A 491218-nucleotide genomic window follows, 5' to 3' on the forward strand; every position below is an offset into this window, starting at 1 on the left:
GAAACTGGTGCAATGCCTAACATACACTTAGTGATCAAAGCACTTAGAAAGATAGATACTTGCCAGGGACTGAGGGAGGGGGAGGAGGAAAGTGGGAGTGGCTGTGTAATGGGTACAGGATTTCTTTTTGGAATGATAAAAATGTTCTCAAACCAAACCCTGGGGATGGTTGCTCAATATTATGAATGTACTAAATGCTCTTCAGTTACATACTTTAAAATTATTAAAATGGGTAAGTACATGTTTTACCACAACAAAAGGAAAACAGCACCAGGCTTCCTTGTCCATTCCATGGAATGAAGGAACATGAGGAGGAAATGAGTATCTGTCTCGAATCCCTCCCATATGAGCCAAAATTAGGAACGAAGACAAAAACCAGGTACTTGAGTCCCACTATCATGGGAGGAAGTCAGAGCTCTAGGCTGGAGCCTCACTGGTTGTAGCCAGAGGGAGGGCGGGGCGAATGAGCCAATGGCAGTCTTGTGGTGTTTCAGATTTCAAGGAACCAGCTGAGGTCAGGGAACACCAGCGTGGTGTGCAGACAGGAAGTCGCCCATGAGAAAGAAGAAGTCACGCCTGGAAAGAGTGATTCACTGAGAGAGGAAGGAAAATGTAACGTGTCTGAAGAGGAGGGATGACCATGAGATAGCGCAGCATGGTCAGCGCACTGGCCTCTGTGTAGGGTCTGTTGATAAAGGCACCAGGAAGCGCATCAACATCCGATGCCCACCACGTCGCTGCAGCCTCCTTCCGCCATCCCAGGTGCAATTCAGCTCCCAGATGACTTGCATGGGGCATGTTTAGGGATTTCACAGCTACCTCCCTCCACCTCCATGCTGTGTGATTCTAGACAGGTGTCTGATTTCTCCATCTCTCAAATTTCCTCCTTTGTGAAACAGGAAAAAAACTACTTACACGGCTGTTGGAGAAGAGTTCCATGAGACAGGTAAGAAAAAGAACAGAGCCCGGAGTAGACTCCTAAGAAAGGTATGTTCCCTTTCCCCTTCACTAATGGTGCATGGCTGTTCACAGATCACATACTCTTCCCACCAGACCATAAAGTGAGAGAAGATGCAGAAGAGGATCCTGAATAGAGAACAGGAATAATTTTCCATAATTCATGTATACAAAAGATGATGCTTGAGACAGAGGGCTGGTTATAAGGGCTAAAATGTGCCACAGAGTCAAAAAATTGGAAACCATCCAAATGATTATCAACAAGTAAGCTAGATAAATCAACTGTAGTATGCATTAAACATCAGCACAGCAATCTTCGGCTCTTTCACTTTAAATGCATAGCAGACCCAGACATGAGCCACAGCGCTGGCTCATGGTCGTTTCCGATAGCGATCGTGGCTCCCTTCTTTCTCTCTAGGCTCTTGCCAAAGCTGTCTTCTCTTGCTGATAATCTCATGCATCCCTGGTGTACATTGGTCCTCCACTACTTCCGGAAGCTTCTTTCTCTTGGGCCAGACTCCAGCTTCTGCACATATGCCTGCTGCTTGCATCCAGTGGTCACCTCTCAGGTCCTCCCAACCCAAGAGCTCAGAAGGAGCTCTTCCGAGTCACAAATAGCACAACAAACTACGGGCCTCCTCCCCTTCCCTGGGGTGTGTGAGCTCTTCTATCCGTGCCTCTGTTCAGAAATGAGGCACACAGCTCCTGATAGGCACTCGCTATTGGAATCCATCTACTGGAAACTTCCTTCAGTGACCTCTCAAAGAGCTAGATGTTTAATATAGCTCACTAGATGAAGGCAAGGCATTATTCCGATGAAGACAAGGCCAGAAGCCACAAACCTCATCTGCAGGAGCAGAGTCTGGGGTGTCTAGATTAAGGTCTGTGCTTTCAGGTTGGAGAGGGAAGTGGATCGGGAGCTCAGGTGGTGACAAGCAGCTTTGGGTTCCAGCACAGCCAGCCCAGGAAGCACCACACAATCACAGCAAGAGACCAGCAAAGCAAAGTTCCAGGTAGGGAAAAATATTTTGTTTTGTTTTTTTGAATGTGTCGTAACCAGGGAGGAGCTGAATGTTGAGGTCAGTTTCTTGGCTATAACTTTGGGAAAACCTTCACTCGGCCCACCTGAACTGAGACCTTTTGCCGAAGCTCAGAGGATACTTGACAGCTTTCGTTGTGGGCATTGAAGACAGCACTGTCCACATCCCAGGTGGAATAAACAAACATCTTTCCCTGGACTAAGTGTGCTTCGTGCATCTCTAAAGACTTTCCAAAAAGGGACATTTGTTGTTATGTCCTGGCTTTTTAAAAGTGAAATAGAGATAAATGCCATAATGTAGCCAAAAAATAGGCTGCTTGGCTGATTAGATGAGACCCATCCAATGTTATCACAGGTAATCTTCTTCAGTTAAGGTCAGCTGATAAAAGATGTTAACTATATCTACAAAAAAGCCACACCACACAGCCACACCTACATTGGTATTTAGTTGGCTACCTGGACACTGTAGGTCCAGCCAAATTGGCTCAGAAAACCAACCATCACTCCCACTAAATAAAAAATCCAGGAATGACTGTTGTGTGAAGATTAAGATCTACCACTCTGGGGGCTGGTACAGTAGCCTAGCAGCTAAACTCCTTTCCTTGAACACACAGGGATCCCATATGGGCTCTGGTTCTAATCCTGATGGCCCTGCTTCCCATCCAGCTCCCTATCTGTGGCCTGGGAAAGCAGTCGAGGACAGCCCAAAGCCTTGGGACCCTGCACCCAAGTGGGATACCCAGAGGAAGTTCCTGGCTCCTGACTTTGGATCAGCTCAGCTCCAGCCATTGCGGCTGCTTGGGGAGTGAACCGGTGGACGGAAGATCTTCCTCTCTGTCTCTCCTCCTCCGTGTATATCTGACTTTGCAATAAAAATAAATAAAAATCTTAAAAAAAAAATCCACCACTCTGAAGAAGCCTCTGACTCCAGGTGACATAATCCCTTTGCAAACATTTCAGGCACAATTTTTCACACTAGGCAAGCTCTATTTGGTCCAGGCACCTGCTTGCAAGAGACAAAATCCCCTGGACCCTACCCATCTACCAGCCCAATAGCCCCTTTTACACCTGGCCCCAGCTGCCATCCTACTTTAGCACCCCAGCCTTCCACTCCACTGCACTCATCACTGGCCACCCTAGCAGAGGACACTACAAAACACTATCCCTATTATGGTTCCCATAAGTAAAATTCCCTCAGGGTCATTCCAATACTTCTGGGTCCCCTGGCCAGCGGTCAGTCAGCAGGAGACATAAGCCCAGACTGATGTAAGCAAAAGAGCAAAGTTTGTCTTAAAGTCAGGAATCCCAGCTGCCCCAGGTTCACTCAATGGAGCAAAGCCAGACAGGAGAGCACGGGGCAAAAAGGGAAAGTCACCCTCACCTTGAACATGTCCCATTCTATCACTTGATGGTCTGTGTTAGCCCCGCTGGAATGTGAGTTGGACGAGGGCAGAAGCCTTGTGTGTGTTGATTTCTTAAGCAGCTGGCACACAGCACTGAAGAAAATAAATATTTGTAACTGAACCTCAGTGCAGACCACACTCCACCCTTCAGTCTGCGACCATGAATGACACAGGCCTGACACTGAGCCAAGCCCGGATGCACCAAGAGCACAGGCCCATGGCTCAACCAGAGCCTGATTCCAACCTGGCTCTCCTCCCCAGGTGCCTGCACTCTCAGTACTCCATAAAAGAGGGAATGACTTTCATTAGGACAAATGGCACATCTGCAGGGGCTGGGCACTGAGTGTTCTAGGGCTGTGGCCTGGGAAGGGCAACATCAGCATGGGAAAACATCCACACAGTCAAGATTCAGGTCCCAGTAGAAAGTTCACACTGGCAACTAGAGCACACCTGGCGGTGGCTCAGATCAAAGATGCAGCTGATTTTTCAAGATGGAGCCAAAAATAGGCACACCACAGGCAACTTTGGAAAGAGTTTTTATTAGCTTCATGGGAAACAGCTGCCATGAGTTCAGCTGGATGGGAACAGAGCTCTAGTGGCTTCCAACTGAGAGTGCAGGAAAACACCCACCTGTTCTCTCTACCTCCTTGGACCAGTGTCTAAGTGGACAAAACTACCCCTCAGTGCAGGCAGATTCAGGCAGTGCATTCTTGTTGGGCAGTAAGTTCTTCTGTCCTGTGGCTACTTTACAGAATAGAAGAATTAGTCAAATCGACCTCTAGATAATCAGACCAGTTCTGATCCAGCTTAGCACCTCTGTTCTGGATCAGCAATCAGGAATGCAACATTCTGAATTGCCAAGAGGAAACATTCTGGAGGGCCACCCAGATTCCAGAGGGCAAAAATAACCCAACTTTCTAGAGTTCTGTATTCTAGAACACCCAATGGCATTCCAAGATGTCAACCAGGATCCAGCATTCTGAGAGGCCAAATGAGAACCACCCCAAACATTCTGATGAGTGAACCAGAAATTCAGCGTTCTAGAACAAAATACCAACATTCCAGTAACGAGTGAGACGCCAAGTCCCAAATGTCAACCCCAACATAGACAGTGCCAGATCAAAAAACCAGCATGTAAAGGCTGTCTCAAGCCTGGCCTCATCCTTCCAGATTGACAAGAACAAGCTCTCCCCTTTAGCATGCTGCTACCCCTGCCCTTCAGAGTTCTGTGGATGGTCGCTCCACAGTGGGCTCATCATCCTGGCTGGAGCTAGGCACACGGAAGGAGACGTAGGGACAGGTCTTGGTATTGAGGCAAACTAGCTTTTTCAGTGTGGCTGTCTTGACGAGGTTGAAGCCCACCTCACCACCAAACGTGCTTGGCTTCCAGTACTCTGGAGAACAGATGGGGTTCCCTAAGAGACCCTTGAGGGAAAAGGGTGCCCCAATCTCGATCATGCTCTCCCCGAAGATGGAGTTCGGTTGGCACTTCTCGAGAAGCAACCCTGGGTAGAATTCCAAGGCATCGATGTCCCCATATAACTCTTCCAGCTCCGCAGCCATCTCAGTCTCTCCTGAAAGGGGGACAAGCCACCGTCAGACCTGTGGGAACCTTCGGTACTTACGTCTTTCCAAGATAAGAGGGTCTCTAGAAGGGAAATTTGGCCAACTGGGAAAATGCCTCAAACTTCCTCTTGCTGGTGTTGGAAGAATCAACAAGAAAAGAAAGAAAAAAATCAACCACTAGTCTAGACTGAGTCTTGGGAAAGAATGTGCTACCAAATGAAGAGTAACTGGGCCTGGGTCTCCGACCTAGAAATGTGTAACTTTTCTGGGATCTGATTACTTGATCATGTCAGCAGGAAGAACACCACCCATTTTTATTCTGTCACAGGTGAGTTTCCAAGTTTCCTATCCTGGTCTGAGTCCATGTAATCTACAAGAGATTAAAAGATATAAGGTACATGTCCAAGCACACACCAAAAGGCAGTGATTGTCTTTCTGTACCTCTGGATTATTTGTCATGAAAGATGAAAACCTAACAATGAGTGAGGACCACATTCACTGACCCCAGGATCCACCCCTCCCCATGACACCTGTACATGCACAGGTTGAGGAGACAGGTTGAGAGTTTCCCTACCATTCCCTCAAACTCACTCTTCACAGGACACTGGGCAGAGTTCACTTCACATCCCTGCTTCACTGGCTACCCATGACCTGTGACAAAGGCTCTTAACTTGGCCACTCAGCATCTGAGCACCTTGGGAAAACGACATTACAGTTGTGTGTGTGTGTATGTGTGTGTGTGTGTGTGTGTGTGTGTGTGTGTGTAACTCTGAGTATGTGAGTGAGGAACCTGCAGTAAAACGAGGAAAACATCAAGACAGAGTGGGACCATCCATGAAACTGGAACCCATGATTCTGGGGGCTACAAGAGAAGGTGAAGCCAATGAGCTTTTAGCTGGATCTGAAGGCTAAACAGGAGTTGAGTTCTCCATTGGATACTCTAAGTGTGTGTGTGTGTGTGTGTGTGTGTGTGTGTGTGTGTGTACAGACTCTTGGGTAGAACCCAAGTCCATTCTATTAAAGGTGTCTGAAGATTCTATATTCTAATCAGTTTTCCAGATGATTCTTACGGAGCTGGTACATCATTGCATACTGATGAACCACTGAACAAAATAAAATCCAAATCTTTAGCATGGAATCCACAGTTAAGACACCAACCTCCCATCGCTAACCAACCCCTCAATATCAATTCTCAACTGCAGCCACACCTAAGACCATCCTACCAGGCAGGCACTGACCTTGCCACCAAGGTTTTTGCACCTCCTATGTGTTGTGTATAATACTCGTGACTCCAATGAGAAAACTTCCATTTAGCCCTAAGGCCCAGCTGCAGGGCCATTGGCTATCCTTCACCACCCACACCAACCCTCTGGTTCCCAGAGTCATGGTGCTAATCACAGGTATGGCCCCACTTGGCCTTCCTGATGCTGCCCACCCTTTGAGTTCCTCAAGGGCAGGATTGTGTCCTAGAGCCAGCTGCTCACCCGTGAGCTCCTGGAAGGAGGTGTAAGGCTTCATGCCAAACCTCTTGCGGTATTCATTGAAGGGCTGCAGCCGCAACTCTCGCGATTCTTTGATGACCTCCACGGCCACGTGCAGGACATGGTGGTCTATGTTCCTGCCACCGCCAATCTGCCAAGAGACAAGCACAGCTGGGGTCCCACAGCCAGGCCAGGCTACCAAGAATCTTATAAGAACTTTGACACATGTCCTGTCTCAGCTAGGATAGTTTGACACAACTTAGCAGCTACAAGGCTGGGTCTGTGGCCTCATTCTACATCGGTCACTCTCTCTCACGACCCCCCTCTGAGTGTCCAGTGAGGAGTGGGCCACGAGGACCCCTTTAGTACCGCTCATGAACTTTCCTTAGTCCCTTGCAATGCTCCCCTGTGAAAGGAGGGAAAACAGGGGTCAAGGCCAGGCAATCTGATGAAAGAAAGAAGTCTTCAGGAAAAGGTTTTCATTCTTGAGTGGAATAATGAGGCACACGGGGGAAAGCTGCTGTTTGGGACCCACATTCCATACTAGAATGCAGAATGGAGTCCCGCGTCCTCTGCTTCCAATCCTGTTTTATACCAATGCTCCTGAGAAGCCAGCAAATTATGGCTCAAGGATCTGGGCCCCCATCACCCTCACGGGAGACAGGAAAGGAGTTTCTGACTCCTGGCTCTGTGTTAGCCCAGGCCTGGCTGGTGCAGCCATTTGTGTAGCAAACCAGCAAGGTTCTCTCTCCCCATCTATCTCTGTAACTGTGCCTTTTGACTAAATAGATGCACCTTTTAAAAAAAAAAAAGATTGCACTCTGACAGCTGAGGACCATTGGTCTAAAGAAAACTCCACCACTTAGGAAGAAACGATAATGTTACCTAAGGAGAAAGCTCTCTCTGACAGAACAGGTGTAATTGGGGCAGGAATTCATATTCCTTGGAGCAAAGTAAACAAGGACTGGCACCAATCCCAGCCCGACCATTTTCCAGGGGTGGGGCTGCTGTGGATTGAATTGTACACCCTGCAAGGATGTTTTGAAGCCCTAATATCCAGTACCTGCAAATAGGATCTTATTCCTAAACACTGGGTAGTCTCCCTTTACCCAGTTTCACTTTCTGCAGTCTCACTTATCAGCAATCTACCACGGTCTAAAAACGCTAAATGGAAAATTCCAGAACTACATTATGTAAACACTTTCAATTGCACACTATTCTGAGTAGGGTGATTAAATCTTGTGCCAGCCCTTCCTCTCCTGCCCCAGACATAAATCATGTGTTTGTGCACCGTAGACACACCACATATCCTACCTCTCCTGTAAGTTACTTGGTAGCCTTTTCACTTTTCAGATCTGGTGTCACAGTGCTAGTGGACACAGTCTTAAGTCACATCATAAGGGCAACATCATCTCCCTTGCTTCATCACATCATGTAGGCATTCTAGATCATTTCACATCATCAGCTTCAGAGGAAGGGTCAAGACAGCCAGTAAGGCAAGGGCCACATTCACACAGCTTGACCTTCAGTGTATGATGATAATTGCTCTGTGTTATTATGCTATTGTTGTTCATCTGTTATTGTGCCTAATTTATAAATTAGACTCTGTCATAGCACGCGTGCATGGGAAAAACACAGTACATAAAGGAGTTGCTACTATCTCCATTTTCAGGCATCCATTGGTGGTCTTGGAATATGTCCTCCTTGGGAGAGAGGAGGACTGCTGTGGAGTTCTCACAGATGTAGGCAAGTTAAGAAGAGACTGCACTGTAGAAGGTTGGGCCCTAATCCAGTAGCTGGGAGTCCCTGCGAGATAAGAGAGACACAGGGAGACACACCCCAGGAGACGCTGAGATTGGAGTGAAATGTCTGCAAACCATCCCCAGTAGCTGAGAGAAAGCCCTGGAACAAACTGTCCCCTCCCTAGGGCCTTCAGAGAGGGTGTGGTCTTGCTGACAGCTTAGTTTCCAGCTTCTAGTTAAAGAACTGTGAAGGAAGACAGTTTCTGCTGTTTAAAGCCATGCAGACGGACATATTTTGTGACAGCAGCCCTGATTGAAAGCAGACAGACACACCTCAGAGAGTGACTTAAAACCCGAGGTCCTTCATCACACAAAAAATGGGAGGTTTGGGGACATCCTCCTGACATGGTTGTAGCCAAATAAGCCAGACAAAGCATACGACACCATTGTCACCATGTCAGGTACATACTAGCCCCCAACAGGGAGGTCATGTATGAAGAGTACTGGGGGAAGCTGCCCGCTGGTGGTGGCATGTGCTAACTTCAGGATAGCTGAGTCCAAGTTCACACAGTGCAACTTCAAAAAGAGGCCTAGGGACCAGGACAAGACAGAAGCAAGGGGATGGGATTGAGGGGGTCAGGCACTGAGGCGGTGAAGATGGGCGCTTCCAACTAGGGAGGAGAAAGGAGGTGTAAGAGGGAGTCGACTGGAAATCGCAGGAAGGAGGCAATGGTCGTGCATGTGCCAGGTCGCCATGACAACACTTCATCCCATGGGGCTGAGACAACAGAAGTTTTATTTCCCGCCATGTGAGGCTGAGAGGCCAAGTACAAAGTGTCCACAGGGTGGCGTCCACCTAGGCTTCTCCTCGGTTTACACATGGTCTGTTCCCCTCGCATCTGCTCACACTCTCCCCTCTGGGTGTGTCTTGTCCCATGATCCTGTGTTTACAAGGATGCCTGTCACACTGGGTGAGGGCCGCAGCCTGGTGACCTCATACAGCCTTCATTCCCTCCTCCAAGAGCCATTCACACAGCAAGCTCCTGGAGGTTAGGACTTCAGCAGTGGATTTGGGGGGGACACAGTTCAGCCCCTCTGAGGTTTCTGAGTTTGTAAGCAGTGAGGGGTGGATGAAATAGTACAGCTGGTTAAAGGCCCTGCTGGGGACACCTATATTACCTAATGAGGTGCCTGGTGCCCACCCCAGCTACTCTGCTTCTGATCTAATTTCTGCTAAGGCACTTCCTGCAAAGCACCATTTGGGGACTCAAAGTATTTTAGTCTCTGCCACCACTATGGGAGACCCAGATGAACTTTCTGGCTCACAACTTTGGCCCGGCCAAGTCCTGGCTGCTGAGAACATACAGCAAGTGAACTAGTATATGGAAAATCTTTCTCTCTCTATGCCTTTCAAATAAATATATCAGCATTTAATAAAGCATTTTCACACACATCCCCATACCCTGACTGTCCACCTGCTCCTCAAACTTCTGTGACCTCTGAACTCCGGGCCTTTGCCCGTGCTGACCCCTCTGTCTGAAATACAATCATCCTTGGCTCCCGACACAACCTCTTCACCTGGGAAATCCCGACACCTTTTGGATTTCTGCCAAGACACCACTTCCTCACCCATAATCCCCAACTATCCAACTCCGAATTTCCAGAGCATTGTGAGCTTCCTGACATACGGTTCTTTTTTTTTTTTTTAATCAGGGTGTCTGTAAGGTTGTGCTCCAACTGAGAATTCTTTTTCATTTGTTTTACTTTTTATATATTTGAAAGATAGAGAAACAGAAAGGAATAAGAGCTCACAAATAGCCTCTATCTGCTGACTCACCTCTCAAAGGCCCACTGGGCCAGGTGCAAGCCAGCAGCCTTAAAGTCATTCAGATGTCCCCCTCTGGGGGCAGGGACCCAAAGACTTGAGCCTTCACCTGCCACCTCCCAGGGTGCACAACAGTAGGAGACTGGAACAGCAGCAACAATGGGACACAAACCCAGGCACCCCAGTGTGAGATAGTGACACAACCATCGCACCAAATGCCAATCCCTGCTTCAGGGATCAACCTGTTGTGATAATTCTCACCAAAAAAAAATTCTCATCTACAAAGCCCTGAGCCCACAGGAAGTGCTCACACGACCTTAGCTGTCATTCACTTAGCATCCCTTCCTAGAGTGTAACAGCCAAAGGACCAGGACACAGCAGCCACTTCAGGCTTGCTTGCCACTATCTCCCCGTACACCTGCAGGGAAGCTTGCTGTGGCTGTGTGAACAGCTGTGCCAAAGCATCCAGGGAGGAATGCCCACACTGTCCAGGAGAAGGGCAGCCGGGCCACACCCCCATTTCACAGCAGAGGAAACGGGAATGCGGCTCCAGAGCCCAACTGCCCTCAGCAATTATCCTCTGAGGCTTACCCGGCCAGCATTCTGGCGTGAGAAGGAGTCCACCAGAGCCTCGACGCCATAGTCCACCAGCATGGAGGTGTTGAACAGGAACTGCTCGTAGCTGTACTCCTGTGACCCCACCTTGAAGGAGTCGGGCATGAGCGGATGCCAGTGATAGAGCTGGTTGAACTCCATGGCGATGCGATTGCGGTACTGGAACTGGACGCTGAAAAGCATCTCAGGGTCGAACTTGAGCTGGAAGAAGTAGCCACTCAGCTGCTGCACGTACTCCTCGATGACAATCTTGATGGTCTCCCCTGCAGGGGAACGGGGGACAGAGATGCAGCAGAGGCTCAAGGGCACATAACCACCTGCTGGGAAAACACTTGCTTTGTTCTTTAGTATCACTATGGTCTCCACTTCGTGGGCCACGTCCACTTTATCTTTCTATCATAGGATGTGAAAGTGAAACTTCCTGTCCTGAATTAAACTACACTCACAAATAAGAGCACCAGCAACTATCCTATTCTAAATGAAGGCTCTAGATATCCCTGCTATGGCTAAGCAGGATTGGCAGAGGAGGGGGCCCAAGAACTGATATTGTGATCCTTGGAGAACCACCCACAGCCTGTGACAAAGAGGTGGGGGAGACCATGAAAGACGGGGAAGTGGAGTGTGACCCTAGGGAGGGTGACATTCCATTGACACCTCCAATGAGGAGGTGGTTTTGAAGAAATCACTCAGATGCAACCAAGGTGGGACAGTACGGCCAGACGCTGAGCCTAGTCCTAAACACATCTCAGAGAAAGTCTTTCTTCTGTCTCAGTTCTGATCACCAGTTTCTGCCTCTGACCTTCTAGAACCAGCTACAGAGCAAGCCAACCTGGGCGGAAGTAAGCAGGCATTGCATAACAGAAGGATAACTGGTCAATCAGATAAGGACAGAAACTACATTTTGGTCAATGGACCCGAAGCAACAGAACTTAGAACAAGCAGGGCTGGGCCCATGGCCTGGCTGCACCCCCTCCAGCAGCCAAAACCCAGGCTGGGATCCTTCATCTCTAGGACCCTGGCTTTACTCATCTGGAAACCATGCACTTGAGCAATGGCAGCAACAGTATCTGCAGGGTCATGATAAAGAACAGACAAGGACTGCATCTGGAGCGTGGGGCACCGGGCCTATTGATGCATGTGGGGCAGAAGTGGGAGGCCAAGTGCAGAAGTTAAGACAAGAAACCCCCTCCAAACCACCCTCACTCACCCCTCGCAGCCATTCAGTCTCGGGAAAGCATCTCTCAAGAACTTCAGTGGCAGCCAGACCTTGTTCACATCTCCCTCTGCAAGTGACCTTGGACAGTCACTTGGCTCTGCTGATTCTTAGTTTCTGCCAAGCTCACATCACACCTGATCCATCAGGTGATTAGCAAAGCCCTAGACATGCAGAGAGTCAGGAGTCCTGCTCTTGGTGAACTTGGTGCTGGGCACCCCTTGGTGCTGGGCAGCTTCCAGCCACTTATTTGCCCTCTCTGGTCAAGGTCTCTGCAATGTTGGCCCATCAGAGCCAGCCCCTCCGCCATCCTCAGGTTGTTTCTATCCCTGATGCCTGACTCTTCCAGGTACTAGTAAATCAGGCTCTATAATTGGGACCAGCCATGCCCATCAGCGCCCAGAAATGAGGAGAGGAAATGAGTCAGAACCAACATGGCCTGTACAGGACTATCGGAGGCCAAGTTCCTAGGCAGGAAACCATCTGACATTTCAAGTCTCAGACTCACCCCCGGAGGGGACACAGAAATATCCTGGGCTGAGGCATCCAGAAGCTACCGCACGCCAGGAAGACATAAGGCACACACAGCACAGGAAGCACGTAGATTCCCAAAGTCTGGACAAGCTGGTGTTTGACCCGGCATATGGCTTGGGAACTCAAGCACACGACCATATGCAGCATGTGTGATGGGGGAACTGAGGTTGGGCATGGCCAGTCCCAGCTGCTGTGTATCACCCAGCTAATAAGCAGAAGGCCTACAAGGCACCAGGCACCTTTCCCTTCACTCAGCATTCGACAAATCTGTGCAGCCAGCGTGCACCCCAAGGAGATGTTTGCAGAGTGAGTCTTGCAGGAGAGCAGCCTGCTCAGGTTAGCACGCTGGCAAGCAGAAGGGTCAGGAATCCAACCCTAGGTCTGTGCCTCTGACCCCACGCTGTGGCTCTCTCTCTGGAGCTGGCCCAGAGCCCTCACCTATGAGGATGAGGCGGGTGGTCTGGAAGAGCTGTTCGTCGTCCCAGGTCGGGTGCTCAGCCTTCAGCAGGTCACACACACGGTTGTGTTCACGCAGCCAGATTGTAGCGTAAAGCATGAGTCCCGGCAGCAGCCCGAACACCTCCTGGCCCACGGCCATCTGGCTCCGGGCCGGGACACCCTTGGGATAGTGCATCAACACAGGCACCTCTTCCACCGACGGCGGGTACACCTCTCCATCTAGCACCTGCGGGTGTGGGATGGGGACACCGAGCCACCTGAGGACCGTGAGACCTCTGCCCCCATCCCCACGTCAACTTCCTGCGTCCAGTTGGCCCCTCCCCTGAACCCTCAGGTTAATCCCCCAGGTGCCGGGCCCTCTTCCACCATCCTACTCCACTTAATTCTTCCCTTCCAGCCCGACTTCTCCACATAAGTAGGTTGCCTATGTCCACCCCACTGCTGGACAGTCCATTCATACTACAAGCAGATACTACTAGACTGACTTAAATCTCTTCCATGCCATCTCTGTTCTTGGCAGACACTGGATCTCTTTCCACGGCCTCTGCCACCCTCACCTGGAGTCATTCTCACCTCTCTCTGAGCACCCCAGCTGCTCCCCAGCACCCAGCCTGTACACATGAGCCTTCCTTGAGTAGCCCCTGCCCCTTCTTGGCCTCCCTCATGCTTCCTCCTCCTCTTTTCCCAAAAAATTCTAACTTTCCCATCCCCTGAACACTCTGGTAGCACCCAGAGCTTCTCCTCGGTGGCTGGCATCACAATGGGTTTGATTCTTGTGTATTCAGATTTGCTAGCTCCAATATGGGTTGTAGCCACCAGACATGAGCAGTTACTGTACTAGAGTACTAGAGATCTGGCTAGCGTGGATAAAGAATCTTACTGGATTTTATTTCATTTTGATTTTATTGGTTTAGACTGACATTTTTATATTTTTATGTATTTATTTTTACTTGAAAGACACAGAAATGGACAGGAGAGAAAAAGAGAGAGAGAATCTTCCACCCACTCCCCAAAAGCCAGCAACATTAATGGCTGGGCCAGGCCAAAGCCAGTGTTGGAATACATCCAACAGGATAGTTGGGACAGCAGAGGCCTATGGGATCCTGTTGAGAAGAGGCCCCAGGGTAAGAGGAGGTGGAGGGTCTCTCACCCAGAGCGCACTCTTGCCCCAAATGAGTCCTTGGATATGTTTTCATGCTTCCCTAATATATGGCGAACATCTGTGCTTAGTTAGCCAAACATCCTAGATCATAGTGCTCCTTATCAATATCTTATCAGTATCTTATCAAATGGTGCTTTGATCCTGGTGCCTTGTTAGCTCTCCTGGAATGCCCTACTTACACACATGTGACATGAGTTGTATATCAAACTTGATCATTGTAGCCATTGTCTGAGCTGAACTATGTTTGAAGTGTTGCTTTGCTGAATGTATGTAAACTGGAACCCTGGAAATAAACTATGTCAGTTACCCAAGAGAGCACCGTTCCCCCATTTCTTTTCGGTCATGTCTCCTCCCCAGGAACCCACAAGGTAAACTTGAAGCCAGGAGCCAGGAACTCAACCCAGGTCACCATGGGTGGCAGGGACTCAAGTGACTGAATTCCATCTGTTACCTCACAGGGTGTGCATTAGCAGGAAGCTGGAACCCCAAGCAGAGCTGGGACTTGAACACTAGATGTGGGCATCCCAGCTGGCACATCAAGCACCACACCAAACACCTGTCCCAAGATCCACCTTGGAAAACTGATACTCGGCTATTGGCAAAACTTCATGTGTGCTTGCAATAACTTGAGCATGGGAATCTATTTACTCACTTCTAAGTTTTATAAAATACAAATATATGTACAGATCAGTTCTTCCCAATGAAAATTTAGCATCCAAATTGAAATGTCCTGCAAAGTCAGACCCAATGTTTGAAGACTGATCACGAGATAAAGAGAAGGTTCAATCTTATGAACACATTTTAGATGGATGCATATAATATTAATATTCCCAACATGTTGCATTAACTGTAAGAAGTCATTAAAATACATCTTATTCTTGGGTTACTTTTTACCCTTTTTTTTTCACCTTTGTGGTCATTGGTATGAGTTTACTTCCTAAAATTTAAACAATTATATTTTGTAATTGTATTAATATAAATAGCAGATTTCAGGTATTTCATAGATGTAGTTCTAAGAAGATAGTCATATTTCCTTTCCCCACTCCTATCCTCCCCTCTTCTGTTCAGCCTTGTGCACATGGCTGACAGAACATTTAATTACGTGCATGACCCACGTGATACCTCCACTGAACCATGCTGGGCTAGACACAAAGACCTTATGGAACTGAATCTTAGCGCTTGTGTGGCCCTAGGTAACAGCCACTGTCAGGCACCCTGTGTCCCCAGTTAACACCGTGAGGTAGTTAAATGAATGCTGCAGGCAAGCAACCCTCTCGTATTGTGTTCCAAAGTCTACCTCCCCAGGCCATCTAAGAGGTCCGGTTTGCCACTCATGGGACTCTCATGTCTGCCTTGCTGTTCTTGGGGGTTTATCGCCTCTTCTCCTGGTACAGTGAAGCTAATCCTCTCAGGACATGACCCAGGACCCCCTTGCAGCCTCTGCTAGTGGAGACAAAAGGGACCTTTCCCATACCCTTACACCCCCGCCCCTCAGTCCAGCCCTACCTGGTACTTGAGTTTCCCATCCTTAAAGAGACGCAGATGATACTGCCGCTCTAGATTGTCCCCATAAATGTGGCCAAGGTCCACCTGCCAATGGAGAGGGTTTCACTGGGATGATTTGAATCCCAGCAATGACCTGCAGCTGCCACATTAGGTCCAGGGTGGTCCTGAACCCCTGCCCAAGTACTCACCCCATGGCCCAAAGCTTTGGTGAAACCTGGACCCATCTTGCCAGAAGTTTTGAAGAACTGATGGGTGAAGTGTTGTGCAAAAAAGGCAAACATGACGTTGGTGCCTTGGGGGTCAGGAATGAACTTCCTCCTGAGCAGGAAGCGGCGGCCCAGGACCTGTGGATCTGGCAGTTGCTTCTTTCCTGGTCAGGGAGTTAGGAAAGAGCAGCAGCTACCTCCTGTATCGGTCTTCTGGCCTCACCAGGAAAGTCAAGCAGGAAGCCGGAACAGGCTGCTTAGAACCATCTCTGCCCCTCCCTCCCCCACCACTGGAGCCAGGCAGAGCAGTCCCTGTGTTCTAACAAAAGATCCAGGAGTGATGTGTTGATGACCAGGATTGCAACTGGCCTTTGCCACAGAGAGGGGACAGCAGGAAGAAGGTGTGTAGATGGTGGTGGGCTAAGTTCTCCAACTTGAAGATAGCACAAGCATTCATCATACGTTCTTGTCTGTTTCTGTGCACATTTGTCATTTTTCCCATGTGGGGGGCGGGGAATGTAGTGGAATAAAAAGGAGATAAGAACAGAGATACCTGGGCCTATTGGTAAACCAGGTGGTTTCTGTTTCACACAGTGGCTTTGTGTACAGTGTGGCAAAGGAGGCATGACAGAAATCAGGGAAAGCTGGTGTTCAGCCTGGCAATGAACACACGGCCTGAGACCCCTGGGTTAGAGTCCCACTCTGCTTCTGATTCTAGCTTCCGGCTAATGCATACACTGTGAGGAAGCAAGTGGGGCTACCCATGGGGGGATCCAGGTTGCTCTCTAGCCTCCTGGTTTTGGTCTGACCCAGCCACAACTGCTTTCAGCATTCAGAGAGTCAACCAATGGCTGGAGAATCTCCGAGAACAAGTATGAACTTACAAATCAAGGCTCAGTGAGTTTGTTTTGCGAAAATACAGAGAGCAAACACATTAAACAGGGCAGAGCCTGTGCTCAGTATCATACCCACCCAGCAAGAAGACAGTCAGGGGTGACCAAGAAACAAGCAAATGCATGTGCAAAAGCAGGGACTGGATCCCATTGAGCCTGTAGGGCACAGTTTGTGAGTATAACTTATTTTTTAAATTTTTATTGATCTATTTGACACAAGCAAACAAAGCCGATGCTCACTAGTTCACACCCCAAATATATACAATGGCCTGGGAGCTGAAGCCAGGATCTGGAACACAATCCAGGTCACCTAAGCAGGTGGGGGGAACCCAACTACTTGAGCCATCAACTGCTGCCTCCCAGGGATTGCATCAACAGCAAGCCGAGTCAGGAGCCAGAACTGCAACTCCAACAGACACTCAAATAAGGAGCATCTTCACCACCACTGGGCCAGATGATGGCCATGCCTACCTATTTTAAATGCCTTCAAGTAGGCATCCACTTGAAGTGAGTGTCTTGCACTATGAATGTTGAGAGAACTTTCCTGTCCATGTTTATGTTGGAGAAGTTGGCACCCAGGAAGGAATTAAGAGAAGTTGTTTGCTCTTAATTTAAGTGTAGGTGAGATGCAATTTTCCTGGCAGTACAGTTAGGATGCTGGAATGGTAGCTAATCATGCGAGTGAAACCTTCAAAATAGATTATAAATAAATAATAACAAAAAGAACATCCAGCAGAAACACCTGTTACACATGCAAGGTGCTAAATCGGCTCAAGCATAATCACTGAGCTGCACAGACCCAGTGTTCAACAGCGCTACCATGTGGCCATAACCAAAATAACAGCAGCCATGGGTACTCTGGTTTCCTCTTGGTTTCTTAACTACTTTAAAGTGATGGCTCTGGACTGAGGCCCAAGGTGTGAAATGGTAATAAGGCCTTGGGAGAAAAATCCCTATCAATGAGACCAAGTGAGGTCCTGGATAAATAAAAAAAATGGTAGACTTCTCTGTAATCCACCCTGGAGAAGCATGCAAAACTATCTAACAGTTAATAAATAACCCATGATTCCATCTTTCAAGGGTGCCTTTCTAATGGGAGTTGTGAGCCAGATCAGGATGATCTCAGGCAAAGCCCTGTGCTGCTTTTCCTATCCTCAGCCTTGGTCCTAGACGTAGCCTACAACTTGCCTAGTCCACCTATGTGTGAAATGGGTCAGTAATTCAGTGTTTTTCTGCCTGCTTCCTCCCCAAAGAATAGCTGGGTATTTCTTGTGACCCTTCTCTGCCCCACTTAGGTCCAGCTCACCTTTAGTTCCCATGGGCGTGGGGCAGTCCTTGGGCACCGAGGGCAGGATGCGGGTGTAATAGCTCACGTTGGAGAAGGCCTCCCAGCTGATATAGTCATATGCTAAATTGTAGGTAGGCGGGCTGGGAATTAGGTTGGACCGCACTGCAGAAGATGAAAGCGACTGTGAAATGGTGCTTCCCCCACCTTCACCGCCCCCCTCCCCAGCCAACCCCCCCAACACACACACACCTCTAGCATTCGGCAGGACTCCTGAGAACAAGCAGGACTGTCCCTATCTCCCACTCCCACACCCACCTGTGAGCACCAGACGCATGAGCAGGTCCCGGATGAAGGTGGCATTGACAAACTCCCAGAACCAACGTACGTGCGTGAGCAAGAAATGGATAAACGTGGGGCTGGGCCGCAAGGAAGTCCGCAGCCAGGTCCAGAGCTCAGCTGCAAGTGTGACAGGAGCCTCTCAGTTGGGACTCGCTCAGAAGTAGGACCAGAAGTAGCTAGGGTGGAGGCTGGGGGTGAGGACCAGCAGGGAACAGGCAGGGGCTGGGGAGTGATGGCAGACAACAAAGTCAGGGCTCAAGAGCTCAGGCAGGAGGCAGATCTGGAGGTGGGGTATGGGAGGGAAAGCCCAGGGAGCAGGAGATTGCCAGGGTGAAGGAGGGGGCGCTGGAAGCTCGGCTCACGGATGGTACAGTTGGGGCCAGAATAGCCCGTGCGGGTACAGTCACACTGGTAACGGTCAAGGGCAACGCGGACGCAGACACCCTGGTGCTGACATGGAAAGTAGCAGCAGGGATTCACTGTGGGTGAGAAAAGGGTGATCAGAAGCCATGTTGCAGGACAAGGGTCTGCTGAGCCCCAGCCATCCCCCGATGGGGAGGAAGGGGCCAGTGACACTCATGCAAGCAGTAGTTCTGTCCCACGTCCCTGGACTCCAGAGATCCGCTAAGGGCCTTCCCTGGTCACTCATGCAGCCAGTGGCCAGGCCTTGCACTGGGCCTCACCCACATCGGGCCCCCAGGGGAAGTTCTCTTCCTCCTTCTGCCCTCCCCGCCACCACCAAAGAGGAACAGAGGGAGACTCGAGACCCCAGGCATGAGCATGAAGGAAACAACCGATAAGACACTGGCTGCAGCCACAGGCTTCTAGATCATTCACTTCCTGCTCACTCAAAGAACAGAAGTAGTGAGTATATAGTTTGTGGGGTTCAAAAAAAGGGTAAGCGCTGGAAGGGGGCTGCCCCCCAGCTCTGAGAAGCAAGATCTCACACCTCCACTTGTGCCACAGGAGGTGTGGGGTGGGAGTACAAACAGAGCACCTGCTTGGCTGGTGGGGAAGCTCAGTAGAGACAAGGTCGCCCAGAAAGCCAGCCCTGGCCAGCTGTCCATCCCTTCACTTCCAGTCCACAGCTCTGGACTCGGCCCTCCCAGCTGAGGAAAGCCATCACCCCTCACCCTGGACCTGGGAATAGGTTCAGATCTGAGTCTCAGGTGGCCCAGGTCAGGGTGGAGTCTGGCTGTAGGGTCCTGAGGCAGGTGTGGCCATGGGGAAGGTGAGGGGTGGTCCCCATCCACCCTCCTGCATCCTAAGCAGTTCCTACAGGAAGCCCCACCCTGCTCCTAACCCAGAACCCTCTGACCCCTGCCCTCCTGCAGCAGCCAGGTGAGAGGCAATTCAGGGTCATGGTGGGGGAGGGTAAACTCTCCCTCAAGCCCAGGCAGCAGCTCACCCACCCAGCAGGAGTCTTCTGCCCTGGCCATGCACAGAAAATGCCAGAGTGTCTTCTGTAACCACGTTTACTGATCTGATCTCAGAACCCAAGCTACAGGAACTAACAAGAGGGTAGTAAAAGGCAAGAACAGCCTGGGACTCCCCCACCCTACCCCTAGACAGCTCGGTCCTCTTGGAGTGCTGTAATCAGCGGGCATGACCCGGACAAGGTCTGGCCTGGGGTGTGCCCCTCACTTTCTCCCAGGACACTCAGGGTCCCTCCTGCCCCCACTTCCTCCCACACACTGAAGGGGCCCTCTGTACTGCCCGTCCCCCTTCCACACACACACATGCACACACAAGCAAAAATGGCCAAGAATCATGCAAACAACTTTGCTTAATGCCGAATGCGACCCCCCCACTACCCCCACAAGTCTGTCTGGTGTGGCCTGGGCAGCGGTGAAGGAGGGAGGGCCTGAGGGGGAGAGTGTTAGGCACAAATGCCTTATCATGCTGCTACAGGCAGGCAGGCAGGCGGGCGGACCTGGCCAGAGGGACCCAGTCCAAGCACCAGACTCCAGCTTCCACAGCCCTGGGTCCTGCAGCAGTTTGCAGGAAGCCTCACGACCAGCCCTGCTGCAGCTCTCCCCATCAGCCCCTCCTGCCACTCTGATCTGCCCAGCTTCCACGTGAGGCTCCCAGGACCCTTGCCCCAGGCTGCCCTCAGAGGCACAGAGGCTGAACCCCAGGCCTCCCTCCTCCCAGCCTCTATCCCCCCAGCCCTGCCGCAGCTAGGATCTCAACACCCACAGCCCAAGCATGCTGTAGACACCCCTTCTTGAGTCTCAAAGCCTGAAGCTGTATTCTTTCCCTGACTCCCCTCACCCTCAAATGTCTTCACTAACTCCCCCTGCCCATGCCAGCCCTGGCTCTGGCCCTTCTCCACCAGGAATGACCAAGAGAAGGGACTCCACCTTCCCTGACTTTCTCCGTCTCCTGGGTACACGCTGTGTGTGCACAGCCACGGCTCAACCTTGGAGTCCAGATGTGTTGGCCAGCGTTGAACAAATGTCTGTGCACCTAAGGCAAGGACACAGGCAGCTGGGCCCAAGAGACCCCTGGTTTTCCTAGGCGACGGCAGATCTGAGCTGAGGGTTTCCAGATGTTGAAGCTGTTGCCCACAGCCCTGTCCTACCAAGACAGAGGTGCAGCCCTGCCCCCATCACGGTCCAGCTTTCCCTCCCTCCTCCTCCACATTCCTTCCATAAACACCAGCTGCCCCCGGGGCAGGAAAAGTTCTCCCCAGCCAGGGCAGCAGGGGCTGCCACTGATCCAAGGTCCAAGGGCACCAGGATGGGTGGAGAGGAGACTGATCATCACAGTCAGCCAGTGGGGATGACCGCAGCTCCAACAGACCAAGTCCATGGCCATCCAGGCCCACAAGCTAGTACACCTGCCCCAGGAGGAGGGGTGTCTCCAGCTGCATGATGAGGAACTCAAGGCTCAGAGAAAGCAACCTCACCCAGGCTCCAGGTGTGGATTTCAACTCGTTGCCCTCCCCTCTCCCTTTCTCTGCCTGAAGGTGCCCAGGCCCGGGTTGCCAAAGTGATCTCAGGTGAGGTAGGGATGGCCCCCTCTCCTTCAAGGTGAACCTCAAAAATGCTGAATGAACAAGATTGCCCATATTCTGTGCCACAAGCAGACCTCCAAGAACTGCTATAAAAAGGCCTTCCTTCTACCCCACTTCAATTCTGTATGCTTTCATGCCAACACGGTTCTGTGCAGAGGACATCCCCAAATCAACAAGAAAGAGAGCTGGGGAGAGGCAGACACCCGGTCACAGTTATTCTGAGTTCTCCACACCCAGCCCGGATCCTTGGGCCTCACTTCTAATCTCCCAGTGAGAAGATGCTCCCATGAAGCTTCCATTTGAGCCTGTCTCTCCCCCCAGTCCTCCAGGTAATTGCGACAATAGATTCCCATCCCCACCCTGACCCATCAGCAGAGACCCTACAACCTAGGGCCAGGCTGATCCGCACAATCACACTGCCACGAGACCCGAAGCCCCGGCAGCTGGACTGTGTCCCCATAGACTGCGACTTCCTGGCTCCAGATCTCTCCGGAAGATTTGGGCAAGGAAATATCCTCTCCCCCACCCCCCGCCCCCGCCCCATTCCCCAGACTGCAGGGGGCCGAGATGAGGCTCCAGGCTCAGGGCTGAGCATGACAAGGGTACAGACACGGCCAAGGAACGCCAAGTTCTCTGGGCTGCGGAGGCGGTAGGCTCCAAGAAGGTCAGTTAGAGAGACCGGCCCCAAATCCCCTGAGAATAATATTTAGAAAAGCTAAGGGGCCTCATGGCCCAAGAGAAAAACAAGGTCCCTGAGCAGCTGAGTCAGGGCAAGAGGAGGCCAAGCCTTACACCTTGGCTGGGTAGGCAACTCCAGGTCAAAGCCAGTCACCACTGTGCCAGGTCCAGGCAGCTGGGCTCAGCAGCTGGAAGGGGACAGCTGGAGAGGAAGCCCCCCGCCCCAGCCTGGCCCTCCCAGCCCACAGCCCCAGCTGGTACTAGAGATAGGCGGCAGAAGAGATGGCTTGGCACTGGGATGGCTGCCTGAAGCCTCTTTGCCTGGTACGCAGCTCTGGTCACCAGATCATGCCCCCTCACTGGCTCATGAGAGGGCACATGGCCAAATGCAGGAGCTGGAGGGCTTGGTCATGCACGTGAAGGATCCCCTGGCACGGCCCTGCCCTTCAGCCTGGACAATTAATCCCCACAGAAGTGGACACAGCGTCCCCTGCTGCCCCCTTCCTGTCCTGGTACCCTTATCTCCTCCTATCCTTTGCTTTTCCTTGGGGAGACAGAGTGGGGTGGGGGGGCAGAGGCAAACAACCAGCCTTTCACCCCCCTGGGGCAGCTGCCTGGGTAGTCTGGCCCTCAGTTTACTTGCAGACTTAGAAACACAAAAGCACCCCCAATCCTCTGCGCCTGCCACACCTGGCATCCTGCACCTGCTGAAGTCACCCTCCCCTCCTGGGTCTCCCATTTCCAGTCACCTGCAGCACACCCCCAGTCCCTCATCCTGCATCCCCTCCACCGGCACCTGCCTCACAACCCGCACATCCCCATCATCTGCCCTTTGCTCCCACCAGGAAGACCCTTTGTCCCGTTTCCAAGTAAGTTCTCACTCAGCCCCTCCTCCCACAAGGTCTGGTCCAAACGTCACCACCTCCAGGAAGCTGCCTTCCACTCCTCACACAGACAGGCAGCTGTTCCCTTCCCTGAGCTCTGCAAAGTGCCGTGTGTCCCTCAGCCATGACTGTGGCCCTCTGGAGTGCCCACCTGTGAGTCCCCCCTCTTGTAAGTGGCTGCAGCTCTCGGTCCTGGCAGGTGCCAGTGAGTGGGATGAGGTGACTCCCATGCCGACATCCCCTGCTAGCTGCAAACCAGGCTTTTGTTCCACTCAACAGTCTCCACCCTTCTGCCTTCCACACATGCACCCAATGAAACCCTCTTCCTCAGGAATCCTGGTCAGCCTTGTAGCCCACAGACGTGTCTCCCCCCTCTCCTCTGAGCCCCAGATCCACCAGGCACCACTGCAAAAGCTCAGACTGCCCCTCCATGCCACTATCCTCTCCTGGATCCTGCTAGGGACAGTAGGTGCAGGGAGTCAGGTCCAGGCCCTGCTGGCCTGGCCAGGAGGAAAGGAGGCTGAGAGAGGAGTAATCCCTCTACCTGGAACCCCCAGTACCTCGGAGAGGTGGAATTTTACAGATCCTGACTTTTTCATCCGCCTCTGGGCCAGAAGGAAGCAGGGGTGCACCGTGACTAGCAGAGAGGGGAGATCTCGGCTTCTGTCTGTGGTCAGAAAGACCAGGGTTCAAATTCTGAGCCCAGATCCTGAACTTGGGGCCCTTGTTACACCTGTTCAGCTTGTTTCCCATTAGGCAGGTCCCCTGCTCAGTGGGGACCTGGCAGATGAAGATTACACCACCACCACCACCACCACCACCCCCAGAGAAGTTACAAATGCGTCTTTACCTCCTCAATCTCCAAAGTTAGAGGTTGAAAAAAGAGGGACTCTCTCCAAGATCTCGTCTCCCTCCCCAGGAAGCATTTGGGGTCTGTTGGGACTGAGACTTGAACAACCGCAGGGGAGGAAGGAAAGAGGGGCCGGCCCCACTGCGCAGGTTGGCAAGAGATCCTCATCGGACCACGAGCCGGGGCCACACCCTCGGGGGTCTATTCGTGCACCACCCCCCTCCCATTCCCAGGCGTTACAGGCAGAGAGGGGAAACTAGGTTGAGGGGGGGGTGTGGTGATATGAGGTGGGGCGGGTCTGGGAACCCGCCGGGGAGAATCGGCGTCGGGGACTCCCAGTGGCCTGGGAAGGGACCCTTACCCGACGCGGGCGCCCCAGGGGCGGCGGGCAGGACCGGGGGCTGGGGCAACAGCAGCAGTAGCAGCAACGGCAGCACCCGGAGCTGGGACGAGGGGCTGCTCCCTGCAGAGAAGACAGACAGCGGCTGAGCTTGGCATTCAAGACCCCCTCCTGAAGCCGTGTGTAAGGCTGGTGGGGTCGGACTCACGGTTCATGGCGTGAGGCTGGCTGACCGGCACGGGACGCAAGCGGCTGGCTCCAAGGATGCTTCCCAACCAGCCGGCCCGGCCCGCCCCCTCCCCACCCATCCCAGGGCTCCACCCACGCCCCTCCCTCCAGCTGTCACCTCGCCGCAGGCTCACTTCCTCTGCTCCCGCACAGCAGCCAAGCTGGTTCATGAGTTGTCCCTCCGACGGCCACTAAAGCAAGTTTTTGCCAGAGAGGCTGCAGGTGCCAGAAACGCTTCCCTTTGGCATGTGGGAAACATGGACATGAGGACAACAGCCGCCTCGGAGGTGATGCACCTGGCACACGCAGGTGCTTGGCTGCTGCTACAGAGGCCAGCCTAGGGGGAGGATGCTCCAAGCAGATACGGAACCCACCAGCGACCTTACAGAACCCAAGCCTCAGCTCCTCCTTTGCTCTTTCTTTCTTCTTTTTTTTTTTTTTTTTTTTTTTTGATTTTTTTTTTTTAATTTGAAAGTCAGAATTACATAGAAGGGAGAGAGAGAGAAAGTGAGATCTCCCAACTGCTGATTCATTCCCCTCAAGTGGCCACAATGACAAAGACAGGGCCAGGCTGAAGCCAAGAGCTGGGAGCGTCACCTGGATCTCACACATGGATGACAGAGGCCCAGGGACCGGACTGTCTCCTGCTGCTTTCCCAGGTGCATTAGCAGGGAGCACTATGGGTAGGCATATGGGACGCTGACATCACAGGCAGTGGGCCTGGTCTGGATCGTGGGAAAGCCTGGCAGGAGGGCTCTAAGGGCTTTGTGCCAGCTCTCAGGCATCCCCAGGCACACAGAGAGAGACAGGCCAGGTGGCAGACACCTGCCAGGGAGCCCCTCCCCCTGCCACCAGCAGTTCCCATGCTCCACTGGGGCAAAAGCCAGCTTCCCTACACAGACAGAGCAAGCCAGGGCAGGCCCATGATGGCTGGGGCCCAGGGGGACTAGGAACAGGTCTGCAGAGCTCCAGGTGGACACAGCATAACCTAAGGCCAGGGGAGTGGACGGTCTCTAGGGGTCAGCAGAGCCTGACCAGGAGGGAGGAGTGGACGCAGAGGCTGACCGAAGAATGGTGGCACTGGAATCATGGGAAGGGAGGAGATTGGCACCGAGGCCAGGTGGAGGTGATAATGTTGGCTACAGGTGGAGTATGCACCTGGACCCGCTGAACAGGCTCCACCCCAGGGGGAGGAGCTCCAGCCGCAGACACTGTGTGAGGTCCAGGCCGGCCCTCATCCCAGCCCAGCAGCTGCCGTCCCTTCTCCTCCCCTAGAGCCCAGCTCTAGGTGTGAGTACTTGCTAGCTCTCAGGATGCTGCAAGATCCACTCACCGCACCAGGCCCACTCCAGGGTCCCAGGAAGCATGCCCCCTCTGCCTGTTGTCTACAGGAAGCTCCTGTTCCCTCCCTGACCCCCGACAGTGACACCCTGCACAGCTCCGTCCCAGCCTCCCTCCTGCTGGGCCGGGAGTGTGGTGTTCCCCACAGTCGGGCAGGTGGATGTCCATTGCTTGAGTAAGAGGGTGAATGAACAACCACGTGCATGGGGGAAAAAAAAGCATTTCATGAGTGAGCGGAGATCCCGGGGAGCCTCATCACAGAGACTGTCACCCAAAGGAACATGCTGCCTCAGTTTCCCTGCCTGTCCACTGTCCAGCATCCTCCAGACACCTGCAGGTCCAGCTCCTCTCAGCTCTGAGCCCCTCTCAGCATTGGCAGCAAAGACCCTTCCCACTTCCCTATCCAAATGATCCCTCTCTCTATACCAGCCCTCACCCCCACACACCTTCACACGCATTCTTGCCACTCGCTCCTCCCCGCACCCTCCTCCACCACCAAGCCAGAGCCCAGAGTTGAGGGCCCCTGGACAGGTCTCGTCCTGGCTGGGCCCCACCCTCCTCTGACACCCCAGAGCTGAATCACTCCCAGCCCCACCCAGCCCCACCTCTGCAAGCACTTCCCAGCCAGGCAGGAATGAGCCCAACTTCTCTGCCAATCCCAGCCTCCCAGCTCCTGGGGTGACCTGAAGCAGCTAAAAATAAATAAATCAATCAAACACCTTGGTGGGCCTCAGTTTTCCCATCTGTAACATGGGACTCAAGATTCCACTCTAGCAGGAATGAGTGTGTGGCTGACACCAGGTATTCCGAGGCCTCCTGAGCCTGCAGGGGGAGCCCAGGGTTACTTCTTGACCAGCCCTCCTGACCACTCCCTACCTGAGCAGGAGATGTCCATGAGAAGTTCCCTTCCTCCTAGCCCATCCCATTGAGCACCAGGGTAACAACAGTAATGGCTAACGTTTCTTTTAAAAATATATTTTTATTGGAAAAGCAGATTTATAGAGAGGAGACACAGAAAGAAAAAAATCTTCCATCTGCTAGTTCACTCCCCAAATGCTGCACAATGGCCAGATCTGAGCTGATGCAAAGCCAGGAGCCAGGAGCCTCCCACATGGGTACAGGGTCCCAAGGCCTTGGGCCACCCTCTGTTGTACACCCGGGCCATAAGCAAGGACCTTTATGGGAAATAGAGCATCCAGGACACAAACCAGTGTCCATAAAGGATGCCGGCACTTGTAGGCAGAGGATTATCCAACTGATAACCCTAACTTTTCTTAAATATTTAGTGTGTGCCTGCAACTGGCAGGCACTCTTTTGTGCCGTTTTCTCCATGAAGTTGCGCCTGTTACCTGCATTCACAGAGAAAAACTCAGGGCCCAACATGGAGGACAGCTTGCTAGCAAGGTTCAGGTGTCAAGACCCAGTTGCCTCATGTAGGAAGCAGGGGTGCCCTGGGAGGGTGCTGGTTAGGAGGATACGGTAGAGGGGTGGCGACACCGAGAAGAGACAGGAACAGCTGTTGGACATCCCCTCCACATGGAAGCCCTCACAGCAATGCCAAGAGGAAGGCATCAGGAGCCTCACCATGCGGCAGGGAAACTGAGGCTCCAGGAGCTCTCCGGGTCCCAGGGAAGGGCGTGAGGAGAAGCAGCAGCCCCCTGAACCCCTTACATCTCACAGCCCCAGGAGGTGGATTCTCTTCCTGTCCCACTTTCTTAGACACAGGACAGGCCAACTGATCTGCCAACAGCCACAGGCTAAGGGTGGCACAGCTGAGACCCGAAACCTGCTGGATTTGATTCCAACAGTGTGAGCTCAGCTCCCTGCTACAACCCTTGTGGGCTCGTCTGCATGGCCAGCCCAGAATCTTGAAACAAACAGACAAATCCCGTCAGGGATGGGCCAAGAAGAAAGATAAACAAGGAGACTGGTGAGCGGAGAGTTCCCACGTCCATCTCAGGGGTTTACCCCTGCAAGGCCCCTGGCCCGTAGACCTTGTCAACAAACAACGGGCACCAGGTGATTGGCAGGGGATGGCCCCTTGGTCATGCCACTGGCATCCTCCCTGGCACGCCCTTCACCATCAGCGTCATCTGTGTTGGCCGGGAGATGTTCCATAGATGATCCTTGCTGGACGAATTCCTATCATGAATCAGTGTAGAATTAATCCAATCCTGTCACTCTAATCCCAGACGTGCAGGAAAAAAAAACTGTATGTGACACTCAGAATCTGAGCAAGGGACAGGTGCTGTGGCACGGAGTGTTAAGCCACCACCTGCCACTTTGGTATCCCATATCGGAGCTCTAGTTCAAGTCATGGCTGAGCTACTCGCTGCTGATATGCCTGGGAATGCAGCAGTAGATGGTCCAAGTGCTTGGATCTCTGCTACCCACACAGGAGACCCAGATGGAATTCTAGGACCCTGGCTTCAGGCTGATGGCCATTTGAAGAGTGAACCAGCACATCGAAGATGTCTTTCTCTTGCGCTCTCTCTCTCTCTTCTTTTCTTTCTGTCCCTCTGACTTTCAGATAATAAATAAAACTTTACATAGGAAAAGGGAATCCAACAGAGAATGGGGACAGGCAGGTGACAGCCTAGAGCATATAACACAAGTGCCAAGCCTAGAGGCTTAAACCAAAACCAGGATGGGGCTCCTCTTCCCAGAGGACCAGAAGTCCAGAGGATAGTGGCTTGGACCTCTGCCAGTGCTTGGTCCTGCCATCAGGAATCTGGATTCTTTTTTTTTTTTTAAGATTTATTTATTTTTATTATAAAGTCAGATATACAGAGAGGAGGAGAGACAGAGAGGAAGATCTTCCATCCGATGATTCACTCCCCAAGTGAGCCTCAACGGCCGGTGCTGCGCCGATCCGAAGCCGGGAACCAGGAACCTCCTCCAGGTCTCACAAGCAGGTGCAGGTTCCCAAAGCTTTGGGCCATCCTCGACTGCTTTCCCAGCCCACAAGCAGGGAGCTGGATGGGAAGTGGAGCTGCCGAGACCAGAACCGGCACCCATATGGGATCCCGGTGCGTTCAAGGCAAGGACTTTAGCCACTAGGCCACGCCACCGGGCCCGTGATTCTTTTCGAAATATTGTTTATTTGAAAGGCAGAATTAGAGAGAGGGAGAGAGAGAGAGACAGAAAGAACTTCCATCACTGGTTCACTGCCTAAATGGCTGCAATGACCAGAGCCAGGCCAGGTCGAAGCAAGAAGCCAGGAGCCAGAAGCTTCTTCAAGGCCTCCAATGTGGGTTGCAGGGATTAAAACACTTCGACTATCCTTCAGTGCTTTTCCAGGCACACTACCAGAGAGCTTGATTGGAAGTGAAGCAGCCGGGACTAGAGCCCGTACCCCAATGTGATGCTAGCACTGCAGGTAGCAGCTTAGCTCACTATGCCACAGCACCCGTCTCTCTGCCTATACTCAGAGTGTAGTGCACCCTGGCACTTGGCATCTCAGGCCCATGGTCCAAGCAGGAAAAGGCTGGGAAGGGAGCAGGCAGCCCAGCACACACATCTAAGAGTACCTCTGTGCTCCGTGGCCTCACCCTGCTGCAAGGGAGGTTGAGCAATTAAACTTAGGAGCAGACAGGCAGAGGACAGGGCATTGGAAGTGGAGACTGGGCCAGCCCACCCTCAGTGCATGCCAGGCTTTTCCTGGCATGGGCTGTGGTTTCTGACACATGACTTCTCTGCAGACTCCTGAAGTGGGCAGACTTCTGTCCCAGTGCCCCGATGAGCTCTGGAACAAGAACCACAGTGAGTCAAGGCAAGGCGCTTCCGAGAAAAGGCCAAATCCAAGCCCCACACAGGGGACAGAATCCGAAGTTCAGAACAAGCAGGGTCGTGCCCAGCAAGCCAGGGAGCTTTCCCCATGGCCAAGTGACCAAGGTGGGTGTCAAGTCACCTGAGACGCCCAGGTGGCCCAAGGCAGGGACATCTTATCTGTCAAAAGTCTGACCTGGTGGGCAGCAAGTTTCAGGAGCAGAACTCCACACTGACAAAGAGCTCTTCGAGGCCCCAGCAGAAGATGGAAGCGTGGGTTTCCTTGGCTTCTCAGACAGAGCCCGGCTGACTCACACATGGTCCACACGGAATGCGCGTCCCGGCTGAATGCCTTGTAATTACTTTACCATCATTCAGCCATCCACGGTCTAGAAAAAAAAAAGCATTCTCACTGACATCACCTTCCGCTTCGACGTGCACAGGAACCTATTGACGCAGGCTTTTTAAGCCCTTGGATCGCTCAGAAGTACTTCCACTACAGCTGACAGACACTAGCTTCCAACTGACTTTGGCAAGAAAAGGAAAAGGACAGTCCCTTCAGCCCTGGGGAAGAACCGGCTGCACCCAGGGTCAGGTTCTCTCTCTCGCCTTCTCAATTCTCTCCTCCTATCAGCATCACTCTCGGGCAGGTTCTCACCAAGTGATATGGCACAGGATTCAGGCAACCCCAGGACACCCCCTCCCTTGTGCCCCGATCCCCTAGAGAAAGAGAATGCCCAAGAGAAATTTTTGGAACACTTCTTTTTTTGAGAAAAGAAACACACACACACACACAGAGAAAGATGCATCCCAAATGCCTGCAATAGCCAGTGCTGGGCAAGAGATGCGATCCAGGTCTCTGGCTTGAGTGGCAGGGACCCGGCATTTGCACCTCTGCAAGAGAAGGGAAGGGAGGTGGCAGGTGCAGGAGTTAACAGGCGCAACTTTTTCCTTTGGCTTACGGTACAAGGAGGTTAAGGCTTGAGAAAGTTAAGGAGCTTCTACCTGCAGCCTGAGCGTAGGTAGGTGTAGGGAGCTCTCTGGCCTTCAGTCCCAAGGCCTTGGTGGGGGAAAAAGGAAGGGTCTACACAGCCCTGGCCTCTTGGGGCCTGGGAGGCAGTGCTGCCAGCCCAAGCTGCTCCTCTGTGCCCGCTGGTGTTTGCTGGAAGCACAGAAGGATGTGAGGATTAGCTGAGCAACCAAGGCAGAATGTGCTGGGCCCTCCCCGGGCCTGGTGACCCCAACCATGCTCTCCCAAGAGGGGTACTGAGGCTCCAAGGGCCCAGAGCTAAGACCGAGAGCCCAAGGCTGCAGGGCCTCCCCATTCCTGAGATTTCTCCTGGAGTGGTTCCTCTCTGGGGCTCCATGGACACCACATCCTGCATGGGATGGAAAGGCGGGCTGGTGGTAGCCACCAATCCTGCAAGGGGTGATTTAACCCATGCACCACAAGGCCCACCACAACGTGGTTCCTCTCTGTGGGCCCATCACCCGATGCAGAGCCAGCACTCAGAGGTGAATGAATGAAACAGTCTGGGGGCGAGTAGACACAGGGACGAATCCCAGTTCTACCACCTGCTGACTATATGGCACAGAGCAGGTTTCTTAGCCCCTTTGTGCCTCAGCTTTCCAGTCTGAGAAGTGGGGGCAGTAGTGTAGCACCCACACAGGGCTAACTGTGGGAATGAAATAAGCTCCTTCCTACAGGATACTGTGCACTCCCTCCCCACCACAGCTTGTGAGATAAACGAACAGATGAACAAATGAATCACTTGGGTGGCCCTTGTCACGGACGGCTGGCGACCAGGCACACCCAAGGCTGGAGCTGTTATCATGCCGGATCGCTCCAGGCCCCGACAGAGAACATTGTGTGCATTTCACACATGAGGGAACTCGGGCACAGAAAGCAGAGGGACGTGTCTGGTTCCTCAGCCGCAGCCCTGGCACTGCCCACACTGGCTTCTCTGCCCTCCCCATTCTTTTCACCCCAGGTCCTAAAGCAACCCGAGGCCCACCTGACACTCGGGCACTGGGCTTGCCAGGGTGTACGGGGTTTCTCTGTGTGTGAGTCACTGCGGCATTGGGGACGAAGGATGCCCAGCCACCTGGCAGGGAACACAGGACCACAAGACAGAAGTGGCTGTTGAGGGCAGACCTGTCGGCTGTCTGCCCACAGCCACCGGCTTTCAGAGGCCAGAGCCCTTCTCAAGGGCTTCCCCATCCCCCCAGCGGTGGCTGTGCCTTGGCTCGACAGCAGAGCGTGGGGCCCCCATGCTAGGATCCCTGGGAGAACCCATTCGCCATGCTAAAGCCCCACCGTCTGGCCCTAGCCATGCCCGGCCTCCCTGGAGGCCCCTCAGTAGCATTCCCTGGCATCCCGGCCCCTCATCCTCTCCCTACCCGTCCTACGCTCTCACCCATCCACCCCCACCCCACTATCTGCCACCGCCCACTCACCAAGCCTCTCCCAACACTTCCCTCACCCCTGTAGCTCTTCACTCTCTCCTCCTCCACCCACTCAAGCCCTTTGATTTTCTCTCACTGTTTCAGCAGTAAGGGCTGCACTGACCTGGGCTCACATCACACCACCTGCGCCTGAAGTCCTTGGCTGGGGAAGACATCTACCACCTGCCAGCTGTGTGGCACAGGGCAGCTTTCTTGGCCCCTCTGCAGACTCTGGGGTGGGGTCTACAGTGTACCACCCTCAGAGGGCTACCATCTCTCTGTGTGTGTAGAGAGAGGGTGAGAGAGAGATATTTCCCTCTCTCTTCTTCCCAAATAGTCCCTTAAACATCAGTGCCAAGGACTCTCCGGGCTACTTTTCGTGCTATGGAAGGAAGCATTTGGGAGGATTTTCCACAGTGATGGCTGTGAAGCACCCACTGCACAAGGAATACCACTCCGCTCAGTGTCTGTCACTCGCCTGCGCTACGGGACAGAGCGGAGATCTGAACATATCACATCCCACTCGTCCTTCAGCAGATCTTACCCAGGGACTCACCCAAGCCGAACAGCTGTGCAGGAGGAGAGACTCAACAGGAAGTTGATCCTGCACTGGCGCATGCCCTTGTCCGGGAGGCATTTAATAACCGTCCTGGGCATTTGTTCAAACCACAGACACAGGTGTGAGCATTGCACGCATGCCATGAGAGGTTCAGATTCCTGCTCACCGTGTCTAGATGGATCTACAGGTGTCACGTCCAAGTGCAAGCATAAAACTGGTTTTTAAAAAAAAGGCACAAAGCAATTCTACAACAAACCATGTCATACTCACTGACCTTGGAGCTCGGTTACGGCCATCTTACCTGCAGGCCTATTCTTGCTGAGAATCCACATCCCCCCAACCTTCCTGGCATCTGGTTTTCCCGGAGCTGAGCTCCTCCTTGGCTCCTGTCCACTTTGGTTTTGTTTCACAAACCAACCCAAACTCAGCTCATGAGTTTCCAATCCCCTCACGTTCAGCTACATTAAACCAACTCATCTTCTTGCCACTCAACCAACTCAAGCCCAACCCCAATCCAATTCAGTAGAACTCACCTCTGCTCGGTGCGACTCAACCCAACCTGTCCCAACACTACCAAACTCAGCTTAGCTCCACTAAATTTTGTTCCAGTTAAATCAACTCATGACGGCTCAACCAAACCCAACTCCAGTCATTCAGCCAAACTCAGTGTAACCTGAGGCAGCCCATCTCAAGCTGACACAGCACAACTCCACTGCACTTGATCCAACCCAGCTCAACTCATCCTGCCCGGCTCCATTCTCCTCCTTGCCCTTCCTTCTGACATACAGTGCCTTCCTCCCACCTCCCACCTGGGCTTCCTGTCATTGCCTAAAACAGTGAGGCATAGACTGAGTGCCTAATCTAAAGCACGGTAGCCTAGCAGCTAAAGTCCTTGCCTTGCACACGCCAGGATCCCATATGGGCGCTGGTTCTAATCCCGGCAGCTCCACTTCCCACCCAGCTCCCTGCTTGTGGCCTGGGAAAACAGTTGAGGACGGCCCAAAGCCTTGGGAGTCCGCACCAGTGTGGGAAACCTGGAAGAGGCTCTAGGCTCTTGGCTTCGGATTGGCTCAGCTCTGGCAGCCATTGTGACCCTTTGGGGAGTGAGTCAACAGATAGAAGATCTTCCCTCTCTGTACATCTCACTTTCCAATGAAAATAAATAATTTAAAAAAAGAATAATGGGGAGGCTTTTCTTTGGACTTGCCACCTCCTGGTCTTCTCCTAAACCTGTGTGTCCTTACAGGTCATTCACCCCCTACTTCACCAACTACCTCTACTCAGAACGAAGTCCCTCTGCACACACTACAGACACTCGGGGAAGACCTGGAGGAGTTCGCCCCCTGATTTTCCTGCCCTGTGCACCTGGCTCTGTCCCCACACCCCACTGTCCCTGCCTTCCACGGCCTTGATTACCTTTCACCCTTAGTCTCTGCAGTTTTGGGGTTTTTTCTTCACCATTATCTCTGCCCCTCACATGCTTGCCCTATCTCTTTGTGCCTTTGCCCTCTCTCTTCCTCTTTTGGTATCTCTGTACTACTATCCCCCACTTGCTGACTCTTCCCTGTCTCTTGTCTCTATTTCTGGAATAATCCGCTTTGTGATGCAAGCTTTGGCTGGGGACTATTTCTCCTAAACAAAGTCACCTCCCGCCCCTGCATCTTTTCCCTTCCCTGTAGTGGGGAGTAGATGGTCATCCTGGCCACCTGAAAACCCTGGAGACTCCATCCCTATCTAGGCCTGAGGCCTCAGGAGCACAGGTGCTGCACCTGTCTCCCCAGCCAGCAAATCAGCACTCCAGAGTTGCACCAGAGTCTAGGCCACTCTCACTTCCCAGCTGGGAAAGGGAGACACAGAGAGCAGAAGCAACTCGCCCAAAGCCGCTAGGAGTTAGGTGAGATCATCCTGACTTTGGACCTAGAGTTGGGCGACTGGGCGCTGGGACTGGCTAGGAGGTAGGGACACAGCAACAGCGCCTGCCCCATGGAGTCATTCCCAGGAACCAATCATCCACCTTGCTATGCCATGGCAGGTTCCTGCTTCTCTCTAATATGTACTGTCTACAGGGTAGCCAGGAGAGAAGACCATTGACCCCAGCCCTTCCCACCTGCTGGGAGGCCCCAAAGGTCATGGGGAGGGGGCAGTGGCAGTAGCGCCCCTGTGAGAGAGTAAACTGAACCCAGACCCCAGTCATGGAGCCCGTGGCCTCAGTCTCTCCACCCAGATGGGCACAGTGCCCAGGACTGCCTGGTCAGAACGAGTCTTAGGCTGAGGCCCAGGGCTGCATTCCTCCTTGCCCCGCCTGCCATCAGCCGCCACCAGTTGCCCTGGTCAGCCCTGGAGCCAGCAGAAGCCGGTGCCCAGCCCAGGGCAGGGGGCGGCTGGGTGGAGCCAGGCTGGAGCAGGGAAGGGACCCAAGTGGCTGCCACGGCCCTGCACCTGGCCCCTCTCTCCATTCCAGGAGCAGCCCTTGAGTTCTCCCCAGGGCTCAGACCCTTGGCAGATGTCTCTTTCAGCAGCTCAGAGCTCCTGGACAGGCACTGGTCTGGCCTTCCTCACAACTCCAGCACATCTGAAAATAGAAAAGGAGAAGAGGGACCTGTGATTCGAGGCGCTGTGGGCAGAGCAGAAGTTAGAGGGGGTGGGGAAATCTGGCGCCAAGCGGTCCACACAGCACTGACCGTCGGTTCTTCCTCCTGCTCTAAGCCTTGGGTCCAGACCTCTGCACGACAGTCGGCAAGCCTGAGGTCCCAAGGAGAGGGAGCAGGAGCCAGGGCTCCAGCAGGAGTCAGGGGGAGCTGGTTGGGGTCCTGACCCTGCCCTGGAGCTCAGAACCAGGAAAGAGCCCTGAGGCCATGAACAGGTGGGGAGGGAGAGCCCCTGCCTGCTATCCCTGCTCCTGCAGTGGCCTTACCCCAGGCCAGCTCGTCCTTCCTTTTTCCCCAGCTTCCCCGCACCCACCACCACCCAGGCCTGGGTAGACAACTCCAGGACATCCCAAGTCCTCTTGAGGCCACCAACATGCCAAGAGGAAATCCTCCCCTGATGTCCCACAGGCACGGCTCACAGCCCAGGGTGCTTATAGTCTCATACCAGCCAAGGTTGGCTGTGTGACCCTGACCTTGTCCTTGTCTCTAAAGAAGGATAACTGCCTACCCAGGTCTGAAAAAGCTTAGGGTGGGTGAGCCATTGGCACAAAACCCGCTCACATTGCATACTCAGGCTCAGCGCGGGTCTCCACTGGCTTGCCCAGTCCACTGTCACATCTTCCTCTGAGTCCACTCTGGTTGCTAAGTTCTGTCTTACAATGGAGTAAGTGCAGAGTTGACCTTGACGATGATTCTCCTAGTCTCGCTTTGGGACGGACATTTGGATGCCAAGAGCTAAGACAGGTGCCCTCCTGCCCAATCCGGTGACCACTGCCCAGGCCGTGAGGAGGAGAGGTGCATGCAGGGCATAGCTCGGCTCCAGGGGCTTCCCCCCAGGCAAGGTAAGTGCTGGAAGGACTGAGAGGAGCAGGTGCAAGAGGCCAGCGTGTCCTGGAGGGGACACTGTGAGACACAGGCTGCAGCGAGAGCAAGAAAGCGGCTAGGACTCACGTGCCACCAGAGTGACTCTGAAGACAGGGTTCGGCTTTCCCACAGGCTTCTGGGAAGGAACCTATGGACACCCCTCACCAACACCACCAAATGCCCCAGGTCTCTATTTGCCAAGGACCTTGGGCTATACTGGACCATCTAACAAGTGTGACTTACAGCGGTCTGGCCACATCCACAGGATCTGAGGCCAGGGGTAGGCCTACACCTGCAGCTGCCTGGCTGCTGTGCCAGTCAAGGCAGGCAGGAGGTGACCATTGGGGGGTGGGTGTCCCAGAAGGGGTCCCCAGTGAAGGGGCTTTATCCTGGGGGCACTGAGGAAGCACTGGTGGGTGTCAGCTAGTTCCCTCCGGAAACAGCCTGTGGTGGGGGCTGCAGATTGGGCTAAGTGGAGAGAACAGTGACAGCAAGGCCACTGCATCTGGTCGAATGAGGGCCAAGATGCTGCGGGCTGAGAGCCATGGTCTCTGGGATGGGGAGCAGGGGCCGCACCCCGAATCCCTGGGAAAGGCAAATCTGGGGGGTAGGCTGGGTTTAAAGAGCGTCAGGAAGCAGGCAAATCCGGGCTTCAGGATTAGATTCTCAGGGCACTAGGTGCAAGACTGGGAACACATAGGGAAAGTATGGCCTGAACCACATAACCATTAGTGGACCCAGGGTCCCAAATGGCTCAAAGCCCTAGAACAGGGCATCCCTTACCCACGTAATGCTGCTAGCTAAGATTAGAAGTAGCACCCTGATCTACCTCGAGTGACCACCAGATGACAGCATAGGCCGCCTTTTCAAGTACTGATCTACAGAATGGAGATGGGAAAAGGAGTAGCTATGGCTTTTTAACATCCTCCTGAGTCCTCCCGCCCCCACCCCATATGCAAAAAAGAAGGGGTTTACTCGGACAATCTGCTCTGGGTAGGGTGGGGGCTGGTGTCCCTTCCAAACCCACAGAGACCCTGGCCCAGGCCTTGCACCCTGACACGGGACATTGTCCACTCCCTAACTGTCCAGCTCCATCTCCCACTACCCTGTCCCTGCTCTCCCACCCAGACCCGACCAGTTTTGCTTCCCCTGGACTTGCCCTTGTGAATCTTCCTCATCCCATAATGCCAGGTCCCTTCTCCTCCAGGGAGCCTTCTCCAATCCCCTGGTGCAAAGAGCAAAACCCTTCTCTGCTCTGGGCTGTCTGGCTCCCCATACGGCTGGTGCCCAGCACCCACTGGTGCAAGGCTTTACGAACTTCACAGTACCTTCCCGCCCCCATACCTGCCTGTCTGCCCAGTGGAGACCACGGCTGAGTCCCTCATAGCAGAGGTATCCAGCCTTGTCCAGCTGGGAGCCGGCAGACCTACCCAGCCCCACCAGCCCGCACTGAGCCACCCTAGGTGGTGGCCCCCACACTCTCACACCCTTTGCAGGCTCAGCACCCCCTCTGAAAAAGGAGGCTGCCCCAGGCTCACACATTAGTGACAAGGGCAAGACAATGTTGGCCGGGCACAGGTCACACCCGCAGGAGGCGGGCAGAGGTGTGCCTGCTGCACCAGGGACCAGGAATCCAAGCAGAAAGGTCAATCCTGGCAGCCAAGGCCCACCTGTGGGCCACACCCAAGACACAGGCTCCACCTCACCTCACCCTGCCTAGGACTGCACAGGTTGGCCAAGGAACGCTGCTGAGGAATGAGGACCCAGCGCCAAGACCTGAACATTAGGAACTGGAGACCAAGGGTCGGCCTTTCAAAATATATCAATCTAAATAAAAGAGGAGAGTGTGGTTTGGCAGAGCCTAGCCCAGGGCACGGTCCATTCCTGCATCATTACTGGGTCAGTGGATGAATGAAGGCATGCTAGGCGCAGACCTCGGCCGTGACTTTCAAAGAACCGCGCTTCTCTGTGGTTGAGCTGGGTTTTCTAGCTCTGTCCTTGAGGCTGAGGGGCCAGCGGCGGCTGGGCTCCGCGGTGAGACCAGAGGACACAGGACCAGGTGGCCACCCTCCCCTCTCAGGCTTCCCACATGGACCCTCAGCTGAAGCGAGCTCATTGAGGCAGGAGACTTGCCCAAAGTCACACAGTAGAGACCCAGAGGAGGAGTAGGGCAGGAGTCAGAGGGGAGGGCCCGAGGCCAGAGCCACAGCTTCCAAAATAGAGGCATTGATTGACACCAGAGACAGGAAACGAACAAACCAGAGTGGGAAGGGAGTGGGCAAGGCTGGCAAAACTCAGCTGCAGGCAAAGAAATTCAAGGTCAGTTTGGAAGTTCAGAGACCAAAGGTGAGTGCTCCCTCATTCAACCAACACTTTACTGAGTGCCTTATGGGTGCGGGGCCTAGTCCCAGATCCGGGGACCCTGAAATGCATGCCAAGGTTCCTGTCTCCAAGCAGGGAGAGGAAATAGACGTTTTATTATCAGGAAAATCAACAGAGTGATTAGTAATGAAGATTCTCAACCTGCTGGAAGGGTGGTCAAGGAGGGCCTCCTGGAGTGGGTGACTGCTAAGCCAAGAGGGAAGGAGGGTAGGCCTGTGTCCGCTGCGCCCAGGAGAGGCAGCCCGGCGCCTGCCTGGCAGGGTCCCCGCTGAGCCACACAGGGCAGCGAAGGCCAAGGTGGCCGCTGTGGGCAGGAAGTCTGGCCCCCTGTAACCGTATCCCCAGGAAGGCACTTTCAGCAGTGGTATTCATCAAGGCCCGCGCTCCACCCCCGGGGCGGCCCCGCGGGCTCCGCGCCCCAGCCGCCACTGGGGAGGGCCGGCAGCCCCCAGCGCGCCCTGCATCCCCTTCCAGACAGTAAATGTTTCCAGGCTCCCCGGAGCATTCCGCGGGTCACGGCCGCATCTGATCTCAATTAGGCCCCCACCTCGCAGTGTAGGCTTCCCTGGGCTGGGCAGCGACAGGGCCCAGCGGGTCTGCGTAATCAGAACCCCTGCCCCTCTCGGGACGAGTCCCCTAACATTTCGGGGTACAGGAGGCAGGATCCTGAGTCCGGGCGCCCCACCCGCAAGCTCCGCCCAGAAGGGGGGGGATCTTTCTCAGGCTCAGGATCCCCGCGGGGTTCTTGATGGACAGCGTCTGGCAGGGAGCGTTCCAGGCCTCTCCTCACCCCTCCCCGGGAAAGTAGGAGGCGGCGAACGGGTTCGAACCTGGCCCGCGGGCGGGGGAGGCGCGGCGCGGGCCGGGAGCCCAGGCGGGGTCAGGGGAGCGCCCGCTTTCTCCTTTTAAGTCGCTGCGGGGCCGGGAACTCCCTGCCCAGCCGCGGCCCGCGAACAATGCGCCGCTTCCTGCAGCCCGGCCTGGCCGCGACCCGCTCGCTCCCCGCCCTGAGGCCACCGGGAAATGGGCCAAGCCCGGGCCGCCGCGCGGGTACACAGGGTCGAGGCCCGGGTCGTGGCCGGGGTCGCAGCTGGGGAGGGGCCTTGGCAGCGCAGCGAAGGCCAGCGGCAAAGGTGCGAGTGAGCCAGTCGCGGTGTTGGAGTGCGCACACGGACACGCACCCAGCCTAGGACTGGCCGCGACCCTGGGGACAGACCATGGGGCCATGGGGACAGGCAAGTGGCTGCGTTTTGCACCGGAGCCTCTGATCATCCAGACCCTCGGGGCTGAGGCCTGGGCAGTCAGCAGTGGACAGAGTGCTGGAAGCTTCTGTGTTGGCCAGGGAGAAAAATACACTTCCTAAATCCCTGGATAACAGGGTGTATCAGAGATTGAGCCGATTTTGGAGAAAAATAGAGACTGGTGTTAGAAATTGGGGTCCTGTATTTATTGTTACAAAGACACACAGAGCATGAGTCACAAATGTGTGCATCTGAAAAGCACAGGCCACCTGCTCTGTGCCTCCTCACTGCCCACAGTGCCCGTCTGCTGCAGCCAGCTACGTGCCCGTGTGTAACTGTGGCATTTGTACTGTCACTTCCATGCACATAGACACTTTGCTCCATGCACATGTACACACGTGTGACCAGGCCTGCCCCTCCGAAGTCTAGTGTGAGCCGTACAGGGCCCCGTGTAGACTCTTGTACGCACAAGCCCAAAGATCCTAACAGTGATTTGCATGTATTGTGCACACTACGTGAAATAGATCATTATGCAAATACCCAAGGATATGGATTCTAAATCTTGTGTTTGTGTCTATGCTACACACAGCACACCAACCTACCCTGCAGGGCTCTCGCACCCACAAGAGATGTGTGTTCCCACAATGTCCTATGTCCCCCACACACGCATCCTGTCGCATGCAACTAACAGCAGTAGCATCACCTAAGTAGTCGCTGGATGCTGCCACGGTGCTTCACCGGCCAACTCCCTGCAGCCTCAAGAGGAGCCGGCTCATGCAGTAAGACCTGTCCCTGCAGTCGGCAGTAAATGGCTCCCACAGCTGGCAAATTGCCTGGCTTTGAATCCTGGGCTCCCTGGGATTGAAGCTGTGAAGAGCTCCTATGAAATGAAGGTGATAGGGCCCGGCACGATAGCGTAGTGCTTAAAGTCCTCGCCTTGCACTGCCAGGATCCCATATGGGCACTGGTTCTAATCTTGGTGGCCCTGCTTCCTATCCAGTTCCCTGCTTGTGGCCTGGGATAGCAGTCGAGGATGGCCCAAAGCCTTGGGACCCTGCACCCGTGTGGGAGACCCGGAAGAGCTCCTGGCTCCTGGCTTCAGATTGGCTCATCTCCAGCCGTTGCGGTCACTTGGGGAGTGAACCATTGAACTAAAGATCTTCCTCTCTGTCTCTCCTCCTCTCTGTATATCTGCCTTTCCAATAAAAATAAATAAATCTTTAAAAAAATGAAGGCAATAGCAGTCCAGGAGTTGTAGGGTTGCCATGATGTCAATGAGATAATACTGTACGAGGAGCATGGTCCAGGGCTCCAAAAACGTCAACTGCCATGGTTATCATTATCCACTTCATAGGTGAGACGAGTTGGGCTCAGGAAGCTCACACAAGTTGCCTAATGTCCCACAGCCTGCCAGTGAAGGACACAGGGCTCCACACAGGTCATGTGACCCCACAGATCACAGGTCCTTGGGGGCGTTCCCTGGTGCTGACTCCGGAAGGTCACACCACCAAATCACACAGTGTGGATGTTAACACATGCACACACGCACACACACATACCGCCACTAGACACACTCCAGTGTTCACTGCTTTAATCCTTGCATCTTATAGCTCACTCGTACCTGTGACAAGGGCGTGTGCTCACCGGACTTCTCCATCATCCACACATACCTACCCCAGGTCTGGGAGCTCTGCAGTCAGCCAGGCACACTTGCCTCATGCCCTCGTGGTCACCACCGTGGACACGGATAAGCTGTGTGCACCTGCCCTACCCTGTGAAAGTGTTGCAGGTGCAGGTGCTATGGTCAGAGTTGTACAGGCACTGCCCACACGCCTAACTGCAGGTAGACCAGCTGCAGGTCATTACCTAAACCTATCCTTTGTATCAGACATAGCCAGGGAGCCAGTGTCTGCATATCACAGTTCCTACACCCATCCATACACACCCCACTGTGCATTACCAACACCCTCAGGGCCTGTGGTACTCACACCTGCCCCATCAGACACTGACCTGTGACCTCTGGACACACCATGCCCACACCTAGCATGCATGGCTGCTGTGCTGGCCGCCCTGCCCCTCCCACCTCAGGGGTAGCTCGGAAGGCCTCGCCACTCGTTAGGGCTAGCGGTTGGTCTGAGAGGCAGAGCTCGGACCCCCATCGCAGGGGAGAGAAGGCAGCCCTGCCTTCACGGCTGGCGGCCAGGAAATTGTAGGTGACACCAAACCGAAGTAGCCTCCTCGCGGGCCAGGTAATCAGGCCTGCCCCGGATTCGGCCTGACAGTTTAAATGCTCTAATTCCGCTGCCAGGGCCCCAGACCCCCACCCCCCAACTCCGGCCGCGGCCCAGACCCCGGCCCTGCATCGTAATTGGAGCCACGTTTTCTTTACCCTGAGATTAGACAGGTCCCCATGGCTGGCCCAGAGGACGCCCACAGCTGTGCAGGAACCATCCCCCACACGACTGCAGTTACCTGATTGCGGAGTTTACTTTATAGCAATTGCTGGGGACTGTGGGAGGCCTCTTAGGCCCGCCCCTTGCTCCCCAGATCCCAGGGGCTCCACCAACCTCAGCAAGGGGGCTCTGCCTCAGTGTACTGACAGGCCCCTCCAGCCTGCAGGTTTCCTCACTTCTGGCCTTCTGTATGGATCGGGTCTTCTCTTTAGGGGGAAAAATGACTTAAGGAGTTTGGGAAGAAAGGGGAAGCTTCCAGAAAATCCTTTGGGATAGAATTTATGGTAGGAAATATTCTCCCAAGGACTCCTTCCTTCCAAAGCAGTCTTTCACTTATTCATTCAATAAACAGGGGCATTCATGCATTGACCATTGGCCACTGGGACTGTGTGCCAGGGGAGGACCACATGCCCCAGGCAGGTGGCTTATACACCCATGGGTAGGAGTTCTGGCACCTGCAGGATGACACAGGGCAAAGAACAGTAGCTTGGCAGAGGGGTGTCTTCAGCCCTGGTGTGGCCCAAGTACTTAAAAAAAAAGACAAATGACATTAAAAGCTGTGTAGTAAAAGTAGACAAAGCTTGGCTTACCAAGGGCCTGGAATACCAGGCTACACAGAGAGAGCTTTGAGCACCAGGGGACCCACCTGGGGCATGTTATATCTTGATCATTCAAGACGACTCCTGTCTTATTCTGAATGCTTTGTGTGCAGAAACCCATGTGTAATGCGTTGAACATCGGAAGGGGCTCTCAGATCGGTGCTAAGGGGAGGCTGTTAGGTCTTCACTCTCTACCAGTGGCCCTGAAAATTCAACCCCAGCCAAGTACTTGGCACAGGGTAACCAAGGAGGTATTTTAGAAAGCTCTTGGGAGGCACCAGTGAACAGGCCAATCAGAACTCTGAACCCCGTGACTTCACAGGCTTTGGGAAAAAGATGCTGGCCATTGGTCATGAGGAAACCAGCTCTGAGCAAGTTCAGTGCCATAGTCCAGGCCACACAAGCCAGGGCCAGCAGTCTCGCTGTGACCGCAGCCTGCTCAAGCTTTGGTGCTGAAATGGGTTCTGGGCTTGACTTGGAGGTGAGGGTCCCTTGGGGGAGAGGATGGAGAACGCGGCCAGAAGCACTCAGCACTTGGCCTTGACCTTGGTCCTTCTGGCCCTGCTGGCCCCGGACCCTCAACTGCACCCAGCCTGTGGGCTCCATTTCATGGGTAGGGCAGGTAAGGGTCAGAGAAAGTCATGGCTTGCCCAAAGCAATTAGCAGCTCAGATCTGCAGTCACAGATACCATGCATTTCCTGCAAGCCATGCTACATGGGGCTAAAGAAATGGACCCCAGCAGAAAATAGATCCAGGTAGGAGACCTGGCCCCGGGGCCATCAGAGAGTACAGCCACTGCCTCCAAGGTCCGGCTCCCCCACCTCAGCGCCCTTCCTTTCCTGAGCGTCTTCCCTTCTGCTGCTGCTCTGCACTGTGTCTTGACTCACCGAGCCAGGCTGTCCTGCCCTTGGCGCTCAGGCCCCCCCCCGCCCAGGAGGCCCACTAAACGCTCCTTCACCACCTGCTGCAAAGCTTTCTGAATCATTTTCAACCTGTGGCTGCACCTGCCAAGGAGGTGGGGGTCTGAGAGGCAGCTCTGGGCCCAGACCAGAGCAGAGTTCAAATCCCAACAGGGATAATGATCGGCTGTGGGAATCAGGACAGCCCAGATCTTCTCTTCGTGCCATCTGCAGGCAGGATGAAAAGGGATTCTGAGAACTGAGATGGGTTGGCGTCCCCAGAGGCCCCAGTATCAAGGCTCTGCTCACGATGGAGGCCGCTGCTCTGATCACTCGTAGTTGCCCAGCGTGTTGCTGACATGACACCCTTCCACACAGGCCGTTGAGCATCCGTTTCCCTGCCACAAGGGATACTCGATTTTCGTTATAAATAAAGAAATCAAGCCAGCAAGCCAGCAAGCCAGCAAGCCAGCAAGCCCTTGACCATGGGTGCTCAGCCTACTGAAGCAGTCCCTGCCTGTCTTCCCTTGCATTTGCATGGAGCCACTCTGGCTCCCTCCCCGCTCTCCGGGTTTTGCTCCCCACCCCGTCTCCCCGGCACCCTCACGTCCTTGCCTGTGTTGTTCCTGGTACCTGCCCCTCCTCCCTATGGCCCATGCATGCCTGGGTAAACTCCACTGCTTATGCAAGTTTTCCCTATTCACTGGTGTCTCCGAAGAGCCTTCTTGAATGCCTCCTTGGTCACTCTCCTGTGCCAAGTACTTGGCTGAGGGAGACTCTTCAGGGCCGCCCTGCCTGGGAAGGACTGTTGAAGCAGGGAGACAGAGCCCAGAAGCACCAGGCTGTTAGTCTGAGATAATCCAGCCATGTTGGGATTTGGTTGGGACCTGTTGCCCCACCCCAGGGTTGGAACTTGATGTTTGGCTCTGTCCTCTCTACCCAACAAGGGCCAGGTCTCCAACAAGCCATGGCACTGCAAAGCCGGCATGATAGGCGAGTGGGTTCGGGGGAGGGGGCAGGTCCACCAGGAGTCTCTGCAGGAATAATAGACAGAGGAGCGCGTTGCAGGGAAAGCGGCCTGCCGTGGGCAGCAGCAGCTGTGGACCTGGCTTGAACACAGGGGCTTGGCGGAGAGAATGCAACCAGTTTGAGGTGTCCGTAAACCTGCCCAGGCAGTTCCTCTGGGTTGTGTGGGAATGGGCCAGTCATGGACACAAGGTGGCCACTTCCCTATTATCCTTGACTGTGAGGGAGAGAAGGTTGGCCCAGTGAGGTCACTGCAGAAGAGTTAGGAAGTCAGCGCCACCTCCCACACCCCAGCTTTCCTACTTCTCCCCAAAGCTGCAGCTCTAAGTGGGACAGCCCTGGGGCCCCAGATCTCTCAATCCCAGATAGAAGTCAGCTCTGAGCAATACATACCACTTGCAGCAAAGCAGCAGGTGCAACATGACCAAAGAGACTGGCAGGCAGAAGATGGAGGGCCCAGGAGAGGGCAGAGGGGCAGGTGGAGTCAAGCATGGAAGCCCAGGACACATCAGGAGGCACGGATGGGGGCCCAGGGAGAAAGGTGCACATAGACAGGCAGACAGAAAGGGGGAGCTGTGGAGGGCTCAGGCGTGGGCAGCAATGGGAGGACTCACTCGACAGAGGGACTTTTGTAACTGTATACAGGACAGAAAGAGGAGGGAAGAGCCAGCCAGAGGAACAGGGAAGCAGCCCCATACCACCCCACTCCACCAGAAGACCCTGGCTTCAATGCTGGGTGTACTCTCTGGACCCTGGCCAGCAAGATGGAATCCCTCGGCTTCAGTTCACATCCCTGGGTCCCTATACCCCGAATCTAGGCAGTAGGGGAGGGAGCCTCAGTCTGGGGCTTAGGCAGCCCTGCCATGTCTCATTCCTGCCCACAGCTGGCTGCTATCCACTTAAGGGGGTCCATGGTATTCATGACAATGACAGTCTCCAGGGTCACATCTCTGATGGGTCTTTGGCTACTTCGCATCCATATCTCTCTGGGTCTTACACTGTGTCATGTTGGCACATATGTTTGTAGGTTTTATAAAGAAGAGGTCTGGGGGAAAGGAGACACGCAGCCCATGATGGAGTGTGTGCAGCTGTTAGCCCTGATTCTCTGCTTGCCCATCTCCCCTCCAGCCTCATGCCCGGTGTCAGCCCAAGACTGGGCTCTGACCCTGGACAGCTGCCACACACATCTGGAAGACAGATCTGGTTGGAGGCTGCCGCTTGCCTTCTGCAATGAGAAACTGCCGGAATTAAGAAGGTATCCCAGGGGAGAGCTGACTCAGCAGGGCACGGCCACTACCTGCTGACCCGTGGCTTGCTGTGGGGCAGCCGAGCAGAGGGGGCTGGTTGGGGACCCAGAGGGCAAGGCCAGGGAAGTGAGGCTTGCTTTAGGAGTCACAGAAAATACCTCCTCCGGAAGCTGGATAAGCCAGAGGGCTGTACCTGCAAGATCTGGGGGACCAGGCCAGTTTCCAAGGGAGAGCGAGCAGACATTGCCAAGCATCAGACACGGGTGAGTTAAAGGCTCTCGGAGCCCAGTTCTGGGGACAGCTACCCCTCCATCCAGGAAAAAAGTTCAGAAGTCAGGAAAATGAAGGCAAGAGTCACTGCTCCCAGCTTCAAAACCGTCTGACTTGGGCTGGCTTTTGTTTTTTAAGATTTATTTATTTTTATTTGAAAGTCAGATATTCAGAGAGGAGGAGAGACAGTGAGGAAGATTGTCTGTCTGCTGATTCACTCCCTAAGTGGCTGCAACGGGCTGAGTTGTGCCGATCTGAAGCCAGGATCCAGGAACTTCTTCTGGGTCGCAAGGGCTTTGGTCATCTTCCACTGCTTTCCCAGGCCACAAGCAGGGAGCTGGATGGGAAGTGGGGTAGCCGGCACACGAATCAGCGGCCATATGGAATCCCGGCTCATGCAAGGAGAGGATTTTAGCCTGTAAGCTACTGTACCAGGCCCTATTTGTTTATTTTTACCCCAAAGGCGGGAGAGTCTTCCATCTGCTTGTTAACTCTCCAAATGTCAGCAACAGTAGGGGGTTTGGCTGAAGCCTGGAACTTCATCTGAGTTTCCCATGTGAGTGGCAGGAACGCCCGTATTTGAGCCCTCACCTGCTGCCTCCCAGGGTGTGCGTTAGCAGGAAGCTGCAGCGGAAGTGGAGGTGGAGGTGGAAGCAGGACTCCATCCCAAGCACACCAACCTGAGGAAGCAGGTGTCCCCAGACGATGGCTGCATATCCTGAATTGTACTGACTGCTGTCAGGGCCATAGCTCATTGCCTCCAAAAGGATCGGCCATGTGCTCCTGACAGCGAGCACCACCACAACAGCATTCATGGAGTGGGGAGATGTGGCAGCAGGAATCCATCCATGGTCATGGCCCCACCAGTTGCAAAATTACTGAAGCAGGTCCTCACAGTTGTCCCACACACCCTGCCCCAGGGGTGCTGAGCACAGCCCCTGCAGCAGCCGAAGCACCCAGTGCCTCAGTTCTCCCTGATCAGGAGAACTAATCCCCCTCCCCGACGTCCTCCCCAAGCCTGAGCAATCAAGGCTGGCTGCCTCTGGGGCTGGTGCGAGTGCCCGCCTCCTCGGGCCCTCTCCCCATTGCAAGCCCAGCTCATTTGCATGTGGATCGCGCCTGCCACCATGGGTGCTGGGGTCAATTGAAGCTCAAGAAAAGAGAAGAAATTTATGCAAAACTGTTGATTGCATTTGTATGTAATGAAATCATCCAATATTCATCTGACTATAGAATCTAATCTGAGAAGAGAACTGAAGGACATGAGTGTCACTGCAAAACCGTAATGAGCCGCTGTAGTGATTAAAAAAGCTCTTGAGCCTTCTGAAAATCCAGGCAGAAATAGCGTCTAATCAACTCTGAATATAGGAGGCGAGATTGGGCTGGCGCGCTGCACACGGCCCGCCACGGTGCTGGGGCTGCTGCGTGGTAAACCCCCGGCGGCCGCGGGCTGTGGGTGCCCATCGCCTGGCCACAATCAGCACAGAGCAATTGCCATCGCTCGCCACCCAGAAAGAGCCCAATCACAGCTGTTGTCAGAAGCAGCTTGAGGCATTTCTCACCCACCTCTCCTAGGTTCTGGGCTCCCACAGGATGCAGGCACGGTTTGAGGCTCAGAGATTGCCTGGTATACATGGACACACCCAGGGCCCAGGTAGCACCTAGCAGGGACAGGTCTACCTCATTGCTAAAACGTCACCTCTTCCATGAAGGATTCCCTGGCCAACCCTCCATCAGCACCTACACACAGTTCTCTAGCCCCTTTTGCCTGATGGATTTTCAGTCCTGGCCCTTGGCTGTGCCTGGCGTGGTGTTACTGATCTATGGAATCTCCTGGGTAGACTAGAAACTCCAGGGGGGCGGGGACTTTGCCAGTGGTTCATTCACCCCTGGGGGGTACGTAGAACCATGCTTGCATTTTGTGACTGCTCCACAAGCCCCTCCTAGGATACTCAAACGTTTATGGAATATATCAGCTTCCACAGCTAGATGTGCCCAGTGCACAGGTTGTGCCTGGCGCATGAGCACGGAGCATGCAGTGTTGAGGATCATCCCTGTCCTTTCAGAGCCAAGGTCTGGCTGGGAGGTAGATGCTGCAGATGGCGTCAGGGGGCAGTCCCAGGGTCTAACACAACCCAGAGCGATCAGGGAAGGCTGCCCGAAGGCAGTGATACGTGGGGGAGCTGAAGGATGTGTAGGCTTAGCAGTGTCAAGAGGATGTCGAGTGTGGCAGGCAGATGGGACATCAAGTGCAGAGTCCCCAAAGTGATGGGGAACTGGAGGGATGAGAGGCAGCTGAGAGAAGCCCGCCTGCGTGACTGGAGCCAGAATGGGGGTGAGGGGTTAGAATGAGATGCGCTGGATCACTCTTTGCTATTTAAACCCTGGGTTAAGAATTCAGGACTTTTTCCCAAAAGGTATAGGGCACAACAAGCCTCTGATAGAGTGGCCATTGTTAGGCCAAGGTCATTCAGTCTTTCTGGCTCCAGGGTAGAAGAGAAGTGAAGGAGTTTCTGAGCAGGGCAGCATCACAGAAAACAAAACCCATGCATTTAAAAAAAAAATGTATTGATCTGAAAGGCCACAGCAACAAGCATACAGAGATTCAACCTACTGTCTCATTCCCCAAATGCCCCCACTAGTTAGGGTTGGGCAACACACCAAACCCGGGAGCCCGAGGAAACTCCATCCTGGTCTCCCAGGAGCCATTCCTGCTGCCCCCCAAGGACACACTAGCAGGAAGCTGCAGGGAAACACATTGGCCAGGACTCAAGCAGGATTCCAATATGGGTTGTGGGCATCCCAAGCGGCAGCTGAACCCACTGCACCCCAACATCTGCCCCAAAGGCTGTGCTGTAAGATGAGTTATCTCTTAGCAAGAGATGGAGCAGGGAAGGGGAACCAGGTAGGAGTGAGCCCAGCAGCCACACATTTGCTCATTCACGTAACAGGCATCTCTGGGTTGCAGGCCTTCTGTTCCACCTTCTAACTTAGTTTCCGCTTTGTTCCAGATTTGGATACAAAGTGTCCCATTGTTAACACAGCTTCTCAAGTTGGCACCCACAGGTGCGGGGGATCTAAGGACTCCATCATTCTTTTTGGTTTTACTTCTTCCTGGCCTTGGGGGCCACGTGGTGTTTGCAGGCTGCCAAGGGCTGAGGTCTGACCCACTGTGCCTTAGTCCCTACCGCACAGCAAACCCAGGGCTGGTTCTGCCACCCATCTGTTAGGCTGCCAGCAGAGAGCTTCTTGCCTCCTCTGTGCCTCAGTGTCCCTTTTTGTCCCACAAGAGAGTCGACTAGAAGTGGGGAGTGTCTCGGTTAGTTTACTACCCAGACAGTAAGACCTCTGAACAGGCCGGATTTCAATCTAACTCTTACTGTGCCCTTGAGCAAGGCACTTGGGCTTCCAGAGCCTCAGTTTCCTCATCAATGAAATGGGGGTGATGAAGTCCGAGCTGACAGGGCGGGGATGACCTGAGTCACGAATGAGCTCAGCAGAGGGTTCTGTAAGTGGTAGGTGCCACATGAGTGGGCAGGCAGGTGCCCTTTCTCCTTCTCTGCAATAGCTCCCTTCCACCAGCAACAGGGGACTGGTGGGTACGTGGAACGCTCTCAGATCCCTCCAGCTAGCCCTGAGCTGGAAGTGCATGCCCTCCACAGAGCTCTAGACTGGCGGGGAAGAGAGAGCCAGGCCTTCGCAGGGCGGGGCTTGAGGGGGCACGGGGACCAGTGGACAGGGAGACAGAAGAGGATGGGCAGATGCGTTCTTGGATGACTTCCTGCAGGAGGCAGTACGTAGGCTGGTCAGACCGATACCAGCTCTATTCTTTCTCTCCCTGGAAAACATTTTAAAGCAGAAAACAGGGTATTAATCACTGCTGTTTTCACAGCCCCTTTTGTGCCATTATCATACTCAAATACACTAACACCCAGGATGACTGCAGGGTACACTTGAAATATTTCGCTTCCCAGGGTCAGTCAGCAATAAGATTTTGCCAAGAATCCTTCACCCTTGCATAATGTAAAGAGGTAGGGGCCACTTTTAACAGCATCTCTGGGTGCTGGATCCTTTCGCTGCACAGCCCACTGCCTGCCAAGACAGTGTGGGACTGGAGTTTATTGCCCTCAAGCTCGAGGCTTGTCCACGGGGAGGTGGCCCCTGGATGGGCATTGCATGTAGAGGGCGCAGAGGAAGCAGAGCCGGGGCATAGGAGAGGCAGGGCAGGGGGTTGGCACAGGAGGGTGGGGGGAGCGCCTCAGACCACGTGCAAGTGCGAGGTAGACGTCCACCCTGTGCCCTCCATCATTCCACTTCTGCATCGCCGCTCTGGCCTCCCGGGGGAGGCCTCCGTGGCCCTTTCCATTAATTGTCTCCTTAATGACCCACTGAAGTCAAGTACCCATTGTTCTGGGGCCGGCGGCGCGGCCTCCGCGGCTTTGTCCGCCGGGGGGCCCTGCAAGCGTCTTTCCTTCCCCGCTTTCCGGTGGCAGCCCGGGCTTATCTAGTCCCAGCAGCCTGGCGGGCAGGAGGCGGCGCTTCCTCCGCCCACCACACCCCGGCTAGCGCGTCCTTGGCTCAGGCCCCCTGTTGGGGGGAACTTTCCTTACAAGTCTTCTCCTCCCAGTCTGTTTGCAGAAGGTCCTGTTCCCCCTCCCCATCCTCACCTGTCACGACCCCTCCCTGGGATCCCCGCTCTGTGTGCCGACTCTCTAAGACTCACCTCCCTCCACCCCTCCCTGCTCTCTGGGGGGTCTCCGATCGCTCTTGCTTGACTATTGTCCTGGCTCCCACCCACCCTCGCCATCGGGTCCCTGACACTCACACGGGCCACACTGCCTCCCTCCCCTGCAGATCCAGCTCTGCCAGCCCTCAGGGATCTCTGTGCCAGCAGTTGGCGTGAGAACCCTCAGCTTCCAAAAGTTGGGATTCAGGAATCTCTGGGGTTCAAAGAAAAAAAAAATCTTTAATTTGTCAAAAAATAATTTATTTTAAAGAATCATCAACATTTTATTTCACAATGGAATATTTTAACAGCAAAAATAAAAGTGGGATGGGTGAGACCCAAGATTAGAGACACTGTTGTTCTGAGTGTGTGGGGTGAAGCCTGGAACACCTGGCTGTGTCGCCTGTATTTGGCTGCACCCAGGTGAAGACACTGGCAGCCACCATGGATCCCACCCGGGTTCCTCCCGGGTGCCTGCCAAGAAACAGAGTGGCCTTTGCCCAGGGTACAGAGGGCAAAATTGGAACAGGGCCTGAATGCCCTCAGGGATCCCTCAGTGCCTCCCAGGACCCTATCCAGCCCCCCAGAACTCTGTCCACCCCCCTGGCCTCAAGTAATTTAGGAAATAGCCTCTGGAGGTGAGATGCTGGATTCCCCGAGTTCCAGATCTTTCGGTGTCTGTGTGTGTATCTGTGTGTTTGTGTCTGTGTGTATCTCTGTGTGTATATCTCCCTGTGTCTGTGTATCTGTGTCTGTTTTTCAGCAAATGGCAACCTCTCTGTGCTTCGGTCCTCATTTACAAAATGGAAACTGGCAAACAGCTCCTGGCAAAGAGCAGCCCAGCACAGGGTCCAGTCTGGTATGTGTGAGCCACTCCCAGGACCACCCAGGACTAGCCAGGAGAGGCAGTGGATGGGTGTCCAGGGACGTGGAGCCTGGGCGCGGGGACTCCGCTTGCACAGCCTGTGGAGCCCCAGCTGGGCAGAGACTTGGAGGCCCTGGGACCCTGGGAGCTGCTTGGGAACTCAGGGCCAGGATGGGGGTTGCGAACAGAGTCAGCAGGAGAGCCCTCACCCTGCCCCCGGGTGCCCTACCTGGCACCCTGCTGCCCCTAGGGAAGGACACATCTGGCAGAGCAGAGGTAAAGTGGCATTTGTTAGTCACTGATGAGCAGGCAAGTGAGAGGAGTTAGGGAGATGGGGGTGGTGACGGGGGACATTTTTAAAAGGTCCAGCTTCCTGCTAACGTGTCTGGGAAAACAGCGCCAGGTTTGTGGCTTTAGCCTGGCCCAGCCCTGATGCTTGGCCCTTTGTGGTGTGAGCCAGTGTATGGAACATCTCCCTGTGTCTGTGTCTAGTCACTCTGCCTTTCAAATCAACAAAATAAATCTTAAGACACAAAACAGTGCTGTTGCCTATGATGCAGGCATCCCGTCGGAGCACTGGTTCAAGTCTTGGTTCCTTCACTTCTGATCCAGTGGAAGATGATCCACACTCACGGGAGACCCAGGTGGAGAGTTCCAGGCTCCTTGCTTTGGCCTGGCCCACCCCAGGCCACTGCAGTCATTGGAGGAGTGAACTGACAGGTGGAAGATCTCTATTTCTTGCTCTCTCTGTAACTCTGTCTTTCAATTAAATAAACACTTTTTTTTTCTTTAAAGAAAAAGAAAAGCAAAGAGACAGATACTGTAACATTCCACTCACAGGCTCCCAGAGTAATCAAGTCATAGAGAACATGGAATGGGGGTTGTTCAAGGGGCACAGTATCCATTTTGCGAGGTGAGAAGAGTTTTGAAGATCAGTCGGATGACGCTGTGAATATACTTAAACACTACTGAACTGTCCACTTAAAGGTGGTTTTGGTGAGGTATGTTTCACAACTTAAAATAAGGAAAAAAGGAGCTCTCTCCCTTTCAAACGTTACAGCACAGAGAAAGGTCTGGAAGACATACTTCTTTGTAAAAAAAGATTTATTTATTTTTTATTGCAAAGTCAGATATACACAGAGGAGGAGAGACAGAGAGGAGGATCTTCTGTCGAAGATTCACTTCCCCAGTGACCGCAACGGCCAGTGCTGCACCGATCCGAAGCTAGGAGCCAGGAATTTCTTCCAGGTCTTCCATGCGGGTGCAGGGTCCCAAGGCTTTGAGCCGTCATCAACTGCCTTCCCAGGCCAAAAGCAGGGAACTGGATGGGAAGTGGGGCTGCCAGGATTAGAACCGGCACCCACATGAGATCCCGGCGTGTTCAAGACGAGGACTTTAGCTGCTAGGCCACCGCACCGGGCCCAGGATATGCTTCTAATGTTAAAGGAGGACTTGCAATTAGTTTAACTTGTTATAACAACTACACACACACACACACACACACACACACACACACACACACACACACACACACACACACACACACACAAGAGGGAAAGAACAACCAAAAGGAGAGGTTCTTGAGCCTGAAGTTTGCGTGGGGACTCAGAGCCACTGGTTGGGCGGAGGAGGTGGCTGATCGTGGGGCCAGCATGAGGACTTCCACAGCCAGCTGTCCTAGGAAGACAGGATGTGGGTGCCAGCACCTGCAGGCGGGTCTTCTCCTGCTTGGCCCTGCCACCTCCACAGCTCTGACACATGTGGCCAGAGACTCGCTTTGATATATGTCAACTGAAATGGAGCCATCGGCTGAAAGCCATTTGCTGGACTCTCTGACTGCCCTGGGCCTGAGGTTTCCTTTATTCATTTATCATGATGTACGGCTTTGGCCAACATACACATGGGAGAGAAATTGTTGACATGTGGAACCCCAGTACAGAAAATCTTTCATTTTCCCTCCCGTCTATTCACCAAATAAGTTTTTGTTTATTTAAAGACTACAGAGGATTTGGCTGTTAAGAACCAAATGCCTTTGGAGTGGAGTTACAGCATAATTCATCATTTCCTCTGTTTATTAAAAAAAAAATCCTGCATCTTGGAGAGGCCCATTTTCAGGGAGTGGGAGCTTTTGGTCACTCATGGAAGATTTTGTAAAGCCCCTTCCCCCCTCCCCCGCCATGTGGCTTACCCCCCAGGGAGGGATTCTGACTGGCAATTTCAGGCTTGTCCCTGCCCCTTGACCCCCAACCAGGGCTGTTTACATCGTGTGGCTGCTGCTGAGCGGGCTGTGTGGACCGGTCAGATGCTGAGTGTCTTTCATCGGGAGCTGTTTCTGACCTTGAATCCTCATGGCTGTTCCATCCCGGATCCACCAGCAGCAGCAGAGGGAGGGGCACAGTCCTTAGGGCCTCTAGCATAGGGCCAAAGCTGGGAGTGGTGGATGTGTCAGCTCCACAGGCGCACAGCCCAAAGGAACCCATTCTGCAGGCTGACACCTGGTGCCACAGGAATGAAACCTGCTCCTTTTCCAGAAACTTAGCTGCTTGCACGCATCCCCTCAAGGCAGGGGTCGGGTCATTGCCGTTTCCTGTACAGGCCCCGACAGACCCTGGGTATTCCCTAAGTGCTGATGAATGCAGCCATGGGGGTGTACTGGGAGTCAGAGGCAGTTTTGGGGTTCTGCCTAATGCTCCCCCCGACCTTGCCCAGTGGCCTTCAGTCTGCCTGTTCATCTGGATCATCTTAGATTGAGTTATTCATCTGCAAGGTAGAGACACAGAGATTCTTTGATCCGCCATTTCACTCCCCTAGCGGCTGTGATGGCCACGGCTGAGCCGGACAGAAGCCACGAGCTTCCTCCAGATCGCCCACACTGGTGCGAGACCCACAGGCTTGGGCCATCCCCTGCTGCTGCTCTCTGGCCATCAACAGGCAGCAACCAGGACATGAATGGGTACCCATCTGGGATGCCATGGCTTTACTTGCTACGCCACAATGCTGGCGCCTGGGATATTCTTTGTAAGAAGTCAGTATGTAGTAAGTACGTGATTTTCTGAGTCCTGTGAACTATCCTAGAAGTGAATGGAACACGAGGGGCCTGTTGAGTGCCCTGAATTCACGAGCTGCATCAGAAGCAGAGGTGGCCTCATGGGGCTGAGTCCTCAGCGTGGAGCCTGACATTGTGTGAACTGAATTTCAATATGGAATAGCCAGCTGGTGTCCCCTGGAGAACTGCTTGGTGTGTGGCAGAGAAACCTCCCCAGCTGGATACAGAAGTGTTCTGTGTTGGTGTAGGGCACAGCAGGAAACTACAGTTGGCTTGTTCCCCTCTCAGGTTACCAGGCAGAGAACAGGTTTTAGCAGGAAATCTCAGGGCCCAGCACGGTAGTGTAGTGGCTGGGGTCCTCATCTTGTATGCGCCAGGATCCCATATGGGCACCAGTTTGTGTCCTGGTGACCCCACTTCCCATCTAGCTCCCTGCTTGTGGCCTGGGAAAGCAGTCAAGGATGACCCAATGCCTTGGGACCCTGCACTTACATCGGAGACCTGGAAAAAGCTCCTAGCTCCTGGCTCCTGGCTTTGCATTGGCTCGACTCCGGCCATTGTGACCACTTGGGGAATGAATCAGCAGACGGAAGATTTTCCTCTCTGTCTCTCTTCCTCTCCCTGTATCTGACCTTCCAATGAAAATAAATCTTAACCAAAAAAAAAAAAGCCTCAGTTTGGATCCTCGCTCGGCCTCTTGCTAGCCATGTAACCCTGGGCAGGAAGAGTTGCTTCTGTGGAAAAGATTTTCGATGCTAATGGAAACTCCAATGTTGTCATGTTGGGTATGTCACCTAAGGGCATCAAGTCCTTTCCTGTTCGCACATGGAGATAATGCACAGCTATTGGGTTTACTGAGAAGATTGTGATGCCTACAGTCACATCTAGGCTCATGATGGCTCTATTCCGAATGAAAGAATGAATGAATGAACAAATGAACAAAGAAAAAGCCCTAACTTAACCCAGGACCCACAGGTGAACCAGAACTTGTCTGTCAACAGCAAGAGGCTCCTGAGACGAGAAGCAGGCACTAGAAGACATCTCTTTACCAATAAATCTGAAGATAAGGGCAGGTGTAGAAAATAACAGAAAGGCAGAGCTAGGCCTAGGGACAGGCCAAACAGCCCACATCTGTTAGGTACTGCTAGGTGTAATTGATTCACACACAAACATCAATGTCTACTGTGTTCCAGGTATTTATGCCAAGTTCTCAGGGGGCAGAGACTAAGCAGCAGACAGACTAGTCAGGGTTCAAATAAAGCAGCAGACTGTGCTGTAAGAGCCAGGGAAGGGGGTCCTGGAGAGGGGAAAGGGAGACTTGCCAGAGGGCGAGGTGTCCAGATGAACAGGAGCAGCTGCTGATGCTGATGCTGATGGCGACAGGTGCCCGAGAGATCCAGGCAGAGGGCAGGGCCTTGTGAAGGTGACCCAGAGGCTTAACACACAGGCCCTAGAGGTCACCCATCAGCCCAACTCTACCGCTCCCCTGTGGCTGTCATTCTTGGAGGCTAATGTAGATGCTGTCCTTTGGTGAGCATGTGCCTCTAGCAGAGAAGCCCGGTCACGGTGAAGGCCCACATCATCCCGGACAGAGTTCCAAACAGGAACACGGCCTGCCTGGAAAGGAGGCGCCCGGGAGTAGGAGCAGGATCTGGGAGGTGGGTCTGCGATCCCAGTCCTGGGCTGCAGCACAGTCATGGCAAACGCCCTGAGCACAGGTCCTCGGCCAGCAGCAGACCCTCCAGGAGGCCACCCGGAGGCCTGGACAGCATGAGGCGGGCAGGTGGGGAGGAGGACGAAGAAGGGAACAAGTCTGGCAATCCCACCGGAAGCCAGGTCCTCCCTCCCACCATGGCGTTGCACAGGGAGAACCTTCCACGGGGGTGCCGGGTGGGGGTTACCATCCATTGCTCACAGAACCCACTGGGACCTGAGCTCCGGACTATGGCTGGCACCTGACAGACGTTCATCCAAGGAGTTCTTTGATCTTCACTGCCAGGTATTTGTCCAGCTCTGCAATTGTGTCATCAGCCATTTGGCCAATCTGCAAGAACAAAACACAAGATAGCATGGTCATGGGGCCGAGAAAGGCTAGAGGGTCAACTTTCCAGAGATATAAAAAGGGACCTGAAAACAGTAATAGGGCAAAGGTCTGAGAGCCAGATGGGTACTGTGCTAAGAACTTAGGAGTAGGTGCAGGGTCCCAAGGCCTTGGGCCATCTTCCACTGCTTTCCCAGACCACAAGCAAGGAGCTGGAAGGGAAGTGAGGCAGCCAGGACACAAACTGGCAGCCATATGGGATCCCAGCACATGCAAGGCAAGGACTTCAGCCACTAGGCTACTACGCCAGGCCCCTAAGAACTTTTTTTGGCAAAAAGATTTATTTTTATTTAAAAGGCAGATTTTACAGAGAGAATGAGAGACACAGAGATATCTTCCATTTGCTGCTTCATTTCCCAAATTGCCTCAAAGGCCAGAGCTGAACTGATCTGAAGCTGGGAGTCAGGAGCTTTTTCTGGGTTTCCCACATGGGTGCAGCAGCACAGAGACTTGGGCCACCCTCCGCTGCTTTTCCAGGCCATAGGCAGAGAGCTGGATGGGAAGTGGAGCAGGTGGGACATCCCCATATGGGATGCTGGTGATAGCAGGCAGAGGATTAGCCTGATCTGTCGCCAGGCTGGTCCCAGTACTAAGAACTTTATATATTCTTTCTGACTCCCAATAGCAACGCCATGAAATACAGACTGTGATCCCCATTTAATAGACAAGCAAACTAAGATCACTCGTTTAGGACACACAGCTAGAAATTAACACTGACATAATTATAGCCATGGTAGTCTGATGCTACAGCTCAAATGCTTGATTATTTTTCTATTACTCATAGAAGCCAGCCTTATCTGTCCCTTAATGAGACTCTAGAATTTCCTTCACCTCGGGCAGATGCTGCTGCTAAGAAGAATATGAAGATCCCAATAAAGCCAAAACAAAGTGCCTTGAAGCAAGATGAAATACATCTGGTTAACAAACATGGAAAATTGAACAGACACTGAAGAAAATGCTAATCAAAACAAGATACAATGCAGCTATCAGAGCAAAATTTGATGTTGTGGTTTTTAATTGCTATATGCAATGCCAGCAAGCTACAGCGAGATGGAAAAACTTATATATCATTGACAAGAATTTAAGTTGATGCAAATGTTCATACCATCTTCCCCTTCCCCTCCTCCCAAGTCTCTCAACCGATAAATTATACTGTGAGCAGGAGCTGAAAATTCTGTTTTAACTTCTCTATGCAAAGCTAAAGTCTTGGATCCTTACGGTTGGGGAACTGGCGGAAGGCATATGGTCATTAAGAATGGCTAAGACTGTCAACCTCACATGGAGAGGCTGGGAATATGGGTCCCAGCGCAGTATATATTTCTGAGATATTTGAATGTATTTGAATGTTTTTATAACATGGATTACTTTTGTTATCAGGAAAACAATATTTTTTTCAACAATGTTTCAAGATACTTATAATAGCATGGAAACGTGCTCACACTGTATTTCAATTAAAGAAAAAGCAGGGTACAAAATACCAAGCATGTATATGTCATAGAAATGATCTGAAAGATACATTTAAAAATTGCATGTTTTTAAACTTAAAAGTGGGAAGATAGGTTAATGCATTATTCATGTATGCATCTGTCACACCCTGCCCAAGATACAGCTCACAGCAATTTCTCAGGAAATATCTATTAAGTGAGTAATTACTGACACTACCTGGGCTTTTCCACATTTTGTTCAATAAGTATATACTTATTCTAATAAAGAAAACAAAACCCAATTCCATTTGGTAGGCACTGCAGCCTCCCTTCCATGTCTACGTGGGACTCGGGCGGGAAGCCCCCCACAGGGAGCTCTGGTGGGAGCAGCAGGTACCACACAGCATTGTGTCTCCCTGACACCTTTACTGGCAGTCCTCAGGTCAAGGCCAGGGACTAGGAACTAAATGCCCTGGAAAGCGCAAGAGCTCAAAAGGACCTGAGGCAATTAGTGCCAGGCAGTGGGTGGCCAGGCCCTCGGGACCGCAGCAGCTAGAAGAGCAAAGCTCCTGCGCCCGCCCGCCAGTCACTCAGCAAGGCTGCCTGGCACCTTCCCGTTGAGCTGGTCAAGCCCTTGCGATGCCTCCTCTGCTCCTGCAGCTGCTGCGCAGGAGTGTGACGGGAGCCTGTGCCCGCAGCCCAGCACTGGCAGGCGGGCGGAGGGCCTGGACAGCCAGCAACTCCTTGGACCTCCCTGGTCTGGGGGGAGCAGCAATGCTGATGGTGGGTTAGGGTTAAATTCTCAGTGTGACAATGCGCGAGCCATTCGCCCTCTCTGTACCCTCTTCTATCAAAAGAGGGCAACTGTGAGGGGCACACAAAATTACGAATATACATACAGGCACATTTGAACCCGGTCATTTGCAACACAAATGCTGGCAAAACACTGGCCTTATTACTATGAATTTTAAGCGTATTACACAACTTCTTTTCCCACTGGGCACTGGTTCAAATCCTGGGGTGCCACATTCTGATCCAACTTCCTGCTAATGTGACAGGGAAAGCATGGAAGACGGCCCACAGTGCTTGGGCCCCTGCACCCATGTGGGAGACCCAGAAGTTCCTAGCTCCTGAATTTGGTATGGTCCAGCGCTGCTGCAACCGTCTGGGGAGTGAACAAGCAGATGGAAGATCTCCCTCTTTGTAACTCTTATTTGCAAATAAAACGTTTTAGAAAGTGGTGGTGATTGAAGGCAACACCTCCAGCAGCAGCCCCCATTGCCTGAGCACTTACTACGTGCCGGATGCCAGACTGACAGGTACATACGCTATCTCCTTTAAATGGTATTATGAATATCATTTCAGTTGACAGTTGTATAACTGTCCTGGTATTTCATTCAAATCCAACCCTTCGCATGGCTCTATAAAGCAGGGGCAATGGATATTTTCCTACTTCTGCACAGTAACAAGGAACAGAATGGCAACTGGTACAGCTAAGATCACACAGAAAGTCGAGGTGGCTGTGCCAAGAGCATTGGAGCTGGGGGTTCCTGCTCTCCTGGACCCGGAGGCTGCTGCTGGGCCTAGCCATTGGCCTGGTTCCTTCTCCTCTCAAACAAGCTCCACCAGGATCATTAAATGTGTCCATCCAACTACCATGCTTGAAGTCCAAAGGCTGGGGAGAGAAGTGGATGGACAAGCAGGGTGAGGAGCAGGTGCCCAGCAGCCTTGGGAATATGCCATGTCCTGACAGGCACTGCTGCTCCAACTCCACGGAGGAGGAGAAGGGAGGCCACCTGCTGCCCCTTCACGGCCGAGGAGGAGAAGAGCTCGGATGTGAATCCTGGCCCATCTGACTCCCCAGCAAGAGCTGTGACACAAGCACTGACAAAACACTGGCCTTGAATTTTAAGCTGATTACCCAACTTCTTTTCAAATTGATCAATGAAAATTCTTAGTATTTATCCTATGACAGGAAAGGCACAAATTACCTTGAGGGTGGTCTGCCTCAAGTTCATCACCTCCGTCTTTAACAAATATCTTAACATGACAGTGATTAGGGGCCAGTGCTGTGGCACAGCAGGCTGCCTCCTAACGGGTTCACCACCATCACTGTCAGCAGCATCCCGTTCGCTCCTTACAAGTTCAGAAACATGAAGGGCTGGGACAGGCCTGCATACTCTTCCTGCCAGAGGCCCAGCTCAGAGCACCCACTGCTTCGCCAGCCCAGCTTCCCAGCTGCCCAGCCAACGTCCCTCCGTAAGCCCCACTAGCACCCAGCCCCACTCTTTCAGAGCTGCTCTGTTTTCCAGAGAAAGGCAGTAGTGAAAGGAACTTGGCCAGCGTTCCTGGAAGTTTCTGCCAAGGGCTTTCATGTGCAGCATGCCTGCCTACGGCAGCAAAGGTGGGACAGCAGGCCGGCAGATGTCAGAGCTGCAAGTGGGAGGACCCTGGCCTGCTGCAGCACTTACCCTGGCTGGGGATGGGGAGGCAGGGGTAGACCTGCAACCAAATCTTCTTTTTTTTTTCCTTAAGATTTATGGGATGCCCATGCTTTGTAATGCCTGCTGAGCCACGACTCTAGCCCTGAATCATTTCTTTCTCATAGGGCCCAGCGTGGTAGCCTAGTGGCTAAAGTCCTCATCTTGAACACACTGGGATCCCATATGGCCACCAGTTCATGTCCCGGCAGCCCTGCTTCCCATCTAGCTCCCTGCTTGTGACCTGGAAAAGCAATGAAGGACGGCCCAAAGCCTTGGGACCCTGCGCCCGCGCAGGAGACCCAGAAGAAGTTCTGTGCTCCTGGTTTTGGATTGGTGCAGCTCCGGCCATTGTGGCTACTTGGGGAGTGAGTCAACTGACAGAGATCTTCCTCTGTCTCTCCTCCTCTCTGTATATCTCACTTTCCAATAAAGAAAATAATAATAAAAATAAATCTTAAAAAAAAGGAAGTGAGAAGACGAAACATTATAAAATGTTAAAAGTAGTTGGGTTTATGGAGTGCGTTTTTCTCCATTATTTAAAAATAGCCTCTCATAAACTGTATTTTCTAACAAGTACACATTACGCTGATAATCAGAAACAAAAGCAAACAAAAATCTTAAAAACGGTTTCATGACTAACAATCAGCTTCAGTGCAGTTTATATGAAACAAAAACAAAAAACACACATTAAAAGCTCCAGTTCTGTGCCTTCCGACAGGGAAAAAGTAAAACAACATGTACTCATGGCTGTCTCCTGCTTATTTTCTTACCCAAATTCTGAGGCATATGACAGCCAATGAATTCACACTGCAATGTTATGTTTCAGATGTTTTACACTGGGGGTAGTGTGGTGGTACCTACGGCTTAACTCATGTGGCATCCCATACGAGAGATGGTTTGCGTCCTGGCTGACCCAGCTCCCTGCTGACGCGCCTGGAAAAGCAGTGGAGGGCGCCTCAGGAAGTTGGGCACCCGCCATCCAGGGGGAGATGTGGACAGAGTTCCAGGTTTCTGGCTTTGACCTGGCCCAATCCTGACCATTTAGGCCATGTTGGGAGTGAACCAGTGGATGGAAGATCTCTCTAAAGCTCTGCCTTTCAAATAAATAAACTTTTTTTTTTAAAGGGTGTTTATGGGCCTGGTACAATGGCTCAGTGGTTCAATCCTCACCTTGCAAGTGTCAGGACCCCACACGGGTGACAGTTCTTGTCCTGGCTACTTCATTTCCTTTCCAGCTCCCTGATCATGGCCTGGGAGGGTGGTGGAGGATGGCCCCAAGTCTTGGGACCCAGCACCTGTGTGGGAGACCTGAAGAAGGCTTCTGGCTCCTGGCTTTAGATTGGCTGTGCTCCAGCCACTATGGCTGTTTGAGGAGTGAGCCAGCGGATGGAGGATCTTTGTCTCTCTTCCTCTGTTGATCTAATCTTTTCCAATCACAATAAATGCAAAAAAAAAAAAAAATCCTATCCCAAGGTTGCCAAAGTCTAAAATGTAATAGGTATCTTTTTTTTTTTTAAGATTTATTTTTATTTCAAAGTTAGATATACTGAGAGGAGGAGAGATAGAGAGGAAGTGGAGCTGCCAGGATTAGAACCAGCGGCCATATGGGATCAAGGCAAGGACCTTAGCCACTAGGCTGCGCTGCCAAGCCCTGTAATAGGTATCTTTTAAAGGGGTGTCTATACTGGAAAGCTATCTGTGTTATATTGTATAACACAAATAGTATGATCTCCTTTTTTATGTAATAGTACCTGTATGTCTACAGGGGTAACTTGACAAATCACACAGTGTTAACTAACAAGGGTCAGTCTTGCAGAGGTGGGGAACATCCAGCCCACATGTTAGATCATTTGGGTGGCCTTGATAAAGGTAACTGCAGGCAGACTCGAAGTCCAATCAATGCAGGTGAATTTTCAAGTGGATAATTTTGTATGTGCTGTGTGGTCTATAAATATCCAAATGATCCTTGGCAGAACAAAGGTTTCTCACCCCATGAATGATGAGATTTCAATAATTTTCTTCATCTTTTGCAGTAAATGTGTACTAGTTTAGCATTGGAAAAATGAATAAAATTATTCTCACTCTGAAAAATAATAATCAAAATCAAGAAGACACCTAGAACAAGAAAATGAAGTAGATGAAAAAGATGATGAAGCGTGTCTGACAAGCAGATTTCAGCAAGGGTACCATTCGGCTGATCTTTCTTCCTTCTTCAAGGAGTAGTATGCTCTGATTTCTAAAGCAGATGCCCCAAAATGCTTAGTGACAGGGCCTGGCAGGACCCTGAGGACCACTTGTACAACCACAAGAAAGCACGGGCAAGGCCAGGACTGGATTATGGATAGAATCCTTGTGAGAGGAGCGAGCAGCTGGGGCCATGGTTCAGACCGCCACCAGGCTCAGGAAGGCCTAGCTACATCCATGAACCTCCTTTCTTAATTGATACAGAGTGAGAGAGGAGCTATGCAGGGTGCTTTTCAATACTGACAGCAACCCTTCGAGGCAGAAACTACAAATTCCTTTTATCAAACAAACAGACTGCAAGGAGTCAAATCATCTCTCCAGGAGATGCAGGTGCAGGACGAGCTTCTGTGACTTGGCTGCCATCCCAGGAGCACAGTGTAAGGCCCAGTCGTTCTCTTCCATCATGTCTGTTTTTACAAAAAGACTTAGAGAACTTTTTTTTCAAAAAATACACATTCTGGTAGACTCACTGAATCAGAAAATGCACATGCAGGACCCAGGAATCCAGCTAAACTTCTCTCTTGGTAACTGCTGCAACTTCTCTGCAACTGGCATTTCACCTGCTCGGCAGCCAGTCCATCAGGCTCTCCTCCAGGGTTCCCCACAGTGATGTTCCTGGCCTCAGCTTCTTCGTCTTTACTTCCCGTCCTGCCCACACTCCTGTTGAATGTTCCCAAACAAGGTTTTTCTTGGGCAATGGAAGACTCGTGCGTGTGTATGTATGTCTACTTCTATTACACCAAACATTATTAATCCTATCTCTTAAATCCCACAAATTCATCTTCCCATTTCACACCCTAGTCATGGCTCAGCTTCAGGCCGTTTTTCCCTTGTGTTGTGTTCAGATTCTTTTTTTTAAATTTTTATTACAAAGTCAGATATACAGAGAGGAGGAGAGACAGAGAGGAAGATCTTCCGTCCGATGATTCACTCCCCAAGTGAGCTGCAACGGGCCGGTGCATGCCGATCTGAAGCCAGGAACCTGGAACCTCTTCCAGGTCTCCCACGCGGGTGCATGGTCCCAATGCATTGGGCTGTCCTCAACTGCTTTCCCAGGCCACAGGCAGGGAGCTGGATGGGAAGTGGAGCTGCCAGGATTAGAACCAGCGCTCATATGGGATCCCGGGTGCGTTCAAGGCGAGGACTTTAGCCGCTAGGCCACGCCGCCGGGCCCTGTGTTCAGATTTCCTTAGCAGCTTCTCTTGCGTTCCTGCCTTCAGTGTTGCTTCCCACAGTCTGTTTCTACCTAGCCGCAGTGGTCATCTTTCACAAAGACAAATGTAACCTATTTGCTGCTTGAAAAATAAGTTTTTCTGAGAGAATATATGAGAATTACCTTAACTTTCTCTATTTCGCTTTCTTTCTTTCTCTTTCTTTCGGATAGAATCTTCTCTTTACTTACTTAGGGGGAGGGGGAGGAAGAGAGTGCTTCTGTCTGCTGGTTTACTCCCCAAATGCCAAAATAGTGGGGGTGGACTAAGCCAAAGCCAGGAGCTGGGAACCCAATGTAGGCTCTCGCCTGTGGCCAGTGGGACCCTACTTCCCGAGCCATCGCCCACTGCCTGCCGTGGTGCAGATTAGCCTGAAGCTGGAATCAGGAGCGGATCCAGGACTCCAACCCAAGCAATTTGACAAAGGATATATAGGTGTCTCAACCAACAGCTTAACCTCTAGGTCACACACCCTCCTTGGGGAAGTACTTCAGATTTCACATTTGTGAACCACACTCCAGATTCACTGATTCAGTCTTAGTGCTGGGGCTCCAGATAACCAAATACAAGCTCCCAGGATGATTATAGTTATCAAGGTAGATTATCGTTCAACAAACACTTATTGCCTCCCTCAGACCTTGTACCAATGACATTGGACTTGATCTTGCTTTGGCTAATGGGATGCAACAGAAGCAGGTGCTTATAATGTGCTGTAGAGGTTGGACTTATGCTCTTGGTGTCTGCTCCCACAATGGAAAGATACCCTAGGAAACCTGCTGATTCTGGAAGATGTAGAAACATAACGCAGACTTAAACCAACTCAGATCTGGAGCCAGTCACCCACAGCAACTGAAACAGTGACAGCCCAGCTGCTTGGGGGCCCACAGAAACAAAAACAAGAAATAAGGCTTCGATATTGTAAATCACTGAATTCTAGAGTAGATGGTTATGCTTTATTGCGGCCACGGATGCACAGCCAACATGGGAACCACTAGAGATGTTCAAGGATCTCCCATGATCTGGCCACTCTAACTTCCCTATCCATTCCCTGGTCTCATGCCAGTTCAAGCTGAAGCGATCCACTCTTGTATATTACAGCACCTTTCAACATGTTATTCTACCATCTGCCTTGTCTCAGTACTTTATACCAGTAGCTCATTTCAGATTGTTCCAGTGTGGCCAACATTGCTTTAGTGCAACCAGAACATAAGAAAAGCCCTACAGCACAGGCTCCAAAGTTGTCTGCCGATTCTATAGCATGTTAGCACTGTGGCTTTGGGCAAGCTACTTCATCGCTGCAAAACCCAGGCTCCCCACTGCCCCCTTGAGCTCTTGATGCTGAGGATATGCTACCATTGGAGTGTGCAGCACAGAGCCTGGACACAGCGAAAGAGCGACAGCATTGTATCCTCCTCTAGGTCCTATCCTCTCATCCAGGATTCAGCCCAGGGCTAGGGCCAGAAGAAAGACTCGGTCCACCTTGACCACATGAACGAAAGCATCAGAGGCCTCCCACCTCAGACATGAGTACATGATTCTCCAGGTCCAACACATAAACAACACGGCACCTGTTGGCACCAATACCTGCTTCTCAATGAGCCTGATGGTGTCCTCTGAGACCTTGTCCTTGGATTTCTTCACCTTGTTCATAGCGTTGGTGCGAACCCTCCTTAAAGAGTCTTTGGCCTTATTGGTGTTCTGTTTGGCCAGTTTCACCAGCATTTCTCTGTGCTCCCTGGTTACCCTGATAAAAGACAAAAAAAATTAATAAAAACATTCTGTATATTAACAGCTTAGCCAGGAAATGTAACCATACTCTGTCTACCAGCTCAGCAGTGTGTAACCTGACTCTCTGTGGGTTGATTTTCACATTCCTGACACAAGTGCTCAAGGTTAAGTACAATTCCTTGGGGGTGAGCTGAGCACAGTCAGCTCACTGCTAGAAGTACTGCTGGAAAGCATTAAGTCAAGGAGCCCAGGCAGACCTGGGATCAAATCCTGGCCATGACGCCAAAGAGACAGACTGACTGGCCCTCCTCAGAGCTCCCATCCGTACCTGTCTTACAGAGCAGGTGTGAAGACTAAACATGATGATGCATGTAAACCGGCACATTGCTCAAGGAAAATAAATCAATTATTAGCAGTAACTCCATCCCATAGTCTCCCACCAGGACAGTAATAGTGATGGTGTTACAAACACAGTGTCATCTCTAAATCACCTACACCAAGTGGCAACTTACGTAATTCTTAACAATTATGATCATAGATTACTTGTCAATCACTTCAAAAGAGATCCAGACACAAGTCCCAACACAGCACATGAAAACTAATCTGTCCATTAACTTCCATTACTACCCATCACTTCAAAGTGATAAGTACATGGCAGTTTTGTATTTATTATTAATAACATCATCTTAACAACAATAAGCATTAAGGGGTCTACAATAAGCCACTACAAGAAGCATTTTCTACACTGATCATTATAACACCCACAGAGGCAATTACTACCTGTTTTTTTTTTTAAATCAGATTTACAGAGAGGAGTGACAGAAAGATTTTTCATACATTAGTTCCCTCTCCCTAAGTGGCCATAACAGCCGGAGCTGAGCTGATCCGAAGCCAGGAGCCAGGATCTTCTTGCGGGTCTCCCATGCAGGTACAGGGTCCCAAAGCTTTGGTTCATCTTCTAATGCTTTCCCAGGCCAGGTGGATGGGAAGTGGAGCAGCTGGGACACAAACCCGCATCCATATGGGATCCCTGCACTCGAAGGGGGAGGATTATTGCTTCTCGGCCTTCTGGCTAAGATCAAGTGAAGGGGCAGGATTAGCCAATCAAGCCGTTGTGCCGGGCCCTATCATTCATGTTTTACATTCACATACAACAACCTGGCAAAGCAGCTAGCATGCTTGCCCTTCTTTCCTTTCTCTCATCAAAACCCAGTGCCAAGTTTTAGGCACAGAGGTACTCAGATTGACAGGACAGAATTTTCAGCCTACTCCTAAGGAGCCTAGCTAGAATGAGAGAAAAAAGACATTTTCAGGGCCACATGAGCAGCTAACTGAACAGGAACTGTTGGAAGTTAGAGAAAGGGCAGGAGAGGAGGACTTGTTGGAAGGTTTATCTCAATGTGGCCATTGTGAGGTTGGCTTGCTTGTGTTCAGGCTGCCCCTGTTCTGGCACAGGAGTGCGTTTTCCCTGTCCTCCTTTGGGTGCGCCAGTACACCTGCTTCCCCTGACCTCAGGACAAGCTGAAATAGAACTTCCCACAGCTCAGGGCCCAGAATGACACGCAGTATGACCAGGAAATAAGCCTTACAGCCAACAGCCTTGGAGACTCAGACTGCTGGTTACTACAGCATAACCCATCCTAGCCGAATACAACACTCTCATATCTGAATAATGAATCTAAGCTGCCAGCACTGGCATGGCAAGGGGGGATTTTCAGGAAGAGGGAAGCTCATGTAATAAAGCTTGAAGCTATAAAGATACTGTATTTTAACTTGAGGAATTATCTAGAATACAGGGAACAAAGAATGGGATGAGGGGCCTCTATGATGGCATAGCGGGTGAAGCTGCTGCCTGCAATGCCAACGTTGCAAGTGCCAGCACAAGTCAGTGCTTCTTCACTTCTGATTCAGCTCTCTGCTAATGGCCTGGGAAGCAGCACCAGATGGCCCCTGCGACCTCCCTGGGGTACCTGGACTGACTTCCAGCGGGCACAGCCGTGGCTGTTTTAGCCATCTGGGGAGTGAACCAGTGAGTGAAAGGTCTCTCTCATTCTGTCACCTTTTCTTTCTCTGTATCTCTGTTTTTCAAATAAAATAATAATATTAACAATAAGGAGAAATAAAGAACCAATAAAGAAAAAAAAAGTAATGACAAGAATAAGACCGGGTGGCGATGTCATGGAAGGCACGTACCCCATCTTACAGTGGAAGAAAACGAGGCCCAGAGAAGTCTGGGACGTCACACCAGGCCAAACTCAGGCTGGTCTCTCTTAAAACCCAAAGGTCTCAGCATGACAATGTTGCTCTGCCCCCTGGGTCCTGTAATGAACTTTCCTGCCACAGGCTTCCTGTCCCTCCCACGAGCACGCCTTCTGCTGAGGAAGGACATTCCCCACCTCTGGGGACAGGGTTAGTGGGAAACAGTGGGGAACAGTTGCTCAAGATCTAGTGGCAATGTGTGGTATTTCTCACACGAAACAACGTACAGAATTTTGAGAAAGGCTAAGCTCTGAGGATAACAAGGACAGCTGTGTTATAAACAAACTCTTCTGGCGCGGTCTACTTAAAGGTGATCTCCAAGTGAAAAGCATCCCGACGAGGACCCCAAGCAAGCTCCTCCAGCAGCGGAAGTGGAACACGCCACCTCACGATCCTCAAAGCAACTCTCGGCTGGAGAGCCGAACATTCCCATTTACCAGGAGGAGTCTGAGGCTCTCAAGGGGTGATGTGATGTGTCTGTGGGCAGTGGTGACATAACAAGGCTTCCAGCTGACATCTTCCCGGCCCCTGTGCTGTTTCGATCCTGTGTGCTGCCTACCCCGTGTAATCTATTTCAAATAAACCATGCCCCACTGCTATTACTTCTGCTTCCAGGCCGAAAAAACCTTTCAAAGTCAGTAATATGAATCTTGGGACTGGAAAGGACAAAACCACCGTGTCAGGAGTTTAGGGATTTGGATCAGATCTTGTTACTTTTATGGTTTTTAATTCACTGAACAAAAATCATGCTGACATGTTTAGGTCTCTTTTTTGTTCTGCCAAAGCATATGTCAGTATGAGGAAGGAACAAGGAAATTAAAACTTGATCCACTGATTCAAAAAAACGTAATCCTGCTGAAATACTATGAGGGGCAGAAACTAAATAAATCTAAATCTGTAAGAAATTCCTTAAACTTTTCTACAAAGACCTTACTCAACTATTTCAATCTTATATTTCACATATAATTTGAAATAGGTACCCTGCTGTTCAGAAAATCCTTAATAACAGAAAACATTTTATCTAACCAACTTCTCTTTTTATTACATTGTTATGTTTTAAATGGAAAAAAACAGCCACATGCTTTAAAAAATATAAACTGAGACTTAATCTTAATAAAATACTACATAGAGAATTCTAGTACATATATATTAATCTGGCCTTAATAAAATGTATTATTTTGTATCTATTAATGTCAATGTAACATTACCATACTATTAATAACAGTTTCCACATGGAATAGTGTCCAATTCTAACAGGCCTTGCCCAACACACTTGCATGTCATGTCAGAAGTACAGGCGTATTCTCAAGAAGGAAACTGAGCGGGGAGGGCAGTGAGGCCACGAGGTGGAGATGACAGGGTGCTGGGCACAGGGAGAGAGGAGCCCGGGGAGGGCATGAGGATGCTGGCTCGGGGTGCTGAGGGGAGCAGGACCAGCAGCAGTAGCTCTGACACCAGACAAACAGGTTTCACTCCCTGGTCGACCACTCGGAGGAGTGCCCTCATTTCTCTGAGCCTCAGATTCCTCTAGGATGAAGATAAAAGTCACCTTACGGCTGATCAGGCAAAGCAGACACAACAGACACAAAGCACCCACAAAGAACGCAGCAGAGAGCAGTCCTGAATAAATGATAGTGCTTATGAATGTTTTAATCAAACACATTTAATTACTTCCTCATGAAACAACCAGGGCACATCTGTTTTAGAAAAGAAACACATTGTGGGAATGCTTTAATTCTTCTCCAGACCAGGGATTAATACATCTGATCATCGTCTCCACCTCCTATTTGTGGCGCTCTGAGAGAACACGCTGCAGGCGGCTGCACTCGGTCGCCGGAGCTGGTTCTGAGCACCCCCTCCAACCTGGGGTGCTGTCATCAAGCAAGTGCTGGCCAAGTCTTGTGCTCCAGATCCAGGGTCGGCCACGAGCCAGAGGTGCCCCCGAGAGCAGGCGGGCCCAGCCAAGGTGTCCCAGAGTCTCAGTGTAGAGGTGGAGGCAAACCAGTCAGCCAGAGAGCTAGGGCAATGGAGACACATACGGCTGCGGATAAGACGGGGAGGGGCGTACTCTTGTGCCTGGAAACCCGGGATAGGCCTTGGAGACACAGCAACTTGTCGGAGAGACAAGAGGCATTTCGGGGAGAAGGACAGTGGGTTTGAGAACCTGAGGCAAGAAATGGTACATCAGGGTCAACTTTGTTGTGCAGGCCTGGAGAGTTCAAATTTTTCATGAGCCACAAAACCCTGTCTTCAGAGAAAACCAAGGGCAGAAGCCCATTTTATAAAACAGATAGAAAAAGATTTCTCCAGTGGGTGGGCACTGGGGCAGAGGGTGCTTGGGTCCAAGGATACACAGCTCAGCCCCGTCCCGGGTGTGTCAGTTACTGAGACCCGCCAAGCCTTGGTCACCGCACGTAGAAACAGGAATAAAGAATTAACGGCTCCTCCATTCCTGAGTTACCATGAGATTCAGACAAGAGGCGACTTCACAAAATTTGTGGAAATGGAAAGAAAGCATAAACTTATTTTAGTGCAAAAAATTTTTTGAAACACATACATATGAGGAATCTTGAAAAGTTCTTGAAAGTGAATGTCATTTAAAAACCCATACATGGGTTGCAAAACAATTATACCAAAACAAACATTTTTTTAAATCACTTATTTGAAGGACAAAGTTATAGAGAGAGAAGGAGAAAAAGAGAAATCTTTCATCTGCTGGTCCACTCCCCAAATAGTAACAATGGCTGGAGCTGGGCCAATCTGGAGCCAGGAACCTGGAGCTTCTTCTGGGTCTCCCAGGTGGATGCAGGGGCCCAAGCACTGCTGCTGTTTACGTTCTAAAAACCCCAGAGGCACCTGTACCTAAAGAAGAATTTATTTAAAGTCCATATGAAATGAAAAATGGCAGGACAAAAGTCTGTGCTTTAGCGAGACAATTTTTTTTTTAAAGATTTTATTATTATTGGAAAGCCAGATATACACAGAGGAGGAGAGACAGAGAGGAAGATCTTCCATCCGATGTTTCACTCCCCAAGTGAGTTGCAATGGGCCGGTGCGCGCCGATCCGAAGCCGGGAACCAGGAACCTCTTCCGGGTCTCCCACGCAGGTGCAGGGTCCCAAAGCTTTGGGCCGTCCTCGACTGCTTTCCCAGGCCACAAGCAGGGAGCTGGATGGGAAGTGGAGCTGCCGGGATTAGAACCGGCAGCCCATATGGGATCCCAGGGCGTTCAAGGCGAGGACTTTAGCTGCTAGGCCACGCCCGCCGGGCCCGAGACAATGCTTTTAATCTGACAAGTAATTTAACAGCTCACCTACATTTTAAAATCCAAATGCTCCCAGTATGTGGCCCTGAATGGCTCTGTTTTCAGAATGAATTCATTTGATTCATAGTTCCATTCAACAACAGCTTCCTTGGCACCTATTGTATGTCACTACTACGACAGACACAGAGGCTATGGTGCTAAACACACACAAGAACTTACAAGTCTGGCAACGACTGCAGCCACTAAACACACGGACAATGAATCAGGAGGTAACAACTGTAGTAAGCACTACAAAGGCACACACAAGTTCTACAAAAATCATTCGGGCCAGAAGGAAGTAGGATCAAGCTTTCCTAGTGGGGCCCCAGGAGCTCCACGTGGGGCCACCGAAGCTCAGTGATGGGGACCAGCAGGAGTCAGAGGGGTGCATGGCAGTCACAGGAGGCAATGGCATGAGGAGAGGTGATTCTTTTCAAAGGAAGAAGCCCACAGCTCTTGAGAGACTGATAAAAAAGGCAGTGCGACTACAGCACAGGGAGCAGGGCATCAAGGCTACCTCCAACCAGAGGGCCGGGGGGCCCTGCCCTCAACGACCACCATTCAGCTCACGCAAAGGCATGAGACCCTGCTCTGTGCCCGAGCACGGAAAACACAATGCAGCATGGAAAAGGCCCGACTTCAGAGAACGAGGCTCTGCGAGTTGTCAAATTTATACAGTTAGAAAGTAGAATACTGCTCACCCGGGGCTGGCGGAGGCGAGAATAGAGTTGTTAAATAAAACCGAGTTTTGATGTGGGATGGCAAGTGTTTGGGAGACAGGTTAACGCAACAACGTGCACTATACCTCACTGCCACAGGACTAGACACTAATGATGAAAGGTTTCAGTGTACATTTTGCCCTCATTTTTAAAAACAAAAAAGAAAATTATTCCAGGCATTTAAAAATGTCCTGTAAGACTGTAAGAGTCCTAATTGTTCCCATGAATGACCAGGGACACTACAGGACACTTTGAGACAGAACAGAGGACACCTAACCAGATGTGGAGTTCAGCGTCAAAAGCGATATTCAAGCCAGATCCAAGCAAGCGCCCATTGCTCCCCAGAGACCCCGGACAGACGGCCAGGGAGTGGAGAACCTCCTGCGGCAGGCTCTCAGGCGGGAGATGGAGACAGCAGCCTTTTCCGCTGGGGTCAGAGAGCATCCCAGCATAAGGCAAGGGTTTGGGCTGAGCTGACAGGGTCACGCTTTGTTTGTACAAACTCCACCAGGCAGATCTTCCAGTAACATCCTGGATGGGGGCCTTCCTGCACAATTCCTTAAGCACGCGCCCCTGAACAATGAGCAGAGGGCATGCCCTGCTGGTAACGAACACAACAGAGAATCCTACTGACTGCAATGATACTTCCTATTGTTTCAGTGAGAAGGCTTCACGCGTACAAAGGAAGCTGAGCGCTAGAGGAGGCCTGCTCCTCTGAGGCAATCGCAGCCCAGACCCAACGAGGCAACACACACGCTCAACTTCACAAGGCTCGCTGGTCACTTAAAGGGGCTTGACAACACAGGAAGGACTTTAAAAGCCAAGAAAACCTAAGTTGGAATCCCAGCTCTGCCACTCGCTGGCTTCAGAACTCTGAACATTACTCAACTCATCCACGCTCAGTTTCGCTGCATGGAAAATAAGAGTGAGAATATAACTGAACGAGTGAAGGCAAGCAGTAAATGAAAGGGTGGTGGCAGGACCTGGACACACTGTCAGTGCCTACACAGGCAGGAGCTCAACCCTGGGTGTCGAAAACAGACCCAATTAAAAAAAAAAGACATTTTGTTGGAAAGGCAGATATACAGAGAGGAGAGATGGACACAGAGATCCTCTATCCGCTGACTCACTTCCCAAGCGGCCACAACGGCCGAAGCCAGGAGCCAGGAGTTTCCTCTGTGTCTCCCATGTAGGCACAGGGTCCTAAGGCCTTGAGCAGTCCTTGACTGCTTTCCCAGGCCACAGCAGGGAGCTGGATGGGAAGTGGGGCCACTGCGACACAGACTGGCACCCATATGTGATCCCAGCACATATAAGACAAGGACTTTAGCCACTAAGCTATTGCACTGGGCCCAACAGATCCAATTTCTTACTATAGGACCTTTAGGGCTTGGAGGGAAAAGGAGTGGCTAGGGAGAAAATCATCAAAATAGATTGAGTAACTCAGGAGTTTGGGCTATGGTGTGAATGGTGAACAGGGAGAGACAGAAGGGTGGGGAGGAGGACACCAGGCAGTGAGGCCAGTGGGGATCCCGAGTAGGGTGCAGGCTGAGGGAGAAGGAAATGGCATTCAGGAACGGCATCATCAAAACGCACTTCTGACATGTGGCACTGGGTGCGGGGAGACCTTGCCACCTCCTCGCAGGGCTCTCGGAAACTCCCCCGGCAGGAGCATCAGCTGCAATCAGCGGCGGCCACATGCCCGGCTTCATTGTTTGCTGGTGGGAGCTGCCCAAGGACTTGGGGCCACCAGCCCTGAAGGAAATGTTTTTGTTTGTGTAGCCTAGCCAGATTTCCTATGCCGCTCGGCACCTCCCCCGCCCCCAGCCTGCCAGCCTGCCATTCACTGACATCTCAGAGACAGAGGATCTGCTATAGGTGTCTGTTCAGCCAGAAGGCAACCATACACTTTGGAAAGATTTCTACCAGTAGTCCTGGTTTTCTCGGGTGGCTACTGGCCACCCCCTTCCAGAGGACTGTCCTATAGCTGAGACCTGAAACAGTCTAGCGTGACAGAAAGGGAAGGAGGGTAAGGTTAGGGGTCACAGCTCTACACTCTCAGCGGAGCGGCTTGGATTCAGTCCTCCAGCCCCAGTCATTCCTGGAAGGGCAGAAGCCCAAGTCCTGCGCTAAGCACACACATCTCTCGCCTCAGCCTCAATGCACAGAAGTAGCACAGATTTTTAGGGTCAAAACAGACCCAATTTCCAATCCTGGCTCTGCACTGTGGAAGTGATCAACTCTTCCTCTCTAATCTGTGTTTCACAGAACACTCTCTGAAGCCACCCTGCCAGGATTCGAGCCCAGACCCACTGGTTCTTACCCACGAGGCCCTTGGCAAGTAATTCTGCCTCTCTCTGTTTTCTCATCTGCCAAGTACATCCAATGCTGTTGACTGAACAGCTGCGGGGAAGATGGAGCGAACTGATGTGCTGCTACATGGTGGGAATGGCAGCAAATGGGACTGGCTGCTATCTCCACAACCGTCAAAAGGGTGAGAGAAAGTGTTCCCTTTCCCCTAACACTCATGCGAGATGAGCAGTAAGGAACTTTGCATATGTAGACACTGAACTATTTGGTCAATAATATCATAATAGAAATAACAGTGATGCTTCCAAGACACAGCAAATAGTAGAGTGGCTACAAACTCAGGCTCTGAAGAGAACTGCCTGTTCCTCCACTGCATTCCTCTGTGACTTTCCTTTCTTCACCTGTAAAATGAAGATGATAATACTCTGAGCTCAGAAGACCTCTATCAGGATAGAAGGTAACACACAAATAGTACCTGGAATGGCAGTGAACGCATGGGAGTGCTCACCTTCCCTGACCCCATACATACTGACTGAATTATTACCTGCTGCTTATCGGCTAGGGACACAGCAGGGAACACAACTGACCAAGCCCTTCCTCTCACCTCAAAGCATTTACATTCTAGTGAACCCACCCCCTTCAACCACAACAATGACAACTAACATCTACAGAGCCTGCCCATGCAGCAGCACTCTCCTCCATGCACTGGTGTAGACAACCTTCTACGACGGCAATGATCTTACCATTTGGCCTTACAGAGTAGAAAGCAGAGGGTTTACGCAGATCAGGTAACCTGCCTAACTTGCCTAAAGTGACAGGAGCTCCTGGTAGGCCTGAGATCTGAGCCCAGTGCGGCCTGACTCCCAAATCCCAGGCCTTCTGCTATACTTGTTCCGCTTTGGTATCTGACGATTGGCTGTTTTTGCTAGGTAGGAAGAACAGCACTGTTCTCACGTCCAGATGTGTAGCTAGGCACCGCTGAACCGCAGGAGCGCATCCTCAGAAAGCACATCAGGAGGCAGCTGCATGGTGTGAGAACACCATCGGGTATACTCACACAAGCCTGGACAGCGGCCAAGTGACACGCTAAACATGAGATAGATGAGGTTGCTGCTAATGTTAACACTGTGTGCTGTTTTATGGCAATTTTTTTTTTTTATAGTAGAAAGCGTACACTTTAAACAATGATAAAAATACATTGTGTGAATACAAGGGGTATTCAAAGTTGTGAAAACATACATTAATGAAAAGCTGCATAGATTTCTTTTTTTTTGGTACCAAAATAAACTCACTTTTAATTCCATGTTTCCATAAGCTTTTTGAACTACCAAAACCAGCAACTCAGGTATTCATCATCAAGTGTTATGGGTTGTATCATGCGTAACTGTAGCTGCTTACATTCAAACGGCTGCCAGCACAGAACACCAGCATCAGCAGACATGCAGGCCCTCGTGCTATGCAAATGATGAACCACACTGTGACACAGGACAGCTGCAACATCACTAGGTAGCTTCTTCAGCTCCATTATGATCTTTTACAAATTAATTTCTATTTAGTTGAGACACAGGACCACACAGCCATGCAGCCAGTCTGTTGCTGATCAAAATGTTGTCACTCAGGGCCTGAGACTATACACTTCACGGCTGCTTCTCCAGCAATCCTAAGAGTCATGGGGAGTGAAGAGGGAAGAATCCATACAGCAATGTGTAGTCTGACCTAGAGCTGTCAACTGCCAGATACTCTAAAAATAAGTGCCTGATAACCAAGGCAGGGAGACAGGCAAGGGACAGGGAGAGAGAAGGAACCTGTCCGTGCATGCAAGCTTCTGCATTAGTATTCATGAAATTTCCGCCTCAATGTTCTTCCTCGGGTGATCCCATTCACACATCTGTGCTGGGAGGGAGTGTCCACCACACCCACGGGGGACCTGCAGCAGGAGGCACTGCTAAAATGTGACAGGCCAAAACTGGAAACCATAATGCCAAGGGAAATGAGCCAATCCCAAAAGATACCACATGTTTGCATTAATTTAAGAGGATATGATGTTATGTAAAACATGTTATTTTATGTATATTATGTTATATGTTGTGTATAAACTAAAACTGAATTGACAATTAGGTGATCGCAGAAGATGGTTAAGAAATTGCAATTGTTTTTAACATACTGGTTACTTAATACTATAACTATTAATTACACAACGAAGATAATTGTTGCTGAGGGTATGTTGGAGCCTTTAACTGATCAGGCTGATAACCTGATGGTTCTGCCCTCGGACCGGTCAGAGTCTCCCCAGGAAGCTGAGGAACTAGATTGGACTATGGGATGTTGGACTCTATGTTTAGTTTATGCTTGCAAAGAGGGAATCTCAACTGTACTTGATCAGTGGATATGCAACAAGGTGGAACATTCCACATGGGGGGAGGGCGGGGGGAGGGGTGGGGTGATTCCCAGTTCCAACGAAACTGTATCACATAATACAATGTAATCAATGAATAAAAAAAAATAAAATATAAAAAAAAATGTGACAGGCCAGGTAGGAAAGCACCCTGGACAGAAGGCAGGCTTCCTGAAGCCGAGACTCGCTCAGGCCTGGCAGGAGAGACGGGGTACTGGAGCTCAGCCAGGAGATTGAATGGAAGGGCCTGCCCAAGCAGTGCCAGCAAGCAGGCAGCCGCAGGAAAGGCCTAAGGCAGCTCACTTGCTCAAATGCAGGTTGCAGTTGTCCCCGTCCAAGTCAGTCATCAGGCATTCTGGTTTTTTTTCCTGCAAGATCACTGAAGATCTACATGTGTGTGGGTGATATAAAAAAGAAAAAAAAATGGCATTATCAGGGGCTAATGTGGTTTAGTGGGTTAAGCTCCTACCGACAAAGCTGGCATCCCATAGAGGCGCCAGTTTGAGTCCTGGCTGTTCTACTTTTAATCCAGCTCCCTGCTAAGGCACCTTGGAAAGTAGTGGAGGACAGCCCAGGTGTTTGGGCCTCTGCACCCACGTGGGAGACCAGAGTTTTAGCTTCCTGGATTCCATCTGGCTCAGCCCCAGCCATGGAGGTCATTTGAAGAGGCAACCCAGTTGATGAAAGCTTGTTTTCTCTTTGTCAATTTCTCTTTCTCTCTGTGTGTGTGTGTGTGTCTCTTTCTCTGTAACTCTTTCAAATAAATAAATCCCCCCTCAAAAGAATGGTATCAGTATTTCCTGAAAGGCACACACGACACTCATCAGCTCTAGAACAAGATCCATGAAGCAATATAACAGCCGGCGCAAGGAAGGAGGCTGACTGGCAGCAGGTTCCACAGCCTCCTGCTCGGCGGCTCCATGCCCACAGGGGTAGAACACAGCCCGGGAAGGCTCAGCTTTGAGTAACGGCTCCTCCACTTACTGATGTCAAACTTTTGGACTCCTGTTTCTTCATCTATATTATACCTGCTTCGAGAGGGCATTTCTAGGCAGCCAAATAAAACAAGGAGATCACTATGAAAAGATGTACACAAGATATTGTGACAGAAAAGTAAACTCTGGTACCGCAGACACTTAAACTGTATCAAGGTGCTCAGCTGATGCGGGGGGGGGGGGGGCGGGGGGGGGTTACATCGGGATAAACCCAAGGGAGGATAGAAAAGGACCGAACTCCCGGAGCCGGGGCGAGGGTTGCCGCCGCTGCTGGAGACCCCTGGCGGCCGCGGCGAGGGCTGGTCCACGGGCTGTGGTACCTTAGCAACACACAACGCTCTGCGACACTTGTTGTTTACCCTCACAGGCCCACTGGAAGCTTCAGCCTAACGCCACTGCTCAGCATCACAGGGAGGACTATACCACACAATGACCAGCCGGAGCAAACTACCAGACCTGGTTTCCACTGAATTCCCATAGCTTTTATTTATTTTTTAAAAAGATTTATTTATGGGCCCGGCGGCGTGGCCTAGCGGCTAAAGTCCTTGCCTTGAGGGCCCCGGGATCCCATGTGGGTGCAGGTTCTAATCCCGGCTGCTCCACTTCCCATCCAGCTCCCTGCTTGTGGCCTGGGAAAGCAGTTGAGGACGGCCCAAAGCTTTGGGACCCTGCACCCGCGTGGGAGACCCGGAAGAGGTTCCTGGTCCCGGCATCAGATTGGCGCGTACCGGCCCGTTGTGGCTCACTTGGGGAGTGAAACATTGGATGGAAGATCTTCCTCTCTGTCTCTCCCCCTCTCTGTATATCCGGCTTTCCAATAATAATAAAATCTTTAAAAAAAAAGATTTATTTATTATTTTTATTGGAAAGGCAGATATACAGAGAGGAGGAGAGACAGACAGGAAGATCTTCGTCCGATAATTCACTCCCCAAGTGACCGCAACGACCAGAGCTGCGCCGATCCAAAGCCAAAAGCCCGAGCCCCTTCCTGGTCTACCATGTGGTGCAGGGTCCCAAGGCTTTGGGCCGTCCTCAACTGCTTTTCTAGGCCACAAGCAGGGGAGCTGGATGGGAAGAGGGGCTGCCGGGATGAGAACCGGTGCCCTTACAGGATCCTGGGACGAGCAAGGCAAGGACTTTAGCCACTAGGCTACTGTGCCAGGCCCAAATTTCCATAGTTTTCAAACTACTGGAAGAGTTGAACCATTGCATGAACAGGTTCAGTATTTCTACCCACAATGCTCAGGAAAGAAGTGCTTTGGAGTTTAGACTTTTTTTTCCCTTCAGATTTTGGAATATTTACATACTTACATAATAAGATATTTTGGGGATGGGACCCAAATGAAAAGATGAAATTCATTATGCTTCATATACAACTTGTATGCATAGCTGAACATAATTTTACGTAATACTTTTAGTATTCTTGTGTTTTCGCTACAACCCATTATAATGTCCAATATAAAATTTTCTGGGCCCGGCACAATAGCCTGGTGGCTAAATTCTTACATGCATCCACCAGGATCCCATATGGGTACCAGTTTGTGTCCCAGATGTTCCACTTCCCATCCAGCTCCCTGCCTGTGGCCTGGGAAAGCAGTCAAGGACAGCCCAAAGCCTTGGGACCCTGCATCCATGTGGGAGACACAGAAGAAGCTCCTGGTTTTGGACCGGCTCTAGCCTTGGTGACCCCTTGGGCAGCTAACCAGTGGACAGAAGGTCTTTCTCTCTATCCTTTTCTCTGTAAATCTGCCTTTCCAATAAAAATAAAAATTTTTAAAAATATTCCATTTATGGCATCATGCTGACAATCAAAATGTTTCAGATTTTGCTGAAATTTGGATCCTGGGTTAGGATCTCTCTCTCACACACACATATCTATTTAAATCTGGAAGGAAAGAAACATACAAAACATAATAAACATTGCTTCTGGCAAGAATATTTGTGATTCCATTTGTATAAAAAATTCAGAACAGGGCCCGGCGGCGTGGCCTAGCGGCTAAAGTCCTCACCTTGAAAGCCCCGGGATCCCATATGGGCGCAGGTTCTAATACCGGCAGCTCCACTTCCCATCCAGCTCCCTGCTTGTAGCCTGGGAAAGCAGTTGAGGACGGCCCAAAGCTTTGGGACACTGCACCTGCGTGGGAGACCCGGAAGAGGTTCCAGGTTCCCGGCATCGGATTGGCGCGCACTGGCCCGTTGTGGCTCACTTGGGGAGTGAATCATCGGATGGGAGATCTTCCTCTCTGTCTCTCCTCCTCTCTGTATATCCGGCTTTCCAATAATAATAAAATCTTTTAAAAAAAAAATTCAGAACAAGGAAATCTATACAGACGAAAGCAGATTAGCAGTTGTTTAATCTTTAGGAAGTTTTGGGCAGAAAATGGGTGGTGACTGACACGGGGAAGGGGTTGCTTTTTGAGGTGATTACATCCAATGCAGTGAGGCTTGTATATCTTGTGAAACATCTGAAAATCCAAAGTTACGTGTTGTTGATGGGTAAGGTGCACACCAGGGAAGCTTTTTAAATGCTCCACACCTTTCCATCGAAAAGCACTCATACTCCAAACCTTAATGAAGGCAGTGCGACCCGCGACAGCGACAGCGGAGACAATGCACCACCCTCCACCCTCCAGGTTACCTAACGCCATACCAACAAGGTCACAGGAAGGATCAATTACAATGGCACACTTGACAACGACAATTTAAACAATATGAACTCCCCAGGAATGAGTTTCTCTCCTGTCTTCACTGGTGTTAGTTAGCTCTGTTTCGCAAACTATAGGTTCTCTCAGCCAAGTCCTGCTTCACAGGAATGTTTCCTAATCAATGGGTACAAAACTAAATGTTGCTATTATCCCATCTGAGCTGAGGAAGCAGATTCACACAGTCTGACCTTCTCTTGGTTTTCTGATCAAAACCTGGGCTCCTCTCGCTATCAGTTTGGACACTCATTGGATGGGCAGCAGCTCCTCCTCCCCAGGAGCTCAGCCTTGGGACCAGGCTCCCTCCCCTCCCCTCTGCAGCTTGCTCTCGCTGGCACAGCCTGGTCACTGTCCAGGAGAAACTCATGCCAGCATGTGGTGGGCGAGACACTCAAGGAATGAGATTGGAGGTGGGGGGAGTGATGATGCAGGAACTCCTGGGTCTGATTCTAAGTCTGATTCTCCTTCCTATTCCTTTTGAACAAGGCCTGGGAGAAGCGGCCTAGTCTGGCTTAAGGTCTGTCATCCCCAACGACGCCCAGAGGGAAAGAAGGACATGGGGCCTTGTGGAACATTCCATGGATGGAGGTGCCAAGGAGAGTCGGAACCTCCCATTTGCACCAAAAACATACAGCAAACCTCACACCACAGGCAGGACTAGTCAGCAGATGTACTTATTTGGGCCATGCCATCCAGGATGGGTGTTCACCGGTAATTCATATTCACAGAACAAGCCGAGTACTTACCAACAATCAAACTACAGCCTTTCTGAGCAACTTAAATCCCAGATAATTACCACTTAATTATGACTTAACTTCTCCCACCCTTGAAAATGAAGGGAAAGACAGAAAACAAAACGGGCATGAGTTTAGGAGAGGGGGTTAGTGAGGAAGGGGAGGCAGGAGAGCATCAAGACCCAAAAGAGAAACTGATAAGCAGAAATAAAATCACACTGGTTTTGCTCGCACATCATCAGAAAGTAAGATGGCTCCAAGAACTCACCCAGGAGAATTTAGGTAGCAGTACTGGAACACAAAGTCCCTGAAGTGGACGTGGGGGTGCCACTCAGGAGCACAAATGCCTGCCACCTTCAGATCCCTGTGACGTTCACATCAGGGTCACCCGGAGGCCATGCTCCCCGGCCACTCCCAGCCAACCGCCACTGCGGTCAGACCACCATGCCCACTCCAGGATCCGCCTGGGGCTGTCTTAGCTCAGCTTGCCTGGGACTTCCTCAGACCTGTGCAACGGCGAGTCTCCTACTCTCCAGTCCACCCTGGTGTCTAGCCTAAAACCCTGTCTGCTCCTGTTCCGTCTCTACTTAGGTCCACTGCAATGTATCTCCTACACATCTGAGCCTGTCCTGGAGGCAACCGCCCCTCAGAGAACCCACAGGGACTTACCCAGCGAGTACTATACGGGGCTCTGTTTTTTTTTTTTTTAATTAATTTATTTTTTAATTGCAAAGTCAGATATACAGAGAGGAGAAGAGAGAGGAAGATCTTCCATCCGATGATTCACTCCCCAAGTGACCACAATGGGCCGGTGCTGCGCCGATCCGAAGCCAGGAGCCGGGAACTTCTTCCAGGTCTCCCACACGGGTGCAGGATCCCAAGGCTCTAGGTCATCCTCAACTGCTTTCCCAGGCCACAAGCAGGGAGCTGGATGGGAAGTGGAGCTGCCAGGATTAGAACCGGCACCCATATGGGATTCTGACGCATTCAAGGCGAGCACTTTAGCTGCTAGGCCACCGCACCGGGCCCACCACATGGGGCTCTGAGCGCTGCCTAACCCGCAGCCCTCGTGCTCTCCTCTGGGCTACAGAGAGGGACGACGTGGTGAGGAAGTCCAGCGAGCAGTTGGCGGACCCCACCCTTAACTCATGAGCAGAATCCAGCATGGCTGGCCGCTGCCTCTTCTCTCCACATTTCTCCTGGTCTCCAGGACCCCACCTTTCCTTCTCCTCCTCCCTTACCGGCCCCTGTTCTCATCTCCTTGGTCTGTTCCCCCTCATCTCTCTGACCCTCAGTCCTTGAAGCGATGTGAGGCTCAGGCCTAGACTGCTTCTTCTCATTACCCACACTTACTCCCTGATGTCAGATAACGCCATGACCTCCTCTGCAAGTGCATGATTCCCTCACGGTCTGGCTTGCATTCCAGAGCCATGGACTCAACAGCCTACGGAGCCCTCCAGTCAGACGCCCAGGAGCACCTCCAAGCAGGTACAGGTCAAACCCGCTCCTCCCTCACATCCAACCCAACCACTCACCGCCCCACCCAGCCTCCCCAGTCTCCCCGCCACAGGATGGGGCGATTCCTTCCTTAGGTTTTTCCTTTCAAATTCATCCAGAATCCAACCACTTCTATCTCCACCACAACTCTAACCCAGGACACCATCACCTCTCGCCAGCACACCTGCAGCGGCCCCTAACTGGTCTTTCCCTTCCACCCTTGCCCTCCTATGGTAAAACCCTTGGAACGGCACCTGGAAGATCCTCACCGTCCAAGTCCCACCACTGTCCTGGTTCCAAACCCTCCAACGGCCTCCTATGCCACTCCCTCCCAGAAGCCCAAAGCCTCAGCTGCGTGACCTTACATGATTCAGTCTCCTCACTCCCTGGGTTCCTCCTCCCTCACTGTGTCACACTCACAGGGTCCTTTGCTGTGACCTAAATGTTTCAGGTGGACTCCCACCTCAGGGCCTTTGCACCTCCAGTTCCGGTGCTATACAGAAGCATGGATCACTCCCTCACATCCTTCAGTCTTTGCCTCAAACATGGCGTCCCTCCGAAACCTTTCAGGGATATGCATCCTCCTTAACGAGCAGCCACATCACCCCTCCCACCTGCACAGCACAGCATCCTCCATGTCCTTTCTCCCTCCTCCCGCCCCCCAGAAGGCCAAAGGCTTCGCCCGGCTTGTTCATTACTATATCCTCAGTGTCTACAGCTATGCCTGTACTCAATCAACACGTTGTAAATTAATGGATGTCCCAGAAGTTTCACATTGCAACACAAAAACTCCGTATTCTCATAAAAGCAGGCAAGTTTCTAGGACCCGGTTGTCTGGACCAGAAGAGTAAGACTGGCATGGAAAGAGGCAAAAGGGAACTTCCCGGGCGGGCTGAATTAGTCCATGTCTCGATGGGTGTGACAATGACAGAGTCATGTACTTTTCAAAACACGCCATGCACATTTGACAGGGGTTAATTTTATTATGTGAACAATCATCTATAAATATAGCTAGCATATATAATGGTAAATTTTAAAGTAGCGGACCCGGTGGCGTGGCCTAGCGGCTGGGGTCCTTGCCTTGAAAGCCCCGGGATCCCATATGGGACTGGTTCTGATCCCAGCTGCTCCACTTCCCATCCAGCTCCCTGCTTGTGGCCTGGGAAAGCAGTCGAGGACGGCCCAAAGCTTTGGGACCCTGCACCCGCATGGGAGACCCGGAAGAGGTTCCAGGTTCCCGGCATCAGATTTGGCGCGCACCAGCCCGTTGCGGCTCACTTGGGGAGTGAATCATCGGATGGAGGATTTTCCTCTCTGTCTCTCCTCCTCTCTGTATATCCAGCTTTCCAATAATAATAAATCTTTAAAAAAATTTTTTAAAGTAGCAATTGCTGCCCCATGCTAACAAACAAGCAAATACAAAGCAAATATGGAGCGCGCACTTAGAAACCCACAGTTTCAAGGAAACAGATTTTGGAGTCATGATTCTAGTCAACTCAATCGTTACCAACTAAACATGCTTGAACTAGTTATTTAATTTTTCTCAAGTTCACTTTGCTTATGTATTAAAACTCATGGAAGGCTGAGACCATGGCATAGTACACTAAATCTCTGCCTGCAGCACTGCATCCGACACGGTTCTGGTTTGCTTCCCAACTGCTTATAGACTGGGAAAGCAGTGGAGAAAACTTGGATGAAGCTCCTGGCTTCTGGCTCCTAGCTTCGGATCAGCTCAGCTCTGGCCATTGTGACTATTTGGGAAGTGAACCAGCAGATGAAAGATCTCTGTGCAATAACTTTGCTTTTCAAATAAAAATAAAATAAAATTTCAAAAACAAAAAACAAAAAGAAATGGATTAACAGAATGAAGTAAGTTAGATAGCACAGCAAAAGACCTAGAATTTAGTTTGTGCTCAATACACAATCCTTTTGCTTACAAGTTGTACTGCCACACTGGAGGCCAGGGGAGATACTCAGATACCAGTCGGGTGTCTGTAAAAAGTGACGGAGGACCAGTGGAGAGGAACAGGGTGTAGCAGGTGCTTGTCTGGCCCTCAAACACCCATGCCTGGGAAGCTTGGCACTGCACAGCAACGTTACCAATGAGTCTTTAGGCAAACAACAGCGAGAGACACACCGAACTTCCCCACCAACCCCACTGACTCTTTCCCAATTGCAGGCCTCCTCCCATCTCCACTCCCAGCAAAACAGGGAGGAGGCCTCAGGTCAGGATAACACCGTTACAAAAAGTGAACAGATTTAAACCCAGGAATTTCTCGTTTGTAAACTCATTAGTGCTGTGTGTAAAATGCAAACAAGAAGAAGCACGAGGAAGAATTCTCATCAGAGGCAATGACGTACTGTTAAAAAAGCGCAGGACAGTATGTGTATAACATAATCCAAAATCAGTGTAAGAAAAATGTACAGACATGCACAAGACTTTGCATAGAAAAACTCTAGAAAATCAAGGTGGTTAAAGTACTTGCCAATGAAGAACAGGTATTTTCATTTTAACTTGATTTAAGATGAGGATGATAAAGAAAGGATGTGGCCCCAGTGGGGGACGGGTCAGTCACATGGGCCTTTGTCTCCTGCGGGCATTCATGATTTCCTTATAATGCCACTTAGAGCCAGACACAAACTCAATAATTTCCAACAAAAACAGCCCGATTCTACCTAGGGTGGCTTTCCCATTGACAGTTTAGTAAAACAGTGAGTTGGGGAATACATGTCTGATTGGTATAAATGTGGCCTGATCAAAATGCTCCTCAAAACTTTTCAAAAGTTGGGGCCCGGCGGCGTGGCCTAGGGGCTAAAGTCCTCGCCTTGAACGCGCCAGGATCCCATATGGGCGCCGGTTCTAATCCTGGCAGCTCCACTTCCCATCCAGCTCCTTGCTTGTGGCCTGGGAAAGCAGTTGAGGACGGCCCAAAGCCTTGGGTTCCTGCACCCATGTGGGAGACCCGGAGGAGGTTCCAGGTTCCTGGCTTCGGATCGGCGCAGCACCGGCTGTTGTGTTCGCTTGGGGAGTGACTCATCGGATGGAAGATTTTCCCCTCTGTCTCTCCTCCTCTATGTATATCCGCCTTTCCAATAAAAACAAATAAATCTTGAAAAAAAAAAACTTTTCAAAAGTTGCCTTTCCAATATATCTTTAAAAAAAGGGGGGGGGGGGGAGGAAAGAAGAAGCTGAAACAAACAGAGCCCTGGGCCTGGCGACACTTTCCTGGGGAAGATGACAGCTATGTTCAAAGTGACATGGAGCCACCACAGCTGCTTCTCAGAGACTGTGTAAGGAGGGCCTGTGACTCCGCAGTATCCTATGGCACCTGCTCAAGGCTTAGGATTACCTCCCACCTACTTCCCAAGAGATTCAGGGGCAAAGTAAGACAGTGAGAGTCACATACCCTACAGACTCATTTAAATGAGAATGTAGGAATGAGAGGAGCATAAGGAGGAGAGGCAGTCACTGAGATCTGTGACTGAAATGAAAACTTGGCTCTAGGCATTCCTGAGCAACAATGAAAATGCAACCTTGCAGTGTGCAGGCGTCATTAGGCAGAGGAGGAGTCAGCCTGGGGGGGTGGCTTCCTGGAACTGCATTAGATATACCAGAAGCAGAGGGCCCGGTGCTACAGCCTAGTAGCTAAATCCTTGCCTTTCATGTGCTGAGATCCCACGTGGGTACTAGTTTGTGTCCCGGCTGCTCCACTTCCTGTCCAGCTCTCTGCTTGTGACCTGGGAAAGCAGTGGAGGACAGCCTAAAGCCTTGGGACCCTGCACCCGCATTGGAGACCCAGAGGAGGCACCTGACTCCTGGGTTCGGATCGCCTCAGCTCCAGCCCTTGTAGCCACTTGGGGAGTGAAGCAATGGATGGGAAATCTTTCTCTGTGTATCTCCCCTGTAAATCTGTTTTTCCAATAAAAATAAATGTTAAAAAAAAGTTAAAAGAGGGACTTAAATCTTCTGCTAAGAAATCTAAGATGACTCAGGTCTTACCTGGGCTGTCCCTGCCTTCCTGGGTTGGCCTGTCCCTCCCCACCACCCGTATTCCCTTTCTTTTTTCTTTTTTTTTTTAAAGATTTATTTATTTTTATTGGAAAGGCAGATATACAGAGAGGAGAGATGAGAGGAAGATCTTCTGTCCAATCAGTCACTCCCCAAGTGGCTGCAATGGCTGGTGCTGTGCCCATCTGAAGCCAGGAGCCAGGAGCCTCTTCCAGGTCTCCCACGCGGGTGCAGAATCCCAAGGCTTTGGGCCATCCTCAACTGCATTCCCAGGCCACAGGCAGGGAGCTGGATGGGAAGCGGGGCTGCCGGGATTAGAACCAGTGCCCATATGCCAAGGTGAGGACTTTAACCACTATGCTATCGCACCGGGCCCCGTATTCCATTTCTTAATCTGCAGCCAGAGAGATCCTTACAAAACCCACATCAGATCAGATCAACTTCTGCTTTTCTCTCTGTAGTGACTTCCTGCTGCAGCCAGCCAAAGCCCATTCTCCGGCAGGAACTGTAAGGCCTTTCGCAGCTCTTCCAACTAGTGCAAGCCCACGTCTATCGTTCTCCCCCGGACATTCTTTCTCAGACGCACCATCATCTTGCCTTTTACTCATGTGAAAATAATACAGCACTTTTGTGCATCTGGAATTTCAAGCTCTATGCATTAATATAGTTAATATTCTGTTCTTATGTCAATTAGCAGAGACTAATGGTTCTTCGGGGACAAGAGTTAGAAATTACAAACACTAAGCTAGTTTCTGACTTGGGATCTTTGTGCTTGCTGTTCACTCTGTCTGGAATGTTCTTCCCTTCCGCCAGTTACTCCTCACCACTTCATTCTTAACCAAATGTTACCTCTTTAAAAAAAGAAAAGACTTCCTTGTTGAAAGGAAGAGTTGCAGAGAGGGACAGAATGGGACGGGGCGGAGAAGAAAGGAGACGGCTTCTATCTGCTGGATCACTCCCTGATGGTTGTAACGACCAAGGCTGGGCCAGGACAAAGCCAAGAACACCTTGATCTCCCACGTGGGTGGAAGAGCCCAAGCACTTGGCCATCTTCCACGGCTTTCCCAGGAACACTAGCAGGGAACCGGATCAGAACTTGAATGGGTACTTGTATGGCACCCTGCCGTCACAGCTAGCAGCCCAACCCAGTGCACCAGTGCCACCTCCTCAAAGAACCTTCAGGCTAAAGCTGCCCGTCGCCATTACCCATACCAAGTTATTCTCTTTCCCATCCCACTGCCATCTCTTTCCTCACAGTACTTCATTACCTGAAACTACTTGAATCACCAACTTGTTCTCTCCTTCTAACCAGAATTGTAAAGTACACTCGAGCCAGGAATTTCAGAAGCCACTGCGACCTACTGAACTCTAAAACAACAGGTACAAAAAATATATATATATTTCCAAACAAGTAAAGTGGGTCTCAAAAGACATCTTCCGCGATGAAAGGGGCCCAACAGCAGGGGGGAGCACTGCTTGCCTTCCGAGGACAGTCAGTCACCTCATTTCACCGAGCTGTGTGAATTTCAGACAAACTCACTTCGGAATGGGTACCCGAATTAGTGTCCCTTCCACTTCTGGGTTCAGATTCATTCCACTTTCTCTTATAGCCTTGATAGCTGCAGCTGTACACTGAAAACCAGATCAAAAGGTAAACAGAATTAGTAAATAATTATTACCAGATGCAAGCCCTCCGTCGATAACTGGCAACCCATCCTGGCAGAACATGGAAACATTTAGTTCTGTTACCAGTAAGATCAGGAAGTTACATTGGTGTAGAGTGCTTTGATCAAGCAGAATAGCAAACTATGTCCACTCCTGGTACCAGTGTACAGCAGGAGGAAGAAAGAAGGAGAAGAAAAAATAAAAAGAAAACAGCTCTGCTTCTTTGAAAAGATTTCAATGGTTTGAGGCAACACAGATCAAAACCGCAATAAATCCCCAAGGGAAAGAGGCTGGTCTGTGCAAAGATCGGTGTAAAGACAGATGAAAGATTTCATACGTTAAAAAGTTCAGCTGACATTTTACACTCAAAATATACCAGTGCAGATTTGGAATGAGTAAATAAATTTAACTCATTCGTATCTACACTCATACCAAACTTGCTTTCAGAATGAGCTATGGTTCCGCCAGTGGGGGCTCCAGGAAAGACAGGAGGAGATGGCAGCTAAGAAGAATGGGCTTTGGAGTCGCAAAGATCTTAATTCCAATACCACCCCGACGACCATGTGGCCCTGTAGAAGAAGCCTGACTTCTCAAGCTTCCATTCCAAGCTGAGGCTCTGTGATACCTGGACCTGTGAAAGCAGGCAGACAACATGAGCAATCTATTCCGCTCTATGCTTCACACAGGGGTATCCAGTCAAGGACACAAGCTCTAAAAACACCCTCTGCACACCACCACCGGAAGGGAAGAACCCCTAAATCCTCCAACAAAGCAGACTTGATGGCCCCATTTAGCTGCTGTCTTTATGTCCTTCTCCAGCAGGTTTGCTCACTGATGTACCAGGTGTCAACTGGTACCCCGACCTGTCAAAGCGCCTCATCACCGCAAACTCAAGCTACTTTATAATTACAACCACACCTGCTTTGTAAAGGATAATGAGGTAACTGTGTGTGTGCTTTTGTGTGTGTATGAAGAGAGAGAGAGGTTGGCACAACAATGTGGAATTCATGAAACCAAAGCCTCTGACATTTTCAAAAGAATGCTAGATTTGACCAGAGCCAGTCCACATCACTTGGATTCCTCTGGCAACTCCCGGCCTGGAGTTCCTCTCTAGACTTTCTGGTTTAAATGAAGGGGTGGACACACACCTGTTTTAATTTACCAGGTGTTTGCTCTTGCTGCTCTTGTTTGTGGAGGAGGTCCCTAGAAAGGCTTATCCATTCCTAAATGACTTTCATTCTTCAATTATACAAATTGGCATTATACAGTCAAAAAAATCATCCAAAATTTCCATATAGAGAGCAGTCCCCTTTAGAGGATGTACACAGATTTTAACAACTGGCTACTACTTAAAATTGTGAATTACTTTCTTCACTAAGTCTTTTTCATTAAAATTTATTTATTTAGTTATTTGTTATTTGAGAGACAGAAAAAGAGGGATCCAATCATCAGGTTCGCTCCCCAACAGCAAGAAAACTGAGCTTGGAGCGCAGAGCTCATTCCGGGTCCCTGTGTGGTGTCAGGAACCCAATGACTCGGGCACCTCTGTTGCTTCCCAACACCTGCATTAGCACGCAGCTGGAACCAGGAACTGGAGCCAGAGCCAAGCCTAGAGCTGAACTCAGGCAACGCAACATAGGACAAGGGCACTCTGAACATTAGGCCAAAAGCTGGTCCTCAGACAGGAAGCTCTCTGACCACAGTTACCAGAGCTCGCAGGTTTCTCTAACACAACCAAACAAAGCCCCTTCATCGTGGACAGCATAGATACAGTCTTCCTAACGGGTCCAAAAGACACAATAAGGACCCCATGCTTTGTACTTCTAGTAATGGAAGGATTAAGGGAAGGCTGAATGAAGATTTAGCTCCATTCTTTCTGTATTTCCCACCCCCAAGGTCCGCAAGTTCAGTGCATTCAGTAATTGTCAAATTGGTTTTTATTTAATAGCCAAAACTAATTTAGAACTAGGTCTGGTGATGAAAAGCATGGTGAAGGTACCTAAAGCACTTGGATAAAGCAGTGAAATTAATTTTTCTCTACAAGAAAACTGTCACCCTTCTTAATAAGACGAGCCAGATTGGGTCCGACATGGCAGCGTAGCAGCTAAAATCCTCACCTTGAACACACTGGGTTCCCATATAGGTGCGGGTTCTAATCCCGGTGGCCCTGCTTCCCATCCAGCTCCCTGACTGTGGCCTGGGAATGCAGTCAAGGATGGCCCAAAGCTTTGGGACCCTGCACTCGTGTGGGAGACCTGGAGGAAATTCCTGGCTCCTGGCTTTGGATTGGTCAGCTCCAGCTGTTGTGGCTGCTTGGGGAGTGAACCATCGGATGGAAGGTCTTCCTCTCTGTCTCTCCTCCTCTCTGTATATCTGCCTTTCCAATAAAAATAAATAAAATCTTAAAAAAAGAAAAAAACAAGGATGAGCCTGGTCAGATCGATTTCAAAGTTTAACTAGGGTGAAGCCTCCATATTGAAGGAACTCGCTGATTTCAAGTTTCCCTAATCCTCTCCTGTAGCCTCTCACTGAATAGCTGATTACCCACCATGACAACATTTCACAGCGAGCTCCTCCCTTTCACATTTTAGCTGAGTATTTCCATATTACCTTTCCCTGCAGGCACAACAGCAAGCAGTGCTTACACCAAGCAGGGCAGCAACTACATTTTAGCTTTCATACCTTGCCAGTACAAGGCACGGGGCGCAGTAAAAGCTTATTGAGTAGATATAGGGACAATCTGAAATCTACTCAAAAATTCATCTTATTACTTCATGTATCTGATCCATCAAAAGTCCCTACTATACACTTGAACTTTTCTATGCTTTTTTTATATACAGAAAAAGTTTAATCAACCAAAGTTTTACTTTGTTAATAAAGCTACCAAAAACAGTTATTCTAACATATTATAGATATGTATACTGTGGTTTGACATGGTAACATGCAGAACCTCAGAGAATCGGAGTTAAATCTCCCAACATGGCATAAAAAAAATTCATGGTTCAGACAAAACAAGGCGTGCATTCTCAGAACATTACCATCTCTTATTCATAGCCTTTACCCCCTTACTGAAGGAACGCACACCAGTAACCTCAGGCTAAATTCTCTCAATGGCAGCACTGGCCAACTGGTTTTGGCTGCCTGGAATACCGTACTGAGAAAGATCCTACACTCCATATGGGGGCAGGCAGGGAAGAGTTCTAAGATTAATTAGCAACTTTCACCATCGCTGTTCATTTTTTAATTATGTATTTGACACATAAAGCAGAGTTAGAGAGATAGCTACATCTTCCATCTGCAGGTTCGCTCCTCAAACAGCCTGAACAACTAGGGCTGAGTCAGGCCAAAGCCAGAATCCAGGAACTTCATCCTGACTTTCCACATGGACGGCAGAAACCTAACCATTTAGGCCATTTCTATTGCTTTCTCAGGTGCATGAGAGGGAGTTTGAGGGCAAGTGTAGCAGCCAGGACTTGAACTGGTACCCATATGGAGTGCCAGTGATGCATGGGGCAGATTAAGCTACTATACCCTAACACTATCCCTTAACATTGCTATTCTTAAGCCAACAAATTCTAAAGAACTATAGATAAAAGACTTTTGGACACAAGTGAATAAGTCCTTGGGAATTTAGATTCACATGAACCCTATCAGTACCCTATTACCTACTGTCCTGGTTTTCTTTACACCTCAAGCAGCACCTAATGTAAGGTCTATCAAAGCACAGAACCAGCCTTTCCTAACCAAAAGTAAATTCTCAGCACCTCAAATAGAAGTCACTTGCAGGGACTCAAAGAATACATACTGAATTGATGAACGAATGGGGAAAGGAGTGCAGGCACTCACAACCAGCACGGCCTTATGTTCAATCCAGGCTCTATCACAACAGTGTGAAAACCTGGGGGAGCTACCTTACTTTTCCGGGCCTGCTTCCTCATGGATAAGATGCAGTAAATCATGCCTAGCTTTCCAAGCACCTGGGATGATCATACAAAATAAACCTAAGAAATGACTGGCAGGCATGGCACAATGGCTCAGGGGCTAAATCCTTGCCTTCAAAACACCAGCACCCCATAAGAGCGCCAGTTCGTATCCCAGCTGCTCCACTTCCCATCCACCTCCCTGCTTGTGGCCTGGGAAAGCAGTAGAGCACAACCCAAAGCCTTGGGACCCTGCACCCATATGGGAGACCCACGAGAAGCTCCTGGCTCCTGGCTTCAGGTTAGCTCAGCTCTGGCTGTTGTGGCCACTTAGGGAGTAGACCAGTAGGTGGGAGACATTCCTCTGTATCTTCTTTTCTCTGTAAATCTGCCTTTCAAGTAAAAATAAATCTTTTTTAAAAAAAAGTGATGACTGGTACTCGATGCACATTAAGTCTCTTCCTTCCAAAAAGAGTGATACAGAAACTGATTTTTTAAAAATTTATTTCATTTGCTTTGTTTTGTTCAAATCATGCTGTACACGGTGGCTTTTATTCCCTTTTCTTTCCCACCATTAGCTCTAGCTGTAGGCAAGTTCATAGAAAGCAGCAACTGGGTGTATCATTTATCAAGCAGGACACATGTTAAACAAATGCAACAGAGTTCTCTGTCTTCGGTGCATTTGAGAAGATTATGCATGTAAATCTGCATTGTGTCACTGCAGCGTGACACAGAAACACAAAGGTTTTGGGGGGAGAAGCAGCCAACCGCATATGAAACAGAAAGGAATTATATAAACACAGCGAGGATTAGCTCAGCATTTTAAAGCTATGAACCTGGGCACTCTATGGACAGCTTCTAAGCTAGAGGAAGGAAATGTTTGGTTAGAGTTATTTGTTTAATATATACACCAGATGATAAAGGAATTCAAAAGAATGTAACTCACACTTCCTCACTCTGCCCATGTAAATGAATCTCTCTGAGATGCCGGAGTGGGGGGAACCCCAATTTTTTTTCCCCAAAATTTATTGAATTTCAAGTTGGAGAAATGACAAAGATGCTTTGGCTACAAAAAAGAAAAGAAAAGGAAGAAGGAAGAAGGAAGAAGGAAGAAGGAAGAAGGAAGAAGAAGAAGAAGAAGAAGAAGAAGAAGAAGAAGAAGAAATATTCCAACTTCCTAAGAAAAAATTAAGCCGTGACTACCTCCTCCTGCCTCCTGAGATGCTCTGGTAGCCAATCAGGACCTTCTTCTGTGAATGTCATTTGCTATTTAATAACAGAAGTGGCGAGCTCTGAAAAGCAATCTGCCTGATGAGGTCCTTAAGCTGTGTAATTAGGAGGCCATTCCCTAAATTGGCCCACAGCGCCTAGGAAATTACAAGAACAAGAAAGTGAGGTCTGGGTGGTTCAGAGAAAGGGAGAGTCAACAGTTGCCTCTTGGGCCAGAAGGGAAAGTGTCCACAGTTGCCTTTGGCCCACGTCTCTGCTCCCCGGGGACACTAGCAGGGTGCCTCTCTTTCATCAACCAAATGACAAGTCATCATCCCTTTGAGGGAAACGTACGGACCGAGTCCATATGCCAGGCACTGTGCTTGATGCCGGACACAACGAACAAGTTAGCTAATGCCTACACTCCAAGCTTATGATTTCATGGAAGTGAGATGGAAAATAAGTGTACATAAATGTTTGCTGATAGCGATGAAGAAAAAAAGCGTGCTATATGAGAGGGCTGAATATGGACGAAGAGTTTAAATTGGGTAAGTGAGGGAAGGCTTCCCTGACAACGTGACAGTTAAGCTATGATCCAAAACCCAAGCAGCAGTTAGCCAAACGAGAGCATACCCAGCAATAGGACAGAAGAGGCAAAGGCCCCGGATGCAAAGGGCCTTGAGTGTTTGAGGGACTGAAAGGCAAAACAGGTTAGAACATCGTGCAGGACGACACAGCAGCTCAGGCAGAGCCTTGCAGGCCTCAGCAAGGGCTTCACACCTTTTTCCTAGAGATTATGTGAAGCCACCAGCAGATTTAAAGTGGGAGGATGACGTGACTCCGCATGTATTTTTAAGAGAGCCCACGCTGGCGGAAGTGGAGAATGGAATGGAGGTGGCGACAGCAACCCACAAGTGTGTCTGGCACGGAAGTGCAACCGCCTGTTTTGTGTGAAGGGTTGTGCTTAATCAGGGTTTGCTCTTTTCTCTAATCTAGTTTGTCGACTCCAAACTGGATCCGATGTTTTTGGACAGAACTACCGAAAACAATCAAAATCGGGAGGCTCCTTCACTTCATGTTCGCAGATGAGGGACGTGGAGGCCCCGAGAGGGGAGCTACTTTGTCCAAGGTCAAACAACCCATCGGCCGCGGAGCCAGGGCCACGTTCTGGATCCTCTGGGCCTTCCGATCCAGACCAACTCGTGGTGGACTGAGAAGGAAAAGCCTAATCACTTGTCTTCCTCCACCACACTTAAAATCATGAGGCCTCGAGGGTGCAACCCGCCTTCCACAGACAGAAAGGAATACAAATTCCCGGAGGATCTGCTCCAAATACTAACAGACAGCACAGGCTAGTGGCCCTCAGGCCATATCTGACCCCGACAGATGCCTCATCCCACAGTCTTCAGGAAAAAAAGGGAACTAGCCACCATTTGACAAACAAGGAGCTCACATGATAATTGGAATTACTAGCTTTTTTCTGGAAATAAAAATTTTACACATTCGCTAACACTCCCAGAGCCACTTTCTGCCTGTGCACAGGCACCTCCCACAGACAGGGCAGAGGCTTCCAATTTCCCAGAGCTCCGAGTCCTCCATAAACGTTGGCCAGGTGCCAATCACTGCATCCCTATCATTGTTTTTTTGTAGTTGGGACTTTGTTGCACTATTCAAGTTTCTTGCCTGGTTTCTAGCATGTGGGTGGGCAGAAAAGGTAGTTAGAAACAGCAAGAGAGCTTTCCCCTGTCCTTAGGCTCCTTCTATTTTGTCTTCTTCGTTTCACCCCTCCTGGTCCAACCCACCTGCCCGCCCCATTCCAAAGGAGACTGTGGACGGTGAGCCCTTCAGCAAAGGTCCCTTACCTCTGGGAAGCTGGCCATATTCACCAAAATCAGCTGTGGTGACTTCATGGAGATCTGGCTGATTTGGTTTAAGGCAAGCTTCCCATCAGCAGTCACCACAGTAATCTGATCAAGGGATCCTAAAAATAAACAAATAAATAAAATACAGGTGTTAGAATTACAATATAGGGCCCGGCGGCGTGGCCTAGCGGCTAAAGTCCTCGCCTTGAACGCCCTGGGATCCCATATGGGCGCCGGTTCTGATCCCGGCAGCTCCACTTCCCATCCAGCTCTCTGCCTGTGGCCTGGGAAAGCAGTCAAGGACGGCCCAATGCATTGGGACCCTGCACCCACGTGGGAGACCTGGAGAACGTTCCTGGTTCCCGGCATCGGATCGGCGCAGCACCGGCCTGTTGTGGCTCACTTGGGGAGTGAATCATCGGACGGAAGATCTTCCTCTCTGTGTCTCCTCCTCTCTGTATATCTGACTGTAATAAAATGAATAAATCTTTAAAAAAAAAAAAAAAGAATTACAACATAAAATTTAGGACCTTAGTAGCCCCACAGGTAATCCTCCATCTAACTCAGACCAAGAGATCCCTCATCAATGTGCCAAAACTGTTCAAAGTCCGTGGAGCAGTGCTGTCACGTGATGGAAAATGGCAGAAACTGTCAGCACCACGTTGGAATTACCTACCAAAACCAGGGTTGCCACCCATCTTCACCTGCCTGGACCTGAGAGGTCTCCTGTGATCCAGGACTGAAAGGTGAAGAGCTGACCCCCCCTACCCCCACCCCCAAGACCCAAGACAACTCTGCCATCTACTAGCTGTGAAACATGGGACCAGTTAAATTATTTTCTCTATATTTTGGTTTTAAACTCAGCAATAAGATACCCATCTCGCAGGATGAAAAAGAGGATTCTAGCTAAATATAAACAATTGAATACACAAAAGATATCAAAAATAACAAGCATATTATCCCTTTTAGTTATTATTATTACTCTAGCATCATTTTACTCTACTTTCCAGATGAGAAAATGAACTAGAAAAACAGAAATGAACAAAGATCACAGAGCCAACAAGATGAGACAATCAAGAGCTGAGACGTGGGTCGTGTAACAGGCTAATTCTCTGTGGTGCCACCATCTCATATGGGTACAAGTTTGAGTCGCAGCTGCTTCACTTCCAACCCAGCCCCCTGCTTATGGCTTGGGAAGGCAATGGAGGACAGCCCAGCTTCTTGGGCCCCTGCACCCACTTGGGAGACCTGGAAGACAATCCTGGCTCCAAGCTTCCGACTGGCCCAGCTTTGCCTATTGAGGCCATTTGGGGAGTGAACTAGGGGATGAAAGATTTCTCTCTCTCCCTGTCTCTCCCTCTTTCTCTGTCTCTCCTCTCTCTGTGTGTGTAACTCTTTCAAGTAAAATAAATAAATCTTTAAAAAACAAAAAAGAACCATAACCCAAATTCAGGTGTGCCCTGTTTTGATCTCACTTAAGGTCTTTGTTCCTCTAAGTGGAACACACATTCTGCAGGGCATCAGAATTGGCAAGGGGCTGCTAGGCTCTACCCCCGAGACCCTGCTCCTGGAGAGCCTGTGGAGCCTGGGAACTGGGGGGCAGGGTGAGACATGACCCCATCAGAGGATTCGGCCACACAGTCAAGTCTGGAACCACTCCCTTGCACTGCTCTTAATTTTGTTTAGAGCCTCTTCAGCAATGAGCTCATTAAAAAAAATGAAAAAGAAAAAATCCAGGTGGGCATTATGGCACAGTCTGGTTGAGTTTTGGCTGTTCACTCTGACTCCAGCTCCTGCTCATGCATCCTGAGAGGCTGCAGACAAGGGCTAAGTGCGTGCACCCCTGCCACGACATGGGAGTCCTGGGTAGTTTCTGGCTCCTGACTTCACCCCAGGGACCAGCGTGGTTTGTCGCAGATATCTGAACCAGCAGGAGGAGATTTCTCTCTCTCACTTTAATGCTCTGCCTTTAAGGTAAATGAAAAAATAACTTCACTGTTAATCTTGGACTTGTCCTTTATCCATATTTAAATAATAGAAAATTGGCAAAAATTTCAGAAACCCAAGAAGGCAAGCAGTACAGCCCCAATTACAGATAGAAGAGGGGCATTATTCAAATTTCCTGATTTCCTATGCAAATAAAACTAGAAGAAAATCCTTACCATTCACAGCGGAAGCACTCATCAATAGTTCCTTCTGAGACGCAGAGAAAGGAGTGGAGGGGAGGAGTTTTTTGCTTTGTTTTGTTTGTTTTATTGGAAAGTCAGGTTTATAGAAAGAAGGAGATAAAGAGAGAGAAATCTGTCTGCTGGTTCACTCCCTAAGTGGCAGCAGTGGCCAGAGCTGAGCCCATCCGAACCCAGGAGCTCTTCCAGGTCTCCCACACGGGTGCAGGGTCCCAGTGCATTGGGCCGTCCTCAACTGCTCTCCCAGGCCACAGGCAGGGAGCTGGATGGGAAGTGGAGCTGCCGGGATTAGAACCGGTGCCCATATGGGATCCCGGGGCGTTCAAGGCGAGGACTTTAGCCGCTAGGCCATGCCGCCGGGCCCCCAGCCATGTGTTTTTAACTATGTGTATTAGCTTACTTGTTTCTCTCCCTTCACTTAGGTTCGAGGCTCCTGGAAGCTAAGAACCAAATCTATCCCCTCTGTATCCACAGCAGCGAGTAAAGCAACCATCACAGGTTAAATGCTCAGTAACACTGTGATGGATAAATGAGCATACGCAATGTTGGATGAAAGGGAAAGTGGACAAGAATGAACAAATAAACATATTCTAACTGTTAAAAAGGTGTCAACTACCTTGGAGAAAGAGACTGCTGACAGACAGAGGGAAATAAGAGAGAATGCCTGCTGCTTCACATAGGAATCAAAGACCAGATGGAAGAACCTGGCAAAAAAAAAAAGACTGGCCAGCAAAGATCTGCTTCCCCAGTCTTCACAATCCCAAGTCCCACACAGAACGTTAAAGATAGCACTCAAGAGAAAGAAGTGGAGGAAATACCCGCAGGAGGCCTTTTGAAAGTGGATCTTAATTCAGCCCTCTTGGCTTCCCACAGGAGCCCAGCACCGGTTCCTCAGGGTGCTGCTGCGGTGGCTCCTGCTCCCTAAATCCTAAATCGACATGATCCATCAAATCCTTTTCCCTCAATCTGTCCCCAGTGAGAATCCCCCTCAATCTTGTTCCTGCCCTTCGTTTTCTGAGGTTAACATTTAACAAATTACACTTCCAACCTCTTTCAAGGCCCATCATCTTTTTCAAGTTCAGCAAGAGTGGAGCTTGCTGGCTAATTGTAAGTATCACATTTCCCCCTGAGCTCCTCTCAAACTGCTCTCTGGTTTCGGCTGCAGAATGTTAACAGGCCAGAAAGCACGGGGGAGACAGAGCACTTTATCAGTTTCATACCTAAAATAATAAGCAAGTTTAAGGTAAACAGTTGGGAGAGATTGAATGGCACTCTGCTCTCAGCAAACGCAGAAACGCTCCAGTCCAGAGGTTGACAAATGACGGGAATGGACTCCTGGGTTCACGCTGCACCTTATCTCTGAGCTCAGTATGTTTCTGACAGTGTTTATAAACAGAGCTGTGTATTTTTCGGTGGGCTTTCTTAAGCACAAGGTCATGAAATACCTTCTGATTTCCTTATAAACTACGAGTGGGAGCAGCAAAGGCTCTGGCAGATACCTTCAGAGGGGGTCTTGGGCTCAACTACAAGATGACGACAATGTGCAAAAGGCCAATTTAACAGCAATTGGATTTTTCCTGCCTGGTTGCACCATTAGCTGACAACTTGCTTCTCATCACATCTGCAAACAGTTCTCCTAGACAGTCCTGACATTTCTCACTTAGAAAAGCTACTTTCAGGAAGTTATTAACCCAAACAGTATCTTCCTGGCCAAGCTCAGAGGTAAAGAAATGACTCAGGTGGGCAGGTTTGCAGCTAGTTGGTTCCCAGGAAAAAGACGAATTGGAAAACTCAGACCCAAGATGCTAGTACTTCAGTTAGAACAAAACTTCCATTTCTTGAGTTTAATTGCGTGAGCGCAGAGACCACAACTGTGTTTGTTCACTACTGTGCATCAGGTATGTGGCCTAGCTCACACCAAATACTTTATCAATAAATGTACTGCTAACTACATGCCGAGAACCATGTCAGAATCCTTACATAACATTACTTTAATTCCCACTCCTCCCCAAAACTATACAATAGGAGTCAGACAAGAACACCAGGAACCAGAAAAGCAAAGCAACCACTCACATTCGCCACTCAGTTTGCGAAACGGGGAATCCAACTCAGCTCTGGAGCCGGCAATTGGCACAGCAGTTAAGCTATGGCTTGGGAGCACTTATCTCATATCCAAACACCTGGTCTGAATACTGGCTCTGCTTCCAATCCCAGCTACCTGCTCATTCACATCCTTAGAGGCAGCAGGTGACGGCTCTAGGAGTTGGTTTCCTGCCACCCTCCCATGGGAGACCCAGGCTGAGATCCAGGATTCTGCCTTTGGCCTGGTCCAGCTATGCCAGTGAGGGCGTTTGGGGAGTGAGCCGGCAGCAGATGGAAGATCTGGCTTTCTCTGACTTCCAAGTAATTTTTTTTTTTTAAGACTTACTTATTTATTATTGAAAAGTCAGATATATAGAGAGAGGAGGAGCGACAGAGAGGAAGATCTTCTGTCCCAAACTCACTGCCCAAGTGGTCACAGTGGCTGCCAGAACTGAGCCGATCCGAAGCCAGGAGCCAGGAACCTCCTCCAGGTCTCCCACACAGGTGCAGGGTCCCAAGGCTTTGGGCCGTCCTCGACTGCTTTCCCAGGCCACAAGCAGGGAGCTGGATGGGAAGCAGGGCATCCGGGATTAGAACCAGAGCCCATATGGGATCCTGTGCAAGGGGAGGACTTTAGCCGCTAGGCCACGGTGCCAGGCCCCCACATGATGTTTTTCTTATTATTAAAAAACAAAACTCAGCTCTGCCGAAGTCAGGTTCTTTCCATTATGCCCCTCTCCAAAACACCATAGCAGTCACTCACCTGGTGAGGTCCTTATATTGAGAGTTTTATTGAAATTGTCTTTGAGTGCTTCCATAACAGATTTCATTTCTTCATCCACCTCTTCCAAGTCGATTATATCCTCAACCAAAGCAGTGTTAATATTGATTCTGGCTTGGGGTTGTCCTTTTGCTTTGGCTGGAAAATCAACATTCAGTGAATAAAAGAACAGAAGAACAAACAAAAACAACAAGCAGCTGGTAGAGGAGTAACTACTCTGTGCCGGGCAACAAAGCCCCTATTTTTTGAGTGTGGTAGGTACCAGCACTGAGTGAACGCACTCAGTCACTAGTGGGACTTAAGCTTCATAATCAGATACTCCAGGCTAAAATGTTGGCTACAATGCATACTAGTTCCATGGGCTGAGGGCAAGGTACTCTTCTTTTCTAAGTAACTATCTTTCAAAGATGAGAAAGGATATTATATGTCCTGGGAGCTCCACTTCCCATCCAGCTCCCTGCTTGTGGTCGAGGAAAACAGTAGAGGGTGGCCCAAAGCCTTGGGACCCTGTACCCACATGGGAGACCCAGGAGAAGCTCCTGGCTTTGAATCAGCTCAGCTCTAGCCACTGAAGCCATCTGGGGGTTGAACCAGGGGATGTAGCATCTTTCTCTCTGTAAAGCTGATCCACCTTTCCAATAGAAATAAATAAATCTTAAAAAAAAATGCTGGGATGAGCATTTGGCCTTGTGGTTAAGGCATCATCACTTGAGATATCTAAATCCCATATCAGACAGCCAGGGTTCAAGACCTGGCACTGCTTTTGATTCCAGCTTCCTACTAACACATCCCAGGAGGCAGCGGGCAACAGTTCCAGCAGCTGGGAGGCCTGGACTCCGCTTTTGGCCTCTGGCTTCAAACCGACGAAGCCCCAGCTGTTGCAGACATGCAGAGAGAGTAAACCTCTGTCTCTATGCCTTCCAAATAAGCAAATAAAAAAAAAAAATGGATAGTAAGGATATGCACAGTTTCTGATAGCTGGTACAAGGGAGTAACAACAGTAGCTTAGAGGCATTAAGCCCTGCCAATGCTAGTGGCAATGGCTTATATTTCAGAAAATCAGAAATACTGGGAGCTGAATAAAATCAGACTTTGTGTCTACACCACATTTTATAGTGTGTTTATACACAGATTACTACTGGATTCCTATGTTCATTATGGGGGGCAAAGCAGGAGAAAAATAATTACACTGTTAATTCACTAAACATTCAACACTTATTTGGTCATTCAACAAATTATATTTAACATCTACAGTGAGCTTGCTCCTGGGCTATTTATGCAGCACATTATAATTCATGAAGCACTTTCAAGCAATTCCTCTGATATTCTAGATAGCTCCCTAAGGTAGAAAGAATATAGATCACTATTGTCATCATGCTATAGTAAGAAATCTGAGGCACAGGCTGTTTAAACACTTTGCCCAAACTAACCAATGAGTAGGAGAATGATTCACAACACTGATTCACTTGCTTATAGCATCAACACACTTGAAATCCAATTGCTCCTAACTCAGTATGTTGATTAATTAGAATTTTTCAGAACTGATGAAAGATACGTATCTTCAGATTCAGAAATATAAGTTCCAGACAGGATTTAAAAGTTAATTGTGGGGCCAGCACCATGGCATAGCAGGCTGAGCTCCTGCCTGAGGCACCAGCATCTCATACTGGTACGCACCAGTTGAGGTCCCAGCGGCCCTATTTCCAATTCAGTTCCCTGTTAATGGCCTGAGAGGGCAGTGAAGTATGGCCAGAGTCCTGGCACTCACGTGAGAGCCTTGGAGGAAGCTCCTGGCTAAGGGCATTCAAACCGGCCCAGCACCAGTCATTGCAGCCATCTGGGGAATGAACCAGCAGATAGAATATCTCCCTCTCCTCTCGTTGTGTGCAAGGTGAGGACTTCAGCTGCTGGGCTACCGCGCCGGGCCCAATCATTCTTTTAAAAGTTAATCCATACCTACACATCTTGTGAGTGAAAATCACGGAGAGATTTTGAAAACAGCAAACACAAACTGACCATAAGGGATCCAACTGTAGAATGCTTTCCAAGAGCAACAACAGCAAAAAACAATTCTCTTCAGCTTCAGACTTCTTAAACCAAGTGTCCATGTGAAAAATTTAAGGATATGCCTATCAATACTAGGATAAGCTTCATTCACAAAATAGATGGCATATATGAATAAAAGTCTAGCCATGAGACAATGATCTACAATGATCGACAAATACACTGCTGAATTTAAATGAATCTCACAAACACAATGTTGAGCAAAAAAGAGACATGAAAAAATAGACTATGCAGTACAAAAGCCAGGTAGGAAAACACAGCCAGAACAGTGTAAAAACAGACAAAACTAATCCATACCAGCAGAGGTAGAGGGTGGTACTTACTAGGGTATTAACATGCTAGGAGCTAGGTGTTCGGAACACAAGTGACTTTAGTTTGTGAAAATCAGCAAACTGTATTTCTATAAAGGCTGAATTACCTATTATTTTCGTTCCTATAGAAAGGTAAATAAATTAAAAGTAACCATCAAAATAAAAAATAGAATTTGTATTTTTCAAACCAGCAGAGATCAAGAAAAATAATTTGTCTAGCCTAATGGAAAGGAAGAAAAAAAAATCAAGAAAATGACAGAGCACAAAATAATAAAAGTGCAGATACTCAGTGAAAACAACTATAAAAAGACCAAAACAACCAGCTAAAAGTTAGGCATTTTCAGTTCGATTTTTTTTTTTTAAGATTTATTTACTTATTTATTTGAAAGGCAGAAGTTAAGGCACCTCACATACGCAGCACTATGAGTCCAGACTGTCCCCCTTGAAATCCGGTTCCCTGCTAAGCTGTGTGTGTTGTATTGTATGTTTTTTAAAGTTCCCATTCATTTACTAACTTACCCTTTATCATTATGTGTTGAGGGAATTATGATTTTACTGTGAAGAAATCCTTATAATTAATTTAGAAATCCAGATTCAAGCATTTTGCAAATGATGAACCGAGACATATTTATAGAACACATGCCTCTTGTCATATACAGTTGGCGGCAGAACCAGAAGCCTTGACTCCTGAGGCCTCCAGCGCCGTGGTCTTCCAGGACGCTGGGCACCACGGCCTGTAAACACCATCGTCTTCTCATTTTCTGCGGGCGGCTCAGTTTTGCCCTCTTTGATGTTTTCTTCTGGTGTCGTTGGACTCTTTTGTATTAGGAGTGCTAATCTAATGTTGGGTTTCTTTTCCGTATTGGTAATAAGTTGCATCAACATCACTTATGGAGTAAGTGACTCCATTCTTCCCTCCCAAGTTTGCAGTTCCCTCTTTTGAATGTCAGGTTCTTTTTGTGGATAACTTTGGTTCGAGCTCTTGATTTTATCCAACTGCTTGTCTTTCCCTGTGTTAAATTTCTTACTTCCACAGTCACTCTCATAAATTCTTAAATCTGGAAGTGCAAACCTTTGCTACCACACACATATTTTATATAATCTATAACCATGTTGTCAAATTTTCTCTGGAAAGATTTCATAGTTCTTTAATCAAGGTTTATTTCTGTAGCATTGTATCATTTTCTTCACCTTTGCATATATTAAAATTTTTTGAGTTGTAAATGTGAGAAATGTGTACCCTAAGGGTGTGATTCATGATGTTTTGATGGAAGAGCAGTGGAAGATGGTCCCATTCCTGGGTCCCTGTGCCTGTTATGGGGTGCAGCCAGTGATAGCCAGCAACCATTGACAGTGGGCTAAGGAGCTGATTAGCGCTTATTGAGCTGGGCAAGAACAGGAACTGGGCTTGTGGCTAAAAGCACCTAGACTAATTGGACTCATCTGTACCCAATATCCTGGCTAAACCAGGACGTGAGGGAAGAGTATGTAAGGAAAGGTGAAGCCGCAATGAAGTGAGTCTTCTCAGAGACTTCTACCATTACTGGCCTCCTGTCCCTGCTTCATCCCCAGACCCCTCTCCCTGTCCACGTTACTGGCTCTGCTGGTTGGAGTAATCATGGTTCCTGTGTACTGCTTAGATGGGACAACAGATGTAGTAATGTTGTTTCTGGTTTGTGTACTATCAGGAATTCCAGGAGAGGGGGAGGCCTAGCAGTGATGGAATGTGGGCAGAGAAGCCAGGGAAAGCCAGCTTTGTAAGTGTGTCCAGGTTATTCGTTGCATGTCTCTTAGGATAACTTACATTGTGGGGATGCTGGGACATAGATCTTCAGCTAAACGGATGGGCTTAAGGATAATGACTATTTGTTCCCCGTTTGGATTATGTTTGGTTGGATTATGATTGGTTGGATTGCCATATGGACTTGTGATTTGCTATTTCTAATATGCTCTGTTATCACCAAGGTTGGTTAATAAAGACTCCTTACTAAACCTTAAACATGTCCGGTGTGATCTCGCTCACACCCCGTAACAGTGCCCATGTGGGAGACCTGGACAGAGCTCCTGTCCTCAGCCTGAACCGGTCCTGGCTGTTGCGGCCATCTGGGAAATAAAACAGCGGACGGAAAAAAAACCCTCTCTTTCTGTCCCTCCCTCTTTCTTTCCCTCTCTCTGTGTAGCTCTTTCAAATAAATAAATCTTTAAAATGTATAGCCTCAAATACTGGTATGAAAAGAACAAAGAATTATTCACAACAGAAAAGATATGGAAACCATAAGTCTGTCAATTGGATGAATGGATAAAGAATTGGATGGGTACTGGGTGTGTGTGTGTGTGTACATGGATTATTCAGCCTTTAAAAAGGCCCTGCCACTTGCCACCACAATGGCAAGCCTGAGACATGGAAGTTCAAGTGTAACAAGCCAGACACAGAAAAGTACTGCAGGAGCGCACTTTCTTATGTGTAACCTTAAAGTTGTTTTTACACAGAGAACAGAACGTGAGATACGAGAGGAGGGGAAACAGGAAACGGAGAAAGTAGGTCAAAGGATACAAAATAGAAAATACTTGGGAGGAACAAGTATAGAAATCAAACATTTTACTTGAGGATTATATTTAAATATTCTCTACTACTGGGGGATTCTTCCTGAAAGACTTTAGGTGTTCAAGCTTCCCCCACCACAAAGAGTTAAGTATCTGGGTATCTGACTGTAAGTAAGTATTTTTTTGACTGTAAATAAACATTTTAATATCTGTATGTCCATCAAAACATCATGAATCACACCCTTAGGGTACACATTTCTCACATTTACAACTCAAAAAATTTTAATATATGCAAAGGTGAAGAAAATGATACAATGCTACAGAAATAAACCTTGATTAAAGAACTATGAAATCTTTCCAGAGAAAATTTGACAACATGGTTATAGATTATATAAAATATGTGTGTGGTAGCAAAGGTTTGCACTTCCAGATTTAAGAATTTATGAGAGTGACTGTGGAAGTAAGAAATTTAACACAGGGAAAGACAAGCAGTTGGATAAAATCAAGAGCTCGAACCAAAGTTATCCACAAAAAGAACCTGACATTCAAAAGAGGGAACTGCAAACTTGGGAGGGAAGAATGGAGTCACTTACTCCATAAGTGATGTTGATGCAACTTATTACCAATACGGAAAAGAAACCCAACATTAGATTAGCACTCCTAATACAAAAGAGTCCAACGACACCAGAAGAAAACATCAAAGAGGGCAAAACTGAGCCGCCCGCAGAAAATGAGAAGACGATGGTGTTTACAGGCCGTGGTGCCCAGCGTCCTGGAAGACCACGGCGCTGGAGGCCTCAGGAGTCAAGGCTTCTGGTTCTGCCGCCAACTGTATATGACAAGAGGCATGTGTTCTATAAATATGTCTCGGTTCATCATTTGCAAAATGCTTGAATCTGGATTTCTAAATTAATTATAAGGATTTCTTCACAGTAAAATCATAATTCCCTCAACACATAATGATAAAGGGTAAGTTAGTAAATGAATGGGAACTTTAAAAAACATACAATACAACACACATGTCAAAAGTTATTAGTATTGTGGGCCTGGCGGCGTGACCTAGCGGCTAAAGTCCTCGCCTTGAACACGCCAGAATCCCATATGGACGCTGGTTCTAATCCCTGCAGTTTCACTTCCCATCCAGCTTTCTGCTTGTGGCCTGGAAAAGCAGTCGAGGACAGCCCAAAGCTTTTGGATCCTGCACCTGCCTGGGAAACCTGGAAGAGGTTCCTGGCTCCTGGCTCCGGATCGGCACAGAACCGGCCACTGCGCTCACTTGGGGAGTGAATCATCAGATGGAAGATCTTCCCCTCTATCTCTCCTCCTCTCTGTATATCTGACTTTGTAATAAAAATAAATATTAAAAAGTTATTACTATTGTAACTATTAATAGGATACAAGTTTTGTAAGTATTAATGTTCCTTCAGCAACTTGTTAGTTGTCCTGTTAACACAGAAGGGAAGGTCTGCATGAAATCAGAACAGGGAAGTCAGTGGGAAAATACTCGGCAGCAGGGGCTGAGCACACCCCCGTCCTCAGGACTAAATCCCTGGCCCAACTCTGCAAAGTCCATCTTGCTTCACAATTCTCTGTCACTCACTCAATAAAATGTTTGCAATACTCATAGGCCCCATAGGAAAGACCTGGACTCTTACTTCCACCGATCCAGCATGAAAGACAGACAATGATGATAAGCCTTACAATTCATTAACTAATTGATGACTGCTGGTCCAAGTGCGTCAGAGCAAAGATTACAGGGCACACGAGTGCATGTAGCAGGGGACCTGACCCAGCCCCAGAGGTCGAGGAAGGCTTCCCTGAGGAAGCAGTACCTCAGACTCATTCTTGGATGACACAAGCCATTAAGATCATCCACCTACCTCTACATCCTAACACCCCCTTCCTCCAACGAGCTTCTGGTGTTCATTACACTTTCTGCACGCATCTTCCTGTAAGGAGAGCGCGTTGATCCCTTCCACCAATCATGCTGGTTTGCTTGGCGCTTATACCTCTAATTCCAAATTAGAAAAGAAAGCAAGCAGGTATTTTCTGAGGTACCATGAAAATAACTGAGGAAGCACGGTAATGAGAAGATAGGGCCTGGACTCCAAAGCTGCCTCTGCCACTGTGACTTTTTAAGCTAATCACACCAATGGAGACCCCATTTCCATTCCTTTGTGGGCAAGGGAAGAAACTCAGTACACCTCTGAGATCCCTGCCAGCTGTGCGAGTGCAGGGGCCAACCATAGGAAATGGGTACGAGAAGAAGGGGCTCAGAGGTCTCTACCTTTGGCTTTCTTGGTAGCAAACTGGCGGACTGGAACAGGTGGGGAGGTCAGGGCGTGCCTATGGTCAAGTTGCCTTCCACTCACTGTCTTCAGTGTCACTTCCGAAACAGGTTTGATCAAAGCCGCAAGGTAACTGCGAAAGGCTGGGTGCACCAGACGGAAGTACTTCAACCCCAAGGCCATGACTGAAGACAATCCTTGGGGATATCCACTAAAAAGAACAGGACAAAAAGGAGATCCAGGTAAGAAACTCTGTCACAACTTCAGAAAACAATCCACACCGATGAACAAGTGGAGTAGGTAGGCTAAATATGTTATCTCGAACCCTCCTCCTAATGGCCATGGAAGGAAATACCAGACTCATTTTACAGACTGAAGAAATCAAAACAGAGTTTTTTTGGGACGTTGCCCTGGCTCTAGGACTCCAAACCCCAAGCTCTTTCCATTATATCAAAATGCTGCTGCTAAACAAATGCAAAGCAGCCTAACCCTTTAATGATGCTAATTAAACCCTTATATGAGAAAAAGCACAAAATCTTGATAAAGTTTAAAGAGAGAGCAGAACACTAGAGGATTTTAAACTAAATAAGAAAACCATTTCAACAGGCATAAAATGACTGGAAAATTTACACGACAGCATTTAATTAAAATTTTCTTTGGTTCCTTATGCGCTGATTACCAATTAGAATGCACTTTACTTTAATGTGACTCTGAGGCATGATTGAGGGTTGAGGTCTTCCACGGTATAGAACTAAAGCTCTGGAAAATGCCACCCTCCACTGTGTTAACACAAATTGTACATTATACTTCTGGGATTTGTGACTACGGAAAGATGCTATTGCCTACAGCTACCTCTGGAATACAACATTCCCAGCTAATTGACAAATGTAGCATTAATTGCTCCTGCCAGAAATCTGGCTGTTACTCAACTAGAACGTAAGAAAAATTAGCACTAAATACCTGGTACTACCTATCTTTGAAAATCAGTCCCACACTTGATTTAAAACAAAGCACAGGGCCCTATGTGAAGGCTCAATGGCTAAATCCTCACCTCGCATATGCCAGGATCCCATATGAGCACCAGGATGTCCTGGCCTCTCCACTTCCCATCCAGCTCCCTGCTTGTGGCCTGGGAAAGCAACAGAGGATGGCCAAAGCCTTGGGACCCTGCACCCATGTCCATGTGGGAGACCTGGAAGAAGTTCCTGCCTTTGGATCGGCTCAGCTCTGGCCATTATGGTCACTTGGGGAGTGAATCACCAAACAGAGGATCTGTCTGTCTTTCTCTCTGTACATCTGCCATTCCAAAAAAAAAAAAAAAAAAAAAAGAATGAATAAATCTTAAAATTTAAAAAAAAATCAAACAAAGCAAAGAATCCTATCCTAATATTCTGTACAGTAAATACTACAGTGAATAGGGCATGGGCTTTGCAGCCAGAAAGTCCTGCTTAGCCACATCAATGGCAGGTATGTGTTATCTGAACTACTAGGTTAAACACCTGCCCCTAATGTATTTCAACTTAACAGTACTTTATATTTATAATGAATATATTAAGACATAGTCCTGTAACAGGCTGAGAAGCATCTGTACGTTGTTACTGATGTTCACAGGTATTCTAGAGTCAGACATGAATGTAGATTTCAACTTGGGACAATTCATTTTTCCTTTCTATCATTTTCTTCTTCAATGAGAAAAATAACTCTGATATTAAAAGAAAATTAACTAGTGAATGTATGTAGAACACCCAGGAGTATTGTACCTGGAACATAGTAACCACTTGATAAATGTTGGCTGGTATCAATGTCACTGTGTCTTAAAAAGAAAAGCATACAGACAGGTACTGTGCTGCAGCTTCTGATGCCTGCCTCTCATGCTGGAGTGCCTGGGAGATACTCCTGCCTCCACTTCCAATCCAGCTTCTTACCAACGCGCCTGGGAGGCAGCCGTTGACAGCTCAAGTGCTTGAACCCCTGCTACTCGAGTGGGAGTTCCTCCTATCTACTGAGTATTCCAGTCCCACCTACTGGGGCCAAATGGGAAGTGAACCAGTGTTGTCACCCTTCAAATAAATAAAAATGAATAAACATACATTTTTAAAGGCATGAAGACAAATAATTTCTCCTGAAAGAATTGTTAATAGCAAGAGACAGTTGTTGTCAGCATGCAAAGTTTGTAGAAACAACTGGATGGAAATAAATGAATATTTTTCCTCTCCTTTATAATTATTATCAATAATCTATTATTAAATCAGGGCAGTTCTGGGTTGCTTGCTTCACCCATATTTTTTTTTAACTCTCTCAATGATGCCACAAAGAATAAACATCCTCTCTTTTACAGATGTTGAAACTGAGGTTCAGGCCCGGCATGATAGCATAGTGGTTAAAGTCCTCACCTTGAACGCGCCGGGATCCCATATGGGCGCCGGTTCTAATCCTGGCAGCCCCACTTCCCATCCAGCTCCCTGCTTGTGGTCTGGGATAGCAGTCGAGGATGACCCAATGCCTTGGGACCCTACACCCACGTGGAAGACTTGGAAGAGGCTCCGGGCTCCTGGCTTTGGATTGGCTCAGCTCCAGCCATTGCGGCTGCATGGGGAGTGAACCATCAGATGGAAGATCTTCCTCTCTGTCTCTCCTCCTCTCTGTATATCTGCCTTTCCAATAAAAATAAATAAACCTTTAAAAAAAAAAAAGAAACTGGGCCCGGCAGCGGGGCCTAGCGGCTAAAGTCCTCGCTTTGAACGCCCCAGGATCCCATATGGGCGCCGGTTCTAATCCCAGCAGCTCCACTTCCCATCCAGCTCCCTGCCTGTGGCCTGGGAAAGCAGTCGAGGACGGCCCAAAGCTTTGGGACCCTGCACCTGCGTGGGAGACCTGGAGAACGTTCCTGGTTCCCGGCTTCGGATCGGCACAGCACCAGCCCGTTGCAGCTCACTTGGGGAGTGAATCATCGGATGGAGGATCTTCCTCTCTGTGTCTCCTCCTCTCTGTGTATCTGACTTTGTAACAAAATAAATAAATCTTAAAAAAAAAAAAAAAAAGAAACTGAGGTTCAGAGATGAAGTCGCTGCCCACGGAAATGCAGATAATAACTTGGCCTTATTTCAACTAAGCTGTTCACATAATTTGGCTATGAGTTAGGTGGCTGTATATTGGATTTTTGCCTAATATAGCCAATGCCTAACACATTCTTATCCAAATATGGTGCCTAATCATGTGTCTCTTTTTTATGCATACCTACGGGGTCTTAATCTGGCTGCTTCATTTAAGACAGGATTCTTGATGTTCCTGTTGCAGGTCATAACAGCAATGCACAAAGCAACAGGAAATCAAAATGGGTTAGAAATATAAACAACCTTTGACAGAAAATGCAGCACCCAAAAGCAGACCCAGCACACGTGAACCGGAAGACAATTCTATAAATAAACAACATTGCTGAAATGCTTTGGGGCCTAATTTTGTTCGCACAGAAGTCAGGAAATTTCAAAGCAGAAGTTCAATGGAAGCCACCCCTTGGATCCTTTGCCTTGCGGACAACTGCATATCAACATTCACTCAGCATAGATGAAGCAGTGAAGTTGAGAAAAGAAACTTGTTATGAGAACCCAGGTACTATCCCACAAAATGGGTGTACACGCAGAGGCATGGCGCTGGACGGTGAGTGGACAGAGGCGGGATGCTGGACGGAACAAAACTGGAATTTCAGTTTCCCCACTTAGCAGCTGGATGAACCCTACACTATTCATTTAGCTTCTCTGAGCCAGTTTCCGCCACTATCATCAGCAGGCTCCTGTTAATGAAGTTTTTGTTTGTTTTCTTCATTATTATTATTATTATTTATTCTTATGACACAGTTCCATAGGCTCTGGGATTCCCCCGATCCCCTCCCCCCGTACTGAACCCCTCCATATTGTTACAGTAGTACAGTTCATAACCAGCCATAATTCCTCCTTTGCGGGCACGGACCATGCAAAGAGTCCAGCATCTTATTGTCCAGATAAATTCAACAGTTTCATTGGGAGTCCATCTTTGGTCTGAAAGTAGAGCTGGCAGAATATCATCCCCTCCAATGAAAAGCCACTACACAAATTTGAAAGAAATAATAATAGCTAATATTTATATCGTGATTTTTGTGACAGGATGATTTTAAGTGCTTTATACGCATAACAGCCCAACCTGAAGGTAAAACTGAGCTAAATACTACGATTAACGCCATTTTATAGAAGAGGAAAAGGTAAATGGACAGCTGTCAAAGATCTGCATCGAGGCCCACAAGCCCCGGGCCTAGGCTCCTGACCACTCCACTACCCTGAATCCAACACCTACGTCAAACACTCCAGATGAACGTGGGCATCTGGCCCAACGAGAGCAGCTCAAACTGTCAAACTGTCTAAACATTTGTAAAACTGTTTGCAAAACTTCTTCCAAAACAATCTCAAAATGTGAACTTCCCTATTCCTCACAGAAAGCACATTCTGACTAATGCATTTATTTTATTTGAAAGGCAAAGAGAGTGGAAGAGAGAGCTCTTCCTTCTACCAGTTCACTTCCCCAGAGACCCACAACAACCAGGACAGGGTAAGGCAAAGCCAGGAGCATGGAACTGCACCTGGGTCTGCCGAGTGGGTGGCAGGGGAACCAGCTACTTGAGCCTACCGGCATCTGTGTTAGCAGGACGCTGGGATCAGGAGCAGAACTGACACTCAAACCAAGGCTCTCTCTCTCAAGGGCTGTACCAAACACCGGCCCCACAGATGTGCTCTTTCTCATTTTGATATAAAGTGAACCCATTTCACACCAGACCTAGGAGCATGGTGACATTTCCCACTCCACCCACCCTCTCCAGTGCATTTTGCCTTTGGAAAGCACTAGATGATAAACTCCATGTCCCGGCTTCGCCCCTGTTCAGACAACCCATCCTGATTCAGCTGAATATTATGTCCACATTTTAACAAATAGGGATGTGCATGCATTCAGATTCCTGTGTATAAAATATTTGTATTTGGATTTTCACATTAACCCCAGGGTCATGGTTATCACTCACATGTCACAAAACACACTGATTTCTCCCATTTCCTCAAGCGCTCCTCCTGCTCTAAGGTATTCAAACACCCCCGGCTCACAGTGTGATTCTTGGGGCGAGCCTCTCCCACCTCTACTTACCCCTCATGTTCCTTCCAGATGTCAGCTCAACCCTCACTGCATCACAGGATGCCTTCCCTGGCTGCCTCCATCAGCCCAAGCAGAACACCAACTAGGTGTTCTACAGATAACTTAATTAAAAAAAAAAAGATTTATTCATTTACCTTTATAAGGCAGATTTACAGAGAAAGGAGAGGCTGAAAGAGAGATTTTGTATCCATTGGTTCACTCCCCAAAAGGCCACAATGGCTGGAGTTAGGCCAATCCAAAACCAGGAACCGGGAGCTTCTTCCAGGTCCCCCATGTGGGTGTGTAGGGCCCCAAGCATTTGGGCAATCTTCCAGAGCTTCCCCTGGTGCATTAGGAGGGAGCTGGACGGAAAGTGGAGCAACTAGGACTCAAGCCAGAGGCACAGGTGGGAGGCTTAACCTACTGCATGCCAGCCTCATACAGACACAGCCTACATTTTACTCTCACATTTAAACTTTATTAACATAATATTTGTATAATGATCTGATTATTATCCAATTCCCTCCATATGACTATAAATATTGCAAGGCCTAATTCATAACTGTTTCGTTCACTGCTATATTGCCACTGTATACCACTGAGCATGAATACAGAAAGAAACAGTATCAACGTGAGGTATTCATGAAGGAAGGTTAGGAAGTCCTTGCCTGCGATCACAATGCTAGCACTAGAATGCCGGCACTAGAATCCCTAGAATCCGCCCCTCCATCTCCGACCCCAGAGGTCAGTTTCCATTCCCACCTTCGCCCGCATTAACTTTCAGTTTGCCAGCTTGCACTTGAGAATTTGGCAAGGCACAGTTTTCTCTAAATGTGGTGGCATGTATTGAAGAGAATTTGTAGTATCAGACAATACACCAGAAACATGATGTCCCTGTCACAAAGCAAGGAGACATTTTTACAAGCAGAAGTTGTAGTAAAGAACTAATGGGGGGAATACCAACACTCCCTGCCATGTGCCCCCACATTCAAAAGGCACCTGTGGCAGTCCTCCACTGATGCATCACTGTGCCCACTCATCTCGCCCGCCTACGTTTTGTTTCTTCAACCATGAAACCACCAGATTTTCATCCTTCAATAGCTCTTCAAGATTCTGGGAGACGGCCTGGTGCGGTGTCCTAGCAGCTAAAGTCCTCACCGTGCACGCACCAGGATCCCATATGGGCACCGGTTCTAATCCCAGCAGTCCTAACTTCCCATCCAGCTTCCTGCTTGTGGCCTGGGAAAGAAGTCGAGGATGGCCCAAAGCCTTGGGACTCTGCACGGGCGTGGGAGACCCAGAAGAAACTCCTGGCTCCTGGCTTCACATTGGCGCAGCTCTGACCATTGTGGGCACTTGGAGAGTGAATCATTGGATGGAAGATCTTCCTCTCTGTCTCTCCTCCTCTCTGTATATCTGACTTTGCAATTAAAAAAAAAAATAGATTCTGGGAGTGGCCACACTGGAGTAGCAAAGAGTCCTGGCTCCAGGATTTGCTACATACTGACAGGTGTCCAAAATTCAGACCCTCCATGTGACCTGTCTAACATAAATGGCAACACAGTTGGTCAGGATGATGCACTGAGGTGACTGAGAGCTGTCTTGACTCTAGACAGTGTTAGCAGCGGTTAAAGGTTCAGGACTCGGGGTAAGACAAACCGAGGTGTGGATTCGGCTGCCCTCCTGGGAAATGTTATCTTTTTAACCCCTGATGACCCTCCCATTCTTCATCAAGAGGGAAAAATAACCCCTGCTCCGTGGAGTTTTTCCAAAAATTAGGTGTTGCTTGTAGAGTGCTATTTAACACAGGTTCCTATGTGTTAACTCCTGCAACCTCCCCGAGATCCCCAGCTGATGAAGACTCGCCCTGATGCGACAGGTTTCTCCCCCCCCCCCACCCCCCCAGCCTTAAAGGTCCAGGCCGGCTCCAACGGGTTTGGGGAAGAATTCCGGGCTTGAGTCAAGCGCGCCCCCGGAGGCCCCGTAGAGGCCACTCACCAGTGACTGCCCGGTTACTGGGACTCGTGCGACGGCGGTGGTGGTGGCGCGTGCGTCGTGACGCCACGGGGCGGATCAGCGGCGCAGGCGTAGCGCGTCACCGACGGCCTGGCAGCGGGCGGCGTTGGAGGCGGACGCGTCTGGACGTGGAGGGGTCGCGGAATCGGGGCCTGCTGTCCGGGCATGAGCTGAGGGCACCTCGCCGAGGCCACGAGGTGAGTGCGGCCATTCCGTGTGCTTGCCCCAGGGCGCCGGCCGCGCGAGGAGGCCTTGGAAGAGGCTCCCTCCGCCTGACGGCTCCGCAGGCCCCGCCCCGGATTGTCCCGCCGCCGGCCCGGAAATAACAATCCGAGTTCTGACCCACTCACCTCTGGGCAGCCGGGATTCCGGACCCGACCCCGACGTTAGCTTTTAGGAACGAGCCCTTTGGCTACCGGGGACTGTAGTTTCTCTGAGTTTCTCTGAGCGCCCTTTCCTCAGCTCTCAGTGTAGACGGGAAGTCAGGCGAAGGGCACGCCGCCATTGCACACGAATCCCTTGCGGTCCCAAGTGTCACTTGAGCCGGTGCTGGGGACAGAACCACCAGGATGGAGGCCAGCGAGGCTCCCTTCCTCCAGGAGCTTTCCAGTCCAGTGAAGGACAGAGGGTGATTTCTGTGATGACAGGGGGCGATACAGGCTGTGTAACTGGCTGAAATCGCACATTACCTAGAGGCAAAAGCCAGATTTTAAAAAAAGAGCCCGGTGCCATAGCGCAGTGTCTAAATCCTCACCTTGGAAGCGCCAGGATCCCAGATGAGCACCGGTTCTAATGCCGGCTGCTCTATTTCCCATCCAGCTCCCTTGCCTGTGGCCTGGGAAAACAGGGGAGGACAGCCCAAAGCCTTGGGACCCTGCACCTGCGTGGGGGACCCTGCACCTGCGTGGGAGGCCCTGAAGAGGTTCCTGGCTTCAGATCGGCTCCGCTCATCTAGGGAGTAAGCCAGCAGGTGGAAGATCTTTGTCTCTCCTCTCTGTTTATCTTTATCTCTGTTTATCTTCCCAATAAAAATAAGTAAATATTTGGGGGGAGAAGGAAATCAGAAATTCTTGTTATTCAAGTCTCCATTCAAATGTTGACAACTTTAGAGACAGTCTCCCTCTCTGCTCAGCCTAAACCATCCCTGTCACCTTGTCACATCACCCTGTCTGTCGTTACAACCATCACTGACAATATCTTGTTTTGTTCCTTTCATTTTTGTTTTGTGCTGCTCGTGTTTCAAATGCAGGCATCCTGAGGGCAACAGTCTTGCTTGTTCACTGATCCGACCCAGGCACTAGACAATGCCTGAAACAGGGAAATACAGTGAATGTCTTTTGTTTGTTTTCAGCAAGTGATCGACAAGATAGTAAGGGGGAAAGGAAGCAGCAAAAAAGACAAACTGTTTTCTTGTTTCCAGCACTGGGATTCCTTGCTTTGCCTTCTGCCTGGAGAGAGGAGCAAGAGCTGTGGCTTCCCCATTCCTCTTTTCAGTTCAGGATTGAACACTTCCTAGGTGTGTGCCACACATTGCTAAACAGATTGAAGAGGGAGTGAAAGGAGAACTGTGCTGTGCAAAAGTATCCTTGCACAATTCCACAGGGACTGCTCTGTCTTACAGGGTGTGCTGAACTGGGGAAGCAGTACTGCAAGTGTCGGGATGTTGTGAGGACACAGTTCCCACAGTACTGCCTTGTGAGACACTTCTAGGTACATGGAACATATTTTCCATAACAAGGAGTTCGGAAGTCTGGCACAGTCTGTCCGCTTCCCTGGCCCTTTTTCTTTTTCTTTACATGTATCTTGTTTTTGGTCCCCTCAGCAAGCTTAAGTTATGGACATTGCAAATTCTCTTGTCCTTATGTAATTGCTTTGACAGACAGACCTCTCCCATCACTCAGAGGGTGACAACAGCCAGGACTGGACCAGGCTGAACCTATGAGCAGGGAGCTTAGCCCGAGTCTCCCACGTGGGTGGGAGAGACCCAGTTGCCCAAGCAACACCTGCTGCCCCGTGGGCTCTGCGCTAGTAGGAACTGGGCTTGAGAGCAGAGCCAAGACTGAAGCCCTGACTCTGATGGGGAATTGAGTGGCCCCAGGTGTCTTGAGGGTTCGCCTAAGCTAAAGGCCCTCCCTATACTGTTTGATACAGAAGAAACTGAAGCTCAGACAAAGTGATGTCTCGTGGGTGGGTTCCAGTCCTGGCCATGGTTCCCAGCTCCAGCTTCCCGCCTGCACAGTCCCTAGGAGGCAGCAGTGCAGCTCGGATGGCTGCATCCATCTGGCCCCAGGCCTTCCCCAGCCGTTGCTGACATTTGGGATGTGAACCAGAGCGTGGGAGCTTGTGTGTGTGTGTGTGTGGTATGTGTACTCTCACTCTCCCAACCCATACCTTAAATAAGTAAAATTCTTGGGGCAGCGTGGCCTAGTGGCTAAAGTCCTCGCCTTGAACACCCCGGGATCCCATATGGGCGCTGGTTCTAATCCCGGCAGCTCCACTTCCCATCCAGCTCCCTGCCTGTGGCCTGGGAAAGCAGTCGAGGATGGCCCAATGCATTGGGACCCTGCACCCACGTGGGAGACCTGGGGAAGGTTCCTGGTTCCTGGCTTCGGATCGGCACATACCGGCCATTGCGCTCACTTGGGGAGTGAATCATCAGATGGAAGATCTTCCTCTCTGTGTCTCTCCTCCTCTCTGTATATCTAACTGTGTAATAAAATAAATAAATCTTTTTAAAAAAATAAGTAAAATTCTTAAAGGTGAAATATATTGTTTTGATGCAAAGAAAATCTTTGATGAACCAATGCTTTCCATAATATGTGAAATATGTATAGAAACAGTATGCATGGATTTCAGAATTTTTTTTGCACCAAGGTTAAATCATTCTTTTAATTGCATTTTCCATAAAGACTTTTCTTTGTATTAATGATTCTATATATCTGAAACAGAGTGACAAAGAGAAAACTCTGTACAATAGTCAGAGCTAGGCTCAGACCAAAGTCAGAAGCCAGGAACTGCATCCAGGGGGTAGAGACTCAGGTACTGGAGCCAACATCTGCTACTTTTCCAGCATGTTAGCAGAGAAATGATTTGGAAGCAAAGTACCTGGGGCTCAGACTGGCACTCTGATTTGGGGTGTGGGCGTTTTGACCCACCATACCTCTGCTCCCACCCCTTTCCACTGAGGTGTGTGTGTGTGTGTGTGTGTGTGTGTTTTAATGTTTATGTATTTCAAAGGCAGCATTACAGGGAGAACGAGATCTTCTGGTTCACTCTCAGTGACTGGGGCTGGGCCAAGCTAAATCCAGAAGGCAGGGGCTTCTTCCAGATCTTTCACATGGAGTACTTGAGCCATCTTCCACTGATTTTGGACTGGAAGTGGAAAAGCTAGGACTTGGGACTTGAACAAGTGCTGATATTGGATGGCAGCATTATAGGTAGCAGTTTAACCCAGTATGTCAACAATGGCCCTTCCATTCACTTTCTGAAGTACCCTATGTAAGAGGAAACAATCCTGGAAAGTTCAGGAAACTCACCGAATCACAATCTGCTTCTAAGTCCAGGTCTCACTGTAAAACCCACACGCGGATGTTCCAAAGAGGCTCTGATGAGAAGAAGCCATGCAGCGCTGCCCTTTCCTCACCATGCCCTCAGGGGTGCTGCTAAGACTTCCCTGTGGCTTCTTTCTTTTCCCTAAAGATTGATTTATTTTTATTGGAAAGGCAGATTTTCAACATAGAAGGAGAAACAGAACTTCCTTCCACTGGTTCACTCACCAAGTGACTGCAGTAGCCAGAGCTGAACTAATCCAGAGCCAGGAGCCTCCTCAGGGTCTCCCTTACGGGTCCAGGGTTCCAAGGCCTCGGGGCCATCCTCTGCTTTCCCAGGCTACAAGCAGGGATCTGGATGGGAAGCGGAACAGCCAGGACACAAACGGGCATCCATGTGGGATTCTGGTGCTTGCAAGATGAGGATCTAGCCACTGATGCATCACACCGGGCCCCAGTGGCTTCTGAGGAGTGTGTGGGTCAGCTATTGAGCTGGAATGTGGTGTAGCAGGTAGTCTGGCCTCCTGCGCAGTCAGCCTGCAGCTTCAGAGGAGGAGCACTGCCATTCTTCACACGCTCGCCCCCTGCCCCTCAGTGCCAGCTCTGCTCCAACTGTCGCAGGAGCCGTCCCCAGAGAACCTGGTTGCAGGGTGACTAAATGAGCATGCCCTTCTTGAATAAATGCTGAGTTGGATTTGAAGTCTCGCATTTACACAGTGACCGCTCCTGCCTGAAGTTTCACATTTCCTCCGTGTTTCAGAGATTTGATGGAAGCAGAAACTAAATCTCTTCCCCTGGAGAACGCATCCATCCTCTCGGAGGGCTCGCTGCAGGAAGGCCACCGGTTATGGATTGGCAACCTGGACCCCAAGATCACAGAGTAAGTTTAAGTCGCCCTAAGCCATTACTTACCAAAATGGGCTTTTTGCTGTGATGGTGTTATGGAGAATTTTCAAGGGGTAAAAGGTAACGTTTTGGCCTTACTCAGCTTGGTATTATCTTGTCACTTTTCTTACCCTTGGCCCTGCTGCTGCCTGGAAGGACACAGGCCTGGGCACCTTTATACCATGTACACCATTTTTCCCGCTTGCCAAGAGTGTTCTCCTGTTCCCAGCTATTGGAATCCTGATGCTATTTGCCATAGAGAATTTTTTTCTTAGTATCAGCTCTGGAGTGCTTTTGTCCTCTCACGTGAAGGAACAAGCCAAAACAGCTTTTGTGTGCAGGCTGAGGGGACTTGCTTGAGTATCATTCATGGTCAGCAGCCATAGAATCCTGGAAGGTCAGAGTCTGGAGGGATCTCGGAGATCATCCCATCTAAATGATGTGAATGCCTGCGGTGTGCCAGGTGCAGTTTTCAGACCTTTTTCCGTTGGGAGAGCTCTGTCTTAAAGCAGAAGTAATCAGAAGCTGTATGTAAAGTGAAAGGTCAGAGTTGTTCGGATTCAGGGGGAGAAGAGGTCCCCAAAGGCTCTGGTCAGTTGTCACCCTTTCTCTGGCAGTCCCTGATGAGGTTCTTCTGTGGAAGACACTTCAGAACCCCAGCTACCACCGTGAGGCACAAGTGCCTTGGCCAGGACCACAGAGCTGAGTTGTCCTCACTGCTCACTCGTTCTGTCACAGCTATGTAGAGGAGAGAAAGGAGAGGTTTTCCCTTCTCTAGTTGCTTGGTAGTGGGACGTGGTGCTTGGTGGCAGAGCTGTAAAGGGTGAGTGTCCCGTGTGGGGTCAGTGCTGAAAGCAAGCGTGAGGCATGTTGTCTGTCCCAGAAGTTACTCCCTTTGAAATGGGCTTGAAAGCTAGGAGTGTAGCCTGAGAGGAGGAATATTTGAGGATTGGATTCAGGGGAGGGGAAAAGATGTACAATAACAGGTCCAGGATCATGACAACGTTTAGTTTACTAAACCTGCTCAAGCCCAAATCTGCTAAAATATCGCTTTAGAAATTATAATGGTATTTAAAGTGTGTTGCCTAGGTGTTTTGTTTATTTGGTCACAGGGGTACTGGACTATAGATGGTATTTAGTTTATTTCTTTTTTCTGGCTTATGGCTTTGAGGGTGCATGTGGGAATCTGCCCAGCCTCTCAATGTGTGTTCATTGAAGAAACTTTTTCCATCATCTAAAACCCAACTATGAGGGGATTCTCCTGAATGGTTTCCATTCCCACCTTTGCTTGTCTGAATGGAAATCTAAAGTGTGGAAACAACAGTGGTTGTGTTGGCTGCCGGTCTCTGTAATGAGGCTTTCATTGTGTTCTGCTGCTTGAAGCTTCCCGTGGGCATGTGCCACTTCAGGGTGTATGGGAGCATTTTCCCCAGGAACACGGGGTCAAAACTTTCCCACTCATGTCTCTGCTTTTCTTACATGAGGCACGTTCAGTGGTAAACCATAGATCAAGACCTTGCTGACTGTTCCAGCTGTGGCTTCCCACTGCTCTACCACCCAAGACTATTTTCTCTTCTTCTCTTAATTCCCTACCTTAAAATGTGTAGATGTCAAACAAGCTGTTTTTTTAAGGAGTAATACATTTCCTTTTAAAGACATAACTACCAGTCATAGCTTCAGGTTAATGTGAAATTAGTATTACCTCATCTAATTTACTTGCTGACAGCAGAGAAACCTAACATTTTAGTAAGATAAGTCTAATCTAGTGGAAATAATGTGATTTCCTTCCAAGTTTTTGAAATACCTAAACTTTTGATACTCGAGATAGAGAAATGACGCTCCCAGATGAATTATTAGAATAGATATTCCCAAGCATTAAAGTATTGTGTGATGTAATCTGTGTAAACATTTGGTACCTCTCATGTAGCCCAATCTCAGAAAATGTTGAATTCGAAGCTCTAAGCTTCTGATAATTCTTGACAGAGTTTGCAGAGCATCCTCCAATTTGCCCAATTCAGCTTTCCCCTAGCCACAGACTGCTGCCAGTTCCTGCTTTTTTCCCTTCAGCAGACCCTTCTTTCTTTTTTTCTAAGACTGATTTATTTTTATCATAAAGGCAGATTTACAGAGAGAAGGAAAGACAAAAAGATCTTCCCTCCACTGGTTCACTCCCCAAACATAAACCAGTGATCATGTGGGATCCCGGCATTGGCTGTCGAGCCAGGCTCTCTCTCTCTTCTATATAGCCATACTCTCTGCCACTCCTCTTCCTGATTTTTTTTTATATTTATTTATTTGGCCCCAGCACGATAGCTCAATGTCTAAATCCTCACCTTTCAAGCACCAGATTTGTGCCATTCAGGGAATGAAGCAGTGGGTGGAAGATCTTTCTATCTCTCCTCTGCATGAATCTGATCTGCCTTCCCAATAGTGTAAATCAATCTGTTTTTAAAAGACATTCCATCTGCTGGTTCACTCTTCAAGTGGCCACAGCTGCCAGAGCTGAGCCTATCTGAAACAAGGAGCCAGAAGTCTCTTCTGGGTCTCCCATGTGGGTGCAGGGTTCCAAGAACTTGGGCCATCCTCTACTGCTTTCCCAGCCACAGGCAGGGAACTGTATGGGAAGTGGAACAGCCAGGACATGAACTGGTGTCCCTGTGAGATGCCAGCACTTGAAGGTGGAGGATTAGCCTGTTGAGCCACATCATTGCCTGGTTTTTGTGTTTGTTTCTTTTGTTTGTAGACTGTTTAATTGCCCTTCCTAGTCAAATATTCCCTCACTTAGAAAACAAATTACAGCATGTACTTACTATCACAAGTAATTATGGGAACAAATAAAACATGGGCCATATATAAAAAAAGAAACAACAAATTCCATTTCTCTACATGCTTTTTCACATGTTTATTTTGTGATTGGTTCCAGACATTTTTTGTGTTCCTGGATTAATCTATGTTTTACCATGTTATACAAGGATATCCAGCCAGCCACCTCTACAGAATATGTACTTGTAGCTGGATCGCTAGGACTCTAATATTAAATGTGCTATGAGGAGAGCCAAAGTAATAACCAGTGCATATGAAATGTAGGAGAAAACAAAGTCAGAAGCTTTTATAGAAGGAGCGTTCTAAGTTGGGGGGGGGGTCATAAATAATGAGATACAAGTAGAAGAAAGAAAGATTGAGGCTCTTTGGTTTAAAATGAGGTCGAATGCCAAATAGTAATAAAAGCTGTATCTGGATGGATAGAATACTATTAGGCTAAGCCTGACTCTTTAAAATATATTCAGACGTTTGAATCTCATGTTGACTAGACTCACTGTGTTTAACAGTGAGATTGACATCCTGAAATTCATGACTTAGAAGGGAACCTAAACATCAGTATAGAGGAATGGCACCTAAGTGAGGGGGCCCTGCTCTCAGTACCATCTCATCAGAGACAGTGAACTTAGAGAGCAGTGCGTAATACAAACGATGGAAACAGGCTGGTGAGGAGTGGGTAGTTGAGATCATGCTGCAAGTTCTTGCCTGAAGAGTGCAAAGGACTCCCATTTCCACTGGCCAGAGGGATGTCTGGGCTGGGCCATCCTTCTGCCTGGAAGAGGGGGGTCACTTTGGGTATGTTAAATAAACTTAAAAGCAATGGTGAACCAGCCAGGTGGGAATGTCCTTCTGATACAGGCTGTTGGGGACAAGCTGGAAAAACTGGCATGCAAGAGAAAATAAACCAGTGACCATATGAGAACACTGTGTTTACCCTCAAAGAAACCCCTTTCTGACTCAGCCCACTCTATTTTCCTTCACTGTCCACAATTTTCATCATGTCTTGGTTTGTATGAAAATGTCTTTACTATTTGCTTAGTTAAATTTGAAACACAGGGGCTGGTGCCATGTATATAGTGGATGGATGGATGATAGATAGTTAGAGACAGAGATAGAAAGAAAAAATATATATAATACATACTGCACCTGAGCCACTAACATCCCATAAGGGAACCTGTTTGAGTCCCAACTGCTCCACTTCCCATCCAGCTCCCTGCTTATGGCTTGGGAAAGCAGCAGAGGATGACCCAAGTCCTTGGGCTCCTGCACCCATGTGAGAGACCCAGAAGATTCCTGGTCCTAGCTTTGGATTGGCTCAGCTCCAGTGTTGTGGATATTTGGGGGTAAACCAGCAGATGGAAGATCTCTCTGTCTCTTCTTTTTAACTCTTTCAAATAAAAATAAAGGTTTGAAACACAGTGAAATCATTTAATAAGGACTGTAGCATAGGACATAAACACTTGCCTTATAATAATATCTACAGTTACAAAGGAAGTTTTCTCTAAAATCAACTGTGTGCTAAAAATGCTATCAGGTGTCACTTCATTGGCTTCCCATTGCCTGCGACATATCCGCAGTGTGTCTCCTGGGTGCTGCTCCACCTCATCCTCCCTTGCAATGGAGCATACTCTTTTACCTTCATATCATGATGTGTGGCACTCACTCAGACCCACATGCCTTTCATGAAGAATACCCTGCCCAGTTGCTCCTCCTCCATCTGAGTGCTCACATACATAGTTTTGAGTGCAAGGGTCATTCCATTTTATAGTGGAGGTCTTGTCTCCCCTCTGACTAGAAGATGAGGTCCCTGACAGCAGGAGCCTATGCATACTCATCTGGATGGTCCGAGGTGTCTCCCAGATCTTAGTGCATAGTAGGTGTCTATTTTACATTGCATGGTTACTCCTGCTTCATTAGGCAGAAAGACTGTCTTAAAGACCCTGCACCAAAAGCACTGGTTATGATGTGAAAACGTGCGTGGGGCTGTTGCACTCCTTCTCTAGCCCCGGAGGCTGCGGGGCGCACACCAGGTGAAGCAAGCCTGTGATGGAGTGGCGTGCTCTCCCCGCTTGAGCAGCAGATGAAAGTGCTTGCACATGGGAAGGCAAGATCTTTCAGGCTTTTTTCACTATCAGAGTTTGCAGTCCCCATCTCCAGGAAGCAAAATAGTAAACATTTCATTCCCTTTGTTTCGGTGTTCTCATCATTTTACAAAATTATCAAACAAGAAAAGAAATCCTGGAGAAGTTGAAAGACACAGACCTAAGCAGATGTTCCTGGAATCTTAAGGTCGCATTGAGGCAGAATGTGTTTGTTAGCTTTACAAAGAGTAATCTGACAGTTTTTTTTTTTCTGAGTAAATTAAACTTCATTTCTTAGGAAATGCCAGTCATGTTACCTTCCTGCTATTAAGCAGAATGAAGCTAATGAAAAGATGACCAGCCCACAGCAGCCCTTAGATTGTTTCATGTTTTTTAAAAATGGCTTTGACCTACCATTCTGTGGCAACTAGTGTGATTTTACTTTGAATGATTCTAGTCAGTGGAAGATGCAGCTATGAATTCAAGACTCTAGGGGAGACGCTCTAGGCCATCTGTCTGTGTGTCTGAAAACATTCTCTTGCCGTATACTTGTTCAGAAAATGAAGACCACAATTTGGTATTTGAGCTATCTCCCTTTCTCCGGAAGAGTCAGCTTCTATATTCCACCCCAGCCGTTGAGGTCTCCTGGTGGGAGTTGGGGATTTAGAAAGTAAGGAGACCACAGTTTTCCTTTCCATGACAGGTCCGAAGGCCAGAGAAGTATCCAGGGTATACCTTGGACGTCTGTCCTTCCCATTACCAGATCTGCAGTATGTCTTCTCTCCAGTGTCAGAGGCTCAGGCGGAAGAGTGCACTTGCTTTTTGGTGTGCACTAGTTTCAAGTTTAGAATACCTTATCCATTCCATATCTTTCTGCCTCCCAAAGGAGATTCTTACTCAAGAATGAAGTGCTGATGGGTTTCTCCCTGAAAACAATGTGAATATAAATGTGTCCATAACGACAACTTTACTGACTCCCTGTGGGGTAGAATTCCCAGTAATAACAGATTTAGCATGTGGGCTGATACCTTTTTAGTATCACAGGGACAGCATTGTTTAGAGAAAGCCTTGACTCCATTTGAATAGCTCAGAGAATGCCAGGAGGAAGGCCAAAGGAAAAGGAAACGGGAGAGCTGTTGGTTTGTCTCACCCTTACATCAGATGACAGGAAGTCGAAATTGAGATTGGCCATAGCAACCTGTTAGGCCACATCTGTTTGAATAATGTGAAAGCGCTATAGAAACCAAGATTCAGAGTAAGGAATCCAAGAAGAGGATGAGGGGAAGAGCAACAAGCAAAAGCCTTGACTGACATCCCTGCCAAAAATTAATCTCTTCTTGACCATCTGAAGTCTTTACTGGACCACGCCCCAGAGTCTCAGCTGTGTTAAGGCCACTGAAGCTGGTTGATAACCCATGGCTGGATGACTTATGGGACTGGCCAGTTTCTCTAGCATTGTAAGAGAGCTGCCTCCGTCACACTGAGGTTCCAGCGTTGTGCTGATGTTCAGGCACCTCAGGGATTGAGAGTCCTGTGCTCTGACGGAAGGACCACTAGCTATGGTTTGGGTTGTTTTGGCAGAGTTTCGTAAAAGTACAATTTGGATCTAATGATTAGCTGTGAAATCTAATAGTGAAGTCTTCCAGAACTGTTATTTGTGTGAATGTATACGTTTGTTACTTTGTTTATTTTTAAGTGGGATATGCTTTGGTTTTTTAGCGTGGGTGTATTTTTGATGGGGTATATTTTTGATGGAATTAAAGTTATTCATAAGTGCTATGTCATTGCCAAGAAATTAAAAATAAATAAATAAAGTCTTTTTGAGCTTTTCTCCAAAAGAAAAACAAATGGTGGTTGTGGACCAGACAGCTGTTTGTTAGGTGTGGGGTTTTTTTGTTTGTTTGTTTGTTTCTTTGTTTGTTGGCATTTTTGTGTTGGACAGACACATAGCCATGACAGTTCTAGCTGTCTTTCCAAATAGAGGCAAACAGCTCTGTTTTCCAAATAAATTGTTTGAAGGAAGTCAGGGGGCAGGAGCAAAAGATTTTTATCCAGAGGTGAATTATCTCCTGCTTTTATCTCACACTTCAGGCTGAGTGTCCAACAAAATTGCCAGAGGATACTCATGGGTTCTTCTTCCCCTACAGATACCACCTCCTCAAGCTCCTCCAGAAGTTTGGCAAAGTGAAGCAGTTTGACTTCCTCTTCCACAAGTCAGGTGCCCTGGAGGGACAGCCTCGAGGATACTGTTTTGTTAACTTTGAAACTAAACAGGTAATTGAGCTGCACGTTCTTTCACAGTACTTACCAAAGTCTGTCATAATTATTTGTACGTCTCCCTTGGCTGCCAGAAGAACAGTTCCTTGAAGGCAGAGCTGTGTTTGATGCATCTCCGTGTGCCTTGCACTGAGTCCTGAAAGACATACTCAGTAAACAGATGAATTAGTGAACAGCTTCCAGAATCCACCCTCCTGAGGTTCAGGGTCTAAGGCAACTGATTCAGTTTTCTGACCCAGTGGTTTGGGATGCCCACGGTGAGCCCATGGGCATCCGCCCTTCTCTGCCCCCCACCTCTCCCTTTCCCCCATTCTATTTTGTTTGTCTCTTTAGTGGCTGGCCAACAAAGCCTTCTTTTCTTTGAGTACTTTTGCCCTGTGGTACAGAAATCCTGTCTGTGGTAAGCCACCCACAAACTCTCTTTTATTTTGGTTTCTTAAAAAATGCACCCAACCTCTCAGTGTCTCAGAACAAATGCCTACAAATGTTAATACATGTAGAGGAGAATGTTCCACTTCAACCAGGGTGTATACATTTATCTTCTTAAAAACTTAGTTCTTGGAATAGAAATGCATTGATAAATCAAATTTAATAAATACTAAATTACTAAATATAAAGATGTTGCTTAGTACTCTATGGCTTTGTCATGTGTATGCATATTTCTTACTGTTTTGTTAATTTATATGGATGGTTTTTACATTATCAAGTTAGTATTAGCTTACTGAAATTGATGAAAATATGGAAAACCACTTAGCTCAATACTCAGTCTCTTTACAGTCGCACACGTAAATATCAGGATAACAATCTGTAACATGATATTATATGTGGCACGGACTCCAGTTAAAAGCTAATCAACACAATTTTTGATGATGGTGTGGTATTTCATTATATGAAGATATGACAAGTTATTTGCCTAATCTCCAGTTGTCAGCTGTGTAAGTGTCCTCAGGGAATCCCTTGTAAATGTCATATAGTGCTCTCCGTATGCGTCTAACTAGATGTTTTCTGCATTTGTGGAAATGGAATGGCATCATCAAAGGCCATGCATATTTTTCTCAATATAAACACCAAATTGCCCTAAGAAATGACATGTGTGTTTATAAATATTCTAAAACTGCGTAAGAGTGTCATTTATCTTTACCTTGTTTTTATTTTCTCTAATGTTTATAAATATGGTAGGCAATAAGTCATTAGTTGGTATATTGTCCAAGATTTCTTGAGAGAGGGCCTGGCGTGGTGGCCTAGTGGCTAAAGTTCTCGTCTTAAACGTAGCAGGATCCCTTTTGGGCACCGGTTCTAATCCTGGCAGCTCCACTTCCCATTTAGCTCCCTGCTTGTGGCCTGGGAAAGCAGTCGAGGACGGCCTAAAGCCTTGGGACTCTGAACCCGTGTGGGAGACCTGGAAGAAGTTCCTGGCTCCTGGCTTCAGATCGGCACAGCACCGGCTGTTGCAGTCACTTGGAGAGTGAATCATCCTCTCTCTATATCTGACTTTTCTTTGTAATGAAAATAAAATAAATCTTAAAGAAAAAAAAAAGATGTCTTGCAAAAACTAAAAATGCCCTGTATGGTTGACATTTCTAAGTACTTTTTCTTCCTTGGTGCTAAATGATATTTATAGTAACAACTAAAATCAGTGCTCATGTGGATATAGATGTTACCTTTAAAAGACTGGGCTAAGGGCCGACATTTGCTGCAGTACAGTTAGCTGACGCTTGCAGTTTGGCATCCTGTGTCAGAGTACTGGTTCACAGAGTTCTGGCCACTCACTCTGGCTCCCTGCTAGTGTGCCTGGGAAAGCAGCAACAAATGGCCCTGGTGCTTGGGCACCTACCACCCATGTTGGAGACCCAGACACATTTCCAGGCTGCTGGCTTCGGTCTTGCCCAGCGCCCGCTGCTGAAGACACTCGGGAAGGGGATCAGTGGTTGCAAGTGCATGCTCGTGCTCACTCTCACTGTGCCTTTCAAATAGCTAAAATCTTTAAAATATAGGAAGACTGGATCAGAAATCATAAAACTTAGCTTTTGTTAACTTTAAGTAAGTTTCTTAACCTCTTCTAGCCTCAATTTGCATCTAAAATTTGAAACTAAAAATACATACTTTTGAGCTTGGTGCTAAAGCAGAATCAGTAGCTAAATCCTCACCTTGCAAGCACCAGAATCCCACATGAGCGCTGGTTAATGTCACAGCTGCTCCGCTTCCCATCCACCTCGCTGCTTGTGGCCTGGGAAAGCAGTCGAGGACGGCCCAAAGCCTTGGGACCCTGCACCTGCGTGAGGACCTGGAAGAGGTTCCAGGCTCCTGGCTTCAAATCAGTTCAGCTCCAGCCATTGCAGCCACTTGGGGAGTAAGTCAGTAGATGGAAGATCTTTCTGTCTCTCCTCTGTAAATCTGCAGATTTTCTTTCCTCATAGAAAGTTGGGAGAACAGGTGAGAAAATATTATGAAAATTAAGTTGGTATTTAACAATATCGTTGAATACATGAACTTTGAAACAATATACACAGATTGGCAGTTACATTTTAAAATACCCTGCTGGTACTTTATACTGCTGATAGCTCAGAATTGGGGAATACTGTGTAAGTTCCCATCACCAAATGAAACTTAGACAAACATCTCTTTTCTAATTTCATATACTGCAGTGTGCCAGTGACTAACTAGTGCCTAACACAGAGTGGGTACTTACATACGTGTTGAATATTCTGGAGGTGAGTTCTAGAGGAGCAAGATGACCACTGCTAAGACCAGACTGGTGTGCCCACTGGCTGTAACACCCAGGCTCTGCCACCACTGCCCTTCAGGACTTCTGTTCCTCTTATGTTCTTTAGGGCTGCTTTACTCCCACTTGATGTAGATGATGCTTGGCTCAATGCCTTGTGGATATAAATGGAGCAGAGAAGGTTTGTTAGGATGGGAAAGTACAACCATGTTTCCTGGGAGTGACCTGAAGTGACTATTATGGGAATGATCTAAAAGTGACTATTATCCAGCTTCAGGAATTCCTTTTATCCTCGTAGCTTCTATATTTGATGGGAAAAGGATCAGAGAACTTTTGGCTCTGAAAACCAGGTGCATAGCTTGACTCACCCAGTTACCTTGGTCACAGTCCCTTTGACTCACTCCTGCTTTTTCCGGCCTGGTTTCCTTCAGTGCCTTAGTGTTTCTCACTTTGGATCCAGGGAGTAATCACTAGTTCCGTTCCATCACAGGCACGGAGTTACTTCATAGAGTAATAGATGCTGCCCTGGCTGAACACGGGGGCTGGGAAGGAGTCCCCCATATGCTGTGTGCCTTACTCATGCCCCTTGACTCTTTACAGCCGGTGTCAAGGAACTCAAAGTAGGACCTGTGTTTACAGGTGACAAAGCTGGAGACATTAAGTGCCTTGCCAGGTGTTGGGCTGTTAGCAAGAAACAACCAAGATTCTGATTTTTTTAAAGCTTAGATCCATTTTGTTATTCTGCCTTTGCCAGTCATTTACAAAAAGCAGTTTTGCAGGCCAGTACTATGGTGCAGATAAAGCTGCTGCCTGCAACGCTGGCATCCTGGTATGAGTCCCTGCTGCTTGACTTCTGATGTAGCTCCCTGCTAATGTGCCTGGGAAAGTAGCAGAATATGGCCCAAGTACCTGGGCCCCCGCAGTCACTCGGGAGACCAGAATGAAACTACTGGCTCTTGGCTTTGGCCTGCCCCAGCCCTGGCTGTTATGGCCATTTAGGGAGTGAACCAGAGGATAGAAGATAGCTCACTTGCTTGCTGTCTGTCTCTCTGTCTCTCTCTGAAAATAATAAAATAATAAATCTTTATTATTTTTTAAGCAATTTTGGTAGCAATTCAGCTGTCAAAGTGTGAACGCTCTAGAAACAAGTGTAGCTAGCTGTATGTCTCTGTTTGTGAATAACATTCATTCCTCCCCTGGACAGGAGGCAGAACAAGCCATCCAGTGTCTCAATGGCAAGCTGGCTCTGTCGAAGAAGCTGGTAGTGCGATGGGCACATGCACAAGTCAAGGTGAGTCCCAAGCTGCCAAGATGCAGTCCGGTCCCATCCCCAGTGAGTCTGAGATGCTTGTCTGCTGCTCACTGCCGCCCAGGCTCTTGACATCTGGAACAGCCATGTGTGTTACCAGATTCTTTGGAGAAACTTCTCAGGAGGGATTAAGTTCCTTCATTTTTTTTTCTCCACATGCCCACAGATCCTGCTTTTGATTGATTTTCCATGTGGCTGGTGTGTATACCCAGACTGCTGTCTGTTGGGGGAGGGGTGGTGCTAGGGGTGGTTCTTTGGGGGGGGAATGTATTTATTTCTAAATTAGTTGCTTGTGGAGGGTTTGAATTTGTTTACTCTAAATGCTTAAGAAATGGGTAGTTTGTGAGTTTGAAAGACTGGCATATCCTTACCCCAGTGATCATGAGAGTTATTAGGGTGAAGGTTTGTAGGACCTTATAGTGTCTGCATTATCTTGAGCTCTGAGAAGTGACAAATTAACCTATTCATCCTGTACTTGGTCACTTGGGAGAATGCACTAGAAAAACTGAAACCATTAAAAAGAGAAAAAAAATGGCATTCTGTTCCAGTTGGCACAGAGGTGAGGAAGTATGTGGACTGGAGTAATTCCAAGAGCTGATTCTCCTGCTCTGTACTGGAAACGTAATAGGCCTGCATGGAAGAAGAAAAGAAAAGATTTGGGACAGTTGGAACTTCAGCCTTAGTGACTGTGGTTTTGATCAGGAGTGCTCTACTTCCTCCCCTTCCACCAACAGGCTTGCCAAAAAAATCACCAAGGGGCTGGTGTTGTGACAGTGTGTAAAGCCACCACTTGCAATGCCAGCATCCACGTGGGCACCACTCTGAGACTTGGCTGCTCCACTTGTGATGCAACTCCCTGCTAATGCGCCTGCAAAGGCAGTAGAGGTAGTCCAGATGCTTGGGCTCCTGTACCCGTGTGGAAGACCTGGGTGAAGCTCCAGGCTCCTGGCTTTGGTCTGGCCTAACCCCCGCCATTTTGGCCATTTGGACTGTTTGGAAAGGAGCCAGCAGGTGGAGATATCTCTCTGTGTATGTCTCTCTCTCTAATAACTGGCTTTTAACTAATTCAATAGACAAATATCTAGAGAATCAGTGAAACTAAAAAGACATTTGCACATAGGTCCAACCTAAAAAACAAAGATCAGTTTCTTTGTGTTTCAGGTGATCACAGAGCCTTCTCTGTTTCCAGGACACATTGCCCTAAAATTAAAAACAATAAGGAGAATTACCAAATGCTTTTTTGTGCTCAAGAGACAATCTAGTCTCATCTGCTAGACTGGCTGTCATTTTCTCATTCTGCATGTTATTGAAAAGGCACATGGAGAAATCATCCTTCATGCCTATCTTTTATTTGAAAATGTCTAATGCCTTGTGATTCTCTCCTATAAATCTTCTTGACCAGAGGTTCCTGATTGCTCTGTAATACTATATTTTCTTTGTGCAAAAAGTAGGTAATTTTCTAACTTCAAGTTAAACCAGTCCTTTACTGTAGAATGTTTTCTGTATCAGCAGTAAAAAACCGTTACTACCTGTCTTCACTCAGGCCTCTTAAGAGTTGAATATTATGCCTGTACTTTGCAAAATCTAGCAAGATTTTTAAGTGTTTTGAATCAAAATAAATCACCTAAAAGGCAGTATATTCAAATCAAGATATTTGAGGGAAGCCCTGCTGTGTGTTTGTACTGTCTCTGAATTCGAAAGCTGTTCTGTTACCAAGTAAGATGAACTGATGGTTAGATAGATGCTTCTTCTGTACTTCTAAACTTCACAGCTTTGGGGAAAAATGGGAATTTTTGCCTTAATTCTAGGTGTAAAGCAGCCCTGAAGCTTTTTGGAAGTGGGTAGGTGATAGGCACAACAGTAAAGGGCTGGTTGCTAGAGCCGCAATAATTTCTGTTTTTTCTGCCTTTCAGAGATACGATCATAACAAAAACGATAAGATCCTTCCGATTAGTCTGGAGCCATCCTCCAGCACAGAGCCCGCTCAGTCTAACCTAAGGTAAGACGGTGCACTGTCAGGCACAATGTGCAGGAGCTTATACCGTCTCTGCCTTCCACACCTTCATTCCTACTGTGACCAATCTCCAGACACTGGTAGAACAGAACCTACTAACCTGACTTATTGAAAGATGTTGAGTTAACCTCCAGAATGTATACATTCCCTCTGCTTCTAGCCCCCCGGGATGATGTACACCCACTTACAGAATTCATTCACTCAAGAAAGCATGGACTCAAGTGCCACACACTGAGCCTTATGCAACTGGGTTACAGAGATAAATCAGACACAGTCATTTCCCTAAAAAGGCCTTGGGTCCCTATGGCATTACATACATTAATTCCTCCCCAGTCATGAGTTCCTTTCTACAAAACTGTGGTTTGCAGACATTTAATTCTATGCACCCTTGTAGAAACTATAATAGTTTGGTTCTAGTGTCTATGAATTGTCAGTTATTTCTTTGGAGTTAATTCAAAACAGAACTAAGGGTTGGGTAGAAAAGGGGGAAGTTAAGTTGATGATTGAGTAAAAGTTCATTTATTTATTTATTTATTTATTTTTACTTTGTAGCCTCCAGAGAAACTTGAGCAATAACAGTAACAATACTGAAGATTTACTGAGCTTACTATGGAGCAAGCACTTTGCTGAACGCTTTACATACAGCATGTCATTTCGTTATCCTTGAAAATCATTTTACATATGAGGAACTGCATCTTAGAGAAGTGAAATAGCTTGGGTGAGATCATGCAGGGAGAAATTCGCAGAGTCAGAATTCAAAGCCAGATTTGTTTGGACTTCAAAATTCAGCCTTTGTTACCTCGTGAAAGAAGCTGTAGACTGTAGCTACAGAGCTGCCACTCTAATGCCTGTTCCAGGGAGGGGGAGAAGGATAGTGGAAGAGCATCAGTGATGAGGAAGATCTCCAGTCGCCATCAGGTCAAGGGGGTGATGCCTGTCTGGGCAGAAGGCCAGATGAGGAAGAAAACCCCTTCCTTGATTATCTGTGCCAAATAAGATAGGCTCCTCAGCATCTCGTTAAACTGTGGCAGAGAGATAGTGTTGAAAACAAGTGATAAATTAAAACTAATGTGGATGTAAGCTTCATGTCCTGGGATTTCTTAGTCTTCTGCTCACAGACTGGTCTGCATGGAGGCTTCTAAGTCTGCCTCCCAGTGGGACTCCTGGTGGCAAGGGATGGCTGCATTTCTGCTTGTGGCCCTCATATTACAATGAACATGTGTGCTGTTTCTTAGGATCAGTGTCTGCCAATTGTTTATGAGATAGCTTAGTGTTTTCCATCTATTTTTTTTCTAATTCAGAGAATGTCAGCTTATGTCTTCTTATTAACTTCTTTTTTTTAATTAGAGACAGTTGTTTCCCAGTGACTCATACAGAATACATGACTGGCTGTTCCATTAATGAAAGAGATCCAAGAATCCACCTCACTAATACCTCCGTATTGTTTTTATTGTAACTTGATTTTTTTTCATTTCTTGCCCATGTGAAATCGGGTATGTGCAGCAGATGCATACCTTCTAAGGATCTCTAAAAGATGTGGATAGCCTCCTCCCAGCTTCTCTCACTGATTACTGATTGTAGACCGTCAGCAGCATCAAGAATGGAAAATAAAGGGGTCCCTGAGCCAAAAAAGACCCACTGCCTGAGCACTGTGCATTCTGGTGTAGAGAAAGCAGTGGCCTTCATGAAGCAGCAGCAAATCGTTTACAACTTGGGCTGCTGCTTCCCCCCTTGCTGTGTGAGGCTGGGCCGGCCTACTCCCAGCCTGATGGAGAGCAGGAAGTAGGGACTTTGCAACAAACAGCTGCAGCTGAAGCTCTGCTCTGCAGTTTGTTACCCACGTGAAGTTGGGTGTGTTACTACCTCTCTACATTTGTATTTCTACCTGTGAAACGAGGGTGCTAGAATTAAAAACAGCATAAGTGAAACGCTAGGCAGTGGCCGGTTCATTGTAACTGCACACATGTGTCAGTAAGAAGAAACTGTAGAATTCCCAGCATGTTTCTTGTGCATTATTCAATGATTCCAAAGATGCCCTGATGTGGTGAACAGCACAGGCCAAAGGGGCGCTTGGCATTCAGCTCTCAGCCCTCTCGGTTGCTAACTGTTTCACATTGGGTACATCCATCCTTCGTCTGCCAAGCAAGGACTATAATGTACCTACTAACGTTATTTTCAGTCGTCCAAGAATTCTTTTTGAGTACTTGCTTTCTGCTAAGCACTAAGGTGTCGAAGGATATCTCTGAAGATTAAATGTAATGATACAGGAAGTAGTCCTAGCAATGTCTGGGCTAACATTAAAAACTCTTTGTAAGATTTTTACTGATTTGTTTGAAAGAATTACAGAAAGGGATCATTCATCTGGTTTACTCCCAGATAGCCATAACAGGCAGGGTTGGGCCAAGCCAGAGTCAGGAGCGCCTATGTGGGTAGCAAGATTCCAAACATCTGTGCTCTCCTCCACTACCTTTCCCAGGCTCTTTAGCAGGTAGCTGAATTGGAAGTGAAGAACCCAGACACAAACAGGTCCCATATGGGATGCTGATGTGGCAGACAGTGCCTTCACCCACTATGCCACTTTGCCAGCCCTTGCATTAAAAATTTAATAAACAGTTCAGGGCCCAGCACCGTGGCCTAGCAACTAAAGTCCTTGCCTTGAATGCGCCAGGATCCCATATGGGCACCAGTCCTAATCCCAGCAGCCCCACTTCCCATCCAGCTCCCTGCTTGTGGCCTGAGAAAGCAGCTGAGGACGGCCCAAAGCCTTGGGACCCTGTACCCGTGTGGGAGACCCAGAAGAGCTCCTGTGTTCTGGCTTTGGATCGGTGCAACTCCGGCCATTGAGCTCACTTGGGGAGTGAATCATCGGACGGAAGATATTTCTCTTTGTCTGTCCTTCTCTCTCTATCTGAGTTTTTAATAAAAATAAATAAATCTTTAAAAAAAACTTAATAAATGGTTCAGACTTGAATCTCTTGCTTAAAATGAGAGCTTTGGTTAAATCTATTATTTAATTTTCATCTTTTAAATGTTCGTAATGTATTATTATTATTATTATTGCCATTCAGATATGGGTAAGAGGAAGGAGACGAAGTGTACAACTGTTTTCTGAGCACCCCTTGACCCACTGTGACCCTCTACTGTCCTTTCACAGTGTCACTGCGAAGATCAAAGCCATTGAAGCAAAGCTGAAAATGATGGCAGAAAATCCTGATGCAGAGTACCCAGCAGCGCCTGTTTATTCCTACTTTAAACCACCAGATAAAAAAAGGACTACTCCTTATTCCAGAACAGCTTGGAAATCTCGAAGATGATGGTTGTGAATTACTATAGCAGCAAAAGCATATTGGCCTCCACATATAAAGTCCTCTGCCTCTGTCCCTTGTAGATGTGATTGGTACTATTTGACAGAACATTCATCTATTAGTTTGGTAACATAGCATTTTTGGATGTTCTTATGAATGTGTCGTCCCTGAAGTATGTGTGGAATTGAGCATCATCCAGAATAAATAGGATTGTCTCCAAAACTTGTGATTTGAAACACTGGGATGCTCTAGTTGGCTGATCTGTTTGGATTTGTAACTCCAGAAACTTTACATAGTGTGCCAGAGAGAAAGGCAAACATGAAAAATGTTGTTATTCAAATCAGGAAACTAAATTTATTAACATCCCTCAAAAAAAAAAAAGAAAGGACTCGGAGCATTTTCCTCATGTCTTTACAACGTAAAGAAAAAGAAAGAAGTGGGATGGGAAGTGATGAATTTTAAATCATGTTCTGAACTCTTTTGCAGAATTTACTATGAAAATTCCTCCAGTTGGACTGGAGAAAGTTCTTGGCAAAAGAGAGCTGGTTCTTTGAGCAAACATTGTAGTGATCTGTTTAGAAATCATGCTTGTTGTTTCAAAATCCCAATTAGGAAAACATGGTGTGTATCTTTAAAAAAACTGTTTGCATCGACAAAACTGTAGAATCAAATTTAGCATTTTATACCACAGTGGAAATTCTGTTTAGAAATCCAACTTCTATTCTGTAGTGATCATTTTTTAAAAATATATAAATAACCCTGCCTTCTATGATACCAAGTGTTATTAACATGGGACTTTTAAAAAATATACTTCACTGCATGAGATTGTTTTTATAGCATGAGACTCTTCAATTTGAAATTTACCATGATCAATCTAAATAGGAAAGCAAAATTTCTTGGAAAATCTCAACATTGCTTAAGGCCACCATCAAATATAAATATACTGTTTTCTGATAAAGGAGTGTGACTGCTCCTGCGTAGGATGGAGAAGGGACGTACCATGAGTCTAGACAGGCCCCACTGTGGTGATGAAGATGGCTGCTTGTTGATAGGACAGCCTGTCTCCTCAGTATTTTTGTCCCTCTGAACATCCTCCACTTGGCAGAGTAGTGAGGGAAACCAGCCAACAGATTTGGGTGATTTCTTGGACTCGGTTGTGATCTTCCTGGTGCCAGGTTTAGCAGACTTTGATTTAGACAACACCACTGCTCTTACCAGGAGAACCGTCTGTTACTCCAGGTGCCATTCATGGTGATCACAGACTGTTGACCACCCTTACTACCAAACAAGAAGAAAGGGTGGCTCTAGGAACTTGAGCATTGTGAGGTTTCAGAACTCACAGAACTGGTTCAGAGAAATTTGTAACACTTTTCCCAAGGCTAATCTTTTTAGATATCTTTAGATATAAAATACTTTCTGCATTTATGAATTGTGTTTATTTTTGATGCAAGTATCTCCTTGCCTTTGGAGGATAGTTCAGGGAGGTGAGGGGACTAGCCTTCATCTTTCTGATTGACTCCTTGGAGTATGGAATTCTCCATTTTATCCTAACTCCTCAAAAGGTCATAGCGGAATAGAACTCAATGCAAAATAGTCTTCTATTTTTTAATAGGAACTTAGGAAATACTTAGCTTAGAATTATATAGACTTTTTCCTTTAGAAAGAAGAGGTATTTATTTGTATTTAAAGCAATGTTTATTATTTGTACTATTTCTTATTCCTCAGTGTGAATAAATGCAAGACAGCAACTGTGTGGTTCTCTCTTCTCTCATTCCTTTCCCAGAATAAGGATTGCAGCTCTCTGGGAGGCTTTGAGCACCAAGAACACAGAGCCGTGTGTCTCGGTGGGGCCCCGTTTCCAAGGCCCATCTGCCCAAGGCCACAGCTGCAGAGGGCCCTCCCGTCCGTACCTGCCCTCCTGTTGCCAGAGAAGAGGAAAAAGAAAGCTGTTCTGGTTCCAGCTGTAACTCCTTGAAAAGGAGTAGAACACAGAAACTCCCACAAGGGTCATAGCATCTTTAGTCTCCTTCCAAATAGAGGTTTGAAAAGAATATATGTATCCCACAGATGTGCCAAAAGGAGTCTTTTCAAAGGTTTGTAAGACACAAGTGGTAATTTGGTCAACTTTGATAGGAGATTGTACACTAAGTAAAATTCTTCCTTAGTTACACTGTTGTGCTAATATGTCACAATTTATAAAAGTATAGATTTGAAATATTTAAAAGAGGTATGGTATCACTCCAATTTTAGCATATGCGCTGCTGAAGCAAGCTCATAAAAGAGGTATGTCAATGCTGGCTGCTGCTTCAAATGCAACATGCGTCCCTCACCAGTAGATGTCCAGGTTCTGGAATTGGCATCTCAGTATCTGGGAAGAAGATCACAGGAAAGGTTCGACAGAGCTTGTCAAAATTCAGCAGCCCAACCGCTTTTCAGCCTTGTCTGTGTCTATGCAGGTACGCACAGTTAATTTCCAAATAAATGTATTGAGGTTTTTGTTTTGTTTTTTAAGATTTTCCTTATTTGAAAGACAGGGTTTCCATCCCCAAATGCTTGGAACAGCTGGAATTGGGCCAGGCTGAAGTCAAGAGCTTCATCTAAGTGCAAGGGCCCAAGCACTTGGGCCATCTTTTGCTGGTTTCCTAGGTGCATTATGGCAGGGAGGTGGACTGGAAATGGAGCAGCTGGGATTTGAACTAGCATCCATATGGGATGCCTGCACCGTAGGCTGTACCTAACCCACTGTGTCACAACACCGGCCCCTGCAAAGTGATCTTTTTAAAATTCTTTTAAATGTTTCTCCTGTCGGTGGCTTTGCAATACACCTGTGATAAAAATCCAGAGATTTAAAAGGTTCTAAATCGCTTGTCAGACCTGTAGCCTGCCATTTTCCCTTCACTTACTGTGCCCCAGCTACCCTGGCTGCCCCACTATCCCTCAAGGCCTACAAGTTGGCTACTCCCTCTGACCACAACGGTCTTTTCCCCTACAGAACTCACTGATTTTTATAGTTTATTTGAACAACAAAGCTCCCATCTTCCAGTTCACTTCCCAAATGCCTGTAATAGCAAGGCCTAGGCCAGGCTGCAGCCAAGAGCTCCAGATAAGTCTCCCACTTGGGTGGCAGGGGCCCAAGTACTGGGGCCGTCCTCCACTGCCTCCCAGGCAACATGAGCTGGGTTGGGAAGCAAAGAGTAGCCAGAACTCAAACTAGCACTGCAGTATGGGATGCAGGTGTCCCAAGCATGGCTTAATGTACTTACTCCCTCCTTGTTTGATGACTCTGCTTAAATGTTCAGTGAGCAGGAGGCCTTCCATGGCCTCCCTTTGGAAATCACAGCGCTCTCCAGTCATGTGCTTTTATTCCTTTTGTAAATCGCACTTACCACCACTCAGCATTATATATGTAAATTCATCTCTTCTTTAGAGTAAGTTCCATTTAAGAAGGAACTCGCTGTCCTATCCCCAACACTTGGAACTATCTATTATGGAATATGTACTCACTAAGTATTTGCCAAACATCAGAGTCTTGGTACCAGAGTGAAAAAACTTGAGATGCCATTAAAAATGAAAAAAAAAAAAAAACTTCCTCATGGTCCAGAGGGAAGAAATGGAAACCCAGAGAGACAAAGTGGCTTGGTCAGAATCGTGTAGTCGATGAGAACTGCAGGTTGAACCCAGGCCTGCTACCATCTAATCCCATGTATGTTCCTTAGCATACCACCCTGTGCCACCGCTTTCTGTATCAGCCACAAGCACATAAAACATAACCTTTCCATATTTAGGTGGTTGCAGGGAGGCGGGATGGGTGGAAACGCCAAAGGAAAAAAACATGCTACCTAGTAGGACCAGTGCTGTGCAGTGAGTTAAGCTGCTGCCTGCCTCACCAGTATCCCATGTGAGTGTCCATTCGAGTCATGACACAGCTCCCTGCTAGCATACCTTGGAAAGCAGCGAAGGTTGCTCGAGTACTTGCCACCTATGTGGGAGATACTGATGGAGTTCAGGATTCTTGGTCTCAACCTGTTTAGGCCCTGGCGTTTGAGGCTATTTGGGGAATGAACCAGTGAATAGATCTCTTTTGTTTGTCTCTTTCCCTTTCTCAGTCACTGCTATTATGTGACATAAAGTGGTCTGAAATCCAAGTTCTAGTGTCTGGTGAGTATTACCATACATTCAGTCTCCTACATTTACCTGTCTGTGGCTGTTTTCTCACCATAATAACAGTTGACTAGTTGCCCACAGAACTGTATGGTCCACAAAGGTTAAAATACCCAGCTGACTGCTGTTCTAAATGATACTCCATTACTGGACGTGTCCTTTGAAGCCTTCGTGGTTTGAGAAATCCCAGTGTTTCTGCAGAGAATGAAAATGGCAGAGGTGACTGAGGTGTGCCCCTAAACGGTTCTAGCCACCTAAACGGTTTTGGGAACAGAGCTGGCCATCTCGGGCCTTGTAACATCCTTGTGCATGCTGGAAGGTTGAGTGAATGCGGGTTGCAATCCTTCTGTCCCTCAGAGGTTTGGCATTGGGAGTGCCAGAGCTGAGACTTCCAGCCTCAGCCAAGAGAGCAAGTTAGTTCAGACACTTCAGTTCATGCGACCACAAAAAACAAAAAACAAAAAAACCTACCCCAGTTACCTGGGTGGAAACTTAATTTACTCTTGTAGCTGGCAAATCCAGGTGTCCAAATGATATGGTTCGGAAGGCTCAGTTGTGTCTTCCTCTATGCTGGTGTCCTTCTCAAACAGTTTCTTCTGAGCGCTCTCTGCAGAGAGGCCCAAATCCCAGGTTTACAAGCAAACAGTTCTGCCAGAATTCACCCCAGGACCTTGGTCTCTATTATCTTTCCTCCACATTCAGTCACTTGGCTTGGATGACTATGCAGAATGGCATTTTGTTTGAGATGGGTCCTGTGACCTTCCAAGGCTTAAACCTATAAATAAAGATTTAATTCTTAAAAAAAAAAAAAAAAAAAAAAAAAAACAGAAATGAAGCTTCCCTCCCCTAGAAAATAGACCTGCTATCTGAGAAGCTGTCTGGATTGAGGAGGGGAGGAAAGCTACTCCTCAGCCATGGACCAGCTGGGTGCCATGGGCCACGTGTGGAGGGGTAAAGGGGAAATGGTCAGGTCCCTGTGCACTGTATGTGCCCTGAGAGAGGTTCTGGAGGGATGGACGTGGGCCCCTAACCAAGCTGAGGGTGGGCGTGCGGGCATGGACGGTTTCCCAGAGGGAGCAGCACATGTGGGGAACACCACAGGCAGGAGAAGGCTTAGGCAGAGTCTGACGGACCAAGAGCAAGTAAGAGTGCTTGAGGTTCAATCAGAGGAGGGAAAACACCTCCCAGCACCTGTGCCTCTGGACTGGTCCAGGTTTAGGAGGCCCCATGCAATCCGCCACCACAGGCATTCCCTACACAGGCCAGACTGCTTGCTCACTTCCCAACGACAGCATCTCCCAGATCCTTTTTTTTTCCACCTGGAAAGACCCCTTTACCTGGCTCCACCTTCTCTCAAGGCAGTTCACTGCCTTTCTGCAGCTTAAATGCCTGGGTCTCCTTTAGCACGTACCTCTACCTCTTCCGTGCTTTGTCACTGAAGAACTTACTCTCTGAAATTAAGGTAGCTCCAGGGGTGTGTTACCTCCCAAAAAACAACAAACCAGCTCTTCCCCCAGGCAGGGTGTATCCTGGCTGCCACAGACGTCACCAAGGCCCAGGGCTTCTGCACCTGCCCTCCCTACCTGCTGTCTCAAATTCTCTTCCCCACTCCAGTCTCTCTCCTAAGTTACACCCCCTTGTGCCCAGCTCACTCCTGGGCACCTCCACCTGCTACACAAACCCAGACTGAGTTCAGTGATCCTCTGACCCTTTCCCAAGACCTGGTGTGTTCCATGTCTTTAGGAATGGCCTAGTGAAGGAAGAGCAAAAAGTTAGAAAGCTAGGTGCTATGGTTGAGTTTCCTTTTCTCCACTGCCCACATCCAGACTCCTAAACAATCAACCTTGTATGTTGAAGTTAGAGATGATAATAACCCTGTATGCTGTTACATAGGATCACATGCTTGCATATATTTAAACAGTTTATATAGCACATATAACACATTACTTTCATTTGTAAATTTATTAGACTGGGTATATTAATATAATCACATATAACAATAAAGTGAAATAAAGTAATGGACTTTTTATCCTATTCCATCTTCCCCTCCTCCTTGTTCCCACAGCAACTCATTACCTCTCTTGGGGAGGGCTCTAGTCCTTCGGATCTACCCTCAAGCCAACTACTTAAATCGTCTTTGCAAACCCCTCATTTCACCAAGTCCTCTTCATGCTTCAATGATCTGAATGGCCCCCCACAAGTTCTGTTTTGAAATTGCAGTATCACATTCCACAGGGCTTATACTGGTCTATTTTCTTTTTTTTTTTTTTTAAGATTTATTCATTTTATTACAGCCAGATATACACAGAGAAGGAGAGACAGAGAGGAAGATCTTCCGTCCGATGATTCACTCCCCAAGTGAGCCACAACAGGCCGATGCGCGCCGATCCGAAGCCGGGAACCTGGAACCTCTTCTGGGTCTCCCATGCGCGTGCAGTGTCCCGATGCATTGGGCCGTACTCAACTGCTTTCCCAGGCCATAAGCAGGGAGCTGGATGGGAAGTGGAGCTGCCGGGATTAGAACCGGCGCCCATATGGGATCCCGGGGCTTTCAAGGCGAGGACTTTAGCCGCTAGGCCACCCGCTGGGCCCTATCCTGGTCTGTTTTCAAGCCGTATCTGCCCTCCACTGGAAAAGGAACACTAGGGAAGTGGACATTGAATAGTGTCGTCAGCAGATCGTGCTCTAGGGAGGGTACATGTCACCCCATGAGCTGCCCACATGGCCAGCACCTCCTGAGTCCTCCCTGCATCTTCTCAGTGATGACAGCGGCTCTGGGAGACCAAACACACCCTTGACAGCAGGCCCGTTGGCCATAACGTCGTAACTGAAGAGGCATCCCAGTGTCCTGGAAGTGCCTGTAAAGGGTTCTCTGGTAACACCCATCATGTGGTGCTCGTGGAAATTGTCACTTGCCTTAAGCCCCTCAAGGAGTATAGACAGTCAGGCTATCAGCTTGAGCTAGCTGAGTTTCCAACTGCTGTGTTTTTTGAAAGTCAGATATATAGAGAGGAGGAGAAACAGAGAGGAAGATCTTCCATCCAATGATTCACTCCCCAAGCGGGGCAACGGCTGGAGCTGAGCAATTCCGAAGCCAGGAGCCAGGAACTTCTTCCAGGTCTCCCACACTGGTGCAGGGTCCCAAGGCTTTAGGCCGTCCTTGACTGCTTCCTCAGGCCACAAGCAGGGAGCTGGATGGGAAGTGGAGCTGCCGGGATTAGAACCGGTGACCATATGGGATCCCGGGCATTCAAGGCGAGGACTTTAACTACTGCGCTATTGTGCCGGGCCCTACAACTGTTGTGTTAGCAGAGACAAGAGATTGCTAAAATCCAAGTTCTAGTGTAATTTGGGGTCAGGGATGGTCCCAAGGTTAGCACTCAGGCAATCCAGGCTCTGAGTCTTTGTGCATCCTTGCACAGTTGGCTTGCCAACCCAGTCTTTCAGCACGGGCCTAGTTCATTAACCCAGCACTCCAACCTCCGTGATCTGACCCTTTACCCACCTGCTCAGCCTCATGCCCTGGTACTGGGCACCTACCTCTCACCCTGTACAGTTCTCTTCCCTCAGTCCCCACTGACCTTGCACTTGCTCATCTTCTAGGACTTGCCTCAGAGGCCACCACCTCCAAGATTCTTTTCCCAACATTCCACCTGTCAAGTCAAGCATCCCTCTGCCCTTCTGGCACAGCCTCCATCACAACACACTTGTATTGGAGTACTCTCCTCCCTCACCTGACCATGGATGTTGAGGGGCAGGCACCAGGACAGCTTCCTCTCTTTCCTTGTGTCGCGTATGGAAACTGGTGCGGAGAGAGTGCTTCCAGCATGCTTGCTGACCTGAATGTGGCCGTGGATATCCGCACATCACACTTGTGATGACTGTCACTGTTCACATTTACAGTGTACTTTGAGGTCTACAAAGGCCTTCCACGCTGGATGATCTCATTTACTGCTCCAAAGACAATAGCATTCCCAGAATTGAGAAAAATGGAGATGCGGGAGGCTGGCACCATGGCATATAAAAAATAGATCTTTGAAAATATGAAGTTGCAGACAGTGACATGTCCAAGTTCAATCATCCAACAAGTGGCTAGACTAGACTCTGACCCCAGATCTGACCTCAAGGCCCTTTCCATCATTTACCAGGTCCTCTGATTCAAACAACACACACATTTCACCACTCAGGACACTGGGGCCAGGACAAGCAAATTGCTGTCCTGGGGTCACACAGCTCAAAGCCATCCTGGGCTCTCTCCTCAAACAGGAAATGCCCAGGAAGCTGAGACGCTGAGGACAGGATCCCCGTGCTCTTCCTCCTGCCCCCTCTCTGTTTGTCACAACCTGAATGCTTAAATTTTGTATTTAGGATTTACTCTGAAATAGCTTTCATCTGATTTTCCCTTTGCTCACCAATTTAGCTGTCAGAGTAAATAAATGTGAAGCTGGGTTGCCAGCCTCCCCCACTCACGTTACCTTCCTAGAATTACTCCCCGGCGGGGCGGAACCGCCGCTGGGGGCTGTGGGCAGAATTATCCAGTTACTAATGAAGCCTTGCTTCAAACCCAAACCATGGGCCCTGACACAGGTGGGAAAAGATGGCTGAATTCATCCTAAAGGGCCTGGTCACTTGACATCCACAGTGACTGGGAGAACTGAAATGACAAGGAGATGCCATCCCTGAGTGTTCCAGTTCAGCTTGCAGGCATGGAGTCAGCACTTATGAAAAGATCTGTTTGTAATATGTGGCTAGTTGTCACCCTAAGCCTGCAAGGTAAGCCATCATGCTTTTCCCTTGTGCATGTCAGGCTCATAGAAACCAAACAACTTGTCCACAGCCTGCCCTAAAGACAGCAAGCATCCCAGGGAAGCATATTCACTCTGCTCATCCTAGTTTTGCCAAGGTCACTTCCATCTAAACCCTTTCCTCCTGGAGTTAGGGGATGTGGAAAGGAATGTCACTTCCTCTTGGAATCCAAGCAAGCCCTGGGCTACAGTTCCAGCTCTGGGACTCCCTTGGGCAAGTTGTGCAGAGGAATCTCCGAATGTTTCCCTGATTCATTCCTTGCCTGACTCCATCAGGGAGCTGTCGGGGCACCCAGCAGAAGGACAAGGGGGAAGCTTGGCCAGTCGGTGCCAGCATGATGGCGAGTATATCTGGTTTGCAGTGTGTCGGACCTGCTGCTGAGACTTTCCAACATGAGTCCTTTGTATACATTTCATAAGGTGTGGCCTTTATTGTCATCCCCACTTCACAGGTGGGGTAACTGAGGCTGAGCAACTCATCCCAAGTTACCCAGGGAGTCAGGGATGGTCCCAGGGTTAGCACCCAGGCAGTCCGGGCCCTGAGTCCTTGTGCTTCATTGCTGAGCTGAATGCCTCTCATTCCAGTTTTGGCTTTGTTGAACATTTTACGAGCATTCCGGAGTACACTTGTGGAGTACCTAAGTGTCTCAATGATGGAATCTGCCAGAGCTGGAAATCGGGCTCTTGTATTGCTCAACTATAACATCATGATAATAATCTAACCTTTTTTAGGGTGACTGTGAAGAGGAAAAGGAATGGTAAAACCGTGCTTGGCTCATAAATACGAGGCGGTACTTGTGGTCTTGTTACTGTCACTCAGAGCCCACACACCTCACATCCATCCTCCTTGGGGTGCAGCCTCTGCCCTTCACAGTCACCTCTCTACCTGGGACACCTGCTTTTCGCCTACACACCAAGCCACAATACACCTGCCCGTTAGTTGCAGTGCATGCCTGCTCCTCTGGTCGAAGACATTTTGTACAGACAGTATGATCCTCGCCGTCTTTCCAAGAGTCTTTGGGCACTCACTTATCTGAATATGGGCACGCTGTATGGTGTGTATTAACGTCTCCATTTCCCCAGCCACCCTGAAAGCAGGGAAACTGAGGACAAGTACAGAAACAGACCAGAAAGATGTGGGATGTGTGTGTGCATGCATACAAAATGGTTGTGAAGTCAGAGGAATCTGGGCTTTGATTTCTCAACCCTGGCAATTTTTGGTGAGGTAGCATCATTCTGGACATGTTCCATGGGCCCTCTGGCCCTCAGTTTCCTCATCAGGAAAATGGGAGCCTTAACACATGACAACTCTTGGGTTATCAGAAAAAGAAAATGAAATCACAATTCTACATAGTTACACTTAGCATTGTGCCTGGCACAGAGCAAAACACCCAGGCCCAGGGGCTGGCATCATTATGTGGTAGAAAGATATTTAAAAGAGACGGTGTACAATCATGTTCAAGGGTACATATGTATGATATATGCACATGTGTGTGTACTTGTTTACACGTGTTTCACCTGCTTTCACATCTTTGATACAGTTCTTAGAACAAGGAATTGCAGATGGGAGAGAAGCTGTTCTCACTGCATTTCTGCGACCAAGAGCAGTAAGTGACTGACACACAGGGAGCCAGAGACATTCCTAACTGCTTCCGTGTGCCCTAGGGGTCTGCAGTGGATCAGATATCCATGTCCTGGGAGAGAAGGGTGCAGGTCTCCAGTGTTCCAGAGCCTGCCTTTGCACTGCATGTACCTGTATGTGCTAGAGTCGACCTTTGAGGGTGTGTGCACCGTTTCTGCTTGAACCACCTTGAACTCACCCTCTTGGCGCGCGTGTGTGTGTGTGTGTGTGTGTGTGTGTGCTCCTGCACGCTCATGTCTTTGGGAGTGCCTGAGTAGAGGATGTGAGGTTGGGCAGGGTTCAGAGCCCTGTGGGCTCTGTGCACTCTCCAGCAGGAATAGGAGAGCAAATGTAGGAACAATTGTGTGGAGTGTCAGTCAAGGAGTCGATTGTAGAGGTGTGTGATGGGATGGGGTGGGCTGTTGTGTCTGTAAGGCTGCATCTGAACGTGCATATTTGCTCACGGCATCTGCCTCTTTGGGTGTGTCTCCATGGGCTCAGTTTGTGTGTGGAAAAAGAGGCAGAGGCTGTGGCTGTCCATAGGAGTCAAGCTCTGGAGTGTGTGTGTGTGTGTGTGTGTCTGCCTGTGACCTGCAGGATTCTGTGCTTGCACAGTGGGGGATGAATCACCTATGACAATTCCTGGACCATCCTGCCTAGCCCACGGCCTGCCCTCCTTAGCAGAAAATCCCTACAAGTGGAGAATTGGGCACTGCACTGTGCCGCTACACAAACAAGAGATGTCGGGGCTGGTGGGGGTGGTGGGTAACAATCTAGAGAGCCCCCCTTCCCTCCTCTGTCTACACACGATCACCCAGCCCAAACCCACCCAGCCTTTGGGAGCTTCAGGCTCGGGGCTATAAGGGAGCAAGGCACATCTGTGCAGGTGCCTGTGGAGTGGTGTGAGTGGCACAGACGTCCAAGACATGGGAAGGCACCAGCTGAGTCTCAGGGGTGACTGCACTCAGACTCCATCTAGGTGGAGGGTATGCCCAGGGGGCCCCTTTGTACATGTGAACAAGTCTGGCTGTGGCCCCGGGGCGGTGAGTGCCCCTTAGGGGAGGGACTGTGTGCCCGCAGTGTCTTTGTGCCATAGCCTGCCCCTGTGTCTGTCCGCAGCCCGGTGTCTGTGTGTCTGTGTGTGTCTCTGTGTGTCTGTGTTTGTCTGGTGTGTCTCTGAGTCTGTCTCCCTGTGTGTCTTGCTCTTCCTTAGCGGGGAGGGGATTGGTCACGCATGACTCATCTTGAACCGAGCGGGACTCCAGCGGCAGGGCGGCCGCCGCCGCCGCAGCTGGAGGGGGAGGAGGAGGAGGAGGGAGAGGAGGAAGGGAAAGAGGGGGAGGAGGAAGAGGAGGGGGAGGAGGAGGACGACGACGATTACCCGGAGGGGACCCGGGCCTCGCTAAGTTTGTCGGGACCTTCTTCCGAGGCTGCGGCGCCGGCAGCCAGAGAGGCCGGGGCTGCGCGCGGGCCGGGGGCGGAGGCTGGGGCTGGGGCCGGAGCCGGGGCGACGGGGCCGGCGCCTCTCCTCTGCTCCTGCTGCAGCCGCGGCTCCCACTACGGTCGTGGCCCCACTCGGCGAGGCTGTCCTAGCCACGCGCCCGCAGCGCCTGCAGCGCCTGCAGCGCCCGCCGCTCCCGGGTCCATGTACTGGAAGCATGAGAGCGCCGCCCCGGCGCTGCCCGAGGGCTGCCGGCTGCCTGCCGAAGGCGGCCCGGCCGCCGACCAGGTGAGTGAGCGAGCGAGCACGGTCAGGGTCGGGTCTGGCTGGCCCTGCCGGGTCGGGCCGGGTGGGGGCGGCGGCAGGGAGGATGGCTGCGGCGTGCGCCTGCGAGTGTGAGTGCGAGCGCGCGAACGCGAGGGGGTGGGGGTCGCGGAAAGCGGGAACACATTATGCAAATGTTGGAGGAATTTCTCAAAAAGCGATTTAGCAAAGACATAGGCAAATCAAGAGGAGGCGAGGCGGGTATTGTCCGTCTGAATAGACGCTGATAGCGCCGATGCGCCGGGGGCTGCGCGGGCTCAGCGCTCAGAATCTCCACGCGGGGCCGTCCGAGCGCGCCCGGGGGTTCAGGGGCCTTTTGCCTCCCCTAGGACGTCGCTCTATCCCCCCCTTTTGAGTCCGTTTCACCCCGATCTCGCCCCCATTTCGCTCCGGACTTGCCTTCAACCGGCTCTCGGGAGGCGCCGGGGATCTGTGCCCACGGCGCGCCCCGGTCCCGCGACGCGCGTCTTTCCGGACCTATGCTCCCGGCGCTCCGGTCGTATTTTCCTAGCCAGCCCCGCCATCAGCACCACCGCCAAAGCCGCACTACGCGCACGCACACACACAAACACACACACACACCAATCTTCTTTTTAATTTTCTCTCTTTTCTCCTTTTTGCATTTTGTGCCGAGAGAAGAAGAGAGCGTGGAAAAGGCGGAGGGGGGTGGAGAGAGAAAAAATTCGATTTTTAATTACTACCATTAAAAAATCAAATTTGCAATTCTTTGGGCGGCCTGATGGATCTCACTGATTGACAGTTGGAATTGACACTCTGGCTACCTCTTATCTTGGGCATTCACGACAATTTCTAATTGCAGGTAGTTTGTGTGTGTGCGCGTGGTTTTTTTTCCCCCCTCGGAGGCTTGGATTGCAAGGGAACTAAGCGATTACTTCAAGAGCCACGGGTTAAGTGCAGGGAGAGGGGGAGAGAGAGGGAAAAAACCCAATCCAAATTCAAATTGCTTCATTAGAGAGACACCGCTTTTGTGGGGAAGGGCTTTAAATGCCCACTACAAAGTTAGGACTCATTGTTCGGCGCCGGTTTATATAACAGGCGCGGGGAGGCGCTGGGCTCAGGCTGCGCCGAGCCAGTTCTGCAGCCGCGCCGCCTGCCTTCCCTCCCCCCTCCCTCCCCAGGTGATGGCCCAGCCAGGGTCCGGCTGCAAAGCGACCACCCGCTGTCTGGAAGGGACTGCGCCTCCCGCCATGGTGAGTCCCTCCGGCCCTATGGTGAGTCCCTCCACCCCAAGTCTCCGCCATCAGGCCGCCGAACTCTGGGGACTCGGCCCGGCTTTCCGGCCACCAACCGCTGCCGGGTGCGCTGGGGAGGGGTAGGGTAGTGGGCACGCCCGGCGGGCGCCGCCCCTCTTTCAGAGCTTCGGTTTTCCTCACTGGGCATGTGGGCTGTGACCCCTCCCGGCGCCCAGGATGCGTGCGTGAAAAGTTGGGGCCGTCCCATCCCTCCAATAGGCCCTTCCTTGCCTGTCCTCCAGCCTGCCGGGGAGATTTCGTTGTCAGCCGGTGCGCCGGGGCTCCAGCTTTGTCGCAGGCATAGCAGCAACGCTGGGTGCCCGGCTCAGTGCTCGGTTCTCCCCTTCTCTCCGCTACGTAAGGCTCAGTCGGACGCCGAGGCGCTGGCAGGCGCTCTGGACAAGGACGAGGGTCGGGCCTCCCCTTGCACGCCCAGCACACCGTCTGTCTGCTCGCCACCCTCTGCTGCCTCCTCCGTGCCGTCTGCCGGCAAGAACATCTGCTCCAGCTGTGGCCTGGAGATCCTGGACCGATATCTGCTCAAGGTGAGACAGGGGTAGGTGTTGACTTGTGTGTTGGCGGGGTATGGGCTGCGGCTTGAAGCAGGCGCCAGGCCCCCTGCATTCCGAATGCCAGCTCAGCCACTGTCCAGTGCCCTGATTTGGGGCAAGGCTTAGGGGCTCTTCTCTGCTCTCCCCCCATCCCTCTGGAGGGGAGGGGTTCCACCCAAATTCGGGCAGAGTTTATTTCTAAGGTCGGTGAGCCACAGACTTAGAACAGTGGTGGCACAGTGCACCTCTGGTGTTCTCCAGAGTCTCTAGTCTGCAGATGGGGACTCGGGAGGCTGGGGGGGGGGTGACGAGCGTGAAAGAGGCCCGCGCAGAGCCGACCCCCACTCCCGCCCCCTCCCCAGGTCAACAACCTCATCTGGCACGTGCGGTGTCTCGAGTGCTCCGTGTGTCGCACGTCGTTGAGGCAGCAGAACAGCTGCTACATCAAGAACAAGGAAATCTTCTGCAAGATGGACTACTTCAGGTAGGCTGCGACCGCCGGGCCGGCAGTATGGCTGGGCGCAGACCGAGGTGCCCTTTGCTATGCAATGCTCTCCGGTTGCAAAGCCCATGTGGTCCGGGGCGCCCTGGCCGAGCGCTTAGACACTGCGCGGGCCCCGGCGAGCAGAGCTCCGGGTCGCGGGCGGGTCGCGGCACAGTGGCTTCCGTCGCATCCGTCTCTGGTTTCATCTCGGTCGGGCTCCTCCAGGTCCAACTTAAAGCGCCTGGGTCGAGCTCCGGCTTCTCGGCTCGGGTGTCCCGACCCGCTCGGATCCCAGCTGCAGTCTGGCTGCGTCTCCTTGTGCATCCGGGCTCTGGGTTGCAATCCCTCCTCGCACTCCAGTAGCGTCCGCGGGGGTCTATCTGGACGCCGGCCTTGACTCAGGCTGGGCTCTGCGCTCTGGTCTGTTTGGTCCAGCCCTCAACGTCAGCGTCGCGTCCGGCTCAGCTCCCATCTCATGCCCAAGTGCCTTGGTCGTACCAAGCCTAGGGTATCTGGCTGCAACCCAGCTAAACCCCCGAGCATCGCTCGGGAACCTGCCAGCTCTGGGACCCAGACTCCCAGCTCCGCAATCGGTTAGGGACTGGGCTTTGGCGTCTCCCAGGGTTTGGGCTTCAGACTCCGGGAGTCCTGGGAATGTCTAAGAAGAGGGCGTCGGGCGCTGCAATCCGGGAGCCCTGAGTGGAAGGTCTCGAACCGGCTTTCAGCGCTGGGTCTCCGCAGCTCTCGCCGCGGCCCATGGCATCCGCTTGCCATGCCACCTGACCGGCGCCTTGCTTCTAGCCACTCTGCGCGGGCCTTCGGGGTTCGGGAGGTCGAGGTCGCCACAGGGTCAGGAGCACGAGTCTTTCGTTCGCTACCTGTCCGGCCGGAGGTGTCGGAGAGAACCGGTATGGACCCCTCCAAGATCCTTCTCAGGAAATGGAGAAAGCTGGGCCTCTGTGACCCTCCGCAACCCCAATACTTCCCCCCCCCCGCCCCCCGCAGCCTGGCCTCAAGGAAAACTATGGATCGCTGCAGGCATCTTGCCCCGGAAGACCCGGGCCTTAGAGGGTGGAGGGGATGTAGTGACAGGCAGTGACACCTCCCCCACCTCACAGATCCGAGTCCCTGAGCCTCCAGGAACCTAGAGACAGTCGTGGATCCGGAGTTGGTAGGGCAGGGAAATCGCGTCTTTGGGCACTGGGGCACTCTGGGAGAACGTCTCTGAAGCAACACACTGAATAGAACAATGGGAATGTGTGTCGTGGGGCTGGGGGGGACAGGTTATGCAATAAGGACAGTCTCCCAGGTAGCTAGGGCTCCCAAGGCCAGCCGTCCTGCGCTGTCAGGGTGACAGTGGTGCTGGAGGGAGGCACCATGAGACAGGACCCGGCTGAGGACCAACCGTTCATGCGTTACTGGCTCCCGTGTGAGCCGGGAGAGTGTGTGGAGCCTGGGTGTGCAGACTGGGGGTCGGAGGGGGAGGTCTCGGGAGGGCTTTCTGAAGTTGGGTTGTTCTCTTTCTCCGCCCTTCCCTCCAAGGGGCACTCTTGAGGGCCCTGCCAATACCCTCCCTCTGCCGCCCCCCCACACACACACACACACACACACACACACACTGCACTGAGAGAGAAAGGTGCAATATGAATGTGGCTTTGTGGTTGTGCACTGCAGGGTGTGTGTGCATCCTTGTGTAATCCAAGTGTGATGTCCTCTCCCACCATGCTGCTGGGTTGATGCGGGTAGGAGATGGAAGTTAGAACCCCGTCTCATCACTCCCTGCTCTAGGGCTGTCTCCACTTGAAGAATAGGCCAGCTATTGCTTTGGGGTCCCTTGGGTTTCTCAGCCTGGACCAGGGTTAGGGCTGCAGTGTAGACACCCCAGTAGGGTGGTGTCTGGGCCCTCCTGGCAAGCACAGGCTCCCCTGGTGAGATAGCTCAGGTGGAACAGGCGCCTCCATCCTGCCCTGCTTCCCCAGTCCTAGCTTTCACTTCGGTCATACCCAGCTTCCTTGCATGCCTGCCTTGCTTCGCCAGGCACTGAAGAACTAGTCAAAGCTCAGACTCCCACATGCAGAGCCCCCAAGAATCTCAGAGAAAAGTTCCCTGGTAGGTAGGAGGGTAGAGGGCAGGTGTGGCCTTTGTGGGGACAGCCCAGGGGACTGGGCTTTGTCAGGCCATGTGTGACCTTGGGCAAGTCTCTTCCTTGCTCTGCCCTCAGTTGGCCTTTTCCAGAACTATCTTCTTCAGCTGTAAAGGAAGCAGCTGGGAAAGGAGGGGTGTGGAGGGATGGAAAAGCTTCTAGAAAGGTTTTTTTAAATGACAGCATCTCTGAATGCCTTGATGTCTACCAATGGGTCTAAGGGCAGAGTGGGATGCCTGCCCCGCTCCCGGCAATGACAGTTCCCCAGACAGCTTGAGAAGTCAGGTGGGCCTGGAGGGATGGAGCTGCACCATTTCTGGGCTGCAGCCTCTTAGCACTAATCTTTTTCCAGTGGGGACAAGAGCACCCCCTCCCCCCAACAAAAACCAAAGCAGGTTTCTGGCTAAGGAAAGGAAGGCCATAAACACTCTCATTCCCCAGGTTGTGGGCAGAGGGTCATCGCTTTTCCTCTGCCAGTCTTAGTGCCGGGGGAACCCATCCGTCCTCTGCAGCCCCACCAGGAACAAAAATAACTAAACCCACACCAAAAGCGGGGGGGGGGGGGAGAAGCTGCAGGCTGCTGCCAGGAGGGCTATTGTCTGCTCAAGGCAGCAGCCTGGGCTGAGGACAGCTGCTGTGAGGAAGCTCCCACTTACCCCGAGCTGGAGCTCCAGGAGGAGGGGTCACCCACAGAGACACCTCTGTGTCCCTGTTTCCTCAAGTTCAGGCTCCTGGGCGGGAGGTGGGGTTAACACACTCTGTTGTTCAAGGAGAGGCCAGATGTCCCAGTGGCATGAGGGTGCAGGTGGGAGGTGGATTGCGAACTTGGAACTCTCATCCATGATCCCCTAACCTCTGACCTTGCCACCCAGGCCACGGTTGAGGAAGGATCTTCGTGCCTTCTTTGGCATCTTCTTACAGACCCGCTTTCGGTGTCTCGGGACAGAGCCAGGGTTGGTGGCCTGAGGGAGTTAGAGGTTGAGAAGGAACTGCAAGTTCACTGGGAAGGGGCAGTCAAGGAGGGCCAGGGATGCTTTGGGCTCTCTTGCTGTATTGAAGCTTGAGGGGGAGCCTAGCTATGTGGCCTCGGCCAGGTTGTTGGAATTGTCCACTTTGCTTTTTGCAATTCCGTCTCCACTTGGGTCCTCAGTAGTTCTTGTCCGGCCAGCTAGAGTCCCACCTCTGCTCACTCCCTGAGAGTCCTACCAGAAGACAGTGGTTAACCGGGAAATGTGGTAAGGCTTTTAATTCTTTTGTTGTTGCTGTTATTAAGAGCCTTTCCTCCCACCCTTCAGAAAGAAGTGAAGGAATGTCAGGGGCTGGGGGACAAACCGTTGCTTTCTGGAGAGTTCCCTTCTCAACTTCCCCTATCTGCCACCACCTCAAACAACTTCCCAGGGTCTCCCCTCCCCCCTGCCCACCAGCTGGCTGGCACAGATCGTGGCTGGATCCACAGGGCACCACTGCCCCCCCTCCTGAAACATTACCCATCTGGAGTGATGGGATGTCCTGGGAGTGACACAATCAGGGTCATACACAAGTGAGAACCAGGGAGGGAGGGTGAGGACACATCTGAACAGAAGGAATGGTGCCAACAAGTGGGCCCACAGTTCACCTGTCTTATCCATTTAATCCTCAGGTGCACCCCATAGTAGTAAATCCTCAGAACCTTGACAAAATGAGATGGGGTCCTGGGAGGTGAGGTCACACAAGTGGTGAGCCTGGGTAAGCTCCAGGGCGCCAGATTCTACCTAGCCTAATGCTTCTATAGGTAAGATAGGTCACCCCTCCCTTTATCCACAATGTGGTCCCTGGAAAGGCACAGGCGCCCCTGCTGGTCCCAAGAGTCCCTGGGCAGGTTCCGCAGCTTCACATAGAGGACACCCACTATGTGCTCTGACATATAACTCTCCATGGGTGGCCTGGGTGTGTCCTGGCTAAAAGGTTGGCCTTCTGACGACAGCGGGAATGGGAGTAAAGGGTTAATTGTTTATGGGAGGGGAGTGTAGGGTTGAAGGTCCCAGACCAGCTAAAGTTCCTGTTCCATGCTTGGTCCGCTAGATTTCAGGGCAAGCCCCCAGTCTGCTCTGGCTTTCTGCCGCCACGAATTCAAACTCCCGGCGGCGCGCTCCAGCGGGAGGAACCCCACCCCCTCCCCCAGAGCGAGGGTCCCAGGGGACGTTCGGAGCCGGGAAGCGGCCCCCCACCGCGGCCGAGAGCGGCCCAGCGGCCGCCAGCTGTTGGGGGACAGATGTTGGGGGAACGGAGAGGGGAGCTTGTGGAGGAGGGGCCTAGGGCCCGGGACCTCCGAGGCGCAGGCCGTTTTAACCTCTTAATTGCTGGTTTCGTGGTTTTTTTTTTTTTTTTTTTTGGCCCGCCTCTTCTCCTAAGGGTTTGCTGGAAGGGCAGGAGCAGGGGGGATGGGAAAGGCCCTTGCTGTGCGCCTCCTGGAGGGCCGTCCCCTGAGCGCGGGGAACCCAGCTTGTGGGAACTCCTGTTTGCATTTTGGCTCCTCCGTCGCAGTCTTCTGGACTAACTCTGGCGCTCCCATTGTGAGCACCGGGTTCCTCTCGCAGAAAAGGGGTCACTTAACGGCCGGGGAAGGGACCAGAATGAGACTGATGGGCCCTTCGCGGAAGCTCTTTTTTCTAGCCAACTATAGGGAAGCGCCCACGGGAGTTGAGCCCGAGGGTTCTAGAGGACTGGGTGGCACGCGATGCCTACTCTATCCCTTTCTGCAGGGGAGAGGATGCGCATCTACCGGCCCCGACCTCTCCACCGTCCCCCTCCCCAGCGCCGCCCTCGGTGCAGTGCGCCCTAGCCCGCGGCGAGCCGAGCCGGGACTCCGGGAGGGGAGCCCAGACCGCACAGCTCGACTGGGATGGTGGTAGGCGTGCCCCAATCCCATTGGTGCTCCCTTCGCAGCTCCCCAACACCCTTTTCCTGAAGTTTCGTTGTCTGCACTGCCGCCAATTTCGCTGCTTCCGGAAACCGGTAGCTCCAGCTTCGCAGCCCGTCTGCGAAGGCGTCGGTCGGTTTGTCTGAATTGAGATCCCAAGCCTCCTGGCGCCCTTCGTTTGAGGCTCCCGACCCTTGGTCCTGGATAGGAGGAACAGGAGGCAGGAAACGATGCGTAATGCATCCCAAACTGTAGAACGACTCCTCCACCGCACCCTGGCCCCGGCCCCCGGGTGAGTGTAGGGAAAGCCCAGGGTTGGGGCAGTCCCCCAAACGCTGGGGTTGACGCACGGAGAGGGTCAGCAAGTTGTCAAGGGGCTCATCGCAGCGCCAGTCTCGGAGCACCGGGATCCGGGCCCTGGCGACCTGCCTGGGCAGGCGCCGCAGAACGCACTCGGGCGTCAGGCACTGGCACGGCTGGAAGGCCAGGGTTGCGCGGAGAGCCGCCTACGCCTTGGTAGCCAAGGACGAAGAATGCCTCTGAGCCAGGCGCCGGAACCAGGACCGCACAGTGGCGCCGCGCGCGCGGGCCCCAGCGCACCAGGACCGCAGGCGCGGGCTTCAGCCGCTTTTGCCTGGACTCTCCCGGCTGATTGATGATGGAGTAGCCACCTCTGGAGGCACCTGAACCGAAGTGAGATTGGGCGACGGCCCCCTCCTGCTGTTCATCCTCCCGAGACCCCAGCTCTTCTCGTCTGGCCCGCTGCCTGCTCTGTAGGTTTCGGATATTTTTTGCACTTCGGAGGCGGTCTCACCCGGGTCCCGCGCTCCGTGTGTGCTCTCTGGCAAGCTGTGAAAAATGAGCGCCAGACTTCCTCAGTGCAGGGGGTTGCGACGACGCGAGGGGACATAATGAAGGCATCGCACCCTAGGACCCCGGCCCGCAGCGAGGGCTCTGCACTCCCTAAAGCACAAAAGATGGAAAGCCGCCTCCTCTTCAGACGCCAGAAAGTGCCTCTCTAATTCCGATAGCACCAGGCGGGGCGGCGGACCCCGAGGACGCATCGCGGGGAGAGCAGACTGCGACGGACAAGGCGGTTTCCTCCCCTTGCTTACTGCGAGCTTGGGAATAGATTTTGGGGCTGTGTTGGCTTTTCCCAGGAGCATCTGCAATTCCGAGGTCGCAAAGCTTCTTGGCCGAGGGAGGGCGGGCTGACGAAGCAGAGGCACGTTGCGCAGCGAGATGAGCCTGAGCCGAGCCCTGGAGTGGGAGCGTGGAGCCCTTTGCTCTGGCTCTGTGTCCGCGCGCGCAGTGGGCGTTTGCCTACAGGGAACGGGTTGTCCGAAACCTGCACCCTCACGCGCTCAGGACAGCTCTATTCCCGGTTCACCAGCCGCCAGTTGCTTCAATTTGCTAAGGCAGAAGCGGCCGGAGAATGCCGTTTTTGTCAGGAGGTTTCCTTCCATCACATCTGGGCGTTTCCAAAATCCTTAAGGGTGTAAGGTGCAAGCCCTGGCAACACAGGCAAATCTTGATCTGTTCCCTTCCTCCTCCAGGAATGCCAGGGATGGAGGGGAGACCCCAGGAACCAGCATCTGTACATGGGTCTGACCTGTGGGGGAAGGTGACTGGGGAGAGCAGGTGTAAAGGGGAACCCCCTGTGCGAAAGCCTTGGGGTGGGAAGGTACTTCAGAGCAGCCACAAAGACCTAGACTGACCTCCCAGTGTGGCTGACCAGGACTCTCGCATGGAGGCTTTTTAAAAAGGCAAGGGAGAGGACAGGTGGGCCAGCAGAGGAAAGGATGTGTTGCGCTTTGTAACCTTCAAGGGTCTTGTACTAGAACCCAAGGGTAGAGTAGAACCTTCAAGGATCTTGAACTAGAACACAAGGGTAGAGTGGAATGGCCAAAGTATTTAAGTAGGGCAGGACCAGGTTCGGTGTGCAGTCAGCAGTTTCCAGGGAACTGAAGAGTGCAGAAAGTGTGGGCAGAGGTAGGAAAGGCAGGTGTGCAGGGGGAGCCTGGTCTGGGAGCTGCAGATGAAAGGAGAAGCAGGCTGAGAGGATTGGGATGATGTCCTAGGTACTGACCTCTGGCGCCCAGGGACCAGGCTCTGCACTGACTTCTGGGAAACGGTGAGCCTGATTCCTCCTCCTCCCCCGGTAACCGAGGCAGCTGCACTCACAAAGACACCCTGCAAAGGGGAGGCAGAGGGTGACCAGAGACTGGACAAAGGGATGCTTGGTCTGGGCTTTTGGGTTTTGTCTTTGTCCTTTTGGTCCCCAGCGTCAGGGTCTAGCTGGGTACTTGGGGACTGCAGAACATTGAAGAAATTGGTTACAGTGTTACTGTGGCCTCAGAATTGAGCTTAGGAGCTCCAAGGAACTCAGCAGTTTGCTCTGGGTCATAGCCAGTAAGCACGCGCTTGACTGTTCTTCCCAGAAACTGGGAGTTTTCTGAGACTGAAGTTACTTGCTCGCAGAACTCTGCTTCTTACTTATGAGAGCTCTATGGCCTTATGCAACTTCTCTGGTTCCCGTTTTTATCCCTTGCAAAATAAAGATCAATTGAGTCACTTACATATAGCATTTCAAATCTTACTAGGCACGAGGCAAGTCCTCAAAATGTTTTCTATTATCATTATGTTTCTCTACACAATGCATTCTTCTTAAAGATTTGTTTATTTAAAATGGAGTTGGGGGGAGTTCCATCTAATGGTTCACTTTTCAAATGTCTCCAACAGCCAGGGCTAGACCAGGTTGAAGCCAGGGACCAGGAACTTTGTTCGGGTCTCTCATGTGGATGGCAGGGACCTGGGTCATCATTTGCTGTATCCTGGGTATGTTAGCAAAAAGCCAGAACGTGGGATATACTTTAGAAGAAATCAGCATACAAGAGCATTACAGATGAGATCCTTGCAGACCATTTGGGGAAACAGAAAAGCAGCTCACTCCCAGTGGGACGTGGTTGTTAGGGGGGTGCTTGTGGAGAAAGAGAAGGTGAATGAAGACCAGAGCCCAGCGCGCCACTGGGGGTTGGCGGGCAGATGGGAAGCCTGCTCTGCACCTTCCCACCCCATCCTGCCCCTTCCCTTTCTCTTCCTACAGCCGATTTGGGACCAAGTGCGCCCGCTGTGGCCGGCAGATCTATGCCAGCGACTGGGTGCGGCGGGCACGCGGCAACGCCTATCACCTGGCCTGTTTCGCCTGCTTCTCTTGCAAACGCCAGCTGTCCACCGGCGAGGAGTTCGGCCTGGTGGAGGAGAAGGTGCTGTGCCGCATCCACTACGACACCATGATCGAGAACCTCAAAAGGGCCGCCGAGAACGGTACCCGCCCCACCAGCCCCCAGCCCTTCCCCATCCCACTTCAGCTCCCCAGGGATCGTCCGCACTGCTGGAAGAGCAAGGGGATTCATGGGGGAGGGGGAATCCCTACAGCACCCGCAGGCAGCATAGAAGAGGTCGAGGTGGCGCAGGAAGGGTGCATTTCTGACGAGCTGGAAGTCAGTACTGGCAACTGTATCAGTATCTGCACAATGGGCTAGTGAGAGATGAGCAGGTGCATTGGAAAGGCCTGGGCGGCACCCAGCGAACTCTAGCTGCTAACGGGGCAGCCTCCTGCACCTCAGTTCTGGTCACCCTGGTCCTGAGTCTCCCGCCTCTGCTTGCCTGGAACCAGTGAGATTCCCTGGCCTCATCTCCCAGTTCCTATCCCAGCAGCTTCCAGCTGGAGGCTCCAGAGGGGCCCTTGGGCGAGGCTCTCTTTAATTTTAAGCAGAAAAGGGCTTTACAGATACATGGCTGTTATGGAGTGCTGTGCTGCCAACATGGAATAGAATGATCTCTCAATCTCTGTGGCTCTGAGCCTGTGACTTTGTAACACATCAAGGACAGGCTTCAGGTCCTCAAAGATCTTGAGGGCAGTCACAGGTGGGGCGGGGCCTGAGGCAAGGATGCTTTCCATAATTCCCCGGGCAGGGTCTGTGGAAGCTGCCAGAGCCTCAGCTGTTTGGATTATTTTATATGATGTTTAAAATATCCCTGAGAAATGGGTAGTGTATCTTCCTGTTCAGCCGAGGAAGCAGACACAGGTGACCTGCACTAAGTGACTTTGTCAAAGGGTGTGTGGCAGTAGGTCTGCCTGACTCCAGAGCCCAGCTTCTTCATGACCAAACCACATGGTGTTGTACTGCTTGTCCCCAAGCTTCAGGACCCCTTAGTCAGAGCAGGTCAAGCCAGGCTGATTGCTGGGATGCGGCTGCCACTATGTTTCATCTTCCTACCTAATAAATGAGTTCAGCACCCCTCTGGCTGCCTGCTTCCTTAAGGAGCATGAGTACCATGGAGTGTCTGCCCCATCTCCAACGGCACCACAGTCAGGGACCACCAAGGTTCCCGACTGTGCCATGCCACAGGCATTCCTTTCTCCGAGGTCAGAGCTGGGTGAGGCTAGCTGGAGAGTCAAGTGAACTTGGGGGTGCTATGTAATTGTCTGTGGGCAAGCCAGCAGTGGAGTCAGAGACAGCTTCTGCTACACCTTGGCCCATTAGTAATCAGACCACACCTAGACCACCCAGGGCTGCCCAAGCCAGTCAGCTTGTGGCTTTCACAACCCTGGCTAAACCCAGACTCCTACCGTGTAGGGAGAGCTTGAGCGCCTGGGGCCTCAGATTTCCCTACTAACCAGCCCTCAGTATTGGCTACTGCTTTCCCTTTTAAGCACAACACACACACACACACACACACACACACACACACACACACTCCTCATAGGAAAAAAATGATGGTTAGGCAACAAGATCACATCAAATCATCACTTCCCCATAGCTCTCAGCGTTTATCTTTCCAGATTTTTCCATGTACATTGGAGTACTTATTTTTTCCCTTCAACATAATTTTTTTCCTAATTAAAAAAATTACTATAAATTGTGAGCGGTGGTTATCTCTGAGTGGGAGAATTACTGGTAATTTTTATTTCCTTCTTTGTGTTTATTGGAATTTTCTGAGTTTTAACAAATAAGATTCTTACATATTTTTGCATTCTGAAAAGGGGTATTAGAAAATAAAATGGGAACAGATTTAGGGATTTAGTATGATTGCAAAAGCAAGATAAGTGGAAAGAGAATACTCAACAGATCTTCCAAGTTTATAAAACTCAATCTTAGAGGAGGTGACATGTGATTGCCCTAAAGACTTCAAAAGTCACAAACATGTTACAAGTCAAGAGCTTCCCCGGAGGTAAACCACAGCCAACACACACTTTGGAGCAGATCCTTCCAATTTCTTTTCCTTCCACGTGTTTTTACAAAATTGGGGGGTCGCGGTTGTCACCTGCCTGCTTCCTGTCCCTACTTAACCTTTGGCTGTCCCTGCCCCATCTCAGGGAGCCTGACCTGCCCTTTCCCTATTTGAGTTCCAAAGGTGTGCGGTCCGCTTGTGCCCATTTCCTCCGACGTAAAATGGGGACCATGCCCCCACGTGCTTAGCTGTGAGATGTGAGGAACACAGAATAAAAAGCGCTCAGCCCCAAGGGGACGCTCAGAAGCTGCCTACCCTCCCCACAGACCCGGAGTCGCGGACTAGGGCCCTGGGATCCCCGCTCCCAGCCAACTCCGCTCCTGACCCTTCCAGGGACAAGCTCCCCCCACCCCCGTCCTTTCCAGGCTGCCATTAGAAGAGATGGGGATGCGTGGTCAGCCGCTTCTGTCGCCCCCAGGGAACGGCCTCACGTTGGAGGGGGCAGTGCCCTCGGAACAGGACAGTCAGCCCAAGCCGGCCAAGCGCGCACGAACATCCTTCACCGCCGAGCAGCTGCAGGTACCCGGGTGGGCGTGGGCGGGACCTCACCACCTTCTGGCCCCGCCCTCCTGCTGGACCCGCGTGGTGGGTGGGGGGCGCGGCGGGGCGGGACCGACGCTGCTTGGGCGTGGCCTCCGGGCCGAGGCCTCCGATTGGACCGGGGTCCCGAAGCCTTGGGCGCGCGCGGCGGCCTCACGGACTCCCACCGCGCCCCGCAGGTTATGCAGGCGCAGTTCGCACAGGACAACAATCCCGACGCGCAGACGCTGCAGAAGTTGGCGGACATGACGGGCCTCAGCCGGAGGGTCATCCAGGTGCGGCCCTTGGGCCGGAACGGGGCGGGACTGCCGGGATGCACGAAGCTGCGCTAATTCGGGCTTCCGGAGGCGCGCATGGAACGCGCTAAGGCTTCCGAGGCTGTCGTTGCAGGTGTGGTTTCAAAACTGCCGGGCACGGCATAAAAAGCACACGCCGCAGCATCCGGTTCCGCCCTCGGGGGCGCCGCCCTCTCGCCTCCCCTCCGCCCTGTCCGAGGACATCCACTACTCCCCGTTCAGCAGCCCCGAGCGGGCGCGCATGGTCACCCTGCACGGCTACATCGAGAGTAAGTGACCGCGACTCTGGAGGCCACCGGGAACGGGCTGGGTGGAGGCGTGGGTGGCCCCACGGAGCTTCGTGGGGGACCTCGAAGCTGGGAGAGAGAGCAAGACTTTAACACAGGGTAGCCCTTGGCCAGTGCTGTCCTGTGCCAGGACAAGCTGTGCAAGGTTACTGCCCTGGACAGATGTTGACCCAAACAGAGGAGGGTGTGGCTTGCGTGGTGGTGGTTCCCGTGGGGAGTTGAGATGGGAGCCTGATCTCTGCAAGCTGAGGAGGGGCGCAGGCTTTGGGGAAGCACGTGGAATGGGCACTTGGAGTGATGTTTGGGGAGACCCCCCAGCTCTGAGACCTTGGACAAGTCCCTTGCCCTCCTGGAGCCTCAGTGAACCAGCAAGTCACCAGCACCTGCTTCCCAGGGGGTGAGGGTTCCCTCCACACCCCCCATGCACCCCACATTCTGCTTACTGACTCTCTGCTCTTAGCCCTGGGCCCAGAGCCAAAGCTGCCTTGCTCTTGGAGTCCCTGTGGTGGAGCAGGAGGTCAGTGGAGAGCAAACAGACTGTGAAACGAGGGAGCAGGCATGCTGGCGAGTAAGGAACCCTAAGAGGGAGACTTGCGGACCCCTGAGCAGCGACTTGGAGGAGTGACAAGAGTAGCTTTGGGGGTAGGGGATCTGCCACGGAGCAGGAACTTAGCCTGGATTTGTTTTCCCTTTGAGGCTGTGTGCTTCAGTGTTTCCTCCAAGCTGGACAGGATTGAAAACTGGAGGTGATAATCACACACATCTTCCCTTCTCTGGCTCCATGTGAAAGGGACACACAAAGGAGTGGCGAGGGAGGGCTGCTGGCACAAGCACCTGGCACAAGCCAGACACGACCCTGGGACCCTAGGTGGGTTTCCAAATCCCAGAGGTCACAATCAGATCACGTGGGGATAGACTCCCAGGGACCCGCCATAAGCCAGGATTCTTGACCGCTGATCACCTAGGCTGCAGACGCCGCCCTTACCACTTACAAGCTGTGCGACACTGAATGAGTTTCTTAGTTTCCCTGGTGCATGTCTCAAATTGAGCACAGCAAGAGAGCCTGTCTTAAAGCAGTGTTGTGAGCATCTGACGAGAACTGAAGGGAATCCTGCACATGTCAGAGCTGGAGAAGCACTGGCTGCTGCGGCCGTAGTAGGTGGAACTAGACTGCTAATGCTCCATTTCTGAATCCTGTGCTCTAACAGGAGTGTCTGTTTCCTTTCTAAATAGTGCTTGATGTTCAAGATGCACCTGTTAAAGGCACCAAGGATCAGAGGGAGCTGGGCCACTATCTAATTCTTGGATCCAGGTGGCCCTCTTGGCATTGTAGCCAGGACCCCCAGAATTCCTGCCTAGACTCTGTCTACCTGCTCTGTTGACCCAACTTAGACTCTTTGATGCCTGCAGAAGTGGTTGGGGTACCCTCTCCTCTTCCCCACGTGTGGGAACCCAACTCAGAGAAGGAAATGTTGGGGGTGTCTGCACTTCAGCCATTTGCTTTATAGCTTAACTTAAGTCACGGAATCTTGGGTTTTCTGAAGCGGTAGAGCTGGGGAACTGATGAGAATGGCCAGACTCTAAAAAAGTGAACTTTGCAGTCAGTAGAAGTGACAAGGTCCTAAGTTTTCTGAAAACTTAGGGTTTGGGTCTGATAGAAGCTTTGGAAACAGATTTCAGAAAAATGCACAAGCAGATGAAGGTATTTTGAGAAGTGATGTTAGAAAGTGAAATTAAAAGCTAAGTTCATTCTGATGCCAAAAATATTTTGAAATCCATGCATCTTTTTTTTTTTTTTTTTTTTTTTGCTACAAAGTACTTTCTAGAGACTCTTCAAAGATCCTTCATATGTGGTTTTCCAAAATAATTTGGGGCAGGAACTCCCTGATCCTCCCATGTTCATAACCCCACGTTATAACGTGACTGCTTTCTCCTTTTGGAGAGAAAACCCTGGCTCAGAGAGCCACCATGACCTATCTCAAGTTCTCTTCCATTATGAATCTCTACACAGGCTCTTTCCCTAAGACCCAAGGAAGACAAAATCTAGGAAACAGGCAGGCAGCAGACTTCTGCTCTGTCATGGTAACAGGCTGAAGCAAGAGAGATTTGGGATTGACAAAATGATGGACGATTGTGGATGCTGGAACAGAATATGAACCTCATTTGACAAGTATTTAGAGTACATGGTAGAGGCCAAGCCTCATTTAAAATCCTAGAACCTGCAGAGATTTGGATCTAGAAGACAAATGACAAATCCCTGCCTTCACAAAGTTCACACTCTTTAATTGGCAAAGACAGATGATGCCCAATGACCCAAGTGTTAAGGAAGAAAGATAAAACCAGCTGGAAACCCTGGGGAGGTGAGGCCCAGGGGTAGGGGCTGGGTTGCAGCTGTAAACAGGCGGTGACTTAGGAGTGCGGAGTCATCTAACAGATGCCCAGGGGATGAGGACACTTGAGGAGTCCCAGGAGCATCTGAGCAGAAGGGGTGTGGCCTTCCTGCAGGTGATGGTCCTTGCTTGTTCACGGAGGAGTGTTGGTCAATGGGTGGGAGGGTGCACTCAGCCATATTACATGTTCCAAAACCCTTCCTGTACAGCACCACAGGGAATCCTAAAATCTTGCCCAGGGTCGCCCAGTTGATTAAGCGGACCAAGATGATATGGTCTTGGGACTGCAGCTTGCAGGGGCAGGGTGGGATCCTGAGGGGAGCTCCCTGGGGGGATGGGCTCCAAAGCATCCTCTTGTCCACAGGTCAGGTACAGTGCGGGCAGGTGCACTGCCGGCTGCCTTACACCGCACCCCCTGTCCACCTCAAAGCGGATATGGATGGGCCACTCTCCAACCGGGGTGAGAAGGTAAATGGAGCCAGCTGGGGTCTAGAGGGGTGGGAGCCATCCCATGGGGGATGGGTTTCTGCCAGCATTCCACCATCGTGGAGTGGGTACCGTACCACTGTATGGCAGAGCCTCTCTGTTCAGAACCCCACTCAAGTGGCGTGGCACCTGCCGGTGTGTTCTGTGTGCCCAGGCTGCTCCAGGGGCTTTCTTGCAGTGCCCACAAACCATTTAGCCTTCTCTTTCCATATTTGTAAATCTGGACTCAAGTGTTGGGGTTCCTGGCACGGTCTTAAACACATCCCACCCCGCCTCTAATTTCTTTCTTTTCTTTCCTGCCTTTTGGGAGAGAATGTCCCCAGCATGGGGTGGGGAGCAGAGGCCAGGGGTAGGAGCCCAACAAGGCTTCCACTAAGGGACAGGATCCACTTCTGGATGCCTGGAGCAATAGACCAAAGCCCCTGAGGGTGCAAGGCTGGGAGGCCTGGTTTTGTAAGCCTGGGTGGAACTGGGAGGGGCAGGAGCTTCACACCTTCCCTCTCAGCTCCCAGACACCACTTGGCTAGTTTTTCATGTTAGAAGTGAGGACTTTGAGGCCACAGTTCTCAAAGGTCAGAGCCTGGATGGGAGCCTGTGCATTCACTCACTCATTCACGTGCTGAGAGGCATTTCTTACCTACAGACTGTGCTCAGCTGCCCTGAGCACACTGCTAGGAATGCAGGGAGGAACAAAATGTGGTCCCTGCCCTTGAGGAGGTCACCGTCTGGACTCCCAGTGGGGACAGGTCCAACAGAGAGCTCAAGCTATGGTATGGCAACAGGGTGGGGGGGTGGGGAGATGCAGGAGCTTGGTAGGGGGGCTAGCAGGCAAAGGATACCCGAAAGCGAGGTCAGATGTACATGGTAATCACTAGCCAGCACAGCACTGGGGAGCCTAGAGCCATCAGGGCCTCTGGCACACAGCCTTGGGCCAAGTTCAGTGAGAAGTCTGGGGAGAGAGGCTTGATGTTGCCAGGTGGAGGAGCTGGGCTTTGTCCTGGTGCATGGAGGTCCTGGAAGGCCTGTTTCAGAAACGGCGAGAGGGTGGGAAGAGGGTGGGGTAAGTGTAGCCATTTGGGGAGAGCAGCTGGAGGAGTCCCTGGTGGTTCCTGGTCCAGTGCAGCCTCAGATTCAGCTGGGTAGCTTGCAGAGATGCAGAACTGCAGAGTCTTCTGGGGAGGCCCAGGGAAGGGCTCAGAGATCCCAGCCCATGCGGTTCTGAGGGGCAGTTGGCAGGATACATTCTTCCAGGCTGGTCCCTGTGTTCTGCTTACTCCATGCTGGGCTCCACGAGAGACCATAGGTGGTGTGGAGATGCAGATAGTGTGGTTGCATTGGTTGGGCTGTAAGCACATGGTGGAATCCTGCAGAGCTGGTGGTGAGCAAGTACACTCAGAGACATCCCTCTATGGCTGTCATGTTCAAGGGTGCTCCTCTGTTGGAGGCAGGCACTTGACCGTAACTTTGTGAACGAGGGAATGGCCTTTCTTGGGGAGAGGAAAATGAGGCTTAGAGAGACAACGTGTCCTCTGTCCAGGGCTGCAGGGTCGATGCTGCTCCATAGCTTGTACAGGTCTCTGCTCACTTCCTTCTAAAGCCCCTGATGGTTCATTCGGTGCTCTGTCTCTGGGTGGCTGTGCTCACACAGGGCAGTTGCTTGTCCAGGATCCTCCTGAGAAGCCTTGACCTAGGACCGCCTGTGTCAGGGTGGCCCCTTCCTGCAGGAGAGCATGGGTCCCGTTAGACCTTGTACAGCACTGCAGCAGAGAGTTGCCGTGGCCTTTGGCATCCTGCACCTGCGGGCGAACGGGCAAGGAAAAGTTGGAATAGACGCTCCAGAAGTAGGAGTGACAAGTTGCCAGGGAGGAGCAGGAGAGGAAAGGCACTCCAGGGCTAGGGCAGGTGGCATGGAGGAACCACAAGGGGTGTGGCAAGAGCCCAGGGAGGTAAGGCTGTTGACAGGTGCCACATAATGAAGGGTATGACCGTGGCCATTAGATACAGGGCAGGGCTGGGCTCGGTGCCTTGAGAGGAGCCCTTGTCTTGGTAGCCTAGCAAAATTTGTTGTGAACATGTGTACCTTCAGTGGGGAAGCTGAGCCAGGCTGGGCTCTGGCAGTTTTGCCTATAGGAAGCTCTTGGTCTTGGACCTTGGGGCCACAGTTCCTCTGGCCAGGCCGTGTCCTCAGCTGGATGTATAGGAGCTCATGTTTCATGCACATCCTCTTCCATCCCACTTTCAGGCCTCCCCATAGCTCGCTGAGCCCTCACACCCTGCAGGGCTGCAGGCCCAGACCACCTGGGCTTTCCCTGCCTAGTCCCTCCAGGCCTGAGCTGGCAAGCCACACACTGCCCCTCTGGCCAATCCAGAGCTCGCTCATATAGACCAGGGTGGTCTGCCTCATCACTGACCTGCACACACCTGTAAGTTATCGGGACCACATTCCTTCCTACTCATGCTGCTTGATCACACAGCATGAGTCCTTGGAAAGTCCTTAAAATGAGGACTGTCAGGGATCACATGTGGACACCGAGGCCCTTGGAAGGGAAGGACCTGACTGTAGCCATCCTTCTTTTTTTTTTATTATCATTATTTATTATTTTTTATCATTAATTACATTGTATTATGTGACACAGTTTCATAGGTACTTGGGTTCTCCCACCCCTCCCCAAACCCTCCCACCATGGTGGATTCCTCCACCTTGTTGCATAACCACAGTTCAAGTTCAGTTGAGATTCCCCCATTGCAAGCGTATACCAAACATAGAGTCCAGCATCTTATTGTCCAGTCAAGTTCAACGGCTTCTTAGGTATATTCTTTCTGGTCTGAAGACAGAGCCAGCAGAGTATCATCCCAGTCAATTGAAAGTTCCAATATACCATCAGCAAAAATTTACATCATTATGAAATTAATTGACATAGTAATGAGTAACCAATATGTTAAAAGTAAATGCGAGTTCCTAGCCACCTTCTGTGACCACCTCACTTACATTTCAATTTTAGTTTATACACAACATATAACATTCATAACATAACATGTTATACATAACATCATCTTAAATTAAGGCAAACATGTGGTATTTAACCTTTTGGGATTGGCTCATTTCCCTTAGCATTATGGTTTCCAGTTTGGCCCATTTGGCCACAAAGAACTGCATTTTGTTTTTTTTAATAGCTGAGTAGTATTCCATGGAGTAGATGAACCATAGCTTTCTTATCCAATCCTCTGTTGATGGGCATTTTGGTTGCTTCCATGTTTTTGCAATTACTGATTGTGCTGCTATGAGCATAGGAGTGCATGTTGGTTTCTCATAAAACAATTGTTCTGGATATATTCCTAGGAGTGCTATTGCTGGATCATACGGTATGTTGATTTTGAGTTGTTTGAATATTCTCCATACTGATTTCCATAGAGGCTGTACCAGCCTGCAGCCCCACCAGCAGTGGAGTAGGGTTCCCTTTTCCCCGCAACCTCGCCAACAAGTGTTGTTGGTGCTTTTATTCATGTGGGCCACTCTTACTGGCGTTAGGTGGTACCTCATTGATGTTTTAATTTGGATTTCCCTTATTGCCAGGGAACTTGAGCATTTTTTCATATGTTTATTTGCCATTTGGGTTTGTTCCTTTGTGAAGTGTTTGCCCATTTCCCGTGCCCATTTCTTGAGTGGCTTGTTTGTTTTGACATTTTGGTTGTTTTGTAGCTCTTTGTATATTCTGGAGATTAGCCCTCTATCACCTATGTCGTGTGTGAAGATCTTCTCCCATTCTGTGGGTTGACTTTTTACTTTGTTGATTGTTTCTCTAGCTGTACAGAAGCTTCTTAGTTTGATGAGGTCCCAATTGTTTATTTTGGTCTTGATTTCTACTGCTTTTGGAGTCTTTTTTAGGAAGTGAGGGCCTACCCCTAAGTGTTGCAGTGTGTTTCCAACATTTTCTTCCAAAAGTTTGAAGGTTTCTGGATGTAGGTTTAGATCTGTTATCCATTTAGATCTGATCTTGGTGTATGGTGAGAGATGTGGGTCTTGTAGCCATCCTTCTTAAGATGCTGTGTCAATTTTCCCCAAAAGATTTGTTTTGATTATTTGAAAGGCAGGTGGATAGATGGATGGCCAACAGCGTACCAAGGCTGGACCAGAATGAAGCCAGGAGCCAGGAACTCCATCTGGGTCTCTATGTGGACGGGAGCATTCAGGCCTCCTTCTGCTGAGTTCTTAGGTATATTAGCATGGAACAACATCCTATGGGATGCTGGAGGCTCAGGTGGAGGCTTAGCTGGCTGCGCCACAACGCTCTCCTGAGATGCTATCTTTTAGTAAGATCCCCAGGCCAGATGTGCCAGAGGCCAGGGTCACATGATACAGTCAGCAAATCCACACACAGCTGGACCAGCTTCCCCTGTTCAGGGATGCAGCCAGCTGTTCAGAGGTTCAGTTTCCACAAAGTGGGGATCAGAACAGTTCCTATTGAAAAGTGAGTGCAACCCTAAGTGTTAGAGCCTCGCCCAGTGCCCATACACATGGAGTGTACCATTGGTGTTGGGCTCACTGTGACTACAGTGGTCCCCATGTCCTCACAGGCAGGTGCCAGGACCCACCGTGGGTGGCTGAAGCTGTGGAATCACACCCAGGCCTAATGTATGTTGCAGGTGATTTCCTGTGATACGTTATAAACTAGGCACAGAGAGAGTCGAACAGCCATATTAATAATGAGATGGAATAATTTTTTACACTCCCCTATTGTAAAAGTCATGCCAATGTGGGCTATTGAAAGAATTAAGAAAATATTGATATTTTTGGACCATGGTTGACTTTAGGTGACTGAAACTATGGATAAGGGGGACTCCTGGGCTGTCATGGAGTCATTATCATTTCTTTCCTCTGTCACCTCCCCATGGTGACCCATCCCAAGCAGGTAACATTTTCTGATCAGAAAACTGAAGGGCTGTATGGTTGTATCCACCAGAGGTCTCCAGACCCTGGAAACCCTGGCGACCTCCTCCCTGTGCCACTGTGTGAAGGCACATCCCACTGACCAGCTGGTATTGATGGCCCATGGACTTGAATTCATGGACTTTGCTGTATTGTTGGCAGCGAGACAGCAGCCAGGCAGCTTACGTGGAAGAGGGAGAAGGGGAGCGGCAAATGGCCCTGCTCACCCACTGTGGGTCAGGCTCCTGGGGATGCTCTGGGAAGCTTGAAGGGTGCACCTGCAATCTTGTGGGTCTTGAGCCATCTGTCAGTGGCTGGTGCTGTGGAGCCTGGGCGGTGTGGAGGCATGGCGTGTCGTGGGCCTGGTGTCATTGTGCTCCCCTCTCCTTGGTCCTGAGGTTTGGACTCAGTCACCTTGTTGCACCACTCTGAGCCTCGTGCCCTCCCTGATTGCCACATGGAGGTGTCTTGAGGAGCTGTGGAGCAGAGTCCAGAAGGCTCCCGGTAATGTGCCCAGCATTATCCCTCCCTGTGGCCTCCCAGGGAAGAAGTCAGACTCAAGAGAAGGCAGTTGAATCATCCAGCAGGCTGCCAGAGTCAAGGTGTCAATCCAGACCCAGAATCCTGTCTGGGGGGGCACCGCTGGGTGCTCAGCCCCCTCCCCACCCTCCTCTTTCAGGTTATCCTTTTCCAGTACTAACACTGCCGACACTTCCGCATCTGTCCACGGGCACCTGCCAGCTGCCCCTCAGCCGCTGACCTCCAGCGTCCGAGCCATGGCCGGGGATCCAGCTGCCTCTGCATCCACCCCGCCCTCCGTCCTGCCCATCACCAGTTCGGCCCCCCAGGCCCGGCCTTCCCCTCTCCTGCTGAGACCCAGAACCCACCAGGAGCATCGCTGTCCTCTTGGAAGGCAGACCACCCTGAGATTTGGACTCGGGGTGCCAGCAACAGCCTGTGTTTTCCATTTACACGAGAATCATCTTCAACTGAAGTCCATCACAATAGCAAAAGGCAGAATGGAATCATACAACACCAACAGGCTTCTGGTTTACAGGTTTTCTTCCCCACAATCCTGGCCTTTATTTACACTTCCTTGGAGCCATCTCGGGAGTTCTGAATAGCTGACAACCCCTCAATGTTCTCCACTCTGTTGCTTTTGTCTGGAAAACTCTACAGTGTCTGTGGGATGTCCCCCAAAGGACAGCTATGTTCTAATTTTATCATTTCCATCTGTCTGGTTATGTCAAATTAATTCAGAAAGAGAAGAGACACTGACCAACCACGAGAGGCCCAATAGGGCGGAGATGGGGGCCTGCCCAGACCTACAGGCAGGAGGAGAGGTGGTGGGAGGTGGGGGAGCAGAAAAGGAGATGGAGACAAGCGTATGGCTCATGGCCTGAGAGGAGGCACCATAACCCTTTCCCAGGGAGGGAAGAGAAAGCTCGGTGTGTTACAGGGAGACCAACCCTCACCTGATTATCACATTTGCAGGGGACACAGCAGAGATGGCATCCATCTGAGCGATGACTCTGGAATGTTCTCACGGGTTGGGATGAGGATACTTGTTGACTTCATGTTTGTGCCTGTTAAGGGTATCTGGGTCAGGTCTTCTCCAAGAGGCCAGGGTACAGAACCCAATGATTTGGTGGTCTGAATGTTAATTCTGAACTCATCTCTGTGTAGGGAGATGGGGGGGTCCACTGCCTAGTGAGTGTGCCACATCCAGGATCCCAGGCGGCACCTCTGGACTTATCCAGAGCTAGTCCCACCCACTCCTGAGTGTGCTCATACCCACCCATCCTGCCGCAGCTCTTCCACCTCACACAAAAGGGTTGGGGCTGCATGCACCATGAACATGTTTTCGGGGATGTCAGCAGTCCCGAGCTTATCCTGTAATTCTAGAACTATCTGGCATCCTGATGCGATTCCCACTAGAGGCTGCTAATAAGCACGCTGTGGTCCAGGTTGTCCTTCCTGCTGTGGTTAACTGAGGCCATTGCTTTTGGAAGGAGACAGGAAAAGCAAGTTCATGGTATGCAGGCAGCTGTTGTCTCTGTTTTTGCCCATTGCAGACATCGCTAATGGATGGCATCACTCTGTCTCATTAAATCTGGAGATGGTTTCAGAATCCAAGTGGTTGAAGTTGGCACCTAGAGGAAAAGCCTGTATGCCATTCTTGCTCTGCCACCTGGAGGAGGGTTAGGCCCGGGCATGGCTCCAGAAGGGAAACTGCTTCCTCCCCTTTCCAAAGATGGCTCCGGCCGACCCATGGCAAAGTGAAGTTACCACTGCGAAGGTGGCAGGTGTGGCTCCATTCAGAAATCACCCAGCGGCGATTCGTGCCGACCCTGGCCTGGGTGCTGACATTATTAGGGCGGGGGTGGGTGGGGTGGGTGGTGATTCCTGGCCTGGGGGAGCTCCATTCTTTCCTTTCCCCACCCACCCTCACTGCTCCTGATGCCCAGAGCCCCAGTTGCACTGGCTGAGCCCTGTCCAGGGTCACCCCACTCTACCTTGAGTCTGCCTCTGGGGTCTGGTCCTTGTGTGGATCACATGGCCGTAGCATGTTTCAGTCCAGAGTATCTCCAGCTCCCTGCTAAGAGCAGCCTGGGAACCGTGCAGGCCGTCAAGACTATTTATTTAAATACAAAAAGGGAAAACACAACGCGCAGAAAAAAAAATGTAAGCACTTTTTTTTTTTTTTTTGGAAAACCAATGTCTGTTTTGTTACATACCTTTCATGTCGTGCTTTGTAAATGTCTTATTTGTGTAATAAATAAAGTTAATGCAAGTAGAAGTGCTGGCACTGAAATGCAGAAGGAGACGACATTGCATTTCTTTTCTTGCTCTCTAGTTAAGGGCGGAGGTCGCTGGCTCGCGGTCTCTTTCTGGAAAATGGGCAGCCTTTCCCCAGGCAGTGAGCTTGCTGACACACACACTTTGCTGGGCGCTGTGTTGGCTCGGAGGAGGAGCCCTCCGTCTGGCACATGCTGTACCACGTTTCTGGGACCGAAGCGGGATCCTGTGATGTGTGGGGTTCATAGACATGAAAGAGGAAGGTACGGCATGGAGGTGGGAGCGGTGCTGGGGAGGAACAGAGCAGCCTTTAGGGAGGAACAAAGGTGAAGCTGAGGGAATATGGGGTATTACCGTGTCTTTGCCGTTTGGCCTGAGAGGTGAGAGGGAGGGCACCTTTCTGGATGTTGTCCTAACTGGTTCAAGCACAAGTTCCCGGGACAGAGTGGAACTGTGCTGTGGTCTTGCCGATAATGGAGTTGCTTGTAAATCTCAGCTCTCGGTGCCCGAGGTCAGCCATTCTGTAAGGATGTCTATTGGTGGCTTTAACCCCCCAGCCCCACCCTTCTTCCATGCATTCTTCCAATCTAGTTTTCCAATGTTGATTTTGATATCTTTTTTTTCTAAAGATTTTATTTATTTTTATTGGAAAGTCAGATATACAGAAAGGAGAAGAGACAGAGAGGAAGATCTTTTGTCCAATGATTCATTCCCCAAGTGACTGCAATGGCTGGAGCTGAGTCAGTCCGAAGCCAGGAGCCAGGAGCTTCTTCCAGGTCTCCCACATGGGTGCAGGGTCTTGGGCCATCCTTCACTGATTTCCTAGGTACAAGCAGGGAGTTGGATGGGAACCGGGACTGCCGGCACATGAACAGGTGCCCATATGGGATCCCAGCGCATGCAAGGTGAGGACTTTAGCTGCTAGGCCACGCCACCGGGCCCCCTTCCTTTTTTTTTTTTTTTTAAAAGATTTTGATATCTTTTCATGTACAATAGTGTGTATATATATTTGGCACAAATTTATCTTCTTTTTTTCATAATGCAGTTTGGAAGCCTTCAGCAGAGCTCAACCCTGAGTTCACCAGGTGACTGCAGATGTGGGCAGGAGGTCATTTGCCCAGGTGTCCTCCATAGCACACTTGAGGACACAGCTGAAGGGGCTGTAGGATAAGCAGTCTCTAAGGAGGGGGCAGTTACACAGAAGATCTGGGCCACCCTTGGCCGAGGAATGTCTGTGGAATGGGCTGCTGCTTCCTCTTCCATTTCCCATGGAGATGTGTGATCTTGGGGGGTGATTTGGAGCGGGGATTCCATGTGCAGCTGATGATTCTGGGGGGAAGCACGTCTCGAGGACCTGCTAAATGCCAGCTGCTTCACTTGTACTGCATTTTTTGATGCCCTCCCTCCCCGCTATATCCCCACTCTGCTGCTTGAATATCATCATGACCGTTTCGTATAAAAGGAGACTCAGCTTTGGAGAAGTGACTTGCCTGAGGTCACATGTGGTTGGGCTGGGGTTTGAAGCTAGATGTGGTGATGCCAAAGCCACATTTTTTTCCCCTATGGCACCAGGCTCATTCTGGGCCTAGGGTGGGAGGTGCGAAAGGGGAAATCGTCAGAAGGGAAGGACAGAGTTGGGGAAACATTCTCAGGCCTGCAGGGAGGTACACCTGTGAGTCTGCGCACTGAGGTCAGGCTGTCTGAGACCAAGCAAATCGCCATCTCCCTCTGATCCTTGGATTTCTCATCAACAAAAGCCAGTGCCTGGTCCTTGCCTGCAGGCTGGGGAGTGGAGCGGAGATGACGCCCCTGTGTGCCGGCATCCCATATTGCTCATTCTATTACTGCTGGCTACTACTGTAGGTGGTGGTTCTCACTCACCTGGAAATGCAAACTGCAAGGCCCTAGAGGCCTCATTCACAGAGATGGTGCTGAGCAACCCTGAGGTGGGACCTAGGAGTTCATGACCTGAGTCTGATGCAGGAGAGACAAGCATGCCCCCTGGGACAGTGTTCCAAGGAAAGTACTCTTGGGCCACAGGATGCAGAAAGCCTTTATTCCTTAGCCAAAATCTGGGTCCTAGCAGTGCAGTCTGGCCTGGCCGAGGCTGCCCAGTGCTAGCGGGGCAGATGGAAGGCTCCATCGGAGGAGGCAGCTGCTGAGATCAGAGCTGGAGGCTGCGGCCCACGATCTGGTCCCAGCCCTTCCGGCACGTCCGTATGATCCACTCGTGCTCATCGTCATCTGTAAGCAAAGGGGGGGAGCTGGGCACACCTGCTGCTGGCCCTGCCATGGGAGACCTCCTCCCCCAAGAAACAGCGTTGAGGACTGGAGTCTATTCCAGTCCGCTGGTGATCAGTCTATTCAGCTCAGTGTGGGCAGGTGCAGGCCTGTCACTCAGATGTAATTCTTACAGTTTCCAAGAGGGAAATCGAGCACAAGGCCGTTACTGCTTGGGGACCCTGCTCAGGGAGGCAGCCTGAGGCTGTCCTGAGCTGGACTGATTCTGCTGGGCAGTCAGGACAGCAGCCTCACACTCAGGACTTGCCTAGTAAGACCTATGAGGGCATCTGAACATGTTCATCGAAAGATGGGTTTGAAAGATGAGTTTGGGCTTGGCGGCGTGGCCTAGTGGCTAAGGTCCTCGCCTTGATCCCATATGGCCGCTGGTTCTTACCCCGGCAGCTCCACTTCCTCTCTGTCTCTCCTCTCAGTATATCTGACTTTGTAATAAAAATAAAATAAATCTTTAAAAAAAAAAAAAAAGATGAGTTTGTTTGGGTCCAAAATTTTTGAAATCCATAGTCTTTTTTTAATGGCATGCGTTTTCTATGAGTGTTTTGAAAACCTCCCATATATGTGATTTCAAAGAGTTTTATACCAAAATAAACTTTTAATTACACTTTCCACAAACTTTCTGAAGTACCCTTGAGCCGCACGTGGTACCTCTGGAACAGTGAGTGGGCTGGGGTCTTGATAGCAGTGATATGAGACTGGGTCTTGAAATTCTAATGTCATATCTTAATTCTCCATTCTTTTATAAAAATTTATTTCATTGTTATTTTTGACCTATCTATTTGAAGGACACAGAGAGATAAACCTTCCATCAGCTGGTTCACTCAGTAGAAACCCCAAACAGCCAAGGCTGGGCCAGGCCAAAGCCAGCATCCCAGAACTTAATCTGGGTCTCCCATGTGGACAGCAGGCGCCCCACTACTTCAGCCTTCATCTGCTGCCTTCTGGGTGTGCATTAGAAGGAAACTGGATCAGAACTGGAGCTGTGACCCAAACCCAGGCACTTCAGTATGGGATGTGGGTTTCCCAAGCAGTGGATTCCAGGATATAACAAATCCCCTCCTATTTATTACATATTTATTTGAAAGGCAGAGTGGCGGGGAGAAAGGAAGAGACTGAGAGAGAAGGAAATGTGCCATGCTCTGGTTTACTCCCCAGGTGCCTGCAATAGCTCAGGCTGGGCTAGGCTCGGTCAGGCCAAAGCCAGGAGTCAGGAAGTCCACCTGGGTCTCCCACAGAGGTAGCAGGAACTCAAGTGCTTGATCCATCTTCCACCCCTCCAAGGTACATTAGCTAGAAGCTGGATCAGAAGCACAGAGTAGCTAGGACTTGGCCCAGGCTCTCTGGTATGGGATGTGTGTGTTCCAAGTGGTGATTCAACCTGCTGCACTGCAGTGCCAACCCCTACTTGCTGATTTTTCAGTTTTTGAGGAATAGGTCATCCTTATTTCGATAAATGCATATGGTGCCAACTGATCAAATAGGCCATCTGCCTCCCCTGCTCCCTCCCTCGTGTGGCGCCTGCCAGTTCCTATCAGCCAGTTGCTTCTACAGCACGTACCCCACCATGTGATCGGCAGCCCCCCGAGTGTGCTGAGGCACAAGAGACCTTCCATCTCACTGCACATTGGCACCCATTAGCCAGCCTCCATCTGCGTCCCTCTCTGTTTCCCAGTTCTCTATTAGTAGAGTGGTTAGCCACTAGTCTGATAGTTTTTGAACTTGCACATATGAGGAAAACATGTGGTATTCGTCTTTCTTGTGTTTGACTTAACACGACGGTTCTCTAGTTCCATCCCTTTTGCTGCAAATGTCAGGATTCCACTCCTGTTTTCTTTAGCTGCTTAATATTTCACTGTGTGAATACACCACAACTTGCCTACCATTCACCTACATTACCCCCATCCCCGTTATTCTGTGCCCTGAGCGGCAGTGAACACTGGGTGTGGGGATGTCTTTGATGTACTGAGCTCACTTCCCTTGGCTCCATACCCAGAGGCGCGGTGGCTGATAAATCTGATTTTAGTTTCTAGTCTGTCCTCCAGCATGGCTGCAACTAACTTGCACTCATTTCCTGCCACGTCCTCCCTGGCTTTCCTGATGTTTTGATAACAGCTGTCCCCACCAGCCAGACACTGATTTGCATTGCCCTGAGGGCTCCCTATTCTTGACCACCTCTTTACCAAACCTAACTGGGGCTTCTGCAGTGGCTAAACGGCCTCTGCTTCCTCAGGCCCTTCAGTGGAGAGGAGGGGCACACAGCTGACCCTTAAGCAGCTCCCAACAGGCAGGTTGTCTCCTGTTATTTGGACAAATGAGCCAACAAACAGGACTCTTGGGGTGGAGTTGCTTGTTCACAGACACAGGATCAGGACAGCGCGGGCTGAACCTAGGATATTTTCCAAACCTTGAATCTTTCCGCCTAAGCACACTGTCATCACTTCGTTGGGCAGCCTCCTCCTTCAGACGCACTCCATTCCCATCTCTACCCCACTCTCCCCCTCTGAGCTCCACCCCATTCTCTCCACCACCACAGGGACCCAGCCCAACGGCAGGATGTACCCGCTGTGTAGGATGTGTACTGGGCTTTGGGTAAGGGTGCGTATTTCACTTGCTGTGCAGAGGTGACCCTGTGTTGTGGATTTCACCTTGTCGTTCTGGCTGCTGTGCTCTCAGCACCTCTCCCTGCAGCGGCCTCTCCCACACCTGCTGTTGTGCCTCGGCAGGTCCAGCCTGGCTCTGTAACACTTGACCCTGCATCCTCCCAGGGGAGGACATGGAGGCTGTCTCTACTCCCTGCTTGCAGTTCTAGGACAGATTCACAGGCACGGCCCTTCATGGTGCAGGGAACAATCTCCGATGAGGGTGGCTTCGCTGGTAGCTACTGGAGGAAGTCAGCACAGGATCAGTGATCCTGCTTCTGGCCTTTCTGCGTGCCCATCTCACTCCTGGCCCCCTTTCCTGCCTCAAGTGCCTGGAGTCCTTCCCCCATGTCCAGTCTAGCGCCACCCGCCTAAGAGAGGGAGATGAATGGTGGATGCTGGAGCCTACGGGGCTCCTTGGATGCTGGGGCACAGAGCGTGCATGAAGAGCTGCTCTCCAGTTGAACTCCAGTGCCCAGGGACACCTGCTGGGCTGTGAACAGCATCAGGCACAGGTGCAGGGAGGTGGTAAGTAACTCATGCACAGCCTATGGTGTACCCAAGTGTCGTGAACACTGCACTCATGGGATCCTGGCAGTAGCCCGTGGTGTAAGGGAGGGGACTCCATTCTGCCACAGGGCTGATGCCATCCGAGATCACAGCCAACACGATTTGAACCAAAGCTCCTTGAGCTCTACAGGTTTGACTTCTCGTCCCGTCCCGGGGGCAGACACCAGGTTGGTCCTAGGTGGTACCTAGAGCTGAGGCTGCCAGCACAGAGCTAGTCCCACCTCTCACCCCTGCCCCCCCCCCCCGCCCCCCGACTGCTTTACAAGCAACCTCAAGGAAAACACCTGCTGACTGACCCCTCCTGCCTGTGGACCTTGGCTTCCCCACCCCCAGACAGGCTGCCTGGGAGTTCCTCCTGAGGCTGGGAAACCAGGGGTTGTGGAGGGAGGTGGGGACGGGTGGGGAGCGTGGCGGGGGATGCGTCAGCACACAAGGAGTTAAGCGCTGGTGGAGCCCACTTTTGCCACGCTGTGAGCAGCCTGGCTGCTAATTACAGTTCTGAAGTCTCCAGGCTATTGGAATCAGTGCAGCTGCAGCCTCTTCAGCGGTAACCCCTGAAACCAGACAAACTGGGTTTATTGTGCTCAACCAGTCCTCGGGCCCCTCCCTGATGGTTCCAAATTGACAGTCGTGGACTTAACAGCCCTCTTCACTACCCCCTTCACTCTCTACCTGGCTGCCGAGCCACCAATTTGAATCGCAGATGCCTCCTCTGCCAGCAGCTGCTCCCCGGCACTCCCTCCACCTCCCCGGCACCATCCACCATTGCCCCACTCCCCTTGCCCTGCCACGCCAGGGTGAGGCTGCGGGGGGGGGGGGGGGGGAAGCACATTTCATCAATATTTAAAATGGAATTAAACCTGTGGCTTTGATTAATGCTCCCCACCCCCAACCCCAGCCCCTGATCCTGGGAGCTGTGATTACTATTTTGCAAATTGCGATTGTTGGAATATGGTAATATGATTGTCTGAGAACATCTTCACCTTTCCAGACCAGCCCCCTCCCACCCCATCCACCGCCCCCCCAGCCCACCACCCCACCCCAATTTTTTTTTTTGGCAGCACGGGGAAAGGGAGAAAGAAAGGAGAAAAAGATGGAGGGAAAAAAAATACCTCCACAAACTCTTGAATTAATGGTACAGCATTATCCTCGATGTGATTGGTGATGGGGCAGAGGGAAGTGGGGGGACAGTTTTGGGTTGGGTGCATTTCTTTTTTTTAAGAAAAAAGTTTTGGGTCCCTTGTTGGGCCTGTAATTCCACTCTGAAACTCCAAAGGGAAGGTCTGTTCTTTTCATAATGGTTTTGGATCAAGAGAACAGAGCACCACCTACATTTCCAAAAGCAAGAGAAGGACGACTTTGCTGTGTATTCCTTCATTGAACCAACCGTTTCTAAGCACCAATGACCTGCCTGCCATCGTGTTATCTTGGTCAAGAGACGCAGTGGACACTATAAGCCACCTGACACAGGAGCTAGCAGCTGCTGGAAATAATAGTTTCGAAACCCTATAGTACAGCAATGTCGGAGGAATGGTTGTGATGTGATAATAAGCCAAAAAAAAAAAAAAAAAAAGGAAAAGGCAAGACACAAAATGACACAGGACAATCCATATACAAATTGTGTACGGAAGGAAAATTACTGTTAATGAGTTGAAATGTATATATATTGATCAGTTCTGGGCAATGGGACAAGAGAGGCTCTTGGTCTTGCTTTTATTAGTTTACAACTCCTTTGGGTAGTGACAGCAGGGAAAAGATGTAAAATAAGCACTGGCTTTTTTCCCCCACTCTGCAATCTGATGTGATAATTTCACACATTTTGTTATTGAAATAAAATATTTCTGGATTACTAGAAATACCAGCAGGGCTCTTTTGAAGTCCTGAAGTGTAAAAAGACCTAGTATTAAAATGTTGGGTTATAAAAAATTGTATAAAAGTCAAAAAATAAACGAATCTCCTGAGCTGAAGAATTCCAAATAATATATGTAGCTACTCTGCATTTCTGTTTTAAAATTTCTGTTTCAAGCAAGATAATTCCCTGCTTGCTAGCACCGGAATCTCACATGGGTGACAGTGCATGTCCCAGCTGCTCCATTTCCCATTTGCTTGTGGCATTGGAAAATAGTGGAGAATGGCCCAAAGCCTTGGGACCCTGCACCCATGTGGGGGACTTGGAGGAAGTCCCAGGATCCTGGCTTTGTATTGGCTCAGTTCTGGCCATTGCAGCCATTTGGGGAGTGAAACAGTGGATGGAAGATCTTTCTGTATCTCCTTCTCTCTGTAAAATCTGACTTTCCAATAATAGATAAATAAATATTTTTTAAAAAAAACTCTCTTAAAAAAAAAAAAAAAGAACCTGACAATGGAGAAACCTAACAAACACTTGGTCAGCCCGGGGTTTGGGGTCTGCCTCAGCACGGAGCAAGGCACAGGGATAGCTGGTACCTCCTGCGTGGGGTATGAATGGCATTTTACCTCCATGCTCTTGTTCTATCTGCTCTAACCAGGAGAAAGACTTCAGACAAATTCAGAAAGCCTAAGGCGTGTTGCTCAAACAATCATCAAAACCCAGGCAAGTCTGAGCAGCCATCACGGCGCAGCAGAGCCCCTGGGGACATCACCGAATGCAATGTGTGTCCTGGATGAGGTCCCAGAGCAGGACATGGGTCTTAGGGACAGAATGAGGACAGCCCAATGGGCTTCAGTGGACAATATCCATTTGCCAGAATTAGTGTCAGTGTTAATTTACTAGTTGTGTGAGAGGAGTCACACACTAGGCGATGTTCAAAAACAGAGGAAATGGGGTGTGAGTATATTGAAAAATGTACTTTTTCCCCCCAGTTATTCTGTGTAGTGCAGGTGTTTGGCACAGTGGTCAAGACCCTGCTTGGGATGAGCACGTCCCACCTTGGAGGGCCAGAGTTCTAGCCCTCGCTCCACTCCTCATTCCAGCTTCCTGCTCCTGTGCTCCCTGGGAGGCCCGGTGATTCCTGGCTCGGGGGGTTTGGTCCCTGCCACCGTGGGAGACCCAGATGGAGCTCCTGGCTTTGGCTGGGCTCACATCCCTTTCTGCTGTGGCCATCTGGGGAAAGAGCCAGCAGACGACAAATCTCAGACTGCCCCTCTGCCTTTCTATAAAAAGTAAAATAAACAAACAGGTAATAATTTTAAAAATGCCATAAATCTAACAGCTGCAAAATACAGGATTTGCTTTTTAAGGACATATGAAAACCCAGTGAATTGCCTTAACGAGATTATCAAGGCCTCCAAGAGTTGAAGTTCGTCCATACCAACACTGAAACCATCTGCTGCTTTTTCTTGCCACCACAGTTTTTGAACCTGTACTTCTCTGAGTGCCGTGCTTTCTCTTCTGCTAGCCTGAAAGCTCTCAATGCAGGGGTCATGTTGATTTTGTCGGCCTCTGGATCTACCCTACAGAAGATGCCCAGTGACTGCTTTGCCCAAGCCACTCTGGAGGTCACTCTGACTTGCATCATTCACCCTCCACAAACACTCACTGGGCACAGATTTCTGGGCATCTAGGGTCTGGTTCCTTAGCACCTCAACCCCCATCCAGCCACATCTATGCCCGGTCATCCTGTCTCATCCTCGCTTGGTTTGCATGCGGACACACACATCACGTATGCGGGTTTCCTGTTTGCTCACCTGTCTGTCTCTTCTGGGCAGACTGTGTGCTCCTGGGCACCACAAGCCTCACATGCTTGTCCACGATGGCTTCCCCAGAGCTTATAGGAGTGGCTGGCACACAACAGATGCTCAGACAGCAATGAGGCCACTTTTGTGCCTGGTGCCAGAGACAGATGGGATTGAAGTTCAGCAGTGGGTGCTACCATGAGGCCCAATGCAGGTGCTCTTCAATGCTACATGTGTCAGCCACTGGAGCAGAACCATTGTGTCTCTGGGTAAGGGGTTCTGGCAGTGGCTTCTCTACCCCCCCACAGCAGAATAACTGGGTTCCTCCTAGAGAAGTAAAGCAACTTTCAGGGAGACCCCAAAGTCCCTCATCCTGATGAACAGGCAACTCCTGTACGTCAGGGGCCTCCGGATCCTGCTGCTTTCCAGGCTTGCTTCCTCAGTGGCACGCCTCATGGTGTCCGCTGCAGCCACCCAGGGGTTCTGTGGTTACTACCAGGCACCCGCTGTTCTGCGCCTCTGCACCTGTTTTCATGCTGTTCCCTGGGAAGCACCACAGCAGCCACTGGCACTCTCCATGTCTCAGCTTTAATCTATATAAAAATGGAGGACGGGGCCTGGTGCGGTAGCCTAGTGGTTAAAGTTCACATCTTGTATGCACCAGGATCCCATACGGGCACCAGTCCTAATCCCGGCAGCCCCTCTTCCCATCCAGCTCCCTGCTTGTGGCCTGGGAAAGCAGTAGAGGACTGCCCAAAGCCTTGGGACCCTGCACCCGCATGGGCGATCCAGAAGAAGCTCCTGGCTCCTGATTTCAGATTGGTTCAGTTCTGGGCATCGCGGCCACCTGGGCAGTGAACTAGCAGATGGAAGGAAGATCTTTCTCTCTGTCTCTCCTTCTCTCTGTAAATGACTTTGTAATAAAAATGAATAAATATTTTAAAAACAAATAAAAATGGAGGACAGCCTAAGCAAGATCATGATTACACATTTACATTTGACATATACAGAGTACTGTTTTGATGCTCAGTCACATGGAGGAAATCTGTGTGATTTCAGGGTGATTTTTTAGAAAAAGATTTATTTACTTTTCACTTGAAAATAATAGTTACAGAGAGAGAGAGATCCCCAAATGGCTGGAACTGGGCCAGAGGCTTCTTCCAAGTCTCCCACATGGGTGCAAGAGCCCAAGCACTTAGGTCATCTCCTGCTGCTTTCCCAGACCATAACCAGGGGGCTGGTTCCGAAGTGGAACAGCCAGGACTCGAGCCAGTGCCCACGTGGGATGTCAGCCTCTCCAGGATCCATCCTCCCTCCCTCCCTCCCTTCCTTCCTTCCTCCCTCCCTCCCTCCCTCCCTCCCTCCCTCCCTCCCTCCCTTCCTTCCTTCCTTCCTTCCTTCCTTCCTTCCTTCCTACCTTCCTTCCTACCTTCTTCCCTCCCTCTCTCCCTCCTTCCCTTTCTCCCTCTCTCTCTCTCTCTCTGTTTATTTTTTAAGTATAAATTCTTGGAACACTAAAGGCAGCATGATCAGGAAAGAAAGCATGAATGTGGAGTTGTCTGATGAACATGGTTTCCCTTTTGTCCCATCACAATCCATGCCTAAGACTCTTCCAGAATGTGTGTTGGCTGGGCCCCTGAGCCCTCCTGGTTGTCCTGCTCCCATGTGGTCCCTGTCTGGATATCAGCTTCCCCAACTCAAGCTAAGGTCATGGTGATGGTCAAGGTAATTTCTTGCAGTCCAAGGCCGCCATGTCCCATTCACTTTTGGCTATCAGGGCTAGCGCTTAACAAGTTTTTAGCAAATATTTGGTGAACAGATGAAGAAAGACATATGAATTTGGGGACATGAAAGCAATAGGCTCACCCTGTGGGATTTGGACACGGTGGATTCTCTTCCCCACCCTGGGCAAATGGAGCCACCAGAGAGGGCAAAGCAGGCATGCCAATTCAAGCTGCACCTCCTGTTGCCTTTTGTGTCTTGAAGGCATAGATAGGGCAGCTCCGTGACACGGAGAGGATGGGTTGTCTGAGGATCATTCACGGACACTAACCACACGCAGGAGGTTCAAAGGCTGGCTGATCTGGAACCTGCCTTCCAGTGAGGGTGGGGAGGGGCCGGTCTACACAGGCCGTGGCTGTACCGGGCCTGTTGCTCCTCGCCCAGGTCACGAAGGGTGGCATCAGTGCCTTCTGCAGATCAGCTCACTACCAGGGGAAGAAGGGATGCTGGGTGCCTGAGAACAGCTGCAAGGAGACAATGGCTCCCCAGACAGGCAGTAGGGAGGGAGCTGCGTGGCTTGATGATGACCGGCCTGGGTTCCCGTGTTTAGCACAACCGGGCCAGAGATTCTGGGCAGGTGAGCTCCTATGTGGTCAGGCCTCATCTCCTCATCCACCTTGAAGGTTTGCCCAAGTACCCAGTGAGAGTATTGCTTAGCCCTGTGCTTGGTACATGGAACATGTCAAAGCCAAAAGCAAAGCCAGAGCTGTCTCTGCAAGGTGGGACTTGGAGCTGCACACAGCCACCCCTCAGAGGCTAGGGCTTCTGGGACCCATGCTGAGCTACCCAACAACTTGATGGGTGCTTTTGGGGTAAGTCACTCCCCATCCCTGGGCCAGGCTCCTGTCTGCACAATGGGTTCAGCCGGAATTCCTGCAGGGTCAATGCACTGGACCAACACTCAGGAAAGGGAAGCCAAAAACATGGCTTTGATGGACACCTGCATGGGTGTGTCCCTGCATCAGGAAGCCCCTGGTACTTGTGGCTCCCCACAGGGAGGGAGAGGAGGGTGGTGTGTATGTGTGTGCTCCAGATGGGGGCGGGGGGTAGTAGTCTCTACTGGAGCATCAGTATCAGAAAGATCAAAAGTCACAGTAATGACATTTGTTCAGATCCAGAGGACAGGCCAGGGCAAGTGAACCCAGAGTCACAAACAGGTCGATCAGGATCACTGGGCACCCGTAAGTGGGGCTTTGCTGCTTGGCATGCCTTTGGGCCAGGCACATTGTGGTCACCCTTGCTATACAGTGGGTGAATGGAGGGCCTGGGTGGAACTGGGAAAGGGAGGAGACCTGGAAGAAACAAAGCGTTAGCCTGGAGAGGGAATGGAGTCTCCCCACCGCAGATCCCGAGGGCCTGGCCCTGTGTGGGTATGGCTGTGCATATGAATGTGTGTGTGTGTGTGTGTGTGTAGGGGGCTTACATTCGTCCTCTCTGTAGTGAATGAGGTGGGGCTGTCCCCATGTGTGATGAGGAAGGCGAGGCATAGGGGTGAACAGATTTGCCACTTGGTCCCATCAGGGCAGAGAGCAGAGTTCAGTGGGTCCTGACTATTTGCTCACCCACAATATGTACATTACTGCCCAACTGTTCTCATGCCGAGCTAAATGGGAATAGGCGTGTGCCTGTGAATGTCTGAAGGCAGGTGTGCGTGCAGTGTGTGTGAGGTGTGGGAATGCTCCATGTGTATGTGACATGTGGAGCATGACTGATTGACCACCGCGGTGGGTGTCTCAGAGTCTTGCTAGTGCGTGTGTGTGTGTGTATGCGCATGTGTGTGTGTGTCTGTCCGTGTGCACATGTGCATGACAACCCATAGCGGGCAAAGGCACCTCCAGCCTATAGCCACTGTGACAGCAGGGCTGGCCAGCATGGAGCAGGGACAGGCTCTGGGGACTTTGGTGGTGGTGGCAGGCTCCCCTGACTTCCTGGTGTCAAAATCCACCCCCAAGAAGTGTCCAGGATGGGGTAGGAGGGTGTTCTGCAAATGACGCTCCCCAGCCTGTGCTCACATACAACCCTGCCACACCCTCTGTGCAAACGCAGGGCTGCAGCTGCAGGTGGGGCAGGCCAAGGCTTCCCTGTCACAACTCCTGACAAGCAGAAGGCTTTGAACTCTGCTGGCAGTGGGGCTGGCCAGAGGCCAAGGCCACAGCATCATCAATATTGATCAAGGGGCTGTTGCATAGGCAGAGCCTGTGGCGGGAGGGTGGAGGGTGGGGCAGCTGCCCCTCCCAGTGAGTAAAGGAGGCAATGGGCCTGTGGGTAGGGGAGAGGCTGCTTCACACACTAGGCACCAGAGGGGTACAACCCGGCCCCCACTCGCTTTTCAAGGCCTATTCCATTTGTAAAAGGATTTGGAGAAATGATTGACTCTCAAACACCAAAAAGAGAAGCTGCAAGACCAAAATTAATAAATGTTATAATTAATGCATTCAGACTTAATTATTAAATTTAGGAATCAAAACAATTTTATTATACTTGAAATCCATTGTGGGCTTCATTTCCTAATTTTGCCAGTATGCACACGACTCTCAAGAAATCACCACCAATTGTGAAAGATTTGTCGTCAAATAATTTACAAAGCAAAGTTGGAAAGATCCTTTCCAAGTTTCCACAGCAAAAAAGAAAAAAAATTATGAGTAATGTGGGAGTGGGAACCTGTCACCCAGTGGGGATGGGGCAGGCTAAGTCAGGCAAGGAGCAGAGGCATCTCATGTTGGGAAGCCCCTCCTGGTGCCAGGACTGGCACGCAGCATGCCCGACCTCACACCATCCCTGCCAATGGTTGGAGTGTGCACAGCCAGTCCTGCCTCAGGCAGGGAGGCGTGGTGCTCCAGGGGAAGGTTACAGGGAAAAGTGCCCCAAGTCATGGTGACTCAGGGGAGTCTTTGGAAGACCCCAGACTGGACAGGTCATTTCATAGAGGACCACTTGCCTGTCCTCTGACGGTGCTGGGACAGGGAGCCAATGGTGCTGTGTGAAGACTGAATACACTGGTGACCCATGGACTTCTGGGATCAAAAGCAACACAACACAACACAACACATTTCCCTGGATATTAGCGTCATCCTGTGGGTGACTGAGGGGAGCTGCCAGGACAGGAGGGGCACAGGATGCTAAGCACCTGGCTCAGCCTTCCCCTCTGAGTCCCAGTACCCGCCCCAGGCCATCCAGCTGGAGGAGCAGGTGGGGGGAGGGTCACAACTCTCTGCAGCTCTTGGCCGCTACACACTTCCTGGGGGCTGGAGGGGTTTTTGGACCCTTCCTGTAATTCTCTATTCTCTACTGCTCCCTGTGCCAAGGGTGCGCCTTAGGGGCTGTCTGCAGCCCACCCTGGATCCCCCATCTGCCCTGAGTGCCCAGTCCAGACCTTACCTGCTTTGACTCATGCTCCTCCTTGTCTGCCTGGCTGACCACTGCCTCTTGTGGAACACCGCCCTCAATCATAGCTGGGTGGGACACACCTGTACCTCTCTTTATGTCCCCAGCCCCCACACTTTGTTCTTGGCACCAGAGAAACAGGGGCCCTCTCTGAGGCTTCTTCTTGTTGTTGTTGGGGAGGAAAGAATCTCAAACTTGATATTTCAAATCAAACATTAACATAAACCTCTTAGGGAGTCTGGAATCATGCTAGGTCTCCTTCTCTATCCGTCTCTTCTGGTTGCTGTTATATCTCTTCCTGACGGCTGGGAGGTTGGCAGTCATCTTTTCAGCACGCAGGCTTCCTAACATCCCAGGCTTCTGTGACACTGAGTGTCATGCCTGCAGCGCTGGGCTCTAGTCCCTCCCCTCTGCCCCTTGCCCCATCCTGTGTCACTTTAGTAAGGGTCAGCCACTGGATCTGGCCCCCATGTGGAGCCCTGGTGTACAGAGGCGCTTGGGTAGGGCTGTGCCTAGGGCAGGGCTCAGGGGCTGCGGGGAGAATTGGGAGACCTGCAGACAGAATTCCCTAGGCTGGGTACCCACAGGCCTTGGCCAGTCTTGAAATGTCCATCAAAAAGCAGCTGGGAGGAGGCCAGAGGGCAGCTTGCCAAGCTGACACTGGCTGCTCCTTCTGTTGGGATGTGGAGCTAATCAGGCCTTCTCTTTCAGCTTTTCAGCTCAGGGACCTACAGGAGCACTGCCAGGACAGCTGCATGGGCCATACCCATGGCTCCTGTACCTGCAGGCTGCGTCTTTGCACTTTGGGGCTCACTGTAGCCCTGAGAGGCAGGGCGTACTTCCACACCACCCCCCATCCCCCAGCCCCTGGCTTCCAGATGAACGAAGTGAAACTCAGGAGATGTGACCAGAGCAGCTCAGGGTCACTTGGCCAGGAAGTGACAGTGCCCAAGGTGGTGGCTGGTCTCCGACCCCACTCCTAACCCCACCCACCCCTCCCTCCAGGACTGAGGTGGGACAGGGGTTTCAGCCAACTGCCCCCTTGCTTCCAGAGTCGGGACTGGGGACCAGGGGGTGAGGCTCTTGACTTCAGGTCCATGAAAGGGGACAAAACAAACCACAACAGTGTTGGCCAGGGCTGCCTCCAGCCGTGGCAGGGAAAGGAAGGGACTCCTCCTGGAGGCTGCCAGCATGGGAATCCTGATGGGCCTCTTGGTTGGAGGTAGAATTTCCAGGGCCTTGAGAATTGGGAAGGAAAGGGGGTGGCCATGGACCGGCACCTCCTGCGGGTCAGTGAGGGCCAGCCAGGGGTGCCGGTTGCTGCTATTTCTGGCTGGATGGCGCCCAGGTGATGGTGGTTGGGGGAGGGGTTCAACTATGTGTTTCTGGGGGAAGATCCAAAGCTGTGCCCAAATTCCTGCAGCTGCTCCTGACTTGCCAGCTCCAACGAGAGGCTGGGTTCCAATGCCCATTCCTCCCCTTACAAGCATAGCCCCTCTGCAAATTGACAACTCCTTGAGTCTCAGTTTCCCCACCTGCCAAACAGAGGTGACGGCACATCATTGGTGTGTGGTTAAAAAGCCCCAGCCCAGCAGACACATTCAACATTCATGACTTCCCTTCTTATCCTTTAGCTTTACAGTAAATGCCCAAGTTGGCTGGCAGGGACGTGTGGTCCATGCAGGCATTGTGCTTGGCAGTGACAAGTGTGATATTATCATCTCTTGCAAAGCCTTCATTACGACGCAGCGGACAACATCACACATCCAGCAGGGATGCCCCCCCTCCACGTGCCAGGTTCCAGGGGATTCTAACATTTGGGTAAATTGCCTTTTGTCTGGCTAGAGAGAGGACAGGCGGAGAGGGGGCTGGGTGGGAGATTCATTCCACGATGTGTGGCAGGAAGCCGTGAAGGAGGCCCCCCTCCTGGGAGAGGCAGCTTGAGTGTGGAGGGCTAACTTGGGTTTGCAGGATCCTTGGATGGGGAAATGGGAACCCAGGGCAGGGGAGCCTTCAGCATGGCTCTAGAACAGACATAAGGGGAGGGGGGATGGGGTGGGTGCAGAGGCCAGTCAGGCATGTGACTTGTGGGTTCTGAGTCTCAAGAGTTCTCATTGGCCAGGACAAGACAGTGGTGGCATCAAGGTTTGTCGGCAGCATTCACAGCCTCTTCGTTATCAGTCTGTCTTTGAGCAATAAAGCGGACAGGGAACTATCCTGGGAAAAATAACCACACTGCCATCTTACCTTTGCCCAGCTCTTTCTCCCTTAAGGTCTCCCGTAAAGGTCCTCGGCTCTCTTTATTTCCCTAGGGAACTTCAAGTTTTCAGTGACCATGAGCTCAAACATTAACTTAGCCATGGAGTCAGCTAGATCTGGGTTAAAACCCCAGCCCTGCCACTTGTTACCTGCTGGACTTTAGGCAGGCCTTTCCAATGGCCAGTATAGTGGCGATAAAAATGACAGCTGTTTGGCAGGGGCTCTGCTGTGAGGACTTCAGGAAATGAAATAAAATGACATGTGCAAAGTGCCTGGGCCTGTACCTGGATCATTGTAAGCACTCAGCAGGTGCTGGCTACTGTTACCAATGGGGATGAATGTCTTCAGGTATTGATAGATCTATCCCTTCATAGTCATCTTCAACGGCTGCCTTGCATCCTATCCTAAGACCAGGCCATGTGTTATTTAACCAGTTTGCTGGTTGCCAGAGGGAGTCAGCAAGACAAAGGTGCTCTTTCAGTTGCCACCCACTCCCAACACCCTCTAGACTGTGGGTCACACAATCCAGGCCCCTCTCAGATCCCCACCAGCACCACTTCCACCCACTGTGCATGGAACCGAGGGCGAACATTCAAGCAGGAGTTTCGCGGTCTGGGTGCCACATGCTGCCTGGAACCTCCAGGTTCAAATTGGAGAAGGGCCCTCCCTGCAGATCATCACTGGGGTGCAGTAGCTGCAAGACGCTGAGGCCATTGTTTCTGATTGAAGAGCAGCATGCATTTAGGTGGTGGTGGCGTTATCTCTTTAACCGTTGGGGAATTATATGCTGCTTGAAAGATTTGTGAGCTCTAGGACATTTGCCAGATGTGCTTGATTCAATATTCCAGACAACAAAGGGGCTAATGTTGGCGGGAATCTTGATGGCAGTTGTGATGATCAGGGTATTCTTTGAGGATGGTACGGAGACCTTTTGGGGAAGATTTTCAGCTTTCACATAAACTAATTTGGGATGCTCCCTCTCTGTCTGCCACAAAGCAAATTTAGTTCATTGTTAGTTGTATATGTTAAAATGGTTCTGAGGGCTTATTTCCCCCCCTTTGAATATTAATAATGTGTCTTTCATCTGAGACATTCACATGGGGCGTCATTAATTGGGGGGAAGGAGTAAGAAGTAGTGGTACAGCTATTTTGCAAATGATTCCTATCAGTAATGGAGGAGCAAGCAACAGCCGTGTGAAAGAGACACACAGTCAAACTGCTAATCCCTGCAGCTTTGCCCTCACTTTTCCCTGGGCCCTGGAAGGAGTGTGTGGAGAGGGGGAAGGGTGGGAGTCAGTCTCCCAATTTCCCAGCAGGTTAAAGGTAATTAGCCGAAATATCCTCCAGCACTGCCTTCCTGCCTCACAGCGTATTCAGGAAACTTTTTCCAATACAGTGGCATCACCTTCCAGGACTGTGGGGCCCTTGCCTTAAGACTCGCTCAGGTGGCTAACTCCTCACCTTGCAAGTGCCAGGATCCCATCCAGCTCCCTATTTGTGGCCTGGGAAAGAAGTAGAGGATGTCTCAAAACCTTGGGTCTTGCACCCGTGTGAGAAACCCAGTAGAAGCTCCTGGCTCCTGGCTTTGGATTGGCTCAGCTCTGGCCATTGTGGCCACTTGGGGAGTGAACCAGCAGATAGAGGATCTTTCTCTCTTTCTCTTCTCTCTGTAAATTTGCCATCCCAATAAAAACAACTAAATCCAAAAAAGAAAGAAGACTCTAAAACAGGCTTCTGTCATTCCTTCAGGCACCTTGGTGAGCTCCTGCCAAGTGCCAGGAACTGTACTGGGTGGTAGAACAGATGTGCGTCAGACATGCCCCTCTCCAGGAGAGGTGGTGGAATGAACACAGAATTAATGCAGCAACAGGCTGGCAAGAAAGATGCACAGAACAGGCTCTGGGGAGATGGGGGCTCCAAACTGACCCTGTCACTTTCCAGGCTTCCTTACTGCAAACTGGGGCAGGACAGAACAGATGAGAAGATAAACCAGTGGGGGTGCCCAGCACAGGGCCCGGCAGGCATCCTCCCTAAGATCAGCACTTCGCCAGTCTTGTGTGGCTGGGCTGTGGCTGTGGTGTGCAGCTAAGGGCTGCTCTGCCAGGGGCTGGAGGCAGAGACTCCACAGCCTCCCGCTGAGCGCTGGGAGGGGAGGAGGGGTTGGGCAGGTGGAGAAAAGACGGAGGGGATTTCTGAGCCAGGGTGACTAGGGGGTGTTTATCACTGTAGGGCAGCTGGCCAGGTTGGGGTAGAACGTGGCGGTGGAGGGAGGGACGGGAGCATGGAAGATGGACCTCCCAAGTGAGGCTGGGCTCTGAAGGCCAGAGGGTCAGCCTTCCATTTCGCTGGAGAGAAGAAAGACCCAGTGCATCCAAGCCCCGCTGTGTTTCCTAGAGGCAGCAAAGCCAAGAGAAAGCTCATCTGCGAAGCCCATCTCCCTTCTCTCTCCCACAGCCTGCCTGAGGCTATCGTCGTCATAACGACAGCAACTACAACTACTGACCACTTAGCACATGGCAAGCCGGAGCCTTGCTGTCCAGCTCCTGCAGACAGATGTTACCTACAGAATGCCCAGTTTGCAGAGACTCCAAGAGGCCAAGCGAGCTGCACACAATCCCACAGCTGGCCAGTATGGGGCTGGGGCCTGAGGCTGGCTCTGGGCCGTTCACCACCACACTGTGCTGTGTCTTTGACCTCTCCCAGTTTCCGAGCTGTATTGATTAGAAGTACAAAAGCTGTCCACTGGCCCCCTATGATCTTACTGTTCCAGCTTGTGCAGCAGCCAGGCTGGTGGGAAGGCCACTGATCTGTGGTTAGATGGGAGTGGGTCTGAGCAGCAGATTCAAGATGTAGGCTCTCCCCTCAAAACAAGCCCATTCCCAGCATTACGATGCAAGGGAAACTGACATGAGCTCCAGGGCTTATGAAATCAGAGGCTTTAAGGCACCAGAAGTTACTGCTGCTGGTGGGAGGGGGAGGAGTGGGTCACATCTGGGAGTGGTGGGTATCTGGGCAATGCTTACCCCCACCTGGGTACCCAAACCCAAGCACTCGGCAGTATTGGACCAGCTAAGCAGAAACTTGGCCGTGGCCTGACAGCCAATGAGTTCCAATCTCTGACTGATGCTCAACTGCTCTGAAAACTTGGAGGTGCATCGCAATGTAATGGATGCCTTTTATAATTCACAGCCGGTTGCATCTTACATGCCAGCTATTGAATTTTGCATCATTGGTTGAAGAACATGGGGGACTCGTGAACAGGTGGCTTGCCTGCCTGCTTGTTTTTTCTTTCTTTTTATATGAACATCTAATCAGCTCCAACTTATGGGACCTGTGCTAGGTGTTGGGGACACCACAATGAAGCAGATATAATCACGTGATCCATGCCCTCAAACCACTCCCAGACTAGTGGGGGAGGCGGGCAACTACAGATACCTCTATTGTTGTGGGCTAAATGCTGTCAGGGAGGCTTGCGAGGGCAGCGAGGAGGGACAGCTAACGGCAGCACGGCGTAGGCGGCTGCTCAGCCAAGGGGGCCTGGAACAATGGTCTACCGGTGGCTGCCCTGACCCCGATGAGATTGTGAAATGGACTTAGTGCCTAGCAACCAGCATTTTACAACATCAAACAGAAGAGGAGATGACAGAGTATAGTACGTGTGCAGAGATACCCCCCCCCCCCCCACACGCTTGTGTACAAACGGGTCATGGTGTAAGACATTCCTTTCTGAGGGGCACGGGGGACAAAGGTGTTGCCTACCATGAGGACAGAAGCCAGGCTCTGTGGGAGTTGTGCCAAGACTGTCCCAGGAGCAGAAGCATCCTTCAGATTGAGACGTTCACAACCAACTAACAAGGCGGGCCCCTGCTGCCCCAGCTAAGGACTAAGCATTTTTGTAAGGCCGGGTCCACGCAGTGTGCCAGTAAGTGGGTAAGCAGCCTTAGCGGGCAGCCTGAGGCTTTCCCCAGGCAGGACTGAAGAAGCCGCTGGGAGGCAGGAAAGGCAGTGTGGGGAGCCCTGGAGATGGAGCAAGGCACCTCCTCTGCTGGTGTCCCAGCCCTTAACCTCCTGCAAGTGTCCTTGGCCCTGATGGGGCTGGTGGCTAGCACTCCCTAACAGTGGTGACCGGCCGCTGCTGTGTTTACTCTGGGCTGACCTCAGCCCCACCTGGGGTCCTGTGGGGCCGGCAGCCAGCGCCTGCAGGCTGCTACAGGAAACACTGTTTATCTGGGGCATGAAGAGCTCTGGGGAAGGCCAAGACGGGCAGAGGCGCGGCCCAGCCTGGCACTGGGGGGAGGTGAGTCAGGCCTAATGACTAGGTGGTCACAAGCAGAGACCCTCTTTGTGGTTTTTCCAGAATACTCCAAATTTAATCTGTCCTGTAATATCAGGCCCAAAATACCCCTTGGCGACCTCTCTTTTCTATCATAGACTCTGGAAGTTGGAAGAACCACTAGAAATTATGTAGTTCAACTCCCTCATTTTACATCTGAGAAAGGGGCCTAGAAAGGGAAGGCACTGGGCCAGGGTCAGCCAGCAGGCAGCCTAGGAGCTGGGGCCTCTCGCCCTGCCATTCTGGGTCTGCGGTGCCTCAGGAGCCTGTCACCTTGCCAGGAGGCCCTCCCACCTCATCTCACCCTTCTGGGCTGGGCTGTGTGTGTAACTAGGAAGGATTTCAAGGATCAGTCACTTGCTGTGTGACCTGCCTGAGCCTCCCCACTGTCCTTACCCTGCTCTGCTCCCCTCGCCCCCTCTCTGTACTATGTTCTCGTGTTCTGGAACTCATGGCAGAGACCCTGGCTGTGAGATCCTTTCGCCCATACTGGTCCCTCCGCTCTGAATGCACTTCCCTACCCTGTTGCCTCTGCATGCTCTCCTTTAGGGTGCAGGACAGTTCCTGGGCACCCTCTCTGACATGCTGACCCTAGGGGTTCAGCCCCCACCTCCTCAATTCTCTGGGTGTCCTCATTTGTTGGGACCCAGGACACTGCCTGCTTCTCTGACTCCCCGAGACAGGATTCAGACACTGCCAGCCCTCCCATACTCCTTCTGAGCCTGACCCATAGCAGCTGGCTCATTAAGCAGTCCCAACTATGACAATCATCAGAGTCTCTCCTCCAGGCCTCCCTCCGGCCCTACACGAGCACCTTCCCCACTTTTCATCAAGATGTTACTGCAGACCAGGAAGGAAGCTCCTGCTCCTCCTGGGGCTGAAGCCAAGCTAAGTCCATGAAGGTCCTTGCCGAGACAAGTAAGGGAAGATCCGCATGGCGGCAGCCGCAAGCTCCACGCTGGCCACTGAGAAGACAGGAAACCAGTAACATGCTCGTGTTCTCTGAGGATGTCTTGGCCAGCAAGCCCTGGATCAGACAAGCTGTGAGGGAGCTGTGTGACACTGATGGGACCATTGTCCTACCCTGATTGGGCCTGAGTTGAGGGAGAGGGAAGCAGGTGTATGCTTCACGGGCTCCTGATGACAATGCTTTGGACACTGCCGCCAAACCTGGGGTCATCTTCACCGAGTCTAGCCTAATTCTAAATATAGGTTTTCTTTTTCTTTTTCACCATAAGGAATAAGTACATAAAGGTCTTCACTTCCTGCGAGTCATATGTGAGTGGATCGCTGGGCATGGCTACTTCTGCCCACATGTCCCATGTTTTTCTTGTCTTGTCACTTCAGTATCTTTCCTGTGCCAGCAACATCCATTCCCAACACTGCTGTTGGTGAAATTCCTACTCGTTCTTTGAGATCTACCAGGCCTGTGAGCTCTGTTGTGCCTGACCCTCTCCACCCCAGCCAGGGTGGCCACTTGTCCTTCCTTAGCCCTCCCTCACTCTCCTGGGCACCCCTCCACCTCTGCACCCGTCACACACATTGCATTGTGATTTGGGGTTTCTGTGTTTGTCTTCACTATGAGGCTGTCGTTGCACTGAACCAGGACTGGAATACAAATTGAACCTTCAAAGCTGAGCAACAAATCAATCGCATTGTCCCACAAGTGGAGTAAGAGGAAAGTCATGCAAGAATTCCGACCAAAACACGTCCCATGGTACTGCTGCCAGCTGCCTGGACCCTCAGTGAATACTGTGGTCAAATCCATTTGGGAAATGGTGCTCATTTCTCTCCCTAGGAGACACTCCCAGTGCACACCTATTCCTTATGTGGCCCATTTTACACAGATTTAATGAGCATTCATGTCGGTGTTGGATCTGTGCTTGATTCTGGGAATACTACAGAGCGCTGGATTTTATTTGGGCATTTTGCTTCTATGGCTTGCAATCTTGAACTTGACTGGTTCCAACTGTCTCCACTTTCAGGAGGAATGCTCTCATTGGGTGGTATGAGGACCCCATTGAATTGGAAGTTGAAAGAACTATCTGCTCCTTTTGGTTCCATATGCTCCCGTGATGGCAAGCAAGGAAAGACGGCGCTGAAGGCAGAAGGGGTGCTGCTGTCCTAGAGAGCAAAGACCACACTGTAGAGATCCTGGGGGGCTCTCCGAGGATCTCTGAGCACTTCTGTGGCCAGGGATAAACACCCGTGAATAACTAGCCCAACCGACTAAAGAACCAAACTTTGTTGGTTTGGACTTTTTGGGCTGGTAGGAACTTTGTGTGTGTGTATTGGGGGGCGGGGGGTGGTCTAGTAAGAACTTGGCCTTCCCTAAGGGGAAGGTTTAGTTCACCCTATCGGAGAAAAGGAGCCAGCTCAGTTGAAGTGAAGGGAAGCTGCACTAGATAATGGGAGAATGAATGACACACGTTAATGGCAGCCTTGCATATGGCTGTATCTACAGCATCTGCCTTTCTATGTATCTATCTACACATTCATCCTTATCGGCTAATCTATCTTATCTTCTCTTTCCCCTTCTTGTTTTCTAGAAGGAATGCTGGCAGTGGCTTGTGGGCTAGACAGGACTGTAGAGGACTGTGGAGGAGGAAACTGTTACTGAAGTTGGACATGCAGCCTACTGGACTGCAGCTCCCATTTTGGGGGAGAAAGAACAGTTTTGGGAAGAGGAGTACCCTGAAGCTCCTTGGGGTCCTTCTACTCACCCCAACTGTCACACCATCTTTTGCCACTGTCCCAAGTATTTACAGTGGCCACTGATACCCTACAGGGACTTGTACATTGTGCTTTTCGAATAGGACTCTGACTGTTACAGGCAGAGATGAGACCGACAGAGCCCTTCTGCTATGGATCTTCTAGTCCAGTGGGAGAGACAAACATTAAGCAAACAATTACAGGTACAAATACTGAATTATAGGCAAAATAAGTGTCTAAGGTATGGGCTCAGAAGAGACCCTGGTCCCACATCGGAGCTTGTTGGTCTGAGTCCTGGTTCCGCCTCCTGACTTCAGCTTCCTGCCAATGCACACCCTGGAGGCACCAGAAGAAGGCACAAGTCCCTGGCACCCTGCCAACCATGTGGGAGACCTGGATAGCATTCCTGGCTCCCGGCTTTCATCCCAGTCCAGCTCTGGCCATTGTGGATATGTGGGGAGTAAACCAGATGATGGAAGTGCTCTCTCAAAAGTTAAAAAAACAACAACAACAACAAAAAAACACTTTAGCAACAGATATCAAAAAGAAGTACAAGGAACATCTGCATATTAAAGGCCGTAGAAACCCTTCAGTAAGTAAAGCTGGTAGCAAGGCTTAAGGCTTAAGGCCACATCCCTATTCCCTTAGCACATCAGACTAAGAAACTCCACAGCCAGCCAGCCGAATCTGTTTTCTCCAGAGCGATATGCTGTGTGCATGGTAACAGGGGACTTGGGAAGGAAACGGAAGCTCGGGGCCTTGGCTTTGGCCGCATTCCTCCAGGAGCCCACAGGGCTGGGGGTGTTCTCAGCACCACGAGTCCTCGCCATGAGAGCTGCTGACAATTTCCTCTCCCCTTGGACAGCCCCCACCAGACAACATTCCGACTGCTTCTGGACTTACCAAATACCCCTCCACCCACTGCAGGGAGAGAAGCTGCTCTCTTCAGCCCATGCAGCCCTGTGGCACCTGCCAGCCAGCTGCTTTCTTCTGATCTACCTGGGTCTCTAGAGGAGCCATCAGTACCCTAAGATTGTATGCAAAATTGTGTGTCAGTATGCGTCGTGAGTGTGTCAGGTGTGTGTATGCATGTGTGTGAACACGTGTGCAGGCATTTTTTTGGGAGAAGAGTACAAAGCTTTTGTGATTCCTGGTGGTATGTGTGTCCAGAAATGGGAAAGGCTGGCAATCATGGTGTGAATGGAAAATGCTGGGACCTGTGCTGTAGTATAGCCAGTTAAGCTGCTGCTTGTAGCACTAGCATCTGATATCAGAATGTATTTTGAGTCTTGGCTGTTCCATTTCTTCTTTTTCCTTTTCTTCTTTTAAGATTTATTTATATTTATTGGAAAGGTAGAATTGCAGAGAGAAGGCAGGAGCCTAGGATTTCTTTTGGGTTTCTCACCTGGGTATCAGGTGCCCAAGGACTTGGGCTATCTTCTACTGCATATGAGCAGGAAGCTGGACCAAGTGAAGCAGGGGCCAGCACCACAGCATAGCAGACTAAGCCTCTGCCTACAAGGCCATTGTCCCATATTAGTGCCAGTTTGAGCCCTGGCTACTCTAGTGCTCCTCCAGCTTCTTGCTCATGGCCTGGGAAAACAACAGAGAAAGGCCCAGGTCCTTAAGCCTCTGCATTCTCATGGGAAACCTGAAAGAATCTCCTGGCTCCTGGCTTTGGACTGGCCCAGCTATGGTTGGCTGTTGTGGCCATTTGTGGAATGAACCAGCAGATAGTAGATCTCTCTCTCATCACTCTGCCTTTCGATACGTAACTGAATCATCCTTAAGAATCAAAGGAAGGTGCTGGGGCTCTGACTGGAGTACTGGCCTCCCATGAGAATCCTCAATTCCATCTGCCTCCAGTCCACTCCCTGACCGGAGGCTCCAGGTCCTCCAGGAGCTGAGATCCAACCAGCCTCCTTGGGCCATTGAGTGCCACTCAGCCTGAGGCCAGGGCCCTGTGTTGTCTCATCTGTCTGTTCCCACACCTGCAGCCAGCTCCCAGACTCTTCTGATGTCAGCTTAATTGTCATTTCCTTCTTGTAACTTCCCTGGCCAATTCTGAATCAGGGACCCCCTTCTTTCTGCTCCCCAGCCTCAGGCTCACCTCTCCAGGACCCCTCTGTCTGCCTTCCATCCAGGTCCCTGCCTTCCCCTTTTTGTGTGTAATCAGCTGTGCACAGCCCTTGTCAGAAAATCAGCTCCATGGAGAGAGTGTTCCATCTGGTGTGGCTGTGTTTTGTCCCCACACACAGCACAGTGCCCTGCATGCCTGTTTGTGGCTTGTGGAATGGGTACATGCAGAAGCTCTGATGCTGTGCTACGCTTTGGCACTGTCACATGCAGACTGTGGATGTTTCTAACTCCAACAGGGCTTTTTCCAGACCTGCCAGCCACTAGAGACCCAAACAGGGAAACACTCAGATCATCTGTTTTTGTCTACTCGGCAAAGGCTGCCTTCTCCCCAGCTGCACACTGCACGCCGAAGCACAAACATGGGTATGGAGGACCAGGGAGAGTGGTGTGGGCGGTGTGAGAATTAACCCACCTGCGTTCCTGAGAAAGCGGTTCTTGTAGTCCTTGACCACTCGTGTGATTGGGTTATAGAAGCCATCTCCACAGTCATAACAGCCTTTGGGGATCTTTCTAGGTGGGTCCAAGTTGGTGAGCTGACAAATAACTTGAAAGGACACCGGCAACAATTAGTTCACCTTCAAGGCCAAGTGTAAACCCAACACTCCTGGAAGGTCTGCTTTTGGCTGATTACACCCATAACCATTTGGGTCTGCCAGTGGACTAAATGGTCATTTTTCAGGGCAAGAAGCCATCCTTGCAGGAACAGCACCCCCAAAGCAGCCTTCTGAAAATGGCTCTGCGAGCAGTGACTCGGGAACAGTCTCCCGTCTTTTCCTCTGGACCCCATGCTCCCCCATGTCTATAGAATGTGCCATGACCAAGGACCAGAGAAAGCCTGAGGGCAAGTCAAGTGCTTCCTTTTTGCCAGGAATGCATCATGTGCCCACTGTTTCATTGAATCATGGGGCAAACCTCTGGCTCCATTTTACAGATGATAAAACTGATACCCAAGCCGAGTAACTTTCCCAAGGTTGTCCAGCTAGGAAGCAGCTTGGTTCTAGAATCTGTGTGCTAAGCTGCTGACATCAGTGGAGAAGAGTGTTGGGATGTGGTTCCGGACACCCTAGGAGGAGGAAAGAGGAGCCAGTGCATGTTCAGCCTGTGTGTGTGCGCATCTTGGAATGCTGTGGCCTGAGCAAAGTGAAAGGCTGGGACACAGGCCCTGCCATCTCCTCTTCTCTGGTCAGGAAGCTGGATGCCCACTGCGCACAGCTCACCTGTGACCCTGACTTCATGCACGTTGACTAAGGCCAGGCATGGAGCTTCTGATTTCAACTTAGAAGTAGATGGTAGCTAAGGGCAAAGAGGTAATTCAGCTTGTGTAAGAAGAGGTATGGAATGGTCACAAGAAAGGGTCTAATGCCTGGCAGTTTTCTGGCAAGTTCTGCCCTTGATGGAGGTAGACTCATGCAGGCTCACCTGCTGCAGAAGGGGAAGGCTGAGCCTGGAACTCAGACCTTCCACCTCCAGGCTCTGGCAATCACACCACAGTTTTTCATACCCTTTGGGTTGGCATTGCTTTTTATAGTGTAAAAACCCATTTTTCCCAAGTGTCACTCTGGCTATAGCATCTCTGCTGGGTCCCAAAATTGGGGGTTCCTTTGACCTGGTACGAGTCTCAGAAATGCAGAGGAGATCCAGAAACTGCCATTGTTTGAATCCAGGCTCTCCCCAAGCCAGCCCTCTGGGATGGAACATAGTGTCCATGGAGGCAGCATATAACAGCTGGGTTGGAGTGACTCCCAAGAGGAATGTGTGGGCTCCAAGGCAAGCTCTGCCCCTCAGGAACCATCTCTACCCCCTGGCCTCAACTTTCTCCTCTGGGACCAACAAGGCCAGCCCTGCAGGATTGCCTAGAGCCTCAAGGAGAGTCTTATCTGAGATGTACCTGCTAGTTCCTGCTGGCTCCTTTTGAAACTTTTTCCATAATTTGAAGGCCCCAAGAGGCACTGTAAAGGGTAGGTGACTCTTTCCAGGCACCCAACACGCCTATAAGTCATTTTCCTAACACTTGACACAAATCGCTACAACAGCCTTGTGGCATATTTCATGCTACCCTCCTTATTCTCGCTGGGAGAAACAGAGGCACACCAGACTGAAGCCTCTTGCCCCAGGCTCCTCTGGCTGGTGCAACGGAGCTGAGATTTGAGGACCAGCCTTTCTGACCCTGGGCCCTGGCTCTCTGGGTACCATCTGCTGCACCTGCTAAGTCTCTGTGGAGCTACTTTGATAGGTCACAGTCAATACTTTAGTCCACCTCCAGTTTCCTTCTGAATTTGGAGGTGAAGAGGGGAGGGGGCCTGGGTACCTGCAGGCCTGAAGCCGTGGCAGATCTCTGTGTAGAACCTGCGATCATAGCGGTCGCAGTAGTGCCAGTGCTTGCTCTCGTACTTCAGCCCATCTTCGAAGGTGTAGGTACCCTAGGGAAGACAAAACATCCATGTGAATCTCAGGAAGCTGAGAAGGCCGGAGAGCCCATGGGATGGAGTGAGTGGTGGGCATCCCAGAGTGGCTGTGAGGCTCAGGGAGAAGGCTCCCAAGGGCCAGGCTCTGGGCTGCCAGCAGTGTGTAGCTCACCGTGTGAACTTGGGCATGTGAGCCCCTGGCTCTGGGCCCTCAATTTCTTAATTAGCAAGCTTAGCACCATGATGGTACCTTGTAATGGGGATGGGGCTGGAGAATGGAGAGTCTAATGAGCTGACACTTCTAGAGCATTTACCACAATGCTTGATGGCGAGGGTTGATTTGCTGCCACCTTGACTGGGCTGAGGGACGCCCAGAGAACTGACCAAGCAGTATCTGTAAGGGTGTTCCTGGAATAGGGTAGTACTACAATGACCTAGGAGAGGAGATCTGCTCTCCCCAGTGCCTGTGGGCTGTGCCCAGGCCCTGGAGGGCTTGAGTAGCACAAAGCAGCGGAGGAAGGGCCAGCTCCCTCCCTCTACTAGGGCTGCTTTGACTGAACGTGGACATGTGCACTCCTGGCTCCCTGTCCTTTGAACTCTGACTGCTTCTCAGGCCTCTCAAAGCAGGCTGGGACCACCTCAGCGCTTTCCTGGGTCCCAGGCCTGCAGGACACTGTACCCCTTCTCAGCCTCCACAGTCCTGGGAGCCAACCTATAATGATAGATTCCCATCTATCTGTTATATCTCATCTATTTACCTGTCATTCACCTGTCTTCCATCTCTCTCTCTCTCTCTCTCTCTTTCATCTATTATCTATCAGCTATCTGATATCTATCTATCTATCTATCTATCTATCTATCTATCTATCTATCTCATATTAGTTCTGTTCCACTGGAGAACCCTGATTAACACATAGTGAGCACTCAGTAAATGTTACTGCTCTTTTATTTATAGTCCTAACTATAAAGAGCAGAGCCACCAGCTGCAGTGCTGTGTCAAAAAACATGTGTTGCTGCTTCTGCTGCTTTAGAGTTAAAGGAAGCCTCAGGAAGCAGAAGTGGCATTGGCTTGGGTGTCAGGAAATGTGAGTGGGAATTCCAACAACACTATTAATTCACTGTGTGACCTTGGACAAGTCATATCCCCTTCCTGGGGCTTCCAGACTCCAAGCTGGAAAACACGGAGTATTTCTTAACCCTTATCAGGCCACGAGTCAGACTCCAACACACTCTGAATGAGACTACAGGAGATGTAGAACCTCTTCCCAGAGAAATACACAGGCCCACAGGCACAACTACTTGTGTCTATGGGTTGGGAGGTTTTGTGGACACCCCGCATTGGATTTGTGGCCCATAAATCCCAGGCTGAGGACAGTTAGATGAAATGACTTGTGATGACAGTAGTAGTGAGGCAGTGGCAATGTTAACTGACACTTATTGAGGGCCTACTGTGTGCCAGGAACTTAGCCAAGGGCTCACATACATTGCTTTATTTCCTCTTACTACTGCCCCACAAGGTTGTGCTATTGCAGTTGGCTGGGTAACGGTCCTGCAAACAAAAGTGCATCTGTTGGAACCTGGGAAGACTCTGAATGGCAAAAGTGAACTAGGTTCAGGATCTTGAAGGGGTGGGCGATTATCCTGCAATTTTAGGGCGTGGGCCCAGGGGAATCACAAGGATCCTCATGGGAGGGAAACAGCAAAGTGAGGACGAGGAGAGGTAAGATGATAAAAGCAGAGGAAGGGAAGGTGATGTGATGGGAGAAGCGGGAGTTGGAGTGAAGAGTGGCTACAAGCCAAGGAATGCTGGCAGCTGTCAGAAGCGGAAAAAGTCAAGGAGACAGACTGTTCCCTGGAGTCTCCTAGAATAATGTAGCTCTGCACTGAAATATTTGAGGTGTGAGGGGAGAGAGAAAGAGAGAGAGAGAATGTTTCTACCCACTGGTTCACTCACCAAATGCCTGCAGGCAGGAGTGCAGAAGCCCAGCAAAGTCTCCTATGTGGGTGACAGAGGCCCAGGTACTTGAGCTATGACCTGTTCTTCCCATGTTAGCAGGAGTTGGCATTGGAGCAGAGTGTAGACTCAAATCTGGGTACTCAGTATAGGATGGAGGTGTCTCCGCCAGCATCTTAACCATGACACCAGATGTCTACCAGCCGCCAGTTTAAGCTTCTGATCCCCAGAACTGCAGGGTTAGAAGTCCTGGGCTGCTCTCAGATTCTGCGTGGTGATTTGGTACAACAGTGACAGGTAACTTGTATGACTGCTGTCCTCAGACTAGACTAGGGGCCAGAATGTCAGAGAGATCAAGGACAAAGGTCCAAGAGCCAACAAAGGCATAATGGGATTCACACTTGTCATGGCCTCTGCTGGGGCCCTTTGGGATCCAGAAGATTCTAGAGTCCTGGGAGGTCAGGAAGCATGGGCAAGAAGAGCTGGAAGAAGGGAGACATCAGCCCCTCCACCCCATCTTGCTGCAGGCCCCCAGCTGCTCACCTCCACAGCCAAGCCTTTCTCCCAGATGGCGTCATATCGGCTCCCACCAGGGAAGTACAGGGTCCCTTGGCCGTGAAACATGCCATCCTTCATCTCTCCAACATATCTCGTTGCGGTCGGGAGGATGTACTTGCCTTTGCCTTCCATCCTGTAAGGACGCAGGGAGACAGCTGAGCGGTACAGATGCGGGACATTGGAGTAGTGGATGAGGGAGGGCGAACAGGATGCCCAGCCTCCAAGGTTACTGCCTTAGCTACATTCTGCTCAAAACTGAGGCTTTGTTTACCTTTCTCCTCAAAATGCAAAAGCAGGAGGGTCTGTACTGCTCAAGAAGGTGCAGAGTTTGGTCTGTCTACCCTGCCCTCCTCTGGAGGTTCCCCCTGGAGCTCATGCTATTTCTCTGAACGCCTGTCTCAGGAGATGCAGAGAGGGTAAGTGTGTACCCAAAGCCACACAGCAAAAACCACAGAGGCTTGGGTTTCCTGGAAGTGGGGTATCTTCCCATCCTCCACAGCCAGCCCACCCCTGCCTGTCACACCACAGCTGGGATGTTTGGAAAAGGATGTCATTTAGGGACAGGTCATGTAAATCTGAAACATGATGTCACCATTTTTGTTTTTTTGGATCCATCCATTTGAAAGCTTCGTTAAGCCTGTTATACCTGTCTCTCTTCTTCCCGCCCTCCTTTCTGTCCCACAAAGAGTTACAGGGTGTGGACTGTGTGCCAGATGCTGTGCTGAGAGGCTGGTCTGTAGTGCACAACACAGATAACAACTACCATCACAACAAAGACAGTCCTCACCCTGGGGGACATCAGGAGCAATCACCCAATGTGTGGCCAGTGTCCTGTTGGGGCGACACAGGAGAATGGGGCAAGTGACACTGGTTGGACCAGGTGACCAGCTCCTTCATGGGCCAAATGGCTGAGACAAAGGTTGGGATCAACTTAGAAAATGTGTATGTGTGGGTGCTGTAGTGATAGCTCAACTGGCTAATCCTCTGTCTGCAAGCACCGGGAGTCTATATGGATGCCAGCTGGTGTCCTGGCTGCTCCACTTCATTCCCATCTCCTCTCTTGTGGCCTGGGAAGGCAGTGGAGGATGGCCAAAGCTTTTGGACCCTGCATGCGCATAGGAGACCTGGAAGAAATTCCTGGCTCCTGGCTTCAGATTGGCTCAACTCCAGCTGTTGTGGCTATTGGGGGAGTAAATCAGCCACTGGAAGATCATTCTGTCTCCTCTTCTCTCTATAAAAATTTGCCTTTCCAATAAAAATAAACAGATCTTTAAAAATGTTTACAGGTATCCCTAGTGAAGGGCCCTATCATATGCATTTTCTTCACCATTTCTGAAACCACCTGTCCCAACTTCTGCAGGCTCTGCACAGTGAACTGAGGGACCCTCCGGACTTTTGGTCCCACCTGGTGATTGTCACCCGCATCTCCTGCCTTTGACCAGTGTCTTGACAGCAAGGTGGGGATGTCCTCAGCTCTTAGCCCTACTTGCTTCTTGGAAAGGTATGCTGCAAACATCTACTGAGGAAGAACAAAGGAAACATGCAGGCTGGGGAGTGGGGGCTGGTGGGACAGACAATGGGGACAGAGCAGTGGTGAAAGCCTGGCTTCTAGGCTGCACAGCCCTGATGTATCACTTATTCTATAGTGGTTTCCCTGAACCCACATTTCTCATGCATACAATGCAAATTGTGCCAAAACCTCCCTCCAGTTCTTGAGATAACTGGGTAAGATGATGGTTGTGAAACTGGAAAAGGCCCAATACTGAAAATCATTTTGCTTTATTTTGTTGCAACACATGGAGGGGGAGGGGGACTCCTCACACCTGCCATTTCTGAGCATTAGAACTTCCATGGGAGTGCCCCATGCTGAGATCAGCCTCAGCCCTTTCCTTCCTGTGCCCCTCCGGGATCACTGTTGAGGCCTTCCACAGACCTCTCCTGCTCACAGCCATCTGAGCTGGGCCTCTCCTCCCCCAGCACCCCTCCCCCCCACCATAGATTTCGCCTTGTCCCTGGATGGGACTTGATGGGGTCTGAAACTCCTCAGTCTCTCTGGATGTGCGCTGGCCTCCCTCCTTCCCCTCTGGTTTGTTGGTCTCCCCTGCACCAGAACCAATCAAAAGCCAGGCCCTGAACCCCAAACCCCTCCCATATTCTTGGGTTGCTGCACCCCAATCCCTGGCCCCTGGCATCTGCCTCTGCCTGGGACAACCCCAATGGGCTCTGATCTCCTTTCTGCCTCCTTCCCTCCCACGCTTCTGCCCTTCCATTTTACAGAATCAGTCAAGCTAAGATGTTCTCATTCTAAACTGAAAGCTAAAAAGAATTAAGATGGACTTTTTAGTGTTTTAGAACAAAGATTTCAACCCACAGTGAAGAAAGAAGGTGATTTATGAAGATGAGACAAACAGGTATGTCAAATACCCCTCATTTCATCCATTCATTCTCTTACTAATCCACTCAGGCAATATGAACATGACAGGTACACCCAGAGGAGGGACACAGGGACGCTGCTGGCCAGACTTCCTCCTGCTCCACTGAACCCAGGATGTGCCAGAGGCTGTTCCACTGAACCCAGGATGTGCCAGGGGCTGCTCTACTTGCATGGTCTTAGAATTTGTCAGAGCACAGACCGCCTCTCCAGCTTCCCCTCCTATGGTTCCTCCAGGCTGTTCTGCCAAATGCCAACCCGGTGACTTTGGGAAAGTTGGTGCTACAGTTACCTGGATTCTTACTTTTCCCATCCGCAAAGCGGGACCAGGACATCCAGCTCACAGAGCTGCTGTTGACAGGAAAGACAAAAGTGCAGCCACCTGGCACACAGCGGCGGCCACATGAATGGCACGGGCCTCCCTCCTTCCCCTCTGGTTTGTTGATCTCCCCTGCACTTGCGTTGTGCTGCCTCGTTATGGAATTCTCTAGAATTTCACAGTGCAACTATTTTAGGGAAACCATGATCTTAAGTTCAGACAGATTCTAAATGAATTTATCTTTATCTTTTTGATACCCATACATGGTACAGGGAAATCATACCTCTCAATATTTCAAAAAAATCATAATCTCTCTATTCCCCTCTCTCTCTCCGTAACTCTGACTTTCAAATAAATAAATCTTTAAAAAAGCACTTCATTGAAGTGTGATTGACAACCAAACACACATGTTTAACGTGTGTAATGTGGTAAGTTTTGACACACACACACACCTCATCACAATCAAGATAACATGCCGATTATCCTGCAACGTTTCCACATGCCTTCTGCCATCTTTCTTGCTTGCCCTTTCCCACAATCCTCACCCCCAGGAAATCACCAAGCTGGTTTCTGTTACTGTGGGTGAGCTGATGTTTTCTAGAATTTGATATAGTGTCATATAGTATGTATCCTCCTTTTAAGATTTTGTTTAAATTTATTTATTAGAAAGTCAGATATACAGAGAGGAGGAGAATCAGAGAGGAAGATCTGCCGTCCAATGACTCACTCCCTAAGTGACCGCAATGGCCAGAGCTGAGCTGATCCATTGAGTCAGGAGCTTTCTCCAGGTCTCCCATGTGGGTGCAGGGTCCCAAGGCCTTGGACCGTCCTCGACTGCTTTCCCAGGCCACAAGCAGGGAGGTGGATGGGAAGTGGGGCCAGTGGGACAAAAACTGACGCCCGTACGGGATCCTGGTGCATGCAAGGCAAGGACTTTAGCCACTAGGCTATCATGCCAGGCCCCGTATCCCCCCTTTTGGTCTGATTTTTTGCACTCAATATATTCCTCTGAAATTTACATACGCATATTGTGTGTTTGTACCAATTGCTCATTCTTTTTCTATTGCTGAGTAGTATTCCAATGAATAGATGTACCACACTTTGTCTATTCATTCACCCATTGATGGACATTTGGGTTGTTTCCAGTTTTCAATTTTACTAATAAACCTTCCATGAGCCATATGTGCATTAGGAGAATATATTGGTTTGTTTCTCTTGGGTGGTGGTGGCATATGCCTAGAAGTAGAATGGCTGTTTAACTTGAAAACATTCCCCAAAGTAGTTGTACCATTTTATATCTTCAACATAGCATTATCCATGTAAAGTTAAATGAATAGAATATCTTCTCTATACCATAGGAAGCTCTTACTTCACATTTTGATTAAGATGTTTCTGTAACGTACAGTGATGAAATACCGGGGTCTACCATACCCACAAGTGGGGATACAATGCAACATACATTCCTGCTTCCAAACAAAAGATGGACTCCCAGTGAAACTGTTGGAAATGAGTAAAGAATGGGATGCCTGCCTGTCTGACATTATCTATACCAGCAAAGTCAGGGCACACTTAAATAAGAGACTGCTGCAATTATGACTCTTTATGAAGGATTATACTATTGTAGCAACCTGGGGAAAACCTGTTGGGGGGTGGAAGTTTGGAGGGGAATCCCAAATAAAATAAAATTTTTAAAAAAAGATGTTTCTGTACTTCTACTGTGGTGGGAAAAGGGTTTCTAGCACTCCAGGCTTCACTTTTCCTACGCTGCCCTTTAAAGGTTGCCATGAGGATGAGATGCAGTGTGTCTGTACAGTACCACCTTCTCTGGGTGACGTTCCCCTACTCCTGGCCAGGCTCTGATCTCCTCATCGGGAGTCCATCAACCAGTAAATACAGAGAATGGAGTCCATTCAAATCTGGCATCTCTTCTCCATCTCCACATTCCCAGGCACCAACAATTAGCACTAGCTTGGCAACACACTTCATTTTGTCAGCCTCAATTTACCCAGTAATAAGAAACAGATCTTACCTTCTTCATCCAGGGTGCTTGGCAAAGTGGTCAGCCCTGTTTCCTCTGCTTCTCTCAACTGCGGCATTGGCCACACTGGACTGCCATGACCTGTTATGCACACTGGCTATCCTACATGTGAATGAGTTTCCAGAGGGTAGGGATTGTTCCTTGAGTCAGATCCAGGGCCTGGGACTTGGTCCACACTGAATGCTTGTAGCACTCAATAGCTCTTAGGAATCCTTAGCCTGTTAGAGTGTTTAGGGTACACAACCCTCGGGTAATTCCTTGCTTGTGAACTCTTTAGGGAAGAGACCGTGGACTCAGATTAGCCCTTGGCGACCCCTGACCACGCTGCCTTTCGCAGTATTTAGCACATCTTGATCTTCTCATGTATCAGTTCACACAGTCCCAACCAGACTGTGGGCTGCATGAGAACAAGTGTCTTATTTCTGTACCTAAACCAGGCAGCACTTGCAGCGCGCGCACACAGTAAGTTTATATGAGTCGTGTTCTTGACCAAGCTATTCCAACAAGTTTATCCGAGTCCCTGATACGTCTTTTGCAGACAGACGTCTTTTTCCACAGAAATTCAAGACACGTGAATCAAGTGGGGTTCTTACCTCCCATCTACATACTCCCCGATATACTTGCTTCCTATGTACTCCATGGCACCTGCTTCTGTTGAGACCCAGGAGCCTCACTATGACAACCAGGCGGGATGGGCGGGGCCGACGTGAAGCCCCGCCCCGGCGTGGCGCACGCTGTCGTCGCGCGCGGTCGGACGCAGCACAGTGCGCCTGCGTGCCTGCGGCTGCGCATGCGCAGGCGCTGTGCGGGCCCTTGGCGCTCCAAAGGGGAGTTCAAGGAGACGGGGCCGACGGAGCAGACGGCGTCTCCTCAGGTCGGGGGTTGCCGCCGTCATGCCGGGGATAGTGGAGCTGCCCACTCTGGAGGAGCTGAAAGTGCAGGAGGTGAGGCTCGTCCGGAAGACTGGCACGCGGGGTCTAGGGTTGCGGCTTCCGGGACCTGGGCCCAGACCAGCCGACCCTGGGATCCGGTCGCTCCATCCCCGCTCCTGTCCCCGTACCCCGACACAGGTTGAGGCCCGGACGTCCCCTATGAATCGAAGATCCCCTATCCCGCAGGGGCTCTGGGATGTGCTTCCACCGCACCCTACTTCTCTCTCCGTGGCTAACAGTGGTTTTGTTTTTTTCTGAAGCACCACAGGGACCGCTGAAGTGACCCTATGTTGTCCCCTCTCACACCTGTCTGCCAGTGAGCGAGCAACAGGTGCTCCCAACCCAGGCAGGGAGAGGGCCACCTTCAGGCAGTGTCCTGGCCGCGGAGCAGCGGAGCTGGGAGGCCCCAGGGAGAGGTCGTGGGCGGTGAGGGCGCTCACAGCTGTGGCAGGAGCAAAGCCATCCTTTAGTCAGGAGACCGGCCTGCATACTGGCCGTGTGCACACACGCTGGCTCTCTCAGTTTATAACGGGGCTACAGGGTGCTACTGATGACTTTTCATGCCCGTATTCATTGGATGCTCCCAGCACAGCTGTAACGTGGGGGTGTAAGGAGGCTTCCTGCCTTGGAGATCAGAACTAGCTCCTGAGAGTGAGCGATTTGCCCAAGGTCACGGAGCTGGAAGGTGAACCCGAGTCTGTTTTCAAACCAGTCTGTTAGGGGCCAAAGCTCAAAACAGTCTGAAGGCTGAGCAGAGCCTGTTAAGTAAGCCAGATACTGTTTCGTGGGACCCTGGAGTTGGTGGAGTGCGGTGGCTGCTCAGACCACACTGGTGGCTTGGGCTGAGCAGGGATTAGGACCAGGCGGTTTAGTAAACGGTGAACAGTTTTCTTTTCTTCTTTCTTTTCAATATTTATTTGTTTTTGTTAGAAAGGTAGATATACAGAGAGAAGGAGAGACAGAGAGAAACATCTTCCGTCCACTGGTTCACTCCCCAAGTGGCCATAACAGCCGGAGCTGAGCCAATCTGAAGCCAAGAGCCAGGAGCCTCCTCTGGGCATCCCACAGGGGTGCAGGGTCCCAAGGCTTTGGGCCGTCCTCGACTGCTTTCCCAGACCACAAGCAGGGAGCTGGATGGGAAGTGGAGCTGTCAAGACATGAATCGGTACCCGTATGGGATCCTGGCTTGTGCAAGGCGAGGATTTTGCCACTAGGCTATTGCGCCAGCCTGAGTTTTCTTGTTTGTTTGTTTGTTCATTTCTTCCTTTGGATTTATTTGTCTAAGGGTCTGGCTCGCTTCGGCAGCATATATACTAAAATTGGAACAATACAGATGGTCTGGCACAATGGCTCAATTGGCTGATCTTCCCCCTTCAGGTACCAGGATACCATATGGCTTTTGATTCATGTCCTGAATGCTCCACTTCCCATCCAGGTCCTTGCTTGTAGCCTGGGAGAGCAGTGGAGGATGGCCACTGCTTTGGGACCCTGCACCCGCGTGGGAGACCCAGAAGAAGCTCCTGGCTTCGGATCAGCTCAGCTCTGATTGTTGCAGGCATGTGGGGACTAAACCAGTGAATCGAAGATCTCTCTCTCTGTATCTCCTTTTCTCTGTATATGTGCCTTTCCAATAAAAATAAATAAATCTTTGGGAATAAAAAAGATTTATTTGCTTGAAAAGCAGAGTGATAGAGGAACAGACTTCACTCTCCCAAATGGCTTCATTGGCCAGGTCTGGGCCAGGCCAAGACCGGGAGCCTGGTCCTCGATCCAGGTTTTCCAGGTGGGTGTCAGGGCCCACGTCCTGCTAGTAGAGAATCTGAGCAGCTGGACATGATGTCACATCCTGATAAAGGATGCCGGCTCACTAGGCAGCAGCTTAACCTCCTGCGCCACAATGTCAGCCAAACACCATGGTCAGCGTTTGGCTTTCGTTGAATCTCTGGTTGCCTCTGAAGATGGCACGCAAGTCCACATTCAGGGACTTGGATCAAGTGCCGTTCCCCTGGAGCTGGTAGCAGCCGTGCTACACAGGGCCAGGCTCTGCTTCTTGCCCCACGATGAAGCTAGGTTAAGCTGGAGTTGCTGTATTTTCTGTTGCGATTTTAATCCCCTTTTCCAACCGCCTGAGATTCTGCTTCATGCAGGTGATCTCTTAGGGGGTAAATTTGTGTTTCAGGTTCACAAAACTGAGAAAAAAGGTAATGACCACAAACTGTTAGACTGTAGACAGTGGGCATAGGGGCAAACGTAGGTCACAGCAGGAGTGGAGGTGCAGCCTGAAGGCCAGGCCCTGTTGCCTGGTGCCCATGATGTATGGTGTCAGCCACTCGTAGACACAGTTCTTTATAGGATAAGGTGGCTCCAATAGTGAAGGGAACAGAGCACATTCCACTTGGGCACAGTGGCATTCGTAGAAGCAGAGGATTAGAGAGGAACTTTCTGTGTGCCTGGCAGACCTGAGCTGAGATAAGGTGCATGGGAGAACAGTGGAGTTGGAGTTTTAAGAGAACAAACAAGTGATCGCTTTTTGAAGTGTGGATGAAAAAGGCTTTGAATACCAAGAAATGTAGGCTCTATTTTGCTTTGAAGGTTTGGTTGCTCATTGGTTTTAATAGCAGGAGAGAAGAGAAATCAGGAGGTGTGATGGGTTACGCTGCTGCTTGTAGTGCTGACATCCTATTGGAGCACAGGTCGGAATCCTGGCTGCTCCATTTCTCATCCAGCTCCATGCTGATGCTCCTGGGAAGGCGGAAGTACTCGGGACCCTGCACCCAGGGGGAGACCCACATGCAGCTCCAGGTACCTGGCTTTGGCCTGGCCCAGCTCTGGCCATTGTGGTTGTGTTAGGGAGCAAATCAGATGGAAGATCTGTTTCTGTTTTTCTGTCTTGTCCTTCCTTTCTATAACTCTACCTTTCAAATAATTTATTATTTTTTTAAAGAAAGAAAACAAATAGACTAGTCATGGTGGCTGTTAAAATAATTGTGGAATATGTATTTTTAATATTTATTTATTTGAAAGGCAGAGTTACACAGACTCGAGAGAGATCTTCCATCCACTACTGCACTCTCGCAGTGGCTGCAGTAGCTGGGGTTGAGCCAGCCTGAAGCCAGGAGCCAAGAACTCCATCCAGATCTCCCACATGTGTAGCAGGGACTCAGGTACTGAGCCATCATCTGCTGTTTTTCCAGGTTTAGCAGGGAGCTGGGCTGGAAGCAGAGAAGCCGAGAACTGTAGAGGCACCCTGTTGGGGAGGTAGGCGTTCCAAGAAGCAGCTTAACGGGCTGCACCACAGTGCAAGATCTTCACGAATTCCGTGTCATTGGTGACCGTGCTTACAGACAGGGCAGAGCAAAGGCTTTGGCCTTGACTTGCTCCCCCTGGTAATGACTTAAGATATCAGAGATGTGAAAGGTTGTAAAATCAGTATCAGATTTGCTACCTGACAGTGGTAGGGGCGAAGCCAGAGAACCAGCAAATGGTTTGTGTTAAAATATTTACTTAGGGTTAGAGAGGGAGATCTTTCATCCACTGGTTCTGCCCCACAGATGACCACCTCAGTCAAGGTTGGGTCAGACTAAAGCCAGAGACCGAAAGCTTCTTCGTAATTTGCCACATGGGTACAGGGGCCCAAGCATTTGAGTCATCTTCTGCTGCTTTCCCTCGTGCGTTAGCAGGGAGTTGGGACTGGACCTGGCACCCATATGTGATGCCAGCATTGCAGGCAGCGGCCTAGCCTTCTGCACCGTAGTGGAGGCCCTATGAACAGGTTTGAGGAAGGAGTTACTGATTAATGATCTCAGTGACTTGGGAATTACAACATATTCCCCTGGAAGAAGCAGTGAGAAGCTGTGGGCTTGAGTCCTCCTGGACACGCAATGTTGAGTAAGAATAAAAGTAATAATCTGTGGTGTACTTTCTATGTGGTAGGCAATGTTACTATATTTTATATGTTGACTTAATTCTCATATCAGTCCTATAAAATTGTAAGAATCATTCTGTTGCATTTTATGTAAATGAAGGAAAATATAAGGCATGCCCTACATCAAACACCATAGGAAAAGATGCAGGCATGGATGAGGACTGGAAGATGGATTGGCTGCCGATTGTGCCTCACTTTCTACACCTGCAGATCCTGTAACCTTGCTGTGCAGCGAGGCTATTGGGAGAATACACGAGAAGGCTGTAGAAAGTTTGTGTTCCTGGAGACAAAGGCAGCTGGATGAGTCTGAGAGGGCTTCACGCCAGGCAGCTGTGCACGTGTGTTTCTGATGGAATCCAGCAGTCTCAGTGGAGAGGCACGTGAAGGGGATGTGCTGACATCTCCAGTTCTTTGCCACCTCATCGATGATGATGTCACAGGCAGAGGCCTGATTGGAGGTCAGAATCTCAGGCCCGCCCCGCAGTGTCATCCCCAGCGTTTCTTTTTCTTTCTTTTTTTTTTTTCCCATCATTTGTGCAGTAGAGCCTCCCTTTATTTCCCTGAAACAGGAATGGTGTTTTCTGTTCTCAATAACACAGGTATACCTTTGTTTTGATGAGAACTCCAAAATCTTAGGGAAGTGGTGCAAATCCTTAGAGAAGGGTTGGGGGTTTGTTTATGTTTTTTGTTTTTTTTTTTTTTTTTCATGTGATAGCCCTGGACATTTGAATAGTGAAGCCAACTGTTAAAAGGTGTTTTAAGAGATTTAACAGGTAATTAAATACAGCTAACTTAACTTTTAAAATATATTAAATTTTAAAGAGTTCAAGTGTTTTTGTTCTCCCAGCTGTTGGCAGGCAATAAAGTAAGCAAATGCTTACCACTTGTTAAGCAAACTTTCCTTTTCAAAAACTATAGAAATTTTAAAGATTTTTAAATGTGATTTGTTAGAATTGTTATGCAAATTTCACTGATGTCATAATTTTAGCTTTACTTTGATATTTTTAGCAGTCATACTATTAGTAGACATAGCCATAATTTTTTTCTCTTCTTCCTATAATGTATAAATGACTGTCATCATCTTTTCTTGCCTTTTATCTTATTACTGACCTAGCTGTTTAAAAAAATACATAAACTATTAGTCTATTTTTACATTAAAATTAAGTCCAGTAGTGTCTTAAAGTCCAAGACTCCATCACAGACTAGACTGTATTCTGGAAATCCAGTGGGGCGTTTACTGGAAGTCAGTGAATGCTGTATGGTACATTCATAGGTTCATGAAAGAGAAGCCTGAAAATGGCAGCCTTCCCTGGTGGAGAAGCAACACCAAGGCAAAGCCAGGCAGTGCTTTGGCAAGGAGTCCTGCGGCTTCACCCCCAGAGCTCGGAGCAGAGGTCCGCCCCAGGTGACCAGTGTGAGCACGCCTCTCACTAGGCAGGGTTGCTGACTGTCCCTGCTGTTCTTTTGTATTCTCTTGGAGGATTTGGTTAAAGCAGAATGATAGGAAAGAGAATAAAAAAGACAAAAAAGTGTACATTTCTAAGAGTTTTTTCACTAATCCTTTGAGTTTTTTGTGAGACCCAACAAGAGCCCAGTAAGCTGGCTGGAGAGAGCATGCAGTGTACAAACAGGCAATAAACAGTTTGAACTTCCCACAGGAAAAAAAATCATAAACCACCAAGGAACCAGCAAGAATTATGCCAGGTTTCTCTCTGAAGAATTTACGGTTTTAGCCATAAGACTGGGGTGACCTGAGTGTGAGTAAAAGGAGGAAAACACTGCTTTGGGGTGAGAGCTTGTGAATTCATGTGTGATCTCTCCAGTAGCTGCTATAACCCTGTTGATGCTGCTTGGGGTTGCTTGGTGTATCCACAGTAAACACTGCATGTAATTACCGATTAATGTAGGGGACACTGATGTCTCTGCAGACCGGATCTGTGTGGAAGCCACAGCGTCTGCCCTCTTGGAGCTTTCATTCTAGTGTGGACTTAAACATGGATGGCTGCAGGTTCACACATGCGAGCATTAGGGAGCATTCTCTGGGGTCTTTGAAATCTGACCCAGCATCAGTTTAGCATCGTCCAAAGACCCCAATTCCAGAATGCTCCAAATTCTGAAAGCTTTTGAGTGCTGACATAATGCCACAAGTGGAAAATACGTCTGATGTCATGTGATGGATTGCAGTCAGAACACACACACCCTGAAAATACCACATTGAATTACCCCTGGGCTGTATGGATAAGGTATTATATGAAACAGAAATGAAGTTTGTGTTTGGACTTGGATTGCATCCTCAAGATATCTGATGTGTATGCAAATACTTCAAAATCTGAAAAAAAAAATCCCAATCCAAACACTTCTGGCCCTAGGCATTTTTTAAAGATTTATTTTAATTTGTTTGAAAGGTAAAATTACAGAGAGAGAAAAGAAAGCTTCCATCTGCTGATTCACTCTCCAATAGCAACAGCCAGATCTGGGCCAGGCTGAAGCCAGGCGCCAGGAGCTTTCTCCAGGTCTCTGGTGTCGCTGCGGGAGCCCAAACCCTTGGGCCATCTTTCACTGCTTTCTCAGATGTGTTACTAGGGAGCTGGACTGCTAGTAGAGTAACTGGGAATCAAACTATTGCCCATAAGGGATGTCTGTGTCCCAGATATCAGCTTCCCTTGCTATGACACTGGTCCTGGTCCCAAACATTTTGCTTAAGGACACTTGATCTATATTTTTTAAAGTGCTCTAAATTGGGGATGCGTGATGGTTCAGTTGGCTAATCCTCCACTTGCAAGTTCCAGCATCCCATATGGGTGCTGGTTCATATTCCAGCTGTTCCATATCCCATCCAGCTCCCTGTCTGTGGCCTGGGAGAGCAGTGGAGGATGGCTCAAGTCGTTGGAACCAGCACTCATGGGAGACCCGGAAGAAGCTTCTGGCTTTGGATTGATTTCAGCTCTGGCCATTGTGGCCATCAGGGGAGCAAACCTGCAGATGGAAGATCTGTGTCTTTCCTTCTCTTTGCAAAAATCTCCTTTCCAATAAAAAGGAATCTTTTTTAAAAAGTGCTCTAAATTAGTATGTAACTAAAGTTATACAATTCAAATGCAAATTTTGGGGAGGGTTTCTATCTGAGAGGATAGCCAAGATGTTTTTGCAAAGGAGGAATGAGGAATGGTTTTATTGAGACAGAAACAGAGAACAGGAGAAATACCCCAGCAACTATACAGGGTTGGGGAACCTTTTTCTGCCAAGGGCCACTTGCATGTTTGTAATATCACCCAGGGGCCATATCAGATTATCAATTTAAATATCAGTCTGCTGGGCTCGGCAGTGTGGCCTGGTGGCTAAGGTCCTTGCCTTGATCCCATATGGCCGCTGGTTCTAATCCCGGCAGCTCCACTTCCTCTCTAGCTCTCCTCCTCTCAGTATATCTGACTTTGTAATAAAAATAAAATAAATCTTTAAAAAAAAATATCAGTCTGCTATAGATGGATGGAATTTTGAGTTCCACCTGTGGTTGCCTTGGCAGGATCAGACCGAATGGTTTTGCAAGCTTTATGCAACCTACAGGCTGCACATTCTCCACCAGTGCATAAGCCCTGGACTATCCACAGGTCCCTAAAGTGACCACAGAAAGCTCAAGGAGATGCCCTTGAATGCAGGTGAGGGAGACTAGTGTCGCTCCAGGGAGTGCCAGGGCTGCCGGCTCTCCATTTCTAAGATGGAGGTAGCAATAGCCATTCAGTGAGGTTATTGTAAAGGCAAAGGAAGCAGTACTTGTGAAGGGGCCTTGTGATTCCTGAAGTCTCGTAGGTGACACAGAGTTATACGCCAGTCCTGTCTTCAGCTTTTTTGGTAAAGTCAGAAGGCTGCTTTTTTTGTCCTCCCTCTGTTTTGAGCAGCCTGAGGTCACAGTCTGTGGTCTTTGTCCCATTGTTCCTGGCCCAGGTTAAAGTCAGTTCCTCCGTACTCAAAGCTGCAGCCCATCACTATGGAGCTCAGTGTGACAAGCCCAACAAGGAGTTCATGCTTTGCCGCTGGGAAGAGAAGGACCCCCGGCGGTGTTTGGAGGAGGGCAAGCTGGTCAACAAATGTGCCTTGGACTTCTTCAGGTAAGCTCTCTTGGGGTCTGTGCCCAGTGGGAGGAAGGTTGAGATTTTCTCAAGTGTGTAAGGGAACGTTTGGCCTGAAACAGCAAGGTAATTTTATCAGGGAGTGCATAGGTCTTAAAGTCACAGACATCCCCTTGGGATGTGTCTTTGCAGGACCGCTGCTCTCCGTGTTTCTTGCTTTTTCTGGCTTTGTCCATATGTGGAGACATTTTTGTGGTTGTAATCATAGTCTTTGTATGTTTAAAATTCATTTTTCACTTGAAACTGTTGGAAACATTCTGTTAAGTCACTATGTAGTCTCCTTGGCCATTTTTAATGGCTCTGTACTATTCCATCACTAGATAAAAGCAACCCTAATATACCTGCCCATGACTGATACAGAACATCATTGATGATTTGGGATTTTGATTCTTTTAGATAAGTCTGCAGTGATTACATTTGTGGGTATATTTCTCATCTTTTCATTAACTTATTTGGTATAAATTTCCCAGCAGTGAGCTTATTTTATAAAGGCTTGAATATTAATTATGGATCCTGACCTTTACTGTCTTTTTTTTTTTTTAAGGTTTATGTTTTCTATTTGAAAGACAGGGAGGGGGAGAGAGAGAGAGAGAGAGAGAGATATTTTCCATCCACTGGTTTACTCTCCGAATGGCTGTAACAGCCAGGGCTTGGTTAGGCTGAAGTCAAGAGTCAGGAGCTTCTTCCAGGTCTTCTGCACGGGGACAGGGGTCAGGTACTGGGAGAATCCTCCACTGCTTTCCTAGGCGCATTAAGAGGAAGCTGGATTGGAAGTAGAGCAGCTATGACACGAACTGGTGTCCATATGGGATGCTGGTGCTGCAGGCAATGGCTTAACCCGATATACCACCAGGCCAGCCCCTGCCTTTTTTTCCCTAAGTTGAGTCAGTGTTTGTTGTCCTCAGCCTTGCATCCTGGTATACATATTTACATATTTGATAGGTACAGCATGGACATTTTGTTATGCTTGTTTTGCCTTCATATGATTGGTTGTTTTGTTGTTGGTATGTTTGTTTATTTTTGAAGGTTTTATTTATTTATTTATTTATTTATTTATTTATTTGTTTATTTTTAAAGATTTATTTTATTTTCATTACAAAGTCAGATATACTGAGAGGAGGAGAGAGAGGAAGTGGAGCTGCCGGGATTAGAACCAGCGGCCATATGGGATCAAGGCGAGGAACTTAGCCACCAGGCCACGCTGCCAAGCCTGAAGGTTTTATTTTTTTAAGAGAATTTTAGCAAAGCATTTTGCCTATGACTCAGAGGTAGAGTGTTTTAAGTGGGAATGTCTGAATTTTAAAAGTTTGCTTTCAGTTTTTATTTCAAAGACAAAATGAGAAGTCTTCTGTCTGCTGGTTCACTCCCTGGGGTTAGGCTAGGCAGAAGCCAAGAGCCCAGTACCCCTTCGATGTGATGGCAGCCACTCAGCCACATGAGCCTGGGGACCCTGTGATGGGATGTGGGCATTGCCCCTGGGTTCCAGCTGCTTCTGTGAGAGGCGCTTATTGCTGCCAAAGCTGTTGGTTGCTGTGGGCATTGATAGGTAACTGCCAGGTGTGGGTTAGTCACTCACTGCTGGACTCGGGGTTGGCAGCCCTTATCCTACTGGAGTTGACAGCTTCCTGCCAGAGTGATTCTCAGGTTAGTGGCCGGGCAGGTACAGGTTGAGCTCGCAGTCCCTGGGAGGATGGGGACCAGGGACATTGGCAGTACTGGGGGACTCCTGGGAAGGCAGCAGGGCAATGTGAGGACGGGCCTGGAAAGCAGAAAGTCCGCCTTGCTGAGACAGGCTCATCAGGCTTCCTGGGTCGCGGTGCAGCCTGATGTACGCAGCCGGCAGAAGAGCGCTCCATAATTACTTTCCCAGTGCGTGAGGTGCCCTGACTACTGCCACACATATGGCTGTTACACAGAGTCATGGTGGTTTGTTTTTACCTGAATTTGCAAGCCAGACTGAATGTTGAGAAGGGTAGTTTTGCAAAATAGTTAAACCCTATGTGCCTTTTATATATAAAACTTACATTTTTCTCCAGCTGTTTTTGATGGCCTAAGATGAACTGTGTGGTTCCAGCTTCTTAACAGAAAGAACAAGCAGGGCTGGACTTTGTTCTTGTGAGCCAGGATTTACCTCTGCTGCTGTGCAGCGGGTACAGCCTGGCACTGTGCACGTTTGAGGCGGAGGGCCGTCTGCATCAGCACTCAGCGGCCCTGGGATCTGCTGCTTGGTTTGTGTATTTGTGTTTGTGGTTCTGTCCCCTCTGCCATTGTCTGTCACTCGGCCTTCTGCAGCAGTGCTACTGCTCACTGTACCTCCCTCCTAAGTGTTTCTAGACGATGCTCTTGAGAGCTGCATCCGAAGGAAAGAATAGGAGCTGGTGCCGTGGTAGAGAGAACGAAGCTGCTGTCTGCAGTGTCGGCGTCCTACATCAGTGTTAGTTTTGAGTCTCTGCTGCTCCACTTCTGGTGCAGTCCCTGACCTTGGAAAGCAGCAGATGGTGGCTAAAGGATGAATAGCTGGCTGGAATTCCAGGTTCCTAGCTTCAACCTTGCCCAGCCCCGGCCTGTACAGCCACTTGGGGAGTAAACCAGCAGCTGTATGACCTGTCTCTCCTTTTGTTCCTCCTCCTCTCATAAATAGGTCCAGCTGAGGAGTTCCCACAGAGTGAAACCTAGGTCACAGTCTTCCCTGTTGGTGCCTAAAAGATCATGTTTCATGTTTTATGTTTCAGATCTTGTTTTACTTACTGGCTTTCAATTTCGAAGTTCTGGAGTTTTCTTGCAGGTTAAGTGTATTTACTTGAAAACCTTTTAGAAAACAGGTCCACATGTCTGAGATCTGTGCTTACTTTTTTCTCTACTCTTCTGGTTTTCTTTGCTTTTAAAGAGTCACCGAGCCCTAACGTAGCCCTCTTTATCAGGCAGATAAAGCGGCACTGCGCTGAGCCGTTTACAGAGTATTGGACCTGCATCGATTATTCCAACCTGCAGTTGTTTCGTCGCTGTCGCAAGCAGCAGGCCAAGTTTGACGAGTGTGTGCTGGACAAACTGGGATGGGTGCGGCCGGACCTGGGAGAGCTGTCCAAGGTGAGGCGGAAGTGGCCGGTGGGGACTGGCCAGTGGGGAGAGGCCGGCGGGGAGTGGCAGCAGGGCCTCCGCACAGGGGTGACATGAGCATGCAGACTCGTCAAATGGATCAGCTGGGAAGTGATTGTACAGTCCAGATGGGAGTGCCTTTGGGAGGAAGTTCCATCCTTGAGGCCACTGTAGAGCTCAAATTCTGTGGCACGGTAGGACCAGGGCTGCGCCAGATTTGGGGGGAGCATACTGAAGACGACGCCAAGTAGTGCCTGGAGTGAAAAGTTGTTTGCCTACTCTTTCCTACACTTCCCACCTTAGTGTGACACCACCATTTGTTGAAATGTCAGGGCTGGAAATCTGAATGCTATATCTCCCTTCTCTTCTCTCTCACTTAAATTTACCAACTTGATAGGGGCAGAGCAGGGAGAGAGAGATCTTCCATTTGCTGGCTCACTTTCCAAATGATCACAGTAACCTGAGCTGGGCCAGGCTGTGGCCAGGAGCCTAGAACTTGAACCAGTGGCCATGTGGTATGCTGGTGTCACAGGCAGCGGTTAGCCTCTACTCTTACACTGGCCGGAAGGGTGCGACTACAGCACAGCGCAACGGTCTGGTCTTCCCTGGAATCACTGCTCCGCCAGGGCAGCATCACTCTCTCACCTACAGCCTGAGTCCTCACCGCCCTACGAGTAGTTTATGGAGGCATGTATACATCTGGTGCCTTGTGTGCAGGGCCCTACTTCACGCCAGCGATGCTAGGAGCACATAGCCCCGCTTGACAGATGGAAAATTACAGCAGAGGAGGCTGCCCTGAATCACTGCCGAGCCATCGGTTCCATCACAGGTGCCTACTCCTGATCTTTATTGGGGTGCTGCAAAAGAGGAGGTTGTTTGATTCCTCTTTCCTGAAAGGTGGTTCTCTGAGGGGATTCTTGTTGTATGTCTATTTTAGAAATGGTTGAATTCCTTAGAAAAGCTTCAGAAACCAGCGAGAAGCCTTTAGGATTACTTTGTAAAGAGCCAGGGTTCATTTCTATGATGGCGGCGAGGAGATGGGAGAACTCCCTAGGAAACAAGCACATGAGCCACTCAGGACTGCAGGACTTGGGTTCTGGCTTTGAGCTGTGGCTTTTCGTCTCAGGCACATCAGCCTGATCCTTGTGTGTGAGCTGCAGATAGTAATGCCACCGGGGTGCTTCCTGGACCTGTGTGATTCTGTATGTGAAAGCTCTGTGGACAGTATACAGGTTCTGGATTTATGTCCAGGGAGCTCCTTCAGGGTGGCTGGAGCAACAGCAGGCTGTGTTGGTCACTTTGGCCTGATGGTTTCCTGGGCCTGCTGTCCTATCTGGAAAATGAGGACAGTTGCTGCTGCTTTCCCACGGAGAGTCCTGGGACCGTTAGGGTATACTGCGTAACTCTCCCGTCTTGCAGTGTTGTGGTTTAGTACTTTGCCGTCTGACACTGCCTGCTTGCTCAACTCCCCGGGACCAGCCTTGCCTATCTCCAGGCTGGCTGCTGCACGGTGGCCTACAGCAGTGGTGGGTTGCTTTCCTGCTACCTTGACACCTGTTGCCATCAGGTTAAGATGGAAGCATCTACATGTTGTGTAGGACTCTTAGCCATCTGTCCCTGCTGCCAGTGTGGGGCACTGTGTAAAAGCATGGGCGCTGTCCAGGTTCTCCTGCTGTGATTGGGTGGCCTCAGTGGATCCCTGCCCAGGACCTCCAAGAGTGCTCAGCTAGGCACTGGTTAGGGCTTTGTCTCCCTGCACTCTGGGTGCAGCCATTGCTTCAGCTGTTCCCAAGGCGTGCGTCAGTCTTCACGCACGTGGTTGGCTTCCTCGGACTGTCTTTTCCTCCCTAGTCTCCCTCGATGACTCCCGCTCATCCTTTAAGTCAGCATTGGCTCCTAGGCAGTGATCTAACCCCGGCTCCCCGCAGCAGGCAGCTCCTGGGTCCTGCATGGTAGGCAGTGAGGAGGACTTGCCGGGTGTGGCTGGCTGTCCCCCTCACTGCGGTCAGAGACCGTGGAGGACTGTGTGTGTCTTTCTTTTTCTGTCTCTGATTTCCGGATGTGGAAGGTCAGCTGGCTTGGAAGGCTTTGCTCAAGTGTTGGTTCGTGGCTCATGAGGGTCCACACGTGATGCACTGGGGCTTTGAGTGGGGCCGTAGTTGGGACAACAGAAGACCAGTGGGAGGCGTGTGTGGCTGCAGAGGGCTTTCAGCTCTGCTTCCTCCCCTTCCCCCTTCCCAGGTCACCAAAGTAAAGACAGATCGCCCTTTACCAGAAAATCCATACCACTCCAGAGCACGGCCGGAACCCAACCCCGTGCCAGAAGGAGACCTGAAACCTGCCAGACACGGCAGCCGCCTTTTCTTCTGGACCATGTGAAGATGGGTCTGCGGGGTACCCGCAGTCATGCGCCCAGACGGCGACGGATGGAAACACCCATGCCATTTGCATCGGCCGATAGTGTGTTCTTTCCGGGATCACAAACATGAACAAAAAAGTTAATTTATGTGACTTGGCAGTTATTCTATATCATTTCCTGCCCATTAAAAATTTTAAAGGAAACAGTTGTATTTTATTATGTTTTTGGTAACCTTTGGGCCCTTAATGGTGACTTCCCCCTTGCTCTTCCTAGTGGTCCCGCCTGTTGCTCTCGCCTTGCTGTGAGTGGGCAGTGTGCTGGGGCGTACCACTGGCCCACGGGGAGATGGGAAGAAGGCCTTGGTACATGAGACTGCTTCTTGCACATGTCTGTTCATACTTTTAAAAAAATACATAAACTTTTTTTTTTTTTTAATTTAAGATATGGAGGAAGGGAAGGAGCTCCCATCTGCTGGCTCACTCTCCAGGTGCCCACAGTGCCTAGACCAGGCCCACAGCCTGGAGCAAGGAATTCAGTCCACTGCTGCCGTGTGGGTGGGTGAGCCCTCACTGCTGCCTCCCACATGGGCTGGATGAAGGAGCCCCGAGTCATCCTCGGGCACTCTGATGGGGGGATGTGGTCATCTTAACCCTGGGCCAAACACCCACTCCCTGTGTTCACACTTTGTAAGTCTCAGCTCTTCTGGGGTCAGGCGAGGGTAGCGTCCAGGAGAGAAGTGAAGAAACATGTGAGCTTGTGACTCAGACCCCGGGAGGGGCTGCTGGCCGCAGCCCTGCCGCCTTGCCGGGTCCCCGCGAGCACAGCGCTCCCACCACTTCCCCCCATAGCCCATCCTCAAGCCTAGAACCCAGATGTTTTTCCTGATAGACAAGGGAGGTGGAGGCTCAGCTCCCAGCTCCAAAGCCAGGAAGTCAGGAGGTCTGAGTGTCAATTCCAACCTTGGGTGTGTTCCTTAACCTCTGGTGAGAGGTTGAAGTTGAGGACAAACTAAAGGACACATGCTTATCTGCCTCCTGGGCAGGTTAAAGCCGCAAGTGTTTATGAAGCTCTGCTTCAAAGCACTATTATGTCATTTTCTCCCCTCCCCCATCCATTCAGTTCCTTTCTCACTACTAGGCCATTTCCTCTGCCTCTGGCGGCGTGTCTTCTTAACTCTAGGTTGTGGCTTTCAATCACGCAGGACCCTGCCGAAGTCACCTCCACTCCCTGGGCCTTGGTTTCTCCTTTGCAGAGATCCCCCCCCCCCCCCAAATAAAGTGCTTGGACCAGAGTTTTTCTAAAGGTCTGCCACCCTTCTGGGGTAACTGGCAGGTCTGTTGCCTGAAACATTGGGCCCATTGGCCACTTCCTCCCCCGCTCCGGGCTGATCTGCAGTTGGAAGCATTATTTTGGATGAAACTGATTCACACCTGTTTAGTTCCTCACCTACCACCTGAGCCTCAACTTCCCTACTGTAGATAAATTTTAGAACAGCTGAGGCAAAATCTTGGCGCTCCTGGTGGCCAAAGCACTGCAGGTCATCTGACAGTGAGGTGTGAGCCTGGCTGCAGGTGGGCACTGGTGTGATCCTCTGAGCCCCAGGCTGCTTTGTCCACTTGGACTGCTGAGGAAGCAAGGCCAGGCATCAGTAAGGGACACTCTGCACTGTGCTGAGTGCTTTAGGCAAACCCACTGGGAGCCCTGTGATGGACAGCACCGTGTGTCCCACCCATTTCTCAGGGCACGGTTGAGACGCTCCTGGCTCATGTATGATAAGCGATCATCTGGGAAACACATGAAAACTGGCTCAAGGGTCACGCGTGTCCTCACAGCTGTCGGTGAGTCTCAGCCTTGGATACGTGCTGGAGCCACCTGGGGACCTTTATAGAGAGAAGTGTGGATCCCACGGCCGGATTCTGGTTTGAGGTGCTCTGTGGTGTGGCTGGGTGGGGAGCTTCTGAAAGCTCCCCAGGCTGTTTAAGAGTGAGACCCAAGTCTAGGACCGTGAGTTGAGGGTGTGCAGGTGAGAAGCCTGTCAGGATCACATGTGAAGTGGCCAAGCTGATTTAAAACCAGATCCATCTGACTCCAAAGCCCATGAGCTTACTATAAACAAATTCTAGAAATGACCCAGAGAGCTTAGTGAAGGTTTTGCTTCAATAGGTTGAAAGTAGGACCTGAGATTTCTTTATTTTTAAACTTGTAATTTCAGTAGCTTTAAACTGACACTCAGCTTCCCCTATTACAACATCTCAGGTTAGTGTATTTGTCACAAGTAACAGACTATGTCTGTTTTCTCCTATTCCCGTTAGTCTAAATTTCCTCTATCCTTCCCACCCCTCTCAGCCTCCAACCACTATTTTTGCTCAGATCGGTTTTGATTTTATTTTTTAAACAGCTTCCCCATAAGAGAGAACATGTGGTATTTTTCTGTATCTGGCTCATGTCAGTTAACATGATTCTTTTAGTTTCATCCCTTTTGCTGCAAATGACAGAATTTCATTCTTTTTTCATGGCTGAGTAGTATTCCTTTGTATACCTATACCACATTTTCTTTATCCTTTCATCTGATGGACACCGTGGTTGACTCCATATCTTGGCTATTCAGAGCAGTGCTATGATAAGCATGGGTGGACAAGTATCTCTTGAATACAGTGGTTTCATGTCTTGGGTATTGCTGGATCATACGGCAAATCTCACCACCCTGTTTGCCATAGTGGCTGCATTTTTCCTTCATATATTGAAATATAAAATGATTGTATATTGACATTCAAAGGCATAGACAGTGATGTACTGAATGGGGAGAGGTGGAAAGCATCTCCTTTGACAGCTAGGATAGGATGAGTGAGCTCGCAGGTGTTGAGGCTGCAGGTGGAGGGACCACACTGGGTGACCAGGACCCATGCTGTTCTGAGCTGCTTTACCCACCCGTGCAGCTTCTGGCACCGGTTACTCCCCAAAGGCTAAATCACCTCTTTGGAATTAGAGCACAGCATCCTGAATTGTTAATGGCCTCAAATTCAATTGTAGGATGTTGCAACTTTTGCCCAAGTTGGAAGTAGTTCTTGCCTTCCCCCTTCTCACCTTGACTTGGACTTCTTGAACAAAGACACTCACTTTCGGCTTTCCTGTCCTCTAAATGGAATGACACCCTAACCTTCAAGGACAGGAGGGTCTGTGTGATTTTTTCTTGAGCCTCTCTCTCTACAAACCTACATTTCCATGTTAGTGGGTAAAAGGTCACAGAACAACTTGGAAGCTGCTAGGGCCAAGGGTTCCTTAGCAGAGCTTCAAATAATAGTCAGAACATCTCCCAGCAGGTCTGATTTGAGCATAATGAAACTAATTGGTTACATCCCCAAAGGAAATGTATCTGTCCTGGTGCCCCGCCAAGGCTGTTCCTGCCTGTCCTATCAGAGCCGGCCCTATCTCCATCCTTCCAAGTGTCAAAACAAGAGATGCATTTTGAGCTCTTTCCGCCCCTCTCTCTCCAAGCTCCCATCTTGGAGACCCGCTGAGTTTCTTCTATAATCTCTCACTTCCTCTTTTATCACCCGGTCCCCACCTAGGCTGCTGTCGCTCCCTTCTCCCGGATTATTCAAACCTGTTTCGCTGTGACCCGTTCCTCCCAGAGGCTGCCATCCAACTTTGCTGCCTGGGCCTCTGCCTGCTGTTCAGGGGCTCCCAGATGGCTCCTAACTCAAGCCCCAGTCCCTCCAGATTCTGACCCAGCCAATTCCAGCCCTGGCCTAATCTCCCCTCTGCACCACTTCCTGGTTTCTGATTCTGTAACCTACACACTACAAAATGCCATCCGCCCGCAGGAGCACTTTGCGATTGCAACCCTACTGGGGTCATCTGCTCCCATCCCTGACCCCAGAGAAGTCTGCTCATCCCTCAAGGCATGCCCAGAAGCGTCCCTGTCCATAGCTGGAAGTTGGTCCTTTCTGCCCCCTTTGTTTGCATGACACAATCTGGCATAATGGTTGGACACAAGAGTTTCACAATTGAGCTGTTTGATTTGTAACCTGGGGTCTGTCGTTTTGCTTTTTGTGCCTTATTTTTCTCATCTGTACAGAGGCCTCCTTGGATGGTTAACCATACGTGGGAATACATAGTACAGAATGGATGAACAGTGGTGCATGTACAAAACTCTTCTCATTACACCTGTCACAGCAGGGTGTGAGGTAGCTGCTCTGGTCTTGGTGCTGTGTAAGCAAGGGTTCTATCCAACTTGTAGTTCTCTATCCTGGTACCCAGGATGGGAGCAACATCCAGCCAATGGTTAACTGCACACCAGGTTTTCCCAAGCACTTCCACTCATTCCTGAGACAGAGCCACTACCTACCAAACCCTTTTTATGCAGAAATAGGGATCGCTTGATGGGGTTAAATGGCCTGCTGTGTAGACATCAAATTGTGGTAACACTGTTCTGGGTAGATTAAAGGGTAGATTCCCAGGCCCTGGATTGGACCATGGCATACTCTTGAAAGCTGCTTCTATCACATTTAACATTTCTGCTGGGCTTTGGAAAGTCTTTGTGTGTCTTGATGACTCTCTAAGACAAAGCACAGGTAGTTGGTTTTAAGAAGGTATTGAGGGTCCGGCGCGATAATATAGTGGTTAAAGTCCTCGCCTTGAACGTGCCGGAATCCCATATGGGCACTGGTTCTAATCTTGGTGGCCCCGCTTCCCATCCAGCTCCCTGCTTGTGGCGTGGGAAAGCAGTCGAGGATGGGCCAAAGCTTTGGGACCCTGCACCTGCATGGGAGACCTGGAAGAAGCTCCTGGCTTTGGACTGACTCAGCTCCAGCCGTTGCAGCCGCTTGGGGAGTAAATTATTGGACAGAAGATCTTCCTGTCTGTCTCTCCTCCTCTCTGTATATCCACCTTTCCAATAATATATATATATATATATATATATATATATATATATATATATATAAAGAAGGTATTGAGCCTTGCAAAAATATTCACTTGTAAACCATGAAATCAGCTTTGGGATTGGGACAGCCACTCAACAGGCTAATCCTGTGCCAGCAGCACTGGCATCCATATGGGTACAAGATCTAGTTCTGAATGCTCTGCTTGGAATCCAGCTCCCTGCTAATCACATGGGAAAGTATCAAAGGATGGCACAAGTTCTTGGGACCCTGCATCTACATGGGAGACCCAGAAGAAGCTCCTGGCTCCTGGCTTCAGATGGGCTCAGCTCTGGCTGTTGCAGCCACTTGGAGAGTGAACCAGTTGGTGGATGTTAGGGGCCTCTTCTGCAGGCCTCCCACAAAGGTACAGGGGTACAAAGACTTGAGCCAACCTCAGCTACTTTCCTGGACCATTAGGAGAGTAATGGATTGAAAGTGAAGCAACCAGAACTTGAACTGATGCCTATACTGCAAACAGAAGCTTAGCCTGTTACACCATGGGGCCACTCCCTGAATACTTTCTGACTGGGTTAAGTCCAACCTGATTCTCTCTGCATCCTTGGACTCAAGCTGGTACCCTGTGGGGAGCTGGATTGGAAGATTTGTCTACAGGAGCTGAGAGAGGCACTTGCAGAGAGACCCTGTGACGATTCTAGAGATCTAAGCACCAGCAACCAAAAAGGAAGAAATGGGGTCAGAAACGTGGGTCACTGAGCAAGGAAAATGCAAGGTATATACACCATGGAGTATTATTCAGCCATAGCAAAGAATAGGATCCTGACATTTGTGGGAAGATGGATGGAACCGAAGGTGCTTGTGTTAAGTGAAGGGAGCCATATCCTTGCAGCTGGGGGAAGGGGGAAATCCTGGGTGTAAAACACACTGAAGTAGAAGTAGCAAGCCCTGATGTGTCCCAGTGGGTGAGCGCAGTTCCAGCACACTATTGCATTCCACCTGAGGACCAGGAGGAGAGGAGCTGGCAGGCTCTAAGCCTGAAGAACAGATAAGGACATGGAGCTGCTAGCTGCCCAGTTTCATTGGTTTACATGTGTGGAAACACCAGATGGTATCTCATAAAAATGTACAAGTTAATGAATACTAATAAGATTTTTTTTTTTTTAGAAATTAACAAATATGGACATATGTAACAACTTGAGATAAACTGGATAGGAAATTTGTTGGCAAACAGATCAGCCATAGAAATCTCTGGAGAGGCCACCAACAGACACAATTTGCAGAAGTAAAAAATCAGAAAGGCCGGTAAAGACATCCTCCTACCCTTGCAGGAGTGATTACCAACACATCAGTCACATATCGCTGTACCCAGAAAGTGTGTGTGCCTTTCCACACCTAAAATAACTTACATTGTCCCAAGTGCTGATTCAAGTGTGTTAAGATGTGCAGGGGTCTCAGGCTGTATTATTTTTTTTTAAAGATTTATTTTTATTACAAAGTCAGATATACAGAGAGGAGGAGAGACAGAGAGGAAGATCTTCCGTCCGATGATTCACTCCCCAAGTGAGCCGCAACGGGCTGGTGCGCGCCGATCTGATGCCAGGAACCAGGAACCTCTTCCAGGTCTCCCTCGCGGATGCAGGGTCCCAATGCATTGGGCCGTCCTCGACTGCTTTCCCAGGCCACAAGTAGGGAGCTGGATGGGAAGTGGAGCTGCCGGGATTAGAACCGGCGCCCATATGGGATCCCGGTGAGTTCAAAGCGAGGACTTTAGCCGCTAGGCCATGCCGCCGTGCCCAGCTGTATTATTTACAAAGAAAAATAATAAAAGAAGAAGAAAAAAGGAAACAGAGAGGGAATGGGTAAGAGAGGGGAGAGGAGAGCTGGCCCTAGGTGTCTGTGGCCGTAGCACACTGCTTGTGTTGTAACAGATCCAGGCAGTGCCGTCCTGAGCAGCTGCTCAGAGGATTGTAGTGACATCTTGGTTGCATGGGGAGTGTCTAGGAGATTAGTTCCTTGTGTGTCAGGCAACTTACTGCTGCTTTGTCAAATGCTCTGCTTCCCTTCTTGCCATGAGCTTCTCAAGGCAGGGGCCATGTGTATTTTGCCCTTGGCAGAAGTAGAATTTAAATCCCAGCCAGACTGGACCTAAATACTTACGCCCATTGCTGCTCCCTGGGTGGTCAGCGTGGAGTTGGTAACTCGGATGTCTGATAAGAGAAGCCTGAGGAGGGACAGGAGAGAGAACAGAGAATGAAGTGATTTGCCCAAGACTGCACAGCCTTGCTGGGTAAACATGGCCCAGATGTCCACTCTGTCTGGTGACTAACATGATGGCTCAGCCCTCTGGGGACTTGAGCCAGACACATGGCTTCTTCAAGGTTGAGTTTCCTCTCTGAGAAGAGCGGGTGCTTCTGCTGATGCCCTAACCAAATGACTGTACAACGCTGGCCTGGCACCAAATAGGCATGGCCCAAATGTGGTCCCCGCAGGATAATAGGTGCACCAGCTGTGGGATATGGTGACATGCAGCAGAACCAGCCTTTTCTGGGGCAGAGGGAGAAGGGCTGACAGTACTGAATGACTGCACCCCATGGTGCCTGCATCCCAACCCCGAGAACCCTGGAGTCAGCGCTGGGCTTATTAGTGGACAATAGCATTAATGAAAAGACTACATGTCCTGACAAAAGCTCCAAGCCTGAACACAGCTTACACAAGTTGTATCACTCTGCTCTTTGGGGAAGAAATCCAGGCTATTGGTGAACCAGGATTGCAGAAGCTGCCCATGCTGGGCTTCAACCCATGGGCAAGGCCAGCGTCAGGAATCCAGCAGTGGACTGGGCTACCTGCTGGGGCATGGCAAGGGGGGCAGCTAAGTGACCAACTCATGCCCTCTGCTTCACCCGTGGAGAAACTGAGGCTCAAAGATAGGACAGGTTCCGAGTGACGTAAAATGGGTTGACACTGGACCGCTGAGGGTTACGGCTAGGTATGGAGATGCTGTACAGAAACTGAGCGCCTGGAGGCTGATGCAACCAGGTGTGCTAAGAGCTGCAGGTGGAGATAATAATCACCGGAATAAGAATAATAGTAATGATAGCTAAAATCCAATGTGAATGCCTACACTTTGCCAGGTATGGCGCTCAGTGGGTTACTTCTGCTGGCTCATTTATGTCTCTGCTGGTGATACCACAACACAGGGATTTTTCTTATTCCCATTTTACAAATGAAGGTAGTGAGGCTCAGAAGCTCAAGCCACGGTCCCCTGGTCATGCAACTGGAGCAGGTAGTGGAGCAATTTTTGCCCAATTCCCAAACTGTCCAGTCTTCATGCACAGAAGCATGCTTGGCACTCAGGCCTGAAGCCTGAGCCGCTTCCATCCTTCAGTCCGCTTGCTCTTTCCAAATGCCCGCCCAGTTCTCTCGTCCACCTAGGACACGTGAGCCAATGCCGCCATGACTGTCGTTGCTGCAGGTGCCTCCCCTGATCCACAGCCAGTTGTGCTAGAGGGACAGGGAGCTGAGATCCAGAGAAGGTGGGCAGCCTTCCTGCAGACACACAGCTGGCCAAGGGCAGAGCGAGGCCTCCGAGTCCAAGAGATAAGCCCCAGGGGCGGCCCAGCCAGGTCTCAGGAGGTGGGGAGGGATGGGGCAGGAGCAGGCACAGGGCAGCAGCCCCTTCCTGGTTTCCTGACAGCGCTATTGTCTAGAGCGCGTTCTTGGACATCCAGGAAATGGGCGACATCACTCCCAACAAAGGAGAGGAAGCTGCTTGAATGTTTTAGCTCCACCTCACACTCTGGTCCTGGGGCTGGAGATGGGAGCCTGGCCAAGGCCACCTGACCCCTGGGCTCAGCGCGGCCACACAGCCCCCAGCCGCACGTCTGGCTGGCCCTCTCCCGGTCCCCTGCACGTCCAGTCCAAACCTCCCTCCCCCACTCTGATCCATCTGCCCTTAGGAACCCTCTAAGAGCATCTCGGGCTTCACGATTGTACAGGACACTGCACCTTCAGCTCCAGGGCCCAAGCCTGGACTCAGTTTCCCCATCTATAGCAGACCTGGCTTTGTAAGGCTGAACAGGTCTTCCCAAAGGGCTCTTCTGCCTCTGATGCTGACTTCAGCCTGTCTCCTGCCTGGAGGAGGAGCAGCAGTACCATGGCCAACACCTGGCATCCCAGAGAGAGGAGAGGCAGCAGAGCTGACCCTGACGTGAGCAAGACCCACAGGTCGAACAGAAAGTGGCGTTGGTGTTCCCCTGGCCCCAGGATCAAATCCCAGCTCCACCCCTTATTAGCTGTGTGACCTTGAGGAGGTCACCCTTTCCCCTTCCCCACCCCCCATTCCCCTTCAGCCTGTGTGCTAACTCACTACTGGGCAAAGAGGCTGTGGGGATGAAACAGGCCATGGCATGAAAGGGGGGCAAGGCAGGTGACAAGCAGTTAGACAAGAATAAGGAGATGGAGGACTCAGCACTCCAGCGTGATGACTAAGGGCCAGGCTGTTTGGAGAGCCTGGAGAAGTGATTTGCAGCTCTGCTTCTTGCCTCTCTAATAGAACCATCAGTGGGTAGCAGAGGCCATGCCGCGGCTTCAGCAAACTTCTGGGCTTGCCGTGGCACAGACGCTTGGCTCAGCCTAGCTAGTCACATGGGTCACGTGGCTTATCAGCTCATCTGTAGTAGCAAGTGAGACCTGCTCCTCACCCTGTCAGGACTGGGTTGCAGGCCACATGTACCCCTGCAGTCCAGGCTTCAGGTGCAGCCCAGGCCGTGAGGGCCACGCTTTCGTCAGGAAAAAGCAGGGTGCCCTGTCTATGCTGGCAGAGAGAGGACAAGCCCCTGGCACCAGCCCTCCAAGCCAGTCTTTCTCCTGAGACTCCCAGCACCCCAGGCTCACCGTTCACTTGGGTTCTTCTCTGTCCTTCTCCCTGACCTCATCCAGCTCCAAAGTGCTGCAAACCCACGAACGGCAGAGGGAGTGCCCTGGAATCCCTGGAGAGCCCAGGGTTTGTCTCGGACCTTCTAGGGCTCCCACAGCATTAGCTGAGCACCTAATGCATGCCAGACCACGGCCCCAGACCTCTCCCAGAGACCCTGCATGAGGAAAAGAGATGAGGAAAGATGTTGGGGTCTACCTGAGAGCACACAAGGTTTCTATGGCTCATGTGCCCAGTCCCCAGGCAGACCTCTCCCAAATCACCCACCACAAGGCCCCAACCTGCCAGGCAGGAGAGGAGGCGGGGAAGGGGGATTCAGGGGCTCCCCTCCCCCTTCCCCGCTAGCCCCAACCTTCCCTCTCCCCTGTCCTCAGGAACAAATCTCCAGGAAGCCCAGCGGGTGGCCGGGTCCCACTGTTGATTGCAGGAGATGGCATGAGGGCCTGGTGGTTGCCATGGCGACTGCGTGAATCACAGCGCTTGTTCTCGTTGAGGCCTTGAAAAGTCAAATCTACCTGAACAGCCCCTGCGACCGTCTGGTTGCTGCCAGGCTACCACCAAGTCCATGCACAGAGAACCCTTACATGTGCACGTGGACTGGGCAGTAGCAGGTGTACAGCAGGAATGCGCATACGCCCCGGTTGTGAGATCCACAGGTGGGGCAGCGCGAACTTTGCAGGGAGAGGTGCTCCAGCCAGGGAACCAGCTGGGCAGTGGCAAAGCTGCGTGCAGGGAGGGCTAAGGGGCTTGGATCTTCTGGAGGTACTGGGGAGGCAGGGAAGCCTTGGAGCAGAGGAGGGTGTACACCTGAAAGGCTGCAGCTCCGGGGGTGAGAGCTGAAGGCCTGGGAGCCTCCCTGTAAGCTCATCCTCGCCACCCGACTCTCTGCATGGCACCTACACCGGCCAACAGAATCCATTCGTTTCCTTTGACTTTTGTTGATTTGTCTTCCATGAGGGCAGAGGGGCTTGTCCACTTAGCCACTAGATGTAGGGCAAGCACCAAGCAGTGTGCCTGGACATGGGTACTCAGGAGGCACCAGCTGATTGAGTGCATGGGCCTTGGTACCATGAGTGACAAAAAGGAGAAGTGTAACGGCAGAGAACCATGCCAAATTCATTTTATTTGAAAGGCCAGGTGGAGTGGGAGGGAGAGGCTGGACAGGGAGAGACTGAGATCTTCCATCTACTGATTCACTCCCCAGCTGCCTGCAACAGCTGAGGCTGTGCCAGGCTGAAGTCAGAAGGCCAGAGAACTCAGTCTGGGTCTCCCACAGTGGGGCAGGCGGGGGCAGGGCAGGGCCCCAAGGTGCTCTAGTGGGAAGTTGGAGTTGGCAGTGGAGCCTGGGCTCAACACCAGTAAACTTGCACATGTCTCAGCAGGTGCACTGAACATCCATCCTGCTCATGGAGAGTATGCAGGGTCTTCATCTCACCCCTCTGGTGAAGGGGTCTGGAGCATCTTCGCATCCTCTGCTGGCTGACAGAAGCACTGTGCAAGCCACACGGATGCTTTAGCGCTTTCCAGTGAGACAGTCAAACGTAGACAGGAGCTGTAGTCAGCTTTAAGAGCATGTTTTCCTGGGGCTGGCGTGAGGGCTGTTAGCTGATACTACACCTGCAAGTGCTGGTAGCCCACACTGGGCACCAGCTTGTGTCCTGGATGCTGCACCTTTGATCCAGGTCCCTGTTTGTGGCCCAGGAAAGCAAAGGTGGATGGCCCAAGTCTTTGGGACCCTGCACTCCACATGAGAGACCCAGTAGAGGCTCCTGGCTTTGGAAGAGCTCAGTTCCAGCCATTGTGTCCATTTGAGAAGTGAACCAGCAGATGGAAGATCTTTCTCTGCCTCTCCTTCTCTCTGTAAACCTGCCTTTTTAATAAAATAGATCTTAAAAAAATAAAGAGCATATTTTCCTTTATCATACATGTACACAGTGTTTTAATAGGCCATTGCTATAAACAATTCCCGATGAGCTCTTTCATATTCCTTCTTCTGGGTACAAAGTCCTCAAAAACTGGCATGCCTTCCATCTTCCCAGCATGGCTCCGTGTGCACTGGCCACACCCAACGCAGCGGCAAAGGCAGCTGCCCTGGACAGCAAAGCTCTAGGCTTTGGATCCCACCCTGCAGAAAGGCAACAGTGGGGTAGGGGGTGACCGAGACTGCAAAGGCTCCCCCTCAAGAACTGACGGACTCCAAACAGGAGGCAGAAGGCGGCCTATACCCTTGTCTTTAGGGTTCAGCCTTTGCATTTATGTGCACGCTCATCTGAGACTTGTTGCATGCTTTATCCGGTGTAAGGCCCTGTGTGAGGTGTTAGCGTGGAGAGCTAGTCATTCTCATTAGGCACTGTCTCCAGGTCTCAGGGGAGCAGCTGGTGCCCCGAAACCACAGAGGGACATTCTGAGTACCACCACACGTGTGTGGGTGTTGGAAATGTGAGCACAGCCCCTCAGAAGAAGAAGGCTGGGGAGCAGATGGGATGGACGGGGTGGGCTCTCCAAGGAAAGTGGGTGGTCTCCAGGTCTGTGTCCTGTTGGAGGTGGGGCATCGTCTTCCCCAACCTCCGAGCTTCGGTGTTCAGATTCCAGAACCAGTACCTCCTCACGGAGCTGACTTTCAGCCAGCTTCCTGATCCCAAAGTGGCAGAAGATGCCCATGCCACCTGGAGGCTGGAGTGGCCACAGCCTTGGTGCCCCAGCCAAGCAGCAGATGGGGCTTGGGCAACCACCGCTCTCCGTACCTGATCATGTGAGTTTAAGTCCTGCCTCCTTTTGGCTGACCTTGGGGTATGACCTCCAGGACCCTTACTACGTGAGCTGAGTGTCCTGGCTGCAAGCACAGCTGCACACACAATGCACACACAGGGCCTCAGGAAGGCTCCTCATCCAAACTCCTGTGGGCTTTGCTTCCAAGCCTGACTCAGTGGCCTCCTGTAGGTGAAGCTGGCAGGGGCTCTCAGGAGTGAAAACAAGCACCTGTGTCTAGGCTGGGGCCTCCAGGGCCAAACCTGGGCCAGGGGTGGGTGGGTGGGAAGAGGTCTCGTTCATCCTGTGTCTTCCCTGAGTGTCTGTCACGTGGGAGCCCAGGGAGCGCCCTGCTCTTCTTCGCAGATGAGGATGCCAAGGCCCAGGCAAGTCTGAAGTGTTGCCTGAGGTCGCCCAGCCAGGAAGTGACAGGGCTGGCTGCGTTCTCAACAGATCCTCTGTATCCCTGGCCGTGGCCCCTGGCCAACACAGGGAGGTGCCCCCACAGGCCAGGGTCAGCGGTGCATGGTGCACGGAGCCCCTGGCCAGGACAGGAGGCTGCTGCGGGGCCAGGCGTGGCCGGATTCACAGGTTGAAGATTGTTCCTCGGGTCTTCCGGACTCCGTGCCTTCCCCTCAGTCCCTTCCCGGGCCGCCTCCCTTCCTGGCCCGGTGCTGGGGGTGACCGGCGGGTGGGGTGGCATCCGGGCTGGGGCGAGAGCTGTGAAGAGGGTGTCTGGCCAGAGAATGATGGGCTGTCAGCCGGCTGCCGGCACATCCTCACATTCTTTGCGGCACAGTGGGGGTGGGCTGTGCAGTGGGTGGGGTGGGCACTCACATGGACTGCCGTGTCGACTGTTCCTTAGCCTTGGCCAGGTGTGCGTGCGTGTGTCTGTGTGTGCGCACCTGCCTGTGTGTGCATATGTGTTTCTGTATGTGTGTGTCTATGTGTGCCTGCATATGTGTCTCTGTGCATGCGCACGTGCCTCTGCGTTTCTGCATGTGTGCCCACATGTGTGTGCATATGTGTGTCTGTGTTGCTGCATGTGGGTCCCTTCTACATGTGTGTGCATGCGTGTCTCTCTGTGTGTCTGCATGTGTGTATTTTCCTTTACCCCTTGCTCCTGGGTCAGGCAGGAACTCAGCCCCTAGCTCTGCTCCCCACTTGGCTGGGGGAACCTCACAGAGGCCCCCTTCCCATTTCCTATCCCAGCCTCTCTTTCTCCATCCACACAATGGGTCTGTCTAGGCCTGCCCACGCTACATCATGAGTAGGAGCTGAGCTGATTGAAGCACTTGGTGCTGCTGGCTCTGCCCCATCACCACGGTGGGGCCCACGGTGGGACCAGGAGGTCAGAGGTGCTGTGGAGCTTCCCACTCAAGAGCTCCCAGCAGGGAGAGAGCAGGCTGCTGCTTTGGCCCCCTGAGCCAGGCAGGTGGGTGGCCAGAGAAGAGGGTGGGGAGGCTGGGTCCCACCCAGTCCCCTGGGCCCCACAGCCACTGTCCTGCCCAGCCATCCCTCCCTGGTCCCTGTTAGCTATGAGCCCTGTGCATGGTCACACTGTGACTTGTCGAGTTGCATGCCTGGAGGGACATACAGCCCTCTGGCCAGCCAGCCTGGGAGCTCCCACACACAGGCACATAGACTAGCTCCCACATACGTGCATGCTGCTCTGTAGGTGAATCCAGGGCTCTGTCTGGCTCTTGCAGCTCCACTTCAGGTCGTCATAGAGGTCCAGGGGTGTTGCAGGAAACCTCCTGGTGGGAGTGGAGAGCAGGAGTCTTGCAAGAACCCTAGATCTGATCCCTTCTTTATAAAAAGCAGCGAGATGTCACCCCAACCTCCTGAAGCCTCAGCCTCCAAGGTCCCTGTCCCACAGGGTGTGTGAGGGGAACGGAGGCTGGGGAGGAGCAGCAGGGATTGTTCCAGGCCAGGACAGAGCCAGGAGCTGCCGGAGACAGGACAAGAACCCTCCAGCCTTTCCCCACCTCATCTGGTGGCGGATGGGCCGCCACGCTCCCCTCAGCCCCTTACTCTTCCCTGGTCGCCCAACCCACACCCTCCCACCCCGCACCCCGCGCCTGCCCAGCTGGGGGACTCCGAGGCAGAGTTGGAACTACTCTCACCCCAGCACCCAAGGGCCTGGCGAGCACAAAGCCGCTGGGCGGCGCTCGAGAAGGGGGGGCGCGCGTGGGTGCGCGCGGCGGCCCGCGCCTCCGGCCAAGATGTTCTCTCTCGGCGTTGATTGACAGGCTCGAGTGCCGAGAAACAAAATTGTTTATGCGCTAATGAATAAGGCCCTGATTGCAAGATCCTGTTTGGAAAATTATAGTGCGGCGGCTGCGGCGGCGGCGGCGGCCGCGGGGCCCAATTACAGCCGCGCTGCATATTCATTTCGCCTGTGCGCGGCGTGGAGACGGCGCTCGGCCCCGCGCCCCGCACGGCCGCCGCCAAATTTAGTCCCAGGTTCCGCTCTTTTCTGAGCCATTGTCTGCCCCGGGCCACCTGCCTCCCGCCGCCGGCCTGATTGCCGGCTCGGGGGTCTCTCCCGCATCTCCCCACTCTCCTCCTGGCCTTTCTTACTGGACGGTGCGTGCCTCCCCCAGGTCTGGGAGTCCGAGGCTCAGGGTTGAGTTTAAGCGCCCCACTCCACCTTGCACCCCTCCAGCTGAGACCCCTGGGGAGCACCAGGACATGAATGCCAAGCCGCCTGTTTGGGCTTGAGGATGGGACTAGGACACCCGAGCTGGGGCGCCTGGGAGCAAGATGCCTCTTCGCCACTACCTGCTGTCCCTCCCTTCCCCCCACCACCATCTACACCCACCCTGTGGGCAGATGTCCAGGCTAGCTCTCCACCTCTGCAGGTGCGCTCGCCACCCCACCGCACTGCCTTCCAGGCTTCCCCTCCCCCTTCCCCCCCCCCCCCCCCCGTGTGGCTGCAAGGGGCCTTCCCCTCTTCATTACTGCCTGGGGTGCGGGGCAGCGGGGGCGACACGGGTGTGCGGTCTCCCTGGACACCCCGTTTGCAGACAAGTGCTCCAATCCCTCTTGGCAAGCGCTGGCCTCTGCAGGCTTGGACTGCTTGGACGGCAGCTCCAGGCACATCAAAACCCACACACGTCCTCTGGGCTACGGGGTGGGGTTGGGGAAGGCCTTCTCCCCTGTGCGCTGGTGGTGCGCAGGAGAGGCCGGGAGGCTGGGGTGCCTCTCGTGGGTCATCGTTCACGTGGAGATGTGGCGCCAGAGTGACCAGGCCGCCCCGCAGTGACCCAGAGGTGAGCACCGCTGGACGGCCACAGACGCCACCTGGCCTGACCACACAGCCCACCCGGAGATACCCGAGGCGACCCCCGGGCGAGCAGACACAAATTGGGAGACACAAAGAGGCAGGCCCGTCCCGGCGCCGCTGTGCGTGGCCGCACTGCCCTCTGGTGACTGTTCTGGAAATCGCCGTCTGCGGCTCTGGGATGCAGAGCGCTGGCCAGTTGCTCTCTCCCTGAGGTGAGGGTTTTGTGAAGTCCAGTTCCCGACCTCCAGCCCCATGTACTGGGGGAGCAGACCTTGCTAACGGTGGGATCAGTCCATGGCGGTCAGCAGGAGGGAGCCGCAGATCCTGGGAAACGTGCTAACTGAGCTAGGGTCACTTGCGGATTGGTGGCTTTGGTTCTTTAGGGGTGTGGGGAGTACCACATATCCAGCCTTCTCCCCACCCCAGTCTGACAGCAGCGCTGGCAAAAGGCATACGGGCCGGGGTAGGCGGAGGATGAGACGGACCTAGGGGCATCCCAGGCAGGTGTCTGGGAGGCAGTGCCGGGGACATCCATGGGGGATCCAAAAAGTGGTTGACAGGTGGCCACGAGCCAGGAGCAGATGATGTCATCTGGGCAGCAGCCCAAGAAGCCCTAAGCCCTGAAAAGGCCATGGCACTCACTTCACTAAGGAGGAGGCCAGGCTGTAAAATGCAACAACCCTTCGCTGTGACGAGCCCTTCCAGAGTCACCCTGCAGTGTCACAAACGGTGAGCTGGTTCTTCCACTTGCCTCTCTTGGCGCTTGCTGGTCTGACAGTACCCTAAGATCTACCAGGCTGCCCTGCATTCACCTCCAGGTGCCCCGTGTGTCAGGGAGACGGACTCTTGCTCAACTGCTGGGTCAAGGGGAGCCCGAAGGAGAACCGGCCCTGGGGTGGTGGGGCTGAGCAGCCATCCCTCTTCTGAGCACAAGGGGGCAGCATGAGAACAGGCGTGCAGCAGTCAGGCTGCCGCACTCCTGAAAGTGAAATGTTCAGATCCTGATTTCACCCTTGAGGTCCTGGGGCTACATGATCCTGGGTTTCTTTCTCAGCAGAATGAGTGTGGATGCCATCATCTTTCGGACTCATCTGGGAATCCTCTCTTCTGTGTCCCCCACCCAACCCACTGAGCTGCAGCTTGGGGTTGCTCGAACCACAGCAGGCACAGAAGGGTCCCTATGGGAGATTTGGTGTCTCCTGCAGCCAGTGCAGGAGAACAGGGACCAACTGTCTCCTGCTGTGTGTCCTTGGACAAGTGGGAAACGCTCTCTGGGCACTGTGGCAGGGAGACCTAGCCAGGATTCTGGACAGCAGGCCTCAGGGTCACAGTCTGCAGAGACCCTGCTTTTAGGGTTTTGGCCTCTTGCAGCTCATCGGGATTGCAAGGGAGTCGGAGGTAGCTGTGACCTGAACCAGTCCTGGTGCCAGCCTTTCAGCCATGGGGACAGGTGAGGAGGTCAGAGATGGCAATCACCCGAGCTCGGCCACTCCCCAGGCATTCACTCGTGGGCAAGTCTTTCCAATCTGTGCTCCCATGTAGGCAGGGCCTATCAGCTGCCCCAGCTTCCACCGGCCCTGCTGCACACTGGGTACTGGGCCCTGAGTGTGGCCCCACCAGCCTGTGCTGCCAGGGTCAGGGAGTGGGCGAGTGGGGGCCTCCCCGGACACCCTCCCACCTCTTTATTCTAGCTGAGCCTCAGGAAGCAGCGCATGGGGGCCTGAGCTAGCTGGGATGGGAGGAGGGGTCAGCCCACCCTGCACATGCCACGCACACCCTGTGGGCCTGGGCCGTGCAGCCCATTCCTTGTTGGAGTGTTGGTACACCCCACTGCCAGGTGGGCACTGGCACTTCCATTTGGGAAACTTGAAAGATCAAGATCTAGTCTGCCTACTGTGTCACTTGCCAATCCAGAGGTTTCTAGAATGTTCACCAGGCTGTGCGTTCCTTGCTGCTATGGTCAACCCTGAGACCCTGTCCGAAAGGGCCATGGCTCCCATCCACTCACGAGGCTGCTCTCCTCTCCCTGGATCTCCAGCTCCACAAGGGAGCTCTGTGAGTGGCCTGTCTCGTGTGGGTGCCCCGGCTCTGGGTCCCATGTCTCCGATTTACATGCCTGGAGCTGGGACCTAGATGCAGCCAGCAGCTGCCCAGGGTGACAGCAGCTTCCTTGTGGGGGAGCCTCAGGCTAGGTCACTGTGGATGGTGAGAGCCCCTCCACCCCCTGCAGAGCATGTGGGGGGCCGCTGCTCAGCTGCCTGGCTGCCCGCCATGTTCCCAATGTGGAGTCAGCGCTGCCTGGGGGAATAATGATAAAAATACAGCTGCCCGCACGCGCTTTGAGGGCTGTTTCCTTGCCGTGCTGTTTGCGGAAGGAAGCGCTGTGCAAGCACTTTCCCATCTTTGTGGTGGCCGGGAGGCATGGTAAGGGTAAGTTCCCCAGCTAGGGTCACACTGCAAGCTGCTGGTGGTGCCCTGTGGGCCTGGAACCCAGTGGGTCTGATGCCACTTGCTGATCCAAGCAGGTGCACTCTGTCCACCAAGTGTGAAACGCTGTCCACAAGCGAGCAGGCAGGGGAAGATGAGCGATACTTTTATGGGACATCTCATGGCTGTCACTTTTTCTCATGTTGGTCACCTGTCACACTTGTGATTGGCAGATACCATGCAGGCAAGGTCCTCAGATTGGGAAGCCTGGTGTTGCACGTAGGCCCGGGTCCTCACCTTGCAGTGGCCTCGGTGCATACTTCCCTAGCTCATCTCTGACCTCTCGTGTTTCTGGGGGAGACTGGGAGAGTCGCAGGCCATACAGATCGGACCTTGATGCCCCCAGAGGAGACCCAAGGGGCAGTGAGACCCCCAGCAGGTGGCCATGCACAGTGAGAGAGCGAGAGAATAGGAATGAGGATCCCATGGAGGAGGCCAAGACTTGCCTCTGGACCTGGACCCCTCATACCCCCACGGATACCTGTCCCTCCGCTGCTCCTTCTTCTCCTGGAGGACTTCTCTGCCCAGGAATTTCCCACCAAGGAGACATCGAGGTGGAGTTCCCCAAGCCTTTTCAATGATGCATTTATTGAGCACCAACGGTTTGCTAACCTCTGCGCTCTCACTGCCTCCTGAAACGGTCTCAAGCTTCGCTAACCAGCAACCCGAGGTGAGACTGCTGACCCCAGGGCACACAGCCAGGATGCCCTGGGTCGGAACCCACGCCTGACCGTCCAAGGGTCTTCCCGTTGCTCCCTTCCCTTCAGAATGGTGGTTTTCAACCCCTCTGTCTCAAAACAGCTTCCGTTGTGGCTCAGCATGTTTATGGGTGTTTCTCTTCTCTACCTCCCAGGTTTGGTTATAAAGTGAAGGCGCAAGTAGGGCTAGGGCAGGTGTCTGAGGCCCGGGGGGGGGGGGGAACCCCCAGGCCTCCCTGCTGGCATCTGGATTCTTCCACCAGAGCCTGGACGCTTCTGCATGCACCCCCTCCCGTCTGCCCGCCCCTGGCCCCATAGGAGACTGGAGGAACAATCGCTAATCAGCCTCTGTGAGACAGAACGCGCGCGGCAGAGCCAACCCGCACCTCAATTATTGGCAGCTGCTCGCGTCCCGGCGCGCGCCACCGCAGCGCCGGAGCCAGCTCTCAGCTCCTGGTCAGCCCTGGCCCTGGCTGCTCCGCCTGGCAGCTGAGCGTGCGGACCCCTTCATCACCCATCCTCCCACGGTGAGGTCCCCGCATGCCCATCATAGTCTCACCCCTGTCTTTTGCCCACTCCGCTTACCCCATAAGCACAACCCACCTGAAGTCTGCAAGGGTCATGCATGGTCACAGGCATGGCCTCCTGCATACTGCCCAAGACTGGGCAGAGCCATGGGGTGGTTAGCACAGTGCCATGATGTCAGGGAGGCATGCTGGACCCGGAGTCTGCTGGGTTCCTGCTGGGGTTTTGACTCAGGTGGGCAAGCCACTTGCTGGTGTTGATCCCACCTATATCTGTCCCTTCCTCCCACCGCTCCCCCTAGCCTCAGCTTCCCCCTGAGAGTGACCTCCCTTCGTCCTCAGGCTGTTGTGGGGGCCGGTCCTGACTGCATGGACACCAGTGCCCCCAGACCCTGGGGAGAGAGGATGTGTGCATGCCTAGTGTTAGGCCTGCAGCCTGATACTCCTCCTCTGCAAAACTGGTCCTGTAGCATCTCTGGCCTCCCAGGGCAGGAGGAAGCCAGAGCTTGTCTTTGCTGGCTTTCAGCGATGTTGTCTAAATGGCAAATGTTTGTTGAGCTTCCCAAGGCAGCACCTGCTGCCTGTGGGCGGACAGGAGAGAGGAGGGCGGATGAGGTGGTGCAGAGCCCCAGGCCAGCCTGCACCTCGCAAGCACCCTCCTGCCACTCAGGCTGAACCCCAGCTTACAGCTACAGAGAAAGCTGGATCCTCTGAGGTGGGGCGCAAGGTCTGCCTACAGAAGGCCAGGAGAGGAGCTGGGCTGGGGACTCGTGTGCTGAGACTCCGTCAGTGGGTGGACCCAGGGCTGGTGCCCTGGCAGTGTCCTCTGTGCAACCCTAGGCAAGTGGGGCCTGGGAGTTCTGGCTCCACCCACTGTATTGTCAGGCAGGTGCTTGGTGAGGGCTACTGAGGGGACTAATGAAGTAAAAGATTAGAGCAGCCCCTGGCCCAACGTGTGGCCTTGCCAGAAGGGGCTCCGCTCTCTGTCCTGCTCCAGGTGTGAAATGCAGGAACCGTGGGAGCGTAAGGTGGAACTCTATACTGGTGGGATCCCAAATCCCATTCTGATAAAACACCTGTTCTCTGGCAATGTGCACCTATGGAGTTCACACCTGCTAGTCCTATGCATGGCTGTTCACCTTGTAGTGGGTGGGGGCTTCCAGCCTTTCCCACATCCGGAGTCATCCCAGGGAAGTCTAGGGTAGGCTGCTTGGTCTGGTGACACCAGACAATGTCCCTCCCAGAAGTTCTTTGCCCAGGGCTTTGGTCCTGTGCCCAGGCTGCTCCCTTCCCCAGGAATGCCCACCCCCTGGGGGGAGCCCAGGTGCAAGCCCCTGACCTTCACTTAAGGATGGAGCCTTTCCTCTTCCCTGGTGTCCTGCCCCAGCTGCAGCGTGGGTGCCAGGTGGCAAGGAGCAGGAGGACAAGCAGTATGGACAAGGAGCCTGCTCTGAGATTGATGGAGCAGGCTGGCATTGGCACGAGACAACAGGTAGCCCAGCAGGTACTGTGACGTCACTGCAAGTTCAGCTGCCCTGGCAGTAAGGGGTGGGTGAGATTTTTGCATAGAAATATGGAAGGTGAGCAAATTCACCCAGAAGAGAAAACTTTCCATGTCATGGCCCAACAAGAAGTCAGTGTGTGGGCAGGATTGGTGCCTGAAATACGGGTTGGGGTCAGCATGAGGACTGGGGAGGAGGCCTGCAGGCCTGAGACCAATGGAGCTTGAAGTTGTCAAAGCAAAGCCCACTCCAGGGTGGTGGCCCCTGGGCAGAGATGGGACAGGGCTGGCAGCCTGGGTCCATCAGGATCCTGAATGAATCAACCCCTGTCCTAACCCCAGACCCAGCTTGGGGTCATACTTGGCCCCAGGAGGAAGGCCTATCCCAGCCAGGAACCCCATGAAACAAAGGCAGAAGCCTGGGAGAGAAGGCGGACAGAGCAGCAGGCAGCAATGTGGGCTTGGGGATGGAGTCTGCACCGCCCGCTCCCCATTGTCTTCAGGGTGAGATGGGGATCCTGGCCGTGTGGTCATCCAGCCTCCGTGGCTCCCACAGCAGGCTGCTCAGGAACTCTCTAACAGCCCCCTCTGTGAGGTGGGGGAGGCCTCAGTGCCCAGTGCATCGGCCTGGGTCCAGGCTGGTAGACAGGAAGGGCAGCAAGTCTCACACTTAAGAAAGGTACATGGGCAGAGCTGAGGCTCTGCAGGACCTGGCTCCTGAACTCATACCGACACTGAATTTCTGCAGTCAGGGGCGTCCAGTGGGTGGAACTGCAATGCAGTAGGTAGTGGGCCTAGCAGGGGTCTTCATGGGGAATGGTCTGGGGTGGTGCCCTGCCTCTGCTTCCTGGACCCCCACAGATCTGGCAGTCTCGCCAGACACCAAGCCAATGGGACCCTCTAGTCTTGGATTTGAACCTTCCCAAAGCATGAACCAAGTAAGCCTTGCCTCTTTCTGATAGAACAGTTGAGGAATCCCAGGGGACTCTGACACAGGGCCACTCTGGGAGCTTGGGGAGGCATGTGTGTGTGGGGGTAAGTGTTGGAGGGTTGTGGGGAGGCTACCTCTGTCTTGGATAAACGTGGCATCAGCATCAGGGCAAGGGAACCAGATGCAGGAGGGAGTGGCAGGTGCAGGAAGGAGGGGAAAAGGGGCAGTTAGCGCAGGCTTAGGGGAGGTGCAACCAGGGAGCCCAACCTGGAAGGGGAGTGGGGTTCCCACCCAGAGACACCCCAGGGGATGGCCTTTGAAAATCCGTCTGTCCAGCCAGCTGGCGTCAGAGTGCTTTTGCTGCAGGCAATATCAGATGGCCTGTCGTGCAGGGCCCACCTGGACCTCCAGGCGGATTCGAACTCCCTGCTGGTGTCTGAAATGGGGCATGAGGCAGGGAAGAAGGAAGCCATAGGGTCAAGGCAGAGGCACATGGGACTCTGGTCACTGGGGTAGGCCCCTTCCTGTGCCCTGACAGGAATGGGCAGTTTGGCAACAGGAAGGAGCTGATTAAAGACCCTGTGCTTGGAGTATCCTCTCCCTGGGGATCTGGCCACTGCTGGTCCCAGGAAGAGGGCAGCCAGGTGTGTTTGTCCACCAGCCAGGAACTGCCCTGAGCTCCTGCTTCGGGCAGGTGTCCTTGGAAGGGTAGGAGTTGGGTTGGGGTGATGGGGTGAGGTGGAATCACTGCTGACTTGGCTGTCTTCTTTGTGAAGTGACAAGGAGTGGTCCTGATACCAGCCAATTTCCCACTGCCTGGGAGCAGATGGTTTATAGCAGGTCCAGGTAGGGGTGAGCCGGGCGGGGAAGGGGGCCCTGGCCTGTAAGCACACACCTGTCTGGATGTTCTGCACCCCCCCAGCCCAGAGCCTAGGTCTTCACCCGCAGGGTCCTGGCTGCAGAGGACACGCTGAGGACAGGAGACAGTGGTGCATTGGGGGCTGCAGGCCCGTGAGGTACACAGCCTATCCCCACACCCTCAGGACCCTGGTCCTGCTGGCTCCCTCATATGTGTGCTTGCATTGTCCACGCCCTCCCTCCAGTCCAGCTCCTCTTGTTGGTCATGCACACCCCCTTGCTGCCCCATTCGGAGAGCAGAAGGAGGAGACCACGCCAGGTGCTGAGGCTGTGCTGGTGATCGGGTGCCAGGCACGTGGGTGCCAGGCACGTTGGTGACAGGCATGACGTGTCTCTGAGGGGTGAACCTGCGGCCCCTTCTTTCTTCCACGCCCCCACTCCACCTTCTGCTGGGGGTCCTTCGGCAGGGGTGGGGAGGTACCTGGCCCTGGGAGGTTCTCTCCAGGTTCCTGGGTGTGGGCTCAGGCTGTGCATCTGGGGTTTAATGAGCCCCAAACAAATACATGTGTCCTGTAGCTCTCCCCTATTATGGGCCATGCCTCTTGCTAAGAATTTGCTGGGCTGAACATCTTTAACAATCTACCACGCCCATTTTACAGAGAGAAAACTGAGGCTAGAAGGTTGCCTCTCCCTAGCCCGCCCTCAGAGGGGTGCAGACTGTGGGAGTATCCCCAGATCTCTCCAGGTTTCTCACTGTCACACCTGTCCCCCTAGTCCTAACCCACCATCTCCCCACAGGGTTTGCCCAATCCAGGGCATTGCCTTGGGTCTCAGTGCTGTCTCCCTCACACCCAACCATGGAAAGGTTTCACCAGAAGGACACACAGACTGGGGCAGGTGGCTGGCAGTGATAAGGAGTGGCAGTGCCATCAGCCCAGCTTGTTGTCCTCGGGGCGTAAATGGGAACTCAGGCTAGAAGAGGGCGCTCACGCTCAGTGCGTTCACCGCCGAGCTTGTGCTGCAGCCCAGAGCTCATTTTCTTCTGACTATTTTGACAAACCACATGTAATTTCCACTGCTTAGTGGGGACAGCCACAGTTAGGGAGGGGTCAGCCTGGCCTCCTAACCCTCACCTCCCATGCTTTCCCAGATGGCTGTAGATCCCACCCCCTCCACTCCATCCCCACTACTCCAAATTGTGACCAGCACCTATGGCAGCACATGCTGCGTGAACAGACTCCTAGCCCCAGCCCTGCCTGACTGCCCCAGACTTCCTCCCATTAACTCACAGCCCCGGCCTCGCTCCAAGCCCCCTGTGCCCCATCCTAAGCTCAGGCTGGAGTTCAGGGCCTCTCACCCTACTTGCAAACCTCTAAGTAACCTGGCCCTGCTCATCTACCAGCTTCCTCTCCCCACACTCCGCTGTCCTTAGCTGTTCCAGCCATTACACCTGCTTCCTGCATCCAGCCAGCTGTTGGCACATGCGGGTCCCTCTTGTCTAGACAGTGTCCCCTCCCCACATGCCTGCGGGCTTGTGGAAGACCACGGCCAGGGGCCTGAGCACACAATCATGTGAGTGGCTGGACCCAAAGGAGGCTGCCTGCAGCTGGGAGCTCAGCTGGGGTTGGACTGGCTTGGTGATCTTGAGTGTCTTATGTATCTGGTGGAGGGAGTGGGGCTTCCCAGGAGGACATCACTGACCTGCCAGGGCTCTGTGGACGTTGGCTTATGTCATGCTTAAGGATGTTCTGTTGGCCAAAGCAAGTCACCTAGCCGCTAACAGGGTGGGTTCACTGGGGCTTCTGGGTCCCATGGCTGCCTTCCACAGTCACATTTCCTTTGTAGTTAGAAATGGAGCATGCCCAGCAACTGTCAGCTCAAGCACAAGTTCATCAAAGACAAACTGAGCTGGTTTCTGAGCCCTGCATTTCAGATCTGAGGCCCACCTAACCCATGTGGGGGGCCACGAGGGAGACCCCTAGTGTCAAGCTCTCTGTGTTGAGCATGAGCTGTGCCCACCAGGAGGCTGGGTCTTGGGGAACACTCCCCCCACTCCCACCATGGAGCCCCTGCAGCTACCAAGAAAGAGAACACCAGCTGTTAGTTGGAGGGGACGGGTGAGAAGCTGGCACTGCCCCCCTACTCCCTGTCCTTTCCCCATTCCACTTGTTCTTCCCACTTCCCCCTTTTGACAATGACCTTGAAGATTCCCTGTCAAAACCCCAGCCTTTCCTCCAACACCACCTTTGACCAGTGACTGCATATTGATAGAGCGTGCTGACCTTGTATCTGCACTCCCCGACCCCTGGCCTGCCCTCACCCTGGACGTGCTGGGCTGTATCACTGCCTGGTAATGGGTGGGTGGTCCTGGGCCTGGAGCCCATTACCCGGGCCTTGTCAGTTAGGAATGAGATCACCCAGCATTCTGGCACATGGGGAGGTTTCCTCCCATCTCTCCCCTGCAGGTGGAGCTTGCCCTGGTCAGCTTTGTGTGCCCAGAAGCAGCCATGCATCACACTGGCAAGCCCGTGTGGCATTTGCTGTGGACCCCTTCCTCCTGGCCCTGCTGTCATGTTCAAGTGAGGCCTTGGTAGCCTGGGTGACCAAATGCAGAGCGCTTGCCTTGCTTGGGTAGCGAGATGGCATTTTTGGGAAGCCGCCGGGACCCGAGGGCTGCTTCTACCCTACTTTGGAAGGAAGAAGGGTTCTTTCAGTGTATGGTTTTGGGGGTTCATCATCCAGGATGGGGTGGTCCCATCAGTTTGGGCATTTGGTGAAGCTGGATGGGGGTGGGAGGAGAAGCACATAGAGACCCAGAAAGCAGAGAGAGAGAGAGAGAGACAGAGAGACAGAGAGACAGAGACAGGGGATGGACGTTTGCAAGCATTTGGGGAGCTGAATTTCTCCTGCAGTGTGCTGTAGCCTGCCCTAATAGACACACACATTCAAGTTTAACAGAAAAGACTTGTGGTTGCGTGAGCCCCTCCTAACCAGGCTTTCCAAAACACAGCAAAGTATCTCCACACTGTCTCATAAATATGTCTGGCAGGTTCCAGTAGAAGCCCATGTGGGTCCTGGTGGCCAGCAGGTTGTGGAGTGACTGGGAGTAGATAAAGGAGAAAGGGTCTCCATCAAGAGAAGAGGAGGGGAGACTTTCCTTCAATCCATCCTTTAAGCCAACACAGTAAAGGATTTCTTCCAGCATTGGGCATTTGAGCTCTGTCTTTGCTTATTTGTATTTTTTTAAACCTGTTTTTCCAAGGTTAGGCTAACATGAAGCTTCCATGGTGTCTCCCCGCCTTCCAGCAGCTTGCACTGTGTGACCTGGGTAAGACCCCCATCTTGATTGCATGTCAATGATTGCCCGTGTAAAATATCTGTAAATCCTGGCAGCTCTCTGGGAGAGAAGCCAGTTGTGAGGAGAGCATGGTGGTTTGCAGCTGCGTGACTTTTCGGGAAGAGTAACTTGAAACTTGGTGATTCCTTCATGCTTTCAGAGTGCTTGCAGAACCCAGGGTGGTTCGTGGGGTGAGTTATTTTGTTTGCACCTTGCTGCCTTGCACGTCTGGCTGCTATTCCTTTACCTGGGCATACCATGCTCCTGCTCTTCCCTTGAGTGCCAGCACTGTGGCCACCCATCCGCTGGGCTGGAGGCCAATGGCACAAGGATGCAGGAGCATGGACCCTGAGCCTTCCCACACCATGTTTCTCACTGCTTTGTAAAAGAGCACAGCAAGAAGGGCTCTTAGGCCCACCTCTTCACTTGGCATGGAGGAAGTGGGAGCTCTGGGGTTCCAGGGCTAGGCCGGCATCTCTCACGGAATGAGGACCTGGCCAGTGGGTGCCAGCATGATGGAGGAGTACGGAATGGGAAGATCACAGCCTGAGCACCAGACGGAGTGAAACTTGAACTCCAACTCTGATTGCTTTAGTCTGTTTCCTGTTGCAATATTGAAATGCTTGAAGCTGGATACTGTAGAAAGTATAAAGGTGCATTTAGCTGCCAGCTCCCGAGGACCAGGGGCAGGGGGCTGGCATCTACTGAGCTCTGGCAGGGTGTTCAGCTACATCCCAACATGGCAAGAGCATCAGGGCAGGAGACACAGCTGAGGCAGCCAAGCCTGCCCCGTCACAGCCCACTCTCACCTGGATGCATGTCCCAGTTACCTCCCACTTGGGTCCCACCTCTGAAAGGTTTCATGGACCAAGCTGCCAGCACCCGAAGCTGTGGGTCACCAGAGACCTGTTTCGGAGAAAAGCTTCCTTTGTCTCAGCCTCAGTTTCCCTGACTCGAGAATGGAGAGCATGGCAACCATTCGTATGTATGCAGTCCCTCTGGGCAGGGCTTTGCTTCCTTCAGCTGTCCTGGCTTTCACGGACACACTCCCGAACCAGGTGCTAGTACTGTCACTCTGCTTTACAGGTGAGAAATGTAGGGGACAGAGAGGTTCAGCTGGACCAAGCTCTCAAAGTACAGCCTGATTTCAGCCAAGACCATCTGACCGCTCTGCACCTGAGGCCGGTCCGTGACGGTGGGCTTGCCATATCACACCCACAGCCCAATCTTTTTGAGATATAATTTGCACCTCATGCAATTCATGTTTTTCTAGAATTCGCTTGCTTTTAGTTTACTCAGAATTGTATATCCTCCATTACAATCGATTTTTAAATACCATTTATTTCCTTTTATTGGAAAGACAGATTAACAGAGAGGAGAGACAGAAAGATCTTCTGTCTGCTGGTTCACTCCCCAAATGGCCACAATGGCTGGAGGTAAGCCAATCTGAAACCAGGAGCTAGGAACTTGTTCAAGGTCTCCAAAAGTGAGGGTGTAGGGTCCCAAAGCTTTGGGCCATCCTCTATTGTTTTCCCAGGCCACAAGCAGGAAGCTGGATGGGAAGTCGAGCATCCAGGATATGAACTAGTGGCCATATGGGATCCCAACGCTTGGAGGTGGAAGATTAGCCAGCTGAGCCCCTACAATTGATTTTTATCATCCTAAAAATGGGACTCTGTCTCCCCCAGGCCTTCCAGCTCCTCTCTCTTCTGTTTCCTTGTCTCCTCTCCTCTGTCTCTCTCTGCTTTCCACTCTCTCCTTTCTTCCCCCCCACTCTCCTCTCTCTTCCTACCCCCTCACCCTCTCACCATGTGCTAATGAAGCAGGAAGGCCCTTGCCACATGCCGGGACCACCACACACTGCAGTTTTTCAGTCTGCAGGACTATGAGCCAATGAGTCTCTGTTCTTTATAAAGTATCCAGTCCCAGGTGTCCTGTTGCAATAACAACAACAACAAAAAAGGCTAAGACAATGGCTGTGGGGAAAAGATGGTGTTGACAATAAAGAGATCCTGGGGCCCTGCAGGTGGAGAGTGATGGTTAAACAGTCCAGGCTCTCTTCAAGGGATCAAACATGGAATTACCTATGAGCTAGACACCCACTGCCAGGAAGCATGAAACCCTAAGAGAAATGAAACTGTGGCCACACCAAGAGTTGGGCACCCACATGTATAGAATCACTTTCCCTTAGAGCCCCAAGGTGAAAACATCCCAGGTGTGCATCAACAGATAAGCAGGTAAATCAAGTGGGAGGTCTCTATGCAGGGAATATGATCTAGCAATAAAAGGGAATGAAGTCACAGGTAAGACAAGAAACCTCTCCACGCACAGTGACACCACTCTCCAGATTGCACTGGACCACACGTACCCCGCCTAAGGACCAGCGTACCCAGATGTGTACACAGGGACAAGGACGACTCCAAGCATGTCCAGAGAAAGTTGGGGGGAAGAGCAAACATAAGAACCGAGCACAGAGCCACACAGGAATCTGGAAGACAGTACAGCCTCACCCTTGAGCTGCGAATCAAAGTGATGCAGAATTTTATACCCAACCAAGCCACCAAGGATGGAGTCGGAGGAACATTTTTACCCTTTTTAAGCCTCAGATATGTGCATTCTAAGTGCCCTTTACGAGGAACTGTTGAGGCTATGTGCCCCCTAAAGAGAGAGTTAAAAAAAAAAAAAGAGCAGGATGACCTGGAGCTCAAGAAACAAGTTTTATAAATGAGGAAATTCCCTAATGTTAGTGTATTGATAGGCAAACCTTGAAAAATAGCATACTAAATGAAAGAATACAGACACGTACGACCGCACGTCGTGTTATACCATTCCTATAGTATCCTCATAGTGCGGCTTAGGTGCTCAGCATTCCTGAGAAACACTGCTTCCTCACTGCCCTCTCCTCCTCTTCCCTCCACGGCTCCCTCCTGGGGCAGACACAATCCGGCCTCCTGCACCTGCTTTCTCCCTGGCCCTTCTCCATCTCTCAGCTCCTCCCCACCAGTGCGGCCATGCACTTATCCTCCCTCTGCTTCTTGGGGGGCTGCCCAGGGGCAAAGGGGAGGGCCCTGTTCATCTGGAGGTATCCCAGCAGCCATTCACACACCTGAGATGAGAGAGTGCCAACCTGGGGGGCGATGGCAGCTTCAGGATCCTCTCGAGGTCTGGCAGGAAGGGAGCTAGAAGGTGGGGGGAGGCTGTGGGTGCTGGGGTCTCTCCTGCCTTCCCTCAGAGTGCTGGTCAGAGGGCACCAGGGTTCCAGGCCCTCCAGAGACCCCTGTACATAGGCTCAAGGTTTGGGGGAGATGCCAGGGCTGTGGCCCCCCAGATCCCTGCCTGCGCCCAAATATCTTTCCTGGCTGTGTGCAAGCAGGAAGGGGACAGGGCTTCTGGGGACAGTGAGGGGGAGGAGGGAGCTGAGCTCAGAGACTCCTTGCTGCCAGTTCCCTCTCTGGCTCCCATGGCCCTGTCTCGCTGCCTCTGGTTGCCTGGTCCTGCCCGGGGTGAGCTAAGGGTCCAGGAGCTGGGCCCCTGCTCACTTTCCCTGAGCTCTACACTGCCCTGCACCCTCAGCCAGGTCCCCTGTGCCTGCTTCTTGGGAGTTTTAGAAAGTTTATTTCTTGGTGCGGCTTTCTGTCTGGTCAGTCCAGGGTTCAAAGCCTCAGAGGACCCCTAGAACGGCTTTCCTAGTGTCAGCTTAGCTTGACTGCTCACCTTGCCTTTGCAAGCGCCCCTCTGTGGACTTCCAGTCCTGTGGATCCGCAGTCACTGCTGGCTCCCAGACTTTCCCCATTCCTCTGCCTGTACACGTTAGCAGATGGTGAAGGCTCGGGTGCTAACAGCTTAGGGTCACTGAGGACTTAGTTGATTTCAGACACAGTTAACCTGGGTAGGGAGGAGTTGGGGGGCGGGGGCTCCCTGCTTTTGGTGGGTGCACCTGCAAGGAGTGTGGGGTAAGGATAGCTTGCATTCCCATCCGGGTCTTTCAGATCTGTGTTACCCTCTGCAATAAAAATCCCAAACTCCATTCAGTTTTGCTCCCTTGCTCTCTGACACCCCTCGACAGAGCAGACACAGAACTGGCCACCTGATGAGTTTGGGGGTGGGCGTTCTGGTCTCAGTCCCCAGCTCCCCCCACCCTAGGCCAGGGGGATGGGCAGGTGTTCCTGTCCTAAGCGCTCTCCTGCATGCATCTCCACAGCCACAGCACTTCCTGCAAGGTAGCTCCTTCCTCTTGTGCCTTTCTGCAGGTGAGGAGGACTGAGCCCTGAAGGGCCAGGTGTGCCCGCTCTAGGTCATCGCTTGGAAGGAGGAGGAGCTGGGACTAGGTGGCCAGCTGCAGAGGGCATGCTTGGGGCAGCCTTCATGCTGCTGGATGCTAACTCTGGATCCACCCTCCCTCCAACTTCCCTGGGGTGTTGGGTGAACCAGGGCTGTTCCTGTCCTTTACAAGGGACTGCCTGGGGTTGATTGCTCCTCTTTCCAAGGCCCTAGGGGCCCTTCCAGGACACGCATCAGAAGACAAGGTTTGTATCTGGACCTAAAGGGCAGGGGTTCCGGTGGTGTGGGGGAGGGGCTGTGGAGGGGGGTGGCCTGAGCCCCACCTTGCCAAAGGGTGTTGGCAGGCAGAGCCAGGTGGGAACTGTGGAGGGTCATTAGGTGGCTTTGGGAGTTTATAAACGTCGTCTACTCTTCAAAAACTTGACTTCTGGTGCCACCCGGTGGTGGTTCCTGATACCAACAGGGTAGAATCGGCAGCAGTTCAGGTTGCACCTAGCAAGGCTTGCTATGAAACCCATAGGAAACAACGGAGGTTAAGGTTTTTTTTTTTCTTAAATTTACAGATTACATTGTACTTCCGGTTACTGACGCCGTACGTGAACATTGTAGAGAATTTAGTGAATACAGAATAAGTCATCCTTAATATTAGCACTCAAAATAACAATGTGTTCGCTAATGACCGTGTGTTTCTGTGGTTTTCCTCTGCCTACGATTTCTCATCTAGATGAGGAGTTTCGTGGGTAAAGGCTTCGTGTGGGTGGGGTGCAGGTGTGGGGAGCTGGCTGCTGGTGTAACCTTGCCTGGAGTTTGCCTCGTTTTTGCATTTGACTTCTCTGCCTAGTAAGTTGCTTGGTGGGGTGTGACGATGACCCGGCAGGATGCGGGTGTGGGTGAGGCCCAACACGCCGCTCCAGGAGGCTCTATCCTTTGGTTCCAGCAGTGGAACTGACTTCAGGGTTCAGAGACCTGCTGAGCAGCCTCTAGGTGGTTACAGCTGGCTGAAACAGGGAGGACAATTCCCTGTGAGAGCATGTGTCCCCATCACAGCTGCTCTCATGTGTCTGTATCTCCAGGCTCTGTGTGCAGTGTGTGTGTGTGTGTGGAGCAATGGTCATCACAGGGCTCGCAAGGTTTTACCAAAGTGACACAATCAACATCTCTCCAAGCAGTTAAAACCATCCTGGCCACTATCAGTCAGCATCTGTTTAAGGATTGACTATCAGGATGGTTTAAGGGTGGTTTAATCACTCATTCATTCACTCATGAGACAGTTTAAAAATTTTTTTTTGAAAAAGATTTTATTTTTATTGGAAAGGCAGATATACAGAGAGAAAGATTGTCCATCCACTGGTTCACTCCCCAAGTGGCCGCAACAGCCGGGGCTGATCTGATCTAAAGCCAGGAGCCAGGAGCCTCTTCCAGGTCTCCCATGCGGGTGCAGGATCCTAAGGCTTTGGGCAGTCCTTGACTGCTTTCCCAGGGCACAGGCAGGGAGCTGGATGGGAAGTAGAGCAGCCGGGATTAGAACCAGTGCCCATATGGGATTCCTTTGCATGTAAGGCTAGGACTTTAGCCACTAGGCTAAAGCGCTGGGCCCCATGGGATAGTTTTTAAGGGCCTGTTATCCGTTGGGCACTGAACCAGGCCCTGGAATATTGTGGTGGACAACAGTGCTTGCCCTCTTTTGGGCTCTGGCTGGTGAGGCAGAGGAGGGAGCAGCCCAGGGGACCCCTCAGCTGAAGCTGTGCTGTACTTGCAGGATGGGGCGAGAACCCTGGGGCAGAGCAGCTGCGCTGGGCACCTGGCCCCTGGTCCTCGCCTGCTCTGTGCTTTTCCCCTTAGCCTCAGCAAGACGTCCCTTTGAGCCACCTCCTGTGGGGTTGGGCTTTGCACCCACACGCTGTAGAGTTTCCCAAGAGGAGACATCAGGGGGTGCCTTGGCGCTGACCACAGGCCTGACAATGGGCCCAGTGGGCTTCAGGCTCGGCCCTGTCCTCCATGATCACATTTCAATTAGTCCTCTCACCCCCTCACTACTCTTGTGTCCCGGCCCTTCACTTCTTTTTAATACTTTTATGAAAAGTTTTGAGAGGGAGAGAGACAGTGGGAGAGACCAACCTCCTATCCATTGGTTCACTCCCCAAGGACCTGCAACAGCCCAGATGGAGTCAGTCTGCAGCCAGGAGCCAGGAAGTCACGTCACCATTTGTCTTGTGGACAGCAGGGACCCAAGGCCGTGAACCTCCACCTGTTGCCTCCTAGGGAGCACATCTTCTGGGTGCTGAATCCAGGCACTCCCACCAGGTGGCGTCTTACCCACCACACCCAACACCGTCCGCAGTTAGACTCTTAGATCCACTCGCACAGCACCTTTGCTGCCGCTTTCCTTTTCCAAGGAGGGCTGCCCTGACCCCAGGGTCTGTGAAGCTGTTGGCCAAGGTGCCCCTCTCTGGTGGGGGAGGCTTGTGGACTTCAGCCAGTGACCTGCCCACAGCCTCTGCTCTGACCCCATCTTGCTCTTCACCTGCTGGCACTGTACTCTAACCTTCTGTCTGCGTGGAGCCCGGCTTTCTATTTCATAGCAATGATTTGTTCTCTACACTCTTAACTAATTTTTCAATGTCTGGCTCCCTCGACACTTCTCTTGTCTCACTATTGCACCTGCAGAGTTCTGATTTAGATGGAGAGCGCAGAGGCCTCTCTGCAGGTGCATCAGGCACCTGGGTCTGGAGGGACAGTGTTCTCGGCCGAGGACAGGAGCTGGGCGAGGGCCCTGAGGCAGAAGCCATCTTGGATAGGAGCGACTGTCTCTTTGTGGAGTGGTCTTCCTAGCTCTGACAGGCTAAGAGGGAGGCAGGGAGAGGTGGTTCCTGCTCCTACGGTCACCTGGAAGGGTTTGTTAGGACAATCGGCACATTTGAGCTTGATCTGTTGATGGAAGGAGCCTGGGTGAAGGTGCAGGAGCCTGGAGAACGCTGCTACGCAGACTCAGGTTAAAGGCAGATGCCCGAACGGGGGACACTGATGGTAAGGATGGATAAGCAAGAAAAGATGCCACAGACATTTGGGCACAGCACCTAGAAGACCCGAGGCTTTGTGGTCAGTACCACGGACAGCTCTGCAGGCCTGGCATGAGACTGGCTCATGGACTGGACTGCCGGGCACTGCCTTGGCATCTGCCAGGAGCAGACGCACCATCCAGGCTCCGAGGTCCTCCCCAGACACGTTTTGCATCAGTGTGTCTGTGGGTGGGGTCTGGAGCTCACCTTCTGGGTCAGCGCCCCAGGGTGCTCGAGTGCAGGAGGTCCATTCCTCAAGAGCTCGGAAGGGAAGTTGTGGGCTCCGGGGGCAGAGAGGAGGGCTCCGTCTGCTGCCATACCGGGGCTTGGGCCACCTGACTTATGACCTGTGCATTTCAAGATGATGTAGACATCCAAAAGACCAGAAGACGTGAGGGAGGAAGAGGGGCCAGCTTCCTTGGAATCTGCATTCCATTTCCCCAATAGCGTGGAGCGTGGCAGAGGCCAGAGATGACCCGCCGGCCGTCGTGGTCATGGATGTCTGCCCGTGGGTGCTCTCATGCCTTCCCAACCTCACTTCCTAGAAAACTAAACGTGCCCCCCTTTCAGGCGGGAGCTAGTCCAGTGAGTGCGCAAAAGAGTAGGGGAACCGGGCCTTTGGTTTGAGGTAGACGTCTCCTCCCCAGGCCCAAGCCTCGGCAGCCCCGCAGCGTGCTCCTGGGTGCACTCCGAAACCGTTCCGCCCTCCTCCAAGATGGCCGCCGCCGCCTCTGTGACAGCCCCGATCACGTGGGCACGCTCGCCTATGAGGCAGGCGATTGTCCCTTCCCGGGTCCCATCCTGAGGCGGAGCCCGCCCTTGTCAACCGGAGCCTGAGCGATCATGGCAACGGGCTGGGGCAGAGAGCGTGTGGCGGCTGAGGCGGCTGAGGCGGCTGAGGCGGCGGCGGCAGTGTGTTCTCAGGCCGGAGCGGTGGAGCGGCGGCGGCGGCGGCGCTGGCACTGGCCTTGGCACCGGCCCTGAGCGCCATGAGACGGGGCAGCGGCGACAGGGAGCTGGCGCTCCGGAGGGAGGCGGGGGCGGCGGCCGAGCCGGTCGTCGTGGACGCGGGTGCGGCTGGAGAGCCGGAGCACAAGGCAGCTGAGGAGCAGCCCAAGGTCCCGGGCCCGGAGCAGCCCCGCGCGGCTGTGGAGGAGGGGGACGCCGGCGTCTCGCCACGGCCGCCGCTCGCCAGAGCCCCGCACAAGCCGGAGGAGCCGGAGGAGCCGCCGGCGCGGGACGTCTGCCCGCCCGGGAAGCCCAGGAGCAAGGGCCGCAGCGGCAAGCGGAGCTCTCACGGGGACGGCTCTCAGCGGCCGGTCACCGTGGACAGCTCCAAGGCCAAGACGTCCCTGGACGCCCTCAAGATCAGCATCCGCCAGCTCAAGTGGAAGGAGGTGAGGCACACACGGGGCTGGGGGGCGGGTGGACAGCACCCAGGCCAGCTTGGCGGGCCAGGCCTGAACTCCCTCCGTGCAAACCGGTCATCTGAACCCCGCAAGCCACTGCCCTCTGCCCACAGTCCTCCAGCTGCTGTCCACAGCCTCCTCTGATTGTAACTATGTATTCCTGTGTCTGACTCAGCCAGCTTGAGTTCTGGGGTCTTGGGGACCACCTACCTCTCTTTCCCTGCTGGAAGTTGCGTTTGTTTTGCAGTTCCTCGTGGGGACCTGGGATGGGGTGCGAGTGGGAAGCAGCGTCACAGTTGGCACTTGGGAGGCTGGTAGGTTTGAGTTCTCCCTGCACTCTGCCACGTGGCTGTGAACCTCGAGCAGCCCCCATGTCAGCTGGTCCCAGAAGAGAGGCCCATGGCGCCCGCTGTTCACTCTCTCAGTGTTGTCCAGCACGAGTGGGCCGTAAGGGTCCATTTGTTTACCATCCCGTCCTCTCTCTCTGCCACCATCATCAGGAGTCAGCACCCCCATCATCATCAGCAGCAGGCATGGAGCTCTGTGATGCTTCCAAGGCTTGGCAGGTGGCAGGTGTGGTGGAGGAAAGCAGGGGGTTAGACGACTTCCTCATCCTCAGCCCCCTTTCAGATGTGGTGGGAACACAGATGGTCCCTCCGGGTGCTTGTTGAGTTGACAAGGGTCTCAAGGCCATCAGGAGGGATGGCATTTGCAGCCCCTGAGCTTAATTCCAGGTCTGGGGAAAGCCAGGTGTGGTGTGGGGGTCCCAGTTGGCCGGCTGAAGTTAGCTGCAGGGATCTGTAGCAGGCAGCAGGAGAGCTCAGGGGCTTAGCCTTGCCCTTGGCCGTGGGGACAGCCAGTGCTGGTGGGATGAGGCCAGAGCATGCAGAAACGTGCCGTGGACGGCTGTGATGCAGTGGGCGCCTGGATGTCCCTGTGGGAAAGAGTCTGAAGGGACATGGAGAAGCCGGGCAGACATGCAGGTGCACAGGGAATAGCTGCTGGGAGGGCTGCCCCCCCAGCTGGGCCCCCAGCCTCGGGTGTGGGGTTCAGGGCAGGACCTTTTCGTCTTGGAGACCTGTGGAAAGCCAGGGGAGGCGGCTCCCAGGTCTCATTTAAGCTTCTAGACAGGGTCCCGCATCCAGGCAGGTGATAAAAGGCTCCCGAACAGTACTGGAACTGGACAGGTTGCCGACACTGTGGGCCTAGTGAAGAAAATCTGGGGCCCAGGAGTCAGGTGGGCGGCTTGGCTGTGTTAGCCCTGAAGGAGAGAGGTGTGAATATGGCTAGATATTGCTGCTTAGGCAAGATGGGACCAGACGGCCTGATCCAAACCAGCCCAGGTGCGCTCCTCACTCTCACTCTGTGAACCTGTACCGCTTAAGGTTCCGTGCCAGGCCCTGGGACCCAGATATGCTTAAGATGCAGTCCTTGCCCACGAGGGCCTTACGGTTCAGTAGGCAGCAGAGCACTGCGGAAGACAGAATGGTGGTACCTGCAGGGCCCCGTTGCCACCTCCCCAGCTGCTCTGTGCTCAGTTGCTTGCACGGCTTACTGTCACTTCAGATCTCTGCTCAAACATGCTGTCCTCTGAGAGGTCTTGGCCTCTGCAGCTCTTGTCCATTCGGCTTGTTTCCGTAGCCCTGAGTCCTCCCCGAGCTGGTGTCATATATCGCTTGTTCATTGTGTGTTTCACTCCCTAGAATGTAAGCTCCAGGGGGAGCAGGGGTTCCGTTTTATTTACTGCTCTTCCCACAGGTGCTTGGCATGTGGCAGTTGCTCAATAAATACTTGTTGAATGGAAGAGTCCGTTCTGTGATGTTTCTCTCTGTGCATGTGTCCGTGATGTGGGAGGCACAGGAGGATCCCTCCAGAAGGGCCTCCTGGCGGTCGGGACAAGCCTACGCCAGGACCCGAGCGCTGAAAACGAGCCAGTCCCTTAGGGGCGGTGGTCTTGGCATCCCTGGTGCAGGGCATGGTGTGGGCAGAGCTGCGGAATGGCCCAGGCTCTGCATGTGCCACACCGCCTGGCTGGATCCCAGATGGGAAGAATGGTGAAGAAGAGGTACCCTATGGATGGTTGGACTCTTTCTTTTCTTCTTTTTCTTTTTGGAAAGGAAGCTCTGTGACCCATTGAGGCATTTTAAGATTTACCCATTTCTTTATCAGCTATGGCACTGTGGACAGGAGAGTCAGACTCTCCAGCACTCAGTTTGTTTATCTGTTCAGTGGGCTGGAAAGGACTGGTCCAGTAGTTGCCCGCCTCACTCTTGCTTTGCCATATAATAGAAATAGCGATCGATGTGAGACCCGTGCTGGTCATGCCAGTGGTGTGGGCACTTCCCCTTCCACCCCTGAGCCTTGTCTCCCCTCCCAGAAAGCACTTCAGCATGTAACGGGCACACTCATTCTAGTATGTTTTAAAGATGAATCACTTGTATAAGTATGACTGTGCCATTAGATGCCTGATTGTTCAGGTCTTGCAGTCCTGAAGCAGGGGTAATGTCTGACTGTGTCCCCAGTGCATGGCATGCTGGAGGTGTGACTTGGCCACTCATCAAGTGGACGACGGGAATGCATGTGTCGGAGCTCTGTGTTGTGGATCGTGACGCCCTGGAATGTGGAGCTGGAAAAGTGCCTGAGACCTCCTGCAGTGTTAACTGTGTGACAGGTTCAAGTCACCTCCATGTGAGCCTGATCCTAACAAAGTACGAGCATGTGGCCTCCCTCAGCCTCAGTTTCCCCTCCTGTTTGGGGAGCAGTGTTGGACTCAATCGCCTCCCTCCCCAGCACTGAGCTTTTGGGAAGAGGAACTTCTGCTGGGTTTGGGGGTGCAAGAGTTTGAACAGCTGTGTCCCTGGCATGTCGCACTATGCTACTGCCAACACAGGGCTTGGGAGTCCCCTGCTGGCTGCGTTTGGTGCAGATGGGTGGGTGAGAACTGGGCATCAGAAACATCAGTGTGAGTGCCACCTCTGTCTTTCTTTTGTGGGCGTGTAGCCAGGAGCCGGCAGCACGGTCCGCCTCACAGGGCCACCTGAGCCGGTGCGTGAATGCAGAAGCTTGCTCAGCCGCAAGACACACAAACTCCCTTCCCTCTTCATTTTCCTACACAAACATCTAATGACAACAAGGACCACGCTAATGAACCCTTCCATAGCTCTGACTCTGTGTCATGTGGTGTTTCTTCTCTCTTTTTTTTTTTATTTTTTAAGATATTTTTTTTAATTGGAAAGTCGGATATACAGAGAGAAGGAGAGACAGAGAGGAAGATCTTCCATCTGATGATTTACTCTCCAAGTGGCTGCAATGGCCAGAGCCAAGCTGATCTGAAGGCAGGAGCCAGGAGCCTCCTCCAGGTGTCCCACGCGGGTGCAGGGTCCCAACTCTTTGGGCCGTCCTTGATTGCTTTCCTAGGCCACAAGCAGGGAACCAGAAGGGAAGTGGAGCAGCCGGGATTAGAACCAGTGCCGATATGGGATCCGGATACGTGCAAGGCGAGGACTTTAGCCACTAGGCTAAAGCGCTGGGCCCATGTGGTGTTTCAAGTACCCCATACACATGCAGTTATTTCATTCTCCCAGCAACCCACTAGAGGCAGTGTCTCATTGTGTCCATTTCAGAGATGAGCAAATGGGAGTACACAGAGGTTAACCTAGGCAAGGTTATATAACCGGAAGGGCCAGCATTTGGAAGAGGTATTCCAGTGGAAAGCAGATGTCAGATATGCTCTGCCAACTTGTCCACGCCAGCTCAGTGATGGCATACCTCATGACAGCTGGCATCTGTGTGGCCCAACCACAAAGCACAGCCTCTCCTCTGGACCTCTCTGGATTGCTGGCGCAGATGGGCATGGGGTCTGCTTCTTGCATTCTAGTCTAGAGGGACAGGCTGTGCACACACAGTTACAATCCAGGCCGCTAGTGAGTGGCCAGAGGGCATTGCACCCAGAGGCAGGAGGGAGGCACAGCATTCAGACCAGGTTTTGGACACAGGCGCGGCTGCTGGCAGCTCAGCGAGCTTGTGGAGAGAAGGAGCCAGACCATGGAGCCTTGCCAAGAACCTCGTGTGGAGTCGCTCAGACCGTGTGCCGCATATAGACCCAGCTTCCCTGTCCCACTCTCCTTCAGTCCCCAGTGAGCCCCTCCAGCTCTCCGATGGTTCCGTTAGCAGACACTCCCATTCCCAGACAGAGCTCACTCAGCAGCGTCCACTAGGTGCAATTTGTTTCTCAAATGCACAGGTGTTGGCTCTGTAAACTTGCAGACAAGGATAAAGGCACTCTGGAATAATGAAGTCCTGTTTGCAGTCACCAGCGAAGTTTCAGTGTGAGGCAGATGGGTGGCTTTTGGCTCGCAGCAGACACTCAGTGTTTTTGGAACTGATATGGTCCTCTGCCAGTCCTGTGCAGCTCCACCTCCATCCCCTGCGAATTCTGCTGCAGTTGTGCTCACCTCATTCAAGGAAACCTTAGAGACAAGGCACCATAGGGAATAGGTGCCACTGTTGTGAGCTGTTCTCCTTGGAGATGTGGGCGGTATCTGTGTGCGCAGTAGCGCCATGGACACAACTGAGGCTTTGAAGATCTTGGGGCCTCTGTTGATAATAGCTTGTGTTAGCTCCTACCCGAGAGCTGTGATCATATGAGCCCTTTATTTCAGGGACTCTAAGTCATGCAGTATTTTCTGAAGTGCAGCCAGCCTTTTCTCAACACAATGTCTGTATTTGTTACAATGTCTGCTTGCAACTTGCGTGTTGTCACTGTTTGCTAAGTGTCAGTTTTGTGCTGAGCATCTACTAAGTGCCGTGTGCTCATTAGGAGTCACAGGGAACCTTTTCTAGGGACGTTTTTATTTAATCTTCACAGAAACCCCTCTGGAGATGATCCTGCTGTCATCTCCGGCTTACACAGGAGGAAACAGCTTTAAAGAGAAGCTGGTGTAGGGCCAGCCCCAAGGGGCAGAGCCATCCAGGGCCCATGTCTGTGCCCATCTTTGCTAAAAACCGTCTTGCAGGAGTTATTCTGTTATTATCACAATCAGCACCATCATTAGTATTCTCAGATAGCAGAAGAAGCAACTAAAGGGGGGCACAGCAAGTCGATAAGAGTGTCCGGGTTCAAACTGGAGTCTGTTTCCAAAGCCCTGTTTTAGGTAGGTTTTATAATATAACAGTCTCGTTCCGCATCTGCCTCCCCACCTTTAGTTCTTTTTTAAAGATTAATTTATTTATATGAAAGAATTAGACATACACATGCAGAGAGAGAGAGAGAGAGACAGAGAAAGAGGAGAGAGAGAAGGAGAAGGAAAGAGAGAGAGAGAGATCTCACTCCTTGGTTCCCTCCTCTATATGACTGCAGCAGCTGGGGCTGAACAAAGCTGAAACCAGGAACCAGGAAATTCCCTCTGGGTCTCCCCGTGGGCACTAGGTCTCATGCACTTTTGCCATCTTTGTTATTTTATTTCCCCAGGCCGTTAGCAGGTGAGCTAGATCTGAAATGGAGCAGCCAAGACTTGAACTGGCGCCCACACGGGGAGGCTGGCACTACAGGTGGCATCAGTACTCACTACACCACAGTACTGAACCCTGCCTTGTGACTTGCCAATGACAGTGGAATCATTCAGAACCAGTATGGCATTTGGCACTTAAAATAAAGCACAGTGAAATGTATCCTGCCTGGCAGAGGGATAACTGGCATCTGTGCTTTCCAAATCCCATCTTCTGCTGCCCCAAAGGAGAAGCCATCCCTCTTCCGTCTGACTAGCTGAGTGGAACGTGAGCCTGCTGCCGTCACAGTCACTGCAGCTCAGATTTCTTCTGGGAGGAAGCAGAGTAGAAAAAATGAAAAATTGGATGGTGTAACCTTCCCTCCCCTTCTTGTTTCAGTGATAGGCATTGTAATTTACATCCCATTTTTTAAAAACAGCGTTTTATTCGAGAATAGTTCAGGCCCCACTCCATCAAAGGAGCTCCTTCAACAGACATGTTATTTTAACGTCTAATCTACCCGAATTTTTCCTTTGCAACTTAAACCTGTCATAACATAAAAATCGCAGTATACCCGCACTGTTATTTGAGCGGCAGTGTATGTAACAGCTTCATGAATCTCCCCAACTACTTAAACAGTCTTTTCTTTTTTTTTTAATTCTTTTTTAAAATTTTTTTATTCATTAATTACATTGTATTATATGACACAATTTCATAGGTACTGGGATTCTCCCCCCTTCACCCCAAACCCTTCCCCCATGGTGAATTCCTTCACCATGATGCATAACCACAGCTCAGGTTCCGTTGAGATTCCCTAATTACAAGCTCACACCATACAGAGTCCAGCATCCCACTGTCCAGTCAAGTTCAATGGCCTCTTAGGGAGGCCCTCTCAGGTTTGAAGGCAGAGCCAGCAGAGCGTCACCTCTATCAATTAGAAGCTCCAACATATCATCAGCAACAGTCCAGGTACGATGAGACTGGTGCAGAGTCCACTGATTGACATAGTCCATCTTTGAGTTTCCCCTTGTCCAGTTTTCCGCTGCAAGCATATAGCTGAAGTGATTGATTGATCTACTCCATCTTCCATCTTTTCTTGGTTAATGTTTTGATTCCTCCATTTTGTTCAGGGGAATCCCCAAAGAAACTTTGAGACGTTCCCAGTCCAGGCTCCTACATGTACTACTAGTAAGCACAGTGCCCGCCACAGTTCATCACTCCGATCAGCTGGTGGTTGTAACCCCTGGGTTGGATCTATTCTGAGCCCCGACCTCCATTGGAACCAATGAGTATTGCAGCTCTCCCCGGCTCTGCCCATCATACACTAGTCCCTCACCTAAATCAGTGGGAGGTGTGCTGGTTGGGTGCTGCGTTCCCTACTGGCACAGGCCATTTCGCCTTGGCATTTTGTGTTTTGTACTGTTTTTTTTTTATCGCAACCAAACCTGGCCAGGCCCCCACACAGTTCCAGGGCTTGGGCTTGCCAGTGGATGACGTGAACTGACTCAGCCTGGTCTGCCCCAACCCGAGCCAAATGTATGCCAGTGGGTCACTTTCCAAAGCCTCTTCTGGGTTGTTTACTTTCATGCTTCCTGCATTTATTTGTAGGGTCAGTGTCCTGTCAGAGGAACTGTTCAGATTCCTCCATCCGACCCCTTCCTGGTGTCAGGCTTCACGCATACCAGCAGGTCCTTCGGCCAGCACCACTCTTCAACCCATTCTGGTTCCTGCTGTTGAGAGTTTCAGCCCAGCCACGGCTCATCCATACCCACATATATCTCATATATGGCTTAGTAGGGGTTGAAACCTAGCCGAGCCCATTCCACATCTATCCTGGTCCTCCGGAGCACCAAACTGTGTTGTGGTCTAATCCGGCACAGTGCATCAAGTCCGAATCGATATTTGTGCCAAGGGATTACAACTGTGACCTGACCAGAACTCAGCCCCCTTCCAGTTCCTGCGCCCCTTAGTGGTAAGCTCCACCCAGCCAAGGCCTCCCCCAAGCTCCCCAACCAGGCCTTTTCCCAGCCAGTGTTAAGTATGCCAGAGGTTGCTCTGGGTCAGCCCAGCGCGCCCCATAGACTGTCATGCCTCCTGCATAGACTCCACCGGCCCTTCTAAACCGTCCAGTGGGGTCAGAGTTTCCAGGGGATTGGTCCACGCATGCCTCACACATTCTAGCCCCGAATATGGTTCTCGAATGCCAGTCAATGTCATAGTCCTGCCTTCTGTGACCTCTCTGCTGATCCCTCATCCTATCAGGTAATGGGGTATCCTGCTGGACAAGCCCGGAATTTTGCCTTTTGAATGAACTGGTGTTGGCAATCTGCACTATAAAGTGACTACAGGTCCTTCAGAGGAATATTAACTGCCATTGAGAATCTTAAGGACTAATACACATTCCAGGGGAACTGTGGGTTCAGCATGGAGCGACTCATGTAGCATATCAAAGAAACCAAATTCCAGAACTTCCTGGCTGGGCGGCCAGCAGGCACAGCCTGGCGCCAAATGGCGCACTGGCCACCCGAGAGCTGCTCACCCCATGTATGTACGTACGTGGTGGTAAGCTTGGCTGTGCTAGGCAGGAAATGTGGCGGGGGACCTGAGCCCTCCGGGCAGCATGGCAGCCCAGGGGTTGAGCCGCTCAGGCCCCGCCCGGATCCTCCTAGCTCCTCCCCCGCTCCAGCCGCATGGCGCGCTGAGGCGTTAAACAGTCTTTTCAAAGAAGGCACATTCCAGGGGCTAATTTTCATGTTCTCCCATTACTACAAATTAAAGTTTTTTTTTTTAAAGAGGTGTTGTAATTGCTGGGGCTATTTCCTGGGGCCGTAAAACAGACCCTGTGTATTGTGCCTCAATTCTGTTAGTGTTTTGGATTTTGTTTTTGGATGAGCAGGAGTTGAATGCAAGTAAAACCCTCCTTCACACAGTTTTACTTTTACACTTGATATTAGTCAAAAGGCCGAGAAGCGATACACAGTTCTACTTTTAAATATATTCCCTGAAAAGTAAAGTCATTGACCGTCATCATGAAGAGCCATCTGTAAAGGCGAAGCGTTGCTTCCTGGGGCTGACTCATGCCCTGGGATCAGGCAGATGTGGGTTAGCATCCTTGCCACTCGCTGCTTGCTGGACCTCCAGCTTGCGTCTGTGTTTTTTCAACTGTAGCAATGGGCTAATGACAGCTGTCTTCAGAATTGTAGTGGAATTGAGTGAAGGCAGGTGTGTGCCTTGTCTAACCCAATGCTTGATATAATCCAGGTATTCAGTTGGTATTGGATTATTTCTTTCTAGTGTACAATTACAGACTTTAATTATTTGATCTTTTTTTTTTTAAACTATCATAGTATTAAGTCCTCAAAACGAACTAGTTTCCTGGTTAGCCAGAGGAGGTAGGAACACCTCATTTAAAATATATAGACTGTATTTAAGATATGTTTTGAAGGCTACTCTGTTGCAGGCTGCAATCTAGGGGCTTCTGGGATACGGCAGGTGGCAAAGATAGAGAGGTGTCTGCTGGGTAAGCGATGGGTATCTTCCAGGTGAGTGACAGCTAGATGCCTTCTAGGTTTAAGTGTTTTAAAGTAACACCTATTTAAAGTTTTTTTTTCCTGTTAAAATCACTTCTGTTGGACGGATTCTGTGACTTCCAGTGGACATTCTTTAAAGCCTCCGTCCTTGACTTGGTGCTCATCTCATTTTTTTATTGTAGACTTCACCAGAGGAGACTCAACTCAGTGATTGGAGTGTCGTTGGTCTCATATGAGTTTGGGTTCAGCACACAGGAGGTGATTGCTTTATAGGGGAGAACGAGGTGGATGGATAGAACACCCAGCAAATGTGAACTGCTGGGCCTGGACGCGAGCCAGATGGCTTTGGTCTTTGGTCTCCTTGCCGGGGCTGCCCTCCCAGTGGTTCCAGAAAGAGCAGGACAAGATGGGGCTCTGAATCTTGGCTCTGTCCCTATAGTGGCTTTGTGATCCTGGACAGATTGCCTTCCCTCAACTGTCTAAGAATGAGTGTAAAATACTCATTTGACTGGTTGTAAGAGAAAATCTTCACAGCACCCATACTTTAAGCCAAGAATATATTCTTGTTTGGCTTTCCTTTGGAGGAGTTTCTGGGACATATAAATTGTTTTTTTTTTAAATATTTATTTTATTTTTATTGGAAAGTCAGATATCCAGAGAAGAGGAGAGACAGAGAGAAAGATCGTCCGTCCCATGATTCACTCCCCAAGTGGCCGCAACGGCTGGTGCTATGCCTATCCGAAGCCAGGAGCCAGGAACTTCTTCCGGGTCTCCCACACGGGTTCAGAGTCCCAAGGCTTTGGGCTGTCCTCGACTGCTTTCCCAGGCCACAAGCAGGGAGCTGGATGGGAAGTGGAGCTGCCAGGATTAGAACCAGCGCCCATATGGGATCCTGGCGTGTTCAAGGTGAGGACTTTAGCCACCAGACCACACCGCCGGGCCCTAAATTGGGTTTTGCATCAGCAAAATCATTGGTGCAAGTAGCTGGGTAGTATTCCATCCTGTTTCTTGGGTTTGAATCCCTCCTTTCCTGGGGGACTGCTCCTCTGAAGCTGGCTGGCCCTGAGGTCCTTGGACAAAGGGTCCTGCTTGGCTCGGGAGGACAGGAAAAATGTTCTTACTGTCTGCTGTGATTTCCCTGTGTGTCTGTGAGCCATTATCAAGTCATTTTTATAAAGATTATATAATAGGCCTTAGCAGGCATTTCTGGTGGCCATTTCTCCTCTTCCACTTGCTGCCTTGTTCATTCATCATTGTTATTTAAAAAAATTACTTATTTATTTTATTTGAAGGACAGATTTACAGAGAGAAGGAGAGTCGGAGAGAGAGAAAGAGCGCTAGCGAGCATCTTCCATCTGCTAGTTCACTCCCCAAATGGCCGTAACAGTTGAGCCAGAAGCCTCGAGCCTCTTCCAGGTCTGCCATGTGGATGCAGGGGCCTAGGACTCGAGCCTCTTCCAGGTCTCCCATGCGGGTGCAGGGGCCCAGGGACTTCAAGTCTCTTCCAGGTCTCCCATGCTGGTGCAAGGGCCCAGGGACTCGAGCTTCTTCCAGGTCTCCCATGTGGGTGCAAGGGCCCAGGGACTTGAAGCATCTTCTGTTACCTTCCCTGTGCATAAGCAGGGAGCTGGATAGAAAGTGGAACAGCCAGAACTTGAACCGGTGCCCATACCAGATGTGGCACTGCAAGGTGCAGGATTAGGCTGTTGAGCCATTGAACTGACCCCTGATCATTCACCTGAGTTAAACCTCTAAGTCTCATCCTTAGAGAAGTTGGAAGAACAGGGCTGTTTCCCTGCACACCATCTTTCCTGGGCAGAATTTTCTTTTGCAAGCAAGTGCTTCAGGATACCTGTCTGGAGCCCATAAAAAGGCCAGTTTGAACAGTTGTTGGCAGGCAGATTTTGCTTCACCTTGTGCGAGAACTGTAGTTTATTGGAATGGAGAAAAGCAACCATGGGCAACTTTCTGGACATCGAGATTTGTAAACACGCTTGCTCAGGTTCCTGACGCGGTGTGTGTTGACACGGTGTGCAGTGTCCACAAGTGTGCCGAACAGCAACTGTGGGTCCACGGAGCCTTGCCCTTCTGTTCCCTCTGGCAATGTCAGGATTACACCTGGATATGTGTCATGTCAGACTTTTTTTTTTAAATTATCCTACACACTTAACGGGTGGGCTATATTACGCTGCAATAACCAGAACTGGCAAATCCCGTAGTGGCTTTTTAACATAGCCAAAGTCTTGTTGATGTGTTCAGTGGGGATTGTAGGGGTGGAAGGGATTTCTCATGATGTTGGTTATTTAAGAAAATCCCAACAGTCACTGGGACTCCTGCTCCCATGTGTCACTGAGGAGGTCAGCACCTGGTCATTTTGCCCTGGCTTTGGCAGCTCTACCCAGAAGTGATGTGTTACTTCTGCTCCCACTTCCTTCACGGAAGCCAGTGGTCCAGCCACAGCCAACAGAGAGGCGGAGGTTGTGCTGTCCTAGCATGGGGGGTGTCAAGACAAGAGCCCACCTCTTCGGTTAACCTAATGACCACCAATATTAGTCAGACATAGACCACCAGGTGTCTGTGGTTTATAAATGTTTACAAACCACTGTATATGACATCTATAGTGTTGGGAATCTGCCTTGTCAGTAGTGGTTTGTCAACTTTTTCTGCTAGTATATTTCAGCTAATAATAAGATACTTTGTTTATGAATGTGCCACAGTTTGTGGAGGTGTGTTAGCCACATGCTTTTCTTTCTCTGTTGTTACAAAGCATCACACAGTAAACTTCCCTGCTGAGACATTTTAAACTGTGCAAAAGGGCTTCCAGAAACAGTTCATTTTGACAAAATTTTGAAAGCGTGTTTATGAGGGGGATCTTCAAAAAAATTCTTGAAAAATGCATATCCTAAAAAAAGCACATGCATTTGCAATTTTTAAAAATTAGTGATCTTATTGATTTATCTGAAATGCAGAGTTACACAGAGAGAGGGAGAGAGGGAAAGAGAAATGGTTACAATGGTTGGGGCTGAACCAGGCCATAACAGGAGCCTGAACTTCATCTGGGTCGCCATGGGGACTGGCAGGGGCCTAAGCACTCAAACCTTGTTCCTCTGCTGCTTCAGGCTCAGCAGCAGGGAGCTGGATTGGAAGCAGAGCAGCCAGGACTCAGACTGGTGGTCCTTTGGGTCATGTGGTCATGTGGTCATGTGGCTTTATGCTTCCGGGGATGGCTCAGACAGCAGCTCAGCCTGCTGGGCCACATCACAGGCTCCTTCAAATCTGTTTACACTAAAGCCAACTTATCATTTAATACTACATCTTGTGAACTCTTTGAAGTGCGTTTGTCTTTGTGAAAATACTTTTGTCAGACAAATTCCTGCTGAACTTGGCGGGGTCAGAAGGTGTGTGTGCTATTTTGATTGTTCCTGTTGAATAGCCACGTGAGTGCTGTGGGAACCGGGAATCTGCTAAACTGATAGGCAGATATTTCCTTTAATTGACGCGTCTCTGGTTGTCAGCAAGGTTCAAGTTTTCACATGTTTATTAGCCAATGTGTATTGCTTCATCTGTGAAATGACTGAATGTATTTTTTGTGCATTCTTTTTCTGCATGTCTCATTTATGTTTATGGTTTTTCTCCTTGGCTTGTAGAAATTGAAGATAGATACTTTCCATCTCATAGGCGTTGTAAGCATTTTTCTCCTGTTGGTCAGTTCAATATGTAATGAGTAACCATTTGTCTTGCACGAGCTATGTAATTATAGTGAAAAGTTTTTTCTGTCTCATTCACTAGACGTGGCCCTAAATAATTGTTACTGGCCTGTTGAGAGGACAGAAGAAGCACTTCTCCTGCAGGTGCTGTGAGATGTCTAGTAAATTTCCAGGTTCCTGTAGAGCTTCTGTTTCCCGTGGAGCTGACCCCTTACTTGGACCCTTCACCTGCCTGTGTCTAATTTGGCTTTCTCTTTGCACAGCAAGGGTGGTGGATTGCACTGTTTTATGGGTGTCAGTATGATGCAAAGTTAGGGATGGACCAAAATCTCCATGACTCACTGATTCTGCACAGGTGCCATCATGATAGTTAAAAGATTGGCCCAGTGTAGTCTCATATGCAACATGGATGACAGTCTGTGTGCACTCCGTGTTTGGTCTGTTTCAACTCTTCCTCCCTTTGGAGTCACTGAGACACGGACAGCCTGGAACCAGAGCCGGCTCCCTGGGCACCACTCCACGCAGCTGGGGAGGGCCGGATGTCCTGGCCCTCTAGATGTGAGAAGTGGGAGTGTCCCCGAGCTCAGTGCAGGACTGGGCTGGGAGCCTGGATGTGAGTTTTGTTTAAAAAGCACCTTTCTCCATTTAAATAATCCTTGTACATTGCTTAAAATGTTAACACTTTGGAAAAAATGTAGCCTAGAAATGTATAATACCACCACCAAATGCAAAGGCTGTTCTTACTTTGCAGCGCTTCATTTTAGAATTTCTTCTGGGTGTATACTTTAACGTTTTGTAAGGTTGATATAGTTTGATTATGTTCACATTAATGCTGATGGTACAGTTTAGACATCTTTCATTATTACACAAGCTGTAAGTGAATGTCATTTTAGTTGCTGTAGAACATCTCATTTAGTGAGAAATGTTTCATTATGTATTTTCCTGTTATTAAAAGTGTAGATTGAACCCTTTATGAAAAAATGTTCTGGTGTGCTTCTTTCCCAAATTCACATTATTTTCTTTATTTTTTGAAGATTTATTTATTTATTTTAAAAGTTAAAGTTGTAGGGGCTGGTTTGATGGCTCAATTGGCTAAGACTCTCCGCTTCAAGCACTGGGATCCTTTTTGGGGGCTGGTTCACATCCCAGCTGCTCCACTTGCCAGCCAGCTCCCAGTAGCCTGGGAAAGCAGTAGAGGTTGGCCCAAAGCCTTAGGATCCTGCACCCATGTGGGAGACCTAGAGGAAGCTCCTAGCTCCTGGCTTCAGATGGGCTTCGCTCTGGCTGTTGCAGCCATTTGGGGTGTGAACTAGCAGATGGAAGATTCTGTCTCTCCTTCTCTCTGTAGATCTGCCTTTCTGATAAAAATAAATAAACCTTTAAAAAAGGAAGAGTTGTTAGGAGGAGGGAGAAAGAGTGAGACAGCACACAAACTTCATCCACTGGCTCACTCCCTAAAGGGCCACAATGAGCAGGACTGGGCCAGATACAGTTGTTGGTAGATACAACTGAGAGTGGACACCACCTCAAGGGATTGGTGGGCTGCACAGTTTAAACCTGAAGGTTACTAAACTTGATTAGGCAAGTGGGCTTTAATGGGACTGAGAGCTAAGAGGGTTATGGTGGTGTTGGGTAACCAGATAGTAAAGGGCACCAAGACCTTGGGCATTTAAGGCAGCACTGGGTTAGCAGATTTTCAAGGTGCACTAAATCCAGGATGGTGGGGTCGGTCCTCAGAGTCCCTCCTTACAAATTTTGTCTTTTTAAAAACCACCTTTTACTTCTGTTTTGTATTTTCTTTCTTTTTTTTTTTTTTTTTTATTACAGCCAGATATACACAGAGGAGGAGAGACAGAGAGGAAGATCCTCCATCCAATGATTCACTCCCCAAGCGAGCCGCAACGGGCCGGCAGGTGCCGACCCGAAGCCGGGAACCTGGAACCTCCCCCGGGTCTCCCACGCGGGTGCAGTGTCCCAATGCATTGGGCCGTCCTCGACCGCCCCCCCCCCCAGGCCACAAGCAGGGAGCTGGATGGGGAGCGGAGCCTCTGGGACCAGAACTGGCGCCACATGGGATCCTGGGGCCCCCAAGGCGAGGACTCCAGCTGCTAGGCCACACCGCCGGGCCCTGTTTTTTATTTTCATGAAAGTTTATTTTTTGGTCCATGATTATTTGGATGTGTGTTTAAACTTTTAACACTGAGGGGCCCGGCGGCGTGGCCTAGCGGCTAAAGTCCTCGCCTTGAAAGCCCCGGGATCCCATATGGGCGCCGGTTCTAATCCCGGCAGCTCCACTTCCCATCCAGCTCCCTGCTTGTGGCCTGGGAAAGCAGTCAAGGACGGCCCAATGCATTGGGACCCTGCACCCACGTGGGAGACCCGGAAGAGGTTCCAGGTTCCCGGCTTCAGATCGGCGCGCATCGGCCCGTTGCGGCTCACTTGGGGAGTGAATCATCAGACGGAAGATCTTCCTCTCTGTCTCTCCTCCTCTGTGTATATCTGGCTGTAATAAAATGAATAAATCTTTAAAAAAAAAAAAACTTTTAACACTGAGTGTATTTCTAGTTATCTTTTTGCTATTAATTTCTATTATTTTGCTATTAATTATATTGTGCTTAGAGGATTTTTTCCTTCTTTTCTATTTACTTGTCTCCCTCTCCAAATCCCTTTTCTCTCTCTTTTTTTTTTAAAAAAGATTAAACTTTGTTTTCTGACCTAACATAGGGTCAGTTTTTTTTGTTTTGTTTTTTTTTTTACAAATTTTCCTTGAATTCTTGAGAAGAATATGCATTTGCTATTTATTGAATTCAGTGTTTTATATGGGTGCATTAGATTGGTTTGTGAATTACATTAAATGTGTTTTAAATGTGGATTTTCCTGTCTGATCTATTAATTAATTTAAGAGTTATCTTCATGTTTCCCTCTGTGATTGTAGATTTCTCATCTCTTTTTCCGTTTTCTTCTTGAACTAGTCTAGAAATTATAGCTTCTATCCTTTTTTCTAGTGGTAACCTTTGGAAATTTAATCTGTATGTATCATTTCACTAAGTCTAAAGTTAGAGTTAGTATATTTATGTTGAAATACATTTCAAAAACTTAAAAAAATAATAAACGTTTGAAATGTATTTTAGAGGCAGAGAGAGAGAATGAGTGACATTTCCTTTCATTGGTTCACTCCCCCAAAGGCCTGCAGCACCTGGGACTGAGCCAGGCTGAAGCCAGGAATTGAGAACTCAACCCATCTTTCCCAAGTGAGTGTTAGGAAGTTAGTCCCTAGAGCCATCATCACTGGCTCCCAAGGTCTGCAGTGGAGTCAGGAGTCAGAGCCAGGACTCGAACCCAGGTACTCTGACACGGAACATGGGTGCCTCCACCAGCCTTCCAACTCCTGTGCTAAATGTCTGCCTCCTTACTCTCTTCTTCACAAAGCAAAGAACTGAGTGTTCTTCCCCATTCTGGCCACATCCCATGATTTGCCTGCTTTTGTTGTTCAACGTTTTAGTCCTATCTCATCCTTTTCTTTTGAAAGTCACAAACTAGAGATTATCATAATTTCATATCATCTCAGTGCCGCTGCGGCTTACCCACATTCAGCATTTTCTTTGTTCGTTATTCCTCTTGTACAACTCAGACCTTCCTCCCGGAAAGAAGCTCTTCCAAGTCCCTTCAGCCAGGTGCTATTCGTAATAGCTCCCTCAGTTTCCAGGTTCACCTTCTTTGTGCCCTCCTTCTTGAAGAATAGTGCTGCTGTGCTTACTGGTCCGAGTTGGTGGTCAACATCCCAGGAGTTCTCTTCTGTTTTCTTGCATCATTTCGACTGTTGAGAAGTCAGCTGAGCTGTTGAATTTGTTCTTTTACTAGTGTAGTGTCGTTCTCCCTGGCCACTTTTGAGATCTTTTCCTTGTTTAAGATGATGGACTCCCTGACAATGTCCATGCGTACCTTGTCAGGAAACACCTCAACAACAGCGCGATGGACATGTGGCTGTTGATGAAGCACATCCATTGTTAACTAGAGGGGAGATCAATGGGCGGGGGGGTGGTGCAGAGGGACCTTGGGGAAGGGCACGGCAACCCCAGAACCCATGGAACTATATCATCAAACAAAATAAAATATGTTAGAAAAAAAAAAAAGAACTCTTCTCCTTGTCTTAGATGTTTTTGATGCTGCTAAGACATTTTTGGGACAGGATTTCTTTCTTTTTTTTTTTTCTTTAATTCTGCTCAGGATCTGTTGAGATTTCTGCCTTTGAGGTTGGGTATCTCTGATCACCTTTAGAAAGTTCTTGTTCATATTCCCTTTCAGGGTTGTCTCAGCCAAAGCTGTGCTTTGGAATTCCGAGACCTTTGTGATGGTGATCTTCAATATCCCATGATTCTCTGAGGCCTGGAGTCCAAGTGAGAATCTTCATCCCTTACAGGTGCCTGAGAGGGTTCTACTGACCGGGCATGCTGAAAAAGAAATGTTCTGGTGTTGGACTTTTTGAGTTACAGATGTAACTCAAAATTGGCTTGCTTGTTCTGTTGGCTTGTTTGTTGTTTGTTTGTTTGTTTAGGATTTATTATTTATTTGAAAGAGTTAGAGGAGGGAGACAGAGGGAGAGATCTCCCATCTGCTGGTTCACAGCCAGGACTGTGCTGATCTGAAGCCAGAAGCCAGAAGCCTCCTCTGCATCTCCTACATGGGCGCAGGGACCTAAGCAGTTGGGTTACCTCTGATGCTCTCTCAGGCACATCAACAGAGAGCTGGGTCAGAAGTCGAGCAGCTGGGACTCAAAACTGGTGCCTATGTGGGATGTCAACCATGTAGGTGGAGTCTTAACTCACTGCACAGGCCCTGGGCTCCAGCTTTGGATCAGGAAGCTGCTATGTTTAAACATTCTAAGGGTAGACTTTTCTCTCTTTTGTTTCCTGTCCTCTGAGCCAAGACCAACACAAGACCGATTTCCTTCTGGTTCACCCACTGAGGCTGTGACATTTCAGTGGGCCTGGCTTTCTGTGGGAGTTTCCAGTCTGATTCTCACTCTGCCACCTAGCCTTTGGGGCCAGTTCCTGGGCAGCTGCTGGATCATTGCCTAAGTGTACAGGGAACAAGATAATGACACTTGCCTTTGCCTTATGGAGAGAGCCATTCTACTTACCCTGTGGATCATGGAGGCAAGTTAGGATGCCCAGGGCAGAGCTGATGCCACCTGGGATGGCATGGTGGAAGGCAGGAAGGGGTACTGGGTGGGATGGATGGTCAGCCTCTTCCCCTGTAAGAGCTTCAGTAGCTGGGAGCTTGGCTTGTTCATGCTTGGAGTGCCCTGGTGCTTGGCACAGAGCAGGCATTCACAGATGCTGCCAGAGTTGAACTGTGCAGTCAGCTGTGGTTCCAGTGCTGTCTTCCTGGACTACCTTCAAAGAGACTGTTTCCTTTGAAAGGAAGTGACATGAAGGGATTCCAGACAGTGAACTCATGCCCATCTCTGGCATTGCCAAGCTCAAGCCGGAAATAGTGAGCCAGCTGTCTGTGGGCCCCAAGAGACCAGAATTTTGGCAGCATTTTTGTTCCGGGATAACATGGCTTTCTTTAGCTGCTGAATGTGTTCTTCCCTTGAGGCCCTGTGGGCTGGGTGAGATTGCTCACACAGAGCCTTGCCATCCCACTACAGGTCTGTGACATTCTCTCTGAGACATCTGGACAGCAGGTGGCAAAGACAGCCTTTTCATGGTAGGCCTGAGCTGTGAACGCTGCCTGCTCCAAAGGCAGTGTGCTTAGAAGAAGCACCTGCCCTGTGTCTAGGGCACAAGTGGGCCCTGCTAGGGGATGGTTTAATAAACTTCTGCTGCCCTGTGAGGGCTTCTGTCCTGAGAGTTGACACCACATGGGTACATTAGAATGCAGGGAGTACGGTAAAATAAAGCATGTATAGGAGGCATCCTTATGCAGTTCATGGAAACAGAGATTATGAAAAAGCCAAGTGTGGATTTGAATTTTTTTTGGTGCCTAAATAAACTTACTTTTTTAAAAAAAGATTTATTTATTTTTACTTGAAAGTCAGAATTACAGGGAAAGAGAGGGAGAAATACAGAGATCCTCCATCTACTAATTCACTCCCCAATTGCATGTCATAGTCAGAGCTGGGCCTGTCTGAAGCTGGGAGCCAGGAGCTTCTCCTGAGTCTCCCATGCAGGTATAGGGTCCCAAGGACCTGGGCTATCCTTCTCTGCTTTCTCAGGCCATTAGCAGGGAACTGGATCAAAAGTGGAACAGTTGTGGTACTTACATGGCACCACAAGCAGAGGATTAGCTTGCTATGCCACCATACCAGCCTCTAAACTTACTTTTTCCTTATAACTCCACTTCTCCATTGAGAATTTTGTCTATTTATGGACAAAGACTATCTGAGATGTTCTTAGACCAACATGAGTCTCTTGGTTATTGAGTTTGTCAAAGAGAATAAAAATGTACTGACTTGTTAAAAGACAGACCCTCAGCTGCCATCTGCTGGACGTTTCTTAACAAGAAGTCACTCAAATCTGAAAGTTACCTGATGCCTGTTTTCTGAGATAGAATATTTCTCAATTCCTGATTTAGATCAACCAGTACTTAAATGCTGTGCAGCAGCTAATATTTGTCACTGTATGTAGTCCACAAACCGAGTGATGAAAATACTTGGATTCCAAGCCTTAAAGATGCTCATGTGTGAACAGCATCATGGGGTATGCTTGTACCCGAGAAAGCCACTCAGGGTGAAGCAGACAGGGCTGAGTCCAGCATGTGGTATTGAGGGGTCTGCCAGCAGTAAGCCCTGAGTAGGGAAGGCAAGACAAACAAGGTCAGAATGGTGGAGGTCAGAGAGCTGGGGTGATGGAGGTGCTCCCCTAGCCACCTTCTCCACCCTCAGCTCTGCTTTCTCAGGCTGCCTGTGAGCCATCTTCTTGGGCCACTGCCTCTTCCTGGGTAGGTGGGATGTCCTGGGTAAGGGTGGTGGCCTAGGTAAGTGGGGGTGTCCTGGGTAAGGAGAGGGTGTCCTGGGTAAGGTGGGTGTCCTGGGTAAGGTGGATGTCCTGGGTAGGTAGGAGTGGCCTGGGTAAGATGGGTGTCCTGGGTAAGTGGGGGTGTCCAGGACAAGTTGGGGTGCCCTAGTAAGAGGGGGTGGCCTGGTTAAGGCGGGTGTCCTGGCTAAGGGTGCTAAGTGAGGTGCTCCTGATCATGGACAGATGACAGCGCTGAGCTGCTGCTTTCCTGCCTGCAGCATCCTCTCTCTGTGGTCTCAGCTTTAGTGTCACCTTCCTCCAGGAAGCCTTCCTGGGTCCTCCCCTCCCTAGTGTGACCAGCTGTTCCTCTCTGGTGTTCCCACTGGCCCCTGCCAGTGTCAATCAGTTTGATCACGGGTGCTTGTTTAATTTTCTTTCTCACCAAATCTTCAGTTCCACTGCTGTCTTGTTTGCTTTGTTATTGGATTCTCACACTCCAGTGCCCTACAATGCTATATAATTAGATTTTGATAAATATTGGCTGAAAGCGGGGGTTTTTGTTTTTTGTTTTTTCATTTATTTCACAAACATTTCCGGAGCTTTCATTCTGTGCCACAGGCCCCTGCTGAGCTCTGGGCAAATAAAGAAAGGACTCCCTGGGTAGGGGCGGGTGTGTGTGCTTTTCCCCAGGGCCCTCTCTACAGGAGGGGGGTGGGCAGCAGGCTCAGAAGGGGTCTTGCGCAGGAGGGACCCCTGGATGGAGGCTGAGGAGGAGGGGGTGGGTCAGGCTTCAGGCACAGGGGCAGCTGGGAAGGTGATCAGCAGGGCTCGTAGGCTCAGGGATGTCTGAGGGGGAGCATAGTGCAGGCACGGGGCTGCCTGAGAGGGCAGGGAAGGGAAATGGGGAGAAGAAGGGGTTGCAGGAGCTATGGGAGAAATCCAAGCTGCAGAATTCTGGGGGTTGGCTAAAGCAAGAGGGGTGTGTGTGTGTGTGTGTGTGTGTGTGTGTGTGTGTGTGTGTTAGGCCCTCTGGCTGTGGTTTACAGGGAGCTGATGAACTGAAGGTAGGGTACCCTTCTTGAGGGCAGGGAAACTTGCTTCCCATCCTCCCCTCCCACTCCAGTTTTTAGCATGTGGCAGGTGCAGAACGTGCCCTGGAATGATACTTGGCAACTGGGTCAAGGTGCAGAGAGCAGCGAGGTGGGCCCCATGTGTAAACCCCAGTGGCACAGAGAGCTCTATCACTGTGGGGCACTTTGCAAGCCTCCCTCCCACCCTCCCCGCCCCACCAGCCCAGAGAAGCAGAGCACCTGTCCTGAGCTTGGCTTTTTGGACCGCAGAGCTGAGGCCTGGACTGAAGGAAGGACTTGTCCTCACTCACACAGTTTCCAAGTGGCAAAGGCAAGTCTTTGATGCTGCCCCTGCCCCCCTGCCACGCCTAGGGAGTAGGATGGGGTGTGGCTCACAGGTGTCTGTTCTCTCCTGGGACTGCTGTTCTGCTTTCTGACGAGGGCAGGGTCCAAGGGGACATCTTAAGGGCCAAGTCCCTCCCTTGCCGCTTTCCTGGTCTCCTTTGGCTGAGAGAGGGGCAGGCCCAGGAGGCAGCTGGGGACTGTCCTCGCCAACGCAGTGGGGAGAGATTGGCGTGCCACTCACATGCTCGCTGCCTGTGTATCACACTGTGGTTTCATAAAAGCCTTCTCACTGGGAAGGCTGCTCAGTAACCCGTGATAGATTTCCACATCACGGAGGAGGAAAGACGCAGCCGTAAGTCATGTTCTGAACTCATAAAGAGGCCGGTCACGTGCATGGCCCCCTTCCTAGCGAAAGGGAAAGGAACAAAGCACTGTCTGGGCCCCCTCTGGGCTGGTCTCTGTTGGGGGTTTGCCATGGGATTTCTTCCCCACCCCTCCCTGTGGTGCTGACAGGGAAAAAATGGAATTAAAAGCTAAGTTTATTTTACTAGCAAAAAAAAAAAAAAAAAAAAAAAACCCAAACAAACAAACAAAAAAACCCAAAACTGAAATCTACCCATTGGTTCTTTTTCCCCCTTAAGATGCATTTTCTATGGCTTTTGCAAGGTCCCTTGTCCCATGCCACCTTTCGTAACACTGTGATTGATTTCTGGTTGGAGGACAGCAGCCTGGGCTGGATGAGACCACCCACTCCCCAGAGGCCGGGGCTCACCTGAGTGCCCGTGCTGCTGGCCTGGGGCAGAAGCAGGGTGGATGCTTCCTGCCACCCTCTCATGACTCCCCCTCATCCCTGGTGCTCTCCTCTGCTTCTCTGTCACTCTTCTGGTCCTCCTTAGCCTTGCTACAGCCTGAAGTCCTTGCTGATTGGCAGTGAGCAAGTTGGTGCTCACTTCAGCTGTGATCCAGCCCCCTCTGGGGTGTCATGTTCCAAAGGAGACTTCAAGAGATGCCATGGCCTGCAGGAGCCAAAGGGACAGGCATGGTGGCTGGGGAGGGATGCCAAGTGCTACAATCGAGGATCTCACACTCAGAATCCCTTCTCTGTTCCTGGTAGTACCCAGGGCCACCTTGAGACCACCCCAGCTTCCCAGTTGGACTCACTGCTAGTGGGCTTTCCCTTGTTTCTGTCGCTGTTGATTAGCCCACCACCATCTTCTAGCAGGTGGGCCATATTCTCTTTTCCCTTGCATTATCTGGAACTCAGGAATGTGGTCACACTTTTCTGCAAGGGAAATATAGCCTAGCATTGTGTCCAGGGAGAAGAGGACATGGGCTTGGGGGAACAGTCCGTAGCATCTACCACCCTGCAGTGTCGATTGAAAAAAAAGGGCAAAGGATCTGGAGCCCATCCAAAGCAGCCTCAAGTTCAGGCCGTGCCCCTCACTGGCCCTGTGGACTTGGATGTTACTTAGCCTCTTGGAGCCTTAGTTTGTGCTCCTGAATGGTACGGCCTGGCACCCTGGGAGTCCCCAGTGGTACTTTTGCAGTAGGTGCCCAGAAACATCGTGGTGATTACTTCTGCGGTCGTCACTGTCTTTATTAGCATGCATCTCAGTATTGATTAAGAATTTAAGAACCTGCTCGAGGTAAAGTAGCTATGTAGCCTAAAAGTAGAAACCCTGAAAAATACATCTTTTACCTCTCCCATGTAGTTTCTTTTTCCTAAAGACCACCAGCATTAGCAGTTTCTCGATGTGATTCCCAGATAGGCGCACATTGTGCAAATACCCTTTTTATTTACTTAATTACCCATAGGGCCATTTCATTGTACCCTTCTTATTAGCTTTTCATGGGATCCACTCCGTTCAGCCCACTTAATTGAGCTTAATGGTGTAGCTGAGCCATTGTTTTGGACCGGTGTCAATTGACTATCTTCATCCCGCGTAGCATTCCACAGGACAAGTGGACCATCATTTGCTGAACAGGCGCTCCAGTGATGAGCACTGTGCTGCTTCCGGAGCATTGCTTTTCTATCGAAAGCTGCAATGGCCATGTCCTTGTGGGTGGGTCTTTCTGCACTCACCTAAGAGTAGCCACATGATGAGACTCTAGGAACTATACCATGTGCTTAACTCTCTTTGAGTCTAGGATTTAAAATTTGGAATGCTTCCACTCTGGTAGCTGCTGCAGAGAGAAGGGAATGGGACTTAAGTGATTTGATTTATCAAGAAAAGGTGGGTGGGAAAGACATTGTTTATTTTTGAACCTTTTGCTCACTCACACTTTTGTGTCCTCTGCCCATGATGGCTTGGATTTTAGATGCCATGGCACCAACAAGTGGAATATCTTTAAACCAATGCAAGTCACCTGTTGGCTTTGGAGTGTTTGTTTCCCCACATGAACAAGTGTCTACTACTATCCTGAACGCCATTCCCATCAAAGAAGTTCAGTTCACAATAAAGTCTTATTTTGGTTTTATTTTGGGTGACAGAGAAGCAAACATGGTTAAGTTTTTTTTTTTTTCCTGTGTGAGTTTTCGTAGATTGTTTCATTGAATCCTTGCAAATCTTTTGAGGTATGATTGCTATTCCTATTTTCCAGGTGAAGAAACAGATGGATTTGCAAGAGTTAAGTGACTCTCTCAGTCGCACAGAATTGGGGTTGGAACTCAAGTCTTGCTGTCTGAACCATTCCTTGGGCATCTCTTACACTGAAATAGAAAATTCAGCAGAACTTTACTAGCTCTCAAATTAATTTTAAGATTTTTAAAAAAAATTTTATTTTTATTGGAAAAGCAGATATACAGAGAGTAAGATCTTGTGCTTGCTGATTCACTCCCCAAGTGGCTGCAATTGCCAGAGCTAAGCTGATCTGAAGCCAGGCGCCAGGAGCCCTCTCTGGGTGCAGGATCCCAAGGTTTTGGGCCATCCTCCGCTGCCTTCCCAAGTCACAGGCAGGAAGCTGGTTGGGAAGTGGAGCAGCTGGGACATGAAATGGCACCCATGTGAGATCCTGGCAGATGCAAGATGAGGATTAAGCCACCAGGCCATCACGCTGGACCTCTCAAATGAGTTTTAACCATAACATGAGCAGCAGCTGACTGGCAGTGCCTCTCCAAAGAGGGCCATGTCTCTTATGGCCCCAGGCCTGGTCTTTGTCATACTTAGACCTTGTGCCACTGATCTAGCAGCTCCCAGTTAACCAGGCCAGTCCTCATGGTCAGTCCCACTGGTGTCCTCTATTGCCAGTCTCTACCCCTCAGTTCTAGGCAAGGTTATTCTGGCTGTGACTGTGGCCACCCTAGCCCCTCCTTTCACCAAACTTCTCTTCTTATAGTGATCTCTGTCTCTCTTTTTTACAGATGTATTTATTTGAAAGAGTTAGATGCAGAGAAATAGATATCATCCATCTATTGATTCACTCCTTAAATGGTTGTAATGGCTGGGGCTGGACCAGGCTGAAGCCAGAGGCTTCATTTTGTCTCTTGTGTGGGTGAGTAGCAGGGGCCCAAACACTTGGGTTATCTTGTGTTGCTTTCCCTGATGCATTGGCAGGGAGCTGGATTAAAAGTGGAGCATCCAGGACATCAACTGTGCCCATGTGAGATACTGGCATTTCAGGTAGTGGATTTTGCCCACTAGACCATGCCAGCCCCTGTCTTCTCTTATAAAGGAAAATGAGTCTTATCCTAACTCTAACCCTAGTGTCACTGCACTTAACAGTCTGCTCTCATTTCTAGGCCCTGGGTCCAGCTGTGACAGTGCCTAGGAGCCCTATCCCCTTGTTACCTAGGAACAGAAACTGGTACATTTGAGCCCCTTCTCACTCATCAGTGCTGTGTGCTGTGGGCATCTTTGTAGCCAGTAGAATCCATCGCCATTGTCTCTTGATCTCAAAGAGGCACAGTCTCTCTCATTAAACTGTGCATTCACTGTTTACTTATTAACACACATTTCTCGAGGCCTGAGCGCATCCAGTGCCTGCCTGCATTATCTCACACTGTCCTCCCAAATAGCTCTGGCTAGGAGCAGTCATTGCCCCCTCTGCTGTTGGAGCAAACAAGACTAGGAGAGATTCATTAACTTACACATGTTTCTGAGTAAGTGGATTTGAACCCAAGTTATTTGAATTCTAAGTCCATAATGTATTCTAGCTGAAAGCCAATGCTGGGAGCCTCTTGGTAACTCACTGGTTGAGCTACTCTCAACACCTTAATTAGTGCTGACTCCAAATTAGTAGCATGCTGATTTGGTGTGTGTGAGAGGGTTGTTTTTGACAGTGTTCATATAACCTGTCCTGAGAAGATATCGCTTAATCCATAATGAGAGGATGTATGTTCGCTTTGGCAGCACATATACTAAAATCAGAATGACAGGGTGGGGCATGGAAAGGACAGTAATTTATTTGACCCCCTGGCTGTTGAGCTCTAGAGGATTTTAAAATCCTCCCCCTTGCCTTTTTCTTTAAAGGCAAAAGTTTCCAGGTAATAACTATTAATAAATAAGCTTCCAACCTGTTGGGTTTACTTAGCTTAACTCAAACTTATCTAAACCTAAGAAATATCTGGGGCACTTATTAAAAATTGATTTCCCAGTAGAGACAGGACCTGGGGAATATCTATTTATTTATTCATTTTTAACAAGCCGCCTTAGGTGATTCTAATAACCAGACTGGTTTGGGGAAATGCTGTGTCATTGCTGAGGCATGTTCCCTTTGTGATCTGTCCTGTGGAGATTGGAAGCATAGTGGCCACAGGCACTGTGGTGGCAGGGAACATGCATCCTGGAGTACAAAAGCCCAGGATTCAAACTCCTGCCAGACCGTACATGCCCTGTGAAATCTCAAAGTGGGGGTTCACCTGCATCCCCTATCAGAGTGCCTAACTCAAGTCGGCTTCTCTCCTGGCTTTTCCGCACTTCCAATCCAGCTTCCTGCTAATGTGCCCAAGAGGCAACAGATGAGGGCTTACATTTCTAGACCTCTGCTACCCATGTGGAAGACCTAGATGGAGTTCCTGGCTCCTGGTTTTGCCTGGCCTAGCCCTGGCTGTTGCTTGCATTTTGGAAATGATGCAGCAGATGGAAGATCTGACCTCTCCCTCCCCCTTCCCTTCTCTCTCCCCTGTGTGTCACTCTGCCTTTTAAGTAAATCAATCTTATGAATACTCTTATCTCAAGATCTCTGCGTGCCCTCTCCTCTGTCTGGACCTGGGCAAGGTTTTCCTTTCCCTTCCCCCTTTCCTCCCCGCGCCTTGTTCTTCAGCACTTGCTCAGAGAAGCACATCATGGTTTCCTCTGTGTTGAGTCATTTGTAGTTATTTTAAACCCAGTGTCACTCCTCCCTGGACTTGGCCTCATGACAGAAGGAGCCATGCCTCTTATCCCCAGCACCTCACAGTAAAATGGAAGCTCTGAGCCTTATTTTTCTCACATGTAAGATGGATAAATGTGTCCCATCAACAGGGGTATTGGGAGGTTAAACTAGAGCGTACAAGAACAACTGATATACAGTGGTATATCAATTTATGTAATAAATGTTAGTTTTTACCTTTTTAAAAAGGCTTATGTATTTGAGAGAATTACAGAGAGAGAGAGAGAGACAGAGACAGAGACAGACAGACAGAGAGAATATTCCATCTGTTAGTTTACTCCCAAAATGGTCACAATGGCCAGGGCAGGGCCAGGCCAAAGTTAGGAGACAGGAGCTTCATCCCCATCTCCCATGTGGATGCAGGGTCCAAGCTCTTGGACCATCATCCCCTGCTTTCCCAGGCACATTAGCAGGGAGCTGAATAGGAAGTGGAACAATGGAGACTCAAACCAGCACCTGTTTGGGATGCCAGCTGTGCATACAGCAACTTTACCCACTGTACCATAGCACCAGCCCCTAGTGTCTGCCTTCTTCCGGAGGACCCACTGAGAACCATCTATCACAAGGTGCATTAGAGCACACCCAAACTTTGAGGCAGCTACTTGACCTAGGATTCCTAAAAGTTTCCAAGATTCTTTTTTTTTTTTTTTTTTTTTAAAGATTTTATTATTACTGAAAAGCCGGATATACAGAGAGGAGGAGAGACAGAGAGGAAGATCTTCCATCCGATGTTTCACTCCCCAAGTGAGCCGCAATGGGCCGGTACGCGCCAAACCGATGCCAGGAACCAGGAACCTCTTCCGGGTCTCCCACGCGGGTGCAGGGTCCCAAAGCATTGGGCCGTCCTCTCCTGCTTTCCCAGGTCACAAGCAGGGAGCTGGATGGGAAGTGGAGCTACCGGGATTAGAACCGGCGCCCATATGGGATCCCGGGGCTTTCAAGGCGAGGACTTTAGCCGCTAGGCCACGCCGCCGGGCCCCAAGATTCTTAAAGTAGACAGAATTTAGCTTTCTTTTTCTTCCCTTGTAAGTCCAAAAGCTGCCTTTTAACTTTATTCTGGTGACCCATTTTTTTGAGGTCTTTCATAATTTGAGCTGATTTCCCATGGATAGCATCTCTTTAAGATTTCTTTATTCAGTGTTCGGTGCCAAGTATAAAAATGATATAATTGTAGATTGAATTTCAGATTTTAAAAAGATCACAGGTGGAAGGCTGAGTTTCAAAGGTGGCTGCGTGGGATCTCTTTTCCTGGAATTCTTTAGGAGAGAGCGGAGCACTGCCTTGTGAAGTCCCTCCAATCCTTTGTGAAAAATCCCTGCTGATGTCATCAGGGCAGCTGGATTCAGAACTACATTTTGTTTTCCCACCCAGGTGGGAGTAACTTTCTCATGTGTGACTGCCTTGTAGATTCAAAGTACGCAAGAAGGAGTGGCCACTATTGGGCCCATCTGCAAGCTTCTCCAGGGTTAAGGCAGCACACAATCTGGGGGTGCCTGGGACAGAGGAGGCTCCAGGTTTCAGTGTGAGAACCAGGACAGTCTTGGGCAATTTGGGATGAATCGATGGGCTGCTCTACCTGATACACAGAGAGGCTTGGTGAAGGAGTTGGACGCACCAATGATAAAAGCATTAGCATGTTGTTATTGTTTTCTGTTTTAAGAAAACAAGGAATCATAAGATCTCAACAATACATTTAAACATTTTTGTGTGTGTGACAGCCTTTGAAAATTAATTTCATGTTTTAAGCTCCTAAACCAAGTATACATGGTCCTAAATAAATGTAATGGCTTTTGTACCCATTTTGAGGCTGTGGGTGTCCTTGCTGGTGTCCTAACCACTAGACTGAATGTCCACCCTGGAATTTAAATATATATGTATATATATTTAAATAGAAGACTCACATGTGTTAATAACCATCTGAAAAAAGCAATTCAGGGGCCTGGCGCAATGACTCAGTGGCTAAATCATTATCTTGCAAAGATCAGGATCCCGTATGGGCACTGGTTTGTGTTCCAGCTGCTCCACTTCCCTTCCAGCTCCCTGCTTGTGGCCTAAGAAAGCAGCAGAGGAGGCCCTGCAATTGCTTTCTCAGTAATCACTTCAAGAACCCATCCATTCTTCTGGTCTCTCCTCTGTGATTCCTCTCTGAAGCACAGATCTATCTTTCACTTGGTCTTCTCTGCACTCCCCATTCCTGTTTCTAGTCCCTTGGTAGGACAACTTCAGGTGGCTATCCCATGGTTCCCCGTAATCTCACTTCTTCAGAAAGTTACCTTCCTCTCTTAGTTTGGTTTTGTTCCCAGCACCTTATCCAATCAGTGGTTCTGTAGGGCAGTCAAATCAGGTGGGGAGGAATGGCACAGGCAAAGGCCCTAGGCACATTTGGGTGCTCTGGGGCGGAATGCGTTACCAAAGGCAGTTCGGCACCATGGACAGCTCCTAGGCCAGGCCAAGCCTGTGATGTCTGAAGGAGCCTCACCCATTTCTCCTAGGCTTAGTTCTTTTTGGAACTGAAGAGTTAAAGAATCTGGGTACATGAAGGGGTTTCATAAAGTGAAATTGAACAATCATATGAATATTCCACAAACTTCTTGAAGTGTCTTTGTATTTACAAAGGATCTTCAAAAAGTTCCTGGAAAATGTATATTAATGATGACGTTAGTATGAATTTTAATTTTTTATCTAAATAAGCTTAATCTTCTAACTCCATTCTCTGTGAGCTTTATGAAATATCTTTTATTCTTTGTCTTAATACTTACTGAATGCATGACCAGAGACTTATAAGTGATCTAATTGGTCTGAGTTTTAATGTCTTTGCATGTAAAAAAGAAATAATATATGTACCTGTTGCATAGGTTGGGTGTGACTCGAGACAATACGTGTCAAGTACACAACACCTACTATGTAATCAGAACCTGTAAACTCTGCTTTTATTCCTGTAGAAGTGATTGGCACAGTACTGCTCATCCTTCCTCACATGTGACTGTATGGCCAGAGGCTATCATGGCATGGTCATGTCTAGGGGAGACTCAGGTTAGTTTAGGGATCAAGAAGAACAAGTGATTTTATTTATTTATTTTTTTTAAAGATTTATTTATTTTATTACAGTCAGATATACAGAGAGGAGGAGAGACAGAGAGGAAGATCTTCCGTCTGATGATTCACTCCCCAAGTGAGCCGCCGGTGCGCACCAATCCGAAGCCGGGAACCAGGAACCTCTTCCGGGTCTCCCACGTGGGTGCAGGGTCCCAAAGCATTGGGCCGTCCTCGACTGCTTTCCCAGGCCACAAGCAGGGAGCTGGATGGGAAGTGGAGCTGCTGGGATTAGAACCGGCGCCCATATGGGATCCCGGGGCTTTCAAGGCGAGGACTTTAGCCGCTAGGCCACGCCGCTGTGATTTTAGAGGGATATATCCCACCTGCATGGGAACCTCTTTTCTTCACATACGTTATTTGACAGCACTTGGCAATGACTGGAAGGAAGAGCAGGTTCTTAAGGAACCGCAGAATGGAAAATCCCTTGCAGGTGGCAAATAGTAAACAGACCTGAAGAGGTCCAGTGACGGCTGCAGGTGGCTCAGCAGGTGAATGACTGCCCCAACGGAGGAGGGATGGATGACCAGGCTGCTTCCTGGCTGCTCTTTGCCCAGTCCTTGCCTGAGCTGTTCGCTTCCTTCGTTTCCTCCTCAGTCTTACCGGCTAGAGCTCCTCTTCTTCCTCATCAAGAGTCAGCTCAAATGTTCTCTCTGCGCTGTGATTACCTCCTGTGTGGAATGGGGCTGTGAAGGCTGTTTGCTTGGTAGGGTGGAGGTTCATCTGGAAATTGTGTAGTGTGGATAATGAGTTTGGCTCTTAGGAAGGCCTGTAAAAGCAGGCATAGTCAAGATGGTGACGGCAGATGCTGCTATCATCGGTCCATCTGATTTGTCCACGGTACTGTGAGTCCTTGGAGACAGGACTGCTCTGTTATTTTCACCTCTGTAGCTCCTTGTTGTACCGCCAGCCCTTTGCTCCTTTGCAGACTTTGGGGCCATTCCTAAGCATACAGAGTAGTCCCTGCCCCAAGGTGTGGGTGATTTGCTTGTGTATGAAATGAATGAATGCTGGGACTGGCTGAACTACAGTGCCTTGTTTTTAGATCTCAGTTGGGTGTTGCTACTTTGCAAAGTGCTGAAATCACCTGGGTTTCTGATTAACTAGTTTAGTTAATTGGTTAACCTGATGCCTAAGAGATGTCAGAAGTGACTTGCAAATGAAGTTGTTTGCTATACCTACTGAGAGGAGGGCTGCTGAAAGGGAAAGCTGGAGACCCATTTCAGGCTTTGATGTAGCAGAGGATGGACAATTTGAGACTTGGTAGCAAATTGTTGGCATTGACCAGCTGTGAGGAGGAGAGAGCTCACTGCTGGTCACGTGGCCAAGCATAGTGGAGTTCATTGATAATTGTTCATTGACACTGTTGCTTCTTTCCATCAGCAGTATTATGCCAGAAGGAAGTAAGAGCCATTGTTGGATGCAGCTGTTCTGTGGCTCATGTCACCTTTATAAATTGGAAAGCAGGAGAAGTACATAGTGCTAAATTGCTATCTCATCATTTCAGAGCTGTTTGCTCAATAAACTGGAATTATAATTAAAACTGCGAGTCAAGAAGTAAATCACTTTGGAAGTTTGTGAAGTCTTTCCCTTTTGCCTCACAGAATTGCTATCAAGGAAGACTTTACAGGTGAGAAAGCAGACAAGACATGAAAAACTGAAAGAGATAACACTGACATTGCAACAGGGGCAAAGTTCCCTCCCCTACCCCATAGCTAGCTTGTTTCAGTAACAATTTTGATTTGATTCAGAGCCTTGTGATTCGAAGTGGTGACACGGTGGACGACAGGGCTGGGTGCAGGGTTTCCATTCCTAGAAGTCAATGATAACGGATGGATTTAATAAGAAATCTTGTATGCTTGGGAGGTGGACTTGGTGAACGATGAGTGGCATGCTTACCCAGAAGAACATATTTAGCATAACAAAGAAATGAACAGGAAAAGGAAACCCCATTGATCACAGAAATTGCTCCTTTCAGCACAAGGCTGTTAATTACCCAGGCTTGGTGTGTACTTATTGGCTCTATTAGAGGATGAGTAATGTTGTGTTCCTGGGAACTCATGGAGCCAGCGAGGCCTCTGTTCTACAGGAAACCTCCTGCTTGGTCGTGGGGGTCCTCTCCCTTTAGAATCCCAACAACCAGGAACCTGGCTGAGGGAAAATGCAGTGTTGACTCCAGGCAGAGAAGCAGCCTTTTTATGAAGGGCATGGACCATAGGCCATAGACATTCACTGCCTTTGCTCCGGCCCCTCCAACACTCTCTCTTCTACATCAGGCACTGGCTTTCTCTCTACTCTGCTGCTCCCCGAACTATGGTCAGCTTCCCACAGGATCCGGCTGTCTTCCTCTCTCTCCTCCGACAGCCAGGATTGGGATAGCCATGCCTGAGCACTTCTGGTGGCTCTTGTCTACCTGCAAAATCAAGTTTAGGCCCCTCTGCTTGCCCCACAAGCCCTTCACCATCTGTGTGGGCCTTGTGGACCTCCCCAGCCTTGTGGCTCCAGGCACATGGATCTTCTCAGCTCCCCCTGACTCACATGGCTCACCCACACTTTTCCCTCTGACTGATTTCCTAGCGTCTGTTTCTGGCAAATACCTGCTTCCCATACAACTCAAGGTAGCCGAACTTATCTCACCTTGAGCAGAAGCAGTTGCTGTCCTGGGCCCATTCACAGCTCCCATCAGGCAAAATGCAGTAGCCAGTCTGCCCCTGCCTCTACCCGCAGCCAGCCTCCTCCCTAACCCACCCCAAGCCTGCCTCCCCCGACCCACCCCTAGCCTGGGTGATGACTAGTGGGACAGATTGCAAAAGTAGAAAACCAGTGGATTTTGAACAACCGCTGTGTGGGATCTGAGCCAGGTGGTTCACATGCATGATTTTTATACTGTTATGAACCCTATCAGGTTGTCCTGGAGGAGTCAGGCTTAGGACTGCTCCCTGTATGGGCTTCCCCAGCAACCTCACCAGAGATTCCATCATCAGGAAACCCACTGGTCTCCCATCAGCACCATCTCCCACTGGCAGAAAGGAGTCCAGAATATCCCATGGACCCACAGTTGGGCGGTTGGCTCTTCTTGCCTGTCTGGGAGGACAGTGGTGTCATTAGCTGAGATGTGATGTGACATGGGCCCCACAGGTGAGTGAGCTGACCTGTCTCTGGCTCCTTCTGTTGTACTTCCATCTGGCAGCTGGAACTGTTCACCATCTGGGCACATCTGTCAGGATTTGTGAGATCTCCACCAGCATTTTCTTAGTCTTCTTGTTTTCTTGATGGAGGAACATGTTTAGTTCAACCTTGGAGGACAGTTGTTCAATCTGGCCTGAAGTGGCCTCTTCTGGGTTGCATCCTTCTGTTACGTTCTGCACTGCGATGTGTTCTTTTTCATCTGGCCTGGGTGTCTGTTGAGAGTGGGCCAATGGCCAAGGAGACATTCTTTAGGAAAAACTCAGGACTGTGTCAGTGGAGAACACAGTATGGTGAAGCCAAAATGCACAAAGTGGGAAGAAACACATTCCTTAATGCTTTCAGAGTGTGCTTAGTGGGGGTGGGGCAATGGAAAGTGGTGTAGACAGACAACTCAACTAGCACCTGAGAAGTGGGAAGGAGAGGAGGTTGGAGAAGGGGGAGGAGAGACAAAGGAGATACTTTTGACTGTTCAACCCATCTGGACAATAAATAGCTGGACTTTATACTTGGTATATGTTTACAAGGAAAGAATCTTGATTGAATTTGAACTGTAATACTGCATCAAGGTGGAGGAAGCCACCAGGGGGGAGGGGCGTGGGGGGGATTCCCAGAGCCTATGAAACTGTAACATAATGCAAAATAATTAATAAAAAATAAATAAATAAATAAACAACAACAAAAAAAGGAGATACTTTTGGAACCAGGCCTTCCTTCCTTGAGGTCTACAGGTCTACAGGCTGCTTTAAAGAAAATGTGTAGGGGCCGGTGCCATAGGTGTAGTGGGCTAGGCCTCCATCTGCAGCGTCTACATCCCATATAGATATCAGTTCCAGACCTGGCTGCTCTATGTCCGATCCAGCTCTCTGCAGATAGCCTGGGAAAGTGGTGGAGGATGGCTCAAGTTCTTGGACACCTGAATCCATGTCAAAGACCTAGAAGAAGCTTCTGGCTCCTGGCTTTCAATCGGTTCAGCTCTGGCTGTTGCCACTGTTTGGAGAGTGAATCAGCAGATGGAAGATCTCTTTCTGTCTCTTCTTTCTGTGACTCTGCCTTTCAAATATTTAAAATACTAATAATAATAACAAAGGAAAATGTATGACCGGGGGGTGTTGGTCACAGGACTCTGGATTGACCATTTGGTTTTTATCAGGGTCCATATCTCATGGGTGCATTGAGTTTGAGCTCAGTGAAATTGGCAACAAGCAGGTTCTGTTACAAACAGCCTAATGGGAAAGTGAAGGTTTTTTTTTTTTTTCTTGTTTATTTTATAAAAAGGACTGATTTAATTGAAAGCATTAGAGAGATCTTCCAGCCACTGGCTCACTTCCCAAATGGCTACAACAGCAGGGGCAACACTGATCTGAAGCTAAGGAGCCAGGAGCTTCATCCGGGTCTCCCCTGAGGCTGCAGGGGCCCAGGGACTTTGGCCAACTTCTGCTGCTTTTCTAAATGCGTTGGCAGGGAGCTGGATCAGAAGTGGGGCAGCTGGAACTCAAGTGCCTTTTTGGTATGTCAGCCGTTGCAGACAGCTTAATCCATTACACAAATGCAGTCCCCAGAATAGGAAGTTTTAGCTAACTTAAAGATGACATGATGTGACTGGGCTCCCAGTAGCTTCTGTCAGGCCTTAAAACAGATGCCAAGACAGCAATGGCACACAGCAAATTCTTGGCATCTTCTCTGAGGGGGCTAATTGCCACTGTCTGTGGTGTGTGCTTGCTTGCTTGCTTGTTTGTTTTTGTTTTTGTTTTTCCCCAGGGTTATTCCACTCGCTCATTATCCTACTTAGGGGGAATGAAAGGGCACAGTCTCCAGAGAATGCACTTTGGCTTGGAATTCTGGGCTCACTGCCTGTTAGCAATGGGGTTGCATTTCTTCATCTGCAGAGTGGAGGTCATGTGGCGAAGTGCTGAGGAAACAGCATTCATGCCATTCATTCTCAGAGCTGTGTGTATGGTTGGTGGCCGCTGAAACTTAGAATGCTCCTGATCAAGAGCTGTAAATGGCTGGGGCCTTTCAGAGGTGTTTAGGATGCTGCTTCCCCAGGGGGGTTGATCTATCGCTAGAATTGCTGGGCTGATAGACTCATGGGTGAGTGGGTCATCTTAAGAGTGGGTCTACTGTGAAAGCCAGGCTGGCTAGGGCTCTGGTGCCCCATCTCTTGCCACTCATAGGATGTGCTGTGCCACCAGAGACATCACCAGATGTAGCCCCTAGGACTTGGAGCCAGGAGCTGCAATGGCCAGAGTAGGGCTGATCTGAAGCTGGGTACCAGGAGCTTCATCTGGGTATCCCATGTGGGTGCAGAAGCCCAAGGATTTGAGCCACCCTCTATTGCTTTCTCAGAAACATTAGCAGGGAGCTGGCTTGAGAGTGGAGCAGCCAGGACTGAAACCAGCACCCATATGGTAAGTGGGCACTGCAGGTAGAGGTTTAGCATGCTGTGCCACAATGCCAACATGGTTATTATGTTATCTGTAACAAAAAGGACTAAAAAAGACGGCACTGAGAGTGGAGCTGTTGCTAATCCTGACTACCCTGACACATGGGAGCGGCTAGGAGAGACCCACTTGGCTGTACGTGGAGCAGTGTGGGTAATTGCCGAAGGACCCAGAAAGAGAGCAGACTATTGAAGGACTGGAACTCTCCAGAGACGGGCTGGCTGGCTAGGACCAGAATGCCAATGGCAGGGTGGACATTAAAGGTCACGCAAGTGGGTCCCGGAGAGGGAATGAGGAAACTCTTACAGGGAATTAGAGTAGAGCCAAGCCTTGTTACCATGTTGCAAGGAACCCGGTTGCCTTGTGGAAGGAAGGCAGAACCCAAGGGTGATGAAATGAAGTGGGCTATGTGGGCAAAGGAAACCTTGAATCTGGAATGCAGGCTGTGGCTTTTGATTGCTTCTAGCCACTTTCATTAAGGTTTCAGAGCAAGTGGAAACAGAGAGATTTGGAAAATTCACAGCCAGACCACATGAAGACAGGAAAGGAAAAATCCCCCGTGGTGGAGGAAAGCCCGGGTGCAGCCCAGTGCCTGCCTGCTCAGGAGACTGACGGGATGGGAGGAGCCAGGTGCATCATGATGAAGGGAAAGAAGTTCAAAGGGCATTTCAGAAGCCTGGGAGGCCTCCCTCTTGTCACAGGCCCAGGGTCTAGGAGGCTCGAAGGTTTTGGGAAATAGGTCAGGGCGCGGTCAATGGGCTTGTTACCCAGGGTCGCCTTGGGCCTCTTCTGCCCCATCCAGGTACAGAGCTGTTGGTCGTGTCCACCAAGCTAGTGACGGTGTGGGAGAGGACGTGGAAGATATGAAATCTAGGGGGAGGGACTCGCTGGAGCCCGTTTAGGGGGCTGCTGGTCACAGATGGGAGAGAAAATACATCTATAGGGAAACCCATTCCCTGTTCCACAGGACTTTCTGGAATATTCCCCAAGCCGAGGGGCACCACCGTGGCCTTGTCTGAGAGCCAGGCCAGGGATGCCTGGGGTTTACTCGGCACGTTTTCTAATTGAAGTTGGAGTTGGTATTCATGGACATTAAAAATAACCACCATGAGGCCAGCATTGTGGCACAGCAGCTTAAGCTGCCGCCTGTGACACCAGCATCCCATGTTCTAGTCCAGGTTGTTCCACCTCTGGATCCAGCTCCCTGCGAATGTGCTGGGTAAAGCAGAGGAGGATGTCCCAGGCATCGGGGGACCTGCCACTTACATGGGAGTCTTGAATGAAGCTCCTGCCTCCTAGCATTGGACAGGCCTGGCTCCAGCCATCATGGCCATTTTGGTAGTAAGCCAGAGCAAGGAAAATCTCTTTCTCTTTCCATGTCTGTTTTTCACTTCCTGTCTATGTAAGCCCTGTTCTTCAAATAAGTAAATAAACGTTTTGAAACCAACAGCCGATTCTATCCTCCATCAGATTGCAGCTTTCCAGGTGCTTTCCCATGCATGACCACGGTTCACGTAGCAGCCCTGGGATGGGGGTTGCCGGTTTCATTGCTGCTTTTCCTTGATATTGTGGATGAGCTGCTGAAGCTTAGAAGGACTAAGTTACCGTGTCAAGTTCCCTGGGCAAGGGAGGGTGGAGCAGGGTTTGAGCCGGGATCTGTCTAGTTCAAGGTCAGTGCTTTGGCCACTACCTCTTTCTCATACTGCCTTTGGACTTTGGGTCCCTCCTTTGAAAACAGTGGCTCGGATGATCTTGCCTGTAGACACGTGGCGCACATACCATCCCATTTCAAAGCTTATTTGCTGCTTTTATCCCCAGTCACTTGAAAGATTTTCTGGTCCTAAAAACACTTTGCGGGGGAAATCATTTCAAAGCAGACGTGTGGGTTGTGCTTTCATGAGCGTTCACTGTGAAATTTCCTTTCTCTGAGATCACCAGGGGGGAATTTGAACTCACTCTTTGGGCCTTTGGAAGAAGGACCCCAAATGTCAGCTCCTTAAGCAGAGATGTGCTCAAAGGACATTTCACAGCTTTGATTCTTGCTTGAGCCTGAAGAGGCTGCAGGTTTTTCCGCCCATCTGGACAAGAGGGGAAGGATTTGGGGTTTATGCAGATGTATTCCCTGGAGGATGATGTCAGTAGGGTGAGTGCAGATTGGTTATAATAGCTCATCTGTGGCTAACAAACATGATTGTGGTGACCAGGTCAGAAGCAGATGCAGTGGTTACTCAGGAAGACCTGGACTTGAGCCTGACCCTGCCTGTGCTCTCTCTGTGACCCTGGGGGAATTACTGGCTCTCTCCAAGTTTTGCTGTCATATCTGTATTAGGGTCAGTGGTGACACCTGCCTCATAAGACTATTGTGAGGATTAAATGCAATAATATTTGTAATACGAAGTGTTTAACACAGAGATGTGGCAAGATGTATTCCATAAATACAAAAAACATACTTCAGTGCTGATGATAACATGCATTTGAAGAGCTACTATTTGTGGATTCATTCATTCATGAAATATTATTGCTGATTTTATTAACAAAGGTATCTATGAACAGTTAGGATCTCCTGGGAGTCATCAAATCTCACACAAATCATAGTTAAAACTTTGTGCATGTATGTGCTTTTCTGGGGCAGCATCTCCAAAGAATTCCTGATTCCCCCCCACCACCCAAAAGCTAAAAGCAAAGTCTACGAGATGCTGAGGACTTTGGTGCTAGCGACACAGAGATGGATTCTAAGACCATCCTCATTCTCAGAGAGTTCACAGACAGACACAAGATGTGGAGGAATGAGTGGCCTGCCTGGGTACTGGCTGCTTCTGTCGTCCTTGATGAAGGTCCCTTGGCCATACAGAAGAGACTTTGCACCTGGGCTGTCTTATGCCCACATGAAAGTCCATGCTGGCTTTTTAAAAGTTGTTGTTGTCTTTTTAAATTTTATGGAGAAACTTTAGATTCATGAAAAAATTGAATGGAAGGAACGAAGATTAACCCTCTGCCTCACCCCACTCAGTGATTCCATGTACACATTCTCCCCAGCATCACAATCCTGACTCAGCTTAGTGTCTTTGTCACAGTCAAGGGAATATACATGGACACGTCATTATCACAAAAATCTAGTTTGCGTTAAGGTTTGCTATTGATACTGTGTTATCTGTGAGCCTTGAAGGATGGATAATGACATGTGTCCTCCATCCTAATGTCATATAGGGGAGTGTCACTGCTCCCCACCTCCCCAACCCTCTGGGCTCAGCTCACTCATTTCTTCTTTCCTTCCAACTCCTGATGACCATTGGTCTTTGTATTTCAAGATTTCACCTTTTCCAAAAGGTCATATAATTGGAATCATATGGCAGGTAGCCTTTTCAGATTGACCTCTTTCACGTAGTAATAGACTTTCACATTTCCTCCATGTCTTTTGTGGTTCGGCAGCTCTTTTTAGTGCTGGAACCCGCTTCATTGTCTGGATGGACCGCAGTGTGTTTGTCTATCCACCTGTGAAGGCTGTCTTGGCAGCTTCCGAGTTTTGGCAGTTATCCCACAGCTGCTGTCAGCACCAGCATGCAGGTTCTTTTGTGGCCACAACTTTCCAGCTCACTTGGGCAGATTCCGAAGAGCACGGCTGCTGGATCATATGTAAAGAGTATGCTTAATTTTCACAAGACACTGCCAGACTCTTTCTTGAAGTGGCATAGCAAGTTATATCCCTCCTCCCCCGACGTCCCCAATCCAACCATAAATGAGAGCTCCTGTTGCTCCGCATCCTTGGCAGCAATTAGGGGATAGTCTTGGTTTGGTTCTTGGCAATTCTGAGAGTTATCTTTATGACCCAATGGGTAGTTGTATCTGAGACTTTGCCAAATTCATTTGTGATTGCTAATCACTTTTTTGGGTAGACTCTTTGGGATTTTAACATGTAAGAGCAGGTCATCCATAAAAAACAAGTTTACTTCTTCCGTTCTAATATGGATGCCTTTTATTTTTTTCTCTTTTCCTGGCTTGAACTTCTGATACTAAGTTCAATGGAAGTGGTGAAAGAGGGCATCCTTATCTTGCTCCTGATCTTCGAGGCTGACTGTTAATCTTTTATCACTGAGTACAGTGCTTTCTGTGTTAAGCAGACACTGCCTAAAGAGTTAGGAATTATGAAAATCCTGAGATCGATTAAAATTGTGTTCCTCTGTATTCCCAGTACCGATCACAGTGTCTGGCACACGACAGTTATTGAGTGCCTAGATAAACTTTTAGAAGTGGTTCTTTCACTTTTTAGAAAAAAATGAAGTGAGATAAGGTACTTCTGTCTGTGGGTTGCTTGGTATACTTGAGGGTGAGGTGCAAGGATTGAAAGCTGACAATGAAGGGAATACTTGGCAGGTTGCCTGCCGACAGGAGCTGGACAGCCATTACTGTTTCAGTGTTCCATGTGGGGATGCCTGCTTTTAAAAAACATTTTTATTGTCTGACAGGCAAAGAAAGAGAAGGGAGAGGAGAAAGAAAAAGAAAAGGAAGGGATGCTGGGGTGCTGAGCTCCCATGAGCCCCATCTGCTGATTCATTCTTCAATGCTGGCAGTGGGCGGGGCTGGGCCTGACTGAAGCCAACAGCTGGGAGCTCAATGCAAGTCTCCCACTTGTGTGTCAGATACACACTCCCTGAGGCATCACTGCTGCCTCCCGGCGTGCCTGTTAGCAGGAAATGGAAATCTGAAATAGAGCCAGCATTGAAGTCCAGGTACTCTGATGTGGGCAGTGTGTGTCCCAGTGGGGGACGTCTCGGCCACTGGGCCAAACACTGCCCATGAGTGGCTTGCTTTTTAGAGATCCTCTTCTGCTTTTCACCTTTCTCTTCTCTATTTTATCATTTAGCAGCTGCAAGCAAATAATACATATTAGATCTCTTTGTGTTTATGACTACTGCATAAATAATTTATAATCCTTTGAATGCAAGGAAAATGAGTGAAATGCTATAAATTAGAAATGGGAGTTATTAATGCTAATAGAGTGTGTAACATGCTTTCCTTTGATACGGCTTTGAAATCACATGACTGATTTCAAGGGCTTGGGTCTGTCTGCCTGTGTTTTAGTTTGAAGAGTTGGAAGGCATCAAGTTGCCCCCATTTCATCAATGATGCTGTCTTCTTCTATTGGAACTTGGACCCCCTAACTTGGAGCAGATAAAAATTCTGATTATCTATAGTCTGAGAATGAGAAAATCAAATACTTTTTTCTCTTTTAATGTGTTGGCATTCTTCTGCTTCTGAACTTTTTAACAAGCACATTCTAAATCTGAACTAGCATATCCTCACTTTTTTTTCTAACAAGGTCATTTGAGCTACAGATTTAATAACCATGTTCTGTAAATTGTAGAACTCGTTCCTCAGTTTGCGAGGCTGCAGGAAGCTGTGGCAAGCCTAGGCCCTTTTGTCTCCATGAAGAATCTCCTGGTTAACAGTCACTGAAACCCTGTAACTTGCTCCCAAGAAGACGCTAGAATTCCAGGATGTGAGGCTGTCCAACAGGGCAAGAGGGATGGCCGCATGCATGAGGACTGGGCCTGGGACTTGGAAACCCCAGGAATGGCTGTCAGCCTGTCCATGTTTCCACAGCTCTGTGTGCTCCCCTCCTTGTCTCACCATGCCTGCTGCTCTCGTCTCGCAGCCTACGGCTTGTCTCTGCCTCTGCCAGGGCACAGCCACCCGGCTCAGTCACACAGTCACACAGTCAGCAGAAGCTCGCCGGCAGCTCTGGTCTCTGTGTTCCTGGAAGGGAGACCTCAGCAACCTCATCTGGAATTGAATGATGGCTCCTGGCTTGTTCATTTGTAATTAAGCAAGTCTTCACTGTGTTCATTCTAGGCTCTGGGGATGCACCTGCTCCTTGAGGGAGGGAGAGAAAGAGTGTGTGTAAGCAGTGGGGTGTAGGGGAGAGAAGAGATTCTGAAAATTTGCTCCTTTAGGTCTGCCTTAAGGAGATAGACTTGGGTTTAAATCCTGAGTCCTTTATGTTTCAGCCCCATGTGACCTTGGGCAAAATAAATGACTCCTTTCAGTACTAAATTTTAAACCAGCACAGTGGGAATTGCCCTCTAATAGGGTCATTGCAGGGTTTAAGAGAACTTTGCCTGCAAAGCCACAAATAGGCAAGGCCTTGGCACTCTGCACCAAGTGGCAGCTCCGGGGCAGCAGGACGTGGCTGGGGAGACTCTATGTCTTCATCCTGTGTGTGGCGGGGAAGATCATCCCATGCTTCATGTGAAGGCAGAGGCATGCAGCAGGAGCCAGGCTGTGAGGGAGGCGTGCCACGTGGTTGCTACTGCTCCTCCTCTTTGGATGCAACACATTTTCTCCTCCTCTCTTCCAGGTCCCATTTGGCCGCCGTGTACCTTGTGACATCTACTGGCACGGAGTTTCATTCCATGACAATAATATATTCTCGGGTCAAGTGAACAAGTTCCCAGGTATCCACCATTACCAGTTGGCCTCTCGGACTGAGCCAGGTTGGGGGGCGCTCTCTACATCCCCCTGGAATACTTGTGGTGCCATGGTGCCCTTACCTTGGGAGGGAAGTTTACTGCAGAGGGAATTGGCACTTTAGCTAAGGGTTAAAAGAACAGAAGAGCATTGTCTCTACTTTTTCCCATTGTAGCTATTGTGTGAGGGTCTAATTTGAGGGCCAATATTTTTTTTCAATGAGAAAAAGAAATAGAGTATTTCACCTGTCGGCAAAACAGATGCTAGGAACATCTCCCAGAAAGGGAGTGCTGGCAGTGCCCTGGTCCCCATGCTGAGTCTCCTGCTGGCTGAAGGCAGCATCTGCCATGATCTCAGTGATCTTACCTGCCAGGGGGGCTTGGTGCCAGGTCAGTGTCACAGTCAGCATATTTAAGGTGCCCCTGTTCTCTGCCTGACTTGCTGCTCAGAGATGCCGCTTCAAACACTTACTGGGAGATTGCAAGAGCACTGTTTGGGAGAGACTGATTCTGAATGAGGACACGGCTCTCAAGACCCAAGTCATCCAATGAGGCCTTGTCTGCATTTCCCCCTTTTTCTCAGTCCTGGTCTCGGCTGAGACCAGGAAAGAGGCGGCAGGCAAGGGTCTCCCTTTGGAACCCAGCTCCCCTCGCAGGTACTACTTTCATTAAATAAGTGGGAAACTTTGAATAGTCATTTTTCGAAGCAGCAAGTTTGCCCCTTTCCGTGCTGTGCATGGCAGCGACTGGAACATACAATTTTCTCCTTTACTAGCAGCAGTTAATTAGCTGCGATAGCAAAGCAGGCTCCAGAGCTTCGAGCAGCAGAGCAGTGCTGCCACAGCCCCTGCCCGTGAAAGACGGCCATCCTCAGCCGGAGGGCCTGTCCCATGGCTCCAGCTCATGTCCAGGCTTATCATCTGTCTCACCTGTATCCCATTAGTCTAACCATACATTTGCTATGCATTTGTATAATAATCTTAGAGTCAGTATGGGAGGGTATGCTAGGCAAGTATAAACACTTTACGTGCCTAATAAACTGGGAACCCTTTTAGGCATACATATAGAACTTCATTGATTTTGTGTGTATCAGCATATTTGATTTTAGGCACTTTTCTATGGACAATTTCTTTTTTTTAAAAGATTTATTTATTTTTAATGGATGGGCAGAGTTATATATAGAGAAGGAAATCTATAGAGAGATTTTCCATCCTCTGGTTCACTCCTCAAATGGCCACAGTGGCTGGAGCCAAGCTGATTCAAAGCCAGGAGCCAGGAGCTTTAGGGTCTCCCATATGGGTACAGAGATCTAAGGGCTTGAGCCATCCTCTGCTGCTTTCCTAGTCCATAAGCAGGGAGCTGGATTGCCTGGATTGCAGTGAGCAGTTGAGACTTGAACTGGTGCCATGTAGGTGCTGGCACTTTAGGCAGAAGCTTAGCCTAGCATGTCACCATGCTGACCTCTGGGCATTTGTTGTTGTTGTTGTTCAAGATATATTACTATATCTTTACTAATGAATTAAGATTTTATATCAGAATAATCTGATTTAGATATGCCTTTGCTTGACCTTTAATCCAGAATTATCCATTCTCAACTTACAACTTTTTAAATTTTGGCTGAAATTCAGAGTCCGAGATATATGGTAGCATGTAGCAGGTGTTTCTAAGAGGACCTCCCACCACACTCTGTGAATGAGAGGGTATTAGGATTCTGTGGGCAGGGGTGTGTACCCATCTGCAAAAGTCCTGGCCTAGGTTCTGGGAATATAAAGACTGGGAGAAAGACAAAGAAAGAGAGAACAAAAATATGGGTGTGCTAGGCTGGAGGAGCAAGCTTGGAGTGCTGTGGGGGTTTGCAAGAAAGGGGTGCAGCCCTGTTTGTCTGGGATGAGGCAGGGTGGATGGAGCTGGGTTGTGGAAGAAGGGCAAGAGAATTGAGCCTCTGGGGATGGAGGGGCCAAGCCTTCTGTCAAACAGGGAGCAGAGGTGGCTCAAAGACAGGAAGGCTATGGGCTGTCACTCACGCGGCAAAGGGCAGGCGGCCGGTGACAGATGGAGTAGGTCATGTGTGTGGGGCAGTGGAGAGTGGATGGGCAGGGACCTAGGGGAACTTTTGTTCCAGTCTGAAGGTTGCAAGGAGTCAATGAGACATTTGAAACCCAGACAACGACGTGGGCCAGCTTGCATTTCAGCACCCTCAGCCAAAAGGGTCAGGTCAGGCTAGAAAGGCCGGGAGGGGAAAGAAAAACGCAGCTGAGACTTCCACAGTAGCCAGGCCAAAGACAACCTTATCAGTGGATGTAGGCCTGGAGAGCAGAGAAAGGACCAGAAGGCATTCCTTTGTTCTTCAGTGACTTTAATGGGTTTTTGCTGAGAAAGATGATTAGAAATGCTATTTGGATTGAGCAGTGCTCCAGATATAGCTGTTTTTGCTTTACGTGGGTTCAGTAGGGTCCTCTGGGCAAATGTGAGGATGGAGCTGCCTCATTCTTGGTTAACTCCAATGGGATGAGGTCCACCTGGCCCGCGGTGGGGGAGACAGGAGGCAAACCTTGAATTCTGAAGCTCCATCCAGGAGCTGCGGCTTGTCTGGAATTTGTTCATACACGGGACATCAAGCTGCAGACTTCATGATGGGTCAAACCTCCCAAGAGCAGGTGCAGACAGCAGAGCTCCAGGCACTGGGCTATTGGGACAGGCAGGACTCCAGTGTTTGCAGGACTGGCTTAGGGACCACAGTGGAGAAGTTGGGGGAAAGGAGGAACATGGAACAGAACAGCTCTGGGAATTTCCAGGGCAGTCCAGGCACCGGCAACCAAGACAGGTGACTCAAGTTGGCAGGATAAGCAATGGAGCCTCAGACAATCCTTCTTGTATAATTGGAATGCAAAGTCAAGACCAAACTTTTAGCATTAGGGAACTGATGTTGAGACCTAGAGATTCTACCACAGCTAAGTGTGGGGGTGCAGTGGGGGTGGAGTGGCCAGGTAGGCAGGGGTCAGGTGCAGCAGCTGCTGAGGCTGAAGCTGGAGCCAGCAGGCCTGGCCATGACCTTGCTTTCAAACACTGACTCTGGGAGCACTTGCAGATGCCTGTTCAAGACCCAGGTACTGTTGTCAGGGTACACTGTGGGGAACTCCCGCCATGAGTGGCTGGATGGGTGAACTGTCGGTGACTGCTTCCCAGGCTGCATTGAGTGGGAGCACAGCTTAGAAGGCAGGGAGGAACCAGCATTTTGGCAGTGAGTGGAAGCTGCAGCCAGAGCTTCGGGCAGGGTTGGAGACAAAGTGTCTGCAGCCTATGGGTCTGGATCCGAGTAGCCCTTGGCTTCAAGGCGTGCTTCTTGCCTTGGCTGTTCACAGGAAAGAGCCATCTAGAGACATCAAGGGAAACTTGGAGGCAGCTCTGTTAGCTGGCATGGAGACTGAGGGACAATGAACATTACAGAAGGAACCCTCAGAGGTTTAAAATGCACATTTATTCATTTTGGCTGGGCATTGATTTTTCACAAGAGATTGCTGGAATATTCCAACTGCCCTCTTGAACTCAAAGCTCTTTTATCTGTGTAGGGTGAGTCCCACTGACCTGTCACAGTGCCTCATCACACTGTCATTAAGATGCATAAAATACCAGTGGAGGTGCTGGGTTTAAGAGCTCCTTGGCAGGATTTCAATTTAACCCCAGCCCTGAAATGTTAGTCAACTACATGTGGAAAGCTTCAAAAAAACCATTGCAATTTGTGTTTGATCGACTCTGGGCTCACCTGCAGCATTCATAACTCAACAATTTGAATTCTGTGGAGGAATCCCAGGAAACAGCTGGAATTTTTCAGACTCATTTCTGGGGGGAGTTTGAACCAGTGTCCTCAGTGAGTTTTCTTTAATACAGAAAAACCTGTGCTAGAATACAGCTTATCAGTGCTTTTTAAGCTCTTTTATTTCCTGGTTCATCCTCTTCTCTTCTAGATCCCTCTAAACAAGAACCAAAGAGCTTAAGCCTTGGCTGTGATCTTCAGATTTTTTTTTTTTTAACCATGCTGGGGGAATCACAGCATTGCTTATGAAAAACTGGAGCCTAAGAAATGCCATGCCTTCCGTCTGGTCCCATTTGGAACATGATGATTTGAGCATGCCACCCTGGCATGGAACAGCAGACTTCCCATTAAGAATCACTTTGCTAAGCAGATTTCTCGGATTGGGAATGAAGCCATTTGGTTTCCTTGGGGGTGAAGGCTATTTTCAGTCTGTACTTACAGTGATGAGTTTTGCCTTGGGAAATAAGCCTGCTAAAAACCTATGACAATTTTTTTTAACCCATTTGGTTAGAATTTGTAGTGGCATCTACTAGGTTTCTTGTCTTGTCAGTGACTAATGAGGTTACTACCAGGGGGGATAAAATCCACCAGACTTTCCAAATGCTGTCTAAGTGAGATGTTTCAACCACCTCTGGGAAAATTAGTAAGATCTGATCAATGTCAATGTCAGGGCTTATAGTTAAAGAGCTCCAAAGGACTGCATTTTTTTTTCTACTCCTTCAACTCTAAATTGTACTGAGTTTCTTTCCACTGTCTGCCCTTGATCCAAGGGGACAGGATTTTGTGCTGAAAGGTGTATATTTTCCTCTGTTATCTCTTTGATACTCATGAAAGATTAAAATAAACCCACTGAGAAGCTCCTCAACAGAAAATAAGAGGCAATTTCATAAAGTGAATGGAAAAATGAAAAAGAGAGAAAGATGTTTATTTTGGTGCAAGAATTTTTAGAATCTGTGCCTATTTTTCCATGATACACATTTTCTGTGAACTTTTTGCACATGTTCCTTCATATTCTCTAGAGTACAAGAAGGAAAGAACCCCAGAAGCATGGTTAGTAACCCCAAACTAAAGAAGGTATTCAGTTTGAAGTATAAGATATAAACGCTTTTCTGTGCATCACCTAAGGGAGTGACAAATAACGGAATAATAAATGAGTTGCAAGTTCATTCTTTGTAAAAGAAAAAAAAATCGATCCGCTGTCTCAAATTCTTCACTAATTGGGTCCATCTCCACCAACTCTAAGTCATTGCTGCGGGGGCGGGCATTCACCACTTTTTCAAACTCCTGCAGGAGAAAGTGAACGTACCAGCGGGATGGTTTACAAAGTCGTTCAGAAAAGCTGTTTGAGAGCTGTTTGTGAGACCCTCACAGCTTCTCCTCTTCCTCAGGCATGACGGAGATGGTGCGGAAAGTCACCCTGAGCCGAGCAGTCAGGGTGATGCAAAACCTCTTTCCCGACGAGTACAACTTCTACCCGCGCTCCTGGATTCTGCCCGAGGAGTTCCAACTCTTTCTTGCTCAGGTAAATGGCACTCTGTCCGCTCACCATGGCGACTGGGGACTGGGGTCACCAGGAAGCTGACCCCAGCTGAGGGTACACAGTGGGTTGTTGGCCTGCAGAACTCAACAGGTAGGTGGCAGGTGGGTAAAATGAAGCAGTAGATCTTGACCCCAGGTGACAGGGACTTGAAAACTGAATCATGGCTCAGAGCTCTGGAGAGCCAGGGCAGAGCGGGTGGCTGGGCCCACAGTGGAATACGTCCTAGGGTAGAAGGGGATCCAGAGGCGTGGGCTGTAAAGCGTGGGATGTCAGGCTGTCTTGGGACAACCTTGGAATGGGGTTGGAGGGAACCTTTCAGGTGTCTTGCTTTAAGCTTGTTACAGAATCAGTTCTCAGATGACTCATCCCGTCTTGAAGCAGTATGTTTGAGCATGAAATGGGTTGGCCTCTTTGCCTCTGATTATGAAACGGAACCACTAGCGAAGCAGAGTTCAGAATGATCATTTTGGTTAGTCTCTCAATAGTTTCATTTAGACCATTTCAAAGCCTTTGACTAAATGTTTTGTAACCATGAGGGTGACAGTATAATAAACAGCTTTCTAGTGATAAGACTAATACCATTAATTGGTCCCACTATGTTCCAGGTATTATTCTAGAAGATAAACTTTTTTTCTTTAAAAAATATTTATTTTTATCTATTTGAAAGAGAGGCAGAGAATGAGTTTTTTTTTGGGGGGGGCGGGGGAGGTTACTCATCAGATGCCTGCAACAGCCAGTGCTGAAGCCAAAGCCAGGGACTGCATCCTCAACCATGAACGCAAGTACTTCCACCATCTGTTTCTTCCCAGTACATTAACAGGAGGCTGGATCAGAAGCAGATTAGTTAGAACTTGAACCAAGAATCCCATTACAGAATGAAATGTATTCCAAGTGGTGACTTACACCCTGCACCAAATGCCCACTCTAAAAAATTACTTCTTTTTTTCCCCCATAGCAATCTTACAAAGTTAATTTTACTACTACCCTGTTTTATGGATATGGAGATTGAAGCTTTGAGAAATTGACTTATTCAGTTAATGTTGGATTTACACCCAAGAGCTGATTGTAGGGATCATGCACATAGAGCTGTCATAACTACTCATTTGTAAGTTCCATTGTAGATGTTTTCTTTCTCTTAAATAAAACCAAGGAGTGGACTTTTTGGATTATATGATCTATGTTGTATACTTTACAAGAAATTTCCAACTCTTTCATAAGAAACTCTAAAGTGGCTGTAGCTTTACATCCCACGGACCGTGTCTGAGAATCCTCGTTGTTTCACGTCATTGCCATGCCTTGAACATCTGAGATGGGTAGATGTGTAGTTGTATCGCTATGATTTTAGCTTGCTCCTTCTAGATGACAATGGGTTGAATCTTTTTTTGTGTATGCTTTAACATTTGAGTATCTTATTTTGTTAAGTGTGTATTCAAAAGTTTTGTTCACTTTACTAAGTGATTTAAAGTTACCTGTTCTTTACGTATTCTAGATGCCAGTCTTTTATCTCGTGATGTAATTGTGTGTATTATATTTTGTCCCATATGACTTTTCAACTTGTAACCCTGACTTTTTATGTTTTAATTCTATACTTTTAAAGAGTAAAGCATTTTAATTTTTACCTTATTGATGTTTTTGTCAGTATTGATGCTGTTGTCAAATTTTCTTTTATTGCTGGTGCTTTTTGTGTGATATCTTAGACTTCATTGCCTTCATTGTTGAAGATCAGTTGACTGTATATGTTTTGTTCTGTTTCTAGATTCTGTGATTTGGTCCATCCATCTGTAGGATTACACTTCTGTGAATGCCCCCATAGCGTCTTGATGAATGTGGCTTTATAGTGACTCCTGAAGTCCAGTGGTGTTAAATCCTCCTACTTTATCTTTAGAATTGTTTTGGCTTTTGCAGGACCTTTGCATTTTATGTACATTTTGAAGACAGTTTTCACAAGAACCCTTCTGGGAATCTGACTGATTCTACTTTCATCCTGTGGATTAGTCTGAGACAGTGAACATTTTAACATGATGAGTCATCATTGCCATTTAGTTAGGTCTCCCTCAGTTTATCTCAGAGATGTCCTATACTTCTCACAGTACATATTTTATTCACCTTTTCTCCTGGTATTTTAGCTTTAATTCTATTTTAAATTGCATACTTTGAATTTTATTTTACAATTTGTTGGTTGGTTGGCTGATATTCAATTACCTTTAATTTTTTACTAGTATGATACTCAAGTCCCTGATTTTTCCCAGGAGTTCTTTTTCTGTTGATTTGTTAGGAGTTTCTGTGAATACAGTTAATTCATCTGTGAATAAAAACATTTTATTTCTTCTAAAAAATGTGTATTTATTTGAAAGGCATAGCAACAGAAAAAGAGGAAGAAAGAGAGAGAAAGAGAGAGAGAGAGAGAGCACGAGCGAGCGATATCTTCCTTCTGCTGGTTCATTCCCCAAAATGACCACGACAGCCACATCTTGGCTAGGCAGAAGCCAGGAGCCAGGAACTCTTTCTTGGTCTCCTGCTTGGATACTTGAATCCAGGGGCCCCAGCACCTGGACCATCTTCTGCTACCTTTCCAGGCACATTAGCAGGAAGCTGGATTGGAAGTAGAGATGCCAGACGCCCAGCTCCCAAATGGGGTGATGGTGTTTCAAAGCTGCAGCTTAACTCACTGCATTACCACACCAGCCCCCTCTCCTCTGTTCCTGCCATTCCTTTCTTTCTAATCTAAATGTGCTTCATTTCTCTCTCTAGTTATATCGCACTGAGCTGGGATTTCTGATCCAGTGTTCCATAATAGTGATTGGCGTGGGTATGTTTGCCTTGTTTCCAGTCTGGGAAAGGACGCAGGTGTACATCATGTTAGCTATGGGCGGTTCCCAGAGGCCTTCATGGGGCTGAGGGAGGTTCCTCCTAGAGTCTGCAGAAGTGTTGTCATCAGTGGGTACATAACTTGGCCAAATGTCCTTTCTACATTTGTTAAGATAATGATATTATTTTTCTCTTTTATTTTGGCAATAAGATGACTCATTGTTTGATGCTTTAAATACTAAACCTACCTTGCATTCCTGATGTAGCTCTGCCTGGCTGTGATGTATTGTAATTTTTATGTACTGCTGAACTCATAGTTGCTGATATTTTAAGAAACTCTGCATCTTTATTCATGAGAGATACTGGTATATGATATTTTTGGTTTTGGTATCAGAAAAGCACAAACCTTATTAAATGAGCTGGCAAGAGATACCATCTCTGCTCTTCGGAGTATGTTATCTAAGTTAGGTTTTGGTTTTGTTTCTTAAATGTTTGGCGGAATTCATTATTGAAGGTACTTGGATATGAAGCTATCTTTTTTTTTAATTCTTTATTTTTCATGATACAGTTTCTTAGGCTCAGGGATTTCCCTTTCCACCTTCTGGGCCTTTCTTTTTGGCAACTTTTTAGGTTCTCAGAATTATTGGCTAGAATTTCCTGAATTTGTGTCCTTCAAGGAATTAGTCCATTTCATTTAAGTTGTCAGATATACTGGCATTAAGTTTTTAAAAATAATATCCTTTTATTATGTTTTAGTGTCTGGGATATACAGTAATATAACCTATTTTCTTGCTAATATTGATTTTTTTGTTTTGTTTTTGATCAATCTAGGGAAAGGCTTGTCAATTTTATCCATCGTTTCACAGAACCAACTTAATATCTTAGCGTTTATCCATTATGCAAACCACTGATTTCTAAGTTTTATTAGAATTTGATGCCTTCTACTTCTTTTTGACTTAATTTGCTTTTTCGCCTAATTTTTTTAAAAAAGATATATTTTTGTTGAAAAGGCAGATTATAGAGAGAAGAGACACAGAGAAAGATCTTCCATCTGCTGGTTCACCCCACAATGGCTGGAGCTGAGCTAATCAGAAGCCAGGAGTCAGAAACCTCTTCTGGGTCTCCCATACGGGTGCCGGGTCCCAAGACTTTGGGCCGTCCTCGACTGCTTTCCCAGGCCACAGGCAGGGAGCTGGGCAGGAAGTGGAGCTGCTGGGAGTAAAACTGGCACTCATATGGGATCCCAGCGTGTTCAAGGCAAAGACTAGCCATTAGGCTACCACACCAGGCCCTATTTCCACTCATATTTTAACTCTGAATACACTGTTAGTACTTTTGCTTTGAAAAGTCAATTATCTTACAAAGAAACTAGAGAAATAAATGTGTTTGTCTTTTTCATGCATTCATGTATTTACTATTTCTAGAACTCTTCATTCCTATAGATAGCCCTTGGATCCCATTTGCGATTATTTTTATTTGGCCTGAAGAATTTCCTGTAACACATTTCTCATAGTTTAGGTCTATTTATTATAAAATTCCCTTGACTTTTGTTTGTCTGAATTTTTTTGCCTTTAATTTAAGAATAGTTTTGAAATCATTTTAGGCTTAGAAAATGTTGGAAAAATTACATAGCATATAAATTGTTGATTCCATTGGGTTTCCTTTTCAACTCATACATTGTAGCTTTTAAATATCTTCTGAATTCCTAACTAGCTTTTCGAACACATGGAATGCCTGACAATAACTTTCTCAGTGTCATTTCTGCTACTTTCAGCTCCAGACACATTCTAAGTTATTTTGAGTTTTGTCTTCATCATGACGTGAACCCAGCACAATAGCTCAGTGGCTGAATCCTCGTCTTGTATGCACGGGGATCCCATTTGGGTGCCGGTTTGTGTCCCGTCTGCACCACTTCCTGTCCAGCTCCCTGCTTGTTGTCTGGAAAAGCAGTGGAGGACGGCCCAAAGCCTTGGGACCCTGCTCCTATGTGGGAGACCCAGAAGAAGCTCCTGGCTCAGGATTGGCTCAGCTCCAGCCAATTGTAGCCCCTAGGGAAGTGAACCAGCGGATGGATGATCTTTCTCTGTGTCTCTTCTTCTCTCTGTAAATCTGCCTTTCCAACAAAAATACATCTTTTTTTTTTTGTTTAAAAAAGGTCTCTCCACTTCTCAGCACCATCTCATTAAACAGTAGGTCTTTGACATAAGCAATTTTTAAAGAAAAGATATATTCAAATCATAGCAGGCATTATTATTTTAATAACTCCTTTGTTCCAATGGAAAATAATACTTTCACATTAAAAATTCAAATTATGTAAGCATATATAGAGTAGAAAAGCTGTTATAATTTCCCAGAAATCTCTGTGGAAGGTTAGTACATCTTCCTCTACCATTTTCCTCTGATATGGGATAGCCATAACTCCTTCCTCTAAAAATGATTATTCTATATACGCCCTTAATTTTTATTAGTTAATTATTTTGATTTTATTTGAAGGGCAGAGCAAGAGAAGGAGAGAGAAAGGAGAGAGAGAGGGAGGGATCTTTTTGCAGCTGGTTTATCCTCCAAATGCCCCTGACAGCCAGGGTTAGGCTAAACCAAAGCCAGAAGCCTAGAAGTTGGTCCACGTCTCCCATGTGGATAGTGGAAATCCAGGCGCTTTAGCCATTGTCTGCTGCCTCCCAGGGTGTAAGTGCAAGCAGGAAGCTGGATCAGAGCAAAATACCCCAGACTTTGGCCAAATACTCTAAAATGAGATAGATATAGGTAGTCCAAGCCGCGACCAAATGCCTGCCTCACCTGCTTTTCTGTCTTGCACTTGCCCTGCCAAGCATGTCTTACACATCTTTCCATGTTGGTGCTGTGTAGTAGTCCATTATATTAAGGCATAATACCTTTTTTTTTAAGATGTATTTATTTTATTGGAAAGACAGATGTACAGAGAGGAGGAGAGACAGAGAGGAAGATCTTCCACCTGATGATTCACTCCCCAAGTGACCAGCAATGGCTGGTGCTGTGCCGATCTGAAGCCAGGAGCCAGGAACTTCTTTCCAGGCCTCCCACACAGGTGCAGGTCCCAAAGCTTTGGGCCGTCCTCGACTGCTTTCCCAGGCCACAAGTAGGGAGCTGGATGGGAAGTGGGGCTGCCGGGATTAGAACCGGCGCCCATATGGGATCCCGGCGCATTTAAGGCTAGGACCTTAACCATTATGCTATCATGCCAGGCCCATAATAACTTTAGAAAAAAAAGATTTGTTTGTTTTTATTGGAAAGTTAGATTGATTTACAGAGAGGCGAGACAGAAAGATCTTCCATCCGCTGGTTCACTCCCCAGGTGACTGCAATGGTCAGAGCTGAGCTAATCCAAAGCCAGGAGCCAGGAGCTTCTTCTGGGTCTCCCACATGGGAGCTGGACAGGAAGTAGAACAGTGAAACACAAACTGGCACCCATGTGTGATCGCAGAACATGCAAGACGAGGATTTAGTCACTAGGCTATTGTGCCAGGCCCAGGCATCATAACTTAAACTCATTCTCCTGTTGATGAATGCTTAAGTAGCTCTCATCTTTTTGTTGTTGATTAAGAAATATTCTGTTGGGAACATACCCGCTGTGGATATATTTGCACAGCTGTGCCAGCATTTCCTTCAGGTAGATAGCTCAATGTACAGTGTTCACACCGAAGGAGAAGTGCATTTATAATTTTAATGGGCAAAGCCAAACACAAGGCTTTTATTAGAGACAGTACATGATCGTTATGAATCAAGGTCAGAAGTGGCTCAACAATGGCCTTGGAAGTGAACTCCAAGAAGTGTGTCTGTGTGGGACAGGCGGTTGTTTTGTGATTCCTGACAACAATGAGGGCGAGGTGTGAATTGCTATACACCAATTGAAAACCTGACGCTTTGTAGGTTACCTCCCACAGTAATTAGGATTAAATATTTCGCTACTGAAAGGGGGAGGAGACCCACATTCCCCAGCTGTCCATTGCTAAGCAGGTACCCAGAGAGCATCACCAGGTGGCATGAGGCGGAAGCAAGTAGGAATTTCAGTGGAAACTTGTGCGCAGACTGGAGGAAGGCAGGCTGTCCAATTTTAGCAGATGGCAAATAAAAAAGCTCCTTGGAGTTGATTTTGCATATGGTCTTCCATCTGGGTATTTGAGAAAAGTACAGTTTTGTTATCAAAACAGTATTTATTATGGAGAAAGAGAAGGAGAGAGAGAGAATATTTGTGTTTCTCGGCAGAAGAATTTTTTTTTTTTCTCAGTGAAGAAAGCCAAAAAACCACTCGATAAGGTTGCAGCTTCTTGGAGGGAGCCAGTGAACACGCGTTTCTTCCATTTTCCTCTCCAGTTCCATCCTCCGTTTGCTTTTATGGATTCTGCTGAGTGAAGTGCATTATTTGCAAAAGCCTCAGAGAGCAGTAATCTCCACTGGGCTTTGGAACTAGGAACATGTGGACTTTTTAAGTGGGTCAGAGTCAAGGCGAAAAGCAAACCCACCATGTGGAGTGTGCCTCCTTTGTCCCAATTCCAGGCTTAGCAAACTACCTTCTGATGTGTGCTTTGCTTGCTTCATTTCCTTGCAGCACATGATGTGCTGACTGGACTGGCTTGGCCCAGTGGCTTACCCAAAAGATGCAGTTTCAGTCCTGTGTGTATTGCAGTCCCTGCTGTTCTCTGCAGCCCAGCCTTTCTCACCTTGTTTTTAGGGACTCACGGTCTCTCTCACCTCCGCCTTCTTCACAGCCTGCTCTTCTGGTCTGGGGCACCTGCCCCAGCCTTTTTGTCTGTCTCCCACATCCAAGGTTGTGTTCTTCCCGAGACCAGTCTCCACCATACCAGCTCTGTCTCATACGCTTGGAGGCAAGCTCCCCGCATCCTCAGCCTCTGACTCCTTTGCCAAGTGACACGTGTGCATGTACCCTTTTCTCCCACTGCGTGTTGCACATGTGGAGTGGTTGCATGGGTCTGAACTCATCATTGTATTTTCCCCAATGCCCATCCCAGTGCCTGGCACAGGGTAGAAGCATAGGTGTGTTGGTCAAGTTAATTGAAAAATCAATACTGTAATTTCAAATCCTTGTACCGTGGTTTGAAAGGCTTTGTTTGCTCTTTGACACATTCCTGTTGTGTCAGCAGATGGTTACTATGTGCCTGATGTGTGTCCAGCATTGGTTCTTTGGGAAAGCAAAGACAAAAAGGTGTAGCAGGTAGCACAGGTAGCTGATCCTTGCTAGGGTGGCATTACAGAAGCCAGGGCAACACAGAATGGGAAAGATGGGCAGATGAAGTCAAGCACAGCTCCTGTTTACCCAAACCAGAGTGAGCCCATGGGGGATCCGGTTCTAGTTGCACCTCTTCAGTGGCCTTGGCCAAAACTTCCATGCCTGCTCTGCCTAAGAAGACTGCTGCTCAGCCCCAGGTCCCTTCAGCCGCTTTACTCTGAGATTCCTGGACTTCAACTCTCTGATTGAGTTGACAGGCTGCACATGTTTCTGCTGCCCAGATTACAGTGAGATCACAAAGGACCTGTGGCCATCAGTCATCTTCTCACTGATGCTGGGTTTGGTGTAGCCCACAGCTTAGTGACACCATGGCTAACGATGGCCACATTGGCCTCGTGTGGCATGCACTGCACCGCTCACACACCCGGGTGTAGCAACCCTGGGGCAATCATAGGCTCCTGAGCCCCGCTCACTGTCTCCCAGAGCTGGGTGTACTCACTCCTTGCAGTGTGTTCTTGCTGTGTGATCAGCTCATGCAGGCAGGGCATCCTTTCTGTTGGTGCCCTTGAAAGCGCATTGAAAAAGGCTCACCCAGGGCAAGGCTCTCATGCCACCTGGCTGGTTACCCATGCCACCAGTGCCTCTGCTGGGACTTCCCCTGCCGTCCTTCTCCCCTGGATTCTGTACCCTTCCTCAAGGTGGGACCTGAAAGGTGGGATGTGCGTGTTCCAGATGAAGATGCAGTGAGGCAGAAGTTCAGGGTGGAGGTAGACCTGGACTGAAATTCTTCCTTGCTACCTTCCTTCTTTCTTTCCTTCCTTCCTTCCTTCCCTCCTTCCTTCCTTCCTTCCTTCCTTCCTCCCTCTTCCTCCTCCCTCCTCCCTGGGCTTAGGAACTAGGAACATGTGGGCTTTTTAAATGGGTCAAAGGCTGCAAATGGCTCCCCTTGTGCCTCCTTGCCTCATTTCTGAAGAAAGGAATCTTCCCCACTCGGCTGCTCCTTCGATCTGTTCTTTACGGAGTTACTTCTTGGAGGTGTTCTAGCAAAAGGCGAGGCCAGTGGAAGTTTAGACTGAGAAATGCCTTCCCTGGCCTGGTTAACAAAAAGGTTCTCTTGTCTTCTTGCCCGAGCATGCACCTCCTTTTCCCACCTACCTTCTGAGAGGCATCTTCTTTTTCAAAAACTATTTACTTTTATTTGAAAAAGCAGATCCACAGAGAGACCAGAGAGAGGAAGGTGGGAGAGAGAGAGAGAACGCGCACGCACGTGCGAGAGTGAGGGGATTTCCCATCTTCCTCTTCACTCCCCAAATGGCCAAAATGGCTGGAGCTGGGCTTGTCTGAAGCTAGGAGCCAGGAGCTTCTTTCTACTCTCCCAAAAGATGCAGGGTCCCAAGGCCTTGGGCCATCCTCCTTTGTTTTCCCAGCCATTCAAAGGAAGGTGAATGGGAAGTAGAACTGCTGGGACTTGAACTGGTGCCTAAAGTGGATGCTGGCCCTGCAGATGGAGGTCCAACCTATTATACCACAGCGCTGTCCTCTAACCACAGGTTAGAAGAGGAGAGTGAAAGGGTTTTGGGGTAGCTCTCCAATGGGGCTTCTCTGTGCTCTGGACCCTTGTGTCCTCCTTCTGTTCCCTCTTTTTATTTTGAATTCTTTTAAGACTTCTTGAAGACTTAAAAGAATAATGCAAATGATTTCTTCATGCTCTGCACTCAGCACTGATGTCTGATCACTTTTGCCCTTTCTCTCTTCATCTCTGAGGGTAAGTTGCATACATGATATTCCATTACCCTGAAACAGGTCTGTGTGTGTTTCCTAAACAGAAGGTGTTTACTTTCATAACCAGCATGATTTTACAAATTGTGAGGCTAATAGGGACCCAAGACTCTTAGCTAATATGATTATATTCACAATTTATGTAGATTTTTATAACTATCATTATTCTTCATGGTATAACTGATTATCACAAGATTGCATTGTTTATGGGGAAGATACCATGTGTTCTAACAGTGATACGTTGTATACATTTGTTCACATTAAACATGTGAGATGAATGCGTTTATCATCTCTATCTCGGACTTGAAGAAAAATAAGACTCGGAAAGTTGACCTGCTATCCCCAACTTCGTACAGTCTCCTCTAGGGGCTGCATGTCCCTACTAAGAGACATGTCTTGTTTTGAGTTATGACCTCTCAGACACTCAAAGACACACCTTCAGCCATCATGTAAATAGATAGTTTTGCAATCCAAAGAAAAGACAATAGGACTCTAATTTGGAGGGGATTTTGGAAGATCAGAAGTCTAGAGACAAGCAGTTAATGGGAACATGTGTACTATGGAATGTTCATCCTTCACTACGCCTCAAGCAGATGCATTTATCAATGCTGCTAAGAAATACTTATGTGAGTCCTGGTTCTCATGATTGTGGTGACAGCTGTCCATCTGTGTGCAGAGGTTAAATTCTGTAAGAGCCAGACAGTCACAGTTTTCAGTTTTTGGGGTTACACCGTCTCTGTCAGGATGACTCACTCTGCCAGCGTAGCAGCAGCCAGAGACAAGACCTACGTGTCCCACTCCGACGTAATCTGCAATATAAGAAGTGGCAGACTTGGACCGTGGTCCAAAGTTTGCCAACCCCTGTGGTAGGAGACAAAAATGACCGCACTTCGTAGACTAGGTGCTATAAAGGGTAGGAACCCTCATTGCAAGTGAGAAAAACAGAGAAGTATTTAAACGTTAAGCAGTAGCTGAATATCATTTTTATAAAAGAAGATTTTGGTTTCATTGTCAACTGTATTGGATCACAAGTAAGAGGAAAGGAACTTGAGTTAAATGATAAAAACAACTTCTAAGGAACTGCGTCCGAGCCATCGGATGGATGCTTTGGAAGGCCCGGAGAGGCACCGTTGGCACACAGAATCACACTGTGAAGCAGCAGCAGCAAGATCAGTATCTGTCCTTTCACTGGTACATGCTTAGTGGTAGCCCAGTATGCAGAGCCTGTTGGAGAAACAGGAAAGTAAAAGGAAAGCGAAAGAAAAGCAGAGAATCAGATGGATTCCACTGAGGGGAAATGGCATGGTTATCAAAGTTATTTATGTCTATATAGCAGCTGTCTCTAGAGACAGCAGGAAAAGTAGCTCAGCCTGACCTGATTAGGATTTTAACCAGCTGAACTCATGGGATAGGGCATATAATGTCTCAGCAATTAGTTACAGCTCTCTTATTCTGTGACAGGTTTAGGAAATAGATGCCAAAATGTCTGTGTGTGCCAATCCAGACATAGATATAGCGCATGTATTATGCACATAATTTATTCTCTATTCTCTGTGCATACAGGGTATATTCATTGTGTGCATATGTATATACTGTGTATACATAGCATTCACACACATATATATAGTGTGTATGTAGTATTTTTGGTAAATATTTGCATATTTGTTTTAGGTCTACATATACAAGGGTACTTCAAGAAGTTTGTGGGAAATGGAACCTTAAAAATAAGCTCAATTGGGCCCGGCGGCGTGGCCTAGTGGCTAAAGTCCTCGCCTTGAACGCCAGGATCCCATATGGGTGCCGGTTCTAATCCCGGCAGCTCCACTTCCCATCCAGCTCCCTGCTTGTGGCCTGGGAAAGCAGTCAAGGACGGCCCAATGCACTGGGACACTGCACCTGTGTGGGAGACCTGGAAGAGGTTCCTAGTTCCCGGCTTCGGATTGGCGCGTACCGGCCTGTTGCGGCTCACTTGGGGAGTGAATCATTGGACGGAAGATCTTCCTCTCTGTCTCTCCTCCTCTCTGTATATCTGACTTTGTAATAAAAATAAATCTTTAAAAAAATAGCTCAATTGAGTATATACATATTTCAAAACATGTTGTACATGGCAAGATAGAAATAATTTTGTCCATTTGTAAAATACATTAAAAATTGATTATTTATTGTCTTCATTAATTTTTAAGAAGATATTTATTTTACCTGAGTTACAGAGAGAGAGAGAGATCTTCCATCCACTGATTTACTCTCTAGATGGCCACAATGACCAGAGCTGGTCTGGTCTGAAACTGGGAGCAAGGAGCTTCTTCCGGTGCAGGGGCCCAAAGCCTTGGGCCATCTTCTGTTGCTTTCCCAGTCCATTAGCAGAGAGCTAGATCTGAAGTGGAGCAGGTGGAATTAGGATCAATGCCCTAATGGGATGCCAGGGCTGCAAGCAGAAAATTAGGCTGCTGTGTCACTGAGCCATCCCCTAAAATTTTTTTGTATTACCCCTTTTATATTGCTTTTTTTTTTTTTAAGAAAAGACTTATTTATTTTTATTGAAAAGGAAGATTTACAGAGAGAAGGATAGACAGAAAGATCTTCCATCTGCTAGTTCAATCCCCAAGTAGCCGCAGTGGCCAGAGCTGAGCTGATCTGGAACTAGGAGGTTCTTCTGGTTCTCCCACATGGGTGCAGAGTCCCAAGGCTTTGGGTCTTCCTCCACTGCTTTCCCAGGGAACTGGATGGGAAGCAGAGTAACCGAGACATGAACTGGCGTCCATATGGGATCCCGGCACTTACAAGGTGAGGACTTTAGCCACTGAATCATAGTGCCAGACCCTTATATTACTTTTTGATGTGAAAATTTAATGAAACAAAGAATCTGTTTGTTCTGGTGCTAAAAGTAGAAATCCATGCATTGTGTTTTCATAGTATGCATTTCTCATGAACTCTTTGGGAATTCCTTGTGTGTATGGATTTCACCATTTTTCTGCATGAAAATGAATTTTCAATTTTCTCTTCCGTGAACCTATCAAAGTCCTCTTCTATGTGCTATACTGGCGACAGGGAGTGATAAGTAACATAGAGATAACAGACACCCCATTATTTACCTTACATTTACCTTCACATCAGAAGATAATATAAGAGGGTCATACAAAAAATTTAGTGAAGATAGCAGTCACTAGATTTTTAAAAGTTGCTTGACAAGCTGACAAGTGACAGATGTAATGATAACTGTTGGCACGTACCACATCTTGTTTTGAGACACGTGTATACGGTAGGGTGGCTACCCTGAGTGTATGCGGATTACCTTATCTGCTCAGCATCTTCCATGAGGGTCAAGGACACTGGGCGTCCGCTGTCTTAGCAGTTTGCAGGAGCGTAAGTAATGCATTGTGATCCGTGACGGTCTCCAGGCTGTGCAGTGGGGCTCTCAGCCTTCTCCCTGTGATCTAATTGGAATATTTTCTCCTCTCTGTCATCATTGCACTCTCCCCTTCTGTGAGTTCAGCTTTCTTAGACTCCACACCTGAGTGAGACCATGAGCAATTCATCTTTCTGTGCCTAGCTTCATTTCGCTTACACGATATGTCCTCCAGGGTCATCGCGTTTGTTGCACAGGAGAAGAGCTCCTTTCTAAAGACCCGGTGGTGTTCCTTGTGTGTAATGTGTTTCTGTTCTACCCATCCACCAGCCGACAGTCAGGCTGGCCAGCAGTTGGGGACAATGCCATGGTGATCTGGAGGGCACAACCATCTCATGACATCCTTGCCTCCCCTGGCTGGGCTGTGCAGCAGGGAGTGGGGTGGCTGGAACACACGGCCTTCTGTATTTTGAGGACGCTTTGTGCTGTTTTCCCTAAGGGCTGTGCTGGTTTGCCTTCCTACCCTAGCCATGTAGAAGTTCCCTCTCTAAAACATCTCTCTTATCTGAGACTAGCTGTTCAAACAGATGTGAAGCAACCGTCTCATTGTGGACTTCATCTGTATTTCTCTGATAACTGGTGCTATTAAGCGTTTTGTTCCCCCCACACCCCCTTAAGCCTTTTGGTCATTTCTGGATCACAAGCAGCATCTGTTGTGTCCTTTACCTGTATTGAAATCAGGCTGGTTGTTTCCCAGCTCTGGTTGGGACTTGTCTGCGTTCCTTGTATATTTTGGATATTAAAACCCTTATGGCTTGCAAATATTTTCTCCTGTCCCTTCGGTTGTCCCTTCGCCATCGGCTGTTTCCTGTGTTAGGTGATGTCTTGCTAGTCTGCGAACTCTCACGCCCTGGTTTTGACCTTCCTTGGTGATTCTTGCCTGAATCAGTGGTTAGTGGATGCTTGCCCACTGCCAACTCTCCGGCTTCCTCCCTCCTTCCACACTTCTCCACCGAGTACCTACCGCAGGAGATAACATCTGAGTGTGAACTCACGCATTCTTATTTTATCCAGTAGGCTGCCATCTTTTACCATCATTATTTATTGTCTAGTTTAAGTTAGCCTGAGCCCCTGTGACAGTTCCTCTCACTCTTTCAGCATCCTCTGACTTGCCGCAAAAGTGTATTCCAGGCTTTTCTTATATTTTCCTCACCCTCGCCCTGGCACCACCATCCAGTTCTCCAAGAAGGCCTGGTTTCTCTCCATGGCCACTAGGGGGGCCCACTGCTGCCAGGCAAGGTCCCTCCTTTATTAAAATAGCTGCTGGCATTCTCTTCAGTGTTCTACAAGGAAACAGAATCTACATACACAATGATTAAATTTTTAAAATCCTAAATACTCTTAAAAGCAGAACTTTAAAAAAGTCTTTAAAAAATACTCTGGTCTGGCACCATGGTTCAATTGGCTAATTCTCCCCCTTCAAGGGCTGGGATCCCATTTGGGTGCAAGTTGGTGTTTTGGATGTTCCGCTTCCTGTCCAGCTCCCTGCTTGTGGCCTGGGAAAGCAGTGGAAGACAGCCCAAAGCCTTGGGACCCTGCACCCACTTGGGAGACCCAGAAGACTCTCCTGGATCCTGGCTTCAGATCAGCTCAACTCCAGTCATTGTGGTCACTTGGGGAGTAAACCATTGTGATGGACATCTTTCTCTCTGTATCACCTCGTCTCTGTAAATCTGCCTTTTTAACAGAAATAATACATCTTAAACAATTTGTTAAAAAATAATATACATTTCAATGAGTAAACATTTTTGTCATTTATGACAGAAAAGATAGTATCTGAATAAATATTGAGATCTACATTTCTTTATATTTGGTGATTGCACTATTTTTATACATTACCACTAGGTGTTGCATGGATCCAGCCATAGCGTGAGCTATCGGCAATGGATGTTTCTGAGTAGTGAATGGATTCTCATTGAAAATCCAGGGGGGCGGGGTTTTTTGGGGGAAGTGAAGTCTAATTTTTCCCTATATTTCCACAGTTCCTACATTCCTAGAAAATTGCAATGCTCAATTTAAACCACTTAAAATATTTCTGTTGTTACATTATATACCAGGCTCCAGGCTGTCACTTTGTGGATAACCGGAGCTTTCCCTTGCACGGAGGCGTGGCGGGAATGCCCATGGCATTACTAATGTGCCAGGCATCCCAGGATCCTGTCCACAAATGCCCATGACAAGGAAGAACATCCCCAGACACTCCCAGACTCCCCCACCCAGGTGGCAGTGCCAGACTCATAAGAAGCATTTTGCTCTCTGCCTTAAGAAACAGCTAATACCACTAAGATGGTTTGGAGCATCTCATTCATAACACACCTCAGCATTATGCCTATGATGCTAGGGGTTTTGCGTGATTGCCGCTTTATTTTCTAAATCAGGCTGAACCTGGTCTGTCTCCCCTGCCTGTGTGGGGAGGCAGCCTGAGTGTGCCACTGTGGGAGATTGGAGCTGGACACCCACAGATGCAGAGAGAGGAGGCGTCCATGGAAGCGTCCCTGACCTCTGATAGTCTAGCAACACCCTCTAGCTCATCTCGTTGGGACCCCTGGTCCCCAGAGTAGAAGCTCAAAAACACCAAGCCAAGTTCTCACCAGGGTTAGCAGTCAAACGCATCCATTATACAGATGACAAAGCAGATACCCCGAGAGGGAAAGAGACCTGGCCCAGTGACACAGGGAGTCAGAGACTGATTAGAGTTGAAAAGTTGGCACCAGGAGCTGCTGCCATGGCATAGAGGGTAAAGCTACCATCTACAAGAGCCAACATTTTATACGAATGCTGGTTGAGTCCTGGCTGCTCCACTCTGATCCAGCTCCCTGCTAATGCACCTGGGAGAGCGGTAGAAGGTGGTCCAAGTCTTTGGGTCCTTACGCCCATGATGGAGGCTGGCAGGAAGCGCCTGGCTTTGGGCTAGCCCAGCTGTAGCTGCTGTAGCTGTTGTGGCCATTTGGAGAATGACTGGCAGATGAAGAATTTCTCTGTCTCTCTGTAACTCTGCCATTTAAACACGCTAATCAGACTGGAAAAAAAAGAAAAGAAAAAGTTGGCAGTAAAGAGCACACATCAGAGGGACTGGGCAAGACCAAGGAGATGCTCCAGGCCACTCCCCGTCTTACCTGAACAGCTGATCAGACCCCAGCCTGGCCTGCAGGAAAGGAGACGTTAAGTATTTTCCCATGATGGCACATCGCCTGGTGGGACTGTTCTAAGTTTGAAAATATTCCAACTTTCCCCTTATACCTCATCCTCCTTTCTTCGCTCCTGCATGTGCTGTATGTGGCTCCCCCCGCCCCCTGTGAGACCTACAGGTGCCCTAGGAGCACCTAGAACAACCCTCCCATCGCCAAGCTTGAACCCAGGTCTGTGGTGCTCCCTTAGCTACGGTGGTAACTTCGTGTTGAGATTTGCCAATCCTAGGGCTGCCCCAAGAACCTGCCTTGCAGGGAGGAGGGTCTGGTAGACAGAATTACCCAGGGGGTGGACACTTCCCTGCTGCTCACTTCCCCCAATCCCAAGTCATAAATTAAGTCTTTATTTCTTTTTATAAGCTGGTCTGTGGCTGTGCACTTTAGGAAAAGTCGGGGACCCTGGCTTGGTTCAGGCCTGGGGCTGGTGGAGTCCTCCAGAAGGGGGAGGTGAATGGAGGGGAGAAGCCCAGGGAATCTGCCAGCAACAAGGAAGCAGGGGGAGGTCAGAGGGGGTCCTGGGCATGCCAGCCATGCCCTCTGCTGCCAATGGGTAAGAGGGGAAGGGTGAGCCAGACAGGGGTTTGTGTAAAGAAGAAGAAGAAAAAAAGCAGCTTCTAGGAGCCCAGTGGGGCTCCTTTGTAGAAGGCGGCCCAGTTTGGTCTGCGTTTAGAACACCATGGAGCTTCTGGGTGATCAAAGGCTTGTTAAAGTAATTCTTCACATGTCAACACCCTCATGCTTCTCCTGGAAACTGAAACCAGCGCTGAAAGCCCAAGGGCTTGTGGAAGATCTCGAGCTCCCGAGCTGCCACCCCTAGCGCAGGTGATCCTGCTAATGAAGGTGCAGCTCCAGCCAGATTTTCAGAGGAAGCGGGGGTGGGTGGGGTGGGGTGTGGTGTGGTGTGGGTGGGTGTGTGGGGTGTGTGTGTGTGTGTGTGTGTGTGTGTGTTGCTGACAGACATCTGGGTGTGCCAGGTTCCTTCCTGCGCTGTTCCAGCCCACTCTGGGACCCTGAGCCAGCGGCCCCGGACCACAGCTGCTAGGACTCAGCTCACCAAGGATGGAGACTTGGCTCGCTCTGCCACCTGCCTCTCTCCTTTGCACTTGCCCTGCTGACTTTGCCACCTATGAGTCACCTGATTCTCACAGCCTCAGCTGTAACATTGTTAAAAGCCGTGTTCAGTGGGATACCAGTATTCCATGTCCGAGTGCCTGGTTCCAGCTTCTAGCGATTCCACTTCTGATTCTAACTTCCTGCTGAGGTGTGCTCTGGGAGGAAGCAGGTGATGGCTCAAGCACCTGGGTCCTTGTCATCAATATGGGAGACCCAGATTGAATTCCAGGCTCTTGGCTTCAGGCTGTTGGCTGTTGCAGGCAGTTGGGGTGTGTGCCAATGAATGGAAGAGCTCTCCCTGTCTCTTTGTCTCTTTCCCTCTCATAAGTGAAAATTGTAAAAAGAGAAAAAAAACCCATAGCTCGGGACGATTAAGTAAAATATTGAGTGTCAGGCACATCGCAGGAGCTCATTATTGTTGGATGTTTCTAGTAATTACACTTTCAAGTAGTAAGCCACGGAGCTGATATAGGAGAGAGATAGGATTGAGTAGCAAGAAGCACCTCCTTGGGAATTGAAACACATACCTGTATTCTCGTCCCAGCTCATTCGTGATTTGGGGGAAATGATCCGTGAAACGCATCCTCCAAGTTCCCACTTCCTCACCTGTGATCTGTGATGGAGGGGAGATATGAGATCAAGTGGAGCAGCATGGAAATCACATCCATGAGGGAGAGATGGTTTTGACCCGTGCAAGCTGTGGTTTCACAGGTTTGGCCCCTCACGCCTCCCCCTGAGGCTGGCTTTCCAAGACCTGGAGGTCCCCTAAGGGCAGACCCTGCATTCAGCCTGGGCCGTGGCCCTTCAGGTTCCCAAGGGAAGTGGTTGTGGTGATACATGCGGGACATGGCGAGAGGCTGGAGGACCAGCGTGACAGACTGGACGAAACTGGATTTCTGGCTTGAGATGTGGGTGGAGGAGAGTGGTCAGAGGAAGGACGGTAGAGTTGAGTCTGGAATTGCAACTTGGCAGGTGTGATGATGTGAGTGGGATGACAAGAGAGGTGTGTGCTAGAGGTAGGGTGGGAGTTCTGCGTGCAGAGTACATTTTCTTATTGTTTTTGAGAGAGTGTGAACTCCCGTCTTCCGGCTCACTCCCTAGGTGCCTTCAAAAGCAGGAGTTTGGGAGGGTGGGCAAAGCTGGGGGCTGGGAACTCAGTCCAGGTCTCCCTCATGAGTGGCAGGAACCTAATCCTCAAGTAATCGCCCCTGCATTATCAGGAAGCTGAAGTCAAGAGCCAGAGCTAGGGCTCAAATCCAGGCACTGGGGCCAGGCTTGCAGGTATCTTAACTGCTGAGCAAACGCCTGCCCCCGTAGGGCACATAGAGTCGGAAATGGTTGGGGTCCCCTAGGCTTAACCCCCAACCCCAGGCAGGCATCACCTGTCGTCCTGGATAAAACTCAGCAATGCCACACTGCAGGCAGCTTCCTAGAAAGCACCTACTGTGTCCTGCACCATCTGTCATGCTCCGCCTGCACTGGAGGGGTCAGCGCAGACATGGTCGCCTGGCTTCAGGCTCTGCCTTCAGGGAGTTAGCAGTGTGGCTGACACAGCCACTTTGGAGATGGCCTTGCAGTATTGGGGGTCGGGGCTGAGAAGACCTCTAGTTACAAAACACCAAAATGGCAAAGCTATTACTAGCCTTGTGAGAGTAGGCCCCAGATACACACATGGGACTGAGGCCTGGCTCCAATCGATGCCACCAGTGATCAATTCTGTCACTTTAGCCTCAAGAGTGTTGGGAGGGGAAGGTGCCTGATTTGAGTGCTGCAAACTATGACACAGATATGGATGTGTCTTGTGGAAAGGTTGAAAGGGCAAATTTTGCCAGGGAGGTGGGACACCTGGGTGAATGACTCTGGCCAGGAGGGAGCCAGGGCCGGTGAACTCCAGCACTAGTTGCCTGGGACAGAGTCCCATGCATTTGGAAGTGAGCTGCCCATTATTCAGCTGGTTCATTAGCAGGAAATCCTCGCTATCGGAAAAACGATTTCAGCTGGAGGGCAGCTTACTCAGAGGGCAAGGGTTTGGCTGTGGGTGGGCTCAGCTGTGAATCCTTCTGGGCTTGGTAGGAGGCCGTGGGAAGGCAGCAGAGGAGGAGAGGTGGAGGACAGGCTAGGTGGCCAGGAAGAGAGCAGCCAGGGCTGGGGAGTGGTGGGTGGCCCTCAGGAAACATGGCAGACATGAGTCTAATGTCCTTGGGTTGCAGTAAAGGGCAGAGAGTCAGGACAGGTCCCAGTTACCCAGGAAGGGAGTGGAGAGCATGTCAGGGTGGCGTAGGTCAGCAGGTGTGAGGCTCCTGCAAAGCAGGCTGGCGTGAGGCTTCACCTGGCAATCGGAACAATGACCAGGAAACTAAGGCAGACGGATGAAAACAAAGACCAGAGAGTACACATGGCGCTGTGCCAGGTATGAACACCAGCTGGCATTGTGTCCTGCCAGAGCTACAAAGTTGGTCACCATCAACCCTCAGGGGGAGGGGACAGTCTCCAAATACAGACAGGGCAAGTGACATGGCTAGGACCCTGCAGCTTGGAGGTTGCCAAGCTGGGATTTGAACGCACGTCTGTCTGACTCCCAAGGCTCGAGCCTTGTGCCCTTCTATTCCCCAGAGGTGTTTAGACATGGTGGGGGTCAATGGCCTGGCTTAGCACCTGCTCCTTTGGGAATTAGGAAGGGATGGGGAGAGGACAGAGCTGGGATTGTCCCTCTATCCACCTAGCTCCAGCAAGGGAGGGCTCCCATGTCACAAAACCACCTGTTCCTGCCCAATAAGAGGTTTGCGACTCCCAGGTAGGGCTGTGAGGGTCATTGCACATACTCATGATGGATGGGCTGTATCCTGCGTGAAAGTGTTGCGTAAAGGTGGGGTCCATCCAGCAGCCTTGACCGCCTTCTGGAGCTGGGACGGAACACACGGCAAGCATCCTGCTCTGCAGCTCTTGGCTGGCTGCGGCAGCAATGAATCTGTAGCATCTCCTCCTGTGTCCAGATAAGAGGGCAACAGCTTGGGCCCATGCCTGTCACTCCAGGTCCTCCTGTGACTTTGGGCTCCCCCTGTGACTCTGGGCTTCAGCTTTCTCATACGCTCCATAGATCGGGGTGCTGAAGATGACCTGAAGGAACGATTCTACTACCCAACGGAATCATAATGGCACCAAACATGTATTGCTGCTTGGAATGAGGTGACTGCTCACCCCAAGGTCTTCTTCTGCCCAAGTTAATTATGGGAGAAGGAACTTTGGATTGGGGTGGGCGTCATGATGCAGTGGCCTTTGACACCAGAACCTCAGATGAGCATTGGTTTACATCCCAGCTGTTCCACTTTGCATCCAGCTCTCTGCTAATGCACCTAGGAAATTGCTAATGCAGCAGGAAGGTAGCCTAAGTGCTTGGACCCTTGTACTCACATGGGAGTCCCAGATGGAGTCCCTGGCTCTTGGCTCTGCCTTGGTAGTTGTAGCTGTTTGGGGAATGGACCAGCAGATGGAAGAGTGTCTCCATATGCCTCTTCCCCCCCCCCCCCACTGCCCTGTAATGCTGCCTTTTAAATAAATTAATCTGTAAAAAAAAAAAGTTTGGGTATAGTTCTGGCTGGCTGTGGGCAGGTCTCCATACCCCTTGGCCTCTGTCAACAAAGTGTGCGTGTGTGTATGCACACATTTGTCTGCACACCTGCATTCGTCTCTGGGCCTCAAAGGTTTGCTTGTGAAGATGAGGGGTATGGGATGGTTGTTCCGTACAGGGAGGTGTCTACAGAGGAAAAGCTTTCTGTGTAAGGGCTGCAAACCAGGCATGCTCTGAGGGAACCCCAGAACTGGGCTGTAGATGCTGGGTAGGGACCAGCCAGGTGAGAGAGAGAAGACCGATGGAGGCCCAGGGACCCTGACACAGGGGCAGGAGGCCCTGCAGGCAGTGAGGCTGTGAAACAAGTTAGAGTTGCATGGGAGGGGACAGGGCACCCTTTGGGTGACACCCAAAATCCTTTCTTTTCAACCGCCCAGGGCACGCATGGGTAGTGCCATGGAACAGGAATGGTTTCCTGTGCCATTTAAACTTTCTTCATCGGGACCATCCCACCTCCCAGGGTTCCACTCCTGCAGTGGCAGGCTCATCTGCTTTTCCCCATGGCCCAGGGCCGCCCACTGACCCTTGAGCTGAGACTCTGTTTGGATGCCCTTCCTCCAGTGCAAGGAATTCCCAGACTCAGTTTCAAGCCCCTAAGCAGTTCTCACTCTCTCTGGGACTGGGGTGGTTTGGCCATGAACCATCCCTGGGAGCTGGTGGACAGCACAGCAGGTCCCTGTGAGCCGTGCGGGGTCTGAGGAGTGAGGTTGTAGAGGCAGGCCTGGGCTGAGCGGCAGTGGTCACTCAGTACTCCGTGCATGATGCAGACACCTCCTTGTGCCCCTCCACTGCCACCACGGACACCTGCTTCTCTTCCTGCTGTCCCACACTTGGGGACAGGACCTTCAATCCTGGTAATGACTGAAGCCAGCACCTCCCCCTGTCTTCCTGCTCACACCTATCGGGTCACCAGCTGACTTCTCTCTGACTTCCCTGTTCCAGGCCCATCGTTACTACCCCATTGCAGGGAATCCCTCCCTCTTGTCTCTCCCCCCTTGTCCTGGCTGACTGCTTCCTCACTCCTTCCACTCTTTCTTTCTCACGGGTGCCTGGAGACGTGGCGGGAGGGACCCCCTTCACCCCCATTGCTAGCAGACCAGGCACAAACACCTGACCACAGGGCTGATCTTTCCTGCCCAGCCCCACCTCGGCTTCCCAGCTGAGCCCTGACCCCTCTGCCTGCTCTCCCCAAGAGGGTTGGCCTGTAACCAGGGCCTCCGCCACTATCCCTGGGGGGCCTGCCCACCCCAGGGCTCCCCTAGACCCCAAGCATGTTTCCTCATGATGCTGGCTGGCTGCATGCCGTCTAAGTTCTCAACATCTCTCCGCATCTCTGCCTCCCGCACCTGCCCCACCCGCCTTGAGCACCTACCGCCCCTGGTCTGTAATCTACCTAGACATTGTCCTATGCGCTCCCGCCTCTCTCGCCCAGTGACCCAGTTCCGCTGACTTTTATCTCCAACCTGTTTCTCAGAGTTCCCCCTTCCCCATGTCTCCTGCTGGCCTCCTTCCCACCCCTCACTCTGCCTGCAGTGTGTCTGCTCTGCCGCTGCCCAGACTTGTGTTCTACAGGAGTCACCCTCAGGCCAGACTCCCAGTGACTTTGGGGACCCTGTCCGAACTCCCTAAACTGAACACCAAGACCCTTCTCATGTACTGGTCACATAGACCTCTGGCAAGGTACTGGGCATCTCTGGGGCTTCATCTTCCAATCCTTGAAATGGGGCTATTGTGAGGAGTGAATCAGGTCACACATGAAGAACACCCAGAGCAGGTCCTGACAAGTGCTGAGTGCCCCAGTCCAAGGATGTGGGTGCTCGTGTGGCTGTCTTGGCTGCTGCCGTCCCACAGCCTCTGCTGCTTTCCCTAGGGTGGTGGCCACGTGCCCCGTGTTTGCGGTTCCCCTGTCCCACTATGCTGTAGTGGCATGTGGGCGCCTACCTCTGCACTCCACCTGTGGTCCTGGTTCTGCCCCATGGCCGGCCCTCCTGTCCTTGCTCTCCGACCCCAGGTGCTCTCGCTGAAGGCCTCACCTGCTCCTGTGTCTATACTTTTGAACTTGCCTGGAACGCAGGCATTTTCCCTGGGTGCCAGGCTCAGCCCCTCCCAGGGACATGCTGCCTTTGGACATCTGCAGCCTGTGCCTGGGACACAGAGGCTCTGGGTGGCTCAGACCGGATATAAGGCCTCCTTAAGTGACAGAGGACTGCTCCAACCAGGCGGGACACTCTCCACCCCGCCCCCTGGGACTGAAGACGTATTCCCCCAGAAATCACCTCTCAACCAGCCCCCTCCCACTCATAGATAAGGTTGCTCAGCCCCGAATTACAGTTGCCGAGTTTCGCCCTCCGAATGTTTTAGCTTGCATCTTTTCCCAGGCGCCCAGCTTCCATCCTCAGATGTGTTGTAAATCTCGGGCCAAATCCCCTGCCTTTATAGATCATGCCCCTGCGCCGATCAGAGCAGTGTAGGATGAACTCAGCGGCGTGATTAATACCACCTGCGTGTGTGTAACACAGCCTTCACCCGCGGAGGTGTGGGATAAATCACCGCCATCGCTTGCTGGCTGGCGGAGGCAGGGAGGGCCCTCGCTGTGACCCCTCTGTTTTACAGGTGGCTTCCTCACAGCCTGCACAGTCAGGAAGGACCCAACCACACTGAGATGAAAGCACTTTCCCCAACACACCAGAACTATGTCTTTTTCATATAAGCAAATGGTAATAGGATATTAGCTAACAAAGTTTACCAGCATAATTATTTTTTAAGCATTATTTACTTAAAAGTCAATCTCCCCCCCAACACACATATACACACAAATACAAGGAGAGATGGGAAAAGATCTTTAATCACTCCACCGCCAGCACCACCAAGTGCTCATAATAACCCGGTCAGGCCCAGGCTAAGGCAGGAGTTTGGAACTCCACCCGAGTCTCCCAGAGGGGTAAGAGGTAGCAGGGATCCAGGCCCTCGGGCCATCACCTGCTGCCTCCAAGGGTGCACATCAATAGGAATCAGAAACAGGGCTTGTACTTGAACCTGGGCACTCCAGGATGGGGCGTGGTTATCCATAGTGGTATCCCCATGGAGCCACATGCCCCCCCTCCCCCCACGTCACTACCTGTCTGTTGCATTAAGTACATTTCAATTGATGTAAACCATCACTGCCATTCATCTCCAGAACTTTATAAAAAGCTTTTTCAGAAGTAAAACATTCTCTGCATCAAAATGCTAACTCCCAGGGCCAGCGTTGTGGCATAGCAAGTTAAGCCATCACCTGCAATGCCCAGCATCCCATATAAGCACAGGCTTGAGTCCTGGCTGCTCCACTTCAGATCCAGCTCTCTGCTAGTGGGCCTGAAAATACAGCAGAGAATGGCCCAAGTGCTTCAGGTCCTACACCCATGTGGGTTACTCGAATGAAGCTCCTGGCTTCTGACTTTAACCTGGCCCAGCCCCAACGCTTGCAGCCATTTGGTGAGTGAACCAGTGGATGGATGATCTGCCTCCCTCTGTCTTTCCTTCCTTTGCAATTCTGCCTTTCAGATACTTTTAATCTTTATTGCTCATTAGCCTCTGGCAAACAGCCTTTTTGTCTTTAACTAACTACCCTTGGTAATATTTATTTTATGAGTCCAGTTTAGTTCACTTACTGCAAGGCCCTCATGGTCCATCCCTGTTGCAGCCTGTCCCAGAATCTCCTTCTTTTGTTAAGGCTGAAACATGTTCTGTTTGTGCTGGTGCTTCTTACTTACAGGGGTCTTAGAAATGTTGGGGTTCGCAGCATTCCCCACACAGCCACTAGGGGGCAGTAAAAGACGCACAAAATTTTTCACCATCCCTTATAGTACTGCCAAGTAATGAGGTTACTCCTTCCCCGTGTATCTCCTTCAGCCATCTAGGTATACAGTTTCGAGATAACGGAATTCACCTCCTGCAGAGGGTCTGGGTAAGACTAGAGATCCGATGGGCTGCAGCCCATGCCCAGCACCACATCCGCTCTGAGGGTGTCGGATTGCATTAGTGTCTCATGCACATTAGTCCGCGAAATTCAGACAGAACACACATCAGAAGTCACCCAATGCCTGTGCCTGGGCCTCTTCTCAGAATCTCTGGGGTTGGGGGTCTGTTGACTGTTTTTATGCTGGCCCCTGACTGCTAGCTAAGAATCCGTTGATCATTGGAGGGTCTCCCTTGAAGAAAACCTCTGAGGTGCCTGCCTGGAATGGGATTTCTGAAAAGTCTTTTTCCAGAAATGACTCAAGTGGCTGTGGAACCGCATTCTAACCAACCACGCATGAGGCTTCCCTGCAGAGGAGCATCTTAATTTCCCAAGCCGGTAACCCAGGCAGAAAATCTGAACCTGGGATAGTCAGCCCTGGCCAGCTCAGGGCCCTGTGACTCCTGCCTCAGGACGGCCATGCTCGGGGACCAAGCTCGTTGGTTAGCGTGATGCTGCAGTTCAGCTAGGCAACATCATATGGTACCCGGAGACAACCTTCCCTGTAGTAATCTGGGAAGCAAGAGCTTTCATTGTATGTCTCTAGGGATTAGAATAATAATAATAATAATAATAATAATAATAATAGGACACAGTGAATCTGAGGTGGGGTCAAGAAGCCACAGGTCACCCTGGGTCAGCCCTCCAGCCAAATATTCTACCTGTCCCACCTGCAGGCGTGTCACAGCAATTGCTCAGGTCTCGGGTTCCTTTTAAACCATGAGAGGATTGGAAGATGTTGGTCTCCTAGGATCCTTTCAGCTCCCAAAATGCAGTGGTTTCCATTAGTATTAATAATCTTGATTTGTAGGGAGTACCCTGGCAAGGAGCAGACGAAATATTCAGTAATGCGATGACTGACAAGAAACTATTGACCACGGAGTGTAATTTATTTAAGGCACATACACTGAATCTGAAGGCGAACATATTGCTCCTGATAATATATTGAATTATTAGTATCTTTGGCATAGAAAGAGCTTGCTTTCCAGAGGAGCAAACTACCCCTCAGCGCAACTGACATGGCACACTTCTTGATCTGTGAAAGTCATTGGTCCAGCCAGCTCATGTTTACCGTAAAGGGCCACGTGCGTGAACGCGTCGGATGAATATTAAATAACTACATGAGCATCAAGGTCGCAGTTGTAAAAAGCTCGGTGGAAGGCCCTGGGAGGCTCACATTGATCTCCCGTGAAGTGCCCATCTCAAATCCTGCTGACGGGGGAAACAATTGATGTGGACCATTATTAAGGCTCTAAGTATTTCTCCATTGTTAAAGATCTCCTACAAGCACCCAGGGAATCGGCAAACACTTCACTTAGAAATACGGGCTGGTCCAAGAGTTAAGTACAGGCCAGGGCGCTTGTGTCCCAGGTCAGGCTTAACTGGCACCAGAAGAGGGCTGCTGAGGCTTCCGCTCAGGGACAAGCCAGAGTCCTGCTGCCAGGCGTGCCTTCAGCCATGGACTCCCTCTGCCAGGCCTGCCGTCAGCTGCGGAGTCCAGAAGGGGGCTTCAGGCCCTGCAGAGGAGGGGGCTTCCTCCTTAGGTTTGCTCCTTCTGTTTATTCTTCAGAGCTGCGCAAAGCATCTCTCACGTGTCCTAGGGCAACTTTTGTCCACTTTCTGAGGCAATGACAAAATACCTGGGACTGGGTCTGTTCTAGACAAAAACTGTATCTCTTGCAGTTATGAGGGCCAGGAAGTCCAGGATGCAGATGCCACCACCCTCCACTGAGGGTCTCTTTGCTGCCCTCTAACCCAACAGAGGGGTCACGTGGTGAGAGGAGTCAGCTCTCCTTTGCCTCTGAGGAAGCCTTGGGACCATTGTGTGGGGACCCCGCCCTCAAGACCTCTCTACATCTTTTTTTTTCCTTTTAAAGAGATGTATTCATGTATTTGGAAGGCAGAGTCAGAGAGTGAGAAGGAGAGGCAGAGAAGGCCTCCCATTGGCTGGTTCATTCTTCAAATAGCTACAGCAGCAGCAACTGAGGCTGGGCCAGACCAGAGCCAGGAGCCAGGAACTTCTTCCAGATCCCTCATGTGGGTGCAGGGCCCAAGCACTTGGGTCATCTTCCACTGCCTTCCCAGGCCCATTAGCAGGGAGCTGGATGGGGAATGGGGTGGGAAATGGAGTAGTCAGGACTCAGACTGGTGCAGTAACAATGCCCCCACCCCCATCATCTACTTCCCATCATCTCCTCAAAGCCTCACCTCCAAATATCTTAAACGCATTTGGAGGCCACAATCAAATGATGGTACTGGGGGAAATGAGCACTGTGAATTGTGCACAGCTGCAGGTGCACATCAGCCTTCTGGTCCAGCCACGTGGCCAGACGATAATGGGCGTGTCCTGCTGACCTGGAGCTGAGAGGCAGGCAAATGCCATGGAATCCAGTTTCATAAAGATCTCAACAGACTGAAGGATGGGCCAGGCCAGCCAGGTGAACCTGATGATGTAAATCGTAAACCACACATTTCCCACGTGTCAGCTCTGTGGTTGGCATTTGGCTCAGCCCTTGCAACATTTTAGTTTCTTTCATCTTTATAATGACCTGGTGGGGGTGGGGTTTGTATGTCGTATTTATAAAAGAATGATGTGGTATTATAGAGGAAGATGCTGAGGCTCCGGAACTATTGGCCGAGGGGGCTGGCATTTGATAGAGAGTGTTAAGCTGCTGCCTGTGACATGGAGTTCAGTATTCTCTACTTCTGATTCAGCTTCCTGCTAATGGCCTTAGGAAACAGCAAAGTATGGCCCAGGTGTTTGGGCCCCTGCATCCCCACGGGAAACACAGATGAAGCTCCTGACCCAGCTCTGATCACAATGTGGGCATTTGGGGAATGAACCAGCAACTGAAAGATTTTTATTTCTCCTTTTTTCTCTGTGAAACTCTGCTTTTCAAATAAATCGAAAGAAAGAAAACTTTTTAAAAGAATCATTGCTCTAGAAGACTCCAATCCTAAGTTGGCCATCTTTTAAAAATAGCAATAGCAGGGCCAGGGTTAATGGTGGAGCAAGTTAAGCCACCTGTTGCGATACTAGCATTCCATAAGGGAGTCCTGCCTGGAGCCCGGCTGCTCCCTTTCCAATCCAACTCCCTGCCAAGGCGCTGGGAGAGCAACAGCAGAAGGTCCGAGTGTCTGGGTCCCGGGCACCTGTGTGGAACACCAAGCTAGAGTTCCTGCCCCCTGGCTTTGGTCTGGCCCAGCCCTGGTCATTGTGGCTGTTCAGGGAGTGAACCAGCAAATGGAAGATTTCTGTCTGTTTCTTGCTGCCTCCCCTTCTCTGTGTCATTCTGCTTTCAAATAAATAAATCTTTAAAAAATGTCCGTACTGAAACTTCTGGCTTTCTTTTCCATGTCAGAGTCTGAGTGCTTGGCCCTTTGTGTGTGTTCTCTGTTGCATCCCTGGAACCATCTTACCCCTGTTTCACAGTGGTGGGAGGCACAGATGACTTGAGTTGCCCTACAATGTGAGGCACCAGGCCCAGGATCTGACCCTGGGCATCTGACTGCCATATCCACCCTCTTAACACCTGCCGCACCCTCTCCATTCCCTATAGAATGAGAAGGAAGCAACCAGTTTTTCATGAGGGTTAGACAAGACACGTGCTGTTAACCCAGCATGATACGGGCACACTGTGGGCACTCCTCCATGGCATCGGATCACCCTTCTTCTTTTCTGCATTGTTGCGATTTGAGGTTTTAGCTTATTACTGGCAAACCCAGCCTCACACCCTCATGACAGGTGTGACAGCCAGTAGGCAGCACTCTCCCGTTCGCTGTGGCACCTGTTATGATGTCACCATCTCAGCACCCATGGCATTTGTCCCTCCAGAGAGCACCCAGACAGACAGCGATCCTTCTGTCACCTTGTCCACCAAACATTTGTTCAGGTTCTCTGGCGCCCCTGCCACCCCACCCTGACTCCATGCTGGGGTTCCAGTGGACCAGAGGCTGTGGTTCTAAAACCATTTACTTTCGTGTCCCTGCTCCAGGTGCGAATGGTGAAAGAAGGGAACCCCGCCTGGAAGCCCACTTTTATTGTGAAACCTGATAGCGGCTGTCAGGGTGATGGCATCTACCTCTTCAGAGACCTCGGCGACTCCCGCCTGTTGGGGACCTTGCAGAGCCGGCCTGCGGTGATCCAGGAGTACATGTGCAAACCCCTTCTCATTGACAAGCTCAAGTTCGATATCCGCCTGTACGTCCTGCTCAAGTCCCTGGACCCCTTGGAGATTTACATAGCCAAAGATGGCCTCTCGCGGTTCTGCACGGAGCCCTACCAGGAGCCCAGCTCCCAAAACCTGCACCATGTCTTCATGCACCTCACCAACTACTCGCTGAACATCCACAGCGGCAAGTTTATCCACTCGGACAGTGTGAGCACGGGCAGCAAGAGGACTTTCTCCAGCATCCTCTGCAGGTTGTCTTCCAAAGGTGTCGACATCAAGAAGGTCTGGTCTGACATCATCTCCCTGGTAATCAAGACCGTTATCGCACTGATTCCACAGCTCAAAGTCTTCTACCAGTCCGACATCCCCACAGGGAAGCCTGGCCCTACCTGCTTCCAGGTAACAGCCACAGTCACCCAGCGCCTCAGCTTAGCAGGACTGGTGGGGGCTGCCTGGCCCAGTGCTGGGACTGGGATGGCCATAGGGTAGGAAAAGGGGCAGTTACTGGTATGGGTTTAGGTGTAAAACCTGGGCCCCTGCCTTCCAACTCTGGGTTTTCCTTCTGTTATGCTAAAATATGACTGATAATACTTGCTTTTGAGGCTTCTTCTAGGAGCTTAATGAAGTATGTAAAACAGAGGGCCATTCATTCATTTATTTAACAGTTCATACCACTTGCTTATCAGTCAGGGATCAGGCTCTATTCTAGGCACTAGAGAGCCACTAAGCAAGTCAGGTCCCTGAGTCTGTGACAGGAGACTCATCACTTGAAAAGTCACTATGGTGGAGTACCATGAGTGATGGTGTGGGTGAGGACACATGCTGGGGCCTGTATGACTGGACCCAACTAGCACCTCTGGGAGGCACAGGTGGCCAGGAAAGACTCCAGCCGATAGGCCATTCAGCTGGCTTTCACCCTGGAAGGAGAAAAGGAAGTGGTGTGTGTTGGAGGTACTATAAGGGCTCGGGTGGTTGGAGGGAGGGGATGATGCCGGGGAGGGAAGACGAGGTGGGAAGATAGGTAGGGACAGGTTGTGGGAGATACAAACTGAGTCCAGCGCTGAAGCCATCCATTGGGCTGGCTAACAGAGGGTCAGCCATGAGCCAGGGACCGGGAGGAAGGAGGGTCCCTTAGCTGTAAGTTTGGTGTGGTGGTGGCTGAGGGGTTCAGGCACTTGGTAGGCACACACTGGTTGGCCACCCAATGAAGGAGGGTGTCAGGAGAAGCCAGGAAGAGTGGCTCCAGAACTTTCTCCAATGCATCTGAAAGGTTATTTTGTGGAAGTTGATGTGCTTGGGTGGGGTTCCTGGCTGCTGGATTCAGCCTGGACCGGATCTGGCTGTGGTGGCTATCGGGAGTGTACCAGCAGAAAAATGATCTCTCTCCCTTTCTTCCTGTCACTCTACATTTTAAAAGATTGAGATAAATGTTTTTTAAAAGATGTTAGGAAGTCTAAGTGGGCAGAACTTAAGAGGTGTGGTACAAGAGGAAGCAAGTCCTGACCCAGAGCACTGGAAAGTTTGCAAAGAGGCAGGCATGTGACCTAGCAGTGCAAGCACCGGTAAGTGTGCCTGCATCCCACACTGGGTGCCTGGGTCAGTACCCAGTCCCACTTCTGAGACCAGTGACCTGCTAATGTAGACCCTGGGCGGTAACAGGTGACAGTCAAGGACTAGGCTGAGGCATCCACATGTGAGACTCAGCTGGGTTCTTAGCACCCAGCAGTGAGCCCAGCACAACCCTGCCAGCAGTGAGCCCAGCACAACCCTGCCAGCAGTGAGCCCAGCACAACCCTGCCAGCAGTGAGCCCAGCACAACCCTGCCAGCAGTGAGCCCAGCACAACCCTGCCAGCAGTGACCCCAGCACGGCCCCAGCCAGCAGTGAGCCCAGCACAACCCTGCCAGCAGTGAGCCCAGCACGGCCCTGCCAGCAGTGAGCCCAGCACACGGCCCCAGCCAGCAGTGACCCCAGCACAGCCCCAGCCAGCAGTGAGCCCAGCACACGGCCCCAGCCAGCAGTGAGCCCAGCACACGGCCCCAGCCAGCAGTGAGCCCAGCACACGGCCCCTGCCAGCAGTGAGCCCAGCACACGGCCCCTGCCAGCAGTGAGCCCAGCACACGGCCCCAGCCAGCAGTGAGCCCAGCACACGGCCCCTGCCAGCAGTGAGCCCAGCACACAGCCCCAGCCAGCAGGCATTTGGGGTCGGGGAATGAACCAACAAATGGAATCTCTCAGTTTCTCTCTCCCTCCCCTGCTTCCTCTCATCTCTCTCTCTCTCTCTCTCTCTCTCTCTCTCTCTCTCTCTCTCTCTCTCTCTCCCCTCCCCGGCCCCAGATCTCTCTGCTTTTCAAATAAATATTTAAAAAAATGTTAGGGCAAAGGAGAGGATTGCAACGTGGACACATCCATAGCCATCCTGGAGGAATGTGTTGTCACATCTGCTTGACCGTGGTGATGGTTATTCCAGGACTGTCGTGTGGCATGGCAGGCACAGCCAAGCCACAGGGCCCTGGCATAGCCAGAATGGCAGGGTGGATGGCCAGGGTGAGCACTTTGCTGCTTGTCTTCCTATGGACAGGCCTGCCTGGGGCAGCCATCTGAATGGAACCAACGTAGACAGAGCTGGAACCACTTGTTTAGACAGATGACATCCAGCCAGCGTAGCCACAGTCTGGTGAGCGTTTCTGCCACTTGGCGGCTCTAGATGCTTCAACCCCTGGGGTGAGGATGAGGGCATGGCGCTGCAGGTCAGTGCAAGCAGGAGCGCCTCCTCCCTCCATCTGCTGGACCTCAGGCGGGTGTGTGTTCGCCACCCGGAGCCTCAGCTTCTTTCTCCATCGGTCACCCACACTCCCTTCACTAGCTGCCTTTTGAGAAAGAGTTCAGTGCAGGCAAGGGCAGTGTGGCGAGGAATCGCAGACGAGACATTTGGAACTTGTTTTGCTGTGAGTTCAGTTAAACAGGGACGGACAGAGGAAGGATCACCCTTTCCTCCTTGGTGTCTTCTGTTTCTCCATTTGGTCACTGTTAGAACATTTTGTGAGCTTGGGTCTGGAGTACCTGAACTGATATGGCATCCAGCCATTCAGGAACACAGTATCGTTTTGTCATTGATTTGCTGTGTGACCTGGCCTAAGTCACTGAGCTTCTCTGTGCCTCTCTTTCTTCCCCCACTTGCCAGGGTTGTTGTCCAACTCAAATGAGACAAAGATTATAGGACAAATTAAAGGATCCTGTGGACATCATAAGAAATTATTTCTTTTCCCCAGAGATCCTCTCACTTTGAGCCATGACCAGGCCAACATGCAGCATTCCAGAGCTTAATCACTAGCCAACAAAATAACATTTCTCTTACCCATATGACTGCGACCCCTCTCAGCCACAATGACTGCTTGGGAAACTGGAAAGGCTTGGAGCAGCTGCTGGTATGGCCCAGGCTGTGGGCAAGCCATCCTGTAATCTGTTGCCTGGGAACATGGCCACCTTGTCATTTCAGCCTGTCCCCTGTCATTGCTCCCACAGCAGCCCTGGCAACATACCCTCCTGTCAGTCTTCCTGGGGGCAGTGGTGTGACCCTGGCTAAAACAGCAAGGTCCATCTGTGCATTGTTGAGTCATGGGGCAGAAATACACATGCACGGAGTCAAGGATTCCAGCGCAGCCTTCTGGAACATTCCATCGCTTGGCCTGGATTCTCCTGTTAATTCCTGTGTCTCATTCTCTCCGTGGCCTTTTCCTTCAAGTGTCTGGAGAGACAGATTTCCTACACCCTAATGTGCTTCTCCTCTTTGGTCGGTTTTTTGTTTGTTTTTTACCTTGTTTTTTCCTTCCAGCCCAGACACTCCAGAAGGATGAGGCCAAGGAGCAGGGTGGCAGTTAAGGGGTTTGTTTGTGGCCATGCCTGTTCTCAGCTAACCCTAGCTACCCCTGCCAGCAACTCTAGCTTGTGAACTTGGAGAGTTGGCCTTGTTTAGCTTCAGTTTCGGACTTAATATAACATTGGTTGTTATCTGTAACAGCCATTCCCAGTCCTGTCTATAAGAGACAGCCTTGAAGTTATAGGATCCAACTACTTGAAGCGTCATCTTCTGCCTCCTAAGGTGCACATTAACAGGGAGCTGGACCAGAAGCAGAGGCAGGACTCAAGAGTGGGCACTCTTCACATGGAATTCAGAATCCCGAAAGTCAGCTTAGTCACAGAGCCCATCCTGAAATGGACACATTTAAATTGTCCAAGTTAACTTTCTTTTCTCCTGTCTGAGCCCTCCAGGCCTATAAAACCAATCCAATGCTGTCTCTCAGACATCACTTATGCTCTCCTGGTGCTGCGGCTGAATTCATCTCTGGTTGGCCAGCCTGGCAAGCTCTCCCTCCTTCTCACTGCTTTTGGAAGGTCACTGTCTTCCATGGTGCTGCTCAAGTTCTGCCTTCCCTGGGAGGTCTTCCTTGGAGACTTCGAGTAGTTCTGTTTTTATCTATCTTTGGACTCTCACATTCCCTGAGACAAGCCCTGAGCCAGTTGGGAGCAGGTGCTTATGATAACACAAGGTCTTTGCCTGTAAGGGCTGCCTACTTTAGTGCGGAAGACCAACATACAGAAATCCTAATCCTGGGAAAGGGCAGATACAGGATGATGGGAGAGGACAGAAAAAGGGCGATTAACTTACCTGCCCAAACACGAGTTGGTGCCTGGGGCGTGAAGGCAAATTTATCTGTAGAAAAAAACAAGGGGCGCCTAGTCCTGCCTCTACCTCCCCAGCTGGAGACCCACAGGGAGAGCTTTCCTGGCTCCCCATAGCTGATAACCTCTTTAATTTATTGTCTACCTCAAGTATTTCCAAGATAAAGCTGACTTGGTCGGCCATGGCCTTTCCTGTGTCAGTGAATAGCATCCAACCAGTTACTCAGACCTATGGTTTTAAGTTTCAGCTTAAAGCTGCTCACTGTTCAATTTATATCTCTGTTCTTGACCATGTCTCAGGCTCCAGACAGGTAAATCCCAGTGTGCAATTCAATCTTGTATGCATGGTAGGCATCAGGCACTTGGCAAGTCTAGAATCAAATTCTTGACTTCCATCCCAATTCCACCCTGATTCTGCTATGGTTTGTACCTGGTTCAACCCCAGAATTCATGCAGGAAGTTTAATCCTGCTTTGTGTTAGTAGAATGAGGAAGGTAGACACTTGATCATCCTGGAGTGTTCACAGGTAGCATTGGAAAGTGGCTGGATTAGATCACATCTTTGGAGGGCAGCCCTTGTTACTTAATTCTGATGGCTTCAAAAAGAGGAAAAAAACCAGACACACACAGACATGCATACTCTCTGTCTCCTGCTGTGCAATGCTCTCTGCTCCCTTCAGACCCTGCCAGCAGGAAGTGCCCCCACCACAAGGCCTCTAGGTATTGCACTTCTAGTCTCAAGCGAGAATAAACCTGTTTTCTCTATAAAGTAGCCTGCCCCTAATATTTCATTATAGTAACAACAACAACCAAAAATAAACAAAACCAAATACTCCATGGCCTTTCTTGTTTCAGCAAATAAACAGCACTCACTCAGTTACTTAGACCAAAACCTGGAGTCATCCTTATTTTTCTCATCTCCTTCTCCCCATGTTCAATCCACAACATCTCTACAAAAGGACTTTCAAATATATCCAACTTCTAACCGATTCTGCTCATTTTGCACTTGGACTTTAGCAATGGCCCCTTAATTGATGTTCAGCTCTCCACCATTGCTGTTGAAAGCCTTTTTCTGGCTGTAGCCAAAGGGATACTTTTGAAACACAAGTTGAGTCAAATTACTTACTCTATTTAAATCCTCTAATGACTTTTTAAAAGCTATTTCTTTTAAAAGGTAGAATGACAAATGACAGCCCCCCCACACACATTCAGAGAGAGAGAGAGAGAGAGAGAGAGAGAGAGAGAGAGAGAGAAAGATCTTCTATCCACTGGCTCACTCTCCAAATGGCTACAACAGCTAGGACTGGGCCAGGCTAAAGCCAGGAGACCAGAATCAAAAGTCTCATACATGGGTGACAGGGACCCAAGCATTGAGCCACCTGCTGCTGCTTTCCCAGGCAGATCAGCCAGGAGCTTAGACTCAAACTGGTGCTCCAGTATGGGATTCTGGTGTCACAGGTGGTGGTTTAACCCATCGCACCCCTACACAGGCCCACTCCAATGACTTTTTAAAAAATTGAACTTAAAATCCCAGCTCCTTCTTATGGTTTACAAGGTGCTACATGACTTTGCCCCCTGTTCTGCCTATCTGACCTCATCCCCTACCACTCTGTCTTCCTTACTTCCTGCTATTCTTCAAAAATTGCTCTTGTTCTTGCTGTTCCTTTTTCCTGAAATGCTGTTTCCTAGTTCTTCAGAAAGGACCCATTCTCTCACTTCATTCCTTCCCCATTCATATGTCCCCTCCTAAGATATTTGCTTCTGGTCGTGCCGGGGTGACGAGGAGTGAACTTCACCTCCTTCTGCAAACAGCTAGGCTATGAGAAACAGGTGTGTATGTGTCTACAACGTAAGTGTTTGGGAGACCACAGCTCAGCACTGTGATCCCTGGGAAACAGGCACAGGGAAAACAGAGTTCTGTGCTTGTGTCTGGGGGAAATTTCCAGATCATGGACACAGGAAGAGAGAGCCTTGACAGAGACCAATCACCTTGATGAATCGCAGAGCTGGAGGTCACTGTTCAAGAAGGCAAAATTGGTCACATGTTGTAGGGCAGAGTTCTAGACAGGGAGATGCTGACTAGGAAAAAAGTCCCCTGTCCCCACCCTGAGCCTCAGGCCATGTACATGTGGTGTGCAAACACCCAAATCCAAGCAAAGAATGATCTGAAACTAGTAAGGGGCTCACAGAGCAAGGTGGATATCAAGGCATAAAAGAAGTTCTGCCCCAATGTGTGGGGTCGAATTTCCCGCAGGACCAGGCTCACCCTAGAACCATCCTGGTGAACCTTCCACAACAGGGTCTGGACCAGGTAGCAAACCAAATCTGCAAATTACTTGATTGCCAAAAGAAAATCCAACACTTAAAAAGGCAGACAAAATCCAGGTACTTGGTTTTGAACATCACAATGTCTAGCATTCAATTTACTCTGAAGTCACTAACCGTTACCCAAAGTAGAAAGAAGTAGCCTATGCCAGAAGGAAGGCCATTCAATGGAGACAGACTCAGAAATCTTAGAAATGAAGAACTAGCAGGGAAAGGATGTTAAAAGCAGCTTTTATAAATGTGGAAGAATCTAAAGGAAAATCTGAGCTTTCTAAAAAGAGGAATGGAAGCTCTTAGAACCAAGTGAAGACTAGCAAAAAAAAAAATGAAAATGTCATTAGGTGGAATTAATAACACATTAAAGTCACCAGTGTGAACTCAAATTTATCCATAATTCAACAAACAGCAGAAAAATCACAGGGGAAAATTTCCTGCAAATTCTTAGTAGCCTCGGATGCAATTTCCTAGTGGGCTAGCCTGTGTATAAGTGGAGTCCTGGTACAGAAAAGAGAAGGAAGGTACAGAAAAATATTTGAACAAATAATGGCCCAAATTTGGTAGTAAGAAAAAAAGGTCCAGGTTTGGTAAAAATGATAAAAGCACTATCCAAGAAGCTAAACAAAACCAGACAAAACCAACTCCAAGTAAGGTGGGCACACATACAAATGTTCACACACACACACACACACACACACACACACCCCGCAGGTGCTAAAAGCAGCTCAAAGGGAAAAAAAAAACACCGTTTGCTTAGAAGAACAAAGAATAATGTCAGAAGGCATTGGAATGGGAAAGGCCACCTGCACTGAGACACCCTCGGTATCGCACTCTGCATTCTTTTTTATATAAAATAAATTTATTTGAAAAACGCAGAGAGAGAGAGAGAGAGAGAAATATTCCATTCACTGGTTCACTCCCCAAATGGCAGCAACAACCAGGGCTGGGCTAGACAACAAGCTGGAGCTTCTTCTGTGTCTCCCATGTGAGGTCAGGAACCCAAACACTTGGGCCATCCTCTGCTGCCATCCCAGGCACACAAACAGGAATCTAGATCAGAAGTAAAGCAGCCAAGACTTTCAACTGGTGCCCACATGAGATGCTGGCATAACAGGAAGCAGCTTTCCCCACTATACAACAATACCACCCCCACACTCTTGCCTTGCTTTAATGATTAACTTACTCAAGGTCTCTTTCCCTTCTAAATAGGAGCCCCAAAGGGGCAGAAGATCTAGGTGGTTCACTACTTTTATCCCCAGTGGCTAGAGTGGTGCCTGCTAAGTTAGCAGGTGCTCAACTGACATCTGAGAAAGTAGGCATTGCCTGCCAGGCAGGGGGTGGAGAAAAGGCAGAGAAAGCAGCACAGCATCCCAGAACCGTTAAGAGTTCCACATAACTGGAACCCAAGGTGTGTTGCAGTAGCAAGTATAGGAAATCAAGCTGGTGTGCAGACCAGGCAGATTCCGGGCCACAGGGCACTTTGCAGGGCGTGCGTGGAGGTTGGACAGGCTTGGGGGAGGCAGCTGCCAGGCTGAGGAAGTACCAGTGCAAGCTTCCGAGCTGCGGCACCAAGTGAGAGTTGCTGAGTGAGGATGAGCAACTGAGGGCTGAGGCCTCGCCACCAGCACATGCTCCGGCGAGCTCCCAAGTTAGATGGATGATGTCACCATGGTACCGGGCGGGCCTCATTGCTCATCTCCCTAGGTCATATATTATTAAGCAGATCTGTAATGCATGTCACCCTCTCTACCAACTTTCCATTCCTTTCTGTTCCTGACCACGGGAAGAAAAATAGAGTTGAGGGCTGACTTTTTGCAACTTTTCATCTTACTGTTCTTCCTTGAAAAATGACCTCATCTCGAATCACTCCCTGACATGGCCATTCAGGGCTCCAATTTCATTAGTAAGGATGAAGCCACAGTTAAATAATGATCATCTAGCTGGCGGGTCTTTGACAGAGCCACGATTTCTCTCGTCCTTTCTTCTGGAGTCTGCAGATGAGCGGCTTCTTCCTCTCTTATCTTCTTTTTCCTTTTTTTATTATTCACATCATTTTTGGAGACTTTGAAGGGGTTTTATCAGTTATGGCAGCCTCTTTCCACATTATCACTCCTCTAAAGATAATGAGAGTCCTTCCGAGAACCCAAAACCCTTGGCGCCTGAGCCTGAATCCATAAAGAGAAGCCTGGTCCGGGGTGGGTGAAGGTGTTCCAGGCAGAAACTAGGAGATCCCAGCTCCTGTCGTAGGGCCAGGAAGGAACTGAAGGAAGCCAGGCAGGCCAGCAGGAAAAAGGACATGCTTAGCCAAAGCAGGGCTCCAGATTCGAGGACAGGTGCCTAGCAGCTGGTGCTGGTGTGAGTCCCAGGAGTGGCAGGGCCAGGTCACAGGCATGTGACCTTAGCAGTCATCCACAGGATTCTGTGCTCAGAAGGGCTCCATGCTCCATTGAAGGCTGTCTTGTGGCCATGATACATTTCACCCATGGTCTTCGAACAAAAGTCCTTGCATATTCATCTTGTCCCAGATCACATGTGTATGGTGGTCAATCCTTCTTGGGTGTGAAATCAGCTCTATCACCATCCAGCTGCGTAGTCCACTGGCCTTTCTGAGATTAGGTTTCACCTCTCCTTCCAACCCACAGTCATGATGGTCACACAAGAGTGTGAAGAGTAGTCACGTTGCACAGTCATTGGTGCCGGGCAGGTATCTATCACATGCTTCCTTCTGCTTCACTAATAGGATCCAGCAAAGTCACTTGCAGGGGTGTGGTTTGGGTTTTCTTTATTCCCTTGGCCTGAGTTTCACCCGGAGAGCTTGTGACCCCTTTGGGGTGGGTTGGGGACGTGGTGGTTCTGTAAGGGTTCCTTATGTGCTGCTGGTGTACACTCTAGATTAAGGCGGCCAGCCTATGGCTTCCAGAGATCTGGCTGGCTACAAAGCAGCTTAATAGAACAAGCAGATAAGGAGGCAGAGGTGGAAATTGACAGACAACTGTGGACCCTTAACATAATAAAACAAAAAAACCTAACGCCTGTGAAAGCACAGATGACTCTGAAATACACTGTGGAAACTCAGCCCCTCGCTGAGGTTCCTATAAAATGTTCTGCCAAGCACACCCAGAGCAGCAGGGGCTTTGGACAAAACAAAAGAGGACAGGGGTCGAGGCCAAGGTCAGGGACCCAGTATGAGTTTCTATTCACTTTAGTGACCCTAAAGAACCAACCACAATTCCTGAAAAGAAACGGTGACCCGAGGGAGTAACTCTGCATCATGTGTGTCCCGTGCAGATCCTGGGCTTTGACATTCTGTTAATGAAAAACCTGAAGCCCGTGCTGCTTGAAGTCAACGCCAACCCCAGCATGAGAATCGAGCATGAGCAAGAAGTGAGTACTGCGAACCTCGTGCTGGCCACTGCTGCCCTGTCACTCCGCATCCTCCCGCTCGGACCACTCGCCTGGCCAAGGAAGATTCGGTGTTACCCACATTTTCACAGCAAAGTTTTGTTCCAGTTAACTTGTTTCCATGTGTGTGTGCATGTGCACATGTGCTCTGAACACAGTCTATTAATACAAGACCCATCTGACCTATGGGAATTTCCCAGCATGCTGTTCTTCCCATTTTTAAGGTCTGGAAACTCGGAAGCACCTGAGCCTTCCCATCAGTTCTGACACGAACTAATTAGTTAGCCTCAGGAGATGAACTAATTGAAATTCTATGAATATGATTTAGCCATGTCGACATGTTTGAATCACTAAGATAAATATATATTTAATAGTGGTTAGGTGCTTTTTTTTTTCCCCTCCCATCTCCAAAATGCATTTAAAAGCTAGAAGGAAAGACGCTAAATACTATTGAAGTTTTTGAGGGGATCATTTGGCTTTTAATTCTCTTAACCCCTTTCCGTAGTTACAGACTTTCTGCAACAAGTGCACACAGTTTTGGTAATCTGAAAAGCACGGTCTGTTTTCCCTCTTGGTGTGCTTTGTGGACTTAGGAGAGGGTGTTTACGTTTAATGGGGTTCTAAAGGGAGGGTTTCACAGATCTCTTGTGTAAATTAGCACAGGCCAACTCCTCACCGAGCAACCACTTCTGCTGGCTGGAGAACTGGGTGCTGCTGGCCGTGTGGCCCCACACAAGGTCCCCCTCACCCCCCACCGCCATAACACAGGACTCCTCTTCCAGCTCTCTCCAGGGGTGTTTGAGAATGTCCCCAGTGTCGTCGACGAGGAAGTAAAGGTGGCCGTGATCAGAGACACGCTGCGCCTCATGGACCCCCTCAAGAAGAAGACAGACAATCAGTAAGTATCTGCAGGGTGCTGGCGCCCATCCAGTGCGCCTCCCAACCAGCCGTGCACCTGAGCAGGTCAGTTCAGCTCTTGGAGCCTGTTGGTATTGATACATATGAGATGTAAGGCTATGTGCGGTCATCCAGTGTATTTTCAGATGATGAATATCAGGCCCTTCTCAACGAGTGACTCAAAATCAGGAGTCCGCCTAACAAATGGAGGTCAGGTGATGTACTCCTAGGAGATGATTAGCCTGAGGGGGGAAATCTGATGTAAGAACCCACCTTCCCTCAGTGGTGGGTTCTTCCCTGCCCGCTCTGCGATCTGTGAGGCCTCGGAGGAGTACACAAAATGCATGAGGAGAGCACCATGGGGCCTGAGACACGACATGGTCATGGTAAGGGCTGCTTTGTTTTTTCTCCTTGCTCCTTGCATCTTGCAACGCAAGCTTTTAGTTTCCAAATCTGCAAGTGAGGCAATTGAGTGAATCTCTGGCAGTTCTGTTTACTGTGGTTTGAATTCTCCTTGCTTCCAGCCACCAAGGATGCTGGTGAGGCGCTGCTGGTTTGGGTGCGTCTTGTTCCATGCCCCAGCCCAGGGAATTGTCCCAGCAATGAAGGACATGTCACTTGGGTGTTCTGTTCTTCTTCTTCTTTTTTTTTTTTTTTTTTAACCAAATCTTTGGTCTTCACCCAGTAAGCGTTGAGTAAATATCATGACGTCTGTGTTTTAGGCGAAAAATCAGGCATTGCAAATAACTCTTCTGGTACACTTGACAAAGCAGATCAACCCCCACACTCCCAGACTCTGAAATTCTGGTTCGCTAGGGTTCTAGACTGGGAGGAAGTCGACTTTCACAAGCAAGTTTTTGTCTTGTTTGGTTTTGGTTTTGCTTTTACCAGCTGGGAATGACTTCAGTTAGGACCACCTGGGGAGCTTTAAGAACATACCAGTGCTGGGGCCTCCATTTCCAAAGGCATTGATTTTTAACTGGCCTGGGCTGGAGGCCTGGCTGCAGTGGTGGTTCAGCCTCCCCAGGGGGGCTCCACCCCACAGGTGAGCTGACCCTGAATCAGGATTTGTCTGGGTTTGTCAGGTTTTAAGTCAGCCTTGGCAGCACCTGCTGCATTGAGGCCTGTCTCAAGAGGTTTCTTCACTGTTGCTGACCACCTGTGCTCCTGGAAGACAGTTCTGCCAGGTGTGGCTTCCGTTTCCTCCCACAAAGTGTTAGCATGTCCAGGTCATCCTGTGAGTGACCCAAACACCAGGGCAGCCTAGAAGCACGAGAGGAGGTCAGAAAGCTTGTGGCAGAAACAGAATTGAAAGAGAAGTGTTTGGATGCAAGGTTTGAAATCCATGCTTAACTTTTCATAGTGCTTATTTCCACAAACTTTCTATGTCATCTGTATGGGTTTCAAAAATTTTGCACCAAAATAAACTTTTGTTGGTTTTTAAAGACTTATTGACTGGAAAGGCAAAACCTGAAACTCCATCTGTGAGCCAAGGACCCAAGTACTCAGTCTGCCTTCCACTGTTTTCCCAGGCGTGTTGGTGGGGGAGTGGGTTGAAAGTGCAGTAGCTGGGACTCGAAATGGCATTCTGCTATGGGATATCAGCATCAGATATCACTGCGCCATCACCCCAGCCCCAAGCTTATGTTTTTATTCCACATTTCATGAATTGTTTGCAGTATATGCATCTTTGTGTCATCCCTAAGGGAAAACAACAGAGTCATTGTGATTCTTCAGTTCATTGCAGTGAAGTTCAATCCTACTAGCAGTCGTTGGTCTCAGCAGTGATGAGGCCTTGGAGACTGGGTGGCGCCATGGGGAGAATTTTGGTGGCTGTACGATGATCCAGAGACTTTAGCTAGACCTTTTCATATTGACGTTCTGGTTTCTTTGGCGGAGACAAAAAGTTCAAGGCCATGCTGTGGCTTGAGCTTTCTTAAGTGCTGCCACCAATACATGAAGAGGTGGAAGAAAGGCACGGCGTTTTCACATGTGATGGTATTGCTGCAAAAAAAAAAAAAACCCTTCTTATTTTGACTGTTTTGCTCTCCATGCACATGTGTAACCCATCTGAGATGTGGATGTAAAATTTAATAGCAGAGGGGCCCAGGACCATCGATGGAGAAGGGTAGAAGAGGCATTTTATGACTTACCAAGTCACAAGTAGCAGCCCCTCAACTTTAAATGTAAAAAGCATGGACTTTTTAAAATTGATAACCAGGAATATTCAGAACGTGAAGAGCTCAGCTTCAATTCTAATATAAAATCCCTTTCCTCTCCCCCTTTTCTTAGCCTGCAATGCAAGTCTGTGTGTTCTTAGCTAAATGCCACTTACTGATATTTTCTCTTCATTTCACTTCTTTTTTTGCCTTTTAAACCCAGCAGCAATGATTATGTATGAAAGTACTTAGTAAGCTGGTAAAAATGTGTTTATACGTAAGGGATGGTGATCATCATCGTGGAAACTTCTCCATGAAGAGCGGGTTGAAGTCATTCTTGACTCCATGGAGTAGAAATGACCTGGCAAAGCATCAGACCTATACATGCAGTGTGTTTTTGTGCTGAATCCGAGCAGACCCAGTCTTAGACCCCAAGGACTGCCCCTGGGTAAAGTGTTGGAGTCAAGACCGGCAGTCAGCTTCGGAAATCAGAGTTTCTCATGTGCACACAATTGGAGCTTTTTCAAACGTGCAATCCTTGTCTTTCTTTAATGCTTTAGCCAAAGGGTGTCTGAAGGGTCCCTCATGAGGTCCTTGTTGGGGTGGGACTGGATGCACCTTCCACATGGAGGGAGGAACTTGACCCTAATGATGTCTGCCTTGATATCGTTTTCTTGAACTGAAGAAACTTGAGATTCAAATCCTGACCTTGGGAATGTTGTGTACAACTATATTGAGCTTCTGTTTATTTTTCTATTAAATAGGTATAATAACACATAAAGGATGAGAAAAAGTTATACAATAGGCACTTAATAACAGTTTCCTCCTCAACAGTAAAAATTGTCTTCTGGACATGAAACAGACAACAAATACTGCATGGTTGTTAGTCTCTCTCCTGGTATAGTTAGAATGTCGAATTTGAAGCCAGTGACATTTTCTGAAACCAAAGCTCTGAGACTGCTGTGGACCAGAATGGGCACTGGAGCTGGCTTCACCTGTAGTTTAAGGTTAGGAAGAGCCACCTTTGACCCATGAAGGAAATAAACAGCTATCATGTGAGAACGAACTTACCAGTGGTGACATTTCATAGTATCTAATGACTCTTGATTCTCACAAGGGTGTTGTGGAGCACTGTCAGGACATGGGAGGGAGAAGCTAATGGGACAAGATTCTAGAAACAACACCTGCATTAACATAAAGTTGAAATACAGTGAAACTAACCGCTGAGCTCTGTACAAATCAGTGGTCTATAGTGGAGTGGCAATGCTGGGCAACCCTCACCCCCTTCAGCTCCAAACACTTTGTGGCTCCAGAAGGAAACCCATAGCCAGTAAACAGTTGCTCCTCCTCCCTTCCCTGGCCCCAGCTACTACCAGTTTGCTTTCTGTCTCAGTCTCTGTGGGCTTGCCCATTCTGGAAACATAATGTTAATAGAAATCTGTGATATATAGCCTGGTGTCTGATAGGTGTTTCAGACTTAGCGTAATGTCCTTAAGGCTCGTCCACGTCGCAGACTAATATTTCACCATATAGACCTAATCCTGGTTCAGTATCAATTCCCCAGTGGATGGCCATTTGGGTGGAAATCAGAGAGGTGCCACAACATTCTGTTTCTATACTTTGGCACTTGCTATTTGAGTTTGCTGGAGAGGAATGAGTCTTTTGTGCTCTAAGAAGTTTCTGGAACCCTTACTTTAAGACTACTGTCTCCTTTTGCAGCAAGAGCATAGTTCTTAGGATTCATGTGCTAACCAGCTCCACAGTTGGAGAATTCCCCTCCCAAGCCTGCCTGAGAAAACAGCAGCGTACATCCTGGTGGGGCCCTGATTGTGGGATCTGACGGATCTTGGTTCAAGTCCCTTGACTCTGAGCTTTGCACAGTGAGCTTGGCCAAGTTGCTTTGTTCTTGGTTGTTGTCTGCATCACAGAAATCAAGGGCACGGCCTTGACTGGCCTGTCATGGTGGCCATGTACATGGGAGGGGTCTCCCGGAACCTAAGTGAGTTGGACACACACTGGCTCTTAAGGCCACCAACTGGCCAGTTCATCTGGCTGCTTCTCTGAGGTCTGCCACAGGTGAGTCTGGCTTTGGCCTACTGTATCATGGGAAAGGAAGCAGCCAGAGGAAGGCTCTTAGCTTGTTTCAAGTGACGGAGCCCAGCAGGGCTGAGTGGGGATTGGCCTAGCACTCTCTCCACTTTGCCATGCCGCTGGCATCTACATTTGGGCAGTCAGAGCTTGGCTTGGCACATAAAGGGAAAAAGCAGGGAACAATGGCATTTTCCTCTTTTCTTAAGGGATTCTGGCAGTCTAAGTTCTTTCTGCCTGAAGCAGAAGTGAATAAACAACATTCCCTGGATTATTTTTCAAACAAGCTGCTTTTTCCATCAATTGATTACTTTTTGGAAGGTCCGTTTAACCCATAGGAGTGCTATTTTCTGAGTCTCATGCACCTTTTTCTGGGTGTAGATGTTCCTAGTAAAGGGGCATTGTCCATAGGACTTGTAACCCTTGGGAAATCAAGGGGTGGGAGGGTGTCCCCTTGTGTCAAGAGACTACACACTGCCTGCAACCTGGCTTGCTGACTGCTGGTCTCTTCCCCATGGCTGTGTATCTGAAACACAACTCACACACGGCCCAGAAACCCCCTTTCTCTCCACAGTTGACAATCCTCTCCCAGCTTCATTCACCCGTCACTGTAACAAGCTAGTATATTTATCATAAAGGGAGACACCAGCCCACCCCAGGGTTTTGCACCTAATTAAGAGTTACTTGTTCCCTGACGGTTTTACCTGGAGTTCAGGCTCTCCTTCTTACCTCCACTCCCATCTTGAAGATCCTGTGCCTTGCTCAGAACCAACAGGTGAGTCTCCAAAAGAGATAGATTCCAGTAGAATCCAGGATAAAGGAGGGACATTCTAAGAGTGTAGAACAAGGATTCTCCCTGCGGCTCAATGTCATGGCTTGGCCTTGTATCATAACCAAGGGATGTGGCTTTGTCACATTAATCAAACGTCCTCTAAAGTCAGATCTCAACCCCTTAGAACAAAATGCCCTCAACCACAAGGAGGTGGGGACCCTGTTTGTCTAAGCATGCCAGCACAAATCTACAGGTTTTTTTTTAAGTAACAGAGAATTAAGATGGTTTTTAAAGGTCTTTATTTTCTATTGGAAAGTTAGATTTTATAGAGAGAAGGAGAGAGAGAAAGAAAGATCTTCCAGTTACTGATTCACACCCCCAAAGCTGCAATGGCCAGAACTGGGCCGATCCAAAGCCAGGAGCCAGGGGCTTCTTCCAGATCTACCACATGAGTGCAGGGTCCCAAGGCTTTGGGCTGTTCTCAACTGCTTTCCCAGGCTACAAACAGGGAACTGGTTTGGAAGTGGAGAAGCCAGGACACAGAATAGCACTCATATGGGATGCCAGTGCATGCAAGGCAAGGGCTTTAGCCACTAGCCCAGCCCACAAATCTAGAATTTATAGACTCCTCCAGAAGAACCATGTGATGGTCCTGCTGAATAGCCCACCCACATACACAGCTGGCATATGATGGAAATTGATTCAGTTGATTCCTTAGGGTTCCTTGATAGGCGCTGCAGGCAGCACATATTGACCCCAAAATGCCTTCAAAGATTCCATATAGATAAGATGTCTGAGGAGTGACTGTTTACATATTCATTGCCGTCTTATCTATTTGCATATTCGTTTGCATCTCATTTGTACCTTACATGGATTAAAGAAGCAATATTCATTTATCCTGAGTGTTTATTGAGCACTTACTGTGAGCCAAGAGAAGAATTACAGAAGGAAATTAGCTCACAAGCCATTAGGAGAAGCAAAGCCCACACCTAGATATAAGGTGGAAAGTGCTAAGTATCACAAATGTAAAGGCAAATTGCCCAGGGAAGAGAGTGCAGGGAGAGATTATTCCTGATGGGGAAACTGACAAGGAGGTGTATCTTGAGCTGAAGTTTAGAGGCTGAGTAGGGTGTGAAGCACCAGAAAGAGAGGAAGGAGGCTGTCCCTGGTGGAGGAAACCTAGGCACGAGGCTCAAATAGGGGCAAACTTGGAGAGTTGGAGTGGGCAGGGGAGACAGGTGCACGAGTGGATTGAGAGAGGAAATGGGGAGGTGTGTGAAGTCTTTAAGTATGGGGGTCTGTAAACCCAACAGTGTGTGTGTGTTTACCAGGGCAAGGTCAGAAGTTTTATCCTGTTTTCCAAAAAAATCAAGAGGCAGACTATGCAGTTCTCACTTGACAGTAGGGAGCTGAAGTAACTTGGGCAGGGTCTAGGCACTGTGGCTGGGAAATACGCTGTACTCTCCACACTTTGAAAGGTCACAGGTTTCAGGTGGGAGTCGGCAAAGGAGAAAAACAGGTGTGTATGTTTCAGGTTGGAGCAGACAGCAGATGATGAAGAATCAGTATGATTCTTTTATGTGTAAGAAGTAAGTCCCGACAACTCGCTCCTGTTTGCAAATGGATAAGCTCGAAGTCAGAAGGGCCAGAACAAGCCTCTTCTGGGCAGAGAGTGGTGAGAGGTCACCATTTCCCAGACTTAAAAGGAACATGGGCTCTCCCAGGTCCAATGGGAGTGTGATTTCTGAGGGTATCAGAGGGGAGCTGAGCCCCTCACGGTAGGTAGGCCCTGGCTCCCTGTCGCCTGAGCGACGAACAGATGGGAACTGAGACGAGCAGGTGGCCAGGCAGACACCACTGTGAGGGGAATGGTGTGTGGGCCCACCAGTGTTATTCCAGGTAGTAGCAGGTCCCTTCCTTTCATACTGCCCCAGCCTTCCATGTCATGTGGTCCAAAGTCAGGAAGAAGCATCTGGTGTGGCTTGGGTTCAGCATGCCAAGGTCTCAGTACTGGTTTGCTGTAACTCGGGCAAACTGTACTTGAACGGGTCCTGTTTCCCTTCTCAGAAAAAATGGCAGGAATGGTTGCTGCTGTCCAAATGCTTTTCTTGGGAGTGTGCAGTGCCTCCCTGTGCAGGTACAGTGGGGTCCCTCAGGCCAATGAGGCTCAGAGAGGTGCTTGGCATTACCTACTGACAGAGACATAGATGCAAGCCAGCTCTGGCTAGCTCTTGCCTTGTGTGCTTTTTAAAAAACAATTTTTTAAAATTATTCTTACTTGAAAGGCAGATTTCAGATTTATAGAGAGGAGAGACAGAGAGGGAAAGATCTTCTGTCCAGTGGTTCACTCCTCAAATGGCCACAATGGCTGGAGCTGGGCCAATCCTAATCCAAGAGGTAGGAGTTTCTTCTAGGTCTCCTATGCAGGCATTGGGTTCCAAGGCTTTGGGTTGTCCTTGACTACTTTCCCAGGCCACAAGCAGGAAGCTGAAAGGGAAGTGGAGCAGTTGGGACACAAACTGGAACCCATGTGGGCTGCTGGCACTGGAAGGTAGAAGATTAGCCTGTTAAACCATGAGGCCAGCCCCAGAAATTTAGTAATTTTTAGCTTTAACACTGAACAATGTTGAAATTTTGCTGCATTTACCTCCTATGTGGACATTACATACATACAGATATGTGCTATGTTTTGGATAGAGATCCTAATATCATTACAGTGAGGGCTCCATGATTGTAACGTAGGGTGAAGGCAAGCATATTGCCATGTACGTGGTGTGATTCAGTAAACCTGTGTTGATAATGATAGACCAAATGATATGACAGCCACAGCTTTTGTACTCCTGACACGAGTAAAAGAAATCATGTGATATTTGTTTCTCTGGGGTCTTGGCTTATTTCACTTTAGCATAATGATTTTCAGTGGTACCCATTTTATTGCAAATGTCAGATTTCATTCATTTTTATGGCCGAGTAATATCCCATCACAGATGTGCACACCTTCTTCATCCCATCATCAGTTCGTGGACGTCTAGATTGATTCTGTATTTTTGCTGTTCCAAGTGGAGCTTCTTCCATTTGCCGATTGTACTGCATTGGGTGTACTCCCAGGAGTAGGCAAGCAGGGTTGTATGGCACATCTCTTATTTCCTGAGGAACCTCCACAGTATTTTCCATGTTGGTTGTATCAATTTGCATTCCACCAATAATGTTACTGTAGGGTGCTCTCTCTCCACAACTTTGCCAGAGTTTGTTACTTTTTTTTGGTTTTTGGATAGTAGCCATTCTCCCTGGAGGGAGCGTTGTCTTGCATTTGAATGGATGTGAAAGTATTCAGCACTCCAAAGTGTTGGGTGCCTGAAAGGCATGATTGTCCTTGGACAGTTGATACTTACCCAGGCTCTTTCTCTCACTGTCAGCGTTAGGGCAGGCACTTTTCTCTCTCTCTCTCTTGCTTGCTCACTCTCTGCTCTCTCGCTGTCTCGTTCTTGCTCTTCAAGGTCAATCACAGAACACATACGGGTGATTATAAAACAGGTGGCCTGCTAGGTGACTGCTCCATTCTTGATCACATTCAGCACCAGAATGAATACCATGAGAGTCAGCATGCAGGGACAGGGCTGTTTGTAGTAATGTCCACACAGGAGCCACAAGAGAACAACACCAGGCGGACAGAAGATTCGTCACATGCAGCTGTGGGTCCCAGGTTGGTAGAGTGGCCAAGGATTAGGTCACACCATGTGAAGCTGCTGGTAATTGACCTTTTCTTAGGAATACAAGAACAACAATTTCATAAGATGCAGCCTCATCGCTGGCCTGGAATGGCCATAACAGAGGGAAGTGGGCCTTCTTGCCATTTGCACGGGCCAGAGTTGCTGGGGAGATATCTGCGAGCTTGTGGGTGGAGACAAGGCAGAGGCTGGAGCTGGGTCAGGGGATCAGGTGGGGTTGTGGAGACAGACCTGAACCCTGGCTGTGCTTCCAAAGGGGCGTTAGGGGGTAGAGGCAGAGGAATATAGGCTGATTGGCTACCTTCCATTTCTCATTAGGTTTTTTTCATAAAAATAATATGGGATATTTGGAGCCAAATTGGAGAATACTGAAGTGTGTAGCATAGACTCTCCCTCCAGTTCAGCCGCCCAGAGTCAGCCTGCATAGGACCTAACAAAGAACATGATTTTCTTTGTGTTGTTGTATGATGAAGTCCTGCTGTCTGCAGGCCAGCATCCCTTCAACACAGGATATAGCATGAGAAATGTGGCCTCATGGGCTTCTGTTGCCATGAGTACATCTCCAAGTTCAAGGGCATTTATTCCAACTGTGATGGCCATGTTGTCCCCAACCAGTAGACTGTCATGGGACCCTAGTTGCATATGCAATCCATCTTTGACAGAACTCTTGGGTGATGTATAACTGGCTAGAGTTTTTGTACGACACTCTTATTTTTCTCAATTTTACATGACAGTCTTTTCCCTCTTTTTTTTTTAAATTTATGTACCTGAAAGATAGTTAGAGAGAGAGAGAGAGGGAGAGAGAGAGAAGAAAGAGCTTTCACTTGTTGGTTCACTCCCCAGATGGCCATAATAGCCAGGGCTGAGCCAGGCCAAAGCCAGGAGCCTGGAACTCCATCTGAGTCTCCCATGTGGATAGCATGGGTTCAAGGACTTGGGCCATCTTCCATTGTTCTCCCGTGCCTTAACAGGACCTGCTGAGTCTCAAATCAACACTTGGGTAGGGTGCCAGCGTTGCAGGAAGTGGCATAACTCCCTGTGCTGCAACGCCAGTCCCAGTCTTTCTGCTTCTTGTGAATGACTCTTTGTGCACTTCATCAGCCTTATTAACCTAACAAGCTTGTCTCATGCTTCCAGCCCAAGGTGTAGTTAGAATTGTTGTCGTAGGATGGAGAGTCCCTGGGGTCCAGGAGGGGAGGTTGGGGGTTAGGGGAGCAGGGAGTGAGACCCAGTCCTGCCCTGAATGTGCAGGTGGGAGAGCAGTGTGGACATGAACAGAGAGACCCTGGTGCCAGATTCTTACCAGGCCCTGTCTTTGCCATTCCTTGCCATAAGTGGCAGAGAGCTGCCTCCCATTCCCACCCTGTGGTTTTTCATCCATAAAAGGGAATTCTGCCTTAGAAGTTCTCAACTCTGCAAAGCAGTGTGAGAAGTTCTTAATTTGGAGGGAGGGAAAACGTTGCTCACTCCTAAGAGAGTATCTGCCTTGGGAAGCATTCAATCCAAGTGTATTGAAATGAACTGAACAATATATGTAACCTGTAGGTTTGTGTGTGTGTGTGTGTGTGTGTGTGTGTGTATCTAAGGAAAAGAATATTCAGAGAGAGGTGGTAAAGTAAGTGGGAAGAGAGCTGCAGCAGTGACAGGTTAATCTTTAGCTGTGGGGATGGATTTGATTTCCCCCTAATTATCTGCCAGATTAAAAGTAATGAAAGATCAAAATGGAAGCCACTTTCTGCTGGCACTGGAAAACCCTTGGCTATCACACCACACAGTCGGCAATATCCTCCAGCTGCTTCCTCTCCTACCCTTTTTATGCAATTTCCATTTCCTCCACTCTCAGCGGCGTCAAGAGCCCCTTGCTACTCTCATCACAGAGGCTAATGTGAGGGGCGTGGGAAAGGGTGGCAGGGAGCAGGTCGGAGCAGGGGAGTCCGCCCCCCGCTCATCACCGCCAAGCGCCCGCTCTACCGGGAGCACAGAACAGAGCAGGGTGGGCATCTGCAGCACTGCGTATCTGGCCGTGGAGCTGCCTTCCCCCATAAGCACCCCCAGGATGTCCCCTGCCTCCACAGCCCTGCAGGGCTGCCGATGTGGAAAAATGAAGGCATGCGTGCACGCATCCATGCGTGCATGGCTGTGTGCCAAGGGCTTGTTATGTGTGGATTCTGTGTGAGGCTGAGTCAGGGATGGTGGAGGGATTCTGGAAGGTGAGCAGGGCAGACCCGGCGCAGGGGACAGAGGCTGTGGAAGAAGTCTAAATAGAGGATTAAGTCCCAGTAAAGGTTGCAAAGCAGGAAGAGCCTGGGGCTCTCAAAGTTGGGAGGAGCTCCAGATTGCTTGTAGCTGTGTGATTCACAAAAGCTCTGGTCTGGAAACAGCCCAGCACCTTCCACCAGACCACCAGGAGGCTGTACTTGTCCTGGATCCCCAGACTCTGGAATCCACTGTGTGAAAACGCACCACCGCAGCCCTGTGCATGGATGTGATCTAGAGCGAAGACAGCCAGCCCTATATATGACATTTGTATGTTAGATGTTTCGTGCATGCTTGTGTGCATATGACATTTGCGTTTTATGTGTTTTGTGCACTCTTGTGTATATGTGGTATCTGACCATTTTACAGGGAAAACCAGGAAGTGTGGGGAGGCAGGAGCACAGCACGTGAGCAGGGAAGTGTTAGAACTAGGCCCGGACACTGTGGGTCCTCCTGGGGCGGAATGATGCTCTCTTTTCACCTGGAGGCCAACGGCCCCTTTCCCACAGTAGGATGACACTGTGGTTCATGTTTTGGAGCAATTGCTTTGAGTGCCATGTGAAAGCCTTCATGGAGTGAGACAAAGGCAGAAACAGGGGGTTTGGCAATGAGCTGGATCAGAGGGGAGCACCAAGGAGAAGCCAAGGCAGGGACCCAGACTGGCTATGGGGTGGGGAGCCCCTGGAGAGAAGCAGATTTGGGGATGGGGAGATGTGATGAAGGGTTGTGAGACCTCCAGGCATTTCTCTAATGGGTAGCATGGACACAGGCCATGAGCTCATGACAGGTTGAGGGGCTATAGGGGAACAGGTGGCTCGTGGAACCAAGCTGATGCGCCACACAGCAGACCACGTGCTGTCCATACCCAGCCACGTGTGGCAACACGGTGAAGTGGAGTGACCAGGGACAGAACATGTGGGTTCACATCCTGACTCTATTCCTCTTTCGGTTGCTTTCTCTTTCTTAAGATTAGTTGATTGATTTGAAGGGGAGTGAGAAAGAGACCTTCCATCTGCTGGTTCATTGTCAAAATGATTGTGACAATCTAGACTGAGCCAAGCTGAAACCAGGAGCTCAAAACTCCTTCCAGGTCTTTCCCAGGGGTGTCTATGGCCCAAACACTGGGGCTGTCTGCTGCTGCCTTCCCAGGGAGCTGGATCAGAAGCAGAGCTGCTGTGACATGATATAGGATGCTAGCAGCACAGGCAGTGGCTTCACCTGCTGCACCCTAAGCCCCTGGCATAAAGTCTCTTGTGTTCCCAGTATTTCTGGCATAGCTGCATGTACAGGAGGCAGCCCTGCTACCAGCTGGGATGCTGACACATAAGCGCCCTGTCTTTTGGGTGCCTTCTGCCAGCATGTAGTCATCACTTGTGGTTAGGCTTTTGCGCATGTGGCAGGTACCTCAGAGTCCTTTAGAGGTGCTTGGCCCTGGTTGTCAGTCATGCCTGTGCCTGGAACGGCAGATAGAGGCAGCAAACCCAGGGGACAGGCGCACAGGATTTCTCTAGGACCCCTGTTTTGCCAGGCTTCCCCTGTTAATCAGCCTCTTGCCCATGTTCATCCGCACACTTGGGCCAGAATCTGCCGTTTCTCCTCTCAAACCAGTGATCTGAAATCACACTCAACTGTGCTAAATTGGATGTGAGTCATTTTCTTCATCTCATGGGCCCAGCCACTGTGGCATCCCACAGGCTCTGTTGGGAAGCTGGTCACCCAGGGGGGTGGGATTGGTTACCCTGTGCCAACTCCAGTGGAGTTCCTCCGATGGGATTTCTGCATGCCATGACTCCTCTGAGACTCTTAGGGGTGAATGGATGGAATCTGATCTCAGAGGCAGGATCAGGAAAAGGAATACTGTTGGGAAGAAACAGGTGAAGGTGCTGACATGTATAGCTGGAGGAGAAGGGATCTCTGGGAAGAGCACAGCCATTTGTAGCTGGACATGTCACTAAGCAGGGGGAGAGGTGGGGAGGGCATAAGTTTTCAGCAGGTGCCAAGAGGCAGAGAGAGGAGCCAGAACTGAAATCTCCAGAGACTTAAGCTCACAGAAAAGAAAAGAAAAAATGAACCAATGGTGCCTGAGACAAGCAATGACTCGAAAGAGCAGCGAGTTCCAAGGAGCGGGAAGTCATGGAGACTCCGGAGCCACACACAGGGAAGAAGCACACGGCTTGGCCACCAGGCAGCCGTAGGTTCGGCTCCTGCTGGTGTGACCTTGAGCAAGTCACTTAACCCCTCTCAGTGATGGTTGCCTCTTCCATATGGCAGGGTTAATGGGGCCTACTCTCATAAAGGGGCCGTGAGACCAGAGGAGGTCACAGAAGCAGAACTTGGGACACACACACACACACACACTTTCCCATGAGCAGCTACTGAGCTTCTACTAGGTGTGCAGCGTGTTCCCTGGTTTAATTTCCACTATATGTGGGACCCCAGAATGAGTGTAAGTGAAGTTCCTCCTTTTCTCCGTAAGGTCCTGGCCTGCGGCACACCTGCTGGCCCCTCCTCCTCCTTCCTCATTCATGAGTCCTTCCACCACTGCAGGGGAAGATAGATGTGACACGCTCTGGGTCGCACACCCACGCCCTGTCCCCACCCGTCACCTGCAGCCAGCTCCCCTTGGCTGTTCCTCAGAGGTGGTCACCTGAAGCATTGTTTGTTGGAACCCCAGAGCCTGTGTCCGTAGCAGATGAAGTGTGGACTCCTCGTGGGCAGTGTCTCTTCCACCCCCAGCACACCTCGCCCCTGGCCAGCATGAGGCAATGCCAAGTGCAGTATTTCCATGCATTCCTAAGTGGTGGTTCCTAATGAGAGTGACCTTGAACTTGAGCTTGGCCATGAACTCTCCTGGAACCTCAGAGCCTTGGGCTGAGAGGGAGGGGACAAAGCTAGGTGGGCAGGAGGGAGTGGGGTTATGAAGAGGTGAGGTGTCTCGACAGGGCCAGTGGCTCTAAAGTACGTCTATAGAGATGGACTGTGACTCAGTTTCCTTCAGGCCAGGGTCTTAGGCTACAGCAACCCAGACTAAAGTTGAGAGCAGAGCTAGCACCCTTTTAGATGTGCCAGGTGGACCATCTCACAGTAGGGGAGGCCCTGCTGGGCACCAGCTTTTTTGTTTTGAGTCCTCAAGGTCACCCAAGACCCCTTCTACCGCTAACTCCTTCCTGTGGAGGCTAGACCAGGCTGGAGGACTGTGGGGGTGGGATCCATTGTACACTGAACCTCAGAGCCTGCAGCTAAGTCAGGCAGGAGAGGCGAGACCATCCAGGTGGAAGGCTTGTAAAGACCCAGGTGGCTGAACACCGTCCCCACCCCCAGCTCTCCTCGGCAGAGTGGCCGATTCATTTGCATTTCCAAAGATCTCCAGGTGATCCCAGAGTGTGCAGCTAATCCAGACAGGAGGCTCTGAGAGCTGTTCACTTGCTTGCTGTCCTCCTGGTGGCAGTTTCCAACCACCTCTAGGCTGGGAAGCAACTTTAGCCGCTCCCGGGGTTGGGGTTGGCACTTTGCTGTCAGTGGACTGTTATGCAAGAGAGATGGAAAGGTTCCTGCGGCAGGAGGCCCTTGGAGCCAGGTTTGCCAGCAACCTGGAGAAGGAGCTGCTCTAGTGGGATAGCATCAAGTTTAGCCGGCAACACTTGCAGATCACAGAACCTGAAGAAGTTACACAAGGCCATTTCCTAAATTCACATTTTTTATTCATCGACTTCCTTCTCCTGTCTTTGTGGGGTGGGTTTCTCAAGACAAGTGACATAGTGAATGATCGTGAGATCTCACCTTGCAGGCATCCTCAAGCCCTGCCAAGACAATCCTAAGGAGGGAAGAAATGGTATAATCCCTGCGCCCTACCTCCTGCTCCCTCAGCTGGTTCGCAGGCACAGTCTTAGATGCATTCTTAATTTTGACTCAGCCTTCGCTCTGTAGCAGAACAAGCAGCGGGGAAAATTTTTTCTCTAGGCAACAGTCATCTCTGGGTTGGGCCTATCACATGGCAGCCAGCAGGCCTGCTCATCTGAACTCTGGTCCTTCCAGGAACGCACCGCCGTTCATGATCAGTAAATAGAACAGGTTGCAGATTTCAGCCATTTAATTATTGAATATGGTAATGCTTCCTCAACTCATGAATATTTTAAAATGCGACAACAGACGCCTCAGATTTCACTCCCAGATTTCACCCCTCTGAAACATTTCTTATTTCCGTGTACTCTGCTCACTCTGAGACTGCCAACTCCAGGTTCCAAACCCTGGAGAAGGCCAAGATATTCACTAGGGAGCAGGTCATCTCCCTTCCCATATTGGGTCTTTAAACATCCTTGCTAGAAGTGGGAGTTTAGTATGTGGAGAAGGAGCCTTGTGTGGGGAAAAGGCAGAGGGATCTAGAGGCTGGATTTGAACTCTCCCTTTTGCTCGCCGTGAAATCTGGGGCAGTTACTTGACTTACCAGCCTCAGTGTCTTACTCTGTAAAGGAGAATGAAGGCATTAACTGCCTAACAGAATGACAGTGATGATGACATGAATTTCGCTCCTTAACAATATAGCATCCTCCCTGACAGGGTCAGCATTTCATAAGTAGTAGTTACTTTATAAACATCTTGTTTTAAAGATTTATTTTTTATTGGAAAGTCAGATATACTGAGAGGAGGAGAGACAGAGAAAGATCTTCAATCTGTTGATTTACTCCCCAAATGGCAGCAACGGCCAGAGCTGTGTGGATCTGAAGCCAGGAGCCTGGAACCTTTTCCAGCTCTCCCACGTGGGTGCAGGGTCCCAAGGCTTTGGGCCATCGTCGACTGCCTTCCCAGGCCACAACACAAACAGGGATCTGGTTGGGAAACTGAGCTGCCGGAATTAGAACCGGCGCCCATATGGGATTCTGGCACGTGCAAGGCGAGGACTTTAGCTGCCCTTTATAATCAGCTTTATAGTTGCTGCATTATAAACCCACTATCACAGTGCTAAGCACAAATTTCAAATATGGCAACTACTAACAACTCTATCATTAACTTCATTCTTACAAACAAGCACATGATACAATGTGGCTCTCCCTCCATATCTAGAAACCATTCCACTCCCCACGGATTACCAAACAGTGCCCGTGCTCAAGTCCTTTTTGTTGTTGCGGTATTTGCATATAACATAGGTATAGTTTCCCACCTACTTTAAATCATCTGTGAGTTACTCAAAAGACCCAAATACATAGCAGTCGCTTTGTAAGCAGTTGTACCGTAATGCTTAGAGAATCAAGACTTGAGAATAGACTGTTACATGTTCAATACAAAAGCAGTCATTCTCTCATAGACACTTTCCTTCCGAGGTTGGTTTGAATCCCCGGATGCCAAGGCCTCAGAGACGGAGGGCCAACTGTGTGCAGTTTCCACTATGCAAATTATATGTGCTTCATTTTTTTAAGGATAGGAATTTGTATAAGGAAATGCACACCTTCATGAAATTCAGCAAGATTCAAGTCAACCAATGGTACTCCCAAAAATAGTTTAATTAAGATAATCCCTGATGCAAAACGCCAGTTCGATTTGTGCCTCAAATTTCAAGTGAGTCCCATAGACTTTGAAGAATTTGTCTTCTTTGTGGTACTCTGAGACAAAAACAGGCTCCTGGTGAAGGATGACTCCAGCTGGGGAGAGGGGCCAACAAGGAGCCAAGGTCAGACCTGTCACGGCTGTGCTCTGCCCTTGACTTAAGCAAATCCTCATGCTGCCCCGGGCCAAGATTTGTTCTATGTGCGTCATCTGCAGATGGTGCCCAAAATGCTGCTGCTCTGTAAGTGTGTATGATGGAGTGTCTTCAGAGAGAGGAGAGAGAATGAATGAGTACAGGAAGATTCCAGCCTTTAAAAACCCTTGGGCTCTGCAAATCTTGCCAGTCTCCTTGGAGCCCAGCAGGTAGTGGGTCCCTGCTATCTGAGGGTGGCTTACCTGGAAGTTGTGTTTCTCATCTGGAGTGCATGTGCTTGCCCTGGAGGTGTTCCTGACAGTCTCTCACCGCCCACCCCAAGCGTCTGCCGCTGTCAGAAGAAACCCTCTGGTCCCAGTCTTACGCACGTTAATTAGCTTAAAGAGGAGAAACGGGATTGTATTTCTCAAAATTGAGAGCAGTGTTCGCTGTCCTTGTCATCCCGTGCCTCCCAGGGGGTACCTCTGCCTTTGTCCTCTGCCCAAGTTCGCTGCTAAGTGTCTCTGAAGTTGGCAAACTAGGCCATGTCATCAGGACATAGAATGGTGCCCATCTGTATTATTGATCAATAATAGAGGTCAAATGAGAGAGTATGTATAAAAGTCCTTCGTTAAATTACAAAGATGCATACAAATTACATTTGCATAAGTATAAGGTGGTGTTAGGATTTATGGCGGTGGGTTTGGTGGAATTCAAGGCCTACCTACTATGCAGTTCTGTGAGTGCCCCTTGTTTAGTCTCAGTGAAATAGGCTGGGGCTGGTTTGTGTAATCCATTCTGCTCTGAGTCCAGAGAAAACAGAGGAAATTCAGTGCATGGGAAACACCCAGGTCTGACTGTGACCATTTCCTGGGCCTCGGGCCATTTGCACGGATTTTCCCATATGTTCTCATGCCAGTCTGTAGTGGTCACTAGGAGGGATCCACTTCCTTTTGTGTCCTCCTAGAAATCGCTAGTGGGGATGTGACACAGGCCTGAGGGCTTGCTGCCTGTAACATCACCCCCAAGTTAAGCTCCCTTGCCACAGGCAGTCCTGCAAGTGCGTCCCAAAGATGGAGCAGGAGGGGACAGTCGTAGTCTCGCCCTGCTTCCCCTCTGTCCTCCTCTGTTGTCACTATCACCAACATGTTTACTGAGGGCTCCAGAGGCCAGGCACCCATTGGGATTTTTCTTTTTTAAAGATTTATTTATTTTTATTGGAAAGGTGGATATACAGAGAGGAAGAGAGACAGACAGGAAGATCTTCCGTCTGATGGTTCACTCCCCAAGTGACCGCAACGGCCAGTATTTCACCGATCCAAAGCCGGGAGCCAGGAGCTTTTCCAGCTCTCCCATGCAGGTGCAGGGTCCCAAGGTTTGGGCCGTCCTCGACTGCCTTCCCAGACTGCAAGCAGGGAGTTGGCTGGGAAGCAGGGCCATATGGGATCCCGGCGTGTGCAAGGCAAGGACTTTAATCACTACGCTATCGCGCTGGGCCCAGGGTTGTTTTTACCGTAGCCCTATTAGGTGTGGCCAGTGCTCAGGTACAACAGAAGGAGTTTGAACCAAGGTCAGCTCCTTTCAGAGCCCATGGGGTCGTCCCTGGAGGCCACAGCCTGCAGGAGGCGCCTTGACGCCCGCCGCTTGTGTGTCATTGATACAGCCAGCCAAGTTCTGCTTTTCTTGGCAATTACAATTGCTGATGCTTAGCCCCAACCAGTATTAAGAGATGTCTGAAATGTGTTCTTTTGATAGACAAAGAATGTGTGTGTGTGTGTGAGAGAGAGAGAGAGAGAGAGAGACCCCAGAAACCCCAGCAGCTGTCATACTGCCCACCGCCTCCCAAGGTGTCAGTTAGCAGGAGCAGAGGCCAGCATCAAACCCAGACAGTCTGATATGATACTGGGCACTTTGACAGCTGGGCCAGATGCCTACCCTGCATATTTTCCATGACAATCCCTTTTCTTCCCTTGGCCAGGGCAGGGTGTACTTGAGCATGACTCTAGGGTGGCCAGGCCTTCTGGAGGAGCTAGGACCCACACACGGTCTTCAGGTCAGACTTGGTCCTACTCAGAGGAGCCACATGTCAATCGGGCATCAATTTCACTTGATTCTAAAAGATCTCGCCAGCCCATGTCCCTGTCCAGGCTCCAGGTGTGGGTGGGGTGGGATAAGCATTATAAAATAGCACCTGTCTCCTATGCTTGTGGCAAGAAGTATCCAGTGCTTATAGCAGTGCCTGCAATCCAGTGAGCGCCCAGGCACACGGTGCCTGTGAAGGTGAGGAGGCAGAGTGCATGGGTTGGACACCAGTGAGTCCTGAGCAAGGAGTCATCAAGACAGCAACTTCCCACAGCTTGGCTGCTTGGAGAAAGGCTGGTCCCAGGGATGAGGACACTGGGCTGGTGATAGGTGGGAGCAGGGGGACGAGAGGCATGGGCCGTGTCACCCGAGAGAGAATGGCAGGTATTCCCACTGTGTGAAGGTTCTCTCAGAAAAGGGTATACTTCTTCACTTTGGCTCTGGAGCCAAGACTAAAGACTGATAGGAGTTATAAGAAGGCAGGTTCTGGAGACATACAAGTATAGCAAAAGCTTTCCAATGGTCAGGATTTTACTAGGGGCCAGCGTTGTGGCACTATGAATTAAGCTGCTAGAAGCTAGGCTCTGGTATTAGAGCACAGGTTCAAGTCCCGGCTGGTCCACTTCAGATCCAGCTTTCCGGCAGGCGGCATAAGAAGACCTGGGTGCTTAGGTCCCTGCCACCATGTAGGAGACCTGGATGGAATTCTAGGCTCTTGACCTTAGCCTTGCCCAGCCCAGGCTGTTGGGGCATTTGGGGAGTGAGATGGAAGATTCTCTCTCTTCTCCTCTGTCACTCCACTTTTCAAATAAGTAACAAGAAATAAATCTTTAAATAAGAAAGGATTTTTCTAAAAGTGGAAGAGGGCTGCCTGGGTACCTAGCAAGCTTCTCCACGGACCCGAACAGAGCTGGGGAAGGCAGAGGGTGGTAGAGGAGGGAGAGTCCAGGCTTGAGCGCTTGCTGTGTGACTCCAGGCAGCCCACTCGATTCATCTGAACCTAGTTCCTCGCAAGGATCCAATTCTGAGTGTGAAAGTGCTTTGCAAGCCATGAAGCATCATGCAAAATGGGAATTATCATGCCTGTTGCCATTGCACCGTGGTTAGTGGTGAACACGTTGTAGCAGACGGCTCATTTGTCTTGGATTTCTGGCTCAGTGTCATCACATAGAGTAAACTTTTTTTTGTTTTGAGTGACTGAGTTAATGAGTCATTGATTTCCCCCCCAAAACTCACTCTGAAGCTTGCCCTTGGGTCTTATCCCAAGTCTGAATAATCGGCTCCAACTTTTAAAAAAGAACTGCAGAATGGATAAATGTGGAGGGGATTAAAGATCTCTGTGTTAATTGCCAGTAACTAATGTGAGAGTGCTTGGGTTAAGCACTTTGCTTGTATCTCATTTAATCCTCAACACAGTCTTGTGCTCTGGGTCAGGATTCTAATGGGGAGCCCGGTGCTGGATGCTTCACTTAACCTCTCCCTCCCTCCCTCCATCCCTCCCCCTTCCTCCCATGTCCCCTCGCTTAGCTGTAAGATCACACACATCTGGGGAGGCCACAGCTTGGCTGGAGCGCATGTGTACCCAAACGGGTCAGTTGTGCCCGAGAGAGTTGACCCTCACTCCAGCATGTGCTGGGCCTACTGGAACTTCCTACCACTGGTTTCTGAGCAGGCCTGCTGTACCACTCCCTTGGGAATAGCCTTCCTCATCGCCAAGCCATGCTGTAGCCTGCGTGTGTGGTGGGAAACCTGAGGGCCCATGGGTTTGGAGCCGCAGATACTGAATTCCAAGGCCCATAGTTAGTTCCATGAAGTTTATTAAATATATGAACAGCAGTTTGTCTGGCTGGTTCCCTCCTTACCGGAAGTATCTCCACGCCTTGGCACCATGGCAGGACCAATGCTGCTTCTGGTCCTGCCCCTCGACCCCCCCAGTCAAGCTGTGTCAGCTTGGGGCAGGGACTCTGGCTGTCCAAGGCTCAGCTTCTTCCTCTGTAAAACTGAAGCAAGTATAGCTATTTCATGAGGTTGCTGGGGAGGGGGGAAGTACAGTGAGGGGCAGTGAGCGATGGTTCTGGTGCTGTATCCCAGTGTCTGGCGCACTCCTGGCTCTGCAGTCAATGTTCAGTAAACCACAGTTGGCATTCCTCTTCCATTCAATCTCCTGTCCCTGAAGGCCAGCCTTACTGCTGAGCCCATGCACAGCCAGTGATGGGGTCAGCAAGGGACCCCAGGGCACTAAGCACTGCTGTTAGTCTCTTCTGCAGCTCTGTAGTGGGCAGCTCTCATCACACCCTGGTTGCTGAGCTTAGCACATGGGGGATCTGCAGAGTGGTGGAGATGGCTGCCAGGCGGCGGAGGGGGACATTGAGTGCTTTCCACCCAGGTCTCCCCAGGCCGTCGGCCCAGTTGGTAGCACCTGCAGAACCTTGTCCTGCGCTGGCACTCTCCTTTTCCACTGTTACTTGGTGAGTGGCAACCAGCAGTCAGCATGCCAAGGTATCTCTACCCACATGGCATCTTTTTTTTATAAAAAATATATATATGATTTATTTGTTTATTTGAAAGGCAGAGTTAGAGAGAGAGATCTTCCATCCTCTGATTCACTCCACTTGACTGCAGGCTGGGGCTGGTTCAGACAGCAACCAGGAGCTTCTTCCTGGTCCCCTACATGGATGCAGAGGCCCAGGGAGTTGGGCCATCCATTCTTCACTGCTTTCCCAGGCACATTAGCAGGTTGCTTTCCTGTTTGCTTAATTTACCTTTAATTATTGCTTTCATCGTTTTTTATAGCCTATTCTCGCCAGAATGGATGGAATTCAACTGCTAGTCCTCCTAGGACCCCCTTTGTTTATCTTACTAATCCTGGGATCTTTTCAGAGAAGATTTTATTAAAAGTGATCATGCAGGCTTTATTTTCTGGAGAGAGCACAGCCAGCCACTATCCCTCACAGCTGACCGCTCTGTGTGTGCAAGAAGTTTTTCTATCTTTCTTTTCCTTCCTCTCTCTCCTCTCCTCTCCTTCCCAAGATTCTTCCATTCATTTTGAAATTCAGGGTTTTATATATATAGAGAGAGGGAGAGGCAGAGAGAGAGAGAGAGTGAGTAAGTTATCTTCCATCCTTTGGTCCATTCTCTAGATGGCTACAGCTGCCAACAGGCGATCAGGCCAAAGCCAGGAGCCAGGAGCTTCCTCTAGGTCTCCCACATGGACGCAGAGGCCCAAGCACATGAGCAGGAACCTGGCAGCAGAGCAGTTAGGACATGAACAGGCACCTGTGAATGTAGCAGCTTTGTCGCCTATGCTACAATGCTTGCCCTGATGTGTATGTGTGCATTTTAAAAAGCAGCTGTCACTCTGCACTTGGAGAGCACCCATTTCTAATTGATTGGTAGTTAAACCACAGGCCTCCAGATTATGCAGCTAAAAATCACTGGCTCATTCAACTAAGTTGTTCAACTAAAAAACCCTGAATTTTTCTCTTTTTTGTCTGTCGAAAACAGGCAAATGTGGTTGCTGGTTAATGCCATGTTTCTCTGTGCTATTTGTTATTATGACCAGTGATTTAGCATTGATGGTGCCAGGGGCAGGACAGGGGGCCTTGCAAGTAGTGTCTTACAGAATTCGCATGGGATCTCTGAAAATAGCATGTCCTAGGAGAAGGAAAGCCCATCTCAGAGAACCAAGTCATGCTAAAGGCCATGCAGTCAGGACAGGTAGGGCTGGATCTGAGTTCGGGCCAGCCCTGGGCTGGGCCCCACTCTCCACAGGTATGTACCTGTTGCCCTCCACTGTCCTTGCTCACCCGTGTGTCCTGATTTGGGAGTTTGTGCTCTAGTAACATAGCATCCAGAAAATAACATTGTATGGACCTCCAACAGAAGTATAATTGAATGTGTACACACTAGTTGAAATTTTCCTCCTACTGCTGCCATTTCACTTTATTCAGTATAGCCCCACTGTATTAGCAAAGTCTCTGATTCTACTTAGGGTTACCCTGTGGGCAAGAGTTTAGTCCTTCAGTGATAACTCGGGTGGAGTCAGCCATCCATGTTTATCGTCTTGTTAGCATGGTCCTGGTTCATGTCTCCTTCCAGGACACTGGTAATTGTGTGGAATCATTTTGATTATGGATTTGTGAGCATCATGTTCATCTGTGGTTTCTATGGGCACTATGACAGTTGATTTTTATTCTTTGATCAGACTTGGAGAGATGGATGAGTGGGCTTATAGAATCCTTCATTCATTTATTCAATAGATGCTTTCATTCTTTTAAAAATTTCTAAATCCATCCATCTATCAATGCACAGCGAGAGGCCATGAACAACCCCCGAGGCCACTCTTTTACTTGATGATTCAATCCCCAAATTCCCACAACAGCCAAGCCTGGGCCAGCCCAAAGCCTGGGAACCTAGAGGTCAGTTTGGATTGCCTACATGGATGATAGGGACCCAAATATTTGAGCCACTGCCTGCTGCCTCCCAGGGTACACATTAGCAGGAAGCTGTATCAAAAGTGGAGCCAGGACTCAAAACTCAGACTTTGGGTCTTTGGGTGGGGTGTTAACTGATTCCAAACACTTGGTCCGTAGCAAAGATTTTCTGTATCATTCCTGCATGGGAGGTATTTGTGTAGGTGGGGCACAGAGCTTGCATTCTAAGCAGGAGAGACAGGCATTGGGCAAGTAACCCTGATAGGAAAGGCTGGAGGAGAAAACAAGCAGTGGGGTGGCAGCAAGCATGGGGTTGGACAGGGATGACAAGGACTTGAGGCAACTTCTGTACAGAGAGACATGGAGGCTTGAATGAAGACATTGCAAACTCTGGCTTCTGGCCTCTCCAGGTTTAGCCTTGGCTGTTTGACCATTCTTGACAACACAAGGACCTGTGTCAGGTAGGAATTAGTCGTTTTGCTGTGCCATGAGCGACTTTCTGCCATAAGGGTTTGTCTCCTCATAAATTAATCTGAGCCCCTGCAAGCAGGTGAGGTATATGGTCTGGGAGGAAGCAGGGAGACTTTCCCAGCATCATGGACTCCACCCACAGGTGTTATGCTATCTGTTACTTCCACAAGGCTTTAACTTAGCCTCTGCTATGGTCTCCAGACCTCACAAGAGCCAGGCTGTTCCATCCCTACCTCTGAGAAGCAAGAAAAAAATGCAGGAATAATTATAATGCACTTGGTCTGTGACAGGCCCAGGGACTTTTCACATCCTTAAGTTGACTACTAGCTATTGTTATGCATCTGTTCATTGACCAGGAACTAGTTAAGTAACTTGTTGATTCAAACTTGCCTTCTAGAAGATGGTGGCATGTGCAAGGTCATCGCCGTGTTTGACATCTGCCTTTTCCCTAGCCATGACATGGTGTGTCTGTGGCTGTTGGGCAGCTTCCACCAGTGGGGCCTTGCAGATGAGAAACACTCATGGGACAGAGCAAAGGTCCTGGCAGCAAAGGCATAGGAGTATGGAGAGCACACACCGTACTCCAAGCAAAGGTAAAGACAAGAGAGCTGGGCAAGTGGGGATAGCTGGAGATTGCCTTTGACAGCTTAGAGGCAAATTGTTAGGTGCCTGAGTGGCAGGCTCAGAGAAAGACCAGAACATATTCCAGTGATTGGGACACACAGTATGTTCCTAACTAGAGGGGCACAACTCCATCTATCCAATCAGCATTTAATAAGCATACCTTGAGCAACTAGGGAAAATGGGAAGTGGGGTGGGGTGTGTGTGTAGGCAGGTAAAGCCTTGACTCAGACAGCTTCCTGTCCAGCTGAGGTAGACAGAGGCCCCCCTGCAGGAGTGACAGCCAGCAGTGAGCTGTGAGTGCACAGTGCTTACCTGGTGGACAGGAGGCCAACTGCAGGATAAGGGAATGGGGGAAGACGGGAGCTACTCTGCCTGGGCAATGCTTTTAGAGTAGGTGGGTAGAGGAGGCCCCTTGGTGGAGGTGATGTCAAAGTGGAGACCCCAGTGTCAGAGAGGAGGCCATCCATCCTCCAAAGACCAGGGGGTGAATGTGCCAGGTGCCAAGGACCCTAAGGCAAGTGAGTGTGGTGGATGGGAAATTCACCCAGTGGGATTTCCCAGATGTGGCTTGGGTGACAGGTAAGGGTGAAATGGTCAAAGGTGATATTGGGGGCCAGGACAGGAGTACAGATTTTGTGCTCATGTTTGTAGACAGGGTTTAATTCCAGCCACTCTGGTGCAAGGTGAGAGAAAGACATTCCTGTGATTACAGGAGACGGGGTGGTTGGAGCTGGTTCTGCAGCTATAGAAGGAGGCAAAGAAGTGCTTGCAGGCAGAACTGTCAGGACCGCATCTGGCAGATGGTTGGATGATTCCAGCCTGGGAAGCTGGGTAGAGGCAGAGAGCCATGCAAATACATAGGGACAGTCCCACGATGTAGATAGGAGCACCGAGAGCTGGAAGGCTGCAGGGCCAGCTGGCCAATGAGACACATGTACCCTGAATAAAGATATCAGGCAGTGGGGCTCAGAGGAGGAGGGAATGGACCGGAGAAGTAGTTCTTGGCTCAAGCCTGCAGGCTGTGGACTGCTGGGATCTGATGAGTGCGATGGGCTTGGAGTTTCAACCTGGGATGCAGCAGAGATCTAACGGGGAGGAGGGAGCCTTGTTTGGGATAGGTGGGCTTTCAGGGATCCCTCAACTCTCCATGAACACCTGCTGTGGTCAGGACCATTGGTTTCCCAGCCCTCTACATGACAGTGATGGTCCTAGTCAAGGTTACCCCTGCAGGCGAATGCTGGGGAGAGCCGAGGGCACAGCAGAGAACATAGAGCAAGGGAGGGAAGCAGCTCTGCCGCACCCCCGCCCCCTCCTGCAGAAGCCAGAGAACAAGGCAGCTTCTGGTACCCAGTGCCCATTTCATGAGGATGAGCTCCTCAAAGTTAAGGGCAGTTTCCCCAAGGTAAAGTCAAAAAGCCACTGATTTCCAGCCCACCATACTCAGGCACCCAGCAGCAAAGCCCACAGCCAGAAAGATGGTGAGCCGAGCAATGCAGGTAGAACTTCTCAATGGAGAAAAGTGGCTGGGAGTGGCAGGGCTGTAAATGCATCCGTTTTCAGGCTCTGTGAACTTAATTGGCACCCCCTGCCACATCCATCCCTTCATACATGTGTGTGCACACACCTACACAGCCCAACTCCCTACAGCCTGCTCTTGTAATAATTACCAGCTCCAAGGAGGTTCCACCAACTCTCCCTGTTGCCTCAATGTTACTTCGATGGTGAATAGAGACCTCTTTATTTTGTTAGAGTTGAATCATGTTTTAAGAAGTTAGTAATCTAATGAAGGTTCTATTTCCAGCTCATAGGAAAGAGAGAGAGAAGAGAAGGGCTCGTGTTTCAGGGCCAGAGGCAAGCGTTTCCAGTGGCGTGGAAATGGTGCCTGTCCTTGGGCAGGGTAGGGCCTGCACATGTAGGTAGAGGTAACAGCAATGACATTATCGTGGAAGAGTAGTGGGGACAGTCCCAGGAGCTGCCAGAGCTCAGGGTAGAGGGTGACATTTGAGATGGGCTGTGCATTATGCTAGAAGAGTACCAGTGTTAACAGGGACCAGTGAGGGGAGTGTTACCAGAATCTGGGCTGGGGTGGAGTAAAGTGGGATGATGAAGGGACCAGGAGCGGCCTCCGATCCAGGGGACAGTGACAGCAAGTCTTTCACCTCGCCTTTCAGCAGGCCTGCATGAATGGGCTACAGGGCTGTGTCAACAAAGACATGAAGCTCACATATTGTACACGTTCAGTGGCATGTCACTGAGGTCTCCCAAAGGATGCAATCCCAACATCCACAGCCATACAGAAGGACCCTGTGCTAAGCAAAATAAGCCAGATGCGCAAGACAAATCCGAGTGCATGTTCTCCCTCAGACATGGACACTTTAAGTGATCAGAACATATCATGGCGGCAACTCAAAGGAAGAGGGAGTACTGGAGGGCATAGGGGCTGGGGGCAGAGGGGGGGGTACAGCTAAGCAGCAGGTTTCCCACAAGACGCAGTTTTCACAGAACTCAGAAAGAGGACTTGTGCCCACCCATCAAGTACAGATTCAAAAACATGAGGAGGCTATCCCAAGCCCTTTGATCAGAAGAGACCCCAGGCCATTGCCGAGGCACCTGCGTGTGACTGCAGCACTTGGGGAGGGGAGGGCAGTGGTGTGTTCTCTGCACAAGTCATTTCTCAGGCAGCCCCAGGGATTGTCTGGCTTATCCTCCCCACCAGCTCTCTGCAGCCTCATTGAGCTGCCTCCCCTGCACCTCTGGCCCCTTCATCCTGTCCTCACTGGGTAAAACCAGATCAGGCAAAGGAGCCGAAGCCCCGGCAGACTGAGTGTCTTTCCTGGATGTCTGCAGCGGGAGCTGGGCTGGTGCTGGATGGGGCGTGCTGGGTGCCCAGGGTTCCTCACTGCCTGCCAACACCTGGAGCTTTTTCCTATTCTCGGGTATACAAACATCAAGTCTACGCATGTGCATTTGTTCAAAAACCTCTTGACCTTCAAAAAGCAACACAAGGGACATTTACGTTTTGCCACTGATGCCCACCTGCATGGACAGCCACACTGTCTACCTCAGATCCCTCACTGTCTTTGTAAAACCATTTATTTATTTGAAAGGCAGAGAGAGAGAGAGAGAGATTGATTTCCTGTCTAATGATTCACTCCCCCAAATGCCTGCAATAGCCTGGGCTGGGCCAGGGCCAAAGCCAGGAGCCAGAAGCTCAGTCCAGATATCCCAGGTCTGTGGCAGGTACCTAATTGCTTGAGCCATCATGGCTGCCTCCCAGGGTCTACGTGAACAAGGAAGCTGGAACCAGCAGCAGAGCTGGGTCTGAAACCCAGGCATTGTAATCTCTAGGCTCACATTCATACCCCTATTTATTTTAAAGAAGTTTGACAGATAGAGTACCCCTCTTCCCACTCCCCTCAAAAGATCAGCATATTCCTGCATTTTGCTCCATATGTTTCTATAGACAGCACACATACTTATTTTGTAGACCAATTTCTATGTAAATGAGATTGTCCACACATAGCCATTTCATCCTGCCTTTTGCTTGACATTCAATGTTTGTCCAGTAGGATATATTTGAGTCTATACTGGAACTCTTGTTTCATCCACTGTATGGTACTTGGCTTAATAAGCTGCAGCATGGTTAGCTCTGGCAAGGCGAGCCGGGTGGTTCGTCACCTCCACTGTCACAGTAGTACTGCTTTAGTGAGGCATGTGTGTGTCCCCTGCTCATGCGCATGGATTTCTCTGGAGTGGATGCCTAGAGTGGACATGGGTAGACCTGCTCATTTTCTAACTCCCAGGCTGGATGTGGGTGCTGTGCGGCTGTATCCTGTGCACCCAAACAAGGCCAGTGCCCAATGGACACTTGTTGGGAGAAGGACTGTTGCCCAGTTCCTATCCTCCTCCCACTGCTTGTCCGGGGATTGCTCTAGCTCACACCCCTCCAAACACACTGGTTCCCGTGAGGTTTCCACTGGTAATATTCTGGCCAGTAACTAGTTATGAAACATTTTTATGTTTGCTGATTTGCTAACCATATCCTGTTGTTGGAATGTACATCTTTGTGATCACAAATGAGACCAACTCATGTTTTCAAAGATGCACTAACCATTTGCACTTTTTTTCTCCAAGAATTACCTGCCTATGTTCTTTGCCATTTCTATTTTTTTTTTTACCTTATTTGTAGAGATGCTGTATTTATCCCAGCTAAAACACCCTTGGGGGCCCCGTGGCATGGCCTAGTGGCTAAAGTCCTCGCCTTGAACGCGCCAGGATCCCATATGGGCGCTGGTTCTAATCCCGGCAGCTCCACTTCCCATCCAGCTCTCTGCTTGTGGGCTGGGAAAGCAGTCGAGGACGGCCCAAAGCTTTGGGAGCCTGCACCCACGTTGGAGACCCGGAAGAGGTTCCTGGTCCCGGCATCGGATTGGCACGTACTGGCCCGTTGCGGCTCACTTGGGGAGTGAAACATCGGATGGAAGATCTTCCTCTCTGTCTCTCCTCCTCTCTGTATATCCGGCTTTCCAATAACAATAAAATCTTTAAAAAAAGAAAACAAAAAACAAAACAAAAAACACCCTTGGACAGTTAATATGGGTTAGACGCACGGTTGCCTGGGCTGTGGTTTTTTATTTTACTTTGCCTTTTGACAAACAGATGTTTTTAATTTTATGCATTATCTTATCACTTGCTTGCCAAGAATGGTTATTTTATTTCTTCTCTTCTAATCCTTTTATTTATCAATATCTTTTGTTTCTGTCTTTACATCTCATTGTCTTAATATTTGCAGACAAGCTTTTCTTGTTCCTGATTTTAAATGGAAAGCTTCTAACATTTTCCCATTGAGTGTGCTGTCAGCTGTGGGGTTTGGCAGGCATCTTTTATTAGGCTATTTTATATCATCCCTGTAATCCTAGGATAGATCTTGGCTAATGTTATGTAATTTTCCCTGTTCCATGCTGAAACTTTTTTTGTACATACTCTCTTTGGTTCCCTGCCTAAATTTATTCTTTTCTTTATCAATCATTTGATCTCTGTAGGGTTTGATTCCCCTTACTTGAAATTTGAATTACCTTAAATATACTTACATCAGGATTTTGTAACTCACATTGTCTCTTGTAGCAAGACATGGTTTCGGATGTTGTACCCCAACTCTCTTTCACTTTCGGTTTCCGTAGAGGCCATCATTAAGCAACTACTGTAGGGAGGATGGGAGTAGGGGATTCATTCCTGGGCCCCAGTAACTTGCTGTTTGGTGAACACACAACCAGACCCTTCATACTCTGCCCTCGAAGCTCTGGCACAAGAAAGCCAAGTGGTAGACGGTTTAGAACCAACAACCCTGGATTCAAATGTGGGCTCCATCAGTCAGTGACTGTGTTACCAGGAGCAAGTCAGCAAATTACTGTTTTTTTAAGCCCCAGTTAGCTGCTGTTTTGTAAACAGAATAATAAGAGGATCTACCGTGCCAAGTCCAGCTGAACGCATGTGACATCCACTATGGAGGCCAGCGACCACCTCCAATGAGGCTGAATCCAGAGCAGAGGTCACGGTCCTCACAGTGGCCTCAGGAGGCAGCTAACCGGTCCCGATTTGACAGATGTTCTATGAGCAGGTGGGGAGATTTTGGTAGAGTGCTTTGAAGCTCTGGGTTTTCCTGAACATGTGGTATAATGGTGTCTGATAAACATAGAGCCCTGTGCAGATGGAATGAAATGTCTGTCTGGGGCGGTGGGACCCCGGAGCCTTGTCTGTACTCAGACAGACCATCACAGGAATTTCAAGTCCTACACAAGACCCAGGGGGGAACTTTACACGTCTGAAACGGAGGGGAATAGAGACACGATGGCAATTATCATTTCACAATGGTACCCACGTGTTTCCATTATGGTTTCAAAGTCTATCTGGCAATTTAGTACAAGACTTCAAAACGATTTTCATATAGCCCCATTTTTAGTTTTAAAGCATGTGGTTTTTATGCATAGAATAAACTAGAAGGAAACACAAATATAGGTGAGTTAAGCCCTTCGGTGTATTCTAGGTTTCTACCGTACTGTGCTTAGTGGAAACTTGACCCGACCCATTTAAGAACAACCTGGTCTCAAGTCCAATGGGACTTCATGCCATCTGGAGGAGCCCCACATACTGGGGACCTCAGTAGATAGCTGGGAGTAGTCTTAAAAATGGGGTACCTGGGGCCTCAGTTCAGAAGAAGAGAAGTGGAGTCCCACAGTCCATCTTTACACAAATAGTTGTCTTGTGTCCTTGTGTCGGCCTGGAATGGCTGAGTTCGGCTCTCAGTTTGGGTGTTGGAGATTCTCTTCCATGCTCCACCGTGCATCTACCTCTCTCTGCCCTCTTACCTGCAGTTCCCCAAGCGGAGAGGCTCTGGTGCAACTGGCTGAGCCACTCTTCCTGCGGAATGATTAAGCCCAGTCTGGGTGTATATAGCTGCTTTTCTTGGAAGTGGCCAGCAGGAGGTCAAGGTCCAGGAGACCTATTGACACTTGGTGCTCTTTGTAGGCATGGAACTCCACATTATGTTAGGAAGGTCACTTCCTTTAGCTGCCCTTTCAGTTCTTCCCAGGGCCTCAGCCAGGAACTGTGGAGTTCTCCCCATCCTTCAGTGAGTCCTTCTGAGTTCACATCCTCATCATCTCTTGATTTGGTTATATGTTGCATTTTTAAAAAAAGATTTTATTTTTATTGAAAAGCCAGATATATGGAGAGGAGGAGAGACAGAGAGGAAGATCTTCTGCCCATTGATTCACTCCCCAAGTGGCCACAAAAGCCAGAGCTGTGCCGATCTGAAGCCAGGAGCCAGAAGTCTCTTCTGGGTCTCCCATGTGGGTGCAGGATACCAAGGCTTTGGGCCATCATTGACTGCCTTCCCAGGCCACAAGCAAGGAGCTGGATGGGAAGTGGTGCTGCTGGGATTAGAACTGGCATCCATATGGGATTCTGGTGCGTTCAAGGTGAGGACTTTAGCCACTAGGCTACTGTGCTGGGCCCTACACACTGCATTTTTACCACCTTCATCCATTTTACTACTGTCACCATCCCTAGTTCAGACAGCTCTAAGAATCTCATGACTTTTTCCCCCCTCCATATATTTTATTCTCCTCGCAGCATCCAGAATGATCTTTTCAAAACTCAAGCAAATATTGGGTTAAGTTCTTGCTTAAAAACACCCTAGTGGCTTTTCATTTCCTGTAGGATAAAGATCAAACCACTTTAAATGCTTGAGACAGTTGGGCATGATCAACTCTAGAGCAGGGTTCTCTAAATCTGGTCTTTGGACCTCCAGAGTTTTCTCCAAGATCTTGCCAGCATCTCTGCAGAGGTGAAATCGTTTTCGTCATGAAGCTACCAAGGTGTTGGTCTCCTCCATTGCGTTGGCTTTTGCCCTGCTGGTGATGGGCAAGGCCACAGGTTCCTCAGTGCTCCTTTAGACAGTGGCACCAGGAGTGGGCTTCTGGAGTAGGAGTCAGGTCACACGTAGAGGACCTGGGAGGCTGCAGATGACACCTCAGGGACATGGGTCCCTGCCAGTCACATGGGAAACTAGGATGGAATTCCTGTAGGTATTTGGGTGAGTGAACCAGTGGATGGAAAATGTCTGTGCTTGCTCCCTTGCAACACTCTTTCTCTGCCTTTCAAGCAAATTTTAAAAATAAATCAAAATGGGAATAGTGAAGGACAGTGGCACCCACGGTCATTAGAATGTTCACAACCATGTTCTCTTTGAGTTTAGAACAAAGAAACAAATTCACTCAAGAAGATGTCCAATGGAACTAACCCAAAAGATCAACAATAAACTAATTAAGGCTCAGCCCTTAAATACGACTCCTTCTAAGTATTCTGTGTGACAAAACGACCATTTAGCTAAAACTTCTGCCTACTGACATTCCATGGAGATCTTGGCAACTGTCCTGGGAGCGAGCTTGAGCCAATCCCCTTTGTCTTGGGCAGTTTGGGGAACATCTTCATGGGTTGGCTGGCAAATGTTGGGTATTCAGACTGGGGCACTTGCAGATACGCCCTTGAAACAGTAGGAAGTGAGCCTCGCACATCAAGGAAAACCGCTGCATTTGCCACCAATGATCACGTGTGAGCTCTTAAGCCAACACCGGAACATGAGGAAGTTTGTGCCTGCTGCTGTGAGGTTGGCATCTTCCCAACATATAAAGTTTTTGCTGTGGAGATCCATGGTGGTGTTGGCACAGCTAATTTTCCGATGCTGTTGAGTAAACTGCACAGCATTCATAAGATGTGCATGTGCCAGGACAGGCTGGGGTGCCCTTATCTGAAATGTGGGGGCCAAAAGGGCTTCAGGTCTCAGGTTTGCGTGTGGATTGTGTGTGTGTGTAATGTTTAATATAATTAGAGTCTAAAATGACTTTCATTTAGGTTTCACATATACCTTATATAAACAGCCTGAAACAGTCTTACACAATATTTGTGTGAAGTTTGTATTTGGAAATTTGCAACTTGTGGGGTCATGTTCAAGCTCAAAAAGTTTCAATCTGGAGCCTTTCAGATAATGGATTTCCAGATTTGTGATATTCAACCTGATCGTTGTTACCTGCATGGATAAAGGAGTCATTCAAGAGAACAAACTAAGGCCATGCCTTGTGGCACATCTGGTGAAGCTGGTGTCTGTAACACCAGCACCCTGTATCAGAACACTGGATCGAATGTCAGCGGCTCTGCTTCTGATCTAGAGCCCTGCTAGTATGCCTGGAAAAGCACCATAGAATGCCCCAAATCCTTGGGCCCCTGCAACCCACATCGGAGACCAGGATGGAGTTCTGGGCTCCTGACTTGGCCTTGTCTCAGCTCCAGCCATTGCGCCCATTTGGGGAGTGAACCATGGATAGGAAGTCAGTCTGTGTGTATGTGTGTGTGTGACTTTTAAGTAACTAAATAAATCTTTTTAAAAAGTGTAAAATATACCAGTGGATCTTAATATAGCAGATTCAGCAGTCAATTGATATGGTTCCAACTTGCACATCACAGCTAACTCTAGGAAGGTAGCATTTGACAAGGCCTGGTGTGTGCCAGGTTTTCTCTGCTGACGGTGTTCGCTAACATATGGCAGGGTCACTGCAGAAGCCACTGAGAAAATCGAATTGTCTTTCATTAAGCCAGACATGAAGCATATTTGCAAAAAACATAAATCAGTATCTTTTTGTCACTCTGTTGCTGCTATTTTGGAAAAAAAAATTTTTTGCAAAATGTTTTACATTAAGATATAATGGATATGTTGTTTTTGAATGAATTCATGTATTTGAAGTTCTCTGGCTTAGTGTTTTTAAAGATTTATCTCATTTATTTTGCTGAGTGTGAGAGAAAGAGAGAGAAAAAGAGATCTTTATTCTGCTGGCTCACTTCCCAATGGCCACAACAGCCAGGGCTGGGCAAGGCTGCAGCCAGGAGCCTGGAACTCCATCTAGGTCTCCCCTCCGGGTGGCAGGGGTCCAAGTACTTGGGTCTTCCTCCATTGGCTTCCCAGATGCGTCAGCAGGGAGCTGGAGCAGAAGCGGGCCGCTGAGACACAAATTGGCACTCTGCTGTGGCATGCCAGCGGCACAAGTGATGGCTTAACCCTCGTGTTACAATACTGGCCCCTCCATTTCAGTTTTCATCAAGGAAATTCATAAGTTGTATGAGTACAAAGGACTCCTGAGAGTGAAATCCCTGGGAACCACCGGTCCAGACACCAGATGTGGAGGTACAGGTGTACAGTTCCATTTGCATCTCTCCCGATAGTTCTGGCCTTTGTCCCAGGATCCCAGTGGCCCCCTTCTCCCTCCCTTCAGTGTCAAGGTCTCCACACATGCACCCCTTCTGCTGGCCTTCCCCCTCTCCTATATCACAGCCTGGGTATGCCTTTTCTTCTGTCCATGTGTCACATCCCGCCCCACGCCCCTGGCGGCTCCATGTTCATGCTTTCACACCTGATCTCCACCCTCAGACTTAAATCCTCATTATGTTCCTCCTTCCTTTCTGCTTCGTACCTGTTTTACAGCACCACCTTCTCTGCTGTCTGTATTAAATGAATCACCACCTGTCCGCTACAAGGGGAGAGGAAAAACTAACCGACATTTCCAATGCTCAGGGAGTCAGCTGATCAGTCTTTTCCTTGAGATTTCATACATTTTTAAGAGGGTACTCACTCCCTCTTTTCAGGCTTCAGTATAATTTACTCTGTGGGTTCTCATTCTCTCATGTCAGGAAGAAAAGCATCTGCATTTTATCTTTAATGAGGCCAATCTTCCCATCTCTTATAGTTGCAACTCTTTGATGTACATGCCCCCCCCATTTTTATCGGCCAAACTTGTGTTTATCGGCATCCTCATGGTGCATCGTTCTTTGCCCTGAGCTCCAGCCACTTGGAGTATAAACTCAGATCTCGCCTCTCCTCAGAACCAACGGGACTTAGTCTTGTTATTCAATTTCCCTTTGCAAGCTCCAGGTTCCCCAGATCTGTCAGGCTGCTGTGCTGCCCTGAAAGGCTGGGTGAGATTTTTTTTTTTCTTTTGAAGCATTAAGAAAGCCTCCATAATAACACAGGCCCTCCACACAGTCGGGTTGAGAGGGATTGGAAGTGAAGTGGCTTCTCTCAGCTGCTACCGACCCAGGGGGCCTCTTTTCCTTTCTGGGCCACTTTTCCCCATTTGTGAGCTGAATGGGCCGGATGTTCTTGAAGCCTCATCCTGCTCTGAGACTCCGGAATCCATTGGCACCCTGAGTACCTGTTCCGTGCTCCCCCCAGCCGTGGGCGTACCAAGGAAGACTACAGGTGCAGGAGCAAGCGCAGCCTGGGTCTCCACAAAGTGTAGTGTTGTTGCAAACAAAATATTCAAATATGTGAAAAACATACATGTGCATATATCCGTGCACACTCAGAGATTTGTCTATATTAAATGCTAACCTTGTGCCAGTCCCTTGCTGCATCTAAGTGAGCTGGAGGCAGATAAAACGAGGGTATGAAGGTCAGATCTCAGGAGCTCAGAGGCTTATTATGGAGCTGAATAGAACAAGAGGATATTTCAGAATGTGCTTGGGAAAATGGATTTGAAAAAAATTCAAGTTTTTAAAATTCATTTGAAAGACAGACAAGAATAGGGATTTTTTTTCATTCACTGGTTGATTCCCTACATATCTCCCAAAAGCTGAGACTGGAGCTGAGCCAGGCTGAAGCCAGGAGCCCAGAACTCAATCCAGGTCTCCGAAGTGGGTAGTAGGAATCAATATTTGAGCCATCACCTGCTGCCTCCTGGGGTATGCATTAGCAGGAAACTAGGCTTCAAACAAGGGCTTCCCACATATAACCATCTTATCCTCCATGCCAAATGCCTACTCCTAAGCTTACCTGGTAATTCTATTTCCCACAAGCTTTTTAAAGTGACCTAACATGCAACCCATCAGCCCCCAAGACTCCCCATGCAGGACCCTGGCCATGCGCAAGAGCAGTGCTGGTTCCCTTGAGGCTGATGGACAAAGGTTGAGGGGGAGGAAATACAGGGTTGGGTTGGGAACCGTGATGATATCAGATCATGGGAATTGGGAGGCCTTTCTGAGATGGGGTGGGGATCCAGCATTGCGTCTGAATGCTAACAAGAAATCAGAGTAGGGAGCAGTCAGCAAGGTTGAGTCCCCAAAAGTACACAGGAGGGTGAAAAGAAAAGTACACAGGAGGATGGAGAGAGGTACAGGTGGCACTCCCTTCTCTGCTGGGAGTGGGATGTGGTGAGGTGTGCCCATGGGACCCTGGCAAGGTTGCTACACAGCCGGGTCACAGGCTGCTTTGGTCCAACAGGGCTCTCCTGGAGGTCCCTGCTGGGGGGGCTTCACCTAAACCTGCTTCTGATGTTTCCTGGGCTTGTTTAGGCAGTCACAGGCATTTAACTTCCATCTGCAGAGGGGCTCGGATATTCCCGATGCTGTGACAAAGCAGAAGAGGAAAGAGAGTGGGCAGAAACACAAGAACGTGCCCGTGTCCCTCCCACTCGAAACGCCAAGGCCAGCCCAGAGTGGCTGGCAGCCTCTCCCCATAGCTTCTCTTTTCCCATATTCTCGCCAAGCCCACCGGGGGTTCTGAGGATGTCGGCTGTGTGCCGCCATTAGTGTGTGCTCGCTGCCCCGAGCGCATTAGATCATTACCAGGCACTCCCAGCATCTGACAAATGGGACATCTGCCGTTCAGGCAATTTCCCTGTGAATGGAGAAGGCAGGTGGAATGAGAAGATAGCTGGCCTGATGGAGCAGGGAAAGCTAATACTAATCATTAGGTCTTTGAACCTTGCCATGTTCCCAATTAATAGTAGAATAAAGTAGGAGTAATTAGATGGATTCCAGTCCCCCAGGCTCTGCAGGGCACCTGCATGAGTGGCCCAGTCTCTCACCACCAACCCATCTCCTTGTTGCGCAGGGGACCGGGAGCGTGCCAGGAAGAAGGGCCATGGGGCACTGGGATGCCCATAATATGAAAGACTGCCAGCTACTGAGAACGTTAAGTGGGCATTGCTTATGCACTAGTCGATGCTAGGAAATGTTCACGTGAACATGTGCTCTCCCAACCACCTGTGAGCTAAGGCTAGTGGATCAACAACAAGAAAGGCATGGGATGGTGTGGGGATCCCCAGCACCGCCCTACTGAGTGGCAGATTGGGTGCAGCAGCCACTGGGGGGCAAGGGGGCTCAGCTCCTCTGACCCTTGACCTTAGGTGAACCATATCTGCCCTCTGCAGCCAGTGGGTCCGCAGCAACTCAGCGTTCTCTGATGCTGATGGATGCGGGGCTGAATTTCATTTTTCACCAGCCAGTAAATTTCAGTCATTTATGACCTGCCTTAAGATGGGGGACATGGTTTTAGCAGTTACTTAATTGAGAAAATGAGTCGATATTGTTTCCCCCAACACCCCTTGAAATGGGGCTACTCCCTTCAGGCCTCCAACTGTGCCTGAGAATTGCTGCCAGCACCGAGTTCCTGTTGGCAGGAGAGAAGGCTTGGGTTTCGTGGACAGGGATCAGGCCCGAAGCCTGGCTCGCCATGGACCTGGCACTGAGACCCACGCTGCACTTGCTGCTCTCATGCCTGAGCCTCAGATCTTCCTCTGGGCCAGGGTGTTCATCAGTGGAACCTCTCAGGGGCTCTGGGGGCTTCCACATGCTACATCCTCCCCCCAGCACCTGCCAGCCTGTCATGGGGTTGTCCTGAGAGGGGGAGAACTCATCAACATGAATAAAATCCCCCAAAAACCACACAACACCAAGCTAGCAGCAGGAGGAGTAATTTTTCAATTTTCATGCTGTGTGGATTGCAACAGAGTAGTATTCCAGGAGGAGCAGTGTGGACAGCTCCAAGTTCTTCCCTCTGCCTGTGTACAGCACAGGGACTCCCCTGGGCCAATTGCGGCCGAGGGCCCCCACCCTGGGTGCCTCTGTGATGCTGAGACTTCACACCCAAAACATCGTGACTTCTTCCAGCAGGTGCATGTATGTGTATGGAGACTTCAATGTGTATGTCAGGGGACACACAAATGTGGATAGAGGATGGACCAGCCCTCAGTTTACCCCCAAATGGGTAAACTATACGCTCCTGGAGAGGAGCACAGAACCTGGGAGAGGTGGACATGGCAGGCTTTTCAGCACTCCCCATGGCACCAGGAAGGTGGGTGGATAAGGTGAACAAATGCTTTACCTTCCCCAGGGCAGGTATGCACCTTTCATCCCAGGACCGGAGGCCCTCAGTGCCTGGCTTCATCCTGACATGGGCAGAGCTAGAGGAAGATATGGGAGATGTGCCATCCCTTTGTGGATGCCACTTACCTGTCCATGCTGACTCGATATTGTGCCTGGCGCTGGATGGGGTTCAATGTACAGAGTCTTGGTACAGGGAGCACTGGGAGACTGGGAAGGCGCCTCACTCAGCCAGGGAGCCCATGAACCTGTGGACTGAGCAGATGGGATGGCAGTGAGTGAATGGCCCCGAGTTGCAAACAGGCCTGAGCTGTGCAGGGAAGGGAGAAGCAGAGTGCAGGGGTAAGTGGGACAGGAGAGAGTGAGGAGGCTGCCTCAGGGGGTTGGGGTTCATCCTGGGCATCCGAGACTCTGGTGAGAGGGGTCAGTCACCACATCCGAGGGACATTGGAGCCGCCTGCTCTGGCAGTTTGCCTGCCTTCCTTCCTTCCTTCCGTCCTGTCTCTTTCTTCCTTTCTTTAGTAAATATTTATTTATTTTTATTGGAAAGGCAGATTTACAGAGAGAAGGAGAGCCAGAGAAAGATCTTCCATCTGTTGGTTCGCTCCCCAGGTAGCTGCAACAGCTAGAGCTGATCCAATCCAAAGCCAGGAGTCAGGAGCTTCTTCCAGGTCTCCCATGCAGGTGCAGGGTCCCAAGGCTTTGGGCCATCTTTGACTGCTTTCCCAGGCCATAAGCAGGGAACTGGAAGAGAAATGGAGCAGCTGGGAGATGAACCAGTATCTCTGGAATGTGTCACTTGTAGGTAAAGGATTAACCAATTAAGCCATCATGCCAGCCCCTCCTTTCTTTTTTCCTAAGCTTGTGCCCTAGAACATCCCCACCCTTGTGTTTGTTATACTCTCTGGCACCTCAGTTCTTCCTTCAAAAACACCATAGTGGAGAGGGACAGTGGGATTCTGCCTGCTGGGGACATTTGACATGTATAAAAGGGAGAGCTAGAGCCCAGGGCCTGCAGTGCCCCCAGGCCTGCCCACAGCCCAGCCCATCCTCCAGGCCACAGCCAGAAGATGCCGCAGCTGGGTTAAAATGGGCCAGCCTGGAACAGAATCGATATTGTGCAATTTGTTTTATTACATGGAGCCCCTGAGCTTGCTTAGGGACACGTGGCTTAGCTGCCAGCCCTGTGTTGCCGACTTCATCCCAGGGAAGGTTCAGATACCTGCTCATGAGCTGAAGGAAAGCTTCAGAATGAATTCTAGCTGATATGAGTGGCTGGGCTGGCTGGGGGTTTTTGTTTTGTTTTTTTTTCCCCTAAGATTAAAAAAAAAAGTTATTCCCAGAGGTATTGCTGCAGGAAATTGCCTGGGCCTGCTTGTCTTTCTGCTTTCTGGAAGAGCCCATTTTCACCGTGACCTTTGGCTTTCCATCAGGCCTCCTCCAAAGCCATCTGCCCCTCCTGTCAGTTCCTGTTTCAGCTCAAACTTGTCCCCTCTGGCCCCGCACACCTCCCTGCTGCTGCCGCTTCTCCCACGCCCAGCTTCTCAACACCTCCCCACCCTCATTCAGAGTGAGACTGAAGCCAAGCAAGTCAGAAAGTGGGAGAGAAATCTGCAGGAAACACTCCAGTTTCTCATTCAACATTGCTGACGTCCCTTCGCACCAGGCACCTACTGTATACCTCCCAGGCACTGTGCTGGGAGCCAGCAGTATGAGGAAGAGGAGGGGCATTAGCTGCTGTCAGAGGGACTTTGTGGGAAGCTGGTCACTTTCCCAGCGCAAAAAGGCGATGCCACTGAAGGCAGAATTCTTTCGGTGGAGGACAAAAGCCAGAGAAAATCACTTCCCTAGAGCCAGAGTGAGGTGGCAGAGCTGGGCTAGAGGCACCAGAGTGCAGAGCTTTGTAATGTTGTTAGCCCCTAGGTGCTAGCTGCTTTCTCTCCTCCAGCCCCACTTTCCACACCTGCCAGCTGGGGCTGCTGGGATCATGGAGAAGACAATCCAGTAGAACATTCCCTCAGACAATATGCCACTTGGAGGCTGTCTCCAGAAGCACTGATTTGGCCTTATTGCTAAGACATTTCCGTCATATTTTAGAAACAAGTAACAGGAAAGCACTCTGAAACAAAGGACCGTGTTGGAGCCAGCATTGTGGCATAACAGCATCCAGCTGCCACCTGCAATAGTGGCATTCCACAAGAGCACTGGTTCATGTCCCAGCTACTCTATTTCAGACCTGGCTCCATGCTAATGGGCTGGGAAAAGCATCAGAACATGACTCAAGTACTTGAGTCCCTGTTCCCCACATGGGAGATCTGGAAGAAGCTCTTGGCTTTGACCTGGCCCAGTGCTGGCTATTGCAGCCGTCTGGAAAGTGAAGCAGCAAATGGAAGATTTTCTCTCTCTTTTTGTCTGCTTTCTCTTTGTAATTCTGACTTTTAAATAAAAATAAATCTTTTTTTTTTTTTAATGGCAATGTTAGGATTGGCACAATGACTCAACTGGCTAATCTTCCACTTCCAAGCATGACAACCCATATGGGCACTGGCTGCCCACTTTGTATGGCTGCTCCACTTCCCATCCAGTTCTCTGCTTGTGGCCTGGAAAAGCCATGGAGGATGGCCCTGTACCCATATGGGAGACTGGGAGGAAGCTCCAGGCTCCTGGCTTCAGATTGGCTCAGTTCCAGCCATTGCAGCCATTTAGGGAGTGAGCCAGCAGATGGAAGCTTTTTTCTCTGTCTCTCCTTCTCTCTGTAAATCTACCTTTCCAGTAAAAATAAGTAAATCTTTTTTTTAAATAGCAATGTTAATGCTAAACAGTTTTTTTTGAAGTAAGATATCCAGCCTCAGCTTCCTCCAACAATTTTTTTAGAAGATTTATTGATTGATTGATATGAAAGGAAAAATTAGAAAAAATCTATTCACTGGCTCATTTCCCCAAATGGCTGCAACAGCTGGGACTGAACTTGCCCAAATCCTAGAATTCAATCTGGATCTCCCACGTGGGTGGCAAGGGCCCAAGAGCCTTGACCAACTTCTGCTGCTTTCCCAGTGTGTTAGCATTCGAACCAGTTCTCATCTGGGATGCCAGTGTCATGGGTGGTGGTCTAACTCATTGCACCACAACACCAGTCCTGCTCTAAGGTTGGAAAACTCTGTTAGACCTGAACATGACATGAATGCTCCCTAGCCGGCTTTCAAGACAGAAACAAAACAGACAAAAACAAAAAACAAAACCTGCTCCTCTTTGCTGTGAAGTCTGTCAACACCAACCTTGGTGAATGTCCCAGGCTGCCGCTGGACTATCCTGCACCCCATCCTCAGCGTTTATGTGGTATTTTCACTTTTGTTTTTTCCATAACGCCCAGCTCTGGAATGATTGAGCCAAAGGCTATGAGTGTCTCCCAAGATCTTGGTGCAAAATTGTCACTTGGCTTTTCCAAAGAGGTGGGACTGTTGTTGTTGCCACCATCCGTGCCTGTGTGTATGAGAATAGATGTGTACACACTCTGAATAGATACTGATCTTTATCCTGAAAATAATAAAACCTTACCTGGGCCTAACCAAGCAGACGTCATTCATGACTCACTTGTCCAGGGATGGTGAAGAGGACCTAGGTGTAGAGCCAACTTCCAGGTGTGGTCCCCCTGCTCGGCATGCTCAAGGTGGACCTCTCTCTGTTCCCAGTGTGGTAGCAGGGGTCACCAGAATTAGAGAAGAAGGGAGCACAAACCCATTGCAGACTTGAGGGAGGTTCGATTCCTGACACTTCCTCTGGAATGAGCAGGTGCAGTTGAAGGATGATGGTCATGGCTACTAACATCAGGAGCATGAAGGATTCCTGGGAGGTGTCATCTCGTAAGCCTGGAGACACACAGCCGGGCAGGAGGATGTGGTCAGGTCCGCAGGGTTCCTCTGTAGACTCAGGGACAGGCTCCCCAGGACGGGCACACCTCTCCCATGCGCTTTCCAGCCGCTCTGCCCTAACGCAGGAGGCCAGTAAATCTGATTCCTCCCCCTCCTGCCCTTGCTGTGTGCTCTGTTCCCACTTCACATTTGCAGCCCCCTGCTCCCTCTTTGTCTGTCTGGTCTCCAACAGGAGTGAATCCTTGTGCTTGTGGTTCCTAACGCTAGAACTCTCAAGGTGCAGAAAAAGTCCACAGAAATGAATCTGCAGGTGCCAGAATCTCTCCTGAGCTGGGCCTCAGGCACCGGGGAAGGATTATGGAGGCTTAATTTACACAACAGCTGTGCCTCTAAAAGGGTGTGTAAATCAGTCCAGAGGTAATTGAAAAGCACTGGGGGAAAATGTTACTTTGAGGAATCCTACGGTGAGGTGTTTTGCAAAACCAATCTTAGGATCCTTGTGGGTCAGGCTAATGTCACTCTCTGAAGCTTCTGTGATCACCATCCCTCTCTTGATTGGATTAATTCTTCCTTCGCCTATGTGCCTTGGGGAGGAGATTGTGCAGCTGCTTACCTGCGTTGTACTATAAATAGTTCTCGGCACAAGAAAAGGTGTGAAATTCATGTTTGTCGAATCAAGGGAAGTGGGACCTAGTAAAACAGTGAATTAGACTCCACTCCCAGAAGGCCAATGCCTATCTACTTTCCCTTTCTTTGCAAGCACCAGCCAAGGTTCTCCTCTCCTATTGTTCAACAAATATGTGTATGAGTGAATAACTCACAAACAAATGAGTGTCCTTTGATAAGACCCTCCATTAACAATGCTTATAATTATGAACTAACCTAAAAATGATTACACATGCATTGGCAGGAGTTAAAGGCAGGTGGAAGCAGGAGGGGATTTTCAGGCTGTTTACACATCAATGCATGTCCTTTCTCTCTTCACCTTCCCCAGGAAAGGGGGTCTTAGTTCTTCCTCCTCTCCCCCCTGTCAGCAAGTGCGGATATACAGTCTCTGTGCATTCACTGGCCTGAATCATTCTTGGCTGGGTTTGGTGGCATGGACTTGATAGCTACAACACCTGCTACCTGGAGGGCAGATTTGGCTCCAGACTTCCTGATAAGATAGAGGAAATAAGAGGAATTGAACAACCCAAGAGTTCACAGTTGTTCCAGCCCAGAGATACGTCGGCTTTTTGTTGACACAACGGGGTTTACAGAAGAGTCGGCTGTGTAAGTATACTGTCACAGCGTGCACACATGGCAGAGGCCAAATCCAGGACAGGAAATGAAAGTTATCCGTCCCTGCACAGTCTCCACACCCTCCCTTCCATATCCCCAATGCCCATTTCCTCATAGGTAGCTGTCATTCCAATTTCCAATGTCACCATTTCCAAAGTCACAGCAAGAAAATAGGGGTTGCCTCTTTTTGAACTTTCCATATAAATACAGTCTAGTGATAGGTATTATTTTTCTATTTGGCTACTCTCAACATTCTGTTGGGGATATTTATCTGTGTTATTAGGTTTAGTAGTCCATTCATTCATTTTCCCCTAAGCTACAGAATTGTTTCTCATGAAGGTGCCACACTTTATTTCTACATCCTATGATGATGTCTTGGGTTATTTCAAGTGTTCGGCTGTTAGCTCATGCTCTTCTGGGGAACAAGATGGATCAAGGAAGAAATGCAATGCAAGAATGAATGCATTTGAAACTTTTTCCTTCAAGATGTCTGTCTACCCCCAGCCCAAAGTGGCTTTGTCATGAAGAATGCAGCCAAGTTGTTCCTGTACTTGGAGTTCCTCAGATAGCCCTTACATTGTCCTTAATGGCACCCAAGGCCTGGTATGGGTGACTCCACTCATCCAGTCACCCATTCAACAAATAAGTATTAAAAATATGCATGGGTGGCATTATTTTGGAGCCTCAGGATCTGTCAGGGATGAAAACAGCAGTGGCTGCCCTCACAGAGCACCTGCCCTCACGGAGCACCTGCCCTTACGGAGCACCTGCCCTCATGGCAGCACCTGTTTTCTGGTGCACAGACCCTCTTCTTCTGCTGCCCATCCCTCTGTGTCTTCAGGTTTTGGCCCTGGAACAGTCATCTGTTGGCCTCGTTGGGTCTCACACTGCACAACTCACTCCTGGCCGGTATGCAGTCCCATGCACCTGTTCTCTGGGTAGCCCAGCAAGTCTGCTCTAGTGCCCTTGCTCCACAGTCCCTAAAGTGCCTGCTGGTCAAGATCAGGGTCTACTGGGGCTTGCCCCCTGCTCCCCTTAATCCAAGGATACTGCAGTGTCATTGCCCATTGTCCCTGTTTTAAAATATCTTCCTAAAAAAAGAAAATCGTCTAGTTTTTTTGTTTGTTTAGATCTTTGGGACTGGAATGTAAGTTTGCTTTTGCTCTGTCGTGGCCCCAGGTAGAAGTATTTTCTTGTCTTTTGTAATAGACCCATAGCATTCCATTCTATAGGCTTAGCTTCATTCTAGTGGATTTTTAAAGTGTCAATGACTTCCTATTGATTAATGAGAAATGTCAATGCAAGATCAGGAGCTTATGCTTACTCTGGGCCTTCTAGTTTCCATGCACCAGGTGCTGTGTGAGTTGTGCCTCATCCTCTCTCATCTGTCTACCTTCCTCTCCTTCTTTCCTACCCCATCTTTTTTTTTCATATTATGATTAAAGATATCACTAAAACAGCATTTTACATTTTATATATGAGAGCACAGAGCTCAGAGTCACTGGGTATGACAGTATTGTGTGACCTCCTGCCTGAGTGACTTGTAAAGGTAGGAATACTGATTGGAGTAAAAGTTCAATTTAGGAATTCGAGGAAGAAATCTCATCCCTGAAAGAATGTTCTGCACCAGTTGGAATGCTTTTGGCCACAAGTAACTGGAAACTCAACTGAATGTGACATAACTCATAAGGCAATGATTATTTTTGAATTTTTATTTTATTTGAAAGGCAGAGACAGTGAGGCCTCCCGTATACGAGTTGAACCCCTGAAATAGCCACAGTAGCCAAAGCTGGGCCAGGCTAAAGTCAGGAGCCCAGAACTCAATCCAGGTCTCCACAAGGGGAATAGGGACCCTAACACTCGAGCCATCGCTGTAGTTTCCAGCATGTGCCTTAAAGCAGGAAGCTGGATTAAAAGTGGAAAAGCTGAGACTTGAACCCAGACACTCCCATATGGCCTACGGGGAAGCCCTGTGTAGAGACTTAAACACTGCCCTACTGCAAACACCTGCCCTATTACAAAGGAACACCATCTTCCATACAGAGGTGTGAAAGCTACAAGAGCTGTCCTGTTGGTGTGGTCAACGATGTGATGATGTCATCAAGCATCGAGGGTCTTTCCCTCTCTTACTCTTTCATTCCTAGCAGTCTGGCTTCAATCTTGGATTTGGTCCCTTCCTAGTCATAGGACGGCTGCAGCAGTTTTCATTTCTGATGCAAAAATAGTAGGGGACCACTGTAAAGAGTGAGATAACCTCATGGATTTCCCATCACATCACAATCGCCAGAATCAAGTCACTATGTAACCAGGAGGCTTGGGTCATCGAAAGTGCAACATAGCAGAGAGAGAATAGATAAATAGATGTAACCTGGGGCGGATTCCTGTCCTGAGTCTCATGCCCTGGTTTGGATGCGAAAGCCAGTGAATATGCCCAAGTGGATGCAAGTGCCACTAGCACAAGCAGGATTCCTGGACCTCTGATGGCACAGTCTCCCGAGCCCCATTCTTTGCCCTATCTGTCCATGGAACATCACCCCCTTGAAGGCTGGGAGCTCTGATAGAGCCTGCAGGCCAGCCCTCCGTACCATGACACCATCTGTGTTAGCCATAGCGCTCAGGTAACTGCCCAGCTATGAAGTGAGGCTTCCCCAGGCAGCTTGGGGGCTGTGCGGATGGAGTATGACAAGTGTGCAGGAGAGCATGCACAGGAAGGTACTGCATGGCTTCAAGGGCAGCTTACCTGCGTGGTGGGTGCCCACCAGCTCTGTGAAGGCAGAAAAACCTCAATGACAAGCTGTGGAGTGGGGGCCGGGCGAGAGCAGGACTGTGGCTCTGTGCTTGGCAGGTCAAGAGCCACCGAAAAGGTCAATGTTTGAGTTCCTGCCTATGGATATTAAGCTCCTTGGAGCCACAGGTGATGTCTTCTACTTTGATTCCATGCTCTGCTCTCACTCAGTCCAGGCCTCGTACATAACAGGTGCCCAGGTAATTTCCCTGTGATGATGAAGGCGCTGTACTGGACTGGATGGGCTTTTCCTGTGAGAGCTGATGGAGAGGAGCTCAGGCTCTGCCAGCCATGCTGTTTCTGTTGTGTCCACTCAGCTCCTGACCTGTTATGTAAAACCAACTGCAGGTGACATGTTGATGGATAGGCATGGCTGTGTGCCAATAAAACTTTATTTACAAAAACACGTGGCAGGTGGATTGACTCACGGGGCCAGATTTTGTCAACTCTGGGAGAGTGGAACAGACTGTTGAGACTGAGAGCGGGTTCCTTCAGTCGGGCACTGTGCCACCTGGGTAGTGCTGTACCTTTCTGAGCTGGTGCTGGTCATTGCCTCCTCCAGAGGCACAGTGTGAGGTGAATGGATTATGCCTACAGAGTATCGGGCTCTGTAGACATGAAGGCAGAGTACGGGGTGGGGCTTGAGAGAGACTCCATACGTCTGGATGTGCGCTAGACCCAGGACCCCTAGCCCTGGTGCAGGGAATAACATGAGAAAGAGGAAGGATTTCTAAGGGCTGATAAAAAGAAAAGCTGGAGGCTTTGATTGGATTTCAACACAAGCACTGGGCACAGAGTGGTCCCCAGTCCCCTTCTGCAGCCTTCACGTGTCAGTTCAGTAGCGTCCTGGTTTTATTACATTCATCACAAGCGGCTTAAGGACTTCAAAAAACCACAGTCCTAGACAGATGTTGAGCATGTCTGGGGATTAGAAATATCCTGTTCCATTAAGCATAAATTAACTTAATCACCAGGTATGAAAGATAAGCAACATAAACAGAATTCCCCAAAGCTTTCATTAAAATGAAAATTCTATTTAAAATTTAGCTCATACTTTCTAAGACTTGAACCCCTCCAAAGAGATAATATCTGCTGTAAATTTCTACTCTGGCAGAGTAGCAGGGATGAATGCACTGGACATGCAATTTAACTCTGCCTCCCAGTTGTCTTTTCAACAGACAGGTCTGTCCATTTGCAATAAATTGATCTTTGTATAAATTGGTCTTGGACCATTTTCAAAAACAGACTGAGCCCCATCCACCACCGCCCCCCCCAAAAGAGACTGAGCTAATATCACTAAGAGCAAGGTGTGCTTAGAGCTTTGTTCTGGAAGATACTCTCACAGTTGAGCAAACAGGAAGAGGTAGACCAGGAGACTTCTAAAGCCAAGCCTCCGTGGCTTTGCTTTGCCTCTGTTTGCGTGGGGCGGAGCCAAGTGAGTGGAGAACAGGAAAAGAGATCAGAGGTCATGGCATCCTTCAGCCAACTTTGCAGGGGAAATTGGCCTTGAAGGAGTCAGGGTGGTGAAGTGGAAGACCCATGAGAAGGACTAGCTTGGCTTTGAATGCTGGCTGGCTGGCTGGTTGGTTGGCTGGCTGGCTGACTGCTGGCTGACTGGTTAGCTGGTTGGCTGGCTAGTGGGTTTCTGATTCCGGTCTCAGGAAAGTCTCATGATTTCTCTGTGCTGAAATGCCTAATTCATGAAATGAAGACAATTCTGCCTCCCCCCATAGGATAGCTCCAAGGGTTAGAGAACTCTAGTGCAGGTGAAGGACTCAGCACATTTTAGTTGCTTGCTAAAATGCCTCACATTTTCTATTTGTAGAAGTAGTTGCTGAATATCTGCCATGTGCCAGATCCTGGGCTAAGTGCTGAGGTTCTAGAAATGCCCTGCTGTCAAGATGCTCACGTATCCAGTGTCAAAGTGAAATAGGGTAACAAGAAAATGGATACATAGGGCAAGTTTAACAGAGCTGTCCAAGGTGTTGGTGTGACATGGAAGAAGGGGTGGCGGACCCTGCAGGAGAGCACTTCAAAATCCTCGTGGAAAATGCACCTGAAAGACGAGTTTAATTTGATGCAAAAACAAACCAAAAAAACCTCTCGAAGTCCATGCTGACCTAGGTTCCTCACAAAGGTCACAGGAAGAGCACGTTTTGAAAATGTGTGCATGAGTTTCAACTTTTTGCACCAAAAGAAACTTGTTTGGTAATTATGGTGTCACCAACTTTTCATCACAGTGCAGAGAAGGGTGTTGTAAGCAGAGAAGGATTGGCCCATGCAAAGACACAGTGGCACACGGGGGCATTTCGAGTTGGAGGGTGATACACAGCGAGGTATTGCTACACGGGGAGATGGACGAGGACTGAGCACCTTCTGCTGATGTACAGGTGGGGAGTGTTCAGGAGGGCCATGGAGGCCTCTCCACTACCATGTGGCCTCCTCCCAAAAGGAATCTGTCTTGGACAGAGCTGTGGCATCAAGATGACAATGGCAGTAGGATGGGAAAGGCACATGAGGGCCCTGGGCCTGATACCTGCCCCATGCACCTGCCTACAGTCTTATGTAAGCTCCCTTAGGAACAGCAACACTATGCAGTTCAGCTCCAGTGCCTCATCTGTACCGTGGACCAGGGCTGTAACAGGGATGGAGGAAACTTGGCAAAGGTTAAGAATTTATTTAAACATAGTGTGTGAGCTTCATTGCTGTACCACTCACAGCTTACAACAATATCAGCAAACCAGCTTCCCCAGTCATAAAAAAAAAACCCTGTGACTGCCACAAGGTCTCATTGAAAACAGCCCAGTGTTATACCCTTTAAAAAATACAAAGAAATGCAATCCATGTGTTATATTTGTTGAAGGACTATTTTACTGTTGCCAAGCTGACTTGTTGGTCAAAACACTAATTATATTTGAGACAATGATTTCCAGGCTCATTCTTCTGTATTCTGGGAAAAAAATGTTAATTTAGAAGGGGAAACTACCTACAAAGCAAACATCATCTTAAAAAAAAAAATACCCACAGCATGTTTTCCCAAACATTTCTAAGGTGTCTTGACATCTCAAATGTCACTTTTCGTGACACAGCCACAATCCTTTGTTAATGGTAAATGCGTTCTAGAGAAAACTGCTGTAGAGGGCCATAGTGATGAAGGACTGTTGCCCAAACTGTTATACGCAGCTGAGGGAGGAAACTGAAATGGGATTGGAACATCCCTAAAGAATTTCACAAAACCCAGAGATGTTTCTGTGGTCGGTCGCCCGATGTGACAGTACGACCAAGAAGAACTGCATTTTAAGTCCAGCCACGTGGCTCACTACAGATAAGAAATATACTTTGGCCCAACTAATAGCTGAATGACAACAGACCTCATGAGGGACAGTCACAATGTAAGAGACTTAACTGAGGTCATTTGCAAAGACCAACTGGATTGCTTTGCCCATGCATGCTAATTGCTGCACTAGTTCTTCGTTTCTGAAAAGCTCCAGTTCTCACTTTGTAGGCAAACCCAGCTCTGTGTGAAAGGAGTGGCTATCTTCCCCACGTCCTGCTAGGCCTTTGTCTGTATACTGAGCCATAACTCTTGCGTCGCCGATCTAACAATGTTGTGCTGAAGATCCAGCTGTGTTGGGGAGGGGGAAGGGAAAAAACTAGGGTGTGAGGAGCCCAGGATAGGATTGGTGGGGCACTGTTGGCAGTCGTGGGGACCCCCAGGGCTGGATGCACCCCTCCTGTTCTTCTCCAAAGCCCTAATGTCTCCAGAGTTGCCCCCCAAGTCTGCTCTTCCCCTGATTCCTAGCTGGGGGTGACCCAGAACAAGGAGTTACAAGTACTCAAGTCTGTCTCTGACTCTGCTCCTCTTATGAAAGTAAGTCCTTTTGCCACACTGCACCTCCATTTCGTAGACCTAAGGTGAAGATCTGTCCTAAACAATCTCCATAGTTGTCCAACTAGAAAACTATGAAAGTCCTTAAGCACTCACACTTTGGGGCAGGTAGGGCTCTTACCATCATCGTGAGCCTGTGGCTCCTAGGGCCCTGAGAGAAGTGAACCTTGGGGTCCCCTTGTCTCCAAGTGGTCTCATGTCTGACCCTTGAAGTACCCTGACTTCTTAAATACATGGAAACTTTCTGATATTGACTTTCTGTGATGATTTCACAATTGGCCTTAGACTGCTCTGATGCTTTGGGGCCTCTGAAGAATCCCTGAGGATCTTGTGTGAGCTTTGGAGGGCTCCGTTTTCTCCCTGGTTGCCAGGCTAGCAACTGCCCTTCCCTGCCCTGCAGACCTCCAGGGCATGACATTCACTCTCTCCCCCCTCTTGCCTTGCTGGCTCCACCTTGTTGCTGTTGGGCTGAACACCACATGTTGCTAGAAGCCCAGGTGAAGGGAGGATATACAGGTGCAGAGGGAGGGAAAACCCAAGAGGCACTCCTTCACTCAGACCTGCATTGCAGGGCCTGAACTTTGAGGTCTTGATTCTGGTTTCACAGAAGTCCACTCACTTGCTTCCTAGCTCTCAGTAGTGTCATAGCAGAGTAGGTTTTTGGGTGCTTGAGTTCTGGCACCATGCTCTATTGCCCTCTTCCTACCTGCCACCTCCCCAACTCCTACCCAAGTCTCTCCCAGCCCAGCCCCAACTCTACCTCCTCACAAAAGCTCTGGAAGCCTGCCCTGAGTACGCTGTGTGAGCCAAGTGCCCACTGTCCCTGAACCTCCCTGCCCTACCCTATTGCTTTGTGCTGGACCTACACTGAGTGATCCATGTGTGTGGGCGAAGCTGCCACAAAACACAGTCTTCTGTGGCTATAGCTGACTTGTGTTCTGTCTCTAGGGTAAGTCCTGGAGCCAACACAGGTACAGTGGGAAGGAAAGAAGGAAGGAAGGAAGGAAGAGTTGAGTAAAGTGTTGTTGGGTTAGATTGGGTCCCCCTATGGTTTATAGACTATACTTCCAACCTCTGTAACTCAGAAGGTAACCTTATGTGGAAATCAAGTCTGTCTAGAGGTCAAGTTGAAATGAGGTCATTTGAGTTGGCCCTAATCCAACTGAACCAGCTGGGCACAAGCAGGGAGGAGGTAGTGCAAAGATACCTCCAAGGCAAGAAAACAACTTGGGGCACTGGCTCCGGAGACAGGTGGTTCATGATGTCTGTTTCTGCTGCAAGCCTTCAGAGGAGGGAGAAATCCACTGTGTGGACCAACAGTCAACGAGGTAAGCCTTTGGGCTAGAAAATGAGTGCATTGGTTAACTTCAATATCTTGTGGATTCCCAGCACAGCACTGTCAGAATAGATGTTCTCTTTCCTGTGCCCCTGAAGTGGCAGCTCGTGGCAGGCTCTCTGCTAAGCGCTTATCTTTCTGCTTCATGAGCCCAGCCCGCAGTGGTCTAACCCAGAGATGCGACAGCCTGGCTGAATGATATTAGGGGGACGCCCCGGCACCCTCTTCACAAATACCCTCCCTGCCTGACATGCTTGGCAAGAGGGAGCAGAAGGATCTGGTGAGATGCCAGGACTGGGGGCACCTTGAGAGCCATCCATTCCAGCTTGCTCACTTCACAGGGAGGAAAACTGAGCCGGTGAGGAGGGAATGGGATTCCTGAGTGAGTTTGGGCTGGCCCTTGGGCTCAGCCTCCTGTGCACCCTGCTGTGTGCCAGAAGCAGCTTTGGCATTCTGCCTGCTTTGGTTGGTGCTGGGCTTCCGTGTCTGATTCACAGGGTGCTCTCTTGGTTCTCCCACTTCTTTCTTCTTTAGACACAGCTGTCATTACCTGTCTTCTAACCAGGAGAATACTGGACCTCACAATGGTCAGGTCACTTATCCAGGCTATAGATATCAGAAGCAGAATGGGGGATTCTATTCAGGCTGGTTGGATAAGCCCCCATGTCTCCTACCACTCCTGTTTTTTCTTAATGAATTGCTATCCTTAGGCCTTAGCTGTTAACTTAGTAAAAGCCTATTTTAAATATCCATTTGGTTTCAATAAATATGCATTCTCCTCCCATACCAGAACCAGGTTGCTTCTTGGCTACCCAATACTGCTGGTTCAGCTCCCTGCTAATGCACCTGGGTCATAACCGGTTAATGGCCTAAGTACTTGGGCTCCTGGCAGCCATGTGGGAGACCCACATGGTCATTCCTGGCTTCTGGTTTTGACCTAGCCTGGCCCCAACTGTGTTGGCATTTGGGAAGTAAATCAGTAGATGGAAAGTTCTCTTGTTCTCACTCTTGAATTTTAAATATACATATTTTTTAAAACAAAAAGACAGTACTCACTAATCAGTGGACATCTGGGCTTCATCTGGTCTCCTATCTTGTTTTAATGATATTTTCCCTCATCTACAGATAAGCTTTTTAATAGGAACACCAAAACCTCCATATCATCATCATCATAATCATCATCATCATCTCTATTACGCACTCCATGGATTCCTTTCTGCCCTGGAATTCCCAACCCCAGCACCAGTGCCCTGCCCATTACCTGAAAGGCACTCCATGCATACCTGGGACACAACCAAGGGATCTGATTTTTCTTTTGTTTTGGAACCACTGAAAGTTTAGAATACTTTCTCCTCTGTGGGATCTCTGGGCCTGCCTCGGGCCTCCTTCAGCTTCCCTGTAGGATCTGTCCTGCACCCAAGTCCCCAGCAAGATGCATCCCTACCCATCCTGGTTGTGTATGGCCCAGCCTAATGGGAGGTATGGATAAATACATCCAGTGTGATACAGACCAGAGGAAATGTTCCAGCAAGCCCTAGCCATGAGCTGGGAAAGGCAGAGTGAGTGATAGCCTCTCCCCAGAGGACTTAAGGGCGAACTCATGGAGAATACAGATTTTTAAGAATTTATTTCATAAATGGATTCCAAGTGGCTGACATCTGAAGTTCATCTTCTAGACAAGAAATTTGGAAATAGAGCTCCATGTTTTCCATCGCAACTCTTGGGGCAGGTGATGGAGGTCCACAGTCATAGCTTGGAGGAAGAGGGTCTAGGAAGAATTGGACGCACAATTCTCCGTTTCTTGTTATGAGGGAAGTAACTGAGTCATTTGCCAATACCACGTCATCTCACTGCCTCTTTCATCTACTCCTCTAAAATATTCTGAAGTCCGTTTTTGTGTTGAATGAAAAAAATTGTGTTGCCATGTTTGATTGTCATCTCACAGTAAACTTCACAGCAAACAAAAGATCATAGATGAAAAAACTTTGAATTGGTGGCTAGGAATTTGTTCCCTCACAACGTATGAAGTCATAGACCTAAGCCAAAACATGTAAGAAGGGTCTTAATGCCATCATTACCTCCTGAATTAGCCACTCTATTTCTGGGGATTAGCACCAAAGATATCATCCACAATTACGGAAAAGATTCTTTATTTTACAGAAATAGATGTTCAGTCAGAAATATTCTAGAATCCTGTTAGCTTGAGAGATAATAATTCTGTTATTAAAGTTGATATTGATGAACAATTTTACTAGTTCATGGCAAGACGATTATAACAGAATGTTAGTGCAAAGGCAGGTTGCAAAATCTCATGTGTTGTATGATTTCAGTCATGTGAAAATGTTCCATGTATGGAAGAAGATTAGAAGGGAATCTACCAAAACGTTACAAGCTGTCATTTTGAACTGGTGAAATTACGTATGAGAATTTTTTTTGTCTGTCCACTTGTGCATTTTTCTTATCTTCAGCATAGATATGATGCTACCCAAACCTGGGCTCTTAAGAGGGAGAATCTCCACAATTCAGGCCATCATGTAGAAGTATAAGCAGAGGCCAGCACATCCTAGGGTTGGAGGTCCTGGGGAACATAACACAGAGGCTTAGAAAACCCTCCAAAACCAAAGACCCTGGCTAGCCAAACTTGTGTGTGTTTGGGTACAAAGCTTGTGCACCCAAGATGCCACACTTGGCAGTATACCTGTGGGAAGGGTCATGGGCAGCTTGTGCTTCTCAGGGAAAACGGGTAGCAAGCAGGCGTTTCAGATGGCAGGAACTTACCCACTTTGATGAGGCTGGGGTTGGTGGCCGCTAAGTCTGAGCTGCCTCGTAGACATAAGGGTCCCAGGCAACCTTGAGGCCAAGGCAGTTGAGATTCTACCTGCTGTGCCAGGACGGGCTCAGGGCTTGGCCAATCTGAGTTGGCTGGGGGAGACCTCAAGTTGCCACGGAGTCCAGTGTGGCATTGCAGATGGCCAGGGTATTCTGTGTGTGATAATGTAGCAAAGCCAGACAAGCAGCTACATGTGTCCTCGAATGAGCATTGTCAGCCAATGTGCAAATGCCTTTAGTTGTCTGAATTTTCTCCAAAGAGAAAATGTCATTCCCTGAGAGGGAACTCTGTCGTGAACCGTCTGAATAAAAGCAGCTTCTGTTTCCCAGCCAGACGTAGCCCGCATGTGAAGTCAAGTCAGCCTGTCTATTGAACCCATTTTGTGTCTGATATCCCAGAGCTGTGCTGGCCAAACCTGCAAACTCCTTAGCAGTTTAAAAGTAGAGTAAATAGCATGACATTCAGAGCACAAAAGAAAAAAAAATAACATACCTCATTGTTCTCTTTAAGTGCTTTGCATGGCTAAGTCCTGTTCATTGTGTCCTTGAGTTTGGTTCCCTGTGACCAATTTATCATGTGCAGACGTGGCAGACCCAAAGAGGCTGGCAGGGGTCCCCATGGAAGCCATTGCTTATAGCCAGTAGTGTTTGTGCTTTTATGTCTGAATCTATATGTAGTTACATATAGTCACCTTGCTGTGGAAATAGCATCCCCACTATAAGAATAAGAAAGCAAAAAATTAGAAGAATCAAGTGACACACCCAAAGCCACACAGCATCCAGGGGACAGAGTTGGGGGTCAGGACCCAGTTTTGACTTCACGGTGGTTATCTTTGTCACCAGTGCCATGCAACTTTGTCACGCCTGGGACAAGTACTTTCCAGCCAAGCCATAGAGGCTGTCAAAGTTTTAGCTACATAGTCATCATATTTCCCCCATCCCAGGGTTAGCTCTGTTTTCCCCTATACGCAAGAAAGGAACAACATGAAAGCATGGAAAGAGTGAGCCGGAGTGGCTCCCCGTCCTCACTCTCTCGTCTGCGTGATGTGCAAGGCTGGGCAAGTTCATCTGGATCCCGAGTTTCCCTACGTGTGATTAACTTGGAGGCCCACATGTCTGGCAGGGCAGAGGATGAGATATGGGATGTGATGCATATGGTGCGGTGTCAGGCACATAGGGAGTCAGTTGCATGCAGGCCTGTCATTCTCATGACTAGGTCTCTGAACTTCTGGATAGGAAAGTGTGGTGGTAGTGGCCATGGGGGTGGGGTGCCCTGTCAGCTGGGCTTGTTCTGGACCAAAAAAGAGTCCCCGAGGCAGACGATCCAGTCTGTTGTATTGTGTGAATCCTCTGGCTGTGCCCTCTGATCACCTGTGGTCCTGTGACAGAAACCGCTGAGTGAGTCTCAGCCCAGCATGGCTGTGCACATGGAAATAGAAGTCTGAAGAGAAGCAGTTCTGTCACTGTGTGTTACCTGCTGGTCGTCTCTGACCTGTGCCAGAGCAGCAGCCTGTGTATGGCTTATGGTGGAAAAGGTGGGTGGGTGGGGCACAGCACAGAAGACCAAGGCCTTGCTGAGCACAGGACAAAGAGGGAGAGAAGATGAGATGGCATTCCATTAATGACCTTTGGAAAAGCATGCAGCAGATGCACCGGGCCAAAGTAGATCAAGTGCAAATCCAGCCATATGCTGCTGAAATCATGCTAAGCATTGGGCAGGACACAAGGGATGGAAACAGTACAAGAAGCACTTCTTTTCTCTGAGGCACTCACCCACCCGAGCTCATGCTTACAAGGAGGGGTCTAGTACAGAAAAACAGGGGGATTAGGAATTAAGAGGTAGGCAGAATTTTACCCAAACACCACCTCAGGGCATACCATGGCACACATGTGTACTCAAGGCACTTAAGACAATGTTTGTTTTTAAAATTAGGGGAAGGGCTGGCACCATGGCACAGCAATCTAATCCTCCACCTGAGGCACTGGCATGTAAGCATCTGTCTGTTCCTTCCAAGCCAGCTCTCTGCTATGACCTGGGAAAGCAGTGTAGGATGGCCCAAGTACTTAGGCACCTGGACCCACATGGCAGAAGCTCCTGGCTCCTGGCTTTAGACCAGCTCAGCTCTGGCCATTGTAGCCATTTTAGTAGTAATGGGTAAACCAGTGGATGGAAGCTTGCTCTCTCTCTATATATATATATTTCTCTCCCTCTGTAACTTTGACTTAAAAATAAATATAAATAATTTAAAAAGGGAAGATATGCATGACAAACTCTTTTTAAGACAACTGCAGGGAAGGAAGGGGTATCCACCTGCCGGAGACCTGCTCCGGCTGACTGAGAGCTTGCAAAGGATGCGTGGATCGGCGAGATGATAAGAAGAAGAGATAAGACATGGACTACTATGGCTTGATGCTCATAATGGACAACTCAGAAAAGCTGTCTTCTTTATTTATACACAAATCATCACAAGCTTTTGCACAATTTCCAATTGTTTCATTTTTACATCATGATTAAGAGAATACAAAGAACAATCCTAAGGAAAACATTTGCAACAATCATTACTCACTGAAACCTGCAATCACCTGGCTAAAGCCAGGGACTCCACAGATGGCAGTGCATGTGGTTACATAGTGACAAATGATTTACTTATACTTAAAATCAATTTTTACTAAACAGAAGCAAACTAATATTGCTTAGAATATTAAGAGTACAGAATTAAAAGATCATAAAAGGATCTTATAAAAGCATATAACATAGATTCTTTGCTAAATCTTATAATCAAGTCATGCATTAATTACCGTCACCTTCACCTAGTACTGATTCAATTGTTTTTTGTTCTTTTGTTAAAGGGCAGTGAAAGGGATCAAGGCAGCTCAGCCAATCTACAAACAGAGGGCCTTTACAAGAAACTTCCTTTTATCTTTATAAACTGTTTTATTTCCCTAAATATAAGTGCCAATATAAGACAAAAGTTTTTATAAACTGTTTTCTTTCCCTAAACATAAGTGCCAATATAAGATAGAGATTTTAAGCCATTTTGAGGGGGTTCACATTTGTTTCCCTTTAGAAGATGCCACATATACTTTTGCTTTCTGTGGTGAGAAACTAAAATGCGTCATATCATGTGTTGTAACAGTTCGAGGTGCATGGTAAACAAACTCTTTGTACCTTCATTATTGCCATCAGTTGCAAGATATTATCAAGCCATTTCTTAAGGAAAACATTACTTATACTAGGGCAAATTCCAGGACAAAAGTGGGCACATAACAGGATGTTTGGAGACATTGTGGGCTCAATTGTACTATTGTATACTTTTAGCTGTGTGTCATAGCCTTACGTCGCTAAAGATGTTTTTATCATAACATGATTGATCAATTTGAGGTGTCATACCAGTTACAGGAATCACTTCACATTAGCAGAAAAACAACAACAACACCCTCAGGAGAATTCTATGAAACATCAGAGAGGTGATTGAGTGTCCATACAATGGGCTGAGGCAGCAATGAGGTGACCAGAGACATTCCGCCGGGCCTTGCCTCACTGCTAGAAACTCCTCGTAGCCTTGCTAACCAAGGAGCAGTGCTCATCACACACCCATGCCATCCGACCCAACTGCATGGCTCCCCACATCCACCAAAACATTCCCTGATTATTTCTGTGCAGTGGGATGAGGAGGGTTTTTTATTTCCATCTTATTTGCTTATCTGTGGTTTCATTTTTTCCCCTTATTATGTGGCATAAAAAAGAATATGTATTATTTTTACAAAGAGACAAGCTGTGAGCAAAAAAAAAAATTGTTTTTGTTTAATCCAATGGGTCTTTTGTTTCTGACAGTGAAACAGCATGCCTGTGTGCTTGAATTCCCCTGGCACATGCCATGTGGGTGAGCAGGCAGGGGAGGACAGGGAATTCTCAGAGATCAGAAATAAGAAGGAGGTGCAGGTCCCCAGAGTCCCAGGTATCCCAGAGCTGGGGTCCATCCTGCAGAGACAGGAGTAAGAGTTCAGAAACCTTCCCATAAAACCAGAACCTTGACAAGGTCTCGCTTGTCATCATTGAAAATCTTACTCCAGCAGCGGACAAAGCTGTCGTGGCCTTGGCCAGGAGAAAGGGACTATGATCTCTTCCCTAACATATGTTCAATATGGATTCCAGAAAAAAAACACAATTGCATGCAGAGAACTGATATTCAAAGACATTAAGGCTGAGAATATTCTAATAAAAATTAGAAGTGAAAGACCTAAGTCATCACTTTTTAAGTTTGTCTATTTTGATCTGAAAGGCACAACAGCAGAGAGAGGAGCCCCAAGCAACATAAATAAAAGCAAATCCACACATAGAGTTGTGAGACTACTGGGCACCAAAGTCAAAGAAGAGATGCAGAAAGCCCCCAGAGACATGGGCCAATTGTGTGGTATAACGTGCAAGTGCACCATGAAGATATTGCAGGTGGCTTCCAGAATGCAATAGCAAAGCAAATGTTACAAGGAAGTGAGTCACATGAGGGTTTTGGTTTCCTGGTGCATATTAAAGTTATTTTTGTGCTGTACTGTAGCCTATTATCATGCAACAGCATTATGTCTAAAAAATCGCATGTCTTAATTTTAAAATATGTTATTACCAGAAATATGAGTGATCACCTGAGCTGTTGGAACAGTGGCATCAGATGTGCTCAATACACAACAGTGCCACAAATCTTCAAAGCGTAAAAGACACAGTTTCTGCTATGTACGATAAAGTAAGGCACAGGTATGTTAATTAGACAATTAAAAAGTTTTGCTTACTTATTTGAAAGACAAAAAAGGAAAGATATTCCATCTCCTAGTTTATCCCCTAAATGTTTACAACTGGAACTGGGCCAGGTGGAATCCCAGGAGCCTAGAACTCCATCTGGGACTCCCACGTGAGTGGCACGACCCAAGTACTTGGGCCATTATCTGCAGCCTCGCTAGGCACATCAAAGGAAGCAAAGTATCCAGGACTTGGAACAGCACTCAAATAGCACCCAGCCTGACAGTGGAATCCAGAAGTTAACGATGTCTTTTACTTCTCAGAGGAAATAGCTGGGAACTCAAAATTTCTCTAGTCAGTGAACCTGTCGTTCAAGGGAAGAAGCAAAATAAAGACCTGAGAATTAGGAGCCAGGAGTAACCCTGGCAAAAGGCAGAAGGGTCTGGTTCAGTGAGACCCCTGAGGGGGATGACCTAGAGGACCCTGTGTGACGTGGAGTGTGTAATAAACACAGGTACTGGTAGACAGGCCATGCTGTATTCAAATGCCACTCGCTGGTGGTGCACCTTGGCTACTCTTGTCACCACTGGGCCTCATTGCTTCCTTCATGTAGCAATGGCTTCTACCTTGTAGGAGTACTGATACACAGCATAACATTCCAACAGCCACATGGAAGGGTAATTTATGTATTCATTCAGCATGGATCTATTGAGATGCCATATGCACTTGGCACTGTATTTAGTTGCTAGATGCATCAGCGAAGGAAATAGACAAAAACCCATGTCTCACCAAACTGACATCCTGGAGGTGATGGGAGAAAAACAAAGAGGAAAAAAATATATCATATCATGGAAATGGGGAGTAAATTTAGAGGTAATATGGGAGTGGACAGGACAGATAGCAGGGAGGGACAGGGACAGTAATGAGGGCAGGGGAGGCCTTGCCTAGAAGGCGGCCAGGAGGCAATGCCTACAGGAGGAGCTGGAGCAAGCTGAGGCAGGAAGAAAACCAGACCAGGGCCCAGCAAATGCATGGGTAGTACCTGGCAGGTTCAAGGAGCAGCAAGCAACCAGCACACTGGAGCAGAGAGGGCCCCGGGAGAAGGGTGGAGGTACAGTGAGCATGGCATGTCTTTTCCCAGGACTTGTGGGGCAGAGGGGGGGGGGACCTTGGCAGTGACTGGAATGTCAGCTTGCCCGACACAGTAGAAGGCTGGGCAAAGAGGAAGGATCCCCAGCACAGGAAGGCGCCCAAAGCTCCTTGCTGCCCAGCAGCTAGCCAGGCGGGCATCGTGTCCACCGGTTTCTGTTGCTATAGTGAGCACCTGAGGCCAGGTGATGCACAGAGAAAGGAGGTATGTTTAGCAGACATTTGGAAGTTCCACTCAGCCCCAGCTATGCCCCATCACAATGGCACATGTCATCCTGGTGGGAGCACGGACCAAGACAGGTGGGGCGGGGCAGTCTAACTTGCTCTGGGACACCAGCATGGGATGGCATGGCAGCATCCAGGCCCTTGTCTCCAACTGAGGGCAAGATACCAGTAAAGGTGAGCAGAGGGGTGTTTGCCTGCATGGGAAGCAAAAGGGCGCACTGGGGAGCAAGCAGCACCCACGGACGTGTTGGGTCAGCCTTTCCTAAAAAGATTTGGAGGGATTGGTGTCCAGGGTGGGGCTACATTGAATATTCATAGGGGGCAGGGTTTGAGTGCCGCCCTTTTCCTTTGTCCTGGAACATCATGACATCAGGTGCTTAATAGCAATAGGAGTGTCAGCTGTGGTAATTCGATTGTAACAATATTGTCATTTGCCGAAGGCGGTTGTAGTGGTGCAGGTGGCAGCCGTGGTGGTTACTATTTGGCTGGTGCTGCTTCTAAGCAGGAGATGTGCAGAAACCTGCAGTTTTCCACTGCACACAAGGCAGAGGGAGGTTGGGGTGGAGCAGGTGGGCCTGCTGGGAGGGGCTGGGGATCTCAGCTTCTCCTGGCTGGCTGCCTGCTGGCTTCCTTCACAATGGCCTTGCCTTGGTGGGGGAAGGGTGACCTCATTAGCTGGCACCAGCCCCTCCTCTTAAAGCCCCACCACTTCTCAAGACCACTGCACTGGAGTGACCACCAGCCTCCAACACGCAGCACCCAAACCACAACCAGCATCTCGCCCCTCCCTCTGGGGCACACAGGGACAAGTTGAGAGATCCCTATCTCCATCTGCCACCTGCAGCCATGGTGACCCTGTCCCATGAAAGGCCATGTGAGGCAGTGGCCAGGTCATGCCTAATCCTTCCAAGGGGCCTCTGCCACTCCTGCCTGGGCTCCAGGACTCACCAGCTGGGATCTTGCCCCCACTGGTAGCCACTTGGCTTCCCAGGCCCAGCCCAGCCCAGCCCAACCCACTTAGGCCTGTGGTGACTAATCCTGCTACCCAACCCAGCTCACCCACCTGGGCACAGCGAACTGGGCCGTCACCATCTACCCCCACCATCTGATCACAGAGGCAAAACTGCTCGCAGAGGTCCTTCAGTCACCCTCCTTGCTCTTCTGGCTTCCCCAGCTCAGAGCTTGGCTAGTGGCAGGGGACAGCATTTTCTCCTTTTTTTCTTTAGTAACTTTAATTTTTTTTCCATAAACATAGATTGACTTTGTAATTAGAAAAATAGGAAATAAACTCTAAGGCACAAACTAGGGGAAAAAATGTGTTAAGCACCAGGCAAAAGTTGGCACTCAGTAAATAGTAGCTATTTTCACTAATTTGTCATTAAGCCTAATAATAATAATTAGGAGTAATGGTTTCCTCTGGGACCAGAGGTTGTGAATTAGTCTGTTGGAGGTGGTTGATGATTCACGGTCCCCTGCCTAGAAAGGGGAGGGTGGTTTCTGGGTTCACTTCCAGCGGGGCCGCCCTCTTTTGCCCCCATCATTTTCCTATGAACACCCAGAGCTCCAGAACCAGCCACACCCCCACCACCACATCCCTGGACCCATAGCAGTCCTCAAGCAGAGCCCCACACACCCATGACACAATCCCTGCTTTCTGGAAAGCAGAGAGATTGCCCATAGAGAGCCCTTCCTCCACAAACAGCAGCTATAACCATGGTGGGTCATGATCATCCCTCTGCAAACAGCAGCCACGTGGGTGGGGAGTCAGAGCCTCTGGCACACAACATAAACTCAAGGATGCTGGATGGAAGATTAGGGAACTTGAACTCATCACCTGCCCCTTTGATGTCAAAGGGCAGGATTGAGCTCAAGGCAGCATTGCACACTACACTCTATAGAGTTTAATAGGGTGCAGTAGGTGCAATGAGACAGAGCCAAAGCTCCACACCAGGGAAGGAGATGGTGAAATCCCGCATGCACTGTGTGACTGTGAGCCTGGCAGCCAACCTCTCTGAACCTATGTCCTCAAGCGTCAACTGTGGGATGAACAGTCAAGCCCCAAGTTTCCTGGAAGTTGTCACTTCCATGCCGTGATGATTATAAATATGGCCAGTTCTGGGAAGAAAGCGGGCTGAGATGTTTGCTCTGCTCACTGGGCATGCTGCCAAAATGTGATGGCTGAGACAGGAGGGGATAGGCAGTCATCGGCGTGGCCACCAGAGATGACGCATGATGGAAAGCCTTCAGCTGAAGCTTCTAGCACAAAGGAAGCAGATCCTGCACAAATCCTCTCAACCCCTCTGTGGCACACAGCGCTTAGCAGGGAGTGCCTAGTGCTGTGTATTTAAAGGCCTACCCTGTGCCAGGCACACTGTCCATGATGGCCCATCTGTTGTACCCCAGAGGAAAGCACTGCCACTGTTTCAGGATGAGACAAGACAAGCTGGGCTCCATCCTTCTAACATTTTCCATGTACCTACTGTGTGCTCAGTGCCTGGCACTGCAAATGTTACAGGTAAGAAAGGCCACCTTGGTTCAAAAGAAATAGAAAAAAAAAAAGACAGATAGTAAGGGGAGCCGTGTGAAGGGGGCCAGACAAGTCAGCCAAAGGGCGGGGTGAGATGGGCAGACTGACATTGTAGGTGGCGACAGTGGCGCCTGCAAAAGACTGGGGCTAGTAGACAACAGGAGGCCCTGAGGAGCAGTGCAGTTTTGCTACATCTTCAATGGGATGATAGGATGGCATGGGGCTAGAGAAGGACCCAGAGCCAGAGTGCAGTGCAAGAAGAGCAGGGGAGCTTGACCAGGCCAGAGAGTTCAGACTTGAACCAGCATGCAGTGAAGGGTGAGCCTCTCCTGCATCGCAGCAGCAACACATACTGATTCCTTCAGTATCCCAGGGCTGAGGAGCCACAGAGAAGACAACCACCCTGGATCCTTGCCTCTGTGAGCCTGTGGTCTTCATGGGGCAGAACACACGAGACAGGGAATGGACAGAAAACAGAAGTGAGGGCAGTCTATGCAATGGGCCTGCCACACCAGCAGGTCCAACCAATCCAAGATCAAAATTCCTCTGGGGGTGAGAGAGGGGGAGGTGAAATAAGGCATGTGTACCAAGCATGTACAGACATCTTCCCCTGTAATTATTCCCCCAACAATGATGCATGAACTTGCATAATTTAACATTATATGGAGTATTAGATGTAACTCAGATTATTTGAAGTACAGGGCAAGGAGGATACCTGTGAGTTCTATGCAAATATTGGACCATGTTAGGGGACCTGAGCATCTGGATTTTGGTGTCTTGCGGGGATGGGAGGGCACTGGAGGCAGTCCCTGATGAACTCAAGGGTGGCTGGATAGTGGGAAATGCTGGTCAGTGTCAGCTATGGAGGAAAAGCAGCCAAGGAGGAGCCCCGGAGCAACTGGCAGCAGAGGGCTCAAAGGAGACTCCTGGACAATTGTGAGAAAGTGCAGGAGTGAGCCATAGACAGGTATGAAGCCCATGTCATGCTGGGAGGGGAAACGGAGAGCAAGGAGACCTGCAAGAGGGCCTTTGAAGGGAGATGCCATATGGTGGACAGCACTTGGCTAGATCAGAAGCCATCTCTTCTCCTGGGTCTGTGGTTCAGACCCTGGGTGGGTGGGTGAATAGTGCCCTGGATCAGGGGATGGTGCAGGTGATTCAGGCCTGGGCAGACAAGGCCAGGCCAGGACACTTGTCCACTATCCACATAGCAAAAGATGGGTGCAGTCAGAGTGTCCATCGATTCAGTACGGAGTCTCAGGTTTTCAGGACCCGCCAGCAGGGAGGGCTGACTCTTTTTGTTGTTGTTGTTTTTCTTTTTTTTTTTATTATAGTTTTGATAATCGTTACATAGTTAAAAAGGTTTAAAGGCTACAGGAAAGTTGGTAAGACTATTATGTTCATAATGTTTCCTTCATGTATCTGGGGTAAAGGGGGATATTAAGGGAGAAGCCCCACCCAGTCTTCCATCCACCCCAGGTCCCTGATGTGTGGCATGCTCCGAGGGTCCTGCTCAAGTGGTTTTGATAGTTCAACAGTCATGAATTGCTGCCAATCTCACAACTCCAAGCACGATGAGGTCGTTGAAGAATCCACTGATTGACATAGTCCATCTTAGAGTCTCCGTTTGCCCAGTTTTTCACTGCCAACATATGGCTGAGGTGGTTGATTGGCTTGTGTGTCCTCTGTCTTTTCATAGTTAGGGTTCTGAGTCCAGCAGTTCAATTGGGGAGATTCCAAAGAAACTTTTGTCTGGGGTGTTCCCAGTCCAGATTCTTGTATGTACTAGCAAGTATAGGGCCTGGCATAGTCCATTGCCCCAATCAGCTGGTAGTTCCAATTGCTGGGTTGGTTCTGTTTCCAGGAGGGCTGACTCTTGCTATAGCACTGAACAGCCTTGAGGGCTGAAGGCTTAGGCCCAGAGTGGGTAGGGATTGGTTGAACTTTGCCACAGTATCAGCTGGCAGATACTGGCACTGGTGCAAATCCTGTCAAATTAAACTGCAGAACCACTTGGGAGTGGGAGTGGGTCCAGTAAGGAAACAATGGGCACCTCGCTCCTGGGTTGCCACTCAGTCTGGTGAGCATGAGAACCAGGACTGGAGCAGGCATGGTTAGACAGTGGCAGCTGCTGGCATGTGTGTGGGCTGGATATTGGGACTGGTTGTGTTGAACTAGGACACAATGCCCATTGACATGCATAAGTGCTAAATCGGATGTGGGACAGACTGGACCAGTCTACTGTACATACTGGCAAGCACAGGGACCAGGGCAGGGGTGGGTCTGGTGAGGGTTATTGTGGGCCACTCCGACTAGGCTGCAGCTTCCACTAGTGTACATGAAGGTCAAGTGTGTGGTTGGTATGATCGGGCTGAGCTGCAACACCCATTGGTTTGTGTGGAAGACAGAGTTGGAAACAGAACTGAACTAGAAATTGCAACCACCAGCATGTACATATGCTGATTGGGGCAACAGACTGTGCTGGACCCTATATTGGCAAGCACACACAAGAACCAGGTCTGGGATCACCTCAAATGAAATTTCTTTGGGTATCTCCCAACTGAATTGCTAGACTCAGAACCCCAACCATGCAGGTTCCATGGTCTGACCGTCGAATGCATGTATCAGAGCTGGGCCTCCTCAGTGGCTCAGACAGAGCAGTGGACAGCATATCCAGATGGAGGATATGGCAGTACATTGGAGTTTGCAAAACAAACCTGGTACCACAACAGAGAACAGAACAATTTGACCAACTACCCCAGCCATATGTTGGCAGTGAATATCTGGGCAAACAGAGACTCTAAGGTGGACTTTGTCAACTAGTGGATTCTGGAGAGACTTCATTGTGATTGGAGTGGTGAAATCAGCAGTAATTCAAATCTGTTGAACTATCAAAACCACTTGAGCAGGACCCTCAGAGCATGCTGCACATCGGGGACTCTGGAGTAGTGTTGGGTGGCTGTCCTCCATCCCAGGGTACAGAGGCATTTGGGAGGCATTTGGGAGGCTAGGTGTGGCTTCTTTGCTTGTTCCCCCACCCTTTCCCCAGATACAGAAAGGGAAAAAAAAAGAGAATGTGGAAATGGTGAGCTCACCCACCTTCCTGTAGCCCTTGACCCTTATCACCCTAATCAACTTTGTAAAAAGCATCAAAAATAGTTATCATTTTAAAAAAGCAATTTAAAAAAAGCTTCTGAGCAATTTAACCAAAGTCACAAGACCAGCAAGTGCCCTTGAGTTGCAACAGGCCTCCCACTCTTTGCTCTCTCCATCCTTGGCTCTTCCCTGTGTCCTGGCTGATTGAGTGACCTAGTAAAACATCTTGGCAAAGCCAGACCTGGTTCTCCGTGCTCTGTAGAATGAAGATGACACAGGAGCCTTGCTGCCTCCCTCCTGCAGAGCATGCTCATGGCACATGTGTTATGACACAGACCTAAGTGAAAAGTGCACTCTCCAGCATTCCCAAGCTGCCTGGCCTTGGGCAGACTCCCCCTGGGTAAGCCTCAGCTTCTGCTACAAAGAGTGAGGGCAGCTCCTGCCTGGCCAAGCTGAGGGCTGGACTGCACAGAACCCATGTCCAAAGCCCCCAGGGCAAATGCCCACATGCCACAGATCCCAGCCAGCAGCAACCATTATTGTGTGGACATAGGAGTTCTGTTGTGCCAGGGTGTTGTTGGCACAATGACAGCATGCCCTTGTCTGCCGTCTTCTCTGCTCCTACACCACCTGCCAGCTAGGTATCATTATAGTCCTGTGCCAGCTTCGGTAATGTGCCCATGTCTGACTTAATGTGTTTTACAAAGGAAACTGATGTGCCCGACCCAGAGTCACATCTGCTGAGCAGCTGCTGCCACTGCTGGAGATGGGTCCAACATGGATGGCCCCTGTCTGCCGCAGCTGAGTGTGGCCCAAGGCAGGGCTAAAGACAGTGGGACAGTGACATGTGTTGAGAACTGGAGACCTGGGTATTCCCCTTAGCCTCCCACCCAAGCGCAGGATACCTGAGACAAGTCACTTCCTATCGCCAGTGCTTGGACCTTGTCCACAGACAGAGAGAAGACCTTGAGCTTGCCTGTTCCGCATGACCTTCAGCTAGACCTTTTCAAAGTGCATTGATTTCTTTGTCCCATTGCCCTCTGTCTGGGAGAAGTCTGCTGTGCATGTGATGGGGATGGGGATGGGATGGGGATGGGGATGGAGAGAATTTTCTCTCTCTCTCTGGGGACTGGATGTCAGACACACAACTTTTCGCAAGATCTCCACAGTAGAGAGGGGTGTGTGGAGAAAGGAGGCACAGAATAGGGAAGGAGCTGCTTAGTGCCCCCACCCCAGCAGCTCAGGCCTGACTTTCAAAGGGCATGCCAGACAACAGCATTGGCACCAGAAGACTGTAGTGAAGGCAGGTGGGTGCTGGTGAAGGGCCTTTTCACTCACTACCCCCACCCCAGGCCAGGCCCAGGTGAAGGGGTGGAGAATGACCCATGTACATTTTCCCCCCTCCCCCTTCAGGAGCATCTTCATACGCTGGCTTCCTAGCCCAAATTCCCCTTCCTCCCGTGCAGCCACCTTCTCCTCATTCTGCCCACCTCCCAGCCCTTGGTCTAGCTCATGCCAAGGCACGACCAGCTCGAGCCTCACAGGACCCCAAGCTCATGCTGTCTTTTCTGGGAGCAGAATTGAGTCAAATCTGCCAAAGCCATGCTTAGATCCAACCGGGGATCACTGGGATGTGTGTGGGCATAGCAGTTCCTAGTCAGACCTTCAGGAGCCAACCTGAGTGGATGAACAGTCACAGGAAAAAGAAATCACAGGATTATCCTTGAGCCACCTCCATCAACCATATGCATGAAGCACAGAACCTCCCTGGCAAAATTCAGCTCAATCTTTACAGGGGACCCTATGACACGGAAATTGCTCCTTCACCCTGCCCCACCCCATGCTGGCTCCTCTGCAGGGCCACAGGAAATGTTGTTTAAGGTCTACAGGAGCTCACCCACATAGTACAGGTTCCCATGGACTCTGATGGGCCTTGGTCTCATGGCAGAGGAGCCGGCCTCAGCAAGCATGTCGTTGCTGCTGACAGGAAACGCACACCACTATCTCTGGGGCTTGTCTGTGATGACAGGCTTGTCCTGGGGACAGATGTCTTGTGAAACCTACTGTGACAGGCTTGTCCCTGGGTGGGGGGGGGGGTGGAGATGAGCAAGCACTTAGTCAACCAGCCTCTTAAGGACCCCCAAGCATCTCTCCCCGCCCCCACCCCTGCCAGCTGCCAGCTGGTCCTGCACATCTGGGCTCAGAGGAGATCCCGCCCCCCCGGGGCTCCTCCTTCTGGCTTCTGGGTTCTGAAGTTAAACACATCTCAGATCTGATGGTGTAGTTGATTGTAGTTGTTATTGTCAGTGGCAGTCAGCCAGCTGTGTGCCTTGGGGCAGGGCAGGTGTTGGCAACATGAGCACTCAGAGTATTTTGGCTCTCTGGTGCTAACATTTCTTGGGGGCCCACCAAACACAGACCATGTTCTTCTAGCTACTTTTCGTTAGAATATCTCACAGCAAACCAGCTAAGGTTACCCTTTTCACAGATGAGGAAACTGAGGTCTGCTAGTTTCCTCGGGCTGTGGTGACAGGTGAGATGGCTTAAGAGAAAATCGACACACGCATTCTCTCACAGTCTGGGGTGGGGAGCGGGGGGCACCCCCTTTCTCTCGCAGCCTTTCCCAGCTCTGGCTTGAGTCTTGGCTTGTGGCAGCGTCGTTCCAACCTCAGCCACTGTGCTGATATTATACCTCCCTCCGCCTATCTCTGTGAGGACCCCTGTCACTAGGTCAAGGGCTTACCATGAATCCAGGACAATCCCAACGTGCCCGATTGCATCCTTTCTCCCGGTGGGATCACATCCATGAGCTCCAGGGGTTAACACCTGGGCAGGGCTTGGTTGGGGCCACTGCTCAGCTGATAACCACATTCCAGCCACGATCGCGTTGTTTCTCCAATGTGGCTCAGTGAGAAGGGGACTCAGACCCAGAGGAACAGTGCCCAGGCTGTTTCCCAGTGGGCTTCCATCAGGTCATCTGTCCCTGTTCAATGACGTGAGGCAGGCTCCAGTGACAGGGGAGGCACAGCATGAAGCGACGGACCCTGTTCTCAAGAAATCTCGGGCTGAATGGAAGGGAGCTCCTAATGAGAACTCTGCCTCCAAGTGTCTCTGGATTCATGATCTGTCTTCTCCACTGCCAAGACACATGATCTTGAGCAAACTGTGTCACTCCATTTGTGCCTACTTGAAACTTATTCTCACATGAGAGAGGGGAATCATATATATTTTTTTAAATTTATTTTATTGGAAAGGCAGATGTACAGAGAGGAGGAAAGACAGAGAGGAAGATCTTCCATTCAATGATTCACTCCCCAAGTGGCCACAATGGCTGGTGCTGCGCCAATCCAAAGCCAGGAGCCGGTAACTTCTTTCTGGGTCTTCCACGTGGGTGCAGGTTCCCAAGACTTTGGGCTGTCTTCGACTACTTTTCCAGGTCACAAGCAGGGAGCTGGATGGGAAGTGGAGCTGCCGGGATTAGGACAGACGCCCATATGGGATCCCAGTGCATTGAAGGCAAGGACCTTAACCATTACGATATCACGCCAGGTCCAGGAATCATATATTTTTTAAAAAGATGTATTAATTTGTCTGAAAGTTTAAGTTACAGGGTGAAGCAGGGAGAGACAGAGAGAGAACTTCTATTTGTTGATTCATCCCCCAAAATGGTCACAACAGTTAGAACTGGGCCAGGCTAAAGCCAGAAGACTGAAGATTCTTCTGAGTGCCCCATGAGGGTGGCAGGGGCCCAGCACATAAGGCCATCTTCCTCTGCTTTTCCCAGGCCATTAGCAGGGAGCTGGATGGGAAGTACAGCAGCCAGGATTCAAACTGGTGCCTCATATGGGATGCTGGCACTGCGTACAGCAACTTTATGTGCTATGCCAGAGCATCAACCACAAGGGGAATCATATTAAGACCTTGGAGGGCTGGTGCTGTCACACAGGAGGTTAAGCTGTGGCCTATGACACTAGCATCCCGTGTGGTTCGAGTCCCAGCTGCTCTGCTTCAAGTCTAGGTCTCTCCTGATGCACCTGGGAAAATGGCCCAAATCCCTGGCATCCTGCAGCTATGTGGGATGTCTGGAAGAAGCTTCCAGCTCCTGACGGGGGCCTGGCTCATCCCTGGGTCATTGTGGTCATTCAGGGAGTCAACCAGCAGATGGAAGATCTCCATCTCTCATTCTCTCTGTAATTCTGCCTTTCAAACAAGGAAATCATTTTTAAAAATGAGCAAAAGACCTCAGAAGGCAGGCACCCTGACCCCATAGTCGTGCTCACTGGCTAGGACCTTCGGAACATGCTGGTCAGAGCCTCTTGATGGGGCAGGTTCGGCACGCAGGCCCCCAGGAACCAGGGAGAGACGAGGGGAAGAGAGGCTGACTTTGGCTCCTGAGCTTGGCTCACTGGGAGAAGATAGATGGCAAGGACACCGTGGAAAGAGCAGGAAGTGGGTGCAAGGGAACACATGGCATCCAACCTGGAGCACCAGGCTCAACCAAGGTGCAAGTGGCCCAGCCAGCTGGATTTGCCTGGCAGGTGTGGGACTTGGAGCCTGAGAGCAAGGGGGGGAAGAATTCCACCTGCTTGGGGAGATGGCAGTGCAAGGCCTGTGGGAACAACAAACAGACTGGAAAATGGAAGCAGCAATCAGCTGGAAAGTGTGTGGTCACAGCCCATCTGGGCAAAAGGGACATGCTGGTGATTGTCTTCTAAGCTGTTGCTTAGGCGCTGGAGGTCAGGAACGGGAACCTAGGCCATGGCAGAGGCATGCCTCAGACACACAGCAGGATGGGAGGACGCAGGAGGGCCATCCCCAGCTCTGTGTGATGACCACGTGGGTAGGCACTCCTTGTTGTCCAGGCTTGGCAATGGGCTCCAAGGCTGTCTGCGGTCACCAAGGGAGCTAGCTGGATTTCCCCGTTACCCGGTGAGAGGCGTGTTTTCCCCTGCACATGCTGGCGGAGCTCTCTGCTATCTCTTGTCCCTCAATTGCCACCTCCCACATGTGCCCCCTCAGCCTACCCAAGGAAGCCTGACGCTCTGACTTCTGCACGCAGACTTGGGAGGATGCGTTCCTACCGCGTACCTGTTGCCATAGAAACCTTGAGCTCCCTTCAGAGATCAAGTGGGGACGTGGATTTGTCAGAATGGGTGTTGGGCAAGGCGACCATGAAATCAGAAAATGTTGGGACGTACAGCATGCCTGGCCGTGGTCACAGTGAACACAGGCGTGTTCACAGGGAGCGGACAAGGGACTGCATCAGCCTCCAGACCCCAGCCTGCATGCCTCCAAGTCTCCCAAGAGTTTTCAACTGCCGAGTACCGAGGGTCAGAGGCACATGTAGCCTTTCTCTGGGGTTCTGTTCAGCACCTGCAAGACCCTGTGGGGCTGGTAGAGTGCACAGCAAGATTCAAGAAATGGCCAGGCTGAAACAACCCAGGCCTGCTGGGTTCGCAATACCACCAGCTCTCGCCACTCAACCATCCTGCCTTCACATTGTACTTGAACTCCCGAGGCTTCACAGGAGGCAGTGTCTCTAGCACCATCAGGGAAGTGAACCATGATAACGGACGATTTAGTGCTTCTGTGAGGCATGCCACCACAAACTGGATGATGCCTGCTTGGGGGGCTGTGCAGCGACAAGAGAAATTAAATACTTTAATGGATTTTGACAACAACTCTATGTTGGGGGAATTCAAATTGCATAAAGAAGAAAGTTAGATCTTCTTTCTGGCCCTGGTTGCTAATATGCATGCCTAATGTATTAGTGGAAGTCTTTAAAAATGTATTTATTTTTTGAAAGGTAAAATGATAGAGCTTTTGCATTGCTGGCTCATTCCCCAGTGGGCTAGGAACCCAGAACACCATCCGGGTCTCCCACACGGGTGGCAGAGGCCCAAGCACTGGCCAGATTCTGCTGGCCAAGAAGTCAGATCAGAGGTACAGTAGCCAGGATTCAAACCAGCAGAATAGGATGCTGGCATTTCAGGCTGCGGCTAAACACACTGTACCACAACACTGCCCCTTAGCGCCAGAGTTCTTTGAGGAAAAGAATATTTGGGGTTGGAAGAGGCAGCAAAACCTTTCTGGAAGAAGGTTGAGTTTGAGCTGACTCAACATACCCAGCTGTGGCAGGGTGCCCAGTAACATACATGTTGGGTGAGCGATAGCAGCCACCATTCCATTCACACTGGGTTTCAGGGTGTTTGGCCCTGTGTGTCACCTCATGAAATCTCTCAAACTTTCAATGCCCATCCCGGTTATATCAAAGGAAACTGAGATTGAGACACAATTATTCCAGGGCCACACAATCAGAAAGGGGTGCAAAGAGGCCTACCCTTCTCATTTCCCTAAGTTCCTATTGCTACTGTAGCGCTAGCAAGATAACAAGGGGCTCTAGAAGAAGTTGAAAATGACTCCCACAGGTCACCCTGCCCTCAGGCAAAATCACCCCCAAGTTCTTGCTGTTATTTGCCTGAAAGGACACTTGTCAGGTGCGGCCATTCATTCGCAAGGCTCCTTGGCGTCACCTCCCAGCTGTAGACCTCTTGTGTGGGGAGCCAAGACAGATCCTATTTCCTGCGAACTCCATCGGGAGACAGAAGCCACAAACCTCAGTGGCTAGAATGCAAACTGAGAAAATGATGAATTTCCACATTGAAGGTGAAGGGCGTGCAATACCCAGAGGGGAAGACTGGTGAGCTGAAGGGGTCAGCGAAGGCAGTGGCCAGGTGGGATTTGAATGGGAATTTGACCCTGGGACCTCCCAGACCCTGCAGGAGCTCCTGGGGGGCTTGGTGGGGGTGGAGCAGGAAACAGCTTGGAGGATTCTCTTGCCATACTCCAATCCTCTGTGGGAGGGAGAGCACCAGGACAGGGGCTGGACACAGGGCCAGGAGACCCCAGCTCCAGGAAAGTCATGCTTGGCTACACCCAGTGCTAGCAAGGAGTGAGCTGGTGGCAGCTGGAGAATGTCAGTGACACTTGGGAAGCTCATGGCTCCCTTGGGAGAGCTGTGGCAGCAGAAGCCAGTGTCCTGGGACTGCAGTCAGCATGGGGGTCACACACTCAGAATGCCTCTCTCGAAGTCATGACTCCCTCCCCCCAACCCCTCAGGGACCAGGGCTCCAACCCTAGTGTCTCAGCAGAGACCTCTTTTGGCCTGTCCTCGCTGGAAGCCTGGAGGGAGGGTGGCAACCAGGGGATGGAGGACTCTGAGTCCTTTATAAATAGCCTGTGCTTGGCCTTGTTGGTTAGGCAGCTCACATGGAGTGTATACCAGGAAGAAATGTCATGTCCACTGTGCATGTCAAGGCACTATGGCAAGGGCAGGTCAGGCAACTTTCCCCAGGTCCCAGGTTAGGGATGCGGCCAGCATTCCAACCTGGGAGAGTTGGCTCGGAGTTATCTTAGGATCCCTTCCTTAAGGTCTCTGTGACAACTACTAATTGAGAACTGGCATGTAAAAATGTTTATCTAAAAAAAAAAATTGTTTTTTTTTTTTGAAGGCAGAGTTACAGAAGAGAGAGAAGGACAGAGAGAGAGAAAGCTTGCAAACACTGACTCACTCCCCAAATGGCCCAACAGGCCAGGAGCTAGGAGCCTCTTTCAGGTGCCCCAAGTGGGTGCAGGGGCCTAGGGATTTGAACCAGCCTCCAGTGCTTTCCCAGGCCATAAGCAGGGAGCTGCTTTGGAAGTACAGCAGGTAGGACTGGAACTGGTGCCCATGTAGGATGCTGGCACCACAGAAGGCTTAGTTTGATATGCCATCATATCAACCTTGTATATTTTTAGATTGATTTTGACAGAAAGACACACAGAAAGGGGCACTGAGAGAGAAAGATCTTCAATTCAATGTCTTGTTTGTCAAATGGCTACAACAACTACACCAAAGCCAAGAGCCTAGAACTCCATCTGGGTCTCCCATGTAGGTGTCAGGGCCCCAAGTGCTTGGAACACCCTCTGCTGCCTTCCCAGTCACATTGGCAGGAAGCTGGATCAGAAGAGGATCAGCCAGAACTGACACCACCACTCGGACATGCGACGCTGGTGTTGAAGGTCGTGACTTAAGCTGGCTGGTGTTTGCATGGAGCTTGGGGGAATGTCAGGATTTGGATTTGGCGATCCCTCCAGGGATAGGCAGGAGGGTGTAAGCCTCCCAGACACAGAAATCTGAATGAGCTCCTGGGCATGGCCTGTGGATCTGGGAACCACCACTGTGGGATAGTGGAGTGTTTGGTCTGTAGGAAGCACTCAGTAGGAGTGACGGCTCTGCCCGCCCCTACCACATGCAGATCCACATCAGGAAATGCCAGCCTAAGGAACGTGAGACATTTCCCTTCAGACCTCACTCATATCAGCGCAAACACTGTGATGGAACCTTAAACACAGCTGCCCTGGAAAGTGGGCTGCCTGTGCCATGCAAGGAGAATGCCCCAGGAAAATCAGCCCTTAGGAGTGAAATGAGCGAAACAAGCACTTTTTTTTAAGATTTATTTATTTTTATTGGAAAGGCAGATCAGATTATAGAGAGAGGGAGAGACAGATCTTCTATCTGCTGGTTCACTCCCCAAATAGCCGTAATGATCAGAGCTAAGTCAATGATCCAAAGCCAGGAGCCAGGAGCTTCTTCCAGATCTCCCGCATGGGTTCAGAGTCCCAAGAGTTTGGGCCATCTTCCACTGCTTTCCCAGGCCACAAACGGAGCTGAATGGGAAGTGGAGCAATCAGGACACGAACTGGCACCCATATGGGATCCTAGCACTTGCAAGGCAAGGATTTAGCCACTGCGACCTCGGACCAAGCCCAAGAGGAGCGCATTTCACCCAAAAGCTAAGAGCAGAAAGTCTGAGCTAAGATAAGCTTCCGTGCTAACCAAACCCAAGCCAATGGGCACTCAGAATTCCAAGAGAACCAAGACTCCCATAGAAAACGAGAACTGGGCTGCAATGAGACTGAACGCCAAAAGGAAATTACAGTCTAGCCGTCAGCTCACTTCTACGCGAGGTCCTCCCCCACTCACCGTCTCTATTCACACAGCCCCGCACTCGGGAGCAGAGCTGTGTTTAAACACTAAAATGCTTTGTGCTGCAGCCACGCACTGGGGATGTAATTAAAAGGATCCCTTCATTAGCAGAGCTCAACAATGGGAGCTCAAGTTGGCCTTTCAGTGCTAATTTTGGAGGTGGTAAAACTGAGGCTGATACAACCACTGATTACAATTGTCACGAAGACAGTTTCTTGCTGCTGCCACCAGGAAATCTTTGTTCCCCTTCCAAGTGGAGACAGGCTCTTCCCAGCAACTGCAAGAATCAAGAAGCTGAGGGATTAGCACGCGGCCTTGTGGCAGAGTCCCGGTCATTCTAATCCCCCCACCCCCAAACCCTGTCCCCGCCTCCTCACTTGGGCAACTGACATCACCTCCTAAGCTTCAGTGTCCTCTGATATAAACTCAAATGGCTAATTGTATCTAATTAATTGGATGGGTTGTACAAATTCACTGAACCCGTGATTATATCCATGGCAGACAGTCCGAGCGTCTGCTGTGTGCCAGGAGCTGCCTCATGGAGGCTGTCAACATGGTCATAAACCAAGCAACAATGGCGTCCGTCCATCCAGGCATTCAACAAACAGGCAGTGCCACAGGCAGCGCTATTTGAGCTTGGGAGGGAGGGAAGCATGTTGCCTACTGCCAGCTTAGCACTGGGCAGCTTGTCCATGAAGTTCTCTGGGCATCATTTGTCCATGATGGTGATAAACTGAGGAAGTTTCTGTGCAAAGGAATGACTGGTCTGACTCCAAAAGATGACACAGGATCTAAAATGGGAAGGGTGAGCGTGACTCAAAGGGGCAATTGGGAAAAGGATGTTGATGAGGGCAGGGAAAAGGTGGGCTGTGAGACGGATGGCACAGGGGCTCCAAACACCTCATGTGCCTGGGGGCTGGTGCAGGCAATGCTTGCAATTACCAGAGTCTTTCTTGAGGCTCCAGGGGAGCATGAGACTGTCCGACAAAGCCAGCAGCTTTCCCAAGACTCCTGGGAAACTGTGCCGTTCCAGGCCAGACTTGTTGAGCAATTGTGCTGCTGTTTTTATAATTTTTTTTTCCTGGACAGGAGATCAGCCATCTCAGCTTGCCTGAACCACACCTTCCAGCTTAATGCCTCCCCCAGGGCAAGGGACATGAGGCCTCTACACCCTCCCCCCCTCCACCCGTGATAGATTTCCAGGGGAAAATGAAGTTAAGGCTCTGCCTGCAACATTTAGCTTTTCTGGCTGTGGCAGCAGCTGAGATCTTGCTCAGTTCCTGAGCTGGTGACGTCGATGATGCTCAGTAGGGGACCCACAGGGCTCAGGTCAGGTGTGGTAGGCACATGTGGGTGGTTGTTCAGGCTGGAATGAGAGGACGATTCCTGACCGATACTGACTGGCCATGGAAAGCCCAGGGAAGATCTCTTGAGGAGGGTAAGGCAGTCTGGATTCAGAGTGGGAGTGGGGTAGAGCCCCTGTACCCTGATGCATGCACCCCCTACCCAGGAATGGGGGCTGTAGGTGAACCCTTGGGATGGCAATGCTCAGAGATACAGTTGGCAGGGTGCGGTGGTGGTATCTGGTGCAGTGGTTAAGCTGTTACTAGAGACGCCTGTATCCCATCATTAAGGAAATTAGCCACCAGAGAGAGACTTGTGGAAAGGAAGTAGCTTCCTTGCTCAGCCTGGGTATCTAGAGGTGCTAACAGCCCTGATGGTCCCCCCAGTCCGTCTTTTACCGAGCTGTTGTGTGAGCTATTTTTAACACTAGTGGGGGCAAGCAAGCAGGCAGGGATACAGAGCAACTGCACAGCGGGTAGCTTTGGGACTGTGAGAATTCCAGGAACTTCCTGGGTTGTTAGAGCCAGCCTTTCCTTATCATCTTACTTATCCTTGGCATTTTATCTTTACCTGACTTGGCTGTTCCTGCTAAAGCTAGCTTCTTGCTACGTGACCACCGTGTCCTGCTTGTGAGCCTGGTTTTCATCCACATACACATCAGCTTCCAGTTCACCCTGCCGGGGGCGGGGGGAATGGGGCTCCAGCTGTTGTGAGTTTGCGGGAAGTGAACCAGCAGAGGGGAGATCTCTCTGCTTTTCTAATAAATAAATAAACATTCGAAAGATGCTGGTGCTTACTTTAGAAGTGACTCTCAAGGCACTGGGGCGGGCACTAACCTCCACATGTCCACACCTGTTCTCTAGGGTCCTCCCTCCCTTAGGCCGAAAACTTAGCTATGTTCTTATTGCCATTGTATCTAACGGGAAGCTGAAGCTGCTTGCCTGGTGTCGCTCAAGTGGCAGGGCTGAGATGAAAGCCATGCCATGCCTTGCAATACACCCTGAGCCCTGTACACTCCCTGCTGGACGGTGTGGCAAAGACAGTGGGAGCCTGAGGGATGTGGGTGCATATGTCTACAAGGAGCTAGGGGACACTGGACAGAGAGCAGCATAGGGGGAAAGGAGCACGTGGGGGGGGGGTGTTTGTGAAATGGGCTAAATGAGAGGGGTTGGATGCAGGACCCATGCCAGACCCTCCAACCTCAGGTCCTGGACCTCCAAGAGCCAGGGCCCGTTTTTACTCTTGTGAAATGTGCCACCTGGGTCCCCCTTCCAAATTCTCCCACAAAAGGCCCAGTCCCCTGGCTCTGGGAGCTCACCCCATACCTGAACCCCTAAAACCCCAAGCAGGGTACAGACCAGTCTGCTCCAGTTACCCTTGTTAACATTACACAGCTCTGAGTCACCTGAGCCTGACTACTACAGAGTCCCAAACAAAACAGAGCAGCTGCCAGATCCAGGGGAACACAGCAGGCAGTCGGCAGCCCTGCCTCCTTCCTCCACCCAGCACAGAAAGACTGTGTTTTTAATCCCAAACCAGGCTTCAGCTAGGTGAGCTCTCCTCTGTTTTCCACCTTAACCCTCACACCACCCACATGGCAGGAGAACACACAAGTGGGAAGCAGCTGGGCTCTGGACTGAAGCAGAACTGGGTCCCAGCTGGCTAGCTGAGCAACTCTTAGAAAGCAGGTCAAACCCCACAGGTCATTTTTCCCATCAGTAAAACAGGACCACAATGCAGATTGAGAATCCCTTATCTGAAATGCTTGGGACCACAAATATTTCAGATTTCTGTTTGTTTGCTTATTGTGTAGTGTGTGTGTGTATGTGTGTTTTGGACTCTGCATGTGCACTGCTAAGATTCTTAGAGGTGAGACCCAGACATAACCCAACTCATCTATCTTTCATATACGACTTATACACACAGCCTCAAGTTAGTTTCATGTTTAGAAAGTTGGTTCTTGAGATGTTCCACTTGTAGTGTTGATGTAGAACAACTTCCTGGACTGGTTGGAGGTGTTGCTGCAGAAACCTCCAGCCTCCCCAGCCCAGGTCCTGCTTGTTCAACATGCAGAAAGCCGATCTGTAGACCTGGGGTGGAAGAAGGGAGCCAGAGCAGAGAGCCCCTAATTCCCAGGCTCCTCACGGGATGGGCAGGGGGTGGCGTCTGGGGGTGGAGAAGGTCCTTATGGGTTGGAGTTAGAATGAGAGTGCATGTTCATATCTGGTTCCTCATTGGTTAGCGACCTCTTGACTGGCTGGCAATTCCCCTTTAGGGAATTTTAAGGACTTTTTATGGACTTTAGTCAGTTTCCAGACCACTGCAGGTGATAGGTAGTTTCGGTCCTGAACCTGGAATTTCCCAGTGAAAGAACCCCCTGGAGACAGTACTGCCCACAGGGCTCTGATAGAAACTGTTATCTATCAGAGAAGCAAATGACCTCAGGAGTCCGTGATTAGAACCTTGCAGGGCCAGCTGTACCACTCCCTCCCTTCAGTGAGTTAATTTTAGTAAGTGGTTGATTTTGCAATCAGAAGAGCAGCCAGCCCAAGGGCGCTGTAGGCCAATGGAGGGAGGCTGGAGACGAAGCCTGCTGCTCTCCCACTTCTGCATCCAACACACTACACAGTAATGGAGCCCTCGCCTCCAGCCACCATGTCTTAGGTTCTGAAGGATTTCAGATGTTTGGATTAGGGATGCTCAAGCCATAATGCCTAATCCTTAGGCTCATTGCCAAGGCCATATGCAATGCTGCAATTAACCTACCTGCTCGAAGAATCTCTGATAGCTGTGGGCATGTAAGCTGTGTCACACTGTGGTGAGAAATGAGGAGAGTGGCCATTGAAATGTTTGCCTTCAAAATGCAAGTGCCTGGGTTCAAGTCCCACCTCTGCTTCCAGTTCTAGCGTTCCTGATAAGAAGTAGCCTGAAAAGCCACAGCTGGTGGACTCAGGCACTTGGCATCCCTTGCATCCCTGCCCCATTGTGGAAGACCAGGAGGTGACTTCATCCTGGCCCAGCTTTGGTTGCTGCAGATATATGGGGAGTGAACCAGCAGATACAAGTCTCTGTCTCTCTCTCCTTCCTTCCCTCTCCCCTCTTTCTCCTTCCCCCTCTGCCTTCCAGATAAAAGTAAGATAAAAATAAATTAATAACAATAAAAGAAATGAAGGCATCAGAGCCTGCCACCCGAGTTCCTGGACTCACATTTGTATCCTTGAGAGTTGGTCTCCTCCTCTGTAAACTGGAGTTAAACAAAAACAAAAAATCCCGCATCAGAGGGTTTTATCATGATCATGTAGTTTTGTTTTGTTTTTAAGATTTATTTATTTTGGGGGCCCAATGCAGTAACCTGGTGGCTAAAGACCACAATTTCAGAACCACTGACCAAGACTTCTTCCAGCACCTTCTGCATACCATCCGATCAGCCCGTTTTAACACCAAGTGAACAGGGCAGGCAGATTGGCTCACATTTACTGTGGCTCTGATCTGGTCCTTCTTCCCTAAAAAATCTACCACCTTGTCCAAGTACCCTTCTCTGACGGCCAGAATTCTATAAAACCTAGAAGCATATGCTGGCTGCCTGCCCATATTCCCCTACCTGTTCCCCTCCATGTGCCATTCAAGTCATTGTTTATCCATGTGTCTTGTCTTCCGCTGGCTTGGCCACGTGTTTCTGGACGGCAAGGACTCTGTTGATCATGCGCCTGTGTCAAGGCAGCTTGGGAAGCATCTGATGCAGGGATGAGTGATGGAAAGTGTGCCCACCCAGAGACAGAAACCATCTCTCTTGAGCACCAGACCTTGACCTTGCTCTACCTCCTTCCCCACTGTGTTACTACTGGAAATATGAATGGCTCATACACGGGCAAGAAGGTGCCCGGATTGATTTAAATCAGAGCAGTACAAAGACTATGCAGTGAACCAAATACAGGGTTGTGGGGTGAGACCAATCCAGGTATAAATCGTGACTCCAAAACAGACTGGGCAGGTATTCAGCCCACCTGGAGCTCAGGTTCCTAATCTATAGAATGGGAACATTTTATTGCTTACTTCTCAAGATTGTTACAAGAAACAAGTGGCCTCAAGTTTGACATGTTCCTAGGAAGCCCCTGACAAGTGATAATGATTTTGAACAGCAAGCTTTCCAAGCAAAAGAGGAATGAGTGATATTTCAGGGGAGTTTTAATGAAAAAGGGATTCCATTTTGTTTGAAAGATGATAACAAGATAAAAACATTCCAGGATTCTTTCCCCTAATTTTAATGAATCAAGATACACTGAATTCAATCTTTTTTAAAAAAATTATCTCAAAGGGATAATAAAGCTTGATTTATATTTTCCTTACCAGCTACTTTTATTTCATGAGCCTGACATTTCCATTAAAATGCTATTAGGTAAAAAAAGGGTTTTCCAGTATTTGTGATGGTGGGGAGCCCAATGTGATCATCGCAATTATCTTCAGCAAAGAGGCCATTTCTCATTGTTTTATTTCTTCTTGGGGATCAGCTCATTTCCAGTGCCTTCATCCAGCTGAGTAAAACTACTTCCCCTTGAACTTACAGTCCGGAGTCCAGGACAATGCCGGCCACGGCTTTGGGGCCCTTTTGTTGTGAGGTTACTCAGGAGATTCGGAAAGGACAGGGAATGTAGCTATGCATTCATTAAATGCTGCACTCCTGGAGGAGCTGCTGTGTAGGTGAAGAAGTAGGTGTGTTCTGTGCCACTCCAGGGACAGGATGTGGAGCAGGAGGCTGATGCTGGGGGCAGGCATCCTCTGACATGTCACAGGAGTCTTGGAGGGGACAGAGTCCCTAGCCCATCACCCTGAAAAATGTGCTGATGAAGTGATCCTTAGGACTACTGTCACCCTCTACATGGGTTCATGTTTCTTCTGTAAAATAACATTATGAAAACATTCTGGAACTTGATAGAAGTGACAGGTACCCGACACTGGGAAGACACTAAATGCCATCACATTGTCCACTTGAAATGAGTCAAATGGTGAATTTTTTTTGATGGAGTCACTGGACAGAAGGAGCTCCAAAGCCACATCTGCCTTCGAGATTGAGTGCTCTTGGTCTATGTGCCAGTCAGAGCATTGTGTTTAGTGGACTGTGTTTAGTCCAAGACCATGCCCCAGAGATGCTAAATATATGCGAACAAAGGGCTAATTATACTAGAGCTTAGGCTGAATGTAGTATACTACACATCATGAGAAAATGCTTGTGGAAATGTCAGTGCCGCAGGAAGACACTTGTGTTGAAACAGCGCTAAAAGAAGAGTTTAAAGGACAGGTGATGTGATTCTAACTTCAGAACGCCAGATAAGAATCCAAACAGTAACAGTGCTTGTGTCCAAGATTACAGATGCCTTTGATTCCTTTATCCCTTTCTCAAAAGATTTGTGAAGGGTACGCATTACTGTGACACTCTAAAAACAAAATCTTTAGAAATCAATCATAGCCCTGAGGATTGTGTAACGCCCCGCGTGGGTCGTGGGTGGTAAAGCTCTCAGAGTCCTGGCTGAGAACCGATGGATTTATAACTCCCGGTTTCATCAGAGTAGTGGGAGCATAGCTTCGTGCTGTGCCTCAATCTCTCCACCCGGAGCAGGGCTCTGGTCCGCACTGGCCTCCCAAAGCTGGAGGAATGAAGAAGAGGCAAGACCACGTATGCGGGCAGGTGGATTCCAACAGCACGTTGCCAAGTCGTCCCTCGGACAGAGGCTCCCAAGGTGCCCCCATGTCAGGGATGGCCACTTATTCAGCCACATCAGAGCTGCTTTCCACTCAGTGTCACTGTCCCTCATTTGCCTTCCAGTAACGTAAGTGGGAAAACATTTCATTTCACCTGAGAAGTCACCACCTGATGTCTATGTACTGTCTGAAGTTCAAGGTAAGGGTGGCAAATCCACTTTTAGGGAATGGTCCCTCTCCAGTAGACTTGGGTCTTGTCCAGGCTGGAGGAGGGGAACATGCATGTCCCTGGACCCCTCCCTGCTGTTGACCTTCAGAAAGGACTTGTCTTTGTGTAGCTCTGGTTCTGTCCTTTTCTCGTCCTTGCTTGGAAGCGTTCAGACCCACTAAGAAGCAACTGTGAGCAGGCCTTTCAGAACTTTCTGTTCCCACCAGGCAGCTCCGTTTTCCTGGAGACTGAACTCTGGGCCACTGGGGCAAGGCTGTCTAATCTGATGTTTCTCTATGGAAATTCTCTCCCACTTTAAATGGGATGGTGTGGCTCCAAACGCAGACACTCCCAAGGCCAGCTGAACCACCTCAAGAAGAGGATGCCCATGCACCCAGGAAGTGCTGGGTCCCAAGAAATAAGCTGTGGACAAAATATGGCCCTCACCTTTCACGAGCTCATAGTGAGCGAGTGAGGTTGACATGGAAACCAGGGCAGCACAGGTGTGATGAGGGCGACACGGAGGCCAGTGTGAGGGGCACAAGTGCGGTATTGAAGGGCATCACCTGCAGGTCCAAGGAGACAGCTCAGCTAGCTTGAAAAGTGAAATAGCTCCAAGCCAGGCAGCCAGAATTAGAGGCAGCAGGTACAGACACCAAGATGGTACTAGCTGGGGACTGACTGCATGCTTATTAGAAAGCGGGAGAACCCAACGAGCTGCAGCTCCCTCTGGTTTGCGTGAGGGCCTGGTGTGGTGGGCAGGATCGAGCTGGACTGCAACACCCATCGGTTCATATAGAAGACAGGGCTGGAAACAGAACTGACCCAGCAATTGCAACCACCAGCATATGCATAGACTGGTTGGGGCAATGGTCTGTGCTGGACCCTGTACTGGCAAGCACAGTGACGTGTCTGGGATCACTTCAGACAAAGTTTCTTTAGGAATCTCCCCAATTGAACCGCTCGGCTCAGAACCCCAACCATGCAAAGAATTGTAAGTTCAGGTCTGACCGTTGAGTGCATGTGTCAAAGCTGATCCTCCTTAGTGGCTCAGAGCAGTGGACAGCGTATCCAGGTGCACATGGAGAATATGGTAGTACATTGGAGTCTGCAGAACACACCTGGTACCACAACAGAGGACAGAACAAATTAATCAACTGTCCCAGCCAAGTGTTAACAATGAAAATCTGGGCACGTAGAGATGCTAAAGTGAACTATGTCAGCCAGTGGATTCTGAAGAGATTTCATTATGTTTCGAATGGCGAGACTGGCAGCAATTCAGAACTGCTGAACTATCAAAACCACTTGAGCAGGACCCTTGGAGCATGCCCCACATCAGGTACCCTGGGATGGTTGGAAGAGTGGGTGTGGCTTCTCCCTTTGTCTCTCTCCTTCCCCCAGATACAGGAAGGAAAAAAGAGAATGTGGAAACAGTGGTCTTGTCCACTTTCCTATAGCCTTTGACCCTTTGAACTGTAATCAACTATGTAAAGGTCATCAAAATTTAAAAAAAAATTGGGAGCGCTTGGCCATTTATCTTAGGGAAGAGAATGGTCTTGGTGTTGAGTTAAGCACCAGGAGATGTAGTTGTACTTTCTCCTGAGTCAATTAGTTCGTTGAGCATTTTAAATATTTTATTTATTGATTTATTATTTAATTTGAACAGGAGACAGAGATCCAATCTGCTGGTTTACTCCCAAAATGCACACAACATTGGAGCTGGACCAGGTCAAAGCCAACGAACCAGGAACTCAAATCCCCATCTCCCATGGGGCTGGCAGAGACCTGGTTACCTGAGCCACCTGCTGACACCTCCACAGTGTGCACATTTGCAGGAAGCTGGAATTGAGAACAGACTCCAACTCAAAGGCTCTGAGTGTTCCCAAGTGATGTCTTCCCCACTAGGCAGATGCCCACCCCAGGCAGTATTTACTAAGCATACTGTGTCCGGGGCTATGTCTTGGGAATCACAGTAGGTGGGAGGGCATTTCAGCTCAGGCAACACTGCTGAACTGCATGTGCAGAGCGAGAGGCTTGGAGTCAGGAGGGCAGCTGTATGTCTCCAGCCAGACCCACAGGCAGCCAGCAGGGAAGAAGAGCGGCCAAGCCTGGCAGAGGCAGTGACCGGAAATGAGACTTGAGAACAAGGGCTTTGTGTGTTGAAAATTGCTCAGGGGACCTAGAGTGTTTGATCTTTAAAGATGGATTGATTGATTTGAAAGGCAGAGTGACACACAGAAAGGAGACAGAGACAAAGATCTTCTATCTGCTGGTTCACTACCCAGTTGGTTGCAACAACCAGGGCCAGGCCAGGCTGAAGTCAGGAGCCTGGAATTCCATCCTGGTCTCCCACATGGGTGGCAGGAACCTAAGCACTTGGGCCATCTTCCACTGCTTTCCCAGGTATGTTAGTAGAGAGCTAGATTGGAAGTAGAGCAGCCAAGACTCAAACCAGTGCTCATCTTGGTTGCTGGTGTTGCAGGCAGCAAATTGACCAGCTGTTCTACTACCCTGGAGTTAGATGTAAGCATAGGACAAGTTGGGGGCAAAACCGCAAGGCAAGAGTTGGCAAGGCAGGGGCTGGGGCAGAGTACAAGCTGGTTTCAGGACTAAGGAGGCAGACCTGTGCTGCAGCAGGAGAGGAGATGTGGGCATTGAACTCTGCCTTCCTCTGCTTGGGCAATGGGAAGGCGGCAGGAACATTTAAAGAGAAAGGAGGTGTGAGAGGGGAAATGATGTCGGTCTAGAGCTAAGAGCATTGCGTGCAGGGGTGGATATTGGAATGCTCTCATTAGCTGCCAATTTTCTGGAATATCAGGATAATTTTAGCATAAAGTATCCAGATTAAGGAATCAGAAACCTGTGATCAGTTTGTGTGTGTGTGTGAGTGTGTGCTCAATAAGAAAACAGTTAAGCCAGAACATGTAATCATTCCTATTCCTAGAATTGGGTAACTGAGCATGTATCTTTGCAAACTGTTCATTGAGCCGTGCCCATGGCTTCTTGTCAGCCCTCAGAAAGATTTTTATATTTCTTAATTATCCAATTACTACCCAGAAGTGGGAGTTTGAAATCAAACCCAGACAGCTCCACAACGGAGCGTTCCCTTGAATCGTGAGTACAGGAAAGGATGTTTTCCATATTGGGAAACCAGGCTGGCAGAACACAGGGAGCCCGAGCTCCCAGGCCTGGCCATGTCCCCGGGTCACCTCGCTGGGGTCAATTTTCTGCCTCTTCAGGTCATTGCCTGTCTCAAGTCAAGGACAGCATGCCAGGCCACCCACTCCATCACCAATCCCTGTGTGCTGCAGGTCCCAGCAACTTCCAGTGGCCAGCAAGGAGGAGCCTGTGTCGGGCAAGCAGACATGCGCCCCCGACGGCGACAACAACCCTGAGGCCCAGCTGCCCTCCCTCTGCCTCAAGCAGGTGTTCCCCAAGTATGCGAAGCAGTTCAACTACCTGCGCCTGGTGGACCGCATGGCAAACCTGTTCATCCGCTTCCTGGGGATGAAGGGCACAATGAAGCTCGGGCCCACTGCCTTCCGAACCTTCATCAGGTCAGTGAGACCAAACTCCCGGGGTGCAGGTGGTAGTGGGTAGGGTAGGGCCAGTCCCACATCTGGCTGCTCAGATCTCCCCAACTGCCCTTGGGAAAACCAAGGTGCCGGGTCAACACCCTGAGTGGCTTGCACAGGGTTTGGAGAGGAGGACTCTTGTCTGCTGGGTGGACGAATGAATGCTGCAGATTTGACGCACTCCCAGTCTCTGGTGCTGATTCATGCCCAGTTATGGGCAGGTTCCAGTGAGGTCTCTGAGCCCCCTGGGGGCAGGCAGACCTTGCACTGTCCCTGTGGTTTCTCCTTGGCTGTACGCACCAAGCGACGGTGAAAACCACAGAGGAAAAAAAACCCAACGCATGTTTCCCAAAGTGTCAGTCTCAGGAAGGGAAAGTTAAATAATTCAACTGATAAATAATTGAATACGTTTGTCCTCATATAAAAATAACAGGATTCTGTTATAATGTGTGACATGAAAATTTGCCTGTGATCTAAAGCCAACACACACTATAGCAGAGAAATTGCCTTTTTTGCTGCAATGTGCAGGGTGAGAGTCGCCGCTGGGTTTTGGGGAGTCTGCTTGAATTTGCCCTTTGGAGCCACCTAGGGGCACTTGCCAGTTAGGTGGGCCAAGGGCAGTGATGTCCCCTTAGCCTCCCTGGCTTTACCCTAGAGAATGCAGAGCAAGCTGCTGCCTGGGTCCAGAGATTGCCAATATGAGAGGGCTTAGCCAAGGCCACGTGGAACGCACCCACCTGACTGCGGACAAAGAGGGGAAGGGCCACAGGGCACAGAGGTCAGACAGGACAGCTGAGCTCCGAGCTCTGCAGCTCAGGGAGTGCTGGGGGCTCCCATAAGCATTTCTGTTTGTGTGTGTGTGTGTGTGTGTGTGTGTGTGTGTGTGTGTGTGTGTGAGGAAATCCCAGGGAGGTTCTACACAGGGAAATGTGACAAAGAGGGGAGACCCAAATTTCTCCAGTCCTATCAGCACAGAGTGTATATATATTTATAGAATGGTTACATGTCACCCTATAAATGCAACAATTAATCATGCAAGGTCAAACTTTTCTTTTTTTTAAAAGGTTTTTTTTTAATATTTATTTTATTTTTATTATGAAGTCAGATATACAGAGAGGAGGAGAGACAAGAGGAAGTGGAGCTGCCGGGATTAGAACCAGCGACCACATGGGATCCCGGCGCATTCAAGGCGAGGACCTTAGCCACTAGGCCACGCCGCCGGGCCCATTGTCAAACTTTTCTTAATGTTTAAGGAGATGGGGATGCTAACTTACTTGACTTGACCATCACATAATGAATACATGTATCAAATTATTTTACTCCTTAAATACATGCAATTAAAATATATTTTTTAATTCTAAAGATTACACAAAGGAGCCAAAAAGTTAAGCCACTTCCTACAACACTACAAACCAAACCAAGTGCTGGCATGAGTCCCAGTTACTCAACTTCCAATCCAGCATCTTGTTACTAAAAGCAAAGAAGCTGGCCTGAGAGCTTGGACCCCCGCCACCCACGTGGGAGACCTGGCTGGACTAACAGGCTGCTACTGGCTTTGACCTGGCTCAGCCCCGGCTGTTATAGCCATCTAGGGAGTGGATACAAGACTCTTTCTCTTCTTCTCTTTCTCCTACCTTCCCTCCACATCTCTTTGTTATTGTACCTTTAAAATACATAAAGTAAATTTCTCTCTTTGAAAAATAAAAGTTGCATAGAAACCTGTGGTTTGAGGTGAGTGGTCAACACTGTTAGTTTCTTCCTACAAGGCTAAAAGCATTTTGTGGAAAGTTGTATATTGTTATATAAACTTCAGGCAGACAGGTGTGCATGCCAAGGATCCTGCACAGGTATGGCACAAAGGAGGCTCCTGTGGAGTGGCTACCAAGCAAATCTAGACCCTGTACACCCGTGAAGGGCCCACAGCAGGGCACAGGTCGATGGCAATCTACCAGAACGCGGACACCTTGAACATCTGCCATTTCCCCTTGTTGCTGGCTTTAATATTCCTGCCTCATGCGTCCAAGTGACACCTTCACAGTTTTATCCACTAAAGCAAGTAATTAGAATTCTCGAGTCAGAAACTATTTTTGTCAGAGACTTTTCTTCAAATCTAGCTGTTACATGCTCACGCCAGCCTTCTGATAAGCCTAGGCAGGATGCCACTCCGAAGCACTGAATTTCTTCCATTTCAGCCAACCAGACACGGGGTTTGCCCAGCTATGACTTTGGCCTTGCCTTGGTTTTGATGAGTGGGGTGGGGTGGGGGAGGAGAGCAGGGTGGAAGGAGCACAGGCTGAGGCTGGCATAAAGGCTGAGCTAATCCTCCACCTGCAAGAGCCAGCATCCCGTATGAGTGCTGGTTTGTGTCCTGGCTGCTCTACTTCCCATCCAGCTCCCGGATTGTGGTCTGGGAAAGCAGAGGATGATGGCCCAAAGCCTTCGGACCCTGCACCTACATGGAAGACCCAGAGGAGGCTCCAGGTTCCTGGCTTCAAATTGGCTCAGTTCCCCGGCCATTGCAGTCACTTGGGAATGAACCAGGAGATGGAAGATCTTTCTCTGTCTCACCTCTCTGTAAAATCTGCCTTTCCAACTAAAATAAATATTTAAAAACAGAAAGAAAGAAAGAAAAGAAAAGTGGGCCCAGCGTGATAGCGTAGTGGCTAAAGTCCTTGCCTCGAACGCGCCAGGCTCCCGTATGGGCTCCGGTTCTAATCCCCGTGACCCTGCTTCCCATCCAGCTCCCTGCTTGTGGCCTGGGAAAGCAGTCAAGAACAGCCCAAAGCTTTGGGGCCCTGCACCCACGTGGGAGACCTGAAAGAAAGTCCTGGCTCCTGGCTTCGGATTGGCTCAGTTCCAGCCATTGTGGCCTCTTGGGAAATGAATCATTGTACTGATCTTCGTCTCTGTCTCTCCTCCTCTCTGTATATTTGCCTTTCCAATAAAAATAAATAAATCTTTAAAAAGAAAGAAAGAAAAGAAAGGGCGCAGGTTCAGGGGTCGTTCAGGTCTGGCTTCAGGACCGAACACATGGCCCAAGGGCTGTGTAGCTTCAGCAACTCCCCTGCCTTCTTGGAGTCTCTGTTTGTCATCTGTGAAATGGGGATGAGGGCTCCTACTTTGCAGGGTTGTCAGGAGGTGGAGATGTGAGGTGAGGCATGACGAAGCGCCCGTGGAAAATATGAGCTGCAATATGACCATGCGAGGCCTGCAAAGCTGTTTGCAATTCAGCTCTTCCACGGCTTACTCAAGTGTCCTCAGATACTGGAGAGCCCCTGGGCCACAACCTCGTTCTAGGGAGCTGCCTGTTGAGCGGGAGTCCTGTGACTGCTCTGTCCTCCAGGCAACGACCACTTCAAAGAAAGCCAGCAACAGGCACCTGCTGGGACGTGCCCAAAAATACCACTCAGTGATAGGCTCTGACTCACGTAGGAGCTGCATCTGAGTTTCAGCAAGAGACATCCACCTACACCTGGCTCCAGTGCAATCATTTCCTCTCCTAAGGCAGGAAGCTTGGAGACAGAGGTTCCAGGGCCCATCAAAGAGTCTGCAGCATTGACCAGTGCCCCACCTCTCATCTGCTCTTGCATCCCAAGTGTGCCTGCAAGTTCACCTTGTGGGTTCCTGGGGAGGAGATGCGACCTGAAGAAATGAGGGGGACAGCGCTCTCTTTTGGCAACTGACAAAGTTTATTTCCAGGGTTTCAGTTTTTATGCATTTCATGAAACAATGGTTCATACATAACTCAGAATTAGATCATGTCTAAGAACACAGAGAAAATAAAGAAACTAACAAGGCGACCTAGTCAAAAGGTTATTATAACAGGGAATAGATGCTGCTGTCCGTCCTTGATTGACTAGACAGAGCACAGATGTCCGCCTATCTTCAAGGAGAGCATGAAAACACATCCAAGGACTCACTGGGGGCAGGAGCACACTGTGGGGGAGAGGCCTTCCGCCTTCTCTTTCCTGGAGCCTCTTCTCAACAGGGTGCCACACACCTCCGCTGTCCCAGCTTTCCTACGGCCTGTATTCCAACATGTGCCCTTCAAGCTTCACGGCTGTAGTGTGGTCACAAGACAGCTGCTCAAAATCCAGCCATCACGGATGAATCCCAGACAAAGAGAAAGGAAAAAGAGAAAAGAGTCCAGGCCTCTGCCGGATGCATTAGCTCACCTGGAAGATGTAACCAGTGACTTCCCTTTCCATGATGGGGCCACCAACATCGGCCGTACAGGAAGTTAGGAGCTAGGATTGTTCTTAGCTGTGTACATCCCAATATGGTGAGATGGTAGAGAACGGGAACAGACAGGGAGGTACTCTCTGCCCAGTGTGATTCTTTGGCCTTAGAACATACAGACAGTTTCACCACACAGGTCCCCGGCCAGGAGGGTGTCATACAAGGGAGCCACAAGGTGGACAAGCTGGAGTACTCTCTCCACACTACCTGTTCAGGGACCTAGAGCTGCCAGAGCAGGGGCAGCGTCCGCACCAGTGCAAGTCCAGGGAACCGGAGGCCAGGGCTTGGCTTCCTGTGGACGTGTTAGCTTCCTCCGGGAACCCAGCCCCCTTGCATGTGCCTTGTCTCCACCTGTAGTGGAACACCTGGCAGCCACATGACATTCCCAGATAAGCACAGAACCTAATGGCCCCCAAGGGACTCCAGGTCTAAGGGTACACATGTTCCTTTAAGAATCACGGCTGGGATATGTGTCCCCAACACCCACACCCCTGTGCCCTGGGAATAGTTGTCAGCATGTTGGAAGTCCAGCATAGGGGATGGCTGCTTCCATGGTGGAATCAAGGCAGGCTCCCAGGAGGAGGCAAGGTTTGGAAAGGGAGGGACACACAGTCCAGGTGGAGGAGGAGATTCTGCAGTAGGAGTACACAAGTGGTACATGTTTTGAAGTCAGGGAAGGTGTATCATGTGAGCTAAAAGGGTGACAAAAGCTAAACTGCCTCTTGGGACTCCTAGTAGAATTCTCTAGAACCTTGCCCTAAGAAATGCATTCTCAGTTGCCTACAAGGGCAGACAAGCAGCATGCCTGGGCCCCCTGGGCTGGATATGTGAGTTTGGAACAGTGGGCTGGGACGAGGCTGGGGAACACACACACGTTCAAATCACGGGTCGCTGCTGGCCTGCTGAGTTCTCCAGGGAAGCCAGGTGCACTGACTGTGACGTGGATATGGAAATATTGGCAATCCAGAAAACACTTGACGCATGTTCCATCAGAGCCTGACCACCCATGGAGGCCTCTAGTGGGTGACTTTCAGCATGAGAGCATGGAGGCTCATGTGGAGAGGACAGCCAAGCTTGTGCAGGGACTTGGGAAGCAAACAGGACAGCGTGTGGCTCTTGGGAGAAGGATGCCTCCCAAGCCCTCAGACTAGACCAAGGCAGCACTGGGGCCATCGTTACAGATGTATGCTCGAGGCTGTGAACCTCTGTCCCTTTGTTCTCTGTAATAAAGGGCACTTGCATGAGAAACTTTTTTTTGCGGGGAGGGGGGGTGATGTTAGAGAACGTCCTGCAGCCAGCAGTGGCCAAGTCCTGTCAGTGTCAGCCTGAGGGAGCAGGACACAGTGATGGCAGAGGTGTCATGGGAGCAGGCCTGCAGGTGACAGGGGACAGGCAGCCCACACAGAGGAGTGCATTCCTGAGCCCTCCCCACTCCCAGCCAATGTCTGCAGTAATTAAGTATGCAGGAGGGAATGGAGGAAATACTGCTCGACCGCTAATAGTTATTTTTTTTTCTCCCCTTTTAAAACATACCCAGAAACCCCAGCAGCAGCTTCACCATAAGGATTTATCACAGTGTGTTCAGTGTTGCCAGCTACATTTAACAGCGAGCATTTTCTCCTGCTTCAACCTTACTCCTCTCTCTGCTTTCTACTTTGGTTTAATTTTTGCTTCATTACGAATTAATAATATTGATGCCATATGTTAAATCGAACCACAGTGCCCTCTCGGAGCCCTTTACAAAAGACATATTCTCAGGCGAGATACTCCCTTTGGAACGCCCACGCAGGCAGCAGAAGTTGAACTTGGCTTTCCTCTGTGCTACCCACTCCTTTTCTCCAAGTTCCTTGAAGAGAGTGAGAGTGGGGCAGAGGCAGGGGAGGAAATAATAAACACTTCAGCTGAATTTATTCTCGGTGTCCATCTCTCAAAATGCATTGCATAGATCAGCAGTTTTCAGAGTGAATTATGCTAATGCCCGTCTGGCCGAATCCTATTTTTCTTTTTCGCGAAGAAACGAGAAAGAATGAAGCATCATTCTCCCATCAACACCTGACTCTTCTAACCAGCTTTCTGTATCATTTCCTCCGGAGGCACCTACCAGTACCACATATTACCATTGATTGTGTACCTCCCATTCTCTCTCTCTCTCTCTCTCTCTCTCTCTCTCTCTCTCTCTCTCTCTCTCTTTAAAGACATATTTATTTAGTTGAAAGGAGATCTCCCAAACACTCGTTCCCCCAACCCCCGCAAATGGCCAGGATTGGGCCAGGCTGAAACCAGGAGCCTGGAACTCCATCGGGGTCTCCAAAATGGCTGCATGGGTCCAAGTACTTAGAGCATCTTCCCCTGCCTTTCCAGAAGCTAGACTGGAAGTGGAGCAACCAGGACTGGAAGCAGTGTTCTTCTAAAGATGCCACCACGCTGGCCCCCATTTGCTCTTTAAAAATGTGTTTAATCATAACTGCTGGGTGTGGAGGCTGCCCTAAGAAACAGGAATGACCTCATGGATGGTGTGGTTTGCCAACTTCTCTCTACAGAAAATGCATTTCTCTCCTGCCCTGGCAGCTGGGTGACAGATCTGGGAAAGGGCCCTTGTGAATGACCTGGGATACTTTCCCCCACTCTGCCTGGGTCAGGATCCAAGTGACTTGCATATGCCGCATCTTCCAAGGCAGCAAACAGCCTTGTGGGCAGAGCCGGGAGAGGTTCAGCAGTTTGCCAAAATCGGGTTTATTTCCAGCAAACATGGCAGCTCATGCCTGACTGGAACATTTGTTTCCTTCCACTTGGAAATCCCTCCTTCCGCATCACTCTCATGTCTTCCAGAACCCCAGGTCTCATTAAAAAAAAAAAAAAGAATTTAATTTAATTTAATTGGAAAGGCAGATTTTACAGAGAGAAGGACAAAGAGAGAGACAGATCTTCTGTCTACTGGTCCACTCCCCAAGTGGCTACAACAGCCAGAACTGAACCAATCTGAAGCCAGGAGCAAGGAGCTTCCTCTGGGTCTCCCACATGAGTCCCAAGGCTTTGGGACTTTGTTTTTTTCCCACTGCTTTCCCAGGCCACGATCAGGGAACTGGAAGGGAAGTGGAGTAGCCAGAATACAAACTGGCACCCATTTGGGATCCCAGTGTTTGCAAGGTAAGGAGTTAGACACTGAACCATCATGCCTGGCCCCCAGGTCTCCTTTTGAATGAGATGTTTTTCCTCCTTCTGCTTTGCCATTGCACTCCCTCTGGTCGTGACAAAGATACTGTTTCATAATGGGTTCCATCCAGAAGGGTGTCATTCCCTGAGAGGCAATGCGGTGTGTTAGAATGTTCTAGAATTGAGCTGTAAGGGCTCTGGCTTCTCTGTCACGGATTCTTTGATGACATTGATGCACCATGCTCTCTCCTGAGCAGGGCTGTGAGCCTTCACCCCGGACAGTGCTGCCCTTTAAAAAGCTGCACCCCTTGTAGACATTTAGGTGGTGTTCGGTCTCGCTTTTAAATTCATCAGGATCATCTGTTAACCACCTTACCGAGGCCTGACTCTGGGGTTGGGGGAGGCGGGCAACAGCTCTTTGCTGCACAGAGAATGATGAACACCGGATTCTAGAGTTGGGCTTCATGGAGTAGGAAGAGCTAGATTTCCCGTGAGATGTTAGTTGTTGGTAAGACGCAGGGATGATCAAGTCTGAGCTTTCTGCACCCCTGCTCCTAGCAAATCCGAGCAGAGTGTGGCTCTCCCATCTTCCATGCACATTTCCCTTGGGTTCTGGGGCTGAAGTAGGAGGGAGAAAGGTGGGGCCTTGCCTTGTCCACCCTTGTGCCAGGTACTGATTTGGTCCTTAAAAGAGCGTTGTGTGGCAAGTAGCCCTATCTGTTCTTGACATACATATACGAAGTTGGGGTGCAGCAGGCTTACTCAGGGGTCACACTGCATAGTCAAAGTGCAGGCTCACATGCACTTGACTGTGAAGCCCATCTTTCCCCAGCACACACCTAGCCTCTTTCTTTTGATCGGTTCTGGCTTCTCAGGCTGCCGTATTTCTCAGATTTCTCTTCCACTAAAGAATGTATCCTATTCATTTCAAGAGCTGCATCCCAGGGCACCAGGGGAAGCCAATCTCAACAGCCAGGGCCCAAGCAGACTTCACATTTTTACTCCAGACTCTGAGATGACTTACACCCTCTGAGAGCGGGTCAAGACCTTCCCCTCCGCATGGCTCACTGGGCCCAGAACGCTGGCTGTACAGCCTGGGCTCAGCATCAATTGCATGACCAGCAAATGGATGAGTGGGTGGCAAATCCAACCCCAGGGCCACACATATTAAGCTTCCACATCTTTCCCTGTCTGAATCTATTGATAATATCTGCCATGCTTAGGGACAGGCCTGGGAGACCCTATCTCTAGGTCACCCTGACAGTTTTACTTGCAGGCTGCTGTCCCCAACTTGCTCAACAGGAGCCCTCCCTGCAGGTTGTTGGCCTGAGACCTTGGCATTTGATTTCTGGGGTTCCCCCATAGTCCGGAGATGGATGAATACACACACACCCCACCTCCCTGTCCCCAGGCCATAGGTCCCAAATCCAAAACTCTGTCTCCCAGGAAAGACCTGGGTGTGCATCCCTGCTGTATGATCTTGGACAGATCCCATCCCTTCTCTTGAGCCTCAGCTTACCCATCACTGACATGGATCCAGAAAGCCTCTTGTAGCTGCTGAGCAGGAAAAGGCATTCCAAAAAAAAAAAAAAAAAGCCTACTAGAACCACAGTTCTTTGAAAGCAGTTCCTGGGTCCCTCTGTCCCAGAGCAGATGTTGCAATCAGCTGTTTTTGCAGGTCTGCCTGGAGAGGCTGAATTACCTGGGAAGTTGGGGTAGGGAGATTGGAAAATACCTGAGAATTCTCTTAGGTAAATTACGGCTCCTGTTAAAGGCTTCACACTTCTATTTTCTACCTGTCAGGGAGAAAAAAAAAATTACACAGCAGTGGTCAGTTTGGTTTCCCTTTTTCTACTCCATTAACCCGGAAAGCAGAGAGCCAGGCAGCTTTCTGTCCTGGGGGAAGCAGGGAGCCCAACGGACAATGATGTGCTAATTAGAGAAAACCTAGGGCCTCGCCTAATGAAGCTTGGGAAATTAGCAGCGCGGGTTGCTAGATTACTCTGGGCGAGAACAGGGATGCCAACCGTGCAGAACCCGATAGAGATAGCCATCTCGGTGACAGGTGATGAGAAAAGCTTCGCGCAGCGTTGACATGCTGCTACTGGGGCTCAATAACTGCGTGCTGATGTGCTTTGAAGCCTGCCATGGTGACTTGCAGTGGCAATAAGGGAGCGGGGTGCCCCTCCCCAACTCTTTCCCTACCCTGCCCCAGGAAGAAGCAGGGTGGGAACAGATGGCCTGGGAAACAGGGCCAGGCAGGCAGCAAGGAAAGAAGGAGTGCCTAGTGATGAGGTACACCAGCCTCCACGGGGCCCCAGAGCAGAGAGTGCCCTCAGCCGCCATCATCAGGGGCGGGTGTGGGTTTGGGTTTGGAGACTTCCCAGCTTACCAATCAATCCACCTCCTGTCGGGCTCCCTGGGGGAGCTGTTCACACAAGTAACACTGACAAATGACAGCTTTGAAGGCACTTCATCATCAGCCAAGTCCACAGGTGGGGATGCATTTGAAGGGTTGAAAGCAACAGCGAACACAATTCACCATGGTTCAGGGTCACGTCCAGCCTCCCAGGACCATCCCATTCAGGCAGAGCACAGGAGCACACTGGGACAAGTGCAGGCTGCCTCAAGAACCCAGACGCGCCATCTCTCCAGCATGGGCAAGATCACTCAGGCAGCAGCCTCCAGGCTGAGTCCCCAGCTCTGGAACAGGAGCAGAGGAAAGTCAAGAGACAGCGAAGGAAAGTGGCCATGCTGTGGGCCCGTCAGGTAGCAGACACAAGGCCTGTTCTGTAGCATTAACTCCATCTGTGACCAAGCACATGGGCAGGTGTTGTTGTCTCCTTACCTGGCACCAGGGAAGCAAAGGCTTAATTCAGTTGTGCACAGATAACACAAGACTCAAATCTCTATCTGGCCTGAACCCCAGAAGTATGCTCTTTGTGGGATGCCAGCTGCCTCCCCACCTCCCCAGACCCCTCAGAAACTGGAAGGGGATGATGAGACGCTCCGAGGGTCACCCTTCCCTGTTCCTCCTAAAATCAGAACTCAGTGGGTTCTCCCTGGCAGCCAGCAAGACTGTGTCAGGTCACACCCAGGGGCTGGGACTGGGTCTGTGCTACTATGCGTCTACGTTCTAGACTTCAGTGTGACCGATTTGATGCTTCAGTGCAATCTTCAGCGAGCAGATTCAGATGGGTGAAGTGCAGAAGCCCGGAGCCCCTGCATGTAGCTGTGGTCCCAGGGACCCACCCGGTTAGCGGGTCCAATGGAGATTGCTTCAGTGGAGCCAGCAGCAGCTTCGGTCCCCCCATGATGATGTCACTCTGGGGCCCTCAGAGCACCCCTGAGCACCCAGCTTTTCTTCTCCTAAGCAGCAAGAAGAGGAAGTCGTGTATGTGAGATGTGGTTTTTGAAAGGCAGGGTTTGTCACTTCCCTGTGGCCCACAGACACCCGATGGCTCTCATGGCAGCTCCTGGGGACGGGTGGTGTTGCCTGAGGCTGCAGAAAGATGAAAGGTTCTAACAGTGCCCCATACCTTCCAAGTGGCAAAGCCAGGACTCAACCCAAGACTTGCTGTGACAAAGCCCTTGCTCTTTCCCTCCCATCACACCCCTGATAGCCAAGAGACTAAATGCTCAGCAGCACACACGGGCCCGGTCCTGCTTGTAGACCTGTGCAGCCGTATGTGTGTCTTCCAGTGTCCCTGCCATCCACCTCCAGGAGTCCCAGACAGGAAACACAGCCCTGGCAGGGACATGGCCTTAGGAGAAATGGCAGAAGCTGTGGACTCCTCCCAGGGCTGGAGTCTTGGAAAGTTCAAGGACAGGAAGCCAGCAGGTGGGTGTCCAGTGAGGGCCCTGCTTCCTGGTTTGCCGACAGCTGAGTTCTCCTGGCATTGTCATGTGGCAGAGAGCAGAAAGGAAGCCAGCTTTTTCCTACCACTTCTCAGAAGGGCACTGATCCAGGGGCCAGCACTGTGATGTGTTGGGTTAAGTTACCACTTGCAGCACCAGCATTCCTTATAAGCATGGGTTCAAGTCCCAGCCTCTCCACTTCCAATCTAGCTCCCAGCTAATGCACCTGGGAAAGAAATGGAAGATGACCCAAATCCTTGGGCCCCTGCCACCCACATAGGAGACCCAGATGGAGTTCCAGGCTCTTGGCTTCAGTCTGACTCAACACTAGCCATTGCAGCTAATTGGAGAGTGAACAGTGGGTGGAAACTTGTTCTGTCTCCTTCTTCCCCTTCCCCTCTCTCTCTCCTTCGCTCTGCTTCTCCCTTCCTTTCCCCCTCCCACTCTCCTTCCCTCTTGCTGTCACTGTTTTTTTAAGGAGCACTAATACCATTCATGAGGGCTCCACCCTCAGGACCGAAAGCCCCACCTCCCAGTGCCATCACATTGCAAGTGCAGGATTGCAACCTGTGTAGATTCAGGGCAAGGTTTCGTGTAACCCAGCAGGCCACAGAGGCAAGGGCCCAATCCGCCCAGTCCAAGTCACACTCTTGCTAACGCTCCCCCGTCTGGTGTCCGGCAGGAATTGCAAGCTCAGCAGTGGCAGTTTGTCCATGGCCTCTGTGGACATCCTCTACATCGACGTCACCAGGAAGTGGAACTCTCTCGCCTTGGACAAGCGGGACTCAGGTACCTGATGGCTGCCTCCACCGCACAGGCACCGGGCAGGATGGGCAGACAGGAAGGGCGCATTTTCTTCCCGTTCTCATTGAGGGGGAAGGGAGTAGATGCGCCCATCAGTCCAAGACATCATTTCCAGCGTGAAATGAAATTTAGGTTTGGGCCTAACATTCTAACTCTACCATCAGCATGCCCTGGCTTTGCTTAAGGCTCAGTTACTCGTTTATTCATTGCTTGAGTCCATGCTGTGCCATGCATTGGGTAGACTGATGTGGAAAGTGCTTGGTTCTCGCCTGGAAGGAATTCACCACAGAGGGGGGTGGCAGATGAGAAAGTGAGTTTTGTCTTGTATAATGTGGGCTGGGACAGAGGGCGGTGCAGAGGTGCTGTTTTGGAGCTCAACACAGGAGGTTCTGGTCCAGGGAGGGCCAGGGGGGAATGAGGGACAAGCTGTAGAGGCAGGTGAGTGGCCCCTGACAAGGCTGTTGTTGGCCTAGACACAGACATAGGAGAGGATGCTGTGCCCCAGGTACCGCAGCCCATGATGGGGTTGGAACAGAGAGGGGAAAGAGAGAGGGGAGACGGAGCTGTGGAAACCTTGAATATCACATGGGAAATCACCTTGAACCTCCAGGGCATGTTTGGGGGGGATTTGGGTGGACAGCTGCAGAGCCTGACCTATTTGCTCACACTGAGTGTTTCTCTAAAAAGATACACACACATACACACACACACACACACACACACACACACACACACACACACGGTACCTCCAGCTCCTCTGTGAAATGACACTGGCTACACCTGCATCCCGAGTTGCTGTATCCATGGGCGTGGACCCATGTGAGGACAACCCTGACAGCACCTGCCAGTTCCCCTAGTCACTGGGTACCCCTTGGGGAGACTCCTGGGGGTGGCCCATCTGGCAGCTGGTACTTCCCAGTCCAGGCTGCCCCGCAACTTTTCACCAACAGTGTCCACAGCAGGCTTTTGCTACAGGGCATCCCCAACAACAAGGGCGCTTGGGGTCTATTGGCTGCTGGCTCTGTGCTTGGGAACGAGGCCACCAGCTGCCAGTTGGTGGCCACCCTGCTGTGTACCACATGCTCCCCTGGGCAGTGTGCAGGGACAGGGCTGCTGGAATTCTGGAGGTAGGTCTGCTGAGGTCTGTGGCACAGCAGGGAAACTGAGGCTTTGACACCTACCCACCTGGATCCCCTGCCCGGCTACTTTCTCCTCTAATTAGTCCTGGAGCATTGCAAGCACCAAGCTCCCTGCTGCTCCCCTTTCTGCAACTCAAGAGCAAAACTCCAGTCACCACAACAGGAGGACTTTTTCTGCCATCAAGAGCTCCCCTGCACCTTGCAAGACTGGGTCAGGAGCAAAAAAGTAGATGAAAGATCATTTGCTGGCCCGAGCTTTCCCACATGACAGCCGTGCCAAGCAGTGACGCTTTCTGCTGGCACCTTCAGAAAGTGAAGCTGCTGCTGCCACGGCCACTCAGTGAGTTGAAAGTGGGTGTCATCATCGCCGGATGCTGCGGAGGGGCTGGGGGCTGCAGCGGAGTTCTTAAATATTGAAATTGATCAGGAGTAGCAGCAGGAAGCTATTTATCATGTTTTATTGCTTCAAACTAGCATCGCCATCTGGCCCATTGTTCATTCTGAGTGGGTTTTCATGTTTTGTTTGCCTCTCAAATCGCTCCGTGGAAGCAGCACGCACGGGGTGCCCATAGTTCAGGCTGTGGGCAGGTTTGCAGGGGGTCTGGCAGAGGCTGTCCACTCTGCTGACCAAATTCAAGAAAATCTGAAACTTTTTTTTATTTAGTTTTAGCACATGCCAATGAGGGAATCTGGGAGTGGCATCTGGCCAGGCCCTCTGACACATTCCTATCAACCCCTGACGATGTAGACTAGCAGTCAGTAGCAGCAAAGGCAACTTTGAAAGGACCTTGTGCAAGGAATCTTCCGGAAGGTCATGGGAAATGCAAATTGTGAAAGCAATCTGTGTGGATCTCATAATGTTTTGTACCAAAGGAAACATCTCTGTTAATTTTCTCAATGAGCCCTTGGGAATGTGCTCTTGGGCGCACGCATCACTACTGGTTCTCTGCCTGGACTTTACAAGTGGGTGATGGTGCCTCATTTTACAGATAGGGGTGCTGAGGTTCCAAGAGCAAATGTGACCTGTCTGAAATCGCAAAGGCAGGACTTGAACTCAAGTCCCTGACCTCTGGGCCTAGGGTGCTGTCCCCAACTGGGGACCTTGTACATGACCTGGAACATGCAGTGGGAGTGCTGAGTGTGTCAACACAGAACATGCCACGTGCCATGTCCCCCAGGAAGGGAGCTCCAAGTACAAGAACCATGGCTTATGGTAAAGGCTGTCCCATGGGCAGGGTCTCCCAGTGGCTGAGGTCAACACCCACGCCCAGTGCATGCATCCGCCTCCTTTTCTGAAGCCAGCCTCATCATCCTTTTGCTCAAATGAGATGTCAGCAGTGCCTACCAAAGGGTCACCAAGGTCCCTGATGTGTAAGACCTTTTGGAATAAAGACACCGGCCAGAGAGAGCAGCCTCCTGACATGGAGAAGAAAGATGGCACTTCAGCAGATTTGTAAGGAAAGAATCCAGCCGCGTGAGAGAAAGCATGCATATCACACACACACACACACACGCAGCACCACAGACCATCCTTTCCGCTTGTTCGCCGATTGTTTGATTTGCTCCCCAGTGTGCCCACAACCAACAGAGCTGGGTGCCCCTGAGATCTCAGTTGGGGTCTCCTACAGAGGTGGGCGGGGATGCAAGCCCCTGAGCTGCTGCCTGCCAGCCCCCAGAGTGTGTAGCAGAAGCTACGATGGGGAGCAGAGTCGGGACTTGAAGCCTGGCTCTCTGAGATGAGTGCCCAGGTGGCTGCTGTGCCAGAGACCCAGCCTTGTTTTGGTTTTGTTTCATTGACCTTCAGGTGCACAGACTTGAATGAATCCCCATTCTTGTTTCATGAGACTTCCACCATGGCCCATGCAAAGCCTGGTTTTACTTAGCTAGCTTTGCATGGGATCTGTTTTTAATAGTGAAATCACGGCCCACTAACTCCCCACCCAAAGCAGAGTTAGGGTTCAGAAATAACCTGCATCAATGCACTGTTCTCCCGCCAGTGCCTACCCACTCCCCACTGCACCCCTCATCACCCTCATCTGCATCCCATGCCTATTGCTCCCTAAATAGGCTCATCTTCCTCTCTGCTAGAATGTCAAAGACTTTTCGGGAGCTTGATGGAATTTAGTAATAGGCAGTCTCACAGTCTCCAGCATGCCAATGCAATTTGTCATTTTTTTTTTCAAAAAAAAAAAAAAGGATCTTCATTTCCAATTTTAGAATTTTGCCTCAGAACACAGAAATCTAAATGAGGGCGTTATCAGCATAAAAACTGGGGTGTCATAGCCCCCTTGTTGGCCAGAATCAAAGGAGGAAGCACGTTTGGCGGGGAAGATGCAGTCATGTCATATCATGTCATGTAATTTCAGAGACTTTGCTCTCAGCTCTCCGTGGGCAGAGGTGAGGGCAGCATCAAGATGAGGCAATCAAAGGTGACACGGCTGGTCTCAGCTGGGAGAGGCAAGCATTGTGGCCTGCAGAGAGGATGCTAAGAGCCCAGGTCCTGGGCATCTGGCCCCTCAGACACCAGACCAGCTTCTTTTCTCTTTGTAACTACCCGTTGGGCTGTTTAAAGGGACAGAAATTATTCAAAATAATTGTGGAAAATGGGAATTCAAAGGCAAGTCTGTTTTGGTGCCAAACATGTTTAAATTCATGTGTAGCAAGGGGTCTCCAAAGTTTCTAAAAATGCAAATTATGAAAAAACAAAACTGGGTGAATTTCAAAAAGGTTTTACGTGCAAACAAACCTGGCTTCTAATTCTATTTTGCCATGAACTTCCTGAAGTAGCTTCATAGACTTACGGTCCCTTCCTGGTCACGAGAGAAAGTAGATTGAAAAGAAAGAGCATTGCACTGGAGCGTCTCCTCCCATCCCCCATCCATGAGCGTATACACACACAGACTCACACACGTGATGTAAGGATCTTTAAAGAAATCCATAGGAATGTGTAGACCCCGGTTGAAATCCAGGTTCGTAGCTTTGGCCTGGCCCAGCCCCAGGCTTTTGCTAACATTTAGAATGGAGGGAAGGGGAGTAAACCAATAGGTGAAAGTAACATCTCTGATTTCAAACTCCACCTCATTGTGTCTCTCTGCCTTTGAAAAACTCTGCATATAGATTTCAAAAAAAAAATATGTCTGGCACTGGAATTAACTTACCTTTCAATTTCATTTCCCATGAACTTTTAAAGGTCCCTTTGGCTTGTGCTACTGATTCTTGAATGAAAATAAGAGACAATTGTGTTGCCTGAGCGGTGGTCCCTGAGCTATCTGTCCCAATTGTTGGGCTGCCCTGCAGTGTACCCAAAGCCCTGGAATTGGCCAGCTTGGCTTTGAACCCAGAATTCATAACTTTAGGGCTTCAGAGAAGTTAAAAAACTTTCTCCCAGCCACCTGTTCATGCTGGGTAAAGTGGAGGTGTAGTGGCGGCCACGTGATAGAAGCTTTGAGATGAATGAGATGAAACAAAACCTGAAGAGTGCTCAGGGCGGCAGCTGTCCCAGGGAAATGTTCAATCAGCAGAGGCTGCCACTGTCGCGATCACCTGTCACTGTGACCCTCATGTTACTTTGGTTGCACTCCTCTCTCGGGACCTGCTTCCTGGGGCCTACACCTGCTGTGTGCTCTGCAGGTATTGGGCAAGAATCACAAGAAAGGCCTGGGACATGGTTGCAGGAGATGCTGGGTGAACCCAACAAGGCACCAGGCCCCTTGTCTTGTCCCTGCCTGCTCACCTTGCCACTCCTTACTGGGGTGTGGTCTGGCCCGGCATGGGAACCCATGTGTCAAGCTCCAAGGGGGTTGGGGTGGGGCGGCTGCTGTGGAGCCAGGGAAGGCAGCAGGAAGTGCCACACGGGCACCCAGGGGCAGCAATAGTGGAAAGCTGGGCACACAGGCTGCTCACATCTCCCAGCTATGCAGGCCTTGCAGGTGCCCCTCCAAGCACCTGCCACCGCCTCAGAGGTCTGGCTTTGCCCAAGCTCTCACAGACCCTGCTGTCAACTTGCCACCATTCCACACATTCATGCTCAGTGGATTTCTGCAGGTCATCCGTTGCCCATACATTTGTGTGTCACCTGGGATGAGCCCCAAGCTCAGCCCCTGGAGTTAACAAGGCACGGAGAGGTGTAGAAGTGTTTTCACTGGGAGGCTTCATGAGGCCTCTCTTATGCATATACATAGGCACCCCCACCCCCTGAAAGACGGGGCGCCTCGCACCACGTCTGGCACAAACGCTGCCGTCAGATGGGCCTCTCTGGATGTGTGCCCTGCACACTTGCAAAATAGTTGGCGTCAGGATTATTTTTAATAAAGGCAAGGGAGGCAGCAGGGTGCCAGGCTGTCATCCAGCTCTCTCCAGGCTGGGGCTTTTGAGGCCACCTGCAGAGCGGGCTGCTTGTGCTGGAATGACTTCCTGGGGCACGTGTCACCTCTCCTGGCCCTGGGTCTCACAAGGACCTGTGCCTCCTCATCCTCAGTGGTGGAGGGATCCAGCGTCTAGTCTCATTAGATTCACTCTTTCTGTTTTTATTGGAAAGGCGGGTATCCAGAGAGGAGAGACAGAGAGAAAGATCTTCTGTCTGATGATTCACTCCCCAAGTGACCACAACAGCCAGTGCTTTCCCAGGCCACAGGCAGGGAGCTGGATGGGAAGTAGGGCCGCCAGGATTAGAACCGACACCCATATGGGATCCTGGTGCGTTCAAGGCAAGGACCTTAACCGCTACGCTATTGCGCCAGGCCCCACTGTTTCTGTATTAATTATTGTTTGTTTCCTTTCATTCAAGTTTGAATCAGGTAGCCCAGAAAGTGTTTTGTGCTAAATTGACAGAAACTTTGGTGCATTAACTTGTGAGCTTGTGTTGTTCAGCAAGAGCCTACAAAAGGGTGGAAGTGCTGGCCCCAGCGGCCAGGGAGCACTCTGCAGAGGGATGCTTTGTTGTGTAGGGGAGGGGCACCCTGTGCGCTCCTCTCAGCATGAGGGTATGCAACGTTGGATCTTAAAATTGTGTACACATACATACTTACATGTATGTATGAATGAAAACATGAAATTAGTTCATCAAAATGTGTATGTTTAGTGTTTTAGCTTAGTGCGCCATTCCACATTATTTATTAATCTAAGACTTTCTTGTTGACCCCTTGAATATTAACATTCAAGGGTGCAATGTGTATTCCTTTAGATTGTTAGTCACTATGATTTGTAATAAATTAACCTTTAAAATATGTTTGAGCTTGGGCCCGGCGGCATGGCCTAGCGGCTAAGGTCCTCGCCTTGAAAGCCCCGGGATCCCATATGGGCGCCGGTTCTAATCCCATATGGGCTCCACTTCCCATCCAGCTCCCTGCTTGTGGCCTGGGAAAGCAGTTGAGGACGGCCCAAAGCTTTGGGACCCTGCACCCGTGTTGCGGCTCACTTGGGGAGTGAAACATCGGATGGAGGATCTTCCTCTCTGTCTCTCCTCCTCTCTGTGTATCCGGCTTTCCAATAATATTGGAATTTTTCAAAAAAAATATGTTTGAGCTCTTCTGTAGTGTAGTAGGGCTCTCACAGGGTGGGGCGGCAAGAATTTTACTTTTCCAGTTGCTAATTGAACAAAATGGCCTCATTGTGTATTTTGATTTATAGAAATTTGTGTCTGGTCCCAGGAAATCATCTGGGGGTGGGGGGTGACTGTTCTAGAAAGATTGTGATGACTTGGGTTTTACAAAACAAAACAAAACAAAAACTAAATGACTTGGGGAGCCAGAGCATTTGAAATCCATAAGCCTCCTGTAACTCATCCTCCCTAACTGAATGGAACCCAGACTTCCGTTCAGTGTCACGTATCAGTGTGTTGAAGAGGCAGCTTTTCTTCCAATACACTGCATATGTAAGGTTGCTCTTCAGTAAATCAACAGAAGAGCTTGGGTGGCTTGGAATATACAGGGACAAGAGGCCAAATGGGTCAGGTTCGTGAGCATGCTCAGTAATGGAGAAGACTGCTTTGAGACCTTAACCCTAAAACCAAGCGACAGGAAGAGGGCTGTCAGTAAAGCGGAAGCTGGTCTTAGTTCCTATTGAGGTGAACCCTGTGATTAATTGTAAACAAACCAAAAAACTTGTCTCCAGAAAAGGGAATACAAAGAATAGCTATATCTCTTAATGGAATTTGGTCACGGGATAAGGTGTCTGTGTTGTCTAAAGTCATATCACTCTTAGCGGGCAGCCTAAACCTGTAGCTTCAGACTTCGGCATGCAGGGGGGTTGGCTTTCAGGAACCTGAGCATTGGTCCGACCTTGCCACCATCGTGCCGCTGAGCGTCAACTGCCACTCTGAGCTCAGAGCTTCCTGATTGTGGGAAAGCTCCTGCCCAGAAACTCCAGTCATCCTGAGTTTGGGTCTTATTGTTTCTGTGTGAGGTGTCTGTGCAGCTTTTAGTCATTGGAGTTTTCTGTGTTCCTTTCTGGTGATGAGCTATTTGAAAATACTGCCTTTCAAATCTGTTGAGCTTGTTGTTGCTGTTCAAGAAGTGTCCCCTTTATACAACGTTTTGCACGCACCTTGCAAATCATCGGCATGAGCATTCAGCAGTACTGGGGTACGGGGGAGGGGGTGTGGGAGGGGAAGGTTCACCAACACAGCTGGCCCTACTTGCAGTCCCTAGAAAGGCACCACCTTGGGAGGGCCAGACGTGGGGTTGGTAAGCACAGTTATGAACATGAAAACTTTCCATCTAGCCTCTGCTTTGGGTAGTTTTAAGAAATGTTGTATGTGGAGGATGGAAATGCTTATGTATTTATTTTTTTTTAAATCTTCTATTTGAAATTAAAATTATTTGGTAAATAACGGTTTGATATTTGGGGAGGGTTTTGGAGGGAGATGACGCCGGTGAGATATTGAAAGCTGTTGCTTCTGCGGCAAGGTGCTGTTAGTGAGTGGGGGAGTGCCCTTGTTTTGCCCAGCTGTTTGTTTTACATTTCTTTTATTCCAAATATTTAGACATCTGACATTCTCAACCAAAATTTCAATTATATACTGTAGTTTTTCTCTTTGTTGCAATATATTAAAATATCAGCGGTACTTTGGGGTTCTAAAGCTAGGATTTCTAAGTCAGTATGTGCGTTTCACATCATAAAGCTGTTAATGGTGAGCAAAGTATTATAATACTAACTAGATTGTTCCACATCTGTATAGTATATTATATGTATTTTGTGGTATTGAGATTATAGAAACTTTAAAGTGTCAAGCATGCATTTAATGTGTATTTTTAAACAAATTTATGGCAATTAAAATATTTGGAGACAAGGGTATCATGTTTCAATTTGGAAAGATCTTGTTAACACGTCTGTGTCATTAAGATGTTTTGTATAATGCCAAACCATAGCTGGAGAGACTAAGTTTAATAAATATCAAATAGATTTTCTGTATTTTTTTTTAAAGATTTATTTATTTTATTACAAAGTCAGATATACAGAGAGAGGAGGAGAGACAGAGAGGAAGATCTTCCATCCGATGATTCACTCCCCAAGTGAGCCGCAACGGCTGGTGCTGCGCTGATCCGAAGCCGGGAACCTGGAACCTCTTCCAGGTCTCCCACACGGTTGCAGGGTCCCAATGCATTGGGCCGTCCTTCCCAGGCCACAAGCAGGGAGCTGGATGAGAAGTGGAGCTACCGGGATTAGAACTGGCGCCCATATGGGATCCCGGGGCGTTCAAGGCAAGGACTTTAGCCGCTAAAGAACTTTCCTTTCCTCCTCTCCCCTCCCCTCCTCCTCTCCCCTCCTCTCCTCCTCTCCCCTCCTCCTCTCCTCTCCTCCTCTCCTCTCCCTTCCCCTTCTCTCTCCTGCTGTTTTGTTTCTCTGAAGAACCCTGACTAATTCATGTAGTAAGACCACATGCGATTGTGTAAGAGGCTGCCAAACTGTACCGCGCAGTGGCTGAGCCACTGCCTTTGCCCCAGTCATGCCCGGAAGAGCCTGCTGCTCCACAGCATCAGCACCGAGCAGAGTTGGGGTCAGCCTAGTGGTTGTGCGATGGTTCCTCGCTGCTCTCATTTGTAGCTCTCCAAAGCCATTTGATGCTGATTCCTGTTAATCAGCCATCTGGATACCTTCCTCCGCAGTGAGGTGTCTGTTTGTGTATTTTATTCATTTTTAAAATGAAGTTGTTTATATTCTTATTGTTACCTTTCCAGCATTTTTTGTATCTTATTGGAAACAAGTTCTTTATCGGATATTCATTTTGCAAATATTTTCTGTGGCTTATCTCTTCATTTTCTTATAATATTTTTCTTAGCACAGAAGTTTTAAATTTTAATGAATTCCAACTTAATTTTGCTTTTCTTGTTGCATCTAACATGTAATAGCCAAGCCCAAGGTCACTTAGACTCTCTTCCCTTCTCTGTTTTGTGAAAATATACTTATTAACTGGAAGTATGTATTAAAAATTCTGGCACAATGCTTATTTAAAAAAAGAAGGAAATGATAAGGCTTAAAAAAAGAAAATGGAGTGATGTCAAATGCTATTTTAAAATTAAGAAAAAAAGGGGTTTTTGTTTTGTTTTGTTTTGTTTTTAAGCAAGGATGAGTTGGTGTTGTAGGTTAAGCTGCTGACTGAGATACTGACACCCCACCTGGGCTCTAGTTCGAGTCCTGGCTGTTCCACTTCCCATCCAGCTCCCTGCTAATGTGCCTGGGAATACAGTGCAAGATGGCCACAAGTACCTGGGCCTCTGTCCCACGTACAAAGACCCAGATGAAATTTCTGGCTGGTTTAGGCTTGACCCAACAATTGCAGCCATTTGGGGAGTGAAACGGCAGATAAAAGCTCTCTCTCTGTGTCTCTCTCTTTTACTAACTCTGCTTTTCAAATATATAAATAAATCTTAGCCCCCCCCCAATAAGTACTTTAAATGTTTAAATACACCAACTAATATACGGAGATTGTTGAGAGCACAGAAAAATGACCCAACCACTTATCTTTTATAACAAGCCCATTTTAAACCTAAAAATAGAGAACAGGGAATGAAGAAAGATAACACCATGTTAATACGTAAGAAAGCTGGAGTAGCTATGTTAATTTCAGGCAAAATAGACTGCAGAACAAGGAAATATTTAAGAGATAACAAGGGGTGATAATAATGATGGGGCCAGCTCTTCAAGGAAATTCAGCCATCTTTAGCCTGTATGCACCCAACAAGTAGAATGTCCAAATAAATGCAACAGAACAGCAAAGAAAAAATAGCTAAATCTACTATCACGGGAGATTTCAACTTCAGTCACTGACAAAGCGACTTCACAGGTGGGGAAGCAGCAAGGATATTAGTCAATAGAACAGTGCTACTAACTACTGGATCTCATTGGCAGGTTTAAAATGCTGCAACAGAGGCTGGCGTTGTGGTGTAGTAGATTAAGCCTCCAACTGAAGCACCAGCATCCCATATGGGAGCTAGTTCGAGTCTCGGTTGTTCCACTTCCAATCCAGCTCCCTACAGATGCACCTTGGAAAGCAGTGGAATCCAGGACAAGTGCTTGGGCCCAAAGTGTGTTCTCATGTTATCAGAATTAAAGCGGAAATAAATAATACAGGATAGGTGTGAAGTCCCACACCATTTACAGATGAAGTTCTGCATGTCTAAATAGTGTATGTTCCCTCTGTTTCAATATTTTGGGAGAGGGACCGGTGCTGCGGCGTTGTGGGTAAAGCTGCCACCTGTGGCGCTGCCATTCCACATAGGTGCCAATTTGAGTCCCTACTGCTCCGCTCTGATCCTTTCAAATAAATAAACCCTCAATTTTTAATATTACGGAAGAGATGATAGAGAATTGGTGTCATTTATATCATAAATGTATTGTAGACTTCCCCAGTGCACCTAACTGGCCCTGATGGGAAGACTGTTACAATTTTTTTTGTTTTTCCTTGTGTGAGGGTTTGGCAAATTGTGTCTTGATCTATTTCATATATGTTTACCAGGTTTGTAGGTATAGACTAAAAAATAATATGTACTGATGACCCCCGTTTCATTTCTGGTAGCAGTTGCTAATTAGTAATATAGCAATCCCTTATTTATTTTTCTGGCTAGACCAAACTTCATCGATATTTGTAAAAATCCACCTTTTGTTTTCATTGGTTGTTCCAGTTGAATCCCTTATGTTTTGGATTCAATTGACTTTCTCTCTGGCTTTCATTACTTCCTTTCGTCTAGCTTCCTTGGCATATATTTCATTCTCTTTCTCCTTGTTTCCTTAAGATGAAGGCTTGGAATCTTCCATCAGTGCTGTGAATTTTCTCCAAAGAAGTACCACATTCACTACACCCCTCCCCGCCCCCAAATTTTGACACATCCTGTCTTCATTCTCATTTCATTGAGGGGCTGCCTCAGATTCTCTCAGGACTTCTGCCTGGAACGGAAGTTTCACATGGTCTGGCTGGAGGCTACCTGTGGTGAGGTCCTCTGGAACAGCAGATGTCAGAACCCACACCACCTTCGCCTTCACTGGCTTTGATCTTCTTCCCCTTTGGCTGCGAGGTTCCCTAACAGCTCCTTCTTAAGCGGGGCCTTGGTCTTCCCAGTTGTAATCCACCTGCTCCCTGCTGGCAGGTTGCTGAGGAGAGAAAGCATCCCAATCTTGACGGTGAACATCACTGTTAGTCGACTTGGATCCTGGACAATGACTTGGCTGGCCGAAGGGTTTCTCAGCCATCCCCTACCCCACCCCCTTATGAAGAAGGCCAGAGAGGCTGGGGTTGTCAGATCTCTCCCCTACCACCCTCTATCCCCTCCCCGCCCCCTGCGTCAGCCTGGCCTCTAGTATATACTAAAGTGTCTTCTTTTGAGAAGCAGTCTTGGCTCTGGAGAATGTTCCAGGCATGTTCCAAAAATGGTTATTTCTCCCTCTTCGCTCCCAGCCTCTGCCTGAAGCCTCAGGTTTTTCCTCAGTCCTTGCTTTGGGAAGCCACCAAAGTTTAGAGGATCCCCTAGGACCGAGCCTCCAGGAGGTTTCAGCTCCCAGCCCAGCCCACGCCCGGCCGCCCATGCTGTTGTCAGTGCAGCTGCCAGCTGCTGGGCTGCTGCAGCGGGAGCTGCTCCCGGCAGGCAGGCGGATCTCCGCCGCTGATCTTGCAGGTTCACCTGTCTCTTCGCGTCGCAGGGTGGCACGCTGCCCTGTGACCTCGGCTTTCAGATGGATCTAAGGAAAGTCATTGATTTCCAGTTCTACTTGGCTTTTAATTTTTTTTTTAATCTTATAAGGATGGAAGCAACAATTTCTAAGCCCTTTGCATGTTGGAGCTAAAACTAGACATCCTCTGAAGGCATATTGTACACCACCCCCATCCTGAGGGTTCAGCTTTCTATTCTGGCTTGCAGAAGAAGCAAGCTCGGGAAGGTTAAGCAATGTGCACCACACTAGCCGGTGTGTGTGTGACACAGCCAAACTCTTTTCCTTCAAATCTGATGGAATCTGAGAATCTGTACCTAAAGGCGCTTATAGGGCCTCTCCACCCTCAAATCCAGGTTCAATCATTTAACCTGATGGCACACAGAGAACTGCAAGAGTCAGTTTATGGCTTCTTTGTAGTCAGCGAAATGTTCAGTTATCCACTAGACTTGCCCAGCCCATGGTCCACCCACCTCCCACCAAGAACAAGGTCCAAGTTCATGGTCACGTCCTCTAGTACATGTCCACCTTGCCGCTGCAGAATCACAGCATTGGACTCCACAAGATGCCTCGGAGATCAACCTGTTCCCGCCCCGTGACTTCACAGCTCAGGGACTCAGGCCCCTAGCAAATGATCTGAAGTGCCACCATGTCATGTCATTGGCTTGCTGCCCCCTGACCCTGCTTTTCTCAGGAATAACCTAGATGCATCCTTCATGGACACAGCCAGTTCACAAGCACAATGACCCCCTTCATTACCCATCCTTGGCATCTTAGAGGGAAGTGAAGGCAAACCCCAGGCTCTCCAGGGGTCATCTGTATCCCCACTGGAAGACCTGGGGAACATCTGGTACCCAGGCATCTTTGACTTTCCCATGTCCTAAGAACTGTGTGGACCAGTGCCGCTAAGCTGGGGACATGTGGTAGTAGCTAGAGATAGTTTTGGTTGTTGCAGCTGGAGGAGGGGCTTGCCCAGGGGTGCTGCTAAAAATCCTGCAAGGCATAGAACAGATCACGTCTTCCCAGTAACCCCCCAAAAAACGATCTGGCTCCAAAATGTGTATCTTGGCCAGGTTTTCTCTTCTACTCCCCTAAAATGCAAGTACTGATCCCCTGTGCCCCCCGTCCCCCATGGCCACGTGAAACAGCTGGCAAGCACCCAGCTCTGGGCTCCTGGGCTAAGGCACACCCCTCATCTGCTGGCGGGGAGACCTTACGTGACTGCTGTTGGGTAGCAGGTGGGTGGCCCTGCCCACACTTCCCTGTGATGGCATCTGTGGGGAGAGGAGGGAGCCTTATGTAAGCCCAGCCTCATGCAAACTTCTGTTCTGTTGGCACCCCCAAGGCCTGGGATCCCCCACCCCGGCCTTGCTCAAATCACAGGAAAACCGGCTCTGTTCTGAACAAGCCACCTGCAGGGCAGAAATTAGAGCTCACCAGCCCAGGAGACTTCCTCAACTGCCTCTCTGCCACCCCAATCCCTCATTCGGCTCCCTTCCTCTCCCCACACCCTGTGCAAGAGCTATCATAGGCTGTGGCAGGCCAGGCCAGCATGTTCCCAGCCCTGAGCCACTTCCTTCCTGAAAGGTCCTTCCCTGCCTCAGCTACCTGGGCAGTGCCCACAAAGCAGACCTTCCTGGGGGAAGCTCCCAAGACCTTACCCCCTGCCAGACAGCCTTGCTGCCCTCAGTGACACCCCTGCAGCAGGTCCAGGCTCACTGGACCCTGAACACAGACAGGTGTCTGCCTATGTTCTTCACTTGCTGCCCAAGGATGCTGAATGCCTGGGTCAGGCTTGGGGCCGGCATCCAGCACCATGACAGCTCATTAAGGCATGATTGTGTGAATGAATGTGCAGCTGGGAGGAAATCTCACTGGGCTCCATATTATTTGAGTGTTTGCTTCTGGAACCTTCTCCTGCTCACCTGGTTGTAGGGGATACAGGACCCAGGATGCCTGCACACTTTCTCTTTGCTTCTGCCGTTGAAGCTGTGTGAACTTGAACCAGTCACTTGTCCTCCCCACCTGGTGCACCTGTGGGTAACCGGCTACAGTGAGCCACAGTGCTGCCAAGAACAGGATGAGACTTCGCATTTTTTTTTTTTTTTAGGTTTATCACTTTTCACTTGAAAGGGAGATTTACAGAAAGAAGGAGAGACAGAAAGATCTTCCATCTGCTAGCTCACTCCTCAAATGGCTGCAACAGCCAAAGCTGAACTGATCCCAAGGTAGGAGCTTCTTCTGGGTCTCCCACGTAGGTGCAGGGTCCCAAGGCTTTGGGCCGTCCTCCACTGCCTTTTCAGGCCACAAGCAGGGAGCTGGGTGGGAAGTGGAGCAGCAGAAACAAGAACCAGCACCTCTATGGCATGTCAGTGCTTGCAGGTGGAGATTAGCCTGTTGAGCCCCTGCACCGGCCCCCAAACTTCCCCACTGACTTGTGGAACCCTGTCAAGTTCAGGACTCTCCCTGGCTCTCTCTTTGCCCCCAGACAGAGCCACTCCTGGGCATGGATATCCGGCAAAGACACATTTCCAGTGCACTAATAAAATTACCTTCTCTAAAGAAGGTAATTTGCATGTTAATGTTTTGGGTAATTCTGTGCAGCTCCAATGCCCCCAGGGCTGCAATTTCTCTCTGACAAAGTGACAAAAATAAACTCCCGCATAAGACAGCATTTCTCTTCCCTCTCCTTTGTGCTCTAATGTGACATCCTTAATGGGAGTCAAGTTGAAACCCGTCTTTTTTATGACACTTTGTCTGGCTCCCGTCACCTCTCCCAGTGACAGGTGGGCTCCTTGGAAGACCTCGATCCCCTGTCCCTCCCCTCACTGGTCCAAGCTCTGCTCCTGTGTAGGTTCCAGAAGGCCCAGCCAGGTGCTCGGAGGAGCCAGCAGGTGTGCTGCCCCCGTCGCCCACCTTTGGGAAATGGGTCACCACAACTGCAGTGAGTTGGGGGCTCAGGGTTTCAGGCAAGAAGCCCGTCCCTCATGCCTGGGTTCTGTCATTTTGTTCAGCAGGGCAGGTGGAAGAAGCAGAGGCTCCCAGTAGTGCAGCAAACTGGACAAGTCACAGACCGTGTAGAAGAGGCAGCCCCTGCATTTGAAGTTAGGGGTGTGTGATAGGGAGCCTGGATTCTCTTCTTTTTCAAAAATTATAATTTTTTTTAATTTGAAAAGCAAGGTCTTCCTCTCTCTCTCTCTCTCACACACACACACACACACACACACACACACACACACACACACACACACACACACACACAATCAGCGCTGCAAATCAGTTAACTGTGCTTTGATGTGAATAATGGACAGCACCTAATTTCTGTTAGGAGATGGGCCAGGGAGTCAAGAAAAGTAACCCTGAGCTCAGATCCCTCATTCAACCAGGTGACACTCAGGGAGAGGGGACAGGGGCAGGACAGGCAGGGGCAAGTCATGCCAGGCAGCTGGAGGCGTCCACAGATCTCTGGGGTAGGGTTCCAGCCAGCGGGTGCCCGGCATGCTTAATGTTGATTTGAAGTCATTTGGCAGCTGCATTGGGAGGCCAAGGGCCCAGCAGATGGCAGGTGGAAGGGGAACTTTCAGTGCTAGGGACTGGGAGACAGCGCTGGGAGGTAGGGACAGTGGGAGCAGAGTATCCCAAAGTCCCCCTACTGGTACTTTGGGCTTGAGCGAGTGGGGGCACGATGGAGCAGACAAGGCCAGGAGAGAGCATTCCCCAGGCTCTTGGTGATGCTGATGCTGGATTCCTGTGGCCTGGCACAGAGGCGGTTCATTGCCAGGAGCTGTTTGGTCAAAGGATAGAGTCCGCCCCTTGAGAGCTGGCAGGCAGGCCAGGGAGGCTGGGCAGGGGCAAGATACCTTTTCCAATGCACACCAGACCAGGGCTATTGGATGGCTGGCAGGTGTCACACAGGAGCAGGGGGAAGCTCCAGACCTCAAGCCTTTCTTCCTTCCGCTGACTGCACACAAGCTGTACCTATAGTCTGTAAAAAGCAAATTCAGTGTCAAAGCACCTGGCTGGAATTTTCTGAGCGTAGTCCAGTCCCCATCTCACAGGCACACAGAGGCACAGAGCCGCTGTCGGATGTGCCTGTGCTGGAGACTGGAAGCAATGCCCACTGCTGGCTCACAGCAGCTGGAGGAAGCGGGGCACCCCTGGCTGCTACATGCGTAGCTCCTCTGTCCAAGGATTTTGGTCATGGCCACCACGGGTTCGCTGTCACCTCACCTGCCTCTCCCAGGTCATGCCCCAGCTTCCTTTATGTCCTAACCCTAACCTTTCCCAGCTTGCACACGAATCTCTCACACCTGTCTGTCCTCACCTCTCCTTTGCCCACCACTCCTTCCCCTATCCCAGGCAGGCTTAGGTTCATCTCTCTGCCCATCTGACAAGTTGACCAGCCAGGGCTGCTGCAATGTTACTGCCATCCTTGCGGACTCATACCTCCTGATTGCAAGGGATGGTCACTGGGCAGGTGGAGTAGTAGCCTTGATCTGTGGAAGAGGGGAGGTTTCACACTGTTCAGCCCCTAGACAGAGAGTGGAGGCCATGCAGCAATAAGAAAGGGCACCCTGTCCCTGGTACCAGGGACATGGGTGCTTGATGACCACCGGTAACAGTGTCAGGACCACACCAGCTACTAGCAGCAGCCAGAGTGCCGGCATGCTTCTGTACATCCATGGCCTGTGGCCTCATCTATGGCCTGTGGCCCCATCCCTACCTCGCTGGGTTAACTGATGCCAGATGTACCAGAGCACATCATGAAGCTGCCAGCTCTGGCTGGGGGTGCGTGGCGGGTAATGGCCTTCCCTGCATGCTGACTCAGAGACAGACCCCAAGGTGAGCACAGAGCTCTGCCGTGTGGTCACCTATCACAGGAAACCCAGTCATCGCCTGCTTGATTCTGTCCTGACAAGTACCTCCTGGTGGTGCTCCCAACAGTGCCGGACACCTGACTGCTCTCTTACCACCAGTGGCCCAATCATAACAGGTGCCCAGCCACACTACCTCTGATGCCCTTTTCAAGCCCAAAGACTTGGGCCACTCACTGAGGATTGAGTGTTGAGCCTCATAGGGTCCCTTTGGAGTTGTTAATCCCATAAGAGACATCTGGAGCAGCACAGCAGGAAACAGTGAAGTGTGCTGTGGCCTTGTCTTCCCAGGTAGGGACTCAGGCACCAGTAACCAGGGCCTGGTGCTGCGTGGGCCTGGGCCAGGACCTCAGGGCCATGTCACATTGACCACTGACCCTTGGCGCCACCTGTGATTGACGGGAGGCTGGAACGGTTGCTCTTGTCTTTGATCATGGTTGCTATTTGGGTGTTGTGGGCTTCAAGGGGCAATGATTTTCCTGCACAGCCTATTTATGGTTCAGTCCAGACACTTACTAATTTCTCCAGTCAGCCAAGGACAAAGGTGACAGTGACTCGTTGCTGCTAAAACATTCCTATCGGGCGACTGCGCCTGTGCAAACATTGTCCCCAAGCTGGGGAGGCAGATTCGGGAAGGAGCACTGTGGGAGCACGGCTTCACTCCTTCCTTACTTCCAAGGCTGGACATTTTCAGTTGGTTTGGACAAGACTCAACTTGGGGCTGAGGAGGGACTCTGAGCATCACCACTGGCCAGCAGCGTGACCTTGGATGTGCTCCCGGCACTCCAGTAGCTCAGTGCCACGCCAGGTACAGTGTGGAGATCAGCAGTGCTAGCCCAGGAGGGCTGTCATGGAACACCTGAAGTGCCCCGTGGGAAATGGAGTATGTGATCTTAGTTGTTATGACTGGTTTAGAAAACGTATTTGTTCGCGAGGCACAGAAAAATACAGAGAAAAGACAGACAGGTTCGTTCCTCCCAAATGCCTTCTACTTGCCTTAGGAAACAAGTGATGGACAAAGGACAAGGAAATGAAGCAGGCTCCTGGGCCTGCGAAGTGGGAGCAGAGAGGTCTGGCAGGAGGTTGATGGGAGGCCCTGGCATCGCTAGCTTTAAAGCACTCTGTGGGTACCACTGCTGTGGTAAAACCGCCACCTGCAACAATAGCATCTTATATGGGCACCGGTTTGTGTCCCAGCCATTCCATTTCCAATCCTGCTCCCTACTAATGTGCCTGGGAAACAGCAGAGGATGGCCCGCATGCTTAGGCTCCTGTATTTACATGGGAGAAAGAAAGAAGCTCCTGGCTCCTAGCTTTGGACAGGCCCTCCTCAGGCTTTTGAGGGCCGTTTAGGGAGTTAACCAATGGTTGAAAGATACCTCTTTCACACACACACTCATTCTGCCTTTCCAATACACCAAAATTTAAAAAGCACTCCGGCGAACTTTCTTGAGTGGAAGCTTGCACCAGCAGCTCAGTTTCATGTTGCTGTCCCCACTTTCCAGATGAAGAAACTGAGCCCCAGAGACACGGTGTGCATTGTGAGCTCCTAAGGGGCAGAGCTAGTGCCAAAGCTGGCTCTTCGGAACCTGGCAGCTGAGGGTCATCTCAGGGGCAACTCCTAGGGCTGAGTGAATATACAATCCACAGCCCCAAAGGGGCCATGGTGACATCTGGGGATGCTGGGCTTGAGGGGCCCTGAGAATGGAGAGAACGTTGGGGTGTTTCTGATTAACCTTGGTGGAGCAGCCTCTCGTGCAGAGGAGACAGGTTCAGCTAACGCTAGTCAGGACCTTCCAGCTTTCCATACTACTGATGGCTCCCCGCAAAATACCATTTAGAATCCCACTACATTGGTGTCCATGTGGTGGTACAGCAAGCTAATCCTCTACCTGCTGTACTGGCATTCCATGTGGATGCCAACTTGGGTCCCAGCTGCTCTACTTCTGACCCAGCTTCCTACTAATAACTTGGGAAAGCAGCAATGGATGGCTTAAGTCATTGAGCCCCTGCATCCCTGTGGGAGACCTAGAGGAAGCTCCTGGCTCCCAGCTTCAGACCATCCAAGCTCTGGCTGTTGTAGCCATTTGGGGAGTGAACCAGCAGATGCACAAACTCTGTCTCTCTGTCTCTCCTTCTCTCTATGTAACTCTTCAAAGTCAAATAAATCTTTTTTAAAAAAAGATTTAATTATTTTTGTTGCAAAGTCAGATGTACAGAAAGAAGAAGAGACAGAGAGAAAGATCTTCCATCTGATGATTTACTCCCCAAGTGACCACAACGGCTATTACTGCACTGATCTGAAGCCGGGAACCAGGAACCTCTTCCAGGTCTCCCACGCAGGTTCAGGGTCCCAAGGCTTTGGGCCGTCCTCGACTGCTTTCCCAAGCCACAGGCAGGGAGCTGGATGGGAAGCGGGGCGGCTGGGATTAGAACCGGCACCCATATGGGATCCTGGCGCGTTCAAGGTGAGCACCTTAGCCAGTAGGCCAACACACCGGGCCCAAAGTCAGATAAATCTGAAAAAAATACAGTGCCACTATGAGACAGATAAGTTCCTTCTTGGTAAGTGAGAAGCAAGAGATATAAAGAGGATAGGAGGGTGGTCTGGTCCTGGCAATAGAATTGTCAACAATCAACCTTAAGTATTAGTGAGATAGAAAAAAGGAAAACGTTTTATGTGCAGTCTGAGGTAACAGCCCTGGCTGCCATCAATGATTTGGTCTGAATTATGTCATATATGCAAATGTACTCTGTAAACCCTAAACTAATACCTCTATGTCAGCGTGGAAAAGCATAACATAGGAAGAGAAACCTGGGTCAGAGGGTCAGACTGGCATGTTTTCTGTTTTCATATTTTTAAAGATTTATTTACAGGGGCCAGGGCTGTGGTGTGACAGGTTAAGCCATCTCCTGCAATGCCAGTATCCCATAAGTTCCACTTCCAATTAAGTTCCTTGCTCATGGCCTGGAAAATAGCGTAGGATGGCTCAAGAGCTTACACCCTTTAACCATGCAAGAAACCCAGATGAAGCTTCTGTGTCTGGCTTCAGCCAGCCCCAGCCGCAGCCATGACAGCCATTGGGGAGTGGGGTGAGGGGGAACCTGCAGATGGAAGATCTCTTTCTCCCTCTCTCTTTATTGTAACTTCATCTTTCAAATAAGTAGATGGAGCAGGAAGAGACCTTCCATCTGCTGACTCACTCCGCAAATGGCTGCGGTCAAAGCCTGGAGCCTGGAACCGCACCTAGGTCTCCTATGTGGGTAGCAGGGCCATCATCCTTGTCTAGCCCAGGTGCATTAGCAGGGAGCTGGATTGGAGATGGAACAGCTGGGACTTGAACCAGTGTTCCGGTGGGATGCTGGTGTCGCCGGCGGCGGCTTAACCTGATACATCCTTCCTCTACCTCCCTCTGTCCTGCTCCTTTTCCCCCTCCGCCCCCAGTCCATCCACTTAGGGGGTGACCTTGACAAGTCTGGCAGGCTCTAGACTAGGCCTGTGCTCCCTAAGGGTACGTGGGGAACACATGCCGCCTTCCCAACGTTGCCCCAAAACCCACAAGAGAACCCGATTTTCTTTGTTAAACTGTGCGCACAAGGAGTGCAGTGTGCGGGAAGACAGTGACCCTCATTTCCATCCTTAAGCCCCGGAAAGATGACGGGATTACTGCAGGCCAGCTCCCTGTACTTTCATTAAGCCACGTGTGCGTGTGTGCCAGGCTGTCTCCCTGGGAGCCAGAGGAGAGCAGTCGGGCAGGAGCCGCCCGTGGGCCGGCCCTCACCCGCTGATTGATGGAATGAGGCCACGGTCCCCGCCTCCCACACCCCATCTCCGCATCCCAAGTGGCTGCCTCTGGTGAGAAGAGGTGTAGCCAGACATTCATTTCAAAGGCCACCCTCTCCAGCGATATCCCTAGGCCCAGAAGTTTCAAAAACACTTCCCAGCTCAGCCACAGAGGAAGCTCAGCAGCAGCGGGTCTGACCACACCTTCCCGCTGGCTTCCAGTGGGGGACCCGAGGCCCCTCCCTTGTTCATGCCGGACAGGCATTCCTTCTGAAATCGGCACTGCCAGCCAGGCTCTGACCACAGCAAGGAATGACAGCGCTTGGCCTCTGCCATCCACCCCAGCCCTAGAGAGGCAATTCAAGCCCAATTCTTTCAGGTCAAAGGTGCTGGGGGATAACACCTGCTAAGCATCCTAAGACTTTAGCATGATGCAGTGGAGTAGTGTGCAGACAGCCCTGAGCAGCCCTGAGCAGCCCTGACCCCATGGCCTTGCAAAATGTGAGGGCTCAAATGTGAGTTGCTGCTGTTGGCTTGTGTGGCTTCCCCACTGACAGGAACACGCTCTCACCTTCCCAGGTCATCTCACACACTTGGTTAGAAGACAGGACAGTGGCTGCAAGTGCTGGAGGTACCAAGCAGCTGAGGTTGGGTCAGGCCAAAGCTAGGAGCCTGGAACTCCATCCAGCTCTCCCATGTGGGCCTAAAGTACTTGGGCCATCCTTTGCTGCCTTCCCTGGTGCAGGAACAGGGAGCTAGATCAGAAGCAGAGCAGCCGGGACTCAAACCAGCATTCACATTCTGGGTTGCCAGTGTCTGAGGCAACTTAACATGCTGTACCACAGCACTGTCACAAATCCTTATGAAGAGGCAGAAGAGGGCTTGGCACAGAAGTCTAGTGACTACATCCTCATCTTGCATCTGCCAGGATCCCATATGGTGCCAGTTCTTGTCCTGGCTGCTCCACTTCCCATCCAGCTCCTGGATTGTGGCCTGGGAAAGCGCTGGAAGATGGCCCAAAGCCTTGGGACCCTGCACCAACATGGGAGACCCAGAAGAAGCTCCTGGCTTTGGACAAAGCTCAACTCCAGCCATTGCATCTACTTAGGGGCGTGAACCAGCAGATGGAAGATCTTTCTGTGTCTCTTTTTTGTATCTGCATTTCCAATAAAAAATATTTTTTTAATGCTTTAAAAAAGGAGAGGCATTCGAGAGCTGGACCTCTGGCTGGCTGTCGTGCATGGACACTCTGTCTAGGCACAGTCTGCAAGCCAGCAGGAGGGCCCTCGTTGAGCCTGACCATGCTGTCACCCTGTCCTGGGCCTCACTGCCTGCAGGCTGTGCAGGTTGCATCACCACTGGTGGAGCTCCCCAGCCTGTGGTCTTCCCTCCTGGCAGTCCCCACAGACCAAGACCCAGGGTCCAAGAGGCCGTGGCAGCACAGAAGAGGAAGCACCATCCCACCTGCACCTCCTGGCATCCAGAGAGATCATCGGTTCTCTCTCACTTTTATTGATAAAGCCAAAGTGAGACCTGCAGAGGGAGCAGCTCAGGGCCACACAGCACAGAGGGTCAGAGACTCCTGGAGAAGCCAGGTCACCCACTCACCTGGCTGTGTGAAATAAGTGATGGACAAACAACAACGAGAGAAGGTAACCAAGCCCCGCATCAGGCTGGCAATGCTGAACCTGCCCTTCCAGCTCAGTGACCCCACAGTGATGCCCAAGGAATTGGGGCTGGGGGAGGAGCGGAGTGTGGCTTCTGAGAAGCAGAGAGAGGACTTAATGCGCCACCAGAGCAATCTCATGGTTTTTTTCAGCTCCATTATCTGTCTTTCAAAAATAACTGGTTGGTTTTGCTCTCAGGGACTTGAAAACATAGACATTTTTAGCCCAAAGTCAAACTTGGGTCAGTCTAGGTACAGGTCCTTCTATAAATCGGCACCTTTTTGGCACGTGGGCTTTTGGAATGATGCATGTGCAGACAGGACACAAAGATACGCAGCAAGAGACCAGGTTCTCAAAGTGGGGTCTCTGACTTAACCTGGGAACGTGTTTGAAAGGCAAATTCTTGGGCCCGGTGGCGTGGCCTAGCGGCTAAAGTCCTCGCCTTGAAAGCCCCAGGATCCCATATGGGCGCCGGTTCTAATCCCGGCAGCTCCACTTCCCATCCAGCTCCCTGCTTGTGGCCTGGGAAAGCAGTTGAGGACGGCCCAATGCATTGGGACACTGCACCCGCGTGGGAGATCCGGAAGAGGTTCCAGGTTCCCGGCTTCGGATCGGCGCACATCGGCCCGTTGTGGCTCACTTGGGGAATGAATCATTGGACAGAAGATCTTCCTCTCTGTCTCTCCTCCTCTGTGTATATCTGGCTGTAATAAAAATGAATAAATCTTTAAAAAAGAAAAGAAAAGAAAGGCAAATTCTCAGGTCCCACATTGGACACCTGGATCAGAAACCCTGGAGGTGGGCTCTCAGACAGAAAGATCATCCACAGGGTGCCAGCGACCCAAGGACTGGAGCCAGCACTGCCGCCTTCAACAGGAAGCTGGGGACAGAAGCTGAGCTGAGCCTCAAACCCAGGGACTCAGAGTTGGTGTAAGGACATCCAAAAAGGCAGCTTCGCCACTGTCACCAAGCGCCTGCTCGCACGCACGCATTGCACCGTGTGCTGAACAATGATGAGGAAGGAGGACAAGCCCCACATGGATAACGTGGCAGGCTCTGGGTGGGGCTGAGGCCTCCAGCCAGGTAGGAGCTGCCTGGAACACAAGCTCACCTGCCAGCCCCGCTGCTGGAATAGAAACGGAGATGATTTTGAGCAAGTTGGCTCCCCTGTTCTGCTCTTCCTCCTTTCTCCCTCAAAAGTGAATTCTCTGAAGCCTGCCAAGTACAGAGCTGGCTCAGGCTGCTGGGAGGCCCCTGAACTCCTGCCCCTGTGAAGTTCAGCTAGGCATGCCCTCTCTTCAAGCCCCCATTGCTGGGACACGCAGTGGGGATCGGCCTCTGAAGCTTTGGGGTTGACTTCATTTCCTTTCAGTTTTTTTTTTATAAGGGTGGGATTGTGTCACCTACCAGGAGCTCTGGGTAGGGCCCTGGGGCTCACCTTCCTGTCTGCCAGCTTCTGATCATGACTTAGGGTCCCAGGTGTCCCCTGCCCTTCTGTAAGATGAAGGTGCTCAGTCAGGGTCCCGGGGCCTTGAGAGGGATAGCGGCTTGGCTGCTTATGAATCCGGAGTGAGGTGGCTGGGGCAAGGTGGGAGTGGGGACGGGTGTCATAAAGTTCTGGGCCATCACCCACTTGCACTGTTGTACTATAACACCAGTACCCACAGCTGCATTCCTGCCACCCAGTTCAACAAGCTCTTAGTTGGGACACTCTGGAAGAATTTCCAGAAATAAAGACACAGAGGCGGAAGTGCGTAAGGTCTGAGCTGAAATCACAGCCCTGCCTGCTTCATCACCCTGCCCCTCAGTGCTCCAGTCCACACACTGGGAGCCGTAGCACCAATCGGGGCGCCTGTCAGTGCGTGTCTGGCTCCTGCACGTCATAAGCGACCATCCTCTTTCACCCCTACGTCTCTGCCTTTACGGTAGCTACCCCCACTCCTCTCTACTTTCCTTGAATCTAGTCACCCCCTGTCAGCCTCTACCCTAAAACATTAAACAGAAAATCCCAGAAATAAGCAGTAGTCAGCTTTTCAGTAGCTCACAGTCTGACTAGCACGATGAAATCTTGTTCCGTTCTCCCTGATGTGACTTACCCCTTGGCCCTGAGTGCCCACACCGCAGCTCCTACCCAGCCGCGAATCCCTCTGTGCCCATCATGGTTGTCCTGTTGGCTCTGCTGGCATCACTGTGCTTGTATCCAGTTATTTCCTGTGCTCAGGAATGACTCCAGAGCACAAGAGAAAACATGTAGAAGGGGCATCAGGACATAAAACACAGAGGACTGATACCTGGTCCCATGTGACAGTCCTACTGAGTCTACATGTGTGGGCTCAGTACCATCCACTTTCACATTTCCACTTGCAAAGTCCTCCCAAGGATAACGGTGTGCTATTGTACGTGTGTGTGTGGCTTTAAACATTTTATCAAAGTAGAATATATGTATAAAGAATTCATCAATAGCTACAGCTGCCCCCTGGATCATCTCTTTCTCCACCAGCTAGAACTTCCACCGCGTATTCTGAATCCACAGGCAGGCTGGCTACAGAACATCAGAAAATGCAGACAAAGCCGAAAGAAAATTCGGGTAATGTATTCCATCTCACTTCTTGTGCGAGAATGTCTTCTTCCAGATGATGGGGTCAGACTTGCCATGCACACACCCACCCCGCCCTCAGAGGTCATCATTATAGTCAGTCTGTGCTTTAGAGCCCTACTCAAGTGAAGGGAATGAACCCTTGTTGAGCAAAAAGCCATGGGAAGTTGTATTGTCCTTGCTCCTTGGACTGTGGCCCAGCTGCACCAAGACGCCCGTTAAGAAATGTAGGGTCACGGGCCGCACCCCACACCTGGTGGGGACTGGAGTGGCTGTGAAAGCTGGGGGAAGGCTGTGTTAGATGGATGCCGCCCATGAAGGTCCCAGATGAGGGCTTGAACCCCATGGAACGGTGTGCTGTTGCACACTCTGCCAATGCTGTCAGCCAAGCCAAGTGCTATGATAGATGAGCAGGTGGCCTGCAGTCCGGCCCAAGCTCCTAATCTTGTCAAATCCCAGGGGTGCACAGCTGGTGGACTTGGCACCACTGGCATACCACACTTGGAGTGACAGTGTGCTTGGTGGGGAAGGTAGGTTCCAGGCCTGGTCTCTCCAACTCTGTGGATGTGACACACATGTGCTCACACAGACATACACACATGCCCCATGCTGGGGAGAAAGGTCTTTCTCTTTCATTAGACTGAGCTTCCTTCCCCCCCGTACCTTGTCCAAGTCAGGCCTCTGTTCACAGGAAGAGGGGAAAGGGTTTAGACCCAGATTGTGGGGTGATGGCAGATCCAGTTTGCTGAAAGAGCCAGCCAGGCAGAGGACATGTCCGATATCTAGGGGTCCTCAGGGGAAGCTGAGTCTAAATGCTTTGATGGACTTGGATGGGGACAAAACCAACCTCTCTGGTCAGCCCCACATTGTAGATAAAAAGCTTTTGGGGTCCAGGGTCAATGGCTAACACAGTGTTATACACTCCAAGCTGGCCTGATGCACGCATTGGGAGCAGGTGTCTGGGGCAATGGCCATCAGGATGGCACTGGGTAGCTGGAGCCAGTCCCCACCTGTAACAGCACATGGCATTTGGTTGCCTCAATGACACGTCCTCCAGGAAACCACAGAGCCCTCTCGGCTTCCAGCACAGGAATCGTCTTTTGCTCAGACGCAGCGAAGACTCAGAACTCAGGGCCTGGCCAGTCAGCGTGTTTGCTTGCTGGTCACTGTTCCACAGCTCTGCCAGAGTGGCTAGCAGCAACTCAGTCCATCCTGCCTGCCTTCCTCCCTTCATATGTTCAGCCTCTCTCTGTTGGACACCTGCTGCATAGCTGGTGCTAGGGCTACAGGTATGAGGTGGAGCTCACAGTCAAGCAAGGAGCCTCACCTTCCCCCTAGCTAACTTTCTGGCCTTATGGGCTGCTGGGATTATGCAGAGATTTCACTGTGATGCAGAGGCATTAGAGCAAGGTGACACTTGGCTTCTCAATGCCTCCACTTTCTGTCCAGGACTTTGGGGCCTCTGCACTTCTTAGAGACTCAGTTTCGGCATCCGTGAAATGGGATGAATTCTAGTGGCTGCACAGGGCTGGGCAGGGACTCTGTAAGACAGTGCCCCAAGCTGGTCTCGACATGGAGGAGGGCTGGCTCTGGCCAGCGCCTCGTGGTGGACAAAGGACTCACACGGTTCTCCTTCTCCCCAGGGATGTGTCTGCAGGCATTCGTGGAAGCCTTCTTCATCCTGGCCCAGCGCAAGTTCAAGTTGCTGCCCCTTCACGAGCAGGTAGCCTCGCTGATCGACCTGTGCGAATATCACCTGTCCATGCTGGATGAGAAGCGCCTGGCCAGCAGCCAGAATGGCACCACCAGGGGCCAGCAGCAGCCCCAGGAAGGCACCCTGGGGCAGGGCTCCCTGCAGCTGCCAGGGGGCAACCCTCCGGCCTGCACCAACGGTGCCAGCAGGCACTCCCACCCCAAGCACACTCTGTCCTGAGGGCCACTTCAGCCCGCCCAAGGGACGAGAATGCCCTTCAGGACTCCCTGCTTGTGGAGGGTTGGCAGAATTCCCCAGGATGACAGCCCCCAGGCTCCAGGTCTTGGCGTTCAGCTGAGCTGCACCCTGCGAGGCTACCAGCACCTCCTGGTGACTCACTGGTCTGCCAGGCGTCACTGGACACGGGACATGTGCAGCGGGACAGATGGTGCCTTCTATTTGGGGTCACTAGGGGCAGAGCTGCTGTGTTCATGGGTGGGGCATGCACGGTGCCCATGCCCAGAGAGCTGTGGGGCCCAGAAGTGAAGCCTCGGATGGGCAGGGCCCCTGAGTAGGGCTACTTCCGGCCCCGGAGCATCACGTATTCCCACAGCCCACTCTCAAGATGGCAGCCCACACTTCTCAGCCCACTCATGTGCTACGTGGGTGTAGTTAACAGATTCATCTCATTTATTTCCTTAGCTTGCCTCTTGCTGCAGTGTTTAGTTTGTTGCTAATTAAGAAATAATTAATTAAGAAGTAACTAAGTCATAAGGCTCCCTGAGCCTCAGAGCTTGACGGGAGTGTCAGAGGTCATTTTGTTGGATTCTGTTTGACCCTGACACCCCCAAAGCAGGAATGCGGCCTTCAGCCTTTCCTACCAAGTGGCCCTGTGGTCTTTGGATGAGCCACTGCATGGACAGGGGCACTGGCCATGTGACCAGGGGAATGTGTGCTCACAGGAATGAGAAACAAGGCTCCCTAGTGGAGTACAAAAGACCTGGGTAAGAATCAGGGTGAGCAGGAGTTGGCACTGGCTGAAACTCAACTGCCAGGAGACCTGCTCCTTGTCACGGTTCGTATCCCAGGCCTGTGCCCTCGAAGGGACGCCTGGGAGGCAGCTGGACACAATCCTTTCAGAAATGGCCTTGGGCCTTGCAAAACTTAGCTCTCCCATGCACTGTTGGACATGAGGGTCAAGGTGGCCATTTCCAGAAGGTTCCTTTCAGGGATCCCAATCCTTACACTCTGAGCCAGGAGGCACCTACACGATGCCTGGCACATGGCGCAAGGCCGATTGTGTCTGCAGGTGCAGAGGAGGCAAGAGCGAGCCTCAAGTGTGCTCCACGTCTGCCTTCTGCATCTTGCCTTCTCTTCCTTCCTCTGGCATCCCATCCTGTCTCCCTAGCCATGTCTCCATCCCCCAAGCCAACTGGTGCAGTTGGCTGAAGATCCTGGTGCCCAATAGGTGCTCAAAAAGCATCTTGTGGAGGAGGTTGCCAGTCCAGAAAGTAGGAGCGGCTGCTTAAGGTGGAAAGGGTGGGCTCTGGCCCCTGGGATGTGTCGAGTGCTGTCTGCATAGGGCATGTTTGAAAACCTCAGTCACCTTGGACAGTTTCATCATGTTATTCCCATTTCCAGATGAAGAATAAAAGGCCTGTGAGGCTGCATGATCCGAACACAGTCCATGTCTGTGTGTCAACTCCATGTCCCCCGGTAAGCATACATCTGGCTCCAAACAGCCCCCTGGCAGGCCACCCTTCTCTGGGGCCTGCTGGGTACCCCCCAGGCTTGTGCTCACTCTTGACCTGTGGCCTGAGCATCCATGCTCCCAGGCAGTCTACCGTGAGAAGCTGAATTTGAGGAACTCCCCGCCACACACACTTCCTCTTCTAGGCCCCTTTGGTCGAACAGATTGCCTTGGCAAATACTGAGTGCATGTGTCTTGGTACCCTGGCCATTAGTGGACAATGGCCAAAGGCCTTCTGAATGAGTTCTGACGAGACTCTTCTCCTGTTGGTGTTCAGACCTCGGCATACTGGTCTAAGATATGTGGCAAGTGATGCTGGTACTCAATTGCCAGAGAGGAATGACATTTGAAGTTGAGTTGGCGAGGAGTGGGGTTGGGGAGCAGAAAGTGGAATTGCAGTCACAAGGTGGGAGTGTCACAAGCCAAGAGGCCCCGGGCAGAGCTCGGTCTACCAGCATTGCTGTAAGACAAACCCATTCCCCAGCCACGGGCAGCTTTGTTCTGCTAAGGGCTCTGTGGGTGTTCATAACATCATATGCGGGCTGTACGAAATGATCAGCTTAAACAGTAACCTGCTGAAGACTACTGAATTTCCAGTCCCGCCTCTGGTTGCCCTGGCAGGGTCAGACCAAATGGTTTTGAGGGCTTTCTAAGCACCTGAGGGCTGGACACTCCCATGCCGACAGTTGAAGGGTCCACAGGATCTATCACAGCCTCTCCTCCCTGGGATGCTGCATGCATGCGCATGTGCACACAGCCACATCAATCCCTCTGTCACTACCCTGTGGGCTGAGTCACTAGAGGCCAGGCACTCCCAGGGTAGGGACACGTGGTGAGAAATGGCCTCAGCTTCTGCCCGGTGTGAGCTGTGTGTGTCCAGGATGACAAGTCCCTAGGGCAGCCCAAGAGAGAACCTTCTAGAAAACAGAAAAGGTTAGCTAGCCTGGGCCCAAGCTACTCTCTTCTGCTCTGCCAGCCTTACCCCTTCCGTGTGCCTCTAGGCAGCTCCCCTGCCTACCACCTGCTAACCTTGCCTGACCTCTTCCCTCTACCCCCAACCTCCACCCAAGATATGGGGGCAGCCCCACCCACCCCCCTCCAAACCAGGCATGGTGAGCACTTATGAACACGAAGATTGAGCTCAGCTGTGGGCCAGTGCCCACCTGCAGACACAAGCAAGTCTGCCTGAAGACAGGAACTCCTCCTCCAACAAGCCTCCCCCACCCTATTTTGTCTATCCCCCATCTCTGTCCACTGCCTCTAGCTGAGACCTCATCTGTGGCTTGGGCTGCCCCCAGCCTCCTGTCCCCACACTCAGCCTGCAGCCCCAGGGCTGGCACTCAAGAGCTGCTCACAGTCAAGTTCATTCCTGTCCACCCTATAACCCATGCATGTCTGACCCCCTTGCCCTGTGGTGGGAAACCTGAGGACTGGGCAGGTGCTGCTGGGCTGGTGTGGTGTTCAGATGGCGGTTTCCTGCCAACTGTGAAGGGATGAAGGTAAACACTCCTTTCTGAATAATGCCAGCGCCAGGCCCAAGGGAGCCCCCTCTTCATCCTCACCAACTTAAAGGCCTTTCCAGGTGGGAAAATGGCTCCAGCTTACTCCCCCCGCAGCTCTCCTGTGTTCAGCAGGGATTACTCCCAAACAGCTGAATATCCTTCTACTGTTTTGTGGTGCACACCCTCCATCCATCCTCGTGGGTGCAACCCACAGCCCTCACCATTTGAGCACCTTGGCGCACCGTTGTCTAGAGGCGATAAGCTGGCCCCCCAGGATAGGTGTGCTGTTCACAGTGGTTCTGCCTTGCAATACACTGGGTAGCCACGGAAAACCTGGCCCGCCAGGTGGACATGTTTGCGTGATGGAGGTATGGCATGTGAAGTTCTCCCCCTGTGCCTTCCGTCCCCAGGGACCAAGCAGTCCATGGCCTTCATTTGCAGGAAGGTGAAGCTGTGACTTCCTTCCTCCTTCCTCTCTTTTTTAAAAGATCCACTCATTTACTTGAAAGGCAGAGTTACAGAGCAAGAAACAAAGAGCTAGACAGAGCGCACGCACAATCTTTTGCCCGCTGGTCCACCCACCCGAAATGGCTACAGCAGCCATTGCTGGGCCAGTCCAAAGCCATGAGCTAAGAGCATCATGTGGGTCTCCCACACGGGTACACGTCATCCTCCACTGCTTTCCCAGGTACATTAGCAGAGAGCTGGATCAGAAGTGGAGCAGCTAGGACTCGAACCTGTGCCCACACAGGATGCCAACACTACAGGAGGCAGCTGCACCCACTACACCATAGCACCCGCCCCTGAAGTCATGATGTTCTTGTGCCTGGGATGTGCACACTCACAGACCTACACCAAGCATCACTGGGCTTCAGCATGAAGCGATGATATGGCCACTGCCTTCCTGGTGTGGGCCCTCTGCTCTCAGTCCTACTTAAGTGCAGAGAGGAAGGGCTCTTCACAACTCTGGGACAGCACCAACAGTTCCTGGGAAAACAAGCCCTCCAACAGCAGCTCGTGGGCTCCGATTCCAGCTAGCACCAGGCTGGCCCATCACCTGCTCTGCTGCTGCTAGCCCAGGCGGACAGGTGGCAAGGACATCTTCCAGGCCGACTTGGGCATCTGAAGGGAGAAGTCCCCAGGAGCCTGGGTCTAGACTTTGTCCTCTGACTGGGTGATCAGGAGCCAAGGACAGCTCCCCTGTGATCCTGGGGTTCCCCTGTACAAGGGAAGAGGCAGGGGACTCAGGAGGGGACCTGGGTTGCCCAGGAGGTGTTGCCATCAGCATCTGTGGAGGAAGGCCTGGCCTCAATGCGTGGAAGCAGAAGGACACCTGGCAGCACTGTCACTGCCTTCACAGAGGGTCCTCACAGGGGCTCCTGCAGCCTGCGTAAGAGGTCCCATGTGCATGAGCTCTCCCGCCTCCTGCCCCTTGAAAGCCTTCCCAGGATGCTTTATTTAATTTTCATGGTGCAGGAAGCCAGGGTTCTGTTCCTTGGCCCCAGTTGTCTTGGTAACTTCGTAAAATGCAGTCATAAAACGAAGCTGAGTGTTGCTAAACACAGGTTCATTGTATAAAGGGCCGCCAAGTATTGACAGTTTCTTCTGCATGATTCTTTCTGACAGCAAATCCACTGGGGTGGCCAGGGCCTTGTTCATTTGGGGTCAGCTGGCAAGAAAAGGGTACTTTTTAATTTCTTTCTCCTATAATGGTTCATACTTGCCTGTAAACATGGTGTTGGGGATGGCAAGGACCTGGTAGGGGAGGTAGACAGGGCAATTGGGAAAATTTTTCCAGTGCTTTATAGGCTAGGGATGGTCTCTGATAGGGAGGGAACTGTCCCTAGGCTGTGGCTCCTGTACAGACACCTGCCTTGGGAGAGTGAGTGGCTGTGTGTGGGGGTGGGTATGTGGCTATGAGACCTCAGCAGGTGTGCATGGCAGGTGTCACCTTCCTGGTGGGGGGATCTGGAGGCAGGGTACCCTCACCCCCACTGCCTGGACTCACAGCTGCCCCTGGTGCCACGGGTGCCCCGAGGCTGTGGCACAGAGGGCCTCACCGCTCCCAGCTCCAGCACCAGCTCACCGCCTGCCCCTCGGTCCCTGGGAGGACATCATATGTTGGCTCAGTGTACTTCCCAGACTCTGGCCCACCCGGTGAGAGTGACAAGCAGATGGTCTTGAGCTAAAAATACAGTGAGCCCCTGGCTCCCTGCAAACCACCAGGGGCCAGGGAAGCAGAGGAGCAGCATTCATTGGCACCGGCCCGATGCATCGGAGGAGTGGAGGAGAGGGGCTGTTGCCTGTGGTCCACTGGCCCCTTGGACTTGTGGGAAACACTTGGCCCCCGCATGTGCCACCTGCTCCTACTTTGCACAGTCTCTTGCCCTGCGGTGGCTCTACCCACTATGGAGACACCAGGGTTTGCCTGCCCCAGGTCTCCGGCAGCCCACACAGTTACAGCTGCCTCGGACCCCTGCCCTCAGACCAGACAGCCCTCTCCCTCCAGTTGCTGTGTCCTCATTTTATGGGGCTCATTTCCTTTCCTCGACCTGAGTGTCTGTGAGACTTGGTGTGCTTAAAACCCTGCTTGCTTTTCTTCCTATTTATTTGAAAGTCAAAATTACAGAGAGATCAGTTCTTCCAGTTGTCAGTGACTGGCCTCATAAGCAAATGTTCCAGAGTGGATCATCACATTGGCTTCCCAGCTTCCGTCCGCTGATTTTCCCCACTGGCTGTGATCTGTACTTCCTGACCTGGCCTTCCCAGTACGTTGCCTGAAGCATCCCTTGAACCATTCTAGAGATTTCTGAGGCACTCTTGGGAAACTACTGCTGCTCCAGCTTGCTAAGACTCAGAGCTGGATGGGGAGGTGGCATGCGACTCCACCTCGCCCTGTGGCGATAACATCCCCGAAGGCTTGTCCCTGTGGCAGGGTGGGGTCGAGGCAGGGCAGCACCCCCAGGTTGCAGTTCGGATCTGTGCGGCCGGGAAGACAGGACTCATCGCTCCTGAAACCCATCTGCACACGTGCACGTACGTGTGGGTGGCAATAGGCACATGTGTGTGAATGTGCCTGCGTAGACAGACATGGAGGTGTGTTAGCTAGTTTATTCTACTGAAACAGAGAAGAAAAACGCCTTGCAGATCTTGCAGTTCTCGGTTAGACAAACCACCCATTCCATAGCTGGGGCAGTGTAAGTACAAGGTGAGCCCAGGCACAACGTGTTAGAGACTGATCTAAGATGACCTTGACTGGTATTAGTAAGATGCAGACACAAGGGCCTGGCAGGGTAGCCTGGAGGCTAAAGTCCTCACCTGAAATGCACCAGGATCCATGTGGGCACTGGTTCTGATTCCGGCAGCTCCACTTCCCATCCAGCTCCCTGCTTGTGGCCTGGGAAAGCAGTTGAGGATGGCCCAATGCTTTGGGATCCTGCACCCATGTGGGAGACCTGGAGGAAGTTCCTGGCTTCTAGCTCCGAATCGGCACAGCACCGGCCATTGCAGCCGCTTAGGGAGTGAATCAACAAACGGAAGATCTTCCTCTCTGTCCTTCTTTCTCTATGTATATCTGACTTTACAATAAAAATAAATAAGTCTTAAAAAAAAAGAAAAAGAAAAAGATGCAGGCACAAGCTTGAAGGGGCTCTGGGCGGCCACATATGAAACTGTTTGAATACTGAAAGACCCAAGTCAACCGCTGCCTTTAAGGAAGGGACTTTGCAATAATGAACAAGTGTTTTCGGAGAGGGCGGACCTGGGAGTTTCACCTGGGGAAGCGAAGGGGGTGTTTTTGGAAAAGCGCCGTTTGTGAAGAATCCATCGTGGCTGCTCCACAGAAAGGAATCCCAAGCTTCAACAAGAGCCTGATTTGGCTCATAGACTCACCTGCTGGACTTTAAACCCCAGTGTAATCAGGTAGTGATCCTGGGAGGGTGGAGACTTGACCACTTGTGGTGGTCCCAGGTGGGCCTTATGAAATTCTTTTATCAGGCCCACCTGGGGTGGGGCCCTGGGAAGGCGTGGTTATAAAAGCCACATTTGGGCCTGCCTCTTCCTGCAGGCTCCTCCACTGCCATGCAACCGGACCACGGAATATCACCCCATCTCACACTGTGGACTTCCAAAACCGTAAGCCACGACGAGTCGAGTCTCACTGCTTCCAGAGTAGCTTCTCTAAGGTGTTTGTTACGGGGATGGAAGGCTGAGGAATACAGCCCATTGCTGCTGAGGCCTGGGGTCATTTCCACACCCGTGCCGTGGGGGTAGCCTGGGAATGGGTTAACTGGCTGGTGCTGGCAGGGTTTGCAGGAGCAGGCTGGGGAGAGCTCGGAGCAGTGTCCTTAGACGGTGAGGGTGGCTGAACTTGAAGTCTTGCAGGGGGTTGGTTTGGCTGGGGAGTTGCCAAGACAACACAGCATTTGCACTGGGGCAGCAGTGGGGCTGGGACAGGCTGTTAGACAGGCTGAGAGTGGGAGCCAGGAGCCAAAGGGAATACAGCACCTTGGAATTGTCATAGTCCGGCCAGGGAAGGGGCAAACAGCGTGTTGGGGATGGGAGTGAGGGCTGGGGAAGCTGGTAGTTACACAGGAGGGAGCAGGTCAAGGAAGCCGTGTGCTAACGCCTGAGACTGGCAGACCAAGCCCCCAAAGGCGTTTCAGTTCCTGAAGGCTCCCTCCGCCAAGGCAGGCCCAGAGGCCTGGAAGGCAAAATTTGTCTCCTGAGACCATAGCTTGTCCAAGATCCCAGCAGTTATTGCCCCTTACATTAGCCAGAAAGCGTTTGAGGGCTGCAGCATGCCCAGGTGTGGCTCATGGTGGTGGCAAGCCTTGGCGTCTGGACCACGTAGGAGATGCCGGTTTGGCAGGTGTGTGGAGTGTGAGAGTTAGGGAGTCCTGATGGCTTCCACTGAAATTTCAACAGAAAACTCGGGAATGGCAAGGCAGAGCTGCGTTGCAGGGTTAGAGGCCCTGATGGGGTAACACCTGGTGGAGATCCCAGGAGAGGTGACATCAGACACCAGCGAAATCAAGCTGAGTAAACCTGGGGAGCGCTGTGGAGAGCAGCCAGCTGTGCAGAGACCAACAAAACCCTGGGGACATGCAGGTCTTAGGTAGATTTCAAAAGATGCCCTGAACAACTGAGAAAGGAGGTGTGGTGTGGAAAAGAGGAAGTGACTCTTGACCAGGGCAGAGCCATTGCAAAGAAATGCCCTAGGGCACTGCCAGGGAGGAGAGTGGGCAGAGTCAGAGACACCAGCCTGCAGCTGGCACAGCCATTGGGAGCTCAGCCCCCTACAGTGTGCCAAGGATGCTGGACATGGAACTTGAGGCTTTTGTGCAGTTTGGGTCTTGCCCAGGCCTGGCAAGCCCTTTCTGTTTCCTGGCCTTCTTTCCCCTGGTGCCATGTTGTAAATGCATGCCCTGTACTTGCGCTGCCCTTGTGTCGTGGGAGAACATCACTTGAGATTTTGTCAGGCTGATGGCTGTTGCTGGACGTGGGTGTCAGATGAGATACTGATATTGGGCTGAGGATTCAGAAATTATTTTATGTGAGAAGGACATGTGTGTCCGGGAGCTGGGGGGCAAGGTGGTATGGTCTGGAAGTGACTTGGCTCCCCAAGTCCTAAGTTAATGGTCCTGGGAGGGCAGAGATTTGCTTCAGTCTTGGAGGTGCGCCATAGCTGGGGTGTGCCTGCAGAAGGCGGTCCTGGCAATAGGGCTGGATATCAAGGCTGAGTTTGGTCCCACCTGGAGTGAGCGGCTAGAGCCAGGCTTTGACCCCACACATTCTGATGAGTGATGTGTGCATGTTAATTGTCCGCCCCGTGAGCTTTTTGCAGTACCACTGTATGTATGTATCTTAAGATGTACATAGAAAGCAATTGTGTGTGCAGAAGTGTTTGGGAGGCAGAAAGAGCAAGGCTCCAAATGGTAAAGCAAATGCAATAAAAATGTTACCACTGGAGCATCATGGGTCAAGTTGCAGCCTGTGACATTGACATCCTGTACGGGCGCTGATTCGAGTCCTGGCTGCTCCACTTCCTGTCCAGCTCCCTGCTGATGTGCCTGGGGAAAAGCAGCAGAGGATGGCCCAAGTGGTTGGACCAAGATGAATCTCCTGGCTTTGGCCTGACCCAGTCCAAGTTATTGTGGCCATTTGGAGAGTGAACCAACAGAAGGAAAATCTCTCTCTCCCTCACTTTCTCTCTGCTCTCCTCTCTAATTCTCTTTCAAATAAATCCTTTTTTAAAAGATCTATTTATTTTTTTATTGGAAAGGCGGAAATACAGAGAGGAGAGACAGCGGGGAAGATCTACCGTCCGATGGCTCACTCTCAAAGCGGCCGCAAAGGCTGGCGCTGAGCTGATCCGAAGCCAGGAGCCTCCTCTGGGTCTCCCACACGAGTGCAAGGTCCCAAGGCTTTGAGCCGTCCTCGACTGCTTTCCCAGGTCTTAGGGAGCTGGATGGGTAGCGGGGTTGCCGGGATTAGAATTGGTGCCCATATGGAATCCTGGAGCATTCAATGAAAGGACCTTAGCCGCTATGCTATCACGCCAGGCCCTCAAATAAATCTTAAGTGTTACTAGGAGATTCCGGATAAAAAGCACATGAGTGTTTGTGTTATTGATTTTAGTAGCTTAGCTGTAAGCTCGACACATTGCTTCCATGTTGAAAGTTAATAAAACTTCAGACGTGGGAGTGGTGGCACAGCAAGTTAAGCTACCACCTGATACCTGCATCTCGTATCAGAGGGCCAGTTCGAGTCCCAGCACCTCTGCTTTTGATCAGCTTCCTTCTAACGCATCCTGGGAGGCAGAAAGTGATGGCTCAAATACCTGGGCCCCTGTGGCGATGTGGGAGATCTCACTGGTGATCCTGGCTCAGGCCCATTACACAAGGATTTGGGGAATAGACAACCAGATGGAAAAATCTCTCTCCCTCTTCCTCATCCTCCCTCCTCTGCCTTTTACGTAGATGAATATATATTTTAGGAAAAATAGCTTTCAAAACCTAGAGCTTGAAATTTTAGTGCAAATATAAAAATTAAACAGAACATGAAAATTTTGATGTTTTTTTATTTTCAGTTTTATTTATTCCAAATATTCTCTTTTCTCTTGTCAAATTCATTGCTGGCTCATGGATTATATGGTGGCATAATTTTTCCCAAGAGACTATTGTATCTCCTTTTTGTCACCCATGCGTTGGTTACTCAGTGGTGTGTTTTTCATGGTGCTGTAATTTGTTGTTGTTGAGGCTGCTCTAACTCATACCAGTGGTTGACCTTGTTTCATGGCTTCTCAATTATGGAAATGTACAGTGATGGAGTACTGGGGTCTATCATATCCAGATGTGGGGGTATAATGCAACATGCATCCCTGCTTCCAGATGAAAGATGGATTCCCAAGGAAACTGTTGGACGAGTGTAGACAATGGGATGCTGGACCGTCTGCCTCTGTAGCAGCAATGCTGGGGTATACGTAAATGAAAGACTGATGGAATTATGATTCCTTATGAAGGATTATACCACTGTAGTAAAATGGGGAAAATCTGTTGGGGGGTGGGAGTTTGGGGGTAAATCCCAGTCTATACAAAATTGTAACACATTTCAAAAATTCAAAATAAAAAAAATATCTAAAAACAAAACAAAAAAGAACATGAAAAAAAGAATGACCTCTATAATGAAACTGTGTACATGATACACTGCGAAAAATAAAAATGAAACCATTGGTCAGTGTGTTGTGATCTCATTTTTGCCTTACAAATATTTGTGAAGAAATGGAATATCAGAAACTTCAATAAATGCTGAACAGGTATCTAGACGGAGGGTGATATAACCTCATGTATTTCTGTATTTTTAAAAATTTCCTTTATTGTATATTTAGTTCTTGCTGTTAGGCCTATATTCCTGTGCGTTTGCATTTTCAAAAAGACTTATTATTTAACTTGAAAGAGTTAGAGAGAGAGAAAGAGAGAGATCTTACATCCACTAAGCCATTCCCTGAATCGGTGCAACAGCCAGGGCTGGACTGGTACAAATCTGGGAGCCAGGAGCTTCTTCCAGGTCTCCATGTGATAGGAGTCCAAGGCCTTGGGCTCTCCTCTGCTGCTTTCCCGGGCCATTAGCAGGAAGATGGATCAGAAAGTGGAGCAGCTGGGACTCATACTGGTGTCCAAATGGGATGTCGGTGCAGCAGGTAGAAGGTTATCCTGAAAGCCACCAAATCAGACTCTCCTTTGCTTTTTGTTTGTTCTTATTTTACTTCTTTTTATTATTATTTTACGATACAGTTCAATAGATCCTGGGATTTCCCTTACCCCCACCCAGACTCCCTCCCCACTCACTGAGTTCCCCTGTATCAATACTATAGTATAGTTCTTCAGACATAGTCATATGTCCATCATTGCGGGCATGCACAATGGCAGAGTCCAGCATCCTATTGTCAAAACATAGTAAACAATTTCATTGGGATATTGTCAAGATATACTAACAAGTCCAACTTTGGAAGTAGAGATGCATACTGCATTGTATCCCCACATCTGGATATGATAGTCTCCATTACACAGTTACTGTACATCCCCTTAAATGAAAAACCACAATACAAAATCAACAACAGTTAGAAAAATAAAAATTTACAATGCCATGAAGTTTAATTACATGCTGCTAGATGTGATAGTCTCCATTACACGCTTACTATACATCCCCTTAAATAAAAAGCCACAAAACAAAATCAACAGGAAAAAAAAAGAAATTAATACCACCATGAAGTTAAATAACATGTTACTGAATGACTAATGTGTCGCTGAAGAAATGAAAAGGAAAATCAAGAACCTTCTTGAAGAAAATGTTTCTGTATGATCTATGAGTCATTGAAGAATTTAAGCAGAAGAAAGTGTTTTGAAGAGATGAAACTAGCAACAACAAAAAAATAAAAATCCATGAGGTACAGTTTCCACTGATTTTTGTTGGTGAGATGTGTCTCCTGTAGGCAACAAACAGATGGGTTTTGTTTTTTAATTCACTACTAATCCATGACATTTGATTGAGCATAAGCCATTTACATTCAGGGTTAATATGTGTGAGTGGTAATTTGGTCCTGTCATTTTAGCAATGGGATGTTCATTGGTTTAGTCTTCTGTTGTCATTTTACTGGGATGTTCTTCCCATTTGTCTTTGGTTTTGGTGGGTGCTATTCCTCTTCTGTCTCAAGAGAACATCTTGAAGTATCATTTGTAGGTCAGGTTTGGAAGAGGAATATTCTTTTAATTTTTCTTTACTGTGAAAGAATTCTATTTCATTTTCAAAGACAAAGGAAAGCTTTGCTGGGTACGTTATCCTGGGCCGACAATGTTTTGCTTTTAGAATCTGGAATATGTCGCTCTTTTCTCTTCTGGCTTGTAGAGTTTCCTGTGAAAGATCTCCTGTAAGGTTAATTGGCATTCCTTTATATGTCAGTTGATTTTTTTCACATGCACATTTAAGGATCTTTTGCTAATGTTCAGTTGAAGAGAGCTTGATTATCATGTGTCTTGGTGAAGATTGCTTTTGGTCAAGCCTGTTGGGAGTTCTGTGCCCCTTCTGGATGTTGTTTCCCAATTCTTTCTCTAGATTTGGGAAATTTTCTCATATTTTATTAAATACATTTGTAAACCCAGCTTCTCTTTCTGCACCTTCTGCGACTCCCATAACTCTTATACTTGGCCTTTTAATAGTATCTTTCAATTCTTGAATATTTTTTGGCATAATCCAGCTCTTCTTTCAGCTTTTTGTTTGTTTCCCCCTGGTGACAGGAAATATCTTCTAATTTTGAGATTCTTTCTTCTGCCTCCTTCATTCTACTTTGGAGACTGTCCACTGTATTTTTAATTTGCTCCACTGTATTCTTCATTTCTGATGTGTCAGCTTTCATTTGATTAATTTCCAGTGTGTCATGTTCCTTGAATGCCTGCTTTATGTGCTTCTAGTTGTTGAAAAGTTTTATAACAAGTGTTTTGGGGCTCGGCAGCATGGCCTAGCGGCTAAAGTCCTCGCCTTGAACGCCCCGGGATCCCATAAGAGCGCCGGTTCTAATCCCGGCAGCTCCAGTTCCCATCCAGCTCCCTGCTTGTGGCCTGGGAAAGCAGTTGAGGACGGCCCAAAGCCTTGGGACCCTGCACCCGAGTGGGAGACCTGGAAGAGGTTCCTGGTTCCCGGCTTCGGATTGGTGCAGCACCAGCCGTTGTGGTCACTTGGGGAGTGAATCATCGGATGGAAGATCTTCCTGTCTCTCCTTTTCTCTGTATATCTGACTTTGTAATAAAAATGAAAAACAAATCTTTAAAAAAGAACAAGTGTTTTGAATTCTGTATCCCCTATTTTCTCGATGTCTTCCTCAGTGAACTCTGAGCTTGGCAAAGGGTTTTGCTCCTTTGCAGGAGAGTCTTCAGTAGTATTCATTGTGCCTTTGTCTCTTCTTTTGCTTTTGGTCATTGTACTTCTGGTTATTAGATTCTTTTCCTTGGGGCAGGTTTCTAAGCTCTGTCACCCACAGGTCTACAGTCTGATTTTACTTATTGCAGTTGGTACACTGCTCTTTGTCTGCAGTCACTTGTGCCACTACCTCCAGCGAGTTCCAGGTCTGGGTTCTTAGGCTGGATTTTCACCATGGTCTCCACAGCCCCAGGCTCCTGACTTACCACTCTCCACTTCCTGTGATACTGTGCTGAGGATGCACCATTGTCTGTACAACCTTCCTCCCACTACAGTTGGAGCAGATCCCAGGATTAGGGAGACACCAGATGTCCAAATGGCTAGGTTGTTGGTGCTGATCTTCCCAGAACCTGTTGACTATTAGGTCTGAGGGCCACAGGGACCTATTTTGACCCATACAAAGCCATAGTCAGTATTATTTTCCTGTGGGACCAGTGCAATCCAGTGAGCTCGGCCAATAGTGTGCATATGCAGCGCACTGTTGTCCCCTGCAGTCTTAAATTCTTTGCCACGCTGTAAGAAATGGCGCCTGATATGGCTCTAGAGGGCGGACTGGGTTGTGAAATCCACCCTGTTCCTGCACTGTCAGTCTGAGATCTGCCGCTCTGTCTCTGCTCCTGTTCAAATCAAACAGACCAGCCGGATGGGCAGTTCTTTGTCTGGGTTCACCCCCTGAGCTCCTAGTGAATGTCCGTTCCCACCTGGTTGCTGGTGGAGTTCCAGCTGCTGCTGCAATTCAAATTGCCACTTGCTGGGCCCGGCGGCATGGCCTAGCAGCTAAAGTCCTCGCCTTGAATGCGCCCCTGGATCCCATATGGGCGCCGGTTCTAATCCCGGCAGCTCCACTTCCCATCCAGCTCCCTGCTTGTGGCCTGGGAAAGCAGTTGAGGACGGTCCAATGCTTTGGGACACTGCACCCACATCGGAGACCTGGAGGAGGTTCCTGGTTCCCGGCATCGGATTGGCGTGCACCGGCCCGTTGCGCTCACTTGGGGAGTGAATCATCGGATGGAAGATCTTCCTCTCTGTCTCTCCTCCTCTCTGTACATCTGACTTTGTAATAAAAATAATAAATCTTTAAAAAAAAAAAACAGGGGCTTGGCGGCGTGGCCTAGTGGCTAAGGTCCTCGCCTTGATCCCATATGGCCGCTGGTTCTAATCCCGGCAGCTCCACTTCCTCTCTATCTCTCCTCCTCTCAGTATATCTGACTTTGTAATGAAAATAAAATAAATCTTTAAAAAAAAAATCCTCTATTAAAAAAAAACAAGAAAAATCAGAGGCGAAAAAGGAGATGTGATGTCAGATATTACACATTAAAAACAAACAAACAAACAAATTGCCACTTGCTGAATGCTGCTGGGGTATCAGTCACTGTAACACCACACCGTTGTGTCTGCTGCTTTCCTGTGTCTGTCAGTCTTCAGGTACCCCTCTGCTGTTGTTCTGTCCTCTCCTGTTTTCTGAAATGTGTCCTCTCTGCTTCACACTGGCTAATATTTCTCCCTATGTTTAAATGTGTCCTTACCCTATGCTTTAAGTTATTTGAAAGGCATAGTTACTGAGGGAGTGATCTATCTACCGCTTCACTCCCCAAATGACCACAACAGCTAAAGCTAGGAATCTGGAACCCCAACTGGGTCTTCCATGTGGGTACAGGAGCCCAAGCACTTGGGCCATCTTCTACTGCTCTCCCAGGCACATTAGTAGGGAACTGGATTAGAAATGGGAGCCGTCGTCTATGGGCATACCACCCTGAATGTGCCCGATCTTGTAAGCTAAGCAGGGTCGGGCCTGGTTAGTACTTGGATGGGAAAAGGGGGAACCATCAGGACTTGAACCAGTGCCTGTATGGAAGGCCGGTGTCACAGGAGATGGCTTTACCCATTACACCATGATACTGGCCCCTGGGTTGGTTATTTTAAGCAGCTTTCAGGGAACTTGTAAAAAGGACTTGAAAATAAGCACAGAGCATTGCTGAGTGTCTTGAGCCCAGCCATGCCCTGTGCTGGGCAGCTCTGTACAGCAGGAACGGCTGCCCACAGCCACAGGACTCGGTGCACAGACCCACAGGTCAGCTGCGGCCAGTGCAGTGTCCATGGTCATTGCTCTAGCAGCGATGGCTTCTCATCTGTCAATGTTTCTCAACATGTGTGATTGCCTCGGCTCTTGGAATGCTCCCTGGGACTGCTTGTGACAACTGGCTGGCTCCCCCTCAGTGATTGATGAGTTTAAAAATGCTAAACATATGTTCCTTGTGTATTTCTGTTGACAGTCAAGGTTTTACCATTTTTTTAAAAAGTATCCTTTCTCATTAGCATTCTTAATTTTATCATCAAGGGCAAAATCTAGAAAGTTTTTAAAGGTATTTCTGCAATCTCCAGAGGCTCTCTGGATCTGAATTCCTGGGGAGACTTCCACTTTCAGACAGTTATCTGGACTGCCCCAGCCAGTTCCCAGGGGGCATGAGGCCAAACTCTACCCAGCCATGAAGTGTAGACATGACCCAGCATGGGCCCCCAAGGAGCCTGCCTCTGCCTTTTCCCGGGATCCTGGGCCCCTCATAACCACTGTACAGGGTCACTGGCTGGCAGGAAGGGCATGGCCAAAGTCAGACCATCCTCTGGGGAAATGATTGCCTCTTGTTTCTATCCAGCTGCGCCTGTCAGCAGCCAAGCTATCCCAGCTGACTCTGGTTGCTGGGTGTTTGAAAGACACAGTGAGTTCTAGCTGTTTCTATTGAATGCATGAATGTTCAAGAAATGCTACAGTGCAGTGAAGTTATTCACTAGGTAGTAAGACTTGGGTGCAGGACACTGAGGGGTGTTCACTGGAAACAGGCTGGCTGGGGGCTGAGTGACGGATGGACTGTGTCCAGCCTCAGATCAACAGTCCCTAGTCACACCCCTTTGCTGCTGGCCCCCTGTGAACAGATGCCAACAGGTGCCTGGACAAGCAATCCCAGTTCTCTATATTTACTGCATGTTCAGCCACTTGACAGGATAGAGGCCACATTCCAGTTGATTCCTAAGGAAATTCTAAAATGATTCTGTTATCTTAGCTCCCCATACTTCTAATCAGTGTCCTGCATTTTTGCATAAAGATGTCACAGAATCTTCTATCCAAGTTCTGTGGCTCACCCGATGGGCAAAGCCTCCTGTGTTTGGCTCTCAGCTGTTGGCTGGAGGTGTTTTTTTTCCCCTTGTATATCTTTATTACAAAAGCCAAAGGATATAAAGAAACCTAGGAAAATGCTGATAAGCAAAGAGAAAAATGAATTTTCATTATCTCTTTATTTCTAGGTCAATGTTAACACCTTGGTGTACATCCTTGGTAATAGCAATTATGATTTTAAGATTGGATTAGAAGGTTATTACCCCAGAGCAGGATACACTCACATGGCAGTCACTGTGCTTGGTCCAGGGATGGAGAGCCCTGTTTCAGGAATCCTTACAGAAGCTCTCACAGGGTTTAGACACTGTCTCATTCCCATCTAAACAAATGGTGCCTTTGCATCTACCTGAAAGGCAGAATCTCTCTCTCGCTCTCTCTCTCACACACACACACACACACAGCTCTCCCATCTGCTGGTTCACTCCCCCAAAACCTGCAACAACCAGGGCTGGGCCTGGCTGTGGCCAGGAGCCAGGAACTCCCCCCACATCTCTCAGAGGGGCGGCAAGGGCCCCAAGACTGCAGCCATCATCTGCTACCTTCCAGGTGCATTAACAGGAAAGCTGGGTCAGAAGTGGAGTTGTAGGGACCTGAGTGAGCATTTCGATGTGGGATGCAGATGTCCCGCGTGGGACACAGCTTAACCAGCTGTGCCACAGTAACCACCCTTTCCCGCTTTTACCATAGGGGAAACTGAGACCATCATGGTAAACTGCCCAAATTCCAACTCTGGTCTGTACCCCAATATCTCCTAATCCAGACTTGGCAAATGGAGTTTGAAAACTTAACCAGAATTATCTCTCTGTGTGTGTATATACACATGTGTTATCAGCTCTGATACTTACACTATATTGTCAGCATCTGGCACTGCCGTTTATTTGCTACAAATTTAATGGCTGCATAGCATTTCATAGTGTAGACATGTTTTATTTATCTTTAAACGGCTCGATATCAAGCTGAGAAATAAGAACTGTAAAATATTCAAGTGATGCAGAACATGAAATAGGAGTCGCAGGTCCTTGGCCCCACCCGCCCAGAGAACATGGCCATTGACGGTGTGACATGTTTGCTTGCTCATAGATCTTCTATGTGATGTCATTACATACAAGAAATCCCTTTATTCTTTAAAGGGATAGGGGCAAGGCTGGCAATGTGGTGCAGTAAGCTAAGCTGATGGTCACACTGGCCCCCTCCTCCCATATCAAAGCATTGGTTTAAACTGGTGGCTTGGCTTTGAATCCGGTTTCTTGCTAATGTACCTGGGAAGGTAGCAGCAGATGGCCCAATAACTTGGATCCCTGCCACACACATGGGAGACCAGGGTGGAGTTCTTGGCTCCTGGCTACAGCCTGGTCCAGAACTCGCTGTTACAACCACTTGGGGAGTGAACCAGCAATGTCAAGTGAACACTTGGTCCTGGCAGTGTGCAGCCTGGGGGACTGGGAGAAAGTTGGGACTGGGTATAAAAAGGCAGAAGTCAGCGGAGAATGGGGGATATGTAAACGCACGGCAGGAGTTCCCTGCTGTCTCCAGAAATGAGATATGTTCTTCAGTTCATCCAATCCCCACCCTTCCCTTTTGCCTCTGATGCTGGATCTGGCTGTCGGCAGAAGTGGACCTGCTACAGTCGCTCATTTCCTGCCAGGTTGCCAAGCCTCTGGCTTTGTGACTTGTTGTCAGGGAGTACTGAGATAAACACCCCCAGTTTAGGGGAAGAGGCAGGCCATCCGTGATTCCAGCATTCCACTGGAGACTGTTCCCCCTGAGGGCACTGTGTCTTTTGTAATCTACAAAGGTGACATGCCCACTTGTGGGCTTTAGTCGCACAGCGAGGCATGTGATGGCGTTTAGCCAGACCTCGCCCAAGACTCCTCCCCTGCAGCCAGAGTCCTCCATTCGCTCTGGGGTTGCTGGTGGCAGCCCCTCATCCTCTCTGCTGGCTCCCAGCAGACGCTGTGCCATGGATCAGTGCTGTGCTGCCTTGGGGTTTTTAGAGCCCTGGGTATTGCAGTGGATTTTCATAGTCCTTCCTTGTGTTCCTTCCCTCCCTCCCTTTGTCGCCCTCAGGACTTCTGAGAATGGCATGCCGGGCAGCCCGGGCTGCACCTCTGGATTCCCCTGTCTTGTGCCTGTCGGGATCTCCTGGGTGGGAGACACCCTTGGCTTGGAATCCCATTCCATCTGCTGAGTGTCTCCTTTATGTGATCAACTCTACTTTCAGTTTAGGTCGGGAACTTGCTGTGAGTCTGTTTCCTTTTCATGGCATCTAAGGGCACTTAGTGGCTTTTTTTCCCCTCTGTTATTTAAATGATCATCTTCCTTGGTGTTGTGTTCACTTCCTTTTTCGGGCTATTTGGTCTCTACCTTTCATGTCACGTGCTTTCCCTGGGTTGTGTGTGTGCTGGCACGTTAATTAGGGGTGCCACTGGGCCCGGCGGCATGGCCTAGCGGCTAAAGTCCTCACCTTGAAAGTCCCGGGATCCCATATGGGCGCCGGTTCTAATCCCGGCAGCTCCACTTCCCATCCAGCTCCCTGCTTGTGGCCTGGGAAAGCAGTTGAGGACGGCCCAATACACTGGGACCCTGCACCCGCGTGGGAGACCCAGAAGAGGTTCCAGGTTCCTGGCTTCGGATAGGTGCGCACCGGCCCGTTGCGGCTCACTTGGGGAGTGAATCATCGGATGGAAGATCTTCCTCTCTGTCTCTCCTCCTCTGTGTATATCTGGCTGTAATAAAAATGAATAAATCTTAAAAAAAAAAAATTAGGGGTGCCACCTTGGGATGCTGGCACAGGCAGCCCTCTCATTGGGGAACTGTCTGGAAATCAAGGAACAGATCCCTCTAGCTTATTTGCCAAGACCTGAGCCCCTCCTCCTGCAGGCAGCAGCTGGACGTTGGTTCCCTGGGGAGGTGGAACCTGGGAACAGCTAAGTTCAGGTGCAGCTCCCAGGCTACTTTAACATGCAGTCCTGCAACAGGTTTATCTGCTGAAGTTTTCCCGAAGCCTCCAGTGCCCTCATGTCTCCTGCCTTCTCTTTGTCCTTACAGCCGAGGGCCCTTTGTTCCTTCCCTGGTGATAGTTTTGTCTGGGAAGACAGTAGTCGCCAGACCTTGTGCAATTTCAAGAGGGAGTTCTTTTAGACATCTAGCTGTGTTGACTTGGTATTTTTTTAAACTTCCTGACATTTTTTCTTAATTACACAGGAACTACTCATCTGTAGGTTGACAACTTTAAGGCCCAGCATGTGGCCTGCACTGGTTAGGAGTGGCCTTCTTGTCTGTAGCCATGGAGCCAAGTGGTAATGGACAAAAGGATGTGTCCTTGGTAAGTGCTTGGTAGTGCTGCTTACCCAACCTGATTGTTAAAATCCTCTAAGTTCTTAATTTTTGCTCCTTTGATCTTGTAATAAAAGTAATGTTAGGGGAAAGGCTCAAATGCAGCTGTTAGTCAATTCTTTTCTTGTGCATTTCTAGCATTTTCGCTTTCTTAAAGAAGAACATTGAGAGAATTAGGACAGAGGTCTTCCATCCGCTGGTTCTCCACCCCCCAATGGCTGGAGCTGAGCTAATCCAAAACCAGGAGTTTCTCCTGGATCTCCCATGTGGGTGCAGGGTCCCAAGGCCTTTGAGCCATCCTCTGCTGCTCTCCCAGGCCCCAAGCAGAGAGCTGGATTGTAAGATGATCAGTCAGGGCTAGAACCAGTTCCCCTGTGGGATACTGGCACCTCAGGTGGAGGTCTGGTATAGTACACATTGGCATTGGGTTGGCCCCAGCATTTTTGCTTTCTATTGAATGCCATTTTATCTAAAATTAGAAGTTCCCCCTTTTCTATCCTTATGATAAATATCTTCTATCAACATATGATCATTTGTCCCACTCATTGCTCTTCCCTTGAATTCCATGTCACCGTGTGACGACATCCCAGGAAGAGGGATGGTGGTCCCTGGTCAGGGGAACAAGGGACAGCTCTATAGAGGGCCTGAGAAGTCTGTGAGCTTGACAATGAGGCAGTGGAGGTGTGGGCGGCTAGGTGGGAGGTCACTGGAGGCCTGGCTGCAGGGCAAACCAGGCACCTGGGACAGTTACCAGAGTGCCAGGAAGAGGTGCAAGCGTTTGGCCTCGTGTCCTGCACCGGAATGCCCGGGTTCAGTCTCCATCTTCCTGCCCATGCAGACCCTGTGGGGCAGAGGCTCAGGTGACTGGGTCCCTGCTGCCCACATGGGGGACCTGGATGGAGTCCCAGTTCCTAGCTTCAGACCCAGCCCAGCTTGGCTGTTGCAGGTCTTAAAGAACTTGCTCTGCTAAGTAGCACAACGCTATGGGGAAGGGGAGGAGGCTGCAGGCGGAGGTGTGGTTAAGGTGGCAGGGGACAGGGACAGGGTCATGGAGGGACCAGCTAGGGTCTGCCTGGGGAAGAATCAGGCTACCTTCATGCCATGCTTAGGGCAGGTGGGGGTGGCCAGGCTGGTGGTGAGCCTGGATGGAGAATGCAAATGGAAACGGGACCGCACAGGGCTTGCTGTGCCCAGGAGGGACTGTCACTTGCTCCTGTGACACACCTGTCCCTGAGAACGTGGGTAGCTGGGTGGACCTGCGCTGAGAGGAGCAGGGACAACTGTCAGAGGCAGGGCAGAGGAAGGAATCCCTGTGTTGTGGGCTTGGTGGGGAGGACAGGGAGGCACAGCAGCTAGGCCAGCAGCCAACTGTAGATTGCAGGAGTGGCTGACTGGAGGAGAGCGAGGGACACCCTCATTAGAGGCCAAGGTGCAGAATGGGTGATTCTGCTCCCCACTGGCTGCAGGCAAATGGCAGGGTGCAGAGAGCAGGAGAACAGGCCAACAGGCCAACCAAGGGGGCTGG

General features: G+C 50.0%; 7 protein-coding genes across 17 annotated transcripts; 4 read left to right on the top strand and 3 right to left on the bottom strand.

The window, feature by feature from the left end:
• Window positions 1-3918: 3918 nt before the first annotated feature.
• On the bottom strand, window positions 3919-24294 carry PTGS1 (prostaglandin-endoperoxide synthase 1). The gene is made up of 11 exons (XM_004593726.3): window positions 24208-24294; window positions 24021-24122; window positions 18591-18707; window positions 18205-18345; window positions 17908-18051; window positions 15691-15872; window positions 15503-15586; window positions 12814-13060; window positions 10605-10891; window positions 6450-6597; window positions 3919-4973 (listed from the first exon to the last, which is right to left on the bottom strand). The coding sequence occupies exons 1-11, from the start codon at window positions 24212-24214 to the stop codon at window positions 4618-4620; spliced, it is 1815 nt and encodes a 604-aa protein (XP_004593783.2). The 5' UTR covers window positions 24215-24294; the 3' UTR covers window positions 3919-4617.
• A 25360-nt stretch (window positions 24295-49654) lies between these two features.
• Window positions 49655-272519, bottom strand: MRRF (mitochondrial ribosome recycling factor). Of its 6 annotated transcripts, none has more exons than XM_058672154.1 (8): window positions 111371-111391; window positions 107633-107844; window positions 100409-100564; window positions 95378-95496; window positions 88262-88353; window positions 65655-65814; window positions 56532-56651; window positions 49655-49808 (listed from the first exon to the last, which is right to left on the bottom strand). In XM_058672154.1, exons 2-7 carry the CDS (start codon window positions 107814-107816, stop codon window positions 56574-56576), a joined length of 789 nt encoding a protein of 262 aa, XP_058528137.1. In that variant the 5' UTR covers window positions 107817-107844; window positions 111371-111391; the 3' UTR covers window positions 49655-49808; window positions 56532-56573. The 6 variants fall into 6 exon arrangements, 5 of the variants coding, with proteins under 5 accessions (XP_058528137.1, XP_058528136.1, XP_058528134.1 ...); XM_058672153.1 differs by lacking the exon at window positions 49655-49808 and adding an exon at window positions 55567-56368 and having other exon boundaries at window positions 56528-56651; XM_058672151.1 differs by lacking the exons at window positions 49655-49808; window positions 111371-111391 and adding an exon at window positions 272479-272519 and having other exon boundaries at window positions 56388-56651.
• Window positions 114839-136472, top strand: RBM18 (RNA binding motif protein 18). The gene is made up of 6 exons (XM_012929374.2): window positions 114839-114997; window positions 119109-119228; window positions 126282-126408; window positions 130338-130424; window positions 132356-132441; window positions 135611-136472. Exons 2-6 carry the CDS (start codon window positions 119116-119118, stop codon window positions 135768-135770), a joined length of 573 nt encoding a protein of 190 aa, XP_012784828.1. The 5' UTR covers window positions 114839-114997; window positions 119109-119115; the 3' UTR covers window positions 135771-136472.
• Window positions 147658-172480, top strand: LHX6 (LIM homeobox 6). Of its 2 annotated transcripts, XM_004593601.3 has the most exons (10): window positions 147663-148077; window positions 149253-149324; window positions 149729-149911; window positions 150280-150401; window positions 158550-158770; window positions 161160-161260; window positions 161461-161556; window positions 161672-161846; window positions 164619-164722; window positions 170347-172480. In XM_004593601.3, exons 1-10 carry the CDS (start codon window positions 147994-147996, stop codon window positions 170365-170367), a joined length of 1179 nt encoding a protein of 392 aa, XP_004593658.1. In that variant the 5' UTR covers window positions 147663-147993; the 3' UTR covers window positions 170368-172480. The 2 variants fall into 2 exon arrangements, with proteins under 2 accessions (XP_004593659.1, XP_004593658.1); XM_004593602.3 differs by lacking the exon at window positions 164619-164722 and having other exon boundaries at window positions 147658-148077.
• Window positions 174502-208607, bottom strand: MORN5 (MORN repeat containing 5). The gene is made up of 5 exons (XM_036496734.2): window positions 208535-208607; window positions 203139-203286; window positions 200545-200656; window positions 198649-198780; window positions 174502-174710 (listed from the first exon to the last, which is right to left on the bottom strand). Exons 1-5 carry the CDS (start codon window positions 208579-208581, stop codon window positions 174631-174633), a joined length of 519 nt encoding a protein of 172 aa, XP_036352627.1. The 5' UTR covers window positions 208582-208607; the 3' UTR covers window positions 174502-174630.
• NDUFA8 (NADH:ubiquinone oxidoreductase subunit A8) lies at window positions 208729-222580 on the top strand. Its single transcript, XM_058672155.1, has 4 exons — window positions 208729-208885; window positions 216738-216901; window positions 219844-220009; window positions 222260-222580. The coding sequence occupies exons 1-4, from the start codon at window positions 208835-208837 to the stop codon at window positions 222395-222397; spliced, it is 519 nt and encodes a 172-aa protein (XP_058528138.1). The 5' UTR covers window positions 208729-208834; the 3' UTR covers window positions 222398-222580.
• Window positions 256691-471155, top strand: TTLL11 (tubulin tyrosine ligase like 11). 5 transcript variants are annotated; one of them, XM_058672145.1, is made up of 11 exons: window positions 256691-257303; window positions 298865-298961; window positions 304176-304309; window positions 333466-334041; window positions 343934-344029; window positions 344830-344945; window positions 430248-430493; window positions 442444-442550; window positions 467676-467758; window positions 469411-469490; window positions 470770-471095. In XM_058672145.1, exons 1-11 carry the CDS (start codon window positions 256896-256898, stop codon window positions 470987-470989), a joined length of 2163 nt encoding a protein of 720 aa, XP_058528128.1. In that variant the 5' UTR covers window positions 256691-256895; the 3' UTR covers window positions 470990-471095. The 5 variants fall into 5 exon arrangements, with proteins under 5 accessions (XP_058528128.1, XP_058528130.1, XP_058528131.1 ...); XM_058672147.1 differs by having other exon boundaries at window positions 467672-467758; window positions 470770-471007; XM_058672148.1 differs by lacking the exon at window positions 470770-471095 and adding an exon at window positions 471102-471155 and having other exon boundaries at window positions 256692-257303.
• The last annotated feature ends 20063 nt before the right edge of the window (window positions 471156-491218 follow it).

This window comes from Ochotona princeps, chromosome 14, assembly GCF_030435755.1.
Source record: "Ochotona princeps isolate mOchPri1 chromosome 14, mOchPri1.hap1, whole genome shotgun sequence".
Lineage (NCBI taxonomy): Eukaryota > Metazoa > Chordata > Mammalia > Lagomorpha > Ochotonidae > Ochotona > Ochotona princeps.

Excerpts from the sequence above, each read along its gene's own strand:
- PTGS1 (XM_004593726.3), bottom strand. Across the intron at positions 18,346-18,590 it reads TGGCCCCAACTGTACCATCC|CTGAGCTCTGGACCTGGCTG; the intron begins GTGAGCCGAGCT and ends TCACACTTGCAG. Across the intron at positions 6,598-10,604 it reads CACGCCAGAATGCTGGCCGG|ATTGGCGGTGGCAGGAACAT; the intron begins GTAAGCCTCAGA and ends GTCTCTTGGCAG.
- MRRF (XM_058672154.1), bottom strand. The coding sequence starts at position 107,816 with ATGGCCTTGGGGTTGAAGTACTTCCGTCTGGTGCACCCAGCCTTTCGC. Across the intron at positions 100,565-107,632 it reads TGCTACCAAGAAAGCCAAAG|CCAAAGCAAAAGGACAACCC; the intron begins GTAGAGACCTCT and ends TTGATTTTCCAG. Across the intron at positions 56,652-65,654 it reads TCAGGCTCATTGAGAAGCAG|ATTGGCCAAATGGCTGATGA; the intron begins GTATTGGTGCCA and ends TTGTTCTTGCAG.
- RBM18 (XM_012929374.2), top strand. The coding sequence starts at position 119,116 with ATGGAAGCAGAAACTAAATCTCTTCCCCTGGAGAACGCATCCATCCTC. Across the intron at positions 130,425-132,355 it reads GGGCACATGCACAAGTCAAG|AGATACGATCATAACAAAAA; the intron begins GTGAGTCCCAAG and ends TCTGCCTTTCAG. Across the intron at positions 132,442-135,610 it reads CCCGCTCAGTCTAACCTAAG|TGTCACTGCGAAGATCAAAG; the intron begins GTAAGACGGTGC and ends GTCCTTTCACAG.
- LHX6 (XM_004593601.3), top strand. The coding sequence starts at position 147,994 with ATGTACTGGAAGCATGAGAGCGCCGCCCCGGCGCTGCCCGAGGGCTGC. Across the intron at positions 149,325-149,728 it reads GGACTGCGCCTCCCGCCATG|GCTCAGTCGGACGCCGAGGC; the intron begins GTGAGTCCCTCC and ends CCGCTACGTAAG. Across the intron at positions 158,771-161,159 it reads CAAAAGGGCCGCCGAGAACG|GGAACGGCCTCACGTTGGAG; the intron begins GTACCCGCCCCA and ends TGTCGCCCCCAG.
- MORN5 (XM_036496734.2), bottom strand. The coding sequence starts at position 208,581 with ATGGAGTACATAGGAAGCAAGTATATCGGGGAGTATGTAGATGGGAG. Across the intron at positions 203,287-208,534 it reads GGGGAGTATGTAGATGGGAG|GATGGAAGGCAAAGGCAAGT; the intron begins GTAAGAACCCCA and ends GCGTCCTTACAG. Across the intron at positions 174,711-198,648 it reads CCGCTTTCTCAGGAACGCAG|ATGACGATGAGCACGAGTGG; the intron begins GTGGGTTAATTC and ends CTTTGCTTACAG.
- NDUFA8 (XM_058672155.1), top strand. The coding sequence starts at position 208,835 with ATGCCGGGGATAGTGGAGCTGCCCACTCTGGAGGAGCTGAAAGTGCAG. Across the intron at positions 208,886-216,737 it reads AGGAGCTGAAAGTGCAGGAG|GTTAAAGTCAGTTCCTCCGT; the intron begins GTGAGGCTCGTC and ends TTCCTGGCCCAG. Across the intron at positions 220,010-222,259 it reads ACCTGGGAGAGCTGTCCAAG|GTCACCAAAGTAAAGACAGA; the intron begins GTGAGGCGGAAG and ends CCCCCTTCCCAG.
- TTLL11 (XM_058672145.1), top strand. The coding sequence starts at position 256,896 with ATGAGACGGGGCAGCGGCGACAGGGAGCTGGCGCTCCGGAGGGAGGCG. Across the intron at positions 257,304-298,864 it reads GCCAGCTCAAGTGGAAGGAG|GTCCCATTTGGCCGCCGTGT; the intron begins GTGAGGCACACA and ends CCTCTCTTCCAG. Across the intron at positions 467,759-469,410 it reads AAAGCCGAAAGAAAATTCGG|GGATGTGTCTGCAGGCATTC; the intron begins GTAATGTATTCC and ends CCTTCTCCCCAG.